General features: G+C 40.1%; 15 protein-coding genes and 1 long non-coding RNA gene across 27 annotated transcripts; 6 read left to right on the top strand and 10 right to left on the bottom strand.

The window, feature by feature from the left end:
* Positions 1-14,906: 14,906 nt before the first annotated feature.
* ptbp3 (polypyrimidine tract binding protein 3) lies at positions 14,907-81,771 on the bottom strand. Of its 4 annotated transcripts, none has more exons than XM_056238981.1 (15): positions 81,594-81,771; positions 50,281-50,356; positions 39,147-39,316; positions 37,120-37,266; positions 33,141-33,308; positions 32,327-32,437; positions 27,178-27,352; positions 26,528-26,563; positions 24,238-24,312; positions 22,901-23,040; positions 20,637-20,670; positions 20,101-20,193; positions 16,764-16,980; positions 16,086-16,163; positions 14,907-15,249 (listed from the first exon to the last, which is right to left on the bottom strand). In XM_056238981.1, exons 2-15 carry the CDS (start codon positions 50,303-50,305, stop codon positions 15,117-15,119), a joined length of 1,602 nt encoding a protein of 533 aa, XP_056094956.1. In that variant the 5' UTR covers positions 50,306-50,356; positions 81,594-81,771; the 3' UTR covers positions 14,907-15,116. The 4 variants fall into 4 exon arrangements, with proteins under 4 accessions (XP_056094956.1, XP_056094958.1, XP_056094959.1 ...); XM_056238983.1 differs by lacking the exon at positions 81,594-81,771 and adding an exon at positions 60,430-60,571; XM_056238984.1 differs by lacking the exon at positions 50,281-50,356.
* Positions 81,772-84,674: 2,903 nt separating this feature from the next.
* hsdl2 (hydroxysteroid dehydrogenase like 2) lies at positions 84,675-94,681 on the top strand. The gene is made up of 11 exons (XM_056238986.1): positions 84,675-84,800; positions 85,673-85,836; positions 87,526-87,624; positions 87,729-87,843; positions 87,965-88,068; positions 88,182-88,280; positions 91,625-91,819; positions 92,005-92,076; positions 92,198-92,338; positions 94,244-94,372; positions 94,455-94,681. Exons 1-11 carry the CDS (start codon positions 84,784-84,786, stop codon positions 94,565-94,567), a joined length of 1,248 nt encoding a protein of 415 aa, XP_056094961.1. The 5' UTR covers positions 84,675-84,783; the 3' UTR covers positions 94,568-94,681.
* A 1,537-nt stretch (positions 94,682-96,218) lies between these two features.
* On the top strand, positions 96,219-120,237 carry LOC130073521 (uncharacterized protein KIAA1958). Of its 5 annotated transcripts, XM_056238979.1 has the most exons (6): positions 96,221-96,422; positions 98,455-99,511; positions 109,275-109,322; positions 110,265-110,384; positions 110,495-110,812; positions 111,705-112,360. In XM_056238979.1, the coding sequence occupies exons 1-6, from the start codon at positions 96,417-96,419 to the stop codon at positions 111,887-111,889; spliced, it is 1,734 nt and encodes a 577-aa protein (XP_056094954.1). In that variant the 5' UTR covers positions 96,221-96,416; the 3' UTR covers positions 111,890-112,360. The 5 variants fall into 5 exon arrangements, with proteins under 5 accessions (XP_056094952.1, XP_056094951.1, XP_056094954.1 ...); XM_056238980.1 differs by lacking the exon at positions 109,275-109,322; XM_056238978.1 differs by lacking the exons at positions 109,275-109,322; positions 110,265-110,384; positions 110,495-110,812; positions 111,705-112,360 and adding exons at positions 116,000-116,179; positions 116,297-116,503; positions 117,488-118,334 and having other exon boundaries at positions 96,222-96,422.
* A 3,551-nt stretch (positions 120,238-123,788) lies between these two features.
* inip (ints3 and nabp interacting protein) lies at positions 123,789-124,858 on the bottom strand. The gene is made up of 4 exons (XM_056238963.1): positions 124,699-124,858; positions 124,307-124,403; positions 124,052-124,142; positions 123,789-123,961 (listed from the first exon to the last, which is right to left on the bottom strand). The coding sequence occupies exons 1-4, from the start codon at positions 124,721-124,723 to the stop codon at positions 123,863-123,865; spliced, it is 312 nt and encodes a 103-aa protein (XP_056094938.1). The 5' UTR covers positions 124,724-124,858; the 3' UTR covers positions 123,789-123,862.
* A 14,700-nt stretch (positions 124,859-139,558) lies between these two features.
* On the bottom strand, positions 139,559-158,098 carry lin54 (lin-54 DREAM MuvB core complex component). 3 transcript variants are annotated; one of them, XM_056238960.1, is made up of 14 exons: positions 157,902-158,098; positions 150,807-151,512; positions 149,249-149,366; positions 148,999-149,150; positions 148,724-148,879; positions 148,384-148,591; positions 147,187-147,257; positions 146,825-147,022; positions 146,650-146,741; positions 146,481-146,552; positions 144,986-145,088; positions 144,531-144,668; positions 144,218-144,420; positions 139,559-140,183 (listed from the first exon to the last, which is right to left on the bottom strand). In XM_056238960.1, the coding sequence occupies exons 2-14, from the start codon at positions 151,485-151,487 to the stop codon at positions 139,985-139,987; spliced, it is 2,391 nt and encodes a 796-aa protein (XP_056094935.1). In that variant the 5' UTR covers positions 151,488-151,512; positions 157,902-158,098; the 3' UTR covers positions 139,559-139,984. The 3 variants fall into 3 exon arrangements, with proteins under 3 accessions (XP_056094935.1, XP_056094937.1, XP_056094936.1); XM_056238962.1 differs by having other exon boundaries at positions 149,017-149,150; positions 157,902-158,097; XM_056238961.1 differs by lacking the exon at positions 157,902-158,098 and adding an exon at positions 157,625-157,870.
* Positions 158,099-159,925: 1,827 nt separating this feature from the next.
* On the top strand, positions 159,926-165,883 carry cops4 (COP9 constitutive photomorphogenic homolog subunit 4 (Arabidopsis)). The gene is made up of 10 exons (XM_056238992.1): positions 159,926-160,060; positions 160,805-160,884; positions 161,020-161,171; positions 161,248-161,351; positions 161,465-161,618; positions 162,732-162,882; positions 162,981-163,151; positions 163,261-163,376; positions 165,393-165,477; positions 165,576-165,883. The coding sequence occupies exons 1-10, from the start codon at positions 159,987-159,989 to the stop codon at positions 165,707-165,709; spliced, it is 1,221 nt and encodes a 406-aa protein (XP_056094967.1). The 5' UTR covers positions 159,926-159,986; the 3' UTR covers positions 165,710-165,883.
* Positions 165,884-171,566: 5,683 nt separating this feature from the next.
* Positions 171,567-172,803, bottom strand: LOC130073529 (calcium homeostasis modulator protein 6-like). Its single transcript, XM_056238991.1, has 2 exons — positions 172,318-172,803; positions 171,567-171,993 (listed from the first exon to the last, which is right to left on the bottom strand). Exons 1-2 carry the CDS (start codon positions 172,777-172,779, stop codon positions 171,583-171,585), a joined length of 873 nt encoding a protein of 290 aa, XP_056094966.1. The 5' UTR covers positions 172,780-172,803; the 3' UTR covers positions 171,567-171,582.
* A 4,168-nt stretch (positions 172,804-176,971) lies between these two features.
* On the bottom strand, positions 176,972-177,910 carry plac8.2 (placenta associated 8, tandem duplicate 2). Its single transcript, XM_056238990.1, has 4 exons — positions 177,887-177,910; positions 177,646-177,733; positions 177,440-177,564; positions 176,972-177,285 (listed from the first exon to the last, which is right to left on the bottom strand). Exons 2-4 carry the CDS (start codon positions 177,728-177,730, stop codon positions 177,181-177,183), a joined length of 315 nt encoding a protein of 104 aa, XP_056094965.1. The 5' UTR covers positions 177,731-177,733; positions 177,887-177,910; the 3' UTR covers positions 176,972-177,180.
* Positions 177,911-185,043: 7,133 nt separating this feature from the next.
* LOC130073508 (placenta-specific gene 8 protein-like) lies at positions 185,044-256,377 on the bottom strand. Its single transcript, XM_056238958.1, has 4 exons — positions 256,369-256,377; positions 185,487-185,574; positions 185,252-185,376; positions 185,044-185,173 (listed from the first exon to the last, which is right to left on the bottom strand). The coding sequence occupies exons 2-4, from the start codon at positions 185,569-185,571 to the stop codon at positions 185,063-185,065; spliced, it is 321 nt and encodes a 106-aa protein (XP_056094933.1). The 5' UTR covers positions 185,572-185,574; positions 256,369-256,377; the 3' UTR covers positions 185,044-185,062.
* Positions 188,123-193,120, bottom strand: srek1ip1 (SREK1-interacting protein 1). The gene is made up of 5 exons (XM_056238957.1): positions 192,984-193,120; positions 192,509-192,556; positions 191,655-191,813; positions 190,231-190,306; positions 188,123-188,611 (listed from the first exon to the last, which is right to left on the bottom strand). Exons 1-5 carry the CDS (start codon positions 192,997-192,999, stop codon positions 188,425-188,427), a joined length of 486 nt encoding a protein of 161 aa, XP_056094932.1. The 5' UTR covers positions 193,000-193,120; the 3' UTR covers positions 188,123-188,424.
* On the top strand, positions 193,654-237,317 carry cwc27 (CWC27 spliceosome associated cyclophilin). The gene is made up of 13 exons (XM_056238956.1): positions 193,654-193,863; positions 194,780-194,876; positions 194,994-195,106; positions 195,446-195,589; positions 196,270-196,368; positions 196,460-196,560; positions 197,708-197,777; positions 197,876-197,955; positions 198,521-198,682; positions 214,667-214,767; positions 229,275-229,384; positions 231,405-231,517; positions 237,069-237,317. Exons 1-13 carry the CDS (start codon positions 193,822-193,824, stop codon positions 237,229-237,231), a joined length of 1,395 nt encoding a protein of 464 aa, XP_056094931.1. The 5' UTR covers positions 193,654-193,821; the 3' UTR covers positions 237,232-237,317.
* Positions 256,378-274,279: 17,902 nt separating the features above from the next.
* Positions 274,280-363,074, bottom strand: adamts6 (ADAM metallopeptidase with thrombospondin type 1 motif, 6). The gene is made up of 24 exons (XM_056238987.1): positions 362,794-363,074; positions 359,097-359,461; positions 354,145-354,313; positions 353,705-353,922; positions 353,490-353,573; positions 352,326-352,471; positions 340,897-340,940; positions 334,665-334,770; positions 332,647-332,793; positions 326,321-326,462; positions 318,744-318,851; positions 311,573-311,718; positions 308,143-308,206; positions 303,543-303,645; positions 301,602-301,735; positions 298,461-298,584; positions 295,925-296,005; positions 293,345-293,508; positions 291,935-292,073; positions 288,447-288,576; positions 284,365-284,569; positions 284,098-284,274; positions 278,601-278,757; positions 274,280-275,059 (listed from the first exon to the last, which is right to left on the bottom strand). The coding sequence occupies exons 1-24, from the start codon at positions 362,879-362,881 to the stop codon at positions 274,950-274,952; spliced, it is 3,351 nt and encodes a 1,116-aa protein (XP_056094962.1). The 5' UTR covers positions 362,882-363,074; the 3' UTR covers positions 274,280-274,949.
* Positions 363,075-417,626: 54,552 nt separating this feature from the next.
* On the bottom strand, positions 417,627-420,003 carry LOC130073501 (serine/threonine-protein kinase pim-2-like). The gene is made up of 7 exons (XM_056238950.1): positions 419,976-420,003; positions 419,106-419,687; positions 418,909-419,003; positions 418,608-418,655; positions 418,111-418,489; positions 417,844-418,020; positions 417,627-417,730 (listed from the first exon to the last, which is right to left on the bottom strand). Exons 1-7 carry the CDS (start codon positions 420,001-420,003, stop codon positions 417,627-417,629), a joined length of 1,413 nt encoding a protein of 470 aa, XP_056094925.1.
* A 3,969-nt stretch (positions 420,004-423,972) lies between these two features.
* ppwd1 (peptidylprolyl isomerase domain and WD repeat containing 1) lies at positions 423,973-435,867 on the top strand. Its single transcript, XM_056238988.1, is given in 11 exon segments — positions 423,973-424,060; positions 424,317-424,419; positions 424,983-425,086; positions 425,205-425,325; positions 430,500-430,947; positions 431,077-431,267; positions 433,933-434,122; positions 434,706-434,893; positions 434,963-435,044; positions 435,132-435,314; positions 435,667-435,867. Coding segments are annotated over 10 exon segments (1,707 nt in total). The 5' UTR covers positions 423,973-424,060; positions 424,317-424,363; the 3' UTR covers positions 435,811-435,867.
* A 9,211-nt stretch (positions 435,868-445,078) lies between these two features.
* Positions 445,079-452,363, bottom strand: trim23 (tripartite motif containing 23). The gene is made up of 5 exons (XM_056238949.1): positions 452,313-452,363; positions 446,465-446,594; positions 446,270-446,380; positions 446,010-446,134; positions 445,079-445,629 (listed from the first exon to the last, which is right to left on the bottom strand). Exons 1-5 carry the CDS (start codon positions 452,361-452,363, stop codon positions 445,450-445,452), a joined length of 597 nt encoding a protein of 198 aa, XP_056094924.1. The 3' UTR covers positions 445,079-445,449.
* Positions 452,364-475,823: 23,460 nt separating this feature from the next.
* LOC130073527 (uncharacterized) lies at positions 475,824-477,203 on the top strand. Of its 3 annotated transcripts, none has more exons than XR_008804365.1 (6): positions 475,824-475,891; positions 475,975-476,031; positions 476,114-476,191; positions 476,341-476,562; positions 476,754-476,884; positions 476,971-477,203. It is a non-coding gene; the product is annotated as an uncharacterized LOC130073527 (long non-coding RNA). The 3 variants fall into 3 exon arrangements; XR_008804364.1 differs by having other exon boundaries at positions 476,108-476,191; XR_008804366.1 differs by having other exon boundaries at positions 476,108-476,191; positions 476,725-476,884.
* The last annotated feature ends 24,974 nt before the right edge of the window (positions 477,204-502,177 follow it).

Raw genomic sequence — 502,177 nt, 5'->3', positions numbered from 1 at the left:
GGCCCATGAATGGGTGATTTTACCTTTGCTGTGGGTGGGGGTGGGCAGTCAAAAAATACAGTGCGGGATGTGCCGCGTAACAAGAAAGAAGTCAACAACTAAGTATTTCAATTAAATATTGTGCCTTGTTAGGTTTCCAGAATTTAACTGTTATGTGTTGTTACGCATATGTTTTTAGGCTTCATTAGTTGTGATGTTTTATAAGGCTAATTAAAAGCTGTCCGAATGTGTTTGTCATTTTTTGCTAGCATTACTTTATCTTATAGTCAGACATGTTTGGCATAGCCCTAATATTTTTGTACATTTTTCACAATTTCTACAAGCTGTAACAATGTGTGCGTGTGCGGGCGGCAGTGATCAGGATCTCAGCGGGAGCAGTGGTTCTCAACTGGTTTGGCCGTGGAAACCACATTTTCCTATGGTTATTAAGCCGCGGCCCAAATATTTAATCATTTAGACAAAGCAAATTTATTTCTCAAAAATTGTTGAGACACACAAGTACCTTCCCTTATTACGTAACATACACATAAATTGTAAGAATATCACTAACACTGATGAATAACAGTATAAGGTAATGCATTACATTATTAAATAGCAGTCCCAAACTAGTTTTTGTTAATACGATCAAGTTAGTAAGTTAGTAAGGTAACTTACTAGTAAGGTATAAGCCATCAGTCATTTAAAAATATACAAAATAACACAAAGTGAAAATAAAGTGGTATTTTAATTTAAGGTTACAGAAACTACAAATACACACTAATCAAGCATAGCGTCAGTTCTGGCAGGTCACGTTAGTCAAGCTGGCGTCAGCTGACTCTCAGCTGACCCACGTCTACCTATAGGAATACGACGCTTATAACTGTACATATATAAGGTCCTTCAGTATTATCAGCAGCTATCGCGTTTATCAGGAGCCAATCACCCTCCTCCATCCAGTAGCACCTCATTGCAGTACGCGAGATCCAGGGGGCGGAGTTGGATCCAGATCTAAGGGCTGGAGATGGGTAGGGTTAGGGATCAGGGGGCGGAGATGGGTAGGATTAGGGGTGGGGTTAGGGATCAGGGTGTGGAGATGGGTAGGATTAGGGGTGGGGTTAGGGATCAGGGGGTGGAGATGACTAGGATTAGGGGTGGGGTTAGGGATCAGGGGGTGGAGATGGGCCCATGCTCTGCACCCTCCATCAGGGGGTGGAGATGGGTAGGATTAGGGGTGGGGTTAGGGATCAGGGGGTGGAGATGGGTAGGATTAGGGGTGGGGTTAGGGATCAGGGGGTGGAGATGGGTAGGGTTAGGGATCAGGGGGTGGAGATGGGTAGGGTTAGGGGTGGGGTTAGGGATCAGGGGGTGGAGATGGGTAGGATTAGGGGTGGGGTTAGGGATCAGGGGGTGGAGATGGGTAGGGTTAGGGGTGGGGTCCCCAGCTCCTCCTCTCCTCAGTCAGGATTTGGCATTCTGATTCCCCCTGAATCAGACTAAAATTCTCTAATTATGTTGTACATTAAAATTAATTGATATCTGCAATTCATTAATTTTGGTTCTGTTCTGTTTACCCTAAGAGGGCTTATTGCTGCTCTTATCTATCCAAGGCTGCATGGATGCACAGGGAGTTCTCGCCCCAGAACAGAACCATGCCGCCAATCCAAACTATGCTAACTGTCAACCGTATTTGACGATAGTGGTCCTGACAGAACTAACATGAACTGTTTCGACATTGTGTAAGGCAGGGGACCTCCCCATTCGCTCTGCTAAGAAGGTCACCCAAGGACTTGGGCAGAGCATGGGCAGTCTGCTGGAGCCACGGCGGCATCTTTGGCTCACCTTGACAGACATGTGTGACCCCCTGCCGGTTGCGGTGGGCAAAGTAAAACGTTTGTATGTTGTGTTGCCACATTTGCAGAGCGCGAGCTCCGTGCAGTTCAGAATGAAGCACGTTCCCGTGGTCCAAGCCAGTGAAGCCACGAACCGGTCTCTCGCCCAGTCTATGTTGAGTGGCGCATCGCCACCGGCTGGCACACAGTCCCGGCAACAACAGTCTCCGCTTCAACCCCTGTCACAAGGTGCTGGAGAGCCACAAACTCCTGTCTGTAAATATGCTGAAGAGCATGCATGTTTTGTCTGCAGTTTAATGAGCTGCCATTGGATGGCTGAGAGACTTGTCACCACGCTCCTCTTCACCGAGTGGTTTCGACTAGGACGTATAGCCGAAAATGTGTTTGTAAGCACCTGCACCAGTGTTTCATGTAAGGATTTACATGCCTTTCTCTTCGTGTGCTTAAGGAAACCACATTCACTTTGCGGCTTGCTTGGTGTATAATGACAGGGCTCCAGCAGAAAGCTGCCTGCCCTTCTGTTGTGCTTTCTATTGCATTATAAACTCATTGTATATAATAATCCGCTTGTCAGTGCTGATTATATATTTGCTATATTTGTATATTGTTATATTTGTTAACTTGCTTGCCAAAGCTGTTTATGTAATAACCACACCAATTATATTATTGTTGTTTCAGTCACCTCCCCACACTGTAATGCCGTGGCTTTGGCACTGTGTTGGGCGGTGCTGAAGGCGCGGGCGCCATCTTGGCCGGCTGCCAACTGGCTGCCAACTGCCTGGTTGAGTGTTTCAACTAGGTCCCATAGTTAATCTGGGAAAGGCGTGGCAGTTGCTTATTGCTCACACTCATCGTGGTCATGGGCTAAAAGTACATTCACTCCCATTCAACTCTTTCTATTAGATTTGCGCTAGAGTTTTAGTGCTTTTGCTTTTACACGGCTGGGATTTTATAAGTTCCCCAACGCGTCACACAATGTCGAGAGACCGACCTCAAAAGGGAACGTCTAAGAGGAGGGAACAAGACATTGCGTAAGCTGCCGTGTAAAAACAAGTGTGCCGCACAAGTCCTGAAAAGGGAAGCCACAACATCTGAATCGCCCCCGGTGGCTGGATGCAGTATAGCTCATAAACCCCGTAAACTTTTTTACCTTAACCGAACAGCTTTGGATTCATTGTAATGTTTATATTACTGATTTCGTGTTGAATGGTGGTCGTCTCGCACCCCCCTGGTGCCTGTGAGCCGCAAAAGCCTCAGTGTTAGGAAGTATCGTGTGATATCAGGTCTCGCGAGGTAACGAATTGCTTTACGGCAAAAAACAGACAGTTAAACAGGGCGCGCGCAGCTCTTAAAGGGGCCATACCTTATTTCCACTCGTTACAGCGTCCATCCTACTGAACAGGTACCGGTGTACAGGGGGAGGGGATCCGGCCGTGAGTGCGAGCCATCTCTGCGTGAGTGCTATTCACGCCAGTACAAGTACTCCACAGCGACTCTAGGGGTCGCTGTTTGACAAAACCGGAATTCCTACTTAGTGCTGCTTTAATGGGACGTGAGACAAACTAAACAATCAAACTACACTTCAAATAAGCTTTTTTCCAAAGATGGCTTCTGTCATTTTATCAAGTAAGTTTTAAATAAGTTTGGTTTTAGTTAGTTATTTGATGTTATAAAAATGGGAGTGTGGCATCATGATTGACAGTAGTCACTGAGACTTTTTTTCGGGATTTTCGAGAGGAGATTGGAGCTTTAACATTTCCATAACTTTATTGCACACCAACAAAATGAGTTGTTCAGCAGTAAACTGTACTAACCGAATGTGGGGCGGGCGGGACCTTGATACCGCGACTCCACTTCACGCTCACCACTGCCCAGGCTCAGGCTCTGAGTCTGTCAGCGCCATATTGGGACATCGTCATCCTTCTTTTTTTACAGTCTATGGTAAGTCAAAAAAGTATTGTTTTGTATGTTATCACTCAGTCAAAAGATCCGAAGACACTAGCGCTCAGTGCAGACTTATAGGCCTTCCCGCGTTTGAGCGCCATTGGCTATTGCAGGTCAAGCAGTGTGATTCAATCAGGCTTCAACATTTCGGAGAATGGGTGTTTTCTCAACGTGTCAGCTTTACACACAATGTTTCGTTCCCTCCTCTCAGGGAATCATGGTTACATGAGTAACCCAAGACTTCACTAACACATGGACACTGATCCTGATGAACAGACTGAACAAGCAAATCCTTTCCAGCTAATACATGAAGTCCCATTTACATAATTGATTGGTACTTTTTGGTATTTTCATGACTTGACTATGACGTTGCATGCTCGTAATTTAATTTGCTCTTTATATATAGAAGTGATATACAGCACGCGCCTCCACATTTGAGCATGTCGCGATCACAGTATAAATATCTGACAGGACAATTAAGAACATTTTATGAAGTGAGAGACTTTTAATTTTGTAACAAGAAGAGAAAATAATGTTTGAATAATTACACTGACAACATCTCAACTAACCGCAGATTCTGAATCAGGACAGAGCGTTTTCCTCAGACACACTTCACTTAAACTGCGTCTGACAAAAGACTCAACAGCGTTCGCATGCGCGTCTTTCAAAATAAAAGTCTTGCATCAGAAGAACATTTAGAATTACGTTTTTTGTTGTTGTTGTGTTGTTTTTTTCTTTTGTGTCGACCCACCAGTTAAGAAACACTGGCATTATGGATACTTTTCACATTATTTTTTATTATTTATAAAAAAAAAATTTTTTTTTTTTTTTTTTTAGTGTATGCAGTAAATATCCCATCCAAGTATGTCCGAATTCCTTTATGCATTGTTCTCATTTTTTCTCGTATCATATTCTGTCTGCACTTTTTGGACTGTACGTGTTTAGATAAGGGCAGGTGAGAGACAGAGGCAGAGGTAATGTAATCTGGGTGTGGCATCCATCTTTCTCACACACACACATAGAGGTATCTTTGTCTCATCTAGCGACTGTCTCCAGTGGGGAGTGAGAAATCTGAGATGGCATGCGTGTGTGTGTTGGATGCTGGCAGTCCCACTGAGCCATCTGCTGTAGCAATGTGTCACTGTAATTAGGGCTGGATGGCTTGTGTCAGATACGACTGCTCCTTTACAGCCCGTGTCTCCTGCAGCTGCAGACGCTACGATCTGAACAACGGATGACTGACGGCCGCACACACACACACACACACACACACACACACACACACTTCCGGCCAGTGAGTTAAAGGATCTCACTGCAGGCAGAATCATTACTTCTACTCTTATTGAATTATTATGAATTATCGCACCAGTAGATGTTAGAGTGCTTCATTCACCCATTAGCACGGCCACATCGAAGGACACCCACAGATCACCTCTGTCGTGATACTCACCTTGTTACACAAAAGGAGAAGTTTAGAAGAATGTCTTAGCCGCTCTTTTCCATACAATGGAAAAGCTTTCAGAAGAACAAAAAAGAGCCATATCATAACAGTAACGATATGGGTTATTATATTAGATGAATCAAAAATAAATAAAAATAAGATTCAATCTCTTGCTTATGTTTTATCATTTAATCATTTAGATCTTAAATGTAATTTAATCAAATGTCATCATCATATTTTTAGAAATCATTATTATCATGTTGTTGATGTGTTTCTCATTACTATCATTTTGTTGTTTATGTGTTTCATTATTATAATTTTTTGTTTGTGTCTTGTGTGTCTGCTTCAATGCGATATACTATGAAAATTGAATTCCAATTAAATTCAATTCAATTCCGAATGCTCTGTTCGATAACTGTATAATAGGGAGATCAATTTCTGTACAGGTTTTCAAAGAAAGATCTCTCAACCAACTTTAATTATCTTTAGGCTAAGAATATTATACTGAGTGTTTTAATTATATTTTACTTAGAAATATTAGAAGTGATTTTAACTGTTGATTTATTTTTCTTTATTAAACTTTTAATCCTGTTTATGGATGGATTAATTTCACACTTCATTTATTATTTGATTGTCTGCTGTCAAGAAATAAAATTTGACACAATCATCTGACTGGATCTCCTCCATGCATCAATATATTTATATATAATAAAAATGGAAACAATATCATGGAGAGGAGCCTCACTGACCACAAACTTTTGAATGGTTGTTTTTATAACATAATATGTAAATAATAATAATAATTTATTATATTTTACAAATGTAAGGGACGAACTGGACTGAGATGATATAGATGGTATATTTGTTTTGTAGACGCCATACATCATATTTGCTACTTTTTGAACTGGTCTGTTAACAATAAAAGTGCTGTACATGCGTGGCAGAGATGGAGGAGGCCAATTTTGACAAAATTAATCTTAAAGGAAATGAAACCGTGAGCTTTTAGTTGAGCTTTTATTGAAGCATTCATTGGAGAAGGCCTATCTAGTTTCTTTCATCTTTCAGCAGTTGCTGATGTGGAAAATTAATAGCCTATATGTCATCCGTAATACATTATTATGAAGGGTCTTTAAAATGAGCATATGAAAAAATCATATTTGACTCTTGCGCCTTCAGTGTCACTGCCTTCTGTATGAGTAGGCCTTGTACTAACCAGTTTTAACCGTGCTAGTAGTATATTAATAGCTAAAGGCTCCTTTTAAAAGCCATGAGCATTTTTTTTTTATCTCAAGGAGGTACAGTTTATGTTTTATCAAAAGTATTGGCGTACCGCAGCATTTAACTGAATTTTCAGATATACCAAATACAATTTTGTGCAAAATGCAAAGATGTATTTTTGAATAAATTATTTTATGTATATTTTAATTGGCTGGAATTAACTTTGTGTGCGTGTACGTGTGTGCGTGTATGTGTGTGTGTGTGTGTGTGTGTGTGTGTGTGTGTGTGTGTGTGTGTGTGTGTGTGCGTGTGCTGCCCCCTAGTGGTCTAATGAAACGTATTCATAACATGACATGAGTGGTTAAAATAGGATCTTGTAGAATGACATATATTGTTACAAATACTGAAATTAAATTATATAAAATTATATTTTAGCATGTCTCCTACGTACGCTATCAACCAATAAGTTATATGCAAAGCTATAGTTTAACAGTATAACTACATTGTTGTAATAATGATTATTACATTGCAAGCTCATTGGTGGAATGCATTCGTTATCATCTCGTATCAGATATGATTTTTCAATGTATTTTGTTTGTGTGTGTCCTAGTAAATCCTACATTATGGGGACAAAATGTCTTCACAAAGATGGCAGCATCAGAAATCCTTGTTGGGACTTCTTTTTTCTCTCTCTCATGAGGAAAACAGCTTAAATCGTACGAAGTGATGTTTGTTGAAAATGTAAAAATGCAGAAGGTTTTCTGTGATGGGTAGGTTTAGGATTATGGTCAACGGGAGAGAATATACAGTTTGTACAGCATACAAATCATTATGTGTCTGTGGCAGTCCCCATAAAACATGGAAACCAGGTGTGTGTGTGTGTGGCGGTCCACTGGATAATAGGCTGTGTCAAAGTAAATTTCTCGCTGAAACAGTCATTAGCCACAGTGAAATATTATTTATTGATATAATAAACAAGCAAGTTTTTACTTGTGATGATTGTCTGACATTTATTTCACTGCTCTTCTGAAAATTAGCATTGTATTCTAATCAACTCTAATATAACCATCATGTTTGTTTACTCTTTCATTGACATTCTCTGTCTTTTAATAGCCTCTAATGCTTCCTTATCGAAAAGCTATTTTCCTATAAGGAAGTAAACAACTTGAGAGGTTACATCAGGGTGTAATAATGCACGTCTTTCTTACCAGGTAACGTTAGCGTTCCAATGACAGGCTTTAGTTTCCAATCACGACAATGCTAAAGCCGTTTTGCTAACGTTGAATGCATTAAAGGGATAGTTCACCCAAAAGTGCAAATTCTGTAATCATTCACCCTGATGTCATATCAAACTTGTTTGAGACTTTCTTTCTTCTGTGAAACACAAAAGTATGGAAGCTTGTTTCCGTCACGGAATAAACTAAAATTAAAGTTGACCTTTCACAGACTGCGATGACGCGTTTTAACGGTCGTCAGCATAGTAAATCCTGCAAAGTTATTTATAGCCTATGTTCAATTAAAAAAATAAAATAAATGTATGTACATTTATAACAATATACTTTGTATTATATTATAAATGCATCAAATTGCAAAAAACTACGCTGCTGGTGAGGGTGTTTCTGGAAGTGATGGTAAAGTTGACATCGGTCTTTCCCTCTTCTGACTGCTATTATCAAATCAAACTCTCTCTATTTTTCCCCTCTTTTTGAAAGTGGTGAACTCTATTGTTGTGTTTTCTTTTGTTATCTAAGCAAACGGGAACACCATTTTTTTTTTTGCCTAAAGTTTACCCGACTACTTCCGCTTCTGAGAAACCCATGTTAAAAGGGTGAATTGTGACTTTATTTTTTGTTCTAAAAATTGCAAGTTTATATCTCAGAATTCGAAGGAAAGAAAATCATAATTGTGAGATATAAACTCGCAATAGCTAAATGTTTTTTTGTTTTGTTTTTTATCTGTGGCGGACACAAGCTTCCATACAAAAGAATAGATTTTGAAAAATGTCACTGCTTAAATACATATTATTTGGGTGAACCATTTGTTTATATGTAATACTTTTCTGTCCAGAGTTAAGCAGAGCAGGTTTAGGCACAGTAACAGATAGCAGAGAGATAGTTAGTCATAAACAGAAGAGGTTAGAGGAAGAGGAAGGTTACAACCATTCCAATACTCTTACAAACATAAATCATATTCTCTCTTCAAATACAGGCACAGAAGAAGCAGAGTTTGCAGAGCATTGAATATGGAAGGAAGTCTGCTGAATTAAGGACAAATCCAGAAGGAAAGACATGAAGACGCAGAGGACATAGGAAAGTACAGATGTCATGACATTTATTCAAGGCATGCTACAATTAAATTTGATTAGGAAAAACGTCAGCAGGGTGGGTAATACGAATAATAACTCTAATAATGATTATGCATAATAATAAGCCATTCATAAACAGAAAAAAAGAAATGCTTTCTACAAAAAATACAAATAAAATCTCCACTCAGTCATGCACTGCAAAAAATTAGAAAATATGTTTCTTTAATAGTTTATCTTCTATTTGCATTTATTACATCAAACTCATAAACTGGATACGCTCATGTCTCTCCCCAATTCCCACAAGTCACATAAACTGCTTTACAAATGAAAGCTGGTACTGGTATGATATCAAAATACAGAAGACAAATTGTGTTTTCTTTATGTTAATTTCCATAAATATAAAAACCAGTTCATATTGGTGTGTTTGTAATGTATCTTGTTCCCCAAAACCTTTTTTTTTTTGGCCAGGTAAAAAAAAAAAAAAAAAAAAAAAAAAACAATAAAATAAAAATAATAAGGGAACACATATGTACAGCATTTGTTTCCTTTTGGTAGTGAAACATTCATAAAAACTATAAATTAGGTATTTCAAAGCATCCTGAGATCAACTCAGGCACTTCTGTATGTGCGCTGTGCTTGAGCGACACCTCAGTTAGCTAATTTAGTCTAGCCCCTCCCTTTATGCAAATTACACATGTCAATTAGCATATTCATAGCCCATAAATTTAGTCATGAGAAGAGAACAGAAAGCATTATGGCTGAAATTTGAAGTTTAGATTGTAAGGGTCAATTGCATCGTAATAGAGCAATCAAATAATATATGAACAGTGCTGCATCAGTTCCAATTCAATCAAGTCCTTTGGTTTCAGTGGTTGGTTTATCGTCACGGTCTCGTACGTTTTTAGAGTAAAGCTTTTTAATGGAATTGATGACTAAATAAGACAAGAAGTGTAACCGCTTATCCAGATGGTGGCGACTAGCGTAAGGCTGTTCAAATGAATCCATAAGGGCCCGGTAACATTCACAATCGTAAATGAGTCTAGTTTGAGGGGGGAAAGGATATGGCTTGACCTTTCTGAGGAAAACAATCCGAAAACAGACTGCGAGACGCGTGGAAAAACAGACTCGTAACATGACGAGAGTGGAAAATACAAGAAGTTTGTCGGTTTCTGATATACAGCCAGGAAATAAGTTACAAATAAGCTAGATGAAAGGCACATAAACTTTGGTCCTGCATTATTTGTGACTTTTTTTTCAGTAAAAAACCTGGAAAAAACCATACACGTGTGTGTTAACTGTTCGAGTGAGCGCGGATATCAACGAGGAAATGTCTTACAACACAGCGGAACGTTGTTGCCTGAGTCAAGACGTGGTTGGAAACATGTTTCGCTTCGAGAAACTAAAATGAATGACTTCTGTGACACGTTTATGGAGTCTGGCTTTTCTCCTGTTGATACATAAAAAGCATCGCAGCCGGGAGCAGATCGGCGCTCTGCATATATCTCACCTCCCGACGGACGCCATCGCACACGTCCGTGGACGTTACGGACCCGGAACTGCTGTTGTGAAGAGGCAGAGTGACAGACAACAATCTTGAACCAGTTTTCACACTCTTAATATAGAAAATCAACAAACCCCAAAAAAAGAACAAAAAGTATCACAACAGAGCAAGAACGAAACAGGCCAAAACCCCTAAACTGAATCAATTATAAGGTACAGTAAATAAGATACTCCAAAACACACACACACAGGTGGAGGTCTCAGACATCAGCATCACTCCATAGCAAAACAGAAGGCAGACCTGAACACTCAGAGCCTATGCTGTGGGCTTCTGGGTCTCCGCGGGGATAATTTAGATGGGGTGCACAGAACAAGGGAGAACCTGGAGATGCTGCTTGGTACTCATACTTTACGCGGCACTTATCCTACAAGCTGTCGTCATCACTTTCCTCCTGCTCTCCTCACTATAACACTATTTGTTCACTGTAGAAATGAAATATAGTTTCAAGCAATTTTTTTATTTTATTAAGATTAATGCCGCAGCAGGAATATTAGGCTGCTGTCACTTTAAGACCGAAGATACGAATCCCGATTTCCGCCTCTTCTTTCACATTTAAAATCGTTTGAATGTGTAGATTGCAAGACAAAACACAATGATAAACTTTCACTCTACGATGGTTAAACTTGGCAGTTAATTTGCTATCTTACCAGAGATGAAGAAAAATCCTACTCCAGAAAGTAAACGTGTCCTTGTCTCCCAAAATGTTGGTACTCAAAAGCGCTTCGCTCCACGTTTTCTGCTGCGCATCGTTTATTTTTTACCACGCATGCACACCAGTCATGTGCACCCATGATCATAATCATATTAGAAGATGTGATTGATGCATGTTGATTTCTGAGTGGACCTTCCCATGAAAAACTCTTGAAAAAAATTTGCTGTGATGTCCAGATGGTTCCTAGTTGGTTACTGGCCCAAAGTAAAAAGAACCCAACTCCAAGTGTCTAGACACGGCTTGGGCGACTCCTATGGGATTTTTTTCCGCACGTTTTATTGTTCGCCAGACGAAATTTGCGTGTGATCACTTCGAAATGAAAAAACTTCACAGATGTGCTCATAATGGCTCGTAGATTCATACTTTTTAATCATAACTATAAGCAAGTTTACAGCAACCTCAGTCTCTGATCTTGAAATATTTATACCAGAGATGGAGGAACTTTGTTTTTGGCCTAGAAAGGCTGTACGTAACAATGGTACGTGTGTCTAGCACACATATGTACACACACACACACACATCTGCGAGGGAGAATAGAGACCCACAGCATGCTCTGAACATTGTTGAGTTCACCGTTCATTTGTCTAATAAGAGCATTCACAGCACCATACATCATAACTTACATCTCATATCATATTAAGACCACATGGTACTGAGTCCCCACAAAATGCACATCTATAAGAGCTACACAACAAAAAGATAATAAAAGAAAAATCAAGATCAAAATAAATCAACCCTCTCACCAATCCCACAAAATAGTACATAAGATATTTCAGTTAAAATGTCTAAAACCTATTTGATTATGAACACATAATAAGGCACGTAATAAGAAATTAGGTAAATACACAGTAAATATGATTTTTTTTTTTCACCATGATTTCTTGAATGATTATAGTGGTACAAAAACCCGATGAGGTTTCAAATTTGATTTTTTTTTTTAATCTTCCATAAAAAAGAACAAATTAGCAAAAATAAGTAACTTTTTTTTTTCTCAAAAAATCTCGACAATCCTTAAGATATATAGACCTGAATAGTTTGCTTTAAGACTGTAAACTTCAACAAAATTAAATTTCTTTTGAGAAGTGAAAGCGAAGTTTCGAATCGCTTCAGGTGAAATCAGTCAAAGACAAAAAAAAAATAGTCACTGTCCCTTGCCTTGCATGAACATGAAGATTGTTGAATTGTTTGATAACTGTGATTTCAAACGGGCTTCGACAGAGGATATAGTGCTCAGGCACAGGAGCTGCTCCCTTTAGATGCTACTCAACGGGTCTATGGTGACCCTCCTTGGAATGTTAAGGCCAGATTTCGCTAAATGAGACAGCACCTCGTTCGTACGCACAAGGGAGACATCATATATCCTAGAGAGTCCCAATGCTGAATACACAAATACTAACTAAACGCGTACATACAGAATCAGCTTCTGTACATACAGAAATGCGCCACGTTCCAAAACCTAGTAAGCTGCCTACTTAGACAACGTTTTAAGGCATCACAGGCGCGATCCCGACACAAAGGCTGTTCCAGCTTTCGAAGATGTCTACTTTTGGCCAAAATCTAAGGCAGAATTGCATGTATCCTTTGTAGAATGCACTGTGATAAGCTCATTAAAATACAAGATGGAGGGCGAATCGATTGTAAATATACTTTGAATTCCTTCAATACTGACATATCTATAAAATTGTTTCATTAAATGTATTATTTTAACTAGAGTTTGATGTTAGAATCAGGCTAAAAACACTCAAATTAATCATTTATATGATCAACTGATTCCAGTAGAGTTTGATATTAGCATGTTGCTAAGCTAATGTTGCGATCGTATGTTAGTAATAGCAAATATTGAGCATGTGCTGTGAAATTTTACATTTATTACAGCACGTCTACACAGTTCCCGCATTATGCCGCAATATCTTGAGGCTTTCAACAACGAATTTCAAAGTGAACGTTTGTCCTGTTGTCAGAAGTAGCGCAAGCACATGGAGTGCCTTAGAAATCGAACAGGCATCCGTTTACCGTCTGTGTTTCATCACTCTGCATCCAGCATAGACAGTATAAATGATTATAATGGGTTCGCTTTTTGTCCAGTGTAGACACAGTGTTAGAATACCACGTTATTAGCTTAGCAACATGCTAACCTCAAACTATCACTGTAATGAGCTTAAAGAATACATAGCACATGCTCAATATTGGCATGTGATATGTATTTATTTTCTACTATTGAAGTTAGCATGCAAACATCTAACTCCACTAAACACAATCGAATCAGAATGCCTCCTGGAGGAGATGCTAGTTTTGGAGTGAGCATTTGTATGATATCAGAGTCTTGTATTATTGTATTATTGGCTTACAAGATTCACATTGACAGTTTTTTTCCGATGGTACGGACTCAGAGTTTACCTTCACCTCTAGAAGAAAACCTCAGGTCTGAACTCTATTAGAGTCAAGTTTGCTGTGGACTTCTGTACTATTAGTCGGTTCTAAAGCATTCCAGATCAGTCATTTATGGGCTTTCATGGCGATTAGGCCTAAGAAGGCGGCTGCCTATGCAGCATCTCACTAGGTTTTGGGAACTAGGTGGCGTCTCCGTGTCAATCCGACTTACTCAAACCCGTTAATATTTGGTTTGCTCAGATGCAGAGGCATTTAGTGTGGGACTGCAAGGCAAAAGAGAGTGCCGCCCTCTTTTTTTCTGTGACTCAATGGTCTTCACTACGGTTTCTACAGAGCCCATGGCTGCACACTCTCACACCTGTGGACGGAGCCGAGGAGTGAAAGAGCAGAGGATAGAAACTTCTACCCCTGCGTGGAAAGATAGAAAACAAGTAGAACGAAAGGAAAAGACTCAACTAAGAGCAAGAAGGGGAACAGAATGGAGGAAATTGTCAATTTCCCAATCGAGATCACGGGCTATACCATTCACATTGAGAATTTCACTTAGGAGGAGGCGGAGCCTCCTGTCAGGCTGGGCGTTGCTGATTGAAGCGTTCCAGTAGGGTTGACAGCTGGCCATAAGTGTTCAGGAATGATCGTGCATGTTTGAAAACGGTCGCCTTGTTTCAGAGGAACCCGATCGACTGGACAATGACATCGTGCGCCATTGCACGCAGATGTTCTCTGACAAGCTTTGCAGGTGCAGAGAGCCCACAAAAGGCTGGTCTGTCCAATATAAAATTTCCATAATACAAGAAAAAAACAAAACAAATCACGCCATTCACTATCTATTCACAGATGCCTACCATCTGGCTATACATCTTTGCACAGTAAACAGATATGAGGATGCCTAACATTCCCCAAGGTGCCTGTCTTCAATTCAAACCAATCAAAGTGCAGAGAAACAAAAAGGTTTGTAAGCCGAAACAGCTGCGATTGAATTTTAAATGCACCCATTTTTGAATCCATTGCAGTCTTGTTTTAATGCTACTCAGAAGAAAAGCACAAGCCTATTGGTTGAGGCCATCGCTACAGATTTTTTTTTTTCCAGCAGCACCTTGATGACGATGTCAGCGACATTCAAACGGTGACCGTGCGTCCAAAACATCCCACGGGAAATGGGGCTCTCCGTCGAAACAGCCAATGAGAATGAAGGTGTGGGTTTTGGGGGAGGAGCAGAGGAGACTCCGCCCTCACTGGGTCTGGGGTAACAAGGCCATTGGGCTACAGGAGTGTCAAGTCTCCAATGTAATCGGTAAATGTGCGGTAAAGAAACTTCCTCAGCATTGACTTTTGTTGAGAATGTTCATCTCGTGTTTCACATCAACGAAGTCCTCACCAATTGACTCTAGAGGGAATCTTACTTCCTCGACACAGAAGCTCCCAGAAACGTCACATTGTCATGGATATCCCATGTGTCTCCAGCCCTGGTATCGAGAGTAACTCACTCTCAGACTGTCTAAAGGTTGTGCAGTAGTCTCTTATTTGCTTTTTTTTTTCTTTCTTTTTTTGGGAAAATCTCTAAAACTACCCCATGAATATCTGTAATGTTTTTTTAGTTTTTTTTTTAGTTTGTCAGTCAGTCTTATTCTCTGAATGAAACAGTCAGACTGCTGAAGGTAGAAGGGCTGGAACGGGGAGGATGGGGAAAGGGTGTGTTTGTAGTGAAGGGGGTGCTAGATGGTGGATTTGGAGAAGGACACTCGCAAATGGTGGTTCTCTCCCAGGTCGTGGTTGTGGAGGACGATAAGAGCCTGAATGGCTTCTTCCACCGAACCCAGCTGGATCAGCGCCATCTTGCGGTCCTTCCTGTCAATCAGATATGGAGAGTGAAAATCAGATACTGGGTCAGCTAAAGTGCCACATCGCAAGCCCTGCACGTCAGCGTTTTCACAGGTTTGCGTTTTTGAAGTTTTCGTGGAGGTGATAACGTTTTTCTAAAACTTTCAAGGCTTGCACCTGGGAACCAATTTCAAGGTTTGCGTTCTCGAGCCACCAAACACTGTTGTGCGAATGAGCGGCCGGAGCGCGTTAAGGGTTTTCTCTTAGAACGGTGTCGTGTTAGCGACTAAGTTAATAACTAATGATCTTTGTAATGGAAGTGAATCAATCAAAACTAACTTTAGCTGGACAATAACTTTATTCTAGAGCTGCTGTAAATAAGCTATATAAATGAAAGTGACTTGACTTAAAAATGTTATGTGGTTTAACTATAAAGTATTTCATGATTTCATGAACTTCAGTCAATGCTCTTAGAGGGCCACCCTCTTCCAGAGAGGGCATATCTCAACCATATCTCTACCCCTAACCCTAAGTTATCACAAAAAAATCATCAGAGGGAAATGATAGGTGAATAACTTTTGTTTGTAAGCCTAAACTTGACATAAACGGTAAACTTGTCCCTTAAATCTGATTGGTTGATTGGAATGTTGTTCCTGGAATATGTTGTACTCTGTGAAATCAGGGTCTGCCTCTTTCTAGCAGATGGTATGGACACTGTTTATAAAATACGAGTTTCGTATTTTCCCAAAACAACTCATCCTTATCGGCCGTGTTGTCTTGGAAGAAAGATACAAGCAGACTATTCCCAGTGTGATGATAAATGAAGTCTGAGAACAAAGAAAACAAATGTGAAGAGAACTCACTGGAAAAACTTGAAGGCCTTGACCGTGTATCCAGAACTGGCAAACAGGTCTTTCAGAAAATCATCCGTGGTGGAGGGGCTGGGGCGTGGAACGAAAGGAACAAAAATATTATGTTTACAAAGGACAAAAACAGCCCCTTATCTGATGCCAACAACAATTCAAAGAATAATGGAAGACTTCTTGTGGAGTGAAACAACCGATATATGATATAATGATAATATGGGTGGGGAGATACTGATAATAATAATCATATATCACAGTATGAGTAATTTTACATCTCTCTAATAATATGCGTTACAATATTGTTTCTTTTTCTGGAAATTCAACATCTACAATTTAATACTATATAATATATATTATGTAGTTTTATATAACCATGTCATTGTCTATTTTGAAGTGACAACTGTAGTAAATGAATTAAAAAGTATTTAATATCGTTTAATTTAATACAATTAAATAATATAAATAAACAATGATTCTTTCCAAGTTTTAATTCCCTCATTGGTTTTTAATGTTAATTATAAACATTATAAAAAATGAGAAATTTCCCCCAAAAATGTAAATGCTTAAGTTAGTCCAGCAAAATTGGGTCTTCGTTGCAGCATCTGACCAAACCATGTATTTCCTGTAACATGCTGTGTTTGGAGCCCCATGTGTGCGTGTTTGCCAGTCACTCACGGGATATTTGAGAGGTGCAGGGTGGCGGAGGGGGGGAAGATGTTCTGGAAGTTCTTGGAGCCGGGCTTTTTGAAGCGGTGCAACGGGCTCCCACTGAAGTCTTTGGTCAGGCCCTGGTCCTCCTGACCCTCCCTGGGGAGCTGCACCGTCTGGTGCTTTGAGATGGTCACACGGATCACCTTACCATACAGACGCTGACCGTTCAGGTGGCTCATCGCTTAACAAACAAACCATGAGATGATGTGTTAAAGATAACCCTGACACACATCATGTTACACTCTTATGCTGAACATTTGAACTGTAAAGCATAAGATAGATTTTTTTCAGGTTTTCAACAAACACATTTTGTGCACATACACACTGCCTCTAGTGCTTAATCCCATTTTGTACACACATTTTGCCTCAGTCATGAAACACAAGCAGAGCAAATTTCTGTGTAAATCAATATTATTCAAAAATATTCTTCGCAAATAATAGTTCGCAAAACCCTTTTACGGAAATTTGTGTAAAACATTTGCAAAACGATTGTCACATAATTTACCGCATTAAATGTGGATAAAATCATTCATGCGTAAATTTCTGTGTAAATCAATATCAAACCTATTCTTACATAAATTTGTGTAAATCGTGCATAAAAACATTCTTACATACATTTTTTTTGTAAATCATGCGCAAAACTATTTACCTTTATATACATTTGAGTGAACCCTATGCAAAAAGATTCTCACATAAATTACTGTATTAAATGTGGATAAAATCATTCTCAGGTTACTTTCCGTGTAAATCGTACATAATACCATTCTTATGTAAATTTCTGTGTAAATAGTTTGCAAAACCCTTTATGTAAATTTGTGTAAAACGTTCGCAAAATTATTCTCACATAAATTACTGCATGTAATGTGGATAAAATCATTCATGCGTAAATTTCTGTGTAAATCAATATCAAAACTATTCTTACGTAAATTTCTGTGTAAATCAATATCAAAAATATTCTTACATAAATTTCTGTGTAAATCGTGCATAAAACCATTCTTACATACATTTCTTTGTAAATCATGCGCAAAACTATTTACCTTTATATACATTTGAGTAAATCCTATGCAAAAAGATTCTCACATAAATTACTGTATTAAATGTGGATAAAATCATTCTCAGGTTACTTTCCGTGTAAATCGTACATAATACCATTCTTATGTAAATTTCTGTGTAAATAGTTCGCAAATTGATTCTCACATAAATTACTGCATTAAATGTGGATAAAATCATTAATGCGTAAATTTCTGTGTAAATCAATATCAAATCTATTCTTACATACATTTCTGTGTAAATTGTTCGCAAAACCATTCTTACGTACATTTCTTTGTAAATCATGCACAAAACCATTTTACCTTTATATACATTAATGTAAATAGTTGGCAAAATCCAAATGCAAATCATAAACAAAGAATTGTATAGAAAAATGTATGCGAGAATGTATTCATGAATGATTTACACAAATGAATAGACTATGTGCACGTTAGCATATGCTACTTCCGGCTGCGAAACCGATAGGGGGTGTCTAGTTTCCGGTAGCCTGATGGACGACGTAGAAGTAACGTTAAACATTGTTTACTTTTCACAATGCAGCAGCGCCTGGTTACCGTAATTCCTCAAATAAAAACCGGTATTCAAATAAACGCCGGGCCTCTGATAATGGCCGGGTGCGTGATCAACGCGGACAAATAAAGGCCGGGGGAAAATTAGTGTGGATAATCTCCTAAATGACTTTCATTGAAGAGATGTTACACCTGTCCACTTCATGCGTGTTCTGTGATCTGATCGTGAAAAGACCATGTATAAATGCCATCCGAAGCACATTCGAGACAATTTAAATCCGATCGCTCAAACCACTTCTTCAGGAGGAGATCTGAGACGAGATTCCAGACGAAACTGCACAAGTGTAAATCAAATGCATCTGATTGTTGAAACCACGTATCTAAATTTTACTCCTCCCAAAAACGCTAAAAAATAAGTGTGAGAGCGTGTTATAGGCTATGTAATGTTATAGCAAGATGTGACAACGCTACTGCAGTCTGCAACACGCATCACGGCAGCCGAGCATCTATCCATAAAGCCAACGTGCAAACTATTGCAAATTAAAGTGAAAGTAAGTCGCAGACAATTCTCCTCATCATTAAAAGTAAAGAAACGAAATGATCTTACCAGGCTTGTTGCCGCTCTCGCTTATTGCGGTCTTTTGATTTAGAAATGAGCTGATCTATCAAATGCAGCTCATATCTGTTGCTTTCGGTGACGTCCACTCCATTAAATCCGCATATAGCGTGGGAATTGAAGATTTATATCCGTTTTGCGAAAACGCATTTGTGAGCAGATTTAAGTAGAATTGTTTTGATAAATCAGAGAGCTTTCCGATCTGAGAAAACACATGAAGTGGCCAGGTGTAAACATCCCCTAATATGCATTCAAGTTCATCGTAACGTACAGCCAATAGATGGTAGTAGACAATAGATGTAACACACATATAATTTAGTGCTGCTAGTGTAACGGTCTTTTCAACAACTTTAATGAAAACGAAATTGTCTTGAGGAGCATGGAACCCAGACGGAAATTTGATTTAGATTTTTTTAAAATAAAGCGCCTGCCTCTAATAAAAGCCTGTTACCTTCTGCAGTTTAGGTAAATAAAGGCCCCAGCTTTTATTTGAGGAATTATGGTATTACCACCGACTGCCCTTTGAAAAGTGAATCGGTTTTTTTTATGTTTTAGGTCCATTGCGAACGATTAAACTAACTTAACGCCGGTCCACTGATGTAAACAAGACGGCAACCGGAAACGAAGTACCCAATTTCCACCCTCAAGCCGGAAGTTAGCATTTTTCTCGTGCACAGAGCGAATTCTGCTCATGTTTCACAAATGAATTACTCAATTCACTGTATCCACTCGGAAAAAAACCTAAAAATTAAATCCATGGTTTTTGTTAACAGATGAGATACATCAAAGCATTCGCTCCTGCATTTAAATATGGTTATCACAACAACAACAACAAAAACCTTGGCAGTGTGTACACGTCGCTTCTTTTAGACTCTATTTTAAAATGCTGCAAAAATTGCATCAGAATATTTCTGCGCATCTACACAAGGAATTATTATGAGACATTTAGCCGAAAAACCATAATCTTTATAAATATTTCGTCCATGTTACTGGCTGCATCCACCAAAAGATACAACCACACTGAAATGTAACTCTAATACAGCCACAGAATACCCAGATACAAGTAATCAAAGGATGAAGACAATAAATCAAGATGAAAAGGGTTTGTGTGTAATGCCTGACGTACCGAGCTGGGCTTGCGTGGCGTCCGCCATCTGTATCAAGGCATTCTCTTTCTTGTTGAACAGAATCTTGACTCTGTGAACGTCTCCGTAGACTCCTGTCGGGATAAAAGAGAAATTTACATCTTTTTTTTGTACTCAAACACACCGTGAACACAATTTACAGCAAATAATACGTTATCTGCAGATCTCGGTGTTTCATTATTGAAGGCAGAGAGCGACAGTAACCGCTCACATGCTCATAGAGTGGGCAAACAGAGCGCTTTTAAAGGATATCAGTCACACTAAGGTCTGTCTCTGATGTTGACAGTTATTAAATTGCGGGGACAATGGCAATGACACACACTGAGTGTGTGCGCAATACTGAGAATTTCTCCCATTCATATGATGGGACACACACAACACACAATCTGCAAATAATCTCCAGGCTGTGTGTTTGTAAGGAAATGGTCTCATCGCTCACTCTCTATCCTCTACTGCCTTCATAAAAACTGCAGTCTGCACATCTAATCTGCAGGAGGAGTAATACATTTGTCCTTACCGAATAAAATGAAGAGTTCGTGTGGCGATATACTCTGCAAGAGATGAAACATTATCAAAGACATGACTGGAATAAGGTTGAATGAGTAAGTGTGAAATGCATCAAGGAACATTAACAGATGTGGTGATTTGCTATGGAACATGTTGACATTCATGACCAGTGACCGCTAATGCTGCACAATTAAATGAAGGAAGTGTCTTGTGACAGCAATTGCCTGGACTGAATAAAGAAGTATGGGAATAGCTTTGGATTAGCTCATGTGACAAAACAAAAGACTGAAAGGAATCATTTTTAAAGGCAGCAGTGATATACAAGGCCAGTAATAATTGTAATACTATAATCTATGGTAATGGCTCAGATTAGTGATAGACTAATATATGTTTCGGGCATCCTTAAATAGTGGACCGCGGTGCTTATTCCCGACTCCTGCTTGGTTCCAACTGGACAACAGACATAATGACAACCACCATTTTACCGTTTCTACATTTTAAAGTGCATCAAAACCACAGAGCCGTTCACACCACAAGCACTCAGGGTCGTTTACGGTAATGATCTTTCGCCGCTTAATTCTCTAATGTTTTTATCTAGAGCCAAACACGCTTCATTCAAGCCCTTTCTGCTCTGTGCGTGTTGTTCTCGCTCCAGCTAAAGACGCTAAAGCACTGCATTAAAGGGATCCCATAATTTACTCGCTCTCAAGCCATCCTAGGTGTTTATGACTTTCTTATTTCAGCCAAACACAATCAGTTATATTCAATAATATCCTGGCCCTTCCAAGCTTTATAATGGGATTGAATGGTAACTTTGATTTTGAAGCCCAAAAAAGCGCATCCATCCATCATAAAAGTAATCCACACGGCTCCATGGGGTTAATAAAGGCCATCTGAAGCAAAGTGATGCATTTTTATAAGAAAAATATCCATATTTATAACTTAAACTATAATCAGTGGCTTCCAGCGAAGGAGTGACCTCGCTTCAGAAGGCCTTTATTAACGCCCTGGAGCCGTATGGATTACTTTTATGATGGATGGATGCGCTTTTTGGGCTTCAAAATCGAAGTTACCATTCAATCCCATTATAAAGCTTGGAAGGGCCAGGATATTATTTAATATAACTGATTGTGTTTGGCTGAAATAAGAAAGTCATATACACCTAGGATGGCTTGAGAGCGAGTAAATTATGGGATCACTTTAATTTTTGGGTGAACTATCCCTTTAATGCAGTTACCATTCACTCCCATTATAAGCTTGGAAGAGCCAGAATATTTGTTTTTAAAAATAAGTGAAAGAAGAAAGTCATATACTCCTATGATGGCTTGAGGGTGAGTAAATCATGGGAACAGTTTCATTTTTGTGTGAACTAACCCTTGAAGAGCTGCAGATGACGCGGTTATTTTAACAACAGTCACAGAAACACAGTGAGCTGCAAAATAGATTGATATTTCGCCGAAGAAAACACTGCGGAAAACGAGAATGCGGCAAATATAGTTATTTTTCTCAGTCATAATCTGACCGTTCACACCAGACTTGTGACAAGACTTTTTTTTCATCTACATTTAACATTATTAATCAGCATGGATAGAGCATTTCATAATAACCAATTATATAATTGGGAAAATTATTTGTAGATGGCAAGGAGAGACATATACAGTATATATTGCCATTAGAATTATTATACACACTTTTTGTCTGGATGCCAATAACTAGATTAGCAACTATACTATCAAAAAAACAATGTAGGTTAATTAGTAGCTCCGACACACCAAAAAAGAAAAGAACAGAAATCCTTAAAACTGCTCTATATCCATCTATCTATATCTAGTCCATAACTCTAATAAGCGATGTGGTGCTTTAAATTCATAGTGTCACATAACCATTTTCATCTAAATCATACTCATTATCATACTGAAGTCAACATATAAAAACCCTTCTTGTATGGAAAAACGACGTTTATTTTTTCATGCTGTTTACTGGAAATCAAGGATGTCACAAAAATAGACCACCCTGGAAAATACTCGATGATGACGATTGTGAAAATCCACTAGAATCTAAAAAAGCTTTTTGAAGGGCATTTAAATTGTAAATTCGGAACCACTTTATATTAAGTGTCTTTAACTACTATGTACTAAATGTTGCATGTGGGCATCATGGAGTTTATTTTGAACTATTTCCTAAAGACATCATCAGTTTAATGGCAAATCCAGTGTATATTTGTGGTAGAGGGGTTCACAGAGGAGGGCCTCATGGGGGGGGGGTGAAACTCACGTCAGGGTTGAGGTTGGAGACGAGGAGCACGGAGTGGATGGTGGTGGGGGTCATGCCGTGGATGGTCATCCGTCCTGTCATTGCTGATGAAGGGATGGTGAGAGGTCCCAGAGCGCCAGGCATCGCCTGCATAGACAGACCTGACCGGACCGGACCGGTGGGAAGAGGGAAGACGGGAAGTGACGTAAGAGAGTGGAAGGGAACGTTCTAGAGCAATCATCTGTTTTTACAACCTTTTTTTCTTCAGGTAAACAACACAAGGTCTTCTTGTAATTGCTTATTAAAGCAACATGTTCAGGCATGCTGGGTAATTTTAGTTCAAATTAATATTGAGTTGGATGGTCAGGGTAGTAAGAGGTTTAAATGAAGCCAGCACAGAAGATCAGGGTCAGGAGTGTGACAGCAGAGCCAAGCTTGGGAGTTAAAGACAATGAGTAAAAAAATAAATAAAGTGCCTAATAATATAGGACGGTACATTTGTACACTGATTTACTTTTATAATATTACATTATTTGTTATAATATTATTAAATGTTACTTTTACTTGACTGTGAGGTCTTGATCATGTCAGCAGAAATGCATCTATACCTATTTCATATTATATTTCTATATCATCATATCAGAATGATTTCTGAAGGATCATGTGACACTGAAGACTGGGAGTAATGATGCTGAAAATTCAGCTTTGATCACGGGAATAAATATTAAACGTTTCAATTCATATTCACATAGAAAACAGTTACTTTAAAATGTATCAATATTTCACAATATGACTCTCTTTACTGTATTTTTGATCAAATCAAAGCAGCCTTGGTGAACAGAAGAGATTATTTTTTCAAAAACTATTTCACAGTTGTGTATATATTATTTAACATATATTAAAATGTTAAATATAAATATTTAACATATTTCTCTTTATATTTGAGATGCCCTAAATAAAGAATATGCTCAAACCTTTAGCTATTAAATAGTATTTTATTTTCCCAATGATGAAATGTGACACCAGGTACACTTAAATTCGATTTATTGATCATATAAATCAAAACCGGTTGCAAACTAATCAATAGCCAATTCAAAATGCAAAGCTTTTTAACAGCACACATTGCTCAATCTGTTTTCAAATGTGACGTCGATACTCGATACTGTGTTTGTGTTTATTCCCTCTTCAGTTTGCTCACTTTGCTGGCGTCAATCTAAAGATGTGTCTTGCGAGAGGCTCGAGTGATGACATCGTAATACCTCCAATTATTCAGGCTGAGCGCTGGCGTGAGCCGCACGACACTGCCTCCATTACTGAGATGTGTGTGTGTGTGTGTGTGTGTGTGACTGAAAGCTTACCTGCCTGAGGGAAACCGATAGCGGGGGCGAAACCAGCCGCCCCGGGGTATGGAGAGGAAATGATCCCAGGAGCCCCTGCACACACACACACACACACACACACACACACCAACAATGAACAAATGATTTAAAAGATGAGACCACAACCGCATAACAGGATACTGATAGCGGTGTATGTGTATCTGCCTGACACAATGAAGGGATAATATGTATTTATGATTCATTAAATGACTTGAGACACCTATTCTTGAGGCAAAGATTTGAATTTCTTTGGAGGCATAAAATAATACTGTACATGTCATGGTTATACATCTGTTTTGATGTCAAAAGCCTCATTATAAAGATGAAATTCATGAAAAATAAACATTATTAAGTAGCTTTGGCACAACCTTTTATTATTATGTCATGGAAAAAAATTAAAAAACAGTTTTGTTCATTTTTTATATTAATAATATTTGAGGAATACCAAATCATATGGTGTGACCAGCAGATTCATATAAGAAAATGTTTGTTTATGTTGTATGTTTACAGGAAATGAAATGAAGATCCTATGACCTCATGACTGTGTCAATAAGTCTATTAATTTTTTTTTTTAAATTAGCCATTTATGACATGTCAAGGTTAATGCATAACTCCCCAAAACACACTTTAAGAATTAATATAAATGTATCCATAAAAAAAAAAACTTTTTACCATGAATTTTTTTTTTTTTTAAATGAATACTAATAACATCTTACAAGTATTCGTCAGGAAAATTATTTCTTAATTATTTTTATTTGAATTTGATGGTTACACCACATTACATTTTAGTCATTTAATGAGTCACTAAATGTAAACCTTTCTTGAAAATGGCACAAAAGTTTCTCAAACCATACAAAACCAACATGAACACAAATAGCGCATTAATAAGAACATGGCACGTGTGTTTTAAACTAGATTTTTTCCTGCAGACACTCTAATTTATCATTGACTCACTTAATAAATTTGCTTTATAAAATAACATAACATAAAATCACTAACCCTGTATGAGCCTGAAATAAATTATGAGAAGCACAATCAATAAAAGAGGGGCACATACATTTGTTTTGTTCTCCCTATATCATCACTGTTTTATCATCACCGCCTGATTTCAAGCTGAATATGGCTTGCTGAGACACGCACGTTCAAGTAAAGCACAATTTGCTCATCTAATATCTTGAATTCCCAAGTGGGACGGGCTTAACTGTGACGCCATTGTTTAAAATGGATTTATCCAGCCTATTTGAGATATAAACCTATAGAGCTCAGAACAAGCAGTTTACATACATTTCAAAACAATCATATTGACAACAATAAAACATTTTTCACGAGGGGTGTTGCGGTAGAAGACCGACAAAAGGGCAGTGGTCTAATAAAAGCTGCCATTTGAACACCTTTTATTGCTGTGAAGACGTCACAGAGCGCCCCTGAGATTCCTGCCTGCGCCCAGAAACAATTCATCAGCTCTGATTTACACACACACACACACAAGAACACACACTCGCCTTATCAGAATCCACACTGCCTCTTGCTCTAAACAGCGCAAGTGATTTACAGAGCCTGAGACAACAAGATGCATGGATAGACAGACACAGTTATCTGCCGCCCCCTCTGACAATCACACACACACACACACACACAATAAATCTGCTCTGCAAACACTGTCCGGCCCACATAACTTTGTGTGCATGTGCGATAAGGCGTGCCCTTTGATAGTGAGCGCGCTACGAACAGATAGCATTATAATAAAACACACAGGTAATGAGGAAGTGAGAAAAATATCTGTTTTACACTGGGATTTCTATCGTTTCTAATAGAAGTTTAATAGATAAATGGACAGGTTTGATTAAAAAAACAAAATGTCAGTCTGCACACGGACGAAAATTAATGGAATATTCCGGGGTAAAATATCAACAAAGCATAAGGCAGATAAAGCATAAAGTCATCATGAAATAAAAATGGAAAATTCCTAATTTTATAAGGAAAATTGCAGTAATTGTTATCTGTGCACATAATTCATGTGCCCTCATAATCTTTAATCAAAATAACTTCTCTTATTTCTTACATCTCTATCATCTCTTCTCTGATGATGCGTTTACTGGCGAGAGGGCGGGGCAACCTGTCACTCACATGAGATCCACCAATAGCAAACCACAACCATCCAATCAATTCATCATGCACAAAATCAAGCCCTGCCCTACATTTGTTCTTGTTCCAGAAGCCGTTTCACTCAGATAAATGTCACAATTGCCGACTTTAAGGTGTTTTTTACCCAGAATATTCCAGCCGAAATGATGTGGTGAAAAATCTGAAATCAAAGTGGATATTTTACAATTAAATAGTGCAAATTGTCTCCATGCCATACATCAAAATTTACATGTAATCATAACCCCGTACTACTTATTATACATCAACATCCATGAAAAATACTTTTGATATCCTTTAGCTTGTGACAAGAACTTCCTCGGAGCTAGAGGAAAAGCACAGACAGACGCAGATGGTGTGTGTGTGTGTGTGTGTGTGTGAACAAGTCGTCTCTTCTCACTAATGTGCTAAACTTCATCCAGCACTCCAATTTAAATGGAACTTTTGACAAATATAATTTTTTATCGGGATTATTTGAAATCATTTAAAATGTTACGTTTAGAATATCTCCAAATGTCTTCAAAGCATGTTTCGTCTATGATCACGCAGCCTTGTTCAGGTGGATTTATTTTTGGTATAATGTGGGATATTGTTCTGCTGATGAAACACTGCAAAAATATCTTTCCAAGAAATTTCAGTAGACAAAAAAAACTCCAGAAAATATGAATATGTGAAATTATGAGTGATCTAGGAGCTTTATACAGCGGATGCCATTAAAGCTGCTCTGAATAAGTCTATACTGTATACAGATATATACTGTAAGTGTATAAGTCTTACCAAAAGCGGTCTGCATGGAGGGGTCCATGGTAGGCTGGCCGTCCCCTGAGGGGAGGTCCAGACGGGTGAAGTCCCTGCTTTTGTCGTTGTTATATTTCACATTCAGACTGGTCAGCTTGGAGAACTCGACACGCAGAGTGCAGCAGCCGTTGTAGATGTTCTGCCCATCCAAAGACTGACAGGGGAAACAACATTACAATGCCATTCTCTTACAAAGACACAAAGAAATGATATTCTGCTTAAATAAAAGGAAGACTATTTTAGGGCAACTTTTTCCATTTTTTGAAAATATGAATGCAAAAATAGATCTCTTTCTCATTATAGTACTGATATATGATCAAACTTAGGGCTCACACCTTTGCAAACACGAGACATTGGGGACAATTTGAGTCAGTTTCTGTTTTGATGGCCACTACAGGTAGAAAACTTATCAAAGACTATATATATATATATATATATATATATATATATATATATATATATATATATATTGGTAACACTTTACAATAAGTTTCTGTTTCTGGACATGAACTATCAATACTCATGAATCATTTATTAATCTTAGTTCATGTTAATTTCATCATTTACTAATAAATTATTACAATCAAAAGTGAATGAAGCTAACATGACCTAACAATGAACAGTTGTATTTTTATTAACGAAGATGAATAAATACTGTAACAAATGGATTGCTCATAACATGAACTAATGGGAACTTATAGTGAAGCGTTTCCTAATAATTTTAAGTAAAACTTGGCTGTATACTGTAGGTACTAATTTGATTTCTCCTACTTTTATTGTTATTTCCTGTGGAACGCTGTTCATGCGTAATTTGCATCATATGATACATCCATTATTGTATGACTTTCTATACTTAGAATTAACCGGGTTCAGTATTTGATGCTTGGACCTTTTTATTAATAAGAAAGACAGAATTCATATACATATTAAAGGGATACTCCACTTTTTTTGGAAATAGGCTCATTTTACAACTCCCCCAAAGTTAAAACTGTTGAGTTTTACCGTTTTTGAATCCATTCAGCCGATCTCCGGTTCTGGCGGTACCACTTTTAGCATAGCTTAGCATACATCATTGAAGTGGACAAGACCATTAGCATTTCTAAAAAAAAATGACCAAAGAGTTTCGATATTTTTCCTATTTAAAACTTGACTCTTCTGTAGTTACATCGTGCACTAAGACCGACGGAAAATGTAAAGTTGCGATTTTCTAGGCTGATATGGCTAGGAACTATACTCTCATTCCTGCGTAATAATCAAGAAACTTCACTGCCGTACCATGAGAGCAGCAGGCGTAATGATATGACGCAGCGCCTGAAAATAGGCCACCTTCCGTCAACACAACGGAACTATTTTCAGGCGCTGCGTCATATCATTACGCCTGCTGTCTTGTCCACTTCAATGATGTATGCTAAGCTATGCTAAAAGTGGTACCGCCAGAACCGGAGATCGGCTGAATGGATTCAAAAACGGTAAAACTCAACAGTTTAACTCTGGGGGAGTTGTAAAATGAGCCTATTTCCAAAAAAAGTGGAGTATCCCTTTAAGGGTGATAAGTACATATACATAAAAAAATGTATTATATATATATATATATATATATATATATATACACTACCGTTCAAAAGTTTGGGGTCAGTGAGAATTTTATTTTTATTTTTGAGGAAAGAAATCAATACTTAATTTGATCGAAAGTGACAGTAAAGACATTTACAATGTTACAAAAGATTCTATTTCAAACAAATGCTGTTCTTTTGAACTTCCTATTCATCAAAGAATCCAAAAAAAAAAAAAAAAAAACTGTACAACTGACAGACCAACAACTGTTTCAACATTGATAATAATAATAAATGTTTCTTGAGCATCAAATCCTCATATTATACTGATTTGTGAAGGATCATTTGACACTGAAGACACTGACACTGGTGATGCTGAAAATTCAGCTTTGATCACAGGAATAAATTACACTTTACTATATATTCACACAGAAAACAGCTGATTTACACTGGAATAATATTTAATACTATAACTGATTTTTGTTGTATTTTTAATCAAATAAGCGCAGCCATGGTTAGCAGAAGAGAATTCTTTTTAAAGTATTTAAAATCGTACCGACCCCAAACTTTTGAACGGTAGTGTATAATGTTTTATCCTCCTTTTGCTGTTAGATTAATGCAGTCACACAGGTAACAGAAGCTTGTTTGTCTTTCCGATCACAGGACATTGAACTATTCCGGCACATTCGCATTGATTACACCTGCTCTGCTTCATTACATCAGGGTTTAATGGAGCCCAAACATCTCAGCTCAGTTTTTCTATCTGTTAATCAATATCTTTAAGTAAGCGACAGCCAAACTGCTAAAACAGATATGGTAGAAACCATGGTCACAAGGTTTGTATCTCCACTGAAGAACAAGGAGGTGTAAAAATAAAAAGTAACATGTGCAGTAAAAATGATTCAAACCTGCAAACCACAAAACATATTCCCATAATTCCCATATCCCATATTCACATAACACAAATGATGAGTTTCATTTAAGGTAATCTCCCCCTGTACTACTATTAACCCAGAGTATTAGCCATTACAGTGATAGAAATGTGTCAGTTTTCTCACTATGACCATTTGAGATATATATGAACCCATGATCGCTGCTTTAGATGCTTAGTTTCAGAAAAGAAGAACTCCACACAACATGAGTGCAACATTTTAATTATTGAATTGTCTGTGTAGGCCTGAAGCAGGTTTGGCAGGGTGGAGGGAATGTGAACAAACTTCTCCCACGGAGGAACTTCATTTAACTTAGCCCTGATGACAAATGCAAATCTCATCTAATGCTGACAGTGGCCTGAGGAATGAAGAGCTGTGTGCTATTAGCTTTCAGCCATCAGACATATTAAATCCCAACGGTGGACGGTAAAACCTGGAAATCCCATAGTCTTACTCTTACATTGAAGCCATATTAAAATATCACACATACTAAAATATCTCAGAGACACCACCCCACACAGAACACCTTGGAAACGGCAATGCAATGCCCTGGCATCCATCCACAACTCCCTATAGCATTATGGTGCTGTTATATATACTGGGCCCTATTTTAACGATCTGAAACGCAAGTATCAAGCGCGAAGCGCAAGTAGCTTTGTGGGCGGGTCTTGGGCGCTGTTGCTATTTTACCGGCGGGATAAATGCCTCTTGCGCCCGACGCAAGTTTAAAAGGGGTTGGTCTGAAATAGCTTCATTATTCATAGGTGTGGTTTGGGCGTAACGTGAAATAAACCAATCAGAGCGTCATCCAACATACCCTTTAAGAGCAGGTGCGCATGTTGCATGGCGGATTGTTATTATTATGGCGGATTTACCAGGCGCGCGCCAGGAGCGGTTCACAGCCGAGGAGACCGACGTTCTCGTCAGGGCAGTGAAAGACAGAGAAGTGACGTTGTATGGGGATGGGAGATTTTTTTTTTTCTGGTTCTTGATGGACAAACTAATTTGTCAGATGTCCTTATATACATATGTGTCTTGCCACTATTGGGCAAACAGGTCTGATCCGTCATTGCTACAATTAGCCTGAAAAATTTGGGTAAATGTGTAAGCTAGATTTAGGCCTTTTTACATCTTCATGGACACCACAATGATTTCCCTCATGTGGTAATATTTTTAGTTGTTATAATGTATGATTTGCAAAAATAAAAACTGCTGCATCTGTGTTGATGAGAGAATCAAAGTGTATGCGCGTTGTGCACCCGCTACATTATGGCCAAGCATGCGCTCTTAAAATAGCATTATGAACAACGCGCGACGCGCCACTGACTTTAGACTAGGTTTTTTCTGGTCAGTGGCGCAATTGTTTTCTGGAACTGCAAAATAGCACTAGGTAATGTTTGCGCCGAAACACGCCTCCTTTTTGCGCCGACCCGTCCAGGGAGCGCAAGTTCATTCCCTAGTTTACCGACGTGCGTCTGTGGAGGGAAAAGCCCGCTTTGCGCAGGTGCAAAATAGGAATGATACATGCGTCAGTGTACAAAGTTATTTGCGCCGGGTGCAAGATAGAGCCCACTGTATACTAGTGCTCAAAAGTTTGGGGTCGCTACGATTTATTTATGTTTTTGAAAGAAGTCTCTTCTGCTCACCAAGGCTGCATTTATATGATAAATAATACTGTAAAAAATGTAAGATTGTGAAATATCATTACAATTTAAAATAACTTTTTCTGTCTTGTCACATGATCCTTCAGAAATCATTCTGATATGATGATTTGATGCTCAAGAAACATTTATTATTATTATTACCAATGTTGAAAACAGTTCTTCTGCTTAATACTTTTTTGTGGAAACTGTGATACATTTCTTTCAGGATTCTTTGATAAATAGAAAGTTAAAAAAAACTGCATTTTGTCTTTACTGTCGATTTTGATCAATTCAACAATTTAAAAAAATATATTTTTATAAAAAGTAAAGATCTAGTTCTAGTTAGTTCTGCATTTCTGCCGTTGAGAATCACTTGCAATTTTCCAGCCAACACGCTGGGAAAATAAGGTGCATTTGCACACAATTGTTCCTTTTTTTTGCAGCAATTTTACACGGGAGGAAGGGGGGGCTTCATCGCCCATCTCAAAAGAGACCCCTGTGCCCACCCCTCCTGTAACACTAACAAATACTCTCTTTGTGCAAGGAGGCAATGCAACATGGCAGCCGCACAATAGATAACACCCTCAGACCAGAGGAGTAATTACTTGCGAGCTCTTTTTCCCCCTGGTGAGCTGCATTGGCATTCATTAGATAACCTCAACGGTGACATATTAATTACAGGGGCGGCTTGATTTGTGCGGTCTACTGGGAGCTGGTTTTCCTGCTGTCTTCCTGTTGCTTTGATAAATTTTCGGCGCCGCACCAAAAAAATACCAGAGAGCGCCAAAAACGAGGTGATGAAAGACAGGTGTGATTGATGAAGTGTTGATTATAGGGGACGGAGCGCTGGTGAAGGATGACCACAGCTAAACCGTCCGTCTCCGCGGACAGACAGAGGAACTAAACTAGTGTACACTAAAGCTGGTTGCCATGTTTCATCCCACCAACAAGATAATAAAGGGGAGCATTTTGTGGCTGCGGGTTCTATTTCGGTACTGACCATTTTGGCATGATGTGCGTTCATTGGATCTGCATATTGTAGCAAGGCCTGGAACTGGTTGTTCTTGGTGAAGGTAATGATCTTCAGGACTGTTCCAAATTTTGAGAAGATCTAAATGAAGGAGAGGATAAGAACATGAAGGACAGCCATGATAAACAGAGTAGTTTAAGCCCTAGAAGGTTTGATTATCTGAGCTGGTTAAGCAAGTTTGGCTGGTCTTTCGGCTGGACTCCCAACCTAGCCAAGGTGGTGTTTAGTGGGTTTAGCTGATCAGTCATCTTATAAGTGCACAGAACCCCTCTAAAACCATTAAACTAATCCAGTCTGACCAGTGGAATCCAGCCTTGTAGACCTGCTGACACTAGTAAACCACCTCAGGCTGGTTTAAGATGTTTTTTCAGCTTTCCCAGCACTCTTCTGGTCTAGATTTCAACTCATGAGTTCCCATGTGAGGGCTTCAATAAATTTCTGAACACAAGTGTTTTGTGACACTTTGACCTTGTGGAAGGGTAAATTTATGTGGTTGCTAGGTGACAACAAATTAGGAAGTGTACAGAGTAAACATTGAAAATAGAGCAAGCAAACGAACTAAGTGAATATCCAGGGGATTGCTTGATATATTGCAGAGAGTAAAAAAAAAAGGACTAGTTATTTCTCTGAACATCATGATATCACTTGATATATTGATTAAGTCATTATTTATGAATCAAAAATAAGTACAGATACCTGAAGCAAATGAAGAACAATTATAAAAGTCATATTAAATGGCCTTTATTTTAAAGAATAGTACAATTTTGGGTTAACGTAGTCTCACCTGGTGTAGCACTTCTAGAGACACTGGGTAGTAGAGATTCTCTACGATGATGCGAAGCACAGGACTTTGCCCAGGCATCATTCCTCCATCACTGGCTGTCGCAGTCCCAGAGAGACCCATATTCCCAGAATGCATTGCATTGACAGCTTGCAGAGCAGCCTGAGCCCTCTACAAGTGAGAGATAGAGTTAACATTTGGTCCAAACTCTTCTAAAACTTTCCACTCATACAGAGTAGTACACACAAACACACCTCAATCTCACTACTGCATTGGAGGGAATGCCTGATTGCAATGGCACTAAAATGCACTATCAGCAATGACTCTGTAATGAGCCGATTTACTTAGGCCTACTGTAAAACTATTCGCTCTGGGTAAAGCAAAAGTATAAAGGAGGCACTATATATGCAGAGATACCATTCTGAGTTTGTAAAAAAAAAGAAGAAAAAAAGGTTAGGGTTACATCTAGGTTTTAGGTAAGACTAGAACATACAGTAGTGGAAATTACAGTTTGTGCCAACTAACGGCATTTAGTTCCCTAGTTGGTACAGTCCAGCCTCGTTTAGTGTTTTAAGCACTAAGCAGTAAACAGAACACACTCTTGCATTCATTGGTCGTATTTTTTTGTAGGGCTGATAAAAAACCAAAAGGTATTTGGTCACAATTAGCTACAAAACTGAAAAGCATCTCTTGTGTTATAAAAGTAAAAAAAAAAAAAAAGTTTTTTTTTTTTACTCATATAGTCTTTTTCTGCCTAGCTCTGGTGATTGGCACTTCTTGATGATGTCATTTGATTAACATTTCACGAGTTCACACTTACATACAATTAAAGGGAATAAAGTATAATGCGTATTTGGCATGCTGTCCGGCGGGAGGGCTCCGAGCTCGGAATTCGGCCCGAACCCAGAGTACTCCCCCCCGTATGTAAAGTGGTTTAGGACTAGAAGAATGGAGAAGGGGTGGTGGAGGGACGCTGCTAAACTGTCAGAGAAATGAGGTGAGACTGCTGAGTCTATATATACATGTTTTATCAAGATTGCTGAGTGGTCTCCACCCGTGTTAATTATCTGAACGTGCTTCTCCCAAACTTTGTTAATAAAACATGTTGTGTGTAGCCTATGCTGTCATTTTCTTTGTGCGTGAGAGTTCATTAACACGCGGTGACAATGCCGGATGCACAAAGTTCAATATTCCTTTTTTTAAAAGAAACCACAGAAAGATGAGCGCAAAGGAGAAAAAGTGAAAAAATCTCCATTTATGCAGATAATCAATCGAAACGGTAATAAAAATCTCATAATAAAAACAAAACATTGTTCTGTTGTAAAATAAGGAAAAGAAACAGGATGAAGTTTGTGGATCGCGGCACAAAAATTTATCGAAACTCAGCGTATAGGCTACTAGGGCCCTGTCCCAAATGGTGCACTTCATGCAGAGTTTCGGTCCCGTGGACTTAAATTGCGCGTGCTCGCCAAGTCTACGAGTCCGTAGGCCGTCCCATTTAGCATTTTAACGCTCTGAAGTGTGCTCAGCAGCGCCCCCTTTGTACCCTTGAAGTGGTCTTCCTCGAAGCCCGCATAGATGCAGGCTCCACGCACTTTAACTACCCAGGAATCCTTGCGAAAGGCCAATCAGACAACGGATGGGAGGAGATTTCGCTCACGGACAATTGTTACCATGGCTGAGAAGAAAATATTTAAGTTTATACAAACATTATGATCATCGACCAGTGGTTGATGTCTCAAACTTAGGCTAATAATAGCGAGCTGAATAATACGATCGCATTATGATTCATTAAATAAATAGAACAGAATGTCAGGGCTTTACTGAGTCATATGTAAACACAACAACAATAGGCAGCATATTTCCCCGAACCTGTAGCTCCTGTCCATAACAACAATCAGACCGTCTTCCTGTTTCCGGCGTGACGATCGAGTCTGTCCCAAAAATACCTCTCAATGCGCCCTCGCGGACTCGCGCTAAGGGCCCTATAGGTCTGCACTACATGACGTCACCGAAGTGTGGACTCTGAGGAAGTCCACAAGTCCGGAGTGTGCCATTTGGGACAGGGCTTTAGAAAGCTCTTGTGTGCCATCTAAACCATAGATATCCATAATAAAGGCTAGATGTCTTACGGCAGAGTCTCTATCGTCATCACCGGCGGCCATCTTGTCACAGGCAAGCTTTCTGGCGGGCTCTGTGTTACCTGATGTAAGATGAGTGATCAGCACAAACACAAATACTCTTATCTCGTTGAAATCTTGACGGATTTACAAACGGTTTGGTTTCTTACAAACGTTATTAACGTGGCTATAATTCTGGATGATTGTTTATTGATACACTTATTATTCATAAGTATGCAGTGTCATAACTACATCTCTGACGTTTATAACAAACCAAACCGCTTGAAAATCGGTAGAAAATTGACCAAGTTATGGTTATTTAAAACGTACATGCACCATTAAAACACAATATTAAGATTTTTTCATTGTGTTTGGGAATGTGATGAGGTACAAAACTTTTGGAGGAAAGTGACTCAGTATGTATCTCAATTTACTACTACTCCTATCTCTTTAAGTCCGGTAATATGTGTATTGTGTGTCTATGTGGACAATTGCTCGCTGCCCGTCAAAGAAAAAAAACTGGTGGATTTGTGCCTACTACAAGCCAGGCGTTCAATTGCCCTTTGCTGGAAGAATACAAGTTGTCCTTCCCTTGGACTTTGGCTGAAAAACTTGATATCCAGTTTGGCCCTTGAGAAGCTTACGTATGTGATCAAGGGGAAGTCTTCTGAATTTTACGAAATTTGGGAGATGTTCTTGAGATTTGTTAAAGAAGGAGATATTGAAGAGGCTATAGATGTGTGAAGTTGTAGTATATGCTTAATGCTGAACAGGAGTGTATGATATAAAGCACTGTATGTTTACGGATTTATTTTTTAATATATATTTTTTACGACTGCCAGGGTTAATGTGGAGGGGGAGGGATTTGAGTAAGTTATGTTTGTATTAAGTGTATGTTATGTTCGTGTGTTAAATATGTTGTAAAATTCAATAAAAACATGTAAAAAAAAAAAAACAATGTTACGAGTGAGCGAGCTGCCTGTGACAAGATGGCCGCCAGGTGCGGACGTCGACCTCCATTGGCCAGCAGCGCGGATGAGACATCTAGCCTTTATTATGGATATCTATGATCTAAACTCTTGTTCTGACTTCTTCTTCTGCTCTTTTTCCTGTTGTGGTGGTTAGCAAACAGCGTTGCATTACCGTGAGCGCCCCCTTCTGGATTGGAGTGTGGATCGCCTGTGACCAGAGGTGTAAAGTCCAGGTTCAGAAAGTAAAAGTCCTTCTCAGTATTTTTTTTCCAATCACCTGGATTTGATAATTAGCACAGTTGTTCAGCCAGGAGATTGAACTAATTAGTGAAATCAGCTGGAGAGTTCATGGGTGGAAGAAACATATGGCAGGACTTTTACTTTCTGACCCCTGGACTTTACACCTCTGCCTGTGACTGACCGTATTCGTTGTCTGCCTGTGACTGCACCGAACCGTGACGTCGGTATCGTGACGGTTCGGGATGAATTCATGTACCGTTACAACCTTATTTTTCACTGATGGTTACTTCACTTGACATTTTGAGAGTACTAAATCAAACACTTTGTTGAAATTGGTCTAAAAGTACATGTCTAACGTGGTTACTTCACTTGACATTTTGAGAGTACTAAATCAAACACTTTGTTGAAATTGGTCTAAAAGTACATGTCTAACGGTGCGGTAACATTTGCGAAATTTTGCCAGCAAAAAAACAAATTTTGCCCAATAAATTTAGCTGGAAATTGGCAAATTGTGACTGGACATTAATAACTTGGCACCTGCATTTAAACAATTATTTTTAAATGATTCCTTTAAATGAATAAATGACCTTGGCATTGACCGTACTATGGTAGTGAAAGGGCGGGCTGGTTTAAAGTATGTGTAATTCTCACCCCCTGATTGGGCAGATTGTCGGTCTTGAGCTCACGGTGGTTGGAATACTGGATGTAGACGGGCTGGTTGCGGACATGGGGTGTAGCTGTGGTGTAGTAGTTGACCATGGTGATGGCTGCTTCTTCAGAAGCCATTTCTATAAAAGCCTGTAGTGCAAATAGAGACATACTGTAAGTGCTAAATCCTGATAACAACATCCTTCATCTAATTGCACATATGTTGTGTAAGTTAATACAACTCGTTCTTAGCCTGTGTTAATGCAACACTCAAATGAAATAAAATCAGCAGGCTAAAACAAATGGAGATAAATATTAGCAATTATAATCAGTGCTGCTTTGCACATATGGAAGGACAAGCATAATCAATGTCGGTAGCACAAACAATATGGGACAAAGTTTAATATTCTGAGTTTTGTTCAAATCACTTATCCTAAGAACGAGCCATAAAATAGTGATGCTTGTCTTAACAGGCGCCACTAATAATTATTCTTACCTCATCAAGCAAGGTGTGAGATTTATAGATGCAGAATCTAACAATAAACCGAATCTTTTGAAGCCCCAATCAAATCAACCAACAAACAACAAATTATGCAACAGGGGCATTAGAAATCTGTCTGCCTGTCTTTTATTCTCTAAATATGCCATTTTAAATTTGAATATGAAAAGGCACTCAAGTGGAAGCGGGAGACTGCGGTGTTTTTGCAGGGCATCTGTTATTAGATGGACCTTGATGTGTTTGAAAGGACGCACACTTCAGTTTCTATCACTGGCCACCACTAATGAAGCTAAAACAGATCTGGACCCTTGTCCTCAGCATCCCTTAGAAAGGAGAAAATACAGGCAAAATGATTCTTTGATGGTGGCGTTTCTTGGTATAGTGGGTTTTTACAAAAAAAATGTCTGGGCCATATTTCACTCCAAAACCAAAACCAAAAAAAAATAAAAAATAGCATTTTGCGTAAAGAGAACGACTACTATTTTAATTGTTACTTCTACTTAATTGAGGCTACTAAACATGCTTAATTGTCATTAAAAATCTTAATAGGCGTCATTTTTTTACGTCCACAATCCCCAAAGGCACCCACACACTGCAAGATAATCGGGCAGATTTTGAGCCCAATTCTCCCCTTCCGACAATCCTAGATAAAGTCCCGATTATCTTGATGGCTCTACAGATTATCTTATCAGATTGTCCTGTGGTGTGAGGTGTGTTAAGAGTGATTGTATCTGCACGGAAGAACGTCGGGGCCATACCGATCTCAAAGCGTAAATATCCAACATGTTGAATATTAACGATCAGATTAATCCTGTTGTTGCGGGGGGAACTGAGGACTAATGTGCAGTGTGCTCTGTATACTGTCACATGGACCGGAACGATAACAATTCAGAAAGCGAGCTGATGGTAGCGTAACATGACTTAATTTTCTGTAAAAAGCAGTCTGAACACCATTATCGACATTTCTTTTTGGCAGTCGTTCGCTATGTTTGTTTCACGTTTGACAGGAAGAGATTTTGCGAGATTTCCCGTGCTCACGCTCGGGACTGTTAAACTGTTAGTGTGTGTCTGTTAGTGTGTGTTGTGCTGTCTTAGTCACATCGCAGCACTTCACACACTATAGGAACAAAGTTGTTAAACCTATGATTTTTCTTTTTTATCGTCATGTTTGTGGTCTTTAAGGAATCTTTTAGTGTGGGCCAGCCTTAAGACAATGGCATTGTCACACCATTGTCCTCATTGGGACCCACATTTCCAAAATCCTGTTAGTTACACCATGTTAAACCACACAGAGGTTTAACAGTGGGAATATGTACGCTGGCTTCCTCTGATCTTATTCATGCCATTTAATCCGGAAATTCCACCACTAAACCAACCTGAAAGCATAAGGTGAGGTTTGAGAATCTCACAAGGCAAATTTAAAACCCATCAGTGTTTTTCAAAAAACTGAGCTTCCGATAGTCCTGCGACTAACTTACAGAGCTGGAAGATAGGGCAGAGATGTGTTCACACAGGTTCATGGAGCACCTACTTGGTTTTTCCCTTTAAGCATCAACAGGTTGGTGACTTTGCCAAAAGGGATTCCTAGTGAGACGACCTCTGCTTCAGACACTTCGATGGGAACTTTGCGGACGTGGAGGACGCGGGAGGGCCCACAGGGAGATCGGTCTCCTTTGTATGTTTTACTGTCAGTGCCATTAGCTGCCAAAAAGGGGGGGAAAAAAGAGAGACAGATTATCCATTTTTTGATTTGACCAGTTTTCTAAATGCCAAAACTGGCATTGATGTACATGGATATTACAAAAACAAGACCCACCAAACACCACTATTATCGATTGACTGACACCAAAAAGGTCACCGTTACAAAATATTTTGGCCTCACGAAGGACCTAGAATGAATTTAACAAGATACACAAGACAGAGAGACATAGGCAGAAACATAAAACTGACAATATGACGGTGGTGGGCAGTTTCTCTGATGCTCCTCCCGAAACAATACAACAAGCCTCTTACAGGATTAAGCAGGCCTCTGAAGTCTGTCAAGCCTCCAAATGGCACCCATTGTGGGGCGTTTGGCACTTGGCTATGTCCAGGGGCACATCACAGGCTGGTGACAGGTTTAACAGAGACAGACCATGGTGTCGTGTCTGCCTCAGATTTCAACACTTACAGCTTTCACATTCTCGCAAGCCCATGCAATCCTTGTGTTCGTCTGATTGCAGATAACGGCATCAAAGCAATTTGTATCAGTCTCAGTCTCAGATACAAAAAGATGCTAGAAAGTGCATGTATTATAAGTACGTTTTTAGTTTTTTTTTACCAGCACAGATTACAAACTACAGACTTGTGGTCAATTCGCCCAATTTCCCATTGATTGTCCCAAACTCACACCACTGAGCCAAAAGATGACATGTCACAATATGTTTGAAAGCACCACAAAGCACTCATTCTTCAGGAAGTCAACATGCAAATGACTTTCGTAAAATTGTCGCTAAACATTAAACTGGGACAGGACAGGAGAAAGCACTTTATCGCTGAAAAGTTGTACACTTCAACGTGAAGTAATTTCAGAAGCAAAACAATGGGCATTTTAGACTCTGCTCTTATGTATTTGTCTGGTCATTAGTTGGCCATGTTTGAGTGATGAACTTAAAAGCTCTATTACTGTAATACGGGGAAAATGTCTGCAGTCTCATTCAAATATGGGTCAAATCTTCCCCAGATTGTATGTGGGGTAAAAATGGTACCATGTTCCCCATGATGAATGCAGTAGTGTGCAAGGATGAGTGACTGTGAGATAACTCTCCCTCTCACGCATTGATAAACTCTTTCTTTCCAAAGCTAAGCCTGTCGCCGAGAGGAAGCAGCGAGAAAGAGCAGTGCACAAAAGAAAGTGCTGCCATCAGCACGACGACCAGCCACAGTTGAAAAAATGAACAGGCCCGGCACAGTGATCCAATCTTTTCCTCACAGTCCAGAGATCTTTACAACACAGCACAGATCTAGACCCTTTCCTCACAGCCCAGCACAGTGATCCCATCCCTCCCCTCTTAACCCAGTCCTTCCTCTAATAGCCCAGCATGCAGATACCTTCCCACCCCGCACAAATCTTCAAGCTTCACCTGGTCTCAATAGGCTTTTTCTTGTACTCCCACCGCTACAGGCTCGTGTTTACAGCCAACTAATCATTTATGATGCAACACTGACACAAAAAGGAGAAGAACCTGTGAAATTCACCACAGAGAACAGACTTACAACAAAAAGCAAGCCTTATCAAACCAACAGGCACCAAGCAACAACATGGAGTCCTATGAGGGTTATGATCTTCTGTTTTTAGGTGTCCATCTGCAAGCCGGTGTCAGCAAACATTTAAGTTTTTCAAAACCATGATAAGTGTTGAATTCTTCCATGACATCATAAAATGAACTAAAAGAGACTATACTGTAGCACTGTGGGGAATATAAGTGTGCTTAAACCACGTTTGCAAACATATACACATACTAGGGGTGTAACGGTACATGTATTCGTATTGAACCGTTTCGGTTCGAGGCTTCCGGTTCGGTACGCATACAAACCGAACGATTCCTTGGACCATTTTTCCTGCCGACAAAATTCGCGCTGGTGCGACCACCACAACGTTGCGCAATATTGCAAGCGTAATGAAAGCGGAACGAAACTTGGCAATCAGGAAGTGAGTGCTTCTAATTGACTTCACTTTTCTCCGTTGAAGTCTATGGGGTCGCTGTGTCCATTTCTTTTACTGTCTATGGTGCAGCCAGCGCGAGCCGATCTCGATCAAGCGACACTGTAAAAACACAGCGCTAAGAGATCCAGTGAAGAAAACATTTGAATTCGCCACTGAAGTAATAACATCGCTGCGAGATCTAGTGAGAAGCATTCACATTTCTCCGTTATTAACCGTAGATCTCTATTAGATCAAACAGCGCTGACGTGAACACCAGGAGAAATATTGTGCCGTGAATGAACTAACGTTAGTAATACTTTACGTCCACAGACCAGCAACATTCACCATGGATTTAATATAGTAACACTAAATGTAACCAGTTTGGCTGGAATAGTTAAATGCTTTCAAGTACTTCACACATCTTTTTCCAGCACTTCAAAACTCAAATATTATATAAATAAATATATGAAGAGTTCTTCTAGAATGATAATTTTTATGAAGCTTGTATATTTAAGTTCAGTAATTTCACTCAAATGACAATTAATAGGTAATCTTCATTGCCATTTAAGTGAAATAAGCTTGATAAGCTTATTTCAAGCTTGATAAAAATTTTCATTCTAGAAGAAAATTTCAAATGGCTTTTGCATCTGAACTCTTCATATTTAAATGTTATTTTTAATGTGATGACCAAAACATTATTTGTTCATCCTTCAAAGATGACACCCATTTATAAACCTGAAAGTTTCAAGATGTAGGAAAACTCACACTTATTTTAAAATTATTTTTTCTTTTAACAAATAGGAAATTTCTCTGGCATTTCTTACTTTTTGCTGTATCGAAAACGTACCGAACCGTGACTTTAAAACCGAGGTACGTACCGAACCGTGATTTTTGTGTACCGTTACACCCCTAACACATACTGATGCAGATCAAATATAATCAGGGTTTCAAATGTCTCGCCCAGCCTGACTGGAACAAATTCAAACCCATATTGAATACTAACGAGGTCTGCCTTAGTACAGACCCGGCATCTAGATTTTGTCGAAAGCAATATGGATAATGAAAAACAAGCTTGCATCTGCAAGACATCTACTGTTAACACACAGAACATGAGTGCGATTAAATAGGCAACCAAACGAAACCTCCAGTGGAATAACTCAATGCAGGCAGAGGCAGTAGCCCACCACATGCAGAGTGTTAAAGAAACTAGATAATCCCTTACAGAACAGGCAGATTGTATTCACATTATTTTCCCACACTGCAGAAAGGACACAACATGCTGAAAGAGTATAACACTGATGTTGAAGAGCCCTTAGTCTGCAAGTTTTTCACCCTGGAGGCTCATTGAGAATATACAAATCTTCAAGTTTTAATAAGCTCAATTATGGAACTTTAGCACATTTTAAAAACCGCATATGCAACCCCTTATATGCATAATCTTACATCATTTTTTCTTTAATATTACTGAACCTTTTCTGCAAGTGGGGATTTATATATGACGCATGGATGAGACTCTGACGTATCCTAGAGACAGGCATCTCGCCACATATCAGCCACCAGGAGAACGGGGAGATGATTGGTCCACTTTTCCAATGACCCTGTGTTACCATGGTGACCATACACATGACCTATCAAGGCATCTGGCTTCTCCATGCCAATTCGTCTCATTGTGTCGTTAACAAATCTTATTGTTGTGCATTTAATGTGATTAGAGGAACCATCCCTGAATCGAATATGCCACAGGCTTTTCAAGAGGAAATGAGTAAAAAGGATCTTTGAAATGCACTAGCCATATATAAACTCTATGCATGGGATGGTTTGTGCTAGCAAATCTAGATACGGTAGATTTCCAATATTATTTAAGATTACCAAAGTTTTAAATAATTGGCCTTTACAAACTTTGATTAATCATTCTGTTTTGAAGGCAAGAAATGACAACATTTAAAAATTAAATGAATAAATATGAACTATAAAGGAATAGGCCTAAATTAAATAAAGCAAAAATAAAAATAGCAAATGATAACCAGGCTGAACTATTACTTCGATGTAGATTTATGAATGTCATAAAAACATACATGATCCATGATTTTATCTTACAGTTAAATTTTTTTAACGCAATGCATAAAATTAATCAGAAGTTACAGTAAATGCATGTATGTTACAAAATATTTCTATTTCAAATAAATACCGTTCCTTCGAAACTTTCTATTTCTCTCTAAAGAATGTACACCGTTTCCAAAAAGATATTAAACTCTTTTCAACATTGATAACAATGAAACAAACAAGTTTCTTGAGCAGCAAATCAGCATATTAGAGTGATTTCTGAAGGATCACGTGACACTGAAGACTGGAGTGATACAAACAACTCTAAAACACTAGGCAAATATCAAACTTATGTTTGTGCAACAAACAAAGCCAATCCAGGATGAGGAAGTTGTTCTGCGAATCACAGGATTTCTGCAGCATTCTCCATTTGCAGAAAGCATCCGTTTTCCATGATATTTGTCTATGCATCACCCGAGAGACTAGAGAAGAATCTTATCCTTGCTGTCACAGTTAATTCAGCGATGCACTGTGAAATCCCACTACAGTAACACCGTTGCTAGGACACCACAGAATTCACGGAATGCTGCTCACAACCGAGCTCTCTGTGACTTCCCGTCAACAATTCCCATATCTGACATTCCTGAAATGCCATCCTTCACCGCAAGTATTACCTTTGCGCAGTTCTACCTGTCTGTTGCTTTGTCACAGTCCTCTCACAAACGACCACTTCCAATGAAAAAGTCCTTGAACATTTATGATCCATCATGTATTAGAGAACAGAGTAGTCTTCGGTTTGATAAAGGCTGGTTACACACTTACACACACCATACCCCAGTCGAACACGTCTGATCGGCTTTTACTCATGGTTATGGGCTGTACTGCCAGCTTTGCCAGGGGCGAGAGGGAGTATGTCAGGTTTGACAGGGCAGAAATACTTTTGCACTGTTCTGGCAGAGCGGTCCCAGTAGACCGCAATCAAGTGTGCATGTGTTTGCCAAGGTGCAACGACTCCGAGCCTTTGGGCTCTCATATGCTTGATGTGCTGGAACACAAGGTTTGCTTCGTATGGGGGAAAAAGGATCCAGTCCTTACATGCTTTTCAGATAACAAGCTCTGATGTTATACAGCCATAAAGGACAAAGTAGTGAGTGACTATAGGACCAGTGTTGGGGAGTAACAAACTAAACTAAACAAACCAACACTTTGTCCTAACCAGACGCGATGTGGCGACATGCAGTAAAGGGTATATTTTCCATGTTAATTCAGAGTTTTTGTCACGACGGGCGGCATTGGATTCTAATAAAAAAAAAAAAAATTCGGCAACATAGCGGCTGAAACAACAACATACAATGAAAATTATAATCTCAGGTACTGATTATGTGCTTTATTTAATCTTAAAGGTGTCTAGTATGAGTTTGAACATCATTTTGCATGACCTTTATAGCCATTCTGACGGTGGAAATGGATCACCTCAGATCTTGAAAATAAATTAAACTGTGAATTCAATGTGAACAAACACAGCTTCAATGTAGTTCGCTTCTTTTTGTTAGTAGCTTGTAGTGTAGCTAACTATTTTAAAATGGTAACTTGACTATAGTTTAACTTGTAGCTTGGCACGTTTACAGATTGAAAGTGGCTTCCTCACACTGTGTACTAATGTTTAATTTTAGCTACCGGTACTATTTTATATCAACAACTTCCCACCTGTTCTAATTAAACAACAAGTTTTCAGCTAAAGTGGTCAGACAAGAGTAAATATGCCTTCTAGAATAATTTTTACCATTCAGTAAATGACTATATACAGCTCAAAGAGTGTGAACAACACAAAACATCAGGGAGGAATTTGAAAGCATGTTTATCAGTGCTAAACAGCAGGGACTGTATTGACCTTGATGTAAGCTAGCTTGATTGGGCTATCGCCACACAGACTCAGGGTCAGCTTTGTTATGGCTTCCTTAGTTTTGTGTAGCAACGACCACGATGTACTGTGAAGGCCATTTTGCGTCAAGAAACCCAAACAATGATGCGACTGACTCCATAACAGGGAAAACATATGCCTGAGGTCAAGTTCAATTCAAGATTGTATTTTGTGCTAATTTGGCTAAATGCTAATGACTGCATTTCAGACTAGCGGTTGAAAGACAGGTTTTTTTAATTACGGACCCTGCAGGAAAAAAACTGTGTAACCTTTAGCTGATCTCCCAGCCTGACCAAGCTGGTTAGGCAGGTCTTTTATTTGGATAGTTTTAACCAGATAAACCAGACAAGACCAGCAAACTAACCTTGGCTGGCGATAAACCCCCAAAATTTGAGAAAACAAAAAGTGAAAAGGCTGGTAGTCGATCATTTCAGTCGATCAGAAAGCCATCATTTTGCAATTATTTTGCCGAATCACTAAAATGCCGAGAACATCTTAAAAGCGCTAACTGGGGAGCTTTCATGAGAAGCAGAAAATATCAAAATATAGAAGCTGTCCGGAGGCTTTCCCTGGTCATTCCACTTTAAACTCTGAAAATAATAGAGACACTGTTTCCCTTTCCAAAGCACAACAACATATTAAGGATTATTGTGTACCAGGGGAAAGATGAGTGAGCAAGAGAGTAAAGAAAAGGCAGAGAGGGGTAAGAGAATAAGGGGAGCCGATGATGGGGTCATTTCATTCTGCCCTCCATTCAGATGCTCAAATAACAGCTAATACACTCGCCAACCATTCCACCATCACACACTGATCATTGCACAGTTCATTTTTGTGCTGTTAAAAAGGTTAAAAAGCAATAGTAATTTCTTTTTAAAAATATATTTCGTATCAGTGCCCCTATTATGCTTTTTAGAAATTAGCTTTCATGTAGTGTGTAATATAGTTGTTTGTGACTGCAAAAGATCTGCAGTTTCAAAGATCAAAGTGCTTGATAAATGGAGTTATTGTCTCCCAAAAGAAAGAAGCGATCCTGAACTGCCTGAAACCAGTCGTCAGTAATTCCAGGCTCACTTCCTGCACGAACATACATAGGTTTGTAAAATTTTTGCATCATATTTGCATAATCCCAGCCTATGGTCTTCATTGTCTGTTTGCAAAAAACGTCTATTTGACCCTCCATTACTGTAGTGCCTGAGGCCTGGAAGAGGTTCGGGTTGAGAGGTCGACATGTCAAGAAGACGCTGTTTTCGTTGCTGCGAAAGCAAAATCCACTTTGCATGCACTTCCAAGGTATGAGACTTTTTAAGAGAAGTTTTTATCACTGTGAATCAAATGTTGAGGAAACCTCTGCAGCTGAAATTCAGATATGGTAATGGACATTTGATTTCAACAGACTGGGTCATCTGACCAATCGGAGCAAAGTATGACCAATCACAACAGACTGGGCCATCTGACCAATCAGAGCGAAGTATGACCAATCACAACAGACTGGGCCATCTGACCAATCAGAGCGAAGTATGACCAATCACAACAGACTGGGCCATCTGACCAATCAGAGCGAAGTATGACCAATCACAACAGACTGGGTCATCTGACCAATCAGAGCGAAGTATGACCAATCACAACAGACTGGGTCACCTGACCAATCAGAGCAAAGTTTGACCAATCACAACAGACTGGGTCATCTGACCAATCAGAGCGAAGTATGACCAATCACAACAGACTGGGCCATCTGACCAATCAGAGCGAAGTATGACCAATCACAACAGACTGGGTCATCTGACCAATCAGAGCGAAGTTTGACCAATCACAACAGACTGGGTCACCTGACCAATCAGAGCGAAGTTTGACCAATCACAACAGACTGGGCCATCTGACCAATCAGAGCGAAGTTTGACCAATCACAACAGACTGGGCCATCTGACCAATCGGAGCGAAGTTTGACCAATCACAACAGACTGGGCCATCTGACCAATCAGAGCGAAGTATGACCAATCACAACAGACTGGGTCATCTGACCAATCAGAGCGAAGTATGACCAATCACAACAGACTGGGTCATCTGACCAATCAGAGCGAAGTTTGACCAATCACAACAGACTGGGTCATCCGACCAATCAGAGCGAAGTTTGACCAATCACAATAGACTGGGTCACCTGACCAATCAGAGCGAAGTATGAGCAATCACAACAGACTGGGTCATCTGACCAATCAGAGCGAAGTTTGACCAATCACAACACACTGGGTCATCTGACCAATCAGAGCGAAGTTTGACCAATCACAACAGACTGGGCCATCTGACCAATCAGAGCGAAGTTTGACCAATCACAACAGACTGGGCCATCTGACCCATAGACATAATAAATACATAGACGCCCTATTGGCCGCTGGAGCGTACGTCAACGGCGCCGCCATGTTGGGGATGGCAACTTTCCTATACCTCTAATACCGGGAATTGAGAAAAATGCATGTTTTGTGCGCTGTTTGGGGCTGTACACATCGCCACACAATTGAAAACAGCTTTCGAGGAATTACCTTTCACAAGCAAGACTGAACGTTTGTTTTTGGTTGTATTTGGTCATGATTTAATTAGTAATAGTAACGTTCAGAGGATACATTTAAAAATACTACTGTTATTGTGTCACGAAATGTAGTTTAAATAGTTTTTCAGTCGACAATGTAGTTGTTTAAAGCTCAAATATGTGGTTTGTTTATAAAGATAGCGCCTATTTAAAAATTTGATCTGACGTTTTCGGAGTTGTAAGATGTGTTCACCGGGGCTCAGCGCTCGTCTACCCCGCCTGGAACAGCCGTACCTCGGCCAGTGCTTCTGAAGTTTTCCCGCTGACTCGGATGTCTGTAGTCTAGTGGTTAAACATGAGATATTATTCGTCTTGTGTATATCTAACGGGCGAACTTTGGTCTCATTAATCTATAAATGATTCCCTGGTAAATCGTTTTGGCTGAGGGCAAAGTGAAGTTTCATAACTTTATATTTAGGCTATTTTAACGTTGTATCCTGCTGTATGTTTGACTGAAGCTACTTCTGTTATACCGATCAATAAAACTGAAATTTAACAAAAAGAGTTAAATATTAAAGTCACTATTTAACTTATTTTTTATTGTGTATATTCTGTAATTGATATTTCTTATTCTATTGCTATTATTATAGTATTATTAATAAACTATGCTATTATCAATATTTTTATGATTGTATTATTGCACTTATATATAATTATACTAATCATTACTATTTTATTTGCTGTATACTATTTGTTTATTTTATTGAGTAAACTATTTACTATTACTTCTCACTTTATGTTATATTTACTATTTGCATTGCACTGTAGTTGTACCATAACGTATTATTATAAAGGATCCATCAGTTATCTTTGTTATTGCTAAAATCTGGTCAATCACAGAAAATGCTTTTTCCACAATAAGAAAACTTAAATTATATCTCAGTATGGGGGTCTTCACCATTCTTATCCAAGAATAAAAAGCCAGATACATGACAAGCCTGAGCTTTGACCATTCTTTATTTAAAAAATTTTTTTACAAGTCTAACTATCGAGATTTTAAATAACTAGAGATGGAACTTTTTGTACACCACATACAAACCACTGAAATCAGTTGATAAATGTAAAAACAGTTTGTTTTTATCCAGAAAAAACGCAGCTCCCCCGTTTACTTACATTTGTTCACAGCGCAGTCTTGCCCTCCGCAAAATGGCGGACCCGTTGACGTATCGCAGCAACGTTCCAAAGCGGCCAATAGGGCGTCTATGTATTTATTATGTCTATGATCTGACCAATCAGAGCGAAGTTTGACCAATCACAACAGACTGGGTCATCCGACCAATCAGAGCGAAGTTTGACCAATCACAACAGACTGGGCCATCTGACCAATCAGAGCAGAGTAAACCAATCACAATAGACTGGGCCATCTGACCAATCAGAGCAGAGTCGGCTCTCAGAAAGGAGAGGTTTGGAGAGACCGGATCTTTTATCGAACAGTTTCAGACACTGTGAGAAAAGAAAGAGGAGATGCTGAAATGTATATTATGAGAAAATTAAAGTATTATCTGAGCTTGTTGGATGTATGTGTAAACCTGTTGTAAAAGACCTCCAAAACATAATTAGGAGCCTTTAAAATAGCATAATAAGGGCACTTTAACAGACTTTATAAAGATCTTAAGATGATTCCTGTGGGATCACGACTGGGATAATTTTCGCAAATCCATGAAAAATCCATGAAAACAGTTTGAATAGTCTGTTTTACACTTTTCATGGAAATATATTAAGAATGTCAAAACGAAACAGAGTTTACCACCTATTTATCTTTTGTAGTATGACCTTTTAATTTTATTTTTACATTTGTAAGATATCGGAACAAATCTGAATATTCAGCATGAAAAAAAATGTGTAGGTGAAACATATAGGGCTAATACATCAGGGATAACTTACAGTTAGTGTAAGGACTCTGAGCTGAAGCAGAGGTTTATGCTATAATGAGCAGCTCACTGTAGCATACATTATCCCCATTATTACTCAGCAAATAAATAAATGGACATAAAATATTGATTTGAATTAAAATTATTTTATTATGTGAGAGATACGAGAGACATTAAACTAACACAGCCACTATGTAGGAAATCGGCTGTTGTTTATCGCTCATTATACCGCAGAATGCTGTAATTGACCAATCAGAATAAAGTATAGTTTTTTGCGCACTTGTACACCCTTGGTTAGCAGAAAAGAAAACTAATTTCAGAGGCAGAGAAGGTTATTCAATTTTAATAATAGATAATGAAAACACATTAGACATGAATCGCGAACACCGACATTTATTAAGAAAGCAAGCAGGGACAGCTTTGATTTCATGTGGTCTTTAAATCTGTGACCGAAAGTAATCCTTCACATGAATAATTCAACAAAAACGCCAATTTAAGTCACCTGAAAATGGTCTGAAAGTGTCTAGACTGTTAATGAAAGTGATGTTGATGAACAGACAGTACCTGTGGATGGAGTGGAACTGCTCATGGTAGTACAGCAACACGAGGAGGCGGAAACAGGAGGCTCTCCAGATGCCCACTGAAACACACAAATATAAAAGTCTCAGTCAAAATGAGTCAACGTGGGAACCAGAGAAACCACCAAAAACACCACGTATTACACCCTTATATTCCAAACTTGGGCGTAAATGTTTAGCAATATTGAATTCAAACCTAATAAAATCAACCATATTTAAGTGATATTACAAAAAAGGGAATGAATTCAAATGTATTCCAAAACTAAATGCTTCACTAAACTATTCTCATGTCATCGGCATACTTGGATGGTGACATTATCCATTCAAAATCTAATAACACAGACCAGCGTGACGGGTACAGAAAACCAATCGAAAGGCCCTGTGCCGTATCAAAGGACTGTTTTTTCAGTCCAGAAGGGAAATTTCAGCAGCGCATCAATTCCTTGAGGACGGTGTCTAACAAGCACACAAATGCATTCATTAGCAGCAAATTGTTTGTGAGGTGAGCAGATCAAAAATACAATCTATTCAGCTACAAGATGGCTGGCACGTGATCCTGCCCTCAGATACTGTAGCCAGACTCTAGAGCAGAGCATTACATGAGTGTTTAGCGCTGCAAAATGCTTACACCGCCTCATTTTGGCTCAAAAATAAAACGATGGTCATGCATACAATCTCTTTGAATTTAGATCTAGATTTCTTCACCTTGGCCCATGAAATCATCTATGTGAACACACTAAAGTACGGGGATGCATTTACCTCTTATTAAAAGTGCAGGCAGGTGAGTTTGATCAGGGATAGAGTGAAATTATTCAGGAAAATAAGGATCTGGAGGGCCAGAGTTGCCCAGCCCTGCTCTGGAGGAAGCGTGTCCGTTCGTGTCGTGTGTCCTGAGAGAGGCCCTCACAGCTCAGGGAATAACGCTGTAATTGTCTTCCTCCTCAGTTTCTAATTTTAGAGCTTTTTTGTGACTGTGTTGAATTTCTTGTGCTAGACGATAAAGAATGTGCAGAATTGAGACATTTTATGTTTAGTCTACTTATTAAAAACAAAACTATTTGGGCAATTCAAAAAGTTATTTAAATATGTGTTGTTTTAGTATACTTTATTTTTTTAATATACTTTAAGTATATTTTATATGCTTTTTATATACTTTAAATGACCTTTTTTTTTAAATATTTTCTGTTTTTATTTTCATTTTAGTTTTAGTAATTTTATTATGTGCTTTTGTTGTTTTTATTCGGTTTTATTTTTTATATTTCTATTTAGATTTAATTGATTTTTTATTTCAGTTTTAGTTTTTTACTACTTCAGGTTCAATAGTTTTTTTCCATCTAATATTTATATTTCATTTTAGTTTATTTCAATTAATGAAAATGATTTTTTTTAACACTGGTATAAACAAAGCAAATGTCTTCCTATATTAACTAACGATTAATCAAATCATTATCATGATCACTTAGTTAATAAGTTATTTGGGGGGTCAAACTGTACAGTATGGGATTTGGGATCAATATCCCGTCAAAAGTATTGTGGTCACGGATCAAAAAATAATTATCGCGAATCAAATATTTAAAAACACATGTAAAAATCTATAGCACAAACTGAAAAAAGTAAAGCAAAATGGTCAGAACAGCAAACAACATGGACACGGATCAAAATATAATAAACGTGAATAAATAAAAAAATTCACGCTTGAATTCACGTAAACTCCCCTCTTCGATTGATTGGCTGGAGGAGGAGCTGTCAATCTAGAACTAGTGGACCAATGGTGACGCTTAAGCCCGCCATAATTTACATGAAACTCGAACTGCAACATTTGGAAAAGCAAGCGCAGAACGTGGAAAGAAGAGCGAAGAGAAAAACAGAACAAGCGTACAAAAGAGTAAAATATGAGCAGAAAATGTAAGAGAGCACAAAGTGCAGAATAATAAAACCAAGGAAAGCATCATTTTTAAGGAAACATGAACATACACAAGTTTAACTTTTGTGCAATATCATTTTTTATATGTTTAAAGTTTTTATACATGCTTGTTATTTTTTTATTCGTGCTCATTATATTTTGATCCTTGACCACGTTGTTTGCTATTCTGATCAATTTGCATTCTTTTTTTCAGTTTGTGCAATATATTTTTACATGCGTTTTAAAAATGTTGATTCACGCTTATTATTTTTTGATCCATGTCTGCAAGATTTTAGACGGGATATTGATTCCATAGTCCAGTCCTAAACACCAAGCTCTTCAATGGTTTTCTGAAACCAAATGTTAAGCACATAAGTGAACTCAAAATCAGAAAAAAAATACACTATATTATACAACAGTTAGTTTTGATCCTTGAGTTTGATTGGCCGAGCAGACCTCCAAGAGTGCTTATATTTAGTTTAACATCATTGGGATGTTTCACTGCATCCCTCTCTGTTCCCGATAGTTCTCAGCAGAGATTACGGACGGTGGAGAGTGGAAGTAGAGTGTGATATTATCAAAAAAGCATTTGCGTTTTATCTCATTCCAGTATCACTCATCATAGGTTTCTCTGGTGATGGGAGCAAGAAATGGAAAACCCGGAGTGGAGCAGGAACGGATTAATTACAGAAGGCTTTGAGCGGGAATGCAAAATGCATTTTGCTCCACTCGTATACTCTATTCCGTCTCTTTGTGTTGCCTGACAACACATAACACTTTTTTTCCTGTTAAAACTATTTTCATTGGCAGATTAAAAACGTACGAACTAACGGTTTTGCGACTGAATATCTGTTGAGCTGTGGTTTGGTCGTACACAACTTCCTCTGCGATATTGCTTAAAGTTATGAAAAAGAACAAGTCATGTGGAGATCAATCATAACGGTTGGAAGGTCACAACCATGTGAATATTAGAACAAGGCCGACCTCATTTACATACCAACGCTGTCTGTGCTATTCGCCAGTAGTTTTCGCATACAAAAAAATTACCCAATCACAACAAAGGTCATTTACATTTAAAAGCCTTAAAGGTACAGAAGCAAAATCTGGCTGTTTAATTCTAAAGAGCAGAAAGGGTAGAACAAAACTACAACAGAGTTTGCTCCAAGAAGCCTGGACTAACATTATTTTCAGACTTCAGGGCAAAAATAAACTGCTACCAAAGGTCAGAGACATGGCCTGCTGGGAAGAGCAAGAGCTCCGACATGTTGTGTACGTGGGAGACGTTTAGTCCGAATCCAGGTTGGGTCATTACCCGATCCGATTCATCCACCTACCCACCTATGTTTCCGGTCTACTCTCTCACAGTCAAAATCAGTAAAATCCCAAAAATAAACCACCAAAAATGGATATGTGGCCTCTGTAGCAAATGAACAAAAGGTTTTTGGGATCCAAACACAAATGTTAACTAAAGTCTCATGCGTATAGAAAAAACAACTGAATCAATTCAGAAACATAAACTGCAGTCATCCAGACATTCGAGATCCACCTCCAATATAAATGAGACGACGCAGTTTGTAGTTCTTGGTAAAAAACGAGTTCACGCACAGGGTCATGACACACACACACACAGCAGGTACGAGCTCAGCACAGCGCTTGTGTTATTCAACTCAGCCAGGTGTTGTTGGAAGGGAGAGCTGGCTTCACAGGCGGAGCCACTGCGACGCTGTCTCCCTATTGGAGCGCGATTGTCCCCTCAGCCTATCAGGAAACAACACAAAGCCTATCTTCGATTTTTTTAGATGAAATTCAAATGAGGCCAGGCAGAGTATGAATATGCAAAAAAAAAAAAAAAAAAAAAGGCACAAAAACGATAGAATCTCTTTACCCTTTACAGCTAAGCCTCTCTCTGATGCATGTGACATTTTGTGCGCGGAGATGGGCTGAGAGTGATGAAACACGACACTGATGTTCAGCGCCCGAATCGTAATTGGCATTTCTCTGAACACGCCATCGGAGGGCCGGGAGAGGTCACGGGTCACGCCCTCACCGGCACACGCTACACGTCAACACCGGCCGCCAACTCCACCACGCCATTTTCCCACTCCGCCATCATTATAGCGGAGTGTCTTTAATTAGTCGAGGCCAGAGAGAGAGGGGGGAGGGGGGGATTATATCCTTTCATTGGCATTCTTAATGGATAATGTCCAAAAGTGTTTAGATTTTCCCAAATATTTGATCGTCAGATATTTTTAGACGCATTTCATTAATAGTCACTTGATAATACTTGATGTGATATAAACAGAGCTCCCTCGTACATCAAAGACTGGCAAGGATCTGTCCGGGTCACGCTTCAGCCTCAAATGAAATAAAATAAATAACTACTCATACTTTGCACTAAGGAAATGCATTTTCAACCTCATTAAGATCTGTTGCATTATTTTTTCCATTATTTTTTATGACAATTAGGCACATTTCCCTCCAGTAGTCATTACCGTAACGCAAAACACTCATTACTTTAATGTCATCTACGTCAGCCAGCTAGATCATTTTAACCTGGTGATATATTTAATCAGCAGAATTCAGAATAATTACCAACAACAACAACAAAAAACAATATTCAATACTTGACTTAAATGTTTAATTTAGCAAGGTATAGAAAATGTGCATCAAAGAACATAAGATTCGTACGTACTCGTGTAAACCCCACCTCACGAGGCATAAACATCTGTATATCAACGAATGTAAGATTCCTACACGATATGGTCTGTTCACAGTTCACACCAGGGAAGATAAACACAGAGGAACAATATAACTGGAATCACAATCAGAACTAATTTCCAGCTGACGAACGATAAAACACTTGCCAGCCAATCAGAATCCACACATGCATTTAAAGCAACAGACGACAAAACTGCGACGTGTGCTTATAATAAACTGAACGTTATCGTCCGTTGGTGTGGACTAGAGATGCACCAATGTATCAGCCAATAAAAGTATTTTATTTTTTTATTGTTAAAAAACAGGGAGAGAAAAAAAATTGGGAGAGATTTTCTTTCCCTAAGAAAATCAAACTATCGGTATCGTATCGGCAGATATCATTGTGAATAATCAGCTATCCGTATCCGTGAAAAAAAAAAATGAGTATCAGTGCATATCTATGTGTTGTTATTGTTTTAGTTATTTTTATAATTCACATTTTTGGTGTGAACCAAGTGTGCCGCACATGTCCCGAAAATTTAAGCCAAACATCTCGATCGCCCCCTGGTGGCAGGCTGCGGTATAGCTCAGAAACACCGCCCACTCCATGTAATCGAATGGGACGCGAGCCAAACTCAACAATATTTCTAAAACATTTTCTTAATGGTCAGCCCTAAAAATAAAAATCTGGAATCATTACGGTAACGAGAATATGGAGAGATAACGGGTGTCGTTTTCATGAATATAATATCATAAATAGGCTTCATTTGAATATTATTATTATTTTACTACTATGATTTTGCGGTGAAATGTGACCTGGACATGTGTTCCTGAGATTCACCCTGCCAGCCATCTCTGCTAAGTCCTCTAGTTTGTGTTCCTCCAGCTTGTTTATCTCCCCAAACATTTGCAAAACGCTTTATTGGGTGCTAATGCAAATGAAAATGCACAGGTGTGACTGGTTTTCTTGATAGGGGAGATGTTATTTCCGCAACAACAAACAAAAAGCCACTACTACTCGTTGCTGAATGTTATAAGACGTGTTGCAGTTGCAAAAAACAAAAAAAAATCTCCTAGGGAAATTAAAACTTTTTAAATTATCTTTTTAAAATGGAGCGGAAAAGAAGACGAGGCTTTAAAGATAGTTAATAATAATGGTTTGATCATTTTATAGCCTGGCTGGGGGATATTCTGTAATTAACAGGGACAGAGAAAATGAAATCAGGTTGTCAGGGTTGCAGAAGTTAATAATGTAAAAGCGCATTTTCACCGTTCATTAATCTGGAGAGCACATCGCTGGAGGTTGTGTCCAGGATTTTTTATTTAAGTGTGGACGAGCTATTGTTATGACACAGCATCTGAGCAAACAAGGTGCAGACTAAAAACAAACACAAACACGCTTTTCTGAAAGGAAAAGTTCAGCTCACTTCCACTTATTTAAACTTGGTGCATCATGTTTGGTTACAAGACAGAACATTGTTGTTTGGAGTCAGTGGTGTTATATGATGCGTCCTGAAGCGTCATATTTGAATATATGCAAACGCATGATATTGGAAGCAACAACATTGCAATATTTTGGTTTTCTGCGATATATCACGATATAAAAAAACAAAACAATTTTGTCGGATTACTTGAATCGCTATATTTGGGAAGAATTAATAATTCTAGAATGATTAGGGTGATTTTGTTGAGTAATGCATCTGCAAAGAGAATTAAAATTGCTTTAAAAACTGAAAAATGACTGTTTAAATGCTGAAGGCATTATTTGAGTGTGAACCCTTGAAAAGGGTTCTTGTTTTTTTTATGGAATATTGCATTATTTATTATAAATGATTTATCCGTGTACATTTTTTTTTTTTTTTCATGTGCCCTCATAATCTTGAATCAAAATAACTCCCCCTCCTGATGATGTGTTCATCGACGCGAGGGCGGAGCAACCCGTCACTCGCATGAGATCCACCAATAGCAAACCACAACCATCCAATCAATTCCCCACCGACAACATCAAGGCCAGTCCTACTTTTCTTTTCTTGTTTGAGAAGCCGTTTCACTCAGATTTACGTCACAATAGGAAACAAAAGATATCGCAATTTCTATTTCATGTTGACTTTAAGAGTTGTCATATCGCAATATCAATTTTACTTCGATGTATCACGCAGGCCTACCACAAATGCAAATGAGATTTGAGATTATCAGATTTTTTTCTTCAGTTACTTTTGGTCTGTGCAAAGCCAAGATTTGTGCATGAACGTTCAAAGAAAAGCGCTTGTTGAAATTTGGTGAACTCTGAACTGCGAATTCACATCACGTGAAGACATGTGACCATAAGATCGATATGTCACAGCGTGACCTCTTGGCGGAACTAAAATAACGATGTTTTTGCAGTAAAGGTGAGAAGATTGTATATTTTTTTTTTTTACATTTTTGAATGTATTACGTTGAAATTGGTTGTTCAATCAATATCGAGGTGCATTATGGGGTTGAACGAGCGCTCTCAATAATGTCCACTATGGTTTCAGACACCACTACAAACGCCTGTCCCCAAATAATGCACTATATAAGAAAAAACAGGTGATTTTAGGTGACATTTCATACAAAAGTTCATGTATAAAAAAGGACCCTGACAGCTCAAGCCCTCCATTCAGTTTCACTGTGTGGAAAAAAGCAGCCTGAACATTCTTCAAAACATCCTCTTTTGTGTTCTACGCAAGAAAGAACGAAACGCATACATGTTTTCAAGTTTGGGTGAACTGTTCCTTTAACATAAAATTGCTCAGGCAAGACAATAAAGCCCCTTTATTCATACGGCAACAGACAACAACCGATTAACTATTATGAAAAGCCATTTCAAAGCATTGTAATATGGTGCATAAACCCCAAAACTGGACAGAGCTATTGATCCCATGGGCACTGTGGGATGCTCAGATGCTGTTTTTTGATGTTGAAAGCAGCAAAGAGAATAACCATGGAAACAAGAGGGGAGGGGGGAGGGTGTTTTCAAAGGGAGGTTTCTCCTTATGTAATATTCAGTACCAACGATGCCACCAAGGAGGATATCAGGACAAACTGCCCTCACAGCCCAAAATTACAGCTAAAATTCACAATACAAATCTAGCGTTTGTAATGCAATTAGCTCCAGTACGCTGAGGAGCCCATCTATAAAACAACCTATCTGGCTGTAACAGATCCTGCGAAAAAGCAGTAACACACCTGCCTGCGCCGGCCGGCCGGTGAAAGGAAAACGACCACTTTCCCGGACAGGCGCAAGTATTACACAGCTGACAGCGAGCGAATCAGTATCCTCAAGACTCGAGCCGTCCGCTTCCGCTGGGTTTCACCATAACATGTCGCTCGGCCAAATTGCCCTGTTAGCACGGGCATTGCCAGACAATAACATTTTCCATCAGACCAAATTGACGAATCGAAGAGTGAATCTGTGGCCGAGCGCTCTCCACTCGGAGCAGGGGACGGGGCCGTCTGGATGCACGCCAGGCTGAAATGATCTTTCGTTTTTAGCAATCTCAAAGGGAGATGTAGGAGTGACGGTCTTCTCCTGCAGCACCAGCGATTTGGAAATGAATATCAAAGGCGTTAGACAGACAACAGACCATCTCCTTCCTGACGGAGATATTATGCAACGTGTGAATAATTCCTCAGCCTATTTGATGTCTCTTTGATGGCCTTGTTATTCAAGTTATTGGATTTATGCATCATGCATGCTGGGACAGGCATGAAAATTTGCCCAATAATATCTCAGAGGGAAAGAATTTAGGGTGTTATTGACAGGGCAGGCAAACATCTGTGTGATTAAATAACAGAATGCACTGCAAAATATAAAGGTGTTTAAACCTGCATGTTCGGATGCATCAGACTCAGCCTGTCTCAGTTCAGGTCTGCATGAAAGGAGAAGTGCACTAAAAGCATTTTATTAAACTGTGTTTTGGATTTGTTTTCCAGTTAAAAGTAGATCTAAACATCCATAAAACAAGAACATAATTAAAGGTTTCAGAATAGCTATCTCGAATTGGGTTTATTTTTTCTTATCCCGTTGGCAATGAACCTCCATGAATTTATCCTTAAAACCAGGTTACAAATTATAAACAACAATATTGAATTTGAGATATGCATAAGACCAAAATACTGATTATGAAATAGATTTTTTTTTTTTGGAGTGTAAGTGCAACAGATCAAAGGGTGTGTAGAGTCAAATCTCTTTGAACAAACAGCGTTCTTCATCTGCCATCATATCTAATCTTTTTCTTTACGATTGGCTCTCTCAGACAGTCATGGAGAATTAATTCTCGGTCTGCTTTTTATCTTCCAGGGTCCCGCTGTGTGCGTCGAGTGTGTGAACATGTGTTTAGTTTGCCTAGTAACTGTTTTAACCTTGTTCTTTCTCCCACTTTTTATTGAAATCGTCTAGTCACTCAGGCATCTCTCACCAGACCTCAAAATCAACAACAATAGAATTTTACCTAAAAAGGAGATAATGATCTGATTCATAAGACTTTAATTGATCTTTTTAAAGCTTTAGTGTATAATTGTGATCACTAATGTAAACAAATGTGATTGCAAAAATAATGATGGTTTTCAAACAGTTTTCAATGAACATTCTCCCTGTCTGCCATTGCTCAGACAAACAGAAGGTTTACTGTTTTGGGACAAACAGAGCATTTTGATAATGCCACAATGTTACACCTTTCCTGAAAGCACATTCAACTCAAGAACACTTAGTATAGAGTGCACTGCTGTCAACTGCAACATAAATAACTGGAAAAAAATAATAATAATCGTACAATCTTTCCAAGAATTGTTGCTTAGTAAACATACATTTTGATACAAGGTTGCCATATATGCATATTGTAAACATATGGAACAGTTAACATGGTGTCAACAGGGACTTTTATCAACAGATGGAGCCCATATAGTGCAACAAAGCAGAAAAAGTACAACTAAATTGTACAAACTGTTCATTTATTAAAAATACATGAGCTTGATGAGAATCTTATTCTTAATGCATAACATGCTCATAAAAATTCTAATGTGCATCAAAGCTTCAATTTTAAATGCATACGGATGTAGGAGAAAGTGTGTTTTTAGATGCTGTGGCTGGCCACCATTTAATTTTTCACTATTCTTCTAATCACTTTTTTTAAAGTAAAAATAATTTTTTAAAGGTATCTCAAATTTGGTCATAAAAACTGCATGTATAAAACCAGTCAAATATTTTTAAATGCCGCACATGACAGTCTGGGCAAAAGTATTTCAAGTCAAAATACCCAACTACTTTTATAACTGTTTGCAAATGTGTAAATATGCATAGTTTACATTGAGTATTTCTGATAGTCAATATTAGATCAAATATAAAGCATTCTCCAAAGCAAACTGAAAATATATAACAGTTTATGGCATTTAACCAGTCAACACTTTCATATAAATAATTTCACAACAATTATTGCTACAAAAGCTTATTTCCTCAATGACAAAAGTCAGTCTAAATGTAAGAGTTTGCCATCAAAATGAGCAAAACTGTACCTTAATCTCATCTCCAGCATGTCAGAATATTCCTGTGTTCATAAGCGACGAGAGAGAGAGAATTAAATAGAGGGAGGGAGACAGACAGACAAAGAGAGAGAGAGAAAGAGAGAGTACAAGGAGGAGGAGAGTGATAGAAGTGCATGTGGGATGAAGGGAAGAGTGAAACAGACGGAGCTCAAGAGAACAGTGAGGGTTCGAGAGACACAGACAGAAGGGAAGATGAACCGAGGGAGGGAGGAAGAGGAGGAGGAGGGTGTATTATGGGTGTGTGTGAGGCAGGATATGCGCGTGCACACACCACCACAGGTCCCTATTGTAAACCGGGACACTGTGTGCGTGCGTGGACAGAAAGAGCGAGATAAAGAAATGTGAGCACATATTAACTGAAAGCAAACAAGCGACTGTCCTAAAGCGTAAACTCATACCGCTGTTGAGAGGGCGCGAGCAGGGGTGCTGCTAGAAATTTTGGGCCCTATGAAAGAATATGAGGTTGGGCCCCCATTCCATTATTAAAATCTCTGGGGGGCCCAAAAGTGTGTGGGCCCTTAGAATCGTCTTAACTTTTCCCCCCTTAGTGGCGCCCCTGGGCGCGAGCATCATATTGGAAAAGAGACAGAAGAAAAGACGGAGAGCAACAGGTTGATGATCAGTCTCCCTAGAAACAGCGGGAGTGCGCACGGGGAACAGATGTCCTATGGTTTCGTGTTCGCTCTCTGGCTGACACACACCGCAAGCGAGCGACGCAAAAAACTACAAACGACACGTCATTATAATCAACGAAACTGTCTGCGTTTGTCATAATTGACAGACACTCCCGCCACCGACAGTGAATGTGGAATAGTATAATATAATAACCTATTTCTGCCATTATCCTCCATCATTTTCAACCCAGAAGTAGCCTACTAAGAGGCCATTCACACAGAACGCGTTTTTGCTTTGAAAAACGCGAGAAGCGGGATGTGGAATGGGGAAAAAACGCAAGGTCTCGAGACGCGTTTCGTTAAAAGTTGAACTTCTTTTAACTTGAGCGCCACGTTTTTAGAACGCAATATCATGTGCGAGACGCAGTTATTACCATAGCTGCCAACTCTCACGCATTGGCCGTGAGACACCCGCATTTGATGGGTTTCACACGCTCACACGCCACACTCCCGATTTCTCACGCTGAAGTGTCAACCCGGGCGGTCAAATGCCTGGAAGATGAGTTTATCTATATATCTACCTGTTGAGCCAGTCGTGATCGACTAGTTATACCGCAAATTCGTTAAAAATCTCCCGTTATCTAGAGCGAGCGTGCATGCGAGACAGAGATTGTGCTCCAAACCGCGTAGAGCGAGCGAGAGACCTTGCGCGAGCGAGACCGCCACCCCAACCCCCCCCCCCCCCCGTGTCAACAAATCTCACTCGTCTCTAAACCCCCCCCCCCCCCCCCCCGTCAACAAATCTCAATCTTCTCTACCCCCCCCCCGTCAACAAATCTCACGCCGAGCAAAACTCAAAAGTTGGCAGGTATGTATTACACGTCCGTCTAGCGCAAAAACAATTGAAAAAGTAAAGGAAAAAAGCGTTCTGTGTAAACGGCTTCTAACCTTTTACAGTCTATGCTCCTAACAGAGCAGTCACACTTACACGCTGCTCTATTTTTATAAACATGAATTCAACATAAATAGTAGGCTAATACACTCAAAATGTAAAAAATATACAATCTACTCAACTTTAGGCTAGGCTACTGAAAAAATATCGTTCACGCCGTGACGTAGCAATCTTCTACTGCTAGACATCATATCTATGTTCTACTGGTCATGTCTTCACGTGATGCAAATTGGCAGGTCAGAGTTCACCAAACTTGAACTTTGGAACGCAGCAAAATCTGACCAAAATGAGAAACTTTTCTAATCCAAATTCGCATCCCGTGAAGACATGTGACAGTATAAGACGATAGGTCACAGCATGGCCTCTTGTCTTGGCTGAATTAAAATAACAATATTTTTGCAGTAAAGTTAAGTAGATTTGATATTTTTTACATTTTGAGTGTATTACTATTTGTTAAAATCGGTTGTACAATCAATAGATGCATTATGGGGTTGAACGAGTGCTCTCAATAATGTCCACTATGGTTTCAGACACCACTACAAATGCCTGTCCCCTCACAGTGCACTATATAAGAAAAACCTGATTTTAGGAAGGTCTAAAGACACATTTTATAAAAAAGTTGAACTGCGTTTTTAAAATGCTGTGTCGTGTGCGAGACACTGCAAAAGATGCAAGACGTGAGCACAATGGTTAAACGAGTACGTCTAGCTTAAATGTGCTGCGTAACACTAGAATGAACCTCATTGGTTCTTGCAGAAGCTCAAACGTGCTGCATAACACTAGAATAAACCTCATTGGTTCTTGCAGAAGCTCAAACGCGCTGCGTAACACGAGAATGAACCTCATTGGTTTTCGTGAGTTGATGAATGTTTATATGTGAATAAAAGCCTAAATTAAATCTGTTCATCATATAAAGTGTTAGAGTCTTCGGAAAACTTGGACGAAAGCGTTCAATATGGATTAGTTTACGATCTCTTTATGAACTTTTTGAAGCGTCAAAGTGGTAGTTGCGTAGACCGTCAATGGAGGGACAGAAAGCTCTCAGATTTCATAAAAAAGATCTTAATTTGTGTTCAGCAGATGAACGAAAGTCTTACGGTTTGGAACGACACGAGGGTGAGTAATTAATAAAAGAATTTTCATTTTTGGGTGAAATAACCCTTTAAGTCGCTGCTCAATCTTGAAATTACCATTAAATAAATCATGTACTGTAACTGGTCCACCCTGATAGATAGCTTCCAAGTTTGGCATATCACCATTCATGTGCTTTTATTGTAAAAGTCACTGATTCAAATTTAAGCATCTTAACAGTGTAGTCAGTAATGGAAATGTTTGTTTATTGCATCACCACTTGCAATCTTTTTCAATTTAATTAAAGTCTTCTGGTTTGACATGCTCCATTGTCGTCAAAATCATTAAATATAATATAAACTCTGTAATCAACACTGTTAATTATAATGTTAGCATTGTAGTCACATCACTATTGGTGTAGCTGGAGTGTGAGATGAAGGAAGGGAGGGTTGTGTGTGTGTGTGTGTGTGTGTGTTCTAGCTTCATTGTCTATGATATCTATTATTGAGATGGGCCCCCTCATCAGTAACCGGATACGACTGGACAAACACAGCTAACAGAACATTCAAATTAACTAGCGCTGTTGAAAGAGACGCAGACTTACTCTGTGTGACACTACATGCAAACAACGGATAATATGGTACAAATGGAAAGTTAGATGAAAGGAGAAGAGGGCTGTATAAAAGGAAACAAGTATAACAAAACATACAGGTCCAGAGTACCACAGCTTACTTGCTAAAGGATTTGGACACTGGCAGGTCATTTTACTTCGATTAAAAACAGAGGGGAAAAAAACATCAAACCAGCAGTGATATTTCAATACGTCTGCATTTGCCGCGACATGTTTGGGTCTGACAAATCTAGTTGAGAATGCGAAAATGGTCTGTGAGATTATTTTCAAAACGACCAGCCATGATTCATCCAGAATTATAATTTATTAATAGTTTCTTTCTCTCTGAAATGCAGCGAGACAACTGGATAAACCACACCCTCAAAAACCAGAAATCAAGTTGGCACAGGCATGGCATGCTCTGTATTTTTAAGGACGCAGGTGAGTTGAGCTTGTGTTGGTGCTTCATAAACACTCCTACACACCAAACCTCCCCAAATCTGCCTGCCGATGCCCTCAGGGGGGCAGTGAAAGACCTCCGGGGGGAGGACAGGAAGGAGGGGAGGGTCCGGACTCCTCAAATTCACGTTCACACACAGGCTGAAACGCATTAAGAAAAAAAAATGAAGAAAAGATTCCTGCTATTGTCTCTGTTGTGTGGATATTCAGGGACTGATCTCCATCTAGTCAACATTCACACCTCATATATTGACAGAACTGAGAGAACTGGAAAGTTAATCAACACCAGTTAATGAGTATTCACTTCCTGCTTTGCGTTCTTGATCATTTTGTAGCTTACAAGGGGAAACTTTTTTTTTTTTTACAGAACCTGACAAAAACATATCTGTAGTATTATTTTCATGACCATCAAAAAGCCCCGTGGAAAAGGTTTCTTTCCTTTGTTTTACGGGAAAGGCTCGCATTTTTATTTAAACAGCCAATGGGCTTTAATTTACGTCACAGCCATGAAACATGATTTTTTTTTTGTTTGCTAATAAAATGAAGGTGGTATAAAGAGGAGGAGCATGCTAGTTCTAGAGAGCATTTGATTAGACAATTTGTATACTCCTGTGCAAGGTCAGTCATCACTATTTTCACTTCTCCAAAATAAACGCATTCATATAGTAAAAGCCGGTTTTGACAACTTTTTAATGAGTAGGCTATAGTTAAGAGCATAGAAACGGAATTAAACCAACAAAAACACAATCCTTATATTACAAGGTCTTTAAAAATGAGCTCAGTCTTTTTTTCATTTCATCCTTTAATTTTCATAATTACAAAAAGTTAACTATTTGCATGCATTGCGGTAATGAGAATCTGGGGGTAAAACATGCCTTAATTGCCATGAAAATAATGTCATGTGCTTCATTCTCTTCGTGCAAAATGTTATTTTTTGCTTTGGATTTAAGGGTGAGATGTGACCTGGAATGCTTTTCGTGAGATTCACCAAAAAGGAGTCAAACTCCCACCTGTCGAGTTTGCACTCTGATAAAAACCTTGGTCTCCCTATCAAAAACAAAACAACAGCACGGATAACAGCAAGACAAAAAAGAAAGAGGAACTGCAAACTCATGTTACTGTGGGGAGGGCCAGACCGGTGTCCATTTCCCTTTAATATTGTAGGGAGGTAATAAAGAGGAGAGAACTGAAACCAGCCCAGCTGACAGTGAGGCCAGATAGGAGCGGTCATATGATCCCATCAAACCGAGCATGCCTTTTACCTGAGCTTCAGCGTCTGTGCATGGGGGAGAACGCACAAACCAGAACGGCGAGATGTTCCGTCAAAAACCGACCCTGATGCTGGACCATGTCAACATGCTTTCACTGCAACTAGATAACCAACACTCAGAAACATAAACAACTCTATCCTGTACAGAGACACGAGAGACTAATGTGTGTCAATCTGTCTTTTTATGGATTATCAAAACAAGACTTGCATGTCGTTGTCACGAAGAACGAACAGGAAGACGAAGGCTATAAGCAAGGGGGTAATCCATCGACCGGAAGTTGAAGCCGGCCGGGTACCGTCATCTTGTAGCAGAACTTCACTTGCGTTAGCATTTCCATTGACTACCATTCATTTTGGCGTCACTTTGACAGCGAATAACTTTACATCTGAGGCGTTTAAAGACTCCATTTGTCCATTATTTATTTCTAAAGAAACACGACAATGTATAAATGGCTCCATTACCTTCTATGTTACATTATGGCCCCGTAGAAACAGTTTTAGTAAAAATAGGCTAACGATTGCGTCATAACCACTCGACTCTCTGTCGCGCTGTACAGAAATTACCGTACAGACAGGAGGAGAAGCTCGCAGGCAATCGGGGGGACGTCCCGTCAAGAGAGAAGCCCATAGATAATGAGTCCATAAAAGCAACGGAATACTTACTCCTGCTCACTCACGATAAAGGACTCTTTGCTCATGTTCCCCGTCTCTGCAAGATTAACGTTGGCAATTTTCACGCACAGCTACTAGAAGAGTAACATCTGTCAGACAGGTTGCTCACGTCATCAAGCTTAGTTTGAGTCGGTCTGAGTCTGCGCGTCAGGAACGGAAGTGCTCAAAAATCGCTAAAAGTGGGCTTCAACTGTCTCAACTGAGTTCCAATGAGATCGCTCTGTCCATTTCTTTTACTGTCTATGGCTATAAGGCAGTCTTTAATAAATCCACACAATGAGAGTAGCATACAACACATCCGGACATTGACGAGACCAGACACAATGGAACTTAAGTACACATGCAAACAAGGATAATTAAAATCACACACACCTGAACTGAATGATTAACCAAAATGAGTGACCATGACAACAAACTAGTGGCGGGAAATAGTGCAAGCAGGAAAACAAAGTCCAAACACGACAACTCAAAACGTAAAACTTTTTAGGCGTTTTGGCCGTTCGTTTACATGACAACATCGTTTTGGGTGCCTGAAAACACAAACTTTTGAAAACGGGTTTCAAAATGCAAGTTTTTGAAAACGGTAAACAACAAACACGCGAATCTCTGAAGACGATGACGTCAGTCTATACTAGTGTTTCATCGCCATCTAATGGCCTGGCAGCAGAATACAAAGTTTTTGTAGTTTTCGCAGATCCGTGGAAATGTAAATGGGGATCGTTTTGACAACGGTGTCGTTTGTACGCGGAGAACTCAAAGGAAAAGCTTCTCCTCCGTTTGAAGCATATCGTTGTCGTGTAAACATACCCTGAGTGCAACTGTGACAGTTGTGTCGCTGAGAAGTAGCCTAGTTGAACTGAAAGTGGCATTTCACTAATACTGCTGAACTAACAATGACAAACTGCACATAAAATCATTTACTTGGCTTCGTATTGTTCCAAACCTGTATGACCTTCTTTTTGTACTGAGAAACACAAAAGAAGATATTTTGAAGAATGTTTTAACTGGTTTTGTCCGTTCAATGAAAGTCAATGGGGTTCAAAACAGCATTGTACCCCATTGAGTTGTATGGACACACACAAAAAACCTTTTTCGAAATATATTTTTGGAACAGCTTGTGGGTGTGTAAAGGATAAATGTAAAAGTTCTCATTTTTATGTGATCCATCCTTTTAAGGTAAGGAACATAATAGAGACTTGGGGGTGTTTTGACTTCGGCCAGTAAGCAAACACTTTGCAACCTTCTCACAACATCCGAGAAACATCCAGATTACTCTATGTGGCCGTTGTGCGAGCGCCACGTTTGTTTACATAGGAAAACGATTAAATGAAAACGCTTTCTGTGAGAACGGACACTAGCATAGCTTAACAACATGCTAAATCAATTAGTAAATCATATTAGTAACCAGATTTGGCAACCAACCAGAACACCCTGCACTGTAAAAACGGATTTTTTTTCAAAGCTGTAACTAAAAGAAAGATTATTGTAGTAGGTTTTACAAGAAAATACCATTTGTCTTTCAAAATTTCACATTTAATTCAATGTGTAGGAACTTGCCGTTTCTTCATAATTAGCTATTTGTTAAATTTACTAGCAAAAATAGTTTCAAAGTAAATCCTACACCAATTTTGTGTAGCCAGCATTTTTGGTGTTAACTTTTGCATGGGAAAGTAGCTGTATATAAACATCTAACAAGAAAAACTAAATCTAATATCTAAAAGCCCCTAAAAATTTCGATTCAGTAAAACAGCACTACTCATCTACGAACAAACCAGCTAGCTAACAAACGTTTCAAAACATTACAAGACGTGAGTCACACGTTTTGAATCAAATCTGAGAAAGTCAAGGATTTTGGTCCGGGAAAGACAGCTTCCCTCACAGGGCGGGAGAGAAACACGGGGCGAAACAACGTGGGAGCCAGGTCCATCCGGGACACTGCATAGTTCTCATTCCTCGCAGATGAGAAGTGAGGTGAGGAAGAAGGGGGAGATCTTTGGGTGAAACAAAGGAGTACAGTAGAACAATAGCCCTCTCTGCCCGTCTCCCAGCCCTGCTAGCCAAAACACAGGCCGCCAGTGGAGACGAGAATGCCAACAGAGCGCTAACAATGCTCAGCAGTGAAAATACTGAAGGCACTGCGGTAACACAGAGCAACATGAGGGACAGACACACGCAACAGGTTCTCTGTGGCGCCTGATGTCAATGGAGACACTTAAACCCCAAAGTATACATTGGTTTTGATGCGTACCAAAGGGTATCACCTTGCGCATACACTGTTGGACGCACACCGGCGTCTACGCGGTCATAAAAATGGGGCTGCGGACTCTACCGATGGTGAAAATTAGGTCGCGCAGACAGCCGAAGAATACTTTGGGCTTTAAACGCCTGACTAAATTGACTAAGATGTGTTTGACTTTTTTGTCTCAGGAAGAAACCACCATCAACTCCCCAGACATTACCCAGAACCCCTAGAAAGTACATAGACACCAACTTAAAATCACTCAGAACGGGTTAGCTGCCATGTAGCAAGACCCTGGCACCATCTTTGCATTGTGACTGCACGGCTACACAACTCCCATTTTCAGTTAGTTCTGACATACTCCCACATCTGGGGCAACATAAGGCCTGTGCGCTCATAACTGCTGACTAGGATGAATGGCATCTGCTGAAATAGCAAAAAATGCAGGTGAATTTACACAACAGGATCAATGATGAAGCAACAGTGAGAGGTTTTTTCATAATACCTTAAAGGTCTGACTTTGCAGGCATTACAAAATATACAAATACAGATGGACTCTGGGGAGGGTGCGATTTTACAGTGTTAAAAAACTATTAGTGGGAACTTTGATGGAGTATGAAGTGTAAAAGAAATAACAGGATTTTCTGGTCATATGACTGTGGCATTCTTCACAGAATTAACCCAACAAAAAAAATAATAAACGGTCACGAGAAAATAGGTGACGGATTGGGGGAGGTCTTTTGGTAGTTGGGAGAAGTAATAATGTTAACCCATACACAACTTTACACCATGATGCCACAGTGCTATGCCTCTATGGTTTTGCTGTATTGTTTCTGCATGTTGGACACACCACATGACTTGGATTTGGCAGACAAATTTGATCAAATATTAATAAGCAGTGTCTAAGAATAATAATGCCTATAATATTAAAAAGATTATGGCAAGTTTTTATGGCATTGCATTTTCTAATGTATTTTTTAATAAATAGATTTATGTATATAAAACATCACCTCATAAACCTACATATGGTTTGTTAGAATACCTTTGTTTTGTGTTAAGATTATGAAGAAAAAAAGCATCTTACAGGGCCCATCACTCAAGACGACACCCAGTAATGTTGCTGTGTCAATTGCTTTGCTGTTTTGTCAGAGAAAATGATATGGTGTCAGCAAAGTGTTTTTGGGGAGGATATTTGAAAGACGTCCAGCGACTCTCGTTTAATGGGGTGTACTCTTGGCGAGAGCAAAAAAAAAAAAACTATGCATTTGGGATTTTCCCACCATTATTCAAGGGAGCTTAGCATTTGGGAAAAAATTAGAGCACTTTCCTCTGCCATTGGTTTTTTTCTTTCTTTTCTCTCTCAATAGGCTGAGTCATGTTTTGACAATGCTTGCTTTCTTATTTCATACCACATGCTCATGAATAATGGAGCATATTGGCATAATAATAGAACACATGGGCATATGAGATTTTATGTAAGTTTTCCAAGCCAGTTGAAGGCTCAGTGAATTGGGCGAACCTGTTTGAGGCTTCAGACATGATGCTCTGGTTAACCGAATGGCATCTGTTGTGCCCGAGTTTGGCAGACTCGTAGGGATTTGCACTGGGGGAGACGGGGGTGTGTTTGGCGTGGCCGACCCCTCTAAATCTAGTCCCTGTAATTTACTCTGGGCTGTGTTTCCCACATACTTCACTCCTGATGCATTCCCAAGCATCCCTCAGTTAGAAGAAATGACTTTTACTATATACGGAATACCAAGCTACCAAACGATCATACTACGCATACACTAAAAAAAAAGCTAGGATGTTTCAACCCATGTTTGGGTCAAATATGGACAAACCCAACCACTGGTTTAAAATTTGTATTTTAATTTTTAAACCCAATGGTTGGGTTTGTCCATATTTGACCCAAATGCACTCTTGAATAATTCATTGTTACATGAAAAATTACTTAAGCATGGTTTTTACAAATGATTTATGCACAAATTTGTTACACTGGCGTTTCATACATGATGCCTATAGCCAAAATGACACAGGCAGGCAATGATTAGGTTTTTCACCACCAGCGGGAAAAAGCCATTCATCTCACAACTCAGCACAGACGGAAATAGAAGCTATTCTCTCTCAGTGCTTGTGAACGCACTGTTAAATAAATGCACTTTAATGGCAAAGCTGTGTAATTTGGACTGTAGAAAGGTGTTAATGCCTTAAACCTGGAGACTAGGTGAAAATGCAGTACTTTCATAAGTGTTCCAACATTAACACTGAATGAAAACAGAGCCGACAGTTTTCAACGCTATTTATTCAGCTCATAATATATTAAACAGCCCTGCTAACCCTCATAAAGGCAATGCACTCGTCTACATACATCAGCTGTTTGGATAATGTAAAGCGTTTCACCTTTCACATTAAACTGCAAATGCTGAATACGTATAGTCACATGATTGTCGTTTAGTTTTTCTAAACAAAAAGGCGAATGCACTTGAATGGCAGGACTATCGTTGGGATAGCGGGAGGGGGGCTCTGTGAGAGTGTACGTATAAGAGGAACATGATGAATGGCAGGAAGCCGGACATCAATAACAACAACAACAATCCTCTGGATGGATGGAAAGCGAATCGTTCCATTACAAAGACTCATATGGCTGAACACCTCAACTGAGCAGAGGCTGTGGGACGAGCCCGATGTGACTGTCCACCGCCAATGACAAAATGGGAACTCGCTCAAAGTGCATGTTACAGGGACGGTTTACATTTACTTACACTTATGTCATTCCAAACCCTGTGCAACGCAAATGAAGATGTTTTGAGGAAAGTTCATGCTGCTCTTTTCCATATAAGCAAAGCATTCAGTGACCAGAAGCTGTCAAACTCTGAAAAGGATCAAACAACACCATAAAAATACCATGAAAGTAGTCCATGACTCTGTTCCAGTCAAGATTATCTATATTAAATTTATACATATACACAATCTAAATACCTTAGAAAAATAAAATTTGGTTTAAATACATTTTCTTTCAAATAAGCAAAAATGATGTCAACTATGTTACTAACCAAACACCCCCATGAAAACTAAAAAGTGGTTTATCCCAAAACCATGTGACCAGTATCATGTGATGTCATTTTCTTCTGTGGCAGATATTTTAAACACATTATGGTAAATATCTTTTGTACGTTTTTTCTGCATTTTATCTCCAATTACCTATTGTCAAGGAGTATATTTATTGCCTGTCAACTATGTTACATTGTTATGGTTTTCAATATTTTTTATTTTATTTTGAATAATGTGAGGTTAACCTATTCAAGACAATAACATTTGGCTGGCCAGACACGGCCTGCCATTGAAATTATGATGCAAAATGGTGAAACTGTCAACTATGTTACCGCCATCGTCAACTATGTTTTGACTGAATTTTTAATATCTGGACTGCTGCTTTTGATATTTCAGGGTGTAGTTCACATCCACATTGTCTGGATTTGACATTCATTCTTAAAACTATCAAAATGATCTTTAAAGTAGATTTATGATAAAAAAAATATATTCTCGTCCTTTGTGACAGTGCTGAGAAATATTTGAAATAATGGCAAAAAATTACATTCTTAGAAGTCTTTTTAAAGAATAACTACATATAGACCAAAGAACTTTGCAGAATAGACCAAAACATATTGAATATTTGAGTCACTTAAATCAGTTCATCTGTAACATAGTTGACAAACTCACAAGGGGAAATTCATGTAATATAAAAATGGTTGCACTGAATTTTCATTTTTGAATAACGCTTTACTAAAGACATACTGAAGCACAGGAGCTGGTTCTTGCATGCTGCCATTGTCCATGGTAACATAATAAGGAACTCTCTGACAAAAGCCATTGTTGCTCGTCTCCACATCATTTTTTTTCTCCATCAATCATTGTAATGTGTGAGTGCAATGATCGCAACCAATTTACTTCCACAATGTGACGTACTTCCGAGCAAAACAGGATATTAAGGATATTAAAAAAATCTAATTTAGTGCAGCACTTGATTGGATGGTTAAGTGGCCTCCATATGACACAATTTTGAACAACATGATTGTTGTTTTGGACTTATTAAAAAGTAATGAAAGAATATTAAGGTTAAATTGCTGCTTTGGCATGAAGTGGAATAACCAATGTATCATGCATAAAAAGAACAAAAACTATTTTGATGTCATGTTGACAATGACGTGATGTTTGAGACCAGCGGATAACATGACAATACAAATGCTCAGAAAGTGCAGAGAATGACTCACTTTGCGCAGTCGCTCTTCAGATCCTGCAGTGTACAGCAGAAGTGCACTATATGAAAACAAGGAAGTACAGCACACAGTCTCCTGTGACACTGTTCAAACTGGCCAGATCAACAGCACCAGTATTAACCAGATTTGATGATAACAGCTAATAAACGTCATGCACTCTCTCTCAGATTAAACCGTGTTTATAAAGGAAAGAAGTGGTGTAGTGTGTGTGGAAATGAGGCTGGTGTCCATATGGCAGACATGTGAGTGGGCGAAACATGTCGCCGCCTTACTGAAATCTAGAAAACGTGGGTATATTTGAAATTCTGCACAGCCGAGGTAGAATGGCACAGCATTTAAATATGAACTGGTTGTAGGTTCCGAACATCTCTTCTATTTTAATTTACATATCTGTGAAAATACTATAGACTCTGGGAGGCAGTTATAAATAACAGCATTCAACATTTACAAGAGATTTCATAAAAACTAACTGACAAATTGTGTAAAGGTTGGTTATGTCTCAATGCAAGACAGAGAATAAAGGGAAATTAAGGAAAATGGCAAAAAGACTGACAAAAAAGCACATGCATAATGTCTCCTGCGACATTACAAAATGATTAATAAGAGTCCAAGAAAAAGGAAAGGAAAAATCTGGGCTTCAAGTTTTATACCATTTTCGAAAAAAGTTTCAATTTAATGACTAAACAAAGTCATTGGTGTAACCATCAAGTAAAATATATATTTTCCTTTCATCTTGAATACATGTAGATATACAGACCGTATAATCATTTTTTTTTTTTAAGATTTTGAAATATATTTTTAAGAAAATATTCCTTGTTAAAGGTATTTTGTACCAATATAATTAATTATTCAAAAATATCACGTCACACCACATGACATTTTACTAACATTGCTTTGTCACGATAAAGCCAAATTTTCAGATTATTTGATGAGATTTATTTCTCTAATAAATCATCAATTACGGTTTTATGTTTTTTTCCCTTCATGTTTCTGCATGTTGGTTGCACCGCATGACTTTGCGAAAGTTTTCAAATGTTAATTAGCAGTGAAGCAGTTTTATTTCAAATATGATTTTTTTAAGATAAACAAAGGATTATACCAAACTGCTAAACACTGTTTTTTCAAGAATTTCCGTCTTTCACTGAGGCTATGATTTTAATCCATTATTATTATTAGAGATGCTCCGATCGACCGGCGGATAATCACATTTTATAACTCGATCAGGAGTCACAACATTTATGTCACATTCAGAAATTCGATCAGGAGTCATATTCTGCTTTGTAACTGTGTGATACATTAGTAAACCGCACATCTTTATATTTAGAGCAGGTTGTCGCGATTCAAACGAACAATCAATAAATTGCATCCCTTCTTCTGGAGTTTTCTCCGCAGTGTTGTAACATAAAAATCTCCAAGGGCGATTTAAGCCAGCAACTTTTTTTTTTTTTTTTTCAGTGTACTTTTAGGTATGCCACTCCAAATCATGTGAAATCATGAAAAATGCCTTCAGGGAGTAAAGGGTTTAAAGTGACAGCCAACAGACAGCGTACATATCACTTAAAGCTTGAATGATCAGTATCGGCCAATCGTGATGACAAGAAATAAGTAGTTGGTATCGTCTGCAAAAATCCTGATCGGATCCTCCCTAATTAATATATCAGGACCGTTGTATCACCCTGACCTTTTGAACTTTAAGGTTTTTCAAAAGCCACCTAAAAGACGATTTAAAAACACAGGTCAGCTTTACGACGTGCATTTTACATCACGCCTAAAATAAAAGTGCTATCACATCGCCATTTTCACATGCCGACAATAAAAATAGACCAGCTGCTTCCAGATAAATCTTCATAAGGGCTCTGAGCCCTGTGAGGCCAGCCCTCACATGACAATGTTTTTCTCTTTCGTGCTCTAGGCCTTAATAAAATCAGACTCGTGTGGAGAAAAGAGCATTCTCCATTCTCGTCTTGGATCTAGCCGTACGTTCCACCTCTTTAACCTTATATCTGACCCACATATAACAGGAGATTCGTTACATTTAATAAATCGGTTTGCAATAAAAGCACTGATCTAGGATCAGTGCGTGGCTTCCATGTCCAAAACAGTTTGATTACATGGACAAGTAGAAGCTGATACCTGATAAGCACTCATTTCCTGCCATGCTATATGACTCGCAGGTGTAGATGCCGTTTTGAATAGCCTGCCCTCATGTGTCATTGTAGTAAACTTCTTTATTTAACTCGTCCCACATGCTGACAAGTGATACCTCAAATCATCCAGCTTGTTGAGAAGAGGTGTGCTATTTCTAAGCGATCTGACTTGTGATTTTTGCTCGGCAGACAATAGAACAGGCAAAAGAAGAAATTCGACTTGCATTGAATGAGGGATGCCAGAATATCACAGAGATGGAGGACTTTTGACTTGGATTAGTAAGAAAAATGCTAGCAATCATACAGAACACTTAAAACACCCTGGCAATCACCCTAGCGTTGTGCCAGCGACTTCAAAACAACATTGGACCCCATTGACTTAACCTCTTGTTTAGTAAAGTGGATCGTTTTGCAATTCAATAGGGGTTCAAGAACCGAAGATCGAAGGTTGTAGAGATACCCTATTTGGTGGGAAGGTCAGAAATCCCACCCACTACTCAGCCGCAAACACACACATCTATCTGACACTAGGTGGCACCATAATAAGGCAAAGGTTTTGCAGATACGGGCAAAAAGTGATAAAAAAAATATTGATATGTCGGTGCTTTACGAAGATATAAGCGAATTAATTGGTCTGGTGTTGCAAAAAATTTGCCTATATATCTGCCAAATGCAAAGTCCAATCTTAATGAAATTCAACATACATAGACAACCGGACAGCCTAAGGATGCATGCCAGTCAAGTTAGGTCACATTCTGCCCACCAGTGGCACTACAACTGTAAAACGCGTGTAACTTTGCAGTCGTATGATCAATCGAATGTGCAAATGCTAACATTTTCTAAAAATAAATATCATGGTTAAACAGCTTATATTAGCTTCCATCAGCAAATAATGTCAAATCTGAGAAGACATTAAGAAATTTAGTAGATTTAGAAGATGTCTAGAGGTGGCGCTACAACACGTTTTTGCTAATAAAGGTTACAATAAAAAAATCGTCTTTCCTCTGAAACCTAAGTAGTAGTTCGGTTCGCTTGGTTGGTTTGGTCCAGACCAAAAAACATTTAGTCCTGGTCAGCTTAGCGTTCACATTGGCATTTTAACACCGAACCTAAAGATACTGAACTTAAAGGCATAGAGATATGTTCACAACCTGATTGGTCGGCTTTTATTACGTATATATTTCACGACGAAGCTTACCGAACATCCAAAACAATGCTGTGTTCAGGTTTAATCCAAACAAACATGCCAAGTGTGAAGTCAGTTGGTAATATCTGTATCCATTTCCGCAAGAAAACTTTTCGCAATTTTGAGTTTGTCTTATTTCCATAAAAACATCCTTAAAAATTATATTGGAAAAAAAAAATGCATTGCAGTTGTATCACTGAATCATAAGCATTTAATGCGTGGTCCCTGATTATCACTGCTTGCTGCTATATTTTATATTTATTGCTTTCCAAAACAAATAGAAATAGGTCTGTTAGAATCTTAAAAAAGAGGGTCACCTGAAAGTATCAAAGATTTCTATCAGACAAGAGCTTGAGATGAATGCGAAAGCCCTCATGCAATAAAAAGTAGGACGGTTGTTTTTCCAACCCTCACTCGCATAATGGTGTTCTCATGATGTGACTCACCACGATCTAGCAGGGGTACTTCCCCAACATCTCACACGGGTTTGTGGGACGTCTCGGCTATCATGCTGCGAGTCATTCCTGCTCCCCACACTTTGCCTAATTATCGTCGCTCGGGCTTATCGGGAGGATACTGACAGGATGAAACATTTCCTCCTGAAGACAACATTAGTCTAAAAGTGAAATGTCCTAAATGAATCACCCACATGAGGCAGCAAAGTGCCCATCACATGGTTTCCATTTTGAAGCTATTGTGATTGGGTTACAATGCATTATAATGAACTGCAGGAGCGATCATTTCTAATTCATGTGGCACAGAAGGCTGGAATCTTTTTTTGTGCAACAGTGAAATAAATAGTGCGTTATTTGGATGAATCTCACAAAACTGCAAATATATGTATATTTAATACTAAAACCAATCGATTAAAATGTTATTTTACATTAAGAAAATGACTGTACAAAGCAAAAATCTTGAACCAAAAATCACTGTAATGTGAATAAAAATAAAATAAAGATATATTATTATAATTGTAAAGTACCCATAGATTCCATACATCACAGTATTTGTTGTAAAATTTCCTTTAAAATCTCATTTAAAAAACATTCTTTCCATACAATATGAAAAATATATTTTTGGCAAGACAATTGATGTGACGATGCAAAAAAATCTCAATGGTCCTAAATAAAAGTGGGCCTAATTTTCTTTATGCAAAATAGAATTTTTTATTGTTTTTAGGTGAATATGACCTGCACATTCTGTGAGATTCAATATAAAAATAAATATTAAATATTATATAAATGCCAAATCATGTTTCCATTCTCAAAACCCACAAATATTGGTTTGTTTTGAGCACAACAAGCACCCTTTTGAACTAAGGGCATTGGTTCTGCTGACGACCGGTCGGGCCAGTTTACAGCCCACAGGATAACATTTCTAAAGTACACTACGGACATTACTTCAACAAGGTCGATTATTAAGTTAGAGCATAAGGTCACACTTGCTTTTTTGGAATGTGGATGCAGGGCAGACCGAGATCTGCTCATTTATTTCAGAATTATATCATTTATTATGAAGCCTTAGGGCGTATTCAGACCTGTAGATCATTTGTTTTGTTCGGAAACAGGAATTAAAATTATTACAACGTTGTCTTCTTGGTTTGGTTCTCTTTCACAAGGCAACATTTCTTAAAAGGACCAAAATTAGTCACGTACGAGTTAACTGTCCTCTCGTTGATCATAGCGGGTATCTGTCAGGATGGATGGACAACAGCTCCGCGTTCTCATTGTGGCTTTCTTAGTAGCTGCCGTTATATTACTTTATTAGTCTCAGTTTGAATCAAGGCTTTGTACGCATTTGTTGTACCTATTTTGGAGAAGAGCAATTAGGCGCCATTTTAAAATGAACAGGCGGCGCTTCGTCTTTGCAACTTTCAGAGACATTAGCAAAACAAACATTGTAGATTTTCACGCAACGTATACATTTACCTATCATACATTGTGATACAGCATGGTTCGTTGGTCCAAGGGAGAAGAAAAACAATGCTCCACATGAGACGTGTGAAAACAGTTGGCCATGATACACAAACACAGTCCTCCACTGAAGCTCTGCTATTATTACTGTGGGAAACGCATAAGTACGCCTATGCCAGATTTGGATTACTTTTTTTCAGTAACTCATTACTTTTTGATGTAATGTAAATGCAAGTTACTGCAAGTTACTTTGTTTTGACATGCATTGACTGACAGCTCCTGTCCCCATGTAGAGAGAAATTGTAAGCGCAGAGGCGTTGTGTGTGCGCGCAGTGTGTGAACATGATTATTATTGTAGCTCTAGACTAAATGTGAGCATTTACTCATCTCACTTGCACACAAATAGATTCAGCATTCCTCAAAATGAATAAAAACAGTGAAATGCAAACTCAGAATATTACACAAACCTGCAATAATTAAATATGTCAAATTACACACATATACTTTGTGCATTTAATCTCACTTTATTAACAAGACCTTTGATGATCAAGCAAAAATGACTTTATATAAACATTACATGGTTTGTTAGAGCTGCGCCCTCTACTCTACAGACGTGAATTTGCATTTCCTTCAGCCTGAGGCTTATTCATTGCACTTTTGGTGAGAAATGGTCTTTACATTTGCCAAAAAAGGACTTTTTTGTTGTTAAAAAACTGCAATTAGATACTTTTCTAGGGAGTAACGCAATATTGTAATGCATTACTTTTAAAATGAACTTTCCCCAACACTGTCTCCTTAAGATGTGGGCTGCAAACAGTGTCGAAAGCAGAATTTTAGCAACTACCTTCCTTTTTCCCCTCCTACTTCTGTATTAAAGTGTGAAAAGGTTCATGACTATTGCAGTTTAGAGCTGTATAAACACAACTAACTGCATGTCAAACATTTACAGAGCACTTCTTCATATTACGTTTAGAAACAACATTAGGCTATATTAATTATTTTTTTTAAAGACAAGCCCTCAAACAAATTAGGTTTGTCTAGCTCTGTTCCATTGCATCAGTTGTCTGATATCAGGACTCAGCGTTACCAGATGCCTTTGTTATAATTAAAGTGACACAAACCGAACCCCTCAGTTCCGCCTCCTCCACCCAGGTGGACACCTCAAGCTTCCACATTTATTAAAAGCCAGTGAGAGACAGAGAGGCAAAGTAAAAAATGGGTGTTCGGTCTTTCAGAAGCAGACTGTAATCCCCACACTGGGGAGATGTGGGAGTTGTTTGATGGTGGAAATCCCCTGGGAGTGTGAAAATGCACAATTATTATCTAATGCTTTCACTTCAGCAGAGCTGCAACTGTCCTTTATATATAGTATACTGTACTACAATGATAACCTGCTAGGATCACAACCAATGTGTGAATGATAAACACACTAAAAAGGTCCAACATGCTATAATGGGAACTGCCACTGTTCTTTGTGGACAACGTGACATGTTTTCATGAGCCTATAGACATTGAGGCACTTCAGCATTAACCAAAACCATAACCAACTTCGCAATTCAAGGTGTGGAATATCTCTTTTGATTAAAATAGTGCTGGGCAACGATTAATCGCAATTAATCGCATCCAAAATAAAAGTTTGCATTTACATAATACCGATATATGTGTGTGTACTGTGTATAATTATTCTGTATATATACATACACACATATGCATGTGTATATTTAAGAAATATTTGCATGTATATATTTACATATTTTTATTTACATAAATTATATATTAAAACAATTTTTCTTAAATATATACATGTATTTATATAGGCTATACAAAATAATTATACACAGACAGTACACGCACACATATTATGTAAACACAAACTTTTATTTTGGACGCGATTAATCGTTGTCCAGCACTAGATTAAATCCTATTTGACAAGCAATTCCTGAACAAATCCTTCATTTTGAGTCTGATCCTTTAGATGAATCAGTTGAACTGGTTCATTAAACTGGATTGAATCCCTGCGTACAAATATGCCTACTTCCAAACTATATTGCAAGTGAAAAACAGTATGTGAGTCGAGCAGTATGTCCGAATATTCATAGTATTTATAAAACAGTAGGGGAATAGTACCCGGAGGACCCACTAAAGTGAGATTCTGAAGTGTGCATCCAATGAACACTTAACTATCCCATGAGGCCACGGCAGAGGAGTTGTGAATGGCAGTGAAGCGAAGCAATTGACGCTGTTGGTCAAATGTCAACATGAAAAATGTAGTACGAAATCGGCCGCTACACCCTTATATAGAGGACTATTTGAAGGGACAGCCATTCGTATTGGTGTTTGAAACCATAGTTAACATTATTGAGTCCACTTATTCAATCCCATAATGCAACAAATTCAGAGGATGGTGTTCACAGCGTTCACCATGTATAAAATAGTAATTGAGTGAACAAAGTGACCAATTTCAGCAGCAGTTTCAGTGCCTATTTATAATGTAGGGGCGGAGCTTCAGATTCTAGAGAGCATTTGATTGGACAGCAAATCTGATGTGAAGCTGAAGTGCAGAGTGATGTCATCAAAATCATTGATCATATTGGCGAAAATGAGAGACTGCATTTTGAATGCTTATCTTCTGAATGCGAATTTTGTCATTGTTTTGGAGCACACCAGCTTAGAGATAACAGTATGACTAACATTTATACTAAAAGCAAAAAAACTTCAATTTTGGTTTCATGGGGACTTTAAAACGGACTGTTCAAAAGAACCGATTCGGAGAAATGAGTCACTAGAGACGAGCAAAGCAACAATAAGTGAGTATAATCTGAACACCACGGAGTCCCTCGCCCACAGTTTTGCTCAGGCACAGGAGTGTAAACAATGACAGTTCAGCCCACTATACAACACCATTTACAACGCGCAAATTAAACCATAAATAGCGCTCGAGCTCTAACGCGGCGCGCGACTGCGTACAATGGAAGCTGTTTTTCGACTCGCCGTCTGTGCAAAAGTCGTTAAACATAATATCGCGATATAAAGATAAACATCGTGTTCTTCTTTTACAATTCTCACATAAAACCCACTCGAGAGCGTCGGTGGATGAAAACGGGAGCGCTAATAGCGCCAGGAAACACTGTTTTCAGACAGATTCGCTTCAGAAACGCCCCTTAATGGCTTTAAAATGGCAGCAACACACGAGGAGCTCTTATTTCCTTAATTCTTACCACTTCACGAATCTATTCACATCGAATTCATGTCGTGTATATTGAATAGCAAGGGTTGAAAGCAAACGAGGAATGATTGTATAACAAAAGCTACAAGAAAAACGTCATTTAATTCTAAACAAGCGCACTTCCTTGAATCTAACTTTGATTATGGTTTATTCACAGTGCCATACGCCCATATTTTGCATCTCAACAACATCAACCGATTATTAATATTAACCCATAGCCTACGCGACAAGCGCATCATACATTTAATACAAACCAAAACCAAAGCGAAAGTAAAATAATGATATTTCATTTTTCCACTGCATTTGCATTTAAAAATAAACAAGCACTCTCAGGTTAAATCTCCAGCAGTTTACACGTTTGCTCCCTCCCCCACTTTTCCTCCCATGCCATTTCTGACGTGCCATTATTATCATTACATACAATAATGAAAACACTTCAATACATGAGCAACTCAACAAGCGCGTAATAGGAAAATAAGACACTGTAAATTCACATACCCATCCATTGCACAGAGCAAAACAGTGGCGAGGTGAAATAACAATGCAAGCACAGGAAAATGAAGAAACGGGTGTTACTGCTGTTACTACAGTTCGACTCCCCAACACAAATTCACTCTCTCAAGCACAAAGGCACGCACACACTTCCTGCTCCTGACGTGAACACACACACACACACACATGCATGCATGTACAGACGCTTCTCTGTACAAAATGGCCTCCCCCTTTCAGCAGACACACCTTTGAAGAATCGCGTAATAATATATTTGTTGTTGTTGGACGTTTTGTTGAAAGCACTAATATAGAGTTCGTTATTGCGCGCGACAACAAGTTCCGCGCGTTCACTGTTTTCAAGCGCAGCGCGTGCTTTTGGATAATTTGATGATGTATCAGCACTAGGAACTCTATAATCTTGTTCCTGGAATATGTTTATTAAAGCAGGGCTTTAATATATATATAATCATGTTTAAAGACTTTTTTCATACAGTAAAGAAATGTGTAAAATATTATCTGGAAAATATTTACATATATTTAGCACACACATACACAGACATATAGCTCTATACTATAATATTTTATTATATTATATTACAGCTGCGAGTGTGTTCCTAAAATTAACTCCTTATCAACCATACGAACCATTCTGGTGCATTGAATTATTAACTAATTAATGTCACCAAATTAAGCATTTTGTTTTGTAATAATGATGACTATTATACACATTTCACATCAAGACCGCAGTAAATATGTTATCCACTCAGTACCTGAAGCGTGTAGGAACTTGTTACACTTGTTGGACCGGCTGAACTGCAGTCTTGTGCTCACATGAAACGTGTGTGTCACAAAAAGCACTGTGTAATCGCACATTCATAGCCTGCATGTAAACTATTCCAGTGCACAGAGAATTTAAATCAGCTGAAATTGTAATACAGTAGTTTACTCCAGGTTTTTTTTTTAACTGGGGCCCCCGGGGGCCGCAAGGGAGTTCTTAGGGGGTCCGTGGAAAAGTTAAGAGAAACAGACTGACTTAACTAAATTTCATTATTCATTAACATAAATTGATTAAAATAAATAAACAAAATTGGATTTAAATATATATAAAGAAATAAGTGAATAAATTGATTAAAATAAATAAAGAATATACATTTTCTAAATAAATAAATAATACATCTAACAGTACAGTACTATAGTAAGGAAAATAAGTAATGTATAACATGACAGAAGCTAAATATTTTCCACATAAAATGTACACATATTTATTATTTCTATAATCACAGTATTAATGGGGTGTTTATACATGAAAATAGCTGCCTTTTAAATTTTAGGATGGGGTCCCTCACACGAGGATGATCATATGGTCTGTGGCCTATAAAAGACAGAAAACCCCTGGTTCATATCATAGATATATGTTTATACAGGCTATCTATACTGTTTATACTTGACTGAGAGACGGTGGATGTCATGGTGAAGGTATTTACATTACGATTGTAATTAAAACAATTGAAACATTGTTCTTGAAACAATTCTATATTTTCATGGTAACACTGTTGCCAAAGATGAATGCAGAACACTGCAGAACACGAAATCCAGGGGGAGGAGCTGGATCCAGATCCAACTCCTCCCACCTTACATATACCTCAACCTACCCATCTCCGTCCCCTGATCCCTAACCCCACTCCTAATCCTACCCATCTCCACCCCCTGATCCCTAACCCCACCCCTAATCCTACCCATCTCCACCCCCTGATCCCTAACCCCACCCCTAATCCTACCCATCTCCACCCCCTGATCCCTAACCCCACCCCTAATCCTACCCATCTCCACCCCCTGATCCCTAACCCCACCCCTAATCCTACCCATCTCCACCTTCTGATCCCTAACCCCACCCCTAATCCTACCCATCTCCACCCCCTGATCCCTAACCCCACCCCTAATCCTACCCATCTCCGCCCCCTGATCCCTAACCCCACCCCTAATCCTACCCATCTCCACCCCTTAGATCTGGATCCAACTCCGCCCCCTGGATCTCGCGTACTGCAATGAGGTGCTACTGAAATAACAAGTGTTTTTAAAGGGAACCATCATTAATCACGATAGATGACAAACATGACACAGGGGTCGAGGCAATCCAGGGGAATGAAAAAAAATGCACAAGGAAACAAAAATGCAAAACCAAGGTAAATCATTTAATTAAGTAGGCCTATTATGTTCACATAATTGCAACAAATTTGGATGACGTTTACCTCGACCGCATCTCTGCAACACATAGAGGGTGCTATAAGCTGGTAATGTTATCACAGAGAATGAGAAAGAGCTCTGGATGTAATTTGGGCATAAAGGGTGGAGCTAGATGGTCCAACCCCACCCATAACTCTATCCCTCCTGGACCAGGTCAAGCTCCGCCCATGACATCCAGAGAGCTGGAGCTCTTTCGGCTCTGCAGCAACTCTTGGATCTCTGTGTACTTTGCACAGAGACAGCAGAAATAGAAAAAAACCCCTATATTAGAATTAATAAATAATTTATATTATTATTAGTATTGTTTATGAATAGTAACCATTGCTTCATTGTTATTATTGAGTAGGGGTGTAACAATACCCTTAGGTCACAATACGATATTATTTACTGGGATTAATAAACTACTACTACTCCTACTAACTTTATCTTTTTATTTGAAGAGTAATTAAAAAAAGTACATTAGGATTTCAAACATGACATAAATTAAACGAAATTATAAGTAAAGGATAATCCACGGCTAGCTGTGCATTCATAGAAAATATTCCTCCAAACTCGGATGCATATTAGAAACACCCGTATAATCTTAGCTGAAGTTCATATTTACATAATTATGCAAACCAAACAGACAGTGTATTAATGCTACAACAAGAGACCCTTTGAATAATAGTGTACATAAAGAAATAATTTGTTCCATTATTTATGTGATTGACCCTTCTCTGTATTCTTTATTTTTCTTCCACCCCCTTTTTTTTAGCTGATTATTTGAACTTTTATTGCATATTTCGGATGTTCCTTTAAAACAGTAGCGCGTTCATGACTCTACCGGAAGTGGAGTGAATTATATCGCAGTGGAATCTGTCACTAGAGTAAAGGGCGAGTTCTCAGCCTGCTATTTCATTTAGAGGTCTTGGCTTGAGTCTAATGTTAGACACAGAACATCTCAGACATCACAATGCTGCAGAACACTGGGTGAGTTTCACTCTCATTCTTGCTGATAAGCCGTGTGTTGCACAATTTTGCGCTTGATTGTTGTGTTGACTAGTATTAAAAGACGTAACGTTATACACGTATCGAGTCATTCACGCGATGTTTTAACTTACCTGTGTTGTTGTGAATGACATAAGAGAGCTGGACTGTTTCGTCAAAACTTTGCAGCCATAATACACAGCCAATGTCAACATGTTGACATTGATTTGGCATTTCAGTAGATTCATTAACCCCGTTTCTCGTTACATATTTATAGTATTTTTCTAAACTAAAATAATTTGACCTTTACCCTACTTTCCCATGCGCAGGAATCAAGGGATGCCAACGCAAATACAGCTCTTGATTCGTGATACATTGGACAAAACGACAAAAAAAAATGTGCGATAACAAAAAGTGCCACAAATACAAGGCAATTATCTATAATAAATAGATTATGTATCCTTATATTTGATATATTTGTGGCTCTTTTTGTATGTTTTTTTTTTGTATGTCTTATTAATGTGTGTAAGTGTGTGTATGTACTGTGTATATTTATACTGTGTGTGTGTGTGTGTATATATATATATATATATGTGTGTGTGTGTGTGTGTGTGTGTGTGCGCAAATATTTGACATTGTCAAAAAAGTAGGGAAACCATTATGAAACATGACTTAATTTCAAATGTTGCTGTCTTCAAAACTAATTGCAAGTTTAATTGTAGAATTTGGTCTGTCCCATGACTTTGACTTTAGATTTGATAAGAATATGATTATACCCATCTCTGAATAGTTATGTTTCGTTTAACTATTATTGTTCGCATAGTGCACTGATTACGATATGATAAGATTATTATATGATTATGCATTCATTTTAGGAAGCTGGCTGGATGTACGCTCTTCATTACCGGAGCGAGTCGAGGGATTGGCAAGGCCATTGCTCTCAAAGCTGCGAGGGACGGTGCCAATGTGGTCATCGCTGCCAAAACCGCCGATGTGCACCCCAAACTGCCGGGCACCATCTACACAGCTGCAGCAGAGAGTGAGCGCATACCCGCACACACATTTAGGGTACGCTTACACGACAACGGTGTAGTACAAACTGAAACGTGTTTCCTTTGAGTTTATGAAAAGTTTCGCTTACAGACGACAACGTTATCAAAAGCGATCTCTGTTCACACAGATCCACGAATGCGACTAAAAGCGCTGCATTATTCATGCCAGGCCAGGTGATGGCGATGTCACTTTGAAAAGAAACACTACGAGCCTATAAACTGAACAGGTTATACGCATGCGCGTGGCATCATCGTTTTCAGAAGTTCGCATTTTCGCAGTTTAGATGGAGACGAGAACGGTATAATTTTCAAAAACATGCACCTTTGAAACCGGTTTTCAGAAGTTTCCGTTTTCAGGCCCCCAAAACGCAGTTGTGTGAATGAACGGCCAAAACGTTCGTGTAAATGCCCTCTTAGAAATGAATACTACAGAATGGATGATTGACAAGTGTTTTTCTGATAGCTTGTGTATTTAACTTTTCAACTCAGCTCTGAGATTTATTCCCTAAAAATTGTGTTTAAAAGCCGAATTCCCAGTATAATTCTACATTATCTGAAGCATTGCAAATGATGTGATCATTGTATGTTTTGTTATTCGTATTGATATGTTTACATTTGAATATGGGCTGTGACATTCATTGGAGGGATGATAGATTGGTATCAACAGGCCTCAAGTGTGCCAAGAAAATATTCCAGGCACCATCCCACCACTGCCACAGTTGTGGACTGTTGTCACAGGGCCAAGGATTCATGCAGCTGATTATATTTCCGACAATATTACACCACTGTCCGGACTGTTGTCACAAGGCCAGCGATTCATGCTGCTGATTGAGGCTTCGATTAATGGGCGTTTGGCTGTTGGTTCTACCAATCAAACATCACATGAATGCTGCAGCCTGTTAATGTTTCAGGGTTGACCATGTACATCACCTTATGAATATAATGTACTGTACCCATCTTCTGACTTCTGCGTCATTTCACAAAGCACAGGACGTCTCAAACTGGTTTCAGGACAGGGAGTTAACATAGTTCCCATAGAAGACTTTTCATAGCATGAACTGTAGAACACACAGTAACGTTCAGAAGTTTGGGGTCAACTTTTTTTCGGTGTTTGTTCTCCTCATGACGTGTGTCTCGGCGCTTAATATCCTCCACAACTGACCGCAAACTGCCTTTCAGATCTGCAACACCCAACTTCCTACAATCCAATCAATTCCTGAGGACGAATCCAGTCCCGACCTACCTTTTTCTCATACGTCACAAAGACAAAAGACTATCGCAACTTCCGTTTCATGCCGACTTTAAAGGTGATGATACACAGGGCAACTTTTAGGGCAATATTGCTGGGCAATGTTGCCGTCAACGGGCAACCAGATGAGAGACAGAGCCCACGACCGATCTAAATTACCCAGATAGAAATTTATGGCCCATTTTCAATGGGAAAGTGCCCAAGCAACAATTGCTCGGCAAGATTGCCCAGCAACATTGCTCAAAAAGTTGCCCTGTGTATCATCACCTTAAGTCTATTACATCATTCTCAATGGTTTGCGGGATGAGTAGTTCTTTCTCCAATAGAAGATGGTTAATACACTGTATTTTTTCCCACTTTTTTGTCGTTGTTGCAGTCACTATGTTGTATGTGAAAAGACCATGACCAGATAATGTCTGTGTGATAGTTGAAGCTGCAGGAGGGAAAGCACTGCCTTGTATCGTAGACGTCCGTGATGAGAAGCAGATCAATGATGCCGTGGTACAGGCTGTGGAAAAATTTGGAGGCGAGTCACAGCATTTGAAATATCTATTCTTCTTAGACGGTGCACATTTTTAGCGCTCAGCTGCGTTCTAATTTGTTTTTCATTTCTCATGGTTCTGATGACAGGGATTGACATATTGGTCAACAATGCCAGTGCCATCAATTTAACAGGAACTTTGGAGACTCCAATGAAGAAGGTCGACCTTATGCTGGGCGTCAATCTCAGGGGAACGTACCTGACGTGAGTAGAAGCATTATGTATTGAGATTCACAGATCATTGCAAAAAATACATCGTGTGTCACAGATAATGTCAGACAAGCATAACTTGTTTTGAACACACAAAACTCTGTTTTCATTACAGATCTAAATTGTGTATCCCACATCTTCTGAAGAGCAAAAACCCTCACATACTTAACCTCAGCCCACCTCTCAACCTCAATCCTGTCTGGTTCAAAAATCACACGGGTGAGCGGAAGAGCCTTCTCACATTCTGTGCTCAAAGCCTTCGGATTTAAACTACCACTGAACATTGGTGACAAATAATGCCACTGATTTTGCTTTCCATCATGTCCATGCAGCGTATACTATGGCAAAGTATGGCATGTCCATGTGTGTACTGGGAATGGCCGAAGAGTTCAGGGGATCTATTGCCGTTAATGCCTTATGGCCCAAGACAGGTAATGGGTTTCATACTTCAGTCATTAAATAATTAAATTAGGAGATCATTAATGGATGAGTTGATATTGCGGACTTTGTCTTCTGTAATGTATATCTACATAATATACTCACGCTCATGTTGTTCCAAATCCATCTTCAAAACACAAATGAAGATATTTTTAATGAAAGCTGAGTGTTTTCTGTACCTTCATTGAAAGTCCACGCAACCAAAACGTTTACTCTTCAAAAAGTTCGAAAGACATTTGCTGTGTCCCAATTCACCTACTTGTACTATGCCATAAAAGTATGTACATACTTTTGAGTGTGTAACAGAGTAGAAGCTTTGGGACATGCTACTTGCGTCTTCAACGGACAGCTGTGTCGCTCAGGCCCCATCCACACTACTGCGTTTTAGTTTAGAAACGGATAATTAAAACGATTACGATCTCCGTCCACACCAGCGTTTTAGCTGCGTATTAGAATTGATCTCCGTCCACATTAAAACGACTGAAAACGCGGATCACGTGACCATTCACCAACACTGGGCATGCGCGTGCCGGTGTAAACACAACTTCCTTGATAAAATTATCCCACCATGCTCTGGGTTAACCCCAAACCGACGCTCATGTACGGTCAACGCCGCCGCTGCACACGGGAATTGTCACAGATCGCTCGAATAACAGCTTGACTCCGGCGCATGTAGGCAGTTATAGCATTGTAAAATGCAGAATTTACTTGTACAACAGCCGCTAGCAAAGATATACGCCATGACTGATGACGCCCAATCATAGAGCCGAGCGTGAGCCTCTTCTACGTCATCGTTTCTAAAGTCCTCCGTTTTGACCCATCTACACTAAAACGCCCTCCGGAGATTCAAAACGAAAAACGGATCGGCAGCGTTTCTAAACTTCTCCGTTTTGGGTCTCCGTTTTTGCCGTTTTAGTGCGGACGGGAGGCGCAAACGTAGCAAAAGGTCTCCGTTTTTAAACGAAAGCGCAGTAGTGTGGACGGGGCCTCAGTTACATGCATCCTGTCACCGTTTAAACTACCCTGTCAATCATCTTGTCACAGTTGTAGTACTCAACTGTATGGTTGATCTGCCAGACGTGGGTCATTCATGCGGAGTCTCTCCTCATGTGTTTTTGTGCAATGATGCATTTAAAAGTTAATGACCAAACGTATTTTATAAAAACTTACAATGCTGTTGCAGATGAAATATAATGTGGATATCATTGAAATGTCTTTCTCAGGTTAGATGCTAATAATTAATCACTCAAACCCCCTTATCTAAACCTCTCTACTTAACTGTCAGACTCACACATCCACCATGTTTGTAGTTTTAAACACTTTTTATCCGTGTTTGTAGTTCTAATCGAATCCTCGTCAATGCGTGATGGGTTGTGGGCAATATTAGCTGTTAGAGTGTGCATCGATCTGCACTTCGGATTCTGACCGGGAAAAGTAGACCATCCGGGTATCTTTGGAAAACTCATTTCAACACTACGATTTGGGACACACTAATTCTTTTTTTGAATATTATTTAGGACAGATAGTATGCTAATTGGGACACAGCAATTGTAAAAGTAATCCGTATGAGTCAAGGGGTTTAATCTAAATCTTCTAAAGAGTTACGATCGCTTTATATGATGAACAGATTTGATTTAGGCTTTTACTCGCATAGAAACATTGATCAATGCACTTATATAGATCTCATGAAATGTGGTCAGCGGAAGCTCAAAGAGATCCGATTGAGTTTGTTTGAGCTTCCAAGAAACATTGGGTCTCATTCATGAAACACGAGCAGAACGAATTTTTGTGTAAATCGTGTGTAAAGTGGTTCTGGCGTAAATTTTCGGATTCATTAAAATGTTCGTATTTTCCAAATGTTAGTTGGTACGAAAGAAATCTACACCTGCTCCCAGCCACGCGTAAATAGTGAGTTTAACATCCGAACGTTTTGCTCATTAATAACAAAGGCTGCATTTTAATTCACCTTAATCGGGTACATATTTACACAGCATTTTGAAAAAATATTATATAGGCTATAGTAATTACATACGGTTTTTCTTTTTACTTCTGGGACTGTTTGATTAACAGATGAAACTCCATTAACTGCATCTGTAATATGCTGCCAAGCTTCCTTTTTTTAGGACCTGATACGCCACTATGTAGCCATATACGCTTGAAAATAAAATGTGGTGTTTTGAATAAACTTCTTATAATAAAGCTTCGATTTCTGCATCTGAGAAATTTTTCTTTTTCATTCGTTTTTGAGAAGACATGTTGAAATCCTTCATTTGGTGTCATAATATGATTCTCATATATAGTTGTCAGTTGGATTTAATGGGTGGGATTTATGGTAATTGAGAAGGACGCGCTTGCACACTCACATTTACGACTGATTGGAATTCATTAACACACACACACACATTTCACTGTCACATCTGACGTTTACGAAGTATTTGTAAATCAGGGGATGAGTTTTCGGGAAGGTCTCTTTACGCGCAAATCACTCTCATATTTACTCGTATATTATTTACGAATGTTTCATGAATGAGACCCATTGAGAGGTAGTGCATGTGCCGTTGTTTCAAAGTGGCATGCTGAACTTTTTATTGATATGCAATATGTATTATGAAACTTGCTGTGGAAGTGAAGTGGAATTGAATATAAGGGTGTGTTCACACTTGGCATGTTTGGTTCGATTAAAGTGAACCCTGGTGCACCAAACAAGAGGACTGAAACCACTGAAAAGATGGGTCTTAGTCTGCTTCCAAACGAACTCTGGTGCGGTTCGAATAAAATATGAACGCAACACTGACCAAAGTCATGTAAGCTAACCAAAAATAGGAAGATGAGACCCTAAAAAGGACAGAAAGGTCAAGCATATCATCGTTTTCTCGTCATAGTCGCGATGTTGCCCATCACAGTTCAGTACGGGCGTCAGAACCGCGTCTCCTCACAGCAGATCTTCATTTGCGTGACGGAGGGATTCCTGACGCTGTTTTGACTCCTTTACACATTTTATAAGCTCTTCATAAGCTCTCAAAATACCATCATATGTAGCTACGCACGTACAGCGAGAGCATTTAGCCCAAAACACAGCATTGTTTTGGATGTTCGGTAAGTTCCGTCTCAAAATATACTCGGGTACAATCAGGTTGTGAACGTATCTATATGCCTTTAGGTTCAGTATCTTTAGGTTCGGTGTTAAAATGCCAATGTGAACGCTAAGCTGACCAGGACTAAATATTTCTGTTTTTTTTCGGACCAAATGAACCAAGCGAACCGAACTACAAGTGTGAAGTTGTGAACACATCATTAGTCAAAATTGACTATGATAACTGAATTACTCAACCTTCAGCCATCCAGACGGCTGCCATGGACATGTTGGGTGGTTCTGGGATTGGTAAACAGTGCAGGAAGGTGGAGATCATGGCTGATGCAGCCTATGCCATCTTGGAAAAACCCTCCAGCTTCACGGGACAGTTTGTTATTGATGAGGACATTCTCAAAAAGGAGGGCATTAAGGACTTGGATATATATGCTGTTGAGCCAGGTTGGTAAATGTTAAAATGGTACATTATCATTACTAATATATTTATTACTATTTTGTTTGTGTAGAAGTTTTCAAAGGCCTTTCAAGTATTTTTTTTAGACCTTGTATACAATAACATGACAGTTATGTCATATTACAGGAAACTTTGAATGTCGACACGACACAATATATTTCCTTTTTTTTAGGTCATCCATTGCTTCCTGACTTTTTCTTGGATGAACAGCCTGAGGATCTAGCCAAGCAAATGGAGCAGCATGGTGAGTTATGAGGCATAACCAACACATTTCATCCGTTTTTGTTCTACTTGGTTCATTTACTTCCATTCTCAAGCGTACTTCAGAAGACTACTCAGTGCCGATATTTGAACTCCCTCTTCAGGTGCCACTCCGGTTTTCAAAAGTGGAAAAGCTGATTCTGCCACCGTGGGACCCATTTCTGAGATGTTCAACATAATCAGAGGAATTCTCAATCCAGATATAGTGAAAACCACACAAGGAGTGTACAGATTCGATTTATCAGGTAGTTAAACCATTTGAGTTCCAGTTTTGTGGCTTTGAGTGTGTGCTCTCTTCTAACACTCTTCAATTGTTTTTCTGTTACACTGAATAATAAAAAATGGGCTTTGGAAGCCCATTTCTGCCACATAAGAAAAAACATGCTTTGGTAAATTATAAAAATCACACAAAAAGTCACAATTATAACATAATTTGGAATTATGAAACAAAAAGTCAAAATCACATACTAATTTTGAGTTCAAATTTAGTTGAGTCATAATTAAGAGATAAAGTCAAAATCATTGCTGACTTAGGAGTTCATTATTACTTTTGTATCATAATTTAGTATTGATTCTAGTGTATCAATTTCCACTTTTTCAAAATAAGACATACATGGTCATGTGAAAAAGAAAGTACACCCTTTTGAATTCTATGGTTTTACATATCAGGACATAATAAAAAACCATCTGGTCCTTGGCAGGTCTTAAAATTGAACAACAACACATGACATATTACATTGTGTCATTATTTATTTAACAAAAATAAAGCCAAATGGGTGACAAACTAAGGACACTCTTACTGCTTCCATAGTAGTTAAGAGGGTAAGCAGCAGTCAGGCAGTGCTAATCAAAATTCTGTGAGTAATTGATCATCAGCAAGTGTGATCACCTCTATAAAAGCAGACGTTGTGTCAGATTGCTGGTCTGGGGCCTTTATGTGTGTGTTAACACAATGACACGGAGGAAAGACATCAGCAATGATCTTAGAGAAGCAGTTGTTGCTGCCATCAATCTGAGAAGGGTTATACAGCCATTTCCAGACAATCTGAAGTCCATTATTCTACAGCTAGGAAGATTATTCACAAGTGGAAAACATTCAAGACAGTTGCCAATCTTCCAGTTGTGAATCTTCCAAAGTATTTCTAGAGTCAAATGCTAGAGTCTGTCTGACTGCTAAAGCTTGGCCGAAACTGGGTCATGCAACAGGACAATGATCCTGAGCACACCAGCAAATCTACACCAGAATGGCTGAAAAATAAAAGAATCAAGGTGTTGCAACGGCCCAGTCAAAGTCCAGACATCAACCCCGACTGAGATGTTGTGGCGTGACCTTCAGAGAGCTGTGCATAAACAAATGGCCACAACCCTCAATGAACTAAAGCGTTGTGAAGACAAAGTTCCTCCAGACTGACACGGTGTAATATGCCATGTGTTGTTGTTCATCATTACCTAAGTTTAAGACCTGCTAGTGACCAGATGATTTTTATTATGTCCTGATACATGAAACTATAGAATACAAAAAAGGGTGCACTTTCTTTTTCACACGACTAATGTCACAATTATGACTTTTTATGTCATAATTTAGACTTATTCTAATTTCAACTTTTTATCTCATAAAATTGACTTGTCGTAATTTTAACTTATGTCATAATTATGACTTTTTATCTCATTATTATGATTTGGTGTTTCATAATTGTAACTTATGTCTTAAGTTTTTTTTTTTTTTTTTTTGTGTCATAATTATGATTTACCAAATCATGATTTTCTCCCCCTATGTGCTGGAAATGGGCTTCTATAATAGGGATATGTATATCCACAGATATGCATTAAAATGTGCAGTTTTTCAGTTCTTTGAAACTCACAGGTGTATATAAATTGTGTCCAATCAAAGGCTGTGCAGAATGATTATGTTCCACCCCCTAAAATCACCTACTTCTGACTAGCAGTATCTAATCATTTGGCCTGTGATTCATGGTTGTGACGTTAACTAAAGGCTACTGGCTTAATAAAAACGGGACAAGCCGCACATGTCCTGTCCCAACTTCCTGTTTTAATAGGAAATACTTCAACTGCACTTGCGAATCCATTTTATGGGGCCTTTAACGTTACATCTGTGCTGTATTAACAACGTTGTCTGGCTGGGTTGGCAGGCGAGCATGCTGGAGTCTGGTACATTGACCTGAAGAATAATGCCGGAAGTGCCGGCAACGGGGAACCCCTGGTCAAAGCTGACGTCGTCATGTCGTTGGACAGCGCAGACTTCGTCAAGATGTTCGGAGGTATAAAATGTGTTGGTGATGCACTTCACACACTACTGACACAACTGGAAGCACTGATGCAAACCTTGTTCTTCATCCATAGGGAAGTTAAAGCCGACCATGGCCTTCATGTCTGGAAAGCTGAAGATCAAGGGTGACATGAGCCTTGCCATCAAACTGGAGAAGATGATGGCCATGATGAAGTCTAAGCTGTGATATAGTCACTCAATCGGCTGCCTTACATGATGTACATGATCTCTTTTCTATATCACTGTTTTCATTAAACCATTTGTCCAGATGATACTAATTTTAATAAAGGATTTTCCTTTAGTTACATTTTCTTCACTGCATGTTATTTAAGGCGAGACACCCCAGGTGAATAGGGTAAAAAAAAAAAAAACGAATAAATACATACTTCACCAGTTGATTGATTACATTAATAATAGCAAACATTTTTTTGTATTACAAGTTTTCAGAAATTGTATGTTTAAATATGCAAATGAGACATTGTCTAATTAAATATGCACTGATTTGCATACATTTCTAGAACAAAAATCTGAACATTGGATGAAGTCAGGTTAAAAATTGTTTAATTTATTTTATATATTAGAGCCAAAGGTTTTTACAGAGGGGATTTTGGATATCTCGATCCCTCCACAAATAAGAAAATACTGTCAACAGCCAAAAAAAATGACATTTTCGCCATTTTTTTAAGGAATAAAATGTTGTATAAAATCAGGAAAACTAGATATGAACAAACCCCTTTGTAAAAATCTTCATAATATGGATAAGAATAAAGTTTGGTGTATGTAAGTGTTACTGAAGTGGAGATTTCTGGCTCAATGTAGGACAAACTCATTTTGAGAAAACGTCCTTTAAAAATATATACTGTAATTGAAATCTACAGATGCAAATAGATAAAGTGCTCTAAAAGATACAGTTAAAGGTGTTTTTCGGATGTTTTCTGTCCACTAGTCTGAAAAAAACACTTTATGGAAAGCCAAAAAGCCCCAAAATCTCAAAATTGCCAGATTGCATGAAAACACAGGTTTGCCTGTAGTGTCTCCCCTTAATAGATTTGTCATTACATCATTCTAAAAAGCAGAATGAACAGTCTCTTAAAAAATGACCACCAACATACCATAATGACTATAGCTACAGTAAAACCATAATTAACCAAAATAACATAGGAGCTCATGCGTACAGTGCAAGAAGCTTTAAGAATCTCTCATTTAAATATATATATATTTTTTGTGGTAACTGTGGTTTTACTATCATAATTCTAGTATTCTTTGAGGGATGGAGGTTTAACTCATTGACACTGATTATGTATTTTGATTTATCCATCTTGAAAGTGGTTTTAGGAAGCCACTGGTTATAAAACCATTGTTTAAACGTAACTACAGTATAATTAAAGTACATATTATTTGTCCTTTTTGACTTTGCCTTTCTGCCTTTACAGGAAGACTAACATTTCAGAACAGAACCTGTGATTCTCTAAAATTGTGTGATGATCCTTTAGTAAAATGCATTTTCGCTTTAATTTATCTTACAAAACAGTCTAAAATTATGTATGCTACTTTTTTTTTCATTAAACATCTTTGGAATAAATACAAAAATAACAAAAAAAGTATTTTTTTTTAAATTGCTTTAAACACGTGTTGCAATCTTGCAACAGGGTCTTTGGGCACATTTTAAGTGTTTAAACGTCAGGTTAACGTTCAGATATCAACTTCTTTTTCGCCACGAGTATATTATTGAATGCATACTTTGACGAAAATATTTAGCGATGTCATTTACGATAGTGTAATAAATTAAATATAAAATGTCATACATGCACACTGCCTGCTGCCATATCATATATCTCGGACACGTACTTCCGGTGGTAGCGGAAGTACCCGCTGTACGTCCATTAAAAGCAGAATTAATGGCTTTTGTATAAAATGCTGTCAAAATTTGAAGAACCGCGGATACATTAAGAGTTTGCTTTAACAAATTATGTTTGATATCGAGCGAAGAGCCAGCGAGCAGCACACGTGACGGACATCGGAGTGGATTCTCCCGTATGAAGGTACATGATGCTTTTGTCGGGCTTTGTGTTTATGCAGATCCTCTGACTCACGGGCTCTGTCTCAAACTCAGTCAGCTGTCTGCACGCGCCACATCTCGGGGATTTTTTTCATGTGCATTCGGACCTCTGCGTTTATTACGCGAATATGATGTGCAAAACTGCGGTCTATAGAGGCAGCGTGATCGGTATTCATAAACATAGACATCAATGGCTTCATGTGTCATACAACTAATCACAAGAGAGCTAATGTAGTAAACAATGCATGTGGGCGGTGATGTTTTTGACAGGGGTGTGTCTTCAGATAATTTCGCTAATAAAAAAAGTAATTATCAAAGTACCTTGGTAATTCAATGTTTTTGTTTTGATTTTTAACATTCTGCATGGCGATGGTATTCTCATAAGTAAAGTTACCTTGGAATACCATGTACATATTGTGGTAAATTAATATGCTAATCAATCATTACCATCACATACCATAATGTCACAGTTCTTTATTGTAAGTGACAAGCCAAGCACACTTATATAAGTATAGTAATCTATTGGATAAAATAGCCTAATGTTGATTTTACATAAGTGCTCACCTGAGAATATTTAAAAAGATAGGCTACTTTATTGTTAGTATTAATAGTATGCATCTCCGAAACACAAATGAAGACCTTTTTAATGAAATCAGATTCTGTGCCATTCCATCATAACGTTGACACTTCAAAAACACATTCCTAAAGACATTGTGAAAGCAGTCTATATGTATTAATTGATAATTCATCCAAGTATTCTGAGGAGACACGATCACATTATGTGATTAGCAGATTTATTCACTTTTAAACATTAATATGTGCTGCTTGTACATACATAGAACACATAAAATATGGTCAAACAGAAGCTCAGGTTGATCAATTGATGACAGAATTGTATTTTTTGCATGAACTAAGACCTTCTATGAAGTCGTTTAATTATTGAAATGCATCTTAATGACCTTATTGTGAACATTTTGAAAGTAAAATGGGCTGCACCTGCCATTTCATGTTGACTTTAAGTTGATCGTATGCAAAAAAACATTTGTATTGAAAAATTAATTAATTTTATCAAGCGACACCATAATGTCACAGTACTTTATTGTAAGGGAGTAGCTGATCATACTCAGATAAGTAATTTATTGGATAAAATAATGTTGATATACATAAGTGTTCATGCTTTTATTTTTTATTTATTAAATAAATAAAAAATTCTATGACAACTAGACAAAAGTTGAATTGAAAATTTAATATGAATATCTTATAGAGGGCAACAGTCGGATTCTAGAGGAATTCGCATTATTTCATCTTATTTTTAAAATAATCGTTTAACAGCAGAACTCGTGGTGAAAAACTACATTATCCATGATGCTGTACAGAAAATGACACCAATCAGAGTCGAAACCAGCAAAACTTGCCAAAAGATCTCTTTAGCTCCGCCCACTCCCATGAAGCACTGCGAATGACGTACATAGTCTTCCGACACTCTCAAAATATTTAAATATTTCTATACATATTATGCATATTATAAAAATATTATATATAAAATCAACATTTGTAAATGAGTAGTTTTATATTTCTCCATCATTTTTAATTTGATTATGCTGTTCGCAATGCTTCTTGGGATTGTAGTTCTTTCCCTCTCTAAAGCCGTTAAGTACAGTCTTGTACCTTCGTCATTTTGTCCGATTTTCAAATACTTTCTTGCTTCAAATCAAAGTTTTGAAGAAAATGTTATGATTCACCTCGTAGCTGGTTGACTTGGCTTCATGGCTAATAATCCCTATGGAAGAAATGAATGGAAAAAATATTTCCAGAACCAGCGCCTCTAAAAAGAAGTAGGCTCTTTTGGTTTGTTTTACTCTTTTGCGTTAAAGTTGTCATGAAATGAAAATTCACCCTATTTTCTAAATGCATCTTATACTGATTTTATGGAAGTAAAATGAGTTGCAACTGCCTTTTTTGTTGCCTTTAAGTTTAGTTTGTATTGAAAAATGAATGAATCTTATCATCCCAAGGGGAGGAGGCTCAACATGGAGGACTGTTTGCACACTTCCTCCGACAACCTCGCCAAACTGGTGAAATGGGCCCACAGTCATGGAACAATCTGCACCTTGATCCCCAACCTGAAGCACATGCTGAACGAGGGCTCTCACGGCACCCTGACGGCCCTGTGGGGCTGCAGCGCCGGTCACGCCTACCACTGGCCCCTCAACACCACCTGCAAAACCGGGAACAAGGAACGCATGTGCTACGCAGAGAGCCGCAGCATCAACACGGACAGTATGATTCAGGCAGCTGCCGTCATGCAGAACACCTCGGCCGAGCGCTTCCTCGGCAATGCCGGGAAACACAAGGGCAGCTCCAGCCAAGGCGACTCCAGTCAGATCCACGACTCGTGCGACATCTCCAACTGCAGCGAAGCCTCCGAGATGGACGACAACGGCGAGGAGTACAACAACAACCTGTACGACATCGTCTGCGAGTCGTCGGCCACCGACGAAGACGGCGACTCCGAGTTCAACCACGCCTCGAGCGCCGCGCACAGGAAAAGAGCCGGGAAAGGACCGGGACCCGAGGACAGCACTGACCCGGCGTTGAAGAAGATCAAACAAGAGAGGGGTGAAGACTATTACAGCGTGGCCAACCAACAGATGCCTAGCAGCTCGGAGGGGAACCGCTCTTCTGGAGGCGTCACGCAGTCGCCCAGGCCGAACCTCCAGAACAGGCCGCCCTCTAGTTCTTCGATGTCCCAGAAGCCGTCCTCTGTAGACGGAGATTCCCTGGCGGTGTCCTCGTCTCCGCTGGACAACTCCCCTACGTCCATGATCAAACCCTTGCGTGCGCCTTTCCACGTTACCCAGAACAAAATGCACATGAACTCGAACCCTGCATGCAGTCAAAGTTTGGCAGCCGTTCCCCATTCTGGAAGGATTGACGCTATGGGGGTGCTCCACCGGGACGAATATCCCAGGTCTTCTTTGTCTTACGGAGAGGCTTCCATTGGTGTAAACCCTGAAATGGATCTTCTAGCAACGCAAGCACTTAGTACAGAAGTTAGAGCAGACAACACAGGTAAAGACCCTTATCTACAATAAATGTCATTACGTTTGTGATGAGAAATGATTGAGAATGTTGTTGTTTAAGTCACACTTAAAAATGTAAATTCATTAGATATCATACGCCAGCAACGCCTGCAAACAAGTCCTGCACAAGCTTTTCTCAGAACGTCTTTTTTTGAGCCAATCTCGTGGTTGCTTTTAAAGAGCACCTTTCTTTACCTTTCTTTAATGTTGCTGTTTGAGCATGAAAAAGGTCTGCAAAGTTACAAAGCACAAAGTCTATATCAGTGTCACTGTTTCTGAACTCCCTGAAACGCCTCGATTGTAGTCTTCAGTTTTCTTCCGAGAACAAACGCGTCACAATATTCCTCATTTAAATAATGCCAATGCATACGCAGAATAAAGGGACCAGGCCTGGTTGAGTTAGTTTGTAGTGTGTTGAATCTGGCGGGACATTTCCAAAACACACTCAAAACACAAAAAAGTGGTTGACCAATCACAACATACCGGTCCAGCCGACCAATCAGAGCACATTCAGCTTTTCAGAAGGAGGGGCTTCATAGAGACAGGAACTAAACGGAGCGTTACTGACAGACTGGGAAGATTCATACATATATTTATATACTATTATAGCTTTTGTTTTTAGCTTTTTATTATTTCATTATTTTTAAATGTCAGTTTCATTATAATGTTCAGTAATTTTGTGCTTTTGTCATTTTTTATTTGTTTTAAAAAAAATTCTATTTGGCTTTATTTTTATTTTAGTTTTAGTCATTTTAGTACTTTAACTTATGTATTTTATTTTAGTTATTTTCCAAGTCAACATTTTTTTTATTTAAGTTTGTTTTTCATCCAGTATTTCTTTTCTTTTATTTAATTTTTTACAAATTTTAATAGTTTTAATTTTAGTTAAAGTCCCCCTGTAGTCAATAATGGTATCCCTTAAAACTCATCCTTGATCACCAAAATGACATTATGCCTTAAAATAGCTTGACTGTAACTCTACACCCTTGCCTCATTTAGTATACGCGGTTCTATGAATTGTAAGGTAGTTTGTAATGTCAGAAACACCAGCGATTTCAAACCGCATTTTTGAGACCGTCACTGCAGTTTTAAGGAGAAAATACTCAGCAATGGTGTTGACTTATGAATTTGCACATGTTTGTCTTAAAGCAACAACATATAAACATATAAACAACATTAAAAGCTTGATTTTCACCACAGGGGGACTTAAACAATAACAGCACTGCTGCAGAGTCATGTGGTGCACGCTACCAACATACAGAAAAACATAAAATAGGAAATTATTATGACATTTTTATTACATGGCAAGGTTAGTAGATACATAACTTTTGGATTGACCTTTTTTTTTTTTTTATCTAAAGCAATGGCATACAATAATTGTACAGTGTATGATTTTATTTTTATGTGTGTCTGTTAAGCCTTTGTGTGCTTGAAATGAGCATAAACCCACTTAAAGGATTAGTTCACTTCAGAATTAAAATACTCACCCCCACGTCATCCAAGATGTTCATGTCTGCCTGTCTTCAGTCAAAAAGAAATGAAGGTTTTTGAGAAAAATTCCAGGATTTTTCTCCATATAGTGACGTCAATGGGGTCCAACGGGTTGAAGGTCCAAATTGCAGTTTCAATGCAGCTTCAAAGACTCGACACGATCCCAGTCTTATCTAGCCAAACCATTGGTCATTTTCAACAAAAATAAATTAAATATATATATACTTTTTAACCACAAATGCTCATCTTGCACTAGCACTGTGATGCGCCACGTGTTACGTAATCACGTTAAAAGGTCACGCTTGTTCCGGCTCAAAATGTATAGGGCGAAAAACTCCATTTAATTTTCTCCTCCAACCTCAGAATCGTCCGACATCGTTGTTTTAACTTTTATTTATTTATTATTTTGTAAATGGCGCTTGACTTGGTCTTTGCACGTTTGCTTTGTAAACACTCGGCCGGTACTTCCGCTTACGTCACGCGTGACCTTTCAACGTGATTACGAATTTCTTTTCGACTGAAAAAAGAAAGACATCTTGGATGACGTGGTGGTGAGTAAATTCAGGAAATTTTCATTCTGAAGTGAACTAATCCTTTAATGATCTCAGTCAACCTTGAAGGTGCTATAAATGATAGTAAAAAGTGAAATAATATTTCTCCATAGATCGGAGCTTCAGAGGCAAAGCAAACCGGCACCTTATGAAGTGTACATTGTTCGCTTTGAACATTGCTGAATGCAAATTGAATGGTTCTGCATCATTATTTAATCATGCAAGCCACTTTTGTGCCCTAGCCGCAACCACACACCCAATGAAAAAAGCCTGAACAAAAATCCATACTTATAATGTAGTTTTTTTTTTTTAAACGCATCTCGAGAGAGGGGTGATTTTTGCCCTCCACTGCCTGTGTCTTGCATTTTTAACCGCAAAAAACACATTCTGTGTGAAGTGTGAACCGGCCCTAAGGGACCATTCACACACATGTTTTCACCTTGAAAAACATGAGACGCAGGCAGTGGAATTTGGAAAAACACTAGGTCGCGAGAAGTTGAACTTCTTTTTACCCTCTGGTGCATTTCGGTCATTTTTTAGAATTGTTTTTTTTTTAACGTTTTGGTTTTTGAGGATTTTTTACTTCATCAGAATGGTACAAAACTTGGTAAAGGTTTTGGCACTTTCTATGTGAACACACAAAAAGTCATGGACATGATTCGAAAGGGTTAAATGGCCCTAAAAAAATTAGCCACACTTTCAAAAATGAGCGCATTGGAAATGAATGGAAGACGAATTTCATCTAGTGGAAACTTTTGGTACTGCGCCCAAACACAATCTGACTGAAAACTAATTTTTTTTTAGTTCAAACTCAAATTTGGAGCACAACTTGTTTAGATTTATGGCTTTGAATGTCTCACAGTTTTAGAGTAAAACATGTTTTGGAAAATATATATTTCATGTAAAGATTGAACATTTTTGTGAATATTTGAAAACAATAAACTTTAACTTCTATAACTTTTAAGTTAACTTTTTTTTTCTCTTCAGCGATAATCTTTCAAGGGTCTTCTTTAAAAAGTGACAAAACTCAAGTCTGTGCTGCTCCAAAGCATTTAAAATTTATGTTAAGTTTAAGTTTTCAGGTCTATGTTCAAAAAGCGAATAAATTGATTATCACTACTAAATATAATTTACTACTATAAAATTCCTTAAAAATACAAAATATTAAATAAAAACATTATCAAACTAAAATATATACATCCATTTCATTGAAAAAAAAATCCAGTTTTTATTAGAATGCAGTGGAAATGGGAAAAACACGTTCTGTGTGAATCAGCCCTGGTTATAGCAGCTTTATGAATGCAGGCATGCAGCATGTGAGTGCAGCTTAAGCAAGACACGTTCAGTTTTTTTCATAAACCGCTAGTGTGCCAAATGTTCTGTAGTGTACCTTTTAAGGTAGACCTAATTATTTGACAAAATTACTTACATCAAAGTTAAGAACGAAGGAGGAAAAGAAATTGAAAGCGAGAGTGGAGAAACTGAGTTATCAAAGATTCATTCCATGATATATTCACATTTAGTCATTTAGCAGACGCTTTTATCCAAAGCGACTTACAACTAAGGACTAAACCAAGCGAGTCATCGTGAAGAGACAAAAACAACGCAAGAAGTGCTCAAAATACAAAGTTCAGACATTGCTCGGAGTAGCATAAGCCAGATAAGCAAGGATTTAAAGGAAAAGGAAAGAGTTTTTTTTTCTTTTTTCTTTTTTTTCTTCTCTATGCTAAGTGCTCACGGAAGAGATGAGTTTTCAGTTGTCTTTTGAATGCTGTCAGGGATTCTGCATTCCGGATGAGGGTGGGTAGATCATTCCACCAGCATGGAACCGTGAATGAGAATGTTCTGGAGAGTGATTTTGAGGCTCTCTGTGATGGTACTACTAGCCGTCGCTCATTGACTGATCGTAGGCTTCTGGTAGGGATGTAGACTTGTAGTAGTGAGTGGAAGTAGGAGGGAGCTGATCCTGTGGTCAATCTGTAAGCAAGTGTCAACACCTTGAACTTGATGCAAGCAGCGAGTGGAAGCCAGTGCAGAGAGATGAACAGAGGAGTGACGTGGGACCGTTTGGGCTCGTTGAAGACCAGACGAGCTGCAGCATTCTGGATCATTTGTAGAGGTTTAGTTGCACATGATGGAAGTCCAGCCAGAAGAGCATTGCAGTAATCAAGCCTAGAAATGACCAGGCCCTGGACGAGAAGTTGTGTTGCATGCTCAGTTAGGAAAGGCCTGATCTTCCTGATGTTGTGCATAGCAAACCTGCATGATCTAGCTGTCTTTGTGATGTGGTCTGTGAAGGTCAGCTGATCATCAAAGATTACTCCAAGATTTCTGACCGACCTTGATGGGGTGATTGAGGATGACTCTAGCTGGATAGTGAAGTCGTGCTGTAGAGATGGATTGGCAGGGAAGATGAGAAGCTCTGTCTTTGCCAGGTTGAGCTGCAGGTGATGTTCCTTCATCCATGCCGAGATGTCCGCCAGACAGCTTGAGATTCGAGCAGCTACTGTGGGATCATCTGGTTGAAATGAGAGGTAGAGCTGGGTGTCATCAGCATAGCAATGGTAAGAGAAACCATGTGCCTGTATGATAGGTCCCAGTGATGTGGTGTAAATGGAGAAGAGGAGCGGTCCAAGAACTGAACCCTGGGGAACTCCTGTGGTCAGTTGATGTGCTTTGGATACCTCACCTCTCCATGTGACCCTGAAGGACCTACCTGTGAGATAGGACTCAAACCAGTGGAGAAGGAGTACCTGTGATGCCCAGTGATGAGAGGGTGAACAGAAGGATCTGATGGTTCACAGTGTCGAAGGCAGCAGACAGATCCAGGAGGATGAGAACTGATGATTCGGAAGCAGCTTTTGCGATCCGCAGGGCTTCGGTGACCGACAGCAAATGCAGTCTCAGTTGAATGCCCTTTCTTGAGGCCAGATTGGTTGACATCCAGCTGGTTGTTCTGAGACAGGAAAGATGATACTTGGTTGAAAGCAACTCGTTCAAGTGTTTTCGCAATGAATGGTAGGAGAGAGACAGGTCTGTAATTCACTAAAAGTGATGTGTTTACGTTGGTTTTTTAAGCAGTGGAGTTACCCGAGCCTGCTTGAATGCTGTAGGGAAAATGCCAGTGTGGAGGGATGAGTTGATGATGTGTGTGAGAGCTGGAAGGAGTGTGGGAGAGATTGCTTGTAGAAGATGTGAGGGGATGGGGTCTAGAGGGCAGGTGGTAGGATGACTAGAGAGGAAAAGTTTAGATACTTCATCCTCGGTTAGTGGAGTGAAGGAGGAGAGAAGGTTGTTGGCTGTGGGAGAGGTTAGTCTGGGTTCCTGTGTGTGTGAAGCTGAGAACTGACTGCTGATAGTTGTAGTTTTGTTAGTGAAGAAGTTAGCAAAGTCATCAGGAGTTAGCGAGGAGGTGGGTGGTGGTGGAGGTGGACAGAGGAGAGAGTTGAATGTCTTGAACAGTGAACGTGTGTTAGAGGCGCTGTTGATCTTGTTGTGGAAATATGAGGATTTTGCGGTGTGAACATCAACAGAGAAGGCAGAGAGCAGAGATTGATACCTACTGAGGTCAGATGTGTCTTTTGATTTGCGCCATTTCCTCTCCGCTGCCCTGAGTTCGGTCCGGTGTTCACGAAGAACCTCAGATAACCAGGGGTTGGAGGGAGTAGCGCGTGCTGGCCTGGAGGAGAGAGGGTAGATATTGTCTAAAGAAGAGGTTAGAATGGAGCATAAAGTATCCGCTGCAGTATTCACATCCAGAGATGAGAAATGCAAGGGTGAGGGAAGAGAAGATGACACAGCAGAGGAAAGATGGGACGGAGAAAGTGAGCGCAGGTTTCGTCTGAAAGTAACTGGTAGGGGAGTTGGTGATGCATGGGTAGTGAGTTGTAGATTGAAAGTAATGAGGAAATGGTCTGAGACGTGGAGAGGTTTTACCAAAATGTTGTCTGTGATGCAGTTGCGTGTGTAAACCAGGTCCAGTTGATTGCCTGACTTGTGAGTACCTGTGGTGATAAGCCGTTGGAGATCGAAAGAGGCTAGGAGAGAGATGAAGTCTGTTGCATACGGCTTCTCTAGATGAATGTTGAAGTCGCCAAAGACTACAAGTGGGATGCCATCCTCAGGGAAGGAGGAAAGCAGCACATCCAGCTCCTCTACAAAGCTTCCCAGTTGACCTGGGGGGCGATATATGATTACAATATGGATCTTAGTGGGAGTTGTAAGTGTAATAGCATGATATTCAAATGAGTAGTTATTGCATAGAGAAGAGAGAGTTGAGTATTTCCAATCGTTAGAAACGATATATTCATAAGTAAGTTCTTGTTTCGTAAAGTTAGAAACATCTTTGCAGCGATATACTGTTAACGAACATCCAGACGCCGTCCACACCGTTTAATTGAATATGTAAATATGTGCTGCGCGCTTTCCTCTCAATAACAAAATAAACGCACAACAAAAATAACTGCGGTGAGAAAACGGCAGTTAAGAAAGCATCTGATCATAGCGGTGTGGATGTTTCTGCACCAGCTCTGCGATTCGGCACTATCTTCTCAAGTCACGTCACGTTTATATATATATATATGTATAGCCAAATGAGCGATTATTGTCTGCGAAGTCCACTTCAACTGATATACCGTGTTGGTAGCGAAGTGGACATCGCAGACAATAATCGCTCATTTGGAATGCCCTGCAACGTCATCAAAGAAAGGATTGCGCAGATTATGATAAATCATAAATCAATATTTACTTTACTTTACTTTCAAATCTAAAGGCATATAATAGGCCTACACATATACAAAACACAGTATGTATCTAATAAATAATAATCAAAACATTGTATTAGTCTATTAGTTTTATTAGTTTATTACATTGTTGTATATTTAATTGACTATTAACATAATTTGAAGCTGTACTGTGTCATTATAAATTTTGTTCTTAATCAATGGTCTTAATAATTGTAGCGGCCTCATCTCGTCCGCTTTCTTAAACATTCCTGAGGTAAATAAAATGAAAGCGCCTTAGCTGCTTCTCAACATTTTAATTGGTTCATAAATACTCTAGTTTGTATAATAATAACAATATTTGTGAATACTCAAATGCGTACGTAAACTCCTCCATGGCAGAGCCGTGTAAACTCTCTTCCAACCATAGACGGTAAAAGAAAGGGCTTCCAACGGCTCTGCTCTGGTTAGTCGTTTACTGTCTCAGACTGGTGACGCGGTGCGCAATGACAGTTGGGTGATTTCGCTCTCCACTTCCTGTGAAGTGATGTATCGATGTTCGCTTATTCCCTACGCCGTGTGCAGTGCCCTTCGACCTGAACATGTTCGCTCCCTCTAGATGGCGGAAAACCCTGTGAAGTCCACTTCGCAGTCCACTAATGGCCGAATGGAGCGCACCTGTAGTACAGAGAAATGTAACGTCAGAGCGGGATTTGAGTAATGTTACCGGTGAGCGGTGCATGAGCCGAGCGTTCGCTTGTGCCGCGAGCGTCACACCACCTCACTTCACTCACCCGCTCTGGTGCAGTAAATATCTCTAAATATCTCATGCCTTTGAGTTCAGTATCTTTAGGTTCTGTGTTAAAATACCAATGTGAACGCTAAGCAGACCAGGACTAAAATGTTTTTTTGTTTGTTTTTTTGTTTTTTTTACACCAAGCGAACCGAACTACATGTGAACACAGGTTCATAATCATTATATTTGTTCATTAAAGGGATAGTTCACTTTGAAATACATTTTTGATATGTTTTAGCTTACCTCAAGGGCATCCAAGATGTAGGTGCCTTTGTTTCCGCAGTAGTTTCAATTTTGATAATTTTAGGTCAAACCGTTCTTGTCTGTCAGTCATATAATGCAGGTCTATGGTCACCACCTCAAAGAGCATGCACAGAGAAGTCCAAATTAAACATGATTTAATGACTCGTAAATGTAAGTACACATTGATGGCCTGAGACACGAAACGAGCGGTTTGTGTGAGAAAACGAACAGTATTTATATCGTTTTTATCTCTTGTAACCACAGCCACGTCCAAGTGATCTGAGGGCGCGGGCGCTTCGGTCTGTGCGTTACAAGAGGTAAAACCGATATAAATACTAGAGTTCTCAACGGGCCTGAAAATTACAACCCGACCCGACCCGGCCCGTGGCTTTTAAAGCCCGGACCCGATGTAACCCGACACATCAACATGAATTATCTGCCCGAACCCGACCCGCGGCCCGACGCCACCCTTTTGATCGGTGAGTGATGTATGTAGAATAGAATGTATTCTATGACTGCTGCGCTTGACGCAGAGAGAGAGAGAGAGAGCCCCGGCCGCGCGCCCGCGCACTCTCACGTCTCACACATTCCGCCCATCCAGCTGACATAAACCACATTTCAATAAACGAAAAAAACTATCCAGTGATTAAATGTTTTCTGTATTGACGCAAATCTTGTGCGATGTCCTAAACTGCCGAGATAATCACACAACGCGCCGCCCCTGAGCAACGGTGATTTCACCTGCAGCAAGTTTACTTTTCACCAACTCCATCTTCTTCTCCGGGCTAATGGCGTGCACGCAGCGGCGTCAGGTCTGCCCTCGCGTCGCGATGCACGTTGCACGCAGCAGCCAGACTTTCTTTACAGTGAACAGCAGCGATGAATAATAAATGTTTTTTTTTTCTTTCACTGTACAATTCAAAAGATTAAGCCCGAGGTCCGACCCGACCCGAGTCATTTGCAAATATTTTCGACCCGAACCCACGGGTCCCGTCGGGTTTGTCGGGCCGACCCGACCCGTTGAGAACTCTAATAAATACTGTTAGTTTTCTCACACAAACCGCTCGTTTCGTGTCTCAGGCCATCAATGTGTACTTACATTTACGAGTCATTAAATCATGTTTAATTTGGACTTCTCTGTGCATGCTCTTTGAGGTGGTGACCATAGACCTGCATTATATGACTGACAGACAAGAACAGTTTGACCTAAAAATATCAAAATTGAAAATACTGCGGAAACAAAGACACCTACATCTTGGATGCCCTTGAGGAAAGCTAAAACATATCAAAAATTTATTTCAAAGTGAACTATCCCTTTAAGTTCAACATCACGTAATTATTTTTTTAGCTTGAGGCCAGCGCCCCCAAATAACAAGAAAACGAGCTGTTGTCACTTTCTCATATTTGCGATGAAATCTTTTTCACTACATCTCTATAAACAATATTCTATATTTTTTTCTCAATGTCTGAGATTTTTTTTTATTTTAATTTTTTACAAATTCTAGATTGGTGCTTCATTCTGAGTACATTTTATGATAAAATCCCATTTTTCGGGGAAGTGGGTATCTCTCTACATGGCATTATAAATGAATTCAATCTCACACAGGCAGTTATTTGGTCTTAGGAAGCTAGTTAATGAGACCGCGTCCTCTCCCGTAAGCCATTAAGCTGTTTTCCCAAGAGACTCTGGGGATATTTGACATTTCAGTCCAGATGGAAATGGATGACGCTGTTATTTCTTTAACTCCAAATAAACCGAACGAAAATAACAGGTGAGTTTTCTTGACACTTTCTCTCTTTACTGAGAGAAAAATGGATGTCAGTAGATTTAACGTTGTTAAAGTGTCATGTGATTATGTGTTTTATCATAAGCATGCATTAAAATGCTTAAAAGATAATATTCATCTCTCTTTTTTCTGCGGACAAACTATAATTTTATTCTGTTTACAGGTTCACACGAGAAGATGGATTATGCTGTGATTTTGAAAGCCCTTCATGGTTAGTTTTTTTGTGCAAGAACTTATGATCTAAAAGTATTGCTGTTTTATATGATATAACTATATTAATGGGTAAATCCCACGAAACCCGTCAATAACATGTCCAGCTCATATTTACCCAAAATGAAAACATTTAAGAAATTGTATTTCGCATAAACTATTTTATAAGAACCTCAATGTTTTTTGTTGCTTTTTTTTGTTGCAATGTGACATTTTCATGAGAATTAAGCACAAACACTCTTATTAAAGTCTAACAAAAAATCCCATTCTCGGAGGAGCTACATTAAAAAATATAATGTATAAAAAATACATATACATTTATATATATATAATGCATTTACATTATGGTAGTATTTGTTGTACTGGATTGAATTTTTGCTGGTTAAAAAAAAACATATTACCAAAATAAATGTTTTTTTATTTAATTCAGTAAAACTTTACTGTGTAATTGCTTTTGGGTAATGATATTTTTTTTATTTTTTTTTTTTTTTTTGAGAATTGTTAGAAAAAAGATCTGAGAATTTGGGAGGAAAATGTGCTTATTTTTCTTGAAACGAATGTCACAATGCAAACAGTCTTGGTTCTTTGAGCGCAACATGTATTTCCTATTGACAGGTTTTGTGAGATTCGCTCTATGCTGCTAGTAGAATTTTTCCTCTGTATTGATTTTTATAATGGATGAATTTGCATGAGGCAAATGAATTTGGAGGAAACTTTGCATCATGGCAAATAAAATAAAATGTCTCTGATGAAAATGCCTTAATTGTCTGTGGACTTGCCGATTGTATGAACCGAAGTACAGACCAGTCCTCTACTGTGATGTGGTGTGCTGGGAAATGCGTTTGGTTTGAAGCGTTGTGCGTTGTGTTTCTGCCAGCTGATTGCAATATCGGGTCGGGAGGAGAGTTCATCCGCTTCTAAACGCTTATTTGATGTATTACAGAGCATCTGGTTCCTGCCGCACACAGTTCAGAAGAGCAGTTCTGCACATCAGATGTCAGTCCAAACAGTGAGAGGTATTTTGAAGAGAGAAAACACCTGGAAGAGTTTATAACAAGCATAGGTGAGCTAGAAGCCCGATAACAATCAACCTCAACTATATCAGTTGAATGTAATTGTGATTGATGCACCATCAGTTATGTCAACAGGTCAATTCTTCTGAATAAATTGCAGATACTATAACCCTACAAAACCTGCAGACAGTCATTGATCGGATCCTGGTGTTTCACGAGCGAACGCAGATGCCTCTGTCCAGTCCGGCCAGACTGGGGGAGCAGGAGCTGTTTCCCGGGAGCGGACTCTTCCTGCCGCACTACAAACTGGCCTCCATGCTCCAGGAGTCCCGGCAGGACAGCATGAGACTCTTCCACCTGCTGTTCGAGCACTTCTTCAGCGAGGAGGACCTTAACGGGGCCGTCGCTTTCGGGAAGAGGGGAAAAGTCCCTGACGGCAAAAAGATCCTGGACAGAAGAAGAGTGGATGGGATTATGTGTGAGTATTTCAAATGGGACAGTTCACTCTCACTTGACAATTTAGAGCTCAAAAGTTTTGTTTTTATTTTTTAAATTAAGTTCATCAAAAGTGACAGAGACATTTACGTTACAAAAAAAAAAAGTTTTAAATGTATGCGGTTCTTTTGAACTTTCTGTTCATCAAAGAATCTAGAAAAAAAAAATATATCACAGTTTCCACAAAAATATTAAGCAGCAAAAACTTTATAATAATGAGAAATGTTTATTGAGCATCAAATCATCATATTAGAGTGATTTCTGAAGGGTCATGTGACACTGAAGACTGGAGTAATGATGCTGAAAATTAAGCTTTGATAATAGGAATAAATTACATTTTAACATAATTGACATAGAAAACAGATATTTTAAGTAGTAAAAATATTTCACAAATTACTGTTTTTATTCTATATTTTACTGTTCAAATCAATGCAGCATTGGTGAGAATAAGAGACTTATCCCAAACGTTTTTATAATACTTCAGCTAAAAGTCTTCATCCTTTTGCTGATATTTAATATTTACATTTATGCCTGTTCGCTCTGAATGGCTTATGATGGGTTTTTTTTCCCAGAACGTCTAGTAGATTTAAAATGTTTAAGACAAATAATCAAGGATGTTCTACACTGTTTCCCCCTAAACAACGAAGGAAACATTTAATATTATTAAAAATGCACGGATATAACAATGCACAATAGCTATAAACTGTAATATTTACATAATTATATATTTATTTTTCATTATATAATACATGTGCAATTTTTGAGTGGTCAATGAGCTTTCATTAATCCACCGTTTGTTTTTTCTAACTTCCTAAATTTGAATTCCCTAAAATGTTTTGAATTAAAAATGTATTTATTTCCGTTTTCTCTCGCAGCTTATGTTCTGCGTTGCTCTACGATAGACGGATGGACACCTGTGGAATCGTCCAAGCTGAAGAAGGCCTGTATTAATAAATGCAGACTTCGAATCGGCCAGAAAAAGAAGCAAGAATCTTCTCAAGAGTCCTTTATTTTTTGTGACGAACAATCTTCAGGCAAAAATGACCCTTCCTACATCTAATTGCTGATGCCCAAAAATGTCCATTCACAGGCCAATGCTATTATTATACATAGTTGAAAGGAAACACTGTTTTGCCCAGTGATTGAATGGAAGCTGCCGATCGGTGTCTCGGACATGAACGATTACGCGTGGAGTCGTTAAAGTTGATTCAGTTCAGCTACAGCACTAATAGATGAAAGATTCACGGTCAGACAAATGAACTATTTCCATTTCTTTCGTTTCAGCAAAACCAACATTATCTATACTGTGATAGTTACTGACTATTGACTTGTTTAGTCAACACAAACCTGTTTATAACCATTTAAAATAACCTTAGAATAGTCTAGTGCTTACTCATGTTAGTCATGTAGCATTGTAACAATCAAAACAAGTTTTGTCAAACCATTTTGATGGTTTTTACTCGTACCCGATATCTTTAAATATTACAATGTGAACTGTTACCATATCAAAACCACCTTAAACTGTATTTTATTGTCTCAGACATTTACTGCTGCTCTGATTTGTCAATCAGCATCCCTCTAAATTGAGGATAGCCTCATTACATGCTTGTGCATGATTGACCGGAAATTGATTTTAAAGATTTATAACCATCCCACAAAGTTTTTATTACTCCATATGTTTCGTACATTTTAAATTTTTACCTAGGTGATATCCTATCCACCTTATTTTGCGTTAAAGGTTAAAACTATTTGCGCTACAAACCAGTGTTTATAATTACGTTAATACATTAAAGACGCTATATGAAAACAATATCCCTTTTTTATTGCCAATGTGTGAACAGCTTGTAATGAATTAAAAAAAACAAGACCTTCCCCGACTTCATAGGTTGTTTATGAAAGCCTGTGGACTAATTTTTATGTGAAGGACTCGGGACGTTTTTTATGGGAAAATCCAGTATGTGACGTTTACGCTCCTGAGAGCCTCTCTTCCATTCAATGACACATGAATCGAATGCTTATGTTCGGGATAATGGCGAAAGATCTTTTCTGTACTGTAATGTCAATGTGTCATGCAAAGAAAATGGATTAATTCAAACTATAGTCTCACATAGCCACAACTATATAGTCTCAAATATACTTTAAAATTACACTGTTATGATAGTTTGTTAGCCGGTGACTCGCAGAACTGGTGCAAACATATCCACATCGCTATGATCAGATGCTCTTAAAGGGTTAGTTCACCCAAAGATAAAAATTCTGTCAGTAATTACTCACCCTCATGTTGGTCAAACCCCGTAAGACTTTCGCTCATCTTCGGAACACAAATTAAGATATTTTTGATGAAATCTGAGAGCTGGATCACTTCTCCATAGGCTTCTATGGGATTGAAACTGGCCGGCCCAGAAAAGTTATTAAAGACATCGTTAAAATAGTCCGAGTGACTACAGTGGCTCAATCTTAAGTTTATCAAGCGCCGAGAATACTTTTTGTGCGCAAAAAACAAACAAAAATAACGACTTTATTCAACTATTCATATCCTTCTCTGTGGGCCTCAGAGTGAGTTCCCGTAGTGTAACAGCGCAGCGCTTCTGGGTTGTACGTCACACGTAGACTCACTATTGGCCGACGCTGGTCATGTGTGTGATGCGTGTGACGTACAACCAGAAGCGCTGTGATCCAGCTCTCAGATTTAATCAAAAATATCTTAATTTGTGTTCCGAAGATGAACGAAAGCCTTACGGGGTTGGAACAACATGAGGGCGAGTAATTACTCACAGAATTTTGATTTTTGGGTGAACTAACCCTTTAACTGCTGTTTTCCCACTGCTGTCATTTTTGTTGTGCGTTTATTTTGTTAATGAGAGGAAAACTTCACCAGCATTGAATCACGTTCAGTCTCTTATACGTCACGTGTTCACGAGTGCGAGTGCGAGGACGAGCAAAAGCAATAAGTTGCTGGCTGCAGTTCACTTAACGGCCACCGGTGTCGCTAATAACAAGGGTTTCGGAATTCTACATATAGCCCCTTTAAAATTATATGGTAAGTAATACCCGTTTGCAATATCAAGCAGCATAACGAGCTGTTTTGTATAGCTAAAAATAACTGGAAGCCCCTCGACACATTTAATTCACAAATGGCCGCGGCCACTATTACTCCACAAATAAGGTGGATAGGCCATTTAGCATATTACAGCATATCAAATTACTGCCAGAAATGTGAGATTTGTTTATTCAGTATAAACAAACAGACAATTAACAATTCCTGTGTTAAAGATATTCCTAAAAATGTCTTACTGTCTGTGAGGTGCTGAAATGAGTCTATAGTGAAAAGGTCACTCAAGGGCTCACAAACTTCTGATATATAATGAAATTGTTCGGATGGCATTAGTAAAGCAGACTTTAAAACATTGAAAGGCTCAGTAAGTTTGATCACTTTTCAAAAACAAGTATTATGTTTTTTATGAACCTTGGTAGGTACCGGTATATATCACATTGTCCACAAATGTTTAATATAAAAGAAACAACTGACTTTAGTATTTAGTATGGTTATGAAAGGTCAATCTTTCCGTAATGGTCTTCACCTGACCAGTTTTAAAAGTGTTTTGTTTTTGTACCTACTTGATGCTGAACTTGTCCTTATTTTAGCACTTCTACAAAGACTGATGACTGATGTTTATTTTCAAGTGTGTAAATACTCAATCATCCTGGTGTGTCTTAAGTGGTCTTATTTGTCATTTTATGATGCGTTACAATAAAATCAATGACCAAATGATGTCTGTGATTTTTTTTTTTACTTTGAATGAATTGCTGCAATTTAGCTTTTTTTTCCTTTGCATGTCATCCTATATTATAAGGTAGAATTTTCTTATTGACTGCTTATTAATTCAGTGTATTTTATTTATTATTATTGATTAATTAATTAATTTACCAGTCTGCATCAGTGGCATTCATTTGAGGTGGTGTTGTCTTTTCAACTTTTTCCTATTAGAAATTATGATTTTTAATGTTATCACAAAATAATCATATTTGAAGAGGTCATGTAGAAGTAGCAAAAATAAGCCTACTAAAAGTAAAGACATTTAAAGAAGTATTATAAAGATGATCTTAGTTTAAACCACTCCAAACAAAGACAAAGAAATCTCCCCGGCTAAAAGGGTAATCATCAAGTAACAACAAAAGCAATGATAAATGGATCACATTTCAAGATGTGACACGGCAATCAATCGGAATAAGTTCTACTGGAAACCGTGTCGGGGGAAACGCATTGCAATGCAGGATATGTAATCAGATTACTTTTTCAAGTAACTAGTAAAGTAATGCATTACTTTTTAATTTACAACAAAAAATCTGAGGATAACTATGATTAAGTACGGTAAAGTTGGATTACTTTCCATAAAAAGTAACTAAGTAATGCAAGCAGTTACTTTTTTAGGGAGTAAAGTTTATATTGTAAGTAACATTACTTTTAAAAGTAACTTTTCCCAACACTGACTGGAAAGAGAAGTGCTCTGAATTACTATATTAAAAAGATATTTTGGACCCCTTTGTCAAGCTAAGCGAGCATCTCCATCTTTGTGTTGTGATAAAAATTAAAAAAAAATTAAAGAAAAGTCAGAATATACGCAATATAAATTGACATGATATGTCAAATGGCACTGTGGTGTTAAAAATAGCAAGAGTTGCCTATACTGTAACTTACTGTCTGCTAGAGTGCAGAAATCAAGAAGCTAAAAAACAACAACCATAATGTTAACCGCAGGATGCCGAATGAAATATGACAGACATTGCAGATCGAATAAAAACATGTCCTGTGTAAATGGCTCCAAGGTCTACCACAGATAAACTTGATTTCTGTGGATAAATGTAATTAATAGAGATTCATTTGACTAATTGATCAACGCATAATTAATTCAATTAAAATGTCGAATCATCCGGCAGCCCTAAATGTTCACCACCAGCCATGTATTTCTCTTCTGTTTTCTACTTTTAATTCCCATGCTTATAATGTATATTGTTGCCTATGTTAAGTATTTCTTTTCTTCTTCTTTTTTCTTAAAATCAGATTTCAGATGACTTCTCAGATTAGCACCAAAAAACAACAAGATTTAGATATATATTTCCAGTGGTAGTGGGAACTCCTGAGGTAAAGCTTTGTTTCTATCTCAAACAGTATCTCCAGCTGTGTATGAAATAGAGAGACTGAAAGCACTACTAGAGGCTGAGAGAAGCAAAGGTGACTTGATGGGTGAAACCATCAGCAGCCTGAAACAAGACAAAGAGCTTCTGCAACAGGAACTCACTAAGAAGGCTGAGCTCATCTGTGACTTCCTGCAAGAACAACTACGCCCAGGTGACTATTCCTTACAATCTAGAGAATAACAATTGTATATGACATGAAGGGAGGCATGGAGATCAGAATGTAGGTTGTGATTTGGATAAGAACGGTCTTGTTTTCTCTGACTGGCAGATAAAAGAAGGACACTTTCGTCAAGTCAAATGGAGGCATGCAGCTCGCATCAGATAATTACCTCTATTCCTGAAGAGGGCGCTCCGCTTGACTCTCCAGCCCTCTTCGACTCCTTTGAGGAAGTGGAGTTGCTCCCACGGGACAGGCAGAGGACCATCAAGATTTCATCAAAGAGAAGCAGAGATGGCGAGAACACGCGTGTCCGAAGTAAGAAAAGGATTTGGGTCCAAAGTTTAGCTAAATTCGAACTTTAACTCAAACATCTAGAGCCGGGGTTCTCGACTCTGGCCCTCGAGATCCACTTTCCTGCAGAGTTTTGCTCCAACCCTAATCAAACACACCTGAACAAGCTAGCCAATGTCTTAAGGACTACTAGGCTGGGTTTAACAACACTTTTAGTCACACTCACAAACTTCTTTAAGCACTTCCGCTCAGAGGAATCCCCACCACCATTTTGAAGTGTGTTCGACTTTGTCAAGTGGGCTAGGGAAGTTTATTTGGACAGACCCTCGACCCCTCGATTTTGACAGAGGGAGCGAGTCTACTCAACATGTACACTTCAGGCAGATCCATAGACCACAATGCAACACAAGTGTGACGTCACAGCAGGTCGTGCTTAATTTACCCCACCCCACACAACTCTAGTGTATGATATTGGTTATTTTGACATTTAACCGCATAATACTTGTAGCTACCTTAAGCTGACTATTATAGTTTATTGTATTGTTATTATTTTTGCTTGTGTAGTTTACTATATTTTCTCCAACAGCCCAAGCATACATATAGGCCTATAGAATGGTGCGTAAAACAAATTCATAATGCAAAAACCTGAAAATAATAAATCAGCTTCATAGCAGTTTCCAGTGATCAAGGGTTTAGGGCTCCATTTAAACACATTGCAAGGGTTCTGCCAGTAGTGGGCACTTGTGCAACGTAAGCAATGATGTACATCCGAGTGAACGAGACGAAGGGAAGTTAGTGAGGGAAGGGCATAAAAAAGTGGACATAAACCCAGCCCTAGAAAGTTATAGGCAGATGAGTTTGATGGAGGTTGGAGGTAAACCCTTCAGGAAAGTGGATCTCGGGGGCCAGAGTTCAGAAGTGGTCTATATAATGAATAACAATGCTAGATTTTGATTGTCATTCAAGTAAAATTTCGTTTCACTAAAGAATGATGTTACTATTTTTCAGTGAAAAACGTTGTGGGTGTGATTGCTCGATATATGGCTGCACTGCAAGAGTTTCGACGTTGTGTGTCCATGAAAGTGGCTTTTGAGAGAGTCGGAGTAGACCGTAATACCATTTCCAGGACAGCAGCCATTGCTGAACTCAGCTTGGCGGCCCCTGAAGTCTTCCACGCTCTGCCTCCATGGGATGAGAAGGAGGAAACGTTGGCCCACTATGCAGTCAGATGCCGACAGGCCATGGATGACAGCATCAAAGCCAAGATTAAAAGTATGAAAGTAAAGGGGGAACTTCTACCAATTGTCAGCAAATAATAATAAATAAAAAAAATACATTTACCGTATCTGACAGTGGACATTACAGTGGACATGAGGACCACCACCCTTAATGAACACTTTGGATTTCACCATCACATTTCGGCCTTGTTCTTCTTTTTTCCTCTTTTGCCATGATCAGTCACAAAGTGAGCTATTTATGCCAGCACACTTGTTTAAAACTTTCAATCAGTTGTTGTACTTGTTCTTGGCCAATTTGGCTTTTAAATGAAATTAAATAATTGTTTTGTATGCCTTGTATTAGTATCAGATTGCCTGACCAATATTTACTTCAGTGTTAAACATTAGGTAAATAATGATAATAATAATTTTATGACTGCATGCTTACTTCCATCACAAACTACAGTGTATGTTTGTACTTTCTGACACGACACCTCTTCCTCTCTGAATACCAGATTAGTGTCATGTAACAAGATTGTCAAGGTGTTGACTGTGAAAAATAAGTTCTTAAGGATCTTACACTGCATTGTATGATCCGGTGGGTTCAATGACTGTTATTGTGAATAATAAATGGAAAATCACAACCTAAAACCCCTTTTGATGCCTGGTTTATTTTTGTTGGAAAAATGATTTTGCCATTATGTTGATAAGCGATAACTCAAAAAGCAATACAGAATCTGGGATTAGAAATATTTCCTAAAGATTGGACAGTACCTGAGCAGCTTCGCTGTTTGCTATCAACAAAGGACCTCATATTTCATATGGTAAAAATTAGTGTTAAAAGTACCGACTTTGGTATCCAGTGAAATATAAAAATGTAACGATACCAGCATTTCCCTCTAGCATTTTGAGCGCTGTTGAACGGATTCTTAAACACCTCTGATTGGCCATTGTGTTCACGAGCTCAACATATATATCTATGATTGGCTACAATGATCAACGCTTCAAATACATGTTGTCTTCACTGAGCGCTTACACAGATACACACGGGAGCGTTTGAAAGCGGCGTCTATCAGTGGATATATTAGGGATCCACTGATAGATGCCTGCTTTCAAAAGCTCCCATGTGTATCTGTGTAAGCGCTTGGATTTGCACTAGTCAAGGCTGGAGAGATAGAAGTGTACAGTCCATTTAATGGATTGTACCGTGAAAATCTTCAAAAGCCTGACCTTTCAAAAAAACAAAAAAAAAATCCATTGGAAAAAATCTCTGGAGAACACCTTAGACCAGTATTGGTCTAACCAGTAATGGTAACTTACTAGGAACTGTATGTGTATCCCTCACAGAGAGACAGAAATACATTTCCATTCATGTCAAATATCCCGCCTCTTTAGTCCAAGGTCCATTGGGTAATTGTTTTCAAAGCAATAAAGTTCTTGACATGAAAACACTACCTTCTTCCCTTTCAGCAGAGATGGATGAGAGAGCATACCGAGAACAGAACGAGAAGACCATTCGCAGCACCCAAACAGCTCTTCGCAACTTTCGGGACTTCCTGGTCTCTAAGTATCCAACTGAGAACAGAGAGATATACTTCATCCCCTGCCATGAGTTGGACATCTACTTGGCCTCCTTCTTTGTAGATGCCCGCCAAAGGGATGGCTCGGAGTATGAGCCCAACAGCCTGGCCAACTATCAGTGTGGCCTGGAGCGCTATCTGAAGGAGCATCGCTACGCCTACAGCATTACAAGAGACCGGGAGTTTCAGAGATCCCAAGATGCCCTCAAGCAAAAGCAGTTGGAGCTCAAGTTCAAAGGGAAAGGCAACAAACCCCACAAGTCAATGAAGCTGACCCTTGCTGACGAGTTGCTCCTAAGGAAACGGGGTCTCCTGAGTCGCTTCAACCCTGAGGGTCTACTCAACCTGGTGTGGCTCAACAACACCAAGGCTTTTGGCCACTGCACAGGCTTCCATAGCTCCACTCTCAAATGGGGCGATGTGCGCTTGCTCACCACAGAAACAGGACTAGAGTGTCTGGAGTGGACCTACCAGGATTTTAGTGACCCAAATGCCAGAAACAGAAGGTCCACGACCGAGTTTCGCATCTACGCTACCCCGCACGCTCCTCAAACCTGCCCGGTGCAGGACTACAAGGACTTCGCTCAGCGCAGACCTCAAGCAATGCTCTTTGAAGATGCCCCCTTTTATCTGTCCATCAAGCCTGTGGTCAACCTGGCCGCCCTGCACTGGTACAACTGCCAAGCTCTGGGAAAGAACAAATTAGCAAAGATGGTGAAGACCATGTGTGAGAAAGGCAACATTCCAGGGAGAAAGACCAATTTCAGTGTTTACCAGAGTTGCAGCTCCTTGTCCGAGGCCCAGAGCAATCAGCTCGTTCTGATCTGCAATGACCTTAGGCAACAAGCCGCCCAGTCAGGGAGTTCCCATCCTGGCAGCACCAACTTTGTCATTGCTGGTTCTTTTGACTCTACTGACTCTGCTTAAAGCTGAAGAGTAATTTTTTGAGCCACTTGTAGCATCAAACGGATCGGCTGTTTCCAAACTATTTTTTCAAACACTTCCGTCTTCCATTTTTTTGGACAAAGAGTCGTTCCCACTCCAAATGCACAGCATTCATTGAGCAAGTTGATGTGTTAGATTGCTCAAAGGAGTCAATGATCGGACGATTGGGAGGGTTCAGTTAGCCCCTGCTGACAGATGTCTACACCAGGGGTTGCCAATCTTTTATGAATGAAGTGCCATTTTTAAATTTTTTCATTTAAGATTAGCTGTGTATTCTGATACCTTGACTTTTTGGAGGTTTCTTCAAAGCCTCAAATGGACTCTTATTTGCTCCCTTCTGCTGCCTTTGGGTCACAGCTCAGGATAGTTGCTTGTGGTTCCATCAGCCAGTGTTGTCAGCTTGTCACAATGTAATTTTCCAGAGGCTTTAGAGTTATTAGTCACAAGGCATTTGTGGCTCAGGTGACTGGATCAGGACAACAAATCTGTATCCATAACTGTGTCCATGTGCAAAGATAATGGAATTCAAGTTGCATACGTCCATACTTGCACCAGCTGAGCAACTGGCGTTTGGATTATTGGAAATGCTAATGATATCTCTCTCTAGGTATGGCTCAAATCAACCAAGGAAAGGGCCACAGAACCACTCCTCAGAAGTTTAATCTACAAACGGCACATTAATCTGGGATAGGAGGAAGTATTGTAAAATTGATGAACACACGGCAGGTTTAAATTAAACTGAATGACTGAGTAGGCCATCTTGCTTTATGTCTCAATGCTCTGTTCTATTAGATGCTCTATTAGGTAAGCAAAGTCTTTATTGTTGTTTCTGTCAATGTGTATGACACTAAGTATTAAGTTGTCTTTTTGTCATGATTATATTGTAAAAACAGCTGTCTTACCATGTGCAATGCAAAATATTCATTATCCTGTATTAAGTCAACTACATTACAAAGGCATTTGGATGCCAATTTTGATGTTTTTACTGTGTATGGCAACAGTTACGAGTTTGACGATGAGTTTAAAATGTCAGTCCAGTTATTCCGTACATGTCGTAGACACATGAATGTAGTGGAACTAATCCTGCTATCCTTCATTTATTCCTGTCTTGGAAATGTTCTGTGTTTGTGTAGCTGTTCTCTTAAATAGAAAGCACTTATCAGATGTTACATCGTTAGATACTGTATGTGTTAGATATAGCCTGTTCAACATATGTGCCTGATATAATATTATTTATTCTTTAACATACACAACAATGACTATTTTAGGTTATGAACTGAAATGGTTACAAATTAAGATGTTTGAGGCATGAAAGAAATCCGCTGAGATACAAATATACTGCCACGAATAAAGCAACCCTGTAAAATAAGTAGTCATATTCTTTCTTTTTTTCTGGTTTTTAAAGTCACCACGAAATCAAAATGGACAATTCTTGTTTTATAAAGAATATTGCAGTATTTATTATAAATGATTTATCTATGCACATATATATTTTTATTACTCCCCCTATTACTTTTATTACTTTATTACTTTTATCAAATGAAATGGTAAAATTCTTGTGAAGTGACTCTCATAAAAGGTCTGCGATGAAGTTCAAATGTGTCCTCCTCATAAACGCTGAAAACACCATGAGTGTCACGCGCGCTTCAGTGTGTAGCTAGTAGAGCACACATTGAGCGCTCATTCACAGAAACACGCAGAACATGCAGAGTTTATTTCTATAGCAGTCTTTTTGAGCTTTACACACTAGTACACTAGTTTACACACTATATCGTTGTACATCCCATTCCCTACTTTTGATTTATTCTTTCAAAAATGGCCAAATTGCGTGACGTTCCGCTTTACAGTAGGCTAAGTTACATTTGTGATTGGATTCCGCGATTCGATCCGCTGCGCAAACACAGACGGCGGGGTGAATTTATGAATGAAAGTTCTGTCACAAAACGATGTTGTTACGAATACTCGCGCTTTTTTAAGTGGGTATACGGAGATCCTTGGCCTTTCCTAGTGGGTATACGGAAATCCTTGACATTTTCTAGTGGGTATACGGCGTATACCTGCGTATCACGTAGACTACACCACTGACCAAAACAGTAATGTAATAAAATGTTTATTACAATTGCATTTTGTATTGTTATAAAATATCTGGCGTGATGGCTACGGACATGACGGAGTTGTGTTTGCGGGATGGGAATTGAAAGTGACAGGGCGCAACTGAAGAACGAGCAGAGAGAGAGAGAGCGGTCGCGCGCGTGCGCACTGTTTCTCTTCAGAGCCAGGCGAAAGTATAAACAAGGCTTCACCGTCTCCTAAGCGCTGTCTTGCTCTCTCTCCCTGGCACATATTAATCAATATAAATCGACACGATGGCAAAAGGTCGGGAGACAATAGTATCATGTTGTGGAGCATTCGGATATATTTTTTTCCTAAATTACCGCTGGTTGTGATTTGTGCTAAAATTCCTTATCTTCTCTGAAAGTGTTCCGCACATTCAGCTGACATAAACCACACTTTAAATAAACGGAAAAAAAAACTATCCAGTGATTAAATGTTTTCTGTGTTGAGACAAATCTTGTGGGATGTCCTAGCTGCCGGGATAATCACACAACGTGTACACATCCGATAATGACACGTTCAATTTGCGAACCAATGACTCCTTTGAACCGATTCATTTTAATGAATGGTTAAAATAACTGATATTTCCAGTCCTTCAGTTACTGATCGGATCAGTCAGAGTAAAATGAGTACCAAAAATAGGCAGTTTAAAACTAAATATTTTTTTTTAAATAATTATATTATTATTGCATACATTTTATTAAATATACAATTAATACATTTAATTTGTACAGAACTATTTTCATAGGCACCACCACAAAAATGTTAATGTGTGTAAATTGTGTAATATGTGTGTAAATAAAAGTAAGAATGGAAAATAATAGACCAGAAATATAATGACAAAAATGTTTAAATATAGCCTATATATAAAATTAATGTATATGTGACACAAAAAGGCTGTTTATTATTTTGGCCGGTAAAAAATATGCTTGGCTGGTGGATTTTTTCATCTACCAGTCCCCGTGGCAGGTGAGGCAAAAAGTTAATTTCGGACCCTGCTTACAGAGCTCTAGTTGTACCAACTGACTGCTGCAGATTCATTTCGACACTGATAGTGTTGACACAGAAATGCATAAATCTGTGTCTGAGGATGTGAACAGCTCTGGATATAACGTCACGGATTGCCGTCTCGTAATTACAGTTATGAAATGGCGTGAACGTAGCATAAGCTTGTTGTTTTGGTTCAGGAGAAACAGTAAAAGGCGGCTGCTGTTCATTTGCGTGCTCTGTGACTGTGTGTCTACAACTCTGCATTACCTTGCTGAACACGCTTATGACATGTGATGTCTGTGCAGAGGTATAGAAATACATATGTTGAGAGGCAGGAAGAACATCCTATCATCGTATATATATATATATATATATCACATTATTAAAAATGACAACACAATAATGGTTAACTTTTCTCCATTTTATGTAAAATCATGAAAAAATAGACCACCACCACCACAAAAAAAAAATTTCATGAAAAAAATTAAAGTAATCTAGCAAGTCCATGTCAGAGTAGCATATTTGATCAAAACTAATCAAGACTCCGGGTCGAGTCTTGGTAAAACAGGCAGTATGAGGTTACCAAAGGAGGAATCCTGAGTGATGAAGAAGCCTGACGAGTGTGCATGTGCGTGCTGAAACCAAACCAGAGAAAAATACTCATCTGATGGGACATTATCAATGATAAAAAAATATTGAAGCTCTAAACATGAAGCTTACGGTACCTGTAAAGCTGCTTTCTGCTGTGCTGCAATGTGCTGCTGTTCGGCCTGATCCCTGAACTCTTTATTTACTGCTGGTCTAGAGAGTGGAATGCTGGGAAAACACATTATATTGCATAAGTTATGAGAATAACTTATAAAGACCTTCTGAGGAGATTATTGACAATCTTACACGACAGATACTGACTTAACAGACAAATTCTTTAGAAGAAAATACAAATAAAGTATTTGTACAGTGATCTATGTGTTTGACAGTACCTGGCTCCTGGATTATTCATTGACTGACTCTGGATCAGGCGTTTCTTCTCCTTATCCAGCTCAGCTAGAATAGCAACCCTGTTTTTGTTTTGAAATACTATCGAGAACAAATGTGCAGATATATAATAGTTAATTTAAAGCAAGCAAACATATTACATTCTGTAGGGCTATTTGAAGCCAATCTTATATAAAAACTGAGCGATTGTGACACAACGACTAATTATTTGTAAATGTTTGGCCTCATCGCACTGTATACCTTAACTTTGTTGTAATTTGTTGAGTTACTTTGAAAATGATTTAAACAGTACAGTAAGTTATATCATATCCACCTAGCTTAATATCAGAAATGACAGTACAGCGGTTTACGACAACTGATATACAACAACAATTACCTTGTCCGGGCGGATTTGCGGCCATTTCCACATGTGCTCTATATCTAAATATTAAACAAAAGAAACAACTTCTAAAATACTGAGTCAAATCAATAAATAGAACCTAAACCTGATGCATGGTCTCCTCTGATAAATAAAGCAGCTATCTGGTCTTCTTCTTCGGTAAGAGCTCGTCGCATCGCAACTGTGTCAGTGTGAACAGCGCCATCTTGAGTATCGGAGCAACTGCACCCTTGAACCACTGGCTGGGTTGAACCACGCTTTATTCAGTCGATTTACATTGTAAATGTAAGTAAACATAAATGTGAACTACGTCTATAATAAAAATTTCAGAGCAGATGCTAGTTCCTATTACATAAAAACTTTAGGGGAACACAATATGGGAATTTTTCTTAAGAAGAAATTAAATTATGGTCTCTTTCCTTCTTAATTATTTCATGCAGAGGTCACTACAACAGGCATTTAAAAAGCATTTTCTTGCATTTGCATGGGTATTGATGGCATAGTTGCATATCAACCTCTACATTGTATCCAGACCAAGATGGCCAATGGCTAGTCAGAAATGTCACGTTTCTCCGGAATATCCACCCATTCCTTCTATCATAGGAGACTTTTGCAGGTAAAACATTTTTTTTGTAGCATTAAGCAATATCTAATGATTCATATCACAGTTAAATTTTTCAAGTATTGATTTTAGATTGGGAGGAAAATTCTGATTAATCATCTGTCCACATCATGCATCCATGGCTATCTCAGCTACAATTCATACTAGAACTGACTGTTTAAAAAAAAAAAAAACTTAATCTGCAGTAACTTCTTTTGACTGTAAATAAATATATTTGTGTTATTAGAATGTGATTTGCATTAACATCAAAAAAGTAATGTGCTTACATAATATATGTGACTTGTATCGCATTACTTTACTAGTAACATCAAAAAGTAATCTGATTACGTAATGCACGTTACTTGTATCGCATTACTTTACTCGTAACATCAAAAAAGTAATCTGGTCGTGTAATGCAACACTGCTTATTTCAGATGAGATTGAAAACACCTGGGCCCGTATGTATAAAGCCACTCAGAGTAAAATTTTAGTCTCAAGTCTGTCAAAATTCTAAGAATTACATAATTTTACTCTTATTCCTAAACTTAAGAATAAGTGTGATTCATAAAAGTTCCTAAGTGCTAAGGCTTGGTCTCAGCTCCTAAATTATTTAAGAGAGCTGGAGAGGTCTCCTAACCTAGTTAGGAGTAACAAGATGGCAGCAGAGAGGTTAGGCCATGCACTTTTCAACGAAAATATGATATATTGTAGTTAAATGAGTTGATCAAACAATAAAAAAAAAGTTTAATCATCAAGGTATTCTTTTTGTAACTTACCTTTAAAAAGTTTAATAGCAATGAAATTAAAGTAATAATTATATTTTTGGCGACTGGAGAAATGCAGCAGTGCACCTGTGATGACTCGGGCCCTTCAGTCCACAGTTATAAGCTCTTGAATAGCACTAATGTGACACTGACCACACCAAATATACAGTGGTGGCCAAAAGTGATGTGCGGAGTTTTTAAAAAAAAAAAATGACCCTACAAGTTTGCTTAAACCATCAAATTATGAGGAAAATATGGCAAAATGACGTGACAAATACATTTATTAACAGCCCAGCAAGCAAGTATTGTGTTATAAAGTTCTGTTGCGTAGGTCCCGTCCGTAACTCGCATTTAAAGACGAAGGCAGGGGTGCAGCGACCCCCGGGAGGTATGAGGTATGGACAGATGAAGGACCCCCAGGATTGGATAGATGAGAAGGTAATAAGTGACGTGACAATTTAGTCTTCCTGGCAGAAATTAAGCAAAAGCTTTTATTTCCATTGTAAAAAATCATTAGTTATCTATTTAGTTAATTTATCTATACAGCCACTCTGGTGAAAACAGTGATGTCATCGTCCAGTTCAGTTCAGTTCTCATATAATGGTATCAATGCAGGCAGATCAATATTATTTTTAAATATTAAGTGACAAATAAGGGCAAACTACAGCTACAGGTTTTAGAAAAACAAAACAAAAAGATAGAGGGAAAATTCTTAACTGGTGATACTTATATCTTAACAGGCTTGGGAGGGATTAAATAGATTAATGGGTAGGCCAAATAAAAAGGATGATAACTGTGTAAGTAAAAGTTTTATTAATGATTTAAATAACTTTTATGGTAGATTTGACACTGTGGAAGGCAAGACTGAATGTGATGAGATATGTAATAATCTCCCTGCAGAATCATCAATAGTTATCAATGAGGCTGGTGTCATGGCAAGCCTTTGTAAACTAAGGCCTAATAAGACCACTGGCCCAGATGGTTTAAAAGCATGCCTTCTTAAAGAGTGTGCTCCTCAACTAAAAGGAGTCTTTGCAAGGTTGTTCCAATTACTTTTGGACACAGGTAAAGTGCCAAAATTATGGAAGTACTCAATAATTAGGCCTGTGGCAAAAAAGCCAAGGGCGAGCATGCCAAATGACTTCTGGCCCATTGCAATAACTTCTATATTGTGTAAAACTATGAAACGAGTTTTAGCTAATCATCTAACTTCGACTGTCGCCTCTAGGTTAGATTCACTTCAGTTTGCATATAAGAGTAACAGAGGTACATGATGCTGTACTGACACTGCTTAATACAGTTACAAAACATCTCATGCATCCCAAAGCATATGTCAGGGTTTTATTCGTGGATTTTAGCTCGGCTTTTAATTCAATGAAGATTCAGATTCTCTTAACAAGATGTGAATACAGGTTTAGTCCGCTGGATTAGAAATTGTCTTTCTTGTCGTACACAGAGGGTCTGTGTTCGAGGGACTGTGTCTGATATGCTAACTTTAAGTACAGGTTGCCCACAAGGCTGTGTCCTTTCCCTTGTGTTCTTCTCTCTTTTTACTAATAAGTTTACGATTAAAGAAGAACATTTTAGATTGTTCAAATACGCTGATGATATGGCCTTAGTGGGCCTATTGGACAAAACTAATCTGTTATATGACGCTGCCTATCTGGCTCACATTAAGGCCCTGGAGAAGTGGTGTCATTTTAGCCAACTAGAAATTAACGTGGCAAAGACAAAATAATTGGTTATCTGCCCAAAAGCAGATATGTCAATCCAGCCAATTTCACTTGTGGGTCAACAAGTTGAAATTGTGAAGAAGTTTAGTTCAATTCTTGATTCACACATGAATTTTGCTGACAATTCAGACTACCTTTTTAAAAAGTGTTCGCAACGTTTATTTCTTCTTAGACAACTTAGTGGCCTTGGAGTTAGTCAGCATATTTTAGAACTTGTGTACAAATCCATGGTGGAGAGTGTAATAACTTTTCATCTCACAGTATGATCATTTAAATTGCAGATCTAAGAACAAACTTGCCAGAATTGTGACAATTGCAAGCAGAATAGTTGGCAGACAACAGAGGCTACTAGTACAGCTCTATGCTGAAAGGGCGAAGAAGGCAAGGACTATTCTTGCAGATAGTTCTCATCCTCTCTTCAGTCAATTTGAGCCCATGAAATCGGGAAGACGCTACAGAACCCCTCTAACAAAATAAAAATGTGTTTAAGAGGTCTTTTATTCCAAATGCTGTTAAAATTCTCAACTCGGCAAGTAAATGATAATCCAAATGACTATAGTATGAAATGTGATTATTATGTATTTATTTTTTATGAATTGTGATCTGTCTGTTTTATGTCTTTGTCTTCTATTATGGTCTGTATATTTATTTTAATGGCTGGTGAGCCAAAGACAATTTTCCACCTTGGTGGACAATAAAGATATTACAATTAAAAAGCTCACAGGAGAAAAAAAAATCATATATTGTCTGCAACATAATCATTTATTAATATTTGATTTTCCTCTCTTGTTTTTTCACCTGTTCATAATTTATTTGTATGACAGCTTGGCTAAAAATTATGTCAATTTGAAATGTTTCATTGTGTTATCACAAATAAACAATTGACTCCAGGCACAACTACACAATACGCTTACAAAATATTGAACACATTTTTAATACTATTTGAATAAAGGGTGAATCTGACAATTTTCCTTCAATACTAATTTGTGATAATTTTGCACAATGCAAAGCCATTTAAAAAAAATACATTTAAATATTAAAGTTTCAGTGTCTTAATTAAATTATTTTATTATAATTACATTAAATAATTGGTGTCATGCTGCTGTGACCTCACCCTTGCAGGCTCACTATTGGCTGATTCAGAGGGTGAGGGCGGCCATTTTGGGTTCACATCATTGTAGTCCTTAGTTTGCAGCACTTAAGTCCCACTTCAGTCAGCACTTAAAAATCAGTCTTATACTTTACTGAAAGTTGCTTTTAGCTGCTTTATAAATGTCTCCTACTCTTAGAAAAGTCCTACTCTTTACTAAGTATTTTTTTACACTTAAGTCAAAGCTTAAGACTATTCTTAAGATCATTTCTTAGAAGTTTTATACATACGGGCCCTGGGCCCGTATTCCTAAAGAATCTTAATGTAAAAAGTAGCTCCTAGTGACAAAATTCTAAGAAAATTCTTAGAAATGTGGGCGTTTACTCTTAAAATTAAAGAAAAAATCCTAGTAAAGAAAAAAGTAATTCAGAAAGTATCTTAACACTTAAAAGAGGTCTTAAGGTCAAAATTGTTAGGAGTATGGACGAGGACTTTTAAGAGGCTTAAGAGTTTCTTTAGCAGAGGAGAAAATGGCAGATAGACGAAGAGGGAGAAGAAATTTGTTGCAGACAATGGTCAATGGATGACAGTAAGTTAATAAGACGCTATAGATTGACACCCGGCCCGAATTTTCCTGTAAGTATGGCCTTGTTTGTGTTCATCCACTAACTGGGCTAACAGTAAACACTGTTCCTCTGTCCAGTCGGACTTTCTCGTCCTTCTTGGTTTTGATTCCATGTTTGTTACATTAAAATCGACATTCAAACCACCACTCAAATAGACAGCAATCAGTGTAATTGGAAAGAGTGCAACAATTTTTATCATTCTAAGACAATCAAAGACCTTATAGGAAATTAACAGCATGGTAAATAAAAAAAGGATTTATATACTGTACACATATATAATGTGTGTGTGAGAACGGTCAAATAGGAAAAATTACGCATGTAATTTCAAAGTGAAGGCTTAGAATAGACCCTATACTTAAAATCACTCTTTTTTTTCCTTCTTAGACAACCAACCAATCACAGTCTTCAAAAGATTGTGTCATACATAGCAACGGGGTCAGCCCCGCCTCCTCACTAAGATGAAAGTTTTTGTCTTTTCCTTACTCAGAGTTGCTCTCAGATCAGTACTGAATCGCTCTTAAGCTAAGACTCCTACATAAAAGTTTTTAAGCTAAATTAAGAGTTTTCTGAGAGGATTCTTAGAATCTTTATGAATACGGGCCCAGGGCCCAGGGCCCGTATCCCTAAAGATTCTGAGAATCCTCTCAGAGAGCTCCTAACTTAACCTAAAAATTCCTTGCCAGGAGTTTTAGCTTAGAAGTGATTCCAGAACATTTTCAGTGAACTCTGAGCAAGGAATGGATGGAAAATCCTATCTTAGTGAGGAGGTGTGGTTGACCCCGTTGCTAGGTATGAGTCATCATTTCAAAAGCCGTGATTGGTTGATCCTACAAGTTTGATGAAAATGAACTTTTGGTGATAATGAGCAAAGGATGTACCCTCAAATCAATAAACATAATTATACACTCTAATCTTATGCAGACTGTAATTGTAAATAATATTTCACATTCAAGAAAATATCTGGAAAATGAATAGTAAGCTGTAGGGGTTATAGCCTAACATTAGAATCTAAAATATGTGAACACTTAAGCTCATTACACACCCTGTTCAAATAATGATTCGTGTCTTATTTGCTCGGCATATTTTGTACTTTCACTCCCATATGGACCCCATTGAAAACAAAACGGCCTATCTCAAGGGGCTGTCCTTAATGGAGTAGAAATTGCAACGTTACAAGTCAGTGTGGTCTTAACGAGGGTAACACGGCTCAGCTTTTATCAATGTCTGTGATTGCTGGCTGGTCTATTTATGAAGGCTTGTTAACAAATATCCTACAACTCCTTGAACTCCTAAGCCACTAAAAGTCCTCTTCCCTGCTCTTAGCAGATCTCGCCATAGGAGCCCTTTTAAGCGCTAGGAATCTTGAGGAATATAATTCCTCAATTTATATTATAATCGCAAGGTTTTCTCAGAGGAGAGCTGTTAGTATCTTGAACATAATCAGAATGATCAGCTAATAAGGGTAAACTGACATCCTCTGGTAGCCTACACTGGAGCATCTGAGTGTTTCCACTGCTGCACCTCGACAGGCTGTAGATCTCTGATGAATCACGTCCTCACGTTCTGATATCAAAGTACGCCAAGTCCAACTAGAATGAAGTTCAATTTGCAATATTCCACATTTATATATTTTTTTGTATATATATTTTATTTTGTATATATTTAAATATATTTTTTATTTCACATGATTTTATATCATTTTATTGATTAGTTTGTTAAATACACAATTTTGCTGTATTATTACTTTATTATGTTTAATACAGTATCTCTTCAGTTTAAACCATAAACGCATGCTGACATCTGAAAATCTCTTTGAAAAATATGTTTAAAAAACATTTCAAATCTTGTTTTTCATGCCATAAGAGCAATAAAAACCTGACTGAGGTTATCATAATTCATGCATGAAAGGGTTAACGTCACCATGAAATCAAAATAGACTTATTTCTATGGAATAGGCCTACTGCAGTATCCAGTATTTATTATAAATTATTTATCCGTGCACATCATTATATTATTTTTTATTGAATGTGTTCTCGACGTATCCTCGTAATCTTTAATCAAAATAACGTCTCCGGTTACTTTCGTAACCTCGGTTCCCTGAAAGGCAGGGAACGAGACATTTACGTCGATGACGTAGTATGGGAACTCCTCCCCTTCTTCACTTCTGCTGAAATCTTATGGGCTAACGCCAGCTGGAGACAGCTGGCCAATTGACGCAAAATATGCAAATACTGACACGCCTGCTGGCAGTATAAAATGCATACGCACGTCAATTGCATCAGAATACGACTGAACGCTCGAATGAACAAGCGACACGGCGTTCGACGTAAATGTCTCGTTCCCTGCCTTTCAGGGAACCGAGGTTACGAAAGTAACCGGAGACGTTCCCTTTCAAGGCGGTCACTTCGACATTTACGTCGATGACGTAGTATGGGAACTGTGTCAAATCCCGCCGTGGAGCAGAGAACCCACCCACTCGAGAATGACAGAACCCTATTCCAATAGCTGCGCTACTAGAAATACGAGCTCCTGATAGGGCGAAGCGAGCCAATAGCGCGCTGTCTAAACCTCATCAAAATTTGCATATCCCAAGCAAATGAATAGAGCGAAGTCTTGCACTGAATCATTCAGGGCAGAACAACACAGAGTAATAGCATGTATAATACAAGTCAGCAGCAAAGCGGCGACAGTTGCATAAGCACAACACATAAATCAAGCATTCATGCACAACCTGAAGGCTCAGCTCACCGAAAGCACTTGAGACGCAACAGAAGGTACATCCAACTTATAAAATCTGGCGAACGTATTCTGAGAAGACCAGCCAGCAGCAAGACACAAGTCCCTTATAGACATACCTCTGGACCAGGCCCACGAAGAGGCGACCGCCCTCGTCGAATGAGCCTTAATGTTGAGGGGACAGACCACCCCCTGGCAATCATAAGCCAAGGCAATAGCATCCACAATCCAGTGAGCAAGCCTCTGTTTCGAAACTCCACGTCCCTTGTTGCAACCGCCAAAGCATACAAATAGCTGATCCGATTGACGAAAAGCGGCTGAGCGAGTCATATACATCCGTAAAGCCCTGACTGGGCAAACAGCGCTCTGAGCATCGATATCACGCGAGACTGATAACTCAGAAGACAATGCAGGCAGTAAAACAACCTGCGCTTTGAACGGAGTATTGAGTGACTTCGGAACGTACCCCTGTCTTGGCCGAAGAGTGACATTACAGTCTCCTGGTCCAAAACGAATGCAGTCCTCGTGAACCGAGAAAGCTTGCAGGTCCCCCACACGTTTCGCTGAAGCAAGAGCGAGAAGCAAAGCAGTTTTCAGGGAAAGCTCCTTGACCGCAATCGAAGCCAGTGGCTCAAACGGTGGAAGAGACAGAGCCCTCAACACTAGGGCTAAATCCCACGGCGGCACAGAAGGCGGCCGTGACGGACATAATCTCCTAGCTCCCCTGAGAAAACTGATCACCGATGCATGTTTACCGATCGACTGTCCTTCGAACGGGAGGCGAAATGCAGAAATAGCAGCCACATACACCTTCAGAGTGGACGGTAAACTCCCATTATCCATCCTGTACTGAAGGAAGCGTAGAATATCCGACACGGCGCAATTACCCGGGTCAATACTGATATCCTGGCACCATTTAGAGAAAACTTCCCATTTCAATCTGTATAAACGCCTAGTGGATGGGGCGCGCGCCTCAGCGATAGTGCTCATCGCTCGAGAGTGCAGAGCGTCCCGCTCATTCAGAGTCCCCGCAGCGGCCATACATGAAGGTTCCACAGCCCGGGGTTGGGGTGCCATACCGTGCCGTTCGCCTGCGATAACAGGTCTCTCCTGAGCGGAATTTCCCACGGGGAGTCCACCAGTAATTCCATCATGTCCGCGAACCAGGGCTGATTCGGCCAGTTCGGGGCTACGAGAATCACAAACGCTTTCTCCTCCCTGATTTTGCATAACACTGTGGGCAGAATCTTCACCGGAGGAAAGGCGTAAAGTCTGGCTCTCGGCCAGCGCGAAGTCAAGGCGTCGTTCATCCGTCCCAAGGGGGAACGAGACAGCGAGAAGAACGCCTGGCAGTGCGCGTTCTCGCTCGAGGCGAACAGATCGACCTCCGCCCTCCCGAACCGATCCCAGATCATCTGCACCGATCCCGGGTGAAGCCTCCACTCTCCATGAGGAATCCCATTCCTCGAGAGCATATCCGCCCCGCGATTCAAAACACCGGGAATATGCGCCGCTCTCACGGATAGAAAGTGCCGGTCTGCCCACAGCAGGAGACTCGCCGCCTGCTCGAATAGGAGTCTGGAGCGCACGCCTCCCTGGCGTTTTATGTATGAGACCACCGACGTGTTGTCGGTCCGAATCAGTACATGCTGACGCTCTAACTGTGACCGGAAGGCTTCGAGGGCTAAGGAAACCGCCATCAATTCCAAGCGGTTTATATGCCACGTTCGCTGCGACTCCGTCCATAAGCCTGAGGCAGTCGCGCCCATGCACACTGCTCCCCAGCCTGAGGTTGATGCATCCGTCAAGACTGCGGTGCGATGCGCCACGGTGCCCATCGGAACCCCTGAACTGAATAACGCTGGGTTTTTCCACGATACCAAAGTGCGAATGCAGCTGCGGGTGACCGTGATGCGCCTGAGTCCGAACGACCACGCCCCCCGAGGGACTCGGAGCTTCAACCAGATTTGAAGAGGGCGCATATGCAACAGCCCCAGATGACACACTGGGGAGGCTGCCGCCAACAGACCTAACAGCCTCTGAAATTCCTTTAGTGGCACAGACCTGCCCGGTCTGAAACGGTCCAGAGACAAAGTCAGAGACCTTATGCGCTCTTGAGAGAGATGGGCTCGCATCGTTATAGAGTTCAAGCACACTCCCAGAAATGTTGTGGTCTGACTCGGTGTGAACACGCTTTTCTGTTCGTTTACACGCATCCCCAGCGAGTCCAGGTGACGAAGTAGTATTTCCACATGACCGATTAGCACCTCTCGCGAGTGGGCTAGAATCAACCAATCGTCCAGATAATTTAGGATGCGCATTCCGCTCGACCTGAGGGGAGAAAGCGCCGCGTCCACACACTTCGAAAAGGTGCGGGGAGCCAGAGCCAGTCCGAACGGGAGTACTGAGTACTGATAAGCTGTGCCCTCGAACCTCAGAAAGCGCCTGTGACGCGCTGCTATCTGGATATGAAAGTACGCGTCCTTTAAATCCACTGAAGCGAACCAATCCCCGGGACGAACTTGCGCCAGAATCTGCTTCAAAGTTGTCATTTTGAACGCGCGCTTGTGAAGTGCTCGGTTTATGGGTCTCAGGTCCAGGATCGGACGGAGACCCCCCCCTCTCTTGGGTACCACAAAGTAGCGGCTGTAGAAACCGCTCTCCCTCTCGATCGGGGGAACCGGTTCTATCGCTCCTTTCTCGAGCAGACTGAGAACTTCCTGTCTCAGAACGGGAACGTTTTGGGGCAAAGTTAATGACGGGATCACGCCGTTGAAACGGGGTGGTCTGCGTCTGAACTGAAGCGAATACCCGTGACGAATTAAGGGAGCATTAAGCAGGGTTTTCCGGTCGGAATCCTTGACATCGGAGAGTGTCAGCCACAGGTGCCTGTGGAGGACGACCAGAAACCCCATGGAGCGACCGATGGCTTGCGCTGAGCGTTTAGTGGCCATCAGTGCAAGGTCCGTAGCTGAGCGGAGATCCCGGATGACGTCAGCGTCAACAGAGGCAACGCCATCCAGGGACTTAAGCAACTTCGCCTGGAACACCTGTAGAATGGCCATGGCGTGGAGAGCTGATACTGCCTCTCCCGCCGCTCCGTACGCCTTATCCGCTTGGTGGGCCGTGAACCTGCAGGGCTTGGACGGCAGGCTGCGGTCCGCGCCCAGTGCAGACGTCGATGGGCACAGGTGAGTGGCGACGGTCTCCTCGACGGGGGGCATGCGCACGTAACCGTGGGCTACCGCCTCGTCTACATGTGCGAACAAGGACTGAGTGGCAGAGTGGGTGCGCGCCGACTGGGGCGCAGCCCACGCCTTAACCACGTGTTCGTGGACGTCCGGGAAAAACGGGGTTCCCCTCTTCGACGCGGCCTGGCGGCGGCTCGACTGAAGGAACCACGTGTCCAACTTGCTCTTAGCTGGCTCATCCGGTGCGTCCCACGAAAGGTCCAACTCGGCGACGGCCTTAGTAAGGACCCTTAAGAGCTCCTCCTGGAGGTCAGGGCTCCCTTGCTCGGGAGGTGCGGCCTGCTGGGATCCCCAGTCCTTCTCCGACGCTGAGAGTGACATGGCGTCCTCTTCCTCGCTAGCTCCAAAGGAGATGAAATCCGCGACGTCGCGGGGTGGGCGGAAGCTAGCGTCCGAGAAGCTGACGGCGTCGAGCTCCCTTTCCCTGGGGGTGGGTGGGCCCACCAGCGGCTCGCTGGCGGCAGTGGGCCCAATCCCTGCAGCTGCTCGAGCCGTTTCTCTCCTGGCCTTAAGGGCGCGCACTGGCATGTCCGCGCAGTGGGCGCACACGAGGTCGTCCGACAGGGCCGTCTCGGCGTGGGCCAGGCCCATGCAGGCAACGCAGAACAAATGGGTGTCGGGCGCCACGATAGGCCCCGAGCACAAGTTACAGATGGATGCCATCGGATGCCAAAGACAGTGAGGTATCTTCAGATGCACCTTCAACGATGGCGAGATTTGTAGAATATCTTCCAATTCGAAGCACACGTCGATTTGAGCGTGAAGAAAAGGATTCTGATGCAATTGACGTGCGTATGCATTTTATACTGCCAGCAGGCGTGTCAGTATTTGCATATTTTGCGTCAATTGGCCAGCTGTCTCCAGCTGGCGTTAGCCCATAAGATTTCAGCAGAAGTGAAGAAGGGGAGGAGTTCCCATACTACGTCATCGACGTAAATGTCGAAGTGACCGCCTTGAAAGGGAACTTCCCCTCCCTCTTGCAGAGTCTCATCTCTGATTCACTGGCGAGAGGGCGGGGCAACCTGTCACTCACATGAGATCCACCAATAGCAAACCACAACCATCCAATCAACTTAATTAAAATCTAAATGTATTCTTGTTGGAGAAGCCGTCTCGCTCGGATATGCCACAACCGGATAAAACTTCTGCTTCATGACGACTTTAAATGCTTCTTTTCAAGAGTCAGTATACAGTGAAAATGTAAGAACAAATAAATAAAGGGATTATGACTATCAGAAACTTCACAGCAAAATAATAATATTGTTAAATAATAAATATTAAAAATGTAACTTTTCAGATGCAAATATGAATAAATTATGCATTATTTTGAAAATATTTTATTGAAATTCAATTGATTAACTTATTTTTGTCTATTATTATTTTAATCAGTCTTTTAATGGGTATAACAATGCACTGAAAATAAACTTTCTAATGTATCTTCAGAGGGATTTTAATCCTGACTGATACACGGTGTTATAATCATGTGGATAGACAGATGTTAAACAGAAAAGAAAGGACAAGATTAGAATTGTAGCAAAACTCGAACACCACAACACCTGCCTTTATGCACCTCACCAAATGGAAATCAAACAGGAAAACATTTACACATTAGTGAAGGGTTTACTTTATGAAAAAAGAAGGAAAAAAAAACATGGCAATTTTCAGAAAGGTAAAAAGGAGCACTAATGTTCAATGTACATTTATATACAAGATAACATTAACTGGCTACATACAAAGATACAGTGCACCCATTGATCATCATCTTTTTTTTGGACAAAAGTACAACCTGAAAATCATTTGCATCTGTCAGAAATATAGTGGAGGAAAGGGTCTAGAATATATGATATGATGTTTATGACCATAAAATCCAAACAAGGATGTCCTATAAACAACTGAAACTGGAAAGATGAAAGTTTTGGATGGCACAGGCGAGGAACCCTTTAAGACTTGGCAATGCCAGCAGAACAGTTACAAAATATATTGTGGGCATATGCATTATTTGTAAGACCAAAGAAGTTATATCCAATGAAAGATTTGAATGCAATAATGTGATTCAGGAGTAGTTTAGCAGAGCTTATTAAATCGCTTGAAGTCATGCATCTAAAACAAACGCACACATATTTACATGAAAAGCCCTGAGAGGTGGTTATTAAGGCATAAGGTGTAGAAGCGGTTTGCCCTATTCAACACTTTTATTAAACCGCTTGCACAAACGCACTGAACCAGCTGTTTAGCAGTGAAATATAAATACATCATGTGCTGTGAAATGAATGGATCAGATCAGAAACCTTCAGCTGTAACACGTTAAAGAATCAAATGGCTTCATGACAGTGTGACGGTCGGTTTAGTGATGGAAATAAAAGTCGCATTCAACAAGCATATACGAGTCTGGCCAAGATATGATTACCATGTTCGTTCATAGTTCTAGCTGTCTGGTATTACAAATAAAACTGAGTAAAAGCAGATTAAAAACTGTTCATGGCAGATTACACACAGCCGATTTTGCATTATTCATCTAGGAAAGCAAGACTTCAGTGAAGGACAGTGAGGAATCGCTGTGAGAAGGCACTATGCAGAATGAAGAATGACGTATTAAACACCTGTGCCACACAAATCACGGCTTAAACCAAACCTAGACCACCCTCAGGTCAGGGGTTTTGCTCATCAACCTCGAGTTTCTGTTACTGCCTTCAAGAAGAAATAGCAATTCACATCGACCACATTATGCCACAAAGAGAACATGTTCACATCATATTTCACCCCAAAATCAAATGATAAAAAAAAGGTACTTTTTTTTTTAAATGGGATTATATATATATATATTCCCATTTTTAGGGCCATAAAGATCATTTATATATATATATATATATATATATATAATTTTGATTCTTGTTACTGTAAAATAATTGTGCGCTAAAAAAATTAATCAAATGTAACAATTTCTTAATAATCTTACAGTAATCATGGATGATTATCTTTATATACTGTGAATTTTTTTTATACAAGCAAAAAATCTCATTGATTCTCATTACTATTAAATTCATTTTATGATACTAAAATGAAAAAGAAATCTGTACATCATAATAATGAACATCATTATTTGTAATGGTTATTTTAGATATTTTCATTACTGCTAAATAATTTCATGCTACTAAAAAGTAAAAAGAAATCTGTCAACGAATACAATTATTTGAATCCAAGCAATTGTACAGTAATGAGAACAAGTTGTGTATGTTTTATCATACACAATTATCTTATATTGTTTATAAAAATGGTTTGCAAACAAAAAACTAATTTTAATTAACATTACTGTAAAATAATCTTACATTACTAAAAAAAACCCTGCACTTTAAGCTTATTTAAACCAAATTATAATTACACTAATGAGTAAATAATTATTCTGATTTTATGCATAATTATAATTGGGGGGGGGAACAAACAAACAAAATGCAAAAACAAACAAACAAAACTTAATAGGACCTAAATTATGCTTCATTTTCATTAAGAAATATTCATTTTATTTTGGGATGTAATAAAATAGACTGGACATGTTCTTCATAAAGCGTTTCAGCGACTTGGTGTTTGCCACAAAAAAAAAAAACCTAGAGAAAACAATTCCCACAATCATTCAGGAGGTTCTTCATTTACCTGTAAACTGAGATGAAGAAGCATGTTCAAACAAGCTTTAAGACTGAATATTATTTAGCGGATGTTTTTTTTTTTCATTAGTAAAGATTTCAATCTAATCTTATCCGAGATATATTGGCTGTAAGCACTTTTGGGATACAGGATCTCTGTACCGCTTCATGCTTGTCCGGTCCGGGATGGAGTACGGCCTCCCGGCTGAAAGCGTGTGTTCTTGGAACGGGGAAGGGGAACCCGATTCTGCTCAAGGAACAAAAACTGCTGCAAGCAAATAAATATAATGAAGCTACAGTACAGGCTACTTACTGTATACAAGTCATGATCAGACGGCTAATGACATGGGCAGGGAAGTTCCTTCCGCATCCGGAGGTTATTAACAGTTAGAAAAAAAAGGGCGTTCTGACGACAGTGAATGGTTATATGAAAATCCAGTTTTAAAAGACAAACAAATAGCATGATTACACATTTAAAAGTGGAAAACGTTGCCAAACAAAAACAAAACTACCTTAAAATTGTATCGATTGTTCTAAAACAAATCCCCTTCCAGGAAAGCAAACAGTGCAAGTCCTCTTGCAGGGGCTACACTCGAGTACTGTAGTCCTCCTACTGAATATAGTGTGTCCTCCGGCTCGACGGACACACATTACATCTGTTCTGTCAGAGGCCAATGGGAAGTTCTGCTTGGTCTCTCTTTATTAGAAGCCCCGTGAGTCCATTTGAGGGGCGGGCAGAAGTGCCCTCAGTGGACCGCCACTCTGGGTTGGGCAGCGCACCGGGCCGTGGGACCCAAGCGGGCGGGATGAAGGGCTCTCAGTCATGGCTTTGCCAGGCCCGGGTCTAGCAGTTGATGGGGCAGTCCGTCTTGGCTTTGCCAGCAAAACTGATGATTCTCCTGAGGCAGCGCCCGAACTCCTCCAGGATGAGGCGCTCGGCCACGGCCTGAGGCTGGTTGGCCAGCTCCGCCTGCTCCGCTTGCTCCAGCAAACAGTCACACGTCGCCTCCGCCACTTCCTTTGTTACGAATGTGTACGGCAACCTAGAGAAAAATTCATTAACATTCGAGTTATTACAGGAAGACCATTTTCTAACACTAAAAAAGGGTGTTTTGTTAAAGTGTTCCATGAAGTTTCTAGACAGCTGCTACATTGCCATGGCATTTCTGTTTTAAAAACAGTAAATACACATTTATAACAATATACTTTGTGTTATATTACCTTGGCCGTAAATTTGACGAATGAATGCTGCTGCGTGAGGGTTTCTAATACAACAGCTGAGTGAGATAAATCTTTCTAGATGTTAGCCGAGTGATTGTTAAAGGGATAGTTCACCCAAAACGGAAAATTCTGTCATTAATTACTCACCCGTAAGACATTCGTTCATCTTCTGAACACAAATGAAGATTTTTTTTAAGAAATCAGAGCTATGACACTTTAAAAGTTCATATAGAGATCATAAAACTTTATGAATTGAGCGGTTTAGTCCAAGTTTCTGAAAAGACTGGATTGATTTATATGATGAACAGATTGAATTTAGGCTTTTATTCACACATTGATCAGTGAACAAACGAAAGTTCAACCGAAGCTTGTTGATGCGCGAGAACAAACCTCATTGGTTCTTAACGAAGCTCAAACACAAGCTTAATTCTCATAACACGAGAATTAACTTATTGGTTCTCGCACGTCAAGTGAACATGCTTGAGGTTCTGTTTACCAGAACTGGGGCCGTATTCACAAAGAATTTTATCTTACCACTAGGAGTACTCCTAAATCGCACTAAAATATTTTAGCTAGGAGTTTTCTCTTAAAAGTTATTCACAGCGCCTTTCAGACCTACTCTTGGTAAGGAAAAATGACAACTCCTAAACTAAGAGTGAGTCTTCGTTGCTATGGATGACGTCAGTTCTCATGCACGAGCCTCCTCGCAATGATCACGGTGATTGGTTGTTAGATGACAGGGCCATCATGCGGAACATAACACAGACGCAACAAATCATGGAATTACGACATCTAAATATGTCTGTGTCCTACACAAAATAATAATAGTAATGTCATCGAAATGCATATATAATGACATGTTTGTGCAGGCCCCAGTGAAGTGTAATTCTAAAAAGGCACAGAGAGAGAAAAGTCGTGAATTAAATTAAATTAAATCAAGGTAGCCTAATACCCTAATGAAAACCTCCACTTGCCTAATAATGAAAAAAAACAACTTGCATTAACACTTGCTTGGTTAATTGACATCCTATTAGCCTAAATAGACTACTTAAAGCAAGGAAATGTTGCTCTTATTGAAGTAATGTAATAGTTGAATGACAGTGGATTATGAAGTCGCCAAAACGGAAAAGAAAGCTCAGCTGGACGCAGGATCAGTTACTGCTGCTGGCCGAGTTGGTGCTAAAAAAAAAAAAAAAAAAAAAAAAAAAAAAAACATAATAAAAGTGAAATTCGGCACTGGGATATCAAGCAAAACTAAGCGTGAGAATGGGAGAGGATTTGTTTGCAGATCAATGCAGCATTCCCGCTTGTGTCGCGGACCCGGGACGACTGCGAGAGGCGGTGGTGTGCGCTACAATCCTTTGTGAATAGGTCTTAGTGAGTTAGGAGTCCTCTCGACTTCTGTTAAGCTGTCCCAGACTTAGGTGCTATATTTAGGGCTAAAATGCTTCGTGAATTACTCTTAGTGAAAAAAATTAGGAGTCCTAAAGTTAGGAGTGACACGCCCATTATTTTTAGGAGTTGGTCCTAAATTTGCAAGTTAGGAGCTACTTTTAGCCTTAAAATTCTTTGTGAATACGGCCCCTGATGTGTGAGTTGATCAATGTTTATGTGAATAAAAGCCTAAATTCAACCTGTTTGAACCATTATATAAAGTGATTGTGTCTTTTCAGAAAATCCTCAATTCATATGGATTAGTTTTATGATCTCTACATGAACTTTTTGAAGCATCAAAGTGGTAGTTGCATAGCTGTCAATGGAGGGACAGAAAGCTCTCAGATTTCATCAAAAATATCTTAATTTGTGTTCAGAAAATGACAGAAGTCTTGACACAACATGAGGGGGGAGTAATTAATGACATTTTTGGGTGAACTATCCCTTTAAGAAGCTCTGGATGGTTGTTGCTAAGGCACTGCTAGGGAGTTACTAGATGTTTTTTTAAAGTGTTCTGTATTGTTACTAAGGTGTTCTAGTGGTTCATTGGCCATTGCTAGGTGGCTGTGGGATTTATGGATGGCTGGACAGATTTAATGACAACCCAAAAGGTATTGTGGTAATAAAGAGCTGACAAATTAAAGGCACAGTATGCAAGTTTAACCACCAGAGGTCACTTATTCAAAACAGTAGCTTGATGTCGCGAATAAGAGTGGAATCATGGGAGTTGTCGTCTTCACCTCCACAGCCGATGGAGAGCAATCCGACGAGACTCAAGGCTGAAATCATGTTCATGGATGAGCTAATGTATTAAAGTTTTATTAGCGTTACTGTGGTATGAAGCAGGGCGGGGCCGAGAGCCGTGGGAGCGGAACGAGGCCGGTGGAGCGAATGCTAATGAGAGACAGATACCTGCGCGACACACCAGTCTCGAGTCCCATGGCCTCCGGAGCTTTTATTTTGCTTAAATGCCACAGTCGGCTGCTGCCGCTCCTTTCGTTTTGTTGTTTATGTTTATTTTACGATTAAAGTTACGTTTAACGTCAGCCTCCTTCCCTGAACTTTGTTAATTATGTTTAATCAGTTAAATTCATTCCAATGAAACAGAGTGCTGAATTATTACGCATACAGGTTTTTTTTCTGACAAATTAAAATTGTTGGGTAATGCGGCACTGTTTTACTTGGTCAAAACAATCATAATAAAAATAATGTTTGTTTGAGTGTGTTAAGTTATTTTAACTATCTGTGCGTTCGCTTGGTGACTGCTATTAGACAGTTGTTGCACACTGCAGTAAGCTAGATCGATATTAGAATATCATATAATAAAAGCTGGATGACTTGTGTTGCTAAATGGCATGCAATTCATTTTAAAACATTGTACGGTGGAGAAAATGCTGTATTACGGTTTCTACAGATAAAGCTCTCTGATTTTATGAGTCTACACTTGACAAAAATGGTGTTGACTCCGAGGCACAAACAAGTTTCTCGCTGTAAATCAAGAAAACGAGATTCAAACAATAAGACTAACTTGATAAGGTTTCCAAAGAGTTGCTCAGCTGTCTAATAAAACACATCATATACCGTAAAACTTCAAATAATAGCACGGGCTTTTATTTTCCCAAATCGTCGAACTGCACTGGCTTGTATTTGAGACAGGCGTCTATATGAGGCCTTTATAATTTAGTGTTGAGATGTTGTTCATTGAGTGTAGGCCTAGAGTCTCTAACCTCTAAAAATCTCCAAATGCTCCACGTGAAACTACGGTCTTCCGACCTTTTACTATCGCGTCAATTGATTTTGTTTAATATGCGCGAGGGAGAGAGAGAGCAAGACAGCGCTCGTGTTGTTTGAAGACGTGAGAGTGCGCGCCCGTGGCGCTCTCTCTCTCTCTCTGCTCGTTATGCGGCGTTCAAGCGCAGCAGTCATTCTACATCACACACCGATCAAAAAAGGCTTTGGCGGGACAAAAATTAGCTTTGGCGGCCGCCAAAAAGTGGACGATCTGACGGGTTTTAGAAGATTAAATACAACCCGAAACTAAAAAACAGACCCGGCCTCTATTTGAGACCGGCCTTTATTTACCCAAATCTGCAGCCACACCAGAAGTGTAAAAGTGACAGGCGTCTATATGGGACTCGGCTATTATTTGAAGTTTAACGGTAATAAAGCGTCTTTGGTGTTTGTTTATAGTATCTACTTGAAGTAAAGCTGGAATTCGAGGATATGACATCATTGACAGGCCACGCAATGACACTGGTCATTACGAAGGGTTAAAATTACTGATTTCTCTGGATTTAAAAATTGTTGGAAACGTATGGGATAATGTAAGAACACAAGTCAACAAAACAAAAAATTTTCTAGTGGTTTTTCGATATTTTAATCCAAAAATCGTACATATTGTGCCTTTAAAGGAAAGACTTACTTCCCGCCTCCACTGGTGAGGGCTGGTGTGGTTCTGGTGAGCAGATCTGAGATCTGTGAGGACAGTTTGGTTTTGGCTGCGGTTTGCTGCTGGACCCGCACCTCTGCAGCGTCGGCCAGGTGCATCAGCGTCTTCCTCTCAGGACTCTCCTCAAAGTTCTTGCAGCCCATACATTTGCAGATGGACGAACACATGATCTTTGCCTAATGCGAACAAACATCAGAATAATATCATCACAACTGAAAACGAACCATTCTTCTATATGCCACAAGAGCTTGGGCACCACTACCCTTTGACCTGTGAAAACACTCACCTCATAACACTCGCAGTAGTTTTTCAGACAGCCAGATTTCTTACAATTGCAGCCTTTGCTGTGTCTCCTGTCCGACTCTCCTTGTTTGCCTTTACCGATCTTGGGTTTGAAAGCCACAGGGTTTCTGTCTAAACACGACTGGGAAAAAACACATTACTTCTTACTTCATTTGATACCTATGCACTTCAAAGCATTACAGCAAAGCTGTCCTGATCAGTGAGACAAACAACATGTCAAGGGCAATGATATGCTATTGTTAAGGGGTTTTGGGAGGTTAACTGGCAAATAGCAAGTCTGGTAAGTCTCTGATATTCTTAACTATGAGTCTAAACTAAAATAAATAAATAAATAGAATATCATAATAAAGGCACATTTGAAGTGTATGTAGGCAGATGGAAAATAATGACAAGTGAAAAAAAGCCAATGTAGATCTATAGGAATGCAGGATTCATTACCTTGATGGCCTTCAGTCTTTCACTCTCATGATCAAGGTTGTTGAAGCAGTTCACACAGTTACAGTTATTGCAGAACTCCCCATTGGCAAAGCAATCACAATACCTGTGAGACGAGAGACATTGAACTCTTATAGAGTAAATGCAAAATACAATTCATAAAAAAAAATAAACAATAAAACAACTTCAGCTGCCCAAGAGATACGCTACAGTTCAAAAGTTTGGGAACGGTAAAGCCTCTTTTCACCAAGCCTGCATTGATTTGATCAAAATACAGTACAAACAGAAATATTGTGAACAGGGATGCACCTACAGCAATTATTTTGGCCAATACCGATTTTAACAAACAACTATTGGCCGATACTGATATTTGTTACTTGCTCACTTATTTGAACGTTGTCATTAAAATTACTGTTTTAATTGTCATTACAGATTACTGTTTTGATTTATGTTTTAAATCAGCAAAGTTAAAAAACACATGCATTAAGGTATCCTAGTAGCTAGTTTATTGCTCATCAAATCACTTTCTTTAAACATGGATTGGATCCATTAAACAGGCCAACATTATAAGAGAGGCACAAATTAATACAAAGACGTCAACCTTCTGAGGTTATTTTTGCTATCAAATATTTCTTAACATTAACATATTTGACTTTATTATAGAACATTACATATTTCTTTAATAAATAGAAAGATATTGAACAACTCAGTGCCTTTACGCAGTTACATACTATTCTATCGGTTTGTTAAATCGGCCGATACATCAGTGCATCTCTAATTGTGAAATATGATTAATTTAAAATGGATGTTTTCTGTGTGTATATATTGTAAAAAAGTAATTTATTCCAGTGATCAAAGCTGAATTTGTCAGCATCATTACTCCAGTCTTCAGTGTCACATAACCCTTCAGGAATCATTCTAATATGATGATTTAATGATCAAGAAAAATTCTGATTATTATCAATGTTGTGCAGCTTCATATTTGTGGAAACCATGATGCATTTTTTCAAGATTCATCAATTAAAAATAACTAATTTAAAATAGAAATATTTTGTATTATTATAAATGTCTTTACTGCCACTTCAGATCAATTAAATGTATCATTGCTTAACAAAAATATTAATTTATTTAATAAAAAAAAAATATATATATTACTGACCCCAAACTTTTGAATGGTAGTACATGAAATGCTACAGGCAAAGCTTGAAAAAAATATTCATGTCAATATTGAAACTGCTTGACAGGTAGCAATAAAATGTAAAATTATATTTGCACCTCTGATAATCCCCTTCCTGTCTGTCAGAATTAACAGTCCTTGCTGGTGAATTTGACAGTATGAGAACTGAATTACAGGTTGTTAAAAGGAAGGAAGCTGTTGTAAAAATCACACAATTGGATTTGGAAACTATGAAAGCGCTTGCCAAACGTAGCAGCTCACACAGATTACACCTTACATGGGCCGTTTTCAGAGAAAGTAAACAAATGCTGGGGAACATACAATTTCAGACACTGTGACCGTGTGCAGTTGCAGGGTTTCCTCGGCCTTGAGGTTGCTTCTGACGTTGATAAACTGTAATAAAGCAGAATGTAACCTGAGATTTAATGAAATCTTTTGCTTGATGCAACTGATATACATGTAGCATTGAAGCATGTGGCGCTCGGCTCACCCGTTGAGTGAAAGCCTGGCTTGAGTCTGTATGGGAGTGGCTGTTGAGAAGGTGGAGCTGCTGGTCAAAGTCACAAACGCAGGCTGGGGGATCTATGGGAACAAGCAAGGTGAGAGAGTCCAACAAAAACAAGCAACCTAACTCATCCGTCCGGCTCCAGCACTGACATACGGACCTGCGTAACGTATGGGGCCGGCAACACAGCGTAGCCCATGTTTCCAGAGCCGTGGGCGGGCGTGAGCACAGTGCCCGGCGGCAGGTTGGTGAGGTTGGGCTGGATCTGTGGCAGATGAGTGGCTGGCATGATGAGACGCTGGGGGGTCTGACTGGTGGTCACCACCTGAGCTGCTGACGTCAAGGGTTTGGGTACAACCTGTGCACAAACAATAAAAATGTATATATATATATATATATATATATGTTCCAGATTATGAACACCATACAGCAACCAGACCAAAAGCTGCACGGCCATCCGTAAGAATGGTGTCATTGTGTGCAGAACTGCTGTGAGAGGGAACTAGGCGCTTCACTGTGTACCTGTTTGACGGTCTGTGCCGAGACGATGGGTACAGACATCCGTACCGCAGCGTTCATCATCACAGACTTGGCTTTGCAAACAAGACAAAAGTAACTAAATGTTATTCAATTTTCTTAAATTCCCATATTCATATACAATCATAGCATTCAAATCATTCTTAAAAATGGATCGCTGCAGTGCTGTGCACCCACTATAAAAACAACACTGCATGGCAAGAGAGCAGCATATTGGAGAAGGACCACTGCCTAAAACAATATTTAACTGAATATTATGAAAGACAGTCACAGGGGTACAGTTGGGAACAATTTTTTTAAAAATATATATATATATTTTTTTTTAATAATTAATAATAATAACTTATATTTATATAGCGCCTTTCACAATACCCAAGGACGCTTTACACATAACAGCAGAGAAAGGCTATTATGCCCCTTTTTACAAGATGTAATATAATTCTGAAGTTTCAGCTCATTTATTATACCATGTTGTAAATATCCATTTTTTTAATTTTGCATTATAGGTCCCCTTTAACATACAGTTAAGGCCAATAATTGCATTTATGCCACTTCTATCTAAAAAAAAAAAAGAGAAAAAAAGGTGAAAGATTTATAATTGTTTATAAAAAATTGAAATGTATCAGTTTTATAAATGAATATTTATAATTATTATAAATAATTGAATCAATATTTTAAACATGTAAAATATAACAATTAATTTACAACAAATTTCTAGTTAAATTGCAAATCAAATATGGTGTGGCACAATAAAACTTGTATACTGCATAAATTAAAATTGATGAAAAAACATCTTGGCTGTATGCTATTCTATGATATAACAAATAAGCTTGATACATTGATATTCTACGCTTTTATTAAAAGCTGGTGAAGTGACTATCAGAACAGCTCATGAAATTAAGTTCACGTCCTCATACAGCACCGCCCAATCACACTGAGACACGCAGACTTGCATGCAGATTTTAAGTGACGTGCACCTGATTTAGGTTAATATCAAAAATGAGTAGGAACTATACATCGATTTATTATTACCCAGCCCTATTTGGCAATGGAATTGCATTTTTTCCAATTACTTATTCCATAAAAGTAGTGAATAATTCTTATATGAAAACAGAATCATAAAGCGAAACCGGATTTGTTAAATTGGTTCGTTCCCCATCGCTGCACACATGATGTCCTGACCTGGTTGGATGGAGGGGTTGGTGTTGATGCTGGCGCCCGTCTGTGCCGTGCCGCTGCCGGTGGTGGCCGTTACCAGCCGCACGTAATGGAAGCGACTGCCCGGCACCTGGATCTGCTGCACGTTGGGAGGTGTGGTGAGGGGGATGATGGTCTTAAACTGGGATGTTCCCATCCCTCCCACTGTAACTGTCTGCATTGGCTTTGCAGCCTGTACACGAAAACAGATAAAAACATAGTTTTGTATTGTTGTACACTAAATGTCACAGAGGCTTTGTTAAAATCTATATTTGACAGGACAGCAAACTGGTTTGGGTTTTTTGAGGACTCTAGATGGGCGTACCTGTGCGGTGGACTGGCTGGTTCCTGCTTTAGCTGGACTAGTGGTGGCTGACTGTTGAACCGTGAGGATTTGCTGGCCTAGAGCCACATTGAGCGGCAGGGTCACAGACTTCTGGGGTGAGTTTGGAGACTGACTGGCCACCGAAACCACAGTCAACTACAGACAGAGGAGAAACACGAGGACGAGGGTGACATCAGAAACCAGAGTGTGGTCATCATAGAGAAAAAGCTGGCACCACAAAGACGGGTAAATGTAACTGCGATGCAAGTTTTTACATTTGAAAGATTCAAGACCTTGCTGGGAGACTTGAGAGGCGAGATGGCGACTTTGCTGTTACCAGACGTATTCTGTGTCACAGTGCTGATGGCCTCGCCAATGGAGATGGTGCGTGGAGGTGTCACAGGGGTACTCTGGGTAAGAACTCGCCCTGTTGGCAAAAGAAGGGGATTGAAATGTAGATTTGACAATCGTGCTGATACAACAACTACACTTTTGCTCATGTTATAAACACAGAGAGAAGATTACCAGTCACTACAGGAGACACTGAAGCTGGGCTGGTCAGGGCTTTACTGTTCAGGGCCTTTGTGATGATGAGCTTTGTTATCATTGGTCCAGCCGTAGATACTGGTGGTTTCTTTGTGATCTGTGAGGAGAAACACGACACTTGGTGATTATTTTAGTAGCTTTTGATAGACCGTGACACTGAACAGGAAACAAGACTTCCAAACTATTTTTTTCTTTCCTTTCCTGGAAGTCAATGGCTTCAGTCAACTGTCTGGTTACCAACTTTCTTCCAAATATATGCTTTTGTGTTCAACAGAACAAAGACTCATACAGGTTTGGAACCACTTCAGGGCGAGTAAATGATGACAGAATTGTTATTTTTTGGTCAACTATCCCTTACAATATTGTAACAGTTAATCAAACTTTACTTAATACTTATTATTAAGGATATTTAATATGTATTTAACTGAGTATTCATTTGTTTTTTAATAAATAATAGCAACAACACTGATTTAAATACAGCATTAAAATTGCATTTTTCTTGTACTATAAATTACTACAGTACTATATACTATACTTACTACTTGTACTATTATACTATAATTACTTACTATAAATACTATATTAAAAATAGCTCATTTAAAAAATACAGTAAAATAAAAAAGCATGTCCTTACAGAAAAAAAGTTTTTTTTTTTTTATATGACTAATATAAATAATATTATATATAATCATTAACAATAAAAATAATAATTAATGATCAAAATTGATATTAAAAAAGGCATTTTCCTTATAGAATTTAACAAATATGACTATTATTTGTAAAAAATTATACATGAAATTAATCATTTTAGTAGCTCATTCAACTCGTATGTTTTAAAAATAAATGACACAAACATTACATATTATCGTAAATCTATTATTAAATAATAATAATAGCACAAATTAAATAGTTTTTGCCTTTAAATAATTATACTATAATAACAATAATAGCTCATGTAAAAATAGAGTAATAAAAATATGACTACTATACATAAATATTATATTATAAATAATAATCAATTTAAAATATAAAGTAATAAAAATGGCATTCATAAGAAAAATATGTTTTACAAATTTGAAGATTTTTCTATTTTTTCAATGCTTGAAAGTGTAAAATAAAGTGTTAACAGAATGTTATACAGTGTCCATATAGTTACTGTAGTAGCTATAAATTATGCATAATCACATGCAACTGACCCTAAAAACCCACCCTAATTAAGTAGTTAATTATTAGTCAGTAAATGTATAATTACACTAACACGGACCTTAAAATAAAGTGTAACCAACATTTTCACTAACAACCAGTCAGCAGCAGCAGCTACAGTTTATATATTAGTTAACACCTCGTTGTTACATGCAATATATACGTATAAATCCCACAAAAAAAGAAAGAAACTGATGCCAAAATAAAGAAGTTCTCTTCAGGGTCTCAATATAAAATGGTAATTTCACACCCACCCAACACAGCGTGGCCTGCCACTTCAGTAATGTAGCGTCTGCCTCCTCAGAGCAACACGGAGAGGTTGATAAACACCCACCTGAAGGGTCTTCAGCTGCTGGGCCTGCAGTGTAGTGGAGGAGCCCATCAGCTGACTGGCTGAGCTCACAGCGATCACAGGCTTCCCTACGGCCGTCACCATCTTGATCTGCGTCGGCTGGGCCTTGCCATCCCCTGTGCCCTGGGTAGTGGCGGGCTTGCTCCAAGTGTGGGGCAGAGCCAACATAATGGGCTGCCCTGTTTTACTGAGACCAGTAACCAGGAGCTTCTGGCCCTCTGGCTTGAGCACAGCAGCGCCTGGAGGCTTGCCATCCGCAGTGGGGGAGCTGGCCACTTTATTGATGATGAGCTGGTGGTTAGCTGGGACAGTAACGCTGGAGATTTTGGGGAGGCTTTGAGTCAGTGCAGGACTGGTGGTTTTGGCAGGGGTTGTGGTGGCGACAGCCATGAGGCCGGAGGAGGCGAGGAGGAGTTGAGTTCCCGTGCTGGTGCTACACTGAGCATTAGTGGAGGTGGAGGTCATCTGCATGGACGTGGTGGCTGGACACAGGCTGACGATTTCAGGCACCTCTGTTTCCATAGGAACCTGCGCTGGCTCCGGTTCAGATTGAGGAGGAGGAGCGAGGTGCTCGGCAGGAAGGTCCTCTTCCATTGCGATAGCTTCCGTGTCCATAATCTCATCAGGCAGGAGGCTGTTGAGCTCAGGTGACACCACATCCATTGTGCACAAAGATACTCAAAACACACTAGGAAAGAAAGAAAAAAGCACAATTCTTACATGTATAAAAAGACCAGAAACATCCACAAGAAAGAGATGAGAATAAATCACTGATAAAGTATACAGGAAGCAAAGGGCTCCAGACTGCGACCAAATGGACACATTTTGAGACCTTTTTACCACCTTTTTTCCTGCAGGTACGACTACATTTTGTTGGAGATAGCATGCATGTGTGTGTATTTATATATAAAATATTTATACCGGTAATACAAATTACATATATATATATACAGTATATACAGATGCAAATATATCTTAAATATATACATGCATGAGTGTGTATTTATATATACATAATATATTTATACACAGTACACACACGTATAATGTAAGCACAAACTTTTAATTTGGATGTGGTTAATCGTTTCACAGCCCTACGGGTTCATCAGCACGTTGCCAAACTGATAAGAGCTGCCATTTCTGTTGCATATGAAAAACATCAATCGAAACGGAAGTGGAACGAAACGGGCCATCTCATTTGAGCTGTGCAGCGCAGGCCGATTATCAGCTCAGAGAAACAGTGCAGCAGAAACTCAGAACAGGTTTACTCCGTGTCCAATCTCAATTACGCCACACCGTCACTACACAGCGCTGGGAATTCTGGGAGAAAGCGTTTGAATTCACCGCAGTATTAATAACATCGCGGCGAGATCTGGTGGGAAGCGTTCAAAATCAGAGCAGAATTCTGCTATAAACCATATCAGTCAAACAGCGCTGACGTGGAAACCTGAGAAACACTGTTATAGAAGGCTTTTCAGTCCACAAATCACCAGCAGTCACCATGGATTAATGTAGTAACGCTAACCGTAACCATGGTATTGTGACAGAAATAGTAAAACTTTTTTTTTTTTACATTATTCATCCTAGAGAGTAGGGGTGTAACAATATATCGTGCCACAATATATCGCAATAAAAAAAATGCAACAATACGTATCGTGGATAGTGACAATATGTATCGTGGATAGTTCCCCCAAAATAAAAATTACTGTGTGAGAAAAAAATTAAATTTTTTCAGAGTTTTAGTGTCAGTACTACATTAAACTACTATACATAATGTTGATTATAATGTATAATAATGCAATGGGGGAATATTTGTGGGTCCTGATAATGCCAAATGTCTTATGTTACCAGTAAAAAGTGGCCAACATTATTTTAAATATATCTAGTCAGTGACAGAGAAAGCATATTCATCTAAAATAATTCTGTATTTTCAGCTTCAGAATCATGAATATTTTTATTCTGGTGTCACCATTCTCCTTGGGTTACAAGCACCAAGTCCAAACCTATTCATTTAAACCCACAATGTAATATCAAAGTTAGCATTTTAATCAACAGTACATTTTTTGTTAACCTTTTATCATATGTCTTGGAGTATCGCAATAATATCGTATCGTGAGTTCAGTATCGTGATATGTATCGAATCATGACATGAGGGTATCGTTACACCCCTACTAGAGAGACAACCAAGGTACAACCTTTTGAGAGTGAGAATCAACCACTTTTCAAGGACTTTCAAGTGCTTCAGTAACGGTGTTGCGTCATAAGTCCAGTTTCACAGTTTTCAACAGCTATGTTTCCATTCGTCTATTGTTACGCGCATAGTGGGATATCGCATAAATAAAATGCTTGATGTAAATGCCAAAATGTAGAGAAATTCTAAAAATGTCCTTAAAAAGAAATGCGCTCAATTGAGTCGGATAAATTTATCCGATAAGAAAACGTCGCATAAACCATAGACATCCATAATAAAGGCTAGATGTCTTACGGCGGAGTCTCTATCGTCATCACCGGCGGCCATCTTGTCACAGGCTAGCTTTCTGGCGGGCTCTGTGGTACTGATGATGTATGGTGAGAACACAAATACTCTTATCTTGCTGAAATCTTGACGGATTTTCAAACGGTTTGGTTTCTTACAAACGTTATTAACGTGGCTAGATAATTTTGGTTGGTTATTTATTTATACACTTATTTTTCATAAGTGTGCAGTGTCATAACTACATCTTTGACGTTTATAACAAACCAAACCGTTTACAAAATCGGTAGAAAATTGAGCAAGTTATGGTTATTTAAAAAGTACATGCACCATTAACACAATGTTACGAGTGAGCGAGCTGCCTGTGACAAGATGGCCGCCAGGTGCGGACGTCGACCTCCATTGGCCAGCAGCGCGGACGAGAGATCTAGCCTTTATTATGGATATCTATGGCATAAACTACGATGGAAAAACATTTACCGAATTAATTAGTCGACGAGCTTCAAAAAAAGTCACGTGGCGACGACGACGGACCAACCAGCGACCGATCTCGTTGCACAGCATCTGAAATGCTGTTTTGGTCATTCTGAAATGCCTGAGCAAAGTCTGTCCTCAAAGTGGTTAGGTGTAATTAATTACCTGCCAGAAATGTGTTACACGACTATGTTCCGCCTCCGAAAGCAAGATAACTTTGTTTCATCGGAGCGCTCTGTGTTATATACAGTGGCTTCTCCTACTGCAGCAACTTCCATTTTTCAAGTGATATTTAGCACCAGTTTATCAGTTAGTGACGATTCTGTTCTCTTCGACTCACTGTAAACGCTGCTTTATTCGCAAATGTTTTAAGCAATATTCCAATTCAGATCCGCGTTCAGAGAGAGCAGTCGTCATGTATAGGTATGAAACCGCTTTTCAACCACACAGTATCGTTATTTCTGTGGTACAGTAATTCAAATGATCACAGAAGTACTGGGAAAAAAGTTTATAGTTCAGAATCAGATATGACACTGATGTCTACAGTAGTGATCAAAATAGAGTACATCTTGATGTAAGTGCAAGTAAAACTTGATGCTTCAAATAAAGATTGTATTAATTACATCGTTTCACCAGTAGGTGGCGACAAGTGACTTAAATGTATCCATCATGAATCATTCATTCAAGAGATTTGTTAAAGGGATACTCCACTTTTTTTGGAAATAGTCTCATTTTACAACTCCCCCAGAGTTAAACTGTTGAGTTTACCGTTTTTGAATCCATTCAGCCGATCTCCGGTTCTGGCGGTACCACTTTTAGCATAGCTTAGCATACATCATTGGAGTGGACAAGACAGCAGGCGTAATGATATGACGCAGCGCCTGAAAATACCGTAGTTCCGTTGTGTTGACGGAAGGTGGCCTATTTTCAGGCGCTGCGTCATATCATTACGCCTGCTGCTCTCATGGTACGGCAGTGAAGTTTCTTGATTATTACGCAGGAATGAGAGTATAGTTCCTAGCCATATCAGCCTAGAAAATCACAACTTTACATTTTCCGTCGGTCTTAGTGCACGATGTAACTACAGAAGAGTCAAGTTTTAAATAGGAAAAATATCGAAACTCTTTGGTAATTTTTTTTTAGAAATGCTAATGGTCTTGTCCACTCCAATGATGTATGCTAAGCTATGCTAAAAGTGGTACCGCCAGAACCGGAGATCGGCTGAATGGATTCAAAAACGGTAAAAACTCAACAGTTTAACTCTGGGGGAGTTGTAAAATGAGCCTATTTCCAAAAAAAGTGGAGTATCCCTTTAAAAATCACTGAATTCATCCAGTAATGAAACAAGTGAAGTCTTTATGAGTGAGTCATTGAATCAGTCATTCACAGATTTGTTTAAATAATAAAAATTCATTCAAATTGATTAAATATATTTTTGTAAATAGACTGCAGCCACTAACATTTTGTCAGAAACTCTAGTAAATTACATGTTATTTTGTTTAGTTGTCTATTCAGAATGGTGGGAAAATCATTCGTGATCTCTCAGGTTGTGAGAAGCAAGGAGCGATCAACTCATTATAGTCTACTCTTTCAATTCTGGGGGGAAAAAAAGAATCAGCAGTTGAAATTATTTCAGAGAATTACATTAGAACAGAACTACATGTTTAGGTAGAAATGTGTGTTTAAAAAACAAAACATGTCAATGGTAACATTCACAAAAATTTTATAAAATGATAAACATCACATTTCAACCCTTTTAACCATTGTTTAAGAAACGGGATGAGTCAATGTTATCAAATATTCTGGACACATTATCTATAATGTTATGACTTTTATAATGCATATTAACTTCCCTTCTATAAAACTGGATTCACCTTTAAACACGTTTAATAATTATTGATTTTCATACACTAAACTGAGAGGTTGACATCCAAAACACTCCTTTGTCCGGAGGACAAAGGTTTATAAAGGGTTTGTGTCAAAATCAAACAGGTAATTATCTCCAAGCAGAGATTCTGTTGAATGAAGAGTTAGTGCAACACACACACATACACAATTCATAACTGTTGCTCATTGACCTTTCGTCTTGATACTGAAGAAAGCATAGTTTGAAGGAAATATGTTTCATGCTATCATAGATTATGGACGATTTTATATTTAAATGCATCTGAAAAATAACTGAAAGTAAAAAAAAGATGATAAAAAAAAAATCTTCCCGACTAAAGTTCCCCCCAGTGAATTCCAGCCCTGCGTGTATATGTATTAATAAAACATAACCACTTCAGCCTTATAAGCATGTCTAGACAGCATTTATGAAATCTGAAAGTACCGTTCTGAGAACAACAATGACCAACTTTGTTCATTTACATATGGCGAATTTTTACATGGCATTACATTACAATATCCTCACATAAAGACTGCAGCACTTTACAGGTCTCATCGCATCAAGCACACCAGCACAAATAGTTACATAGTCACATATATTCTGCACGGGTCCGCTGGCGGGCCATTCAAAACCCAGTGTTTCCTAAACGCCGCACACGAGACGACGCGACGCGACCGCTCCCATTCCAATCCCTCTACAGTCGCCACTGGGGACGGCGTTCATCGCGTCGCTCGCAGTGTAGACGAGCGGTTTATATGCACAGCTGCTATGTGGCTAACTAGCACCAGAGCTAACCAGCAGTTACATGTTAAACACAGCAGTCACTCACAGCGAACATTAACCAGCAATACAACGGACAATCTGCTAATAACGACAGCAGTTATGCGCTTCAGATACTGTGTACACAATAAAACACTACACTTTAATCGCTAAACGCAACATACAGCCGTTTTAAACACTGGGAAACAACAGCAGGCCTCTTTTACATGCCTGACAATAACAATCCGCGTTTAATCCTTTACCTCAACAGTGACTTCAGAGAGAGACAGTCAGTTCGCGTCAGCTGGAGTTTGTTGATATTCGACGCGCCTGCTTTCCTGTCTATCCGGTTGCCATGGAAATATCGATATTTACAAGACACGGGGAACAGCACGAGAGTTACTGTAGACCGGAGAGTTTTCCTCTCGATTTGAGTCCTGTTAGAGAGAGTTTAACACGCGCTGAGGGTCTATTTCAGGCCGGGCTGGATTTCGAAAGATCCGCCATTTTCATCCCGTCATCAGTTCGGAAACGAGAAACAGGAGAAGAAGAAAACAACAACTTGATTTATTGTTTTGTTATAGTTAAGAGCACAAAGGTGGGCGAAGTATAGACAAGTGACGTTCGCAATTATCGATTTTGACAATTAAAACTATTAATCTGTCATCATTCGATTTGAACTTGTTCCTCACAGGAACAATAAAAGGTGTTTGTCAGAATGACAGTGACTATCATTGCACGTCTTTTATACAGTGAACATGAACGGAGACTGAAGCTGTCATTCACCCGGACAAAGAAACGAAACCATACACACGAGTATAACACCCAAAACGTTTTCATTGCTAAAATTGTGCACTGTTATGATTTTGATTAAAAGGCATTAGTACAAAAAAACTATGTGAAATAAAAATGTAATAGTTCGTCAGACAAACAAAAGCCACTTAACTACTCTCCAAGTCTTAATGGCAAAGAGATTTATATAAAACAGAGAGCTTAGAAAACTGTGAAGTAAATGAAATTTTAATAAACTTTTATAACAATAATATAGGTCACGCTGCCACTATATGGCAGATATGCCACTATATTATTAGCATTAACATATATATATATACACACACACACACATATAGTGCTAATACTACAGTGAACCAGTGACTATATGTTTCCGAATGTATGACAGACAGGCGCATCGGGTTGGCTGTCACTCACTGTCAGGTATAGTAGCCTCAACTGCTACCAGTTAGCCACTATCAACTCCTGCAACGCTTCGACGCGTGCGGTAACCTTTGGCTATATTTTATTGATGACTCAGAAGCCCAGCAGGGATTAACCAGCGATCGTTTGCGACCCCAGCTGTGTGTGTGTTAGTGTGACGCGGACGGGCATCAGCTGACACTGCACTGTTAGCAGCGCGGCTAACTCAACTAGCCGCGATCATATTCTCGCGCCCCTCGCGAACCCCAGCCGAACTCAAAGCGCTTCTTACACTTGCTCGAGGTGATGAGTGTCGCGACGCTCTTCTGAAATCCGCCGCGCGTTCCGCTCGATCACGCGCTGCTACATCCAACGCGCTGCTGCATCTTGTCGATCATCCGCTCTCAGACGAAGACGATTGTTTAAAATACCGCGCCGAGCGCCATTTCACCTCTAACATCCCATAATCAAGCCACGCCTTCAGAGGAAACAACAAATGACGTCACGCCACAACTTCCGCCCGCGCTGCACGCACACAGCTCAATGGACTGGTTTTAGTTTTTAATGTTATTTATTTATTTTTATTTATGTATTGTATGTATCATTTATATTAATTTAAATGTTTTATAAATTAATTTGAGTAGACTATCTCTGTTTATTGTATCTTATTTGAAAATGTACTTTATTGCCTTGCTCTACCTCGAGTTTATCATCCTATTTTTGTGTGATATATGTATCCCCTGTGATCTTTGTTCAATGATAATAAAATAAATAAATAAAAAGTTGAATGGATTGTGGTCAAAATTTGGTATGTATATATGTTTATTTTAATTCTGAATAAAAATCAGGGTTAATGTTCGAGTAAATTATACAAAAAGCCCAGATAACGTGCCATATCAAGATGTGATGTAGCTTATTCATAAAGTAATAAATAGCATAAACAATAAACGTGTGTAACGACAAAGAGTGCAACAGAAATATTGATGTAGCCTTTTGTATCATATTTTAAAACCAATGGCAATGACATATTATCAGATAATGACTAATTTTACCATATTGGAAACATGGTAAAATTGATGGTGGAAACAAATTTCCTGAAAAGGACAATAAAAGGAATCAATCAATCAATTAACATTTATTTGATTTAATTTATTTAAAATAATGATCATATTATTAAATATTATGAAATATTGATGTAGTCATTTGTATCATATTTTAAAAAAATATCAATGACAAATTATAACATTTATTTGATTTTTTACTGATATTATTATATTATATTTGTGTAAATAAAAATATAGTATATGTTGTTGCCATAACATTTAGACTGTTTACATATAGTTATGAATTTACTAAATCTAGCTCTTATTATATCATATTACATTACATTATATTACATTATAGTATATTATATTATATTACGTTGCATTCTATTCTATTCTATTTTATACTATTTTATACTATTATATTATATTATATTATATTATATTATATTATATTATATTATATTATATTGTGTCTGCTGCAGTGTCCCTTCTCTGCAGACTTGCACTTGCAGTTCGTTACTATTCATAGATGTGAAATGGGTTGGACTCTATGGTTTATAGTGTATAATTTCGTAACTGTTGCAGACAGAATATTACAGAACAGAAGTCTCGTTCTCATGAGTGATGATCCCATGTCTGGAAATGAGAATAGTCTGGCACTAAAGAGCAGTCATTTTGAAACTTGTGGAGATTTTTTTGTACTTTATTGCTAGCAGAATTACGAAATGCAATGGTGCCATCACTGTACGATAATACAGTTTTAGATTTAAGATGTTAGAATTAGGTTTAAATAATTCTTCTATTAATGTAAAGTATTAATGAAGGTTAACTTAAAGCATTGCTGAGAAAGTCTGGCTGGTAAAGGTAGAGGTTGAAAGAAAAACTTATTTATATATTTTATTTTATTTATATATCAAAAAGTGAAAAGTAAACAGACCCTGATGCCCTCTGGTGGTCAGTGTGTGATGTGCAGTTTCCCACAGGCCGGGATTGAGTGGCGCCCTCTGGTGGACAGTGTGTGATGTGCCGTTTCCCTCAGGCCGGGATTGAGTGGCGCCCTCTGGTGGTCAGTGTGTGATGTGCAGTTTCCCTCAGGCCGGGATTGAGTGGCGCCCTCTGGTGGTCAGTGTGTGATGTGCAGTTTCCCACAGGCCGGGATTGAGTGGCGCCCTCTGGTGGTCAGTGTGTGATGTGCAGTTTCCCTCAGGCCGGGGTTGAGTGGCGCCCTCTGGTGGTCAGTGTGTGATGTGCAGTTTCCCTCAGGCCGGGATTGAGTGGCGCCCTCTGGTGGTCCGCCGCAAGTGTTGTGGTTTGAGAGACTGACGAGGAAAATGGCGTCCGGCGTGAGGCAGGAGCTCGCGCAGCTGATGAACTCTAGTGGGTCTCACAAAGATCTAGCTGGGAAGTATGTATTCTCAAGTCATTTACCAGTATTGGTTCTTACTATATGTCTATTGCATGAATGTATTATTGTGCAGGTTAATCTCTTATGAACGATGTGATGCTGCAGATGCGATGACTGCAGGCTAGCATTAGCTAGCGTGAGGATATGCAGTACAGATGATACCTGTCAACATCCCTACATTTGGTTGATATCGATCGAAATACGTTATAAGTTGTTAATGGTTAGTCGCTATTAGAATAATTTATAAATAGTCGTATGATAATGTATTTAATGATACATTGTGCAAGTGCTGGCCGCTGGAGTAATGGCAATAAGTTAACTTGAAAAGCACTTTACTAAATTAAAGATCTCATGAAATCAAAATTAGAGGCTTTTAATCAACGTCTTTTAGGTTTGAGGTCATTTATATCCTTGTGTGCACCTAAAGTTTGACAAATTGTTATTTCATCAAACAAACGCTAAATTTTAAGGTATTATTTTCTGGTAATAAGTGACTAAAAATATTGATGACTAATCTTGCATTTGGGGGCGTATCTATATTTATATCCAATCAAATATTCTAGAATGACATGCCCCGCCCCCAACACACCTTCCTCTGACTAGCGAAATAGCAAGTAACAAATCGGCAATCAATTATTTTATTTTGTTATCCAACTTAAAATTTTATAAGTAAAAATATGGTTGTGTTCTTTTGCAAAAATTCAAGTTATTTTCTTAGACTGATGAATGTGTTTCTTCTGACAGATACCGTCAAATATTAGAAAAGGCTCTTCAGTTTACTGATGCAGAACAACTTGAGTCACTAAAAGCATTTGTGGAAGCGAGTAAGTACACTAGTGTTCAAGTACACTAGTCTGATAATATCATTCGAATAGATCCCGCCTAAATCGTTTTGTACGGAATTGCTCTGTTTACATTGTTTAAACCGATGAGTGCCTCTATTTCGCACACTTGCACAGTGGTCAATGAGAACGTCAGCCTGGTCATATCCAGACAGCTGTTGACAGACTTCTGCTCACACCTCCCAAACCTGCAGGAAGGCACGGCGAAGGCTGTGTGTCACTTCACTCTGGAGAAGATTCAGCCCAGAGTCATCTCATTTGAAGAACAGGTATGTGTCCTGAAAGATACTCTCACCTCAGTGCTGTCACCTGTATCGTGTCTGAGTAAATCCCGTGCTCTTGCAGGTGGCCTCCATCAGACAGCATCTAGCCACAATCTATGAGAAAGAGGAGGACTGGAGGAACGCCGCTCAGGTTCTCGTGGGAATCCCGCTGGAGACGGGTCAAAAGTATGCTCACTTTTCTCTTGGAACAAACTCAAGCTCCTTCATTTCATTTGCAAGTCACCCAAAATGCTAATGGTGTGTTTATGTTCTTATTATCTGTTTTTCTGATTCTATAGACAGTACAATGTGGACTACAAGTTGGACACTTACCTGAAAATCGCTCGCCTGTATTTAGAGGACGACGACCCAGTTCAGGCCGAGGCCTACATCAACCGAGCATCTTTACTTCAGAACGAATCCACCAATGAACAGCTGCAGATTCACTACAAGGTGCGCCATCATTCGAACAATATTTTGTCCTTTTATAATATGCTAATTGGACTTTTATTTCCCCCTAAAGCTCACTAATAAACTTAAAGACATATTTTTAAAATACATTTATATTTTTTAAATATAAAAAAAAACATACCTTTTTTTACAGCAAATATGTATGTATATATATATATATATATATATACATTTTTCTGAATATACAAATATCTGAATAATAATTTATAAATTAATGAAAACGTTTTTAGATGTATAAACGTAATATGTATATATTATAAATGTATATAATAAAATGTATATTCAATATAATTTATTTAAATTGTACAACAAATATATATTTATAATAATACAATAAAAATATTTGGAATGTATAAAAAATATATGGTTCATAATTTACAGTACACAAATAATTAATATAAATAATAATTTATGCACTAATGAAAACATTTTTAAATATAATATAAATGTGATGTATATAAACAAAATGTTTATATATTAAATATAATGTATTTATATTGTTTAATTCAACAAATATATATTTATAATGTTGGTAAAAAATTAAATAAATATAAGTACACAATTTTATTTATTAATGGTAATATATACATTAGAACGTTTTAAATGTAATATAAATGTATTGTATATAAATAAAAGTATATATTCAATATTTTGTATTTAATTTTTAATTCAACCAATTTATATATTTATAATAATACAATTGAAATATACTTAAAATATATAAAATGTATATGAAATAGATCCTAATTTACATATTTATGAAAACATTTTAGTAAATTCAAATATAAATTCATTATTATGCCCAAACTTATATAGGTACTTTACTTAATGTCAAGGTAGCATTTATTGTCTCCCTTAGGAGAAATTTGTTTTCAGATTAGGGAACTAAATCTAAACCTGTAATCATGCGACTGTAATCTATTTGGCAACAATGGTTGCTTGATTGATGTAAAAAAAAAAAATCGAGACAATTTTTATTACATTGCCGCAAATACGAAGTTCTGTTAATTACTAACTTGCCAGTGTGTGATTCTGTAATATTTGGCTGCTTTATGATTATTGTGAAACTGTAAAATGTTCCATCATATTTTGCAGGTATGCTATGCCAGAGTTCTGGATTATCGGAGGAAGTTCATTGAGGCAGCTCAGCGCTACAACGAGCTTTCTTATAAATCCATCGTCCATGAGACTGAGCGCCTGGAGGCCCTGAAGCACGCGCTTCATTGCACTATACTGGCCTCTGCAGGTACTGTTAATGTGCTACACCACCAATGCTAAGCTAATGGAGCTGCGACTAGCCATTTTAGCTCGCATTATCTAATCAGTTATTAATGTGTCCATAAGGTCAGCAGCGCTCTCGTATGTTGGCTACTCTCTTCAAGGACGAGCGCTGTCAGCAACTTTCCGCCTACGGCATCCTGGAAAAAATGTACCTGGATCGAATCATTCGGGGAAACCAGCTGCAAGAGTTCGCTGCCATGCTGATGCCACATCAGAAAGCCACCACAGCCGATGGTATCGCTTATGATCGGGAATCTGAATGATTATATTACTTTAGTACTGCAATTCATTGGTGTTCTTTTCTAGGCAAAGGCGATGACTAATACTTGTCTAATGCTTTCAGGTTCAAGCATCCTAGACCGAGCAGTCATTGAGCACAACCTGCTGTCTGCTAGCAAGCTGTACAATAATATCACATTTGAAGAGTTAGGAGCACTTCTGGAGATTCCTCCTGCAAAGGTACAGCTGTGTTGACTGACTTTGCTAGGAAACTTCTAATATAGAAGTATGTTCATCAACATATATATTTCGGTATATACTTGGCCTAAAATTAACACTTGCCAAGCACCAAATGTAAGTCAAAATTGGTGTTGGCGAGTATATGAAGCGGTGTCACTCGCCAGTTGGCCGGTTTTTATGAATTCTTACAATGCATGAATGTAAACAAACGTGAACGACGCTCGGGACGCTTGACGGGCCAGCGCTTTATCGTCAGGAAAGTTTAAGCCTTGACAAGAAGACGCGAAAAGAAGCTCATTTTACACGAAAGCAGCGCCTTAAAGCAACACCAAGGAACTTTTCCTCTGCGGTCGCCCTACAGGTTGGAAGCGGAATTGTCCATTACCGCTGTCGTAAATAATTTAGCCTTCCGCATATACTGTCGCACGCGCACGCTCGCTGTTTATCCAGCACCGGCTTTGGAATCAACAATGGCAGACATCCCAACCTGCAAGAAGTCATTTCAGGGAGGTATATCTTGGTGACTGGATTGTTTTAAGGGGGGGGTTGACTAGCTTTCGTGAGGCACACTCGCAAGGTCTCTCGCTCTCTCCCTCTCTGCCGTCCTCGCGCTATGTATGTTATGCGCGCAGTATGTTCTGTCTCGCATGCGCGCTCTAGATTCCGGCAGATTTGAACTAATTCGCGGGCATCAGGGAGACGCTATAGACTTGGGATGTCTGCAATGGCCATAGACAATTTGAGGAAGTGGTGGGGGAAGTGACGTATGCCGTAAAGCAGTCGAGTTTTGTAGTTCTTTTTGTGCTCGGGTTACTACCCGAAACCCGAAGTTACATAGTGCTAGTAAAAGCGATACAGACCACGTCAGGCTATGGCAGACGTGTCATTTAACCTATTGTAAGGGTGTACTCACACTAGCCAGTTTTAACCGTGCCCGAGTGCGTTTGAACACCAAAGCGCGGTTCGTTTGACTAGTGTGAGTGCTCCGAACCGTGCCCGGGCGCGGCTCGATTAGCCGGCCCTGGCCCGCTTGGAAGAGGTGGGCCAGAGCACGGTTCAGTTGGACTCGGGCGCGGTTCGCATGCAGTGTGAGCGCTAACCGTGCTGGAGCACGGAACAGGACGCGCGTCGTCATGGTTTAGCAGCACGATTACGTGAAACGAGCGATTACGAGCAGCACGATTACGTGAAAATTTTCGCGCCACTAAGGCGACACATCTGTTTATCAACAGGCTTTTGAGAGGGCTGTGGACCACCGTGGACCAAACGACACAAAATTATCCACAAAGAAAACAGAGCGATGGACTCCATTGTGTTCAGAGAGCGCCGCTCTTCTTGTTTATCCTGAAACCGTCGCACCATAATGACGTAAGCGTGCTCCGGCACGAATGCTGAAACCCCATGTGAGTGCAGGCAAGAGGGGGAGTGGGGAGGGGGGACAATCGTACTCGGGCCCGGTTCATGGCATCGAACCAGTCGATGTACCATCACAAGGGTCTTGAAAATATATTACGAAGGTTGAAAAGTTCCATAGTGTTGCTTTAAGCTCTCTTTCACGTCTTCTTTCTCTTGAGCAGACAAATTGACACAAAAATTATGTCAAAAAACAGCGAGTATCCTAGTAAACATGGTCTGTTACGTCTTAAGTGAACGTAAACAGCTAAGAAAGTAAACGCATGTGTATCAGTATATTAGATCGGTGCGTTCGCTCTTAAAGTGACAGCAGCCTAATATTCCTGCTTCTGTCTGTGCTTTAATGTTAATCAAACATAAAAGAGAAAATCACTCACTGCTTTTGACTGAATTGCATCTTTAACAATGACTATGCAGTGTTATTTTACATTTACTTGAAAACTACTGTCTAAACTAAATTTTTAGTCACTGGCCATTGGCAGGTGTGGCAAAAAGTTAGTTTTAGGCCCTGTATGTATATAGAGAGGAAAGGATGAGCAACTCAAAGTTTTAATAATATTCTATGTGTTTCATGCTGTTATAAATATCTTTGTCTTTTCACAGGCAGAAAAGATAGCGTCACAAATGATTACCGAGGGCCGCATGAACGGATTCATCGACCAGATAGATGGCATTGTCCATTTTGAAAGTATGTTTGATATTTGACTGAATATGTTGGATGAAGACTGTATAGCCATGAATAAAATTTAAGAGGCTTACACACATGACATCTCTTATTTCCATCAGCGCGAGAGCCGTTGCCCACCTGGGACAAGCAGATCCAGTCGCTGTGCTTCCAGGTGAACAACCTCCTGGAGAAGATCAGTCTGGCTGCCCCCGAGTGGACGGCTCAAGCCATCGAGGCACAGATGACACAATAATCCACGCTCATTCTGTTGTCTACACATCACTTGGCTTTCTCTCCTCTCATTGGTCAAAACTGAAATTCTCCTGGCGCATATTAATGTTCTGTTAAGCTTGACCTTTCTGCTTGTGAGGTTTAATATTTTCATAGTTATGGTCTGTGAGTATCCAATAAACGTTGTGAAAATTTCTTTGTGTCTCAAAAATGTTGTCTCCATTTTGCTTCACAGATTTATATAAAACCACTAATCCCCCCTCCAAGAGAAATCCTTATAGTGAAATACTACAAACCAATGGAATAGAGTTGCGATCATTTGCATGGGCCTCAAATCTAACAAAAGTTAGGAAAAAAATGAGGAACTTGGAGACTCGCACTAGACCAGTGATTCTGACAGCAGAGAAAAACTGCTTGATGAAAAAAATGCATCTAACCATTTGCTTAATGGTTTTCAAAAAGGTTAAATGTAATAATAATATCCTGATCAGAGGCAAATAAGTAATTGAGGTAATAATGACCATCACTGGTGTGATTGTTTGTCACTGGTTATAACCCTTTCTCATTTTTATATTTGTGAAATAAAGCAAATGCACTGAACTATGTTCAAATATCCAACATTTTCAGAGTTTGAATTTGGAGAAATCATTTTTTTAAAATCCTTTTTTAACCATAAAATAATGCTCCCAGAGTTTTGTATGACAACATAATAACTACATAGTAAAATAGAAGAATGTTTTCAACATGTTTTCTATTTCTGTTAAATATTGAATTATTCATAATCATAAACTACATTTTTATTGTTATCAGGTCACAAGGAGATCGCTTGGAGGATCTTAGGGCATGTAGAGCGGGTCAGTTGTCCATAAATGAGACCAGACAATGACTATACAAGTGCAAGATTTGTGCTTTTTTGCAGGGCTGACTGGGAAGAGGTGCAGTATTCGGGTGAGAGTGAGCATTGGGTGTGTGAGATGGTGGAGTCTGGAGAAACCTTGACAGTCAGCACCCCCCCACCCCCCGCTCCCGAGGGCCGATGACCCCGGCGTCGTGGTGGCCGACCTCGTTCTCTTGCTATCTGCACATCTAATTTATGCTCCATTGAATGTGCGTTCAGTAGGCTAAACAAGAAAACGGCATTGCTTTATGATATTGTGGATATGAAACGACTTTCTCTGCCTTTGTGAGACATGGCATTATCCAAATGACTGTTACAATCTTAATTGGTCCATACACTGACAGACCTCAACTCACCGGCAAAGGTGGTGATCTTGCTATTTTAAGAACTTGCGATCTGATTATATGTCTGTTCCAGAAACTACTATTCCTGAAATGTTTTCCTGTTTAGTGGTTAATATTAATGTTGTCTCACCTGTACTTGTTATAGTTACTGTATCTATCGCCCCCCAAAGGCTGACTCTCTGAGCTTATTTTGACTGTTAAGTCCTATTTGTCCATACATGTTAATAGGTATTGTTAATATTCATATTGGTATTCAGGCTTGATTATTGCAATGCACTTTATTATTGCAATACTCTGGTTTTCCTGATAAATCCATTAAGAAACTGCAATATATTCAGTATTCAGCCACCCGGTACTGACTTGCACTGTGTGCTGAGTACTGACTCACTCTCTGTTCGCCAGCATATTTCCCCTGTACATTATCAATTACATTGGCTTCCCCTACAGGCACATATCAATTTTAATAAAGTGATGTTAACATAGAAAGCTATTCATGGTGGGACAGCACATGCATATCTCTATAATCTAGGAACTCCTTATACTCCAACTCTGTCTCTTTGCTCTTCTCTTATACTCTTTAGTGACCCTCATTTCAATTAAAGTCTATGGTTGGTTGGGCATAACCCTTCCTGTGGTGATTAGAACATTTTACCAAAACTGGACTGTTTTAAGAAGTCTCTTAAAGCCACACTATGTACGATTTTACATTTTTGTTAGACTTGACATTTTCACGGACTTTATACCCTTCACGTTACCCCCGATTCCCGGTTTTATTTTGCTGAAACCACGGAAACACCAAAGACGAATTAATATATTATGTGTTTTATTAGACAGCTGAGCAACTGTTTGGATCCTGGTCTGATGCGTTTACTTCGTGGTCAGGGAACATCAGACTCAGATATGTTAGTTTTAAACCGCAGGAGTGTCTTTACCAGATGCGCGGGAAAGACGATCAGGTGAGTGTGGCAATATAGCACTACTGATGGTTGATACAGTCTTTGTGGCCTTTTACCAGGGCGAAGAGGAGACCGTGAAGATGGACGGCAATTGTCCCTTGCCAGGTGAAGGGAAGAACCCTCTGGTTTGCTGGATCCAGCCGTCTCAGCCTCAGACGTCACGCCCATCAGTCTGAAGGTCTGGCTACGCGAGACTAGCCAAAGCCCGTCTACGGAAAGCCTGGCCACTCCCTATTAAGTCCTATTGTACCGACTTTTTGGTTGTAGTTCCACCAGAGTTCCACTGGGGGCAATAGTCCGAGTGCAAAATGAATGGGAGTCTATGGGGCTAAACGGCTAAATTGGTCTTTTTCACCCGATTGTCATTGAGAAATTTTAGATTTGAATGTAGGTTTTGCAAGTCCAACATGGGTTATAGATCGAAAGTTGAATGAACGAGTACTTATGTCCTTTCGATTTCTTACAGGTTGAGTTGTTGTTGCCCATAACACGCTAGCATTCTGCTAATGGACGCTGATTGGTCAGTGAAGGACTGATTACGACCAGAGATACCGCTTGATGGCATCGTTCGTGGCATCCGAAGCGGGACCACACATGTATTTACCCATAGATATGATGTCTATGTATTTACCTGTGTCAGTTGTGTAGTAGATGCCTCGAGAAAAAAGAAAGTGCAGAACGCAAAAGCATAGACATAATAACGTTGCTGCAATAGTTTTCTTATTGTGGAAAAAGCATTTTCTGTGATTGACCCGATTTTAGCAATAACAAAGATAACTGATGGATCCTTTATCTATGGTAATACGATATGGTACAACTACAGTGCAGTGCAAATAGTAAATATAAGATAAAGTGAGAAGTAATAGTAAATAGTTTAGTCAATAAAATAAACAAACAAACAGTACAGCAAATAAAATAGTAATGAAAAGGCTATATAAAATATAGGCTATATAAAATAAAATGACACAACCCTGTCTATTTTCAGTTTTATTGATCAGTAAGAGACATTATAACAGTATAAGTAGCCTAAAAGGTATAAGAAGAGTTATACAAGACAATAAATAAAGTAAACGATTCAGACACAGCAGGATACAACATTAAAATAGCCACAATATAAAGTTATGAAACTTCACTTTGCCGTCAGCCAAAACGATTTGCCAGGGAACAAGATTAATGAGACCAAAGATCGCCCGTTAGATATAGACAAGACGGGTTATATGTCATGTTTAACCACAAACGTCAGAAGCACCGAGGAAATGCTGTTCCAGGCGGGGTGCAGAGCGCTGAGACCCCGGTAAAGGCTTGGATATCACAACTCCGAAAACGTCAGATCAAATTTTTAAATAAGCGCTATCTTTATAAATAAACCACAGATTTGAGCTTTCAACAACTACATTGTGGACTGAAAAACTATTAAAACTACATTTCGTGACACAATAACAGTAGCATTTTTAAATTTCGCGGCTTCTCTCGTCTGTCTATGCGCGAAAGCACCAGTGAATGAAGGATTGCCGTAAAGCAGGTCTCTCTCTGGTCGTACGATGTGTATGACGTCATTGACATTTTAAAAGACTTTTTAAAGCAAATAAGTGACTCTAAAAAATCTAACACCCAGCAATGTGTAATTTCTTTGCATCTTCTTTCGAATACAACATTCGAATTACTAGACAAAAAATTATATCCTGAGAAAAGTGGATTTTTAGGGGTATTGCTCCATAGACCTCCATTCATTCTGCACTCCGCCTGTGAGCGCCCTCATATGGACCCAGAGTGGAACTGCAACAGTTCAAAACCCGGAAGTTTAATGTGAGTGGGAGTTCTCCCTTAGACAGTATAAGAAATGGACAGAGCCATCTCATTGGAACTCAGTTGAGACAGTTGAAGCCCATTTTTAGCGATTTCTGAGCACTTCCGTTCCTGACGCGCAGACTCAAACCGACTCAAACTAAGCTTGATGACGTGAGCAACCTGTCTGACAGACGTTAATCTTCTATAAGCTGTGCGTGAAATTTGCAAACGTTAATCTTGCAGAGACGGGGAACTTGAGCAAAGAGTTCTTTGGCATGAGTGAGCAGGACTAAGTATTCCGTTGCTTTTATGGACTCATTATCTATGGGCTTCTCCCTTGACGGGACGTCCCCCCGATTGCCTGCGAGCTTCTCCTCCTGTCTGTACGGTAATTTCTGTACAGCGCGACAGAGAGTCGAGTGGTTATGACGCAATCGTTAGCCTATTTTTACTAAAACTGTTTCTACGGGGCCATAATGTAACATAGAAGGTAATGGAGCACTTTATACATTGTCGTGTTTCTTTAGAAATAAATAATGGACAAATGGAGTCTTTAAACGCCTCAGATGTAAAGTTATTCGCTGTCAAAGTGACGCCAAAATGAATGGGAGTCAATGGAAATGCTAACGCAAGTGAAGTTCTGCTACAACATGGCGGCACCCGGCCGGCTTCAACTTCCGGTCGATGGATTACCCCCTTGAGTTCTCCCCATATTAGACTTTCTCTGATCCAGCTTTGACAATCACACCTTGCTCTTTCTAGTCCTTATCCTCTTCCTCCTCTTACATGTAGCCTTCTCTTCCTCCTCTACCAGTCGTTGTGTGTAAACAATGACAACTGTGATATAGTTGTGTTGTACTGTTTTGCTACACAAGTGCATCACAGTGCAAAATGTGTTAAAGAAGAGTTTTGCAAAAAGAGGGCATGAGAATTGCACATAATATCTAACTGCCAGAACTTGTTTAAGGTTTTGCAGAAAGAGTGATTTATTCATAAGGTCGTTAAGCATTTGGTTCAGAGAATGGGGTTTGGTATCTTAACAATTGTGAAAACTGTAACAAGACAGTATAGGGCTACATGGGGGAGACAATCAAGGGGATAACAACAAGGAAACTACAAAAGGACTACAAAGATGGGAGACAGAACAGGAAGTTCCAAATGTTCAGAGACAAACACAGAGAACATGACAAAACGAATCGTAAACAATGACAAAAATAAATAATAATATTTAATACACACAGAGCAAACTTGAGCTGATATAACCTTATACTAATGAGTCATTGTCACATTTTAACAAATATGGTGCTGTAAAACCTAAGAGTTACATATGCCAAGTATGGATATGTGTTAGTCAGTGGATACATGTGGTGCGTTATTGACTTTCATGACTCACAGTTGTCTTTACATGTCTCATACAGCTATAATGAGAACAGCAAAAAAAAAAAAAAAAAAAAATTCACCTCTACAAATCTTTGTTTATTTGATTACATGATAGAATGTAATAATTAGAAAGCAAATGTATATCTGGAAGCCAGGCTAAATTAATAAACACGCTATTGCATTCCTGACATGTATCAGACCCTCAGTCACCAACATACTTTGCAATTGCTTGTAAAATTAATACCAGCATAGATGCAATAGATTCAAGAAAACTATGATTCCCTAGTTTAATTGAATCTAATTAGAGCATTACATTAAAAAGAAAGCCAAGAATAAATTTTTTGAAGAGAAACAATTTGTAAATCACAAATTTGATTGAGCAAATCAGATAATCTGTTTTCCCAGTTCAAAGCTATTTAAACAAATTGTTTCTATGAGGAGTGTTATTTGTTTTTATTCTAACTGAATGAAATCAACCACGCTTTTCGATTAGACCAATATGCACTTTAAATAAATGTCATTGTCTTTTTTATTTTTTTCCGTCTAGTAGAGGTAGATTGTCAGCTGTTTCCCCGAACTTCTCTGAGGATATAGTATATGTGTCTGAAGATGGATCTAGTTGCTCTGGGTTTGCTTTATTAGATGCGGCCTGTAATGTTGATCGTGAGATTCTTGACGGATCCCCCTCCGGCTGCTGTTGCTGTGTTTCTGCATCTGCCCGCTGTAAAAATAATTGGACGTTGTTTATTTGTTCCTGTCCTCTTGTCTTTGCCTTGTCTTTAGCCAGGTTTTTCAATTCCTTTCTTATATAGAGGTCAGTCTTCTCCAGGAGAATCTTATTATACTGATATGCAAGTGGCCGCATGCAGTCAGCTTGCCTTATTGCTAAGAAGAATGTCCAAATGACACTTAGTCCAAATAAAACCAAAATGGCGATCTCCTTAAAAAGAAATGAATATAAATTAATTGCAAGATAACAGGCACGAGATCAGTGACTGTTCTTTCTGTGATTTAAAATTATATTTAACTTAAAACAGACATTTAAATCATGTGCTTATTATGATGTTATTATTTAGATTTTACAATCAAAACACTTCCACAATATTTATTTTTTCCATCCGAGCTTATCCCAACTGCTGTCTACCATAATTGGGCACCGGGGCTCAAATAATATCGGTTTCGGTACCTATCCCAACTCGTAACCAGTATAACCGGTTTTACCATCTACCGTGGCAAGTCTAAAATAAATCAAAAGCATATTTACTCGTGACAAACTTTTCTTTGTCCGGATATCTGCATCTTCAGCAGGGGTTTTGATATTTTTGCAAAAACTTTGCTCATAAGGTGGCAAGCTATAGTTAGTTGTTGTAAGGCACACATACCAGTCCCCATCAATCAGTACTGCAATTATCCACAGGCACGCTACAGAGATTGCTTTAATTATTGGCATTAAAATAATAATGCTCTTGCATTGTATTCCTGTCCCATTGCTGCAGGCAGTACTCCTTATGCGCTTGTTAGCAATAATCACTACAATGAAAAGTGAGATGGCAGGAAAAATCATGTAAACTACACAGATGTGAGTATTTTCCTTAGGGTCACAAGGACATTGAAAATCCAATTTAAACACATACTGGAAAATAATCCAAAACAAAAAGGTAATAAATGCACTGCCAGCTGGTACAAAAAGTTCCTTCAGGTCATCAGTGGCCAAGTAAGGTGGCATTGTAATTGACAACGGTCCTTCAGTAACACAGACACAACTAAAAAGCACTGTTTAAAAAAGAAAGTATCAAGGAACGGGTGAACTCTTTATATCATCCTGAAAGATCATGAAGGACCTGGTCACGTGGTGAAGACACCACCCATTTCATAGCTGCTCTGGAGTGAGTTGCTGCAGTTTTTAGTGACTACATTCAGTTATTGCACCTGATACTCAATGATTTACTGTAAAGATCATATAGAAATTCATACAGAGATTTTTATTGAGTAACATCAACTGGTATTACATTTTCTGTGATGTTGTTTATCATACTATAACTATCCTAACATGCAGAAAATCCAGCCTTTGAGAAGTGAACCACAAACCATTTTGTTATAGAGTCAATATACACTTATAGTGTATAGAAAACAGAAAACACGAGGGAAACATAGATAACGAACCAGCACAGGACTGCAAACACAGGGAGACTAAATAGGGAGCAAACAAAAGAGGGTAACGAACAAAGCAGGTGGGGAAGATTAATTAATTATCAGGTAACGAGATGGGAGGGGCTAGACAATTGACAGGAGAGCACATGGCACAAGGAATACAAGACAAGCCATGTGCTCACAATGAACCAGACTAAACATAAACACAGGACAAACTGGGAATGTCAGAGCTCTGTCACCAACCAGAATATATCCCAGACAGAAGTGACAGAACCCTGACATAACCCCCTCTCATTCCTGACTGTGAACCCGGATGGCTCAGACAGTCCATCGGGTGGCCAGGGCGGATCCGGCTGTGCAAGCGACCAGGCCGGAGCAGGCTGTGCAGGCGACCAGGGTGGAGCAGGCGACCAGGGCGGAGCAGGCGACCAAGGCGGAGCAGGCGACCAGGGGGGAGCAGGCGACCAGGGTGGAGCAGTCGACCAGGGCGGAGCAGGCTGTGCAGGCGACCAGGGCGGAGCAGGCGACCAGGGCGGAGCAGGCGACCAGGGCGGAGCAGGCGACCAGGGCGGAGCAGGCGACCAGGGCGGAGCAGGCTGTGCAGGCGACCAGGGCAGAGCAGGCTGTGCAGGCGACCAGGGTGGAGCAGGCGACCAGGGCAGAGCAGGCTGTGCAGGCGACCAGGGTGGAGCAGGCGACCAGGGCGGAGCAGGCGACCAGGGCGGAGCAGGCTTTGCAGGCGACCAGGGCGGAGCAGGCGACCAGGGCGGAGCAGGCTGTGCAGGCGACCAGGGCGGAGCAGGCAACCAGGGTGGAGCTGGCGACCAGGGCGGAGCAGGTGACCAGGGCGGAGCAGGCTGTGCAGGCGACCAGGGCGGATCCGGCTGTGCAGGCGACCAGGGTGGAGCAGGCGACCAGGGCGGAGGAGGCGACCAGGGTGGAGCAGGTGACCAGGGCGGAGCAAGCGACCAGGGTGGAGCAGGTGACCAGGGCGGAGCAAGCGACCAGGGCGGAGCAGGCGACCAGGGCGGAGGAGGCGACCAGGGTGGAGCAGGTGACCAGGGCGGAGCAAGCGACCAGGGCGGAGCAGGTGACCAGGGCGGAGCAAGCGACCAGGGCGGAGCAGGCGACCAAGGCGGAGCAGGCGACCAGGGCGGAGCAGGCGACCAGGGCGGAGCAGGCGACCAGGGCGGAGCAGGCGACCAGGGCGGATCCGGCTGTGCAGGCGACCAGGGCGGAGCAGGCGGCCAGGGCGGAGCAGGGGACCAGGGCAGAGCAGGCGACCAGGGCGGAGCAGGCTGTGCAGGCGACCCTTCGGGCAGCCGTGGCAGAGAGGACCTTTCAGGTGGACATGGCGGCAACAGCCTTTCGGCCAGCTACTTCGAGGACGTATAGCCCCCCACGAAAACTTTCTTGGGGGGAGTGACAGACTCAGGGACAGGCTCTGGGACCGGGACAGACTCTGGGACCGGAACAGGCTGTGGGACCGGAACAGGCTCAGGTTCGGGGACAGGCTCCGGGCTGGACGGGACCAGCGGGGAAGGCTCTGGGCTGGACGGGACCAGCGGTGAAGGCTCTGGGCTGGACGGGACCAGCGGTGAAGGCTCTGTGCTGGACGGGACCATCGGTGAAGGCTCTGGGCTGGACGGGACCAGCGGTGAAGGCTCTGGGCTGGACTGACTTGAGGCTTGGCAGTTGGCAGGACTGACGTGAAGCACAGGCGGCTTCGGCAGGGCAAAGAGCTTGGGCGGCGCCGGCAGTACTTAACCAGTACTTAACGGCAGTACTTAACCAGTAAGGCTCACACGATGACAAAAACACTTCTGGTTGTTGTTGCATGGACCAATTTGCTGACACAATAAGTAGGTTTTGAAGCAAGAATTAATGGTTTTGGTCAGTTACTACATTTTGTTGACATTAAAAAAGTTTTGATGTCCCAACTAACAATTAAAGCATTAACAGGGAGGGGTTTACGATGCTGGGCCATAAGATTCAAACAATCTGTTCTTGTTCCTCCATTTCTCAGACAGGAAATGTCAGTAGATGAGATGAAACTGTGGAACTGTTCTGTGATATTGTACAAAGAGAGAGTGTTTTATGTTTAAACCCAACTCTCATGTCATCTTATTAAAGTTGACACAGAGCCACCTGCTGTAGACTGTAGACTGACTGAAGTGAAAACGCTGATGACGCTACGCTGATGACACGCAACTCTACCTCTCATTCCAGCCTGACGATCCGACGGTAGCTGCTCGTATCTCAGCCTGCCTGACAGACATCTCTGGCTGGATGAAGGACCACCACCTTCAACTAAACCTTGCGAAGACAGAGCTACTTGTGGTCCCGGCCAACCCAACACTTCATCACAACTTCTCCATTCAGCTAGGCTCGTCATCCATAACTCCATCAAGATCAGCTAAGAACCTTGGGGTTGTAATTGATGATCAGTTGAAATTCACAGACCATATTGCTAGAACTGCCCGGTCCTGCAGATTTGCCTTGCACAACATTAGGAGGATCAGGCCCTTCCTTACAGAGCATGCCACACAACTCCTTGTCCAAGCACTTGTTTTATCCAGACTGGACTATTGTAATGCTCTCCTGGCTGGTCTTCCAGCTTGCTCTGTCAAACCTCTACAATTGATCCAGAATGCTGCAGCCAGAGTAGTCTTCAATGAGCCGAAGAGAGCACACGTTACTCCTCTACTCACACAATTGCACTGGTTGCCAGTTGCCGCTCGCATTAAATTCAAGGCACTGACGTTTGCCTACAGAACAACCACTGGCACTGCTCCCTCTTACCTAAACTCATTAATTCAGACTTATGTGCCATCCAGAAACCTGCGCTCTGCTAGCGAATGTCGTCTTGTGGTACCATCTCAAAGAGGCACAAAATCTCTTTCTCGGACCTTTACCATGGCTGTTCCCTGTTGGTGGAATGATCTGTCTAACTCAACCAGAGCTTCTGAGTCAGTAGCCACTTTCAAGAAACTGCTGAAGACATATATTTTTCGGCAGCACTTGATTCAGTAGAATTAACACTTTCTCTTCTCTTCTATTCTAAAAAAAAAAAAAAAAAAAACTGCACTAAAATTAAACTGAGAGGGGTTATAGCACTTACGTATTGTTGTCCTTCTGTTAGTTTAACTGCTTCTATTGTTCTCATTTGTAAGTCGCTTTGGATAAAAGCGTCTGCTAAATGAATAAATGTAAATGTAATGTAAATGTAAAAGGACTTGAGTTTAGAAGACATGAGCTGGAGAAGATCTGTGCAATATGAAGAACATTGTTCTGGGCTTCATGCTGAAATTGGAGCAATGATGTAGCCAAAAGCATTCACAACTGTAATTTTGGAAATGTTCAAAAAGACAAGAAGCAATTATTTTCTTTATGCATTTTATTTGTTACACTGGAATGCTTTAAGAAACGTTTTGAGTAACTTTACAATAGTAAGGCATTTACAGATCATATAGACTAAAGTATGACAATAACATGACACTATATTTACAACTTGATGCTTTTTCTAATAATTTAGTGATTTCCAAGACAATGTATGTGGGTGTAACTGTACTAAGAATATACTTTACAGTAAATCTAACTGTTTTAAAAGAACATTTTGTCAGAAATGATACAATTTAATTATCAAAATAATTACTATATTATCCTAAGGACAGACTCTTAACTTACAATCACTCATAGTTTCACACCACAACCAACATGGCATAATCTGATGAAGTGCAAGCATGACATTGAGCAATGCCCATGATGTCTGTGGTCCAAAGGCTGTTTTCAGTCTGATGCCAGCAACAGCCTGTACTTTCATACTGTCCAAGTCATAAAGTTTGATTAGTTCCCAATAATTAAGGACTACATGGTAGTGTGCTGTAGATAGACTGCTAGATAGCATTTTTCTCAGTTGCCTTTTGGAAAAAGAACAATTATGTTCAGCGCTTTTGCTCCGTGTAAGAAAGTTTCCTCAGAATTCTCCAGTACTCTTCCTAATTTCAATGTCTCTCTTCAGCTGGCAAGCTGCACAAGACATGCAGAAGTACCCGACACAAAAATCATTACACATGGATCCCTGGAGAGCAAAAACAAAAATACATATTTATATTAATTTGCGATAGATAGATAGATAGATAGATAGATAGATAGATAGATAGATAGATAGATAGATAGATAGATAGATAGATAGATAGATAGATAGATAGATAGATGGATAGATAGATACTAACTTGTATGTTGTATTTAGTTCGGTATACACTTCGGATCGGCATTCCTAAGCCACATAAGCAGCACTCATTCATGTCCTTAGCAATGGAGCAGCCCAAACACGGGAGGCAGAAATAGCCACAACAGCCTAATAAAGTATATGATTGATGTTAAAATCACATTATGACTACTTAAGACTTTATAGATCATGGAATTTTGAATTACTTACATATGCTCATGTCTTCACAGCAGCCCATTAAGCTCGTGTGAAAGTCTCTGGGTGCGAATGCTGCAGGTTGAAATGTGACCTCCATGATCTACAGGTAAAGAAAAGTGAGGCATCAAGAACACTAAAACATTTTTCCAAACTGCCAAACTGTTACAAACATATTTAGTTCACATGACACCTAAGTGAATGCTTAATTTGCATGTTCCAAAAAGTTGATCAAAAAGATGATATTTAAATGTACCTTTCTTGCCGTTGAATCAGGAAACTTCTACACACTCAAGGCACAGGATGTCTTTATATACAGTTGGAAAGTCACAAGTTCAGACACACCCTTCAAATCTACAGTAAATAGTTTTTAATTGTTGTAATTTATATTGCACTTCCTTTAGGTCCAAAGTCCTAAATAGTTAAAAGGCATACGTTCTGTTTTCTGTCACACCTTCCAGTGATGACATTTGTTGCCACATCGCCTCGTGAAACCATCGCTTTTACAAGAACAACAGCATATATCATTATAGTCAAACTAATTAAATGAATTGAAACATCAGCATTAAAACAATGAACAACGTGTTTTACAACATTTATTATTTTTAATAATATTATGAAAATAATCATATGTTTTTGGTAATGTTAGTTAAATAGAAATAATGTTAGTTCACAATGCATTAACACAAGTTAACAAATACAACTTTTTATTTTTTAAATGTTTAAAATGTTGAAATTATCATTGATTAGTATGAATAAATGGTAACTAATGTAGTTATGTTAACAAATGAAATCTTATTGTAAATTGTTACAGATTTTTTTTAATGTTTTTGAAAGTTTCTTCTGCTCACCAAGACTGCATTTACTTGATCAAAAATAGATAAAAGAGAAATATTATTACAACTTAAAATAACTGTTTTCAATGTGAATATATGTTATAATTTATTACAGTGATCAAAGCTGAATTTTCAGCATAATTTTTTTTGTTTTCAGTGTCACATGATCCTTCAAAAATCATTCTAATATGCAGATTTGATGATCAAGAAACATTTCTGATTATTAACATTGTTGAAAACAGTTGTGCTGTTTCATATTTTTTTGTGGAAACCATGGTATTTTTTTCTTTGATTAAAAAGTTCAAAACTCTTGATTTTAGTTGTTGTTTAAACACCTTCCAAAATGTTAGAGAGGTTTCAAAGTTTTGGACAATCAACTTAAATCCTTATAATTTCTTGGCCTAACTTGCAATTATCATTGAAGACCAGCAATAAGGAAAGAATTTCTTTTTGATTATCTAATAATAGTAATACGTCACAGTCAGACATGCCCCTTTGGCAGCTGTGACGCCTGAATACTGGATTCAACTTGGCCCAGATGTTACTGTGTCAACAAATGTTTATAGCTTTACTGACTGACTGAAAGAGAAATGAGGTCAGCACAAAATAAACCAATTGGAACACAGTTTAGAGATGGTTAATGAATAGATGGAGCATTTTCTCACTTTGCCAAGGGCATTTTCAAACTTTTGAATGGCACCATATTCAAATAAAACAAAAATTGCCTCTTGTCTTTTTGGATTTTTGATTCAGGTTACAGATGTGGAGAAGTGTCACCCAATGGAAATCGTGTTGGCCATCAGTCTTTGCATCCCCCAAAGTTTGAGTTTGACTAATACAAATAGGTTGAGTAGCCTTGTGAAGGTGGCAAGGGAAATTATTTGTGAAGATCAGACTGGTCCTGATTTATTTATTTTTTATTATGTTTTTAAGAAGGCTCAGGTTAGTCTTTGTACCGATGATGACCACCCCTTACAATCTGAGTTTAAGATGTTGCCTTTGAGCTGTCGTTTTAGAGTATCTCTAAGCAGGACAAAAATAACTAAACATTCATTTGTCTGTGGCTATCAAGCTACCAAACTGTTCTGGGCCTGGTGAAAGTTTACTTTTGTATGTAATAGTTTATCTTATATAAATAAAATGGATGTGGTTAGTGTTCTAGCACCTTGCTGCAATGTTAGTTTCCCTAAGTGGGACAATAAGCGTACTATTTTAGATAAAAAACAATCAGAACATTTTGATACCACTAGTTTTTATCCCACTTCCAGACCATCCGCTTCTAGCTAATAACCTGCTATCATAATTGTAGCTGTACTACTGCCAGTCTTGTTTATAATTCTCCTAACTCTGTTGTCGTCCATCACTGTTTATACTGCCGATTGTTTCAGATGTGTGTCAGTGTGAGTGCAGGTGAGGACACATTCGAGCTAAACTATGCAGTTGGACCTGGAGGCCATGGAGAAAAAGAGCAGAGGGATCATAGGGCAGACATGGAGAGTCATAACTCTAAGCCAGAGGTCACAACTTTGAAGACCATGGTGTATCTGGCTGGCTGGTGAAGTGGAGGGCTGAGGAGAGCAGGCAGAGATGAGGATGAGGAGGAGTCAGGGGAGTTGAGGAGGAAGGGCAATGGAACTATAGAGTCTAATATTCTTGACGGGACCGGCGGAGGAATGCAGAAGAAATGAAACTGAACACTTTGTAATCACTGTTGACTTTGCTTACATGATGGAATATCATACATCTCACATGTTATTTTGGCAAAAACGACATTTCAAGGTTATTCTGGCTAGAAGTGGGTAACTCATAGCCGAGTGTAAGGGCGAAAGGCCTAGATCCATGACTGACCAGTTAATGAGTAAGGTATCTCAAAAACTCACGTGTATGGTCCTCGAGGGAGCGATCACCATGGGTGATGACGAGGATTCGAACAGCCGCTGCTAGATCCATAATTCATATTTTCCTTCAGAAGACATTGATTCATCAACTGTGGTCTTGTGGATTACCGCTGTGTTAACTTGTGTGGTTTTTGATGCATCGACTTTAGAGGTCCCACACACTTGCATTATATAGAATCACAGAGAGGGATTGTTTTTCTAAAAATCTTTCTTTTTGTTCATCTGAAAAAAGAAAGTCATACATCTGGGACAGCATGAGGGTAAGTTAATGAAGAGATCTGGTATCCCAGATGAAGTATCCCTTTAAGATAGGCTTATATGATATCATATGACATATGATATAATTTCCTGTTTTTGTTTTGTTTTCTCAATGAAGTTTAATTAATTGTAACTCTACTTCCTTAAATTCGAACACAACTCTGTCAGCCACAGATATCAAACTCAAACTTTATATTGGATATTGGTCCATTGAAATAAACCAAGTTGTTTTTTTGGGTTTTTTTTTAAGTACCACAGGGCCACAGAGTTTACAGTCTCGGGAAGTCCACCTATGAACAGATCTATGAACAGACCTGTTGATAACATTGATAGCGGTTTGGCTGATGCCATTGCTTACATCAAAGCTTCCCACCTTCACATGGAGCAAGCAGTAAATCACATGATTAGGAGAGTATTTATTTATAAGATTGGAAGGGTTTGTGAAAATAATAGTTGTTATAATAAAATGTTAACAGATATTGTTTTCAGACTTATGGAAACATGTTAACACTATACTTACAACATGATCTTGCTGAAAATGTGTTTGAAGTAGAGATAAAGGAAATCAATATAGTTGTAAACTTACGAAGAATTTGCGGTAATTGTACCTGTAATGAAACACTTTGTTGCAAATAGCAGAATTCAGCTGTAGAATTATATTGAGGAACCATATACATCCTTTATTGTATATGGACCCGGTGGGAGGTTTTTGGTAGTGTCGACATCAATGAACATGTTGAAATAGTTACTGATTATATAAATTCCTGTGTGAATACTGTTATTCCGTTCGTTAAGGTCTACTACCCTAATGATAAACCCTGGGTGTCAAAAGAATTAAAGATCCTTGCTAATAAAAAGAGAAAGTCATACAAAAAACAGGATGTGGTAACTCAGAGGTACATACAGAAGCAGATTAAAAGACAAATAAAAATAGATAAGCATACATACAAACATAAAAAATTAGGCATTTCACGATATACCTGGCAGGGGATTAAGAATATGACAAATGTACCGCATAAGGGAAGAGGCAAACGTTTCTAGACCTTTAGGATTACATGATTTTTGACCAATAGCACTAACATCTCTAGTGATGAAATGTTTTGAGCGTTTAGTAAAAGCGTACAGTGTATCTGAAACAGAGCATCTCATAGACATATCTTCTCATCTCATAGCATATCAGTCCTCTTTAACTGTATTACATCTGCTGTATTCACATTTAGAGAAACCAAAGGCTCTAAAACTCTATATGTGGATTTCTCATCCACTTTTAACTGTATTTCCCCAAGTACGTTAACAGATACCCTGGCAAAATAATTCTCATTAGACAGTATGTTGCTTACATGTGTAATGGATTTCCTTAATTTGACAATCTCGCAGGTTAAGTTAGGAGGTGTCACGGAGCGCTCTCCTCCCTCTGGCGTCATCAGATCACTCTCCCCTGAATATTAGGACTGCACTTCCCATCACCCCCTTCACCATCTGATCACCATCCATCCCTGCCTCATCATCATCACTGTCACCTGTGCACACTCAGACTCCTTTATCTGGCCCCTTCTCCCCTTGTTGGGTTACGGAGAGATTGTTGAGCAGGAGGGACGTAGAGGTCATTAAGCAAGGCTGAGTTGAGTGGGGGACGGAGGGGGGTGATTTTGGGACGCAAGAGTCACTGTCTTCATGTTTTATCATTTACGCCTGTGTTATGGAAATCATCATTATGAACAGCAGCTACGCGAATTATTTTCCCTTTTTGCCTTTCTGCTGTTATCTCGGGACGCGAGTCCCGAGAAAATGGCGTTCGTCAGCTCCAGTTTGTATCCAGCCTCTCACGGAGACTTCAGATGCCCCAATCACAAAGCCTGTGAAGAGACGACCCAACGCCGGCGATATGGACTCTCTATGGTGGACGGCACTGATCCTCAACAACTCGTCTTAATACCGGCGTGATTACTTGGACTTCCAAAAGATGGAAATGGACAAATACTCTAAATGTTCCGATTCCAATCTGACTTGTAATGCTGCCCGAATCATGCACTGTTCCTTCGTTGGTCAGAGGAGAACTGGCCCCCCGACTGAGTCTGGTTTCTCCCAAGGTTTTTTTCTCCATTCTGTCACCTGATGGAGTTTTGGTTCCTTGCCACTGTTGCCTTGGCTTTTGGCTTGCTTAGTTGGGGACATTTAATATTCAATAATATCATTGATCTGCCTTACTTAAGGTGGACGTTGACGCAATTTTCTTTTAGAAACAAACTTTGTTATATTGTTTTCATGTTATCACTGTGAAGCGCTTTGATACAATCTGTATTGTAAAAAGCGTTATATAAATAAAGGTGACTTGACTTGACTTGACTTGTTCATTGCGAAGTCTTGTTTTGCCCTGCAGACATTTCCAAGCATTCCTGAGCATTTCCTAAGATCCCTGGTTTTCCTGGTTCCCTGATCTTTGCCTGTTCTCTGCTCTGTGTACGAATGTTTGCTGCCTGCCTCGACCTCAGCCTGTTTACGACCACGAGTTCTGGACTGTCCCTCTATTTCATTGTCCGCCTGAGATTTATGTCTGCTTCTCTTTGTCTTCTGGTGTGTTTAAATAAAGTGCTGCAAATGGATCTGAACGCCTCTGACTCCTCGTTACAGGAGGGTCTCTTTCAGATAAAATTACTTCAGTCGGATCACCTCAAGGATGTGTCTTATCTCCATTATTATTTATTGTATATACTAATTCATATGCAGATGATACTGCTTTAGTGAGCCTTCGACTGATGTGGAGGAAGAGCATGGACCTGTTTCGGATTTCTTTTTAAACTGGTGTGAGGAATCAAATCTCCTCTTAAATGCCTCCAAAACTAAGGAGATGGTTTTTGATTTTAGAGTGAAAGTCAAGATATAACCCATCCTACAAATTAACGGGGAACAAATTCAATTAGTAACAAATTATAAATACCTCGGTATAGTTTTGGACCATAAACTCAAATGGGATGTGTGGACTGATTATGTAAGTAAGAAGACACAACAGAGGTTGTATTTCTTAAAAAGAAATTACTATCTTTTAATGTCCATAGCAGAGTGCTTTTGATGTTTTATTAGGCTTTTATTGAAAGCGTTATTACGTTCAGTTTGAGTTGCTTCAGAGGCTCAGAAGGAATAACTAAGAAAAATAGTAACAATGACAAGCAAACTTGGGAATTAAGTTAACAAGTATAGAGAGTATATATATAGAGAGTGTGCAGAATAAAGCTAACATCATTGTGAATGATAAGAGGCATACCTTATCTTATGCTTTTGAATTACTTCCATCTGACTGACGGTACTGTGTTCCCCGATGCATGAAAAACACATACAAACTATATCTTTTATCCCCCAAGCAATTCGATTTTTATAGTAATTTTCTTCTTGTGTTGATTGATGGTCAGCTGGTCTGTTTATCCTAAATAATATTTATTTGCTTTAAATTATTGGGTTTTACTTTATTTTGATGGCCCCTTTAACACATTCTGTTGACTATAAGTAACGTTGCACCTACATGTCTACTCTCATTAGAGTGTTAGTAGTGTATTAGTAGAGTATTAGTGTATAGGGTTCGGGTTAGAATAAATTGACATGTATAGTTGCAAAGTTACTTATAGTCAGTAGAATGTGAGCATCACAATAAAGAGTTATCAGATATTAAGCAGACAGTCTACTAATACTCTAATGAGAGTTAGTTGACTTGTAGTTGCAAAGTTACTTATCGTCAATCTAATGTTCAAAAGGGACCATCAAAATAAAGTGTTACCAATTATTGTTTGTATATAACTGTGATTTTTTAAATGTCTGTGTGAGCATGCTGCAAACTACTTTCCCTATGGGGATAAATAAACTTACTTACTACTACTAAATAAACTTACTACTATTATTATACCTCTCTTTGACTCTATACATAGGAATTCATATGTTTCACAACACAAACTACAGGCCATACTGACAATATACTAATATGACATCATCAGTAATGTGCTGGTTACACCACTGGACCTTTTCTGAGCTACATTTTATGATAACATGAATGTGGAAGCATGCGCATTTTGCCCATTGAGGCTTAAATAAACTTATGATACACTCTTAAAAATCAAGTTTCTTTATTGGCAATGATGGTTCCATGAAGAGCCTTTAACATCCATTAACCCTTTACATTGCAGAAAAAGTTCTTTACAGTGGAAAAAGGTTTTAGATTATTAAAATGTTCTTCACAAAAAAGTTCACTGAAAGCTTCTTTGGGGAACCAAAAATGGATCTTCTATAGCATCGCTGCAAAAAAAACAACTTTTGGAGCCTTTATATTTAATGACATTGTCATTGCGTATTAAATGATTAACTCCTTCAACTTTCTTTGATCTTTAGTTTCCAAGAGCAGAGCATAAGGAGTCGCTGGTATAGACGGCCAGAACTCGGAAACTCCTTCAGTTCTCATGGTTTCAGTGTTCCAGTACTCTTCCTTATGTTGATGTCCCTCTTCAGCTGGCAGGCTGCACACGAGAAGCAGCAGTACACGGTGAGCCAGTCATTACACATGGAACCCTGGAGACACAACCATGCAATTCAATCAAAACTAGGCGATAGATAGATAGATAGATAGATAGATAGATAGATACTAACTTGTATGTTGTATTTAGTTCGGTATACACTTCGGATCGGCATTCCTAAGCCGCATAAGCAGCACTCATTCATGTCCTTAGCAATGGAGCAGCCCAAACACGGGAGGCAGAAGAGGCCACAACAGCCTAATAAAGATATATGATTGATTTAGAAGTAAATCACATCAGCAGGATAGATGTATAGCTCACAATTTACTTGCAATATATTTGTGTTTAATGTCATTGGAATCACTTACATACGCCCACGTCATCACAGCAGCTCATTAAGCTCGTGTGAAAGTCTCTGGGTTCGAATGCTGCAGGTTGAGATGTGACCTCCATGATCTAGGACAGGTAAAGAAATTTAGGGCATCAAGTTTATTTTTAATCGCTTTTTTCTTTTCCCAAAGCATTTTTCAAACCTTTAATCAGACATAGGAGTTTTTTTTAACATTTAAATATAGAATTTACTCATTTTTACCAAAAGGTAGGTAATATTTAATAGTAGCTTTACCTGATTTGTTTTCCCCCTTCGCAGTTGAGTCAGGATATTCCTCTATGCACTGAAAAATGCACAGTATGCCGATTATATATGGTTTGAAAAGTCACATGTTCAGGCACGCCCTTGGGAATGCATGGGAAAGGGTCAATACGTAGGCCTACCTTGTTATTATCAAAATATTTATTGCCCCCTTCCTATAGGTTCAAAGTCCTGCAACAGTATTGTAGCAGATAATGGTTATAAATAGCCACAAATGTGTTTGTTTTTCCAAGAATTTGCTATTAGTTGCTATTTGCTTTCACACCTTGATGTAATGTGCTGCCACACCTCTCATGTCTGTCAGAGAAATGAAAAATACAATATCATTATAGTTAATGAACTGAATCGACAGACTATGATGATTGAAACTAATAATTAGCTATTTTTGGAATAATATTCTGAATATGAATAAAAGCTATTCTTATAAGACTAGGCAGATAAAGGTCATTAAACGTGGATATCGCTATTTCTTTTATTAGAAAATTAAAGTGACAGACAGTGGGCTTATGCTACGTGACTTGTGGATTCTGTTTACTCAGTAGCCTAATTTGAAGCTCAGAACTGATTTATTGCTAGCTAACTAAAACACTGTTGCCATGAGTATAGTAACGACATACAATTGACTTTAAAGATCCAGAGTACACTGGACACACTGCTATTAGGCAGCTGTTTGTACCAGGGTTAATATTTTTAACTAAAACTATTAAAAACATTAATGTTAAAGGGATAGTTCACCCAATAAATATATTCATTTCCAAAAAAAAAAAAATAGAAACCGTGTGGCAAGGTCTGAGAAACAGTTTCTTTTCTCCATTGCATTTTTTTGTTTAAAGGACAAGTTCGGTATTTTACACTTAAAGCCCTGTTTCAAGATCGTTTCTGATGAAATAGAACGGATAAGATTAAAATTTGGACACATGCTGCTGTCCCGAGAAATTTCGATTTCTGTGGTCGCAGCCCCCCACCTCCACAATGGTTGCATAGGTGCACAGAAACAATCCTTCATAAAACGCATTAAACTTTAGTTTACAAAGACGTGAAACAGAAACTCACCGAGTGGTTGGGGTGTTCACTGATATGCTCACACAAAAATCGCTGCAAAAGATGCTTTCCAACAGGTTTTATAGTAGTTTTTGTCCAAGTCAAGTCAAATGGAGTTGGACAAAAACTACGATAAAACCTGTTGGAAAGCATCTTTTGCAGCGATTTTTGTGAGCATATCAGTGAACCACAGAAACCGAAATTTCTCGGGACAGCAGCATGTGTACAAATTTTAATCTTAACCGTTCTATTTCATCAGAAACGATCTTAAAACAGGGCTTTAAGTGAAAAAAATACCGAACTTGTCCTTTAATGACTAAAAATAAATAATTATTTTCTTTACACCGTACACTCATAAAAACTTTATTCCTGACTGCAGTGATGACATTATAATAAGATAAAAAGTTAAAATCCTTTAAAAAATTGGAGTAGAATCGATTTTTAATCAAATTCAGCATTTTTTTATGACTTAAAAAATTAAGTAAGTAAATTAAAAAGTAAATTATTTTACTCACAGCATAGACTCACAAAAATCCTTTTTCAAACATATTTTGCGAGGTAATTTTACAGTAACTTTTTAAATAATTATTTAATTAATTGATAAATTAAAGATAAATAGGTTATCTCACAATAACTTTGATTTGGAGGAAAATATTTATAATAATAAATATAATAATCTTTTAAAATATACCTGCTGTACTGGAACACTTTACACATTGAATGTTATATAATATCTGTTATTATATGTTATATTATGTAGACTTCTTTTATCATTATCTCAGGAAATAAACTCTAGACATCAATCAAAAGATTTGATTGCATTTTTTCCCCTAATCTTCTAGAAAATCAGCAAACTCATTTCTGAGCAGGGTGAGTCAGTATTGGAAAGTTTTGTCATCTGTGTACATGGGTCATCTAAGAGGCTGGACTCAAATGCATGTCTACTCCACCCTCAGAATAAAGGATTAAAAAAGCATTTAAAGCAGAGGAAAATATGAACGTGAGCCATTTAGACCAGCTAAACCTCCTGTTTAGGTTATTTATATCACTTCTGGATATGAGCAGAAAGAGTTAACTAGATACTCGAAGATAACCAGAGGAAATTGTGAGGTCACATAAAGATAACATCATTATTCATGGCTTCCTGGAATGCTTGATCCTGATTGGTCATTGGTCGTGGCTTTCTGTAGTGAAATATTTTGTATAATGACTTCTAAACTGTATAATATAGCTGCCAGTCACTGCTCTGACATGTTATTTTTCTGGCTTGTCTATTTTTTTATTAAGAGTAAAAAACAAAACAAAAAACAATTGCCCATGACCCTTTATTGTTGAATAAATGTGTCATATTTTCAGCAGTTTTCGTAAAGCATTATAAAAACACAAGTGTGGTAAAAGTATTCACCCAAAAGGATTTTGGGTTGTTTTCATTTCATTTATATACAAAATACAGAAACACCACAAAAAAAAAGCCCATCAATCAGAGGTGTCTGTTGCAGAATTATGTACAAATGGCTCTGGCAGAAGGTGTTTTATAGCGTCACAATAGTGTTTTTGCTCGGCTGTGATTGTGTGGTCCTGTAACTGACTCAAATAAATGAACTTATTCGGCTTCAATCTGTGTTTGAAGATTCAGTAGTGCTGTCGGAAGAGGACGACCCCGTGTCTTTCTTTTTCTGTTTCTTCTTGTGTTTCTTTTCTTTCTCCCTTTTCTCCTTTTTTCCCTTCTTCTTGTGGCTCTTGTGCTTTTTCTTCTTCTTGTTCACTTCCTCCTCCTCCTCATCACTTGATGAGTGAGACCTGAGGTTATGAAAGCATAGACATATGATCAAACCCCTGTTAATTATGACATACAACATTTATAAAAATGTGATTTCACTATTCTAAAGATGAAACAGATAAATGTATCATATGTTAAAATGTAGGTACATGTTTATGAAGGACTACGAGCGCCATTTTAAAAAAATATATCAGTTATACACCTTTTTTTTCATTTCTTTATTGGATTTTTCTACACGGAAAAACAAGTACACAGACAACAAACCCATCATTATCAATATGAAAGAATAAAGCAACTAAATAGTAAAAACAGTGACTTTGATTCGAGTATAAAGGGTTGTTTGTAATCGTAACAAACAATATGTTGATAAATCATTTTTAAATGCAACATGTAAAATGCATTTACACTCACCTAAAGGATTATTAGGAACACCATACTAATACTGTGTTTGACCCCCTATCGCCTTCAGAACTGCCTCAATTCTACGTGGCATTGATTCAACAAGGTGCTGAAAGCATTCTTTAGAAATGTTGGCCCATATTGATAGGATAGCATCTTGCAGTTGATGGAGATTTGTGGGATGCACATCCAGGGCACGAAGCTCCCGTTCCACCACATCCCAAAGATGCTCTATTGGGTTGAGATCTGGTGACTGTGGGGGCCATTTTAGTACAGTGAACTCATTGTCATGTTCAAGAAACCAATTTGAAATGATTCGAGCTTTGTGACATGGTGCATTATCCTGCTGGAAGTAGCCATCAGAGGATGGGTACATGGTGGCCATAAAGGGATGGACATGGTCAGAAACAATGCTAAGAAAACATCCCCTCACACCATTACACCACCACCACCAGCCTGCACAGTGGTAACAAGGCATGATGGATCCATGTTCTCATTCTGTTTACGCCAAATTCTGACTCTACCATCTGAATGTCTCAACAGAAATCGAGACTCATCAGACCAGGCAACATTTTTCCAGTCTTCAACTGTCCAATTTTGGTGAGCTCTTGCAAATTGTAGCCTCTTTTTCCTATTTGTAGTGGAGATGAGTGGTACCCGGTGGGGTCTTCTGCTGTTGTAGCCCATCCGCCTCAAGGTTGTGCGTGTTGTGGCTTCACAAATGCTTTGCTGCATACCTCGGTTGTAACGAGTGGTTATTTCAGTCACTGTTGCCCTTCTATCAGCTCGAACCAGTCTGGCCATTCTCCTCTGACCTCTAGCATCAACAAGGCATTTTCGCCCACAGGACTGCCGCATACTGGATGTTTTTCCTTTTAACACCATTCTTTGTAAACCCTAGAAATGGTTGTGCGTGAAAATCCCAGTAACTGAGCAGATTGTGAAATACTTAGACCGGCCCGTCTGGCACCAACAACCATGTCACGCTCAAAATTGCTTAAATCATCTTTCTTTCCCATTCTGACATTCAGTTTGGAGTTCAGGAGATTGTCTTGACCAGGACCACACCCCTAAATGCATTGAAGCAACTGCCATGTGATTGGCTGATTAGATAATTGCATTAATGGGAAATTGAACAGGTGTTCCTAATAATCCTTTAGGTGAGTGTATATGAGGCATTTACAATTATACCAATAATTCCAAGGAAGTTAAAAAGTGCAGTGATTTATCAAATATGTACCTCTTTTTGGCCTTTTGATGGGATCTGTCTTTGCTTTTCTTTTTATGCTTTTCTTTTCTGGTATCTTCATGAGAACCTGTGTACAAAGTTTCCAATCAATCACAAAATCATTCAGTGACAATGATCACTGCTAAATCTGAATCATGAGAACTGACAGTAATCTGAGGCCTTGTACACACTAATACATTTTCACTTGAAAACGCATCTTTTTCTCTCCGTTTTGGCCTTCCGTCCACACTGAGACGGCATTTTTGTCCTGCAAAAGTTTTTGAAAACGCTCTCCCAAGTGGGTAAATTTTCCGTTGTAGTGTGGACTGTGAAAACAGGTATTTTTTAAAACAATGAACCAATAGATATGTATGTTTAATCTCTTATTGGAATGGACTTTTTGATCATTTAAATTGGCAAAAAATATGGTCCATACAGCAACGGTTTCTCCTCATAAACAAAGTAAAAGAAATATCCTTTAAATCACTTCATAATATTTACCCAGTTAAAAATTTCCTTAGGAAAAAATTCAGATCTGATTTTGACACTACTTGCTCTTTCTGTCAGAATGACACAAACTCTTCTTCACTTTTTTTGGTCATGCAATTTTACTCGGCAACTTTGGAAAGATGTTAGTGGGTTTACCTCAACCATTATCTTGCAGAATTTCTCCATGATTCCCAAAACTGTTAGTTTGGGATTTTTTGAAGCTGATTCAAATGCCTGCTTTGTAATAAATCTAATTATTTTCCTATGTAGATTTTATATTCACAAATGTAAGTTTTTAAATTGTAAACCAATTTTTATGGTGTTCTTACATGAGATAAAACATTACTTGATTACAATTTCATCCTCTCTTAACCCAAAAGCACTCAGAACATGCACAATTTGCAAGACCTCCAAACTTTTTACTTTATTAAATGTTTAGATTTCTTTTCATTTAAGTAATGCCCTCTTTTTTTTCTTTTTCTTTTCTCTTTTTTTCCCCATTCTTGTTTACATCACTGTCTAAATGTTTTTGTTTTTGTGCTATGTTGCTGCTGTGTTATTATTATGTTGTTTCACACTGTAAACTGAATGTTTAAATAAAGCATATAAAAAAAAAAAAGATATGTATGTTTATACCGCTATTGTGCCTGTTATACACTTTCACACATTTGATCAAATATGTTACGTTGCTCACTCTTCATATCACTGTCCTGCAAAGATGACAGAAAATATACTCGCAAAATTGCTATCCTGTGTCAAATAAATAAGAGCAGTTGCATTTTAGACCAAACATATAATGGAGGATGAGAAAACGCTATTGTATACGGAGAGCGTTTTGAAACGAAAACAGCTTTTCAAATGTATCTGGATTAATGTAGACGTAGCCTCAGTAGTCAGGTAAATGTGCCAGCGAAATTCTTGCATTTCAGTCTAAACAGTGAAGGAACCTTTTGATTGGCTGCTGCCGAAGATCTTTTCTTTACTGACAGCTTCCTGTTCCTCCTCCTCGTCACTCTCCTCAGTGCTGGTGCTGCTCACATCCAGAACAATGTCCTTCCTCGGATCCACGCGAACAAAATTACGACATTCAAAAGTAAGGTGTCCGGCTGATGAAAACATTGGATGATACAAAGGAGATAAAGTATGAATATGGTGAGGCTGAACATTAATTAACATACAGACAAATATATACACAAGACAAAACACAATTCAAACTAAACTGAAAATTATATTATGTATGTTTATATGTGTAAACGACAGACAGACAGACAGGTATAAAGGCAGATAAATAGACAGATAGATAGGCAGGAAGACAGACAGACAGATAGATAGACACAGAGAGAGACAGACGGACAGAGATAGATAGACAGACAGATATATAGGTAGAAAGACAGACAGACAGGCAGGCAGGCATAAAGGCAGATAAATAGACAGATAGGCAGAAAGACAGACAGACACACACACAGACAGATATATAGATAGACAGGTAGAAAGACAGACAGACAGATAGATAAATAGACAGACAGACAGATATATAGATAGATAGACAGGTAGAAAGACAGACAGACAGATAGATGGACAGATAGATAGATGGACAGACAGATAGATGGACAGACAGATAGATGGACAGACAGATAGAGACAGACAAAAAATAGATATACCAGACAAAACTGTTTAAACTGTATATGTATGTTTTTAACTGTAGAAGACAGACATATAGAAAAATACAATTCAAATAATATGTATATTTTATAGATAGACAGAGCAGAATTATAGTTAATTTACTGATCGTCATACTCACGATATCCACATCTTTTACAACCAGCTCTGATGTTGTCTTTGTTTGGACCTGTAGGTAGGGAATTCAATGAGCTTATATCGCCTCAAGACGTCAATTCATGAACACATTATTACACATTAAAACCAACCCCAGCTAGAAGAAAACGTGTTTGCGGAAGATATTTAACAAAAACGTCCTTATCTAAAGAGATTTCAGGATTGATCTGGCTCACCGTTTATAAAACACCGAGCAGCCTAGCACTACATTATCAAAACAACGTATTTACATGAATTCGTACAAATCGTGAGTTAACAGTAACCCTAAACAGGTGTAAAATATGAAGTCTGACATGCAACGATGTGTGCTTGATGTGAATCGACAGCTCATATGAAGATAATAATGAAGTGGAGTGATATTTTCTAGAACAATCCAGAAGCATATCGACAACAAATGACAAAAACTAGCGGACAATCCATTAATATCTGCATAAGAATACCTTGGGCAGCCATCATCTACGTTACTCTACTGTTTATTGGTCTGAAGGATAACAGAGCAAAATAAAAAATAAGAAACTCGTTGTTTAGGTTCCGCCGCTTTTCAAAGCATGAAATCAAAGAAATCAATCCTTCTGGTAAAAGGCTCCGACTGGAAACACCCGGTACACACTGTGGTTCCACTTACAGACCGTTAAATCCCTCAAATGTGTTTGACAAATATTATACATTCAAAATGTAAACACAATAGAAATATAGATAAAAATCAAAGAGCACAATGTCACAAGATAATAATTACTGTCATTTGTTACTGTCACAGAGTTTTAATGGGAGCTCGAAACCTGCCTTGAGACGCATTGAAATCTAAAATTCTGTCTGTTTCGTTTTATATTTTTTACATTTACAACCTAAACATATTAAATACAGTGATTTATAAATCATATACAAAGAAATCAAAGAGACTATAGAAAATAGACTGCAAGCCGTCTGGTCAAGAATTTACACTTGAATGTTGTATTATACCCAGGTTTTAATACATATAAAAATGCACACAGAAAATGAGACAGCGTTTACTATCATTCATGTGAATTCTAGTCTTTAACAGGATAAATTAACATTTACTCCCTTACGATAGGGGGCGATAAGGTCGAAGAAGAGCGAGTGATCGAGACTGTCTGGCGGCATGACAGGATGCGCTTGTAAACATCACAGGAGAGAATAGTTCATATTTGTCAGACGTGCTTATGTTCTTCTAATATCTGCGTATATTTGTTGCTTTTTCTATCAACCAATGAAATAGTTTCGAGAGAAATATACCCTAAATAATAACACGCGTTAAAGATGAGCAACATATATATTCAAGAGCCACCCACTAATGGAAAGGTGAGTTTAAATATCATCTCAAACTCATATTCATGAAAATAATGAATACAATGATACTTCTGTGTGTCTAACTTCTCTTTTAGTTGTTCATATTGCAATAGTTATCAAGCAACGAATCAATATTAATATATCAATATAATTTTTTGCTTATGTTCTGAATCACATTTGATACATCAGGCATGATATACAGTGTGATACAACAGGAGAATATGCAAAAAAATGCAACTTGGTGCAGTTGCTGAAATTTATAAGGCTAAGAAGTAAGACGAAATTCTGAAACTTATTATGTAAATCAATGAGATCTTTATAACGGTACAGCATATACTTAAAATAAATAAATAAAATGCATATAAATATCGTTTGTCATTCTATCTCGCACAATAATATGTCTTAAAGATGATATTTAAATGCCTAGTTTTATGATCAAAGCTCTGTAGTTCTTTATTTTTTGGGGGTAAAACATATAATGAAATGCAATACAATGATGCCTGAAAGATGAACAAATAAATGTTCCTCAAAAACCTGATGTATCATATTTGATACTCATATTTTGTGTATGGATAATCAAGTAAACCTATGTCGCTTCAGCCCAGTAGTTAATGTTCATATTGAAATTTACTAACAAAATAACAGTTAAAGAATAAACATTAAAGACTTCACAGCAAAATATCAATATCATATGATAGAAAACATGTAGTAGATTGTGCACAACAAGTGTTCCAGTAAAGTTTTTATCATGTTGATAATTTACCTTAACAATTCATGTATCAAATATGATACCATAGGATTTATCAGGTTAATTTGAACTATTTTATATACTCTATCTATCTATCTATCTATCTATCTATCTATCTATCTATCTATCTATCTATCTATCTATCTATCTATCTATCTATCTATCTATCTATCTATCCAGGTGTTGCTGAAGACCACGGCGGGTGATATTGATATAGAGCTGTGGTCTAAGGAAGCGCCGAAGGCATGTAGGAACTTCACTCAGCTCTGTATGGAGGGTAAGTGGTGTCATATGCTAAAATATGCAGATATAAAATGTAAGGCATTTGTCACGATGCCAGTTTTTTAATCAAATACCTGCACTGTTCTTCATAAACATTGCTTCTGTTTTGCAGGTTACTATGATGGCACAGTCTTTCATCGCGTGGTGCAAGAGTTCATTGTTCAAGGAGGGGATCCGACGGGCTCAGGAACAGGCGGGGAGTCCATCTACGGTCGCCCTTTCAAGGTTGGTCTTTTCAAGATGAAATCAATGATGTACAAATACATTTGTCATGCATACAATTAGAGACCTATGTATGCCCTATGTATACACATTGTACGATTTTGGGCCGTCCCAAATAAAAGATGAGCAATCGTGGCGATTTCTGTGGTCGTGGTTTCTAAACGTTGTACAGTGAGAGAGGTTCAAAGACGGACGTTGACACAGTCTACACACACGTTGTTCCCAAGTTTATTACATCCATGTCGTACAGTGTGATTTGGAATGATCTTATAGGATTGTGCAGGAAAGGAAAGCATTGTAAATGTTACTATAGTTTTAAACAGTTTATCTTTTCCAATGCAGGATGAATTTCACTCCAGATTACGCTTCAACCGGAGAGGTTTGGTTGCTATGGCAAACGCAGGACCTCATGATAATGGGAGCCAGTTCTTCTTCACTCTCGGACGGGCTGATGAACTTAACAACAAACACACCATTTTTGGAAAGGTGATGTTTATGTTTATGCCTTTATGAGCCATTTGAAGGGAAAGTTCACCCCAAAAATGAAAACAGACTTTCTGCAAAATACACTACCGTTCAAATGTTTGGGGTTAGTATGATTTTTTTTTTTTTTGAAAGAAGTGTAATACATTTATTCAGTAAGGATGGATTAAATTGATCAAAAGTAACAGTAAAGACAGAAAATGTATCACTGTTTTCACAAATATAAAAATATGAAGCAGCACAATGTTTTCAGCATTGATGATAATCATAAATGAGCATCAAATCATCATATCAGAATGATTTCTGAAGGATCATGTGACACTGAAGACTGGAGTAATGATGCTGAAAATTCAGCTTTGATCACAGGAATAAATTACATTTGAACATATTACAATAGAAAAAAGCTATTTTAAATTGTAATAACATTTCTGCATTATTACATAGTCATTTGTCAGTCATTTTTATCCAAAACGACTTACAAATGAGGAATACAACAAGTGATTCATCTTCAGGAAATGAAAGCAATACAAAGTTCAGAATAGAACAAGCTAGAACAGAGAGGAACTCAGAAACAGTCAAGCCACAGACAAAGAGGTTTTTTTTGTTCTGTATTTTGTGAAATGCCCTGTTGAATTCCTTCTGTGTCACATGTGTGAGTTTGTCTGTTGTGATTTTGGCTGCAGGTCACAGGAGACACTGTGTATAACATGCTCAGGTTAGCGGCTGTGGAGTGTAACAGTGATGAACGGCCACTCAACCCTCACAAAATTCGAACCGCAGAGGTTTGTTTCTGTCCCCTGAATTGGCTTTACCATTTTAATTGTACCTTTGTTTTCATATGCAGTCCTTGACTGGTCTTACATTCTTACACAGGTCTTGCATTCGGCCTTTGAGGACATCATTCCACGTGAAACGAAAGTCAAAAAAGTAAAAAACAAAGAAGAAGGGAAGAAATCACAGTCCAAAGCAACCAAGTATGCCACACTTACACCTCTTTCTTTCTTTCTTTCTTCTTTTTTTTCTTTCTTTCTTTCTTTCTTTCTTGACAACATGACATTCACAATGCATTTAACATCTAGCAATGGTTCAACCTCTTTGACTTGAATTCCCCTTGTTGTCCAAAGCAATAATTGGAGGGAAAAAATAGAAGATATTTTTTAGCAATTTTGCAGTAATTATGACAAAAGCTGCTTGTTATAAGCTTTTTTTATTAAAAATGAATTAGCCATGATTCATTTTCTAATTCTAGAAGTTTCAAGAACTGTATGTCCTTCAATAAAACCAATGGCTATTGGGAGAGAAAAAAAAAGAAATATGCATCTTACAATCAGTATTACATCCAGTGTTATTTTAGTATTATTTATATACTATTATTATTAATTCAAATTTTAAATTAGCTTTTATTTTTATATTTTCAGTTTTCTTTTAAAAATAAAAATTATTTATAGTAATTTTGCTGTGTGCATTGCCGTTTTCATAATTTAAAAAAAATATTTCTTCTATATAGCTTCAATTTTATTTTTATTTAAATTTTTGTAATTTTAGCACTTCAACTCATTTTATTTCCATTAAATGCAAAGGCAACATTTCTACTTTTCATATATATATATATATATATATATATATATATATATATATATATATATATATTCAAATAGGTTTTTAAATATATTTATTGTTATTTTTATATATATTTAAATTTGCCTAAGTTTTATTTCAAATAACAAAAAAAGAACAATTATTTCAAACCAAAAAAGAAAACAAATTTTAATTTTAATTTGATATTTTTAGGTTAAATTTATATGTAGTTAACAGTAACAGTGATTACTATGATTCTTGCAAGCATCACATGGTCTGAACATTAAACTTTCAGAAATCATTCTGAACTTTGAACCACAAACATGAATGATACATCAAATCATGTAGATTGTCAATCTTATCAAAAACAGTCAGACTTAAAAAAAACGATGTTAAAAAATCCCATATATTTACAGAAAGTAAAGGGTCCATCTTTATTATATGATCTGTTTTTTTTTTTTTTACTTATGATTATATTTTTTGATTTAATTTTGTATTTTGATGCTGTACAATGACGTTTTAACCAGGAAGGTTTTATCACAGGAACTTCAGCTTGTTGTCGTTTGGAGAGGAGGCCGAGGAAGAGGAGGAGATGGTCAAACAAGTCAGCCAGGTGGGCTTGTGTCCAGTGACAGATATTCCTCTACGGAGGTGAATATTCATGTGTGGGGAAACGAACAGCAGGTGCTTTCAACATGTCCTTTCTTGCAGACCATGAAAGGGAAAAGCAAAAGCAGTCATGACCTGCTGAAGGATGATCCCAAGTTAAGCTCTGTTCCAGTCGTTGACAGGTCAGGAAACAAATCCCTCCGTCTTCACATGAATAATGTCATGATATATTAATGATACATTATCTTAAGCTTGCAGATGTAATCCATATTTGTGTAAAAAATGTATATTTTTAAATACATTTTATTTTAATATTTGTAGTTTTAAATATTAATTTTAGTAATTTCATATGTAGCGTTACATATTCGCTGTTTTAGTTTTATTTATTTTCAGTTAATGATTTTAGTGCTTCAACTTAAACTTATTTTATTGCCGTATATATCATATGATATATATTGCCAGGGCAACATTTCTAATTTTCGTATAGTTTAGGTTTTTCAACTAATAATATTTTATTGTTAACACTTTAGTTTAGGGTCTAATTCTCACTATTAACTAGTTGTTTATTAGCATGCATATTACTAGGATACTAGCTGTTTATTAGTACTATATAGAGCACATATTAATGCCTCATTCTGCATGACCATATTCTACATCCCTTGATCCTACCCAATTTTAGTTAACAATAATAACCCTAGTGTGAATGCTATATATACTATATATATATATTTTTTTTTGTATGTAAAGCAACCAAAGTGGAGGAGATGATGCGGACGATGATGTGGAGGACGACAGCGATCGTGAACTGGAGAGAGAGAAGGTCCGAGAGAACATTGCAAAGAAACTGAAGAAAGAAAAGACGGATGAGGAGAAGACCAATCAAGACACGGTGAAGAAGACCTCTCGCAGGTAATGCCCTTCGTCTTACCATGGGTTCTCTTCTGATGATGTCCTTTCCTCTTAGTGCACAGTTGACATTCAGTATTTAATAATACTTGTGAATTGTACTTCTGAAACGTCATTCACACAACTGGAATCATTTGTTTTCAGTGAGTGTTTGTGAGTCGAGTTGACAGCAAATGAGCGATGCCATGTGGTGATTATGGTAAAGAGTTACCATAGAAGTCATTATGGTAAAGAGGACCTAATAGTCTTTTTGACATATTCAACTGTCTTTAGTGTGTAATAACGACAATACAGACTTTTTACAATACAGATAGTTTCAAAGCATCTTTACAGTGATAACAGGAAAATAATGCAACAAAGTTTGTATTGCCTGTACAGCAGAACTAGAAGAAAATAGCATCATAGTCCAGCTTAAGTAAGTTCAGTGATCTGATGGTTCATTTTTGTTATAAAAAAGTTATTAATTCAGTTAAAAATATATATATATATATGGAGAAAACACTGATGTCATCATCCAGTTGAGTTCTCTTGTAATGGTGTCAACATCACAATATTCCTCATTTAAATAACTCCCACCCAAGGCATACGCAGAATAAAGGGGCGGGGTCTAGTTGAGTTAATTACTTGTCTGTTGAAACTCATGGTGGAAGCAGTTGACCAATCACAACACACGGATCCAGCTGACCAATCAGGGGCCAGTTGCATAAACATAGTCATTATGTTAAGAAGACAGTGGCTTAAAGTCACCCTGTGGTGAAAATCAAGCTTTTAATGTTGTTTATGTCTATGTAGTGCTTTTAATATGCTTTAAGACAAATCACGTGCAAATTCACAAGTCAACATCATTTGCTGAGTATTTATTTTCTACTTAAAACTGCAGTGAACCAAAGACAGTCTCAAAAACGCGGTTTGAAATCGTTGGTGTTTCTGACGTCGCAAACTACCTTGTAACCAATCAGGTCAACGTGTGATCGTCAACCAGTGGATCTCTGAGCTGGAGTGAGTGAGTGGAGGCGGGGTTCATTTGCATATTCATAGAACCGCGTATACTAAATGAGGCAAGGGTGTGGAGTTACATTCAAGCTATTTTAAGGCATGAAGCAATTATTTTTCAAGGAAAAAACTTTTAAATATGTAATTTTGGTGATCAAAGATGAGTTTTAAGGTATAAAATGATTGACTAGAGAGGGACTTTAAGTTCTAGTATGACCCACTAGCAGTTGTTTTAAAAAAAGCTATGAACAGTCTTAAAGAAGATATTGGGATAGATATAGGATAAGGCATAAACCTGTGCCAAAAATCTCTATATTATTAGTGAGCCTGAAGCAGTCCCTGGTGTACTAGCATCAGTGTTCGGGGGTTTTTCAATTCAGTTACCTCTGTACATCCTGGCGGACCAACGACCTGAAGAGTTTAGCTCCAACACACCTGAACCCACTAATCAAGGACTTGGGATCAACAGAAACTGTCAGGCAGGAGTGTTGGAGCTAAACTCTGCAGGAGCAGGATTGCTCAGCGCTGCTGAATGTGCTGGGGATAGAGCATTTAAAGTGTGTCCAGCAGAAGGCACTGTTGGTCTGCAGGATCAGACGCACATTCTCTCCAGGGATGCGGATGAGTTCCTTTGGCATTAGTGTCACAAAATGTTTTATGTGTTCTTTGTGTTCTCCTAAACTGGGCTGAAGCCCTGTACCTCTGTATTTTTTTAATAGAATTTCTCTTTCCATCTTAATATGACAACTTTAAGTAATCTAACACTTTAAAATTTTGACTTATTTTATAAATGTAACCAATATTAATGTTTTATTAGGTTCTACATGGCCAGTAAATAGGAAACTGATTGGTTGACTGATTTTAAACACTCATGATTAATCCCTACTTTGAAATGCAGTCTTTTTCCAGTCAGCATTGTGTCTGACAACCTGAGAGAGACTTTTGCACGTAATATGCACAGTTAATTGCTAAAAAGATTTGATACTTTAGTGATATCGGACCCTAGTGTAGAGTTTACATTATGATATTTAAATGCATGTTTACCAAAACCAGCTATTAAGTGCACGCATTAAGTTTTACTTAAAATGTAAAGTTGAAAAAAATTACTCTTATTTTCAAAATTGATTATAATAATGTTTAAACATCTGAACTGTTTGTTGACAAGTCGGTTTTAAGGAAGTGCAGATTCGAACAGAACACGTTTCTAAAAGTTGAACTATTTTAACTTGGCAGTCACCTTAAGAACTCAAAGCTCATATGAGAGACCCCTACAAAGTGATGTCATACCTGCACCACTCTATAACCTATTACTATCAATTTATTAATTTAACTGGACAACTTCTGACAACTTAAAAATATTAATTTAATGAAAAAAAGGTGTCTATTGAACTTTAAAAATAAAAATTGTTGAGTAATGCAAGGAGCTGCAAACCTCGTTCTTTCACCTTTACGTTTGATTTGCCTCATAAAACTAGAGGCAAACGTATTATTATTATATTACCTGTTTGTCAGATATATTAAACCCAACCATTTCAGTGAGATGCACATACTTAACAGAAATCTCAAACACAAATCATCAACAAATGTTAGTTTAGTAAAAAATATGAACTCTGAACCACATGGCAGCTAACAGTGACAGCAGTTACCATATTTTTTTAACTGCAATGTATGCTGGGAAAATACACAACATTTTGCAATGTAAAATTGTTTGTTCAGATGAAGTTGGGACAACATGTTTTGAACAAATACATGCATCTAAGTAAAGCCGGGTGCACGCTGTAGGGTTTATAATAGTCCTTTACGATTGTTGCTTGTCAGACTTGATCCTCACTGTAAGCCATGTCATACTGTAAGACCTCAGTTGACTTTAATGTCAGACTCTACAGCAGTCAAGACTCCTTAAAAACGGTCAATCCGTGACACGTTCAGTGACTGTGAGCAGCATTTACATGCAGGATAGGAATGCTGGCTAGCAAACAAAAATAATCTGTAGCATTAATTTTAAATCATGGCTTATCTCTTGAAAAGAAAACTGAAAAAACAAACAAAGAAAAAAAATTATGTGTGTGGAGCAAGTGGAGGTTTGTTGTTGTCTCACTAATTGTCATCAGGTTCTTTGCTCCTATTGGTTTTTGATTTGACGGTCGCCATAAGAAAAGCCACATTGCAGGACTGTGCCTCAAAACTTCTGACACTGCCAGAGTTTCATCAGTGGTAAAATCTGATCGCAACGGTCATTAATTGGCTGTCAAACTAGCGATCAAAGACTTCAGATTCTGGCCTAGGATCAGACGAATCTTTTAGGATTAGGATTCACAAAATTTGTCTCAGACGGCCAAATCGTGGCCAGAATCGAACAAAACAACTTTTGTTAGGAACGTGTTTAGAGTATTCTTGTTCAGATAGCACAAAATAAACGGACTCCTCTTGCTAAAACATTGTTTTGCATTTGTTAGAAGAACTTTTTTGACGCATGTCTACATTTATACAGAGCAAGAGCAACATTTAAATAAAATTGTGATGATTGAATCCAAGAATGAGCAGCATTTTCACAGATATGTATTCAGGAAATAAACAGGCCAAATATCAATAACCTTTGATTGCACAAAGCTATTGTGGTTAGTAATTTACTAGTATTTGTTATTGAGTAAATGTAACAGAAATTTAAAGGGAGTTAAACTTCTTGTAGCATGTTTTAGCTTTCTAATTGGCTATTACTAGTATTGGTAACTGCAAATGTATTTTTGGCGCTAAATTTCCACAGGTGCCACAAAGCAAAAAAACATAAAGTCCACAATAATAGTTGGATGTACTGAGGTTTTTTTTGTCAGTCAGCTCACTGTGATCTCAGCGTGTTGCTGGTTGACCAGACGCCTGCTTCCTGAAGTTTCTAAAGACCAGTGGCACCTGCAGTGGACCAGAACTGTGGCACAGTTGCTCCTCGTCCTCAGTGGACCCGCTTCAGTGGACACAGCCAGGTCCCTCAAGGTGAAGGAGATTTCTGACTCAAAAATCAAATTACTCTGCCACAGCAGGGGAAAAAGGTGCACTCCTGCCAATCTGGCAACCCCAGCACTGCTGCTCCTGAGAGACCGCGTCTTACATTAGAGAAATTAATTGTAAACGTGCTTCTGGAGTATTTTTCTTTCTTTGAAAACAGTTTGAACGTCTCTGTCGATGCAGTGCTTTCTTAGCGAGCTAGTGTTGACTTTTCTCTGTGCTCAAAGATGCTTCATTTCATCCTTGCATTTATTTCGCTCAATTACAAAAACAGAGACCCTGCTCAGGGTTGGTTGGAAAATTCTGAAACAAATGAGGTTGATGAATCCCTGAAAAAGAGTAGCATATTTCTATGGTACTACAAATGATGGCTTAAAGGTATAAGCCGTCTAATTCAGTGAAGGGCCAGTTCTTTCTTATATTTAATAATGTGCAAAGTAGAACTGACTGAGATTTTTATTGTTTGTCTGTCCAAAACTGTCTGCAATGATGTTAGGGTGCTGTGAATGGTTGTTAGGACGTTGCTATGGGGTTACTAGGGTATTCTGGGTAGTTGAAATGTCGTTACTTATTGAAAAAAAAAAATTCCCCCTCTAAATTTGACATGCTTGTTGAGCCAATAATTAATTTTCATGTTGTGGCTGATAACCGATAATTCATCTAAGGATACGTTTACACAACAATGATGTTAAAAAAACTGAAAAGTTTTTCCTTTGCATTAATGAAAAGTTTTTCGTACATGTGCGTTAAATGATCCTGTTCACACGGATCCCCAAAAGCGACTAAAAATGCTGTATTATTCATGCCAGGCCAGTAGATGGCGATGTCACCCATAGACTGAACACCTAATACGCATGCGCATGACGTCATCGTTTTCACAAAGTTTTTGTAGTTTACACAGAGACGATAACGGTATCATTTTCAATAACGTGCATGGAGGCCCTACACGGCCACGGATAATGTTTTCTTTTTCTTGTTTTCTAATAAACGTTATCATCACGCGATCACGACATAATAAAAGTTGTTTTCACGTGATCATGACATAATAAATGTTTTCTTATGATCAAACTCTCAGAAATGCCTTATTTTTGTGGGAGATTATAGTCAAAGTTCAAGGTGCAAAAACTACTGAACAAAGAACTCGATCTCATTTTCGTCTCATCTTTAAAACCCATTTTTCAAAGCCTCTCATATCAGAGCCATTGTCACAGTTTCATCTCTTTCATGTGATCCTTGAAATCAGCGTGTGACCTTTGAAAATGTGGGGATTAAGGGATTCATAACCTCACTGACTGAGGCGCTAAAGGCGGAGAAGCCTTCCATCACGCCCCCTTTTCTGGAAGCACACCTGCCTTATCTCACCATCGGCCGGTATGTGTCGGGATAATTTTCCGATCATAATAAACATGCTCTCTTCTTTTTCTACATAATGAAGTAATGGCCAAACCCACCGAGTCTCGCAGCTTTGATTGACAGGAAGCAAAATGCAGAAAGACTGTAGTATATTAAACACAAGCGTGGTGTTTGGCTACAAGAACTGTAACCCAACACAGTGGTTTGTCTTGGCTTGCAATCAAAGGAGCTGGCTGGTAGGTAGAGTGTTGGTGCAAGACAAAGGGAGCATTGTTGCAGCCCAGAGCTCTTTCCCACTCAGGCTTACAGGAGCTTTTAGGTGAAGAGAGAAGCTTTGGTTGCCAGTCACCTGGAAGGAAGCACAGGCTGTAGGAAGGATCTGATATTGGTTGGAATAAGTCTATGAGGCTCGAGCTGAAATCTAGCTCCTCTGGATCCATGTCTACTGCTTAAGATAGTATTTCATTTCCTGGTTGGCTATCTGTGTTTTTTGGCATGGTTCATGGCATGCTTCTGGTATTCCTGCTAATGAAAATCCTAATATTTTTTGGGGTTCTACAATCAAACCATTTTCTTTAGCCGTAAATGTATAGTGACCTTTGATATTGATTACCTTTTATTTAACAAAAATATATAAACACTCACCGCTGTCCATATCATTGGTGGTATTAATGAGTAAAACAGCATGCTTATGGGAGTCCCGACATCACGACATATGGTAGCCGCCACTTACACTAAACCCGACAGACAGGGCATAACTAAGGATACAAAGTGCTTCCATATGGCTCTTGGATATAGCCATACGCTCTTAATATTTTCATTTAAACCCGAGTGATATACCACAGCCACAATTCAAAAAAGAAAACTATGAAACCTTGGGCAAAAGAACAAGCAAACAAGTACTTGGCACTTTCTTTGCAACGTTATCTATCTAACATTTTGTATGCTATATATTAAATGTATAATAAAAAGTTATGAATTTGAATAAACATTGGTGATAAATTGGCTGGTTTCACAGACCAGGCTTAAGCCTAGTCCCACACTAAAAATGCATGTTGAAGCTGTTCTATCTATCTATCTATCTATCTATCTATCTATCTATCTATCTATCTATCTATCTATCTATCTATCTATCTATCTATCTATCTATCTATCTATCTATCTATCTATCTATCTATCTATCTATCTATCTATCTATCTATCTATCTATCTATCTATCTATCTCTATCTATCTCAAAAAAATAATGTTGGCTCAACACATTTTTTTTAGTTATGACAACTTCGAATTAAGTTGTTCAACCAACAAACTATATTGAGTTAGATTAACTTAATTTATAACATTAAAATAAAATGTATAACATTAGACATTACTCCAAAAAAATTTATTTACTCCAATACTTGAGTTGTACCCAATTATTCTTATTTATTTGAGTTACAATCCACAGCTATCATACCACATACTAATGTATCTTATTTAACATGTATATTTAATGAACAAGATATTACTTGTCACTGGCATTAGCGTAGTCATTGCTTATAGCATCAATCTAGTGTTTAACTTCATGTCGTTTACCCTTCAGCACAATGGTAACCACAGAAACTTCAACATAACAGAAACTCTTTAATGGCAAACATGGTCTTTCCCTTTCCCTAAAATCACACTTAATTTCAAAATGTATTCTACTTATTCTGTTCAATGCAAAGCATGCTGGGAACTATAATTCCACTGCCCAATTTCCAAAGTTAACAAAACATTTTCATTAAGTTACTTAATAAAAAAATAAAAAAAGTAAAGTAGAAATTTGAGTTCAAATTACACATAATATTAAGTTAATGTAATGATCAACATTATTATTTTAACAGAAGTCAAAATAATGTTTGCAACTTAAAAGATTTAATTAAATCACTAAAATAGATTTTTTAAATTGCAAGCATGCACTTAAATTATGGCAATAGGTCCCCTGAATCACTTTTTGGAGTGTTTTTAAATAAACGTTTTAATAGATTTAAGATAGATGTTTTTTTTTTTTTTTTACATACTGTGTAAACACCTGCTACGGATACTTTCAAGATGAATTTCAGCAAGTTAGGCTCTATTCCACAGAGAAGAGCTGAGAAGCATCTGAGCATCTCTGTATTTGCTCACTGTTGTAAATGAACGAGTCCAAATTACTTGCTCAAGTTTTGAAAAATGTTTTCCTTCACATTAACATTTTGTCCAGACCATAGACTGTAAAAAGAAAAGATGGACAGCGCATTGCTGCTTCCTTCCACTGTAGAAAAATTAAGCCAAATATCCCAGAAGCAGTCATTGCCGATTACGTCGTTCGGAGCCCGAGTCTGCGCAGTGGTGATCCTGAGGTGGATTATTTGGCAGTGTGGATCGGCAGCCACCTGAATCCTCCAAACCACTGAATAATCTTATGTGGTCTCGTCATTATCTGCTTTTCAAGGTCCTCTAGTTTGTCTACACAATGGAAATGTCTCTTTTAAGAGAGTCCCAACAGCAATTATGCACCAAAGATGATGACTTTTGTGTGCAGTGTCACTGTTTCTAAATGGCACCTGTCAGTTGTCATCCGTCATAATCCGATGCTCCACCAGCCTCTCAGGGAAAGGTCACCCGGATCAGTAAAGCACTGGCCCTTTTTGTGTGGAGGCCAGAAGGGATCATCTAATTCTTGGCAGCTGTGCCTCGGATCTGCAGGTTCCTGGACCTCCAGCCCGCTGAGCATGTGTGCCCTGTTTGGGGCAGTCTGACAGAACGGCTCCAGACTTCAGCATGTGAGGCTCTATTGACGATCAGCAGAGCAGAGCTAAGACGTGGCGGAGCATCTCTGTATTTGTTCACCGCTGTAAATTAACAAACCAGAAATAACCATGCTTTGTTTATTACTTAATCAAGTTTTGGAAAAGTTTTTCCTTCACATGACTCTTTCTTAAAAGGGACATGAAAACTAGTTTTTTTCCATGACCTTTTGAGATTAAAATATCTTAATACAGTATGGAAATTATAGGCTATGTTATAGCATTTATTGAAATTATTTGATCTTGGATTTAATTTATATTTAAAATAGATTAATTTGAATCCTGTCGGTCAATATTTTTCCTTATCTCGGTTGTTTTTTCATACGTTATGCTGCCATATTACTCCTTTTATTGATACTAGAAACATCTTACTCCATTAATTGATACTATAAACACTTATGAAATCCGCATACACTGCCGCAATGTACTGTATTCATTGCTTGCTTGATCAGTAACGGTCTCTCTACGTACGTAGCAGTTTATAAAGACGGCTGACATTTTACAAGTTTATTTCCTTATCGGCAAGAGCTACTTATGTCAGAGAGAGTTTCTGGTGGCCATTAAAGAAGGATATGGAATATTACCATTGTTGCTGTATAATTACAATGGCGAATCCATCATGGCGGAGAAAATTAATCGTAAATAGAGGTTTTAATCGCAGATTTCTAATCCCTGATTTGTTAATCTATGTTTAAAAAAATGTGGTGCAACATCTCAATTTAAAATAAATCCTAGATCAACAAATCCTTGATTAGCTCTAAACATTGCTTAATTTAATGTAGTGCTGTCACGATACTGAAAATTCCAACTTGATACAATACCTTGAAAAATATCGATATTTGATACTATTTTCGATACCATGGGGAAAACTGCCATATATACCGGCATCTCATAATTTTTTGATGATTTGTGTAATTTTGTTGTCATAGCTTACACACAGCACCGGGAGGCTTTATTTGAATGGTTGAACTACATTTACAAAAAAAAAAAAGACAAGTAAAAAGTCAGTAAAAGAATTTAAAATAAAAAAATTTATTTGCGAACTTTAGCACATATAAATCCAAATGGCTTTAAGTTTTTCAGGTCGGTCCAACAGTATATTCAGGTAATAAATACAGATATTAAAGTAATCAAATGTAAAATAACACTGTATTTTTCTTTGTAGAAATAAAAAGCAGCGAGGGATTTTCTGTCTTTTGTTCTTTGATTAATATGACAGATGGCAGCAGGTTTATTAGGCTGCTGTCACTTTAAGAGCTCATGCACGGATCCAATTTACTGTTACACAACATGCGTTATCTTTCTCAACTAATTAAATTCCAAATATTCCATTCCATATTTACCTGAATACTCGGCAAGATGGGCATTTTGACATAATTTTGCATGAATTTGTCTGTTTAAGTGCAATAAGCCACAAAAAAGTAGTCAGTTTGGTACTTGTGAGCTATTTGAGAGGCGGCTTTATGAGAGCGCCACTTATATAGATCAGTAGTGTGAGGGTAAAACCTGTATGAAGGACAAATCATGTGCAATATAAGCACTATTCGACTGGAGCGAATGAGACGAGTGAGTGACAGGAGTGTGTGAGGAGTGTCAGGAGTGTGGGAGTAGTGCGGGTATGTGTCAATTCACCGTCAGAGAGAAGAGTGAAAACACGCACCTGGTATCGCTGTATCTGTTCTGCAGAAAAGGAGTATTGGAACCGTTTCAGATATTTCAGTATCGAACTATCAATACGTATCGAAATATCAATATTTTTGACAACACTAAATTAATCCTTATTGGTGCAATTTTAAAAAATTACAATTTTAATTTAACCACAATTTTCTTACCTTAAACATACAAATAAATGAACACATGACTACACATTTACGCATCAATGAGCTCAGAAATTATGGGTAGATATGCTGAGGTAATGAGGAGAAAAATATCTTGTAAAATTTCAGTGTAGCACCTGCCGCTCTGCATTTCTTTTTGAAGAATCTTAAGGAATCTGCAATATTTTAACAAGTTTTCTGATTATTTCAGTCTGATCTTAACACTTTGAGTGGCTTATTTAGTAGAATGTTTTATAAATTTGTCATAATTTAATACAGGTTTTGCACAGAAGACATTTTCTTTTTGAAGATGTTGAATTTTTTTTAATCATTTAATAACATTTGGGTGATGCAATTAAAATAGTACGGTTTGTCACATAAAACCAAGAAATTTCTGTATTTTAATAAGTCTTCGCTTAAAATTTAGCACCTGCAAAAAATAGATTTTGACTTCTAGATTTTTTTTAACACCTTTATGATATTTAGAGACATTTTTTTGTCTGGAGCCAAAGTAATCATTAACTCATTATAGTTCACTCCCCAGAAGGTATTTGATTTTCCATTAGGAGATTCTAGAGTTTAAATTATAGAGAAAAAAATATATTTTCTTTCATATTATTAGCAAAATGATCAGTATACTCTGCATTGTAAGTTTTAATCTAAGTGTGTGCTTACTAATGAACTATGATTTTTACTTCCAGCAAGTACTCAACATGTTTGTAACTTTACTTGTGCTGAAACACACATTCTTGCAGTTTGGAGCTTTAGTTGTGGTAAAATGTATTAATTTGTTAGCAAACTAGTGGTTGGAGGATGTGAGGTTTAGTCTCTGTGTTATGGTTAATTTCTGCGCTCCTCGCCTTATGCCATGTGTTTGGACACCGCTTGACTCATCAACTCCATCATTAATATTTATTATGGAACTGTCAGTTATTCAATAACTGTCTCCTTCAGTCTCCTTTCTCAAAACGTAGGTAGACGTTACATTTGAGTCAGAGGGAGACCTGGAAAACTAATATTCTTCACTATCCTCCTTGAAATGTGATCTCATATGATTATTATACACCACCTCTGCTTTAACCATCTGCTTCAAGACCTTGAAAACATTTGCCCTCTCCACGCAACACTGAGATTATACTGCTTGATTATAAAACTCTGAACCATGCGTAAAAGTCAAAATCCTTCCACTCCTGCGAAGCGTGAGGAGCTACTCCGCATCCGTTTCGGAAACACAGATCAAAAACGACCCGCTCTCAAGAAGTTTTTTGACTGCGACGGCAGGCTGGTGGAGGGGCGAGGGTTAAATGTTGAAGTCTCGATTCATGAGAAAGATTGGTCTGTGGCCAGTCACTTTGTGTGCTTTCTTTATGAAAAGTAAATCATCCAGAGCTCCCCGGGTTTCGCTTATTTGAATTGTCTGAATGAGCGACAATTGCTGGCTGGTTTGGAGAGCCGTGAGTGACGACAAAGTCTTTCCCCCACTCCTCAGACATTAAATGTGTGCGTCAGGTCTCGTCCAGCACTTCATCACCAATCCCTCTCTCTCTCGTCTGATTTGTGAAATGACGGTCTCTTCCCTGCTGGCGGGCCGAGAGGGTTTGGTGAATGGCTGTCATTGTGCTGGCTGGGGGGGGGGGGGGGGCGTCTGTGCCCTCTGGCTGATGAGGCCGCAAGACAGTGGGCACACTTTGGCTGCTCTTCAAAGAGCTCACTCGTTAATAAACTCTCATCCCTCCTCCTTTTATCACAAGGACACTTTATCACACTGTTCTTTTCTTTTCTTGAGTTAACAAATACCTTTTTATCTCGCTCTGCTGTCTAGCAAGGGCATATCTCACAGCTCTGCTATTTTAAACAGTCCATCACTCTTCAGCGCAGTGCTGTTTATTAATAGCTTTGCTATTTCAGTCAAATTGCCTAATTTTCTAAATGCCAGGATCACAATTACTTTTTCTGTTTATACAAATGGCTTTCTGCGGATTGTTTGGCAGTTGTTTTGTGTCTTTTACTCGATTCTTTACATTGGCCCTACTTTTTTGTACTTGTTGAGGACATTTACTTGATGCACAAAATAATGTTCATTGTTTGTCTTTTACTTTTTCCTGAGAATAAATTCAGTTTGGTGCTTTAGGCCCAAAACATACTCTACACAGGTACATGAACGCAAACGCTTCTAGCAACACAAGCTTGATTTCTACTGCCATGGTAAAAATGAATCTTTTTAAAAAAGTTGGTAAAAATGAGTTAGTGTCTGTCTACCTGAATAATAACACATCTCATTGTGATATCTTCACAAACATGGTCAATATGGTGGAGATGGACTCCACCTGAAGAACAAAAGGATATTCGGAGGAATTTGTTGAGCCCTGAGGAGTAAATTAGAAGGTGTTCCTGTCTCTTTGCATTTTTCTCAGCTTTCTCCACTCTGGCTGAGAGACCCATTGTGTTGCTGTTGCCTAGGATATGCCTCTCTTGTTTGGTAAATGATAGCATGTCCAGGCAAGCAAAATTATCACTTAGTCGGAGGCGTTTCCCTATATGGCCTGCTCGTTTCCGACCAAGGGTCAATGTAGGCCTCTAATAGATAACTCTTCACCCTTGTGGAATCTTCACGTCTTCTCTTGTTTTCTTGCCAAAATGTGCATTTGTTCATTCCAACACAATGGAAGCTATTAAAGGAACACAATTTATCCTTTCTGTACAATTAAAGTGTATTAGAGCAGTAGGCCAACTATTAATTTTTAGTCATGTTGCTGAAGCCTACCCATGACTAGTCAGAACGATTTGGTAAAGTTAATTGACTAGTCGTGCAAGTTACCAGAGCTTCAAAAAGGACAAAAACTCACCATAAAAAACACAATAGTGGTCAGAGTACCATAATATTCCAGATCTTGTAAAGCCATCCGAGAGTTTTGTGTGAGAGACACCCTCCACCCTAGCCAGGTTTGAAGTCGGTGAACTGCTAAGCACCCGAACCAGCTGAGATGACCTGACCTGTACTCTAACTCTCTTGTCACCTTATTGGTCCTTCTATGAACTAACAAACCATGTGTAGGAAATGAGAATGTCAGTTTTAACCAAGACCGAGGGCTTTGTAATCATCCGGCTACCAAGATCTCCAGCAGTGGATCGCTGTTGAGTGGCTCCACTGAAGGTGATGCACTCTTGTCAGGATTGGGGACCTAAAGAGGAGAACAAACGAATGCCAGTGTGTCCATGAGGTTTCCCTTTACCTGAGCTCCCAAACACTAGAAGAGGTCCTCTACAAGGTCAGCCTTTAAAACGTCCACAGTGCCATACGTTTGCCCCTTGAGAACCTAGAAACTAGGAACCGGGCGTTTGGGGACCCGAGGTTCAACAGGAGTAACAGAAGAGAGCTGCCGGAGAGAACGTGTGTCAGCTGAGAGGAGCAGATGGATGGAACAAAGGCAGTCATTGTTACGGGCTTGAATGGCTCACGTGTTTTTGGGCTGGAGGCCCAGGCTCTGCAGCTTACCTGTGCTTTGTAGCCATGTAAGAACCTGGCATCAAAACTTAGCTGTCAATTCCTATGAAAATATTATTATACCCTAATAGAAGATGCTGTCTTGGGAGCTGCCAGAAGGTTTGGTTCTCTAGAAGGCAGCTGTGGGTGGGGGCAGTGTTTGCACATGGAAGGAACTTCCTCTCATCGAGTCGAGCTTGGCAGTTTATCAATGAGGACCTCACACCTTGGAAGTGTGTGTCTGCCTGGGCCTGTCCTTATCAGCTGTCCTGTGACATCTGCCTCTATTGTCTGAACAAGAGCATTGGCTATAAGATCCGGTTTTGGGGGGTTAGATTACCTCAGGTGTAAGACCAGTTCAAACAAATTTGATTATCACTTGCTCGGTTGGACTGCAGTTTCTTTTTCTTTGTAAGCTACCATGGAGCAGGAGACAGCAGGATGTCATCTTGTTCTAGTTGCTCCATTTTGGGTTCAAACCTTCAATCCTCATGAAGCAACTAGAGGTAAAGTGCCTTGCTCAATGGCACAATTTAGTTTAGCCAAGATTGCCCCTGTGTGGTATGCAATCTTTTATTTTATATGTCAGTTGGCTCATGTGATTTATGTTTCGTGCTTCAGAACTTCCGTTAAGGGAACATAGTGAGCATCGAGGCTCCTTGGTTTTCACGGTGCATTGTGGGACTTTTTACGGAGTGAGCGTAGGATTTTGCGATCGAGACAGTCCTTAAAATAGCAGACTCCCTGACTACTGAACTAGGGAGCTGATTGAGACGCACCCATTGTCAAGCCTACTCCTCGTGGTGGTTGAACTTGGTATTCTTAAGAGTAAAACTTTACTTAACTACTATTAACTTGTTATTTTCTGACTTAAGAAGAACGTTCAGAATATTTTGTCATCTTAACCTCTTAAAGTTAGAATAACCTCCAACTTTCAATAAATTCATTAAGCATATTACGTTTCTAACATTAAGCATTACAACAAAACATTAGCTACATATGATACATATTACTAGATATGTGCACTCTGAAGTGACAACATGATCGGTAACTTAAACAATGATTGGTCATGACTATGCTGAATTCTAGATTCAGTAACAACTCTACAAAGAAGAGTCAAGAGTCAAACCTCGCTTGGTTTCAACCTCAAATTTCGGCAGAATTCATTTGCGATTTAAATAGTTCTTAAGAAATTTAAATAGTATCTTAGGAAGTTTCCTAACTTTCTTAAGAAGATTTTCATGAATGCGGCCCCAGAGTCAGCATGATCATTTACCATTTAGCCGCATGGCTTGCAGGACATCAGTGTAATTTGTTATTAATTGGATGATCATCAACAGCAGTTTACGTCCACCAATTGAGCCAAATTGCTTTCATACTAATTTTGACCAGCTCTGGAGTCGACATGAATTGATACTCCCCATTTTTCAAGCAGACTTGTGTGCGGTACTTTGATGCCGCAGGGTTTCTGTTGCCAGTTTGAGAGCACAGATTATGTCCACAGCCATGCTAAAGATCATAATGAGAGCTCACTGTTGGAGTTCTCTAGGGTTGAGGTGTATCGGTTCAGCCACAACATCCCTTCTTGAGGTGCCAGAACCCTGGACTGTCTGGAGACCGCACTGAACTCTTGATCTAACAAGGCGCCACACGATTTATTAGAGATTTTTATACTTCTAATGCACATATTTGTTTCTGACACATGTTGGAACACTATGCCTAAGATAATTGTTGGTTTTATTCCCGTTTTATGTGAACACACACAATCCCCTTGTTAATTGTGGAATGAGAAGCTTAATCAGTTGGAAAGCCCGGAGCTAAGGAGATGTTTGTATCCTGTGTTCTGTTCTGGGGATTGTATTATCATATCAACCATTTCAAATAAATACATATTAATAAAGAATAGAGTCCAGCACCCTGCAGACATTACATTTTTTCTAGTTTTTTTCTTTCTTGACTATAGTTACAATCCTGAAATTCGCACTTGCAAAATTTTATAGATACGGCAATTCATTTTGAATTTATGACAGGATGTCAACAAAAAACTTAAAGAAAGGCTTGTGGAAGTTTTTGCACACATTTGCACCAAACAAGAAAGCAGTTCATGAGCTTGTTGCTCTTTCACTAGTTGTGCACACCGGACGAATAGTTGCTCGTTTTTTAAAAGTATATCACTTTGAAATATTTTGTGTCTTTGATGTGTTGGCTACTTTCTTGGGCTTTTTGTCGTAGACTTAAACCATTTTTTTTTTTTTTCAATTTGTTCTTGAGGAAATTTGGTCTTTTGAGTATATTAAAGATTTGGTAAGTTTCCATGTCACGTCAACTTGTTAAAACGTTTTATTTATTATTTGAATGATTTATCTCAGATAGCAGGACAATATCTTCAATTGCTATGCATGAAAAAACGTGCTACATGTTTTTCCTTCCGTAACATGTTTTTCCCTTCTGCATTTTGCAAGACTTATTGGGAAATTGTTCCTTCCAAGACTGGAAATTAATTCCAGCTTTCGGTTGAATGTCTTTCCACAGTGATGAATTGCGAAAAGAAGCTCGCCAGCTGAAGAAAGAATTACTCGCAATCAAACAGCGAAAAGAAGATGGTGTGAAGAAAGAAGAGGCTGTCACTGAGGGTGAGTGTCTGTGCCACGAAATCACAGCTGTTTGTCTTTTTATTGACAGAATTTGAAAAGGCTCTGTAAAAATATTCTTTTTGTACTGTTTTAACAGTGAAAGCGTAATTTATTTCTCGCACATGGTGTAATGAAAGCATTTCAACCTCTCCCAAAATCAAGTCAGCATGTACTGAATTGTTCAATTTTGGAGGTTTGTTTTTGTACATCAGCCCTTGCTTTTTTATACATATGAAAAAAAATCTGAAGCTGCTGTGTTTATGTGTGTTTTGAAAGCCTGAATGTTGGCTGTGAAGTGAGCGTGTGGATAACATTAAACATTTGGCATTTCTAGCTGTTATTTAGTCTTTTTTTTTTGGACGTGCCTAGTTGATTGCTTACCTTTTGTGAGCATTTTAAAGAGAGCAATGAAACTTTTTTTCAGTCATCATTCGGTAATCATTTACTCAACCCCATATCATTCCAAATCAGTGTAATGTTTGGATTACAAAAGAAGAATTTTTGCAGAATGTTCTAAAAATGGGCCAATTTACATCATTCCCCATGGTGTTGATTGGACTGCTGTTTACTTGGGTTTCCCATTGCTATTTGATCAGTAAAAACACACAAAATGACCAAGTTTAAATATATCCAATGAAAACAGCTTTGCCCAGGGGGTGCCAAGCTCTAAAAACGGTAAAAGCCCTAGTGAAATGGTCCATATGACTTGTGCACTATATTTGTATTTTTCTTTTGAAGCCATACAATACCTTTACAAAATTCAAGTCATCCCCTAAAAAATGTCTAATTTTATTTTCTTCTTTCCTTTTTTAAGCATGAACATAAATAACCATGCCATATTTCAGCCCAAAATTCAGCCCAAAAAAGTTATATTTAGCTTAAAGAAAATTTGAATAAATAAATTAAATGGAGGTATTTATATATCATGCTAGTATTTAAAGATTTTTTGTTCAATTTATAGTGCTTAAAATTATTCAAAGATGTTTGGATTACTTTTATTACTGTTGTACAGTAAAACAGTTGTGTTGTAGTAATCAGTGACTAGAGAATGTCAGTTACATTCTTTGTACTAATGAAAATGTGCTGGAAGGAATGCTTAATATAAAAAATTATCTAATAATACAAATAAATGAAGTATAAATAATCACAATGCGGGGCGGGGGTTCACTTTGAAGTGAAATGTGACCTAAACACATTTTTGTGTGATTCACTCATTTACTGGTGTGATTTTTAGCAAACGAAACAGAACTCTCAAACTCATGTGAAGAAACAGTGCGAGTCATCACAGCATTTCTGGGTCAGGTTATTACAATACATTTGAATTAAGTCTAGTTTCTAATATTCTCCCGTGTGCAAAGGTTTCTGTGGTTTGGCAACATTCCTTTCTAATATTTATCATAACCATAAAAACGTGCCGCTCAGCTGATTTATGCAAATACATTTTTTTGTCCTTTTTCCAGTGTTGGGGAAAGCTACTTTTAAAAGTAATTAATTACAATATTGCGCTAATTCCTAAAAAAAGTAACTAATTGTGTTACCTAGTTACTTTGTATGGAATTTTTACTTTTTCTCATCTGGGCTAGGCTTGCTTGTTTTTAATAACAAAAAATAAAATAAAAGGCTGAAGGAAATGCAAATTCACGTCTGTTTAGCTCAAACAAACCTTTCAGCTGTGCTGCTATTCTGGATTGCAGAAGAACGCAGAACAGGAAAGTTCAACACTCTTACATCAGCAATAAAAACAGAAATGAAACTCAAATATGATGTTTATTTAACGTCATTTTTGGTTATTTGTATGGTTGAATTGGATCGTCAAAGATCAGCAGCAAAGACATTGTTAAATAAAGTGAGATTAAATACAGAAAGCGTATTTGAGAGTTATATCACTTGCACAAAAACAGATTCTGTGTTCCAAATGAATGAGTAAATGCTCACATTTAGCCTATCTACAATAATCATGTTCGCACACAACACCTCTGCGCTTACTCACGCTTTCTCTCAACATGGGGACAGGAGAGCTGTCGGTCAAAACATGGCAAAAAAAGTAACTTGCTTTACTTATTTGAAAAAATAGCTGATATTTAACTATTTTAAAAGTAATTGTAAATTTAAAAGTAATGCGTTACTTTACTAGTTACTTGAAAAGTAATTTGATTATGTAACTCACATTACTTGTAATGCGTTACCCCAACACTGCTGTTTTCACTCAATCTCCTTAATTTCCTCAAACTTGATATGTTGTGGTCAAATCAGATAAGAGGAAGAAGTTATTCGAATATTCTTCTCAGTACCAAAGAAGATGTTATCCTCACAAGATTTAAGATAGAGGTGTATCTATTCATAAGACTGTTTAAGTTTTCTCTTCGAGGGTCCATTCAATCGAACATCCATTGGTAAAGAGACTTAAGAACATTTCATTTCATTTCAAGTGCACACGGAGCTCACACAGACAAGGTCGGAGCCTTTTCTGTTTGTCAGATCCAGAAAGCGCTCTTGGGTTTTCGCCCTACTTCCTGTGAGGATTACTGCATGCTTGAGATTTGCGCAGGCAAACCTTTGACCTCTTCAGAGCTTTGCAATGGCCCTGTTGTATATCACTGTCTTCACGTTGTGTGTTCTCAGGGGGCAAAGGTGTGTCCCCTCACCCTTGTCGTTGTCAGTGTCTTTTAACGTTTGGCCTGGAATGTGCTATGTACGCTTAGCAGCCCGTTCATGTTTAAGGCCTACTTGCTTTAGCAAGCAGGACAGTATTTATTATAAAATGAGTTACAAAGAGCTGTCTTGGAGAGTTTGTGTGATGGGATGTTCCAGTGAATTAGGAATGAATTGCAATCGTGGTTTTAGTTTCGCTAGTAAAACTAAATACACCCTGATAATCATTAGTTTGAACTTAGTTTTAAAACTTGTCATGTGTAAAAAATCGAGTTTGTTCAATAGCACACGCAAATGTACAATAGCAGAACTTAAACATTCTCTCATTGGCTCTTCATTTGGCGCTATGACAGTTTCTTGACAAAACGCTTAAACAGTAACTTGTGCCAGTATGGTGTTGACATTATCCACATTTTTGTGGGTAATGTGGAGTGACCAGCCTTTGCGTTTGCAGTAGAATTGAAAAGAAATAAATGAAAAAGTAAGTGTTACAAATCGTAATGCTGACAGAGGTATAATATATTTTTAAGACTGTCAGCTTTGTTTCGAAGGGCTTTCGTAATGACTGTGAAAGACAAATTTGACCAAACTGTTGAAGACACGTGAAATTCCCAAGTCACTTTGAAAAATATGCAGATATTTTTGTATTGATTTTATTATTTACGAAAAGAAAATTAGTGTGAGAAATGCATGTCTGCCCACAGCGCTCCATTTGTCAGTCTGTCAGAGGCATGTTTGGGGGCTGTTCACACAGGACACGTTTTTGGGCTCTTTATATTCTATTGTTTTTAACTGTTTGTCTGTGTAAATAGACTATGCATCAGACAGACACATAACAGCCATGCTTTTAAAAAGCGGTGTCAAAGTTAAAAACCATTAAAAACTTTTAAAATAGTACTTTGTTCTTGAATTGCTCTGTTGGGAAGAAAATTCCTTTTAAATCCTTAATAATATTAATATAATAATAGTAATTCCTTAATTTTTTATTTTTCTTTCACTACTGCTACACTGTGTAAAAAGTGATCAGTTGACTTAACTAAAAAAAGTGAGGAAACCTGTTGCCATAAAATTAAGTAAATAAACTTCATGTAATTGAAAAAATTAAGTTATGTGAACTTGACAATTCCACAGTCCACTTTTCCATCCCAAGTTTATTTACTTAATAATTTTATTGCAACGGGTTTCCTCACTTTTTTTTTTAAAGTTAAGTCAACTGATAACCTTTTACAGTGTACTACTACTACTTCTAACTAATAAAATATAACTTAATATAATAAACATCTTGGAATAATATAATATAATTAAATGTATGCTGAATTGTAGTTCTTATTAGAAACAAATGTTGAAATCAATAGTAATAATAATAGTAGTAAAACTGATATGAGATTTTATATATATATATATAATATCATTTTTACTATTAAGAAAATATATATATGCATCTCCTGCATAAGTGTGTATATTATATTATATTTGTATATACATATTAATATATATATATTATTATTATATTAGTATTATTATATTAATATATATTAACTTATATTTCTAGAATAATAAACTTTTTTGAATTGTTCATTTGAACATTCATCTGTGACTGCTATATTAATTGTTAAAAGGCTTTTCCTGTGTCAGTTTTCTGCAACATGGTTGTTCTGTTCTATTCATTCTCAACAAAATGCAAGAATAAAACTTCCAAACCGTGTCTAAAACTGAAATTCAATCATGGCATTTTAAACTAGCTTCACCGATGTTCTGCTTCCATCTCTATGTCAATATCCAGAAGTTGGCTCTCTTGCCATCGAGACATCTGGCCCCACCCCCTAATCTCAATGTTTGGGTTTGAGTCCGGTTCTCTAGTGTTCATGTGTCCACAGAGGCTACTTCCAGCTTTGTATTCAGTCCCAAAAGCAAACACATTCCTCCCCTCTCTCTAATAACAGCAACCCGCTCTCTTGGCATCTGGTATCTTATTTTAGGAAGAAGCCAATTGTCTCCTCCGCAATTCACCAAGCAAACTAGAAGACATTTGTACCTTTTTGAATTATTATTTTCGACAGGCATCACTTTAGTTTTCAAGACATAAATTATAGCATGTTCGTCTAGTCTGGTTTTCTCTTTCTTGGCATGGCTGTCATTTGTAAGAGCCAAAAATAAGAGAGACATGCTAAAAACACTGTCCGTTTTCTACCCACCCTAAATGATGTGGCAACATTCTTTCTACTACTCTGAGTTATTTATACAGGTTATGCCTGTGTGCACAGGGTGTTTCATTTCAATGGAGCCTTGTCAGTCAAACACATTGATGTGTAAGAGAAATTGTCAGAGAATTATCTTATAAAAAGACACATTAGAAAATGATTTTCTATCAAAGCATTTCAATGCATTCGTTTCCTTGCACTAGATGTGCCACCCAATAAGTATCAGTGATTTCTGAAGGATCATGTGACACTGAAGACTGGAGTAATGGGGCTGAAAATTCAGCTTTCATCACAGGAATAAATTACATTTTTAAAATATATTAAAATAAAAAGTTATTTTAAATTGTAATAATATTTAAATATTATATCAATATGACCGTTTTTGCTGTATTTTTTATCAAATAAATGCAGCCTTGGTGAGCAGAAGAAACTTCCAAAAAAAAACATCCAAATCCAAAGTTTTGCCCAGTTGTACGTGTGTGTGTTTTTCTGCAGAAGCAGTGAAAATGTGCGAAAGCTAGATCCAATCCACATCTGCCCTAAATATATATACACTCTCCTAATGGATTATTAGGAACACCTGTTCAATTTCTCATTAATGCAATTATCTAATCAACCAATCACATGGCAGTTGCTTCAATGCATTTAGGGGTGTGGTCCTGGTCAAGACAATCTCCTGAACTCCAAACTGAATGTCAGAATGGGAAAGAAAGGTGATTTAAGCAATTTTGAGCGTGGCATGGTTGTTGGTGCCAGACGGGCCGGTCTGAGTATTTCACAATCTGCTCAGTTACTGGGATTTTCACACACAACCATTTCTAGGGTTTACAAAGAATGGTGTGAAAAGGGAAAAACATCCAGTATGCGGCAGTCCTGTGGGCGAAAATGCCTTGTTGATGCTAGAGGTCAGAGGAGAATGGGCCGACTGATTCAAGCTGATAGAAGAGCAACTTTGACTGAAATAACCACTCGTTACAACCGAGGTATGCAGCAAAGCATTTGTGAAGCCACAACACACACAACCTTGAGGCGGATGGGCTACAACAGCAGAAGACCCCACCGGGTACCACTCATCTCCACTACAAATAGGAAAAAGAGGCTACAATTTGCAAGAGCTCACCAAAATTGGACAGTTGAAGACTGGAAAAATGTTGCCTGGTCTGATGAGTCTCGATTTCTGTTGAGACATTCAGATGGTAGAGTCAGAATTTGGCGTAAACAGAATGAGAACATGGAACCATCATGCCTTGTTACCACTGTGCAGGCTGGTGGTGGGGGTGTAATGGTGTGGGGGATGTTTTCTTGGCACACTTTAGGCCCCTTAGTGCCAATTGGGCATCGTTTAAATGCCACGGCCTACCCGAGCATTGTTTCTGACCATGTCCATCCCTTTATGGCCACCATGTACCCATCCTCTGATGGCTACTTCCAGCAGGATAATGCACCATGTCACAAAGCTCGAATCATTTTAAATTGGTTTCTTGAACATGACAATGAGTTCACTGTACTAAAATGGCCCCCACAGTCACCAGATCTCAACCCAATAAAGCATCTTTGGGATGTGGTGGAACGGGAGCTTCGTGCCCTGGATGTGCATCCCACAAATACTGCAAGATGCTATCCTATCACTATGGGCCAACATTTCTAAAGAATGCTTTCAGCACCTTGTGGAATCAATGCCACGTAGAATTAAGGCAGTTCTGAAGAAGGCGAAAGGGGGTCAAACACAGTATTAGTATGGTGTTCCTAATAATTCTTTAGGTGAGTGTGTGTGTATATATAATTAGCAGGGATGCTCCGAAATTTCAGCCACCGGAAATTATTGGTCGAAAATGCATTTTTAGTTTTGGCTGAGAGAGAAAAAAGGCATAAAATATGAGCCGAAAATATACGTGTTCAGTGCTCAGGTTTAACTCGCGCGAGTGCAGCGTTTTTTTGTTACTTTGAGAGATCCTCAACTTCGAAGCGACTTTTTATTCTGGCATATTATATAACTGTCAAATTTTACTTGGTCCTCAAAAGAGTTTTCAGTGTATTCGGGTAGATAATATCCAGGGTTCAGTACAAATTAAGCTCAACCAAAAGAATTTGTGGCATAATGTTAATTATGGAATTACCTTTTTTCTGTGGAATAATCAGAAATTTCTAAAAATCAGAATAATTTAATAGTATAGCCACAAGACGTAATCAATATGTATAACTAGTATTTAGTGTGCAAAAAATGACTTACTAACATTTTTGTTGTACAGTTCTATCCAGTTTTACATGTTACCATGGCAATGCAATGCTAAAACCCTAAAAGAAATGTAAAAATGATTGAAAAAGCTTTACAGCTCCAATAATGCAGTCATGTAAAGTTTCAGCAGAAGAATGAATGAAGTGGTTTTATAAAATTATAAACTTCACATTTCTCATTTTTAATGCCCCAACGATTGGCCCCATTGTCGGAAGTGTCTTATTTTTAATAGAAATTGTGGCACTCAATACATCCTTTATTTTCTTTAAAAAAAAAAAAAGTTAGAAAACAACAAGCAACTCTGTTATTTAATCAGATTATTGCGACCTGTCTAGTGGGATCTTCAGGTTTTGACTTGGATATACTACAGTTGAGACCCACTACCTTCATTAAAAACGTAGGCAAAAACACTTGTAAATGCTGATGGTCAAATGCAAACTAGATGAACTAATTCCATTTTGTGTGTTTCTTCTGATTCAGTTCAAACCTTTAGCATTGAATTCCACAGAGTAATTCTCCGCTGAAACTCCCGTCCTCCCGTGTTGGGCTTCTGAAGATGCTAGCGTCGACTGATGGACCACAGTTAGCTTCGAGAAGCCTTGAATCCATCCACTCGTTCCTGACCAGCAAAAGGGAAATAATCCACCTCCCAAACGATGAGGTGTTTGTCGTCCCCATCAACCCCCTGTTGCTTGATTTGTAGCTCTTTTCGGCCCGAGTGACAGGAGAGGGATGGAATGTTGTTAGAATAGCCGTCAAACTCAAAGACAGTACTTAGCAGCAGCAGCTGGAGTCGATGGAGTGTGCTGCTGTTGTGGGCCCTGAGGGTGCCATCATTCAGCAGTCCTGCAGCTGGGCCGAAGCGCGAGCGTTGAGCAAGCCTAGTGGAAGGCATCACTTTCTGCTCACATAAATCACCAAGAAAAGGGTTGTTACCGGCACTGACTTTTAGAAAAGGTGATTTCGATCACGGCTCTGAATTTGTGGCATTCATGCGTTGAATACCTCTGTTAATGAGTAATTGCATGGTTTGAGTAGCTAATGACAGCCAAATAACCTGTTTCACTCAAACTTTAGTTACTCAATTAAGTTCCACTCTACCTGAACATTACATGTCCAGTTCGTACAGAAATGTTTTCAGCTGAAGGACGAGATGTTTGTCTGCCAGACATGTAAACTGGAGGGTTTTTTGAATAAGCGACTAATCTAACAATTATTCGAGTGATTATTCTGGGGATTCATTCTGGGTAATTGGATAACTATTCTGGGGATTCATTCTGTAGTTACATTTACATTTATGCATTTGGCAGACGCTTTTATCCAAAGCGACTTACATTGCATTTCAAGGTACACATTTACATTCTTATCAGTTCTTGCTTTGCCTGGGAATCGAACCCATGACCTTGGCGTTGCAAGCGCCAACGCTGTACAGTTTGAGCCCCCGGAAAGCTATGTTATTAAGAACTCTACAATAATTCAGCTTTTGTCTTGACTTAACAGGTTGTTTTAGAGTTAAAAACAGCAATCAATTACCTTCAATGAATGACAGATAAAAAATACTAATTTAATGGAGCTGCTTGATCTCACCTTTTTTTGAAGGGGAAAGGGGCTTTTTGATTGGGCTGGATATTGACTATTACCTTGTGTTTTTTAAATGACCAATTTAATTAATAATTGAACTTATAATAATTGATGCTTTACAGAAATGACGATGACAGATTGTGAGCTGCATCTTCCTATCCTGTCACACAATGGTCTTGGCCTGCAATAAAAAGCTTTGTCAATTGAGTTTGAAATGATCTCATGTTACGTCCTGTGAGATCAAAAGACTATTAAACAACAAAAAAAGTTAACATACTAATAGTGTTGTCACAATACTGGAATTTCCAACTTCGAAACGATACCTTGAAAAATATCTATTTTATACTGTTTTCGATACCACAGGGAACCAAAACTGACTGTATTTACCTGAAAACTCTGCAAGACAGGCACTTTGACATAATTTTGTGTTTATTTGACTGTTTAAGCGCAGTAAGCCACAACAAAACCCCGTCAATTTGGTACTTGTGAGCTGTTTGAGAGGCGGCTCTATGAGAGCGCCACTTATATAGATCAGTAGTGCTCGCGCTTTTGATGTGAGTGAGAAACTTGCGTAAAAAATGATGTGCAATACAAGCACTATTTAACCGGGGCGAGTGAGACGAGCGAGTGACAGGAGGAGAGAAGAGAGAGCGTGAACGCGCAGCTGGTATTGGTGTATCGATACTGCAGAAAAGGAGTTTTGGAACAGTTTCAATTATTTCAGTATTGATAAATATTGAAATATGGATATTTTTGACTCCACTACATACTAACAATATAAAAAAAAAATTGTTGAAAATGTTGACTTTTTGGCTATTCAGTCTTATTCACAACCCCATTTACTTTCAAAATGTTATTTCTGAGTCAGACAGTACATTCACCGAATCACACTCATTGAATCACTGACATCACTGCCATCCAGGCAGTGGTGGACAGTAACGAAGTAAATGTAATTAGTTTTTGTACTTAAGTAGCTTTTTTGCGTATCTGTACTTTACTCAAGTATTTACATTTTGGGAGACTTTTACTTTAACTCCACTACATTTCAAAGTCAAATATCTTACTTTTTACTCTACTACATTTTCAAAATCAGTCGTTCCTTTTTATTTATGAGTGGATAAAAACGTAACTGGTCAAACGAGCCACCAATCACAGTACAGCACGCGTGCTTTGTTTTGAACTTGCCTTGGCGGTATCTACTAAGCGCGAACCAGAGCCGTTAAATATGAGAGTTGCAAACATAGATTGTTGTCTGTGATCTCGCCGCCGCGCGGTCACGTTATTCGTGTAGCTCTCAATAGTTCCAAACAAATCGCGTTGACAATGATTTTAAGCGGGACAGAGAGCAGCAGCTATTATTGCAGCAATTATCGGTAAGTATTGACGCATAATGTAGCCTACATTGCTTATGTTGCCACTAAAATTACTTGCATATAATAGCTTTTTTTTTTCTGGGGAGTAGCCTAGCAGAAGCACTGCATTAATACGTTTTTGTGTTTAATTTTGGAGGGAAATTGGCTGCTCCCATAACATAGAATATAGAATATATATATATATATATATATATATATGTATGTGTGTGTGTGTGCGCGTGTGAATGTGTGTCTATGTGTGTATATATATATTTAATGGCATTGTGCAGGTTTATGTGAATGTATCATAACATTAAGATGTTTATAATTATGACCATAGGCGCTGGAGAAAAATATATACAGTAAATACGGTAAATGTTTTATACCTTATGGGAACAGTCCCCTTCCCTCCAAAATTAAACACACAAAAAATGAATTCAATTCAAATATATATACATACATATATCAGATTAATTAATGTCATTTCATTAATAGATTGGTGTGCCACAGTGACATTAGTCTTCACTTAGACTGAGTTAAGCAAGAGTCTTGTGACAAAATTATAATAGGACATCATAGCCATAAAAAAATCAAAGTACTTGGATACTTAAGTACATTTGAAGGCAAATACTTTTGTACTTTTACTCAAGTGAATGTTTAAAGGCAGCACTTCTACTTTTACTTGAGTAATATTTTACCTAGAGTATCTTTACTTTTACTCAAGTACATGGTATGTGTACTTCGTCCACCACTGCATCCAGGTATTAATAATCTTTTTTTGTTCGGAAAAAATAATTCCCCCCGCCAAAAAAAGTTTGTATTGGAGTCTGGGTGTTATATTTTGACATTTTTTTTACAATCTCATTATCAATGTAAAAAACGCTGCTTAATATTTTTCTGGAAATCATGATTCATTTTTTCAGGAGTTTATAATGATTAGAAGGTTCAATGAACAGCATTTATTTGAAATGGAAATCTTTTGTAGGATTATAAATGTCTTAACTGTCACTTCTGATCAATTTAATACATCCTTGCTGAAAAAAGGTAGAATTTTTTTTTTTTTCAGAAAAAGTCTTACCCCCAAAAGGTAATTTAAACGGTAGTGTATATATAACAGTCCTTACAAAGAAACGTTAAAACTATTGCAGCAATATTTTTTTAATGATTAATAGGCCTGTACGCGCAGTATAGACAAGCTACTCAAAGAATGTCAAAGTTCTTGTACTATGTTTTAACACTTGTTTATTTCAGTCCTATCAAGGCTGTATCTTTCACTGTTTAAACTACGGCCACAATAAACATGCTTTTCATCCCATATTGGCAGCACTGTTTTTTTTTATAGATTTGAAAAGAGGTAGACTGTTCAGTTTTCTACACAGTTAATGTGTTTTAATAGTCTTTGGCTCATTACTTTCTTTCTGTCTTTCTAGTTTTCTATTAGCTCATGCCACAGACTAAACATTTTCAAACACAGTCAGTGGCTCTCAGACTAAGGCATGGCACGCTCTCTCAGTTGCTGAAAAACAAATTTCCAGCCTCTCTCCAATGCGGTTTTCACTGCACCATAAATACGAAGAATAAACAAGCGTTCCATTTGTGAGGGGAAAAAGATTTTTCGTTACATGACAGCGCTAACATGAAATAAATCACCCAAATGTTGGAGGCTCCGTCTGATGTAGTTTGTTCCCCTTGAGCTTGTTGTGGAGAAGCATTCAGTCATAGTTGCCATGAGGGCAGGTGTAGTCGAAAGAGGCACTGTACCCGCGGGGCAATCTGTGACATCAGTGCCAGCCGTCTGAGCGTGGGGATTTGCAGTGGCACATTAATGCCTGTAGACACCAGTGTCAACAGCCCAGCCTTGATGTTATTGACTTTTCCAATTCCTGCAATTCTAGCGTGGAATTAATAGAACATACTTTATTTTTAGACACTTCTCAAATTGGTGGGTATAATTAGGAGAGAATTTTAAAAGACCATTACATTGTCTTTATCCTCTTGCAGGGTTCAGGTGGGTTTTTTTTTCGTTTTCTTAAATAAGACAGAAAAGTCTATGTAGGAAAACATTCAAATATTCAGCTACAATTTTGGAAAAAACTGTAATGGTAAAAAACTGTAAAGTTGCTACAGGTAAAAACCTGTAAATTGATTAACAGAAAGATTACAGTAAAATACTGTTAATTTTGCAGTTTTTGAAAGTGAACAACAAGCCATCTTATAATTTACACTGAAAAGGTTAGGGCTGCCCCCCGACTAAAGATATTTCTATTCGATTAGTAGTCGTCCATATTTTTTTTTTTTTACATTCGTTTCGTTTATTTCACACGTCAGCATTATATCATTTATACACAATTTCAGAAGGAACAATGGTCATATGTTGGTCGCGTGAAATGGGGAACCCCACAGAAGCTACTAAAAGCTTTTAGGAGGGGGCCCGATAACATAAACATACAATATACAAACCAAAAACTCAATATACCATAGACACAAAATAGACAAATACATAAATACAACAGAAAACAAACACTACAAACGAACAGACGATCCCAGCACAGGTATAACACTTACGGAATGTTCAACAATCATATGTTATGAGCAATTTTTCATAGAGATTTTACTTGAAAATGGAGACAAAATGCAGCAGTTTCAAATTTTCCTCAAGCTCGTTCCAAATCTGCGGTCCCCTACAAACTACACTCAGGCTCCTACATTTTAGTCGTCGTTTTTTGCCAGTAATTAAACGTTTTTCCCTTGTGTCATATGTGTGCTGGGGACGGCTGATTGGAACAAGCTCACACAATCGGTAATTTAACCTATGAATGACCTGGAATATCGTACAGGCTTTATGAAAGACATTATGTTCTGTAAGCCTTATTAAAAAAAGGCGACGAAACAGAGGATGAGTGGGGTATTGGGCTCAGACCACGTTAATACCCGTATCATTTTTTTCTGTAAAGTCTGTATTTTTTTCAGGTAGCTGGTTTTTTAAGCCATAAGACAACTAATCGCATGTTTATATTAATTTAATTACTTAAAATATATACTGGGGGTGGGATACTAAACCATAATGAGCCTTTAAAGTCCCCCTGTAGTCAATAACTTTATCTCTTAAAACTCATCTTTGATCACCCAAGTTGCATATTTACACCCTTGCCTCATTTAGTATATGTGGTTCTATGAATATGCAAATGAGCCCCGCCTCCACTCACTCACACCAGCTCAGAGATCCACTGGTTGACGATCACTCATTGATCTGATTGGTTACTAGTTAGTTTGTGACGTCAGAAACACCAGCGAACTGTGTTTTTGAGACTGTCTTTGGTTCACTGCAGTTTTAAGGAGAAAATACTCAGCTATGGTATATTATTATTATTTTTTATTTTATTTATTTTAAAATTTTGCTTTGACAATATTGATATCACCTAGAACAATGGGTTTAACATTAAAATGCTTTTAATTACAGGAAGCTGTTTATGATTGACCTTTTATATCAATCTTCTATATCAAAAAAATATTAAGCAGCATGACTGTTTACAACATTGATAATAATAATAATAAATGTTTCCTGCACATCAATTCATTATATTTCTGAAGGATCACTGATACTGAAAGCTGGAGTAATGATGCTGAAAATTCAGTTTTGATCACAGGAATGAACTTTATTGTTTAGAAATTGTTTATTTTAAGTTATATTTCACAATATTCGTGTTTTTTATGTATTCTTTCATTAAATAAACGCACCCTTGGTGAGCATTAAAAAAATGTAATGTTTCCAAACTTTTGACAGGTACTGTATGCTGCAAATTGCCACCAAATATACCTGTTATAATATCATGGAAGAAATGACAGAACTTTTATTTCATTAGATACATTTGGAATTTCTCCTCCTTTTGTGTCTTTTCTCTTTTTTTCTTAATTTTGTAGTGTTCGCTGTGATTATTTTGAAAGATGGGTTGGCCTCAGCGTTACATAAACACATTTTGATATGTTTCCCCATTTCATTTGTGTAATCCTTTCAGTATATATGTCTGTATATCACATGTGTTTCCTTGTAATTTGAATAAAATCCATCTCTTTATAGCACAGAAAGTCATTTGGACTGCAAAATTCATAAAGTTTGGCCTTTGCACTGATGAGGGTCTTAGGACCTACATTTTGGCTTTGGCGATACGATTATTCTTGGAAGGAATCGGCCCACAGGAGCTGTCATCTTCATCTAAGTTTATAGCAGTATAAACTTTATGTATAGTTATGTCCATATGATAGTAATAACTTCTGCTCTGGAATTCAGCTGTTTTTCTTTTTCATGTAAATCCTTTCAAGTTAGTCACACTACTATATATATATATATATATATATATATATATATATATATATATATATTATATATATATATATATATATATATAATCTAAACTAATAGACAGATTGACAGATTGAGTTCATTTCTCTTATCTAGATTGTGATCACTCTTCTTTTCTCTCGAAGTTGACAGTGAGCCGACCAATGAGGCGATGACAGAGTACCTGGAGAGCAGGAAGAAGTATGAGGAAATAAGGAAGCAGAAACTAAGGAAGGGTTCTGGTCGAGAGGCTCAGGTGGGTCTTTGCTTTAAGACGCTATGGCTACTTCACAAATCGCATACTCTTTTGAGTAAGTAATAACTTTGCGACCACTAAAAAACTATGTTCTATATAGTATGAGTGTGTGTAGTGTGAATGTAATCCGGACGCACTACATTCGCCATGTTGTCATTATCATGTGACCTACCAGCATCAGTTGCTTTGCTTCACCTCCATTTATAAATCCTGTCCCGTGGCCTCATGGGATAGTTAAAGGAGAACTCCGGTGCAAAATGAACCTCGGGTGTAATAACACATTGGTACAGACTAAATCGTTCCCTGAGATTTGTTTTCATGATAATCGAATGTAAAGAGTTTTATCTCTAAAAACAGTTTAGCTTATAACGCTAGTATATTGGGCATCGAGTAAGCAAAAAGAGATCGCTAGTTAATACCATTAACAAGGCTCAAATTAGCCCCACACTAACACGGCAGCATAATGAGTGTCCTTACATGCAAACCGAAGCATTGAGAACTTTGTAAGTGTATAGACAGTTTAATAAGAAGATACTTTACACAGACAGTACAGTTAGCGCATACAGACAGGAGCCATCTTGGAAAACAGTCTCGATCAGTCAAACCACGAACACGGTGATACGTGAGCTGAACTGTGACTTGGAATCTCATATGGTCCGTTGTTTCCGGAAGAAAGCACTGAGCGCATAAGAGAAGCACGGAACGCAACAGAGAAAATAAAAAAATAAATATAATTTATCTTATCTTCAATATCTACACGTACTGTTCGCTCACCTTCGTGGTTCGATTGGTCGAGACTGTTTTCCAAGATGGCTCCTGTCTGTATGCGCTAACTGTACTGTCTGTGTAAAGTATCTTCTTATTAAACTGTCTATACACTTACAAAGTTCTCAATGCTTCGGTTTGCATGTAAGGACACTCATTATGCTGCCGTGTTAGTGTGGGGCTATTTTGAGCCTTGTTAATGGTATTAACTAGCGATCTCTTTTTGCTTACTCGATGCCCAATACACTAGCGTTATAAGCTAAACTGTTTTTAGTGATAAAACTCTTTATATTCGATTATCATGAAAACAAATCTCAGGGAATGATTTAGTCTGTACCAATGTGTTATTACACCCGAGGTTCATTTTGCGCCGGAGTTCTCCTTTAAGCGTCCATCGAATGCACACTTTAGAACCTCACCGGAAATTGCAGGTCATCTGGGTTATTTTTGCCTTTTTTATTAGAACTTTGAATTCGGACGAACTTAATTGTTACATACTATTTTTCGCCTACTATAGAGTAGGGAAGTATGTGATTTCGGATGCAGCCTAAGATTTTCTCCTGCTCTTATAATGGTAAAAAAAAAGAAGGTTTTCGTAATGATTTGGGAAGAGCTGGCTCATTCCTGCTCAAACTAAATGACAAGTTTCTTCTTAAAAGAACTGTTCACTCAAGGATGACGATGCTGCCATCGTTTACTCAGTTTCTAAATCTGTTTGACTCTGTGCAACACAAAAGGTGAATTTCTGAAGAATATTGGGGCCACTTTATTCCAATTTTTCCAAAGTCATACTTTTTGTGACAAACAGAGAAATTAGTTATTTATTGATAATGTTCCACCCCAATAGGCTATTACTATTAATTGACTACGGATACTCTGTCTATCAAACAAAATGTTACGAGTCGGTTCGCTCACTGATGTACCTGATGATTTTGGAAGTTTTGGAAAATGTGCAATTTTTGATGTTTATAGGGTCTAAAGCAGAGTCTGACTTCTGAAGGATGTCATGACAGCCTGTTCCAGCTGTTTTTGTCCATACAATTACAGTCAATGGGGTCCAAAACAACACTGGACCTTATTGACTTTCATTGTTTGGACACACTGAAAACTTTTTCAAAAAATATTTTTTGTGTTCCATAGAAACTATTACAAAATATAGTGCCTCATACACATGAATCATACTTGGGTGTGCTTTTTTCTCTTTAATCATACAATTTGAAAAGTCAAAATAACGTACTTTCTCTTGCCTCTAAAGACACTTGCCCTTTTGGAAAGCTTCAAAACCAAACTATCATCTGCGATCACTGAGACTCCTAGCGTTCCAGAGGAAAACATGGAGGAACTGGGCGAGGATGATGATAAGGGCTGGTGAGTGGCTTTTACTCATTTCTATACGCTGTGTTCCCCATTCCTACAGAGGTTTGATGCACTAATGGACTTGCAGTTGTCTGTGATCAAATGCATTCTCAATAACTCGCGCCTCATTGGTTGTCCCAATGCACAGCTACTGTTTCACATTAAGGTAGCAGAGCTATTTATTTGGACTAACATAGCAAAACGTTCATACCTCTCTCCACATCAGGCACAGCTGCTGGCCTTAAGTGTGCCTGAACCACCTCGCTCTCCAGCCAAGTAATGCGTTTGGCTCTGGAGCGCACTGACACCATTAGAACAGTATGCAGTGTTTGTTTTTGCTGCGCTGCAATAGCCACTTGTGGAGAAGTAGTTTTCTCAGCTGACTTAACTGAGTAAATAACTGCTTCAGCAGACCGAGTGCCCAGATGGAACGTGTCACACCCACCCGTACACCAGACGGGGCACGTCAACCTGCAGTCAGACGCGTGCTGTCTTTTTAACAGACGCTCATTACGGGTGCCAGCAGAATGAGCGCTTGGCGATAAACCATTGTTGGAATTTTCCATAACACCACCAGCATATGTTTTGGATATGGGTGTGCTGGTGTCCCCAACAGGCTTTTAATCAGCACAATCAATGAGACTTTCTTGGGCTACTAGCATCACTTTGAAGACCAATTTTTGGTTTGCTTCCCAAGCCAAGTTGTGATGGTTAACAGGATTCAGCTACACCAGCACCAAGCCAGCACTGACCATCTGCCCATGTGTCCTCTGATCCCCAGCTCTGAAAATTAATCTTGTCGCTTTGTCACTGCAGATGTTTTTTTGTGTTCTGTCTATGCTCTCCCAATGACGAGCAGACACATGCTAGTTTGACTTCTGCAACACTATTAAATCCATAGCGAAAAGCGGGGGTAAGATGTGGCAGCCCTAAATCAAGAAAACTGTGTTTTTTCTTTATATTTAGAAAGATCCCATCATATCCAGCTGCCTGTGACGCAAAATTAATTTGTTATTGCGAAAACGTTTCCAGGGCTCAATATATATATATTTATATATATATTTATATATATATATATATATATATGTATGGTGTTTCTTAGTGAATTTCCAGTATTTAAAATCATGTAATTTTTTTTGGCTACATTTTTAACCATGAATTATTGATTTTTTTTTTTTTTTTCAAAAACAAAGCCATGCCAGTGGCTTCAAAAATAGTTTTTTTTACTACATGAATATTAAACCTTTTTTTCTGGATGGTTTATGAAAATGCAAATAATGTGCAGACACCCCTTACCCCTTGACATGTTTACCCCTAACAAGTTGTGGCACTGTACCACTTTTTATATTTTTAGGGCATTGTTATTAATGCTTTCCTGTAGCAGACATCTGTCTACAAAACCAAGTATGTGTTTACATTTTCTCCTAGATGAAAAGTGGCTCAACTAACCCCGGTCTCCCCTACTGTTTGTTTTCACGGTATCACTCGCAACTAGGCCCTGTGTCGGGCAGTATTATATGTTGTGAGCTGTAACAACTGCCTTAGCTGTCTGTATGTCACTGGAAAATTCCAATCCAACAGCATACTACGAGATTATGAAGACAGAAATGAAATAATTACCATGTCACAGCGGTGCTAGATCACTAAATCACACACACCACTCACTGTGCAAATATTAAGTCTGTTCGGTTTTATTTTTGCCCTCCTTTAAATATGAAGACTAAACACAGCTTAGCTTTTCTTTTTGGCATCCTCTAGATTATTATTTTTTGTCCTGATCTGATGGGAACGTTTCCATGTTGGGCCGAGGGTGTTATTGACAGCTGAGTTCTTTGGCCAGGATAACATTTATGATGCTGCAAAATGAATCAGACTCCAGGGAGCATCCATCTTAATGCTGCATGCGAGGCATAAAGTTATGGCCCTGATTGTGCGCTTAAGCACACAAATAGAATATCAATTAGAGATGTTTCAGTTTGATTCTGTTTTCTCCATAATCTTCCTAGCATATGTGATGAAGATGCATGTGTTTGTAAGTACAGCCTCTGAGATGGCAGTAGGTACTTAAAAACTGATTTTGCTCATCCACATTTATGGCTTTCATAGTTTGAAAGATGTGTTTTTCTATTTAATGAACTCTCAACGTGATTGGACATTACTGTGATTCATAGATACGCTTTATTTCTGAAGCCCTGCCATGACCAATGCGTCACACGGCACTTCTCGTTTTTCTGAGGATTACGGGAAGCAGACTGGTAAATCATTCTGCTTTTTCGCTCTCCGTTAAAACGTATAGCTTCAGCAGCAGTTTGCTTTTTTTGGGTATGCCCGAATCCATATATAGATACAGTCCATTGCAAACCCAGGGTAGTTTTCCACTGGAAGTGTTTGAAGCGACTTAGATGCGGCCAGTCTTTGCTTAACTGTTTGGTAGACGTCCACTGCTTTTATTTCACGCATTCGCAGGAAAACCGTAAATCACAATCAAATGTAAAGAATGTGGTCGAGTGCATGCCTCTGCGGAGAGTAATGGCTTTATGCTTGATGAATTATCAGTGTTAATGGTGTGCGAGTCCGTGCCGCAGCCGCACTGGTGACGTGCTGAGGATAAAGCGAAAAGATCTGTCGGACCGTCGTCCTCCCTCTTCACGCTGCAAGCCACCGCAGGGAAATGAATCGACACGGTGTGTTTTTCTCTCGGATTTGCTTTTCATCAAAGACCTTGAGTCTTTGTCTAAATATATCCACTCAAATGCTCCAACAAATACCACATGTAAGTGTAAAAGGGGCGCCATCTTCTAAGCTTGAGTTCCTATGTGTTTCCTATAAGTTACTTTGTCCTCTGGATAGACCGTCATTACTGTCTAAGGACCCCCACGACGCTAGGATGTCTCAGGACTGATTCTGGGGCGGAGGAGGGGACCGGAGGCCCCCAGTGCTAGAAAAACAGCAGTGGGAAGTCTGTACCACTTTCTGAACGCCTGGTGCACCCCACGAACGGAACATGGGTTACAACAGGTCAGACACTGGAAGTCAAGTCTGGGCCAGATTGTAAACTATTCCATCTGTGTCTGCGTCTACAAAAACCCCTTTTCGCCCAGGCCTCCCCTCTTGCTTCCCCCCTCTTTCGCAAAAGCGAAAGAAAAATAAATTCAGGAAGAGGCTTCCGAGGGCCTCGGCATCATGGCGGGAGCCCCTCCCTGATAAGAGCCCCAATCAAACGGTGGGATTTTTTGTGCGAGCCATAACTCTAGGCGAGGAGTCCGACGGGCTGTCATCACCGAGACTGCTAGACAAATTATCAGTGCCGACTGCCTTACGCGACGGGAGTCCTGTGGGTCTGCCAGAGTATAGCCATGACATTCTAGATGAGCTGTCACATCTCCTACGGACTTCAAATGGATGCAAGCATGCACGCACACACTCGGTTTAACACTTAAAAATGGGCTCGCATGCACTCGCAGACTCTTTATGCATCTCTTTGGCCGAATTCAGGGGTTCTGCGATTGCTCAAAAATAGCAGCGTGGCGGATTACTTACCAACGAGAAGGCTCATAATTTAAGAGAAGAGGCCGCTTCCATTCTCCATTCCTTTATGTATTCATTTTGACTCGGACAACTGGCTCAATTTAAAAATCTTCCTTCAGCTCCTACAGTTACTGCCTGACACACTTCAGCAAAACCACCAAAAGTTGCACCGTATTGAATGACTGCTGGCAGTCGTTGAATTATTGAAAGTCCCGTCACATCTTGTTCTTTCAAACCAGCTCTGGGCTTTGGAGGCGAGCGCGTTCATTACGAGACCTGCACCACAGATTTGGATTCTTGAAGGATAAAGTCTTTCCAGAGATTCTGACCTTCACCAGAATAGCTCAAACAGGTGTGGAATGTCAGTTCCTTTCAAATCTTTTTTTGTTGTTTCGATGAGACCCCAGAGAGCCATCCAGCCATGTCCATGATGTATAACAATGACCCGTTTCACCCTTCTTGACATTTCTTTGAGGTACTCTCCATGTCTTGATTCAGACAGTTCCTCAGTAGCCATCATCTCAGTATGAAATGTAGGTCAGCAGAGCAGGGGTGAGATGTGTGCATCTGCTCCTCATCCTAGCCTTGCCCCAAAAACAATGCCCTAAATATGACCTCGGACAGAATGAAAGTTCAGCCATCATCTACTCGCCCTCGTGTCGTTCCAAACCTGTACACCCAAAAATAAGTGATGGAATAGAAGAACTAATTTAGTTTCTCCAAAGAACTTTTCAGTGAAAAAAGCATTTAAAATAACAAGAACATTTTAAAAATCTAAAGAAACTTTTTCCACTATAAATAACTTTTTGTGGAATGGAAAGGTTCCATGGATGTTAAAGGTTCTTCATGAGCCATCAGTGTCAATAAAGAACCCTTTATTTTTGCGCATACGGTGCCAAAACAGCATTGGACCCCATTTACTTTGATTGTAAAGACAAAGAAGAAATAAAGCATATTGGCTTGGAGTGACAAAATGACGACAGTATGTTCTATTCCTATAAATATCTTAGCGTGGACTTCTCAAATCTTAGAAGGCGTTAGTAGAACCACTCAGATATGACAGAACTGTAGTTCTGTGTTCAGAAACCTGTTGGCTTAGTGTAAACAGTGTCTTGGATTGGGCTGCAGTCTTCAGGAGTCCTCGGGAAGGGACTTTAGCCAGCTGTGAGCTCTTCTTTCTGATGCTGGCACTCAGGAATGCTCCTGGAATGTTAGTCTGCCTGCCAATCACCTCTCCAGCCGTGCCATGAAGAGAGAGGGAAAGAGCATTACTGAAGAAATGCATCTGTGCTGGATTATTGAGACCTCCTACAAGGGGTGTCGCTGTCGAGGCAGAAGCTGAAGATCAATCACGCTTCAGAAATATCGTGGGTGGGTCTGATTGTGGCAAAGGATGTGCCACCAATGCAAAACTATGGTTGAGTTTAGAGTTTATGGTAGAATTAGGGGTTAGTATTTGTTTCAGTGTAATTGACATGACCTATGAAATCTTTAGAATTGGCCGCGCAGCGATATTTGCACTTAATCGGTTTGGAAAACAGCACGTTTGTAAGTAGGCCCAAGACAGCTGGAAAATTAACAAAATGCTACAGTGTTGAAGACACGTCTTAGTAGGATTGATCATTTTGGCTTCCACATACTCAGTCTTGTTGATTCTAGCTATAGTAGAGAAAACCAGTTTTAGTTTTCTGAACATTGGATATCGCTTAAAAAGAGCAAACATTTATCTTGTTTGTTATTCGTGTAATTTACTGTTATATTTTCTTATTTATAATACATTTATTTCTTTATTTATTCACTTGGCGGGCACGATTCACAATGGAAGCAAATGACAGAATTTTTCCTTTTTGGATGAGTTATGCCTTTTTAAAGATGCTGTGAAACAGGCTGTTTGTGAACTCGTCAGATTTGGAGGTCCGCTCTGATCTGATCTTTTCCACCGGGAACTTCCCACTCTGATTCTGATGATTTATTTGCCCGTGAGCTGCGCTTTGCTGTTCTTTTGAACTGAACTCTGTTTCCCCTTGTGATTTAGGTTGGCCCATGTTCTGCACTTTGATGAACAAAGCAGAAAGGTAAAAGATGCCAACATGCAGGACGAAGACACATTCGAGATCTATGATCCACGCAACCCTGTCAACAAGAGGAGACGTGAGGAGAGCAAAAAACTCATGAAAGAGAAGAAGGCCAGGAGGTGAGACTACAGCTACACTCCTCGTTCACCCGCTGCCTCAAACTGCCCGTCTGGAATGAGTCCGGCCATTAGAAATGACACAACATCAGGGACGAATGAGACGAATTATATTAACTGATGTTCTGTCAGTGTGAATGGGAGATATCTGCAGCCTCTTTATTAAAAAGACATTCATTTCTGCCTACTAATACTGGATATACTTGTGAAGATGGCAAGCGTTTATTGTTTTTAACCCATAGAGGAAAAGCAACACAAACCTTTTCATGAACAGGTTTGATCATGCTCTCAAAATGAGTGTACATTTTCATCTCAGTAATAAAAGTCTTTATTTCTAATGTTTAAGCTTTGTTGTTCACTTCGTAACCTAACTGACACATTGATTGAATTCACTGTCAAGCTACATAGACCAATTCATCCTAAAGTCGTAAAGTCACATAGCTGATGCCAATACAAAGAGAGTAAGGTGACCATTAGTTGATATCAAATTTTAGATTCTACACTGAGCATTTATTTCACACTTATTTCTAGACTCTCGTTATCACAAAGCAAAATAAATGTGTCTGACAGTGTCTACACTGATTATAATGGGAGCGTTGGAGTTTGTTAGACATCATTTTTGGCATTTGAAAATACATGCTTCGATTCATTAAAAAAAAAAAAAAAAATCAATGCATCCATTAGGTGTTTAAATCGGACGTTTCATCACGATATTACGACATTATTTTACCTTAGCCAGAATATTTGCGATACCTCAAAACATGCCGTGATACAATTGCAAATTGATTCGATTCAGGAGCCTGTGATCGATATTGCAATATTATGTGCCTGTTTTACACATCCAGTGACATTTCTTTCATCTCACAAATGACACCAAAAAAATAGCATGGACATTTAATTGAACTCACCGCATATTGCAAATCCTGTATCCCAACTGGCACACCCACAACAAAAAATCCTTGGTTATATACAATATAACTAATCTAAAAATATAGTTTAAATACAAACGTTTTTTGATAATTAATATTAGTAGTAGTAGTAGTTTATTTTGAACATGTAGAAAACATAAAAATAAGAATTATACAAACATGCTTTCACATATAAAAATAAAATTAAAATAATAGTTATATAAGGAACTGTGCTTCTCAGCACAAACTTCCAAAATTAATAAAGGTCATTCAAATTAGAAATTCCCATGTTCAAAAAGGAGTAGGAAGAAGTTCATAGCAAACTTTTCAAGTCCTACCCCCTATCTCTATTGTTATCATTTAGTTAAATACAAAACAATTTGACACTTCTCATATACATACGTCTTTACATAGACTGTATATCAACTTACCTACTGAATATATATACTATAGAATAATATAATATAGAATAATATAGAAAAAATAATTATATATTTTTTTATCTGATATATTTGTATATGTGTTTGTGTGTATATTATTTTTTTTTGTGTTGCATAAGAAAACATAATATCATTTGTCAGTTGATCGATGCATAATTACACCTAACATCCATAATCTAATTTAATAATCGATTATGATTATATTGCCTATAACTGACTATAATAATATAATTGCACCTCGACTTGAACTTGTTTATTTGATGTTATATGCTATTCATTGTTTAATAGTTATGTTTCTGCCCCTATACTGTACATGAGGACATAAATGTATATTTTCTGTCACGTTATGCAAATCTATTATGCATATGTAAGTCTTTTTAACATCTGTTTGAGTTATTCATTTTCCATCTAATTGGTTCAATAAGCAGCTCTATGCAGCCGTATGGCGTAATATCAGCGTCTCTTATCTCTACTTCATATCACAGGCATGACTGCCATCGTAAAAAAGAGCTCTTCTGCAGAAGCAGTGAAAATGTGCGAAAGCTAGATCCACTCCACATCTGCCCTAAATCGAGCAAGTATAAGCTCAGAGTTCAACCTGTCCATTAAATAACAGGAGTAATGCAAGACACACATGACCGCAGTGAAGTAAACCAGAGTTACGCTTGACTCGTCCTGCAGCCGTACTTCCAAAAAATACAGTCTGAATCATAGCTCGATTCTCCCACCAAAAAAAACCCCTCCCATTTGTATAAAACGGTGGCAAGATAATAAACAGTTCCTATCGTTTTTCCTGCCGTTCCTATCGGTCTCGTATTTTGTTACCGAAGAGCCGAGTCCATTGGCGTTCCTGATGATGTCGGCTGACTGTGGTTTGGTCTAAATGATCTACCACGAGTGTGCGCGACCAGCAGCACGGTTTGGCCAGCGCGCAACCTTTTACTGCTCCTCTGGGATCACGCTTAAATTTTCATATGGAACAGGAAGGAGAGTTAATGTTACACCATAAGAGCCGCGTGGCCAAAGCCGCTGCAAACTAAAACCAGGTGAGACGCACCAAAGCCAGTGCAGCTTCTAGCGCTATGACTCGCTCTACTGTGCCTCTGTCACAGGGAGACTTTCATAAAACCACCGGGTCTGCCATTTCAACACATCTCTACACCAGAGACTCGTTCAGGGTTGTTCCTAAACATAACGGGACTGACTGATTTGATAAATTATGCTGGATGTATGGAAGGGGAGATGCTGTCTATACACTGTAGGTGGTGTGAGATATCCATCATACAATTATTTATTTATAATAAAAAATATATATTATTTTCAGTGCAAAAGACTACATGTCTGTATAATCATAGTCAAATAAATGAATTATATTAGACTAAACGACATTTGTGAAAACATTAAATACATGTTAGTGCTTTGACCAAGTTCCATTGGTGACAATTTATTACTACTATTGGTACAGGAAATACACACTGAAGCGCTTTTTAAGAATTTGTTCCCATGACTCAATTCATTAAATTGAATTGTTCCACCAATTTTCCACCAAATCAACAAATCATGATTTTGACTTCCATATCCTTTCACAAAGAACCAGGATGTCACACGTTGGTGCTGAGACTGCGTTTTGATCAAGCATTTTATATTTATCCTCATTCTGAACCCAGAAGTGTCACCACTGAGCAATTCTAGAGTAGTTCCATCTATAGTACAGTTTTTACACATACAGTACATTTACTTAAGTTTAAAATTGTAAATAACATATAAATGCAAGCCTCATAGCTAACATAGGCTAAAAGTGAAAACATTGTGATTTTATGGGCTCCTTGAATGCATTTCATTGACATTGGGTAAGAACAAAGTCCTGTAAGAAGCATTAACAAGTAGATATCTTGATGTTTAACCAGAGGCTTTCAAAACGCGAGGTTTTGGTAGGAATATTAAAGTAATGCGGCCCCTTTTTGAGTTTTTGGTGCGAAAGACTCGCTCTGTTCACCTTTCCTCTGGCAAGAAACATGAATATTGGCTCTTACAGTGGACTTTGAGGTGAGAGAAGACAAGACAATGTCACTCTTGCATAGCAACACTTAACATTCTTGCTGGCCAAGATACAAAATACCCATCATTACTGCTGGTCACATGACTGTGGGAGATTAAATGGACCAGTAATGTCATTATCTTGCTCACTATCTGCCTGTGCCCTTGTGAATGAGTACTATAAATAGATCACTTAATCCTTTTTCCCCTGTACGAGAACAAGACGAAATCCTCACTGCCTTTATGCCCCGGAGAAGCCAAGATCGTTCTGTTCCCACTTTCCCCTTTTTCTTTGGCCTCTCTGCTGCAGGAAAATGACTTGTCAGATGACCTTATTACAGGTCGGGTTTCATTTGAAACTTTTACTACAATGATTTGTCCTTTATTTTACGTAGCCTGGTCATTTTCTCTCTGATCACACGGTGGGGTTTTGGAAAACGGGGCGTGTCCGAGTTCTACTTCAGTGGCTTAATCTGGTGGAAATGTTGCTTGATTTCCATCACTACACATATTCATGGCTTTATATCAGGGCTGTCAATTTAATTTGTTCAATTAACCTTGTAAAGCCTGATATATGAAATAATAGTCAGAAAGATCTGTTTTAAATTAAATTGAAGTTTATATATATATATATATATATATATATACATACATACATACATAAAATGCTTCATAACTGATTCGTCATTTTATGGCTCAAATAGTATGATATAGGAGAATATGGCACTCATACTCGAGGAGGAAAAAACATGGACAGTTTTATTCACAGGCCCAAACTTAGCAAAAATATGCCATTTAGTGCAGTTGCTGATATGTATATGGCCAAATCATATGATGAAATTGTGATTTAAATCATAAAAGTATAGCAGACTACTTGCATAAAATGCTTATGAATAATGTATCAGTTGTCACTCTATAGTTCCCAATAATATGTGTTAGTAAGAAGATATTTAAAGGGGTGGTTGATTGTGACTAGACTATCTTCTAGACTAATCAATGACTAGAAGATAACTACGCATAAGCTACATAAATTAATCAACTAACCATTCAGAAATGTCCTGTTGCATTCTACATGTTGTCACTTCTTCTTGAGTCTCTCCATCATTGTCTGACTCCGGTTTGAACATAAAAGGCTAAAAGTTTTTGAAATTTTCAGTGCATGTGTGTGTGAGGTAAAAGTACACAAGCTGTTGTAGCTCCGCCCTCTGTGTCGGGAGCAGCAGCTCATTTGCATTTAAAGGGACTGACACAAAAACTGTACGTTTTTGCTCACCCTCAAAAAGTGACAACTTTAACATGCTATATAAAAATATCTGTGGGGTATTTTGAGCTAAAACTTCACATACACACTCTGGGGACATCAAAGACTTATTTTACATCTTGTGAAAAGAGCATTATACCACCCCTTTAAATGCTTAGTTTTATGATCAATGCTGCATTTTTATTATGGGGGCAAAGCATCTAATGCAATGCATTACAATGATGATTGAGAAATAAATGTTTTTCAAAAGTCTGATTTATCATATTTGATACTTGCATTTTAACACGATTTGTTGGCAAGCACAGAGGTAAAACGTTTCTCGTAGTTGGTCACCACATCTCAGGAGGGATTTTGGTCCACTCCTCTTTACAGATACTCTCAAAATCCTTAAGGTTTCTTGCCTGTCACTTGGCAACTCAAAGTTTCAGCTCCCTCCAGAGATTTTCTATAGGATTAAGATCTGGAGACTGGCTAGGCCACTCCAAGACCTTAATGTGCTTCTTCTTGAGCCACTCCTTTGTTGCCTTGGCGGTATGTTTTGGGTTATTGTCATGCTGAATGACCCACCCATTCACAACCCATCTTCAGTTTTTTGGCTGAAGGAAGGAGGTTCTCCTCCAAGATTTGACGGTACATGGCCCCGTCCATCAGCCCCTCAATACAATGAAGTCGTTCTGTACCCTTAGCAGAGAAACAGCCCCAGAGCATGATGTTTCTTGCTGGTTGGTAGGGGATCAATTACTGATTTCACTCGATCAAATGCTAATCAATTTGCAACCAATTTTATATAAGGTTTTTATGGGTTTTTTGGTTGATATTTTGTCTTTATCCTTTAAAATAAATCTACCATAAAAATTATAGACCCTTCATTTTTTTGCAAGTAGGCGAACTTACAAAATCAGCAGGGGATCAAATAATGATTTACCCCACTGTATATATATATATATTCTGTGATGGGTAGGTATGGGGGTAGGGTTAGTGTAAGACTACAATGTAGAGACTACAATATATTAACTATGTATCAACTATAAACTAATAGTTTGCAAATAATTTGTAAATGCATACTACAACCTGAAGGAGAACATTTTTACAATGAATCTAAAAAAGTCTAAACTATCAATCAGACGACAGAAGGCATGTAGTAGATTATGTCAGCATTGTGTAGAGACCTTAAGAATCTCCGTATCAAATATGATATAGTAGGTATATTATAACATTTCCACATTTAATCATCTTCAACCATATATCCATTGTGTTATTGGTAATCTAATGATCTAATTCTGTGAATTGCAAAGCATAAAGCGTGCTATATGAAGGGATTCACTTGTGGAAGCATGAGTGATATTACCCATGAATCATTTGCTCCTGATGGTAATTGTTCATCTAAACAGGACTACAGTCTAGTCTGTGTCTCTCATCCAACACAGTATGATACCAATCAACTGAGGCGCTGCTAATTGTGTTAAAGAGCATGACTGAGGCTTCAGAGAGATGATTTCATCTGTCAAGCACAAGAGGTGGATGTCAGGAGGCCTACGTTTCTGACCGAACCTCAGACAGTGTGTGAAGTAAACTGTCATGTACTATTTAGCACTAGCTTGGCTAATCCGCCGTGTTTGCAGTCCACAATTCACATTAACATTTAACGTAATTAAATGTATGCTGTTTCTAGCTGAATTCACTTGTTCCTCTTTTATACGGTTGTTCCTTTTAGATTAAGTGTCTTTTGCATAAAATAACGTACAATTTAAAACTGAACTGTTGTTTAGTGTCAGACCCTGTTTACTTTCTTAATATATGTTCCCGGTGTTGTTGTGCATGGTTAATTGATTTTGTGTTCCTAATCTTTTATCAGAAAGTAATATCTCTTATTATGGAGTGACTTTTTTTCTTTTTTGGCTGTCATCACTGAGCCCTCTAATTTCCCTCCAACCACCTGACTCCATTCTGGTATAGGTAAACGCCCACTTTTTACAGTCCAATCAGTGTTTATAAAAATCAAGTTCTGTAACCCCTGTTCCATACACATATATATATATATATATATATATATATATACTGTATATATACTCCATTTACTTTCATTGAATGGACAAAAACACTCAGATGGCCACTGGTAAAGACATTCAGTGGGCATCTCATTTAGAATCTGTCACTGGAATGAAATCTATCAGTAGCAGCAGTGGTGATGCCAACCACAGCGTCAGTGAGTGAAATCTGATAGTGTGTAATGACTGAACCATCAACAAAAACACCTTCATTTTCCCTCCTATATTTGCCCGACTTTTGGATCCATTGTGCACTGCGTGAAGACCTTGGTACTGGAGGAATTTGACGAGACCGATCTGGAATGAATATTATTTCCCAAAAATTGAAAAGCATAGAAAGGAACCAGTCAAAACAATAAATTAAGCCCAAGTCTTCAACCAAGACCAAGGTTAAACTCTAAAAAGGAAACCTCAAAAATATTTTACCTCGGACTGAACGACATTTTGCATTGAATTACACCCTGGATGGTTGTTATCTAACCTTGCAGTCTGCGACTGGAATAATATTTCCATTTAAGGCCTGCCTGAATGTATACTGTGGGAGACCAGCGAAACTTGGGGGCAAGGAAAAACCATGGACAAATTATTAACCAATGAAGCAATCTTAATTCTTCAACATGGGTTGAACATTGTGATCAAATGACTTGAACCACAGTTATAAACATCAGGGTCTCTTTCATGGATTATTCATTAGTTTCTATTAGAAAACCTCTCAAATGTTGGAAATTCTGAAGTTATGATGAAGCTCTTAAAGGGTTAGTTCACCCAAAAATTAATATTCTGTCATTAATTACTCACCCTCATGTCGTTCCAAACCCGTAAGACTTTGGTTCATCCTTGGAATGCAAATGAAGATCTTTTAAAGAAATCTTGAGAGCTTTCTGTCCCTCAATTGACAGCTACGCAACTGACACTGAAAAACCAATGAGCTTCAGCAAGAGTTTTGTTCAACAAGTTCATAAAGGGATCGTAAAAGTAATCCAAATGAATTCAGTGGTTAAGTTCAAATCTTCTGAAGAGACACAAAGACTTTATATGATGAACAGATTGAATGCAGGCTTTTATTCACATATAATCATTGATGAGCAAACATAAACGAAAGCTTAACCGAACCTGCTTGACCCTTGAGAGCAAACCTCTTGCTGAAGCTCAAACGTGCTGCATAACACTAGAATGAACCTCATTGGTTCTAACAGAAGCTCAAACGTGCTGCGTAACACTAGAATGAACCTCATTGGTTCTTGCTGAAGCACAAACGTGCTGCATAACACTAGAATGAACCTCATTGGTTCTAACAGAAGCTCAAACGTGCTGCGTAACACTAGAATGAACCTCATTGGTTCTTGCTGAAGCACAAACGTGCTGCATAACACTAGAATGAACCTCATTGGTTCTAACAGAAGCTCAAACGTGCTGCGTAACACTAGAATGAACCTCATTGGTTCTTGCTGAAGCACAAACGTGCTGCATAACACTAGAATGAACCTCATTGGTTCTAACAGAAGCTCAAACGTGCTGCGTAACACTAGAATGAACCTCATTGGTTCTTGCTGAAGCACAAACGTGCTGTGTAACACTAGAATGAACCTCATTGGTTCTTGCTGAAGCACAAACGTGCTTCATAACACTAGAATGAACCTCATTGGTTCTAACAGAAGCTCAAACATGCTGCGTAACACTAGAATGAACCTCATTGGTTCTTGCTGAAGCACAAACGTGCTGCGTAACACTAGAATGAACCTCATTGGTTCTTGCTGAAGCTCAAACGTGCTGCGTAACACTAGAATGAACCTCATTGGTTCTTGCTGAAGCACAAACGTGCTGTGTAACACTAGAATGAACCTCATTGGTTCTAACAGAAGCTCAAACGTGCTGCGTAACACTAGAATGAACCTCATTGGTTCTTGCTGAAGCACAAACGTGCTGTGTAACACTAGAATGAACCTCATTGGTTCTAACAGAAGCTCAAACGTGCTGCGTAACACGAGAATGAACCTCATTGGTTCTTTCTGAAGCTCAAAGGTGCTGCATAACACTAGAATGAACCTCATTGGTTCTTCCTGAAGCTCAAACGTGCTGCGTAACACTAGAATGAACCTCATTGGTTCTTTCTGAAGCTCAAAGGTGCTGCATAACACTAGAATGAACCTCATTGGTTCTTGCTGAAGCTCAAACGTGCTGCGTAACACGAGAATGAACCTCATTGGTTCTCGCTGAAGCTCAAAGGTGCTGTGTAACACGAGAATGAACCTCATTGGTTCTAACAGAAGCTCAAACGTGCTGCGTAACACTAGAATGAACCTCATTGGTTCTTTCTGAAGCTCAAAGGTGCTGCATAACACTAGAATGAACCTCATTGGTTCTTTCTGAAGCTCAAACGTGCTGCGTAACACTAGAATGAACCTCATTGGTTCTTACAGAAGCTCAAACGTGCTGCGTAACACTAGAATGAACCTCATTGGTTCTTGCTGAAGCTCAAACGTGCTGCGTAACACTAGAATGAACCTCATTGGTTCTTACAGAAGCTCAAACGTGCTGCATAACACTAGAATGAACCTCATTGGTTCTCACTGAAGCTCAAACGTGCTGCGTAACACGAGAATGAACCTCATTGGTTCTTGCTGAAGCTCAAACGTGCTGTGTAACACTAGAATGAACCTCATTGGTTCTAACAGAAGCTCAAACGTGCTGCGTAACACTAGAATGAACCTCATTGGTTCTTACAGAAGCTCAAGCGTGCTGCGTAACACTAGAATGAACCTCATTGGTTCTTTCTGAAGCTCAAATGTGCTGCGTAACACTAGAATGAACCTCATTGGTTCTTGCTGAAGCACAAACGTGCTGCGTAACACTAGAATGAACCTCATTGGTTCTTGCTGAAGCTCAAACGTGCTGCGTAACACTAGAATGAACCTCATTGGTTCTTGCTGAAGCACAAACGTGCTGTGTAACACTAGAATGAACCTCATTGGTTCTAACAGAAGCTCAAACGTGCTGCGTAACACTAGAATGAGCCTCATTGGTTCTTGCTGAAGCACAAACATGCTGTGTAACACTAGAATGAACCTCATTGGTTCTTTCTGAAGCTCAAACGTGCTGCGTAACACTAGAATGAACCTCATTGGTTCTTACAGAAGCTCAAACGTGCTGCGTAACACTAGAATGAACCTCATTGGTTCTTGCTGAAGCTCAAACGTGCTGCGTAACACTAGAATGAACCTCATTGGTTCTTACAGAAGCTCAAACGTGCTGCATAACACTAGAATGAACCTCATTGGTTCTCACTGAAGCTCAAACGTGCTGCGTAACACGAGAATGAACCTCATTGGTTCTTGCTGAAGCTCAAACGTGCTGTGTAACACTAGAATGAACCTCATTGGTTCTAACAGAAGCTCAAACGTGCTGCGTAACACTAGAATGAACCTCATTGGTTCTTACAGAAGCTCAAGCGTGCTGCGTAACACTAGAATGAACCTCATTGGTTCTTTCTGAAGCTCAAATGTGCTGCGTAACACTAGAATGAACCTCATTGGTTCTTGCTGAAGCACAAACGTGCTGCGTAACACTAGAATGAACCTCATTGGTTCTAACAGAAGCTCAAACGTGCTGCGTAACACGAGAATGAACCTCATTGGTTCTAACAGAAGCTCAAACGTGCTGCATAACACTAGAATGAACCTCATTGGTTCTTCCTGAAGCTCAAACGTGCTGCATAACACGAGAATGAACCTCATTGGTTCTAACAGAAGCTCAAACGTGCTGCATAACACTAGAATGAACCTCATTGGTTCTAACAGAAGCTCAAACGTGCTGCGTAACACTAGAATGAACCTCATTGGTTCTTTCTGAAGCTCAAATGTGCTGCGTAACACTAGAATGAACCTCATTGGTTCTTGCTGAAGCACAAACGTGCTGTGTAACACTAGAATGAACCTCATTGGTTCTTGCTGAAGCTCAAACGTGCTGCGTAACACGAGAATGAACCTCATTGGTTCTAACAGAAGCTCAAACGTGCTGCATAACACTAGAATGAACCTCATTGGTTCTTCCTGAAGCTCAAACGTGCTGCATAACACGAGAATGAACCTCATTGGTTCTAACAGAAGCTCAAACGTGCTGCATAACACTAGAATGAACCTCATTGGTTCTAACAGAAGCTCAAACGTGCTGCGTAACACTAGAATGAACCTCATTGGTTCTTTCTGAAGCTCAAAGGTGCTGCATAACACTAGAATGAACCTCATTGGTTCTTGCTGAAGCTCAAACGTGCTGCGTAACACGAGAATGAACCTCATTGGTTCTCGCTGAAGCTTTAAAGGTGCTGTGTAACACGAGAATGAACCTCATTGGTTCTAACAGAAGCTCAAACGTGCTGCGTAACACTAGAATGAACCTCATTGGTTCCTTCTGAAGCTCAAAGGTGCTGCATAACACTAGAATGAACCTCATTGGTTCTTGCTGAAGCTCAAAGTGCTGCATAACACTAGAATGAACCTCATTGGTTCTTTCTGAAGCTCAAACGTGCTGCGTAACACTAGAATGAACCTCATTGGTTCTTACAGAAGCTCAAACGTGCTGCGTAACACTAGAATGAACCTCATTGGTTCTTGCTGAAGCTCAAACGTGCTGCGTAACACTAGAATGAACCTCATTGGTTCTTACAGAAGCTCAAACGTGCTGCATAACACTAGAATGAACCTCATTGGTTCTCACTGAAGCTCAAACGTGCTGCGTAACACGAGAATGAACCTCATTGGTTCTTGCTGAAGCTCAAACGTGCTGTGTAACACTAGAATGAACCTCATTGGTTCTAACAGAAGCTCAAACGTGCTGCGTAACACTAGAATGAACCTCATTGGTTCTTACAGAAGCTCAAGCGTGCTGCGTAACACTAGAATGAACCTCATTGGTTCTTTCTGAAGCTCAAATGTGCTGCGTAACACTAGAATGAACCTCATTGGTTCTTACAGAAGCTCAAACGTGCTGCGTAACACTAGAATGAACCTCATTGGTTCTAACAGAAGCTCAAACGTGCTGCGTAACACTAGAATGAACCTCATTGGTTCTTGCTGAAGCACAAACGTGCTGTGTAACACTAGAATGAACCTCATTGGTTCTAACAGAAGCTCAAACGTGCTGCGTAACACGAGAATGAACCTCATTGGTTCTTTCTGAAGCTCAAAGGTGCTGCATAACACTAGAATGAACCTCATTGGTTCTTCCTGAAGCTCAAACGTCCTGCGTAACACTAGAATGAACCTCATTGGTTCTTTCTGAAGCTCAAAGGTGCTGCATAACACTAGAATGAACCTCATTGGTTCTTGCTGAAGCTCAAACGTGCTGCGTAACACGAGAATGAACCTCATTGGTTCTCGCTGAAGCTCAAAGGTGCTGTGTAACACGAGAATGAACCTCATTGGTTCTTCCTGAAGCTCAAACGTGCTGCGTAACACTAGAATGAACCTCATTGGTTCTTTCTGAAGCTCAAAGGTGCTGCATAACACTAGAATGAACCTCATTGGTTCTTGCTGAAGCTCAAACGTGCTGCGTAACACGAGAATGAACCTCATTGGTTCTCGCTGAAGCTCAAAGGTGCTGTGTAACACGAGAATGAACCTCATTGGTTCTAACAGAAGCTCAAACGTGCTGCGTAACACTAGAATGAACCTCATTGGTTCTTGCTGAAGCACAAACATGCTGTGTAACACTAGAATGAACCTCATTGGTTCTTTCTGAAGCTCAAACGTGCGGCGTAACACTAGAATGAACCTCATTGGTTCTTGCTGAAGCTCAAACGTGCTGTGTAACACTAGAATGAACCTCATTGGTTCTAACAGAAGCTCAAACGTGCTGCGTAACACTAGAATGAACCTCATTGGTTCTTACAGAAGCTCAAGCGTGCTGCGTAACACTAGAATGAACCTCATTGGTTCTTTCTGAAGCTCAAATGTGCTGCGTAACACTAGAATGAACCTCATTGGTTCTTGCTGAAGCACAAACGTGCTGTGTAACACTAGAATGAACCTCATTGGTTCTAACAGAAGCTCAAACGTGCGGCGTAACACTAGAATGAACCTCATTGGTTCTTACAGAAGCTCAAGCGTGCTGCGTAACACTAGAATGAACCTCATTGGTTCTTTCTGAAGCTCAAATGTGCTGCGTAACACTAGAATGAACCTCATTGGTTCTTGCTGAAGCTCAAACGTGCTGTGTAACACTAGAATGAACCTCATTGGTTCTAACAGAAGCTCAAACGTGCGGCGTAACACTAGAATGAACCTCATTGGTTCTTGCTGAAGCTCAAACGTGCTGTGTAACACTAGAATGAACCTCATTGGTTCTAACAGAAGCTCAAACGTGCTGCGTAACACTAGAATGAACCTCATTGGTTCTTGCTGAAGCACAAACATGCTGTGTAACACTAGAATGAACCTCATTGGTTCTTTCTGAAGCTCAAACGTGCTGCGTAACACTAGAATGAACCTCATTGGTTCTTGCTGAAGCACAAACGTGCTGCATAACACTAGAATGAACCTCATTGGTTCTAACAGAAGCTCAAACGTGCTGCGTAACACTAGAATGAACCTCATTGGTTCTTGCTGAAGCACAAACGTGCTGTGTAACACTAGAATGAACCTCATTGGTTCTTGCTGAAGCACAAACGTGCTTCATAACACTAGAATGAACCTCATTGGTTCTAACAGAAGCTCAAACATGCTGCGTAACACTAGAATGAACCTCATTGGTTCTTGCTGAAGCACAAACGTGCTGCGTAACACTAGAATGAACCTCATTGGTTCTTGCTGAAGCTCAAACGTGCTGCGTAACACTAGAATGAACCTCATTGGTTCTTGCTGAAGCACAAACGTGCTGTGTAACACTAGAATGAACCTCATTGGTTCTAACAGAAGCTCAAACGTGCTGCGTAACACTAGAATGAACCTCATTGGTTCTTGCTGAAGCACAAACGTGCTGTGTAACACTAGAATGAACCTCATTGGTTCTAACAGAAGCTCAAACGTGCTGCGTAACACGAGAATGAACCTCATTGGTTCTTTCTGAAGCTCAAAGGTGCTGCATAACACTAGAATGAACCTCATTGGTTCTTCCTGAAGCTCAAACGTGCTGCGTAACACTAGAATGAACCTCATTGGTTCTTTCTGAAGCTCAAAGGTGCTGCATAACACTAGAATGAACCTCATTGGTTCTTGCTGAAGCTCAAACGTGCTGCGTAACACGAGAATGAACCTCATTGGTTCTCGCTGAAGCTCAAAGGTGCTGTGTAACACGAGAATGAACCTCATTGGTTCTAACAGAAGCTCAAACGTGCTGCGTAACACTAGAATGAACCTCATTGGTTCTTTCTGAAGCTCAAAGGTGCTGCATAACACTAGAATGAACCTCATTGGTTCTTTCTGAAGCTCAAACGTGCTGCGTAACACTAGAATGAACCTCATTGGTTCTTACAGAAGCTCAAACGTGCTGCGTAACACTAGAATGAACCTCATTGGTTCTTGCTGAAGCTCAAACGTGCTGCGTAACACTAGAATGAACCTCATTGGTTCTTACAGAAGCTCAAACGTGCTGCATAACACTAGAATGAACCTCATTGGTTCTCACTGAAGCTCAAACGTGCTGCGTAACACGAGAATGAACCTCATTGGTTCTTGCTGAAGCTCAAACGTGCTGTGTAACACTAGAATGAACCTCATTGGTTCTAACAGAAGCTCAAACGTGCTGCGTAACACTAGAATGAACCTCATTGGTTCTTACAGAAGCTCAAGCGTGCTGCGTAACACTAGAATGAACCTCATTGGTTCTTTCTGAAGCTCAAATGTGCTGCGTAACACTAGAATGAACCTCATTGGTTCTTGCTGAAGCACAAACGTGCTGCGTAACACTAGAATGAACCTCATTGGTTCTTGCTGAAGCTCAAACGTGCTGCGTAACACTAGAATGAACCTCATTGGTTCTTGCTGAAGCACAAACGTGCTGTGTAACACTAGAATGAACCTCATTGGTTCTAACAGAAGCTCAAACGTGCTGCGTAACACTAGAATGAGCCTCATTGGTTCTTGCTGAAGCACAAACATGCTGTGTAACACTAGAATGAACCTCATTGGTTCTTTCTGAAGCTCAAACGTGCTGCGTAACACTAGAATGAACCTCATTGGTTCTTACAGAAGCTCAAACGTGCTGCGTAACACTAGAATGAACCTCATTGGTTCTTGCTGAAGCTCAAACGTGCTGCGTAACACTAGAATGAACCTCATTGGTTCTTACAGAAGCTCAAACGTGCTGCATAACACTAGAATGAACCTCATTGGTTCTCACTGAAGCTCAAACGTGCTGCGTAACACGAGAATGAACCTCATTGGTTCTTGCTGAAGCTCAAACGTGCTGTGTAACACTAGAATGAACCTCATTGGTTCTAACAGAAGCTCAAACGTGCTGCGTAACACTAGAATGAACCTCATTGGTTCTTACAGAAGCTCAAGCGTGCTGCGTAACACTAGAATGAACCTCATTGGTTCTTTCTGAAGCTCAAATGTGCTGCGTAACACTAGAATGAACCTCATTGGTTCTTGCTGAAGCACAAACGTGCTGTGTAACACTAGAATGAACCTCATTGGTTCTAACAGAAGCTCAAACGTGCTGCGTAACACGAGAATGAACCTCATTGGTTCTAACAGAAGCTCAAACGTGCTGCATAACACTAGAATGAACCTCATTGGTTCTTCCTGAAGCTCAAACGTGCTGCATAACACGAGAATGAACCTCATTGGTTCTAACAGAAGCTCAAACGTGCTGCATAACACTAGAATGAACCTCATTGGTTCTAACAGAAGCTCAAACGTGCTGCGTAACACTAGAATGAACCTCATTGGTTCTTTCTGAAGCTCAAAGGTGCTGCATAACACTAGAATGAACCTCATTGGTTCTTGCTGAAGCTCAAACGTGCTGCGTAACACGAGAATGAACCTCATTGGTTCTCGCTGAAGCTTTAAAGGTGCTGTGTAACACGAGAATGAACCTCATTGGTTCTAACAGAAGCTCAAACGTGCTGCGTAACACTAGAATGAACCTCATTGGTTCCTTCTGAAGCTCAAAGGTGCTGCATAACACTAGAATGAACCTCATTGGTTCTTGCTGAAGCTCAAAGTGCTGCATAACACTAGAATGAACCTCATTGGTTCTTTCTGAAGCTCAAAGGTGCTGCATAACACTAGAATGAACCTCATTGGTTCTTGCTGAAGCTCAAACGTGCTGCGTAACACGAGAATGAACCTCATTGGTTCTCGCTGAAGCTTTAAAGGTGCTGTGTAACACGAGAATGAACCTCATTGGTTCTAACAGAAGCTCAAACGTGCTGCGTAACACTAGAATGAACCTCATTGGTTCCTTCTGAAGCTCAAAGGTGCTGCATAACACTAGAATGAACCTCATTGGTTCTTGCTGAAGCTCAAAGTGCTGCATAACACTAGAATGAACCTCATTGGTTCTTTCTGAAGCTCAAACGTGCTGCGTAACACTAGAATGAACCTCATTGGTTCTTACAGAAGCTCAAACGTGCTGCGTAACACTAGAATGAACCTCATTGGTTCTTGCTGAAGCTCAAACGTGCTGCGTAACACTAGAATGAACCTCATTGGTTCTTACAGAAGCTCAAACGTGCTGCATAACACTAGAATGAACCTCATTGGTTCTCACTGAAGCTCAAACGTGCTGCGTAACACGAGAATGAACCTCATTGGTTCTTGCTGAAGCTCAAACGTGCTGTGTAACACTAGAATGAACCTCATTGGTTCTAACAGAAGCTCAAACGTGCTGCGTAACACTAGAATGAACCTCATTGGTTCTTACAGAAGCTCAAGCGTGCTGCGTAACACTAGAATGAACCTCATTGGTTCTTTCTGAAGCTCAAATGTGCTGCGTAACACTAGAATGAACCTCATTGGTTCTTACAGAAGCTCAAACGTGCTGCGTAACACTAGAATGAACCTCATTGGTTCTAACAGAAGCTCAAACGTGCTGCGTAACACTAGAATGAACCTCATTGGTTCTTGCTGAAGCACAAACGTGCTGTGTAACACTAGAATGAACCTCATTGGTTCTAACAGAAGCTCAAACGTGCTGCGTAACACGAGAATGAACCTCATTGGTTCTTTCTGAAGCTCAAAGGTGCTGCATAACACTAGAATGAACCTCATTGGTTCTTCCTGAAGCTCAAACGTCCTGCGTAACACTAGAATGAACCTCATTGGTTCTTTCTGAAGCTCAAAGGTGCTGCATAACACTAGAATGAACCTCATTGGTTCTTGCTGAAGCTCAAACGTGCTGCGTAACACGAGAATGAACCTCATTGGTTCTCGCTGAAGCTCAAAGGTGCTGTGTAACACGAGAATGAACCTCATTGGTTCTTCCTGAAGCTCAAACGTGCTGCGTAACACTAGAATGAACCTCATTGGTTCTTTCTGAAGCTCAAAGGTGCTGCATAACACTAGAATGAACCTCATTGGTTCTTGCTGAAGCTCAAACGTGCTGCGTAACACGAGAATGAACCTCATTGGTTCTCGCTGAAGCTCAAAGGTGCTGTGTAACACGAGAATGAACCTCATTGGTTCTAACAGAAGCTCAAACGTGCTGCGTAACACTAGAATGAACCTCATTGGTTCTTGCTGAAGCACAAACATGCTGTGTAACACTAGAATGAACCTCATTGGTTCTTTCTGAAGCTCAAACGTGCGGCGTAACACTAGAATGAACCTCATTGGTTCTTGCTGAAGCTCAAACGTGCTGTGTAACACTAGAATGAACCTCATTGGTTCTAACAGAAGCTCAAACGTGCTGCGTAACACTAGAATGAACCTCATTGGTTCTTACAGAAGCTCAAGCGTGCTGCGTAACACTAGAATGAACCTCATTGGTTCTTTCTGAAGCTCAAATGTGCTGCGTAACACTAGAATGAACCTCATTGGTTCTTGCTGAAGCACAAACGTGCTGTGTAACACTAGAATGAACCTCATTGGTTCTAACAGAAGCTCAAACGTGCTGCGTAACACTAGAATGAACCTCATTGGTTCTTTCTGAAGCTCAAAGGTGCTGCATAACACTAGAATGAACCTCATTGGTTCTTTCTGAAGCTCAAACGTGCTGCGTAACACTAGAATGAACCTCATTGGTTCTTACAGAAGCTCAAACGTGCTGCGTAACACTAGAATGAACCTCATTGGTTCTTGCTGAAGCTCAAACGTGCTGCGTAACACTAGAATGAACCTCATTGGTTCTTACAGAAGCTCAAACGTGCTGCATAACACTAGAATGAACCTCATTGGTTCTCACTGAAGCTCAAACGTGCTGCGTAACACGAGAATGAACCTCATTGGTTCTTGCTGAAGCTCAAACGTGCTGTGTAACACTAGAATGAACTTTATTGGTTCTAACAGAAGCTCAAACGTGCTGCGTAACACTAGAATGAACCTCATTGGTTCTTACAGAAGCTCAAGCGTGCTGCGTAACACTAGAATGAACCTCATTGGTTCTTTCTGAAGCTCAAATGTGCTGCGTAACACTAGAATGAACCTCATTGGTTCTTGCTGAAGCACAAACGTGCTGCGTAACACTAGAATGAACCTCATTGGTTCTTGCTGAAGCTCAAACGTGCTGCGTAACACTAGAATGAACCTCATTGGTTCTTGCTGAAGCACAAACGTGCTGTGTAACACTAGAATGAACCTCATTGGTTCTAACAGAAGCTCAAACGTGCTGCGTAACACTAGAATGAACCTCATTGGTTCTTGCTGAAGCACAAACATGCTGTGTAACACTAGAATGAACCTCATTGGTTCTTTCTGAAGCTCAAACGTGCTGCGTAACACTAGAATGAACCTCATTGGTTCTTACAGAAGCTCAAACGTGCTGCGTAACACTAGAATGAACCTCATTGGTTCTTGCTGAAGCTCAAACGTGCTGCGTAACACTAGAATGAACCTCATTGGTTCTTACAGAAGCTCAAACGTGCTGCATAACACTAGAATGAACCTCATTGGTTCTCACTGAAGCTCAAACGTGCTGCGTAACACGAGAATGAACCTCATTGGTTCTTGCTGAAGCTCAAACGTGCTGTGTAACACTAGAATGAACCTCATTGGTTCTAACAGAAGCTCAAACGTGCTGCGTAACACTAGAATGAACCTCATTGGTTCTTACAGAAGCTCAAGCGTGCTGCGTAACACTAGAATGAACCTCATTGGTTCTTTCTGAAGCTCAAATGTGCTGCGTAACACTAGAATGAACCTCATTGGTTCTTGCTGAAGCACAAACGTGCTGTGTAACACTAGAATGAACCTCATTGGTTCTAACAGAAGCTCAAACGTGCTGCGTAACACGAGAATGAACCTCATTGGTTCTAACAGAAGCTCAAACGTGCTGCATAACACTAGAATGAACCTCATTTGTTCTTCCTGAAGCTCAAACGTGCTGCATAACACGAGAATGAACCTCATTGGTTCTAACAGAAGCTCAAACGTGCTGCATAACACTAGAATGAACCTCATTGGTTCTAACAGAAGCTCAAACGTGCTGCGTTACACTAGAATGAACCTCATTGGTTCTTTCTGAAGCTCAAAGGTGCTGCATAACACTAGAATGAACCTCATTGGTTCTTGCTGAAGCTCAAACGTGCTGCGTAACACGAGAATGAACCTCATTGGTTCTCGCTGAAGCTTTAAAGGTGCTGTGTAACACGAGAATGAACCTCATTGGTTCTAACAGAAGCTCAAACGTGCTGCGTAACACTAGAATGAACCTCATTGGTTCCTTCTGAAGCTCAAAGGTGCTGCATAACACTAGAATGAACCTCATTGGTTCCTTCTGAAGCTCAAAGTGCTGCATAACACTAGAATGAACCTCATTGGTTCTTTCTGAAGCTCAAACGTGCTGCGTAACACTAGAATGAACCTCATTGGTTCTTACAGAAGCTCAAACGTGCTGCGTAACACTAGAATGAACCTCATTGGTTCTTGCTGAAGCTCAAACGTGCTGCGTAACACTAGAATGAACCTCATTGGTTCTTACAGAAGCTCAAACGTGCTGCATAACACTAGAATGAACCTCATTGGTTCTCACTGAAGCTCAAACGTGCTGCGTAACACGAGAATGAACCTCATTGGTTCTTGCTGAAGCTCAAACGTGCTGTGTAACACTAGAATGAACCTCATTGGTTCTAACAGAAGCTCAAACGTGCTGCGTAACACTAGAATGAACCTCATTGGTTCTTACAGAAGCTCAAGCGTGCTGCGTAACACTAGAATGAACCTCATTGGTTCTTTCTGAAGCTCAAATGTGCTGCGTAACACTAGAATGAACCTCATTGGTTCTTACAGAAGCTCAAACGTGCTGCGTAACACTAGAATGAACCTCATTGGTTCTAACAGAAGCTCAAACGTGCTGCGTAACACTAGAATGAACCTCATTGGTTCTTGCTGAAGCACAAACGTGCTGTGTAACACTAGAATGAACCTCATTGGTTCTAACAGAAGCTCAAACGTGCTGCGTAACACGAGAATGAACCTCATTGGTTCTTTCTGAAGCTCAAAGGTGCTGCATAACACTAGAATGAACCTCATTGGTTCTTCCTGAAGCTCAAACGTCCTGCGTAACACTAGAATGAACCTCATTGGTTCTTTCTGAAGCTCAAAGGTGCTGCATAACACTAGAATGAACCTCATTGGTTCTTGCTGAAGCTCAAACGTGCTGCGTAACACGAGAATGAACCTCATTGGTTCTCGCTGAAGCTCAAAGGTGCTGTGTAACACGAGAATGAACCTCATTGGTTCTTCCTGAAGCTCAAACGTGCTGCGTAACACTAGAATGAACCTCATTGGTTCTTTCTGAAGCTCAAAGGTGCTGCATAACACTAGAATGAACCTCATTGGTTCTTGCTGAAGCTCAAACGTGCTGCGTAACACGAGAATGAACCTCATTGGTTCTCGCTGAAGCTCAAAGGTGCTGTGTAACACGAGAATGAACCTCATTGGTTCTAACAGAAGCTCAAACGTGCTGCGTAACACTAGAATGAACCTCATTGGTTCTTTCTGAAGCTCAAAGGTGCTGCATAACACTAGAATGAACCTCATTGGTTCTTGCTGAACCTCAAACGTGCTGCGTAACACGAGAATGAACCTCATTGGTTCTCGCTGAAGCTCAAAGGTGCTGTGTAACACGAGAATGAACCTCATTGGTTCTAACAGAAGCTCAAACGTGCTGCGTAACACTAGAATGAACCTCATTGGTTCTTTCTGAAGCTCAAAGGTGCTGCATAACACTAGAATGAACCTCATTGGTTCTTTCTGAAGCTCAAACGTGCTGCGTAACACTAGAATGAACCTCATTGGTTCTTACAGAAGCTCAAACGTGCTGCGTAACACTAGAATGAACCTCATTGGTTCTTGCTGAAGCTCAAACGTGCTGCGTAACACTAGAATGAACCTCATTGGTTCTTACAGAAGCTCAAACGTGCTGCATAACACTAGAATGAACCTCATTGGTTCTCACTGAAGCTCAAACGTGCTGCGTAACACGAGAATGAACCTCATTGGTTCTTGCTGAAGCTCAAACGTGCTGCGTAACACTAGAATGAACCTCATTGGTTCTTTCTGAAGCTCAAATGTGCTGCGTAACACTAGAATGAACCTCATTGGTTCTTGCTGAAGCACAAACGTGCTGTGTAACACTAGAATGAACCTCATTGGTTCTAACAGAAGCTCAAACGTGCTGCGTAACACGAGAATGAACCTCATTGGTTCTTTCTGAAGCTCAAAGGTGCTGCATAACACTAGAATGAACCTCATTGGTTCTTCCTGAAGCTCAAACGTGCTGCGTAACACTAGAATGAACCTCATTGGTTCTTTCTGAAGCTCAAAGGTGCTGCATAACACTAGAATGAACCTCATTGGTTCTCGCTGAAGCTTAAACGTGCTGCGTAACACTAGAATGAACCTCATTGGCTCTTGCTGAAGCTCAAACGTGCTGCGTAACACTAGAATGAACCTCATTGGCTCTTGGACATCGCGCGAACATGCTTGAGCTTCCGTTTACTAGAACTGATGTGTGAGTTAAGGAATGTTTATATGTGAATAAAAGCCTAAATTCAATCTGTTCATCATATAAAGTGATCGAGTCTCTTCAGAAAATTTGGAATAAATCACTCGATTCATATGGATTTGTTTTACGATCTCTTTATGAACTTTTTTTAAGCATCAAAGTGTCAGTGCGCGTAGCTGCCAACGGAGGGAAAGAAATCTCTCAGATTTAATCAAAAAGATCTTCATTTGTGTTCTGAAGATGAACGAAAGTCTTATGGATTTGGAACGACATGAGGGTGAGTAATTGATGACAGAAATTACATTTTTGGGTGAACTATCCCTTTAACGTCTCAGACAATTCAAGAGGCCACGTTCAGGCGGGGTGCAAGACTGCCGGGGAGGAAACGGGCTAGTCTGCTTCTTATTTTCATACCTTTTTGAAAAACACATCAGTGTGCTGCCTCGGAGGAGATGTTTGAAGTACAACAGTAATTCACATATTGAACGCTGACGTTTTCTTCATAGCTTCGCCGAAGATAGAGATAGAGTGTTGCGTGGGGAAAAGGTGTCATCAGTGTCACCATTCTCACCCAAACCCAGCAGACAATTAGTTTGACTGTCCAGTTCCTCATGAGGGCTTTTGGATATATTAGTTTAAATGAATAGTTCGCATAGTTCGCACAGTTCTTTCTTTTGTTCCAAAAGTGTTTTATTGTCCATACAATGAAATTCAGACTTTAATCAATGTTCAACCCCACTTTATATTGAGTGTCTTTAACTATTATGTACCAACATTTATGAATCATTTATTAGTGCACTTGTTGTATACAACACATGTTTTACAGTGTAGGCTTCTTATATTTAAAAAAAAATACCTGCATCTAATTACACCTGTATTTATTTTCTAATTACATCTATAAATTACACTTCCCTTAAGGCAGTGACCAAGCCAATGTAAAAAAGAACTAGCGGCGACGGATGCTGACTGTGTTGTCGCCTCTCGTCGGCTGCGTCTCAGCCAAAAAGCTGTGCTTGAACACCAAAAGGACTAAAGGCGACTGTCAACTAGCTTGTGTTTTCTGTGCCTGTGTGTAAGTGAATATCTGTCTCAGCAGGTATCAGTAGTTTAAAGCAGAGCTTGCTTACCATTTTCAATATCAATCATGCTGATCACTTTCTTCATTCCAGTCGGCTCATGTTATGATTTGTACATTGGAAAACCTTTTGGCTGTACTATCTTGACTTCTTTGCTTGCTTGCATCACTTTTGCTTTTATTCTGGTGCACTGATTCGTACGCTAAACTGAACATCCAATCAGAGTTCTCTCTACCCCCAACGGACGCTGATTCAACATGCTCAATCAGCCAAAAATAGAGCCAACGGTGCGTAACACAGCAAAAACTTGGCCGACCGATGGTCAACGACAGCCCGACCATCGACTTGGTGTGTCAAGGCCTTTACACCTCAACCTACCCATAAATCTACCCATAACACCCAACCTATTTCTAACCTTAACCGTATCTCAGCTCAATAGCAGCACAAGTGTTTTGCAAAACAACATGAACACAATACGGTAAGTGCATTGTTCATTTTTTTCTTTGATGTAAGTACATAGTGTGACCCAGAGTTCTTTTGGACCTCATTGTCTTTCATTGCACAGAAACGGTTCTTCACTTGTTTTGTGTTCTGCTGAAGACAGAAAGCATATTTACAACATTGTCTTGCCCAGATTGCTCCAGATGGACAACTGAACCATGACTGGTGCTTGTATAAGTCTGGACTCTAGATGTCTCCATAAGCCATCTTTCCATTGAGCACTAGGGGTCAATCATTAAAAAAACAACTAGACCTCTTATAGGTCTTTGTTTTTGTTTGTCATCAACAAGCACAGTACTGCAGTTTGGCAGCAATGAAACATTGCTTGCTTATTGAGAAATGCATTTGTTATACTATGCATGAGCTATTTTTCAGCTGTTCTCTTGCTGTGTTATTGTCATTAGGTTGAGATGAGGTCAACACAAATGTTTGACTGGGATAGCATGGACACAAACTCAAAGCTGGTAATGCTGTGTCTGGATTGGAGGCTTGTGAAAGGTGTGGATCCTTTATCTTCTCTCACATTGTTTATCTTAATGACTATCATTGTTTTCTTTCTCGTGACATGCCAGCTGGAATATGCAGTCTAGAATGGCAACATTTATTTGAACACTTTATGAAAGCCACTTTTGTCGATTTATATATAGAGCGCAACGGTGTATTAGAATAAAAGTATTTTTCCAAATACGAACAAAACTAAGAAGCTCTGAGATGAACCACGACATTACATTTATTTTTGAGGTAAAGAATTGAAAATCTGAACGAAAGACAAAGGTATGTGACTGTATGCAAGTCTTTGTATCCCATGCAGTGTTATTTCAGTATTAATTTCACTTTAGTATTCATTAATATTTTGAATTAGCTGTTATTTTATATTTTTAGTTTTCATTTGAATTCTATTTTTAGTAATTTTGTGCTGTGTATATATATATTTCTGTTTAGGTTTATTTTATTTAAGTAATTTTTTTTAGTACTTAAAAGCTTTTTTTTCAGTTAAGTTGGCAAGGCAACATTTCTCAAGTTTAAGTAATGAACAATAACAACACTGATCTCATGAAGCATTGTGAATGATAAACTATTTGGCAAAGTATTGGATATTAGTCGTTGATGAAGTATAAAATGTGATATTTTAGAAGTTTATTGCAAAATATTCAAGATATACGGTACTTGAGTGGGCAGTCAATATTGAGCTATATTGCAGCCATACATATTTCAATGGTAAAGGTGACTTCTGTGATTGGTGGATGTCTCTTCAAGATTATGAGTACTTGCTATTAAGTATAATTTTTTTTTTTAATGAATGTGAAATCACAATACCAGAAATGTTATGGGATTTGACCTCTGAAACCATCATGCAAGGATCTTCGTCAAAGGGTTTCAAGCCCTCATTTGAACCATTAGGCCTATAGTTCTCTCGGGCAGAAACGCCTCAGCGGTATGTAAGCCTACGTGCAGTGGACCGAGCCCCGGGTCAAAGGCTGATGGTCAGGAAACAACTGGTTGCTTATCTGCTATTGGCTGTGAAAGAAACACCTTAATTTGTACACTGCCAGCTTCTCTCCACACATTTTTGTTCATGTTCACTCAGGCACATCCAGCCCCCTGCAGTGCTTCCCAATTGTCTTCTCCAGTTCATTGTTTAGTCTAGGGGTGGGCACCACCGCTCAACAGCACTTTGGTTCCTCAGCGACTTTTTTTTCACAATGGAAGATCAGTTTGTTTTGCATACTAACACACTATATTTTAGTAATGCAACAAGTATGGTTTTTCAAATGCGTTGGGTCAGATACAGCCTTTTGTTCAGACTTGAGGCAGCTAATGACACTGATTCAAATCTTATTCACAAAAAAGAGCCGAGTCATTTGTTTTGGGAACGAACTTCGCAATAGATTCACACTTGTAGTTCGGTTTGCTTGGTTCGTTTGGTCAGGACCAAAAAAGAAAAAATTGGCCTGGTCCGCTTAGTGTTTACATTGGCATTTTAACATCAAAGCTAACCATATTTACTCCCAGTTTATCGATTTCAGTCAGCTGCTTTCAATGCTTTTTTGTTTGTTAATGCCAGATGTGTTTTACTTTCTCCTTTTTTAGTGATGCACCGATCATGATTTGTCGGATTCAGATTTTTTTACAAGCAAATTGGCCGATCCTGATAGCCGTTTTCAACCCTTTTGTTTAAGCAAATTTATTTGTTGTTTATTTGCTCTATAACAGGCAAACTGGCCTTAAACTAAAAATATCTGTAGCCATTTGAAATTAGAGACAACCACTGCATTTTAATCACAAACCAAACAAAGATGCTACACACATGAAGCATGAGCAGTTGTTTTTGATTTAAATTAGATTGTGTAATTTCAAAGATTCAAAGCAAAAACTGAATCGTCTGACTTTAAGGGCTGTTTAAAAACGGAGATTTTTTTTGTGTGATAACACGTACAGAATGGCATTGTGTAGCCTAAATGTTTCTCAGAAATCCCCAGTCTACTTTTGAAGAGTTAGAGTAGTAGTACAAAGGCGTAAGGAGGGTTCAGGACGACAGGTCCTCTTCATCTCATACTGTCCCCGTCTGTTCCATTAGCAGCATGTGCTTAGAGTGGAAGACATTAGGGTCCTTCACCCTCTCCGGGCCTTTTTTACCGTGCTTCTTTCAGGCTAAGTGATTGGTTATTGATTTGCAGTACAGTTATTCTACTTACCTGCACTCTTCTCAAAGTCAGTAAAACATATCATCAAAAATGAGAGACATCAAGGTGACCTGCTACAGCTGATGGTTCCAATGCACGTGTACATTTTTGGATCTCGCCATATTTGGAGGAGTTAGCAAGCTGAATGTGTAGGCTGATCTTTTCCATACAATGAAAGTGAGTGGTGAATACAAAAAATGTATTATGAAAATAGTCTATATGTCTGATTTTCTAATTCTGGAATATGCTGCACTTCAACTAAACTGACTAAACTAAGGCTTGAAATAAAGTCCACAAGTCGTATGGGATTCAAACAGTCATAGCCACTATTTACTCTCATTGAATGGACAGGAGCAGTCTAGACCTTCCTAGACATCTGATTCCACTTGCAGCTCTCAAACCAACTTAGGCTCCTTTGCTTGTGCTGTGTCAGATTTGACATAAATGGTCACAAGATGCATTAGAGTCAATCCAGCAGTGACAGAAACTAACTTTTCCAATTAGAGGTGATAGATTTTTGCTTAAATTTCCCTCTTTCATTCCTAGGGGCATTTTTTAAAGAAATTTTTTCTAGCCTTATTAAAAGAACCTTTAATAAATGTCTAATTCTTAAACTTAGTTAGTAAATGAAATTAAAATAAGCCCAGAGGTGGCATGAATGCATTTACACTATTGTTTCATTAATGTTTCATTATAACATTCTAAATATAAAATATCCACTAGCAAGTTACTGTCTTCCTGAATGGGTCATTGAATCATTCACTCAACTGATTTGGTAAAAATGTGGATTCATCTACAAAAACCACTGCGTGTTGTTCAGACGTGCAGCGGTTCTTCTGTGGATTTGTTGGAGCTTTGTTTACATACGCCAGATTCTATCATTGCCAAATAATTCAAATTCTGACCTCGTCAACTATTGGCCTGGCAAACATAATACAGCATTTTTAGTTGTTTTCACGGATCCGTGTATCTTTAGGTAATCAAAGCTAATCAAAGTACTGATGACAAAGTACTTTCCAATGGATTTCAGTTGTGATTGTTAGATACCAAGCACTCATACAGGGGGCACACAGGCCCCCATATCTTGAAGGTTGAGGGTATTTTTGTTCGTTTTGGTTGCATTTCTACCCCAAGCCTATATTAATTTTTTGATTTAAAATCAACCATACTTGTGCCATTTAAGCAGCAAATTTAATTTGAGATCTCTGGCAGAGGGGACTGTTAAGGCCATTGACACCAAGAGCGATAAGTACAAATATAACTAAACTCACAACCATATTAGCATCCACACCAACAGACAATAACATTCTGTTTATTATATGCGCATTCTGAAGTTATACCATCTGCCCCAGTCGGATGGATTCTGGTTGTCAATGTTTTGATCATTTATCGGTTAGAAAAAAACGTTCTGAAAGTAATTCCAAAAATATTGTTTCTCTGTTTCTATACTGTTATATTTGTTGTGTAGACTTCCCTATTCTCATAGTATTGGAACTGTATAGTTAACATTATAGTTATCGTACTTGGAGTAAAAGGACCTATCATTGAGTAATTACATGGTTTGTGACTTGGAATATAATCATATGGTCTAATTTTGTTTTGTTAGAGCTTAACAGACATAACTATGAATTCTACTTTTGTGTTCAGTATTAGTATGAAACTGCATGAAAGGAGTAAAATGGTCTGAATTTTTTAATTTAGGTGAACAATCCTTAACTAGAGTGCTGAACTTTTTTGTGCCACTTATGAAATGGAGTTTCCCAGTGTATGTTGAGAAAGCAAGGTAAGAGCATGCTCTGTTAATGTGAAGCAAGACTGATGCTGTCCAGCTTGTCGGCTCAGTAGCCATTTGGCTTTGATCTTCTCTAAAGTGCTGCAATATGGCAGTCAGCTGTGGGAAAAGAGCTGGGATCCGAACCTGGGAGAGCCTCTGGAAGGAGCTCAGCAGATAGCAGTTGCTGATGATATGACCCTCCAACCTCAGGGCAAAATTCCTCCGTGACATGCCTCCAGCATGGGTGCTGTGTCTCCAGCAACACCATCTGGGGTGTTGGTGGAAGCCTGTTTGTTCAAACCAAGTTCTGTCAGAACACTTGAGATGCTCTTAATGGGTCTGGGAAACCTGGCTGGCGATTCTTGTTCCTGGCGAAGAGCTGTCTTTCATTTGGCTGTTATGTCCCACACCTCATCATATCAGCTTCTAGTGCATCTGATTCATTAACAGCTGAAGCCTTGTAGATCATGAAGCTACAGTATATTCTGGTTTCCCCCCCAGTCATATCTGCCCCTGTATCTCTTTACAGAAGCAGACTACATGAGCTCGGGGCTTTTTGGTGCCACAGATCAAAACCAGCCCTGTGTGATTTATCTGGAAAACTGTTGTTCAAGTAGAGCCAAAATTCTTTGAAGCACGTCTACCGTAATTCTCTAAAAGGGTCCCAGACATGTTCCCGTGTGCCATTTAGTGCTTACAAGTGCACTTGACCCCATGTGGATCTGGATTTGTGCAAGTTACAGCACTGTGTATCTTTCTTGAATAACATTGTCCGGGAAGCAGACACACTCTGTCAGTTCAAATCTAGACTAAAAACACATCTCTTTGACTTAGCATACACATAACACATTATAAACTTCTATAATTCAATGTTAGGCTGCATAGATTAGGTCATCCGGAACCGGGAACACTCCCCATAAATCCTGATTTACTCGTTACATCATAAGAAGGATGGCGTCTACGCTGATATTAGTCTCTCTGTTTATCCCGAGGTTTACCGCAGTCCGCCGTATCCAGGCCGTATCCGGATCTGATGAAGGACCTGCGCCTGGACACGACGACAACGCAGTCCGGAAGTGTCAACTAGTCTCTCCCCTGTGAAGGCCTCCTTCCCTTTACCTCTGTACTGATAAAACGTTGTCGGGATAATTCCGGTTCACGTGGCTACGCGAAAGCGATAAATAATTCTTTATTACATTTTTATGGCCAGACAAGTAGTTTGTTGAGGGTTGGTTTGTAAAGAAGGACTACATGCCTGCGCACATATTCAAACGCGCATGACGCGCATAAACACGTGATGCACATGTGCACGCCATCAGCGTTTTCGCGGGTTTGCGTTTTTGAGGTTTGCGCAGAGATAACCTTTTTTTTTACATTTTTTCAATGCTTGCACCTTGGAATCTATTTCAGGGTTTGCGTTCTCGAGCCACCAGGCACTGTTTTGTGCGGATGATCGGGCCGGAGCGCGTTGAGTGTTTTCTGTTAGAACGGTGTCGTGTTAGCGACTAAGTTAATAACTAATGATCTTTGCAACGGAAGTAAATCAATCTATAAAAACTGACTTTAGCTGAACAATAACTTTATTCTAGAGCTGCTGTAAAGCCAAAACAATCTCTGTTACTGTAATTTCCTATTTTCGCTGTAAAGCTGCTTTGAAACAATCTTTATTGTTAAAACCGCTATATAAATTAAGGTGACTGGACTTGACTTGTTTGACATCATCGGGACACCAGCATGATGCCGATAGCATCCGTCGAGCTGAAGGAAAATAAGACAGGAGAACTTAAAGCGATAGGTCACCCAAAAATGAAAATTCTGTCATCATTTACATCATTTACCCTCATGGCATTCCTGTTGTACGACTTCCTTTTATGCACTGCAGAACACAAAAGTTATTTGTTTTAACTATTTTTGTCTTAACAGTAAAAAAGTCAATGGGGTCCAAAACAAAGCATTTCAACCCTATTGACTTTTTATTAATGGTTTGGACAAAAAAAGATCTTCTTTTGTGTCCCACAGAAGAAAGAAATTCATGTTATATAACATAAATAATTTAGGTTTGAAACGACTTGAGGGTGAGTAAATGATGACAGTGTCCATTTTTGGGTGAACTTATTCATTTTATATCCCATTATGAATAATGCTAACATATGTTATCAGTCTCTATAATTAACTGTCTATTTAAAGAAGAATCCTCATTGGGTTGGTACTTTCTGGTTCTCATTCACACCTTTTTATCAAAACTGCCTATGATGTGCTAATGAGTTCCCACCTCAGTGAAGCCCCTGTTCTCGGAAAGCACTTGTGCTGATATTTTCTCTCTGTCTGTAATGGGCTGCAAAGCTGGATCAGTAGAATCACAGAATTGATGGTGTGTGTTGGACCTTTGGCACTGGTTCTGATTCCCCTTTTTGAATGACAGAGACAGACTCCTGGCACCTGCTGTTATTTCCTCTCATGCAGAACATAATGTACGTGTTGATTGGCTGTTGGCTGTAGTTTTTGCGGTGGGTTCAAGCGTAACTTTTTGACTCGGTTGCAGACGATGCGAGGCGACAACACAGTCTACTTTTGTCAATGCTAGTTCTTTGTTGGCTTGATGTGTCACACCTTAAAACTGACTTTTAATTTAGCATGCTGAGCAAACCTAAAATGAAAACCTCACAAATGACTGAATTGGAAGTCTTCGGCTGTGACTCAGGGCGTTACGTAAATTAAGTCTTTCCATGTGAAGTGCACAGGAGATTCATTTCAAGTGATTCGAATACAATTAACATGTTGCTAAGCTAACGACACAATATACTAATGTGCACAAAAATACATACCACACACAAATTGGGTAAAATATAATTACATTGGGACATTTTTATCAATGCTATTGTTTTGAGTAACACAGTATTTGAAAGCAATATGTCAATTTCTACTTAGCTCATTGCAGTGCATTCTGGGATTTTCTTATCTTTGGCCAAAACAAGGTAGTCTATGGCTGCATCCGAAATGGCATACTTCCCTACTAAATAGTAGGCAAAAAAACAGTATGTGACAAAAGTAGTATGTCCGAATTCACAGTCATAAAAGAGTCAGCAAAAAGTCCTCGGATGACCTGCTATTTTCGGCGAGAGTCTGAATTGTGGATACGATGGACACTTTACTATCCCATGAGGCCACGGGAGAGCATTTATGAATGGCAGTGAAGCAACGCAACTGATAATGACAACATGGCGAATGTAGTGCGTCCAGATTACATTCACACTACACACACTCATAATATATAGAACATAGTTTTTTAGCGGTCGTGAAGTAGTCACTTATTTAAAATAAGTACCTAATCAGGAGACTATGCAATTTCGGACAGCCAGGTGCACACCTTAAATCAGGGGTTCTCAACTCTGGCCCTCGAGATCCACTTTTCTTTTTAGCTCCAATCCTGATGGAACTCACCTGCCTATAGCTTACTAATAATCCTGAAGGTGTCGATTAGCTTGTTCAGGTGTGTTTGATTAGAGACGGAGCAAAACTCTTCCGGACAGTGTATCTCGAGAGCTTGAGTTAAGAACCCCTACCTTAAATTTAGGTCGGTAGCTCACTAGGTTTTTGAACACAGCTATTGTTATTTGTCATTGTTATAGTCTTCAGCACGTGTGCCAGAACTGAAAGCTCGTTTATTCTGCCGAATCTGTTATAATTCCGATGTACAAATATTATAAGTGTGATACAGAAGGCTGGTTTTGTCTGTCGTCCTCAACACTCTATCATGAAGAAGTGATCAGTGATCATGAATCACTGGCTAATCTACATTAAGACCACATAGGGACAGCATTAAACCATACCTCCCCCCGAGGTCAGGCACTTTCAGGCAAACGGCTCAGCCACTCCAGAGTAAACAAAGCCTTTGTTCCTCTCTGAGAACCTTCAAAGATAAACATCTGTTTTGGGTAAGTAAAAAACGCGAGTGCAATCTTGCCATCAGCATGTCTTTGATCACCATTGCCTTATGCACATCCCCCTTACGCTAACAATGAGAACGCTCGGCTCTTGGGGGCGCAAAACCGAATGCTGTTCACAACATGTTGCCATCGACTGAAATGTGTTGACATCCATGTATGCAGTTGTAACATAAAGGCTTCAACTTAACCGTTTTTGGCTTCCATGCATACATAGGTCTGCCCTGTTATGCTATATCATTATTTCTTTTGACATCTCAGCCTGTCCCTTTAGTTTACAAAGAGATAAAGAATGGAATTGTTTCTTGGCAAGTGTCTCTGCTGTCTTGCTTCATCTTTGTTGTGGCTATGCTGAGAGTCGACATGTAAACAGCCGAATTGTAGCTGACAGTTGCAGCCAGCTGCTAAGACGTTCTTAATCTTCTCTCAGTCTCTGTTTCGATCGCTGTCTTTTTCCAAGTAAACGAGACAGAAGCCCAAGCAGTTTTTCAGGTATTCAAAAGTAGTTGCTTTAGACAAAACAGAGCTGCTAGTAATTCATAGCATTACGGCAAGTAGGGCATAAGTGTTCAAATAGCGCAATAGTTGGGTTTCAGATGTAAAAAAAGTGAAACTTTTTACCATAACGTATACTTTGAAATACGAGATTAAGGAATAATGTACAATCAGATGGTAATTCTTGCAATATTGTTTAAGTATTACCTCCCTTGTTATATGGGTATAAAATGTGATATAAAATGTTAAGATGTTTTAAAATTTTACTTTTATATTATATTAAAGCTTCTGCCAAGCAAAAAAATTTTGAAATGTCCATTACAATGTACAAAACAATCACCTGAGCAACATGATGAACACTAACAATATTACAAGTAATATGAATACTGTCCTCTGAGGTAATTTTCACTACAATTTTCACTGAGATGCAAGATGGAGGCATTGTGTTTGTACTGTATGAAACAAGTAAGAGTCAGCGGAATGATACGAGAGACATAAAAGTTGTGCCACTTTTCGGGTACGTTTACACGACACACTCAAAAACGATATGCTTAAAACTGAGAAGTTTTTCCTTTGAGTTGCGTACAGACGACACCATTGTCAAAACGATCCCCATTCACACGGATCCGTGAAAACGACTAAAAACGCTGTATTCTGCTGCCAGGCCATTAAATGGCGATGAAACACTATAGACTGAACACGTATGTGCATGACGTCATCTTCTTCAGAGATTCACGTTTTTGTTGTTTACAATGAGACTGTTTTAAAAAAATTGCACTTTGAAGCCCTTTTTCAAAACTTTGCGTTTTCAGGCACCCAAAACGCCGTTAAAAGGCGTAAAAGTTTTTAGTTGAAAACAGCCACTTAGTTACCTGGATGGTCAGTCTGACCAATCAGAATCAAGTATTCAAAAATGTTGAGAATAAGTGATGAGAAATGTTCCTGTTGAGTGTCATGTTTGATTTGTTCTATAGCGTCACATTTGAATTCCCAGTGAAGAACTACACTACCCATGATCCTAACAAGAGAGATCTTCCAATCAGAGAAGTCGCTGGAGGTGGAAATCACAGCAAATTACTCAGCAGCAGCAAGCATACAATCCCATAAAGCAATGCAAAGAAAATAATCCAGTCCGTCTCCCTCAGGTGGTCAAGGTTTGGCTTGTTAGCAGGCAGTTGCCGTTATACATGCTATGCGAACAATAGCAACTTTATCCACAGATAGCCATTCAGAAGTAGACAACTTTACAGACTTTTTTCTTTAAAGATTCAGAACACTCTGGACATTCAGCAATATCTTCTTGTGTGTTCGACGGCATAAAGAAAACAATTTGGGTTTGGAACAACATGAGGGCGAGTAAATAATGACAGAATTTTCCTTTTTGGGAGAATTATCTCTTTAATGAATGAGCCTGTTGTTCTCCGGTAGTAAACTCATTTAGAATTGCTAAGCATTTGTGGGAGACCACAGGAAAGAACATCTAAGCAAACACAACCCTTTTAAAGTCATTTTATTCAGGATCCATTACATGTTGTAGGATTCACCAAGGGTACAAGCCAAAGGACTGAGAATGTTAAAGTTAATATATTTTTTTGCTTACCCTTTGACACCATTTACCATTATTTATTATAATTATTATTTTTGTGAGCACTGGCCCTTGAGAAACAGTGCAGTAATACCATACCGACATACGCACACTCAAACTCACTGACTCACACAAAAGCATTCTGACGTATTTTAAGAGCGCCCTATAGTAGCAAAAAAGACACATTCAAACTCACATTTTACTAAAACAAGATCGTGAAGGGTGTTCCACTGCATCGTTTTCACTAGACTAGAGTTTGGTTTGCATGCAGTGAAACATACATAAGACAAGTGACACATGGCAATAAATTAGCATATAATTTACAAATGAAAAAAATTAGTAACAGTGTACCAACATTAATAATACTGAATATAAAATGTAAGCAACTATTCACAAAAATGCAAAACTCTTCTATAGGTACAGGTTAAACAATGTGACATTCAAAGACACAAGTTCACAGCGATCAGTACCAGTTTCATTGAGTGTCTTATTGAGAGTCCGTGTCCCAAAGCCAGTAAACTTGTACTTCAAGCCTTAGGATTTTACCAAGCACAATATCTGGATGCTCAGCATGTTGGGCCTACAGTTCCGCTGTTCAAGGTTCACTCTTGAATAATCCCAGTTTAAACATTTCATAACAATACATATCCAATTAATGTTGTTTGTGGCTACAAAAGAGTAGCAGCAGCAAAAGTAAAATGGTTGTATGATTAAAAACATAAAACTGTCCCTCAAAACTTCAATAATCAAATGTGTCCCATAACAAAGGTGAGATCTACGATTGAGGTCCCCCAATGCTCTATAATTTGATGTTCCCTTGGCTAAGAGAGCAGGGTAAAGTCACTCAGTCGTGGATGGTGGACAACTGCAACATGTAGTTGGTGGAATGTTAACTTACGATCTTAAACCAGTGTGAGGTAAAAGAACAGAAAGGAAGGAAAGACAGAAAAAAATATGCTAAAGCTCTGTTTCAAAACTCAGCGAGCTGCTTTTCTGTCCATGTCTTAGCGAGTCAATTAGAGACGAATTTCAATTGACAGGAAAATCGACCAATCATACAGTCCCTTTTAATGGGTGGGGCTTGTTATCACTGAGTGTATGACGCTCTCCGCCTGCTGTGAGGAACACGATCGGAAAAAAACCTGCTAATAAAATAGCTGACGCTATTCGCTATACTTTGATGTTTGCTTGTGGCATTTCTTGTCAAAGGCACAGTAAACTGCGATGATTTTAAGCCGAGTTTACTTTTTTCCCGATGAGGGAAGCTGGTGAACGGGCCAAGGTTCAAGAGTCAAGGTTCGCTACTGTGCCACATAAATAGCATTCGTAAAGTGCACAGGAAACTTGATTCACAATTGATCCCAGTAGAGTTTAATGTTAGCAAGTTAATGCGTTATAGTCCAACAAGCATAAAAATGCACAGCACATAAGTACTGGGTTCAATTGTATTTTTATATATTTTTCATACTCTTCAGTATTAAGTCAAATATTTATATTTCTCACTTAGTCTGCAATCTAGAATGTTTTACATTGAGATCAACACAATGGATTCTGGTATTGCCTTTGCAAAGGAAACATGCTATTCCCGCCTAAAAGTGTCATAAATAAACAGCTTACTTTTTGGAACAGTCTTCACATCAGGAACGCACCTATGATGCCTTAAAATCTGGTCTAGGTAGGAAGCTCACTAGAATTTGGAACAGAGCTAAAGAATTCTTGGTTTTCTGTCATTTGCTTAGACCGCATACCCAGAATGCATCAAGGTCTTATAGCACCACGGGGCCAGAAGAGCCGCCCACTCAAAAGATGAACGGAAGAAGGGCAGTGGAACAAACAGTCCTCCACTGAGAGAAGAAAAGCACCATTGAGTGTGGAGGGTTTAAGAGTGTGGGCTGGAAGCACTGCTATCTCAGGGAAGGAGGAAGAGGAGGTGTTTTGGAGGTAGTCGATGGCAAACCGGATCTGCGGGATCTGGCAGCTTACCCAGGCACTGGCCCTTCACTTAACTCTACTAATGCTTCAGCGTCACAGACCAGGAGATATCCAAGCAAGTCACCCCCGTGCTGATGAATTGTCTGTGTATAGTGCTGATAATGTGGCGGATTGTGGCTGCAGCACGCATTATGTGAGAATTATTGCGTCTGGAACACGGCGGGCCCCGGAACAGACGCATAGATGTCAGAACCCCAGAATTTAAAGCAAAATACGGATCCATAAAGCAGAATCAAGTCGGAATCGCAATTAATGTCTCTCTGGTGTCCACAATAATTCTAGAGACACAATAGTAGAAACGTCCCTTTGGAACTAATCTGATTTTCAGGCCTTGTTCGAGTGTCAGACAATGGTGGAATTCTTTGGCCGGTGGTCATGTGATTCAGCTCAGTAAAACAGGTGACTAGCACAACTGAACATCTGGACTCTGAAGCTCTAATTGAGATTTCTCCTGCACAAATTCAGCATCCAGTCACACTACCCTGTTTGTCTTTGGCCCTTGAGTCTCAAAGTTATTTTAGAAAGTTATTGTCAAAAGTGTAACAACTAGGGCTGTCAAGTTTAGAAGCTCCTCAACTGGTAGAGCCTGCCGCTAACAACTCCGAGGTCAAGGGTTGTAGTCCTTGAATTCAATACAAGTCATTCTGGATAAAAGTGTCTGCCAAGTGAGTAAATGTACATAGAAGTTCCAAGTTATTGATTTCAATAAAAACCACATGCATATCTAGTATTGGGTAACTCCATTTAACCACAAAAATAAACAGTTGAGCTGACCAACACAGGCTCTAACCATCTATACCAGGGGTGTCCAATCCTATTCATAGAGGGCCACTGTCCTGCAGAGTTTAGCTCCTACCACAATTAAACACACCTGAACCAAGTATTTAAAGAATTCAGGATTACTAGAAACGTCCAGACAAGTTTATTGGGCAGGTTGGAGTTAAACTCTGTAGGACAGTGGCCCTCCAGGAGGGAGCAGGATTGGATTGGTCAATTCAATCTCTACCAGGGGTAGCCAACCCTGCTACCATCCTGCAGAGTTTAGATAAAATTACAGGCAGGTGTGTTGAAACTAAGTCTGCTGAAAGGTAGCACTCCAAGAGCAGGGTTGGCTACCCCTGATCTATACTTATATATTTTTTTAATGGTGGAAAGTATCATTTGGGTGGAAAATGTGAACATTTTTTATACCCTAAAGAGTCACCAAGTCGCTGTCCTGTCCATTGTTTGGAAACGTTCCTATCATGTGGCAGATCACGTGTATGGCAGTGTTCGCACTCCCATTGTTGGTTGTGGTCAGTCTCTGATGCTCATGTGGCTTCAAATCGCCAACTCTTATTGAAAACAAATGACTTCCAATTGCTCTGATGCTGCCAGCGTGAGTAATCGCCATCGCTTCGAATGCCTCTGAATGCAGAGTTGCCAACAGAACCGTGGGAGGAGTGTTTATGTGAGACAAGGGGATATACCAACATCCCAAACTCCTGTAGATGGGCGCCTTGAAGTAAACCTCTGCCGTGCTACTTCTGTGAGCGTTGTGTCCAGCACTTTGGATTATAACAACAGAAAGACATTGATAATAATAATAACCATTAGCAATTATTATTATTATTATTATAAAAATAACAACAATAATGATCATTTTATACATTCCCACTTCACAGAAGTGAAAATAAAACAGGTGTCAGCGCAGTGCTGAGCAGTGGTTTGGGTTCCACAGGGCTAAAAGCAGTTATGTGTGTGTTGATGAGCAAGAGAGAGAGGCTTCCTTCTCCATGCCCAGTGTTGACTCCTCCAACACTGGTCTGCTTTTCTCTCTGCCAGTTTCTCTCTCTTTCCTTGTTGCAGCATCTGTCTCTGCTTCTCTCCGCAGGGTCAGTGTCCTTGGCACGTCTTGCAGCACATCTGCCTGAAGTACGCACGACTGCAGAACTTGAACTTCAGCACCAATGGGCAATATGCCACCTTATTTACGTCTTTGCACTCTAGGGGAAGAGAAAAAGGTGGAATAAGAAAGGATACGAGGAGTGAGTAAATTGGTCGATGCTGGGGAACCACAAAGGGGAAACTTTTAGGCTTGTGTTGAAGGGATGATTCACCCCAAAATTAAAAGTCTGTCATTATTTACTCGTTCCAAAATCTCGTTCCAAACTTTGTGGAACACAAAATATGAAATTGAGTTGGGACTGTCAAGCTCCAAAATCAGAGTAAAGGTATCTTAAAAGTACTCCAAACGAGGACATACTTTTGTGAGCTGTATTCCAGTGCTGTATTCCAAGACTTACAAAGCCATGATATAATTGATGTGTGTGAGAAAAACACTGCAATTGAAGTTGGTATTCACTCAAAATCTTTTCAAAGTAGTCAGGATATTCTTCAAGCATTCACCATTTGAGTTCCACGGAAGAAAAAAAGACAGATGGGTTTAGAACGACACGGAGGCAAGTTAATAATGACAGACTATTCATTTTGGATTACCTATCGCTTTCAAAACGCCAAGGAATATGGACTTGCCTATCATTTAATGAAAAGCATGTTTGCATTTCCTCTGAGGACGACCTTTTGGGTTCTTAGAATGCAAGTCATATTTTAGATGTCTGTGTGAATCCAGGTGGTAATCGGTCCAGGGTTTTAATACACTTGTGAAAGGGAGCGCAAATGGAAAGACTCCGAATTTGTCGTCTTCATCACATGGATGATATTTAGCGGTCTTTATAAATCTTACCGTCCCGTCACAGGATGATGGTACAGTGTCAGATGTTTTACAACTTGGCCTGTGCTAATGTTCATTTCCTGTCTATTCCAACCTCTTGTTACATTGTGTCCTAATCAGATGCAGCATGATACATTTCCAGTAAGTAATTTTTGTTGTGCAAAATTCTATCCCTCTAGTACCCCAATAAGTAGTCTCAAAATGTATCAAGTTATAACTATCTAATCCAATTAGCCTTTCCAGTTATCATTTTGTAGCAGAGGTAGCTACGAATAGTAAATAGTACAAAAAAGTAGTGGTAGTGTAGCAAATTCCATACTAAATTCAAATTTATTTATTAGGATAAACCCCTTGAGATGCATCATCTCGTTTTCGAGGGGGTCCTAAAATACTAAGCTAGAATGAAATACTAATACTAATACTAAAATACTAAGCTAGAATGACAATGAGTTAATGGTATGCTAAGGTTGCAGGCTAATCTGTTAACACTAACAGCATACTAAGCTAGCAGACTCTGGCCCTGTTTACACCTAGTATTAAGATTTGTTTTGGTTGATCGGATCACAAGTAGACGAGGGAGACACATTCCGGTTTACACCTGATGTTTTAATCTGTCTCTTTTATCCACTTCCACTTCTGTCCTGGTTTCTTCTAGGGGAGGGTCTATGGGCAGGTAAATGTAAGGGCTTTTTCAGATTTTTCGATCAAATGGACAAAATAAGCTTGTGAAATTGACATGAACATGCCCGGAGATGACAGAAAACACACAGAGAGAGCAGCAGCTTTAGTTTCTGCTCTGACAGACGCAAGACCAGTCGAACGCTGTGTGTGTGTGTTAGAAATCAGGAATGGTGAGAGAACATTGTGCTTGATACGTTTTTCATCTTCAAACCAAACTTCTTGGCTCCAGCCGACAAAGTTTAAATCCCGTCTGGCTAGTGAATGTTTACGCATTAGGCTGTTCGAACACATTCGACCACATGAGTGTTTACACTACGAAAGCAGTCCGGTCGAATGCGTTTTCGACAACCTCTGGAAGTGGCCGAAAGTGGACAAACTCAAAACGTTTTAGACCCGTTTACACCTCTATTTAGTCGTCCAATTGTGATCCGATCGAGCAAAACACATCTTAATACCAGGTGTAAACAGGGCCTAATAGCAGTTTATAAGCTAGCAGGCTAATCATTTAGGGCATAATTGCCTCGGACTATGCACAGCTAGTAGGCTAATTGGTTAGCTTGCAAACTGACAGAAAAAAAACGGACAAATGCTTAATTAGTTTAGAGTTTTGATTATATACATTCTACTTACCCTGAATATTAACCAGTGCGAGTTTTTATAGCACATAACTTCCGGTTTATATTAGAGCGGCTCAATCTCTAACTGTTTTTAAATCCTCTCTTAAAACCCTTTTTTTTTCTTTAGCTTTTAATTAATTGTGATATTTTGTCATGAATGTGTGGTTTGTCCTTGCTATTTATCTTGTCTATTGTTCAGCACTTTGGTCAGCCCTGTTTGCTGTTTTTAAATGTGCTATATAAATAAATACAAACTTGAAACTTGAACTTGATAACTTATTATAAAAGGACATGGTTATGCACATTGAATAACTGATATGTTATTCAACATATAAGTGTGTGTGAATTTTATCATAGTACCTGAGGTTGTGTCTGTAACATAAAATAAACATGCTTGAGAACATTATTTGTGTGAATATGAAGGACAGACGGTTATTCTGCGGGAGGCGGGGGAAAGTTTAGCAAAAAAATAAAATAAAAATAAGAATTGGTGGCCGTTTTTTCAATGGATCTCAATGGATGAGAGGCTTCACTATGCTGAATAAACAGCTTTTGTTGCAAAACAGCTTCTGTGTAATCTTCAACGTTTTTCCCATTAAACATTAATTTTGGATTGACCTATTTTTAGAGTTTATACCTGAAAAAATTGCTGTTTTTAGTAACTGTCAATTCTGCAACAGGTAGGATTTAGTTTAGGCACTTCTCATTCATTTCTATTGAATCCTCAAACAGTGATTGAATGTCACACAACTCTGACGGAAATTCAATGATGTCAAGGTTGTAATGTAATTGGTCATAAAGGCATGCATGATCCAAGTTGACCATTATGATTTCTCCTTCTGGAAGAGCAGTGGAGGTTGGCATCTCCTAATAATAAGACCATCTCTGGAGGGGGACAGGATCTTGATCTACCCTGTAGCACTGGAAAAATTATAGACTTCCTTTGCATCAAGACCAAAACTCTCCCTTAAAAGAGGCCATGACTCAGGGCCTGGACACAAGCCTCTTAAAGTAATTACAGCGTAAAAGAGAGCGACCTGATTCACAGCGCAGGCAGTCGGCCATCTGCATTAGTGTGGCAGCGCACTAACTGGCCCTATCGCAATTATTGTGTCTCTTATTATAGTCTTTAAACTGCCATGGCTGATGACAATGAAAGTAGACATTCCGTCACTGCTGTTGATTAGGATACAACTAATCCCATTAGAGTCCATTAGGAGAGATAATCTAGCGCTGCTTCCCCAGTGAAGGAATCTGAATAGGGATCCATCTCGCAAGGGTCATGGAGTTTTTATTGAATCCAGGATTGCCTAAATAGTGTCCTGCCTCGATTCCAAACAGAGGTAGTTCATAACGGGCAAGAATAGAACAATATAATCCTTTGTTAATTCAAGATTGAAAACAGAGGCCACAAACTTTGTAAATGTCAACACTATGATCAAAGCCAGATGCAGCTGATACGAAAGTCGTCATCGCCGCTCTTTCATGGGATTAGCAGAAGGGTGACTGACTTACCGTCGCCACTGGAGATGGGTGTAGCGTCACACTTGCTTTCACACTGCTGCATGGTGTTGGGCCGCAGTGAGTCTGGACATTCGGTGGAGGGCTGTCCCGTATACGACAGACACTGAACCGTCCGCATCTGCTGCCCTAGTCCACACTGAGCAGAGCACTGTAAAAAAAACATGCAATGAGCCGTAAATTCAGCCTGTAATCCATATCTCAGAACCATAAACTGATCATTAATTTTTTTTATGTTATGGCTGATAGCAGATAAATGGATTATATAAAAATTCTGTATTTTGTCTAAAATAATTAAAAAAAAATAATAATAATTTTTTAAATGGTACAGTATAACTGAATTTTATTATATTTTATTACATTGTAATGTAATTGATATATACTTCACCACTGTAAAAAACAAAAAGTTAGTGTACTTGGTTATCTTAAAGACAGCAGCAACAGTGAAGAGTATATTTGAGATGAAATATAAGGTGTGATGTATAAATAACAAGCAAAATTAAGATTAATTTAGACAATAATTTAAGCCACTTTGCCACAACGAGTCAGTTATGTTAGACTTCAGGAAAAGGCCCAAAATTGTAAATGGAACAGTATTTTCAACCCATTTGTCAACAGACATTAAGTCTTGTCCACTTTCCAGCCAAGAACCATTGAGTTAAACAGGAAAAGGGATATCTGAATGATGTTTAACACAACCAACGTTGGTTGGTTTTTCATTTAAGTAGCGTTTCGAGGTAGCAAATCTGAAATCAGATGTAATTCTGAAGTGCTCAAGGGCGCTCTTTTACTTTCTTTTACTCTGATTCTCTCAAACTCTAAAGAAATGTATCTACTATTTCCTTGAAATCATAAAAACCCACTGACTTCTGTAAATGAACTAAATGCACGATCACTTCCGCATTTAGCTCAATGGCCGACACAACTTTCGGTGCAGTGAAGTGTATGGAAATTGTGAGAAAAAAATCACACACACAAAAAAAAAGGTAACACTTTATTTGAAGGGGTGTGCATAAGACTGACATGACACTGTCATAAACATGACATAACACCTGTCATGACCATGAAGGAGTCTTTATGAATGTTTATGACTGTTTTCATTAAGTGTCATTCGGTAAATTATGACACTTTTAATGCAAAGTTGACATTGTTTAAAATGTCTTTGTTATGACAACTTGACATTAACAAAGACAAAAAATGTCTTGATTATGACAACTTGACATTAACCAAGATATCATAACCTGTCAACCTGTCACAAATATGTCATAACAGGTCTAATTATCAAACTTAAAGAAGTTATTTAGCTTTGCGTTAACATTACATTACCCTGTCATATGTTAAAGCATTTGACAGTGTAATAACCCTTAATGACATCTTTATAACTAGTACAATGTGTTCCACTTTACTTGAGGACAAGTAAAATATTCATGACACAGTTATAATGGTGTCATGACAGCCAAAGTCAAAACCAACCACATATGACAGGGTAATGTAAAGTTAACGCAAAGCTAAATAACTTCTTTAAGTTTGATAATTAGACCTGTTATGACATATTTGTGACAGGTTGACAGGTTATGATTTCTTGGTTAATGTCAAGTTGTCATAACAAAGACATTTCTGTCTTTGTTAATGTCAAGTTTTCATAATCAAGACATTTTTGTCTTGGTTAATGTCAAGTTTTCATAATCAAGACATTTTTGTCTTGGTTAATGTCAAGTTGTCATAACAAAGACATTTTAAACAATGTCAACTTTGCATCAAAAGTGTCATAATTTACCGAATGACACTTAATGACAACAGTCATAAACAATCATAAAGACTCCTTCATGTTCATGACAGGTGTTATGTCATGTTTATGACAGTGTCATGTCAGTCTTATGCACACCCCTTCAAATAAAGTGTTACCAAAAAAAATTTTAATCTTGAGGAAGTGTCCCACAACAGGACAAAGGTATATTGATACGATCCACCTTTACGCTAAAGATATTTAAAGCTTCTGGAAATCATTACTAACATGTTACATTGTAATATACTAAAATATTATGATTACCATAGTTACTAATTTTCTATATTTTAATATAGTTAGGTGTAATCGACAGTTTGCTATGGGAGAATGCTATACCAGAAGCTTCTGTAGTGCTGAGTTTTTAGTGTGCATATAGAGTCCATTGTGAAGAAACCGACCAATTAGACTGGTGTGAGTGATTTTAAGGCATTTTTGTGTGTGGTGTGTGTCAGGCGGTCCGTGGCACGCTTGTGAATTCGGGCCCAAACTCAGTGCTCCAAAACAAAGGACCGAGAGCTACTTGCGGAATGTCGTTGTAATAGTTTAATTGAATCTCTGACTACTGTCAGCTGTTCTACATTAGAGCTCTCCACGTTGCTGGAGGGAGTAAATTGCGACTGTCTGAAGTGAAACTGAGATGTATTCCAGTAGTCTCCTACCATGATGTAGCACAGTGATTCAATGGAAAAACGAAAGAGTTGCCTAGCAATCCACTACAATACACAAATTTAGCTCATTAGTCACTGCGCTGCAGCGCCTAGTGCGAATGCCACAGAAACTCTGACGACGCATGCCAAGACAAGGATCTGATGTGGATTTAGTCATAAACACGTGTAAGACCCACAGTGAAGGACACCTCACGGGACTTGAGTGCAGACATCTCAGATGAGTTTCCAGCAGCCTTCCCATTTCATCCCCTCTGTATTAAACAGACTTTATTAGAGCTCGAGTCCCTGACAGACGGGATATGTCAGTGAAGGCCTTAAGTGGGATTTGAACCAGTGACCTTTTGGCCCATGGCTCCCTTCAACAGCCACTCCATTATGAGAGTCTCAGTTCATTGCAGGAATCATGGGATGGCGGGAAACTCGTACCACAGTAGTTGTTACTTCATTCGGGAAGATGGTTAAAGCTAGACTTTTGTTATATTTTTCAGATCATTAATTATTATTGTTGTTCTTGTAACCTTAATTGTTGCTTATACTGTAGGTGATGTGAGAAAATCTTTCTCTATTATATTGTATTATATTATATTATAGGGCTGTTGGATGTTTGAATCTGATTGGCTGATCTAAGGTGTGCAATTATTTTCAGGGAAACGAAAGGCTAAAGTAGTTCCAGGCAGGTCTTGACCGCATTACAGTTCCATATCACTTCGCATACAACAGCAGAAGAACCAAAACCCACAATGACACTGACCAAGCAAATAAAAATAGTAAACAATAGGATAAAAACGACAAATTATTTCCATGTTTTTTTTCCCCACAAAATGACGTTTTATTATGTATGGAGAGCACATACTCTTTCTCCCGCTCAAAACGCACACACACAGTACGGACACACACTTGCAAAAAAAACGAGTTGTCAGCACTGCTCTGACGATTTTATCAGTAAAATAGTTCAGTAACATAAAAGCTACATTACATTTCTCACCGGTGAGGTAATAACGCTGTTGTTCTTGAAGCAGATAAACTTACAGTTTCTCTATTAGTTAAGTTCAGAGACACACAGACAATTCACACAAGCTTCATCTCTCTCTCTCTTTCTCTCCCAGACAGCAAGATAGTGTCGGCACAGATCCGGCCCGCATCTAGTACACGTGGATTCCACACGGCCGGATCTGGGCCGACACTATCTTGCTGTCTGGGCTCGCTCGCTCCAAATGTCTTGAAATACAACATCAGAACAATGTCTTGAGATGTGGTTACCGTAGCATAAGCAGAATAATTGACTCCAGTCCGTTGAATTATTAGAAAATAATGTACTATAATGTGCATACAATTCAACGGCCAGTTGTCAATAATTCCTCACTTATATTATATTTCAGTTTTTTTTATATATGTCTTATTTATTTTTTTATATATGTCTTATATGTCATTCCTTGTCTTATTGTAAACATACATGTTTTATTGGTGCATTTATATGTATTTTTCATATTTTATCAGCTTGCTCCCCCTTTTAAATGACTTTCCTTTTCGACTGATGTCTCTAAGCCCTCATTTAGTGCTCTGTAGAGATGACCTATTTTTGTTTAAGTTTGCATGTTACACTTCTGGTTCCATAGTCCTGAAGTCAATGTTTTTTTTTTTGTTAAATGGTTGAAATAAGGTCTATGGTGAACACAAGCTAAGGGTATTTTCACATTTTATTCTACGATATAAAATACATCAATTATTGATTGTGATTTTTCTAAAGCTTTTACTTGTCTTTTAAAAGGCGGTTGCTAACAAGTGTCTAAATGGCACTACAGAGGTTGTGTGGCACTGGAACAGGTCTATCTACTCACTAGTCCACTTTCACAAACACCCTTGCAATTATTCTTACTTAAACTTTTCCAACTTGTGGATTTTAAATAAAACCTGAAAGAGTTGTTGGAGCCTTGATGGTGATGTTGACGTCATGTGACTGTGGTGTAGTTTGTTTATCACCTATGTTTAGCTTTTTATTTCTGGTGATTGTATTTAGGCTTTAAAAGTTTAGTTCATTTATGAAGATTAAAACAATGAACAAAATGTATAACAATCATAAAGTTTTGTTGGTCACAGAGCTTATGTTCTGCAATAAACCAAAAACCTATTGGGCTTTAGTTGAGGGAACCAGGGTGATGCGAACTTCTATTTTTCAATCTCTCCTTTTCAACTGCCCTACATTTTTTTCTCCCCTTATGGAATACTACCTGTAAAGAGGAAAATATTATTATTATTATTTTGTTTATACAGCATTTTTAAAAAGATTTACTACAAGCCACCACAGTTATCCTGATCGTATCCTTTTTTTCAAGAGAGAAACCACAGGGCCGCCTGAGAGTGATTTGTTTTGTCTTTTTAAAAACATATTCTTGGCACTGACAGAAAACCTTGTCAACCGCAGAGATAAACTTCAAACAATCTGGATGATATTACCTCCACTTACACACTCTTGGGCTGTTATACTCGCTGTCACTCACGGAAACACACGTCACTGGCTTTCCAGAGGCTCTAGTTTATCATGCGAGTGTAACTTCTGTTGACGTCAACTAAACACATGGTCTTTTTCATGCTGTATTAAAACAGTCTTTACGCATGTATTGCACAGCAATACTCTTTCTTTAGTTGTTCTAAATCTTAACGACACGTGAAATACTTACACAAGGCTGCATTAGCTTGTAGTTTACAGCCAACATGAAACCGCATTGATTTTACTTCCATAATATGAGATGTATATTGGATGGTACTTGATTGGATCGAAAAAAGTGGGCATTACATACCAGAATGAGGCTAGATGATTGGAGGGGAGGAGTTGAATATTATAGTGATTACTTAGTGCTTATTTTTCAGATTCAGATGTATAGCATATACACTACAGTTTGGGCTCAGTAAGATTTGTATCTTTTATTCAACAAGGATGCATTAAGTTGATCAGAAGTGTCCGTTAAGACATTAATAATGTTACAAATTTAAAATGAATGCTGTTCTTTTGAAAGAATCCTGAAATAAATCCTCGTACCTGTCCCCATTCTCCAGGGATCCAGCGTGGCGGCGGACAGCGACCAAGGCTGCAGCGAATCCGGACCGGGGGTTTGTTATGGTCCGCACAGAGGGCTGGTGGGAAGGTTTTGGTCAGGTCGCTACTTTTACACTGAACAATACGATGCTTGAAGCCAGGGCCACACTTTGGGGTACACTATAGACAAAAACACAACGCAACAATATGAAAGCAACTTCGCAAGAAGATTATCCGAAGACTTTATAGATGAAGAACACATCAGGTCACCTCAGACCAATCCAGCGTCACCCACTGGGGTGGGCAGGACTGATTGTTGCAAGACTCTTGCTCTATTGGTCGGTGGGTCAGACAGTGGCTGTCCTGCAGGGTCTCCTCCTCGGCGGGGCCGATTTTACGTATACACAAAACAGTACGTGTTCGGATGCCTCCGTCACAGGTTTTCCCACATTCTGACCAGTCACCTATAAACCACCTGAAAACACACAAAATGGGAATTCTCCATCCATAAATATTTATTACTAACTGCATTTTGCGTGATTTCATCAAAATACATATATGTATTGCATAATATGCTACCCCTCAAAATATATATATATATTTTTTTTTAAAGAAAGTAATACTTTTATTAAGCAAGGATGCCAAAAAATGATCAGAAGTGACAGTAAAGACAATTGTTATGTTACAAAAGATTTCTATTTCAAATAAATGCTGTTTAAAAAAAAAAAAACTTTTATATTTTTTTCAAGTAGAAAACCATGTCTTTGTTACAGTGTAATTATGCATTTAAGTACTGTGTAATAATAATTAACTACATGTACTTACTATAGGGTTAGGATTAGGGTGTGGTTTAGGGTTAGTTGCATGTAATTATGCATAATTTATAGTTAAGGACACGTTAAAATAAAGTGTTACCAAAATCATTTATTTTAAACTGTAATAATACTTCACAACTTTACTGTTTTTACTGCATTCTTACCAAACCTAAACTTCTTTTCACAATAAAATAAATAGATATGTCTTTGCAGTGACAAGTTTACAATCTCTCAGTGAAACGCAACATTGAAAAATCCATCAAGATCTTGATTTTGATATATTAGTTTCAAATGCTTAATGCCTTGCCACATAGTGGCCTAAAATTAGCAAGAAGAGAAACATTTGGCATAAATGGCCTGAAACGCCATTTTATTTCAACCATATTTGTACTCTCAATTGGTTTTTGGACTCTGCAAATGCACTTTGTTAAGGTTCAACGCCTGTGAACTCCACACAATGGCAACAACAATTCCAAATTTGCATTCAATTTGTCTTCGTTTTTGGCAAAACTACTCCTACACTTTAGCTGGGCTGAGGAATACAGACATTTTATATAACCGTGTCTTTTTATCATTTGTTACGGCTGAATTAAGTTCCGTGTGGTTTGTTTGCATTCTCTTGGCGATGCTCTGATAAAGCCACGAAAGACTATGCGTCTTACGAAACGCTACAAGTAAAATAAAATTAAAGCTGAACATAAATTAATAATGAAATAAAATCTGTCATAATCTGCAAGATCATTAGAGAGAAATGACCTCCCCAAACACAACAGGGTGTTCTCAAATGACCATTACGACCCTTTCTGGGCCAGAGACTGCATTCCTCTGACATCAGGTGGAGATGGAAATAGATTTTAGATGATGTTATTAGCGATGCCCATCTTCGGGTTCAGGTTCACTAAACCCTCCACTGGCAAGATGCAGGAGTGCAGAGGCCAAAACCATTTAATTCCTCCTTCCAATTTAAAATTTGCAGACACAAGTGAACTTTGCGCAGCTGCTCGCCCCATTGAAAATGAGCGTTAAGTGCGTCTGGCCGCCGCACACACGCATACTCCACACACGTTTATGGATATTGTCCCTTGAGGGTTCATGAATTCTGCTAGCCAATACAATTAAACGCAGGTGATCACTCATACTTTTTTGGATGCCTTTAGGATTTTGGCACCAAAATCCAAATGAAAATAGGCAACATATGAAGAAATAAATCATGTTGCTTAGTTTTTAAGCTGTCTTCAAAGAAGCTCTTTATGGTCGGGGTGCTATGAAGACAAATGAAACATTACGTTTGCCTTTGGACTTTTATTGCTAAGCAGCTATGTACTATTTTGATAAGACTCATCAAAACAGAATACAATTTCTGGATTTTTTTTTCATTTTTTTTTTCATCCTAGGCTGACAAAGAGAGCAAAACCTTAAGTATAAGCCACATGTTTGGAAAATGACAACAAAAATTGCAATAGATTTTTGCATGAAGTAAATAAATTAAGCCTGTTTTTATAACAATTAAGATTTTTAGTTACACTTTATTTCAATGGTCCACTTTAGACATTCTACTAACTATGGCCCGGTTTCACAGACAGGGTTTAGATTAAGCCAGGATTAGGCCTTAGGTCAATAAGGACATTTAAGTAGCTTTTATAAACGTGCCTTAGAAAAAAAAAAAAACATTACTGGTTGCATGTTGAGACAAAACAATGGTACTGATCTATTTTAAGATATGCCAGTGCTAGTTGCTTTCAGTTAAAATGTGCATTTTAGTCTGGGACTAGCTTAAACCTTGTCTGTGAAATCGGGGAAATAAGTAACTTTGCAACTACATGTCAACTAACTCTCATTGGAGTATTAGTAGACTGCTAAGTTAGGGTTAGGTGTTTGGGTGCGGGTTAAGGCTGGAATACACTACACGACTTTTAAAATCTGAACCCATTTTAAAACACAAGGCATCATACATTTGCTGACTTTGTAAATAGTTACAAAGTAAAAACTGGGTATCATATACACTAAACGACTGAGGATCACACACTACTAGACTTTCAAATCATTACGAACACAACAAACTCACACAGAAACATGTGACAAATGAAGACCTTATGTGTTCTAAAATCAGCTCAAAATATTAAACATGTTTGATATCCTCCATATGAATGGAATCAAACTTTGAAGTCGAAGTCTGTGACCATCATACACTACATGATTTTCTGTGAAATCTGTCAAGTCAAATCTGACTTTCGGCAGAAATTGTGTCACATTGTGCAGCGTTTTAGCTTTCAATGTGGACATAATTGCTTATCAAAGAAAACTTGTCACATCTTACCAAGTTAGGGCATGATGTAATGCAAAAAGTTTGCTCTTATTGTCATTCCCATGATGCAATAATTAATGATATATTATCTGCATTGTAAAGTACATTTGTAATATGATAATAGTATTCACTGTACTGAATTTAGTTGATACTGTTATAATAAATAAAAAATTATTTAAAAAATTGGCAGAATGATTTTTCAAACTTCATTACAATATTGAGAATTTTTTTTATTGATTAATTTGTTTAAGGAAATTGTGCAAATTGTCATAAAAAATGTCCCACTGCAAAAAAAAAAAGTCCAGTTGTACATGATGTAATGGTTATAAATAGGCTATCCTTTAATTATGCAATTATAATAATTAGGCTGTCTAGCCATTAGCATTGTTTATCTAATTAATTACACGATGTGGCAATTAATTAATCTAATTAATCACAAATTAATCGCACATCTCTTTGGGCCGAGAAATTACCCCAAAAAGATCATTTAAAGTCATTATTGTGTTAAATGAGAAAAGCATCAAGTAGGTTTAGAAGAAAAATAAAATTAGTAAATGATAACAGAATTTTCATGTGTGGCTGAAACGTTAATGTTTCTTTATTAATATGGAAATATGATTTTTTTATGAAATGATACTCTAAATAAGAGTAAAACTGCCAGTAGGTGGCTGTAAATGTCTAAATGAGTGAGTCATTGAATCATTCATTCGATTCGTTCAAACGGCTGATTCATTCAGGAAGTAAATAGCTCTCTTTAGAATAGGTCATTGAATCATTGGTTCACCCGATTGATTGATTCGCTCAAAAGGTGGATTCATTCAGAAATTAAACACCGCTGTGAGTTGCTCGGAGGCGCACAACAGTCCTGCTCTGGCTTTATAGGTAATATTTTCATTGGCAAAATTGAGCAAAAGCAGACAATATTGTGTCTAAAATATAGCACAATATTAACTTCTTATTTGTTGAACTGTTGTATAAAATCAGTACCACATTTGCGCTCGTGCTATTCGGGACAAAAACATCACTTGTGTGATATTGCACTCATAACTGCTTAACTATATCATATCATATAAATATGAGAAATCATACAGGGCATTTTTTAATTTTAGGGGCATATAATTAGGGGCCCCTAAAATTCATGAGTTAATGCCCTAAATCGACAGCCCCAATAATTATATATCTCTTTTGTTTTGTTTCCCCAATCAACACGCCTTTAAAGTTGCTATACTCACTCGGGAGGGCAAGGCTCGGTGTTACAGGGCCGCTGGTTCCCTGGCGGTTTGCTGTCCGAGTCACAGTAGCTGTTTTGGACCACGGAGTTGTCATCCAGTCTTTTACACACCACCTCCTGCTTCTGCGAACCTGCAAACAGACAATAAAACATCACTTCATTCATCCGCCTCACGCTTTCAGCTGCACCATCGTTTTCGGCACTTCAGCAGCTCGTGCGCAAAGCGCTGTGTGGTCGGCATCGGTCCCTGAGGTTAAACTAGCTCTGTGTCTCTTCTCTAGGGGTCCGCTTGCTGACAGAGCACTCTGTGTGGATAGAGGCACGGAGGTGATATCAATTTTCCCTCCGTATTATATCTAGGTGTGTAAATGCCTCGGTTGGAGTGAGTGTCTTAGTGAATGATTTTTACAGAGAAGCCAATCTTTTCTTTGGCTCTTGGTTGTGAAAAGTGAGCATTACCACAGTAATGGCAGAGTAGTGCGCTATGCTTAGCGCTAGAGGCCATTGGACTCTTTGGGGCCCATAAGGAAAGACATTAGCCTCCAGTTAAGCCGGTTTATGCCAAGCTTGGCTAGCGCGCAAGGCCACCTTGTGAGGTGGATCTAACAGCTGCCAGTACGGCATTCTTGACTGGGTAACCGAAATAACAAACTACTCCGGTGGGAGCTCGATGAACCCTTTCAAGATAAGAGATTTCGCTAGTACCGATTTGATTCGCTGAAACCCAACCAGGGGGTAAATGTAAAATCTCATGACATCAGTTCATGATGTAAGACCGTTATCATTGTTGCACATAACGATCAAAACAATAAGACCGCAACATTGAAATTTAATGGGAGTTTAAAAAAAAAAAAAGCAGGAATCAAGTCCAAGTGTCTGAATCACAAATCATTTCTAAAAGAATATTGCAGAATTTTATGGCAGTTCGCTTGGTGTTCAAATGCTCCCTGTGTGGCTTGCCAGCAGAACAGCCGGGAGTTGTATTAATAACCCAAAATTTCACAAATGACATAAGTGTTGCCCTGGGGTATTTCCATATAAACTAAAATGTGTTCAAATGAATTGAGCAACGAATGAGGTTGAGTTTGCGGAGCTCTGTGAAAACCCTCAGTGGACTAGCCTGCGATGTTTGCATTTTTTGGTGAAATATAACAAGTGCTTTGAATGTTTTCAATGGCCATAACTGAAAAAAGGAGAGAGGAAAACTATTTATTGTTGTAAGAAAGCCATTTATTTCGGAGGAGCCTGAACAGTCTGGTCATATTTGAGGTGAGGGCTCACATTTACATGTGGTTACGACATTCAGATGTTGAAATAAGAGGTAGCCTTTCTGCTCCCTGCACAACTTGTATGTTGGCGGCACAAATTGGTGAAACATAGTCATATGTCAGATAAAAATACATTTATCATTCTGTAGGATTTTTTTTTAATATAGAAATGATGACTTCCAATCCAATGCTGTTCATAATAAAAATGTAGCAAAGCAAAATAGAGCTTTCAAGCTTCAAAAAAGACACAAAAGTACCATAAATGTATCAAAGGCCCTGTTTACACCTAGTATTAAAGGGATACTTCACCTCTGGAAAGATGAATGTGTATTTAAAATGGGTCATTTATGTAGAAGAAATGTGAAATTATTTTTGAATTTGGAGCTTTCTAGACTGAGAAAAGCCAGAAAATGTATTTTTGGCTTATGTGGATGAAAGACAACAACTCCCAGAATGCACTTGCTTCGCTGCCCTAGGAGGCCACGCCTACCAGTAACAGAGCGCAGAAGTTAAACAACAAGTCTAGGCTACTAGTGAGTCTCCGTGATGAGTCTGCCCGGGATTTCGAGATCGCCCAAAATGTCCGGGATTCGGCTTTTGCGTTCTACAGTCGACGTTCATTATGTTTACTGTGACGAGCAGGACGAGTGAGGGCCACGGGAGAACGGCGCGAGGCCGGTGGCGTGATTACCGATGAGCGACACCTGTGAGACGCACCGCTCTCGTATCTCTCACGGAGGAGCGGGAATTTTCTTAGCAATGTTAAAACGCAGATCAACCGATCACTTCTTTAGCGCTCATGTAAACACTACATTCAGATTCACCAATCGGAATGAATTCAGTTAGATTGAAACAAAAGTTGTGCATGTAAACAATGAATGGCGACTGCAGAAAGCAAAAGCTGAATCCCGGACATTTTGTACGATCTCGACGGCCGGACATGTACGGGAAAAAGAGGATGAATGATAACCCCTACTACTCATCTTTCTCCACAGAACAAGAGCCTGCTAGCTAAGCTTCCAAAAAAAGATGGCTGACACTATGTGTACATTCTGTGAGTGAGATCCCACCCTCTATGGGCGGGTTGAGAACATGCGGGACAGCTCCTTCTACTGGCTGTAGTCTTTAGCCTCTGGCCAAAAAATCCTCCGATGACGCAAAATGACGATTTTTGCGTCATCGGAGGATTTTTTTCAGACAAAAAATACATAAATCTCTCGTCTCAGGGGGATATGAGGGTGATTTAAAGCATGGTAATTTTAAAATACTACAGGTTTCCTACTAATACAAAACTTAATACTAAATCCTGAAGTATCCCTTTAAGAATCGTTTTCGTCAATCTTATCACAATTGGACGACAAAATACAGGTGTAAACGGGTCTAAAACTTTTTGAGCTTGTCCACTTTAGACCACCTCCAGAGGTTGTCGAAAACGCATTTGAACGGATTGCTTTCGTAATTCGTAGTGTAAACACTCATGTGGTCGAATGTGTTTGAAAAGCCACAAAAGACCGTCTTCTCTGACCTAACGCGTTAACATTATGGGAAGCGTATTAGCCAGACGGGACCTAAGTTTTGCGTTCATATGTAAATTGCACAAGCTTATTTCGTCCATTAGATTGAAACATCTGAAAAAGTCCATACATTTACCTGTCCATAGACCCTCCCCTAGAAGAAACCAGGACAGAATTGGTTTAGACAGATCAAAACACCAGGTGTAAACGGAAACGTGTCTCCCTCATCTACTTGTGATATGATAGACCAAAACGCATCTTAATACCAGGTGTAATAAATCATCATTACAGGGCCATAAATACCAAATTTTTAGACCCAAAATACCAAAATGTAAGTTCCTATTTGCTGATAATTATGAAGAAAATCAGTCCAATTCACAAATGAATCATTCCAACCAGTTTTGTGAACTGGATGAACTTCAAAAGATCTGTTGTTCAAGAATCAGACTTTGCTACTTCTCTCATGAACTCTCAGCTCAGTTCTTGTTCACTGTAACTGAACAGACAACTAATAGATTATTCAAAATGTATTCTTTCGTGTCCGAGTCATCAGGAAAATCCTTTAAACTACGTATGAAGCCTGCTGGGGACACTATCAAGATCATGTTTTCGTCCAGTCTGTCCACTTGTTTTTCACATTTTCTCATTACTGATCAGCAGGGACAACAAACTTCCTCAATAAGGATGTGTGGAATTGATTGCCGTACCTCCTGCACATGTTGCTGAGCACTCAGACCAGGGCAGATGGTGCCAAGAGAAGCCCACTTCATTGTCCCCACTTCCTGTACGCTGGATGGGCACATTGAACTTGTAGTGGATGCCCAGGTTCTGTTCCTGTAGCAGCACCTGTAACATTTCAAATGGAATAGGGGTTTCTTTTCTGTTGCTAATATACAGGCATAACAAAGAGGTCAGGGTCAACCTGGTTAGTTTTGTTCCCAGATTGTTACAAATAGCACTTTGACGGATTGCAATTATTGATAGTAGATGGGATGTTAGAGTATTTTATGGTGGGACAGTTCACATTCTTGTGGTTGTATCAGCCACTCAGTGTTGTTGTGACGTCAATCCTGACTGGCTCAAACTAGAAATGCAGGTTGCATCCTTCCAAGGCTGGATATGCCAGCCGAGCAACTGTCATTGAGATGAATGGGAATTCTCCAGGTGTTATAGACTTCCACGATCTTAACCAAGGATTTTGGCAAAGGAAGTTGGTCTTGGATTAGTGTCAAAAAGACAAATACTGAGGTCTTAAAAATGTATTGAATAGAGCAATCAAATCATTAGGAAGAGGAGATTTTTGGGATGAGCCCAACCTCAGTTCAGCTTGAACGTGAACGAGCACATATTTAGCATATCACATCAGCTTTATTCCTGAATTACTTAGTCAGAAAGCTATAATTGCATGTGTGTGTGTGTGTAATAAATTGGAAAGCCCTGTTAACCAGTGTGGGCCACAATGGAATGGCTTGTGGTGCATTGGCCACTTGTATGTTTTCCAGCGGTGCTGCGACCAGGCCTGGTATTTCCAGCACTTTTTGTCCAGGCGAAAGCGATTGTGGTTGCCGAGACGGGGCTTTTCAGAATGAACACACACACACGCGTGCTAAAACATGTGCACATGAGCACTCGCACTTGGCCAGACAGAGGTTTTTAGTGCAAACATATATAACGGTTAACTCTGAAACCGCCAGATTGAGTTCATGTGAGGTTTGTACACAGATGTGGACTTTATTTAGAAGGAGCCAAACGATTTCAAACTGCGCATTCAAAACACAAGCCTGCTCTACAGTCTCACTACTGTGACCTTACTACATGAGCTTTTATAGAAAATAACTCAGGGGAAAGGCCTGAATTGTTGTAAAATAGCCATTTTAAAATGATTTTTGTCACTTTCACTGAAAGTAAAGAGGAGAGATAACAGGAAACTACAGGTCCAACAGAGAGGAAAGGGACATGACACAAGCTAGATTGAAATCACATAAGTGCTTCAGCGCGTCTCTGAGCATCTGAACGACCTGCCAGGCCACATCTCTGGCATATACTTCTAAAACACTAGAACTACTGAGACTACTGTGCTCCATATAGCGAATATATAAGGATCTAGATCTACTCACCATAACCACCAGATTTTCAGTGGTGGCCCCTAGAGCTTCTAGCGACTCGGGTTCATCGGTCGGCCTCTTGTAGTGGAAGGCTGTTCCTGCGATGTCAAATTTGCGGGGCCAGTCGATGGTCCAGGCTCCGTTGATGTAATAGTCATCCCCCTCCGATTTCAAAGCTGTGACAAGTGAGAGCACCAGTTAATAACCCGACACGAGCGAGATGCTGCCAAGCTGAGAGGGTGATGTCATCGCTGTCATTCATCAACAGGACGAGCATCGTCTTACAGAGTGGCTCAGGCTTCCTGATGTCATGGACAATTTTCACTCGCGCTTTCAGACGCAGTGCAGCTTGTAGATCTAACTTACCAAGTTCAGGTGAAAGCCTGCTTTCCTCACAAATGCCATAACTCAGTTGTCAAAACAAAGATCTCATCTCAAAGCATAATTGTAGAAAAACGTCTCGATTGAGATTGGGCCAAATTGTAGAAAAACAAGGTGTTTTTTACTCACTCCAGCTCAAAAGGACTTTTGCACCATTTATTTTTCCTAAAGGTGCACCCAGTTTATTTATTTTTAAGATTTAAACAAAGAAATGAACAGTACTTTTGATAAATATTTAAATGGATTACAATCACATTGAAGATAAAGAAGTTTTATTCTACAGTCACTCCATCATGGTGTACAAAAATGTAGCCAAATATTATCTTGGTAGTAATATTTGGTTAAAATAGACAAAAATAGCGCACCATCAATTGTGAATTAATTGAAACAAAACTGAAAATTGGACTTTCGATTTTTTTCCACCACGGAAGAAAAAAAGGGAAATTTAGCAGAATGTTTGAACTGCCCTTTTCCATAAATGAAAGTATAGACTTGCTCCAAAAAGCATCATATATATGTGTAGTAAATATGATTTGTACACAAGCCTTCAGAAGCCATATGATAGATGTGTGAAACACACTAAAATCCAAGTTATTATTACCTAAGAATTTACATTTTTAAACTTAGTGTGTCAAGATGTGTTGTGACAGGTTACACATCAATCAATGATGCCAAATGCTGATTGGTTCTCGCAGGTCTCATAACTGAAAGTGACATGGCAAGTTTTCATATAAATGCATATGCATTCACTATATAGGAAAGAGCTGCGTACAAATTCTTGAAAACATTCCCTTTTGTGTTCCATGGAAGAATAAAAGTCATATGGGTTTGGAAAGACACAAGGGCGAGCAAATGATGACAGAATTTTATGCTTTCACACTGCCAGTTATATGATACGTTGGCTAAAACCAACCAGAGAGATAAGAAGACAGTTGTTTCAGGTACAATTGAAATGAAATGACTGATTTTAAACATCAATGAACCAATTCTGTAGCATGCTTTCATTATTAGCCAAATATTTGTGAGACATTTGAGATCCTCATTTTAAACAGGGCCATGTGTTTGTATTCCACAAACATGCCATGTGACAAAATGTGTTTTACAATTTCCTTGTGTTGCCAACGTCAGCCACCTCTGCGCCAGAACTTCAGACAACTTATCTTCCTCTCAAACGGCGAGAAAATCCTCCACGTCAACATGATGGACAGCAAAACTCAACAAGCTGTCATACACACTAGCTATATTTATGTTTGCACTCAAAACAACTTAATTGGACCCGATTGTTTTAATTAGTTACGTGGCTGGGAACCATGATGGTTTAACTCAGCTTGTGGTTGGGAAAAGACAAAAGACCCATCTTAAGAGAATGAACATGAGAGCGAGGACGGCTGTCAGATTGATCCAGATTTACACCCACAACAAAGCTTAACACAAACCACTTCACCACTTTTGTACTCAGTAGAGCTGCACGATTATTGATAAACTGAGAATTGTTTCAAACAGAGATACCCAATTCTGAACAAACAAACTAAACAGAATAACACTCCATTTAATAGAGATTCTGACAAAATGTTTATTGATGCAGTATAAATTAAAAATGTTTGATTAATTCAAATTAATTATTTTTTAAAAATCACTTGAATGAATGATTCAATGACTCACTCATAAAAACTTCACTTGTTTCATCACTGGATGAATCATCATTTTTTTGAATGAATCTCTTGAATGAATGATTCAATGATAAATTAATTTTTTAACAATTACTTGAAAAAAGTGATTTTCCACAGCAGGTAGCGACCTACTGGTGTAACGAAGTAATTAATACAGTCTTTATTTGAAGCATCAAGTTACTTTCAAAAGGTGATTTACTCTATTTTGATCACTACCGTAGACATCAGTGTTTATATCTGAACTGTAAACTTTTAGCCCACTATTTCTGTGATATTTGAATATTTGTAACACAAAACCATACTGTCATGTTCAAAAGATTGTTTGTGAAGCTGTTTCATACCAGTTTCAGCAGCACAAACACAGATTTTAATGTTCCGGTGTGATTTTGTCAAAGGTTTAATAGACAGAGACGAATCATTGTCATTTAGGAATGAGATCATGTGTATGTGTTTGAATCGAGATCGCGATCTTTTAACGATTAATCGTGCAGCTCCAAACAATCATAAACAAAGCTTCAAAAAGATAAATACAAACACTCACCAATGTAGTTCTTTGACACGGCCACTTCCCTGATTTCAATATGAACCGATCCTTTAGGTATCTGGACGACCTCCATGTAACCTGCAAAATTTAAAAAATGGCACAATAAAGCAAAACCTGAATTTTACTCATAGAATGGCACTATTTTGCAGTTGTCGCCGGTAAATGTACATACATGTACATCTTGTTTTAGCAGCATTTTTTGGCATCATGGTTGCCACAAACCACAATGACATTATATTTAGGCCATGGTGGTCGCCTAATCGACTTGTCTGCCCAACATAGTGTAAGTATTATGTGTTTATATTTATAGCAACGGTTCTTAAATTAGCATGTTGTGCTTTAATTACCACTGACATACTGTAAAACTCTCTCTGAAGTTTTTTCTTTGAATTTATCCACAACTACAGTGGATGTCTTTGCCCATTGTGTCATCTCTTGTTTTTTTTTTAAAGTTGTCGAGATTTTTTGAAAGCTGTGTACTTTTGCAGATTCCTTAACTCTGGACTCTTTCAAACTCTTTCACTTTCAAAAACTTCTTCATTTTGTCCTTGTTTAAAGCTTTATGGCTAATTCTTAGTTGTATCTAGTGTTTCGTGTAAACTAAACAGACCCGGAGCACACAGTTGTATTTGAATAGAATCCCAGCATGCTCAAAGAAAACCTAACTAACTTAGCAACAGCAAATTCATTACAAGAGAAGAATCTACACCGTACCCTTCACTCCCCCCTTAAAGTTTCAGATGATTTACCAGCTATACCTTAAAAGGAGAAAACAGTCCCTTACTACAGAGAATACTTTTGGATGCGGCCCGACAATGCGTGCAATATTAGAAGTTTTATTGATTCTCTCACTGGATGATGCAATTAATACTCGTATATTGTGTTACCGCTTCTATTTTGACAACTTGTTTCTTGACCCAAAAACAAAAGCTTTATCATGGTTGTCTGATGAAAAAACCTCACAGCATTTCCATGAAAAATGTCGATCTTGGCCAAAGCACCCCGTTGGCCCCCTGACAGGAGCCACTGCCAAAAAGACAATGCGTTCCTCCACTCGCTTGTGCTGTGCTTTCTTCAAGTGGGATTTCTCTAGTGGAAAGCGATTAAAAACTTGTCGCGTTTGGCAGGCGTGCGGCGCGCTCTCTGGAACGGGATTCTGAGGGGAGAGATCGGTCTGCGTCGTGCTCCTCTTGTTCCATACATCTCAGCAGTGGATTTCGCCACACTCTATTTTATGCTTTTGAAAGACTTCAAATATCCGAAGCAACATGGACACAGGGACAGTTCCCCTAGATCAGGGTTTCCCAAACAGCGGTTTGTGAGAGAACTGCAGGCAAGTTCATGAATTGATGAAAAGCCGATGATTGATATCCCATGTAAATTGAAAGAACTAAATGGAGCTGCATGATGATCCTGACATAGCTTAGTATGATTATGAAATCAAAGGCTGCCATTTAATGAAATAACTTTAAAGGCTGAGGCGGCACATGTTTTAAAGTTAAGCGCAGCACTGTGTTGATGCGCACGAGCAGCTTGTGATCCACTGTTTTCAGCATTTTAGATCGACAGTAAATGCTTCGAACTCCATCGCTGCATGCATTTGGGAACTCAACCTGCGCTAGGTTTACTTTATTTACACATTTGCATAATTTCCAACATTTTTGTGGCCAGAAGTTTGCAGTTTTGCAAGTGGAGTATTTAAGACATAAATATTAGCTTTGTAACTTGAAGTGTAAAATAAAATAATTATATTTATTATCAAATATTCATTTGTATTTTACCGTACAAGAGTAATATTTCTGTCTTCATTTTTGTAATTAGAGGTAAAATACTAATACTAATAATTGGGTTTCTAAAACACGTTTGAGTCCACTTAAAGTCCAGCTTCAAATAAATGCGTACCTAAATTTTTCAAATATTTTATTTATTTACTTGTCTTTACATGTCATGTGACCATTAACTATTGCGACGCCAGAGTTTATGAAAAAAGTTGCCAGCCAGCATTTTTGATCAATTTCACAAAACTTTCGTGGCCCCCCGAATGTTTTGTTGTATATCAGAACATACAATATATCAAAAGAAGTAACAGAGCCTCTGCTTTCAAACCAAAAACACATTTTATTCTAGATTCAAGCATTGTTTTTTTTATCAACCCTTAAATGTGCTTAAGTTTCAACAAACATTTGAGAAAATCGTTTTTTTTTTTGTCAAAGACAAAATCCAGATTGGATTCAGAACGATGATCAAAACACAGATGGAGTAAACTGACATCAGAGAACTGTGAACGTGCAAATGTGTCGCTTGATTCTAGTCAAATCTTTGGGGGAGCTTCAAGTAAACACCTACGTTAGGGGTTCATGGTTACTAGATGCTGCCTGGGGTCAAACCATCCAATATTTGAGTTACACCAACCACCAACCTACTTACCAACTCGATAGACCTAGTAAGTACCTAGTAACACATTATCATGACAATGCATAGCAGTGTACTGATTATGTGATATTTGTGAGTGTATAATCAGTGACCTCCTGACCTCCTCTGGGTAGCGAATCGTTGAACAGTCCTTCGGTGACCTCACATGTGCTGCCGTCCCCGCCGCACACACGGCATCTGTCCTCCTTGGCATCCGAGCCCAGGATGTTATCACAGCCAACATGCTGGAAAGACACACAGGTTTCAGTGCAGGGGAACACGGCCGAAGCGTTCTCAGACCGTGACTGTCTGATTCGAGGAATAACATGTCATTCGCACAGCTGTATTGAGTCAGAATATGACATGAAAAGACGAATGGTTCTGGTTTTGCTTCAGGACCATGATTTCACACTGGACATCAATACAGAACCAAAATGATTTACAGCATAGTACGAAATTAAATAAAAATGTCCTTTAAATCAAACAGTGAAATTCGTTGATATGACAGGCTGATTATGAAAATTGACAATTTTGTAAGTGCATAAACAATAGCAGAAGCATGAGTTACAGTATTTATAGTTCTAGTGTTTTGTTTCTAAATGTCAATTGGATTTTGTTGGTTTTCTGCTCTCAGCAGCCAATAATTCAGCACACTGTGGTCGGCACAAACCATGTTTATCCATGTTGCGTCAAATTTTCTTTCATCTTACATTTTGTTCATGAGGGCATGTCACGCAACCTGTCCATGTTGGCATTTATCTAACTTGACTGGCTTCTACAAAATTACAGGTGAACTTGTGCCAAAATACCGTAGTCTGACTGGACACACAACCTTATATGAAATACATTGGTACTTTATCGGTCATCAGCCAATTTGATAGATATTAGTTTCTCATTTTGCCTGTTTTTACGTATTGATTACCTTTACCTTCATCTAATGCTCACTTAAAGTAAAAGTTGTCAATATAACAAAGATTACTGAAATACTATTTCAATGTCATATTTAATCAATGTGTTATTTGCCATTTCTTAATTATTTGTGAAATTTACTAACAATTTCAGTTAAATTGTTTTAAAGCAAATCCTATACCAAATTTCTTTCAATGAATGCACATGTGTGTGTTGCATTTCACTATTTAAATTTAACATGTTTTTTCCTGCTCAGAACTAACATGTGACCAATTTTTTGTGTTGTAACCCAGCAGTTGCGAATCACTGGACTAGACATTGCGGTTTTATTTTGTTTTGGACATTCCCTGTAAAACCCCTGTGCATGCCTTTACTTGCATTATTATTATCGTCCAAAAGGCAATGAAAGGTTGTTGGGCGCAGCACAGATTGATTCCTTAGAGTTTAAAAGAACATTGTGTGGATTTCTTCGCTCCAGATCAGATCAAAGAGGAAACCTTGGGGATCAATTAAAATAGTATCTTAAACCATATAAATCAAGGATGCGGACAACAATGTGTGAGACTAACAAATACCAAACTGCAGACAAAATCTTTTCTACACAGAGTTCAAAAATGTAACCCTAAAATAAACAAAGCGTCGCACTATTACGTCAATTTGGTTTGTTGTACAAATGATATTGTAAGCGAATTAAATAGAATTCTCGAGCGGTTTTCCCGCCTTTTTAAAAACACAATTAGATTCAAAACTGTACTGTCCTGATAAGAGGGTCAGCCCTTTCAACAGCAGCCTTTATTTACGCTTCATTGTTCTGTGTTAGCGATTGGCTACGTTGTGTAGACTTTTCGTCTGAGACCGTTATTGTCTGATAAACAAAGATAATGCAACATTTTAGGCCACAAGAGCTGCAAGAAAATAGAAATCTATGAAGCCACTTTTCTGCACGTTTCTGAAGATTGTGGAATTCTGGGAATGTCAATTTACGGTTTTCACTGTTCACTGTGGCGTACTGTTTAATGTGAAGAACAGAACGCCAAAAGACAAGTATGTCAGAATACATAGTATTCAAAAAACAGTAGGCGAAAAGACCTACTTCTTCTGGCGAGATTCTGAAGTGCTCATTCGATGGACACTTTACTATCCCATGAGGCCACAGGACAGGATTTGTGAATGGCAGTGAAGTGACGCAACTGCCGCTGGTAGGTCACATGATAATGACAACATGGCGGATGTAGTTCGTCCGGATTACATTCATACCACACACTCATAACTATATAGAACATACTTTTTTAATGGTCATGAAGTAAGTTCAAATTCAAATGTAGTGTCTACTCAGACGCACCGTTGTTCTTTTGCACTTCCAAAAACTAAATTTAACAGTATTTTACTGTAAAATGACATTAAATGTAAGATGAGATCAATTACAGTTATTCACCATATAGTAAGGAAACTTACTGTTAACTAATTGTTAACTCATAGTTGAAGTTTACAGATGCAAAAACAAAGTGTAATAAAATAAACACTTAAATGTGTATTTTGGATGTTTTTCAAATAGAATAGTTAATTTGTAAAATCTCAAAATTGACCAGTGCCTGAAAGAACATTGGTATTGGCTGTAAATAGTAAGTATTTCCTTAAATAGTAGTATTTAGTTGTACTGCTCAGTATGAAGTATGCTAGTACTCCATTCTGAACACAACCATAGGGTGTTGAAAATGGAAGATTTTAGAAGTATGCATTCTTGCATTCCAGATTCCAGATTCCGCTTAGACTTTTTAAAAAGACATCCAAGTCTTTTGCTTGAGGCCAGACAGCAACATAGTGTCGGCCCAGATCCGGTCCACATCTGGGCTGTGTGGAATCCATATGTACCAGATGTGGGCCGGATCTGGGCCGACACTATGTTGCTGACTTGTGGAAACAAAAAGAGGTATTTTTAACTTGTTTGCCGACGGGATATGAGAAGTGTGTTATTTTCCAAGTCTGAAATTCTCAGAAAAAAGTCTGCATGTTTTCACCTAACTTCAAACAGGTCTTTTTGAAATCTGATGCACTATTGATGCAGTAAATGATTAAGTTATTGTATGGACATTGACTTTACACTTTCACATCTCTAAGCATGGCGCAAAACAAAATAAACTGTGATTAGTTGTTTTACATGTCAGTCAGACAGTCCTTGGCCAACGAAAGCTGCTATAGAGACATCATGACAAGGTTGTGTAAAAATGTACATCTCAAAACTGCTGTTTCTCACTCATGCTTTAAGTGAGTAGAAGTATTCACTAGCATTCACTATAAAATGATATGGTACTTTCTACAGGAACTGTGAGTAAGATTTGGGCTGTAGACTCACCTTACACTCTCCATTGATGCATATGTCCAGCGAGTCGGCCTGGCAGCGCGTGCCGTCGATGACCGCGGGGGAACGTTCGGTGTAGAAGTTGTAGCCCTCAGCCAGACAGTTCAAAGCACACGGTTTCACTCCACCTGAAAAACAAGCAGTTTATCGTCAAACAGCTCTCGAACACCAATGGGACTTTTTATCAGGTTATTGATTGTTCCCAAGGTCCCCGAGAACTCCTTTACACCCCAGAAGTGTCTAAGAGGTGGCCACGATTTATGTCATACGATAAACCAAAAATCTATACGGAATAAAAGAGCCTCTCGCCTCACCAGTGCATTGATAAGTAATTCGCAGACTGCTTTTCTTGCAACTGTCTCGAGCCAGGGCTCTCAGACGGGGCCCACGGTTTTCTTTTATGCCTTTGTTGATATTAACAATCCAGTCAAAGCACTCGAGCACACGAGAGGCATTACTCATAGTGGAATCTGAATGTTCTGCCTGACATCATTACTGCACAGACACGGGGAGAGATTAACACAGCTGCCAACAAAAATCATGGAGACATCGACAAAGGTTATCGCAGACTTTACAAGTGAAGTTCATCTCCAAAATGAGTTTTAAGAGCCAAACAATTGGTAATGATAATTCTTATTACAGGGCAGTGAGATAAGGAGATGATTGAGTCGACTGTGAACTTCCCGTCAGAATGTTTTGGAAATGCCTCTTGATCTCTCGCCGTTTTTCTTTGTTTATTGGGTTCGGGCCATTTTGTTGTAAACAAGAAATACACCCTTCCCACTGGGTTTCCGGCTGCACTTTTTCAAAGCTGTCAGAAAATGTGTCAGAGAAAAACCCAATGAAACAAAAAAGGGGTCAAAGATTGGGGCGATGTTGGTTGAGGTTTGATATTTACTGTTATAAAATGTAATTGTATTTCATGCCGGTGAATTAAACAAATAAATCACAATTATTTTGTGAAAAAAGTTGCAGAGCATTTAAAAACATTACATAGGGCAGACAAAAGCATATATACTGTGTATATATATACTCCTGATTGTGTGATCATATATATTTAAATTCATATTTATAATTTTTTATTATTATTTTACTAATAATTTTTGCAATTAATGTGTGTGATAGTTGACCAAAAAATAAGAAAATATATTATTTACCTATGGAACACCAAATATTTGCCCATACAATAAAAGTCAATGGGGTCCAAAACAACATTAGACCCCATTGATTTTAATTGTATGGATATAAAAACAAAACATGTTCCACAGAAGAAAGTCATTAAGGTTTGGAATTACATGACAGAATTATCACTGAACTAATTAAATTGATAGGCCTAATCGTTACTCGTTCTTTTGCAGATTTGACCTCTCTGAGAGACTTGAATACATACACAGTCAAACACACACACACACACACACACGTTTGTTTTGCTATAGTTGTAAGGACCTCCATAGATGTAATGGTTTTTATACTGTACAAACTGTATATTCTATCCCCTTACACTAAACCTACCCATCACACAAAACCTTCTGCATTTAAAGACAAAACACAATTTATTATGTTTATTAATCAATTTCCCTTGTGAGGACCAGCCAGCGGTCCACACAATGTAGGTAATCTCAGGTTTAACTATCCTTGTGGGGACATTTGGTCCTTACAAGTATACCAAAACACGCCCAGACACACACACTCACACACAGAGAGAGAGAGAGAGAGAGAGAGAGAAAGAGAGAGAGACTAGCGATACATGGTGTTCTATCGGGAATCTAAAGAATTTTCAGACCATCAAAGAGACTTTCACACTGTTGGTGTTAGCAGGGTACACACAGCAAGCCAGTATGTATACGGTCACTGGAGCCCAGACTTTGGGAAGGCTGTGGGAGAAAGCGGCTCCCTCTGTAGCGCGTCGTTCTGTGTTGCGGGCTGGGAACTTACCTCCAGTGTATGGCTTCCAGTTGTAGTACTTCCCACGGAAAGGCATGTTGTCAAAATCGGCACACTGCTTCTCCCTAAAGTCACGTGATCCTGCTGGACAAGCCTGCAAATGAATGATCCGTTGAGGCCTTGTAAAAGCATTCAGATGGTACTCTCATTTACTCTAATGTATATTATATTATCTTACAAAGTATTTATAATACCATCATTTTATTCAATTACAAATCATACACTGAGCAATATTAAATAGTGTCAGAGATTCCCAGCAGTCACTGGTGATGAAAAGTCCTATAGCATGGTGCTACCACCACTATATCACCATACAGTAGGTATATGATTTTTTGAGGTGGCCAGAGTTATGTGGGAAATAGAGCCAGCCATATTATCTTTAATTTTGGTATTAACCCTTTCTTGTAAACTCCAGACATGGTTGCACAAAAAGGTTCATGGTTCATTTGGAGAAATGGATATTTATGTCCCACACAGGCCGATGTGCAGAGCTCTAGATAAAACTCATTCTTCTGAGTTTTAATTGACAAAATTTCTTAAGTAGTTTCAGAGTGTTTTAATGTAGTTTGAACTTAAACACAACCAACTGTGGTATCCAAACACTTGGATGTTGTTTGAATCCGGTTGAAGCCAGTGAACGCACCGCTGCTTCGCCTGGAGGAGGGCCGGATGGAGAATCCTTAGTTTCCTTGTTTTTGTTTCGCCACCTTTTCAGAGAAAGAACAGACTCCGCACTTCCTGGTCACACAGCCTGCAGACCGGACGTGATGGAGGTGAGCCCCTCGCCTCCTCATGTTTGGTTGCAGCACACACAAAACCCCACACAGGTCACTGTGGCGTGTTCAGAGGACGCAAAGCTTCTTCACCCGACAGTTCCAGTTGGGGTTTGCAGAGCAAGGTAGGTGTTCCAGTACACCTACAGCCACAGAATTGGGACGCACAGCTTCCCGACATGGAGGACAATGCTCTGCTGCACCGCCCCACCATATGTCAAACACGATTGCTCCTCTGGTGCCACTCGTGCGGAGTTTGGGAGCCTGTCTAAAGTTTCCCAACCCGTCACGCTGGCTTATCAGGACAATCAGACTCGACTATGCCATTCAGTTTGCCAGATGCCTGCCCAGGTTCAATGGCGTCCTCTTTACCTCAGTAGCAGGAAAATGCACCCCTTGTCTGCATGCGGAAATTGCAGTCCTATTGGCGAAGGGCGCAAAAGAGATTCCCTCCAGCTGAAATGGAGAAGGGTTTCTACAGCCCTTACTTCATTGTACTGAAGAAAGGCGGAGGGTTACGACCATTCCTAGACCTGTGAGTTTTAAATCGGGCCTTGCACAGGCTCCAGTTAAAGATATTGACTCAGAAACGCATTCTGACATGCGTTCACCAAAATGATTGGTTTGCGGCGATAGACCTGAAGGATGCATACTCTCATGTCTCGACCTTTCCTCGACACAGACCGTTTCTTCAATTCGCCTTCAAGAATCAGGCATATCAGTACAAGGTCTTACCTTTTGGGCTGCCCCTGTCTCCTCGCGTCTTACCAAAAGTCCCAGAGGCTGCCCTTGCCTCGTTAAGCGAAGTGGGCATTCTCAATTATCTCGCTGGCTGGCTGGCTGATTCTAGTTCACTCTTCAGATCTATTGTGCACACACAGGGACCTGGTGCTAAAACACCTCAGTCGATTGGGACTTCAGGTCAACTGAGTAAAGAGTAAGCTCTTGTCAGTGCAGAGCATCTCTTTTCTCGGGATGGAAACAAATGCATTCAAGAAAGGCTGGGCAGCTGAATGCAACAGGTGCACAGCCTCAAGTTCCTGGACAGGACCTTGTCAGTGCTGGCATATCAATTGCCTCAAGTTGCTTGTGGTTTTGCTGGCCCTGCGGAGGTTTCAGCCATTGATCCAAGACAAGCACGTGTTGGTCTGGACAGACAACACTCTGACGGTTTCATACAAAACCACCAGGCGAGCTCAATCGTGCAGCAGACATGCTGTCACGGCAATTGATGCTCCATGGAGAGTGGAGCCCCAGGTGGTACAGCTGATCTGGAGTTGATTCAGCGAAGCACAGATCTGTTCACTTCCTAGGAATGCTCCAATTGCCCTCTGAGGTATTCCTTGACCGAGGCCTCCCTTGGCACGGACGCACTGGCCTACCCTGACTTGGTCTTTGGAGCTCAGGCTCCTGACGACAGCCCTTGCCTGGCAAATCCCCCTGAGGAAGGACGGGGCACAATTTGGCACCTGCTCCCAGACCTCTGGAACCTCCACATCTGGCCCCTGGACAGGAAGTGGAAAACCTGCGTGGGCTATCACCAACAGTGTAAGACACCATCACTCAGGCTAGAGCCCCCTCTACGAGGGAGGCCAATTCTTTGAAGTGGAGTCTATTAGCTAACTGATGTGCTTCCCAGAAAAACAGAAAAGGTCAAGGAAGTCCGGCTGAAGCGACCATTTCTCATTGCAAGTACTGCCCTTCAGTCCCCGATGGGTACAAAAAACTACACGGCTTACGTGGGGCGCAGGGTAGGTTATGATGTCGCGAATGCACTTGTTACCCGGCACACAGGGGTTTTATGGCCACCTCGTAACTCAGATCAGCAGTTGTGTCATTTTCTACAGGGACTCCTAGCTTTTGACACCATGTTTGACACCAAGTGACTGATAGATACGGAACATCTTTGTTACTATAGTAACTTCTGTTCCCTGATTGAGGTTGGTGTCCCCTCTTGCCACAATGCTGAACTACCCTCTGAATGGCCGGGACACACTCTCGGCTCCTAAGCTTAAACCTGAATAAGTGGATGCACGCCAGCTCCTTTTGTACCCGTATGTACGGGGGAGTGGCGCATGCAAATTCCTCTCGCCAATTCTTATTGGCCTTTTCTGAAGTATCAGGGCTCCCAAGTGTGACCCATAGTGTCAACATTCGACACCACATCTTGTTCCCTCCATCAGGGAACTGAGGTTACAATAGTAACCAAGACAGTAGTCACAGGAATATAGCACATACTACCATTTAAAACTTAGGGGTCAGTAAGATTTGTTTTAAAATAAATTAATACTTTTATTCAGCGAGGATGTATTAAATAGACCAAAGGTAACAGTAAAGACTTTTACATGGGTGCAAAAGATTTCTATTGCAAATAAATGCTGTTCTTTTGAACTTTCTATTCATAAAAAGTATCCTGAGTAAAAATCATATATCTTGGATTCCACAAAAATGTGAAGCAAGCTACACAACTGTTTTCAACATAGACAACAATACTAAATGTTTCTTGAGCATCAAATTATCAAATTAGAATGATTTCTGAAGGATCATGTGACACTGAAGACTGGAGTAATGATGCTGAATATTCAGCTTTGATCACAGAAATAAATTACAGTTTAATATATATTCAAATAGAAATGTTAAAGTGTTTTAATATTTCACTGTTTTTCTATCAAACTAATGTCTTTTTGCCTCTTGTAATTACAAAAAAAATCCCCTCTCTAAAAAAAAACAAATAATGTATGTGCATAGTGTAATGAACTCACATTGTTATTTAAACATTATTGTCCTGAAGCCAATTAAACTTTAATATGCGACTCGACTTGGCCTTTTTCCATCGCAGCATTGTTATTAACCCTAGTCTCCATGTAAACTGGCGGATCATGGAGTCAGCAGTGAGTGAAGGAGTGCGGATTAGCTCATTGTTTTGAAAAGTAGAACAAATGATAGCAGACCTTTGCTTGGTACTGAACAATAGCCGTGGCTGGAACCAGAGCCATAGGGGGGCCGTATCCTCAATGACTTAATAATTTCAAAGCCACAGCCATAATAAATCCAGACCTTGGAATGCCCCACATAAACAGCCAGAGAGTGGTGTTCAACCCTTGGTTGTCTCCTTCAAAAAGATTCATTTGATTCCAGGAGGTCAAAGAACCAATTACATTACATTTGTGATGGGGTTGTTGTTTTATAAGCACTGAATCAGCGCCGGGCTGCTGTCTAAAGCTCCCCAAATCTGACCAAATGTCACCAATAGTCCATATCCACAACACATTTGTGTTGGACAAGACACTTTCATTTTCAGTGCAAGGGAGTGCTGTTTGTTTTCCAAAGTACACATTCGTTGCTTGTGCTTAACTGTTATTTTTAAGATTTGTGGTAGCAAGGATGCAGAACAAGCTCAATTTTCACCTTAAAAACCCCATAAAGTCCTGTGGTGACGTTTCCTTTGAATCAGGAAGTCTGGACGGGACATATTGAAAGGCTTGCCCCTTTTTTCCATTTTTGTAAAATAGTCACAGTCCTAAAACCATGATTAGCTGCTCATTCTAGAGAGCATTTGAAATGAAAATGAAAAGTCCAACATTAATCACCAGGAGAGAAAAGTATCTGTGAATGGAATTTTGTCATTTTTAGATTTAGACTAGAATCTAGAAAACCTCAAAGCTAAAACACATGAGCACTAAAGCTATTAAAAAAAATGTATGAATTTCAAACTTTTAAATGAAAATACATGGATTGTCATAATACAATAAATCATAATCGGCATAAATCAAAATCATTCTGATTACAGAAAAAAAAGAAAGAAAAAAAAAACTCACGTCAGTGTTGCACGATCTGTAGCGCTTCCTCTCTCCGAGACAGTACTTCCCTCCGCCTGTCGGCCTGAAAGAGTTTGAATAAAAAAACTCATGAGGTACCATCATGAGAGACAAGGAATCAATGTAAAAAATGCATCCACACACTATTCTATTCAACACCGGACAGCATCTGTACTGCATTTGCTTTTACAGAGGAAGGCAAATGGTCCGGTAACCACAATCTCTACATGCAAGCATATTTTTCCAGATTGAAGTTTAGTGTACTAAAGATCCGATTGGGTCATCAGATCACACACAAAGCCATATTTCAGATCTGAGATGACTTTGCTCTTTTGTGCTGATCTCAGATCAGTTTAAAGATAATGTGTGTCATTTTTTTCAACATTAAAATACTTCCTTCTATCCCAATTCATCGTGCGAAGACAGATATAAGTAAGCCATTTTGCTTTTAATGTTGATTTTTTTTTTAAATCGCAGGCTATGAATTTTTAAATAGGATTTTTGATTTATTGTGATTTGCACCAAACTAGGTCTATATTGCCACAGATTTGTTATATCCTCAACTTTGTTGCCATGATATACTGTATGAAAAAATTCCTGGCAAAAAAGTGAAACGGGAAGAGTCTCATATCTTCCAAGTGCATTGTCTTATTTAAATAAAATTGGGGTTGTATGTTCGGTCATAGCAGCTGATTACATGGATATGGCTATTGTGGGTCACTGTTATAGCGCCACCAGCTGGCAGCAGGTAGTGTGGCACTCAAAACAAACTCTGAAATAATCCTCTTATATTTACCCACTTAAATGCATGTCAGTGGTTTCTTTAGAGGCAGTCATTGCTGATATATTATATTTGCAATTCTGCTCTGAGCCAATAGGAGCACAATAATTATGCACTTCACCTTTAAATATATCCAAACCATATTGTTTAACTAGATTTCAAAGTAGAATCAGAAAAAATCTATGATTTCTATAAAAAAAATATCATTCTTTTCTTTTCTTTTGTTTATCTAGCCATAGTTATTTACATCAGGTTTTAGTTTGCCCCTTGTTTCATTTATTATCTTCTCTCTGGTCTTGCTTTATCTTCTTGTTGTTGTGTCTTGTCTTGTTCATTGTGAGTCTTGTGTTCTCTAGACCGAGGTATAGCAGTCAGTTTCTCAAGTGTCAAGGCCCTCGCTCTGTGAGCCTCTGCCTGGCTGCAAGACTGGTGCTACATCCAAGAGATCATCAAGTCTCTGGTTCCTTGTGTTCCTGCCTTATCTTCCTCACCATCATCCCACCTGGTGCTGCCTCACTCCACTTGCTGTGCCCTGTCAACAGTCTTGTCAATAAAACATCACCACCGCTCATTCTGCGTCTGGGTCCTCTCTCTTGCAGAACTGCGACAATTTCAGCCTTACATGGAGTTCCATTGTTCAAGAGCAAGATGCCCCTCAGGCCAGTGATTTCCAATTCTATAAACAATAATCCCCATAATTAATAACAGGGCCCCTAATAAGCCCCTCGAGTATCCACGTATTCTATCAAGGTTGACTTCAGGTCCATAAATGGAAATTCAGAAAACTCCTCAACCCGCAAGCAAATATGAAAAGCAGTTTCCATTTGTGTTTGTTTGACAGAGAGCTCAAGACATTTGTACTATCTCCAGTGTCTGTTCAGGATGTTATGACCAGCAGGGCAGTATCCACTTTTTCCTCATTGCCTTATAAATACTTGATGTATGTATCCAGGTCTCTATCAGTGAACAACTAAGCTGTTTGGCCATTTCTCAGCAGGTTATTTTAACCCTTGAGGGCAGCGTAATGAGGTTTGCCAAGCCTAAGGTGATTCTGGCCATCTTCCTCTGCCTCCCTACGTGCCGTCTGGCGGCTGGTTGTGCTGTTTTCTCAGGGCCACTCTTAATGAATGCTTTCCAGGGCAGCTTGGCTTGAAGTGCTTGGGTTTCCTTTCTCCCGGCTAGCCAGGTTTTAAGGACCGATCATCTTACACAGGTGTTACATATTACACCGGCCACACTCCCGCCACTGTCTGCAGCGAGAGTGTGAGGATAGACATTTCCGCAACCGCCGGGAATGAAACCTAAACTCCATCTAAATCCAAACCTATTTTGAGCTCCTGTGGCTACCTATGAAAAGTTTAGAGAAACTGGCAAGAAAACTGCAAAAAGTCGAAAGTAAAAAATAATTTTGGACCAACAATCATCATTACATTTGCTTGGCAAATTGAGTAAGGGTTTTCTCAACATTTAATATTTTAGTAAAATATAAAAAACATTTTTAATACAGTGCCTGGGATTGCTACACCTTTTCTGCAGTTGAAGTATACTACCAGTTATAATTACATTTTTTTTATTGTTTTTGAAAGAAGTTGCTTATGCTCTTCATTTATTTGATCAAAAATACTGCAAGAGTAACATTGTGAAATATTATTACAATTTAAAAGAACTGTTTTCTATTTGAATATATTTTAAAATGCAATTTGTTTTTGTGATCAAAGCTGATTTTTCAGCATCATTACTCCAGTCTTCAGTGTCACATGATCCTTCAGAAATCATTCTAATTGAATGCTGGTTCTTATAAATTCCATTTAAAATATATTAAAATAGAAAACAGTTGTTTTAAATTGTAATATTTCACAATATTACTAATTTTACAGTATTTTGATCAAATAAATGCAACTATTTACATTAAGTAATTAATTAACATTGAGTAATTAATTATTCCAAACTTGACTGGTAGTGTACCTGAAACTGCAACAGTAAACGCTAAAGGTGCGGTCACATTAGGTCCTTTGGGCAAAAAAGGTCCATTGTTTATTGTCAATAGTCAATAGTGCGGTTTCAGGTGTGAATGTGTGTGTGTGTGTGAGTCCCAAACCATGTAATGGGGAGGGTTGGGAAAAATCATTGCCAAGAAAATGCATGGACAGTCTCTCGTGTATGGCAAGAGATGGCCATTTAATCACCAAGAGTCAGATATGACTGAAATGGTAATAGATAGTGTACTGATATATGAAGCACAAGTCACACAGACATCACTTTCAAATCAAGCAGCTTTCTGTTGGCCAACACAGCGAATTTACACAACCAACTTTGCAAATCAAAGTCTTTCGCCCTGAAGTAAAATTCAAAATTGCGTGGATTCCTATTGAAATGACAGGATTTCCACCAGCCGCCCCCCCCCCCCCAAAGAAAAAAATAAAAATAAAATAAAAATCACAGAACAACGGTTAATGTGAACGCACCTTAATACTATGTCCCAACCGAATATGTGTAATCAATCTAGATTGAATTGTGCACATCTTTGTGAAGAAAGGTGAAACAGTAATGAGACTAGTGTGAAACAGTAATGAGACTAGTGTGAGCAGTAGTGAGATGGACCAAATAGGGACCTGTTCAGCTTTGTTCTGGCTTACTTTGCCTACTTACGCTGGGCTGTCACAATGTCGCATGGACGAGGAGACGCCACCACCGCAGGTACGACTGCACTCGCCCCAGGTTGTCCAAGGTCCCCAGCTTCCGTCCACGCTCTGCGGCCATGTCCCAAACGCCACACATTCACCCTGATAACACCACTAACACACAAATATGGAGAAATTAGTTCTTCTAAAATTTCCCCCCATGTCATAGCTCTCAAATCTATTGAAACCATAGGCGCTGACTTATGTTTCTGCCGGTGAGTGACCACACCACATACCACCCACAACCCCCATCTTTCTTTCTTTTTTTTATTGGAAACTTGCAAGTGCACATCCACCAAAAATAAACAGATCTTTATTCATGACTCTCAGCTGGTTCCTATCCTAGCTTGTTGAGACAGAAACTTTTGACTCTCTCTTTTCCAGCACTTTAGATACAGTTGCTCCTTTGCGCTTAAAAGAAGATTAAAGAAAATAGTCCAACGCCGTGGTACAACGAGTACACTCAGGCCCTTAAGAGAGCAGCCAGAAAAATGGAGCGAAACTCGAAGAAAACAAAACTAGAGTTTATTCGCAATTCATGGAAAGAGAGCACGATTGCGTACAGAGAGGCCTTAAAAAACTGCTAGATCTGCTTATTTTTCAACCCTATTAGAAGAAAATAAACAAAACCCTAGGTATTTATTTGAAACAGTGGCTAAATTAACGAAAAATAAAGCTTCAACCCCAGACGTTTCCAAGCAGCACAGCAGTAATGACTTTATGAACTTCTTTACTTACAAGATTGATAATATCAGGGAGAAAATTATAACTATGCAACCGTATACTACTAGCCTGGAACTCCCCATTCGTAGAGCTCAATCCAAGGAGAGGGATAAACGATTGTCTTTCAAATTCCCTCTGCACGCAATAGGATAGCGCTACAACCAACCAGGGGTGCGTTTTCCAAAGCCAACTATGGCCGCAAGTTCCGTCGTTACCAATAGAGTTCAATGGAAATTGCGATCATAGTTGGCCAACGATGCTTTTGGGAAACGCACCCCAGAGCGTTTTCCCACCAGCGGAGCTAGTTGATAGATTAAACTTTTGCCGTATCTGGTCGGCAAAACTACGAACACATCTTCCTTTTTTAAGAATGACTTAAGTGCCGTTCTTTGTTCTTTTCTCAAAGAAAAGATTAACTCTAAGTCCTCCAGAGTCGCGGCCAAAGCCGATTCGAAAGGCCGCTGTTCGCCAGCAGCAGCAGCCATTCTTTGTTTTCAAGTAGCAGGGAACCGTCGCAACTCTGTCATCATTATGTTAAGCCCGCCCGTCGACTCTATACACTATGTGATTGGCCTGACTAGAGCTTGGTTTTTCCAGCTCGAAAGCCAATGGAGAGTTGCTAGACAACCCTGGCTGCAAAATAAAATTTGCTGCCGCTAGGGTGCGTCTAGATTTCTAGGCTAGTCTACTACAGTATCGCATCAGACAGTGCATTGTAGTCTCCCTGAGGAAATTTTTTCATTCATTCAACATTCCATATTCATTCATTTCTATAGGAGAGGAAGAATTTTCTAAACTCGTTAAATCATCTAAATCGACAACATGCATGTTAGACCCTATACCGACTAAGCTATTGAAAGAGATGCCTCCAGAGGTCATAGATCCTCTTCTTACTATCATTAATTCATCTTTGTCATTAGGATACGTACCAAAAACTTTTAAGCTGGCTATGATTAAACCGCTTGTTAAAAATCAGGATAAAATTCTGATCCTACAGAATTAGTCAATTACAGGCCGATCTTGAATCTACCTTTTCTGTCAAATATACTAGAAAAGGCAGTCTCCTCACAACTATGTTCCTTTTTAGAAAGAAATTGTATCTGCAAGGACTTTCAGTCAGTATTTAGACCGTACCATAGTACTGAGACAGCTCTCATTAGAGTCACAAATAATTTGCTCTTATCATTGCGATCGTGTTTGTATCTCTCTATTAGTGTTACTCAATCTTAGTGCTGCATATTTGATACTATTGACCACAACATTCTTTTAAATAGACTTGCAAAAATGTTGGCATTAGTGGAATTACATTAGCATGGATTAAATCATAGCTATCTGGCCGTTATCAGTTTTGTAACAGTAAATGAAGACATGTCTTATCGATCACAAGTTCAGTATGGTGTACCACAAGGCTCAGTACTAGGACTGCTGCTGTTCACTCTGTACATGCTACCCTTGGGAGATATCATTAGGAACCATGGCATTAATTTTCACTGTCATGCCGATGACACTCAGCTCTATATTTCTTCACGCCCTAACGAAACTTACCAATTCACAAAATTAACGGAATGCATAGCTGACATAAAAAACTGGATGACTTGTAATTCCCTACAACTTAACTCTGAAAAAACAGAGATTCTAATTATTGGACAAAAAACTTCCTCACATAATAATCTAGAATACTGTCTAACACTTGATGGCTGCTCTGTCAAACCTTCGTCATCGGTTAGGAACCTGGGTGTGCTCTTTGATAGCAATCTTTCATTTGAAAGTCACGTTTCTAGTATCTGTAAAACCGCATTCTTCCATCTAAAAATATATCTAAATTACATCATATGCTCTCAATGACAAATGCAGAACAATTAGTTCATGCGTTCATGACCTCAAGGCTAGATTATTGTAATGCTCTACTGGGTGGTTGCCCTGCACGCTTAATAAATAAACTACAGCTGGTCCAAAACGCAGCAGCTCGAGTTCTTACCAGAACCAGGAAATATGACCATATTAGCCCGGTTCTGTCAACACTGCATTGGCTGCCTATTAAACATTGTAAAATTTGTTAAATATTGCTGATTACTAACAAAGCACTAAATGGTTTAGCTCCCCAGTACTTGAGCGAGCTCTTAACGCATTATAGTCCTTCACGTCTATTGCGATCTCAAAATTCTGGCCAGTTGATAATACCTAGAATATCAAAATCGACTGCTGGCGGTAGATCCTTTTCCTATTTAGCACCAAAACTTTGGAACAGTCTTGCTAACATTGTCCGGTAAGCAGACACACTCTGTCAGTTCAAATCTAGACTAAAAACACATCTCTTTGACTTAGCATACACATAACACATTATAAACTTCTATAATTCAATGTTAGGCTGCATAGATTAGGTCAGTCGGAACAGGGAACACTCCCCATAAATCCTGATGTACTCGTTACATCATAAGAAGGATGGCGTCTACGCTAATATTAGTCTCTCTGTTTATCCCGAGGTTTACGGCAGTCCACCGGATCCAGATCTGATGAAGGACCTGCGCCTGGACACGACGACAACGCAGCCCTGAAGTGTCAACTAGTCTCTCCCCTGTGAAGGCCTCCTTCCCTTTACCTCTGTACTGATAAAACGTCAAAATAGTTCCGGTTCACATGGCTACTCGGAAGTGATGAATAATTCTGTATTATAAATTTTTAGGGCCAGACAAGTAATTTGTTTAGGTCAATTTGTACACGCCTGCGCACATATATATTCAAGGTTTGCGTTCTCGAGCCACCAGGCACTGTTGTGCAAATGAGCGGCCGGAGCACATTAAAGGTTTTCTGTTAGAACGGTGTCGTGTTAGCGCCCCCTAAGTTAATAACTAATGATCTTTGCAATGGAAGTGAAGCTGCTGTAAAGCCAAAACAATCTCTGCTACTTTAATTTCCTAGTATCACTGTAAAGCTGCTTTGAAACAGTCCTATTGTTAAAAGCACTATAAATACAGGTCACTTGACTTGACTAGCCAGGGATACGGGGGGAGTTACTCTGGGTTCGGGCCAATTACTTAAAATGCAATTTATCATTGTGCAAAAAAAAAAAAAACCCTGAAAGGACAAGCGTTCCTAAATGTCAGTCAATTTTATGATTGGTTACAATGAGAATATGGAGTATATGATTTTACACAGGTGGTCGGCCATTTTGGGATCGGTGTCTATGATTGACAGTGCATTTCAATAGTAAATTGTACAAATTCTACAAATGTCAATACAAAATCTACTGAAATGGCATTTCTGCATATTCAAACTGATATATCATGATCGATAGGACATATGGGTCAATGACATGATATTTTTGTCCTATCTACTAATTTCTTTCAAAAATACATAAAAAATGTCAGGGTGATACTGTACAACTGCTGCCGCGTGTCAAGATAATAAAGTCTTTTATAATAACAGATAATTTGACATTTTTTGACATGGCAAGGCTATTTCAATGTTGTAAAATGTCATGAGGTGCGATTCTCCAAAATTGTAATGATATTTATTTAAAGATATATGGAAAACCATCAAGATTTTACTTGATGGTTACACAACATGACATTCTAAAATGTAATAAAACATCATTAACTTTTTTTGAAAATAGAATAAAAATGTTAAAAATAAGATCAGAGGCCAACATGAATACCAAGAGTAGATTTAAAAAAAAACTAAACTAAAACAAACACGTGGCATATGTGTTTTAAGATAGATTTTAAAATTATTTTTTCCATTTATTTATTGTGGACACTCTGATGTTATTAACTCCAATGCCATTTGCCATCGTTCATCTGGTGAAATGCATCTTGAAATACAAGTAGTAAATAATGACATAATTTTTGAGTGAAATATTCTTTAAAAAAAAAAAAAAACTGGTATTTTTATTAGTAGCTATTATTGGTCCATTTCCTCTTACATTATTAATCCATGAGCATTCCCTTGCTCATTATTACAGTTCTGATTGTAATTAGCATGTCCAATAAGTTAACTGCAGCTGCCATTTGAGAGAAATCTCTTGGCCAAATCTTGTATTGTGTAAACAGCGCATTCACCTACTGTTCCTAATCTGAATCTACTCCAGAATAAAAACAGACTCAAGGCATTGTAATGCTTCAGGACCATGTGAAATCTTCTCAACACTCGACCTCATAATCCATCCAACCCAGGGGACATGAGGATAAGGATTGGAGACGCTGGAAACTGTCGTCACTGTGCAACTGTGTCAGTAGGTTAAGTTCTGTCTCTTTCTCACTCTCTCCCTCTGTCTGGATGGTTGTTCTTGTTCTCAGACTCTATTTATTTCTCTCGTTCACAGACAGGAAGAACTTGGCAAGGGAAAGGCTGTGTCCTCAGCTTCCAGTGTCTGAAATCAGGGTAGTGTGCTAAGACACTAGCAGGCAGGTCCAAAATAACCTCTTAAAGAATGTCTTATCTAACAGACGCTCTGTTCTGAAGCCTAGTGAGCTGCCTCCGTCAGCATCATTTTAAGGTACTGTATCATATGCATGCTTTGAAAGTAAAGCGTTTTGAAGTAACAAATATTTAATTTGAATATATAAATTGTTATAATTTGACAAGACTTTCAGCAGATTATTGAATGTTTAAAATGTACAAAATAAAATAATTCATATTGATTCATATTTTAAATTGTATTCGTTTAAATTTAACCCCTTCACGTGCAAAGATTGCCGACAGCCCCAAATTATTGTTGTTCAACATATTTTTATACATTTAAAAATTATATTCTTAATATTTTTATTTTTAATGTTTGAGCTTATTTATCTCCATATTAATAACAGTCTGAGTAATTATGAGTCTTGAACTGTAAACTCTGTTGACAGTGTTGACTTTCTAAATATATGTTGATTATGTGTCTACCGGTATTCAGAATGACTTGTGAGCAGCAACCCTTTTATTTTGGGTATGTCATTTATGCCACACTTGCCAAAATGGGGGGTGTGCAGTAAGGGGTACATTTTGAATACAGAAATTGTTTATTATAATTTGACATGCCAGTCAGCAGATAATAGAACTGATACAAGAGTCACACATTTTTTAATAATCTGCCCAGTGGACATGATTGTTGGCTGATGCAGATAAAATCAAAATGGATGGTTATTGGTTGGTTTATTGGCTAGTAGTTTCAGCCTCAGGTTTTCGATTTTCGAAGTCGTCATCTAGTTGGATGAATGTCTGTGAGACGTGTGTGATGTTCTTTAACGGTCCGCCTGGAAACTAATGCCGTGATGCCAAAGCCCCTCATAGAAGAAGAACGCTTTAGAGTTTACAACTGTGAGAATGAGCGCTTACTAGGATCAACTAAATACAGGATTTTCAAAAGAATGTGAAGTTCGCGGCTCCAGTGTTGCAGTAAACTTGCACAATGTTCCTGAATTAATCATTTATTAGATGCACGCCGGTCTATTATCTTGGGCGGTCCTTTGCCAATGAAAGCTGCGATAGAGTCCAGACCTTCTGCCGTCAGTCTGAAGGTCTGGCTACGCGAGACTAATTGGCTAGTCTCACTATCTCACTAAAAGTATATTATATATCACTATTACATATATTATTTATTACTAAAAGATTGTGGATTTTTTTAATTTTATAAATAAAAAAATAATATGCACTGATAAATGAGGGCATTTATTAAGAAAGTTATTTATTAAATTTGTATTTCATGTTGTCACATCAGATGAAAAAAAAAGGGGAAGAGAGTCCTAAGTAGCAGATTAAGAATGAATTCTGCCTTATAATGGGCGGCTTTTTGGCATTGTGCTTCCTGCAGTGTTCGACAGCCATTCTTTACGATGTAGCAAATTCATTATCAGTGCTGATGGTGGATAGCACATTCAGTAGCATGTGTGGTCACTCCTTTTTCCCTGCCTTTCCATTTCTCAACTTTCTGGAGCTGGCAGGGCCTCCACTCCATTACACGCTGGGTGAGAAATGGCTGACATTCGTATTCCTTTGATGCTGACCCAGCCAGGGGCAGACATAAGTACGCCACCCGCTAAAAAAAAACAGCGGCTCAACCTGGGGCTCGCTGCTTGTCCAAGACAACGCACAAGAGCTTGGCAGTAAATAGATCCATTGAGCGAATGGTAACAAAGATCGACAGCTCGTGGTCCTCTTCTATTCTTCCTCTTGAGCCATCCTACGAGCGAGGACAATGGCCACCCTAATCTTTGTTAAAACTGTCTCTCTAACCTGGCCCGGCAGAAAACTGATGACCCAAACGCTGCTTGCATGAGTGAACACTGGGAATAGGCTTTCTTATTCCCATATCTGGGACAATGAGAGCATGGCCAGACACCATACCAGGAGCCATGAGGAGTCCGTTTCCCATTACCTGCCATTTCATAACCTTTCCCATTGTATAAAGTTTTCTCCCTCATGGCACACTGACTTACCCCCTTTTCAATGGTGCTGGTCTGGCACAGGGTTCCTTCTGCGGCAGGGATACTGTTGGTGACACAGCGATTACTTTTGCTAAGGCACCAGAGCTCTCTACACACTTCCTAGGAAAGAAGGCAAAAGCAAGTTGGTCAGAATATATCAACTTCCAAGAAAGAGCAGAAGAAAATGGAAACAAGATTAGCATTGTGCAGTGGGCTGGTTTGCCCAGCAGGCTTCTTATAGACCCAATCAAATCGCTTCTTTCTTGCGTTGACATACCTATTGAAACAAGATGTTTGGGTGGGGCATACTGAAAGGATACTCCCCCTTTAATAAGCCAATAGGCTGTAGTTACGTCACTGCTACATTAACATGCTACTTACTTGTCAGTGGCAGGTGGTTTTGGTGAAGGAGACATACTTATTCTAAAAATAATTTGATTGGTCAAAATCTGATTTGACATGACAAATTATGCATTATACAGCAAGCAAAAACAGTTCCCTTTCAACACTGAATATTGGATTGACACTATGGGGAACGCCATCAGCGTGATTGGTGATGGCGTCTGAAGCATGTGCTAGGGGTGGAAAGGTTCATGAAAAAATCTGAACCGTTCAATTCACTTGTCACGGTTCGAGACACGTGTGTATTGTTCGGGTCCGGCCACGCGCAGCGTGACGTGTTTTTTATCATTTGGCACTGAGGCCAATGTTAGGAGTGTCGAGTGCTGCAGTGCAGCAGGTCAACTTCACCGAGTTCAATTCACTAGACAGTATCGTTTCGGTCTACTGTGTGGGCTCATTTTGGATTTAGTGCTACATATGACGACGACGGCGGCGGTAAGAAAGTGCTGGATAAAACCGAGACAGTTTGCAAGCACTGTGCAACACGTGTTGCTTATGCTAATGGCAACGCTTCCAATATGTTAGCTCATCTGCGGAGACATCACCCCAGTGTGTCGACTGACAGCGAAGGAAAGTCGGGTAGGAAAGAACAACTTCCACTACCCAAAGCATTTAAACAACACAGTAATAAATGTAGGCACTGACAGTGACAAGAAAGCCTATTCTTTAAATTTGACAATAAGTGTTTTTGTTCTCAGCTACATTAGTTTAAGGCCAACAGTTGTAAACTTTTTTACAAATAAATGAAAAGCCTGTTGAAATGAACAACATCTCCCTGTATCAGTATCTCACAGATTTAATTTATGATTGTCAGTGTCACAATAAGGTCTATTCCTAAGATCATGCTGCCTCATTCTTTCAGCTTTTTTATTACAGGACCTTGAGAATAACTTATTTTTTAAATACTGTAAATGGTAGGTTATAAGGCTATATATTTTATGCTGATGTATGTTTTTTCTAAAGTGTTAAAAAGGAAAAAAACATTAACAATGTATACCGAATCTAACCGAAAACTGTGACCACAGAGCCGTGATACAAACCGAACCGAGGATTTTGTGAACCGTTCCACCTATAGCATGTGCCATATAGCATCCCTTCTTTTTACTGGGGACCTTATCTAGTACTGGGAGTCTTTGGATCCTGGACGAGTCCAGGCAGGGTGAGAGCACTTTCCCCAATTGCTTTGGGGTAGTAGAGCTGAGGCTCCCCTGCGTTTCCCTAGAGGTTGAGTATTTAGGGTCAAGGATAGTGAGAAACAATATTTCTAGCAGTTCATGTATATGCTCCCTCTGGAGGTAGTGGTGGGCCAAGCCAAGGTCGCAGTTTAAAACATTCTCCCTAGGCAAGTATTCCCTATGGGCTGTGTCAAAAAAAAAAAGAAATTTACCTATAGCTTAACCTTAGTGCTCTGCTCTTAGACCTCATGTGGCTAACGCCTGGCCCGCAAGGAAGGGAGGAAGGTTGTAAAGGCCAGGACTTTCCTTGTCCCGGAGCATAGAAGCTTGGATAATGGCCAAGGGAATATTACCACTTGACAGACTTGCTTTTACCCATAATTAAAGCTGTCAATAGATTAAACATTTTAATTGTGATTAATCCCACCCTTTTGTTGAAATACAGAACAGGACCACATGGAGATGGCAAAAAAAAAAAAAAAAAAACTAATCCAATGACCTGACTGCATGGCATTACCTACTACAGTACACAGATCCATTCAGAATTACTAAACACAGCAACGTACACATGACAAATCAAAACATTAACCTGAATGTGTGTGGAAACAACCTGAATGTAGTGAAATGTGTCTGTGCGTAAATACAATGTGCCATCAGTGCATCGAGAGCGTGCATTCATATAATGGACTCACGGATGCTTACTGTACAACTCCTGTATGTTACCGCAATCGTTTTTACCTTGATTGCAATCCTCATCCATCAAAACTTTACTAGCAAGACGCTGGTTTGCTTATCAAGCCGGGAAATGCGGGAAATGCAGATGATGTGCAAAGGAAATGCTTTGCACATCATCTGGCCATACAGCGGTGGGATCTTTTGAGGTTAAAAGCGTTATTTGTGTAAAATTATTTTAACGCGTTAAGAATTTTAAAATTAATTGAATGCGTTAATATATTAACGTTGACAGCTCTACCCATAATTCATTGTATATGACACAAATTCACAGAATTTACCAATATAAAGCAGCTTGGTTTGGAAGTGATCAGTAAGCAGTGCTTCATGGACAATGGACCTTCTTTTGCATGCAAAATTTAGCCAAAGTTTTAGTAATGTGACCGCACCTTAAGTATCTAAGCTTTATTAGAAGACATTTTGTTGCTCATCAAGTTAAGTTTCAAAGTCAGTAGGACTCCCTCAAATTTACATAACGAACTTTGCACATCACAGCTAGAAATGGGAAAAAACAGTATTGGCATAGTCAGGAAGAATTGCTAGAACTCCCTTATAAGTAGCTGACAAATGTACCAAAGGGCCAACTTCCATGTGCTCTGAAGGAACTATGCTGGGAACTGAAGTTTGAACATAGGAAGATATAATGCTCTCTGTATACAAGTGTAGCTTTGTAGAACCCTGCATTGTATTTCCCAATAAAGTGCACAAAGTCTAGCCTGGGAAAACCCAGACAACTTCCGGCAAATTTAGATTTGCTCTGAAAGTTAGTCTGGCAAAGAGCTCATTCAAGCTCATTTCCAATCCGCCGAAATCGAGGCACCAATCAGAAACGTTGGGGCGGGCTTTACACGATGAGGACAACGCTGGAATTTTGAAGCAGATTTTGTAGCCTACATTACAAAGATGGATGCCGCCGTCGACATCACTTGTTCGAATCAGCTATCGCGTCTGTTTTAAGCGATTTGAACGTTTCCTTTTTGTTAAAAACCGAGCAAAGAACAACACTCGGGGATGTGTCTCCGCCGCTCTGCATACGTCATTTCCTTCATCGCTCTGATTGGGTTTAGGTCTATCCGCCACGTCCGTTGGTGACGCCCCTCTGGAAATGATTTGTCTATGACGCTTTGCCAGACCATAACTCAGTTACAACTGAGAATGGTCTGGTTTTAACCAGGCTACACAAAGTCCCTTTAAAGCTTGAACTTCACAGGATTTACAGGACAGAGAAGTGCCCCCATGAAAAAGACTTATGATAGGGAGCACCGCCACTGACCCCAGGTCAGTAAATAAGACTCAGCTGGCCAGCCCATCCAGATTAAATAAAGCGGCAAACTGCCACTCTCGGGTTGCAAAAGCTCCACCTCTGCAGCTGGTTTTAATAAGGTTTCCTGCTGGCTCATTCAAGATGCTCATGCTGAGAGGGTCAGAGGGGTAGGCTTGACCAGCAAGACTCAGGCACTGACGGGTTTAAGCTGGGAGTGCAGGGTAGCATAAAAATTGGCCTACTTCACTAAGACCAAAGTAATTACCATCAAACTTTTTTTTTTAGAATTTTCAGAGCCACTTCTGGTATGAATTTGACATAGATGGCATTCTAGTAAAACTACTAAAAGAGTCAAATTGACTAACATCAATGTATATGACAGCTGAGTCAGGTGCAAGATATAATGTAATATTACGCATTATGTTGTGCATATATCTGATTAATCAGATATGTGTATGATGTTTGAGTTCATTAACCACCCATGCAAAGAGGTCAAATAGTCAAATAACCAGCTGAAGGTGAATATACCACAAAAACTGTACAATTATTTAATGTCTTGAAGTAAGGAAATGTTATGACATCATATGCAAAACATGGATGACATCAGCAAAAAAGTTGTCCCAAGTTCACTCGAACATATCCAGCCTCCAAAATTGCAGAATCCACTTTACCATACTAGGTGCTCTCTCCACTGCCGCTAAATGTGTTCCCATATTCAATGGTGATAATCTCCCCATATGCAATGCTAATTAATTGATGGTTAAATAAACAGAAGGATAAAGTCTAATGCCTCCCACATCCTCCCTAGTCACTAGATCCAAACACCACTGATCTTAAGCAAAATAGATTAAGAAATAGGTTTCCACTGCCTTTGTCCTAAAGACACAATAGGCTCAATGTTTTTTTTGTTTTTTTTATTGGGGAAGAATGGGATCAAATTTCACTCCACACCATTCAGGATGTGAATGACAGCATTCCAGGAAGGATTGAAGGCAAAAGGTGGTTGTACACTTTATTAGGTCTTTGATATTAATATATTTTTAGGTTTCAAATTTTTTCCGTCCACCCCCTGGGTGTGTGTTTATCTCTCCGTAACAGTTTTTCCAAACCAAAATCAAACCTCTAGTTCACTGGTGTGGTTATAATTCTCCAAAGGCATGTATTAAACAGATGGTTGGCAGAAAAAAAAAAAGATTGTCAGAATCCACTAACACTACAAGCTGTATTAAACTTGAGCCAAGGGAATGCAAGACTTTTTTTCTTTACATGACCGTCTTCCATGCTGATCTATACCACAGTTATGAGCTTAAGAGAGAAATTACAGGGTTCTCTTTTTGGCATGCGTTCATCCACTGTCGGATATATCTCTCAATGAAACAAAAGAACTCTGTAATCTCGGGTAATTTAATTCTTTTCTGGTGTAGAAAGCAAAGCCGCATATTTGTACTAAGCAGAGCGCCATCTCTTATTGATCATTAATTTTCCTGGCTTGCTTCAAGCTCTTTTTTCCCCCCTGTGTCAGTTTATTTGCTTAAGTTTGTAATTCTTTGGGTAAAATCATTATCATTTCCAAAAGTCTGGGGATTCGGCAGGAAAAGAAACAAACCTCAAGTATGGACTCTCTCTGAAAGATATGTGGCCCGACTTCAAACGGTCCTCGGCAAAGCTCGTTTCAGGTGCTGATAAAACAACGATCTTTAATTTCGACAACATGAATGGCATCATGTGACATACTACAAGAGAGTATCAACTTGGCAGCCTCCCTTCTAGCCCTCAAAGGAAGTGAAAATAATCTCAGCTGATTGCTATCACCTGTGTTTCTTAAAGCTTCCAAAAGTTCTCCACAATCAGGGCAAGTGTTACAAAAACTTAAACTCGATATATTCTTTACAAGTCCAAATGAGACACCACAGCACTCACTCACAGCACGTTTTTTCCCTCACTGCTCTGTACATCAGAGAGCTCTTCTTGTAATTTTGCCTGCTGAACAAATCATGTCCTTTGGCTAGTCTCCTCTGGGTCAGTGGTAAAAATAACTGCTTGACCTCCGGCTTCATGTCTCCTCAGAGCTCTTTAAGTAGCTGTCTTGCTCTCTATGTCCAAACCGCCTTCTGAATCGTCCAGTGTTATTAAAATCAGCTCTTGGATTTAATACATATGCAGCAGGTTCTGACCTCACAGGTAAAGCATCAAGAATGTAGCACATATCTGATGTGTGTTCACATTATATTACTCTGTGTCCTGTCATTTTCTAGCAAAGCACACTTGGTTAGGACAAACATTTGTATTTACATTGAATATTTAGGCTATAAATCTCCACCATCCTCACACGCAATATTGCCTACTAGCCGAGACTCTTCTTTATGTGTACAGATGTAACGTAATGATGCAAAGACATGCTTGAATCTCCCGCGGAAATCTACCAGTACCACTGGAATTAAAAACATTATTACAAGCGTACCGCTTTGAATCGAGCTACGGCAAGCAGAGAGTTTTGAACACTGGCTGGTTATGTACTTGCTCAAATTTATTTTGGATAATTTTTAACCCCAAAAAGTTATGTAATGCAGCTTTAAGTAATGCTAAAAATGTCAGAACAACATTTCTGCAGTGTTTAAAAAATCCAACATCTACCGCATTATGTACATAATTCAAAAATGTCACCAACTTTCTCCTGAATTTTAACCCAGGACGTCATTCACTACCCTCCTCCTCATTCATTTTTTAAAGTTAGACATTAACCTTCTTAGGTTTCCTCAATAAATTCATTATAAATCAATAGAACAAGAAAAAAATAATAAAATTATAAAAGAATGCCTGTTTTCCCATTCATTTTTTGTACAAAACTGGGTAACGCTTCCTTTTACAGTACAGTACTTGCGTGTACTTACAGTGTACTTACCTAGAAAGTACTGGCTAATATAAGGTAAGTACATGGGTTAGGTGTAGGTTTAGGGGTAGGTTCAGGGTTAGTACCTAGTTATTACCCAGTAATTATAATTACTATAATAAGTACATTGTAGGTACATGGGTAACAGGACTGTAAAAGGAAGCGTTACCCAAAACTGTATAGGGTCGCTAACGACCCGATATGTGTAACAGTGTAAGTATATTTTTTCTGCACAACAATAATTGAATCTTTGATGACTGAATAAGTGCAATTCATCTTTACTCCACAAGCTGGCAATGTCTGATACACAATGATGGAGTGACGTTTCACTCATAGTTACCGCAGGCAGAAAACAAAAGAATAGGAAGTATCATCAGCAAAACTTGAAATGGCTCAACAATATTAGTGTCACTGACACTTTATGGTGGACCTGGTGAAGAAGCTGTCAGCGATATATTAATTTAGATTTTTAAGATGTTGAAAATGATAGTTTTGAGAATATGTTTGAGATTGCGAATATTAGCCAGATGCTGAATGTACTGGGAAATGAGCTCTGACGAGGACAGTGATGATGGTAAGGAGGATCTGCTCAAACTGAACCCTTCCGAGCTCAAGAGGTAACTGTGGTGAGCAGGACGAGGCCGAGGGCCGTGTGAGAGAGCGGCGCGAGGCGTGATTAATGATGAGCGACACCTGCGCGACGCACGGGTCTCGTATCCCTCATGGAGGAGCGGAGGCAAAAAGTTCATTTTTGGTTGTTGATATGTGTGCGGATGTTTAGAACAGAAGTCTGTAAAAAATGTATTTGTTGCTCCGTCTGTATAAAGACCAGTCCGACACAGAAACATTGTCTCAACCAATGGCATGAGTTTGGGAAACCTGTCTGAAAACAGATATTATTTTTGCATTTGGTGACACTAGTGGCAAAAATATTTCACACTTACATTTAATTTTTTTCTCTTTTAATGAATACTTTATGATTAAAGCCATATTGTTATTTAAAAAAAAAAAAAACAGTTTGGTTTAATCCAAACTGTCTCATTTTCTGCCTGGTCCCTGAGCCAACAAATGTCACCATGTAAGAACGACATTCCCAGAGCATGATAGTGTGTTGCAGCCTTCTTACCCCATATTTGCACTGACGGGAGGAGGCACCGTACTGGAAACGACACTGCTCATCTGCATCGTACACCTGCCCTGGAGCCACAGTGGGGTACAGGAAGTCTCGTTTCAGAGGCTCATTGTCCAGACACGTTCCCCGACCTGAGCTGTCAAAAAAACAAACCTTTAATGGGATTGGCTCCTCTACAGAGGTTTCATTTGTTACCAACAAGAGGAAAAAAAGTGTTTAATGCCAAAAGCTCAGATGAAACGAAATGGGAAGGTGTATTGTTAATGGGAATAAGCGAGTGAGAAACCTGGAAAAAGCAGAAAGCAAAATGAGGGGAGGAAGCATGAATGACAAACAGTGGCCATAAAAGGCTGAGATTCGGACTTATATGGTAGGCCTACTGCGGTGCGCCTATGGAATCCTTTGAAGAGCCAATAAAATGACGAAAGCGACTGAAGGAGCAAAAAAAAAACGCAGAAGGTACCGGAGGTTACGCGTCCAGTCAAGAGTTGTGTTTAGTCTGTTTAGTCAGATAGAAATATGAACGCTCCCAAGAAACCCTCAAAAAAAAAAGGGCCACTGCTCCGTCTGCAGTGAACAAAGTAAAAAAATAAAGCCCAAGAAGAGGCCAGACAGTGCATGTTTTGCTGGACTGTGTTTATTCTGGGTTCAGAAGTGGATCTTGTTTTATTCTCGGCGTCCCTGTTACGGACGCTTTTCCCCCCTCCCTGGCGTGTGCAAGCGGCTGAGAGACGTGTCCGCCCCACGCTGCTGCTGTCCGCCGGAATAAAACAGCCAATTATTATCCCGCTCGCTTTGCCAGCAGCATGCCGCGGAATACGCTCTCCTTCTCTCTGAGGGAACAGTGGGCTCGCTAACAACATAAACGCTAACATTTCATACTGCTGGAGAGCAGGCGGCTCTATTCTAGGTCCTGTCTGGCATTCGCATGATTGCTGCAACTGAACGCGCAACCTAAAGCATGTTAACCTACCACCCCACCGTGCGCTGCTAAAAGCAACATTGCCTCTAAAGAGAGCGAGTTTACATTGCATCAGCCAAGACACACTCGCCCTCTGACGGTATGCCATTACATTTTCAGACACTTTCTACATGGAATACGGGTCTAACTTTTATTGGTCTGAAGATGGAAAAATGGAAACCTTAAATTATAACTATTTGTTTTCATGTAAAGAGGGCCGGAGCTAGTGTGCACTGGGGCTTAGCTCATTAAAATCACCTAGTTCTTAAATCAGAATATTTTTTTATGAATTTAGCTTTCTTTAAACTAAAATTGCAACAACATATATATATATATATATATTTTCATATAACATATATAAAAAATTACGTTTGCTCGCATAACATCGGTTAATGAAAGCCCTAATTTTCCCCTACTTTATTGTTAGCTTAATATAGTAAAATAGTTAAATAATGCGGTTGATAAAATCATACATTACATTGACAAAAAGGCATTCAAAAATATATCTAGATGTCTAAAAAAAACATGGATCTGGTTTCTGTAGTGCATTTTTAGAGGAAGCATTAGGTGAAACAGGGATATCTGGCTTCCCACCACAATACTGGAAGTCTAATCTAATTAAAAAACTAAACCAAATACATTGGAAAGGAAAGAAACACATGAGCTCTAGCCTGGGGGTAACTAATGTTGTATTTGGTTTCATCCCCTTAGTTTTCTATTTTTTCCCATGTGTTTTGGTAGAATAAACCCCTCGCTGGGGAGAAAGACAAGTCTGAATATGTCCTCTTGTATTGGAATACACAAACAAAGACTGTTTTTTTTTTTTTAGAGAAAGACAAAAATGGTCACTTTAAAAATGGACATGTTTATTTGACGTCAACAAAACTTCCTTGGGTAAACTCATTCACACGAGCAGATATGCCAGCAATGAAAGAAAACTTAATAGAAAACAAATAGTTAAATAGGAAATCACACAAAAAAAAGGCAATCGTTTACCTAGTGTTTGATCGATATCGAAAAATGTTAAGCTAGTGATAACACAGATAACAGTTAGTTCTGGTCCTCTAATCTACATAATTGGACAAGCAGGATTCCAAGAGCACTGATATCTAGCATAAAACACTTTACCGTTTGTATCGCTCAGTTTGACTGTGTTTGTGTCCGTTTTTCTTGTTCGATGACACGCAACGGTTGATCCTGCTTTATCTTAATTTGGAATCATTTTCTTTGACAGAGCGAAAATACACAAAATAACTGGCCATGTTGTGTCTAAGGCCCTGTTTACACCTGGTATTAAGATGCGTTTTGGTCGATCGGATCACAAGTGGACGAGGCTAAATACAGGTGTAAACGGGTCTAAAACATTTTGAGCTTGTCCACTTTTGACCACTTCCAGAGGTAGTTGAAAACGCATTTGACCGGATTGCTTTCGTAGTGTAGACGTTCATGTGGTCGAATGCGTTCGAACAGCCACAAAAGAGCGTCTTCTCTCCGCCTACTGACCTAATGCGCAAACATTACGGGAGGTGCGCTAGCCAGAAGGGATTTAAACTTTGTCGGCTGGAAACCCAAGTTTGGTTTGAAGATGAAAAACAAACCAAGCACAATGTTCTCTCACCTTTTGTGATTTCTAACACACACTCACTCTGCTGCTCTCTGTATGTTTTCCTGTCATCTCCGGGTGCGTTCATATGTAAATTGCGCAAGCTTATTGCGTCCATTAGATCGAAAGATCTGAAAAAGCCTATACATTTACCTGCCCATAGACCCTCCCCTAGAAGAAACCAGGACAGAATTGTTTGAAAGTGGACAAAAGAGACAGATTAAAACACCAGGTGTAAATGGGAATGTGTCTCCCTCGTCTACTTGTGATCCGATCGACCAAAACGCATTAATAACAGGTGTAGACGGGGCCTCTAATTAAAGTTAAGCGATACTATCTTGTCCAAGAACAGGGTGGACGATGGTTGAGAAAGAACAGAAATCCAATCAAATGCTTATTTTACACAATTTTTACTCAACATTTTTCGTTACAACTATCTTAAATATTTGGGAATGAAAGTTTATGTTTATTGTATACTTTGGAAGTGACATGTTTAATTTTCAATCGGCCAAAAGGCATGTTTATTGTCAATGTCGATCTCAAGATGAGCATATATGTTCGATAGATCAGTCTAACAGTAATAATGACTGCTGCAAACAGTAGGCATTTTTCAAAAGCCTCTTTCTTTATTGAAAGTTCCTACTGTACATGTACAAACAAGTACACTGAAACAAGTCGGAATCTACAGCCAAACCCACCGGTTTCTGGCGAGAAAAGACCCATCCACACATCCAGAATCTGCTAGATGGGGATGTTGCGGAAATAGACTAGCATTATCATAGCAAAGCTGTTTTACTGCCAAAGATTACATCAACCTGAGATTTTAGAGAAGGCCCATTATTGATGAATTGCTCGGTGCTAAGCAAATCCAAAAAAGGAAGGTAAGTATTCAACCTCAATCCGAAATGGTCACAGATGACACGGTGTGATTATACAACAGGGAGTTCATCCCAAACCAACAGAGCAGCGTGTCTTTGTGTTTGTGTGGGAAGTTGGCACACGATGATAAAGCTTCTGATGCAAGCGATGGCTGTGATGTTAATCTTCTTCCATGAGGTCATTCACCAGGAAAACTTTTTGACAGCCATGGCAACCACTATTCTTTCCTTTCGTCTTACTTTAGGCTAACAATTCCCAGTCCTGCCTATGACTGCCTACTACAGATCAACCACGCTCTCGTCTAGCCTTGAACTCTTTCAAATCAAGCACATTTATGTGGTTATAAAAAATAAATTCACAATTTTCCCAATTGTAAAGTGGCATAATGCATTATATTGGGAAAATAAAGAGTAAAAGCATAAAAAGAATCTATCTGCATACTCTAAACTAGGGATGTGCGATTAGTCATAATTGATTTTGGCTTCCGACGATTATGATAAGATAATCAAGGTAAAAGATTATTGACTGACGGAATCTGCCCTATTACCTTAGCTCCTCCCCTGAGTGATCTGTACACAGTCCGCCATGTTTATCTGTTACATCACCGACTGTGTTTATGTGAACTTTGTGTGTTTTTGACATAACCTTGTGTGTATTTGACAGTTTAAATGCAATAAGAGGCGAAAGACAAATTAGTTAAATACTCATGGGACGCGCCATCTGACATCCAGTTTTCTGTGCGCGAGCTTCGCGTGTGTGCTCTCAGAAAACCATATATCAGAAGTTTAGACTGGTTTTAAAACGCATGCAGATAATAAACTTTCATGAAGATGAAGAACCACAAAGTCACGTGACCATGACAGTGATCAGGGACGGACTGGGGCTAAAAAACAGCCCTGGACTTTCTCCCAAATAGGCCCATCATCCAGCCATTCGCCCCTAGCCACTAGGATGTCCTGATACTATGCCACAATACTGTAATCTATATCAGACAAGGTATTCACAGCAAGTAATATCTCAAAAACAATGATGACAATTGGGGTTTTGTTTATTAATGAAGCCTCAGTCTTCAAATAAAAACAACAAAATGTACAATGCCATTACATCTGCATTGAAAATAAAATACAAATAATGAAATGTCACTGGCTACAGAAACCCTAATTACACAAACTTGTAATTATAAAACATTTAGTTACTATTATACCAGGGGTCTCCAACCTTTTTGTGTGTGAGGGCTACCTCAAGGGATAAAATAATCTAGAAGGGCTATACTCAAAAATATTTATTATACATATAACGTGGTGGTGTTTTTTTTTACCTTACCTTTACCTTTACCTTTACTTCACCATCATATGCGAAATAATAAAATATCTTGATATTCTGGTTCAACAATTGGTGAAAAATTTGTAATATATATATATATATAATTCTCTAAAAACCTATTGTAGCATAAACATTTAGTATAAATATTTAATGCAAAATAAATAAATAAACTGCCATAACTTCTAAACACAAAACATTACTGCATTACATTTAATAGCCTACATTTATAGGCCTACATGACTATTAATATAACAGCATTTTTAATATGAATACAGGCACATTTCTGCCAAAAAAATTCGTTTTACTAAGTTACAGTTAATTCATAAGTTGTGGAGTGAAATGTCTTCTAACTGGTTTGTTCTTGGAACAATGTTTCACCTGTTTTTTTGCGTCAAGATGTTGAGAATATCAGCGCTGTTTAATCTGGCTTTTAACTATCTTAAATCACAGCCATCTGTGGGTTTAAAATAGAGATAGAGAATTCTGGGCTGAATTGAAATGCTTCTCAGTGGATCGCGCAACTCTGTGTAATAATGTTCGCGTGATCGAGATCAGTCCGCACAGCTGCTTCGGCCGCGATCGCAGTTTTTTTGGGCCGAGCTGATAATGCTCCGCGCTGGCATCCAACTTAAAGGTGCATTGCTGCCACCTACAGTACTGGAGTGTGAAACAGATTAGTGGGGGGAAAAAACAGGTTATGACTGCGTGTGTGGCGGGTGGTGGGCCGGCCCGCCGGCCGTCCTGGAGTACCGGCCGTTCTGTGATACTCCAGATCACACAGATGGCCAGTCCGCCCCTGACAGTGATACTGTAGAGATGATAATCGAAACTAAACAGATGTTTTGTTTTTGCCAGAGTGTCCGAGGCACGAGCTGTAAAGGCTCTTCTGGAAAGTGGGGCGGGGAGAAGCGGTTCATTTGCATTTAAAGATACATGCACAAAAACAAGAATGTTTTTCCTTCCGCTGAAAAATTGGCATTTACAGGAGACGTAATAATTAATCTGTCTGGTATTTTGAGCTGAAACTTCACAGACAGATTCTAGGGTCACCTGAGACTTAAAGGGGCATAATAGGTCCCCTTTGATTTTAATATTAAGCAAACCCCAGTATGCATTCTCTTAAATGCATCAGGTATTGGAGATTTGCAGTTTGAATGAAATGCTGCTGCATACACCAGTATCCAGGAGGGTTTGAGAATTTACATAGAAGCACAAACTGAGAGGGAACAAAGAAGGGGGATAATAACATTGTCATAGAATTATTTAATATGTATTTATTTGAAATGATAAAACTGTTGAATGCACGAAAAAAATATTGTAAAGTTGGCATATTTTAAAGGAATTTGGGTCTTCTCGGGTCCATTTGGTAAAAGCACATTTATTTAAAGTCGGCAATAGACTTTTCTTCCCTATTGTCAAAGTTTTCGAACCCGCTCAGTTCTCAGGATTTCCAATCAAATTGGACCCTTGAAGACCGCTAACATTTAGATTATAAAATCTTTATAAAATCATTACAGACAAAAGAAGCATTCTTCAAATCCTCTTTTCACTTACTCCAAAAAGCTGGTGATATAGTCCTTGCTGCAGGCTGACCAGGAGAAGGGATTGGTGTTGGCTGTGATATGGGCCGCCATCAGCTTGGCTGTCTCGTGACCTTTGGTCCCGCAGGAGTTCCCGATCCCATCGTGGTTCATGCCGAAACTGCGAGACAAGCGGCAGATCATGAGCTTTGATGGATCATGTCAATCACAAGGCCCACCCCGCAAACAAGCAACAAGCTTGGGCAGCTCTGAAAGATCAGGAGCGGAGGACGTCTCCTTCAGCTAAGCTGTAAAGAGAGGCCTTTTCTGACTCGGTAACAGCTGTGAGAAGAGGACAGATGGGTCAAAGGTCAGGGGCTGTCTGGAGCTCTGGAGGAGGGCGAAAGTTGTAATCACCACCCTGATCCCGGGCTGTCAATCAATAATTACACGTTTGAGCAGACCTCAATTGGACAGTCATCTCTTAATGAACCTGGCCTGCTTTTCCCGTTCCTCCAAGCTGCTTTCATCTGCTCATGGGCCATCGGCGTACAAGACTGCTGAAGCATTCAGCCACATTCCTTGCCGGCAAGTCCACAAATACATCATTTGAGCCGTGCAAATTTTGTTCCCTTACATATCTGTCTGGATATTGTATGAAAAAGTTAGATCACCTTACAGCAAGACCTCGAAGCTTTCGTTGCCGGCCAGGGTCTATCCAAAATCAGTTTATAATGCATATAACCCCCCTCCCCACCACATCACACAATTCCTCTGTGTTTTTTTAAGGCGCACATTTATGACATTTCACTCTACTCTCAATATAAATCAGCGCGGGAGAAACCTTCCCCACAAGAAGTAGCGGCTATTTTTACAACTGATCCACAACAGAAGCAGACGCAAGACATAATAGAGGAAATTGCAATCTCGCTGAACTTAGCCGAAAAGCTACGTAGACCAATAGATCATGGTTATTTTTCTAAGCTTCAGGATAGGGTTCATTTGTTCAGACTGTCATTTGCATAAATATGTGTGCAGGCAGTACACGCTTTGCATTTTGGCTTGAGGAATATACATAATAATGACCACAATAAAACCAATCCAGACACAAATATCCTATGAGAACTGAAAGCGTCATTTGTAGAATATTGAGTCATTTTTCAACCACAAGGACTCTAATAGAGTCCTGATCATCTCTTTAAACATTCAGGGTTGAATTCACTAAACAGTTACAGTTGTATCTCAGCTTATTCACTTGCAACCTGCAATCCACTTCAACCTGATACTGCTCTGAAATATAGGCATCAAAATAAGACAAAGAAAAGAAAAACAATCTTTAAAAAAATGTTTTAAAAACATACGGTTTTGAAACACTAAACACCCTGAATGCATCTTGATCATTATTTTCAAAAAAGTGTTTACATATATATTTTTTTAAAGTATAAATAATATTTTTTTTTTCAAATATCATTACATTTATTCATTTATAAATATCAAGAAACGTTTTTTACACCACACGACCCTTTACAGTCTGAATGAACTGTACCTTGTCATAAAAAAAATGATCTGACATTTTAAGAGACTTGTTTGTTTTGACACAGTCGTGAGGGTCTCCATGTGTCTGCATGTTTGCACCACATGACCTTCACTTGGCGAATAAAAGTTTTGTTAATTGAATATACTTTGTTAATTGAATACTTACCAATTCTTAACCAATAATAAAAACAGAAGATTACATCAAAATACTTTTTAGGTTTTCTTTTAGAAAATGTCATTATTTGAATTAAAACACTGAGTCCTGGTGCTTATGCAGGAAAAATGAGTTTCAATCTGGCTTGCAACATTCTCGTATATATCTCCCAATTATTTCCTCTCCTAGGTTTTTGATTCTATGGACAACAAAAGACCACAAATGTATAAACTCACTGTAAACAAGACAATTTAAGGTTCAATTACTTCATGAACAATAGAAACGTATGTTTGCTTTAGCAAACACCACTAATTAACAACAATTTTAGACAATATACAAATAGAAAGAGAAAACATACTTACTTGTGTCCGATCTCATGTGCAATAGTGAAGGCAGAGCCAAGGCCTATATCTTCATTAATACTACAGCTCCTCTCTGGCTCACACATTCCGGCTACAGACGCCAAACCTGGCCCCACACACACACACACACACACACACACAGAGAGATGAGGTCAGGTCAAGGTGTAGAAGTGCTACACTGAGTCACCACCATGAAATGAGATTCTTCACATTAACCTCGAAACCACTGAACTTGAAGCTGGTGAAAAGTTTATGCGAATTTTTTTTTTAAATCACTAGGGGGTGGGTCAACACTAACGGCTAGACGATTAAATAAAAAAACAACTGATGTTGTAGCTGGAAAATGTCTAGACAAGGGGGTTAGATTTATAAATTCTACATCTGGTAACAAGGGACCACCTAGTAATGCAAGCCAGAGCTCAGAATTCAAGAAAACATTTCACTTTGCCCCCCCAAAAAAATATAGATGTTTTTAGTATTCAAGGTTTCAAGAGTCAAAGAAATCATTGTTTTCTTAATCCTGTTATATTTGTTTTGTTCCAAATGAGATTTAGTTGACAATTTTTGGATATTAGCACAAAACTGACATAAGCTGAAATTTACTACTGACAGTGTTTTGGTCCCCAGCCTACAGGGACTTGGCTTTCCGAGAGGTTTGTACTTTAAGGGTTATGCTGCACTGTCATTTTCCTTGCCATAAATAAACAGGCCTGTTATTTAATATGTATGGAATGAAGGAAACATTAAATCTACTCTGTTTTTATGTTGTAACTTATGTAGCAAGCCACCTCTGTGTGGCAGCACTGGCATAGGGCACTTAATCTCATAAAACTTTCAAGTCTTTCTGTCCACGGACTACATACACGATAACTGAAATGTAACATCATAATTGACTGATTTAGAACACTCTCCATAGACAGCAACTCGTAAGTCATTCAAAGAACATTATGCCAAGTACACTGGAGACTCGACTCACAATTCACACACGCACGCACGCACGCACACACACATGTTGGTGCAACAGCATTATGAGGACTCTCCATAGGCGGAATGGTTTTTATACCGTAAAAACTAAATATTCTATCCCCCTACACTGCCCCTATCCCTAAACCTACCCATCACAGGAGACATGCAGCATTTTTAATTTTTTAATAAAACATTGTTTTTTATGTTTTTTAAGCCATTTGACTTATGAGGACTTTTGAAATGTCCTCATAAACCACCCATAAGTTGTAATACCAGTGTAATACACATGTCATTATACAAATTTGTGTCCTCATAAATCACATAAACCAACTCACACACACACACACACACACACACACACACACACACACACACACACACACACACACACACACACACACACACACACACACACACGCACAAAAACTAATTTTGGCTAACATAGTCAATTTTAATTAGATTAAGCAATTTCTAATCTGTATACATTTTAGTTATTTAATATTAAAGAATGAATTTGCTGAAAGTATATTTATAAGGAGTTATTTTTTCTCCCATTATTTTTTTCCCACTGTGTTTGTTCTGGGATTGCCGTCACCACAAACAACTGGCAGGTTAATTGTGATGAAAATACTACAAAAACTTAAAATTAAAAAACTTAAATAAAAAATACACTCAAAAATGAAAAATGTAGAAATTCTGAGAAATATTGGTCGCTCTTTTCCACGCAATCACAATTATAGGGGCTTTCAAGCATCAAAAAGAATCCAACCACAAAATGATCATAACAGTAGGCCATACGACTTGTGCACTATATTCCATATTTTTTAAGCAATAAGAATGAACTAATTATTCTTTTAATTGTCCTAAAGAAGTCTTCATTTAACACCATGTCTTACAAAACACATCAGATGTTTCTTCCTGACATAGAAGAAGATGGAGCAAAGATTGAGTCTTCAAGTCTCAAAGCCAGCTGCTTCTGTTAAGGGGAGGGGGTTCCCTTGAAGCTATGAAGTGGGGAAATGGGCTTTTGCAAAATCCAGGTGTCTCTTAGTTCTTTTTTCCCCCTCTGTCCAGCCTGGGAGAGAAGAACAATTCTCACCAGATTACATCTGTTGGTGATTGGTGGGAAGAAAACACAAAACCCTAAAGCTAGATGTATGGAGGACCATCCAAGATCCAAGTAGCCTGCTCTGGCCTCTGATTGGATCAAACATGTGGTGAGTAGTTTATCTTTGCAAACTGAAATCAACAAGGAGACCTTGGTTCTTTAAAGGTAAAAGTACCTACTTTTGGGGCTTATAAAATTAAATAGGTACTGCGCAAGAACTAAAAGAACAAGAAGTAAATGTCAATTTTCCATTTTTGTGTCACATCCGAGAATGTGAGAACCAATGGTGTTTGGGGTCTTAACACTTCTTGAAGTTTGAAAATGCACAGGTTCATTTAAATTTTGAGAGCCATGTTGGAAAATTATCTGTGAATAACTTAAATTCCTGTCTGTCCCTCATATATGACTATGGATATATACCACAAGTTGTATAGACTTATCTTATGATACTTTTGTGCTGCTTTTTTGTCCTTTGTGTGTTATGGCTTGACACAATATGTTTTCATTGTACATGGGAAAGTCGTAAAGAGACTGATCGCAATTCGTTCCTTTTGGCAAGCAGCTCGCATCCCAGTGCCCTAAAAAACGGCCTGCCGAAGAGTAAATTTTACAGACTTAGACGTATTTGCCATTCAATTGAAGAGTTTAAAGAAAATGCTATAGATATGAAACAAAGATTTTTAACCAGGGGTTATCCCACTAAAAGTATTGAAGAGGCCTATAATACTGCCCTCTCTACACCACGATCACACCTTTTGAAAAAGAGTTGTAAAAAGGACAAAAAATTCTCTATCTCCTGCATAACTTTGTTTACTCCAAGATCCTTTATTATTAAAAACACCATAATGAAATATTGGCACCTTATATCTGATGATTCTTCTCTTCAGGATAAATTTAAGGATCCACCTTTGTTTGTTTCCAGACGGGGCCCTAACCTTCGCAATAGGTTAGTCAAAGCATGTATAAGATCAGCCCCAACCCAAACACTCTTAGCACCCCTTAGGGATGGGAACTATCCCTGTGGGAATTGTGCCCAATGTAATAATACACACAAGACCTATAACTTTAAACATCCTAGATCTGGTAAGAGCTACAATGTGAAGGGCATTATTACATGTAAAACTAAGAATGTTGTCTACATTTTAAGATGCCCTTGTGATATGGTGTATGTGGGAAAGACCACACGTAGTTTAAAACAGAGGATCAGTGAGCATAAAAGCTCGATTCGACGTGCTGACCCTAACTACCCTGTGGCCGGTCACTTTACAGAGGTTGCTCATTCAGTTTCTTCTCTTCGTTTTCAGGGAATTGAGCAGATTAAATTACCTAGAGGTGGCAATATTGATAAAGTGCTATGCCAAAGGGAACTTTACTGGATTCATACTCTGGACGCCTTGCATCCTAAAGGTTTAAATGTGGACTTTGACATGAGTGTCATGCTATAGTCACAGTTGTACGGTCTTTTATAAGTTTTCTATAAGTCTTGAATACTGCAGTTTATGAAGTTGTTACTGATGTTTTTGCAGTCTCCATATACTTATATAGTAAGCATGAATGAATGTGTGTGTATATATATATGTGCCTCTATATATATTTTTTGTATATTTTTTGTATATGTATACTTATGTCGGTTTCTTGTAGTGTGATTTTTCATTTTTCTTTGTCTTGTTTCCATTTTGTTTTTTCACTATGTGGAGTTAGTGTTGATCACCTAAAAACTACAACTCCCACTATTGGACTACAACTGGTCATACCTGGCCTCTGCAGGTGTGGGTTATTATTGTTGATTGTCCTGATGTGTTTTGAACACAGTTAAATGGAATGTGACATTTAGTTTTTGTATGCCCTGAGGATGGTCTTGTGACCGAAAGCTTGGCGATTAAAATTGCTTTAAAGGATTCAAGTGTGCAGACAGTTTATTTATTTTCTGAGTTGTTTAGTTGTGTCTGTCTGGCACCTTGTTTATCGTGAGTGCGGTGAAACGCCTTTAAAATTGTACATGGGAAAGTTTAAAACATGTATGCCAAGTTCTTCGACATGCATTCTTTGTATTCCTGTTGGTTTCATATGGTTTAAAAAAAAAAAAAAAACGTTTCTACCATTTTCTTCAGTTTAATGAGTAAACAGTAATAACATATTCTTTACACCTTGCAATACATGTAAGTGTACACATTTTAATCATGATATTCAAAATAGTATGTTTTACAAGTATAATGAATTCATAAACATCATTAGGTTTTGGGGAGTCGAACCACATGACATTTTACAACCTGAACTAACTCATCAAAATAAGTTGCAATTTTAAAATATTTAAGTTATTCAAGATTCAACTCATTTTTTAAGTCAGTTTAATGTAATTTAAGATGAAATGACTTAAACATCCAAGTTGATTGTACTTAATTTAAGACAGCAACTTTTTTTACAGTGTTCATAAAAAAGGTCAAATTATGTAATAATTTAACAGTCTGCAGGGGTATTTTTGGTTACACTTTATTTCAAGGTGTCATTGTTACAGTGTTATTATACATTTAAGTACAGAGTAATATTAATTAAATACATGTACTTTACTATAGGGTCAGGGTAGGATTAGGATTTGGTTGAGGTTTAGTTGCATGTAATTATGCATAATTTACTGTTATTAGTATGGTAAGTACATGTAACATATGTAACAAAGACACTATTATAAAAAAAAAATACGGTAACACTTTATTTTACAGTGTTTCCTGCAAGTTGGTTGCACCACATGACATTATTGTTCGCACCACATGGGCTTTTTTTACAAAAAGCAGTTTTGTTTCACTTTATGCTTCTCCATAAATATCAAAAATAATTTTAATTCAGAAATTAAAATCATGCTGTATTAACTGAAGAAAGAAAGAAAGAAAGAAAGAAAGAAAGAAAGAAAGAAAGAAAGAAAGAAAGAAAGAAAGAAAGAAAGAAAGAAAGAAAGAAAGAAAGAAAGAAAGAAAGAAAGAAAGAAAGAAAGAAAGAAAGAAAGAAAGGCACGTCTGACCCCTGTTCTACAGAGAAAAGGGGAAAAAAGAAAGTAATAGAGATTTGGAATGGCATGAGGCTGAACTACTCATTTAAAAGTTGACAATATAACAAAAGAGTATTGAAAAGGTCTAAACCTGACCTCCCGGTGGGCAAAATATTATTAAAGATATTGAATCCTAATATGGGATACCAAGAGAGGCTTGTGAGTGTTTGGGAGCTATCGCTCCAACAAAGCACTTCTGGCCTCTTTATCTTCCTTATCCAGAGGCCCAAACAAGAGCGGACATGCAAATCAAAGGCTAATAAGACACCGACTGGAGGCAAGAAGGACAAAAAAGGAAAGCGATACAGGATGGAAGAGGGTTAGTGGGCCCAGGCTGACTCGAAAGCTCATTGGTGGGGCTTGTTTTCCTAAGCCGAGGGTCGCGTTGGTATTATCCCCACTCTGCGATGACCCCCAGAGGGCAACACGTTGACCCGAGATCATGGTGATGCCTCTGGGTGAGTGGGGGGTGTTGAAGTGGAGATGGAGGTGGAGAAAGAGGAGGGGGGGAGGGGGGGAGGGGGGGGGGGGGGGGGGGGGGGGGGCAGCAAGGAAGCAGAGCAGATGCCAGGGCAATTAAAGGGACCCGGGGAATGTGACGAATGCGGTCAATCTGTCAAACCACCCCTGGAGTCACAATATTACTTCTAAGATATACGGTTCAGCCCTGGAGGAGGCTGGTTCAGATAAGACGAGGCTTTGACACAGACCATTTAGGGCTTTTCCCTCAGTTATCCCGACTTCTTTAAACATGTTAATTCTTCTTTTATCATGTTGTTCTCTGTTATATATTGTATAGTCTAATTTTCTTCACTCCTTTTCTTTTTTGGCTTGCACAGGGGAGGGGTAAACACCTCCATCCCGTAGCAGACAGAAGTGGGAATGTTAGGAAATGAAACAAGAGACAGTGGTGTCTGTAGAGGCAGGCAGGCATTGAGCCATGTTTGAGCTCAACGTGAGCCAAGCAGCTCAATAAAGACCGGGCAGTGAAGTCTTTCCCAAAACTCACGCAGAATTATTTGTTACACCATTAAAACAAAGCATGTAGCATTTGGCGTTTAGTGGCGTATGTTTAAATCGAAGAATATTTGGTTTTAGGATTCATTTCGGGTACTTACCGAGAGTACCGCAGGGTTTGTTCTTATAGGTGCAGATGTCATACCTAAGAGAGAAAAGAAATCAAAAGTGAGGTCTTTAGATGACAGAAATTCATTGGTTCTCCATGCCGTAACTTTTGAAGAAAACATGGTGTTTGCCCGTGCAAAACCCGCTGGCCAGAGAGTTCGAATGGGGTTGCTAAGGTGATCTGGGTGACATGATTTGACTTCTATGATACTCGGTTCCCGTAGATATGGCCCGGGACACTCCTATGCCACAAAGTCCACAAATGTTTTCGCCCATTTTATCATCTGCCTTGTGAAAATCATAAATATTAGCACAACGCATTTGCCCATTATGCGATTATGGTTCATATCCGTAACTAGAGGTGCACCGATCGAACGGCCAGGGACCGGAATCGGTCGATTTTCCACATGATCGACCCGGACCGGTAACCGGTCGGTGAGTCTCACGTCTTACCGATTCCGAGCCGGTCCGTTTTGTTGCCATCGGCACAGGCAATAACGTTAGCTAAGCATTCTCCTCTTCTCTCTGACGGCAGAGTGACACACACCCACCTCCTCTCACTCATCAGTATTCAGTTAAACACAGTCAGTTTTGGAACCTAATTAGTTGAGAAAGATAACACATGTCGTGTAACAGTATATTGGATCTGTGCATAAGCTCTTAAAGTGACAGCAGCCTAATAAAGCTGCTGCCGTCTGTCATGTTAATCAGAGAACGAAAGAGAAAGAAAATCACTCGCTGCTCTTGACTGAATAAGTTTTGTAACTTTAATTGTTAGCATTAATCTGTATTTCATTTTTACAACGAAGACTATCCAGTGTTATTTTACATTTGATTACTTTAATTTCTGAAGTATTTCTTTATTTTATATCACAGACACACAAATTATCACAGAAGTACCACAATAAAAGTTTATAGGGCATATAAGCACAATAATGTTAATATATCAATGAAACGGTCATCCGATCTGCGCTGCCATGTTTGTTTTCATCAGGTGGCTGAAAAAATGTCCTCCTGAGAATTTCGCTCAATTTCAAGTTGGTCACACAATGCCACTGGTCAACAGAAAGCAGCTCGATCTGAAAGTGTCTTCTGTGTGTGCTGTGCTTTATATATCACTACACTAATGACAACAGACAATGGACATTTTTGCCTGCAAAATTTTGTTGAAAGTTCGCTAATGTGACCGCACCTTAACCCTCTGGGGACCAAGGTGTTTTTGGGGTCCTTGAGATGTTTTGACATGCCCAGACATTTGTGCTTTTTTCAGTTGCTTAAAAACATATTAATGGCACAGGTGAAATTACACTCTATTTAGCACAAACAGGGCTACCGTAATATGTGAGCAACATGTATGTACATGTTTGTATTTTTGAGAGAATATTGTTTATGCATGGTTATTGAAAAAACAAAAAAATTAAGTTTCTGATATAAAGCCACAAAACACTTACTAAATATGTGTCCACAAGACTTTTGACTAATGGAAATTGTGGCCTAGAGTTTTTGCTTCAAAATGATCTGAAAATCATCCTGTCTAATCATTTACATAACACAATAGATTCTTTTAAATTGTGAAAAACATTTTTTGTTGAGAAGACAAAGACCCGCATATTAATGAGCCTTTCATTCAGGTGTGTCACACAAGAAAGAATGCAAGGACAATACACACACACACATACATACATACATATACATATATATATATATACATATATATATATATATATATATATTAGGGGTGGAACGGTACACAGAAGTCACGGTTCGGTTCATACCTCGGTTCAGACGTCACGGTTCGGTACGATTTCGGTACAATGGAGTGAATAGCAAAACAAAAATATAGAAGGCTTTTTATATAAATGTCTTAAGCCTTGTATTTTTTAAATAAGTTTTATTAATAAAGGCATATAACCAGTTTATTTGTAGTGCACTGACAGTAGTTTTATATAATTAGTTTATTAATTAAATTATTAAAAAGACGAAAAGACCTTGAGATATGTTTGGTAATTGTACCTGAATGAATTTAAAATGAATTTGCTATTTCAGATCAATATATTTGTTTCCTTCATTTTAATTAACCCTAACTTTATTCTCATCTGAATTATAAATAATTGATTTCCGTATAAAATAATACTACCACTAAAAACTTTTGTCAACAGTTGTAGGTTACAGTTTGCTAAGAGTTTAGAGTGTGACAAAAGCACAATGTTGTGTTTTATTGCGAGTGTACACAAATATAAGTAAACAATTTGCAGTTTTAATGATGTCCTAAAAAATGACGGAGTATGTTATGTTTCCACTGTTTGATCGCCCGTGCCTCTCTCACACACACAGTTCGATCGCGCGATTCGCGCCCGCGCCCCTGCCCCTCTCTCTCTCTCTCTCTCGCACGCGCGCGCGCGCGCACACACACACACACACAGTTCGATCGCGCGATTCGCGCCTCTCTCTCTCTCTCGCACGCGCGCACACACACACACACACACAGTTCGATCGCGCGATTCGCGCCCGCGCCTCTCTCTCTTTCTCGCACGCGCGCGCGCACACACACACACTGTTAATCGCGCCTCTCTCTCTCTCTCTCTCTCTCTCTCTCTCTCTCTCTCTCTCTCTCTCTCTCTCTCTCTCTCTCTCTCTCTCTCTCTCTCTCTCTCACACACACACACTCACACTCACACACACACACACACACACACACACACACACACACACACACACACACACACACACACACACACACACACACACACACACACACACACACACTCTCCAGCATTGCAATCTTGATCGCAGCCTGTTCATTGCTGCGTTCACAGACTCACACCAAAAGCCTACCGTGTATTCTCCGTGCAAATTCGTGCACCGAACCGTGACGCCCGTACCGTTTCGGTTCAATACGAATACATGTACCGTTCCACCCCTAATATATATATATATATATATATATAAAATCAAAATATAAATGAAAGTCAAAAGCACATTTTTAGTCATACCTGGAAACAAATCCTGTTCCAATAGGTTATATGGGCCATTTTACAGAATTGGTTCAAAGTTAGAGTTGGAAACATCTTGAAAAGAAAATGGTCTTTTTCCATAAATGTCTTAGTAGGCCAATACATTTTATCATACATATTTCAAAGTTAAGGATTCATTATTTTTTTATATAGATTGCATTGGAACAAACACCATCTTAGTTGATTAGTTTATTGACAAAACATACTATATATTTAACATATGAGCAGAAACTGTCTATTTTAGAGTTAAAACTTTATAATCTATCCAAAACTAGTCACACACACACACACAGAGAAACATGATTCAAATTTAAACAGTAGGCTATTTTTGCGTTTACAGACACAAACGTTATTACATATCGCGATTAGAACAAAGCACAAGAATAAAACACTTACAGTTCATCTCACTCCTCGAAGTGAAAATAAACCAGCACTTGTTCTGAGGTAGGTAAATGTCCCAGGATTATTCCTCACAGCCACGCAAGACGACAGTACATTAATCTGACTAAATATAGTGTGTTTACCGAGTTTATGTGGCCGTTTACACGTCTCAATGTGTTGCTTCAAATAATTAGCGTTTGAATAGCGCACGCTCTCCGTGGGCGTGTCACATTAGTGGAATAATGAGATGCGATAGCGATAATGAGAACGGCTGACACCTCTCTCTTTTTATATAGATTACATAAACAGAGAATATTATTTTAGTTTTAAATTAGATAATTTAAAAGTACAAACTTAAATGATCATAAACATATATTGCTCATGGCTGGGTGAATAGTATTCGCTGAGTTTTGTTTAAGTTTAGAGACGTGCTCCAGAAAAAAAAGTTCACGGACAAGGAGAGGCAAGAACGCACACCCTGTTTATTTTCTTTATTTTACAAAAGCACAATATTTTATTTCGATTGTAGTTGGGCACATAAAAAAGTAGACATTTAACAGTTTATTTTTTAATATGTCTTAACTCTGTATGACCAGAAATCATGGAGTAGTTTAAGTCTATTTTTGTGCTATGTGAAAAAAATCTCCCAAAACGCACCGGTGCGTTTGCCGTCCCCAGAGGGTTAATGCCAAATATTCAAAATCTATTTCCCACATTTTATTGACAGCATCCATTATAACTTAACATCTGCTCGTAATTCTTGCCTTAGTTTTCTTTTGTGTATGTGTGTTGTTGTTGTTTATTTTGTAACCCAAACCCTTTCTTTTCCCCAATGAGACTTGTCATCAGTCGGCTGACGATTTCGACGGCAGGTCTATATGAAAGAATGCCAAATATTTTCTCATTCCCCAAATGGGGCATTTAACACCTCCTGAAAAATATCACAAGCAGTTTGGGCTGCTGAGTCTGGCCAAAGGCAGGCAGCCAGGCTTTGTTTGACATTGTCCTCAGCGCAGAGGAAAGACGCAGTGCCTGATCTGAATCATATTAAACTATCTTAGAAGCTTTGTGTTTTGCGTCAGGGGGTTGGGTTGGGGGCGCAGACGTTATGCACGTATTCAGTCAGACTGGTAGTTGGAAAGTTCCTATCTGCCTTCTATTTTGGTGTGGATCTGAAGATATCCATGTGCTCTGTTTACTGTGGCAGCTGAAAAGGGCCAGAGGAGCCAAAAGATCTTTGAATCTGGAAAATCATACTGGAATATCGCAGCCAAAAAAATAAATAATCAAAACAAGGGTTTCTTTGTGCTCCTTTGCAAAGTTTATAAGCGAGTAATACGCTTCTTATACAATTTATAAATTGTGAAAAATGTTTAACTTACTGTGAGATCATGCTCAAATAAACTTAAAAAAAAAAAAAAAAATCTTAAGAAAATGTGAGTGGTACTTGCCCATGCAAAACATTCTGCCACAATACTAAGGTGTTGTGAGTGGTTGGCAGGGCGTTGCTATGCAATTACTAAGGTGTTGTGAGTGGCTGTTGCCGTGTAGCTGTGCAGTTGCTAGGTGGTAACTTACTTAGCCAAGTCAAAAGAGCCCACCTATAAGTCTCTATGATAAATCTGGCCACTAGATATTGCTCAGAACCTTTCTTCAGTGTAAATCTATAGGTTTTTTCATTTATCATTGTAAGTTCCTCAACAAGTTCTGTGATTTGAAGTATCATTTATGTCATAATGCTGTGCAATTTCAACTTGTCCCTCCTGGGGAAAGTACAATGGAAGTGAATGGAGCCAATTTGTTAGTGTTTCAATAGTAGAGCCACAATAAAATAATGTGCATCTCCTATTTAATCTCTTATTAACCTCTTCTGAGTAAAGTTATATCCAATCTTACAACTTTGTAACATCTAAACCTATAAAATGACTGTTTAAATTGGCAAGCTTAAATGCACAAGTTTTAACAGAATAATTAAATTTAAGTGACTTCATACAATCATAAGCTTCACATTTCTGCATTTAAACCCTCCATAAAATGGCCTCGTTCACTTTATTGTAAGTGCATGACTGTAAACTTAAGAAGGATGAGTCAAGATTTCTATGGTAATCTAACATTATGCCACAAATACGGTCGATTGAACTTGTACTGAACCCGGAATATTCAGTCCTGTACTTAACCTGCTATAACAGGTTAAAATTGTAATGGTGGTACATGCCTAATAATAAACTACATAACATTAGCATGACATCAAATTGCTAAAGCTGTATGTATAACCAATACATTATTAAATGCTTTATCTGCAAGTTCAAACAAAACAGCATACTAAACATCAGAGTAAATTAGATGGAAGACTAAATGTGTGTGTGTGTGAGACTGATTTGCTGTTTCGCTTGACGTCTAATTGATGTATATACTGTACTGATAATTCAATAATAATAAAAAAGCAATGGCATACACAGCATCCACAAGGAATGATGAACAAGGTCTCTGCCTTGAAGAAGGGCTTTTAATGTATTAGAAATCCGAGGACAATGCAAATTCAATTTTAGTGGCTCCCTCCTCATCCCACGACTCCCCAAGCAGAGCAAACTCACCAGCATTAGGTACTGTCTCATGAAGCTGGCCTCATTTGGACATCGATTTATTTTGATTTAGTTACTTTAATTTCCCTCAGCTCTCGCAGTGGATCGTGTTCCAAACAAGCAATATTGCATCTCCCCGTCATGCTCCGGCCAAAAGTCTAGGACTGGAAAAACATCGCCGGAGAGGTCAGAATGGACCGTCCGTCAGGATGATGTGGTCTTTATCCTGGTAATATTTCTTCCTCATTCACCCGCAGCGGTGCTGCAGCAAATGTGGCAACTTACAAACTACTGGAACTTTAGGACACTTTGTAAACTATGGAAATTAACACGTTTAGTAATTAACTATAAATCTCTTGTAAACTTCATATAAGCCACAAACTTCATAAATGACCAAACTACATAATGAATGTCACAAAGTGCTCTATATGAGGAATGTTGTATGTTGCTGCAATTGTGAAAGTTGCAACTAAAATTGTTGCAGAAGTCAAAGTTTACTAAAATTGTGATAGCTACAATAGTTTAGAGATTTACTATAAGTAGGATTCTTGCGTTCATTAACAAACTTTTTAAAAGTGTGATAGTTACGGTAATACTAAAATTAAGATAATTTAAGTCCCCCTGTGGTGAAAATCAAGCTTTTAAATGTTGTTTTGTCTATGTAATGTTTTTAATATGCTTTAAGACAAACCATGTACAATTTCATGAGTCAACACCATTGCGGAGTATTTTCTCCTTAAAACTGCAGTGAACCAAAGACAGTCTCAAAAACACGATTTGAAATCGCTGGTGTTTCTGACCACAAACTACCTTGTAACCAATCAGATCAACGTGTGATCGTCAATGAGTGGATCTCTGAGCTGGAGTGAGTGGAGGTGTGGCTCATTTGCATATTCATAGAACTGCATATACTAAATGAGGCAAGGGTGTCCAGTTACATTCAAGCTATTTTTAAGCATGAAGACATTTTTTTCCCCAAGGAAAAACATTTAAATATGTAATTTTGGTGATCAAAGATTAGTTTAAGGGATAAAATTGACTACAGGGGGACTTTAACAACTTACAAAGTTACAAAAAATTGCAATATTTGCAGCAGTTTACTTGAAATGTGATATTGCGGTTGTTTACATAGTGATAGTTTAGTTAAATATAGCAAATTTCATAAACTATTGTAACCACCACAATCATAAACTACAGCAGCGGCCACAATTTTAGTAAACTTTATAAACTATTGCGACTCTTCAGTTGCGTGTCTGGATGCAGCAACGAGGAAACAGGATCTATATGCAGCAGTCTTTATTAATCATAAACTCAAACTTACAGAAATACTCGAGATACTAGGAAATCTCTCACACGGGACAGAGCAACCGGACCAACATCAACGACGACAGACAACTGAACAGGACAAAACACAGGGCTTAAATAGACAGGGGCCAATCAAAGAAACACGACACAGCTGACAAGACTAACGAGACAATGACTGATTAAGGTGTCCATGGCAACTAAGGAGTGGCGGGAAAAGAACAAATGAACACAGGGGGCTCTATCTTGCACTCGGCGCAAATGACTTTGTACACTGACGCATGTATCATTCCTATTTTGCACCCGCGCAAAGCGGACTTTTCCCTCCACAGACGCACGTCGGTTAACTAAGAAATACACTTGCGCTCCCAGGGGCGGTTCAGCGCAAAGAGGAGGCGTGTTCCGGCGCAAACTTTCCCTCATGCTATTTTGCTGTTCTATAAAACAAGTGCGCCACTGACCAGAAAAAACTAGTCTAAAGTCAGTGGCGCGTTGCGCGTTGTTCATTATGCTATTTTAAGCGCGCATGCTTGGCCATAATGTAGCGGGTGCACAACGCGCATACACTTTGATTCTCTCATCAACACAGATGCAGCAGTTTTTATTTTTGCAAATCATACATTATAACAAGGAAAAATATTAACACATGAGGGAAATCATTGTGGTGTCCATGAAAATTTAGTTTTTTTCCTCCCACGCCTGTTAAACCGACGCTGATTTGTATGGGGATGGGAGAAACCCACCCACGATAGATAGATAGAGAGATAGATAGATAGATAGATAGATAGAGAGATAAATAGATAGATAAGTCTGATTTGAACGTTGAATTTCTTGTTATTTCTGCATGCATTCTACTCCAGACAGTCAATAAACAGTGCCGTCTGAGGGTGTTACTGCATGAGGGTTTATGCCATAGTTTACAGGTGCACGCAAAACACGCAATACAACGTCACTTCTCTGTCTTTCACGGTCCTGACAAGAACGTCTGTCTCCTCGGCTGTGAACCGCTCCTGACGCGCGCCTGGTGAATCCGCCGTTATAATAGCAATCCGCCATGCAACATGCGCACCTGCTCTTAAAGGGAATGTGAGATGACGCTCTGATTGGTTTATTCCACGTTACGCCCAAACCACACCTATGAATAATGAAGCTACTTCAGACCAACCTCTTTTAGATTTGCGCCAGGCGCAAGAGGCATTTATCCCGCCGGGAAAATAGCAAATAGCAACAGCGCCGGGATCCGCCCACAAAGTTACTTGCGCTTTGCGCTTTGACACTTGCATTTCAGATCGTTAAAATAGGGCCCAGGAAGTCCAAACACAAACAGAACATGTAACATTTTGAAATTGTAGTAAACATTGTACAGTAAGTTGCAACTATAACCATTTTAGTAAACTATTGTTGCATGACTAGTTAGAACTATAGTAAGCTATTAGTGTTCCAAGAACACAAGTTGTGATGTTCACCAAACATAAACAAATAATCACAACTGGCTAGAGAGCTAATGAGTAGAGTCATTACGTTGTATGGTATGCTGTGTTTACTTTAAAAGGCTTTCAAGGGAACACCACTCTGATTGTTAAGCTCTCCTCCAGGCTATCATTAGTCATATATGAATTCACCCCATATAAATGTCTCCAAATGAAGCACTGCTATAGTCATAAAATCACATCGCTGCAGGGTTACTCAATTATACACCGACCACACAAAGCTAATCAGCACATTAGCCTTTGCGTAAATAAGGCTCATAAATCAGATTTATTTTTCAAATTCATTCTTGGACTGATGAAATCTGATTTGTTCATTCATACAGTGTAGTTGATGTCCGGTGTATGTCAAATGATTTTCTAATAGAACAGTAGCCGACACTGAAAATGGTCTCATGTCTATCATGACATTTCGCTCTTATGCATATTTATGCATATAACGGTATGCAGCTGGGTCCAAAAATCACTGACTCAGTCACTCATTCACTACGTAACTACAAGTTAATGTCACAATCCACAACAGCAAGAATGTGTGATTTAAAAAAAAATACTTTATTTTTAATAAATAAATGTTTCTTTAAAGAACTCCAATTTGAACATTCAGACTGAGACAGATTGCAAACCACATATCAAAGTGGTCTGGATCGAGTTTGTTAATAAATGTTTTTTCTGTTCAGACTAGAAAAAGAAAAAAAATAGGTTGGAGACAACAAAAAATCTGCAATGCATGTCTATATATATGGACTAATGAACATTCTTGGATTTGGATTTAATAGCTATTCAGTGTTTCACTTAAACTATTGTTCATTTTCTTGAGTAAAGCCTCAAATAATCAGAACAGATCTCATAAAACAATAACTGTAGATCCAAAGAATACAATATGAACTTTGGAGTCATTTATATTTGACTGAAGTATGTCAATTCCTCCACCACATGTAGTATAAGACGACACAAGCCTTTTTTTTGTAAAAGAAAAACTCTGACTAAAGTTTAAAGCTGCACTTAATTCAGAACGAAATCCATTTATAGCGGCGAACCAGTAGCATTTGTTTGCCAGACTCAAAACTCAGTCTGCCAGAAATTAGCAGGACAACGGCTAGTTGTTTACCGCCCGGCTTACTTTGGCAGATTTCTGTCTGTTCAGAAGAATAAACCTAAAATGAAACTTTCTGTAGACTAGCGTCAGACACACCGCCTGTTTCAGTCAATTCAAAAAGGTGTTTGGCCTCCACGTGTTTAGCAAAACACTACGAAGTTAAACAAATTATATCTATAAATAGAAACATCCAACAACCTCTGCTCAAGGAGTGACGTCTACAGTATCAGCTGACGGCGTCAAGGCTCACACCTGTCCAAACCACACAGTCATGCACCAGTGAACAGCAATTAACAATGACATTAATAACCAGTTTAGTCTCAGTTGTAAATTACCCACCCAATATATGTTTCCAGTACAAACTGTCAAACTCGAATGCCAAAATGTCAGCTAGCCCTAAAACAAGCCTTTCTTCTCTAATTTGAGCTAAATTGAGGAAGTTAGTAAAAAATGTTAAAATCGCAGAGCTGTCTGCCATTTAACAGATTCATCGCCCACAAACTAATCACTGAAACAAACTACTGTAAGGCATTTTTTGGCTTCTGAATAAACATAATGAATTAAGGCAGGGAATTCAGAAGGGTCTGTATTTAACAACATAGACTGAAGGAAAATCCGTAGAGGAAGTGAAAAAGACAACCTCCAGTCAAAAAAGTCAATAAAAACAATTTTCAACGAGACGGTAACATGTTTGTTGGCAGGGGTTTTGTGGAAACAACTGTAATGACAATTTAGTTCTTAAAGGGGACCTACTATTATGCCCTTTTACAAAATCTTTGGGTAACACTTTATTTTGATGGTCCCTTTTGAACATCCTGTTGACTATAAGTAACTTTGCAACTACATGTTCACTAACTCTCATTAGAGTATTAGTAGACTGTCTGCTTAATATCTGCTAACTCTTTATTCTGACTTTGCAACTACATGTCAACTTTGCAACTACATGTCAACTTATTCTAACCCGAACCCTACCAGTCTACTAATACTCTACTAATACTCTACTGAGAGTTAGTAGAGATGTAGGTGCAACGTTACTTATAGTCAACTGAATGTGTTAAAGGGACCATCCAAATAAAGTGAAACCAATCTTTGTTTTTGGGCTCTACTAGAATAGATTTTCATGCTTGACTGTTCAAAAACATTTTTTTTTCACATATTCTCCATTGTTGCAGCACCTCCCTTCCCAGTCTGTCAGTAAGGCTCAGTTTAGTTCTTGTTTCTATGAAGCCCCTCCTCTGAAAAGCACAATGTGCTCTGATTGGTCGGCTGGATCAGTGTGTTGTGATTGGTCATCTGCTACAAGAATGTTTGGGGAAAATCCACACCCGTAGTAAAAAAAAAAAAAACGTAGTAAAATTCTTTTGGATATACTAACCTAATCTACCAAATTTTGGCTAAATGAATGTTTGTCATCAAACATGATTTTAAACAGATGAAGTGTTGGTGTCTTCCATCTGGGCCCTGGAAGAACATTCCTTTCAAACAAACATAGTCCTAACCATATTCCCAACCTCAATCATTAACTACCCTTAAAATCAGATGGAAATAATAGTAACCGACCTTGTAATGAGCACAGCATTGTCGTGATGGGCGATCCCATTCTCTGGGATACTGTTTCCATCCCCCTGATGAGAAAGAATGGATTTCTGCCATTTACAGAAGCTGTCTAGAGATTTGTCTGCATGGTGGTTTATCTCCAAGTTGAGCTGCAACACAGAACACCAATGTAACATATCAAACTTTGTTTAAGACGACACAATCCAACCCACTGGATTTTGAAATGAAGTCACAATATAACAAAATGATGCTTCAGTTTGTGGAGTTGTTATTTTATATGATATATTATATATATTATTTGGCTGGTACAATGTGAATTGTAGCTCTAATGACATCATCTTTGTGGTAGTTGGATCTTTTGGTTGGTTTCCCAGTCTGAGAAGAGTTATTTGACTCTTCCGAGAACAAAAAAAAAAACAAAAAAAAACATAGACAAACGCCCTGGCTCTTTCATTAAAGACATGAATGTAAAATCTTTTACAAAGTTTCCCTGTGGGACAATGTCTAGGCATATCTGTTCGAATAACTTTTATCTTTAAAAGTGGTCCGACGATTCATGTTTCCATCTGTCTTATTCAGGCCAATAAAACAGCAGACTACTGTGAGGTGTGTTTCTAAGCTTCTAAAAATACTCAAAGGTTCTACAAAAGACAAGAACGAGGAATAGTATGCATGTGCGTGAGACTAGGGAGAAAAGGTCACCTAGCCTAGTCTTGGGAAGTGCTGCTGAAAAACAATGACCTTTTGCAAAACCAAAAAAGCAGATGTAAACTGTTTAAATGTTTTGTTTTTGCAGAACAATGCAAAAAAAGTTAAAGGGATATTTCACCGCAAAAATGAAAATTTTGTTATTATTCCAAACCTGTATGACTTTAATTTTTCTGAAAATAAAATACACAAAAAATTGTATTGTATTGTCGTTTTTTGTCCATACAATGAAAGCTAGTGGGGTCCAAAACAACATTAGACCCCATTGATTTTCAGACAGATGAATGTTCTTCAAAATATCATCTTTTGTATTCCAAAAATGAAAGTAAGTCATACAGGTTTGCAACAAAATGAGGTTGAGCAAACACTGACAGAATTGACATTTTGGGTGAACTATTTCTTTAAGACTTCTGAATCACATTAGCATTAAAACTTCTCCATCACATTAAAAACACTAACCTGATCTTCTGTCAGAACAATCAGTCGGGTTACAATAATGTTCACAACGTTTCCAAGACTGGCATCGCGGTAAAGTTTGGCAACCTGACCTCCAGAAAAGAAGAAAAGACACAAAGTCAGCCAAATGCTGTTCGAGTTCTTCCGATGTTCCCTTAAAAAGGTATTGAACACGCATTTGAGACAAACACGCATGAGAAAAGCAGGACCAAACTTACAATATTCATTACAGACAGGATGTAGTGCTCGATGTCTTTGCGACCGTGGTAGCCAACCATCATTTTGTCCGCCACCACTAGGGTCTCCACAAAGCGTTCAGAACTGACGGACCGGCGCTGGCGATGGCCACCCGTCGAGCTGTCGCTGCCCGGGACTGGGTACGGTGGGTTTTCTTCAGGGTTGGTATCGTAGCACGGTGTCCTGCTTATTGTGAGGTCTGGAGAAAACAAATATGACTCACATTTTCATCAAAAAATGATTCATTAGCAGTTCAGTTGTTTCAGTAAAAATGAGGTTCAGCTGAACTTTAGAGTAGATCTTCACTCAACGAGGCTGTTTGCAGAGACTTCAGCCAAAACCTGAACCACTGACCATCATTTCCTAAACTGCTATCTATAGCTGTTTATGTCACAATGTGGCCAAATGGAGGTTTACCAACCTGAAACACCACAGCTGAACTCCTCGCTTGGCTCTTGTGGAGAGGGAATGGAAGTCTTTTTATAAATAACATGTGGTTGTCCTTCGTGGTTGACATCACTGAAATTTCTGGATATATTTTTTAATGGCTCTATTAAATATTGCTCGTCCTCTGTGGTTATGACACCATGCTTGATAAGAAAAGAGAAAATGATAGGTAACACCAAAAGCACACAGGAAAATGTGTTCATTGACAAGATTTGAAATATTCCATCTGCAATGGTTGTAAAAAAAAAAAGAAGCATTTTAATGGCTGTATCACATGCTTATCATCTCTACAAATAGTCTCTTTAGATTATACCAGAACGTAGATAATTATAACTCATATTATTTCAAGTGATTTCATATGATTCAGCATTGCAAGAAAATGCAAAAACATGCCACAATACAAATCAATGAGATAAATCACTCAAAACCACCAATTACATAAAGAACAACACCGTAATTACCTGGACAGGAACCAAAGCACACAGATCTGCGCCCTTGAACACCCCCAATTTAACATAAATTCAAAAAGTGCCTCAGAAATGTGTTTATAGAAAAAGAAGAAGAAAAAACGCTCTGGCATGTTCTCCAAGTCTGTAAAACTCCACAATGAGACCAATTAAATCTTTACAAAGAAATAGCAAACGCTGCACACGCAAAACAAAAGCGCAGTTGATATAAGCCGTATGCTGTGTGATGCACGGCGAAAACTGCTGAGGCATTCAAAGGATTGTTTTTCCATTTTTTTGTTTCAATAAAATGACTGAGGCAATGCAGAGATCTCGATTTATTAAGTCAAGTGAGCCAGTACTTTTGGCTGCAACAATAATAATACAACATCTTAGCATCATTGCAACTGTCTCATTCTCCATTCTAACTAAAGGGGAATTATGGGGAAAAAGCTAATATTACGAACCTGATAAAGCACAGATGATTGGAATTTCTCAAGGACTACAAGCTAAAACTTTTGTGGATGATTTAATGAAGTGGAACATTAAGTTTGCTTTTACTTTCAGAATGAGTTTTGATCCCAGCCATTGGGAAAGATCAAACTTGAGAGATGAGATGAGATCAGTTGTGATGCATGATATTAGATTAATTAACTGGTTGGGGTCATTTAGGACTCCTTTATGAGGCCAAAAACGAAAATAGAAAGATGGGTGGCTGGTATGTCTTAAAACAATCTCTTAACTCTATTGACACCAGATGTGAATGAAAATAATTCACTCTTGTCCTTTAGTTTGTAAAAACTCAACATCATGTTTACAAGGGACTTACAACGGAAGTCTATGGGTCAAGACAACAATAGACCAGAATAAATGTTAAAATATACGCTATTTTGGAAGTTTGTCAACAGACAAAACAAAAGTGTGAACATAAGACTAGTGCAGAAGTTTTACAAACACAGGGAACTTAGCCAACAGACCACCAATAAAAAACGAAAAAAGGAAAGAGAAAGGAAGATTTAACAGCACATCTCTCTGCAATGTCTTTTCTCATAGGCGTTCATAGTAAGTGAATTACTGTGAACAACACTTTTTGCTTGTTTTTACAAGTTAGCCTGTTAGCGTCAGCAGATAGCCAATGCTGGTAGATGCTGTAACTACATCATTCTGTGAGCAAATTCTATAGAGACAAAACGCAGTAACTACACCAACACTGATTGTGAGAAAAATAGCTTTTTTATATTTTTGATTCCTCGCAACCTAAGTGTAAATGAGCCAAAACAGTCTGTCACAGGACCTATCATAATCTAAGAGGCCCGATTTTGGTCATAACTCCTTTTTCACAAAATGTGCTTTGCTCTTGCAAGTCAATTTAGCAGACGTTTAACCAGTACCCATTTTTTGGTCTATTAAAGCCATTAACTTGCCATTAAAGGTCTATTAACTTTACTCATTAAAGTTAGGGTAGGCAATGTAGGAAAGGCTAGCAATAGCCAGCTGGCTTTAAGATGCATGAGATGTATGAGATCACACCCTCCCTTCAGAGCGTCTCCAAAGCCACGCCTCCTTCAAAACACATGAACGAACATAGCAGCGTCTGCAAAGCGTCACGAGATGAGAGACAGAGTTAAATTACCACATGTCTCAAAGCACAACATTAAATTAATGAATGTAAACATCTTGGATCTCTGATTTGTACCATCTGACTGCTGCAGATTAATTTCGGTATTGATAGTGTTGACATAGAAACTCATAAATCCGAGTCTGAGGACGTGAACAGCTCCGGCTAGAACGTCACGGGTTGCCATCTCGTAATTACGGTTATGACATGGCGTGAACCCAGCATAAGCTCATTGTTTTGACGTGTGATGACTGCGTCTATGGTATGGAAAAACATGGGACCAACATTTTTTGGTCCTGAGACTTCCACAGAATACGTATGTACATTTTTTTTATATTTAGACCACTTCTATTATTGATTGCTATAAGGATGTGAAGAGTTTCAACCAGTATAACGAAAAGGGTTGATTAAAAAAAGCCTACCCTACCTTTAAAGCGTAAAACCGACTTTTATTTTTCAATTTCTAGGTCAGATTAGTTACTGCTGAAAGCCTCTGCTTGTTCTTGTGGTGCCATCAACCAATCTGTGTGAGTCATTAATAGTCAAAAGTTATAAGTGATTTGCCCATAAAATTGTACCAAAACTGAATGCCCATTAGCAGCAAACAGGTCATATGCTTCCCGGGGGTCATGTGCCAGCCAAACCACTGCCATTAAGATGTTTTTAGCAAACTAAGGAACAGGACATTATTTGCTGTGGTACTCAACACCACGCCACAAATGCTGCTGAAAGATCCTGAGGTGTATTGAAACTTGTTTAAATCATTATTTTGTTATCTCTTGCGATATCCAACTCAGGGGTTCAGGTAAAACTCTACAGGCTTGGCTATGTACTGAACTCCTGAAACTATAGGTCTGCAGAGTGGTTTAGGGAGAAGGTTTTGTGTTTGCACGCAGACACAGTGACTGCAGGAAATGCCTCAGGACCAGCAGAGCCACTCTAAATTCTCATAGATTTATGCGAGGGTGCTGCTGATACCAGGGTGGAATCCAATATCGAGGCCTGTCCTCCCACATGAACACACCAGTTTAAGGTAATTGCACAGGTCTGGCTCGCTTGGGAATTTTCCCCTCAGTCTCTTGTCAAGTTAAAGACACAACATGCACAAAAATCTAAGTTCCAATGTTGGGGAAGCTACTTTAAAACTGAAGCCTGCCAAGATACAAGCTACTCATAATTTAAAGTATTTAAACTACAGTCAAGCTACCATTTTGGAAAAGTAGATAAAGGTAACAGTGTTAAAGCTAAAGTTCACATTTTACTCATGTTGTTCCAAACCTATATGAGTTTCTTTGGAAAAAGATGATCTTTTGAAAAATGTCTGAATGTTATTTATTTGTCCATACAATGGAGGTCAATGGGGTCCAATATTGTTTCGGACCCCACCGACTTTCACTGAATGGGCAAAAATGTTGAAATATTTTTTCTTCAAGAAAATGAGAGTCAGCTAATTTCACTGTAGACTCATGTAGACTCAATAAATGACACAATGAAATTAATTAATCGTTTTCTTTTCGAAGTGACCAATCAGAATCCAATTTTTTTTTTGCCTCTTATTTTTTTTTTTTAATTATTATTATAGCATGCTAAGCTGTTAAGCTGTGTAGCATTAAAAGCATTTTAGTTTCCTACAGAATTTAGTTGTTGGGGAAATTTGAAAAGTCACACTAGTTTATACTAGTCAGAGCCATGATCTAACATTTCAATAATCACATCGCATCACAGGAAGCCATGTTTCACAGCAACCGTGTAGAGTGTGGTTTAGTCAAGCGACGTCAAAGTCCCCTTCAGATGAAATGCTCAGCATGAGATAGGAATCAGCTGGCAACGGGCTTGCAGGTGCAGGAGGGATTCAAGCCCGATGCAGAGAGACAGCTAAGCTAATATTTTGCTGTCACTCAGCAGTCACTTTAACAGTGAGCAGAAGCAGCCGTGTACACAGAGACAAGGACATAGATAAGAACTCTGGCAGCAACACAGACAAGGTGCTTTAAGCTCTCTCTCTCTCTCTCTCTCTCACATGAAGCATGAGTTTCTTGAAGCTGCCTAAGCTTTATTAATGTGATATAGACACGCTGACTCACTTTGGACGCTGGCCTGAAGCTCTGGAGTTAAACTGCTGAGCAAGACATTGACAAGGACAATGAACTACATTTTTCAATTTTAAAATCCTGTCTCCTATCTGAGCTTAATAGGCTTAATAGACAACTACAAAGAAGCCATTTGTAGGTTGATTCCCAAGAAAGGGAATCAGCTTCCCCTATATAGCAACCGAACCGATACCTGGAGGGTTGGGCGGGACTACCGATTTGTCCAACAAACAGCGGAGTGTTCATGAAACCTGGTTGACAACAACCTTTACTTTTGCAGAAATTACACACTTCGGCTATAACTATATCTTTGCTATGCATTTATTAAGGTATTCTGAGTCGTTGGAATGCAGTTACTTTTTTCTAGGTGTTCTGAGTGCAAAATAAAGCATTTTTGCCAGATAAAGCTCATAAGTTCGATCACTAAAATGAATAGCACATATTCTCGCGGGTTTAGAAATAACCATCCACAGTAAGGACAGCATATCAGTCACATCAAAAAAAAAAGGCTAAGTCAGCAAATATGGGGCCCTTTGAGGAAGTAAACACTTCAGCTGAAGATCTTTAGATATGTGGGCAATAAAATGCAATGCATATTCCACATGTCATTGGCCAGCATGCTTTCATATCCCTGTGTGAACGTACAATTTCCAATCTGTTCTTTTATGTAGAAAACAGTGTGCCTTTTCCTGAGGTATTTTGAAAAAAAACAGCATACTTACCTTCTCATACAGCCAAAAGCATGAAGATTTTCAAAATCTGCTGTACTCACCAAGCCTTTGCAGTTGCTCAATGCCACTTTTGTAGTGCTATATTGATCCAGTAGATATCCAACATAGTGGCAGTTATCGATGACTGAATGCTGCCAGTCTAGTCCGTCTTTGCCCCAGTACTCTACTGTGAAATGTTTAGAAACCAGATTGGGGTTGAGTGTCAGATTCAGGTGAAAGTGCTTGCCGTAGGCGGAGAGTTTGTAAAAAAGCCTGGTCTCAGTGTGATCCAGCTCAGCCTGGTCCAGTCCACGTCTCCGCCGACCGGGCCTGTAATGCTTCACAGTGTAACTCATGAACTGGCCCCTCTCATCCACCCGCACTGGGACTGTCAGCTGATAGTGCTCCAGCGTGGACAGGAATTGCGCTTTTGGTTTTGGGTAATAAAGTGAAGCAGATAACAGTGAGCAAAACAAAGGAAGGTAATCATGGTAAACCAAAAATCAACAAGCAATTTCAGCACTGTAAGTGGCAGGTTTTTTCAGAGGAAGCTTTAATTGCTCAGAGGTTGATCTTTCACAGCTTCTGTGAGTTTCTAAGTATAAGAACTTTATTTCTTATGTTTCTCCTAAAAATCCTCTAGACTAGAGCAGTGTTTCTTAACTGCTAAGTGGGTCGCAAGACCGTTTTGGGTAGGTCGCCGAGTGTAGTCAAAGAAACAACAACAAACCGTACTTTTATTTTGAAAGGTGTGTGTGAATGCTGTTGACTCTTCTGCAAAGGCTTTGATTTTCTGTCAGACGGAACACGGTTTTCCTTTTGACTGTGCTACTATTCCATAGTTCCACACTAGGCGGGGGCGTTTGGCGTTGTGCTCGTGTCTTTTGCAGTGTCTCGTGCATGACACGGTGTTCTAAAAACAAGGTGCTCAAGTTAAGAAAAAAGTTCAACCTTAAAGGCCCACTGAAGTGCCTTGGAATGCGCAGCTATGATGCGTTGATGTAATTTCCACTGAAACAGGAAGCTAAGGCGGGACCTATTGAATGGCTCCTCCCTCTTTTCAAATAGCCAATAGCGTTTAGTTTACCTCACAGACTGCAAGTCGTACTTGACAGCACCATGGAAGTGAATCCGAGCGCTGATGATACGTTGGATTCAATAGTAGAGGTGTGAATAAATTCTAGACATTTCATTCTTAACCAACGTACAGCTGGAAAACGGAATAAAACTTGAATGTTTGAGCAACCGAACACACATCTCCAACCCATATTGCTTCGTGACGTGTCAACGGGCGCTTTAGCCAGGTGATATTTATAGCATAGGGGGTGGAGCTTTAGATTATAGAGAGCATTTGATTGGACAGAAGATGTGAAGACAGCAGTGATGTCTTAAAAATCTGTGATCCATTTTAGCAGAAGTGAGAGACTGTTAGTTTTGAATGCTTATATCTCCTAAATGCAATTTTGTAATTGTTTTAGAACACACCAGCTTATTAATAACCTTAAGGCTAACATATTAAAAGCTAAAAAACTTACATTTTGATTTCAGGGGGCCTTTAAGTAAAGTGGGACAGCACTGTGTACGTCAAACATTTTTTTGGAAATAAATTTGCTTAGTTCAAATTCCTAAAAATTTGGGTCGTGGCATAATGGCCTTGGGAAAATGTGGGTCCCAAGGCCAAACCAGTTGAGAACCACTGCTTTAGAGAAATAAAAATAGACATAAATGAATGTGGATATTTTAGCTAAAGTAATTTGGTCTCTGAAGAATTTGATGAGAAATGTCTGAGGGCGTTTTCACACCTGAAAGTCCGCACCAAGGTCCGAACCAAAGTTCACGTTTTGATTCATTTTATACTTTCAGAAAGTTTTGGTTTGGTTCATTGGTTTCACACTGCAATTATGCGAGCGCACTAAAGAACTTTACGTGACATACTTGCGTCCTGTCGTCATCATCTATGTGGGCTGCATCTTGACATTGACATTGTAAATGGATGTGCGTCTGACGTCAGCGTGTTGTCAATTCGGCGGGTAACTTTGACAACATGAATGAACAGACGCATATCGTTGCAACTATATTGTTATTTTATGGCATAATTACCTGCAGCACCAACTATACACAAGGCTAGTTCAAATTCCCCAAATGAACGTCCTCGTCGTGCGAACATTTTATCGTCGCCGGCAGGAAAGGAGGAGAAGACTGCAAGTTGACTTCTTATTATGTCATCAGACCATACTTCAATTAAAAACCTCGTCTCCTCCTCTCCCCATGTGCTACACGGCTCATTTTTCCTGCCACCTTCTGTTTTTTCGGCTATGCGGGAACCACCAGAACTTCCTGTAAAAGGTCTGAAAGTCCAAACTATACAGAAATGCTATCACACTAGAAACAAACCAAACCTTTTTTCAGTTTGATCCGGACCGAGACTACCTCTTTTCGTCGGACCAAATTTCATCTGTTTGGTCCGGACCGTGGTCCGGGGTAGGTTTCACACCTGTAATTTTGATTCGGACCAAACTGAAAAGTACGAAAGTCCGGACCAAACAAGGTAGGTGTGAAAGGGCCCTGAATCTCTTAAATTCGATTGCACAATCTCTTTAATGTCTCAGTTGTTTCTCCTTCACAGCAGGGATATTCAAAGAGACCAAATGGAGACTTTTGTGTTTAGATGTCTCTCCCAGTAATCTCACATGTGTCTCGTCTCACAAGTCGCCTCTTGTCATTTCAAAGTAGAACAACATTGTTTCAAACTAGGGTCAGATTTGATTTGCTGAAAGTCAGATGTCTCAACTCGTTTTTCATGAAATTTCTCTTAGATCTGGTTTCATAGATGGGGCTTAGATTAAACCAGGATTAAGTTTAATTAGAACATTTAAGTAGCTTTTATAAACATTAAAAACATTACTGATGTGCATCTGGCAAAACAATGGCATTGACATATTTTAAGATATATCAGTGCAAGTTGCTTTGAGTTAAAACAGCTCAAACATGCATTTTAGTCTCAAACTAGGCTTAAGCCTTGTCTGTGAAGCCAGTAGTAAATGTTTTTCAGGAGCAACACCTGAGATAAAGGTGTTAAGATGACTTTACCTGTAACTACCTGAGATCTAGTTACATCTCCTGATGCTATGCAAGAGCAACACAATTTCCCTTTGGATGGGCAAATCTGAGCAGTTTGAGACATTGTTGAGATCTCTTTTGGATACTCAAGAAGAATAGTGAGATTACTGAGGGGTTTACTCCATTTGCTCTCTATTTTGTCTCACTGATGTCTAAGAGAAACAAATGACATATTAAAGAGATCTTTTACTAATGTGTTCATATAATAAAGAAACAAATTATATCTCTTTAATGTCTTATGTGTTTCTACTAGGCATCTCGGCTTCTCTGATTTTTCTCCTGCAGAGTTTTTCGGGAGATCTCAAAAATGTCTCACACCGTGTTCAAAATGAACTCAAATATTGCTCATGAACTTCTTCAAAGATCAAATCAGTTATTCTACCCACATTTATTGTATAGCTTTGTACTTTTGCAGTATGTCAATGATTGTCTCATTTCTCTTCAGGAAGTTTAGGAGAAGCACCTGAGACAAGCTTGATACTTTCCATGAAACATAAGTGAGCAATGAAAGTTTCCTCTGGGTAGAGCTGAAAGTGTCCTAATGACATCATTGTAAGCAGAAATGAGTTATGGCTTGTCTGGTGAATCTTCAGAACTATGATATCAGCTGTTACAGTCATCACTTTCTGTTAAACTTACCTTGAGAGTTGTATGAAAGGATCTGAGATTCAGCAGCGGCCAAGACCAGGCTAAATATCCAAGTCAGCGTCTTCCAAAAAAGTTCCATAATTTAGGGAAGATCTGACATGGGTGTGGGGGTAGGGGGGTCGGGGCAGGCTACAAGTGGATTAAAGCGATATGATCAATCCAGCTTCGCACCATAACATATCCGTGACAAGCATCCTCGACACATTCGAATCTCAGTTCACACTTAATCCCAGGTTTAAAAAGTCTTCCTAAAGGTAAAGTCTCTAGGAAGGACTTGTGCCTGCACTTTTGTCAGCCATGAGCGGGGCAAGAATCCATAAGAACTCTCTTCATGTTATTCCAGAGCAGCAGATCTATATTAGGAGCTTGTCCCGAACGATCCATTTGTTTGCCTGGAAATGAATGAGAGTGGAAAAAACCTTGTCAGTGGAAAATTGCCAGTTTCTAATCTTACAAAATGTTCCTAAAAGTTCCAACTGTGTCTCATCAAACATCAAGAGCAGATTGCAATTCCGCAGCTGTAACATCTGGACTTGAACAGGTTTGATCACACACACACACACACACATAATGGTGAGCTCATAGGTGTTGAGTGGGATGCCGTAACTTCAGGTTATCATTTTCACACCTGCACTTGACTATTAGCTGCCCTGCCTGTTTCCGATTTAAGGCATTAAAACCTGTTACAAATAACATGACTGGATGATCAGACTGAAGTTTCACCAGCCGGTTTGAACTTTGCAACATTTGTTGATGTGTAAATGGGACCCACAAGTATTTTTTTAATGTACAAAGTATGAAATAAAGTGTCATCTGCACTCGAATGCTGCTAGAGCTCTTAACAGAAGGTTTCTGAGGCGTTTTCCCCCCCTTTTTTTTTGCAGTGTTGTAGTACTATCATCTGGTCTCAAGCTGATTTTAGTGGATTTATGAAGCCAGTTCTCAAGTTCACACAGGTGTCCTATCAGAGAAACCACAGGTGCAGAACATGATCCGCTAACTACTGACATCCAGAAAGTGTCAAAATATTTTCATTTTGAAAAGCATATTACTATTTTTATATTTATTTAATTTCTTAAATTGTTATTTCTGACACAAAATTAAACTTTTTTAAAGTGTGACTTAAAGGGATAGTTCACCCAAAAAATTAATATTCTGTCAACATTTACTAACAGTCTAACACTCATGTCGTTCCAAACCTGTATGCATTTTTTAGAAGATACTTTGAAGAATGTTGGTAACTAACCAGTTTACCAACAGAACAAAGAAACAACCACATTTCCAAAACATTGTATTTGACATTTTATGTTCCACAGAAGAAAGTCATTCAGTTTTGGAACAACATGAGTCTGTCTGTTTATCTATCTATCTATCTATCTATCTATCTATCTATCTATCTATCTATCTATCTATCTATCTATCTATCTATCTATCTATCTATCTATCTATCTATTTATCTGTCTGTCAATCATAATAAGCACAAGCATGACTGTATTACAGTACCATTGCTTGACTCAATGTTTCATAGCTCTAAGTGATAAAAATAAAAGCAACTCAAGAAGTTACTCACCGGATGAACATCAGATCAAATGCCGGCTTTTCTCTAGAACATCCAGCAGAAGAGTCGTCCAGTTCCAACAGATATATCCTGTATATCACCTTCTTTTGCGTGTATTTCTTACTATCGCAGCAGAAGCGGCAGAACTGTGCAGACGAACATTCATGAGTTTAATAAAGCGGCTTCCTTCAGACAGCAGCTCGAGTCTAAAACGTGTCTGACCCAGACAGCTGGCAACTGCCCAACACTATTACACTGACCGCTGAAATAAAAACACACAAGCCCAGTCAGAGGACTACAAATGTGCACCAAGGGACTCTATTTTTTTTCTTTTTTTTTAATTGCTTGATAAAGTAGTCATTAATGTTGTCGCTTGAGATAAAGCAATTACAAAGGCTACTATTAAAAACAGACTCCGTTATAATTGTCATGCATTGACATTTTCTATGCAAACTCCACTGGGAATGCCCAGACTATCCTCCTGTCTGAAAGACCGTAAGAAATTATAATTACCGTCTTCATCTTTTTTTTTGTTGTTGAACACATGCAGACCGTAGAAATCTTCATTTGAATCCACTTCAGTGCATTCTTCAGCAAATCTCTCGTTTCGCTTCAAGCCATTCTCTACCTCTCATGCCAACAAATGTAGTTGTGCCCTTGTACAGCACCAAAAAAAAAAAAAAACTCTTCATGAACTCACTGCATCAGCAATGCAATGAAAAAAAAACTCCATGCACTCATCTCCAAAATATGAAAAAAGTTGTTGAATAAGTTTGTGTAACTCAGCTCATGTTTAACTGTTCAAGTTTCCAGCGTGTGTGATGGCTTATTGTTTGGTCTCGTGATCTTTGATTCACCAGAGATGAATAATAACAGTAATGCACATTGGACCGGTGCGCATGCAGGAGACTTGCAGCCTTTAATACTGAAGCCGGATCTGAGCCAGCCAGCACTCAAACTCAAACTCACACACTGGCAGCGCGAGGACGGAGACTGGGAGGTTCGACATGACGTCACTGCAGATGTGCCTGCCCGGTGCGCGCGCGCCGCTCATTCGGATAGTCATTAGTCAGGTGAATAGTGCACGTGAGAAGCCGGTCTATGGTAACAACACGAACTTTTCTAATCAGTTAATGATTAACAGACATCTATATGCTTAACATCCAAACCTATCAAGAACACATCGGTGGAATATAACAAATTTAAGTCAAATTCCGATTCGGAGTCATATGTTATTCATTTATTTTGTATTACGACATTATTTTCCCAATATAACCACATTTTACAAACACACACAAATGTTACTGAAACTATAGCTTAGGCTATTCTAATAGACTGGCTTAGGTTTGTAAAGTCAAGCCTGGTTCATTTTTGATCGTCAAAGTTGTTTTTATGTAGCTATATCGTGATGTTTATTCGCAATGAATGACAATAATAGCAAAATCATGATTAACTGAAGTGCAGGTCTTCTTTTTCCAAACATAGCCTTTAATACAACAGTGGCACACGGAGACATTAAATAAAAAATAAATAAATGCATATTTTATCATTTTCTATAATATAAACAAATATAACATAATAAATAAAGTCTAGTGTTCGGAAGAAAAGGACTGGTGTTTCATGTGCGTTTAGCACCGTTGGATATTTGAACGCTGATGGGGAATTGTTGCTTAGTTTGCAGCGACACCGCGTGGTGACTATGTGACGGTGCAATGATTTACTGGGCTTAATACAGTCTACGGCTAATAATACACAACTATTATATAAAATAATACGAATTTATAGTCTCAGAAAAAAATAGCATACATTTATGGCTGTTACTATTTGGAGTTCACAGATTAATCTTGCATTTACCCGAAGAACTATCTGAATTTCCTCCAACATATCCTTTTTAGAATGTTTTTAATAGGCTAATTTATTTTTAAACTAAACTGAAGTTTTAGTTTTTTTTCCCTTATTTGTCATGTTTTTATATCATAAATAAGGGAAAGGTTCATTAGGAATGGTTCTGCATCATAAAGTGCTCTTTCCACTCCATAGGCCTATCAATTTTTTCAGCAATTTTTTTTGGCCTACTTTGCATATGCAAAATAAAGCATTTGAATTTCACATCACCAATTGTGGATAGAATTTAAGAATTGACGGTCAGCGGTGCGAGGCTACTCTCAGTGCCTTTTAAAATAGCACAATAATAAATAATACGAGTTTCCTAGTTAAAATTTTGACATGAACGCCCTCTCAAGTCGTATTTACCACTGAAAAGTTCGGGGATCCGAGATGGGCAAACATCATTGGGGAGAACGATTGCTGCTGTGACTGCTATTCTTTATTACATTTTTTCCCCGCAACCGCTAACATCACCTTGTCTTGTCCTTAAAGTAGTGCAAGGCTAAATATATAATAATATTCTGTGTGTATTATACACAGCAAAAATAGCCTTGGGTATTTGACCGAAGATCTATAATCGTTAGCAATCTGATAGCGAATGTTTATATGGTTTTCAATTAATGAGACGCTAAATATAATTTAGGCTTTAATAAGATTTTCTTAATAAATAGGCAAGAATAAACCTGGTGTCCTCCATGATTCCTGTTCTTTCCACAACAAAGCGACTTAAGTTTTATTATGCGACAAACTGGTAATCACGAGTCACGAGTCTCACGACTTGAAAAAGGCAACAACTGCGCCCCTCCCCCCACGGCTCTGACGTAACCCCAACGGTTCAGCGGGCTTTTTCCATCTTCTTCAGAGGGCAGTTCTCATTTCCGCCGAATTGGTCCATTTCTACGGTAAAACACTGGTTTGTGTATGTTTTATTTAATCTATAAAATCGGTAGTGTGTTGTAAATCGTTTTTTTTTATGCGAAGCAACATAACTTTTAGTAAGTTACGTCGGTCACCTAACGTTAAGTTAAACGATTTTATCGCATCGGCCTTTTCGCGTGATGGAAACGCCTAATCCCTGGCCTTGCATAAAACAAATAACTTATTTTTTAAGATACTGAATATAATTACCTTGGATATTTAAATATGTTGTAAGAAATGTTCACTGTTTGTTTATGGGCAGGTTGTGAAATGAAGGCCAGCGGTCTGAAGTTAGCTGCTAGCAGTTCCCCCGCCGAAAGAGAACCAGCACAGTTAACGTTAACGATACTGTGGACAAGCCAGGTAAGTTAACAGAGACCGGTTAATTACACTTGAATTACTTTAAAATGATTTATTACTATTGAAATTTTAAGAACTGTTCTAAAGACTAGATATACAAAGACGGTGCACTCATATTACTATGAATCATAGACTGTAAAAAAAGATGGACGACGTCCCTTCACTCTCTTCCATTGGTGAAAAGTGAAGCCACCAAAGTCCCAATTCGTTCGGTTCACATGACGTCACTGTAGCTTTACGCCGCCATCTTGACGACCCAATAATGCCTGCAACATGTTGTGCAGTTGGCTGCAACAACAGCCGAAAGAGGAAAGCCGAACTGGTATTTTATTCTATACCAAAAGAAAAGGATAGAAGAAAGTCTCATATTGTATGAATTTTTCATATTGTATCATGTCTCATCTTTCTGTGCGCACACACCCGACCCGAAGCGTGCAGCCATAGAGCCCTATACAGCGCGCGAGTAATGAATTGAGCTCTGTTTCTCTGTCTGAATGGACAAATACACACAACATTATGTTTAAATGTCCGTTTTGGAGAGTATTCACGTAAAATATGTCGGTTATGTCTTAAACAGAGTTGTCATCCAGTCTCTTTGGTAGAGAGAGAGAGAGAGAGAGAGAGAGAGAGAGAGAGAGAGAGAGAGAGAGAGAGAGACGAGGAGAACAAAGCATGCAAATGGAAATTATCGTGGTCGGAAAGATTATCGAGCTCATTTTTTTTATCGTGCGATTAATTGATTTATTGACTATCGCGACAGGCCTAATCCAGATTAATGACAGCTAGCCGCGAGCCGTGGCTAACAACTGGCAAGCTACCAGCTGAGCCACTTAACTAGCTAACAACTCGCTACCTAGTCAGAGCAAACTACCACCAAAATCATACATTTGAATTTTTTTTTATAATACCAACATTTCCCATAATTAAATATAAATCCTTGGTGGCCAGGTGCCGCACTTTTACGTCTTTTACCCATCCAGCAACAGCTGATACGCGTCTGTACTCTTGAAAGCCTTCAAGCGATCCATGGGGAGGGGTTATGCACAAGATAAATATATATATATATATATATATATATATATATATATATATATACGGTATATCTCATGGAAGGCAAAGTGGGGCAAGTCTGGGGCAGATAATAAAGGACAACTGGGGGTAACAAATAAGGATCGGAGCCTAAAATTAAAATTGTATCCATGTATCTCTGTCTTTCTCTCTCATTCAAATGGGCAGTTTGGGCGGCCACCGGGCGAGATCGGTCGTCAATATGGCGGCGTTCTATTTCTAGTGACGTAGGTGGCATCTATGAATAGAGAGCCTACCTGTACGTTCACACCGCCGCCGACTTGAGCGTCAAAGAAGCTCTGGCCGCCCTGTCAAGGACGCTTGTCAAAAAGTACGGGGAAGCTTGTTGACGCTTTGAACGCTCTGACCAGTGTTGCCAACTATTTTCAAAGGAAAGTAGCTAAGGCCTTCCCTAAAAGTCGCTAAATGTCGCTAGATGACGTCATACGTCAATTAGCATATTAATGACGTCATCGCGCCGTACTTGCGTTCTGTCAGCCTAGTGAGTTTTCTCTCTAAAATGAATGCTCTATTCAATATAATATAGCCGAATGTCAAATAAAGCTGTTCTCATTTCCTATTTTTATAACCGTTTTGGTCACATTTGGTCGGGGAAAAAAGAATAGTTAGCTATAGGGCTTGTGCGCCGCGTTGCATTCTGGGACGGGGTGGCCATGTTGACAGCTTCGCGAATGTAAACATACAGCAAGTCGAACGAGGAGAAGCAGCAGAGTTGGGAGAAAGAAAAGAAAAAAAGATGTTAAAATCCCTAAAAGGATGTGGAATTTACCGGGATACGTTAAATAGGGAAGCCGGGGACCGGTATGTGGACAAAATCGGCACTTTTAACGGTTTGGATCCATATGAAATTTCCAACAAACAGTGGGAGCACAGTAACTTAATCTGGACAAAGGTAAACTGCGCTCCACCTAGCTGCTAGTTTAGTAACAGTTAGCGCTAACAACCATTCACACATGTAACGTACTTTTAACTATGTGTTTCAAAAGTGTAGTTAGTAGCTGTTTTAAGCAAAACTTAAGTTAGTAAGCAAAACGATGCTTAGGGCAAGGGGGTAGCAACAGGACAACAGTACAGAGACTGACAGGTCCGATGGAAGGGCTAACGTTAATGTTATGAGAGTATTAAAATACGGGATATTTTACAGGAAAATACTAAAACGGGAAGACAGCGGGAAAAGATGTCAAATACGTGAGAAACCCGGAAAGGTTGGGTTGACGGCTAACGTTACTAACTACAGTTTTGAAACGCATAGTTAAAAGTACATGGTTGTGAATGGTTGTTACCACTAACGGTTACTAAACTAGCAGCTAGGTGGAGCGCATCTTAAAGTTACCTTTGTCCGGATTACTGTGTTCCCACTGTTTGCCGACTCTTTTTTGGAAATTTCATATGGATCCAAACCTGTAAAAGTGCCGATTTTGTCCACATACCGGTCCCTGGTTTCCCTATTTAACGTATACCGGTAAATTCCACATCCTTTTAGGGATTTTAGCATCTTTTTTTCGTTTCTTTCTCCCAACTCTGCTGCTTCTCCTCGTTTGACTTGCTGTATGTTTACATTCGCGAAGCTGTCAACATGGCGGCCACGCCAAGTAATGACGTCACGACGCCCAAGCCCTATTATTATTATTATTATTTGCATTAGGCTCAATTGGTCAAATCGGTTTCACCGTGAGCAAATGAATTGCATTCCCGCTTTAAAACGAGCGTTCGTATATATTTCAAATAAAAGTTGCGCTCATGCGGCCCCTATAAGCAAACAACGTCATGTCATAAATGATAGGAAACCCAGCAACGGCTATTATTACTGTACGTTCACTAGGGATGTGACCGTGAGGATTTTTTCACACCCAGGGCTCGAAATTGCGACCATTTTGGTCGCATATGCTCCTGAAATTTAATCTGTGCGACCTAAAAATATATTTGGGAGCATCTGTGCGAGTGCAAATAATGGTTGTGGTGCAACCTGTTTTTATTTCTCTACAAAACGTTCGCAAATTACTGCACAGTGTGTACCTTATGTGCGCTGATACGCGGTGGCCGGACCATCATTCTATCCAACGATTACATCCAATCAAACTTCATCCTTACGTTCCTAACTTTAAAGCAGATTTTAGATAGGTTAATATTAGCTGTCAATCACTCCCATTCACTTACGCTGCGCTCCTTTGTCACGTGACAGGGAGCTGACTACCGCGCGACTAAAAGGCTGAATAAGAGAGAAAATGAAACGAGGTTTTTCCTGCATTGAATTTTTTTGGCGACCGCCAAAGCCTTATTTGATCGGTGAGTGATAGATGACTGACTGCTGCGCTTGTGACAGGGCTCATATTACTGAAAGAACGAGGAGAGAGAGAGAGAGACGGTCGCGCGCGCGCACTCTCACAGTCTTCAAACAGTCTTGCTTTCCCTCCCTCACGCATATTAATCGAAATCGAGAATTGACACGATGGTAAAAGGTAAGAAGACCGAAGTTTCACGTGAAGCATTCGGAGATTTTTCTCCTGAATTACCCCAGGGTGTGAATTGTGAAAAAAAAAAAAAGCGTTCCGCACATTCAGCTGACATAAACCTCAATTCCAATAAACAAAACAAACTATCCAGTGATGAAATGTTTTCTGTGTTGACTCAAATCTTGTGCGATGTCCTAAACTGCTGGGATAATCACACAACAATGCGTACCGTAGCTTACACGTCCGCTAATGAAACGTGCGATTCGCGAACTAATGACTCCTTTGAACTGATTCCATTTAATGAATGGTTAAAACAACTGATCTGTCCAACACTGAACTCACGAGACGTCTGCATCGGTGTATAACAAATCGGTAACACTTTACAATAAAGTTCAATTTATTAAACTCTAGTTAACTACATAAGTTAACATTAACTATTAATAAACTGCATTTCTACAGCATTTATTAATCTTTGTTAATGCTAATTTAATCATTAATAGTAGCCTTATTGAAATCAAAAGATGTATTTGTTAACATTAGTTAGCCTAATGTTAACAAATACGCCTGAAAATAGGCCACCTTCCGTCAACACAACGGAACTATTTTCAGGCGCTGCGTCATATCATTACGCCTGCTGCTCTCATGGTACGGCAGTGAAGTTTCTTGATTATTACGCAGGAATGAGAGTATAGTTCCTAGCCATATCAGCCTAGAAAATCGCAACTTTACATTTTCCGTCGGTCTTAGTGCACGATGTAACTACAGAAGAGTCAAGTTTTAAATAGGAAAAATATCGAAACTCTTTGGTCATTTTTTTTTTTTAGAAATGCTAATGGTCTTGTCCACTCCAATGATGTATGCTAAGCTATGCTAAAAGTGGTACCGCCAGAACCGGAGATCGGCTGAATGGATTCAAAAACGGTAAAACTCAACAGTTTAACTCTGGGGGAGTTGTAAAATGAGCCTATTTCCCAAAAAAGTGGAGTATCCCTTTAAGACCAGCCGCTGCTGACAGAGACGCGATCAACACGCGTCCCATTTTCTCACAAATCTCTACGTTAATTTAAGACTTTATTTAAATCATTTAAGACTGCTCTTATGAGGATACTCGACAAAACTGACATTTTGGCATAATTTGTGTGTGTTATGGTTTGTTCAAGCCCGAGAGAGAACTCGATACTGCCGCACGTCTTTTCGTGTGTGTGTGTAGGCAGGACAGCGCGGTCTCTTTAGTCTTGTCGCGCTTAATATCATTCACATTAATAAAAGTGTGATCATACAACGGTAGTCAAAGGGTGACAGAAAAAAACGGATACTGCGTAATTGCGTTAAATATATACATATATGCCTATATATATATTTTTTGGCGGTGTCGCGGTGGACAAGTGATGAAACCGGTGTTGCGCCTGAACACCGTGTAACACCGACTACCGTAGCCAGCCTAACGTTCACACCGCCGCCGACTTGAGCTTCCAAAGCGGCCGGAAGTCATTCATTTTCAATGGAAGCTGGCTTTTCTCAGCTGCAAGGAGCGTCAAATCCATCGGCGTCGCGTTTTGGGCGTTTTGAGCGTCTTGAGCGTCAATCAGAAAGTTGAAAGAAGCTCAACTTTATGGTAATGAGCTGTGACGCGGTTCAGCGGCAAAACGCCAGCAACCAATCGGAATATAGACGTCCTTCGCGCTGGCTGATTCCGGAGAAACATACGATGTAAATTTTCGTTCCTACCAAAACATTAGTTCCGAGAAAATGGAAGAGAAGCTAATAATCGCCGTTGCTGGGATTCCTACAGGTTTCCTATCATTTATGACATGACGTTGTTTGCTTATAGGGACCCGCATGAGCGCAACTTTTATTTGAAATATTTATGAACGCTCGTTTTAAAGCGGGAATGCAATTAATTTGCTCACGGTGACCGATTTGACCGCAAATAATAATAATAATAATAGCTAACTATTCTTTTCTCTTTATTGCTTGTTTATTACATTTCACGTTGTGACACTTCTATTCTCCCTGTAACGTCAGAGCGTTCAAAGCGTCAACAAGCTTCCCCGTACTTTTTGACAAGCGTCCTTGACAGGGCGGCCAGAGCTTCTTTGACGCTCAAGTCGGCGGCGGTGTGAACGTACAGTTAGCTTCTCTGCCATTTTCTCGGAACTAATGTTTTGGTAGGAAAGAAAGATTACATCGTATGTTTCTCCGGAATCAGCCAGCGCGAAGGACGTCTATATTCCGATTGGTTGCTGGCGTTTTGCCGCTGCTTGCCGCTGAACCGCGTCATAGCTCATTACCATAAAGTTGAGCTTCTTTCAACTTTCTGATTGACGCCCAAAACGCGACGCCGATAGATTTGACGCTCCTTGCAGCTGAGAAAAGCCAGCTTCCATTGAAAATGAATGACTTCCGGCCGCTTTGGAAGTTTAAGTCGGCGGCGGTGTGAACGTACAGTAAAGGCTGATTTATACTTCTGCGTCGGACCTACGCCGGAGCCTCTACGCTACAGACTACGCGTTGGTTTTCATTTATACTTCTGCGTCGTTGTCCGCCTTGACGCGCAATTACGCATGTAGAGGGAGCATATGAAACCCGGGGAGCGGTTCTAGCAGACAAATCACAGCGCTTGCGGTACATGTAGAATTGACGCGTTGTTACATTTTTGGAGAGGTGCACGTCAGGGTACGCGCGCGCTACACACAGCCTACGCCCGCTACACACAGCCTACGACGTTGCTACGGCGGGAGGTCGACGCAGAAGTATAAATTGGGCTTAATAATGTGTTCACACCGAACGCGAATTTAATTATTTGTGCGAGTAGATTACATACAAAGTCAATGCAAAGACGCGAATAGACGCATCATTCACGCCGGGCGTCGCGAATGACACGAATTGGGCGACGCGTTTGCCGCGAACGTCTTCCGCGCAAGTTGAAAAATTTGAACACGAGCGGAAGATTCAAGCGTCTAACTAGACGCGATTGACGCATATTTGACGCTATATTCGCGTTCGGTGTGAACACACCATAAGTCCCTCCCCTCCGCTTCTGGCTCATGGGACCTTATTTCGGAAAAAATATGCATGGTAGTCAATGGCGAGGGACAACTTATCTTTTTATTCCGTCTGAACTGTGCCCTGAATTACACGTATGATGTTTGTCAATTTAAAAGATAATTCTGAAAGTCAAGGTCGCAGTTTGTCATAAAACAGAAGAGTAACATTTAGTTTTATGTGAAAATCGCTCAATGAACTACATCTCTGGGTTGGGTGACAGTTGTAGGTTACAGTTTGACAAGAGTTTACAGTGTGACAAAAGGACAATGTTGTGTTTTATTGCGAGTGTACACAAATATAAGTAAACACTTTGCAGGTTTAATGATCTGTATGAACAAAATGACGGAGTATGTTTTTTATGTTTCCACTGTTCGATCGCGGCCGCGCCTCTCTCTCACACACACACATAAACACACACACTCCAGCATTGCAATCTTGACATCGCAGCCTGTTCATTATGTGGTCACACCAAACGCGAATAGAGCGTTAAATTCGCGTCTATCGCGTCTTGTTCGACGCTAGTCCAAAGCGAATTGGACGCGCGTATAAGCCAACGTTTGAAGTGAACGCGCGTTCAGAGCAAAGCCGATGGTACAGATTATGTGTCCCTAAAGAACCCGCGTATCTAACAGTAGTTCCGCATTACATTAATTAATTTCCACGCGAGTTTTATTTATTTTTATACCGTGTATTCTCTGTGTAAATTCGTGCACCGAACCGTGACGCCCGTACCGTTTCGGTTCGGTACGAATACATGTACCGTTCCACCCCTAGTCAGTAGTGCATCATCTTCGTTTCCTTTCCTCACATCTCAGCTCCAACCCCAAGGAAATATTATTTGTAGATTGGAATATTCTCTTGATCACTTTAGCGTCACTTCATCAGCTGCACTCAGACTCAGAGGATCTGTCATTGTGTTGTTAAAGTTTGGTTCTTTAAGATATTCATAATAAATAATTAAAAGATACCCTGTTGAAATATGTTATGATGTATGATATATATGAGATGTATGGTTTATTTAAACTAGTTGCACTGTGTCCGAACTCAGATACTGTCTGAGTATGTACTACATTTGAATTTGAACATACTCCGCAACCGGTAAAAAAAGTACTTCCTATATAGTATGAATATGGGTAGTATGAGTCCGGATGTTCTACATCTGGCGTGTTGGTATTGTCACATGATATATGTCGTCACAACAGCGCAATGTCATGATCTATAAACGAGGCTGGAAGCAAAAGCAGGTACTCAAAGATTTATTGGTCAGTAAACACAAACACAGAATGATGACACGGGCGTGGACGGATGACGCAGGGACTTTGATGGCCAGTGAAGAATCCGTGATGTGAAGTCCGTGCAGAGAAGAATCCGTGAAGAGAAATCCGTGCAGAGAAGAATCCGTGACGTGCGATCCGTGAGGTGAGGAGTCCGTGCAGTGAAGACACGAAACAACAATCCAACACCGAGACAACGAATCCACAACAACACGACGAGGCAAACGGCAGGAGAACGGGACAGGAACACACACGAGACATCAACCAACGATCTGACAAAGGGAATGAGAAAATGGTGAGTATATATAGAGGAATGAGATCGGCTGCAGCTGGTGATGAGATGATGAACAGCTGGAGCGGATCAAGGAACGTCACTCAGTCACACCCACTACACACGTGCTTTCATACAACAACATAAACACGAGACAAGAAGGAACCAGTGGTTTGTATACCGTGACAGTACCCTCTCTCCTAGGAACGCCTCCTGGCGTTCCCAGCCTCCTTTACCTGTCGATTGAAATCATCGATCAGAGAATGATCCAGGATGTCTCTGGCAGGTACCCAACTTCTCTCCTCTGGACCGTAACCTTCCCAGTCCACCAAGTACTGAAACCCACGCCCCCTCCGCCTAGAATCCAGAATGCGATTTACCGAATAGGTGGTATCCCCATCTACGAGACGCGGCGGTGGGGGAACCGGGACTGGCGGATTAATGTGAGCATGAAATACGGGCTTAATTTTGGAAACATGAAACACGGGATGTACCCTCCTGTACGCTGGAGGTAAACTAAGGCGGACTGCCACCGGACTAATGATCTTGGTGACAGTGAACGGGCCAATGAATTTGGGAGCAAGTTTATTGGAGACGGATCGGAGTGGAATGTTCCTGGTAGAAAGCCACACTTTTTGACCAACGACGTATACGGGAGGCTTTGACCGGTGGCGATCGGCCTTAGCCTTGGTGCGCGCCCCCACTTGGAGTAAAGTCTCACGGGCTCTAGTCCAAGTGCGGTGACACCTCTGGATTAAGGCGTGGGCGGAGGGGACCGCGACCTCGGATTCCAGACTGGGAAAAATAGGTGGCTGGTAACCTAAGCTACACTCAAACGGAGATAGGCCCGTGGCCGACACTGGTAATGTATTGTGGGCGTACTCCACCATAGACAGCTGTTGGCTCCAGGAGGAAGGATTCTTGGACACCATACATCGCAACGCTCTCTCCAGATCTTGGTTGGCTCTCTCGGTTTGGCCATTGCTCTGGGGATGAAACCCTGAGGACAGACTAACCGTCGCCCCCAGTAACTTACAAAATTCTCTCCAAAATTTGGACACAAATTGGGGTCCCCTGTCGGAGACCACGTCCATCGGGAGGCCATGTAAGCGAAAGACGTGGTCAACGACAGTCAACGCTGTCTCCTTAGCTGAGGGTAATTTGGGTAAGGGAATAAAGTGAGCCGCCTTCGAGAACCGGTCCACCACGGTCAAAACGACTGTGTTACCCTGGGAGGGCGGGAGGGCGGTGATAAAATCTAGAGCGATATGGGACCAGGGTCTCGAAGGGACAGGCAGCGGTTGAAGGAGCCCATCTGGAGGTCGATTGGAAGTCTTACCAGTGGCACAAACCGAGCAAGCCAAAACAAAACTGTGAATGTCACGAGCCATGAGAGGCCACCAAAATCGTTGCTTTACTAAAAACTTAGTACGATTAACACCTGGATGACAAGCCACGTTGGAACCATGACCCCATTGGATAACGTCGGACCGTAATCCCTCCGGCACAAATAAACGATTCGGTGGGCAACCGGGCGGAGGCATTACCCCTTCTAAGGCCGTCTTGACCTTCGATTCGACCTCCCATACGAGTGTGGAAACAAATAGGGTCTCCGGTAAAATGCACTCGGGAGTAGACGGGCGTTCGGAACGATCAAAAATGCGAGATAAAGAGTCGGGTTTGATGTTCTTAGAACCCGGGCGGTACGAGAGGGAAAAATCAAAACGACCGAAAAAAAGTGCCCACCGAGCCTGCCTGGAGTTCAGTCTTTTGGCGGTTCTGATGTACTCTAGATTCTTGTGATCGGTCCAGACGATAAAAGGTACCCCCGCACCCTCCAACCAATGACGCCATTCCTCCAACGCAAGCTTGACTGCCAACAGCTCCCTATTACCAATGTCGTAATTGCGTTCCGCTGGGGACAAACGATGAGAAAAAAACGCGCAGGGATGCATCTTGTCGTCTGCAGAAGAGCGTTGGGACAGAACTGCTCCTACCCCCACCTCTGACGCATCGACCTCCACCACGAACTGCCGTGAAGAATCAGGGGCAACGAGGATGGGAGCTGAAACAAAGCGGCTCTTGAGTTTGGCAAATACAGCCTCGGCTGTATCTGACCACCTGAACGGAGTTCTGGGGGAGGTCAAGGCAGTCAGAGGCGCGGCTAGTTGGCTGAAATTGCGAATAAACCGCCGATAGAAATTGGCGAACCCCAGAAACCTCTGTAGGGCCTTACGGGAATCTGGGCTTGGCCACTCTACCACAGCCTTAACCTTCTCAGGGTCCACCCGCATTCCTTCAGACGAAACGATGTACCCTAGGAAAGGAACAGACTGTGCATGAAAATCGCACTTCTCCGCCTTGACAAAAAGCCCATTCTCCAACAACCTCTGAAGCACTCGTCGGACGTGTTGCACATGTTCCTGGAGAGACGAGGAAAATATCAATATGTCATCCAGGTAGACATATATGAACTGATCGATCATGTCTCGCAACACGTCATTGATGAGTGCCTGGAAGACTGCTGGGGAGTTGGACAGCCCGAAAGGCATGACCAAGTATTCAAAGTGCCCCCTGGGGGTATTAAAAGCAGTCTTCCATTCATCCCCCTCCCTAATGCGAACCAAATGATAAGCGTTACGCAAGTCCAATTTCGTGAAGATGGATGCTCCCTGCAACCTCTCGAAGGCTGAAGACATCAACGGCAAAGGATAAGTATTCTTTACCGTGATGTTATTCAACCCCCGGTAATCAATACAAGGTCGCAGAGACCCATCCTTCTTCCCCACAAAAAAGAACCCCGCCCCCGCTGGAGAAGAGGAAGGGCGGATGAACTTGGTTGCCAGAGAATCAGAAATATATTTCTCCATAGCCTCCCTCTCCGGGACAGAAAGCGAATATAGTTTGCCCTTAGGCGGAGACTTACCTGGCAGTAAATCTATAGCACAGTCATAGGGACGATGCGGAGGAAGAGAAGCAGCCCGAGACTTACTGAACACTTCCTTCAGATCGTGGTACTCCTCGGGCACGTTAGACAAATCCCCTGCCTCCTCCTGAAACACAAAAACAGGCACAGACGGACAAGCAGACACGAGACAAGACTTATGACATTCCTTGCTCCACTCCAACACGGCTTTCTGATGCCAGTCCACTCGGGGGTTGTGACGGATGAGCCAAGGATGTCCGAGAACGATGGGTGCCAGGGGTGAATCCAATATGTAAAAAAAAATTGTCTCTGAGTGATTGCCTGAAGTAATGAGAGTGATGTCCTCAGTGATGAAAGAAATAGTGGGAAGTTCCTGACCATTTAAGGCATGTACTGCAATCCTCTGTGTGAGTGGTTTGAGGGGAATCTGACATCTGTGTGCAAAGGTGCTATCCATAAAATTACCTTCCGCCCCAGAGTCCAGAAGTGCCCGACAGTCCTGTTGGTGAACTGACCATCTCAGTCTTACCGGAAGGAGGGTAGATGTGGATGAGGTCTTCTCGGCGGAGATCCCACCCGATAGTAGCCTCATACTTACTATCGGGCTTGGCCTTTTACCGGGCAGCTGTAGGCATAGTGTCCCGCGCCACCGCAGTATAGGCAAAGGCCCTGGGACCTCCGCCTCTCCCTCTCCTCCCGGGAAAGCCGAGCTCGACCCACCTGCATGGGTTCGTGATCGAAGACTGGGCCGACCGCGTCCCTGCCACTGGACCGTGGAGTCTCTCCCGGTGGACGGAAAGATGAAGTTCTTCCTCCGGCTCTACACAGTCTAGCGTCCACTCTAAGAGCCAGCTCGATCAACCCGTTCAGCGACGTGGGGAGGTCCAGGGCGTAGATCTCCCTCTGGACGCGGTCAGCCAACCCATGCAGGAACATATCCCACTGCGCCTCCTCGTTCCAATGGCATTCGGCCGCCAGGGTGCGGAACTCGATGGAATAGTCCGAAACCGGCCTCTCCCCCTGGCGGAGGTCGGCCAACACCCTAGCGGCCTCTCTCCCAGCGACGGCTCTGTCGAAGACCCGCCTCATCTCTGCTGAGAGTGCCTGGAACGAGGCACAGCAAGGATCTTGATTCTCCCACACCGCTGTTCCCCATAGCGCCGCCTTTCCCGTCAGCAAAGTTATCACGAATGCCACCTTGGCTTGTTCGTTCTGGAATGTCCTGGGCTGTAAAGCGAAGTGCATGGAACATCTCGTTAAAAATGCACGGCAGTAAGCTGACTCACCCGCATAGGGTTCAGGAGCCGGTAGGCGTGGCTCCGCTGATGCAGGATTCGCCGGTGGTGTGGGAGGAACAGCAGGTGTGGGGGGCGCAGCGGGCATCTGAAGCTGTTGAAATTGTCGGGTGAGCTCGGACACCTGCGTCACCAAGGCTTGTATCGCACGACCCGTGTCACTCTGGATCCTCTCCTGGGCATCCATTCTTCTCACGCTGAGGTGGACGAAATCCTCCAGCGTGGTGGGTGCTCCTCCTGCTGCTTCCATAGCTTGGTCAGATCGTTCTGTCATGATCTATAAACGAGGCTGGAAGCAAAAGCAGGTACTCAAAGATTTATTGGTCAGTAAACACAAACACAGAATGATGACACGGGCGTGGACGGATGACGCAGGGACTTTGATGGCCAGTGAAGAATCCGTGATGTGAAGTCCGTGCAGAGAAGAATCCGTGAAGAGAAATCCGTGCAGAGAAGAATCCGTGACGTGCGATCCGTGAGGTGAGGAGTCCGTGCAGTGAAGACACGAAACAACAATCCAACACCGAGACAACGAATCCACAACAACACGACGAGGCAAACGGCAGGAGAACGGGACAGGAACACACACGAGACATCAACCAACGATCTGACAAAGGGAATGAGAAAATGGTGAGTATATATAGAGGAATGAGATCGGCTGCAGCTGGTGATGAGATGATGAACAGCTGGAGCGGATCAAGGAACGTCACTCAGTCACACCCACTACACACGTGCTTTCATACAACAACATAAACACGAGACAAGAAGGAACCAGTGGTTTGTATACCGTGACACGCAAACATTTAAAGAGCCATTCCAATTTACCTCTTTCGTCTGAGTTTTTTACGTCGTTCGAAATTATAGTTTAAAGGAGACATCCATCAGCTGCTCGCAGATCACACCTTCAGCAAGAGCTTTTACGTAATTTATCAAATAACACAAGTATCGTCACTTATTTAGCCAGTAAATTTTGCCTAAAAAAACAGACCTGTGAAAGATGACGTGTTGATTTTTGGTAATAAAATAAAGTAATTTATTTGCTTGTGATATTACCATGAATGAATCAATGAATAAACATGAATTAATCAACAGATATATACACAAATAGATAAATAGATATTTAACCAAATACACAAATGCATTAAACACAATAAATATATTATATACACACGCTAATATATATATATATATATATATGTCCATGTATATTATTTATGAATAAGTAAACACAGTACACATTACAAGTGTCTTGTCTATTCAAATTGTATTCTAAAATAAACAATATACTTACAGATTGTGAGGCCTAACCTACTGCCACCTGAATGCTGCTGTTTCAATTCTTTGTCTACATTTCGAAGATGGAGCTGACCTCCACCCCAACCTCCGGCTTTAACGGCATCTAGTCCCTGATTGCTGCAGCGAAATCCGATTTTGACCATGGGTGGGAAAAGGACATTGATCGAGGTGCTGGTGTTCCTCAACTGGCTGGTCCATGCAGCATCATACAGGGTAATGTCACTGCCCTTCGATATCCCCAAGTCAACTGGCTGGTCCACTGCATGACATTGTGCATGGAATGATTAAAGCAGTCATTGGGATTTTGAGGTGGCTCATAGCTTTCCCCACCGCAGATGACCTGGAAGCAGTGGGAGCAGGATTTGCTCATCTGGCGGAGTCTCCAGCTTTCCGTGTACTAGCTGGTGCAATAGATGGCTGTCACATCCGCATTAAACCACCAGCAAGTGCTACTTTAACAGGAAGCTGGTTCATTCTGTCCAGCTGCAGGCCATCAATAAACCACCAGGGGAAGTTCTTCAACATTTTTGTTGCGTATCCCGAGTCTGTGCATGATGCCAGGGTGCTGAAGAACAGCCCTGTTTACACTGGTAGCCTGTATCCACCTGCAGGAAAGTACATGCTCGGAGATGGTGGGTATTCTTGAGTGTGCCTATCTGCCTCATGACCCCATGCAGAATCCTGTACAGGTTCGCTACAACAGTATGCATTCCTGTGCATGGGCCTTCGGGATGCTGAAAACACGCTGGCGTTTCATTTTCTTTCATTTTTCTTCACTGCCTTTGTGCCAGAGGTTGCTGCACAGTGCTCCACAACCAATCTTCTCAATGGGGACATTATTGATCCAGAAGTTGCGGAGGATCATGACATTGACCCACCTGAACCCGGGAACACAGAAGCCAGTGCAGGAGAGGATGTGCGGGACAATATGGCCGCAGCTGTGTCCACACCAGACAACTGTGTGCCTGCTTAACAGGTAAAGGCTCTATAAACCAGTTCTTGTTCTCAGACTGACATTGTTAAAGCTTGTCTATGTTAGTTATGTAAATGTGTGTGTGTTTTAAAGTGCAGTAGTAGTTGTTAAAGGGGTGCATGTCCATGATCTGTGTTCATCCTTCTTGCTTACAGCTTACTGATGCTGGCTAGCCCCTGCGGTGAAAAAGGAAGCAACTTTTTTGAACTTCCCCTGCCAGAACAAAGCCTCTCCATCACGAAGACTCCTGCCGGGCCTGCACAAGGTAACTGGGGATATTGCAGCCCTAGGCTAATTGACAGGGAATCTGGGAGACGCAGTGGTCCCTAGAGTAGATATCCACCAACCACTGTTATGCGGCCTTAGGCTGTCTGTGTCAGGGCTCGAGACTAACGGCGTCCTATCGTCCTGGGGACGATAGAAAATGTGTTTAGGACGAACAGAAATATTTTCCAGGACGCCTACAGGACGAAAAATATTTTTGTATGTGTGTTCATTTATTACTAGCCTATTAGGCTAACTTACTTATGCCAAATGCCAAAATTAACCGACCAAGCTGACTACAACGGAGCGCGTCTTCTCATGCTGTTACTATAGTTACTATCACTGGCCGGCTACTCACCCGGAGACTTGTTCCGCGGTACATCTATCAAATGGCTTAATGACATCGCAAATATGTTGCGCTAGTTAAACAACGGATATTCAATGAATAAAAAATAGACAAAAATGTTAGATAGTGACGATTTAGGAAGAGATCCAGTCAGAACTGATGTCCTGCGTTTGTGGTAGATCGCACATTTGTACTGTAACGTGCTGATCTAACGTTACCCAGCTGCACACAAGTTGGCATGCACTGCATGTCTCATAAAACGTTAAAAAATGTAAACCTCTGGGAGAATGAGTAGATGAGCGCACATCTGAATAAGAGTGACGACGCAAAAAAAAAAGCTCTATTCAGTGCGGTTACCGAAGCGTCCAGCCATAGACACAATACAGCGCGCGAGTACTGAATTGAGCTCTCTTTCGTGTCTGAATGGACAAAAAACACACAACATTATGTCTAAATGTCCGTTTTGGAAAGTATTAACTTAAACTATGTCGGTTATGTCTTAAACAGTTGTGAGTGTATCGGATGTGCATCAGTGGTTTTGGATCAGCATGTCATTGGACATGATCCGATGTCTTAAAGTGACAGTGGGCAATAAACCTAATGCGGTCTGTGTCCTTAATATTGATCAAGCAACAAAAGAAAAAGAGAAAAGCATTCACTGCTCGTTAATAGCTTTAATAAGGATTCATTATATTTAATTCATATAAATAATTCATATAAATAAATAAATATGTCTGCTGCTTGAAAAAATAAAGAATGATGTATGCAAGTTAAAAAGAATGCATGCATATATCATTAATTGGAAAGAAGACTGTTCTGTTCTAGGAAAAGTGATATTTTTTTAAGTCACAGTAGTTAAATCTGTATCTGTATTGCATGTTCAAACTTTAAAATCATTCATATTAACAGGTTAATGTTTTCTCCGGCACAAAGACCTCAGTCAGTACAAAGACTGAGACGGAGACACAGATTTTTCCCCAAATTCTGTGTTCTAGAGAAGTCATATTACACTTTTTAAAGCCCTTTCTCTTAATAACACATTTCCAGATGATCAGCAATGACACATTACCACTTTGAGATGTAGTCACCAGTATTTATTTGTTATTGTTTAATCCAACCATGTAAAAAAAAAAAAGAAAAAGATTTGTTCTGCATGAATACAAAAAAAGCATTTAAAGGGTCACTCCACCCATTTGCATTAAGAGGTCCATTGTTAGACAACCAGTCATACTATTGAATGGTCGTGCAACATTCTTTCATTTTCCCCTGAGACGAGAGAAATCTACTATTTACCTTTTTCACTTCCTCCTACAATGACGCAAAAATCGTCATTTGACGTCATTGTAGGAGGAAGTGTAAAAAGGGGGGATTTCTGTATAGACTACAAGCACAAATTCCCACCCTTTCAAACCCGCCCATAGGGGGTTGGACCTAATGCGCTAACAGAGCTATCACAGATCAGTGGGTGGGACTTCACTTGCAGATACTGAAAGCAATATCAGCCATCTTGTTTATAAGCTAAGCTAACAAGCGCTGTGGATATAGGAAGTTACGACAATGACGGAAGAAACTAAACATGATATGGAAGAAGAGGATTTTGAAATTCTGCTGCTCGAATCCGCTGTTCGTGGCTATCTTTACGAGCCCCAATATAGTGAAGAGCAGCTGAGGCTGATGGTGGAACAGGAGGCGGCTGCCTGTCGCGGACGAGGAGCCCGGGCTGGCTTGAGCTGGGCGGACTGCTGGTGCCTGTGCTCTCGCTGTGCGCTACGGACACAGATAGAGTCCGTCTGCTGCAGAGAATTTCAACAAGGCAGTTTCTCCTGGACGAAATCTCTGAATCAGACGACCACACGGACGTTTGTGTTGTGATGTGAACCATCCTAGTTTCGCCTGACTGAACATGCAGGTATCATGCAATAATTCACCATATAGAAAGAAATACAAACGAGTAATTCACTAATGAGTTTGCCAATGTAACGGGGTTCGTTGTTGTGGGAAGAAGGAGGCTGGAACCGGCGAACATTTAAACGTTTTAATAGTAAAATAAACAAATACAAAACAAAAGTATAAGCCAGCTGGCCACACACAACAGAAACAAAACATAAAATCAGGCCTGTTCCTTTTGTGCTTCCGCTCCTCCGTGAGAGATATGAGACCGCTGCACAGGTGCCATTCATTATCACTCGCGTCGTCCTCTCACGTCCCTCGCCCTCGTCCTGCTCGCCACAGCCAACTAACTAGACATTTTTTGTGAAATGAATTTTAAACTCATTTGGCAGCTAGCCTTCTTGTAGACGGAAGAGCGATTTCTCTGATGTTTGCGCTGTTCTGGATTAGTGGGAGTGGCTTGCGGAGCTGTGCAACATGGTGCATTGTGGGAGTTGTTGTCTTACATACAAATGCGCCCCAAAGTTATTTTCTGTCTTTTCTCGGTCAAGAGGGCACCAAATTTAAAATTTCTTTTACATTTCGACTACATATATAACCCACTTTCAATAAAGATTAATGTTGAAATGGGTGGAGTGACCCTTTAACTCCTTTTATTTTTTTATTTAATCTGTTTTTTACCTATTTACAGATAACTACTTTGAATGGAGCTAACTAAATATAATATATATCATAAACACTTTAATGGTGTTTTTATTATGTGACTAACAACTATAGATGATAATAAAGTACAGAAACAACATTTTCATTTTGGGACGGTTGACATTCACTTTAGGACGGTTCAAATTGTTTATCAGGACGGTTTCAGGACGGAGGTGAAAAAAGTTAGTCTGGAGCCCTGGTCTGTGTGTGCATTCATATCACCTGTCTTTGAAATTTTAGCAAGATATCACATCAAGTGTCACTTGTGGGTTAAATTTATATTAATTATATTTATTTGAGCTTAATTTTCCAAATTACTTACTTTAAAATTGGGTAGGAAAAATTCAAGTGGAAATCCATACATGCTTTGGAAGAAATAAATGTTGCTACAAATGAGAGCGCTAGTATCAAAGTCCCTTTGGATCTATTTGAAACCTGTGAAAATTGCCTTACTGAAGCTGCTGAAGTAAATTTTCTTCCCTCAAGATGACACTATAATAAAAATGTTTTAATACATTTTCTTTTTGTAGTGCTAAGCTAAATTACAATTATACTACTTTATGCCAAAGTAATTTGTAGTAATTTTGAAGCTTTGTATCCTGTATCCATTTAGAAGTTAAATAATATACGAATATAAGGCAAATACATTTTTAAGGTATCTGGTAGTGTGAGAGTTTCTCTAGTGTGGCACTCGTACTTAGACAACATTCAGATATTCCTGCATTTAGCTTGTTTCAAAAACCTGTGCTACAAAATAAGTGTGCACCAAAAACAGTTTACAACTGTAGGGCTGGGTACCGAGTTCGGTACTTTTTAGGTACAGACCGAATTTCCTCGATACTACCGAGTATCGAAACATGTCTTGTTTTTCGGTACCAAATTTCGGTACCTAAGTGGTTAATCTCGCCAACGTCAGTGAAACAATCATGCAGCATGATTGGCTGTGGCGGAAAAACACTAGTTTACGCGGCTGCCTAGAGACGTGGCTCGTCCCACGTGAGGCTGTAGTGTGTGTGTGTGTGTGTAAGCGTCCCAACCCAGATAGATAGAAAATATGTGGAAATGATCCAAAGTGTACCTATGTGCCAGACTCGATGCCAGAAGCCAGTCCCTCCAGAAAAACGCGATTTTGCGATCGCTGAATTCAATGCATAATCAGCCAAAGTCCGCATATTTATGCGGGGGTCGCATTTTTTCAAATACTCCGCAATTTCGCCGCATAAATTGCTGATTTCCGCGCAAAATATGCGGGGCTTGCATGATTTCATAATCCCCGCATTTTCGTCGCAAAAAAAGTCACATATATCTTAGCAGAAAGTTGGAAAATGTTGCTCAGCTCACAGCTGAAGTTATTGCAGAGGCCAGACAGACTCACGGAGCCGATTGGCATCTCACAACTCACACTTTATTCCCAAATCGAACTCGTATAACTGTCTGTCACACGTTCTACCGTCCACATCGTTACTTAATAAACAAAATAAGATAAAAGAAGTAGCATCAAACAGAAATTGCCCGCACACATGGGGTGTTCGAGGCGCATGGCACATACAATATAATACTGCAGACATTTCAACGAGTAGTATGAAGCTGCAGACTCGGAGACCTGCATCTACAGTCCCCCTGCACCCAGAGTCCCGCATTCTCAGACCCCTCGTTTTTCAAGACAGCGCCTCCTATCAAATTGTATCGGATAAACATGTGAAGAACTTAAGCCAAAACGTGAGTAGGCTATCTTCAATTTTATTTAGCGAATCGTAGTAGCCTACTCGTTTGATTTATTTTTTAATAAAACTAATTTAGCTCATCGATACAACATATGAATAGTCCATTTAATATTTGTAAAGATAGTGTGTAACAAGATTTGAGCCGTACATGTTTTTTCGCCCTCTTCCCCCCGAAAATATTTTGATAGCTAACGTTAGCCTTTAACCTTGGACTTTTTGTAGATATGTCATAAATGCTGCAGTGATTTTCACTGCCCATTTTGTGCCCCCATATATTTCAAACCCACAAAGTTGTCCAAAGTTCAAAAACATCTCAAGGGACACTTCAACAGAGCAGTGCAACATGAAGGTAACATTTGCAAACATCTTTTTTCTTTTTTTTTTCTTTCTTTTTGAAACATCATAAGACATGTGCTATCGGGCCTATACTGTTGTAGGCTATTCCAGGGTACACCATACATCGATGGAGTCGCCCCTGCCGAACCCAGCAACATATCATTTTATTGTTATGCAAAGCGACTTATAAATTAGTTTTTTTTAATGCAATTGAAGACGAAAAGTAAAGTCACGAACACAGTTTTTTCTTCCTTTTTTCTTTACAGCAAGATGATGTTTAGGTGATCATTAAATAAAGTACAGAATTGTTTGTTATTGGTGTTTTGTCTATTCTGATTTGTTTTGCTTCGCATTCAAAATATCAAAAAACTGATTTTGTAATGTTAGCATGGTAATGTTAATTAGACCATTATAGGTTGAACTGAAAGAAAAATTGGAATTTGAATAAAAAAATATAAAAAAACATTGTAGCAATATATCACATACTATTTTTCAGAAGATAGTTCAATCTGTAATTGTATCCCTTCCATCGCAATGAGTTTTTTTTTTGGCACATGCATTAAGCAGGGAACGCAAATATTTATTGGATCATTTATTTGGAGAGCGTAATACTGCATCCTATTGTTTTTAATTGCATTTGGATAAGCGTGTGCTGTACTCTGTGTGCGGGTGTTATACAATCTTTCGAACAGCAGGAGGCGCTGTGTTCGAAAAACGAGGGGTCTGAGAATGCGGGACTCTCGGTGGGGGACTGTAGATGCAGGCTCCGAGTCTGCAGCTTCATAATATTGATTTCAACAGGGAGCGCGCAGCTCTTAAAGGGGCCACACCTTATTTCCACTCGTTACAGTCTGAAATAAAACAAGATGAGAAATTAAATATTTCCAGCACTTTCTGTGATGTAGTATGCTTGCTTATCATAGGAAGTAATAAGAAATGACTCTTTACATTAAGGTAGAAGCCTAGTGAGAACAGGGTGTTGGGGGAATTACTTTTTTTTTCTCTTTTTCATCAAACCGCAGTTTTTGCAAGTTCCCGCAATTTTTGCAAGTTCCCGCAATTTCATCGCAAAAAATTGCATAAATATCCTGCATATTCCATCGCATTTTTAAAGAAAATGGGCCGCGTAATCAAGGATTTTTGCCCGCAACAATCACAAAAAAACTCCGCGTTTTTCTGGAAGGACTGAGAAGCACGCGATGCAATATTTTCGACAAGATAATTGCTGCCAAGTAGCCTGGTAATACCAGACTCTGCTACTTCACTTTGCTTCGTACACAGAGTCTGGGATAGCATAATAGAGAAGTGTTTTCTCTCTCGCTAGGGGGCGCGTACTGAAGTTTAAAATCATTGGTTACCCGTAAGCCAATCAGATAAGTTTGTTTATGACGTATGTTATGCGCCGACACAGCCGCATCGAACCACAGACATCATGCATCGAACTCAAATCTATGATCGAACTTCCACTGTAAACACTTGATGATGCGAGCGAAATACCCGAGTGAACATGGCTGTAAACGACTTTTTTGATCTGTGAGTGATGTAATAGAATGACTGCTGCGCTTGACAGGGCACAAACGAGCAGAGAGAGAGAGAGAGAGAGAGAGAGAGCGCCCCGGCCGCGCGCGCGCACTCCCACGTCTACAAACAACACGAGCGCTGTCTTGCTCTCTCTCCCTCGCGCATATTCATAAAAATCAATCGACAAGATAGTAAGAGGTCGGAAGACCGCGGTTTCACGTGGAGCATTTGGAGATTTTTAGAGATTATAGACTCTAGGAACAACATCTCAATGAACAACATCTCAACTATAAAGGCCTGTCTCATATAAGTTAGACGCCTATCTCAAGTACAAGCCGGTGCAGTTCGACGATTTGGGCAAATAAAAGCCCGGGCTATTATTTGAAGTTTTACGGTATTTAAGACCTGGAAAAGAAAAGAGACACTGACCTGTCAAAAGGCTCCCCAGTTTCTCGCTGACGATCGGTAATAGTTGATAAATTAAACTTTTCCCAAAGGGAGTAGGGCCACAACATCACCTCCATTCAAAATGTTTAATACACACTCTTCGTGTTCGGGCTTTAGTTTGCTAATGCCGGGAATATTCTCCACAACAGAGCGAATTGCATCCGCGTCTCCATATCAGCGGTCGTTTTCGATTTCCCTGACCTAATCTTAAACACGGCGCTTACCGACTACGTCACGGCTTTCAGCCCGCCCTCTGTTCGTTGATTGGCCAGGCTGTTTTCAGGCCGGTGGAAAACAGAAAGATAGGCTGCTATCTCAGACTGACTACAGGAGCGAAATGAAATTAGCGGAAGTAGGAAGTCTGACGTAGTCAGGCTAGCTGCCAAGACCGGTAACACGGGAAATCTGATAAGGCACTTAGAAGCGCACAGAATACACTTGAGAGTAATGGTGTGTTCACACCGAACGCGAATAGAGCGTCAAATATGCGTCTATCGCGTCCAGTTAGACGCTTGAATCTTCCGCTCGAGTTCAAATTTTTCAACTTGCGCGGAAGCCGTTCACGGCAAACGCGTCGCCCAATTCGCGTCTTTGCATTGACTTTGTATGTAATCTACTCGCGCAAATAATTAAATTCACGTTCGGTGTGAACACACCATTAGTAAACACTTGTTCATTAATAAACAATTAAAATATCTCCTTGCTATTGTTTCCCGACACATTCATAATCATTAGGCTACTTTTGCCAGTGCTTTGCGGCAAGCTTCATGTGTGCTGAGCGCGAGGCATATATCCCGCTCCCCAGTGGCCTATATTTAATTTAATTCACATTTATTTGTATAGCATTTTTCACAATACATATCGTTTCAAAGCAGCTTGACAGAAAATGCATGTGTCTAAATTACAATTTAGAGTGATCTGTTCCCCTTCAGTCGCTCACGTTCGACGTGACGTCGACGTGACGACGTTAGGGGATCGCCTTGAGAGACCAATCTACTTCGAGAGTATTAAAACGAGCCAATGCACATTGGCATGCGATAATTGCATCAGCTGCTCTGCTTGCAGCGCGAGCATATAACGAGCAGCAGGTGTGTCGCATATTGTCTTTCGCTTCGGAGCCGAACGGTTCTACTGTTCCTGCTCTACAATCTTCTGACAGAGTTGAACTTCTAAAGAAGAAAACGAGTCTGCTCTTCAGGAGAACGCCTCTTCAAAGCTGGTGTTGGTGTGACAGCGCAGACAGCGCTGGCCGCGATCTCACGAGAGCCGGCGAAACAGCTGTTTTCACAGCTCGAATGTTGCGCCTTCAATGAGAATGTGAGTGCTCACATCAGGCTTGCACTATCGTCCTGTTTGTGTAGCCGCGGTCATCCCTGGGTGCTTCAGCACCAGATAGAGCAGATTTTCCTGAAAGAGCATACACGGTTTGACACTGCGTCTTTTTCAAGACGTCATTCAAACCGTGTGTTTCTGGATGCGGTCGTTTCCTATCCTCATGTGACGGCCACGATCACTGTTTCACATGCCTGGGCTTAAGTGTGCTGAAACTGTGCTCGTGGGTGGTTTATGTTCTCTCTGAGAGCATGACCACGTCGGCACGTTGTTTCGTCTTGCCTTTCTCATTAAGGTTAAGTGATCAGCGTGCCGTGTGCCGTCGAGCTGCCAGCTGACAGCGCGGGTTGTCACGGCAACCCAGCGCGCGTCGTTCGGCGCTCTAGATGCACGGTCGAGACTCAAGTGCCTCAAACGAGGTGGAGTCCCCTCGCCTATGCCCCGATCTAGTTCTTTTTCTGGTGCACCAGAAAAAGGCTACTTCTGCGTATAGCCAGGGTGACCCGCCCCACCCCGTTTCTTCCCGGATGTGTGTGAAAAACTTTTTTGCAGTATGGAAGCATTTTGGTGCCATATGGCGTGTCAAAAGTGCCAAAATCTGCAGAGAGTTTTTTCTCTCTCACTACCCTCAATGGTGGGGCGGCGGTGCTACTGCAGGCCGCCTCTTCCCTGCATGTGACCAAACAGTCATAATGCGTGAGGATAGTTCCGAGTCGGGGTTGAGCTGCGCCTGGTGACTGACCGTGTTTAAAGTCACAGCGCTGGCCCTCGGCCAGATGATGTCCACCTTAGTGGTCCAGAAGCACCCCCTGGCTAAACCTGGCTGAGGTGAGACATCGCCAAAGTTCGCTTTCTCGATGCCCTCATCTCACGAGGTGGCCTTTCGGCGACACTGTTGGAGACTGTGCCCAGCGGTTCTCCCCAGTTCAAAAGCAGACTGAGGTAACCAAAAGCTTGCCACTATGTGCTCCCTGAGTCACTGGTGGGCCCTCAGTCTGTTTGTCGCCAAGGGTGTCAGTCCCCTGCAAAAAAAAAAAAAAAAACTCCGCCACAGCAGCTCTACTGTGACGTTGAGCTTTCGCAGGAAGACGGCACCACCCGTCTCAGCAGCTCTGAGACGGGAGACCCAGAGTCAGCTGCTCTTCCCCGGAGGAGGGCCGGGTGGATAACTTTTGTTGAATCATTCTGTTCCACCACTGGCGTGTCGCCAGCGGTACCAAATTCTCAGCAAAAGCAGCTTCTCTATCTCTGGGTCCCAAGAGAGCGAGGTTGGCGGTGTGCGACGCTATGCCTTGCCACCCTCTGCCCCCTCTTGCTTCGCCAGCGGTAGCCTGATGTGCTCGAGGCCGCGCCTATGCCGTCTCACTCATCCCCTGCCGATCGGTGGAGTCAGGTTAGTGTTGTACACTCAGACCCCACTTCGGGCCGCTATGCCGTCCGAGTCGGGTCCCTGCATTCTGCCGCGCTGCCCCACCTCGGGTACGTCTGTCCTGCCGTTGGTCCCGCTTGTACGGTGTCTGGGAGCCTGGCTAGTGCTTCCCAGCCCGTCTCGCTGGCTCATCCGTCCGTCAGACTCGGCTATGCGATTCAGTTCGCCCGGCCTTCACCGGGTAGCGATTGCAGTCCTACTGGCGAAGGACGCAGTCGAGCCGGCCCTCCAGCCGATATGAAGACCGGACAGCCCGTACTTCATTGTACCCAATAAAAGAGGTGGGTTACGACCTATCTTGGACCTGCGTGTCCTGAACCGGTCCCTTCTCAGGCTGCCGTTCAAGATGCTTACGCAGAAATGCATTTTCAAGTGCATCCGTCCCCAAGATTGGTTTGCAGCGATTGACCTGAAGGACGTGTACGTCATGTCTCGGTTCTCCCTCGACACAGACTGTTTCTTCGCTTTGTGTCGAGGGACAGGCATATCAGTACAAAGTCTTACCCTTCGGGCTGGCCCTGTCGCCCCGTGTCTTCACGAAAGTCGCGGAGGCGGCCATTGCTCCCATGTGCGAGCGTGGTGTTCGCATTCTCAACTACCTCAACGACTGGCTTATTCTCGCCCAGTCGAGAGAGCAGTTGTGCGAACACAGGGACATGGTGCTCAGTCACCTCAGCCACCTAGGGCTTCAGGTCAACTGGGAAAAGAGCAAACTCACCCCCGGGCAGAGGATCTCTTTTCTCGGTATGGAGTTGGACTCGATCAACATGACAGCGCGTCTCACCGAGGCCCGCGTCCAGTCAGTGTTGAACTGCGTGAGTACGCTCAGACGCAGAACAGCGGCACCACTGAAACTGTTTCAGAGGCTCCTGGGGCATATGGCATCTGCAGCCGCGGTAACGCCGCTCGGATTGCTTCATATGAGACCGCTCCAACACTGGCTTCACGATCGAGTCCCGAGATGGGCGTGGCAGAGCGGCTTGTGCCGGGTTCCAGTAACCCCGCACTGTCGCCAAACTCTCAGCTTGTGGTCGGGCCCTTCGTTCCTGCGGGCAGGTGTTCCCCTAGAACAAGTGTCCAGGCACTCTGTGGTCTCCACGGATGCCTCTATCACCGGTTGGGGGGCCACGTACAACGGGCATGCAGCTTCAGGTCTGTGGACGGGGCCTCAACTGCATTGGCACATCAACTGCCTCGAGTTGTTAGCAGTACATCTTGCGCTGGGCCGCTTCAAAACGTCGCTACAAGGCAAGCATGTACTGGTCCGTACGGACAACACTGCGACTGTTGCGTACATCAACCGTCAGGGTGGTCTACGCTCCCGCCGCATGTCACAACTCGCCCGCCATCTCCTCCTTTGGAGTCAGAAGCATCTGAGGTCGCTTCGTGCCGTTTACATTCCGGGCCTGCTCAACCGTGCAGCCGACGAGCTCTCACGGCAGCAGGTGCTACCGGGAGAATGGCGACTCCATCCCCAGGTGGTCCAGCTGATCTTCAGGCGCTTCGGGACCGCACAGATAGATCTGTTTGCCGCCCCGGACACGTCTCACTGCCAGTTGTTCTATTCCCTGACCGAGGGGACCCTCGGCACGGATGCTCTGGCACACAGCTGGCCCCGGGGTCTTCGCAAGTATGCGTTTCCCCCAGTGAGCCTTCTGGCACAGACCTTGTGCAAAGTCAGGGAGGACGAGGAGCAGGTCTTGTTAGTTGCGCCGTATTGGCCCAACCGGACCTGGTTCCCGGAACTTGTGCTCCTCGCGACAGCCCCTCCCTGGCCCATCCCTCTGAGAGAGGACCTGCTCTCTCAGAGACGGGGCACCCTGTGGCACCCGCGTCCAGACCTCTGGAAGCTTCATGTCTGGTCCCTGGACGGGACGCGGAGGTTCTAGGTGACCTACCCCCAGCGGTAGTTGACACCATCACTTCCGCTAGAGCCCCCTCTACGAGGCGCCTCTATGCATTGAAGTGGAACCTATTCGTTGAATGGTGTTCTTCTCACGAGGAGAACCCCCGATCTTGCTCGATCAGAGCCGTGCTTTCCTTCCTGCAAGATGGGTTGGAGCGAAGGCTGTCTCCCTCCACCCTTAAAGTGTACGTGGCCGCTATTGCCGCACATCACGATGCTGTTGATGGTAAGTCCTTGGGGAAGCACGACCTGATCGTTAGGTTCCTGAGGGGAGCGAGGAGACTGAATCCTCCTCGCCCACTCTCTATACCCTCTTGGGATTTGTCTCTGGTCCTTTCGGCTCTTCAGAGACCACCCTTTGAGCCTCTGCAATCAGGAATGCCTGGAATTCGGCCCGGATAACTCTCACGTGATCCTGAGACCCCGGCCCGGATACGTGCCCAAGGTTCCTACCACTCCCTTCCGGGACCAGGTGGTGAACCTGCAAGCGCTGCCCTCGGAGGAGGCAGACCCAGCCCTGGCTTTTCTCTGTCCCGTCCGCGCTCTGCGCTTGTACGTGGACAGAACGCAAAGCCTCAGGACCTCAGATCAGCTCTTCGTCTGTTACGGAGGCCAGCAGAAGGGAAAGGCTGTCTCCAAGCAGAGGATGGCCCACTGGATAGTGGATGCCATCGCCTTGGCTTACGAAGCCCAAGGCGTGCCTTGCCCGCCCGGGTTGAGAGCCCACTCCACTAGAAGTGTCGCTTCTTCTTGGGCGCTGGCACATGGCGCCTCGCTGACAGATATCTGTAGAGGTGCGGGCTGGGCGACACCTCACACGTTCGCTAGGTTTTTTAGCCTACGTGTTGAGCCGGTTTCTTCCTGTGTGCTCGCTTCAACCAGCCGGTAACACCGAAATTCCCGCTCTAGTGTCGGCTTGCTGCGCCACTCCCCTCCACGGAGCGGATACGTGCGCTTTTTTGATCCAGTCGAGTTCCCCACCTAGGCGAACCCTGTGAGTTCCTCCACACCCCTTCGGCAGTCGGACGTTGCGGAGCGTCTGACGCCAGGCCTAGTGCTCGTATGCTTGTGTAACTTGTGCTAGGCTGGGTTCCATATGTGTGATCCCTGCGGCGATCCCATATGAGTATTCTTCCACGACCAGCTCCCTGCGGTGAGCCCGTGTCTTTCCCTTGGCAGAGCTCGCTCTGCCGTCACTGTCTGGTGTAGCCTCCCCCTTCTTAGGCTGAGCCACCCCAGTGACATTCCATATGTTGCACTGCCCTACCGGCCAGTCCATATGTGTATTCTCCACATGGTACCTCCCTTCGGGCAGGATGTGGCTCCGCAGCGTCCCTCTCCTCTGGAGGGGCACGCTTTCCCAGTGTTATTCAAGGTTCTCTGTGTGGGTATATGGAACAGCAGTTGAACTCCCTCTACGCAGGTCTTCCGCCCCAGCAGTTGGGGGTCTGAGAGTCTTGCGTAGGGCGCTGGATGTGGCAGCAACCGATGGCGTTTTCCATGGGATCCCCTAACGTCGTCACGTCGACGTCACGTCGAACGTGAGCGACTGAAGGGGAACGTCTCGGTTACTGATGTAACCCTCGTTCCCCGAAGGAGGGAACGGGAGACGTGACGTCCCGCCGCCACAGTTGCTGACCATCGCTGTACGGCCGAACACGTCTCGGCTCCTCAGCGAAAAACAATATTCGACACACCTGCTGCTCGTTATATGCTCGCGCTGCAAGCAGAGCAGCTGATGCAATTATCGCATGCCAATGTGCATTGGCTCGTTTTAATACTCTCGAAGTAGATTGGTCTCTCAAGGCGATCCCCTAACGTCGTCACGTCGACGTCACGTCTCCCGTTCCCTCCTTCGGGGAACGAGGGTTACATCAGTAACCAAGACGTTATCAGAGGTGACAGTGTAATGCATTTCAATTAATTTTCATTCAGTTTCATTGTTAAACAATGCATTAAGTTAAGGCAGAAACAATGAGCTCATTGAAGTAAAGAATACATGTTGTTAAATGATTAGGAAACAGAAAACTTTAGCATTGGTGCTTTTTTACATACTCAAAATATGAGTGTAAAAAAAGTCAACAAACTGAAAAAATAAAAATTAGGTAATGTTATATTGTTAAAACTGGTTACATAAAATTGGTATCGAAAAAAGTATCGTTCAGGAACCGGTATCGAAGTCAAGGTATCGGTATCGAACATTTTGTTACGATGCCCAGCCCTATACAACTGTCAATCTAGCTAATCCCTGGGAATTGTGTTTTGTAATAAAACTTGCTAAAACAGCATGACACAATTAACTTTCTAACATAGTTAAAACAGCATGACACAATTAACTTTCTAACATAGTTAAGTCACCTTTATTTATATAGCGCTTTTTACAATACAGATTGTTTCAAAGCAGCTTTACAGTGATAACAGGAAAATAATGCAACAAAGTTTGTTTCTGTTGTAAAGTAGATCTAGAAGAAAATAACGTCATAGTCCAGCTTAAGTAAGTTCAGTGATTTCATTTTTGTTGTAAAAAAATTATTAATTTAGTTCATTTATATATATATATATAAATGCTCTGGAGAAAACAGTGATTTCATCGTCCAGTTCAGTTCTCACATAATGGTGTCAATGCAGGCAGATCGATAATATTGTTGAATATTAAATGTCCCCCACTAAGCAAGCCAAAGGCGACAGTGGCAAGGAACCAAAACTCAATCAGGTGACAAAATGGAGGGGAAAAAAAACCTTGGGAGAAACCAGGCTCAGTCGGGGGACTAGTTTTCCTCTGGTCAATGAACAAACAGTGTATGATTATGATCATGATCATTACAGGTCAGATTGGATCAGAATAGCCCGAATATTTATCCAGTTCCATCTGGTTGAAGATCAAAGTCATCACGCCGGTATGGAAAATGGGTTTGTTGAGGATCAGTGCTGATGGCTGTCATGTCGGTGCCTTCACAGGGGAGAGACTAGTTGACACAATCTCTGCTGCCACTTCAGGGATGGGTTGTGGACGTGTCTAGGCGCAGGTCCTCCATCTGGTCTGGATACGGCCCGGATCCGGCTGACTACAGTAACCCTCGGAATAAACAGAAAGACTAATATTAGCGTAGATGCCATTCTTCTTATGATGTACAGTGTGTCCCCTAGAAATTTTTCCAGCAGCGGTGCTGTTACATGCCAAAGGTTGCGGCTTGGTATTTTTTAACCTTACACCTAGGGCTGGGCAAAAAAATCGATTTTTCGATTAATCGTTTTAAAAATACTCACTTGCACAATCGGGCCAGCATTGCATCGTAACTAATGTTTATCATTTTCACGTCTTTTAAAGTTTTACCAGTTTAAACATTCAAGCAATTTTAAACTATCCAGTGCTTGCGCACTCTCAGAGATGTTTTTCACTGCGTGCACATACAGTAAAGCCTAAGGCGCCATTCACATATAGCGCCTAAAAACGCGTAGAAAACGGTAGGCGCGCCGTGTTCTCCTTTTTCCAAAGCGCTAGGGCGGTTGCGCTCCGGAGGCGTCTGTCGTTGCTGTTGCTGGTTCTTGTCACGTGACCTCGGTGCACTTGCGGCATTCTGAAAAGTTGAGATGTTTTTATCTCGATGCGGCGTGGACGCGCTTGGAAAAAACGAGTGCGTCACGTCGCTTCCATCATGAGCGCGCATACCGCGTGCCTACATTTGAGATAACAAACTTGAGCGCACAAAAGACGGGATATGTGAACAGGCCCTAAATCCGCCTCACAAACAGCTCGCCAGTAGCAAAAGTTATTTTTCGTGGATTATATCGCTTTAACAGTTAAAAACACGCAAAATTGTCAAAACTCTAGTCTTGGTGAGTAACCTCGTAAAGACAGTCGGTTATCTCTTAAATAAGCATAAAACGCGTGTGACAGACAGTATAATGAAACAGTAATGGATCCGTGCACTAGTTCTTAAAGTGAACGCAGCAATATGTGTCTGTTAGGGATGTGAATTTCTGCCAAAAATGACATTCGACAATCGAGGAGCAAAAGTCGATTATCATTCGAAAACCCCCCCAAAAAAACACACACTCACAATGACAGAAAGGGAGGCCAATTTCTTCTTTAGCGATTTGTCATCAAACAAACTGTTTATTATTCGAACAATGAACATGTCGTTTCGTCGAACATGTTTTCGACAGTCCGTTTTTGCATCGCCAAACCAGATGCTCGTTAGATAAAAAAAATAATGTCATAATGATTTTATGCAAACCTGCCTTGTTACTGCAAAAGCCTACTTTTTAAACAAATTAGTTTCAATCAAAACTATTCGTGTGATGCCACTGTGCAATACACACACATTACCGCGGGATGGCGGGTGTTCATTTCATAAACTGTGGACAATGGTAGCTTATTTAATGTAGCCTATAAATGAATCAGGGCTTAAAGTATTCCGGCACCGTGCCGGATCTCCGGCGTGCGGCCGTGAGGAAAAAATGATTATTTTCGCATGCGATTCATTTTTGTCCAGCTAACATGTTAAAATATTTAAGCAATTAACGCAGCATCCATTCTTTCTGTCATCCTTTAGCTAGGGTTATGATCACGCTCTTATTCACGCAAATGCTTTAAACCACTCATGCGCGACAAGACAAAAGAGAACACGCTTTCAGTGAATGTCCTCCTGACGCGCGCGCACACACACACACGTGACGCATAGAAAGACGCGCGCCAGTATCGAGTTCTCTTTCGCGCTTGAACGAACAATAACACACACATTTATGCCAAAATGTCAGTTTTGTCGAGTATCCTCACAAGAACAGTCTTAAATGAGTTAAATACAATCTTAAATGGAAGTAAATAGTAGTGAGAGAATGAGATGCGTGAGATCCTGTCAGCAGCGGCAGATCTTAAAGTGACAGCAGCCATTAATTCTGTCTGTCAGTAAAGTTAACCTAAAGAACAGAGAGAACAGAGAAAATTACTCACTGCTCTCGACTAAAGAACGCTTGTAGCTTTGATAAGGATTTATCTATATTTCATTTAAAATGTATGTGGGGACTGTTTTATAACCTTATTCAATTTCTGTATGGTACAGGTAAATGACATTTATTATGGGTTTAAGTGAGGATTGTTTTAAGTTCACTTAAATTAAAGGTTTTTATATTTTTTTAAGCCTAATGTTTAAAATTTGGGGGGAAATCATTTTCATCGAGACATCAGTAGATATAATATGAGTGATACTGGCTTTCATTCATAAAAAGACGGCATTAAGATACAGCTGTACACTGTAAAAAATGATCGTGATTTTAACGGTAAAAGACTGTAAAATGCTACAGTGCAAAACTGTTAATTGAATATTAATGCAGTATTTCACTGCATTTATGCAGTATTTCACTGCATAAATAATTATGGGGATATTGATCTGAGATTAAACTGATTTAAAATCGTTCCTGTTTGTTATAATCCATTGCAGTGTGCAAAACAATAGTCGCAAAATGGCAGCAGCTGCGTTTGTATGAAACGAGAGAGTGAGGCTAAATAGGGGAATTTAATACATTTCTATTGAAAAAAATTGCTCAAAAAAAAAATGCTCAGGCCCTTAGTAATTATAATATATAATATTTCAAGCTCATGAAAACGTCTCGGTTACATATGGTAACCCTCGTTCCCTGAGGGAGAGAACGGAGACGTAGGTCAGACTGACCAATAGGAATCTCGCTAGAGAGCCAATTTACTTCGAGTGAATCTAAAACAAGCCAATGCACATTGGCGTGCAATCATTTGCAACAGCTGCGCGTCCTCGTCAGCGCGGGTATATAACGAGCGGCTGTGTGATTGCACTTCAGTTTTTTGCTGAGGAGCCAAACTTGGGAAGCTGGCCCCCCGGTGGGCAGCAGCAGATGTGGCGACGGGACCTACGTCTCCGTTCCCTCCCTCAGGGAACGAGGGTTACCATATGTAACCGAGACGTTCCCTATCGGTCAGTCACTACAACGTAGGTCAGACTGACCAATAGGAATCCCTACCAAAGCGCCACAGTTGCTGCACCCCATCCAGCGCCCCATGCAAGCCTCTGCACCTTCTTGCCTGGAAGGACGATAGGAGGAGGGTTACACAGAGAGTGTCTGACACTGTTGTTCCTTTATAACCCATACAGTGAGACTTGGATAACACTGGGAAAGCGTGCCCTTTTTTAGAGGGAGGGGAACGCTGCGGAACCCACTTTCTTCAGAGAGTTACGTGGAAAATACATATGGACTAACCCGAAGGCTGTACTGCATATGATATAATGGGTGACTTAGCCCAAGGGAAAGACACGGGCTTCCGACTTAGGAGCAGCCGCGGAACATATACAGATATGGGATCCCCGAAGGGTCGCACATATGGAACCCAGCCCGGGTCCGGCTCTCAAGGATTCAGCGGACAGGGGCCTGGCTCCGGACGCTCCGCCATGTCCGGGCCGAGGGATGTTGGAGGCCTCGACAGGTTTTTCACTCTGGAGCAATAAGGTTGCACAGCAGGGTGCAGCAAGCCGACAGAGCCGGGCCTCTCAGTGCTTCTACCCGTTTAGGGTGAGAACACGGGGGGAGACCGGCTCTACACGTAGGCTATAGTATCTAGCGAACGTGTTAGGTGTCGCCCAGCCCGCAACTCTACAGATATCTGTTAGCGAGGCGCCACGAGCCAGCGCCCAGGAGGATGCAACGCCTCTCGTGGAGTGTGCATTCAACCTGAGTGGGCAGGGCACGCCTTGAGCTTGGTAAGCCAAGGCGATGGCATCCACTATCCAGTGGGCCATCCTCTGCTTGGAGACAGCCTTTCCTTCTGCTGGCCTCCGTAACAGACAAGAGCTGGTCTGAGGTCCTGATGCTTTGAGTTCTGTCCACGTACATACGCAGAGCGCGAACGGGACAGAGCAAAGCCAGGGCTGGGTCTGCCTCCTCCAAGGGCAGTGCTTGCAGGTTCACTACCTGGTCTCTAAAGGGAATGGTAGGAACCTTGGGCACATAGCCAGGCCGGGGTCTTAATACCACATGGCTGTCACCCAGCCCGAACTCTAGGCACGATTCGTCGACCGAAAATGCGTGCAGGTCTCCTACTCTCTTGACAGAGGCCAATGCAACCAGTAGCAAAGTCTTCATGGAAAGAAGCTTTAAGTCCACTGTTTGCAAAGGCTCAAAGGGAACGTCCTGAAATGCTCGGAGCACCAGGGAAAGATCCCAAGAGGGTATGGAGGGGGGTCGAGGAGGATTTAATCGTCTCGCCCCCCTAAGAAACCTGACGACCAGGTCGTGCTTTCCAACTGTTTTGCCATCGATGTGGTCGTGATAAGCTGAAATAGCAGCAGCATGGACTTTGAGGGTGGAGGGAGACAGTCTTCGCTCCAACCCTTGCTGCAAGAAGGAAAGCACGGACCCTATCGAACATCTTCGGGGGTCTTCTCGGCGAGAAGAACACCACTCGACGAACAGGTTCCACTTCAGGGAATAAAACACGTCTCGTGGACGGCGCCCGTGCTGAAGTGATGGTGTTAAGTACCTCAGGGGTTAAGTCACCTAGAACCTCCGCGTCCCGTCCAGGGACCAGACATGGAGTTTTTCAGAGGTCTGGACGCGGGTGCCATAGGGTGCCCCGTCTCTGAGTCAGAAGATCCTTCCTCAGAGGAATGGGCCAGGGAGGGACTGTCACAAGGAGCATGAGTTCTGGGAACCAGGTCCAAGTGGGCCAGTAGGGAGCCACCAGAAGGACCTGCTCCTTGTCCTCCCTGACTTTGCACAGTGTCTGTGCAAGAAGGCTCACTGGGGGAAACGCATATTTGCGAAGGCCCCGGGGCCAGCTGTGTGCCAGTGCGTCCGTGCCGAGTGTTCCCTCGGTCAGGGAGTAAAACAGCTGGCAGTGGGAGGTCTCTGAGGAGGCAAACAGGTCTACCTGAGCCTCCCCGAACTCTCTCCAGATCAGCTGAACCACCTGGAGGTGGAGTCGCCATTCTCCCGGAGCACAGCTCGTGATAGCTCGTCGGCCACACGTTTGAGCACGCCGGGGACATACATGGCTCGAAGCGACCTCAGATGCTTCTGACTCCAGAGGAGGAGATGGCGGGCAAGTTGCGACATGCGACGGGAGCGTAGACCACCTTGCCGGTTGATATACGCAACGGTCGCAGTGTTGTCCGTACGGACCAGCACATCCCTGCCCTGCAGCGGCCTTTTCAGACGGCGCAGAGCGAGGTGTACTGCTAGCAACTCGAGGCAATTGATATGCCAATGCAGATGAGGGTCCGTCCACACCCCTGATACTGCATGCCCGTTGTACGTGGTACCCCAGCCGGTGGCAGAGGCATCTGTGAATACCACAGCGTGCCTGGATACCTGTTCCAATGGGACTCCTGCCCGAAGGAACGATGGATCTGACCACGGGCTGAAGGTCTGACGGCAGGCCGGTGTGATTGCCACCCGGTGAGTGCCGTGATGCCACGCCCATCTCGGGACTCGGCTGTGAAGCCAGTGCTGAAGCGGTCTCATATGAAGCAAGCCGAGCGGGGTTACCGCTGCTGCTGCTGCCATATGCCCCAGGAGCCTCTGAAAGAATTTCAGTGGGACCGCCGTCCTGCCATTGAACGTGTTCAAGCAGTCCAGCACCGGCTGAGCGCGCTGCTCTTTGAGGCGCGCTGTTTGTGCGACCGAATCCAACTCCATACTGAGAAAAGAGATCCTCTGCACGGGGGCGAGTTTGCTCTTCTCCCAGTTGACCCGAAGACCCAACTGGCTGAGGTGCCTGAGCACAAGGTCCCTGTGATCGCATAACTGATCTCGAGAGTGTGCTAGTATGAGCCAGTCGTCGAGATAGTTGAGGATGCGAACACCCTGTTCTCTCATGGGAACAAGGGCCCCCTCCGCGACTTTCGTGAAGACGCGGGGGGACAGGGACAGCCCGAAGGGTAGGACCTTGTACTGATATGCTTGACCCTCGAACGCAAAGCGCAGAAACGGCCTGTGTCGAGGGAGAATCGAGACATGAAAGTACGCGTCCTTCAGGTCGATCGCTGCAAACCAATCTCGGGGACGGATGCATTCGAAGATGCGTTTGTGCGTGAGCATTTTGAACGGTAGCTTGTAGAGGCTCCGATTCAAAACTCGCAGGTCCAAGATCGGTCGTAACCCACCACCTTTCTTGGGTACAATGAAGTAGGGACTGTAGTGCCTTGACCTCATATCGGCTGGAAGGACCGGCTCTATCGCGTCCTTCGCTAGTAGGACTGCGATCTCCGCGCGCAAGACATGGGCATCGGCTGCTCTCACTGTAGTGGAGTGGATGGCCCGAAACTTGGGGGGACGCCGGGCGAACTGAATCGCATAACCGAGCCTGATGGTCCGGATGAGCCAGCGAGACGGACCGGGGAGCGCTAGCCAGGCTCTCAGAGACCGTACAAGCGGGACCAAGGGGACCGTAGGCGTACCCGGAGTGGGGCAGCGAAGTGGAACACAGGGACCTGGCTGGGGGGGCTCTCTCTGGGAGGCAGCCCCCAGCGGGGTCTGAGTGTGCTGTAAAGCGCTTACCTGGTTCCACGGGGCAGGAGGTGCGGGAGGCGGCTCGGTGGCGTTCTCGAACCGTACACTGCTGCCAGCTGGCGATAGAAGAGGAGGATGAGAGTGGTAAGGATTTTGTCCCCCCACTGCTCTCCGAGTCCTCTTCGGACCCAGAGATGATAGAAACTGCTCTTTTATTGAAAATTTGGGCGGAACAAAACAAAAGATTTTCCACCCGGCCCTCTTCCTAACCCTAACCCTCTCCTGGAGAGCAGTCCCTGCCATCTCTGAGTTGCCCGTCCTAGGGCCACTTGGTGCTGGCTTTGCCGCCCCTCTTGGCGGGGGCCTGGACGGGCGGGGCGTTCTGCCTGTGACTGGCTCCGCTTTGGAGGCTGTTGCTGTGGCGCGGGAGCCGGGGAGGGCGCAGGCGGACGCCCCCGGCGATGAGCAGACTGAGGAGCCGCCGGCGGTGGGGTGGAGGCAGCAGCTGAACGCCGAGGCAGGATGTGTTTGATGGCCTCAGTCTGCTTCTGTATAGCCGAGAACTGCTGGGCGAACCTGAACGGTTGGTACACACCGCGTCGCCGAAGAGGCCGGTCTGGGACACGGGGGCGTTGAGGAACCGGAGCTTGTCGGTCTCCCGCATGTCAGCCAGACACAGCCAGAGATGGCGTTCCTGGACCACCATTGTGGACATTGCACGGCCCACTGAGCGAGCGGTAACCTTCGTCGCACAAAGCGCGAAGTCCGTCGCCCGCCGGAGTTCTTGGAACACCAGTGGGTCGTGACCACCCTAGTCCAGTTCCTTCAGTGCCTTGGCCTGATGGACCTGGAGCAACGCCAGAGCGTGCACGGCAGAGGCAGCTTCCCCACAGGCCTTGTAAGCCTTGCCGGTTAAGTCCGACGAGTACTTACAGGCCCGGGAAGGGAGACACGGTTCTTCGCGCCAAGTGGAGTTAGGCTACAGTTGCATAGCAACGGCCCGCTCCACCGGCGGGATGCGCGCGTAACCCTTAGCTGCCCCGCCGTCAAGGGTGGTGAGGGAGGAGGAACTACTGGAGCGGTTTCGGGCAGTAAAAGGTGCCGTCCACGTCCCAGTGAGCTCCTCATGCACCTCCGGGAAGAAAGGCACTGGGGTGGGTTGCTGAGAGCCAGCACACGCCACCCCGAGACACCAATCGTCCAGCCTCGAGGGTTCGGCACCCGGCCCGGGAAAGCATGGCCATCATCTCCGGGTCCGTATCGGGCACCGCTGGCACCCCCGAAGGAGGCAGCGGCTCCGACACGTCGTCCGCAGAGACATCTGACCCACCCTCCGATGCCGCGATCGATATCTGTTCATCGCCGGGAGCGCCAAAGGAAACGGTTGGTACACACCTCGTGGATGGTCCAGCGCGCTCCTTTGGCAGCTCACATGGTTGCGGAGGCTGAGAGGAGTGAGGGTTCCCCGAAGGAAGCGCGCTCACTGTAATCCTCAGGTCACCCGCGCCAGCGTCCGAAGCAACACTCGCATGAGGATTGGAACGGGGCGCCGGCACGGGGACTCCGCCCCTTTGCAGGAACGAGAGTCTCGACCCCAGCTCCGAGATGGTCATCTTCCCACAATGGGTGCATGACTCATCCACGAACGCTGCCTGTGCGTGTTGTAAGCCCAGACACACAAGACAGCGTTCGTGACCATCCCGCGACCATCCCATCCCAGGTAACGACCGCATCCAGAAACATACAGATTGAATGTCATCTTTAAAAAGACGCAAACTATCTGTGTAAGCTCTTTTAGGAACTGCTCTCGCTGATACTGAGGCACACAGGGGGACAGATGCAGACGATCACGGCCGGGAATGTGCACCCGTACGTGCGCTGATCAGCTCTCGTGCTCCGTTTTACCAGCTGTAAAAACAGCTTTTTGGGTTTCTTCGCCGGAGAGAGGAGATCTGTCCACGCTGTCGCGCCGTAACACCCGTACCAGAGAGAGAGTTTGCTTGTAGAAAGAAGTCACTCTAAGCAGAGGCATCGAAGTTTAGGCTCCGAAGCAAAAAGCTGAAGTGCAATAACACAGCCGCTCGTTATATACCCGCGCTGACGAGGACGCGCAGCTGTTTGCAAATGATTGCACGCCAATATGCATTGGCTTCTTTTAGATTCACTCGAAGTAAATTGGCTCTCTAGCGAGATTCCTATTGGTCAGTCTGACCTACGTTGTAGTGACTGACCGATAGGGAACTGATTTTTTAATAACATGGCAGGCATATAAGGCCTACAACTACAGTAACTCAATTAATTAACATTGGCGTATCATGCACAAAGTTGCCGTGTACACCACGTGATGCGTCTGAGCGAATCACGTTAGCAGAAACCAGCAGTAGCCAATGAGATTTCGTCATTAGCTTTAAATCCCCCTTTGGACATTCACGATTGGTTACTGATAGAAAGGAAATGCCCAAATTTGGGTTACGTAGCGTTGTGCAGGAGACTCAGAGCTTTACAACGATACCGGTCATGACCAGGGCCACACGCAATCTGCTGACTTTTTTAAGGATTTCTGTGCTGAATTTTTGGAAGAATTATGCGGAATGGTTTTAATAATTTTATATATATACAATCAAATATATTATTGTTTATAGCAATATATATAACCTTTTTTTTGCTTTTTTTTTTGCATTTTTGGAAAAATCTGGAATTATTTTATATTTGTTAAAAAGATCTTAAGAGTATTAGAAATTAAAACATTACAAAATATTAATTTAACTTTTATTTGAGGTTCACAATACAAATTCAATTAGAACTTTTATTTTGACGGGTTTCTGAGTGTATCTGACGATGTACACCACGTGTTGATGGAGATGAGGGCGTACTTGTATGTATAGTACACAAACCTACGGCGCTCATTTTCCCTTTCTGTTCTTATGGCGAGCGGATTTGAGATGTTCCAGTGCCGTCTGTTGCCTCAGGTAATCAACATAGTGTTGACAGTCTTTACAAAACATAACTCCCCCATTCTCATAAAAAAATTTTCACAAATTATTTTGCTCTTTTCCTGTGCTGTGATTTTTGCAGACAAGTGACGTTTCCTTAATTCCTCCACGTTCAGTTTTATTTTAGACATTTTAAACATTCACTTTCTCATTAAAAAAATTAAACTTCAATCAGCGCAGCCTACTAACCCTCACAATCGTGCACGCGCAAGTTGTACTTGTCAATGATGGTCGGGCACTACTACAATCTGCGGAAGTCTGCGGGCGCATATTCCGTGTGGGCCTGGTCATGACCGACTTCAGTAAACAGATGGAACTCATGTTGCGTTGGAATGCTAACTTCTTGGTAAATTCGGGAGAAACTTACTGTCACAAGTAAACAAAATGTAATAAAATAAACATTTTAATGTATATTTTCAACGTTTTCTTTTATATAGGGTTACGCGGGGTCTTAAAAAGTCTAAAATTCTGAACTTTAAATTTAAGACCTTAAAACATCTTAAAAATGGACGGATTTTCATCCGATGTCTTAAATTTAATTTAGTCAGGTCTAAAAAAAGGTTTTACCCTCGTTCATTTCCAGAAACGCTGGCGGCAGAAAGTTAGTACAAAGTAGCAAAAAAGTATTCAGTCGTAGGCTACAAAGCGGAGCTCTAGAGCAGGGGTCTCCAACACATCGCTCGCGAGCTACCAGTAGCTTGTGGTCTGATTGGAGTTAGCTCGCCAAGAGGCCGTTCACATATCGCGTCTTTTGTGTGCTTTAAGTTTGTTATTTCAAATGTAGGCGTGCAGCAAGCATAATAGAAGCAATGCGGCTGTTTTTTCCATGTGGAGCAAGATGAAAAAAATCAACTTTTGAGAATTCCGCAAGTGCACCGCAGGTCATATGACAAGAACCAACCAATCAGCTTCACCCTTTCCGTAACAACATTGAAAACTCAGTCAACAGGAAGGATGGGGGTGCACCCAAACACTATGGGTGTTTTTCTCTTCTTCGTAAATAAATCTCGTAGCAGAGCTACACTGCCCTACAAAGGCAAAAGACCTTAACTCGCTGGAGTGTGGAACTGAGAAAAATGACTTTAAAGATTTTTAGTTGTCCCGCCAAATTAATTATAGGTAGTAGGACACTGAAAATCTGGCAATTAGATTGTGGCGACGAGGCCGAGTGACGTGAGAGCAGCGCGAGGCTGGTGGCGTGAGTGGTAATGAGCGACACCTGTGAGACGCAACGGTCTCGCATCTCTCACGGAGGAGTGGAAGCATAAAGGAGGAGCGACGACAGTGAAGATCGAGAGAGGAACAGGCCTTATTTTATGTGTTTTGTTTTTGTGGCCAGCAGTCGTCCGTGAGAGGCTGCTGGCTTTACTTTAATTTTGGATTTGTTTATTTTATAATTAAAGTGTTGAATGTTCGCCGGTTCCCGCCTCCTTCTTCCCATAACATCTGAACCCTGTTACATTGGTGCCGAAACCCGGGAGGAAGGAGTAACGCGCTGTCAGAGAGTCCTCGCCGCTGTGGGGAATCCGCGGTGCCGTCGAGCATGGTGGGCAGAGTCTGTCACCATGGACGCTCGAGGCGGTGCGGTGGATTGAGTTGCCGGGGGACGGTCGAGCTCACGGCCGGCCGCCTGTGTGCTGGAGGGTTGGCTGTCCGTGAGGGAGCGGAGGAGTCGGCGCCGTTCGCCGTGGGCCGGAGCCTGCTGCCATCCGCCATGAAGGGGAGGAGCAGGGAACGGGGGATTCCTGCCGTCTGCCCGAACCCAGAGGAGCTGTCGCCGTCCACCAGGCGGCGGAGGAGTGTCAAGCCGTCCACCAAGGGCTATCCAGGCACTGCGGAGAAGATCACCCAGCTGGTGGAGGACCAGATGGCAGCGTGTTGTGGGAACCGGACCAATATTTTTTTTTCTCTCTGCCCTCTTTCGGATCTGTCGCTCCTCATGCTTTCGTCTCCGTTTCTCTCGCCTCATCTGTCCATACCCCCCAGGGATCGCAGCCACCGCCGGGGGGGAGTAGAGCGCAGTCTCGGGTGTACCCCCCGGCCTGCGAGGGGCGATGGGGGTATGTGGCGACGAGGCCGAGTGACGTGAGAGCGGCGCGAGGCCGGTGGCGTGAGTGGTAATGAGCGACACCTGTGAGACGCACCGGTCTCGCATCTCTCACGGAGGAGTGGAAGCATAAAGGAGGAGCGACGACAGTGAAGATCGAGAGAGGAACAGGCCTTATTTTATGTGTTTTGTTTCTGTGGCCAGCAGTTGTCCGTCAGGGGCTGCTGGCTTTACTTTCATTTTGGATTTGTTTATTTTATTAAAGGTGCTCTAAGCGATGTCACGCGTTTTTTAGGCCAAAACATTTTTTTGTCACATACAGCAAACATCTCCTCACTAACCGCTGGCTGCCTGTCCCCTGAACACACTGTAAAGAAACGCGATCTCTGTAGACAGACCAGGCTCCACAAACAGCAACAAAAACAAACTGGGCTAACCCGCTCCACGAAACATGACAAACAGTTCCAGCCAATCACCGACAAGAAGGACTTGGGGGCGGGGTTTGGGGGGTTAGTGCGCGGATGAGGAGGAGGGAGGGTCTAGCTAGCCTCCGTTTTGTTTGACAATACTTTAAACGTCAACAAGATGTGACGTCACCCGACATCGCTTAGAGAACCTTTAATAAAGTGTTGAATGTTCGCCGGTTCCCGCCTCCTTCTTCCCATAACATCTGAACCCCGTTACATTGGTGCCGAAACCCGGGAGGAAGGAGGAACGCGCTGTCAGAGGGTCCTCGCCACTGTGGGGAATCCGCGGTGCCGTCGAGCATGGTGGGCAGAGTCCGTCACCATGGACGGTCGAGGCGGTGCGGTGGAGTGAGTTGCCGGGGGACGGTCGAGCTCGCGGCCGGCCGCCTGTGTGCTGGAGAGGCGGCTGTCCGTGAGGGAGCGGAGAAGTCGGCGCCGTGGGCCGGAGCCTGCTGCCATCCGCCATGAAGGGGAGGAGCAGGGAACGGGGGATTCCTGCCGTCTGCCCGAACCCGGAGGAGCTGTCGCCGTCCACCAGGCTATCCAGGCACCGCGGAGAAGATCACCCAGCTGGTGGAGGACCAGATGGCAGCGTGTTGTGGGAACCGGACCAATATTTTTTTTTCTCTCTGCCCTCTCTCGGATCTGTCGCTCCTCATGCTTTCGTCTCCGTTTCTCTCGCCTCATCTGTCCATACCCCCCAGGGATCGCAGCCGCCGCCGGGGGGGGAGTAGAGCACAGTCTCGGGTGTACCCCCCGGCCTGCAAGGGGCGATGGGGGTATGTGACGACGAGGCCGAGTGACGTGAGAGCGGCGCGAGGTCGGTGGCGTGAGTGGTAATGAGCGACACCTGTGAGACGCACCAGTCTCGCATCTCTCACGGAGGAGTGGAAGCATAAAGGAGGAGCGACGACAGTGAAGATCGAGAGAGGAACAGGCCTTATTTTATGTTGTGTTTTGTTTCTGATTTATTTATTTTATTATTAAAGTGTTGAATGTTCGCTGGTTCCCGCCTCCTTCTTCCCATGACATCTGAACCCCGTTACATAGATGTTTTAGTAATGAAAATTATCTACATAAAAAAATCTTGAGCTTAAACTTGACTTTTGACCACTATTTTAAAGTTACTGTACTCTGCCTTTGTATTGTCAGCAAAACGTGAGAAGTCATGCCAAGGCAAAAGGCAGTAACTTCCACATTATCAATATTTGGTTGCTGATCACCATTAACAAAATCATTATAGTAACACCTGTATAAAATCTAGTGATCATGGCATTTATTTCGAATGATTTACAATTACATCTACTTATTGCTATCCTGTGCTTTGTTTGCATTCTGGTGGCATTATTAGCCTAATATATTAGACATGACAAAATATCTCTATAGCGGTAAAGAGTATCTTAGACTTGATAAACGCACATTCAAAATGATTACTATAAAACAGATCCTCGCGCACATTCGACCCAGGGACTGGTTTATAGTATATTCGTGTTTGAAGGTGTCATGCTCCTCGTGCTTTCCCGAAAAGTATGAACGCCGTGCTTTCCTCCTTGAGACTCAGTGGGGAGCGCGCTCTGGATTGTTGTGCACTTCGCTCGTTCTGCGGATTTATTCCGGACGCTGTGATTGTAGGTACAACCCGGGCTGGTCCGAAAATACCATTTTTTGAGCTTCGAAGCTTCGGTAGTAATGAACATCGAATATTCGAAGCTTCGGAATCTCTATAGCCTATGTCTGTCTGTCCGTTTGCATTTTGATTATTTTGAGAACCGTTCATCCAAACGACTTCACAAGGGAGTGCAGTGTCGTATTTGGTGCAATATAGATAGACAGGCGAGACGCTACACGTTCAGAATGAATACACTTTTAACAAACTACAGAACAGTGCGAGGGGGAAGCAGCGCGCCTCACGCGAGCAGAGCTTATATGCTCCGAGAACGGACACTGCACTAGTGATATAAAACACACACACACACACACACACAGGTCTGTTAACTTGAGCAATATTTTTAATAAGGTAGTCTAATATTTTTCTCACTAACAAATTACTGACAAAGTAGGGTAGATTTAAATAAAGAAGCGGCGCGCCTCACGCGAGCAGGGCTTATATGCTCCGATAATGGACACACTAGTGATATAAAACACACACACAGGTCTTTTAACTTAAGCAATATTTTTAATAAGGTGTAGTCTTATAATATTTTTCTCACTGTAGGGTGAGAATTGGTGAGAACAAAGTAGAGTAGATTTAAAAAAATAAAAACGAAATTTAAATAAATAAAAACGAAATTTAAATAAATACAAACGAAATATAAATAAAAAAATATAAACGAAATTTAAGTAAATAAAAACGAAATTTAAATAAATACAAACGAAATATAAATAAAAAAATAAAAACGAAATTTAAATATAGAAAAACGAAATTTAAATAAATAAAAACGAAATATAAATTTAAAAAAATAAAAACGAAATTTTCAATAACTGTATTATTTAAAAAAATAAAAACGAAATTTACAATAACTGTTTGTTATTGTAGCACTTAAGTATTGCTGTTCATAACAGCTAGTTTCGATTTGGGCCATTGTCGGGATACTTGCTTTCGCTGTGCTAATTGCAAGGGCTGTTAAAGCAGATATAAATTAGAAGTAAATTCAGGTGAAAGCCAGGACAGCAGTCACTCGGTGAGAACGTCAAGAGCGCGTAAGTTGTTTTTTCTTAATATCCAGTTCTCCTGTTGCTCTGTTTACCATTTGTCAAGTAAGTAGGGCTATTTTCGATTCTTTGCTTCTTTGTAATTTTTATCTTCACTAAATATCTTTATTTTAATTAGTCGCGTTCCTATTTTGAATATCTGCCGTCTTAAGGGTTGGAGTCTGTTTGTTATTGTAGCACTTAAGTATTGCTGTTCATAACAGCTAGTTTCGATTTGGGCCATTGTCGGGATACTTGCTTTCGCTGTGCTAATTGCAAGGGCTGAATCATCAGATCCTCTTGTCCGCCCTCTCATCACTGGGCATCACTGGAACCTCCCTCAACTGGTTTGAGTCCTATCTCACAGGTAGGTCTTTCAAGGTCACATGGAGAGGTGAGGTATCCAAAGCACATCAACTGACCACAGGAGTTCCTCAGGGTTCAGTTCTCGGACCGCTCCTCTTCTCCATTTACACCACATCACTGGGACCTATCATACAGGCACATGGTTTCTCTTACCATTGCTATGCTGATGACACCCAGCTCTACCTCTCATTTCAACCAGATGATCCCACAGTAGCTGTACGGATCTCAAGCTGTCTGGCGGACATCTCGGCATGGATGAAGGAACATCACCTGCAGCTCAACCTGGCAAAGACTGAGCTTCTCGTCCTCCCTGCCAATCCGTCTCTACAGCACGACCTCACTATCCAGGTAGATCCATCCTCAATCACCCCATCAAGGTCGGTCAGAAATCTTGGAGTAATCTTTGATGATCAGCTGACCTTCACAGACCACATTACAAAGACAGCTCGATCATGCAGGTTTGCTATGCACAACATCAGGAAGATCAGGCCTTTCCTAACTGAGCATGCAACACAACTTCTCGTCCAGGCCCTGGTCATTTCTAGGCTTGATTACTGCAATGCTCTTCTGGCTGGACTTCCATCATGTGCAACTAAACCTCTACAAATGATCCAGAATGCTGCAGCTCGTCTGGTCTTCAACGAGCCCAAAAGGGCCCACGTCACTCCTCTGCTCATCTCTCTGCACTGGCTACCACTCGCTGCTCGCATCAAGTTCAAGGCTTTGACGCTTGCTTACAGATTGACCACAGGTTCAGCTCCCTCCTACTTCCACTCACTACTACAAGTCTACATCCCTACCAGAAGCCTACGATCGGTCAATGAGCGACGGCTCGTGGTACCATCACAGCGGGGCACAAAATCACTCTCCAGAACATTCTCATTCACGGTTCCATGCTGGTGGAATGATCTCCCCACCCTCATCCGGAATGCAGAATCCCTGACAACATTCAAAAGACAACTGAAAACTCATCTCTTCCGGGAGCACTTAACTTAAAAAAAAAAAAAAAAAAAAAAAAAAAAAAATCCTTTCCTCTAAATCCTCGCTTGCCTGGCTTATGCTACTCCGAGCTATGTCTGAACTTTGTATTTTGAGCACTTCTTGCGTTGCTTTTGCCTCTTCACGATGACTCGCTTGGTTTAGTCCTCAGTTGTAAGTCGCTTTGGATAAAAGCGTCTGCTAAATGACTAAATGTAAATGTAAATGTAAATTTAAATAAATAAAAACGAAATTTAAGTAAATAAAAACGAATATTTAAATAAAGAAAAACGAAATTGTGACGTCCCAGTAAAATCTCAAAGTCTCCTATATTTCACAGTAGATTATTTTAGATTGATAATAACGGGTAAAAAGGATAATACATTTTGTTTCTATTTTTCTATTTTCCACAATGTCAAAGCAACGCAGCTTAACCCAAAATACAAGCTCAGGCATGCACTTCTGTCCATACAAACTCCGCTGTTCTGCGCTATAGCCAGAGAATACTCCCGTTGCAGGAACACTTTTAGTAGTCCAAGAAGAAGCAAATATATTTATTAAGTAGCTATAACGAAGTTATATGTTAAGTATTATATTTCACCAGATTTTATAGTGTAAAACATATTCAAGCGCGAATGATAACCGTTTCGAGGGGGATGCCAGGTGTGCAAAAAAAGAAAAGAAAAAAAGATGAATATTCGAATGTCACATTTTCAAATCGAATACCAACCCACCGAACGAATATTCGGATATTCGGGTCCAGCCCTAAATATGAGTTTTCAAAAACAAAGCCAAAGAGCCGTAACTGGTTTTACGGTGTTCTGTCTTGGTTTCTCATGGGCTTTTGGAAGTTCCTGTTAAGACAACCCATTATTTTCTCGAAAAAACAACGGAATTGACTCAAGATACTTATCCACATGATAAAGGAGGTCTTGAATGTGCCAAAAATATCAATAACTCATTTTCGACCAAACACGAAGTTACGGTCTTTTGCCTTTGCACGGCAGTACAGCAAACGTTTATCGGTGGTGGAAATCCATTACAGTGTTTCCCCTAGAATTTTTTTTCAGGGGGGGTGGGGGGGGACTGCTAGTGTTGCGGAGCGGGCGTGTTACGGATACGTGGTGTACGTTTTTTAGCAATCAAAAAGCATGTCTAATTAATTGAAATAGTGTATTATGAATCATTAAACGTATACAACATTTAAAAAAGAATATGAAAAAAAATTTCACACTAATTCTGTGTTGTGTTTTTTTCTGGTAATAAAATGAAGACATAAAACACAAATGTTATCATTTATCATCAATTTTAATCATATGAAATTAAATAAACTTTTTGTCAAATAACGTGCTGCACAATGAGCTTTACTGTTAAAATTAAAACATGGATTATTCCTAAAAAAATCAGTTTTGATGATAATTTATTTGGATTAGTCTTAGTATTATTACATTGGGACATATCTAAATTCTACTGTACAACGGTAATATATTTCTGTCACGTTAAACCGAACTTTTATTTTGACGGGTTGCCGTGAAGACCTTTTGAGTTTGTGTGTTTGTCATAATGATAGTTTTTCTCAAATGAAGCGGTTAAATTATCACGAAGTGACTTTCGGAGTGGATCTAGAGCCTGGAGAGGAAGTTTATGCATTTGTGTCTTCATATAGGCAAAAAAACAGCGCAAGCGTCACACGTGCTTCAGTGTGTGTTTGTGTGTGGTACGTTAAATGAAACTGCGCGTCGGCTGCACCATTCATTCACACAGAACAAGCAGGATTCGTATTTAAATAGTCTTTGTGGTTTAATATCCACACACACTTGTCTACATCGCGATTTGATTTCAAGTGTATACTGAACTGCTTTCTATTTATTCCTCAAAAGATTGACAAATTCCATGAAATTCCGCGTTATACAGTAAATTTCTTTTTTATGACTGGATTTCGTCGGCAATTTAGGGGGGGCGGGGGGTCGTTTTGGGGGGGCGGGCCGCCCCCCCAAAACAATGGTAGGGGAAACACTGCATTAGCTACTAAAACGTATTCTTCGCTGTGGAAAGCGCAGTACATGGTTGCATAGCAACAACAGACGCCACGGGAAAATTGGACTGAATTTTACTATTAATAATAAAAAAGAAGCTAATGTGCATTGTAAATGTCAGTAATTTATCTTTTTATAAAAAAATGATTTAAAGGCTGAAATATGTGAGGTTTATCTTTTTATAAAACCTTTTTTGTCAAAGCTTTATTTGAACTTGTACATGTTAGTAGATAACATGTTGCAAGACACTCTTAAAATCTTTGTGTTAATAATAAATGTTATTATTTTAATGTTTATGTAAACAAAAAGTGGATATTGATGCTAATTTTATTTGTTATTTGCTGGTTAATGCGTCGTGTAGGTCTTAAATTTCAATATTTATAGTTTTAAAATGTCTAAATTAGACTTACTGAAACCTGTGTAAGGGGTATACAGTCAAAGACCCAGAACCAGATATGAAGAATGAAGACCCGGAGTCAGAATTATAAAAAATTAAAGAAAAGTTTTACTGAAGATAGTTTGCATTTTCATCAGCAGAAGTCAGCTTCAAGACTCACACAGGAGTTCGTAGGCCGCCTCCCTTACAGTTACAAAGATCACAGCAGTTATACCATTTCCAAGGTCTAAGCTACGTCATTGCTTACAGGTTGAATGATTCTCATTGGCTAAGAAACATTAAGAGCCTAAACAATTTAACACATGTGAGGAGATAGGGGTGCCTATCGCCATTAGTAAAGATAGTTGTCGTCCACTCATTAGATTTAGGTCTGTGGTGGCCTCGCAGGTTAGAGAAGGGCGCCGGGGTGTCTGGTCCGACCGTCCAGAACCTACATAGAATGTCATACGCACACACACAAATAACAGACACTAGCAAATAACAGCTCCCATCAAGGCTGAAGAGAGTCTGAGCTCCTTATTATCAGTTAAGTATACCAAAACATAATGCTAAAACATTCACTCGTTTGGGAGAAAAACAGATCACTGGCATTTACTCCCAAGGAAGGAAATATACTGGAAAGAATACATTTTAATACAACAATTAAAGTTTGATAGTAACGCTCAATATAGCTTGACCATATGTCCAGCGAAGAATCATATGTGCCCACGCTGCCTTTAGGACCCTCTAACCTTTCTACTGATCCCAGAGAAAGAGACAAACGGCCTTGTGGGTTACGTGGCCTTCGGGTCCTGCGTGTACTTCGTGCAATCTCAAAGTAAGATTGGAATGCACCTAAAAGAAACTGGTTACATTTAAGAAAATATAATTTCACAAGCACAAGAATATAAAAATTATTATGTGATAATGAATATATTTGATTATTGATTTTTATAAAGGAAGTATATAACCATTCAAAATGATATATGATTATATATGTATTTGAAGAGGCAAGGGATTTTGACCAACCCTTCACCTGCAAGAACCCTGTTTATAGCAGCTTGAAAGAACATATAGGAGTAAACTAGCCCAAAATCTCAAAACTGACACACTACATGAAAAATCGATGTTTTTGCCTGCCGTGTCTCGCCTTAAACTTCATTGAGTAAATTTTTTCTTGAAAACTGTGAATGCTAGATAAAAAATAAATGAAGCAAATGACATCATTAAGAACAAAGTTTGGAGTTTGTTATGGGAATTAGAAATAGCTTGCCAAAGCGAACATTTCGGAAAGATTCACTCTGGCTGGTAAACACTTTCAAACTATTGGTCCATGGCAATTACGAAACAGGTTGGTGTGATATGTGGCTCCGCCTTCTTTGACAGGGGAATCTTCTCTGGTTCATTTCTTCTGTTTAGTCGAGGTCAGATACTAGTAAAAAATTAACACACTGGAGAGATGTAGAAATTGAAGTTGCACTTCTAAGTAAAAGTGACACTGACACTATTTTTTGTGTTTAACACGGTAAAGCTGCTTACTTAAAAGCAATATTGTATAAAATGCTATATAAATAAACGTGACGTGACTTGACTGGTGCAAACCTGCTTGCCAAACTGGTGCAAACATATCCTCGTCGCTGTGATCAGATGCTTTCTTACCTGCTGTTTTCACACCACTGTCATTTTTGTTGTGTTTTTGTTATTTAGAGGAAAGCGTGTAGCACATATTTACATAAAAATACCTCTGCCTCGATTGTACCTGTACATCAATGCGGGGTGCAGATTGGTGTATGGGGACAGAAGCCAGTGAAATGGCAGCATTCTGTGCAAAAAGATGGTAGAGACATCTGATTATTACCTAAAACGTAATACCTGCTCTCTTTGAATGCATTATTCACATGACTATCTTTTGTTACTTTGTTTTCTTTTGTATGATACTTAATTACAGGTAATCTTTGTGGAAATGAAGATTTCACCTTGTGACAAGCCATATTTGGTCCACAGGTTCTTCTTGGGCATCTGTAGGTTGGGACTGTCTGGATAGTACCCGTACATCAATGCGGGTTGAGCATTGGTGTGTGGCGACAGGGAGTTCTGATGCTGGGGAGGCCCGTCTGGTCCTTGGGTGCTGATGTTTGCTTAGGTAAATTAATAATTAAAATATATAAACCAGTTGTGGAGATTGACATTTTTCATTTCAATCCGTTGCTCTGGGTCAGTTTGCAGGCAAGAGCAAAGTAGTTCGCAGCATTCTGTGTAGAAAGATGGGAGAGATGTCTGATAATTACTTTATCTTGCTTTTAATTTTTTGTTCTCTTTTGTTTGATTTAGAATACAAGTGTCCTTTACTGAATGAAGATCTCACCTTGTGACAAGCCATCTTTGGTCCAGATGTTATCATTCAGCTTCTCCAAGTCTTCTGACTCCGGAAATTTCCCGCACAGTAGTGTGAACAAGAGTATCCCGAGTGACCAAACTGTTGCTGGTTCCCCGTGATACTCGCCATTTATATCGTACTCTGGGGGGCAGTACTCTCTTGTGCCTGGAAGAAAGACATTTTGTCCTGTTAACGGCCCCTAACTCATCACCAAAGTTTGCGACCCACCTTACAGCGTTGAGGGATAAAACATACCACTAAAGGACGTGTATCCCTCGTTGATAAGGATTTCGCCGCACCCAAAGTCAATCAGTTTGACTTCCAGTGTGTTCGGGTTAATCAGCAGGTTTTCCAGCTTTATGTCACGGTGCAGCACTCCACGTTGGCAGCATGTTTGAGCTGCGAGTGTTGCCTGCTGCATGATAACCGATGCTACGTCCTCTTCAATAGTGCCTTTGTGGCGGTCTAGAAATCCAACCAAGTCCTCACAGGGTACAGGCCGCTCTAGAACCATGATGTATTGTTTAGGCTCCTCTTCCCAGTCTAGAAGCTGGATGATCTGGGGAACTCTGGGGCCTTTGTTGGCAAGAATTAGTAGACCAATCTCCGTTGGAACAGGTTCAGGACACCCCTCCTAGAAGAAAGACAATGAGAAAGGATGTAGACCAGTCATATTTGACCAGTCCTAAACTACGGACAATAGCAGTTTGTCTTTTGAAAACGTTGACTTAGAGAAGAAACAGAGTACTTACAATGTCGAGCCATTCTATTCCCATGTTGTCAGCGAATTTCAGCGCCACCTGATAAAAAAAAAAAAATGGATTTGTGTTACAATTATTTACAATTATTAAGTGTGCAGAGTTTATCATTTCAGTCATTAACCTTGAACAGATATGTTCAGTTTCATTTATTTAAATTCTACGCATATCTTACAATTTAAACTGGTCTGAGAGGTCAAGTGCTCTAAATAGATACACTAAGGAAAATGAGAAAAGTGTAAGACAGACCAAGAACAATTTGCTCAAAAGATTTTGTAAGTAAAATAAGTGATACCTTGAGGCCATCTGTCATGCGAATTCCCGCATAAACATTTCCGAAGCTTCCTTCACCGAGCTTCCTGCCGATTTCATAGCTGCATGAATTGATGTCTGTTAAAGGAAAAATAGGAGTTGACACGAGTAAAGACAGATATTATATCAAAAGTTTGTCTGTATTGTGGTATGTTGTCAATGACATGACAGTCAACTTACCAATAATCTCATAATCCTCCAGTTGACTCTGAGGTGATACAGTGTCCTCTGTCAGTCTGACTGATTCATGGTGGATGTCAACTCTACAGTCTGACGAGGCACAGACTAGAACTTGAGAGACATCGCTACAACAGTCAACCACATCAAAGACTGGAGCTGATGTGGTACTGACTGGGACTTGGGGGACGTCCACACTGCAGTCAGCCTCAACAGGGACTGGTACTCGAGGGAGATTGGCTCTATAGTAGGCCACATCACGGATCAGAACTCGAGGGAAATTGGCTCTATAGTCGGCCACATCACGGACTGGTACTCTATAGTCGGATGTAGCAAAGACTGTAGCTTGGGGGATGTCAACACTCAAGTCAGTCGCAACACAGACTGGAGGTTGGAGGGTGTTGTCATTAAAGTCGGAGAAAACACAGCTCAAAGCGTTGAGGACATCGGCACTCCATTCAGACAAATCTCCCACTAAATCCTGGAGGACGTCATCACTCCACTCGTCATTGACTTCGGCATGACCAGGTTCCTCTGCAACGGGGAGGACTTCAGGCTCACTGGTGACATGCTGAGAAGTCCGATCTAAAGAGGGAAATATCAACCAAAAGAGGATATTAATGAAATACTACTAATAAATAATTGCATAACTATATATTACTGAATATTCATATTACTGCAACTAAGCTTGCTGTATATTATGAAGCAAGTTTTTGGGGGCATTCACAAAGGTCCAATTTGTGCATTTTGCTTTCTCAGTTGTTGGTCAGTGCACATGCAGGAATGCTTTTAAATGTCACATTAAAAATAGTTAATCAATGTTTTTAAATGGATTATGTTTATGTGGTGTTTCTAATATGCTTTAAGACAAACCATGTGTAAATTCATAAGTCAGCACCATTGCAGAGTATTTTCTCCTTAAAACTGCAGTAAACCAAAGACAATCACAAACATACATTTAATAACAATGTTGAGGTAATACATTTAAATGTCTGTATAAATGCATTTTTTTGCACATTAATTCACAACTGTCATTTAAGGTGTGTAGTGTCAAGTATATTATGTTTCTGAATTCTATAGTAAAAAAAATTTAAATTCATGGTTGTACATTATTAGGGGCCAAGCACTGAAAGTGCAGAGGCACCTCTTGAAATCGTTGGCGTTCTTCTTATTATTATTCTTTCGAATAGAAGTCTATGGCAGCCCATAGAACCGGAAATTTGGCACACTGATAGAGGACAGTCTGAACAGTCACCATAGCAAATGTGGAGTCTCTAACTCAAACCCTCTAGCGCCACCAACTGTCCAAAGGTTCACTCATGTTTATGCAAATAACTTTTGAACCATAAGGGCTAGAAACAAAATTAATTTTCCCACTGGGCACTGGTTCCTTGGCTCAAGGCGATTGTATCATATATTTTTTTATTTAAATACCTATTTTTTCAAACTCGTCCTAGATGGTTGCTCTGATTTTCACGAAAATGTAACCAGATCATTTTGTGACCATGCCGACAAAAAGTTATGGAATTCAAGTTGATTCGTCAAAGCGTTCTTGGAATACCGCGCAAACTAATTTTACGTAGCGCTTGCAAAAACAGACTGTATCAACGCTTTATTGTATTCAGACCAAACTTGTTACATGTCATCACAAGCATGACTCGAGGCTACATGCTGCGTTTTGGCGCAGCGCCACCTACTGGTCCGGAGATTCGAAAAATAGCTATTTTTGGTTATAACTTCTGAACGGTTTGTCCAAAAATCATAAAAGTGGTCTCGTTAGATTCAGGGTGTCATGCCGAGTCGATTGATATCCTATTTTTCCATAACGGCCATTTTGAATTTTGCACTAAAATGCTGTATTGCTGTATGATCGTTACAAAATTTGGTATGGGTCATCAGAACGATACCCTGAAGGAGCCTGAGAAGTTTCGAACAAATTATTTACATGCTTATAACTTTGGATTTGGTTGATTTATCCGGAATCCTTGCAGAGTCCAACGATACCAAACATGCTAGGTTTTGCCTTACGGTTTGTGTAGCATTGTTATTTAGCGCTTAAAAACATTTGCCAATATGTTCGAAACCATTAGACCGATCGAGACGAAACCCCCTTAGGAAGTTCGGAAACGGGTCGTTGGCTAGACTCCGCTCCGCGTCGTGCCTAACAACGCCCCTTAGCTGTTCTAAATCCACTGTAAAACACGGCTTCGCAGGGCTTATTGCTTTAGTCTATAACTCCAAAACAAAATGAGATATTTTCAGCAAATTTGACACACATGAATATGAATACGGGCTCACTCCGAGGATACATAAACAAATTGGTGGGATTGTGTCTCTTGATGGCGCTATAATAGAACAAAACAAGAAAATTTATATTTATTACAATATAATGATATTAAATGCTACACTTTACGAATGCATTGGTCTACCATGCCTTGAAGGTACTCAAAGAGTTTCAGGGCAGCTATGGTAAAAAAAAAGTTATAACAAAATTTCCAAACATGCTAATAACTTTTAAATACATTTGCCTATTGTAATGAAATTGGTCTTAATAGATTCCTTGGGTTATGCCAAAAACATAGATACCAATGTTCCCATAGTCAGCCAAACTTCCTGTTCGCCATTTTTATTTAATTCAATACATAATTTTTCAAACTTCTAGACCGTTTGTCCGATTTTCACCAAAATCGAATCGTATCATCTACAGACCGTGCCAACAAAATGTTGTGGATTTCGTGTCGATAGACGAAATCATTATCGTATACCGCAACAGCATATTTGAGGCATGATGCCAAAATGACTATTTGGGCTTTATCTCTGCAATGCTTTGACAAATTGACACTAAACTTTGTATGTGTCATTGTCACCTCACTCTGACCACACCACCACACCTATTGGTCAGAAGTGAAAAAAAACATTAAATCATATTATTAGTGACTATATATGATTATTCAGCTATTTTGCCTCAAATCATCTTAAAATGTCTTTAATTGCTGCTTGCTGCAGTTGGTCTGACACTCCCAGCCATGTTGGCATGTCTTATCGTCTTGCGCTCGGCCCTGAAAATTGCTGCTTGCAGCTATATTTTATTAATAGAATGATAGAAAAATATAATCTATTAATAAATGTATTAATGCACAACCAGACTTAAAAAAAACTGAACTTTCATGGCAGAAAAAAAAACAAAGAAGAATAAGATGATATAAGATGATATAGGATTAAAAAAAACATTCCAGTTGTTACATTAACATGGACATGTCTGGTCCTCTTTCTCACCTTGACTTGAGCTGGTTTTATTGTTTTTTTCCTTCCTTTTGCCTTTCTCTTTTTTCCTCTCTTTCTCTTTTTTCCTCCCTTTCTCTTTTTTCACACCTACATCCCTCCCTCCATCTGAATGTAGATGATCTTCCACTCTATTACTGCTTGATTGTGATGGTGTACAGTCGTGTAAATTGTACACACTGTCAGAAACATCTACACATTTCATACAAGAAATGTGTAAACCCATTTTCAAATGCTAACTATGCTGCAAAAAAATGCCAGCAGAAAACTTTCAGCAAAGTAATGAATGTGCAGCAAGGTGTGCGATTGTGACGTCGTGTTCTATAATGCATTCCAATGTTGTCATCGTGAGTGGTCAGACTCACTGTGTGGGCGGGGCTTCTGCGTAGGCGCTGAACTCGTAGCATCGTGTTATTTGCTGCCCTTTTAGGAGCAGAATAATTATTTATTCAGGAAATCATCAAATCGTGCTGTATATGAATAAAAAAAATCAATGCATTTGTCATTCATATCAGATGTATGTCGTTCACAGGTAAGAATGGTCTAAGCATTGGCGTATTATTGTCTTAAAAATAGTACCGTGGGGTTTTTTTATGCTTAATGATGAAGCTTAAAATTATTGTAACTCCATAGGCAATATCGAAGAGATTTTATGACTACAGAGCAGCATCAAAGCGTGAAAGTTGTCGTGGCAACCAGATACATAGCACATTTGAGTTAGCGGTTATTGCTATTGAAATTCTTTAACTTCTGCATAATAATTTTGTCAATTGTGTGCTTATCTTCATCCATGAGAGTGGTATATTTAAAATACATGTGTCAATTTAAAGCATTCTGTTTTCTATATCTTCGATGTAGCGCCGTATTTCGTTTATAAATCGATAATGTGCGTGATAAGGTTTGAGTTATAGATTTTCAGTGGCTTTCAAAATATGATTTGGGACAAAATCGTCATTGGCACAAAGTGGTGGGGAAATGTTTCAGTATCCTTATTGATAATTTATAGAGAGGAGGGCGTTTGATTAATTTTGAAAAAGAGCAGGGGTTAGAGTACAGAACATTCTTGGTGTAAAAAGAGTAATAGGCTAATACTTTTACACATAGAAAACAGTTATTTTAATTTGTAATAATATTTCGCAATATTACTGTTTTTACCGTATTTTTATTAAATAAATGCAGCCTTGGTGAGCAGAAGAGACGTCTTTCAAAAACATGAAGAGAAGTGTTTCCAAACTTTTGACAGGTAACGTTACTGTATGATTTTGTAGAGGTGAGTCTCAGTCTAACGTCACTCAGTGTCGGCGTTGCTTCATGTTACTAAAAAATAATTGTATCCCCAAATGTGCTTGAATTTTACTCTCACCATATATGTGACATTTCGAGCAGGATTGCTCATTGTTATTTTGACTGAACTTGATGTTCTTCGTGTAGTGACTGCGCGGTCTAGTCTCGAGATCCTCCCCTCCTGTAGACGGCGGTGTGTGAAAGGAGAGACGTTTGTTACGTAAAAACCACCATCGAGGAAGAAATAGCAACTTTAATTTGAAAATGGCGTCGGACGTGAGCCGTGATGGTTCCTATGGATGGTTCTGAAAATAAGCGCAAACTAGACGAAGATGAATGCGAATGGGTCGGTCCCTTGCCCAACGAGGCAACACAAACAAAAAAGAAAAAAGGTACGTTAAATGGACTTATTTTATACAAAACGGAAGCGTCTATTACTGTCCTAACCCTAGTGAGCTGCCCACACAAGAGTCCAGACAGCATTTTTGTGCATTAAAGTCGCCTGTATTATGTCTAGATTAAGTTTTGATATACAAACTATGCTAGACAGCCGTCAGCCATAACAGCTTGTATGTCTTGTGTTTTCATAGCAGCTGATTTTACAGTTTTGAGATGTTTTATTAATGGAGCAAATGTCTTCTTTTGCAGTTCTTGAGTTTGAAAGATTGTACCTGGACAATTTACCCTCCGCCTCCATGTATGAAAGAAGTTACATGCATAGAGATGTTATAACACACATTGTTTGCTCCAAGTAAGTTTTCTCCAACTTGCCACCACAGAATATTTGACTAGTAAATCAAAAATATATTAGCAAGTTTTTTTTTCTGTAATGTTTATATATACATTATAATTATATACTTCTGACATTTATTATTATAAAAAAAAATTGGTAAATTATTTAATGTTTATTTAAAAAGATATAAAAAAAATATATCATTATTATTTGAACACACACTATTTTTATGGCTGGAAATTCTACGGTTATTATTATACAGTAAACTCCAAAACAAAACAAAAAAAGAAGTAGTCAGCCTGCTAGATAATTTTACCTAACTGACAAGTTTTAAAAAATCTAGCAAGGAGAATATACTACCTTTATGTAGCAGAAACCCCAAATGTTTAAGTTCACAAGCCATAAAATGCATTTACACAATTGAAAAATAAATAAATAAATTGTATGATATAGTGCTGACCGATTGGCACTGGTCAAGCTGGCATCCTTATTGCTGAGTCCTGGAGCTTACATGTAAATCAACACTCAAGTGCATTTATTTGACTCCAGATGTACGGATTATAATTCTTATACCATTCTAGAACAGATTTTATCATAACAGCAAGTCAAGATGGGCATGTGAAATTCTGGAAGAAGAAGGAGGATGAGGGAGTGGAGTTTGTCAAGCATTTCCGCAGCCACTTGGGTAGGTGTCTGTTACTACACGCCTCACGTCTGGCATTGTGGCGTGGGTTTTTCCTTCAGAAACTGTATAAAATGCAGTATGTGCAAATAATCTGTCTGTGTTTGTCTCTGGTGCGCAGGTGTGATCGAGAGTATCTCCGTCAGTGCGGAGGGTGCGCTCTTCTGCTCTGTGGGTGATGATCAGGCCATGAAGGTTTTTGATGTCGTCAACTTCGACATGATCAACATGCTCAAACTCGGGTAAAATCGCGTGTGTGTGAGTGAGTGTGTTTAACACTCTGGTATTCCTCATTTAGTCAAGTCACCTTTATTTATATATAGCAATTTATACAATACAGATTGTTTCAAAGCAGCTTTACAGTGATAACAGAAAAACAATTCAATAATGCAAACAGTCCATTTTGGCTGAACAGCAGCTCTAAAAGAGAATAGTGTCATTGTTCAGCTGAAGATATTTCAGTGTTGATTCAGTTCCATTGTAAAGATCGTCAATTATTAAATTAGTTCATTTCATCTATAAAGCAGCTCTGTAGAAAACAGTGATGTCATCATCCGGCTCAGTTCAGTTCTCATTCGAGAATGTGTCAGTACAGTCAGATCAGTAATATTGCTGAATATTAAGTGTCCTCAACTAAGCAAGCCAGAGACGAGTCAGTGGGAAGGAACCCAAACTCCATCAGGTGACGGGATGGAGAGAAAAAACTTTTGGCACACACTTGTTATCCTTGGGAGTAAATAAAAAAAATAAAAAAAACTTAAGATTAGTGATTAAAAAAAAAATAATAATAATAATTTACTATATTTTGTTTCAATGTTTATTCTTTTTTTTTTTTTTTTTTTTTATTGTTTGCCCACAGTAGAAAATCTACATTTACAGTATCACAACATAAAGTTCTATTCGAATTACAGGTTGTACAAAACATAAAAAGACAGTAATAAGTTAAAGAAATTAAAATAACAACCACAGATAAACAAGGTCACATTGACTTAAAGCATCCTTTAGATAGGAAGTCAAAGAAAATTTGCAGAAATTAGAAGCGGTTTGGTATGCCTGTTAAGGGAGTTCCTTTATATATTCCCAAAGGGGAGACCATATGAGCCAGAATCTGTCAGATTTTTTATGTTTATCGTAGGTGAGCTTTTCAAGTGGTAACCATGTAGCGATTTGTGATGTCCACATTTCGAAGGATGGAGCCTGTGATGCAGACCAAAGTAACAAAATGCATTTTTTAGCTAAATATACCAAGACAACAAATAGTTGTGTTGCATCTTTTTTAAACAGAGTGTTCACATTAAGATTCAATAAATACAAAGCTGGGGTCATATCGAACTGTAGTCCAAGAAGGTCTTCCATTACACTATGTACTTTCTTCCAGTATGACAAAATTTTGTCACAGTACCAAAAGCAATGCATGAATGTGCCTTTATCTTTGTTGTAGAGCCCTGCACGGGCCTCAAATCTAGGCCCTAGCCCGGCCCTGGCCCGAGACGCTCAGGCCCTAGCCCGGCCCGTGTCCGACAGCTCATCAGAATGATCAGCCCGAGTCCGACCCGAGCCCGTAAAAAAAAAAAAAAAAAAAAAAAAAAAAAAAAAATTCCACAGCCTGTCCTATTTGCAGTCAGTAAAACAGATATGTTTTGTTCTCAATGGCAAAGTATTTACCAGTAAGTTTATTTTCATTTCTTTATAAGTTAATTTAGAAAAATGTTTTTTTTTTTTTATGACGACCAAGCAGCCGACAGTGAGTTAAACATGTTTGATCCATTTATAGCCTCTCAAATCAACACTTTACTTGGCTACAATAATATCCATATATATAAAACAACTTAAGCATATGCATATCACACAGACAGTTAACGTTTGTTTAAACATTTATTGTCATTTTTGAAAAGCTGAGGCAAACTGCTCTGCTGCTCAGTCGCAACAGCGCTCGCAAACTAAATGAGTTTACAATACAATACAGAGAATGCAATCTAAACAAATCAAATAAATTACATTAAAAACAAACATGCAGGTTATCTTACCTCAAAAATCAAGTCTTCACTACAGAACATGGCCATTCTTATTTCCAATAGTTTCCAACAGACTCATAAAGTCCAATCAAACAAAAAACAACCTCCTAACATGGCTAAGAACAATCTCAGAGCATCGTGAAGAAAAAGCACAGCATCCACAGTGGAAGGTTTTAATGCAGTCGTACTTTTTCCAGCTGCGCTGAAGTCACGCTCGCTACCGGGACACTAAACACAGACCCGTCAGACCGAGCCGGTCGCGCGAATCTCAGATCGCGCCGCCGGGAAACCTGTGTGCGTGTGCGTGAGCAGACTGTCACGTGTGATAGGTTATAAAACGTCTTTCTATGTTTGATTTTCAATCGTCATCTTCTCATATTTTATTTTAATTAATGTCTAAAATAGGCTATAAAAAAAGATAAGCCTAAAACAGGCCCGAGGCCCGGCCCGCGTGTGAACTATAACGTGAAAATTGGCCCGAAGCCCGGCCCTAGAAGTGTAAATAAGTCGGGGCCCGTCGGGCTCGGGCTGAAATGCAGGCCTCTACTTTGTTGCACTTGAAGCACAGGCCTGTAGCGTTGGTAAACATCTTCTTAATACGCATCGGCGTAAGGTATATTCTATTGAAGAATTTGAAATTGAGCTCATGGATCCCAAGGGAGGTACATTTAGGGTACACGTTATCACATACAACAGTCCAGTCATTCTCTTCAATGGTTTGACCAATGTCCTTCTCCCAGACTTCCTTCAGTCCCAGCAAGGCAGAGGTGCAATTGCTAGACAAGATATCATATGTCCTTGATATCGATCCCTTTAGACAGATTGGATTTAATAAAATGTCTTCAATCTCTGTTATGTCCATTTTTAACTCTCCTTTGTCTATCTTTAGTGTAAAAAAATTTGATAAACTATCAAATCGACTTTGATAGTTTATATTGCTCCACAATCTGTTGGAAAGACTTTAGAGTTCCATCTGAATATAGACAAGAAATTTGAGAGATTCCCAGTTTCAGCCATGTCGAAAGCCCAATATTCTGTAAAGTTAAGGGAAAATCAGGGTTGAAAGATAGTGGAGAAGACAAGGAAAGAGAGGCGGGTATTTTAAAATATGATTTAATATCTATCCAGGCTCGAAGAGTGTTTGAATATGGTATAATGTTCCGAAATATTTTTTAGCTTTGTATAATTCTTAACAAATGGTAGAAATCTAATTGGTAGTGGAGAGCAAGTTGCTGCTTCCATATTATACCAGATAGAATTGGTCCTCTCACTACACCAACTAATCATATTTTTAATCTGGGCTGCCCAATAATATAACTGAAGATTTGGCAAGGCGATTCCACCTTTGTCCTTTGGCTTCATTAGTTTGGAAATTTTGATCCGAGGCATTTTATTATTCCAAATAAACTTTGAAAGGTGTTTATTGAAGTCTTTGAAAAATGAACTTTTTAAATAACTAGGAATAGATTGAAATAAATATAAAAGCTTGGGAAGGATATTCATTTTAATTACATTTATTCTCCCTAGAAATGAAATCGGAAGTAAACACCACGTTTTCAATTGACCTTGATTTTTTCTATAAGAGGGGTATAATTATTGTTTATAAGATCATTAAGTGAAGCTGTGATAAAAATACCAAGATATCTAAAGCCGTCGTGTGATATTTGGAAAGGGGAGATTAATTTTAGGTGTTCTAAAGAGGAGATATTTAAAGGTAATGCAATGGATTTCGAAAGATTTATTTTATAGCCAGAGAGACTACTGTAGTAAGAAATACATTCCAACAATACAGGAATAGACTGGTCTGGTTTAAACATAAATATTAATACGTCATCAGCATACAATGATGCGCGATGATCTTCTCCTCCCACTGTAATGCCATGGAAATGTTTGCTCTGTCTAATAAGTTCTGCTAGGGGTTCAATGACTAGAGCGAAGAGCAAAGGTGAAAGGGGGCAACCCTGCCTTGTGCCTCTCCCTATACAGAATGGAGTTGAAGTGAGACTGTTCGCGACCACTGCAGCCTTAGGATTAGAGTAAAGCAACGCCACCCATCTGATAAAATTATCCCCTAGGTTGAATTTCCCAAGAGTGGCAAACAAAAAGTCCCACTCAACTCTGTCAAAAGCTTTTTCAGCATCAAGGGAGAGAACAAGTGCAGGGTGCCTTTCCTTTTGAACAAAATTAATAATATTTAACAGTCTGCGTATATTATCAGTGCCGTAACGCGATTTCACAAACCCTGTCTGATCTGGTTTAACAATCTTAGGTAATATGCTCTCCAACCTACACGCCAGAACTTTAGCCAGTATTTTAGAATCTGTATTGAGGAGACTTATTGGCCTATATGATGCACAGTCTTGTGGGTCTTTGTCCTTCTTAAGTATTAGGCAGATATTTGCAGTTTTCCATGTTTCAGGTATTATACCTTCAATGTTTATTCTTTAATATGTTGTATTTTGAGGGAATTTTATGGTACTAGACAAAATTCACATCTAAATTATGCATTATTTTATATGTAGAAATAATGCATAATTAAGATGTGAACATTGTCTAGTACCATGTTTATATAGTTATAGTTATTAGAAGAAATATTTCATATTAACCTTATTATTTTCAATTAATACAGTTAAAAAATATAGCGAATGTATTTAAATCCAATGTATCAAAGGAGGATTGGTGTCATTTGGTGGAAGAAATAAAGTAAATCATTTGTGTGTGTTTTTATATATATATTTACTGATTTGTAAATTGTGTCCTAAAAATTGCTCTGTATTATTTGTATTTCTCATTCATTTCCAAATCTCACAAGTGACTATTTTTTAAGACTATTATTCTTTTAGAATCATGACCACAATTTTTTTTGTGTGTATTTATATGTGACCCTGGATCACAAAACCAGTCATAAATCGCACGGGTATATTTGTGGCTATAGCCAACAATACATGGGTCAAAATTATAGATTTTTCTTTTATGCCAAAAATCTTTAGGATATTAAGTAAAGATCATGTTCCATGAAGATATTTTGTACATTTCCTACCGCAAATATATAAAACATTTATTTTTGTGAGGGAATGCAGCATAACCACGAATATAAATGGACAACTTAAAAGCGATTTTCTCAATGTTTTGATTTTTTTGCACCCTCAGATTCCAGATTTTCAAATAGTTGTATCTCGGGCAAATAGTTGTAAGCTATTTCCATTTTTTTTTTTTTTTTTTTTTTTTTTTTTTTTTTTTTATTACACATATGACTGGTTTTGTCGTCAAGGGTCACATATAGCAAGTTCTACAAAAAAAATCATATCATTCCATCATTAAAAACTTAATTTTTGTATTTCAGTTTAATTGACCAAAGACCACCAGAGAGTTTTTATTTATTTCTCTTTGTTTTTTTTCAGCTTCCATCCAGGCCAGTGCGAGTGGATCTATAACCCGGGTGATGCCATCTCCACCGTAGCCTGCTCTGAGAAATCCACCGGGAAGATTTTTGTATACGACGGGCGTGGAAGTAATTAACCCCTGCACAAGTTTGAAAAGATGCACAGCGCACCACTGTCTCAGATCCGCCTGAATCCAAAATATCGCGTCATAGTGTCGGCTGATAAAGCGGGCATGTTGGAATACTGGACAGGCCTCCCGAGCGAGTTCAAATTCCCACGGCAGGTGGAGTGGGAGTTCAAGACTGACACGGACTTGTACGAGTTTGCCAAATGCAGAACGTATCCCACCAGCCTGATGTTCTCTCAAGACGGCAAGAAAATGGCCACCATCGCCGTTGACCGCAAAGTGAGGATTTTCCGCTTCCTCACTGGGAAGCTGATGAGAGTCTTTGACGAATCATTAACCGTAAGTCAGTGTTTGATAATTATAATAATTATATAATCACAGATTTCAAGGGTTGACAAATGCACACTGGAAGAGCTTGAGTAAGAGTGTGTGTTTGAGTAAGAGTGTGTGGTGTCTGTGCGGTGGCAGATGTTCACGGAGCTCCAGCAGATGAGGCAACAGCTCCCCGATATGGAGTTCGGCCGGAGAATGGCGGTGGAGCGAGAGCTGGAGAAGGTGGACGGCATCCGACTGACCAACGTCATCTTCGATGAGACCGGACACTTTGTGCTGTACGGCACCATGCTGGGCATTAAAGTCATAAACGTGGAGACTAACAGGTAGAGAATACACCGCACACTATGAAATGCATTTCTTCTATGATGAGCATATTTGCAATTTCTGAATCAAAATTAATTTAATGGCACATCTTTTTAGATATCAGCATTAGTAGTTTGGCATTAGTATTATTATCATCCGTTTTAAAATATTTTGGCATATAGAAATGATATCGTAGCGAGGACTCCTGCCGACTCTGTGTGTCAAGATCAATTTCGTAAAATATCAGCTTGACTTAATTATATGGCAAAGTTCATTCAATTTGTGAATTGTCACGTTGTGCAACTCATCAAAACCTGAATGATATTTATGAATAAATAATTTAATATTTGTAAAGTATTTTTATGTTGAAAAAGCTTAAAGGTGCATTGTGCAAGTCTGAGTTTTTGCAGAACTATGGCCCCTCTGGCGACAAGCGAAACTGCAACCAGAGGTGTGCACGCTCATGGACCACACGCACACACACGCTTGCGCACACACACGCTTGCACGAGCTGTTCATAACCAAAGGAGCATCAGCCGCACAAATCTTTTGTTTACAGTCATAATGCCTTCAGAGGTAATAAAGTTATAAATCTGAAAGTCATTTTAAATATATGAAAGGAAAGGCATTTGAGTAAATTACACACTTATGTGTGAGGGGAAAACGGGGGTAGTAGAAAACTTCGGTTTTTGTTTCCATCTATCTCCATGTTGAACTGTTTTATGTGTTTACTGTATCCACTTATGATAGTATTATTATGGAAACACGTTCATGAACAAATTTCTTTGTCTTACGTGGAGTTTGCGTTGGGGTTTGGAATGAACTACAAGCCGGTCTCTTTGAATCCATCTTCTACTTTTGTCGAAAGTTGACTAAAGTTTTGTCGCTCGAGTTGTCTTCGCTGATACGGAGAATGGCGGCGAATACACAAACCTGCCAGATAGGGGTGTAACGATTCATTCGTTTTCTCGATGCATCGATTAAAAATCCTGACGATGCAAATGCATCGATCTTGAAACATGTATTTCGAATCGTGAATCGTTTATTTCGGTCAATTTTCGATTTAAAATGCTAAGAATCGAATAATTTGCGATTCTATATCGATTCAGTGCTTTAAAACATATAAACATTAAATGACTACATGCGCGAATTAATGAGGCGTTGTGCGGCGTCATTTCGCGTCCTCACAGCTCTCACATACTCGCTGCACTCTTATCTTTCACTGGATTTCGCTCGCGCTCGGTCCCATATAGCTCTCATCTACAGATTTTTGAGCAGTCCATGTTTGAGCTCTCCTCAGGACAGCCATTGGTGTTCACATGAGCAGATGACAGCTCTCTATCGAGAAAGCAAGCCATTGATAAAGCTGCCATATCATTGCGCGGTCACTGCTATGAAACAACGCGTTCTTTGCGTGGAAACGTCACCGTTAATTTTATTTAAGATAAGATACTGAAGTTTTACGGAAATGGGTCATACCCGTCCTGGGGTGCGTTTCCCGAAAGCATCGTTAGCCAACTATGGTCGCAAGCTCCGTCGTTACCAATAGAGTTCAATGGGATTTGCGACCAACTTCCGACCATAGTTGGCTAACGATGCTTTCGGGAAACGCACCCCTGAGCAGTTAAAGTAAACCCCCACTTATTCAAGGGTGCGCATTTATTACATGGAAAGAGAAAACAAAGAGTAGCTATTCCATGAGGAAACGTTAGTTAAGGTTTAGTTAGGAAAGTTCATGGTATTTTTAGTCTCACAATGGAAGGATGTTTAATGTACCAGGAACACTTTAAGGTTGTGTATCCTTTCCTACAAAATAGTTAGCATGATGAACTAACTATACTTTTAAAGCCTTTTTAAATCTTGGTTTACATTTTTACAAAAGCTAATTTATAGGCTTTGGAAATATTTTTTATAATAATAGATTCATTAAAAACTAACATGAACTAACGTTAACAATAGACAAAATGTCGTTGTTGTTTTTTTTTTTGTTCCCACTCTCTGACCCCCGAAGGCCGCTGTATAATTCACACCCTGACTAAGACCCATTGGGGGAAGCATTTAAATAATCCTATGAATGCATAAAAAAAATTAAGAATCGAATTAATCGAATCGCATCGAATTTTAATGTGAATCGCATTGAATCGAATCTTTCTGAATTTGCAAAAATCGTTCTTGAATCGAATCGAAAACCTATGAATCGTGAATCGAATCGATTCGCTGCCTACCCAAAGATTCACAGCCCTACTGCCAGACATAGCCAGGTGAGCGTGAACGCGCATGACGTCACGCCCAGTCTCACGTTCCGTCCCGAATCCCTCTTATTTATTTTACTGTACAGGAATATAGAGGCAATCGTAGTGATCAGAGAAGGGCTCATTCAGCCCATCAGGCATGTATGGGTTAGAAAAACGGGTATTTTTAACATGAAATGTTGCGCAATGCCCCTTTAATTGAAAATATTAATTATTATGGTCTTGGATGCTCCTGTTTATCATTGACCAAAATATCTTGCTTCATTCTGAAATTTGTCACATTACAGAAGCATAATGGGTTGTTAATATTTCATGTGAAATTAATTTTTGAAAACTTAAGCTAAGATAACAGCATTGGCCTAAATCAAATCAATACATGAGCCATTCTGAAAGTCTTTTTATTCTGTGTCTGTGAACTGTTTTCTCTGTCAAGGTGTGTGCGGATCCTGGGCAAGCTGGAGAACGTTCGTGTGGCGCAGTTGAGTCTGTTTCAGGGAGTAGCCAAGACCATGCATGCGGCACCAACCATTGAGATGAAGGCCTCCGACAACCCAGCGCTGCAGAGCTCCAATCCAGACCCCACCATCTTCTGCACCGCCTTCAAGAAGAACCGCTTCTACATGGTGCCGTTACAAAAACACTTAGCATTTACAACGCTATCCTGAAGATTTGGTTTCTGAATATGTTACTAATACTATAATAATTTATTTTTAGGTTACTGTAGTGATTTCTGTTTAGGGCTTTCCACACTTAACTTACCTCTGTTAAGTTAACTCTGGTTCTTTCTAAACCCCGGGTTAACCGAATCCTGGGTTATCTTGTGCTGAGTTCACGCCATGTTGTAATGGACCATTTGCAAAGACCCGCCCCCTTTAGTTACTAAACCCTGGGTTAACATCCTTATTTGCATATTTGTGTCAGTGTCATTGATTGGACGAACGAATCACCTACCTGCATTTTTTACGTAAAGGCATCCTCGGATTATATATTTTGACTGTACTATCAAATTTATCCTGAATGGACTTTTCAGACTATAAGGTTAAGAATTAAACGGTCTATTCTTTACTCCAATTGATGTGTTTTCCATCACCAACGATGATAACCCGGGGTTAAGTGCAGTGTGAAAAGCTCTTATGTTACTTTCCATTGGTGTCCAGAAGAATCTGACACTCTAGACTCTTAATACTGTATTTTGTTTTTGAACAGTTTACAAAGAGAGAGCCGGAGGACACCAAGAGTGCTGATTCTGACCGTGACGTCTTTAATGAGAAGCCGTCTAAAGAGGAAGTGATGGCAGCCACACAGGCAGAAGGGCCGAAAAGAGTGTCGGACAGCGCCATCATTCACACCACAATGGGCGACATTCACATCAAACTCTTTCCTGTGGACTATGTGTTTGTGTCATTTGGCAGCAGTTTGGTCTGAGACGGCAGTACGTTAACTTATTTATTTGTGCTTCTCAGGTGCCCCAAAACAGTGGAGAACTTCTGCGTCCACAGCAGGAACAGTTATTACAACGGACACATATTCCATCGTGTCATCAAGGTATGAGCACAGTAGTGTTTAGATGTGTGCCTAAGGATTTGTGGATGAGAGTTGAACAGGTGGCTTCTCGTGTGTGTGTGTGCGCAGGGCTTCATGATCCAGACCGGAGACCCGACGGGCACAGGGATGGGTGGAGAAAGCATCTGGGGTGGAGAGTTTGAGGACGAGTTTCATGCCACACTGAGGCACGACAGACCCTACACCCTCAGCATGGCCAACGCAGGCCCGGGTACCAACGGGTCGCAGTTTTTCATCACTGTCGTCCCAACTGTAAGACCATCATCACTTTTTTTCCCATTTTGAGGTTGCTTGGGTTGTCTTTTTTTTAATGAAACTTTCACATTTCAAGATACATTTCTGAATTCGACTACACTGGTTGCACTGTTTTTCATAGGACAGTTTTTCAAAAACAGTTCATAAATGAATTAATTAAAAAAAATCTATATTTTTCCCAGCCCTAATTATTCAATCAAGTCAATGTAGTCATAAATGTCACACTGCTGTCACTTCTTGAATGTCATGTCAGTTACAGGGGAAAATCATCTCAAGTTATTCATTTTGAGCTGCCAGTTTGGCTAATAGTTAATTCAATGAATTGTTTTGTCATTCTCTCTTCAATTAGCCCTGGCTGGATAACAAGCACACAGTCTTTGGGAGGACCACTAAAGGTATGGAGGTGGTCCAGCGGATCTCCAACTTAAAAGTCAACCCCAAAACCGACAAGCCATATGAAGACATCAGCATCATAAACATCACTGTCAAATAGATGTGCGGTCTCAGCTCTACTCTTCTGATTTTGTAAAATAAAGTACCCTTTTTTAAATAATAGTAATTTTCATTAGTGACGCATCATTCAGCTTGGTTTTTAATAGCGTAACATTATGAATGGTTATACAAAAAGCCATGGTCGTATCAACAACGAATGTGGGTGAGCAGTGTGCTTCTCGAGAGGCGTCCAAAACTCACATTCACGATAACGACTCGGTTACTAACGTAACCTCGGTTCCCTGAGAGGAGGGAACGAGTATTGCGTAAGCTTACGCTATGGGAAAACTCCTTTTCTCGAGAAATATTTAAGTCTTTATGTAAAACGCATTGCAGCTGCACAGCATACAGCAATGAGTGAGGCAGCTCGGTCATTGGCTGTGCTGCGGCAACTTGCACGAACCAATGACGGGGCGACTCTGAACCCGCTTCCAATGAGCGTGCTTCGCGCCCACGCGCGTCAGAGCCCGCCGAGATGGGCGTGGCCAAGGGCTATATATTGGGCGCCCCGTCGTCTGAGTTCTTTAGGTTCAATTCGACTGAAGCAAACTGACCAAGCACAAGCACGGCAGATTACGCAATACTCGTTCCCTCCTCTCAGGGAACCGAGGTTACGTTAGTAACCGAGTCGTTCCCTTTCGAGAGGTTCCTCCTATTGCGTAAGCTTACGCTATGGGAACGCCATGTAAAACGCCGTGCGTGCTGACTTCGCTTCTATTAAGCCGGAGGCCGGAGCCTGAGCCTTTGAGCAAAGTGATTATCCAACAAGCCAGCCGAAGGCGGGTTTTATAAAGGACAACGTGGAACGGCCCGATGGGCGTCCAGAGACACACACAAGCACATTTTCATGTACTGTCATGTAGAAAAATCCTCCACATCAGTTTCAAGATGTGATTCTATGAGGGAGGAGACAATGCTCAGCATGTACACACCCCGGCCTATGATGGTTAGACCGACAGTATGTTAGAATGCAATGAGGGGACCTGTAGGTTATAAAACCTGATAAATGTGGACGGTGAGGCCCAGCCTGCAGCCGCACAAATATCTTGAATGGGTATCCCACTCGACCACGCCCACGAGGAGGCCATGCCTCTCGTAGAGTGAGCTCTGATGCCCAAGGGGCACTGAAGGCCCTTGGCTTCATAAGCCAGCGCTATAGCATCAACTATCCAGCGCGATATTCTTTGCTTTGACACAGCCAGACCTTTAGTGCGGCCGCCAAAGCATACGAACAACTGCTCTGTCTGTCTGAACAGGGCAGAGCGTTCCAAATATACTCTGAGTGCCCTGACCGGGCAGAGTAAATTAGCGTCACCTTCGTCTGCTGGGGACGATAGCGCGGCCAAAGATATCACCTGTGCTCTGAAAGGAGTAGAGAGCACCTTAGGAATATACCCGTGTTTTGGCCTGAGGACAACCCTGCTGTCGTTAGGTCCAAACTCCAGGCAGTTAGCGCTTGAAGACAGCGCGTGCAGATCGCCCACTCTCTTGACCGAGGCGAGAGCCAGCAAGAGAGCAGTTTTGAGCGAGAGCTGTTTAAGGTGCACAGTTCGGAGGGGTTCGAACGGGGCACGCTTAAGTGCGTCCAGGACCGTGGCCAGGTCCCAAATCGGCACCGAGGGGGGGCGTGGGGGATTCATCCTCCTGGCGCCCCTCAGGAAACCAACAACTAGGTAGTTTTTCCCTAGTGTGCGTCCTTCGACCGGTTCATGTGATGCCGCTATGGCAGCCACATATACTTTGAGCGTGGAGGGGGTGCGGCCTGCCTCCAACAGCTCTTGTAAGAAAACGAGCACACTCGGTACTTCGCATGTCTCAGGGTTCAGGTTCCTGGGTTTACACCAGTCACTGAACACCTTCCATTTCTGGGCATATAAGCGCCTCGTAGAGGGCGCTCGCGCCTCAGTGATGGTTCTCAACACTCCACTGGGGAGGTTCCCGGGAATCCGTTGAGGGGCCACGCATGGAGGGCCCACAGATCGGGGCGGGGATGGAGGATCATCCCGTTGGCCTGCCTGAGGAGATCTAGCCTCAGTGGAATCGGCCATGGGGCAGATTGCATCATCTGCATCAGTTCTGGAAACCACGTCTGGTTCTTCCAGAGTGGGGCTACCAGGAGCACTGCACATTTCTCCTCCCTGATCCGACTGATGACCTGAGGTAGCATCGCGACCGGAGGGAAGGCATACAGCGGGCGGCTCGGCCAGACTTGGGCGAGCGCGTCTGTGCTCTTTGAAAAGAAGAGAGGGCAGTGCGCATTTTCCTTGGAGGCAAAGAGGTCGACCTCTGCTCTGCCAAAGGTTTGCCATAACCACTGAATCGTCAGGGGGTGGAGAGACCATTCTCCTGGGAGAACTTTGTCTCTGGACAGCATGTCCGCTCCCTGGTTCAGAACGCCTGGCACATGCGCTGCTCTCAGTGAGCGCAGGTTGCGCTGGGACCATAGCAGGAGCTCCCTGGCCATCGAGTGCAGGGAGCTCGATCTGAGTCCACCCTGACGATTTATATGCGAGACTACCGTCATGTTGTCCGTTCGGACTAGAACGTGCTCGTCCTTCAGGTACGGGAGCAGGGCTCTGAGAGCCAAAGCGACCGCTTTCAATTCCAGACAGTTTATATGTAGGCGCTTCTCCGGGTTTGACCACAAGCCGGAGACAGGCCTGCCCTCGTAAAGGGCCCCCCAGCCTATTTTGGAGGCATCTGTCGTGATCATTTTTCTCCTTGTGTTCACGCCCAAACTCACACCGGACTGATACCAGTCGACAGCTTTCCAGGGCGTCAGGGCTTTTATGCAGCCGTGATTTGCTCTGATTAAAAAGTGGCCCGAGCGCCACGCGTGAGTGGGGACACGGCTTTTGAGCCAGCGTTGGAGAGGACGCATGTGCAACAATCCTAGCTGGAGTACAGCTGATGCTGAGGCCATGAGACCGAGCATCCTCTGAAATCGCTTGACGGGGGCGCGCGCACCCGCTCTGAACGATGTTGCAAGGCGCCGGATAGTGAGCGCGCGCTCTGATGAGAGGCGCGCCGTCATCTGCACTGAGTCTAGCACTATTCCCAGGAAAGAAATATTCTGGCTGGGGGATAGCATGCTCTTTGCAAAATTGATTTTTAGACCCAGGCACTCTAGATGACTGATAATCCAAGACCTGTGTGTCACTAACTGGCTCTCTGATTGTGCTAGGATTAGCCAATCGTCGAGATAATTCAGTATTCGCACTCCCCGCTGTCTCAGGGGGGAAAGTGCTGCATCCATACATTTCGTAAATGTACGGGGTGCCAGTGACAGGCCGAATGGTAGTACTGTGTACTGGTATGACTGTCCCTCGAAAGCGAATCTCAGAAATGGCCTGTGATGAGGCGCTATTGGAATGTGAAAGTAAGCGTCTTTCAGATCCACTGACAGAAACCAATCCCCCGGGCGAACTTGCGCGAGGATATGCTTGGTTGTTAACATTCTGAACGAGCGAATCATTAAAGCTTTGTTCAGATGTCTGAGATCTAGAATGGGGCGGAGACTGCCATCCTTTTTCGGGACGAGAAAATAGCGGCTGTAAAAACCTGCCTCGCTCATAGAGGGGGGCACTGTTTCTATAGCACCTTTCTCTATTAGTTTGAGCATCTCGGTGCGTAGAACATGTGAAACATCTTTTCTCACTTTCGTCTCTACCACTGCTGTGAAGCGGGGCGGTCTGCGAGCGAATTGGAGCGAGTAACCGTGTTTTATTATGTTCAAAACCCATTTCGGCATGTCGGGGATATTTTCCCAAGCTTTCGCTCGCACAGATATGGGCTGAATGCTGGCCGGGGGCGTGTCCAGTGCCGCTGCTAGCCATTTTGGTGCCCTAAGCATAATTCCTTTATGATGTCCCCCCGCCCCCCCTAAAAAAAAAAAACATTTTTATTTAGGATTTTCATTTAGGGGGGCTAAGCCCCCAATGAGGGTATGATTTATAAAAAAATTAAAAAGCTAAAAAGTAACACTTTAGATTAGGGTCTAATGCTTACTATTAACTAGTTTCATTACCATGCAATGGCATGGTTTTATAATCACTGGGATCCCGAATTTGAGGCAGGTTAGTTAGGGGTGTTCGGGGGAAATGTGGGATTTTTCTGAACTACAGATGTGCATTTTAAAGATGTTGTGAAGGCAAAAAAAAAAAAAATTCGATAACAGCTTTAAAACTATGTCAGTGGGCAGCTGATTATTTTTCTCTCCTCATCAGCATCACACTCTTTTTCTCTTTGTTTTTATCTTGCCCTGTCTCTTCCCCTCCTAAAGTTGGCTTTTTTAATTTACTAAAGGTTACAATTTGTATTTTATTCTCAATATGTACACATTCATTATAAATCCTGTGCCTAACATGATGAAAACGGCTTTGTTCATGTTTCTTGTCCCCTCACAATGACAGTAGCCTAAACTATTACACTAGGCTACATGTTACATATAGGCCTATTTTCAGTTCAAAATGGCGAAATTAGACAAAACTATATTAGTTTGCCTAATTATTTTTTGTCATTCGTTTAACATTTATGACCTAAAAAAAAAACTGTCAAATAAAGTTAAGTTTAGCTACTTACATCTTATCTCGCACTTGACCGTACACTGAAGCGTCGAGTTGCACTGTTAAAATTCGCGCTCAGCGTCTGTGAACATAAAGCCCGCCTACTTTGATTTGATTGGTCATCTCAAATATTCTGACATTGACGAGCAGTGACAGACCAATGATGAACACACACATGAACACATCACACACACACACACACACACACACACACCCTGTCCTGTGTTTCTGACGTGCTCTCTGTCTCTGCTCGGCGCCGCTGCGGAATGAAGAGGAAGAACGCGCTGAATCTGATTATAACAAGAAGTTTGATGATTGGTTTTTCATTAGGCTATTTTTGGTGCCCCCTCAGCACTTGGTGCCCTACGCACAGCGCGTGATGCGCGTGGTGGGAGCGGCGGCGCTGGGCGTGTCGCAGTGACGTATGGCTCCCGCCAGCGAATCGTTCTGTGTAAATACCGAGCTCACAGCTGTCAGCGGCGCGGGCGCGCGCTGAGCAGCTTTGTTGAATGCCGAGTGCAGGGGTGCGTGTGAGATTACAGGCACGCTCGCTGTAACGCTCACAGAGTGAGATGGGGAAATGTTTAACACTGTGTGTATAGTGCTTATGGGTGGGGGTGCATAGACTGTGGTAGGCACGCGCGCCACTTTCATAAAACTTCCCGCTCGTGGCGGGAGGTTTTTGGCCATATAAACAGTGTTTGTGAGATGGGGTGCGTGCATAACAGCGGGCACACGCGCTACTCTTATACAACTTCCCGCTTTTACTGGGGAAGTGTTTATAACTGTGGGAACAGTGCTTGTGTGTAGTGGTGCATACGTAACAGTTGGCACACAATCTACATTTATGGGGCGTCAAGCCTGAGCTGGGAAAACATTTGGCACTGAGTTTACAGTTTTGATATGTGGGAATGCGCACTTTGGTGTGGACACGTGACCCTTTAATGACACAGGCAGAAAATAGCTCTTTATGTGATTTCTGTGTGTCGCCGTAAAAACGGCGTTTGTTTGCAGGTGGGCGAGCTGTGTGGCTGGCACATTGGCTGCTGTATAGACATTTCCAACCGCCTGTAAGGGGACTGGGTAATACTTTAAACGTTTTGGAGAGAACGGTCCGGCTCTTGCGAGACACGCGCTCTCCCTTTTCCTCCCTGTAGCTAGGAGGACTTACGAGGCTCTGGGTTCAGCACAATCCTGGGCCGAGGTCCCCGTCGCTCGGGCGGCTGTTTCCTGTTGGCGGAGCGCGAGCGGCGTCGAAAATCCGTTTCAGGTTTGGGCTGAGAGACGGGGGGCGCCGTCTTAGCTCGCTGCTGCTGAGGCGGCCGCTGGCGGCTCTGCGATGAGCTAGATCGCTTGGGCAGGAAGTGACGCATAGCCTGTGAGTCCTTACGGGCTTCGGTGAAGCGCTCGGCGAACTCCTTCACCGCTGGTCCAAACAGGCCGCTTTGGGAGATAGGCGCGTCGAGAAATGACGCCTTATCTGCATCCTTCATTTCTGTTAGCGTCAGCCACAGATGGCGCTCAAGGACAGTCAGGTTAGCCATAGCACGGCCGATGGATTGGGCGGTGGCTTTTGTAGCTCGCAGCGCTATGTCAGTGGCGCTGCGTAGGTCCTTAAATGCCTCAGGATCGGGTCCAGACTCGTCCATACTGCGGAGAAGTTTGGCTTGAAAAACCTGGAGGACAGCCATAGAGTGAAGCGCTGATGCAGCTTGGCCGGCGGCGGCGTATGCGCGACCGGCGAGAGCTGAAGTAGATCGGCAAGGCTTCGAGGGATGAGAAGCTTTAGCTTTCCATCCAGCGTTGGAGGGTGGACACAGATGATTGGCCACAGCTTCCTCGAGGGGCGGAGTCCCCTCATAGCCTCTTTCTTTTGCGCCGTCCACAGAGGAGAGCGACGAAGAAAAAGAAGGCTTCAGGCGAGCGGAGTGCGGGGCTTTCCACGACTTCGTGAGTTCGTCGTGAACTTCCGGGAAGAAGGGGGAGGGTCTTTGTCGAGGGGCCTGTCGGCGCCCCTGCAGGAACCACTCGTCCAGTCGGCTGCGGGCGGGTTCTTCCGGGGAAGACCAATCGAGCCCGAGGTCTTCCACGGCCTTAGAGAGAATGCGGACGATCTCAGAGTCCATGCTGGAGCCCGCGCTCGTGCCCGCTAATGTCGATGGCGCGGGGTCGAAGGACGAGCCCGGCCAATCGTCGGATGCAGCATCACAGGAAAAACTGTCATCCTTATCATCGTCATCCCCTGACGCGCCAAACGAGACGAGCCCCATCGCTCCGCTGGAGGGGTGCTGGTCCGCCTGTGTGAACTGGACTGGCGGCGGGGAGTCTTCGGGTGGTGGTGAAGCACGCGGGGATTGGCCCGGCGTGACATCACTGCAAACCGCGTGCTCCGGCGGCCTCTGTGAGCGGCGTTTTTTCTTTCGCGGCTCGACTAGAGGAGATGGCAGCACGGAAGAGGTGGGCTCTTTCGCGGTGAAAACGGCGAAGCGAGCGCGCAGCTCGGTGAGGCCCAGGGCGTCACACTCGGGACATCCGCCTCGAGTAAGGGCAGCCTCTGCGTGGTCCGGTCCCAAGCAGCGGGCGCAGATGATGTGACGATCCCCGTCCTGAAGAGGGCCTCGACACGAGGCGCAGGAAGGCATTTGAAACAACGCCTTGAGAAATTTGACTCTTTTAGAGAAAGTGTCGCGGGGGCGAACACTGATAGCTTTTTGAAAAAGGATATAGATGGTGCGCGCCGGATGGCTTAGCAGAAGGGCGATCGAAGGCGGCTGAAGGCGCCGGCGTCCTCGAAGCAGTCCTGCTGTAGGCTTGTCGACGGCGGCGGCGAAAAGACTCCAATAAATCCGGAGGATCCAGCGAAGAGAAGGTTCTTTGCTGAAGGAGATTAAATCTAAAGAACTCAGACGACGGGGCGCCCAATATATAGCCCTTGGCCACGCCCATCTCGGCGGGCTCTGACGCGCGTGGGCGCGAAGCACGCTCATTGGAAGCGGGTTCAGAGTCGCCCCGTCATTGGTTCGTGCAAGTTGCCGCAGCACAGCCAATGACCGAGCTGCCTCGCTCATTGCTGTATGCTGTGCAGCTGCAATGCGTTTTACATAAAGACTTCAATATTTCTCGAGAAAAGGAGTTTTCCCATAGCGTAAGCTTACGCAATAGGAGGAACCTCTCGAAAGGGAACTTCAGATCCTCCTACAATAGGGCACAGGGAAAGTCTTCACACATGCTTTTATCTAAGTACAGTTATTCAACATTACATGGCAATGAGGATCAATGTTTCAAAACAAAGGATGGTTCCTAATGCGGATAATGTCAAGTAATGGAGCATTTACATACGGCCACAGTTGCGTTATACATGAAATATATCAATGAATGTAAATGTAATGTTTTTGCCTTTCAGATGCTAAGAAATACTTGTTCCAACAAATCAAGATACAGCCAGATATTAATAAGCAGTGGACTGATGAACTGGAAACTGGTTTATACTTTTTTTTTTTTTCATGACAACTACAATTCTCCTTTAAAATATAAATAATCAGTAACATTGTTTTTTGCCACAAACACATCCATCTCTTCATACATGGTGAAAATACACCTACACCCATGCATCAGTCATAAGACCACAAAGGACATTTCAATAAATATTTACAGGCTCATTTTAAAGCCCCAAAAAACTCACAACAGCCATAAAAACAGCTGGAGATGTTAAGAATAATGGTATGTCTTTAGGTGAATCTCACAACAACAGCAAAAAAACATGTGTGGGTCACATTTAAAGGGTCCAAAAATTGTAATTTTGCATAATGAAAAAAATATATATTTCTACCATTCAGAATTTTAACATTGACATTTTCATAACAATTAAGCACATTATATTCCTTACAGATGTGTTTAAATCCCAGTGGCGATTTTAATATTTATTTGAATAAATATCCATAAAGGCGATACTACCATGTCTAAATAATTATCTAAAACAATTTCACATTATATTACAGTAATGAGAATATAAGATAAGAATGTGCTTGATTGTATTGAACAATGTTATAATGCTAAAATTTTATGTTCCTAGAACAAGTTTAATGTTATAAATTAATGCAAAATAAATTGTATATATTAAAGGGAAGCATGACCTATACATGTTGTATACATGTTGTTGACATGTTTTGTGAAATTCACCCAATTACTTGCATGTAACGTTTGATCAATGGCAATGGATTTGATCACATGACCTTTCCGATGATTTCAGTAACTGGTTAATCTGACACAACAGGCACTTCACATTACAGTAACCATGAATCTGGTGATGGAGCCTCGTTTCAAACTTATCTAAGGGGCTTTACCTACGATTAAAACATTTAATAGATCTATATATAAACCTTGTGCTGTTTGCACACATGATACTAAAGGGATTTTAAATGGGTGTCTGTACAAAAATGACCAGTATATTTAGCTTGAGCACATCTAGAAATATCTCCAGGCATTAGTTACTATTAGGCGAATGAGCAAACTGACCTTGAAAAGACAAGCATCATAAACCAGATGTTAAATGTCTTGGTTTTAACAGAAGGGACAGTAAGTTTAGTTAGTCATGTTCGTTAACTTCTTTTCAAAGGAATAGTTCATGTTAATCAACTTTATGGACAGCATCTGCAAATATAGTTTTGTTTACCACACATATTTTTGTTTACAACACAATTTCAACTCACTTTGTAATAATAAATAAAAATCTTTTCTTTTTTTTATGCAGTAAAGCATTTCCAATGGAAGTCTATGAAGCACACTTGCCCATAGGCTTCCATAATAAGTTTCAAAACTTTGTTTTTATTTAGAAACTGAGTGATGAGCTGAAATTATGTTTGTTGATAACCTGCAGGATATGTTGCCTTGTATTTAACCTGGAGTCCTATATGAGCTCCATTAATGAACACCATTGAACCACAAGCGCACACAGCAGCAAGTCTACTGATGTATGATGGTATGACATGGGTAAACATGAGCAGGGTGACTGTGCAAATGACACGGACAGGCTTGAGTTGTAAGTCACAAGTCTATTAAGAGTGGGTAAGCGTCCCTCAGGCCACATCCAAAACTCCTGCGGCCACCAGCTGGCGTGAGAGCCAGTCCAGGCCCTCGTGAAGCCCCATGCCACTGCGGGCGTCACAGCCCTGGATGTGCCAGCTGCGCCCGCAGCACAGTTTGTGTAAGCTCAGGAGCTCCGTCATCTCCTCCACGGACACCGCGCCGGGGACGTCCTACAGAAACACGTCACAGAGTCTTGGTCAAGAGTTCACAGCGGACACACATACTGGCAAAACCTGTTACATGCATCTTCTGAAAGAGTAGAGAATCTCCAGTAAAACAAGCGTTTAAAGCATTGCCTATGCACGTTGTAGGCCTTTTCGTTCAAAATGTTGCTTTTTTTTAAAATGAAACTTACCCACATTCAGGTGTTAACAAAAAAGAATTCATGAAGCTAGAATAAAATGGCTTTTGTTTAAAAGCAGAGGCTCTGTTCTTTCTTTTGATAAATTGCATGTTCAGATATTCATACAACAAAATATTCTGGGGGACAATATTATTAATTTTTTTTAATGCCATGTTCAAAACATAATCATTTGTTCACATCTTTCACCTGTTTGTTGGCGAAGATGAGCAGCAGAGCATCTCTGAGCTCTTTCTCGGTCAGCAGTTTGGCCAGTTCACTGTGAGACTCCATCAGCCGGTCTCGGTGACAGCTGTCAATCACAAACACCACCGCTGGGAGACAGAACAAACGACCAGCTTCAGTCATACACACTCATTAAAGTGCAAGTAATGTGATTGTGTGAATTTCATTATGAACGAAGAAGCCACAGTGAAGTGAATTTTTAACTCCAGAAGTAGCAGAGTTACCTTGTGTGTTCAGATAGTAGTGTTTCCAGAGTGGGCGGAGTTTATGCTTGCCACCCACATCCCAAATGGTGAATTTCAGGTTTTTGTATTCAACAGTTTCAACATTAAAACCTAAAACAGAAAGAGAATTCTTTATTATCTGAACACAGTTGCATGTTCGCATTTCAGTACATGTTTTCCGTTGCACAAGGATACCTATGGTCGGTATGGGCTGCATAAACTCATCTTGCTTCAGTTTGAAGAGAATAGTAGTTTTGCCAGCTCCATCTAAGCCCAAAGTCACAACCCGGATCTCCATCTTTGGACCAATGTGCACACGGTTGTCCTGGACGGAAAAAAAGACGAACACATCTGTTTAATACGGATATCAAACGCATCATCACTACACAAAACTAAGTTCAAGTACAGTAGTTCCTTTCTTAGCACACTAATAACACAACCAGACAAGGCAAAGTTAGTTCATGTTGTAAAATGTCATACCAGTGCTTCATTAGTAAAATCCAAGGTCCCAGAATAAATAGGGGTAACATATCCGGCAAGTTAGAGGGGTAGGGAAAGGTAACTGAGCACACATATATATATATATATATATATATATAAGTCAGGGTTTTCCATCCAACTATTTTTGATGCACATTTTGAAAATAAAGTTAACGCAAATAAACTCTCAGAATCAATTAATACAGAAATTTAATGCACTAAATGCAGATTATCTTGAATTTTGTGTTTGTTAAATAGTTCACGTCAAAATGAAAGTTCTGGAACACAAAGGAAGATATTTTGAAGGATGTAAATAACTAAACAGTTGATGGACCCCCTTTCTTTACTAGGAAAAAAAATACTATGGAAGTCACTGGGGTGACCATCAACTGTTTACTTTTGTGTTCAGCAAAAGAAAGAAATTCATACAGGTTTGAAACAACTTGAGGGTGAGTAAATGATGACAGAATCTTCATTTTGAGGTGAACTATTCCTTTAAGATGATGGAAACGGTTTATTTGCATACTGATGACGTGTTGTGACCATTTGTGCATGTAAAACACCATGGTATTACGCATTAGGCCCAACAAGAATCTTCCAACATATCCCTTGGCATTCGTATGGAATTCTGAAGTTTAAACTCTAGCCATATCATTTTGCACGCAGAAGATGGCCGGTTAAGCCCCCATAAGCCAAAAATAAACATATAACATTGCATTACAATGTTTGATCTATGTGCAGTACACTGCTGGAGGCATCTGTTTGTTTGACGAAAGGGACATCACACTACACTACACTGACTTCCATTCATACGCATGCAAATGCAGGAGACTGGATATGCAAACTCATGGAAAGTTTGCCGTGCACCAAAGTCAAGTTTGGTGAACTCTGATTTGAGAATGAATGTTTACTCCCATATGGAGTGGAGATGTGTGACCAATAGAAGATCGAAACATCACGGCGTGACCTCTTAAATAAACTCAAAGATCACAAACTTTATTCGTACGTGTCAAATGTTAAATGGACCTTCACCTTCAAGGTCATTCTCCAACGCTGTTGACGTAGTGTAAAACGTGTCGCGCGTCGTGGTTCTACGTCAGAAATAGGGATGCACCGATATGAACATTTTGGCCGATACCGATAACCGATAATTCTTTACATTTGAAAGCCGATAACCGATATATTGGCCAATATATGGCCAATATATCGGTAATATTGGCCGATAAATCTAAATTAAAATTTTTATATACTTTGATAGCCTGTATAACAAAAGGCTCACCATTAAAAGCCTTGTCTCAAACACTTTTAACATAAATTAAAACCTATACAACACAGTATAGCCTAGTTTGAACCAGTGTAAGATTCCTTATCTTTTAAAATTTATTTTACACTCATATGGACAACTTTCTTTATTAAAAAATGGTACTTTATAATAAGGTTTAATTTTGTTAGCATTAGTTAGCATGACCCAACAATTTTATAAAACATTTTTAAGAAAGTTGTATCTGTTAACATTAGTCAATGCACTGTGAACTAACATGAACGCACATATTTTATTAACTAACAATAACAAAGGCTATTGCTCTCTGTTAGTCAATGCATTAACAATATGAGACCTTATTGTAAAGTGTTATCAAAAAATCTATTGCCTAACAAAAAATAAAATACATAAATAATGCAAACAAGTCATTGGATAACATTGGGCTGCATATAAAGAAACAAAATGCATGTCAATAATCCATGGATCAATAAAATGGAATCGCGTCCGCACGGACAATAAGAAAAAAATATTTTAATCAAACCATATCGTTGATAAAAATAATACGAGAACAAAATAATGTTAGTTATTAATTATAACGCAATGTTTTTGAAAAAAATTAAACATTTGTAATATTACATTGATAGTAAACATCTTTAATAGCTTAGTTACTGTTTCAAATGACATGCTGTGTGAGCTGCGCGCGCTGGAGCTGAAGAGAAGGCCGTGATTGCTAAAGGTTCATCAACTCAACGGTTGCTGAAGAATGCAAACCCAAAGAATTTACAAATGTATTACAATAGTGAAAACAATTATAATTGTATGACAGTCCCAATCATAGCTTTTAATGTTTTGCACTGTTGTTTAATCTGCGCGCGCTGAAGCTGAAGAGAACGAGCACCGGGAAACTGAAGAGCTTTTCTAGCAGGGTGTTTAAATCCACGAAACGCATCATATGTGAGATTAATCAGATATTTATATTACATCAACTTTATATTACGACTTATCTGCGCAAAATGACGTGAATGCATAATCGAACTTGTGCTGGTCATAATGTGTAGGCTAATCCCTGTTCTGGACGCGCTATTCTCACGACAACGCGCTGAAACGGCAACTAAACAGAGAATTCACAACGTTTTATTACAATAGTGTTCTCATTATAATGGCATGGATGTATATGACAGTCCCAATTATAGTTATAGATGTGCATTGCTGTTTGAGCTGCGCAACGCTAAGATGATCAAATATGATCACGCTAAAGATGATCAGCGGTACAATGAAGCGCTACTGCATCGTTCATTAACTCAACCAAACGCATCCTATATTAGATTAATCAGATATATATACACAAAATAAACATATTACAACTTACAATGGCGCAGAATGCTGGGAATGCTCAAGAGAACTTGACTGTGCTTGTCACGAAGGCTAAACTCCATAGACGCGCTCTCTCCGCCACAACGCGCTCGTCGCGCTGAAACACTGGCGAACAACACTTCACAACATTCTTTTGCGTGTTTTTATTATAATGTTATGAAGCCTATGTGACAGATTTGTGCTGCACATGTTGCACTGAACTATATCTTCCTTTTCGAAGTGAATCCAATCATTCAGAACCATCATGGCGAACCGCGCGCATCTCTCAACTGAAGTAAATAATCTATCTATCGGCTTTGATATATCGGCCCAATTTTCTTATCGGACCGATAACGATAACATAAAAAAAGATCATTTATCGGCCGATATCGATATGTGGTCGATATATCGTGCATCCCTAATGTCTACATATGAATGCAAAAGCACTTGTGAAAACACTTTATTAATAAGTAGAGTGACCAGCAGAGGGCAGTAGAAGACCACTTATTGGCTCACTTTCATTTTGACACACTTGATTTTCACCAGTATTCTGCACTAAAGCAAACCAGTTTTTCCATGTGAACTATTATAACACAATCATATTTTGTCAAAGTTTATCACTTCGTTTTTATTGACACTTCACATTAATGCTAGCAATATAGTGCATCATGGTAAATCACGATAGAAACATGGTATATCATGGTAAATCATCCTATAACATGGTAAATCATGCTAGAATCATATTAAATCATACTAGAATATGTTCAATTGTGGTAAATCATGGTGAATCATACTAGAACTTGGCATATCATGGTAAACTATGGTAAATCATGCTAGATTCATGGTAAATCATACTGGAACATTGTAAATAATGAAAAATCACACTGAAATGGGGTATATCATGGTAAATCATGCTAAAACATGGTATATTGTTGTGCTGCAGAAATGTCCTGCCTGCATATCATATTCTACAGACTCAAGAAAACTATTTTAGTTTGGTATAAATCCTTACAAAAATCATCATTTTAATATTATACAACAGCATCCCAAAAATTATAAATTGGCAACATAAATATAAATGATCAAATTAGGGATGCAAGTTATCGATTAATTCATTAATCTTTAGTTGATTGACCTTATCGATCGATTAACGATTAACTGATAAGTGGCTGTTTTCCTGAGAATGTAAATTTCTCACGGTATCAATCTTCTAAATATCTTCCTTTCTGTTTAGCAGAAGAAATTAATTCATACAGGTTTGAAAAAAACATGAGGGTGAGTATATGATGACTGGCTACTACCTTACATTTATATATTGTTTAATTATCTCTATAGGTCTGTGACACAATCCTGGGAAACACTAGGGAGCGTTTCTCCTTCACAGACCACCTTGTCTGTGCCACCTTGTTGCAGGGGGACAGGTTTGACGAGTACAAGGATACCTTTCCTGCCGATGCATTGAGCAGCACCATCAGAGCGTACCCGATGCTCAATGGAAGCAAGCTCAAGACAGAGCTCAGTCTTATCTACAGCAAGCAAGAGTTCTGTGCCTGCCGTGGTGCTGTGGACCTATTCCAGCTGTTTATGGAGAATAATCTCGAAGAAGTCTTTTCCGAAACCGTGACTGTTACGCACCCTTAGACAAAAGGTCTTTAAAGGGGCAACATTGAGGTCGTGACCAGAAGATGGTGTATTTAAGGTGGCAAGAGACGACACAACAAAGTATTATGAAAGAAAATAAAGTACGGTTTATTGTACTTGAAGTGTAAATGCAAAAGATGGACAATAATAATAATGATGATAAATATATTTGTGGACACCAAGAAAATAAACAAAATATAAACAGATTGAGAGTTCAAAAAAATAAACAACCCAAGAGAATAAGGACATAAATAGTGACGCCAAATAAAAGAAAGAAACAAAACAAACTCCGACTATCTAGTCCCAACCTCTTACTAACTAATAACAAAAAGAAAAGAAAAGACAGTAATCTTCAGCGCCTAAGCGCCCTCTCTAGCTGTTCTAACTAATAACAAAACATCCATGGGTGGCGTTCACTTCCCTACCTGGGGTTTGTATACATCGAGTTTGCTAAGTGTTGCTTTGTGTACGTCACGTGACATATTACCTGTCCGAATTTCTCTTGGTAACCTCAAAACACGCCATCATGGCAGAACACATTACTCTTAGCAATCTCAGAACACGCCGTCATGGCAAAACACATTACACTTGGTAATCTCAAAACACGCCGTCATGGCAGAACACATTACACTTGGTAATCTCAAAACACGCCGTCATGGCAGAAAGAAAAAACAACAGGACAATATCTGTAACGGAAAATAAACACAAAGGCGGCAAGCAAAGCGACAGAAAAGAAAAGCAAGCCGACATGCGTTCCTCTCCCGCTTCCCTTTAAACTCGAGTGTTGAACTTGATAGGCGGCGGGAAGGAGATGACGTCACGATGTAATGATGATTGACATCTCTCCCAGCCAACAGCAGATGAGTGAGGACGCACACCTAAGAAGGTGATAGCAGAGAAAGAGAAACCAAAAGAAAACACATACGCGGAACCACAGGGACGTAACACTCCCACCCTTAAGAGCAAACCTGTTTGTGAAAAACAAGTTAAAACAGACAATATTTTTACACTCTCGAAAGAGCGTCAGCCAAAACATTATCAACACCCTTTTTGTGCTTGATCTCCAAATTATAATTCTGGAGTACTAGAGCCCAGCGCATCAAACGCTGGTTTTGATTGTACATCCTGGATAAAAACACTAGAGGGTTATGATCGGTGAAGACTGTGATAGGAAGACTACTGGAACCGAGGTAAACTTCGAAATGCTGGAGAGCAAGCAAGAGAGCAAGTGCTTCTTTTTCAATGGTAGAATAGTTAAGCTGATGTTTATTAAACTTACGGGAATAATAACTCACAGGATGATCTATACCATGGGTATCCTCCTGAAGAAGAACAGCTCCTGCTCCAACAGCACTGGCATCGACCTCAAGCTTGAAAGTATGCGTACAATCAGGTGCAACGAGAACAGGTGCATTACATAAAAGCATTTTGACACAATCAAAAGCATTCTGACACTCCACAGACCATTTAAAAAGTTTAGATGGACTAAGCAACGAGGTGAGAGGAGTAACAACGGTTGAGAAGTTTTTACAGAAACTGCGGTAATAACCAGCCATACCTAGAAATCTTCGCAACTGTCGTCGAGTGGTAGGGACTGGAAAATCTGCAATAGCGGTAACCTTAGCCTCCACTGGTCGTACCTGGCCTTGTCCAACCTCTTTACCCAGATAAGTGACAGTCGCTCGACCAAACTCACACTTTGCCAAGTTGAGAGTTAAGTTAGCTGCACGTAGACGTTCAAACACCGTTCTCAACAAGCACACATGTTCCTTCCAAGTTACAGAGTATAAAACCAAATCATCGAGATAAGCATTGCAATTAGGTACATCAGTCAAGACAATATTTACAAGACGCTGGAACGTAGCGGGAGCATTTCTGAGACCGAAAGCCATCGCTGTATATTGTAAGAACTTGTCTGGAGTTACAAACGCTGAAATCTCGGATGCTTGCGGAGTAAGTGGAACTTGCCAGTATCCTTTCAACATATCCAGCTTAGTGACAAAACGAGCAGACCCAATATTATCAACACAGTCTTCCATTCGCGGTAACGGATAACTGTCTGGCACCGTTACAGCGTTCACTTTTCGAAAATCAGTGCAAAATCTAAACGTGCCATCCGGTTTAGGAACGAGAAGACACGGAGAACTCCAGGGACTGCAACTAGGCCTGGCTAAATTATTCTCAAGCAGATAATTCACTTCTTGACGCATAACAGATTTCTTGACTGCATTTATGCGATAAGCATGTTGCTTAATAGGACGAGCATCATTTACAACAATATCATGTTGTAAAACATTTGTTTGTTTAGGAACATCACTAAACAGACAGTTAAAATCAGATATTATTTTAACAATGTCAGTTCTCTGGTCAGGAGTTAAATGATTCAGATACGAGTGAAGATCTTTTAAAATCTCGGAATTAGCTAACCTTGCACACTGCTGAGGAGCATTGCGAAGCACGACCCCATCCTCGTCAGCCCCCGAGATATCAACAGGTTTTAACAGATCCACGGCTAATGCGACAGATGAGACAGCGGGCCCTGCAGTCTCCTCTGAAGTTTTCACCTCAGGCATCTCCCTGTCATGGTAAGCTTTTAGCATGTTTATGTGACAAACTCGGGTTTGACGTTTTCTGTCAGGTGTGTAAAGCACATAGTCAGTTTCACTCATTTTCTGTTTCACCACATAAGGACCAAAGAAACGGGCGGACAAAGATGATCCTGGAACAGGTAAAAGCACCAACACTTTATCACCGGCTGAAAACGAACGCGCAACTGCTCTCTGATCATACTTGCGCTTCATGCTTTTCTGAGCATTTCCTAGAGATTCTTTAGCTAGTGACCAAGCAGTATGCAAACGATCTCGAAACTTACTCACATAATCCAGTACATTCGTGTGAGGACTTGAAACAGTGGTCAAAATGTGTTCTTTAAAAACTTTCAAAGGTCCTCTCATCTGATGTCCGAATACAAGTTCGGCTGGACTGAAACCAAGAGATTCTTGTACAGTCTCTCTTACCGCGAATAATACTAAGGGAACCCCCTCATCCCAGTCTTTAGCAGTGTCCATGCAGTACTTCTTAAGCATCGACTTAAGTGTCTGGTGAAAGCGTTCAAGTGCGCCCTGGCTTTGTGGATGGTACGCACTTGAAACTCGGTGAGAAATTTCTAAAGACTCCAGCACTTGTTTAAAAAGTCTTGATAAAAAATTTGTGCCCTGATCGCTTTGTACTATTTTCGGAAGACCGAAAGTGGAAAAGAACTTCACTAATGCTTTGACAATAACGGGTGCGGTGATTTTTCTCAGTGGAATTGCCTCTGGAAACCTAGTAGACATGCACATTATGGTAAACAAAACTGGTTACCCAATTTTGTTTTAGGCAACGGCCCAACACAGTCTATGAGCACATGCTCGAACGGCTCCCCGATTGCTGGTATGGGAAACAGTGGAGCAGGACGAATCACCTGGTTCGGCTTCCCAACAGTTTGACATGTGTGACAAGTACGGCAGTACTGAGCAACATCCTTCTTCAAGCCTGGCCAAAAGAAGTGCTGTAAAATCCTATCATACGTTTTCGTAATTCCTAAGTGACCGGCAAGCTGATGATCATGCGCTAAACATAACACATGCTGACGATAAGGAGAAGGAATGACCACCTGATCCACAACATTCCAATCTGAATCGTTTGTGCTAGAACACCACTTTCTCATCAATAACTCATTCTCAAGAAAATAAGCAACTTTCTGATTTTTAGCTACCTCAAGAGAGACAGCAGAATTAAAAGCAGTAATGAGAGATTTATCTTCTTTCTGTGCAGAAATAATTTTCTCTCGTGACACGGACATTTTCAATTCTGGTGCGTCAGACACATTTTCTCTCATTTTCTCTGACTGTGATTTATCTATTTTTGATGACGTAACAGTGCACAATGATTCGTCACCAGCAAGAAGAGGGATAAAAACAGAGTCAGACAAATCCACCATATCACCCACTTTACGCGACTGAGCGCGAGTGACAGCGCATGCGGGAAAAACTTCAGGGTAAGTATGTGACACATCATCTGATTGACTACACACATCTGGTTTTGCAACAACTTCTAACACAGGCAAGATTTTTCCTCCAGCTAGATCATTTCCAAGGATAAAATCAACGCCCTGAACAGGAAGAGAAGGACGTACCGCCACTCTTACAAATCCGGTACATAACTCACTCTGCAAATGTATACGATGTAATGGCACAGTTATACAACTCATGTCAATACCCTGAACTATCACACTTGAGCCACAGAAAGTGTCCTCAGTCAATGGTAATCTATCTGCCACAATAAAAGATTGCATTGCACCGGTGTCTCTGAGCATTCTTATTTCTTTCTGGTCGTCACAATTTCCGTTTAAAGAAATTAACCCTTTCAAGATAAAAGGTTGATAACTGTCATCAATTTTCCTCACATTAGGCACACTAACAGTCGGCTTAACAGTTTTCACAAACCCTACGCTTTTAGGCTGCTGCTTGCGTTTTAACGTCAAACAATCTGCGATCACATGTCCTTGTTTGTGACAATAAAAACATTCTCGATCCTCTCTAGCACGAGGTGGACTGTTTTTAGAACGAAACGTTTGGGTTTGCACAGGAGCAGGCTGTGACCTCTCTGAACGTGCAAGTGAAAAAACATTTTTGTGGGTTAAAACAAATTCATCCGCTAACACGGCTGCGTGAGACAACGAAGTCACTTTCTGTTCATTTAGATAGACCACAACACGATCAGGCAAACACCCTTTAAACTCTTCGAGCAGTACAAGTTCTCTTAACTCATTAAAGTCACTCACTTTGCTAGCTGTGCACCACTTGTCGAACAAAATTCCTTTGTCTCTAGCAAATTCCACAAATGTCTGAGCCGAATTTTTTTTATGTCCCCGAAACTTCTGCCGATATGCCTCTGGAACTAATTCATAAGCACGAAGTATAGCAGACTTCATAGACTCATACTTTAAACTTTCTTCTAAAGATAAAGTAGAACAAACCTCTTGAGCTTTTCCAATCAATTTACACTGTAACAATAAAGACCAGACGTCTTTAGGCCATCGAAGAGAAGTAGCTATTCGTTCAAAAGCATTAAAATAAGAATCTACTTCTGATTCTCTGAACTGGGGAACTAAGACAATGTGCTTACTTATGTCAAATCTCACCTGGGATGAATCAGACCGCGGAGGAACATCAGAGACCGGACCTGGATTCGACTGCGCAGCCGAACTGGCAGTGATCTGCATCGCGTCCAGATCGAGCTGTCGCAGCTTTACCTGAGTCTCAGCCTCAATTTCAAGCCTGCGTACTTCCAAACGCAGATTTATCTCAGCTTGACGTGCCTCGGCTTTCTCCTGCGCCTCATATTGTAAACGGGCTAAGCGGACTTTCAGTCGCGCGCCGTCTCTCGAATCAACAGAACTGGGAGAGAATGGATCAAACGGTGGCAAGCCGGCCTTAGCCTCGGCCCTCACCTCCGCCTCAGCATCAGCTCTACCGCTCCGCTTATCCTCATCATCCACAAAACTGCGATGTGCCACTGCAACGTCACTCACACCAACACCTCCGCTAGCCTCCTCATCACCCACGGCATTTGACATAGGAAGAACATTGATCTCTTTTAAACGTTGTATCAACTTACTTTTTATCTCACTCTTAAGAGCTTGTCTACTCACCACAACCTGATAGTGATCAGCTATCAGCACTAAGTCTTGCTTCTTACATGAACTAATCTGTTCAAAAGACGGGTTGGCAATGAACTTTTGCAAGCTAAACATTTCCATGATGCACAACCAGCAAACAAGTACAAAAATACTACTCTGCATGAATATGCCGCCAAACTAACGTAAGGTCACTTACCACTAGCATACACACACACAACTGATCACAACTAAATTAACTTGAGATTAAATATCCCGGACGAGCCCCCATTAAATGTTACGCACCCTTAGACAAAAGGTCTTTAAAGGGGCAACATTGAGGTCGTGACCAGAAGATGGTGTATTTAAGGTGGCAAGAGACGACACAACAAAGTATTATGAAAGAAAATAAAGTACGGTTTATTGTACTTGAAGTGTAAATGCAAAAGATGGACAATAATAATAATGATGATAAATATATTTGTGGACACCAAGAAAATAAACAAAATATAAACAGATTGAGAGTTCAAAAAAATAAACAACCCAAGAGAATAAGGACATAAATAGTGACGCCAAATAAAAGAAAGAAACAAAACAAACTCCGACTATCTAGTCCCAACCTCTTACTAACTAATAACAAAAAGAAAAGAAAAGACAGTAATCTTCAGCGCCTAAGCGCCCTCTCTAGCTGTTCTAACTAATAACAAAACATCCATGGGTGGCGTTCACTTCCCTACCTGGGGTTTGTATACATCGAGTTTGCTAAGTGTTGCTTTGTGTACGTCACGTGACATATTACCTGTCCGAATTTCTCTTGGTAACCTCAAAACACGCCATCATGGCAGAACACATTACTCTTAGCAATCTCAGAACACGCCGTCATGGCAAAACACATTACACTTGGTAATCTCAAAACACGCCGTCATGGCAGAACACATTACACTTGGTAATCTCAAAACACGCCGTCATGGCAGAAAGAAAAAACAACAGGACAATATCTGTAACGGAAAATAAACACAAAGGCGGCAAGCAAAGCGACAGAAAAGAAAAGCAAGCCGACATGCGTTCCTCTCCCGCTTCCCTTTAAACTCGAGTGTTGAACTTGATAGGCGGCGGGAAGGAGATGACGTCACGATGTAATGATGATTGACATCTCTCCCAGCCAACAGCAGATGAGTGAGGACGCACACCTAAGAAGGTGATAGCAGAGAAAGAGAAACCAAAAGAAAACACATACGCGGAACCACAGGGACGTAACAGTGACTCTCCTAAAAGTTATCATAACCACACCCATGACCACGGCTGAAGCTGAGAGGTGCTTTTCAACCCTGAAAAGAATTAAAACCTTTCTCAGAAACACCATGACCCAGGAGAGGCTGAATGCACTGGCATTGCTGTCCATGGAAAAGAGACTTGTCACAGCGATGACTGACTTTAATCAGAGAGTAATTGAGAAATTTGCTGGCCAGAAAGAGAGAAGAGCTAAATTTATGTTCAAGTAGGAAAGATGCTTTTTGGTCCTGATTTGTTGATCTGAAATGTATATAAAGAAGAGCATTGTTTTATGTTCAAGTAGGAAACATGCTTTTTGTTGCTGCTTTGTTGGTCTGAAATGTACAGACCCTTTCGTCGGAGATAACGAGAATTCACTTAAGAGACCTACAGACCCTTTCCAAAAAAATAGAATATCATGGAAAAGTTAACTGTTTCAGGAATTCAACTTCAAATGTGAAACTAATATATAGGCTCATTGCTTGCAAAGTGAGAGATTTCAAGCCTTTATTTGTTATAATTTTGATGATTATGGCTTACAGCTTATGAAACCCACAAAATCTAAATGTCATAAAGCTTTTCTGCTGAAGGAAGCATGAAGTGCTCTAATGTCCTGGAAGTCCAGAGTCAATGCAGCCGTCTACCAGGACATTTAGAGCACTTCATGCTTCCTTCAGCAGAAAAGCTTTATGAAGATGCTTTATGAAGATGAAGATGATTTTCAGCAGGATTTTCACCTGCCCACACTGCCAAAATAACCAAAACCTGGTTCAATGACCATGGGATTACTGTGTAACTACTACAGTGTGATTTCATGTAATATTCTAATTTTCAAAAATTGATCCCCCCCCCCCCCCCCCCCCTCTAAAATAAAAAATGCGCCCCCCAAAAGTATGGTAACGTTAACTATAGGAACCATACGTTTTGAAACCATGGCTAAATTTGTAGTTACGGTTTTACGACAACAATCATAGACAAACCATAATAGTTGTAGTAAAATCATGGTTCATTGTGTTAGTTAATGGTTTTCCTGGAAATACTGCGATAAAACGAGCGCACTGGACCGCTGGTCGTATGCAGCTGGGACAATATAACAATGTTTTCTAGAGCACCATCCTCTCTAACATCTAGCGATATGATTTTTAATATAAGTTTCTCCTTACAGTAAATGGGAAAGTCGCTGGAATGAGTCGGAAGTAAACATGCACACGCGCGCATCGCCGAAACTCACTGGCGCCATCTTGTGCACCGAGAGCCCATTACAAGCAGTGCTGCTGATGCTGTGATACATAGTCCTACCATTTATATTGGATTGTGTATCAGTTCTAATGTGTATTAACTCGGTACCTGTTGTGTGATCCTCCCAAGCGATTCTCGGGTCAGTTGTGCTGCTGTTCTGCTTTCTCCTAGCGGACACAACAGCGCCTCTCCGCGGCTGAGCGTCCTCGGACAAGCTCTCCAGCTCCAGTGGGAAGTTTGCAGACATGTCGGATTGACACCGTCTCTGCCTGTTGTTTACAGCTGTACACTGCGTTTGCACACCATGTGCCTGTTGTTTATAGAGGTAGACTGCTTTGTAACACGTTCGTCCGATAGTGACTCCCATACGGTGGCCGAGAGAGCTCAGCGCGCTGCAACTGAAGAAAACACATGCAAATAAAATAAAACGCATGCAAATTGAAAAAAACGCGTGCAAATAAAAAAAAAACACACCCGCAAATTAAGAAAACATCTTCACCAGTTTCACAACACACGTGTGCTCCAAATACTCACAACACCACCAAATACAAACGCGCTGCAAAAGCTCACAACACAAATAAAGAAAACGCGCTGCAAATAACACAGAGCACAACGGAAATGTTTCCAGGGGAACCAAATAAGTGACGAACCCGGCTGGGACGTGTTGGCATCATAGACAGGCTGGCATAGATATCCATACATCTATGCGTCCATACATATAGTTTTATGTCTATATGTATGGACCCTCTTGGAAATGAGATGTTGCATCTCAAGGGGCTATCCATTAATAAAATTGAAATGAATTTCCTCATTTTTTTTCACCTGGGATGTTCCCATGACAACGCAGCACGGCGTCTTACCACAGAAATATAATGATGTTAACATAACGGATGCAAATAAATTTTTATTTTTATTTTACAAAATTTTTTTTCAAATATGCGTTATATATCTGTGTCTCAACTTTAAAATTTTGGACCCTACATTACCTAACATTTCTTACGAAACTTTTCTTTATGAAAATGTAATAACATGAAACAATTTGTACAGTGTAACTGATGTATAGATAAATATCTTTCCTTCATGATTTTCTTCTTTATCTTTTTTAGTTATTTATTTTAGTTTCCTGCTCATTGTTCTTTTCTCATTTGTATTCTGATGACATTGAACACATTGTTAATACATTTTGTACATTGTATTGTATGTCATAAAAAAATTCACCTCTGTATGTTTTGCACAAATAAATAAATAAAGTATAATTTTAAGCTGTAAGCACCAGCACGCATAGATTTATGCATAGACATAATAAATACTGTCTATGGATTTATGGATATCTATGCCAGCACGTCCCAGCCGGGTTCGTCATGTGGTGGCAATTTTAATGATATTCATTGATCTTTAGTTAAATATAGATGATTCAAAGAATGTCACATGTGTGTCTCTCACTTGTAGTGAGAGAAGATTCTGTTTATGTACCTGGGGAGGCAGAAGAGAGAGACACTCCAGAGAACAGACGAAAAAGGACCTCTGACCTAGATGTCAGAAGGCCATTTGGTGCAGGGGGGCTTAGTGGGCCAACTAGTGACGTCTATGGAAAACTACTGGGAGGAAGGCTCTGGGGGGAAGAAGGCCTTGAAACTAAGATAAAAGCTAGTTCAGTCTGTCTGGGGGTGTGTCACTCTTCTGCACAGGGTAACAACTGTGTATTAGACTGCTCCTATTCTTGCAAGAATAAATACTTCTATTTTATATAATTTGACTCTGAGTGTCTCTTACGCAGTGATGTTTGTTTGAGATGAATTTTTGCCACAACAGTCACTTATTTGGTTCCTCTGGAAACATTTCCGTTGTGCTCTGTGTTATTTGCAGCGCGTTTTCTCTATTTGTGTTGTGAGCTTTTGCAGCGCGCTTCTGTATGGTGGTGTTGTGAGTATTTGGAGCACACGTGTGTTGTGAAACTGATGAAGATGTTTTCTTAATTTGCGGGTGTTTTTTTTTTATTTGCACGCGTTTTTTTCTATTTGCATGCGTTTTATTTTATTTGCATGTGTTTTTTTCTATTTGCATGTGTTTTCTTCAGTTGCAGCGCGTTGAGCTCTCTCGGCCACCGTACTCCCAGGCTAGATAATCGCTGCTGTCCTGAACAACTCAGGCTGTGATGTCATATGGAACTCGCGCTGCCTGTGACGTCACAGACACTGCTCTGCTAGCGGTAGAAACCAGAGGGTAGAACACTGATTTTTTATTTTTCAAAAATGTATTCAAAACTAGTGCAATGCCCGTGCAAAATCTGTTTTTGTGTGTTTTTAGGAATTTTTGGTTTTGTATGTTTGAGTTGCTGAATAGCCTAGGCTACACTGAAAAAATATTTTCATTCATCCAATTAAAACATTTTAGGGTAATGGTTCACATCTATTTTATTACTTGATCCAATGAAAAATAAATAACTTTCCCTAACCAATATTTTCTATGTCTATGAAAACTATTTTTTATAACTTGGTACTAAGTAAATTTTTCATGTTGAAGAAAGTCAATTAATTTAAATTCTTTTATTTTATCTAAACAAAAATATATAGATTTAATCAAAACAAAACTTCTCATTTAAGAAATATGTATTAGAAATTATTTGTTTTCTTCAATCAAATATATATATATATAGATTTAATTAAACAATTATGTATAATTTCTTAAAAATAAAGGTTAATAGAAAGTATTAATTTTAAACAAACAAAAAGATATGGATTTAATAAAACATGTTTCCCATCCAGGAACATTGCTTAATATTTGATCTGATCCAAAATCTAATAAATAAAAAAGACAAATAATTTACATTGCATAAAGATTTATTAACTTATTTCCACACATTCACAATTTCAGTGCTCAAGTGTCATATTTTAACTTCAAGGGCTGGCAAACTTAACCGAGAACGATGCAGTGAATTAGGGAAATGCAAGAATTTCTCAGTTTCTACACTACCAGAAATGTAGCTAGCTGTGATAAGTATTTCACTATCTCTGCAACAAATGATATCCAACTAAAAAAACAACACATTGTTGAAAAGTCAGACATTAGAATGGAAGTACAGAGTTGTTGCTATACACCGCTTTAATACTGAATTTCTGGATATATTCAAATGTCAGTTTCAATGTCTTGGGATATTCCAGATTGAAGGCATAAAGAAGGCTCAGGAGAATGGTACCAGCATTTGCGACAAAGGGGAAGCCGCTCAGAACCTCTTGTCCCTCTAGATTAGAATGCCAATGTTTGTGGGTACACCTTGTGCATATCTGATGATAAAGATTGCCATGGCTTCTTGCTGAAGAAATTGTTTAGCCTCTTTCTTTTCTGATACCTGGAAAAGAATTTAGGAAGAAAAAAAGAGAGAAAGAAAGAATAAGGAATGATACAGGTTGGGTTTCCCCCCAGATTAAAGGTTAACAACAGAGCCCAAACTATTAGACGACATTCAGATGCAATTTTTTATTTGGATAACAAAAAATAACTTAAACCAAATTGAATGCAAACACAAATGCACAACATTGTATAATTAGCATCTACTTCTAACTAATTATAAAATTATGTTTTTACTCCAATTTGTTAAAACTTCGCATAAACTTACCAGCGCATGGGACTCTGGTTCTAGTGGAAAGGTATTGTATCTCTATTTGAACTTTGCTTACAGACTGTTTTCAGACAATAAGTGAACTATACTCAAAACAGTGAAACAGTTCATTCAACTTAAAACTTTTAAGTTTGTTCAACGATTTGGCCGTTTTAAGTTCCAGGAACTCAAATAAAATAAGTAAAACTTGATGTCAATTGCGTTCCAATCTGCCAATTCAACAAAGAAGAATCTCTAGTCTATTTTTACAGTCAATGGTCTACACTGTAAGAAAAAATGATGTAGATGTCGAAGATCTCAAAAATGAAGTTTATTACAGCATAGCAGTGGCAAGGGACACGAAGCACCTTGGGTTCACTGGCGTCAGAATGAACCCCGAACTCATCCCAGCGTAAACATTTTATACCGTCTTACATCTGTCTTTCCCCTCAGCATGTAAATGAAGCTCTCTCTTAAATGTAAATTGAGAATAGCAAATTCGTCTTCTCTCTCAGCGTGGAGCTGAAACTCTATCTTAAATGTAAATTGAAGAGAACTAAAAGTGGTACCTCTGTGTCCATGTCTTTGATCTTCTTTCAAATAAGAACGGCCAAATGTTTAAGGTGATAACATCTCTTTGAAGCTCCCTAATCAAGATGGTTCTTGAATACCCGCTGTCATTCCCACGCTATAGGTAATAAACGTGACTCTGTGATACTTTTAAGATTGTAAGGAATTAATTCTATGATAAATAAGCTCTTTTAAGTGAAGGAACATTGCAATACATCTATATTGGAGTGGAAGTTGGATCGGAGCAGACTATAATTTCTTACAGACCCCCCTTTGATGCTCTTGGCCCATAAGTAGCATCACATCCACTCCCTTTTCCTAAATAACACCTCCCTTTCCTGGTGGGCAGGTGCCCAGTGGCGGTGCCATCCTGGCTTAGGTTGTCCCCCTATGGCCATCGGAGAATCTTACCCGTCATAGGAATGACACCTCATGCACACTGGTTACAGCTCTACTTCACTTGAGCAGAATTATCATAGTTGGTGTTAAGATTTTTTTTTTTTTTTTTTTTTTGGAAAAGTATTTCTTGGGTTTGAGAGAGGTAATCAAGAACCATCACATCCAACTGGAACGTCCAATTTTGATCATAGAATTATCTTCAACCTGACGTTTCAACATGGAACACATACAGCATAACATAATGTACTGACTGATAATAAGAATGCATACATACACATACAGCTGTTTTAAAGGTTACATTCCAAATTAAACCAGCAAAGGCAATATCTAAATCTCCATCATGCATTTGCTTTGCCAAAATCTTTGTCTTTTTCTTCAAGGCCTTGTTGGGCTCACAATGTGTATCAGTGATGTTAGCATATTGTTTTAGTTTTGATCAATTCAAACAATCAACAATCAATAGACTGTGTGTGTGTGTGTGTGTGTGTGTGTGTGTTTTCATTTTGTCATGTGTTTTGTGTCCATTTTCTCAGTGTGGGCATCCTTTATCCACATGTGTGCATCCTATAGACAATAATATATCTAATGTGAATGAGTATGCATATATTTGTCTCTTCATGTGCAGGACGTCTGTGTCTTTGCGCATTTCTTAGAGTGGGTATGTCTTCTGCCCACTTGTTTTCCATATATGTGCAAAGACTGCTGTCTGTAGTCTCTGAAATGGTTTGATCTCTTCTTGTTTCTTTTCTCATTGTCCATACTTTTTCACATGGACCATACTGTAAGTCCTTCTAAAAGAAGCAGTCTCTGGTGTTGTTCAAGTCTGTGTCTCTTCATCAGTTCCATCCATCCCATGGTGGGTCTCAGGGTTTCTAAGTCTGGAGTTCTGGATCTTGCAGGTCTGGAAATCTCTGTATTGTGTTCTTTTTCTTGAGGAAATCCCCTGGCTCCACTGGTTGTACTTCCTTCTCGTCCTTCAAACGACCATGCCATCTTTCTCCAGGAGGTTACACGTTTCAGACAAAACATCTTGATGCTTATCTGAAACAATTATCAAAAGAAGAGGTTGCCCCCCTTTCCCCCACAATCATCTTTTCACATTCAAACATCAAAGTCACAGAAGTTTAATCTCAAAACATCAAACATCTGTAATGTTTTTTTTTTAATTATTTCTAAACATAATGCCATCAAAACATTTATTATAAATTACACCTACATAGCAATGCTAATAAAACATGTTCCATAAATCATAAAGAATCACCCCTCTTTTGATAGTAAACCCTTTTCTAAAATGTGTTACTATCATAAAACTAATTCTAATTTGCATCAGCATCTGCTTGTGACTGAGCTACAGTCTTGTTGCTCATGCGGTGATATGTTTGACAAGGTGTGAATCGCTTCTTTATTTCCTTGCAACAGTTCCAACTGGGTTTCTAAATTGCCTATTTTCTTGAGCAAACCACGATAGCCCATCTTTCTTTTGTGTGAAAAGTGACACTGTCTTGCCTTGTGCCCCATCAGTCCACAAGCAAAACAAACAACTTCCTGATCTTCCTTTCTTTTCTCCAAACAGTGCCTTGCAATGTGACCATCCTTTCCACATGCATGACAGACAAAGCTTTGAAGAGGTCTCTCATTGTCTTGACAATGTCTAGCAATGTGACCAGCTTTTCCACATGCATAGCAAAGAATAACACCTTCTGAATTTATTCTTGTAAATCTCCTTGGTCTATGATGGAAACCATTAGACAATGTAGTAGAACATTCTCTCCCGCCAAAGGCAGCAACTGGATGTCTAGATTTGACCGTTTTTATTTGACTATTTGCATTAGCATTATTGTTGTAAAACTGTGTCATTTTACCAACAATGTCATTATATTCAGAGAGTGGTGTCACAAGCATTGTCACAGCAGACCGGGTGAGTGGGTCACATTTGTTAATCAAGGCAGACTTGAAACTGACATCATTCTTAGTAATATCAGGATTCCCACTGAAAGTTTTAAACATCTCCAATAATCGTTCTGAAAATGCAGCTGGATGCTCCCCTTTCCTCATGTGCATTTCAGATATTTTATCCCAATTAACTGACATCACACCTAAGACTTCAAGCAGTGCCTTTTTCCTCTCTGACTTATTAGCCTTTCGGTCCTTTACTTTCTGAGTTAAGGCTCCAGACAAAGTGTCAGGCAAGCACATTCTCAACAAAAGGCATGCATCACCATCTGTTAAATTGAACACTTCAGCATATTCCTCCAAATTTTTCAGAAAATCTAGTGGATCTTGTTTGACAGGATCAAATCTACCAATATTATTGATCACAGTTTCTAGTTCAGATGGATTAAATCCTCGGACTATGGTAGAGGTTATTGGTTCTTCTCTTCCTTCACTAGCACGTATAGCGGTAGTAGTATGGACTGGTGCCATGGGAAATCTGACTCTACAGTCTGAGTATTGGCTACTAAATGACTGAGAATCTTTTTCCCAACCCTCAGCTCTGTCTTCCTGCAAATCTGGCATTTCTGGAACTGGGTTACACAATGTGACACCTAATAATGTCTTACTACAGTTTTTCTCAGTTGTGCCATTCTTTATCATAAACTGATTGTCATGGTGGGTAAATCCTATGTCTCATTCATGTCTCGTGTTTCTGTTGTTTCATGTGTGTGTGTGCTGATTAGAGGGGCGTGGCTGCTCATCAGAGCTCATTCAGTAATCACTCATCACCAGCTGCAGTCTATCATCCCGGTCTATTTAATCTCACCCATTTCTCATCTCCATTGTCAGATCGTTGTTTGTGATGTCCGGTGTTTGATCCTTCTACGTTCCAGTATCCTTCGTTGTTCCTGTCTGTTCCCTGTGGATGTTCTGGATTCGTCTTGTTGATCGTCACCTCACTTCACCTGCACTGTATCCATCTGACCATCGAGTCCCTGCGCCACTTATCTGCCTGTCTGTGGATCGCGTACCGAGTTCTCTACCTTGCCTGTCTATGGACTATGTTCTGAGTTTTCCAATAAATATTGTTACTTGCAATTGCTTCCGTAGTTCTTACGTTACAGAACGATCTGACCAAAAATGGAAGCAGCGAGTGACAATCCTGAGACGTTGGAGGATTTCGTCAATAACAGCAGACGGCGGATGGAGAATCAAGAGAGAAATATCAACGACACCGCTCGTGCTGTTCAGGCGTTAGTGGCGCAGGTGTCCGGGCTCACCCAGCAAGTCCAACAGCTGCGTATTCCCGCTGCGCCGGTCCCACCGCCGATTCCCCAAATACCACCAGTGGACCCCTCCCAGTCGGAACCACGATTACCAGCTCCAGAGACATACTCAGGTGAACCCAATTTTTGTCGAGCTTTCCTAACTAGATGCTCCATGCATTTCTCTCTCCAGCCCAGAACCTTCCGGGAGGAAAGAACTAAAGTGGCTTTCGTGCTAACGCTGCTGACTGGGAGAGCGGCACTATGGGGAACGGCGGTGTGGGAAAACCAGGAAGACTGCTGCACCTCGTTCCAAGCGCTCTCCGACGAAATGAAACGGGTCTTCGACCGTGCCTTGGGAGGCAGAGAAGCGGCCAGATTGCTGACGGAGTTACGTCAAGGACATCGATCCGTGTCGGACTACTCGATCGAGTTTCGGACCCTGGCGGCGGAGAGCCAATGGAACGAGGAGGCGCAGTGGGATATGTTCCTGCATGGGTTGGCTGACCGCGTCCAAAAGGAGATTTATGCCATGGACTTACCACCGAAACTTAACGATTTAATCGCGCTAGCACTGAGAGTGGACGCCAGACTCTCTCGTGTGGAGCGAAGAGGACCCAACTACCGTTCTTCGGTGGAATCGGAGGGTCACCGTGCTGGAGGTGGGGACGCGGTCAGCCCCGTCTACGATCCCGAGCCCATGCAGGTAGGTCGAGCCCGGCTTTCCCGGGAGGAGAGGGAAAGGCGGAGATCCAAGGGCCTTTGGTTGTACTGTGGAGGAGCGGGACACCTTGCCTACAATTGCCCGTTAAAAGGGCCCAGCCCGGTAGTAAGTATGAGGCTATTATCGGGTGGGATCTCCGCCGAGAAGACCTCATCGACATCGACTCTCCTTCCGGTTAGACTCCGATGGTCCAACCACCGTCACGATTGTCATGCACTTCTGGACTCGGGCGCCGAGGGTAACTTCATGGATCACAACTTTGCACTCAAGCACCAAGTTCCCCTCAAACCACTCACCCATCAGATTGCAGTGCACGCCCTCAACGGTCAGAAACTCCCCACCATATCTCTGGTTACTGAAGATATCATCCTCACCACATCAGGCAATCACTCAGAAACCATCTCATTCTACATCCTGGACACTCAGCTTGCACCCATAGTTCTTGGTCACCCATGGCTTACTCGTCACAATGCCAAAATAGACTGGCAACTCAAATCCGTAGCGGCTTGGAGCAGCTTTTGTCATAAGTCCTGTCTTGTCTCTGCTTGTCCGTCTGTTTCTGTTCATGTGTTACAGGAGGAGACAGTGGATTTATCTAACGTGCCCACGGAGTATCAGGATCTGAAGGAGGTGTTCAGTAAGTCTCGGGCTGATTCTCTCCCTCCACATCGTCCCTATGACTGTGCTATAGAATTATTGCCAGGTACGTCTCCGCCTAAGGGCAAATTATATTCACTCTCTGTCCCAGAGAGAGAGGTCATGGAGAAACACATTTCTGATTCTCTAGCAACAGGGTTCATCCGCCCTTCCTCTTCTCCTGCGGGGGCGGGGTTCTTTTTTGTGGGGAAGAAGGATGGATCGTTGCGACCTTGTATTGATTACCGGGGGCTGAACAACATCACGGTAAAGAATACATATCCTTTGCCATTGATGTCTTCAGCTTTCGAGAGGTTGCAAGGAGCATCCGTCTTCACGAAATTGGATTTAAGAAATGCTTATCATTTGGTCCGCATTAGGGAGGGGGATGAATGGAAGACCGCATTTAACACCCCTAGGGGGCACTTTGAATATTTGGTCATGCCTTTCGGCTTGTCCAATAGCCCAGCGGTCTTCCAAGCACTTGTCAATGACGTGTTGCGAGACATGATCGATCAATTCATATATGTCTACCTGGATGATATATTGATTTTTTCATCGTCTCTCCAGGAACACGTGCAACACGTACGACAGGTGCTTCAGAGGTTGTTAGAGAATGGGCTTTTTGTCAAGGCGGAGAAATGCGTGTTTCATGCACAGTCTGTTCCTTTCCTAGGTCACATCATCTCGGTTGAGGGAATGCGCATGGATCCTGACAAGGTTAAGGCTGTGGTAAATTGGCCAAGTCCTGATTCCCGTAAGGCCCTACTGAGGTTTCTGGGGTTCGCCAATTTTTACCGGCGTTTTATTCGCAATTTCAGCCGACTAGCCGCACCTCTGACTGCCTTGACCTCCCCCAGAACGACGTTCAGGTGGTCAGACGCAGCAGAAGCTGCGTTTGCCAAACTGAAGAGCTACTTCGTTTCAGCTCCCATCCTGATAACCCCTGATCCATCACGTCAGTTCGTGGTGGGGGTCGATGCGTCAGAGGTGGGGGCAGGTGCAGTGTTATCCCAGCGCTCTCCTTCAGACGACAAGATGCACCCTTGCGCGTTTTTTTCGCATCGTTTGTCCCCTGCCGAAAGCAATTATGACATTGGCAACAGAGAGTTGTTGGCAGTCAAGTTAGCATTGGAAGAGTGGCGGCACTGGTTAGAAGGGTCGGGGGTACCTTTTATCGTCTGGACCGATCACAAGAATTTGGAATACATTCGTACGGCTAAAAGACTCAATTCCAGGCAGGCTCGGTGGGCTCTTTTTTTTCGGACGTTTTGACTTTACTCTCTCGTACCGCCCGGGTTCCAAAAACATCAAACCCAATTCTTTATCGCGCATTTTTGACCGTTCCGATCGCCCGTCTACTCCCGAGTGCATTTTACCTGAGAATCTATTCATCTCTACACTCACATGGGAGGTCGAATCGAAGGTCAAGAAGGCCTTAGAAGGGGTAACGCCTCCAACTCGTTGCCCACCGAACCGGTTGTTTGTGCCGGAGAGTTTTCGGTCCAGCGTTATTCAGTGGGGTCACTGTTCCAATGTGGCTTGTCACCCAGGAGTCAATCGTACTATGTTTTTAGTCAAGCAACGATTCTGGTGGCCTCTCATGGCTTGTGATGTTCGCAGTTTTGTATTGGCTTGCTCAGTTTGTGCCACAGGTAAAACTTCCAATCGATCTCCGGACGGGTTACTCCAACCGCTGGCGGTGCCTTCGAGACCCTGGTCCCGTATCGCACTAGATTTTATTACCACCCTCCCAGGGTCACACGGTAGTTTTGACCGTGGTGGACCGGTTCTCGAAGGTGGCCCATTTCATTTCCTTGCCCAAATTACCCTCAGCCAAGGAGACAGCGGTCATTGTCGTTGACCACGTCTTTCGGATTCATGGCCTCCCGACAGACGTGGTTTCTGACAGAGGACCCCAATTTGTATCCAAATTTTGGAGAGAGTTTTGTAAACTTCTGGGGGCGACTGTGAGTCTGTCCTCTGGGTTCCATCCCCAGAGCAATGGTCAAACTGAGCGAGCCAACCAGGATTTGGAACGAACGTTGCGATGTTTAGTGTCCAAGAATCCTTCCTCGTGGAGTCAGCAACTTTCTATGGTGGAGTACGCCCACAATACGTTGCCAGTGTCATCCACGGGCCTATCACCATTTGAGTGTAGTGTAGGTTACCAGCCACCAATTTTTCCTAGTCTGGAATCCGAAGTCGCGGTCCCCTCCGCCCACGCCTTCGTCCAGAGGTGTCATCGCACTTGGACGAGAGCCCGTGAGACTCTACTCCAAGTGGGGGCGCGCACCAAGGCCAAAGCCGATCGCCACCGGCGGAAGCCTCCCGTATACGTCGTCGGTTCTAAAGTGTGGCTTTCTACCAAGGATATTCCTCTCCGTTTCGAATAAACTTGCACCTAAATTCATTGGCCCGTTTTCTGTCACCAAAATCATTAGCCCGGTGACAGTCCGCCTGAATCTTTCTCCAGTGTACAGGAGAATCCATCCCGTCTTTCATGTTTCCAAAATTAAGCCCGTCTTTTATGCTCGCATTAATCCGCCAGTCCCGGTTCCCCCCCCCGCCGCGCCTCGTAGATGGGGAATCCACATATTCGGTTAATCGTATTCTGGACTCGAGACGGAGGGGACGCGGATTACAGTACTTGGTGGACTGGGAAGGTTACGGTCCGGAGGAGAGAAGTTGGGTGCCAGCTAGAGACATTTTGGATCACTCCCTTATCGATGATTACAATCGACAGGTAAGGGAGTCTGGGAACGCCAGGAGGCGTTCCTAGGGAAGGGGGTACTGTCACGGTGGGTAAATCCTATGTCTCATTCATGTCTCGTGTTTCTGTTGTTTCATGTGTGTGTGTGCTGATTAGAGGGGCGTGGCTGCTCATCAGAGCTCATTCAGTAATCACTCATCACCAGCTGCAGTCTATCATCCCGGTCTATTTAATCTCACCCATTTCTCATCTCCATTGTCAGATCGTTGTTTGTGATGTCCGGTGTTTGATCCTTCTACGTTCCAGTATCCTTCGTTGTTCCTGTCTGTTCCCTGTGGATGTTCTGGATTCGTCTTGTTGATCGTCACCTCACTTCACCTGCACTGTATCCATCTGACCATCGAGTCCCTGCGCCACTTATCTGCCTGTCTGTGGATCGCGTACCGAGTTCTCTACCTTGCCTGTCTATGGACTATGTTCTGAGTTTTCCAATAAATATTGTTACTTGCAATTGCTTCCGTAGTTCTTACGTTACACTGATACGCTGCCTTTGCTTCCTCCAAATTGTTGGACAATGTTTTCACAGATGATTTAAGCAAACTATTGTTTGTTCTCAGAAGTGCAATCTCATTCTGCATCTTGACCTTTTCTTCTTTCCATATCATGTCACTAGCCAGGTAATTTTTGGTAGAAATTACCCCAACACTGAGTCGCTCATTTTCAGCCTCTAACTCATCTAGTCTCCTCCTCGTTACTTTGTATGAAGCAAAAAGTGCTTGAAGCGCATTAGCAATTTTCCCATTTTTGTTCTTAGGCATTTTGGGATCATTTTCAAACTTAGAGATAGCCCACTTGTACGGTTTATCAACAATATTCTCTATTCCATCAAACATTCCCTGAGAACCATGTTTAGCAATGTATTTAAGAATAATTTCTTCCATTTTCAAAAGTCTTATCGGGCTTTAGAGTATCTCGTGATCTAATTGTTATTCACAAAGTCTGATTTTAAATAACTACACGTTATCTAGTTCCTTTAAGATATCCGTTAGTCTAATTATTCACAGCTCCAGTACTTCGGACGCAAATGAACAAAATAGCCACACTACCCGAGGCTTAACTTAACCATGGCCGCAGTCCTTTGGACCTTAAATTTCACTACACAAAACAGTTTTAAAAAAACAAAACACGTCACAATACGTCGGACAAAACCACACTACGTCGGGTTTTATGTTATTTTCTTAAAACAGTTTACTTATCTACAGTACTTCGGGCTTAAACAATATTTATAAATAAAATTTAAAACACTGCCACAGTACGTCGGGCAAAACCACACTGCTTCGGGTTCTTGTTTTAAATTTCACAGAGCCACAGTGTAAGATTTACTAATCTACTACACTATAAAACACAATCGTTGTGAAATAATTCTGTGACCACACTGCGTCGGGTCTATTCAATTACTTTAGAATTTCCTCAGAATTATTACAACTTTCACAATCGGTTTCAAATAGGCTGCATACACTTTTGTTTCGGTTACTTTAGAAACAACTGATCTAATATAATTCTGCCACCTCACTACTTCGGGTTGATTCAATTACTTTAGGATCTTAACAGAATTTATAAGAGACCAACACAAAGTTTCAGTTACTTTAGAAACTTTACACTTAAGCACTTTGTTTCAACTACTTTAGAAACAACAATTGCAATACAACTCTGCCGCCGCACTGCTTCGGGCTGATTCAGTTCCGTTAGAATCTTAAACAAAATCGTACAGAATAGGCTTAACAACTCCTCCTGCTAATACTGAATAAACCAAATTCTCTTCTGTCCTTAAATTTTCCTTTTCTAGATTTTTTTAAACGAGGGGTTTCCTGACAAAAAACAGCATAAATGAAAGAAAACAGCTTTTTCTTACCTTTCCCCACTTTTTGTTGGAAACTCCTGGAAGGGTGGCTCGCCAATGTAAGAAAAAATGATGTAGATGTCGAAGATCTCAAAAATGAAGTTTATTACAGCATAGCAGTGGCAAGGGACACGAAGCACCTTGGGTTCACTGGCGTCAGAATGAACCCCGAATTCATCCCAGCGTAAACATTTTATACCGTCTTACATCTGTCTTTCCCCTCAGCATGTAAATGAAGCTCTCTCTTAAATGTAAATTGAGAATAACAAATTCGTCTTCTCTCTCAGCGTGGAGCTGAAACTCTATCTTAAATGTAAATTGAAGAGAACTAAAAGTGGTACCTCTGTGTCCATGTCTTTGATATTCTTTCAAATAAGAACGGCCAAATGTTTAAGGTGATAACATCTCTTTGAAGCTCCCTAATCAAGATGGTTCTTGAATACCCGCTGTCATTCCCACGCTATAGGTTATAAACGTGACTCTGTGATACTTTTAAGATTGTAAGGAATTAATTCTATGATAAATAAGCTCTTTTAAGTGAAGGAACATTTCAATACATCTATATTGGAGTGGAAGTTGGATCGGAGCAGACTAACACTCAAAAACATTTTAAAGCCTTTTTAAAAGATATACAAATTTCAATAGTAAAATTCCATCAATTTGAGTTTAATGATCCTTACATTTTAATCGAATTTATTAAAGATTGTTCAATTATTCAGTTAGAATATGTAAGGGTTATTCAATTCAATGGAATTTTACTATTAATTGAAATGCATAACTCTTAAAAATAAAATGTTTTAAGTATTCTCAATGCAATAGTGCATTGAGAATACTTTAAAACATACTAGGTAAAACTCTCCAAAACAGACTAGTCAACCTGACTATCATGCTATGTCCGTTTATTTCATGTTTTACTCAAATGACTGTAAAAATAACAATGGAGTAAAACCGAGTAAAACGAATTACCATAGCCTTATTTTTGCCTCTTGGTAGCAGTAATGAGCTTTATTGAGTGCCAATCAATCTGCCTACGAAAAAGAAGAGTCTACTCGGCGCACTTTATTTATTTTTAAAAACATAACATACCAGGTAAAACTATCCAAAACACAACACACAACAAAGAGTCAACATAAATTTCATGTCCGTTTTAATCTCATGCTTTACTGTATTTTACACGATTCTTTTTGTAGTGTTATTGGTGGTGATGTACTAAAATAAACATTGTCACGTGTGGCGTGTGGACCTTTCTTATTCTCCCCGTTGATTCCTCATGGTTAGAGGACATTTGGGGATATTCAAATTAAATGACCCATCATACCACTGATCAGCTCTAACAAACTTGGATGTCTTTTTCCAGTAATAAACAAACACTGTTAAGTTGTTTTGATTGATACTGTGAAGCAGGTTTGATACAATCTGTATTGTGAAAAGCGCTATATAAATATATTTGACTTGACTTGACATTTACTTGAGTCGCCCCCTTGTCGTTTCACAGAATAGTAGCATGGTGTTACACACTCCTGTACAGTAGCTGGCGGTATGCACCTACAAGTTGGTTAGGTTACATCTTACAATCCGCCATTAATCAAGAGAAGAAGAAGATTGCCGAAGTTACTATCAAGGGGGTAATCCATCAGCCGGAAACTGAAGTCTACCGGGAGCCGCCATTGGCTAACAAGCCTTCACATGCTGTTAGCATTCCATTGACTCCCATTCATTTTGGCGTCACTTTGACAGCGAATAACTTTACATCTGAGGCGTTTAAAGACTCAATTTGTCCATTGTTTATTTCTAAAGAAACACGACAATGTATAAAATGCTCCATTACCTTGTATATTACGTTATGGCCCCGTAGAAGCAGTTATTGTAAAAATAGGCTAACGATTGCGTCATAACACGCGACTCTCTGTCGCACAGTACATAAATTACCGTATAGGCAGAAGTAGAAGCTCGTACACAATCGGGAAGACGTGGAGGCATAAAGTCAAGGGAGAAGCCCATAGAGAGTTGTAAAGTTGATCCTGCTGCTAGCTCATACACAGCTAATACTTACGATCTCCGGCTCTGCAAGATCCGGAAAGGGAATGATTCAGATTCCTCTTGGCACCGCTACTAGAAGACGTACAACTGTCAGTCAGGTTGCTCACGTCACATCTACGTCGTCCAGCTCAGTTTGAGCCTGCGCAGTGCGCTTGGCAATCAGGAAGTGAGTGCTTGTAATTGACTTCACTTTTCTCCGTTGAAGTCTATGGGGTCGCTGTGTCCATTTCTTTTACTGTCTATGGTTACTACAGGCTACAGTTTGCTAGCTAGCAAAGTCATCAACTACCGTCGTTTAAGTAAGTATATGTTTCCCTTTTGTGTAACGCAATATTATGTTTACATTGTTTTAGTTTATCTTTTTAAAATATCCAAGTTAGTAATCTTTGTTCTTGCAGTATGCTGCTAGTCCAGTAGCTAGAGTGGCTAACGTTAGCAAGTGTTAGCTAACACATGCTGTTTTGCCTTTGTTACAGTACCCACTGAGGTTAAGCAATGTTGCTAGTAACCTTACATGTAGAAATGTAATTAGCCAAAGCTTCACATCTAGAAAGACTAAGTATAACTTAAGTTTTTTTCTAACAAAACATAACATAATAATGTATATAGGTTGTGTAATAAATTATTTTGTTTGTCCGAACAAGTATGCTGCTAGTTCAGTTCACAATGTAGCTACAATGGTTAATATTGGTTCTCTTTGATCACTGCAGCAAGCTTTATGGAAAAGAACATGTGACATACAACATGCATGGATTGGTTTAGTGCACCTCAGACAAGATGCCAAAAAGCATGGTGTCCTTGATAACATCTCATGCTTCCCATTTGAAACTTCCTTGTGTGCCTGAATAAACAATGGGAGAAAGCCATCACTCGCTCAGTTATTGGCCCTTGGACTCCCCTGGCACCTCGTGTACAGCATGAAGTTTTCTGCTATGAAGGTATATTCTAGGCCTATGTCTTAGTGTCCAGTGTTTTAACAGTATTGAAAATAGTGCCTTTAGTTGTATTTTTTTTTATGTAGATTTCCAGGGACTCCAGAATGAAAAACAAGCACTGAGGGAAAGCAATGCACCAGCAGGTGAGAACATGCACTCTTTCTTAAATTTAACTTTTTTGTGTGTGTCCAAAATTACCATATGCCTTTTATTTTGTAGCTTCAGATAACAGCGGCTCACTTTGAGAGCAGGTGAAGCAAGTTGGGACAATGTTGAAGACGTTTGCTCGCACTGGGCAATCAGGTACAACTTGCAAACAACGCAGGCGTTGGTTTAATTCCCACTGGGGCCATCTGTACATGTAGTAGACCTAGATATAACTGTCATAGTTTAGTAGTTGAGGGACCAGTACTACTGACTACTTTATTCTTTTATTCTGGGAACCCCTGTAGGTGCAGATCAGACCCCAATGCTGCGACGTCTTGGAGAGTTTGGCGATGTTGTGCGTAGCATGGACAACAAAATGGACACAATGCTGCAACATTTTCAGTGCCAATGTGTCTGTTGGAGTGTTATCCCTGCCAGGAGATCCGTTACTCCCCCTAGACACCCAGGGAGATTTGGCGTTACTTGACAACAGTATGAGGCAGGATAAAGAGCTCCAGGAACGATTTGTAAGTGTTCTGATTTCGTTTATAACGCCATAGGGTAATCTAAAAAGTAAAATTAAGATTGTATACTGCATATTCTACAATCTGAATCCACAGCCTGTTACATTTTAAATTTATGAGAAGCTTCAGATAAATGTAATTTGTTACACTTTTTTGTATTTTCAGCTTCGGTTTTTGGAAATCGCATGTGGAAGGGACCTAAAGACAGCTGTGTGGCGAATGCTTCAGGGTATCTTCTCTAATCACCTTTCCATCAATACAATCTGGACTGGTGTAGGGGATAAAGCATGTTTTAGAGACATGTTCCTGAAGACCATTGTTCAAAGTAAGTTGGATTTTTTTAAAATATTTAAGTAGATGTGTATGACCTTATGCCATTCAAATAGAATGACAGATCTGTATTTTCTACAGGAGCCATCCGGAAGAACCCAGCGACCCAGGATGCCACTGATGAGGCGATCCAGGTTAACGTTACACGTTACCTGAAAGAAGCATCTGACCGTGAAGGTGGAAAAAGTCGCCGCACCGCTGAGAGGGACCCACAGCCGACCCCATAAACCTAGGCTGACTACTGACACCCCAGCATCACTGACAACTGGAACCCTTTTTTTATCCTGCAGTCAGTAACATCAAGACCTCTAAAAGAGCCTTGTTACAGTGTTTAACTATTCTATTTTTAAATATAGCTTGTAAATCCTAGATTATACATCTAATACTTGATATCTTCTCATTATCTGGTATCAAATATTCTACTTACCGTGACTTCAGTATTGGCTTATTTAATTCTGTCAGTGCTTAACGATTCTATTTTAGTTTGTAAATCCTATTTTATGCCTGATATTTGATATTGGACATTAACTAGTACCAAAAATTCTACTTTCATTCCATCAGTGTGCTTAAAGGGATACTCCACTTTTTTTGGAAATAGGCTCATTTTATAACTCCCTCAGAGTTAAACAGTTGAGTTTTACCATTTTCAAATACATTCAGCTGATTTTCTGATATTTAGAAGAATATCAGTAACCAGACAGTTTCTAGTCCCATTGACTTCCATAGTAGATATACTATGGAATACTACGGAAGCCTATTTCCAAAAAAAGTGGAGTATCCCTTTAACTGTTATTCTATTAAAAATAGCTTGGAATACTATACCACGAAGCCTCGAAGTGTTTTTTCACTAAAGTGTTTCATCAGGTGTGATCCGCCGAATCAGCGTTTGATTGACACGGTCGGAAACAGACCACACAATCGCACATCTGTATAAAAGTGAAATCAACGCATATTGACCTCGTGGGTTTTTGTAAGAGGAGTTTGATTTTGAGATGGCAGATTTTTGGTGATATATAGTGACATTTATAGTGCGATTTGTTTAGTTATATTTAGGCTTACATTTAAATTTACACAACACGTTGACTGATAGGTTAGAGACACAGAGTATACATATAGTGACACATTAATAGATACATAGATATAAATATAGACAGCTAGATTAATAGATAGATAGATATATAGATTGATTAAAGATAGGCTACATATATAAATACATAGATTATAGATACATATCTAAATACATATGTATATATAATATGTATCTATAATCTATCTATCTAAATACATAGATAGATTGTAGATACATATATCTAATTACATAAATAGATTAGAGATACATATCTAGATAGATTCGGATAGATAAAATGGAGGCTCCACAGAAGAGATGCCGTACATCTGTGGTGTGGGAGCATTTCCATTTAGAAACCCCAAATAAAGTGAGATGTGTGTATTGTGATTGGCAGCTCGCCTACTGCAACAATACATCATCCATGATGCGCCATTTGAGGAGCAGTCATCCTGCCATTTTGCAGGGTGCAGAGGATGGCATTCCCCCTGTACCTAGGCCTGCTACTGACACTGCTGGGCCATCTGAGCAAGGTATGCATTGTTTGAAATATAATTATAATTGAAATATAATTACAAACTTTTGGGACCCATCACAACTGCCAATCATGTTAAAAATGGCTTCAATGTGAATATAGTATAATATAATATTGTGTGAATATACATTTTATAGATCTACATATGAGTACCCAATATACTGCCAGTGACAACATCATTTTGGTTTTCGTAATTGTTGTAGTTCTACATTCCATTACATTTTTCTCTGCACACTGAGCATAAACGTTCATAACCTAAATTTTTTTAGAAAGGTTTCCAAATATGCTATGTAGCGACAACGAGAATGCAACCCACACGAGTGAAGCATTCGTACATAATCAAACACAAGGGGCTGCATATTTCCAGATCACCCGAGGCTATGAGCCAAGAAGACCTTTTGTTGTTTAACTAAAGTAAGGACGTTGTCAATGTTTTATAATTTGGCAAGAACAGATTTGTTCAGAAGAAAAGGGGGGATAGGAAAGACCCCCTTCTCAAATAACCATATAGTATCTTATTGTCCGAATTCCAAATTCCTCCAAGAGGCGGGACAAACATTTTGAGTTTAAAATCTTAGACCCGGACACAGAATCTCTCTCTTGTGATGCTCTCTTGTGATGCGCTCTTGTGATGCGCTCTTGTGATGCTCTTGGGAGGCTCTCTTGTGCTCTCTCTGGTTCTCTGGGGCTCTTGCTCCCTTCACTCGGAAAAGGTCTCGGCAGAACAAGCCGGGTGGAGCCAACGATGGTTATAGTAACCATGTAGACGCAGAGACAAATGACCCAAATCAAGATATGGGTTAAAACAGATTTAATTCAAGCCATCTCGTCACTTTTCTTTCTTTTCTTAGTTTGTTTTCTTTTCCGTTAAAAGTCTCGGTTCTAAGTTAAGTGTTGCTGCAAAGTTTCGTTTTATCGTTTCAACTGCAAAACCAGCTTTCAACTTCAAAGACTTTCATTCATCCGCGCCAACACACCACGTGACTGGCTGTCCAAGATCTATCCAGGCACACGAGAAGATCAGCCAAGCAACGGACCGGGGAACCCCCTTCACGACAAAAGGGAACCCCAAAGCAAGGACAAGCAAGTATCTCCAGACTTTTAACTGAACTGGTGATTTTAATATCAAATTGAATTACCCGCCTAAGAAACGATAAAAGGGTGAAATTAATTATTGATGGTTCGTTCAGGTCATGTCTTTTAAGTGCATATAGAAACTTGGGATCTCACCATCTAACTCCTAAAACTCATTCTTCCTCACTCTCTGTCTTTTTTTCAACTTGTATGAATGCGTGTGCGTGTGTTTGTGTTATATTAGTTTTATGTGTGTTAGTCATAGGCTTATAATCAATAAAGTATTGTTTGTATTTGAAAAGAGAAGCATTACTTGTGTTATGTGCTTACAGATTTATTGTCTTGAACTTCGATCTAAGTTACCTATGTGTGACGATCACAAAAGGATTGTAATTGTACTTTAAGTATATTCAAAATTATTGGTTTCATTTTGAAAATGTTATTGTGTTATTTTGGAAAAAGAAACATTCAGAAGGGTTTTATTGTAATGTGATTCCTTTTAAAAGAAAAAGAGAGAAGTGTGCAATGCTACTCCTGACCGTTAGGGGCAGAGTCGAGCGATGGGTGTTAAGCTGTGCGAGTCGTGAGTTTTTCATTACTCCAGAGAGCTTGAACTTGAACACTGTCTCCTCGTTTCTCTCCTGTGTTACAGGTGGGTAAATGTATAAAAACACTTTAAAGTTAAATTTAACCATGCTGAAATGTGTTTATATATAATGTGAATATAAGTGAATTGTTTTAGAGAAGTGATGCTCGTCAGAGGTTGTTTTTGAGGTTGATTTAAGCGAGAGAGAAAAGCTCGACCGATTAGCGGCCTACTGAAAACGCACATGTAACGTTTGTGAGCGCGTCAGAAAAAAATATACATTTTCCCTTATACAAATGCACATGAAGGTATTTTATAATGGTTAATAAATATTGTTTAACATACTATATATGTGTTTTGAAGATCGATTGATAATAGTTAGTGTTAAATAAGGTTTAAAGTTATATTTAAAGTTATATTTGAAGTATATTAATAATTCTGAGAGTGATTTACAGCATCGTATTAATGTGATACTGGAAAAATATTGTGAATAGAAATGATTAATCATTTAAGAGAAGTAATTGAAGTATTTTGCTATGGTTTTTGTATTTCTTTTTTGATGAATAGTGTGAAATATAAAAATACAGAGTCAGTAAACATGAATGTGAAATTGAGAAGTTTATTTTATTGCAGATTGTGAATTGACATGAACACTGAAAGTCATTATAATGTTAAGAAGACATTGAAAATGTGATATGTGAAACATAATGTGACTCTGAGAAACAGAGATTTGTTTAATGCACATATTGTGAATAAATTACTCCAGAGAGCTTGAACTTGAACACTGTCTCCTCGTTTCTCTCCTGTGTTACAGGAGAATAATCTGTTCCTCACGGGTGCCGACGCCACGGTACCCGTTACAGATTTTTGGTGGCCCGTATGGGGAATGACAGTAGATGCGCAGGCTACAAGCACGACCAGAATCAGCAGTTGACATGTTCCAGGAACTGACGTCTCTTCAGGCTTGAAGTGAGAGGAAGATTGGGTGATGCGTGGATCCTGCTTTCACCAGAACAAGTGCCGGTGAGGTGACGATTGTTCTGCACACGTGGAACCAGACCAGCAGAGGCGAGTGAAAGCGTGACCAGGACGAGCAACCGACGGAAGGGAAGAAAGAAAAGCAGTCATGGCGGATGGTGAGAGAAAAGGCTTGGTGTGGCGCATCAAGAAAAGTCTACTCATGCTGACGGCCGATGAACTTTTCCAACTAGCCCAGAGAGTTGGTCCGGTGCCAGGGAAGGACTCATCCACACTTCAGGTTGGCGAAGAAGAGAGTTGCTTTGAGTACATTCTAACTTTTATGAACAGTGACATGTTGGTGGAATCTGAGGATTCAGGTATGGCAGTGCTGTTAGAGCTTAATGATACTGTAAATAATGTCATTCAGATTCGTTATGCTCAACCTAAATTAGGTGTTGTGGAGAATGTGAACGAGATAACGCCAATTCCAGTACTGAGTGAGAACAGAACAGTAGGCCAACTAGCGACAGATTCGGATAACTTGACAACCGTTAACGTGACAGCCAGTGGTTCGAATATTCCTCGTACAGCTGCAGTTAGCGTGAACAACCCCCCACTCACACCTACTGAAGTCAAAAGCACACAGAACGCTGACACAGAGTTACAGAGAGTGCTTTCTAGTTACGCTGAGCTTAGCAATAAAGTCATGCAATACATAAACAGCCCCACATCCTCACTCACACCCACACCTCCACCATTACAACCTACTCAACAATATGATAACACTCCCACACCAGAACAGCCGCCACATGGAAGACACGACCGAATAATTCCCCTTCGAGACCTTTCACTGCTTCGTCGCGAGTTCAAGATCCAAGGTGGACAGATCGGCGATCAGGGCTCAGATTTAAGCTACAATAGCATATGCAGACAAATCGATGAGGGTGTTAAAGAGCGATTCAGCGAGACTGAAATATTGAGAGGCGTTCTCAGAGCCATTAGACAGGGAAACTTTAAAGACATGCTAATACACAAAGACGATTTGACGATAGACGAGCTGAAAGGCTTTCTGCAATCCCATTTAGGTGGGCGAAGCAACACAGAACTTTTCCAAGAGCTCATGTGCACAAAACAAAATGACGGCGAGACTCCACAACAATTCTTGTATCGAGTGATAGGCCTCAAACAAAAGATCCTGTTCGCTTCAAAATACGCCGACACAGAGGTGAAGTATAATGCGAACACAGTTCAAGACGTTTTCCTCCACGCCGTGTATCAGGGTCTCAGCCATAAGCATAACGACATACGTCGAGAACTGAAACCATTTCTCTCTGATAGCAGCGTGTCTGACGAGACTATCTTAAAGCAAATGATGAAGATAACAAACATTGAGAATGAGAGACAGAGACGTTTGGGGTCAGTTGTGAAGCAGAAACAAATAAGTGTGAATAGCACAGAGCTTGAAGCGGCAGCAGTACAAGGCAGTAGTACAAAGAAAGATGTTCCAGACAAACAGTCAAAAGCTGATGTACTCCAGCAGTTAACTGAGAAAGTAGAGGAGTTAATGAATAAAGTTGAACTACTGCAAAGACCCCAGCAGATTCAAAACCCAGAATGTTGCCATCATTGCCAAGTCAAAGTGGATCAAAGGAAACCCAGACCAAATAGCTGTGCTAATTGCCTCGAACAGAACCGCCCAGGTTGCACTCATTGTTTCTACTGTGATGAGGAACAAGAAAAAGTCAAGAAAATGCTGTGGGAAGAATCGGCTGCTTTTGCACAAGACAGTCATGATATTGGATGTATTCCTAGTCTACAGATGTCTATCTCACTCAAAGACGAGATTCCAGTGCAGAGAGCTTACTCTTCGGTGCCCAAACCACTGTTCAAAGAGGTGAAGGAGTATGTACAAGATCTGCTCATGAGAGGTTGGATTGTGAAGTCAAAGTCCTCTTATGCTGCTCCAGTGGTCTGCGTCCGAAAGAAAGACGGTACACTCCGCCTCTGTATCGATTATCGTCTCTTGAATCAGAAGACCATACCTGATCGACATCCCCTACCTAGGATACAAGACCTGACTGATAGTCTCGGTGGTTATTCCTGGTTCAGCATCCTCGACCAAGGAAAGGCTTATCATCAGGGCTTTATCGCCAAGGACTCCCAGCACCTCACTGCTTTCATTACCCCCTGGGGGCTATATGAATGGGTGCGTATCCCTTTTGGCCTCTCCAACGCCCCAGCAGCTTTCCAGAGAAGCATGGAGGAGATGTTGAGTTCCTTGAGAGATGATTGCTGTCTTCCGTACCTTGACGACGTGCTCTGCTATGCAAAAACCTTTGACGAGCACGTGGAAGGGGTCCGTGAAGTACTCCAAGCTCTTCAGCGACATGGAGTGAAACTGAGACCTGAAAAATGTGAGTTATTCCGACGAGAAGTAAGATATGTGGGTCGTCTTGTGTCAGCTCAGGGAGTGAGAATTGATCCCAAAGACCTGGATGCAGTGCGGTCGTTAGCCAGCAGGACACCACAGACAGTGGGAGATGTAAGGAAGCTCACCGGGTTCCTGGGCTATTACCGTTCCTACATTCAGGACTTCTCAAGGATAGCAAAGCCCATCTATGAGCTGTTACAAGTCAAGCCAGGACAAGCTGCTGTAGCACGTGGAAAAAGTAAAGGTCCACAACTACCATCCAGAACCCCTGTGGAGTGGGCCATCGAGCATCAGGAAGCCCTCGACCGACTTGTATCTCTCCTTGTTAGCCCCCCCGTGCTAGCATACCCCAACTTCGACTTACCCTTTGTATTACATACCGATGCTTCAGACCAGGGGCTCGGCGCGATTCTTTATCAACATCAGAATGGCAAGTTAAGAGTCATTGGGTACGGGTCTAGGACTTTGACTGCGGCTGAGCGAAACTACCACTTGCATAGTGGAAAGTTAGAGTTCCTCGCCTTGAAATGGGCCGTGTGTGAAAAGTTCAGGGATTATTTATTCTACGCACCCCATTTCACAATATTCACAGACAACAATCCCCTGACCTACGTCATGACTACAGCCAAGCTAAATGCAGTTGGCCATCGGTGGGTAGGAGAACTCTCCGATTTCAGATTTGACATAAAGTACAGACCAGGAAAGGCTAACATCGATGCCGATACGCTGTCGCGTCTTCCTTTAAACATTGAGGCCTATGCTGAGTCCTGTACCAAAGAGTGTACCGAAGACGTGGTTCGTGCGATATGGGATGGAAGTAAAGTAGCCAAACTGAAAGATGTACCGTGGGTGGCGGCTCTCAACATCTCTTCCCAAGCCGACTTATCCCCCTCATTTGATCACTTGACCGCAATCAGTCACGATGAGCTTGTGGAGGCACAACATGCAGATGAAGCCATCGGTGAAATGATCAAGTTAAAAGAGGCGGGTACACCTTTAACTGACGAGATACGGAAAGCGGCTAGTGGAGCCACTAGGAGACTATTTCATGAATGGGGAAAGTTAGTTTTGGAGAATGGTCTCTTGTACAGGCGTGCTAATGAAAGAAGGCAGTTGGTGCTCCCTGCTAAGTACAAAGACATTGTCTTGAAGAAACTCCATAATGAAATGGCCCATGTCGGTACGGAAAGAGTCCTCAATCTTGCCAGAGAGAGATTTTATTGGCCCTTCATGGCTAGAGAGATCGAAGAACATATCACGAGGAAATGTCCATGCATAAAATCGAAGAAGCCAGTTACTCATGTTCGCGCGCCAATGGGTAGTATCACATCAAGCTCGCCACTGGAGTTGGTGTGTATTGACTATCTACACCTAGAGACCAGTCGTGGGGGTTACGAATATATCCTTGTGGTCATCGATCACTTTACGAGATTCGCCCAAGCTTATCCGACAAAGAACAAGAGTGGGAAAACGGCAGCTGAGCGAATCTTTAATGATTTCGTCCTCCGCTTCGGATATCCATCAAAGTTACACCACGACCAAGGCCGTGAATTTGAGAACGAGCTCTTTCGGACGTTGCAACAGTTGTCAGGTATTCTTCATTCGAGAACATCACCATACCATCCCCAGGGGAACCCGGCGGAGCGGTTTAATCGGACGATACTCCAGATGCTAAGAACGTGGCCAGAGAAAGAAAAGGAACGATGGAAAGATCAAATCCCACAAGTCATTCATGCGTACAATTGTACTCGGCACGAGTCGACAGGCTACTCACCTTTCTTCCTTCTTTATGGTCGTCATCCTCGCCTTCCAGTTGACTTACTGTTTGGGTTGGTTGAAGAAACGGAGCCTGACTCGCCAAAGGGATATGCAAAGAAGTGGGCAAAGCAGATGTCGGAGGCTTATCGAATTGCTAACGAGAGTAGTAAACAGGCCAGTGCCAAAGGCAAAGTGCTTTACGATAAGAAAGCAAGGGGAGTGGTACTACAGCCTGGCGATAGAGTCTTGGTCAGGAACCTTGGTGAGCGCGGTGGACCAGGAAAACTACGGTCATATTGGGAGAAATCGATTTACGTTGTGAAAGAACAGTTCGCGGATAACCCAGTATACGTAGTCTACCCTGAGTTTGGAGACAAGAGAAAGACAAGGACATTACACCGTAATCTGTTGTTATTAGCAAATGACCTTCCGGTGGAAGCTCTTCCATGCCAAGATGCTCCTGAAAAGAGAACACAGAAAAGGAAACATCAGACTCGACGCACCAATGTCTCAGAACGTGCAAGTCCACAGGAAGTATCAGGTTCAGACTCAGATTCTGGAGAAGACTCAGATGGTCCTCGTTATTGGTTGAGGGTACCAGTAGAAAAGATAAAGAAGATACCTGTGGTAGCCCCACCACAACGACCAGTAACCTCTCTGAGCCAGCCAACTCCAATACCTGCTGAAGAAGAGGAGGAATTTAGGATGCACCACGTACCTGAAACGGATTCGTTACCTGGGGGAAACGTAGAGATAGAGGAACCTGGAGAAGATGAAGATCAGTTTGTTGTTGCGGGACCTGAGGAACAAGATGGATATGATGAGGATCCAGAGTTCAGTCAAGAGGAAAAGTTTCCAGTCAGTGCAGTGCCAGATAACCAGACCCAGGTCAGAAGGTCAAGTCGGGAGCGACGACCTAAACAGATTTTCACATATGAGAACCTTGGTCAGCCTACACAGACAACACAGGCTACAGTTAATGTGACAAACACACACTTACAATCACCTGTTTACCCTGTACCTCAGACTACTCAACCTTTGCACCCATTTATGCCTTATTCAACCCCAACATGTCCACTTAACCTTTATTCTACCCTTTACCCCCTATTTACATACATGCCTTATACGGTACCAGCAACACCATATATATTGCCAGTTCCAGTTGCTTGTTAAAAGAGACTTTTGAGTTAGATAAGTTAGAGAAGAAAATGGTGGGACCCATTTCTTTTTGCTGGGAAGTGTGTGACGATCACAAAAGGATTGTAATTGTACTTTAAGTATATTCAAAATTATTGGTTTCATTTTGAAAATGTTATTGTGTTATTTTGGAAAAAGAAACATTCAGAAGGGTTTTATTGTAATGTGATTCCTTTTAAAAGAAAAAGAGAGAAGTGTGCAATGCTACTCCTGACCGTTAGGGGCAGAGTCGAGCGATGGGTGTTAAGCTGTGCGAGTCGTGAGTTTTTCATTACTCCAGAGAGCTTGAACTTGAACACTGTCTCCTCGTTTCTCTCCTGTGTTACAGGTGGGTAAATGTATAAAAACACTTTAAAGTTGAATTTAACCATGCTGAAATGTGTTTATATATAATGTGAATATAAGTGAATTGTTTTAGAGAAGTGATGCTCGTCAGAGGTTGTTTTTGAGGTTGATTTAAGCGAGAGAGAAAAGCTCGACCGATTAGCGGCCTACTGAAAACGCACATGTAACGTTTGTGAGCGCGTCAGAAAAAAATATACATTTTCCCTTATACAAATGCACATGAAGGTATTTTATAATGGTTAATAAATATTGTTTAACATACTATATATGTGTTTTGAAGATCGATTGATAATAGTTAGTGTTAAATAAGGTTTAAAGTTATATTTAAAGTTATATTTGAAGTATATTAATAATTCTGAGAGTGATTTACAGCATCGTATTAATGTGATACTGGAAAAATATTGTGAATAGAAATGATTAATCATTTAAGAGAAGTAATTGAAGTATTTTGCTATGGTTTTTGTATTTCTTTTTTGATGAATAGTGTGAAATATAAAAATACAGAGTCAGTAAACATGAATGTGAAATTGAGAAGTTTATTTTATTGCAGATTGTGAATTGACATGAACACTGAAAGTCATTATAATGTTAAGAAGACATTGAAAATGTGATATGTGAAACATAATGTGACTCTGAGAAACAGAGATTTGTTTAATGCACATATTGTGAATAAATTACTCCAGAGAGCTTGAACTTGAACACTGTCTCCTCGTTTCTCTCCTGTGTTACAGGAGAATAATCTGTTCCTCACGGGTGCCGACGCCACGGTACCCGTTACATATGCTTTGACCCTTGATTTATTTCTTAATTTAGCTGTTAGCTGGGAATTAGTCTTTCTTGGCCAAGAAGATATTATATTTCCTAGAATTAATGATTGTTTATGCTTTCCGTTCATTGGATGAACTGATAAACTGATCATACTATTGATTCTGTTACAGTAAATTCTGAAAATAATTCAATTATTAATTATTGATCATAATCCGTTATGAATAATAATTAATTATATTTATACGTGCGTATAATCGCTACAGCTACTTTTAATAGCTGTGCACTATTTGAAGCTGTATTTTTTCAATGTATTTGTCTGAATGTTTTATCTTCTCTTTTAAAAGGCAGACAGAGGGAATTGGATGAGGCTCTTCTAAACATGGTGGTGAAGGATCTGCAGCCTTTCACCATCGTAGAGGATGAGGGATTCAGGGCCTTTGTGAAAAAGCTTGATCCAAGCTATGTCCTCCCATCCCGGAAGGTGCTTAAAGCAATGGTCAGCGAAAGGTACGACAAAGCCAAGGAGAAGACAATGGAGGAGCTACAAAAGGCCGAATTTGTTAGCCTTACAGCTGACATGTGGTCCTCCATTAATATGGACGGATATCTTGGTGTGACTTGCCATTACATAACACCAGAGGCAAAAATGGCAACTGTTGTACTGGGTGTAAGGATGTTTTACCAAACCCACACAGGCCAGCATCTCATGGAGGCTAAAGCCTTGCTAATGGCTGAGTGGGGAAGAACCTCCAAAGTTCAGTGCATGGTGACTGACAACGCATCCAACATGGTCCTAAGCACCCATTTACTCCACCTTCGCCGTGTCCCATGTTTTGCTCATAATTTAAATTTGATTGTGACAAAGGCCCTAGATGAAACCCCAGTCCTCAATGAAATACGCCAGAAGGCTAGAAAGATAGTGGGGTTGTTCAGATCCAGCTGCAAAGCAATGGACAAGCTTGTGGAGATGCAGGGCTTGATGGGAAGACCAACTCTGAAACTGATACAGGAGGTTGAGACAAGATGGAACAGCACATTCGACATGCTACAACGCTTGTATGAGCAACGTGAACCAGTGGCTGCTGCACTTTCCAACTTAAACAGTGATACTGCTCCCCTGACAAGTCTTGAGTATGACATTATTCAACAATCATTGTCAGTACTGCACCCATTCAAACTCGCAACAACAGAGATGTCAGAGGAACAGAGTGTCTGCTTCAAAGCTAATACCACTGTACAGGATGTTGCAGCACAAGCTTGCACAGAAAAAAGGAAATGCAACGCAGGAATCAACTGTACTATTAGGTAGGCCACAATGACCATACTACCCATGTAATTGGCCATAACTGTCATATTATTGTCATTAATATATATTTTTTTTTTCTCCTGTTTTGGCTCATAGACTCACATCTGCAAGAAGGTCAGCAGTCCAGATGTGGAGGGTATGAGAGTTTTAGAGCCTTGGCATTGGCTACACTGCTGGACCCAAGGTTAAAAAATATGGCATTTGGAAATGCTGCCAAAGCCCAGGACGCTGAAAAGCACATGACACTGGAGTGTGCTTCACTGATGCGTTCAAACACAAATCCTGGTGAGCAGTTTCAGTCTGTGTTATGTTATGTAATCTGATTCATGTAATATATACTTCATATATGCCGTCAGTTTAGCATTTGTTACTAATTGCTGTTTTCATTTTTATTCAGAGCCAGAAATGTCAACATCAGACCCATCATTATCAACATCATCACCATCAACATCAACACCAGTACAAACACAGGACAGTTTATGGGAACTTTTTGATACTCGTATCCATCAAACCCAGATGATACACAATGCTACAGCTGATGCCACAGTGGAAGTGAAAAAATACATCAACTAAATTAGTATTTGCCCAGAACTCATGATCCACTAACTTACATTTACATTTAGTCATTTAGTCATTTATGAAGAGGCAACAACAACGCAAGAAGTGCTCAAAATACAAAGTTCAGCCATTGCTCGGAGTAGCATAAGCCAGACAAGCGAGGATTTAAAGGAAAAGGAAAGGTTTTTTTTTTTTTTATGTTAAGTGCTCACGGAAGAGATGAGTTTTCAGTTGTCTTTTGAATGCTGTCCGGGATTCTGCATTCCGGATGACGGTGGGCAGATCATTCCACCAGCATGGAACCGTGAATGAGAATGTTCTGGAGAGTGATTTTGTGGCTCTCTGTGATGGTACCACGAGCCGCCGCTCATTGACTGATCGTAGGCTTCTGGTAGGGGTTTAGACTTGTAGGAGTGAGTGGAAGTAGGAGGGAGCTGAGCCTGTGGTCAATCTGTAAGCAAGCGACAACACCTTGAACTTGATGCGAGCAGTGAGTGGTAGCCAGTGCAGTGAGATGAACAGAGGAGTGACGTGGGCCCTTTTGGGCTCGTTGAAGATAAGACGAGCTGCAGCATTCTGGATCATTTGTAGAGGTTTAGTTGCACATGATGGAAGTCCAGCCAGAAGAGCATTGCAGTAATCAAGCCTAGAGATGACCAGGGCTTGGACGAGAAGTTGTGATGCATGCTCAGTTAGGAAAGGCCTGATCTTCCTGATGTTGTGCATAGCAAACCTGCATGATCGGGCTGTCTTTGTAATGTGGTCTGTGAAGGTCAGCTGATCATCAAAGATTACTCCAAGATTTCTGAACGACCTTGATGGGGTGATTGTGGATGAGTCTAGCTGTATAGTGAAGTCGTGCTGTAGAGACGGATTGGCCGGGAGGACGAGAAGCTCAGTCTTTGCCAGGTTGAGCTGCAGGTGATGTTCCTTCATCCATGCCGAGATGTCCACCAGACAGCTTGAGATGTGTGCAGCTACTGTGGGATCATCTGGTCGAAATGAGAGGTAGAGCTGGGTGTCATCAGCATAATAATGGTAAGAAAAACCATGTGCCTGTATGATGGGTCCCAGTGATGTGGTGTAAATGGAGAAGAGGTGCGGTCCAAGAACTGAACCCTAAGGAACCCCTGTGGTCAGTTGATGTGCATTGGATACCTCGCCTCTCCATGCGACCCTGAAGGACTTCCCTGAGCATATCAATTTAAGATGTGGCTAAATGTAATATATAACCTTGTATGGAAAATCTGGACGTTATGACTTTTTATGGCCTAAAATTCTTATTATTAAAGTTAATTAATGACTTACATACATCGAGTCGTTCCCCCTGAAATGTAGAAATCTAAATTGGTGAATTTAGAAGAAATCTACAGATGCAAACAGATGGAAGATAGTAGGTTTAAAACAAACTCCATCTAAATGTGGATTTTGAAGGTTTTATTTGATGATGATGATACAGTCCTCCCTCAAATGTGAAACTAAGTCCATATCACCATCAGGTGTATCAAATACTTGATTGAAACTAGTAGCATAGAAAACATGCACACTGTGGCATGGTTTCCTTTGCTGCTCTATAAACCTATGAATAATAAGAAGACCATGGTTTCTGTGTGAACTGATTATTTTGTGGACATCTTTTGAAAATGAAACAATTGCGTGAGTTTGAGGAAGATAAAATTAATTAACTTTTTTAATAATTTTTTTTAAAAGTCAGAGTTGTGTTATATACTTTTTTGTTTAAAAAAAGTAAAAGAAAAAAAACTTAATTATGACAAGTGCCCTTTTTTCACTTGAGCCCCTGCCCCTCAAAACGTCTGTGCACGTCCCTGGTAGGTCTGAACCTGAGCGTCCATACCAGGCCACCAGTAAAGGTCACGCAGACGCTGTTTAGTGCGTACAATCCCCTGGTGGCTTTCATGGGCCAGGGTGACCAGTGTGTGACGCAGTGAAACAGGCACCAGCAATCTGGAACCCCGGAAGATGTAATGGCCCAGAACTGAGAGCTCATCCCTCACTTTGTAATAGGGCATTAGATTCTGGGCAACGGCCCGTATAGACGGAGGCCAGCCATGGCTAATTTGTTCACGCAGAGCTACCATTTCCGAACACAAGGAACCATTTCCGAACACTGGAAGGGAACTCAGAGTGGAAGAAATCAGAGCCACAAGTTCGGGTTCCCCATCTGTAGAAGGATCCGCTGGCACATGCAGAGGGAGACGTGAAAGGCAGTCTGCTGTATAGTTCTGTGAACCTGGCTTGTAAATGACATCATAGTCAAAACAAAGCAGACGTGCTGACCAGCGGGCAATACGCAATCCAGCCCTATTCATCCCTTTGGTAGTGAGTAAGGTTGTGAGTGCCTGGTGATCTGTGTGCAAAGTAAAACGTCGGCCACAAATACGTTCGCCACTTTTCTGTAGCCCATACGCAGGCAAGAGCTTCTTTTTCCACCCTTCTTTTTTAGGGTTGATTGAGTATTTACGCTCTGCCATTGTAAGTGTACGTGAAGCAAACTCTACCGGTTTCTCTGTACCATCCGGCTGAATTTGTGTGAACACAGCACCCAGTCCATAATCACAAGCATCGGTCGAGATCACTGAGCGAAGGGAGGGGTCGTACAGGGCTTAGGCAGAGCTGGACACTAAGAGCTGCTTGACTTCATCAAAACTGATCTGGGCCGATTCAGACCATGTGAAAGTATCTTTATCCTTGCCACATTCACGCATGGGAACCACCACTGTTGCAAAATTCGGGATAAACTTTGAGTACCATGAAGCAAGGCCCAAGAAGGATCGTAAGGCAGCAGTGTCAGATGGTGCTGGAGCTTGCAGTACGGCAGTAACATGCTCTTGGTCAGGCAAAAGACCATCTGCAGTAATGACATGGCCAAGATAGCACAGTGTGGTCTTTCTGAAATGGCACTTTTCATTGTTCAGAACCAGTCCAGCCTCTTTCAGTTTTTGCAGGACAGTATGGAGCGTTTGATCGTGTTCGTCAGTAGTGGCACCGTAAACTATTAGATCATCCAGGTAGTTCTGGACACCAGGTACTCCTTCCAGAATAATTGTCATCATCTTTTGAAATGCTGATGGGGCCGATGCCAGGCCATATGGAACCCGGCGAAATCGAAATAGGCCCTTATGCGTAATGAAGGCCGTAATGTCTCTACTGTCTTTGTGGAGGGGCACCTGGTAGTACGCATTGGCCAAGTCGATGGTGGAGAAAAGAGTAGCGCCTCGCAGGCTGGAGAATAGCTCATCGACGTGTGGCAAAGGGTAGCAGTCAGTGATCACAGCCTTGTTTGGTTCACGAAGGTCAGTGCACATCCGTATGCCTCCATTCTTTTTTTCCGTAACCACAATGGGAGAAACCCAAGCAGAAGCATCAGTTTCTTCTATAATGCCAGCCAGCAGCAGACGATCGAGTTCGGCTGAAACAGCATCCCTAACTGCGAGTGACAAACGCAGCAGTTTCAGGAGCACTGGTTGAACTGTAGGATCGATTTTGACCTTGTGCACAAACTGTTTCACACACCCTATCTCAGCTAGGGGGGCAGTGAGAGTTTCAGCAGTAGTTGTGGACAGAACAGGAGTAGCTAGCATTGCATCTGAGGTGGTAACCGTATCAGCATTAATACAGAGATGCAGGTTCCTGATTAAGTCCATACCGAGCAATGCAGTGCCGTCCTCTACTATGAAGAATGTGCCGGAAGTGCTCGAATTTGCTACACACACCTGAGCATGGAGACATCCAATACTGGAATGTGTGTTTGTGTGTAGGTCACCAGTCTAGCGGAAGGTGGAGACAAAGCAGTGGAGCTAAAGTATTGTTTATAGACATGGTGTGGTAGTATAGAGACTGCAGACCCTGTATCTACAGTAAGTTGTATCTCCTTGGCAGCAGAGGCAGGTGTGTGGATGGTGGCATTGCAAAACAGTCTCTTTGGAGCATGCTCATCAATATTGCCTGTATGCAATATAGTCACATCAGGCAACTGCACCTCATGTACTTTACTGGTTGGAACAGAACGATATACGCAAGCAAAATGACCCCTCTTGTTACAAGACTTGCATTGGGCATTTACAGCAGGGCATTGAGAGTAGTTAGCTAGATGCTTGTCAGAACCACACCTAAAACAAGATCTACGTGGAGAAGAAGTGGTCGCGGTCGCAGCATGTGGCTTAGCTGAGCTGTAGTGCTGTATGTTTGTGGTTTTGTAATTCTGACTGTGTAGTCATTTTCTTACAATTTTTTATCTTTTTTTTTTAAAAAATTTTTTTATGTACTTTATCTTGTATAGTGCTATGGACCATTTTATATGTATGTCCTGAATAAAGAAATTATGATGATGATGATGTACGATTTAGAGTGCACAGTCTGTACTGGAATTCCTTTATCAAGAACACCTCTGTCTGAAGTAATTTTTTTTTGCTTGATCAGCAGCAGCTTCCATCTGTATTGCAAGAGTTACGGCTGTATCCAGTGTTAGGTCTGACTCTAGTAACAACCTTTCTCTAATACTGTCACTCAACAAACGTTCCAGTAATTGATCACGTATCATGTCATCTGATTTGTCATCAAAACCACAGGTGGCTGCAAGAGCACGCAAGACAGCTACATATTGCACAATAGTCTCATGTGGAAATTGAGCTCGCTTCCTGAATGCATAGCGTTCGACAACAACGTTGACTTTGGGCGTAAAATGTTTCTCTAGTGCACTAACAACAGAGGCATAAGTGTCACCTGTTTTGGTAGAGCGTAAAATATCCGCTGTCCCTCCGGTCCCAGGCAATGGAGTAATGTGGCTCTTTTGCAGATGTCTGGCCAAGTATCCCCCCTCGCATTAATCACCAGCAGGTAGTTAGTAAAAATACGCAGCCACATATCAAAAGGCATCGATGGTTCTCCCGGACAGGGCAAAAACATCTCTGGCGCAGGAACATTAACAGACATCCTTGTCGCCAATTTGTGGTGTTGTAGGATGTAAAAGAATGAAAACAAAAACTAACTCCGAACATCTGTATTTAATGTAGCAAACATAGGTCAACAGAACATAGGGTGCTTCTCATTTCTTATTTGTGCATCCTCGTTTCCTTTCCTCGCTTCCTTTCCTCGCGTCTCAGCTCCACCCCCTGTAGGACGCGAGGGAAGGCTGCAAGGAAAAAAAATGAGGACGGAGGAATTGAATGAAAGCTTTTTTATACATTGGAATACTTGACCACTCGAACGTCACTTCACTGCGTCATCAGCAGCGCTCAAAGGATCTGCCCTTATGTTGTTAAAGTTTGTTTATTTAAGAAATTAATAATAAATAATAATAAAGCAAGATACCTTGTTGAAATATGTGAGTTGTGTGGTTTATGTAAACTACAAAAGTAAAGTATAAATTCAAATGATTGTGACAGATGTGATGGGGGAGGAGAATTGATACGTGCGTCATGTTTAGTCGATAAAACTCTTCCGCAAAGGGTACACCTGTGTATCCTCGCTCATAGCTCCTCTGGAAGCCTCCTCACTCCTCGATCCTCGCCTCCTCGCGGTGCAATTAGAGAATTGAGATGTCCTTCAAGATGGCTGAGCGCGATCGGTTTCCGGGTCATAGGATGGAGGACGGAGGAGCGAGGAGACGAGGAGGGATATTGAGAAGCACCCATAATCTTCAAGCACTTCACTTCTTCTCTCCCTCATTCGCACACACAGTTCCTTGTATATGGATTTCACTGCCCTCTAGCGAACATACTCAATATCACAATGATTCACAAACACAACACGATGGTAAAAGGTCGAAAGACTGAAGTTTCACGTGGAGCATTAGGAAATTTTCTCTACTGAATTACCGCGGGTGTGAATTGCGTAAAAAAAAAAACGTATATAAAGCGTTCCGCACATTCAGCTGACATAAACCACAATTTCAATAAAAGAAAAGACCTTTTCAGCGATGAAATGTTTTCTATGTTGACACAAATCTCGTGCGATGTCCTAAACTGCCGAGATAATCACACAACGCCCGCCGTAGGCTACACGTCCACTAATGACACATCCGATTCGAGAAAGAATGACTCATTTGAACTGATTCACTTGAATCTGGTGAAATATCACAATATATATCGCTGAAAAATAAAATATCGCAATGCCATTTTTCCCAATATCGTGCAGCCCTATTTGACACAGCTCCACGTCCATGACTAACTTGGATCTGACACAGCTCCACGTCCATGACTAACTTGGATCTGACACAGCTCCACGTCCATGACTAACTTGGATCTGACACAGCTCCACGTCCACGACTAACTTGGATTTGACACAGCTCCCTGTCCGCGACTAGCTTGGATCTGACAGAGCTCCACGTCCGGCTCTAACTTGGATTTGACAAAGCTCCCTGTCCGCGACTTACTTGGATTTGACACAGCTCCAAGTCCGCGACTAATTTGTATCTGACACAGCTCCACATCCGCGACTAACTTGGATCTGACACAGCTCAGCGTCCGCGACTAACTTGGATCTGACACAGCACCACATCCGCGACTGACTTGGATCTGACACAGCTCAGCGTCCGCGACTAACTTGGATCTTACACAGCTCCACGTCCGCAACTAACTTGGATCTGACACGGCTCCACGTCCGTGACTAACTGGGATCTGACAGAGCTCCACGTCCGGGTCTAATTCGGATTTGACAGAGCTCCACGTCCGCGACTAACTTGGATTTGACACAGCTTCAAGTTCACCACACCAGAAAAACATAAACCCGGGCAAGTTTAAAATGGATTAAAGAGTCTACAAAACTTCATTAACGGATTTGCCAAATATTACATTTGCTGATGTAACGACTCGTGGAGAAAAACTCCCACACCAAAAAGAAAAAAAAAATTCTTAATAAAAAACAAATTCCACAAGGAATTTGTCTATAAATATCAAGGTAAGTAGAGATCGAGGCTAACTGTTACTGAACTGTTAACTAAAATGACACATCATTAGCGTGTCAATAGCTCTTGCTAGTTGCTTGCGCCATTTGTTTATGTTGCCTTGACTGTGGAGGAAGTAGATTACCATGACAATTGCGTATTTCCGGTCGCAAATAAGTTGTGAGAAAGGTCTATAGAGCGTCTATCTCTATATGATGTCTATGGTGGTGATGTGATGGCTGCGTTCCAAACCACATACTCAATGAGTAGGTACTTAATTTCAATTTCCCTACTTACTTAACTTACTTTTTTCCTGTGTATAAATATCATATTATGATGTACACAAACCAATGATCTTTATGTTTTCTGTTTTGTCATTATGATTGTTTATAAGTTTAAATTATATGAGCGACAGGTGCACTAACACTTCATAACATCAGTAACTCGACAGCACAACCTAGAACAGTTTTCCTCAGCGTTTGTAATGTCTGCACAAAGGGACGAGCAGCTCGAAGATCTCTACTTTGGAGGAAACTGTTGATTTTATACTTTATAAGTATCGCTCCTTAAAAATGAATATTACCTTAGAATGAATTGCATTGCAAATGCTGACCAATACTTAATTATATTACTTTTTTATATACTAAAAATGATATAATTTAATAAAACAAGCCAAATTTAATTTGTTTTGTCATATGATAGTTACATGAATAGCTACACACTATAAATGCAGTGAAACATCTCAATTGCCAGTCAAGCAATGAATTAATGCATACATTAGGCTAAATAATTATATTTTATTTACTGACAACAATAATAAACATGAATAAATGAGTAAAAGAACAAATAAAAGTAACCATCACAATAAACAAATGCATATACAAGACAACAACGCATGAAACAAAGCTTTATTCAAACTACAAGCATGTATTTACAGGCGGTGAACCCCACATACTGCCATCTCAACACAGCGGTTCGCATTCTGGGCTTTATCCTGATAAAGTCACCAGAGCTGAGCTGTTCCTGCTTGTTGCTGCACTTCACAATCTGCAGTAAGGGAAGATAGAGTGATGGAGGGTCTCATAAGGGCAGATGGAGTGATGGAGGAGTTTCCAGGATTCAGCTCTGGGCTCCTCATCCTCAGTGCTCATGTAGTACCCCTGAAAAGAAGTATAAAAAGATAAAAGAATAAATAAAACGAGCGCTTCAGAGATGGCTTCCAGCCTGGTCGTTGTTTTTACTCTTGAACGAAGCACATCACGGGCGCGCGCTACTAGCGCAGGGTTCTCAAGTTTGATCAAAAGCTTGGAGTGAGATCACATGCGGTTAGGGGAGGAGCCCAAGGGGAGGGGCCCCATTGGAGCCCCGCCCATCCCCACCCCCCAATTTTACCCATTGTTCATAATCAACCAGCACAAATTGAAATTATAACAATTGGTAAATCTGATAAATGACAGAGCAATTCATCACATCAAATATACTCTTTAATGTTATATTTCAAAATCACAAAAATATAACAAATTGCTCCAAACAGTTTGGAAAAACAATTCTTTTTGCATTTTGCCCTGAAATCTTTGAAAAATACAAATGCAATGGCAATGATTAATGTATGTTTTGACAGGATATAAAATATTACCCTGAGCACTCTGCTTTAATACATGTAGCCTTAATGTAACTAGAAAGACTATTAATACAGTATAATATATAATTTAAAATAAAATTTAGAAATACATCTTCATACTTTCTATTAACCTTTATTTTTAAGAAATTATACATAATTGTTTAATTAAATCTATATATATTTGATTGAAGAAAACAAATAATTTCTAATACATATTTCTTAAATGAGAAGTTTTGTTTTGATTAAATCTATATATTTTTGTTTAGATAAAAAAAGAAAAGAATTTAAATTAATTGAATTTCTTCAACATGAAAAATTTATATAAAAGTTATAAAAAATAGTTTTCATAGACATAGAAAATATTGGTTAGAGTAAGTTATTTATTTTTCATTGGATCAAGTAATAAAATATAGATGTGAACCATTACCCTAAAATGTTTTAATTGGATGAATGAAAATATTTTTTCAGTGTAGCCTAGCCCTAGGCTATTCAGCAACTCAAACATACCAAACCAACAATTCCTAAAAACACACAAAAACAGAATTTGCACTGCATTGCACTAGTTTTGAATACATTTTTGAAAAAGAAAAAAACAGTGTTCTACCCTCTGGTTTCTACCGCTAGCAGAGCAGTGTCTGTGACGTCACAGGCAGCGCGAGTTCCATATGACATCACAGCCTGAGTTGTTCAGGACAGCAGCGATTATCTAGCCTGGGAGTCACTATCGGACGAACGAGTAGTGTATGCACAGCTTATTGAGATTTAGAATCTGACAGTAGGCTATACTGTGTTATTTAGTATTTACAATATACAATTACTTTGACGGAATCTTCAGGTCAGGTGATCATAACGTTAGATGATCGTACAGCTGTACAGCTGTAAACAACAGGCAGAGACGGTGTCAATCCGACATCATGTCTGCAAATTTACCACTGGAGCTGGAGAGCTTGTCCGAGGACGCTCAGCCGCGGAGAGGCGCTGTTGTGTCTGCTAGGAGAAAGCAGAACAGCAGCACAACTGACCCGAGAATCGCTTGGGAGGATCACACAACAGGTACCGAGTTAATACACATTAGAACTTACGCACAATCCAACATAAATGGTAGGACTTGTATGTATCACAGCATCAGCAGCACTGTGCTTGTAATGGGCTCTCGGTGCACAAGATGGCGCCAGTGAGTTTCGGCGATGCGCGCGTGTGCATGTTTACTTCCGACTCATTCCAGCGACTTTCCCATTTACTGTAAGGAGAAACTTATATTCGAAATCATATCGCTAGATATGATTTTTTTTTTTTTATTAAAGAGAAGATGGTGCTCTAGAAAACATTGTTATATTGTCCCAGCTGCATACGACCAGCGGTCCAGTGCGCTCGTTTTATCGCAGTATTTCCAGGAAAACCATTAACTAACACAATGAACCATGATTTTACTACAACTATTATGGTTTGTCTATGATTGTTGTCGTAAAACCGTAACTACAAATTTAGCCATGGTTTCAAAACGTATGGTTCCTATAGTTAACGTTAGTTATGATTACCATACTTTTAGGTTTACTGCAATAGCCTATAACTATAGTTGAATCATGGTTGGAACAAAAAAATAACATGTATTCAGTTTTGCTCATAGATCTAGTGCTTTTCATAATACATATCGTTTCAAAGCAGCTTTACAGAAAATGCATGTTCAAGGTTACAATCGCAAAATATCCTTTAATCTGCCAGAGGTAACTGTGACTCAAACTGTGACACAACAAAGAATTGTCCATATGGCAATAGCTACAAGTCAGGACTTTAAAGTCATGTTCAGTTAAATAGACAAAATTATGCTGTCTTATTTTTAAAGTGCAAGTTCGCCGATTTTTTGCAAGAGAATCATTCAGCTGTAATCTGTGCTAATAAAACAATGTTTCTAATCAATATGTGTTGTTTGCAGAAAAACAGGCGAAAGTTAAGAGCATCTTCAGGAGAGGATTGAAGGCTGTGAAACGTCCCTTCCAAACCCTCAAAACCAAAGTGTGTCCTCTTGTGTCTGAGCAGGAGTCATCACAGGTTCATCCACACACATTCAGCGTAGAGCCGACAGCCGGCACAGATGCGCTCGAGTCCGAGCCGACAGCCGGCACAGATGCGCTCGAGTCCGAGCCGACAGACAGTGAGTCTCCAGTTATTACCACTTCATGGCCACTTCAGCCTGATGTTTCTGGTGTTAGTCTTACAGGGGACCTATTATGTAGCCTGACTCCGCCCTCCTATGTACTTCCGCTCAATTTTCATTTTCCTTCAGTACTACGTCTGGGATTCTGCTGTAGACTTTGGTTTTCTCCGATTAATTTTTGACCGGGCCAATCAGCAAACAGAGGGAGTGGCTGAGAACGATGACGTTGTGGGTTATTTTGAGTTGTAGTTCAGTAATGGCAGCGGAGAAAGATGCGAGCGAAGTCATTCGGTCCGTTGTGGCAACGCTGCCGAATATCAAGAAGTTAAAGCCGGAGCAAGAACAGTCTTTGCTTAGTTTTGTTGATGGCCATGATGTTCGGATGACATACGTCACGACCAAACGTTAGTGATTGGTTATGGCAGCTCCAGAGTGACTCTGAGTAGATCCAGTAGTTTTAGACTTCAATAGAGTACCCGCCTACAAGGAAGTTAACGATTGTCAATGGAGCGGTGCCAGACTCTATGTACAAATGAAATAAAATGTAGGAGAGTCTGGTGGGACCAGGCTACCTATTATGCCCCTTTTCACAAGATGTGAAACAATTATTTGATGTCCCCAGAGTGTGTATGGGAAGTCTTAGCTCAAAATACCCCAGATTTTTTTTTATAGCATTTTAAAATGGCCAAATTTGGGCTTGTGCAAAAACGCACCGTTTTAGTGTTTCCCTTTAAATGCTAATGAGCTGCTGCTCCCGTCCCACTTTTCAGACGAGGGAGTTTGTTTGGCTGCTCTGTTCTGATGTGCTGTCCTTTACAAATAAAGATCCCACTATAAGCGCGATAAAAATAAGTCTTAACATGTTATTATGAGCTTGACAAATTCAAAGGCAATTTGGAAAACAAACGCGTAATACTTACTTCTAGATGTGTAGCTGGATCACGAACAGTTGGCACTGCTACACCCTTATAATATAAACGAATTTTGGTAGAGTTGAGGGAGCTTTTTCTTCAAAAACAAAATTAACCCACCTCGTCTTCAGCGGCTCAGATTTCGGGAGTAAATAGAGAGAGCAATGTGGATTAATACATCCAGCCACACAACACCGACAACACTTGGGAGACATTCTCATCAGTGGAGCAATGGCGTATGTGTACAACTCTCAACTCGCTGTGATCTCGATCAGGGCGGTTCTATGTTAAAACGGCAGAGTCTGTCAACACTCGTGGGCGGGGCCTGTGGCTGTAGTGATGTCACTAAGGCCCGTTTACACGAAGGGAAAACGCAGATATTTCCCTGCGGTTTGGCCTCTCATTTACACGAAAACCCCGTTTTTATCACAGAAAACGATTATTTCTAAAAACTCCGGCCAAAGTGGAGACCATTCTAGGGCACCTTTACATTTTTACTGATCTGTATCGTAAATGTGTCTTATGGTGTGAAATAACAAAAACTAAGAAAAAAAAAAACCTCCTAATAACAAAACAAAATATATTAAAATATCTTCCACTTAAAACAATAATAGCCTACTACATGTTAAATAAAACAACAAATGAATATAAATGAATAGGCCGTAACGTTTGCCAGCTCTGGGAGAGACTGTGACATCAAACATATACTATCATACTGTATAGTGCAAGGTTTAAAACATTCAAATAGACACTTCAAGTAGTGTGAATGTGTATGATTCAGTAGCTTATAGTTGAGATTAGGCTCTTGACAAACGAATAGTAGAAAATGTGCAGGATGTAGTATTTTCAAGTATTTATTTGATAGGCTATTATTGACAAAGCTCTGATTTCTGGATAAGGCAGAGGGCGATTGATTTGCGATCACGCTTTACTCATTTCAGTCATAGAGTTTGCACTCGTTCACATCACACTCATTATTGTGTCTTTTTTTAGAGGTTTATGTATGATTTTGTGTTCAATCCTGGCTTTGCTACCCAGCAAACACTAGGAGTGTCTGCTGAATATCTTCCCTATTATTGGGTAAAACTCGTTTTGAAGCCATTATCTGTGCCT

The sequence above is a fragment of the Rhinichthys klamathensis genome, unplaced genomic scaffold, assembly GCF_029890125.1.
Source record: "Rhinichthys klamathensis goyatoka isolate OS25496 unplaced genomic scaffold, OSU_Roscu_1.1 h1tg000549l_1, whole genome shotgun sequence".
In the NCBI taxonomy this organism is placed as follows: Eukaryota; Metazoa; Chordata; class Actinopteri; order Cypriniformes; family Leuciscidae; genus Rhinichthys; species Rhinichthys klamathensis.
Note: the sequence above shows the minus strand (reverse complement) of the source record. Positions and strands in the feature narration are given on the sequence as shown.

Excerpts from the sequence above, each read along its gene's own strand:
- ptbp3 (XM_056238981.1), bottom strand. The coding sequence starts at position 50,305 with ATGAGCAGTTCCACTCCATCCACAG. Across the intron at positions 33,309-37,119 it reads ACAATCTGCCCAATCAGGGG|AGGGCTCAGGCTGCTCTGCA; the intron begins GTGAGAATTACA and ends TCTCACTTGTAG. Across the intron at positions 23,041-24,237 it reads TATCGGTTTCCCTCAGGCAG|GTCTGTCTATGCAGGCGATG; the intron begins GTAAGCTTTCAG and ends CGGTCCGGTCAG.
- hsdl2 (XM_056238986.1), top strand. Across the intron at positions 87,625-87,728 it reads GGCTGTGGAAAAATTTGGAG|GGATTGACATATTGGTCAAC; the intron begins GCGAGTCACAGC and ends TTCTGATGACAG. Across the intron at positions 92,339-94,243 it reads GTACAGATTCGATTTATCAG|GCGAGCATGCTGGAGTCTGG; the intron begins GTAGTTAAACCA and ends CTGGGTTGGCAG.
- LOC130073521 (XM_056238976.1), top strand. Across the intron at positions 99,512-119,166 it reads AGTTAGAGCAGACAACACAG|CAGAGATGGATGAGAGAGCA; the intron begins GTAAAGACCCTT and ends CTTCCCTTTCAG.
- inip (XM_056238963.1), bottom strand. The coding sequence starts at position 124,723 with ATGGCCGCAAATCCGCCCGGACAAG. Across the intron at positions 124,404-124,698 it reads CGCAAATCCGCCCGGACAAG|TATTTCAAAACAAAAACAGG; the intron begins GTAATTGTTGTT and ends TGTTCTCGATAG. Across the intron at positions 123,962-124,051 it reads AGCAGAAAGCAGCTTTACAG|CACGCACATGCACACTCGTC; the intron begins GTACCGTAAGCT and ends GTTTGGTTTCAG.
- lin54 (XM_056238960.1), bottom strand. The coding sequence starts at position 151,487 with ATGGATGTGGTGTCACCTGAGCTCAACAGCCTCCTGCCTGATGAGATT. Across the intron at positions 149,151-149,248 it reads AGTGTCTCCTGTAGTGACTG|GGCGAGTTCTTACCCAGAGT; the intron begins GTAATCTTCTCT and ends TTTTGCCAACAG. Across the intron at positions 147,258-148,383 it reads CAACCCCTCCATCCAACCAG|CCAAGTCTGTGATGATGAAC; the intron begins GTCAGGACATCA and ends TTGTTTGCAAAG.
- cops4 (XM_056238992.1), top strand. The coding sequence starts at position 159,987 with ATGGCGTCCGGCGTGAGGCAGGAGCTCGCGCAGCTGATGAACTCTAGT. Across the intron at positions 160,885-161,019 it reads AAAAGCATTTGTGGAAGCGA|TGGTCAATGAGAACGTCAGC; the intron begins GTAAGTACACTA and ends ACACTTGCACAG. Across the intron at positions 161,352-161,464 it reads CCGCTGGAGACGGGTCAAAA|ACAGTACAATGTGGACTACA; the intron begins GTATGCTCACTT and ends CTGATTCTATAG.
- LOC130073529 (XM_056238991.1), bottom strand. The coding sequence starts at position 172,779 with ATGCCACCTTACTTGGCCACTGATGACCTGAAGGAACTTTTTGTACCA. Across the intron at positions 171,994-172,317 it reads CAAAGAAAAGTTTGTCACGA|GAGATCGCCATTTTGGTTTT; the intron begins GTAAATATGCTT and ends TTTCTTTTTAAG.
- plac8.2 (XM_056238990.1), bottom strand. The coding sequence starts at position 177,730 with ATGGAGGTCACATTTCAACCTGCAGCATTCGCACCCAGAGACTTTCAC. Across the intron at positions 177,565-177,645 it reads CTGTGAAGACATGAGCATAT|GCTGTTGTGGCTATTTCTGC; the intron begins GTAAGTAATTCA and ends ATACTTTATTAG. Across the intron at positions 177,286-177,439 it reads GAACTAAATACAACATACAA|GGATCCATGTGTAATGATTT; the intron begins GTTAGTATCTAT and ends TTTGCTCTCCAG.
- LOC130073508 (XM_056238958.1), bottom strand. The coding sequence starts at position 185,571 with ATGGAGGTCACATCTCAACCTGCAGCATTCGAACCCAGAGACTTTCAC. Across the intron at positions 185,377-185,486 it reads CTGTGATGACGTGGGCGTAT|GCTGTTGTGGCCTCTTCTGC; the intron begins GTAAGTGATTCC and ends TATCTTTATTAG. Across the intron at positions 185,174-185,251 it reads GAACTAAATACAACATACAA|GGTTCCATGTGTAATGACTG; the intron begins GTTAGTATCTAT and ends TTGTGTCTCCAG.
- srek1ip1 (XM_056238957.1), bottom strand. Across the intron at positions 190,307-191,654 it reads CGGCAGCAGCCAATCAAAAG|GTTCTCATGAAGATACCAGA; the intron begins GTTCCTTCACTG and ends CTTTGTACACAG. Across the intron at positions 188,612-190,230 it reads CATCAAAAGGCCAAAAAGAG|GTCTCACTCATCAAGTGATG; the intron begins GTACATATTTGA and ends TCATAACCTCAG.
- cwc27 (XM_056238956.1), top strand. The coding sequence starts at position 193,822 with ATGAGCAACATATATATTCAAGAGCCACCCACTAATGGAAAG. Across the intron at positions 194,877-194,993 it reads CACTCAGCTCTGTATGGAGG|GTTACTATGATGGCACAGTC; the intron begins GTAAGTGGTGTC and ends TCTGTTTTGCAG. Across the intron at positions 231,518-237,068 it reads GAGGATGATGATAAGGGCTG|GTTGGCCCATGTTCTGCACT; the intron begins GTGAGTGGCTTT and ends CTTGTGATTTAG.
- adamts6 (XM_056238987.1), bottom strand. The coding sequence starts at position 362,881 with ATGGAACTTTTTTGGAAGACGCTGACTTGGATATTTAGCCTGGTCTTG. Across the intron at positions 308,207-311,572 it reads CGACATTGTGACAGCCCAGC|GCCGACAGGCGGAGGGAAGT; the intron begins GTAAGTAGGCAA and ends AAACTCTTTCAG. Across the intron at positions 303,646-308,142 it reads ACAGATCGTGCAACACTGAC|GCTTGTCCAGCAGGATCACG; the intron begins GTGAGTTTTTTT and ends ATTCATTTGCAG.
- LOC130073501 (XM_056238950.1), bottom strand. The coding sequence starts at position 420,003 with ATGGTGCTGACTTATGAATTTACACATG. Across the intron at positions 418,656-418,908 it reads GCATGACAGATGGCCTCAAG|GTGGCGCTGAAATTCGCTGA; the intron begins GTATCACTTATT and ends TTTTTTTATCAG. Across the intron at positions 418,021-418,110 it reads GGGATACACGTCCTTTAGTG|GCACAAGAGAGTACTGCCCC; the intron begins GTATGTTTTATC and ends TCTTTCTTCCAG.
- trim23 (XM_056238949.1), bottom strand. The coding sequence starts at position 452,363 with ATGCCAGTGCTGTTGGAGCAGGAGCTGTTCTTCTTCAGGAGGATACCC. Across the intron at positions 446,381-446,464 it reads GCAGCCCATACCGACCATAG|GTTTTAATGTTGAAACTGTT; the intron begins GTATCCTTGTGC and ends TTTCTGTTTTAG. Across the intron at positions 446,135-446,269 it reads CTACTATCTGAACACACAAG|CGGTGGTGTTTGTGATTGAC; the intron begins GTAACTCTGCTA and ends TCTGTCTCCCAG.